This window comes from Aquarana catesbeiana, linkage group LG01 (assembly GCF_042186555.1).
Source record: "Aquarana catesbeiana isolate 2022-GZ linkage group LG01, ASM4218655v1, whole genome shotgun sequence".
NCBI lineage: Eukaryota > Metazoa > Chordata > Amphibia > Anura > Ranidae > Aquarana > Aquarana catesbeiana.
This window is the reverse complement of record NC_133324.1, coordinates 654637218-655213933: the sequence shown is the minus strand read 5'-3', so window position 1 is coordinate 655213933 and position 576716 is coordinate 654637218. Positions and strand designations below refer to the sequence as shown.

At 41.8% G+C, this 576716-nt stretch overlaps 1 protein-coding gene and 1 pseudogene across 2 annotated transcripts; both read left to right on the top strand.

The window, feature by feature from the left end:
• The first annotated feature begins 145194 nt into the window (after window positions 1–145194).
• On the top strand, window positions 145195–519439 carry PPP3CA (protein phosphatase 3 catalytic subunit alpha). Of its 2 annotated transcripts, XM_073601573.1 has the most exons (14): window positions 145195–145854; window positions 346603–346803; window positions 393067–393191; window positions 407538–407649; window positions 410944–411089; window positions 426733–426872; window positions 453377–453454; window positions 455527–455621; window positions 470112–470237; window positions 472065–472136; window positions 493767–493851; window positions 501219–501316; window positions 514294–514323; window positions 517560–519439. In XM_073601573.1, the coding sequence occupies exons 1-14, from the start codon at window positions 145797–145799 to the stop codon at window positions 517754–517756; spliced, it is 1563 nt and encodes a 520-aa protein (XP_073457674.1). In that variant the 5' UTR covers window positions 145195–145796; the 3' UTR covers window positions 517757–519439. The 2 variants fall into 2 exon arrangements, with proteins under 2 accessions (XP_073457674.1, XP_073457682.1); XM_073601581.1 differs by lacking the exon at window positions 514294–514323 and having other exon boundaries at window positions 145196–145854.
• Window positions 519440–568175: 48736 nt separating this feature from the next.
• On the top strand, window positions 568176–568291 carry LOC141125134 (5S ribosomal RNA; annotated as a pseudogene).
• Window positions 568292–576716: the final 8425 nt, after the last annotated feature.

The following is a 576716-nucleotide window of genomic DNA, read 5'->3' as shown; positions in this document are numbered from 1 at the left end:
AATTGAGGATTTTGGACATTTTTCTGGGTTAAAAATTAATTGGGAAAAGTCAGCATTATTGCCTATAGACCCGCTGACGGAGCCCCTCCCACACCATATTCCCCAAATTAAAGTAGTGAGTCAGTTGAAATATCTGGGGATTAATATTTCAAGGGATCCGGAGCAATATATTACAGAAAACCTAGTTCCACTCATGAAAAAACTTAAACAGAAATGTCGGGTGTGGGGACGGTTTCCTCTTTCGGTCGCAGGGCGCTGTAACCTGATAAAAATGGTTTGGATGCCGCAGATCCTATATATCCTACACAACTCACCAGTCTGGATTCCCAAACACTGGTTTAATAAAATGGATAGCATTTTTAGAGAGTTGATTTGGAAGGGTGGGGTAGCAAGGATTGGCCTGCAGGTGCTTCGGCGACCGGGTGAGAAGGGTGGGTTGGGAGTGCCGGACTCGGGGTGCTACTTCCTGGCGTCTCAAATCCAGCATGTAGGAGGGAGTAATAGGCCGGGAATTGGGTAGCAGGGAATAATGTATTACTAAATGACACCAATCATGATACCATAGTAGAAGCACTGGAGGCGGACTCCTTTGTCACTAGATGTCCCACCACTCGGATGATGGTTAAGAGCTGGGTTAAGGTTAAAAAAATAATGGGGTATGTAGACTTTTCGGAGTTCTCCCCAATATGGGAAAATAATAAGTTCAATGAACTTAAAACAATGGGGAAGATCGAGGAGTGGGACCGCCAGGGCATCCATTGTTTGCCGCAGCTATATAAGGCAGGGAGATTGAAAACATTCCAGGAGCTAGTGAATGAACATGCGATCCCCAACCGATCATTCTATAGCTATCTGCAAATAAGGCATGCCCTAGACGCACAATTTAATGGAAAGGAGCCAATATGGAGCGATATGGCCTCTCTGAGACAACTGGTTGACGCAGAATCTATGAAAGGTTTAATTTCTGATATATATAGTAATCTGAGAGTACTAGTCCAGGGGGACAGGGGGGAAGACAAAAATATGATAAAATGGGAGGAGGTTGGGCGATTGTCAGATAGTCAATGGGAGTGTGTTTTGTCTTCTGGACCCAGGGTCTCCCTCTCTCCATCGCAGGCAGTCTCTCATCTATATCTGATATTTAGGGTGTATTTAACACCATTAAAACTGTTTAGGATCGGTAAAAAGTTGGATGCGAGGTGCCAAAGGTGTGGAGGAGAGAGAGGAGATCTGCTGCATATGTTTTGGCATTGTCCCAAGTTCTATAGATATTGGAAAGGCATAGTGGATAAAATAAACACCATATTTGAGACGTTGCTGGGCATGGGTGTTAAGACCTGTCTATTGGGCTTGATGGAGGAACAACAGATCACAAGGGACACACAGACCACAATAGTTAGGTGCCTGTTTCAAGGGGAAAAGATCATAGCTAAGAACTGGCAGAGAAAAGAACCCCCGACGATCGAAGACTGGGTGAAGGAAGTAAAGGAGGAAATCAGTAGAGAGAAGTATATATATAAGAAAAGGAGTAATTATAAAAAATTTGAAAAAATATGGAAGTTATGGATGATGTGGGAGGAGCATAGTATGAATGATGGATGGGGTGAATGTGATATGGGAGGGCTGGGGGGAAGGGAGCTGGGGGGGGCTAATGGTAGGGGGAAAGGGAAAAAAGGGAAAAATTAGAAAATTTAGAAACATCCCTCTGTTGAAGGAGTGTGAACTATTTGTGTCTTTTTTCTCTTTACCCTGCTGTGGATTATTGTAAAAATTAGGTATATACAAGGACTGCATAGATGTTGGTTATGTCAGTCCTTGTTTGTTTGTGTGTTTTTTAATGTAAATTTTTTTCAATAAAAAGGATTTAAAGCAAAAAAAAAAAAATGTCTGATCCCTAACTGACCTGCCTGCCCGATGTCATTCTAGTTCACCCTCCCCCCCTCAATCCTAGTTTAAATACTCCTCCAGCCTTCCCATAAACCTCACCCCCAGCACAGCAGACCCCCTTCCATTCAAGTGCAAACCGTCTTTAGTATATAGGTTGCACCCCAATGAAAAGTCAGCCCAGTGCTCTAGAAACCCAAATCCCTCCTCCCTACACCAGGTCTTTAGCCATGCATTCAGCTCTCTAATCACCCCCTGCCTTTCCTGTGTTGCGCACGGCACAGGTAATATTTCAGAGAATATCATGTATGTGTGGAATATCAGTCACCAGAAAATCTGAGTTCTGTATGACATTGTATAATTATACTCGTTAATTAATAAAGTCAAATTATTTACTTATTAATTTTGTTGGGAGATATTTATAATTTTGTAAGAAAACCCCATAAATTAACAAACTCAGGAAAGGATTGTGGTATGCATTAATATTCCGAACTACGTTCACAAAATTACCGTAAGGTTGGAGGCACTGAGAAACAAAACACTGAGATCTTAATTAAGATTCCATACCACACTCACAACAGGAATGACCCAGAAAGCCCGGGTTTTGACACTTGTGCCAGGTTTCTGTCCTCCTGAAACCCGTCACAGCAGCATACTTCTAGTCCATTGGGAATATAAAACTCGTCTAACAAAACCCATTGATATGGACCCCTATATTGTTCCAAGACTTGTGTTGACCAGATTGGAGTACACTCCTAGGCAAGGAAGACCACGGCTAACAGTCTCTGGAGTCCGAGGGATGCACAGTAGGTACCATAGGGCCCTATGTGGCTGTTCTGTTACAAATTGGGCTATACACAGTATGTGAAAGCCAGCCTGAAGCCTTCAGTGGGTATATTTTGAAAGAGCACTCCTGTGTTACAACTACCTAGTATCAATTAAAACAGGCTCCAAGATCACAAGACTTTTTACATAAATAAGGGAATGAGGTGCCCACTATAGCTATGCCTGAATGAAGTACTGGACTAATAAGAAGGTAGAGTATGTTTCTTCTATGCATTTAAAAGTTTATTTTCATTGTTAGAATGTGACTTGTACTTCCTGTAGTCAACTGAGATGGGAGTCAAGATTAAGTAGAAAGCTAAGTTATATTGTCCTTCAGTGAAATTTCTGGGCAGGAATTCAACCATATGTTACAGAATAATGACCACCACACTAATAATGTTGCATTAAATAATTCAAATTATATAAACCACTTCCTTTTTTTCAAACAAATGTTTCTGTGGTATACAATTTAGATATGCTACCTCTAATTAAAACCAAGGTAAACAGCTAAATACACAGTGACAATAAACATGTGGTTCCTGTCCTATCTGCCAAAGGATTTGTATTTTTTCCATCCAGCCCTGTGATTTACACTGTCCTACTACATAGCATAGACATTCTAGTGGCCTGACTGTCTTTACTATAGTTAATGTGGGTGTAAAGGTAAAACTTTTCTGGTTTTGGATACAGTAGGAAAGGGTTATACCCTCTCAAGTTTTTCCTGTGGTCCCTTTGGGGAGATTCACCCCTTATTTGTTCTGAAAAGCATTGTCACTTAAACAGAAAGTGGAAATCCTAAACTGAGTAAGGGCACTCTTTTGATGTTCCAGTGACAACTGTCTAATATAGGAACTCCCCTTTCCTTCTACATGCTGTTGTATCAGGACCATCGTACACAACAGATAACCAATCATAGTACCGGGCCAACCCCAGGACCATGTGATCACTGTGACAAATCACAGCAATCATATGACAGTTGCACACAATGAATAGATTTCATTCATGCCCATTTAGTGTGTACTATTGTGATGACCTATGTGATTGGTCACAGTGATCACATAGTACAGACATCTCAAATCACAGATCTGTACCATGTGATAGATGTGGCCAATCACATCTTTTGCAGTAGTACACACTGAATGAATGGATGCCACTCATAGATTGTTCTCTTATAACAGTGATAACCACTGTCATAAGCAATCATAGTGTACCTAAAAAAAAATCCTGATCACCTCCCCAGAGCAGTACAGTGTCACTATGGTAACACTGTACTGCTCAGGTCACAAGTATGTAATAGACATGTGCATTTGTTTTCATCCGAATGCATTTTCGTCCAAATTTCAGGTATTTTCGTTATCGTTTTGACAAACAATAACGAAAGTGCAGAATCCGAAAAACGAAAGATCCGACATAAACAAATGCTTTATTTTCATTTTCGTTGCTACAACAGTTCGATATAGATAGGAGATTCGACACGATGATGACAATAACAATCTGTGTCGAATGTGCCTAACCTTAACTCTATTAGTCCAAGATTATTCTACATAGAGAGAAAAGATTCGACATAGAGAGAAAAGATTCGACGTAGGGGAGAAAAGATAAATAAAAATAATGATGATGATGAATGTTATTGGCTGATTGTAACCAAAGAGGAGGAGCAGTAAAATAGCTATAACTAAGTACACATGTACTTTGGCTTATGGTGTCTGTTGAAAGATCTAAGAAGATTCGACAGCGCAGGTAAACTATACAGCGTCGTACAGTTTAGCTGCTCCGTCAAATCTTCTTTGAACATTCAACAGACACCATAAGCCTTCAATGACAGATTCGACCTTAATTTGGATTTTCGGACGAATGCAATTTTTAACGAAAAACGAAATAAATAAAAACGAATTTTGGGAGTAACTAAATAAATTTATTTTTCGGACGAAAGCGAAATTCCGAAACGAAATATTTCAGTGTGCACATGTCTAGTATGTAACAAATATATATACACAATAAATCACAAATAAATGATAAAAGTTTCATTTGGGTACACTGTTGCAGGACAAGTTATTGTCATTCAAAGTATGACAGCGCTGAAATTTGAAAATTGGCCTGGGCAGGAAGGGGGTAAAAGTGTTTGGTATTAAAGTGGTTATGAAAAGGAAAAACTCTGCAAGTAAGCAGTTAATGCATTTGATTTTTCTGTGCCTTTACCTGAAATGTATTTGGTGACAGGGGTCTGTTTAAGCAAATATGCTTTCTGAACAGCCTTATATCGTTATATAAGGCTAATATAAATGAGACTGATAGATCTGTATTTATTTGGTCTTCCTTAGGCCCAATGTTATTGTTTGATTCTGCCTATTTTTTGGTTAAGTCCCTGGCATTAGAGGAAGATTGAGGCCTTGACAAAATAGGGGGTTGAGCAATTACATCGCAGATGAGGTTCAGTATTAAGAAATGTAAAGTTATGCACTTAGAAGCCAAAAATACACATGCAAAATATTCATTGGGAGGGGCTTCTCTGGGAGAGTCAGCGATGGAAAAGGATCTAGGGGTGCTTGTAGATCACAGACTTAGTAATAATAGCATGCAATGCCAATATGCAGCCAACAGAGCAAGCAAAATAATCTCATGCATTAAAAAGGGTATACCTTGAAAAGCTAAATCAATAATTCTACCCTTTTACAAAACACTGGTTTGTCCTTATTTTGAATATACAGCTCCGTTTTGGTAACCAGTCTTCAGGAAAGACATTGTTGTGTAAGACACAGTTCAGCAAAGGGCCACAAATAAATAACAGAAATAGAGCGTGTCAGCTAAGAAGCATGTCAGCTATGAGCATCATTTATGTAGATTACATGTTATTCACTCTGGAGAAGAGGTGCTTATGAGGGGATATGATTACAATATTCAAATATATCAAAGGTAATTTCAGTAACAATAATAAACCGTTTACTCTAAGGTCCTGAAGAGGACAAGTGGCCATGATTGGAGGTTAGAATAAAAGAGGCTTTATCTTAGATTGCAGAAAAGGGTTCTTTTCTGTTCGAGTGATAAAAAAAATCTGGAATTCCCTCCCCCATAAAGTGGTGGTAGCTGAGTGTTGGCCACTTCCAAAAACTTTTAGATGTCTTTTTCAGGAAGAAGAATATACAAGGCTATTCGAATTGTTAAAAGAATGAAAATGACATACACATAGGCTGAACTGGATATACCTGTGTGTTTTTTTAAACCTATGTATGTAAGTATGTAACTATAACCCTATAATACTGGGTTATACATTTTTATGTCCCCCCTGGCCAATCACTAGGAGGTTTAATGCCTGGCAACTGGAAAAGGGTATAATTGTTTGGGTGTGACCTTGGGAAGGTCTCTTCCCTCTGGGCTCCTGTTGGGGGGAGTGTGTGCATGTCTGTTCTTCCTGCTGCCTAGGTAAGATACAAGGCCGAAGTCTGGGACCTAAGCTCATAGTGCCCTGCTGGATGCAATCTTCCCAGAGAGCTATGCCAGGGTGGGGGTGGGTTACTACTACCAATCTACTCCTATTTTGTTTTGTACAACATCTGGAGTCTGCTGTGACTTCAGGGGTGTCCTGTGCCCTGGCCTTTTCTCCATCAAAGTTGCTAAATAAATTCTCTCCAAGCAAAAAATCAATACTGTTAAAGTCAATCAATTGGTCACCATTGGTAGGGTGCTAAGGGCTTTGTTGCAGCTATGGAACTCCATCCCCAGAAAGGCTGGGGGGACCAAACAAACTTAGTGGCTCCCTTAAGGTTGAATGCTGCAATTAGTGTTGCACTGATTCAATTAGCCCCCTCCAGTGCTGGGGTGTTAACACACCATGGACATGATGCTTTGCTTTTGTGCCTGCACCAAAAATGATTGCTTTTTTCTTGTTGTGTTTGGTGGGCGGTACTGCCAAAAAACATGTCCCATTCACACTAATGGGGACGAGCTGCAATCACCCTACAAAACGGGGTTGCTGCGCATTTCTGCAGCATTTCCAGGGTTAAAACAGGCAGTGAGGAGGCATCATATTGCCTCCTCACCACCTGTCAAAGGTCTCTGAAAAGTGATTCAAATACAGGTTGCCTTTCGGAGAAATGGTAGTTTCAATGCAAGGGACTATTCATACCAGATGCAGGGACCTGTGTTCATCTGTGTCGCCTCAAAACAATGCACATGAATGCATGAAATGCAAATTAAAGAAAAGAATTAGAAAATAAATAGCTTTTAGTTATTTGACCCTTCAAGGGAAAAATACCCTGTCGCTTGCAACGTGCATGAAAACATATGGTAAATGCACATCAATGCACATGTGTTTTTAAAACTTTATAGTGAGTTTATATGTGTAGTAAGGTGTGAACAGGCCCTTAACACTTTTACTGCCACCAACATATGTCACACATTGGCAACAGAGGGGGAAGGGGGGGGCTTTACATACACTCACGACTGTTACAGGCTGTACATTTCACAAACCATCTGTTGGCTTTCTGATTGAAGTAATTTGGTGGTTGCACAGTCATCAGATCGCTTCCATGGACCCCTGACCCCTGGAATATGCACACAACATTTATGCAAAAAGCACAAAAATGTCTTCTCTAGCAGCAAAAGGATTAATGATATATTTGACAAGCCAACAATTGCCAATACAGTCAGCCTTTACTTCTTTGGGTTATGTTGTGTGTTAGAATGCATTGTGCTGAGGCAGCTCTTACATGATAAAAATCATATCTGACCCTTTTTTTGTAATGTATTGTAGAACACTAGAACTTGTTGCTATTTGTTGTTGCTTACTACAGCAAAGATGCATTGCCTAAGTACGTTGGGGTGACATTAAAAATGAAAGGGACACCAATGCAGTAATATGTTAAGTGTGTAACATTGTGTTGCGGTATCATATTTGTTACGAGGATGCAGAAGTGTAAGTGGACTATTTGAGCCATGTTTTCAATGATACTATTGCATCAAAGGGTATATGTTTAGTTCAAATGACTGCGGAAGTCAGTTTTTTTCTTTGAAGGTCTTTTCAAGCAACACATCAGAAACTTGGCTTCAGAATCAATCGATACCTTAGTTGAAAGGCAAAAACTAATTTTGTACATAGTGACCTTTATTACTGATGTTACTGCATATGCAGCTGGCTATAGGGCTTAATCGGTGAAGCAGTGGAGAATACAAGGTCCATCTGCAAAGTGTAATCTTCCCAATCTTCAATGTACTACAGTCAGTTCTGTGAAAGATAAATCGGGATTGGTTGCTATAGGTATTTGCACATTACTCATTGTGTTACTGAACAAACCAATAAATGTATTTAGGTGCATAATATACTGTAGGTTTAGAATCTTCTGTTTTTATGAACCAAATAAAAAGGAAATGTAGGATTTAGGGGTGCAATAATACTATCATGGTGTTCCTAACATGAGGCATTTTTAGATTTTGAAAGTAAAAAAAAAGCTGCTAGCAGGTGTAAAGTATAGGCATCTAGAAGTACCTTTACAAACCTGCAGTAGTATTTTTTGCTCTAGGCAATGTCCTAATGTCCTAATGCCTGGCCATTATTAGTGAGAAAAGCTCTGGCATATAGTGATGGGGCTTGCCTGCCCCTTCCTCCTCACATCCATTGTAATGACCCATATTATTGATGGGCTAATAGGAATGTTGAGGGGCAGCAGGGCCACTGGCATGGTCTTCTCCTATAGTGTACGTATCCCAGTTGTAGGCAATGAGGCAGAGCCTGCTTTCAGCTTAGTGCTACATTTCCCCAGCACTGATTGGCTTTCCGTTCCTGTGGTACCTATTTTAACCACTTGCCGACCTCCGTACGCCGATATAAGAACGGCAGAATGGCAGAGGCAGGCAAAAGGGCGTACCCGTACGTCTCTATGAAATTGCCGCCTAGAGGGCGCGCACACTTGTTGTTCATCGGCGGCCCGCGATTGCAGCGAGGAGAGGCAGAATGGGAAGATGTAAACAAGGCATTTCCCTGTTCTGCCTAACAACATGACAGGGAGCTACTGCTCCCTGTCATTGGGAGCATTTATTATAACAAAAAGTAAAAAATATTGTTCTTTTTCAAAATTGTCGTTTTTTTTTTTTTTTGGTTTATAGCGCAAAAAATAAAAACCACAGAGGTGATCAAATACCACCAAAAGAAAGCTCTATTTGTGGGGAAAAAAGGACATTAATTTTGTTTGGGTACAACGTCGCACAACCGCGCAATTGTCAGCTAAAGTGACTCAGTGCCGAGTCTCTGGTCAGGAAGAGGGTAAATCCTTCCGGGGCTGAAGTGGTTAAAGATCATCGCACATTGCTCAGTGCTTGCAATATTGTTCCTAGCCTATTTAAGTGCACTCCTGAATGATCTGACTTTGTACTTACCTTGGCTATGTTTACTGGAATGGGTATGCAAATCAAGTCCTTGGGGCATCCAAGTACCCGTAGGTGCACTGGCCTTAAGGAAAATGTGTCTGCTAGAGGTGAAGTACATAATCACTTTATACTTGGATCAGGCTGAATACATACACAGCCCTACATACCCACAGCTTCATGGCCACCTGCTTACTCTACGAGCCCATAACGAGCTTAAAACCTCTCTATTGCGGGCCCATGTACAATGTCATTTCTGAGAATATGAAAATAAACTTGTAAAAAAACATGAAAAACATTTTTTTTTTTTTAATACAGAATTTAATACCCACATAATATTTTTAAACACCCACTAATAAACAGATCTAGACATTTAGAACACCAGAGATAATGCTGCCATTATACTACACATTATTGGTATTCCCACATACATAATATATTTAAGAATGATTTTATGAAATCATTCTAGTTAAACACTAAGGCTGGGTTCACACTGGTGCGACACGACAGCCGTCCTACTTTGGATCCGACTTTGCCCTGCGACATGAAGCCGGCATGTGTCCGACTTTCAATGAACGGGGATCCGACTTGGATCCCCGCCAATGCCGGCACTGTGTTTGGTATGAATCTTTAGGGGGGAACTCCGCGCCAAATTTTAAATAAAAAACCGGCATGGGTTCCCCCTCCAGAGGCATACCAGGCCCTTGGGTCTGGTATGGACCTTGAGGGGAACCCCCTACGCCGAAAAAAACGGCGTGGGGGGTCGCCCCCAATCCATACCAGACCCTTATCCGAGCACGCAGCCCGGCCGGACAGGAATGGGGGTGGGGACGAGCGAGCGCCCCCCCCCCCCTCCTGAGCCGTACCAGGCCGCATGCCCTCAACATGGGGGGTGGTGCCTTGGGGGAGGGGGGCGCGCTGCGGCCCCCCCACCCCAAAGCACCTTGTCCCCATGTCGATGAGGACAAGGGCCTCTTCCCGACAACCCTGGCCGTTGGTTGTCGGGGTCTGCGGGCGGGGGGCTTATCGGAATCCGGGAGCCCCCTTTAATAAGGGAGCCCCCAGATCCCGGCCCCCCACCCTATGTGAATGAGTATGGGGTACAGCGTACCCCTACCCATTCACCTAGGAAAAAAGTGTCAATTTAAAAAAAAACACTACACAGATTTTTAAAGCATTTTATTAGACAGCTCCGGGGGTCTTCTTCCGACTTCGGGGGTCTCTCCGGTTCTTCTCCACGCTCTCCGGATCTTCTGCCGGGCTCCTCCGCTCTCTTCTGCTCTTTTGCCGCTCTTTTGCTAAAGCGGAGGAGCCCGGTCTTCAATCTTCTGCCTTCTGCCTTCTTCTCCTGATGTTGACACGACGCTCTCTGGGGCTAGAATGCTCTCTGTGCGCTCTGCTCTGACTTATATAGGCGGTGACCCCGCCCCCTTATGCCGTCACAGTCCCTGGGCATGCTGGGACTGTGACGTTTTAGGGGGCGTGGTCATCACCCGATGACCACGCCCCCTAAAACGTCACAGTCCCAGCATGCCCAGGGACTGTGACGGCATAAGGGGGCGGGGTCACCGCCTATATAAGTCAGAGCAGAGCGCACAGAGAGCATTCTAGCCCCAGAGAGCATCGTGTCAACATCAGGAGAAGAGGGCAGAAGGCAGAAGATTGAAGACCGGGCTCCTCCGCTTTAGCAAAAGAGCGGCAAAAGAGCAGAAGAGAGCGGAGGAGCCCGGCAGAAGATCCGGAGAGCGTGGAGAAGAACCGGAGAGACCCCCGAAGTCGGAAGAAGACCCCCGGAGCTGTCTAATAAAATGCTTTAAAAATCTGTGTAGTGTTTTTTTTTTAAATTGACACTTTTTTCCTAGGTGAATGGGTAGGGGTACGCTGTACCCCATACTCATTCACATAGGGTGGGGGGCCGGGATCTGGGGGCTCCCTTATTAAAGGGGGCTCCCGGATTCCGATAAGCCCCCCGCCCGCAGACCCCGACAACCAACGGCCAGGGTTGTCGGGAAGAGGCCCTTGTCCTCATCAACATGGGGACAAGGTGCTTTGGGGTGGGGGGCCGCAGCGCGCCCCCTCCCCCAAAGCACCAACCCCCCATGTTGAGGGCATGCGGCCTGGTACGGCTCAGGAGGGGGGGGGCGCTCGCTCGTCCCCACCCCCATTCCTGTCCGGCCGGGCTGCGTGCTCGGATAAGGGTCTGGTATGGATTGGGGGGGACCCCCACGCCGTTTTTATCGGCGTAGGGGGTTCCCCTCAAGGTCCATACCAGACCCAAGGGCCTGGTATGCTCTTGGAGGGGGAACCCATGCCGGTTTTTTATTTAAAATTTGGCGCGGAGTTCCCCCTCAAGAACATCTGAGCACAAGTCGCGTGCCAAAGTCGGATCATGCAAGACGGCAATCCGACTTTGATCCGACTTCAATGATAGTCAATAGACTGAAGTAGGATCAAAGTCGGACCAAAGTAGTACAGGGAGCATTTCTAAAGTCGGAACGACTTGTGTCGGACCAGTTAGGACGGCTCCCATAGGGAAACATTAAATTTCACACGTCATGCGACATGAGCTCCCAATGTCGGAGCGTTTGTCGGACCAGTGTGAACCCAGCCTAAACAAGGGGCATAGTTAAGGTTTTACTATTTAGGTTGTCAATTTCTTCACTAACGTAAAATAGTTTCCTTTTTATTTACTAACCTAATATTCTTTGACATTTAGCAGAAAGAATATTTTTATTTTTTGTTTAAATTTTTTTGTATTAATGTAAAATAGTTTTTAATTGGATGAGTAAACTATAGTTTTAACAGAAAACTGTGTGTATGGTTTACAATGCGTAAAAACATTTGTGTGACAAATCTTTATGTAAAGGTACACAAACTTTTCTCCTCACAGTACATTTTTTAATTAATACAAAACAAAGCAAAAACGTTTAACTTAAGGCATACTTCTAACTTGAGTTGGGCAGACAGTTTGAACTGAGCAAAAGTTTGGCCCGAACATGGTCTGTTCGTCCGTTCGGCGAACACCTGGATTTGCGTTGCACTAGGCATTCTAAACCTTGATTGGGCAAAGCTTTGCCCAATCAGGGTTTATCACCAGGTTCTCAGGATGACGGACCCCGTGTTTCACCGTTTGTTGACTTTGCTGACCCCCTATATCAGCAGGCAGGATACTTGCATGAGGCAAGCCATCACTCCGGAGCAGAGGTTAGTCGCTACCCTGCGGTATTTGGCGACAGGGAGAAACCTGTAGGACTTGAAGTTCTCGACAGGCATCTCCCCCCAGGCTCTGGGTTTCATCATCCCAGAGACCCGTTCTGCCATCATCCAGGTCCTGCAGAAGGAGTATATGAAGGTAAGATTTTTATCCTTTAATATTCATTGTATTTAATGTGTGATAATATATTGTATTTCTTTCCTCATTCCCTAATTACCATGATTGGAATATGCTGTGAATGTCCCCTTTGTCCTCATGCATGCTGGATTTTTATGTAATTAATTTTTTAGGGCCTTCATACAGATTGTCCTTCAATAACCTCCCCAGCATGGTCTCTCATGGCATTATATTCACCTCATGTAGTCACTTAACAATGTATTTTATCAGCTCCATAGTAGTGCTTTACCCCAAACACCCCCTGAAATGTTTCAAAATGTTATTTTACCTTTAAATTCTGGCAGAGTGGCAGAGGCTTATTTTTTGTGGTGTCCCCAAATCATTTTTAGTAACCCTCCCTCCCCCCAACTGCTAAGTCAGCTGATCCCAATTCTCTATCCTCAATCATCTATCTGCTGACTTTGCCAAACCCATACACACTATACCCATCTCTTTTGTGCTCTGATTTATGGATGAATTCCCCAAAGCATGTAGTGCAAGGGCCTGCCTGAATACTTTCAAATGGTACTGTTAAAAGTTTTTGTATTCTATTATTATCTTGACAGGTAATAGCAGAATGTCCAAATGTCCTCAAATGTGTACAGTGTGTATCTTTGTATTCGGACACTTCTTACCTGTCCAGTGGGCTGCCAAAAGTGTAACTAAGGAGGGGCTGTTCCAAGTAATACCCTGTATTTAGGCATTCATCTCTCAATGAAGTGAAGAGGGTTACCTGTCCAAGATTTCCACACACCCCATAATGTTAGAAATGGCCCATGAGAGGGGGGGGGGAATATGATAGGTGTACCTTATACTTTGGCGTTGTTAAATTCCCCTTACTAAATGATATCTGGAGGTTGGCCAAGAATGTTTGTGTCTAATCTGCTTGCCATGTTTATGTGCCAAAATAGTAATTTTTTTTTTCCTCTACAGTTTCCTTCCACGCCACAGGAATGGCAGACTGTGTCCTCCCACTTTCCCCAGCGGTGGGACTTTCCTAACTGCGGAGGGGCAATTGATGGGAAACACGTCCACATCGTCCCTCCACCCAACTCGGGATCGTACTATTTCAACTATAAGGGGTTCAATAGTATAGTGATGTTGGCGGTGGTGTCGGCTAATTACGACTTCTTGTATGTGGACGTGGGGAAGAATGGCCGGATGTCCGATGGTGGAGTCATTGCCCAGACGGAGTTCTACAGGCGTCTCCAGAATGGCAGCTTGGACTTGCCAGCTCCAGAGGACAATGTGGAAGGACTCCCATTTGTGTTCGTTGCTGATGAAGCGTTTGCGCTGGGGGACCATCTTATGCGGCCATTCCCTATGAGGACCCTCACCCCGGAACAGAGGGTTTTTAATTACCGGCTGGCCAGAGCCCGAAGAGTGGTGGAGAACACATTTGGAATCCTGGCCAGCCGGTTCCGCCTATTTCTGACACCTATCCATATGGCGGAGTATAAACTTAATCATATCATCATGGCGTGCTGTATTCTCCATAACTTTTTAAGGAAACATTCGGCCAACTATGCTGGCTCTGTTGGGCCTGAGGCCGGAGTGATACCTGAAACAACACTGACGGCGCTTGAAAGCGGACGTCCTGGCTTGCCCTCCCTGAGTGCCCGTGATGTCCGGTTACGATACCTGGAGTTCTTTGCGGGTAGGGGGGCCATCAATATGCCAGCAAATATGTGAAGCCTTTTTATAATAAAAAAGCAAACAAAAGAAAATCTTTGTGGACATTTACTGCTTGTGTTTGTTTTAGCTGACCCTGACAGAAATGTGGGGAGTCCTGAAAATGGCGTGATTGTGTAACCTTATACAAAGCACTGTTGGGTGTTATTGACTAAATGCAAAGACACTTTTCACTACAAGTGCACTTGCAACTGCACTGAAACTGCACTTGTAGTGCCAAGAGGATTTGCCCTTAGGAAATAACCCCCATTTTCTCTGAAAACAGCAATGACATCACCCCAAAAGTGTTGGAGCGTTGAGACAATAATCCACACATTCTTGATTAACAAACTTTTTTATACCTGCACAATCACATGTGCATTTACCAAAGGTTTTTCAAACAAACCAACATGTTTGGTGTATAACAATTTTTGGGGTAGCATTATCAAAAATAGAAATGTCCATTTAACCGCTAGCCTACTGCCCACCGTCATATGACGGCCGGACGGTAAGCCTATTGTTCTGAGTGGACGTCATATGACGTCCGCCATTTAAACAGGGCATGCGCGCGATCGTGAGCGCGCAGCCCTGTACTGTCGGTGGCGGCGTGTCACCGAGACACCACTCGTCACCGACAGGGGTGAACAGCCACTGCGCATGGCTGTTTACCACGTGATCGGCCGTGATGAAGTCATGGCCGATCACTAATGGTACATCCCGCATTGCACGGCGCATGCGCGCGATCGTGAGCGCGCTGCGCGTGCACGTCGGTGGCAGCGTGTTCCCCGGGAACACTGCTTGTCACCGACGATAGTTTACAGCCATTGGCCAGTACTGTGTACCATGTGATCGGCTGTGATCCATTCACAGCCGATCACTAAGTGTAAACAAAGACCTGTCACTAGCTGTTACTAGCCCTTCTCTCCTCACACACCGTTTCCAGTGTGAGGAGAGAAGAGCCAGGAGCAGTGAGTTACAGATCTTTGTATTTGTAGTGTCTGCACCAACACCACTTCTGTCCCATCGCCCCCCCAATTGTCATCTGTCCCCCAACAGTCACCCCATAAAAAGTGCACCTGTCACATAGAGACTGCCATTAGTGACCATCAGCGGTGCCCTGTCACCCACCAGTGACCGTGCCCTGTCACCCGTCACCCATCAGTGACCTGCCCTGTCACCCGTCACCCATCAGTGACCTGCCCTGTCACCCGTCACCCATCAGTGACCTTCCCTGTCACCCGTCACCCACCAGTGACCGTGCCCTGTCACCCGTCACCCACCAGTGACCATCAGCGGTGCACCCGTCACCCATCAGTGACGTCGCCTGTCAACAATCTGTGACTATCACCTGTCACCGTCCGTGGCCTGTCACCCATCAGTGACCGTGCCCTCTCACCCGTCACCCATCAGTGACTGTACCCTGTCACCCATCAGTGACCATCAGCGGTGCACCTGTCACCCATCAGTGACCGTCGCCTGTCAACTATCTGTGACCATCGCCCATCACACCATCACCTCTCAGTGAACGTCACCTGCCACCCATCGCACAGCCCATCAGTGACCGTCACCTGCCACCCATCTGTCACCTGTCGCACAGCTACCCGCCACACAGCCATGTCCAAAAGAGGATATACAAGTGAGGAGGCGTTCCAGATCCTCTCTATGACTGATGAGAGCACCGGGGAGCTCTCATCAGAGTCACATTCTGATTCCGAAACAAGTTCGGCATTTGAGCCGATCGAGAGTAGCAATGGTTCGGATGAAGAATGGGTCCCTGCTAAAAGGGCACGACACTCTGGAACCCAGGAAGCCGCCAGCAACCGGGATTATATTCCCAGTACCAGCTCTGCCGCCAGAAATAGGCCCCAGGAAGAAAGGCCCAGTACCAGTGCTGCCGCCAGCAATAGGCCCCAGGAACAAAGGCCCAGTACCAGTGCTGCCACCAGAGATGGGCCCCGCGCACAAATGCCCAGTACCAGTGCTGCCACCAGAGATAGGCCCCTCGCACAAATGCCCAGTACCAGTGCTGCCACATCACACCTGAGTTCCAGCACAGGAAATTCAACTCCCCCAACTACTGGAGTGTCACGTCCCCCAAGAGCCAGGGCCGCTACCTATATGCCAGATGGTCTTGCCAACCCAACATGGCTGCCTTCCAACTCGGGATCACCAAATATTCCCCCTTTCACAGCACAGCCAGGCGTGCAGGCCAACACCCAAAATTTTACAGAGATCAATTTTTTTCACCTGTTTTTGCCCGACACTTTGCTGCAGTTCATTGTGGACCAGACAAATTTGTATGCCCAGCAGTATATTGCCAGCAACCCCCAATCATCTAATGCCCGTCCGTTTGAGTGGAGAGATTTGAATATGGAGGAGTTCAAATTGTTTTTGGGCCTCACCCTAAATATGGGGCTTACAAAAAAAAATGAAGGACATACCTATTGGTCCACCCACCCCATCCACCATATGCCCATGTATTCTGCCGCTATGTCCAGGTCCCGATATGAGATGATTATGAGATTCTTTCATTTTAACGACAACACCCAGTGCCCTCCCCGCAATCATCCAAATTCCGATAAGCTGTACAAGATTCGCCCACTAATAAATTCATTTTCCCAACGATTTGCAGAACTTTATGTCCCCGAGAAGAATATATGTGTGGATGAGTCCCTGGTACCATTTTCAGGCCGGCTAGGAATAAAACAGTATATTCCTACCAAAAAAGCCAAATATGGAGTCAAATTTTACAAGCTGTGTGAGAGAGCCACGGGATATCTATATGCATTCCGCATATATGAGGGAAGAGATTCCCAGCTCCAGCCCCCTGAGTGCCCGGCCTACATGGGCACAACTGGAAAAATTGTATGGGACCTGGCTTACCCACTTCTAAAAAAAGGCTATCATATATACCTGGACAACTTTTATACCAGCCTGCCCCTTTTCAGACACCTTTATATTGAAAAAACCCTGGCCTGCGGAACTTCAAGAAAAAATAGGAAGGGCTTCCCACAATCCATTGTGAACAAAAGGCTGAAAAAGGGGGAAAGAGCAACACTGAGATGTAATGAAGTGCTGGCCTTGAGGTGGAAGGATAACAGGAACGTGCACATGATGTCCACCATTCATGATGACACTGCAGTTGTAGTTCAGCGAAGACGAGGTCCCATTGAAAAACCGACATGTGTCCAAGACTATAATCTCTACATGGGGGGGTGGATTTCAATGACCAAATGATTCAGCCCTATTTGTCAATAAGGAGGTCCCGATTCTGGTATAAGAAGGTAGCAATATATCTAATCCATTTGGCCATTTACAATTCCTACATAATCTACACAAAATCCACAGAAAGCCCCGCCTCCTTCCTAAAATTCATAGAAGAAGTAGTCACGTCCCTCATCTATCCACAAAGACCCCTCCCAGAATTAACTCGTTCTGATGCTGTTAGCCGACTTCATGAACGCCACTTCCTGTACAACATTCCACCATCGGAAGCAGGCCGAAGACGGCAAAAAAAATGTCGTGTGTGCAGCAGAAGAGGTTTTCGAAAAGATACAAGCTACCATTGTCCCCAGTGTCCCTCCCAACCTGGCCTTTGCATTGGTGAATGCTTCGAACTGTATCATACATCCCCAAGTTATTAGCCCATATTTTCCCCATTTTCGCTGATCATTTTCCATGCTTCCCCAAAATAACCATGCCACTGCCTTCAATGTGAACTGACCCTGGCCTGCTTTTTGACTATGCCTCTGCCTACCGTTTGGACTGCTTCCACATGAACTGACCCTGGCCTGTTTTGACTATGCCTCTGCCCACCGTTTGGACTGCTTGCTCGTGAACTGACCCTGGCCTGTTTTGTGACTACTCTTCTGCCTACCGCTTGGACTGCTTGCACGTTAACTGACCCTGGCTTGTTTTATGGACTATGCTTTTGCCTACCACTTGGACTGATCTGTTGCCCTGCTACTATAGTACACAGGGGTCTCACATATGTGAGGGGCTCCAGAAAAGTTTTTCCGGATGGAGATAACAATTTTTTTTGTTTTCTCCCGGTTTTGTAATTTCCGGATTAGGGTCTGGAGTCCGGAGGCTTCATAGAGATTTGGGTGGGTCGAAGCCTCTACCCCTGTGCCCCTGTGCACAGGTCTTACCCGATTGCGGCCCTCAGCCTTCTGCTGACTTACTGCCATCATGCCTTTGCCTGCCGCATGAACGGACCACACATCTGCCTGCTACCTGGACTATGCAAATAATTTGCTGTAGCAAGAGGCAGTATGTTTATGAAGGGCTGGAGAGCGGTACAATAATGTGTGTCTGCAGGTAACAGTGTACCAGGACCAATATTATGGCTGTGCTGGCTGTCTCTGCCTGGACAATTCCTATGGACTGTGCTGTGCCGACTATAGACAATATTCCTGCCTGCTGCCTGGATAGTTATTGCTGTCGCTAAGCACATCCCTGACTGCTGCCTGGACCAGTGCTCTCTTCTGTGGACACTACTAAAAGCACAGGTAATACTTTTTTTTTAATCCTTTCCGCAATAGAATTTATTTTGGATTGTAATTCTTGGTATGTACATGCTATGTGTTAGAAATATGAAGGGCCTTCAAAAATGATAGGTTGCCAGGAAATTATCTATGTAATGTATGCTCCTAGAACGCCTGATGGTGCTACTTGGATGTTGGGCCACTGTATGTGGCCAAGCTGTGTAAGTATCACACATGTGGTATCCCCATACTCAGGGGGAGTAGCAGAATGTATTTTGGGGTGTCATTTTTGCTATGTGTTGGAAATATCTTATAAAATGGACAACTTTGTGTAAAAAAAATGCGTTTTTATTTTTTTTCCACATTTTCCAAAAACTTCTGGAAAAAAAATAACCGTTCAAAAGACTCATTATGCCTCATAGATTATACGTTGGGGTGTTTGCTTTCCAAAATGGGGTCATTTTGTTGGCAATTCCTTTGTCCTGGTGCTCCAGGGCCTTCAAAAGTGTAATAGGTGGTTGAGAAATGAGATGTGCAATTTATGCTCGTAGATCGCCTGATGGTGCTACTTCAATGTTGGGCCTTTGTATGTGGCCAGGCTGTGTAAAAGTCCCACACATGTGGTATCGCCATACTCAGGAGGAGTAGCAGAATGTATTTTGGGGTGTCATTTTTGCTATGTATTTGCTATGTGTTGGAAATATCTTATAAATGGACAACTTTGTGTAAAAAAAAATGCGTTTTCATTTTTTTTCCACATTTTCCAAAAACATCTGGTAAAAAAATAACCGTTCAAAAGACTCATTATGCCTCATAGATTATACATTGGGGTGTTTGCTTTCCAAAATGGGGTCATTTTGTGGGCAATTCCTTTGTCCTGGTGCTCCAGGGCCTTCAAAATTGTAATAGGTGGTTGAGAAATGAGATGTGCAATTTATGCTCGTAGATCGCCTGATGGTGCTACTTCAATGTTGGGCCTTTGTATGTGGCCAGGCTGTGTAAAAGTCCCGCACATGTGGTATCGCCATACTCAGGAGGAGTAGCAGAATGTATTTTGGGGTGTCATTTTTGCTATGTATTTGCTATGTGTTGGAAATATCTTATAAATGGACAACTTTGTGTAAAAAAAATGCGTTTTCATTTTTTTTCCACATTTTCCAAAAACATCTGGTAAAAAAATAACCATTCAAAAGACTCATTATGCCTCATAGATTATACATTGGGGTGTTTGCTTTCCAAAATTGGGTCATTTTGTGGGCAATTCCTTTGTCCTGGTGCTCCAGGGCCTTCAAAAGTGTAATAGGTGGTTGAGAAATGAGATTTGCAATTTATGCTCGTAGATCGCCTGATGGTGCGACTTCAATGTTGGGCCTTTGTATGTGGCCAGGCTGTGTAAAAGTCCCACACATGTGGTATCGTCATACTCAGGAGGAGTAGCAGAATGTATTTTGGGGTGTCATTTTTGCTATGTATTTGCTATGTGTTGGAAATATCTTATAAATGGACAACTTTGTGTAAAAAAAATGCGTTTTCATTTTTTTTCCACATTTTCCAAAAACATCTGGTAAAAAAATAACCGTTCAAAAGACTCATTATGGCTCATAGATTATACATTGGGGTGTTTGCTTTCCAAAATGGGGTCATTTTGTGGGCAATTCCTTTGTCCTGGTGCCCCAGGGCCTTCAAAAGTGTAATAGGTGGTTGAGAAATGAGATGTGCAATTTATGCTCGTTGATCGCCTGATGGTGCGACTTCAATGTTGGGCCTTTGTATGTGGCCAGGCTGTGTAAAAGTCCCACACATGTGGTATCGCCATACTCAGGAAGAGTAGCAGAATGTATTTTGGGGTGTCATTTTTGCTATGTATTTGCTATGTGTTGGAAATATCTTATAAATGGACAACTTTGTGTAAAAAAAAATGCGTTTTCATTTTTTTTCCACATTTTCCAAAAACATCTGGTAAAAAAATAACCGTTCAAAAGACTCATTATGCCTCATAGATTATACATTGGGGTGTTTGCTTTCCAAAATGGGGTCATTTTGTGGGCAATTCCTTTGTCCTGGTGCTCCAGGGCCTTCAAAAGTGTAATAGGTGGTTGAGAAATGAGATGTGCAATTTATGCTCGTAGATCGCCTGATGGTGCTACTTCAATGTTGGGCCTTTGTATGTGGCCAGGCTGTGTAAAAGTCCCACACATGTGGTATCGCCATACTCAGGAGGAGTAGCAGAATGTATTTTGGGGTGTAATTTGTTGTATGCATATGCTCTGTGAGAGAAATAACCAGTTAATATGAAAATTTTGAAAAAAAAAAAAAAAAAAAATCTTCCTTTTGCAAAGAATTGTGGGAAAAAATTACACCTTAAAAAAAACTCACCATGCTACTTACTTAATACCTTGGAATGTCTACTTTCTAAAAAGGGGTCATTTGGGGGGTATTTGTACTTTTCTGACTTGTTAGTACCTCAAGAAATGAGATTCACCTGATGTACTGAAGGCCTGATCAGATGTTTTCAATTTTCAGTGATTGGCACCATAGTTTGTAGACTCTATAACTTTCACAAAGACCAAATAATATACACTAATTTGGGTTATTTTTACCAAAGATATATAGCAGTATAAATTGTGGCCAAAATTTATGAAGAAAAATTACTAATTTGCTAAATTTTATGACAAAAACAAAGAAAAAGGCAATTTTTCACAAAATTTACGGTCTTTTTTTATTTATAGCACAAAAAATAAAAAACCCATTAGTGATTAAATACCACCAAAAGAAAGCTCTATTTGTGTGAAAAAAGGACACAAATTTCATTTGGGTACAGTGTTGCATGACTGAGTAATAGTCATTCAAAGTGTGAGAGCACCAAAAGCTGAAAATTGGTCTGGGCAGGAAGGGGGTTTAAGTGCCCTGTATTGAGGTGGTTAAGATAAAACAGGCCTGTGTAAAACCAACAAGAAAGACACAGATCTTGAACTTACAAAGATCACATTTGCTAGAATTTGAAGGCAACATCAGACATGAGTATTTATGAACTGTGTTTGATATTGCGTTCAGATGGGGTGAAGTCACCCCAGGAAAAGCCAAATTTGGAACATGCACACCAATTTACGAATGTCAACATGTGCAACCTGCCATCACGGGGGATCACGGGACGTGTTTGGGATGAGAAACCCCTTCCTCACCGCTACTTTATTATTGAGGAAGGCGTTGCACCCCCAAAACGCATCCATTGCTCTCCCGTGATGGCAGATAGCACGTGTTGACACACTGTGTGCATCCTCCAAATTTTGGCTTTGTGAAAAATCTCAAATACATTTTGCACATTGTAGCACACCAAAAAACAAAGGGTTTTGGAGGGGCTTTAAACTCGCCCCAAAACATCAATGATGTTTTTTTGTTTATGATTAACATCATTGATGTTTTTCTTGAGGTTTTCCAATTGTAAATTACACCCCATGATCTCCCCGATCAGGATCTGGGTACCTTCGGATGTGAAAGAATCTGGATCCACAACATCACGATCACCTAAAAAGAGAGGAACCCCCAAAAAAATTAGGTCTCAAAAATATGCCGCCATCCATCTCTTACCTGAGCCTGTGGTTGCAGACACTCACCTGTTGTGGTGACTAGTTCCACCACGTCTTCTTCCTCCTGCTCAGCTTGTGTTGGGGGGATTTCCCCTTCTTCCAGAGGGAGGTGGGCTCTGGTCTCCTCGGATGAGGGGTGTCCTCCGAGTCTTTTCTCCCCTATGTAAAAAAAAAAAAGGTATACTTAGCACACAGATATTTGATGGCAGAACTAGAAATAGTAAACATTGCTTGGAAGTGGGGTACAATTGGCAATTTTAGCAGAGTTCCAAAATGTAGCATTTTCAGTGTCCTTTGTCAAGCTTCAATACTTTACCTGTTTGGTACAAGCTTCACAGATGTAGCCCCCCCCCTATAGTATACACTGGACCACCTGTGTGGCCCCTAATAAAAATGGTGTTCTTGTGTCCCACACTAGTGCTCCAGAGTCCAGATGTGAAAACAGCTGCTGAGTGTCCTCTCCTTACACAGAATCTAGTTTGCATTTCATTCTAGTAACAAAGCCATCTACACAACCAAATTAGTTTCATACAAGTAGGCCCTAAAAAATGTGGCCAAATGCATACGGCCTAAACAATGGTATTTTATAGTCCGAAAGAAAAATGTCTGATACGAATGAATAATGTGCCCATGAACATGAAAGTTGCCATTTTAAACTGTACAACAGTTTCTAAAAGCACATGGAGCAGCACGAACGTAATAAACATCAAAAGAATAGGAACACAGCACAACTACTTACTTTTTTGCAGCACTCTCCGGATCTTTCTGTACTGCTCATGTTCTCTGAACTTGAGGTCCGACCACCGCTTCCTGAGCTGATCTTTCGATTGTCGTTCACCGAATTTCCGGTGCAGACTCTTGACTACTTTCGCCATGATCTTGGCCTTTCTGACATTGGGGTTGGGGTAAGGTCCATACTTTCCATCATAGTCGGCCCTCTTCAGGATGTCCACCATCTCCAACATCTCCCCAAAGGACATATTTGCGGCCTTAAATCTCCTTCTGGATTGGGATGTTTCAGGATCTGGGCTTTCCTCCTCCTCCTCGTTGCTACAATTATCACGATTCTGCTGTGTATCCACCATGTGCTCTTCCCCCACTGCGCAGAACGAAAAGGGGAGGGGAATAGACTAGAAAGAACTGCAGGGGCGGGCGGAGTTACACACATGCGCAGTGTGTATAAAGCGTAACACGCGTGCGTCTTACGTACGATTTGTGAGCGGAGGAAGGAGCATCGGAGGCGCCGATCGTGATAACGAAGGTAAGATCTAAACTTGCGCCTATACTGCTTCGAAATGGAAGCCTATATTTTAACAAGATTAGGGGAGTTTGGCCTGACCTTAGGGTTTGTCTTGTGTTGTGTCTTGCAGAGAAAATGGATGGGTTCAACGACCACAATTTCCTCCCCCTGTTCATAGACAAGTACAGGGAGCTGCCCTGTCTGTGGCAAGTGAGACATCCTCATTACAATAATAAACAAGAGGCAGACAGCGCTGGAGAAACTGCTGGAGTTGGTGAAGCCGGTGGTCCCCACAGCAACCATCCCTTATTTAAAAACCAAAATTGGTGGCCTGAGGAGCACTTATCTTAGGGAGCGCAAGAAGGTCACGGATTCCCAGAGATCAGGAGCTGCAGCAGATGACGTTTATGTCCCCAGGCTGTGGTACTATGAGAGACTGCGATTTCTGTCAGACCACACTGAAGTCAGGGAATCCCTCTCTACTCTTCCTTCCACTCTTCCTTCCACCCCAGCTGAGGCTTCCGATGTCCAACCTGGGCCTTCCAGCCAGGAAGAAGTGGAGGAGCCCAGCTGGAGTCAGGTATAGCATTCTTCTACAGATTTCTGGTCAATAAATAAATGATGTCTACTATAGATGTTATTATTGATCACTAATTGGTGATTGAAAAAAGTGTTTTACATATTAATAGACAGTAGTGGGCACCCAAAATTGGTAAAGAAACAAAAATGCTGGGCTCAGAATGCTAGTCTGTTATATTTGTTAACATTCAATTTGCAGTCAAAAGGTGAAAATTGTGTGTGATTGATGAATAAAAAACTAAAACTATGTCCCTTTTTCATACACAGGAAGACCTCAGCCAGGAGGAGGTTGTGGAATGTGGCAGTCAGGAGGAGGCGGGGATTAGTGGCAGCCAGGAGGAGGCGGGGCTAAGTGTCAGCCAAGAGAAGCCTGGGACCAGTCGCAGCCTGACCGAATCGCAGATTCCTCCCCTCCGCCTTCCATATAATAAAAGAGCGAGGAAGACGACTCCCATGCAGGATTCTGCGCTCAGGCTCATTCAGGAGGCTTCTGTGTCCCTCCGAGCCTTCCCCACTCCTGAAGAGGCCTTTGCCTGCATGGCTGCCACCAAACTGCAGGGCATGCAGAAGGGTCAACGCAAACTATGTGAGGACCTGCTTTATAAAGTCCTAAGTAAGGGGATGAGTGGGGAACTAACACCCAAGACCGACCTGATTGAGTTGGACCATCCTCCTCCTCCAGCTGCCACAACTCCACCACCACAGCCACAGCGTGGAAGGAAGCGTGGAAGGAAGACCAGAGAGTAATGACCTGGGTTCAGTCTGGTCTGACAAAAGCTGCAGTCTCTCGTATGACCACAGCCTGGGGACATAGATGTCATCTGCTGCTTTCCGGATCTCTGGGACTTCTGGACCAGACTGCACTCCCTTAGATAAGGACTCCTCAGGCCACCAATTTTGCTTTAAAATAATTGATGTCTGCCCTGGGGGTCCAAGGCTTCGCCAATTTCTGCAGTTTCTCCAGCGTTGCCTCCCTCTTTGTTTAGTTGTGAGCCCTTAATAAAAAATTTTTTAGGGAAATTATACTCTTCTGTGTGTTTTAATCAAAAAAGGACAGTTTGTTGGTGACGATTCAGGTACATTTCTAACATAAAATGTGAAATTAACAAGAGACAACAACACCAAACAATCTCCTACAGATTAAATAGAACGACATATCAATGGTGTTGTGGTAACTTGACACAAAAAACACACACACAAACATTTTCGGGAGTACAAATAAAAATCCAATAAAAAAAAAAAAACACCCTTCAAAAAAATACAAACACAAAAAAAAAAATCTACATTAAAGACAAAAAAAAAAAAAATACACCAAAATAATGTTGTCAGATGTGAGAAATCAAAATATATTGAGGGAATCCCGATAAATAGTAACGAAATAAGTTTGTGAGAAGTGTGTGTGAATATGAGCAGCAAAACTACTTCATTCTTGTCACATTATAAAGAAGAAGAGGGTGCGCTGTATTAAACCATTTTTAACATTGCAGCGTGCCGAAAGTGCTGTATCCATTGCAAACGCTAAGTTTACCAGACCGAGCTGTTCCGTGTCGGAATTTCTTCTGAGCATGCGTGGCACTTTGTGCGTCGGAACAGGCCACACACGGTCAGAATTGACGCGATCGGATTTTGTTGTCAGAAAATTTTATCTCCTGCTCTCCAACTTTGTGTGTCGGAAAATCTGATGGAAAATGTCTGATGGAGCCCACACACGGTCGGAATTTCCAACAACATGCTCCGATCGGACATTTTCCATCGGAAAATCTGACCGTGTGTACGGGGCATTACAATAGAAAAACATTGGAAAATAGAGAGATTTCAAGATCTCAAAGTATATAATACCAGACATTTGCTTGGGTTTCAACCAGTTTGAAATGAACCATTTTTTGTACTGCTTGGATGTAAAGTTGTTTGAGGTTGGTGGGGTTGGGGTAGGGGTGGGGATTTGTGAGTCATGTTTAGAGTGGAAAAGGGCTAAAATGGGAGACATTCTCTTATTGTGTCCTGTAAGATGCATCATGAACTCAAATGTCTGTTGCTAGAAAGAGGCTTCACAGGTGCAAGACCATAATAGTTGATCAAGGTTGCTTGAGTGTGTGCATTTTGTTATGTAGTTTCCCCAGGAAGGCTCCTAGGATAGATTTAAAAAGCCTAGTAAGCCCTGAATATATTTTAAACTGTATTTCCCAGTATACCTCACTTGTAATAGTTTTGTCCATCCATAATAGGTGGTAGGTGGCGAAAACATTGTCCAATTGGTCATGAAAGTGTTGTTGTTGTCTTTTGTTATGTAAGGTGTTTTTAATAAATGGGTACAACAATGATATGGATAATAAGTCTGGGGTGAGGAAAGTAAACTGTGAAGCTTAAGGTGTTCATAGTAGAACACTGTATATGGTTGGCATAAAGAGCATATTTAACACTAAGGAGCAACACTTGGTTTTTGGAGTCAAAGATGCCCTGTAGATGTTAAAGGCTTCAAGATTTCCAAAAAGATATGCTTTCTGTTCTCATGGCCAGGCACAGTCAAGGGTGGATTAGAGTGCAAAAGAGGAGAAATCGGCCCTGGAATTTGTAAAAGTTTATGGTTTATTGGTATTTTCAAGCTATGGGTATATCACTGATTAGGATGTACAGGCAGTCCCCGGGTTACAAACACAATAGGGACTGTAAGTTTGTTCTCAAGTGGAATTTGTGTGTAAGTTGGAAAAGTGCATTTTTAAGTGCAACTTTAGCCTGTGCAGGGATGTGGGATGTTCCAGGCACTTCTGGGCATGCAGTACATGTAGTACTGCAGTGTGGGATGTGTCCAGTGCTGCAAGATAGCTGCTCAGAGGTATCCAGGACCAGCACGGAGTACAAACAGCCAGCATTGAGGTCCATTTGTAAGTAGGAGTCGTTCGTAACTTGGGTGTTCGTAACTCGGGGACTGCCTGTACTGGTCTAGGTGAAAAGGTAGAGAGGTTAGCTGTAAATACAGGATCCCCTTTAGCAATCATGGTAGAAGCATTCAAGTTTCAGGTAGTTTCCTCTTTTACAATTAGCAGAAAGGTTGGGAATTATGTGGTACTGTTATATTTTAATAGCTGTTTTTATTTCAGTTTTGCTATTATATTTAAGAAAATATGATATGACATACATATTTGTCTTACACTTTTCAAAAAGATATGGTTTGGCGCATCTTTAATTAATTCCCAAGGGTGTCATTTGCATTTTATTTGTGCTTGTTGAAAATAGAAAATTTGTCTCACCCATCTAAAGTGAAATGGCTGTTTAGTATTGTATACACTATATACAGGATTGAGAACACCATTTGCATGTATTTAAGTGATTTATGCAGATTTTCCTTTTCACTTTGACATACTGAACTGGAAACAAGAAAGAGAAAATTCATCCATCATTTTCTATATAGCAGTGTTTGCTAAGGCAGATCTTCAGAGACTTTTGAAAATCAGATGTGTGGTTGCCCATGAAAATACCAAATCAACACAATAGGCTAATACACACACAACAGTGCCTTTGCCATGCTGACACCAGCCTGTATGCACGCTAATGCTAGATCAATATTTTGAAAAATAGGGGGCCTCTAGTCCAAAAAAGTGCTGAGAGAACATGAGCTCTGTTAAACTACCGTCAAATATATGGACAGAGGCCAGCATCAAAATCTACAAACAGTGTGGCACCAACATTCCTTTAGAAATAGAGAGAAGATTTTTTGGAGATATGGGACTTTATGGGTGCATTACAATGCAAAAACTACTCAAGAATGTATGTAAAAATATATACAAAATTTATTATAAAATGAATGTCATAAAACCGATGCATACAATACAGTCATAGCCATAGGTGTGCGCAAACATCCTATTATTGACAATGATTTACTGTAATCGCATTTGTGTTTTCATCACGTTCATGTTTTCTACATGTGTCAGGGATCTGTCAGCACCAGACGGGGACATTTGCATGCGCCTATGCGCCGGCGCACCCCTGTTCACACAGTGCAGCAATCTTCAGCTGTTACTGTGCATCAGCGCGGCGCTCGGGCGCGCGTGGGTGCGCGGCGCGTGTGCGTTCGCGTTAGCGCCATTTTGGCGCCAAGGAGCGCATAAGAATCCTCCTGTTGCAGGGGTGCGCTGCTGTTTCGTCTCAGCTCTGTGATATCTGTTAACCTGCACCTGATTGATCGTCTACCTTGTTGACCCGGCTTGTCTGACCATCCATCCTTCTCCAAACCTGACCCGGCCTGCCTGAGCAGCGGTTTATCGGGTTTGCAAACTTTTATAGGAAGTTCATCAAGGGATTCTCGACCATAATTGCACCCATCACGCAGTTAACTAAACAGAATGCCCGTTTTTCCTGGAATCAATCAGCCCAGGATGCTTTTGAGAATCTCAAGAGACTGTTTACCTCGGATCCAATCCTCAGCCATCCTGAACCGTCATTGCCATTTATTTTGGAAGTTGACGCTTCTGAAACAGCGGTGGGTGCAATACTCTCACAACGTAAAGGCAGCAAAAATCTAATGCATCTTGTGGGGTTTTTCTCCCGTAAGCTCTCTCCTGCAAGGGAAGAACTACGATGTTGCTGATCGGGAGCTTCTCGCTATCAAGGCTGCTCTGGAGGAGTGGAGGTACCTGTTGGAGGGGGCTATGCATCCAGTATTAATATACACTGACCACAAGAACCTAGAATACTTAAGATCTGCTAAACGATTAAAGCCTCGGCAAGCCCGCTGGGCTCTGTTTTTCTCACGTTTTTGTTTTCATATAACTTACCAGCCAGGCTCAAAGAATATCAAAGTTGCATGAGTATGCATGACAACCCGAAGGACTTATCTATTCCTGACACCATCTTGCCCGCAAACAATTTCCTACTCCTGCAAACAGATCTACTCTCCCAGATTAAGGAAGCATCCTCTGAGTCATCCAGGCCTACAGGGACTACTCTGATGATCAGAGATGGATTGTTCTGGAAAGGGAGCCAAATTTTTGTTCAAGGAGGTTCGGGTCAAGGTCTTGACGCTTCTTCATGATCACCCACTGGCAGGTCACTTTGGGGTCCGCAAGAACCTGGAACTTGTGCAACGCACGTTCTGGTGGCCCAATTTGAAAGACTTTTGTGAAAAATATGTCAGTTCCTGCCCTATCTGTACCCAGAACAAGACGTCTAGAAATCGAGCTTGGGGTTTGTTAAAACCTTTGCCTGTACCTGATAGACCCTGGAAAATGATTTCCATGGATTTTATTGTAGAGCTTCCATGTTCTGAAGGGTGTTCAGCCATCTTTGTGGTGGTGGACCGTTTAACCAAGATGGCCCATTTTCTCCCTTTAAGGGGAACTCCATCTGCCATCGAAACTGCCCGCATATTTATCAAGGAAATCATCAGACTACATGGAGTCCCTGCAAACATAGTTTCTGATAGAGGGGTACAATTCACCTCACATTTTTGGAGAGCCCTGTGTGAGATCCTAAAAATTGAGCTGGCCTTGTCCTCGGCCTATCATCCTCAAACTAATGGGCAGACAGAAAGGACCAATCAGACCCTTGAACAATACATCAGATGCTTTACCTCCTTCACACAGGATGATTGGGTGTCCCTGCTGCCCTTAGCAGAATTCGCATACAACAATGCCAAACATTCAGCTACCAGTCAATCCCCTTTTTTCGCCAATTATGGCTTTCATCTAACCTTTCTACCCCATTTCCTACCAGAATCTTCAGTTCCGGCAGTACAGAATACAGTGGAATTCCTCAGTCATAACAACCAGATGTTGCAGGAGGCAGTGTCCAAGGCCCAGGCAGACAGCAAGAGAGTCTTCGATCGAAGAAGAAGAGTGGAGTTGAAGTTACAGCTTGGTGATCAGGTATGGCTTTCTACCAGTAATATCAAGTTAGCATGTCCGTCTAAGAAGTTGGCACCTAGATTTATGGGACCTTTCCCGGTTAAGAGGAGAATTAATGAAGTATCTTATGAACTGACCTTGCCTGATTCTCTCAAGATTCACCCGGTATTTCATGTATCTCTGCTTAAACCTGCTATACCTGACCCCTTTCCTGATAGAGGAACTAGACCTCCTGAACCTATAATAGGAGATGGAAGTGAGGAATTTGAGGTCAAGGCTATTCTTGACTGTAGAAGAAGACAAGGACAAAACCAATTTCTGATTAAATGGAAAGGTTATGGGCCAGAGAGTAACTCATGGGAACCAGATAGCAATGTCCACGCCAGGCGATTAGTTTGCGCTTTTTTCTCTACCCACCCTGAGAAAAGAAGGCGTGTGGGCATCCGGAGGCTGCCCTTTGGAGGGGGGCAATGTCTGGGATCTGTCAGCACCAGACTGGGACATTTGCATGTGCCTATGCGCCGGCAGGCCCCTGTTCACACAGTGCAGCAATCTTCAGCTGTTACTGTGCATCAGCGCAGCGCTCGGGCACGAGTGGGTGCACGGCGCGCGCACGCGCGTTCGCGCTGTTTTGGCGCCAAGGAGCGCATAAGAATTCTCCTGTTGCAGGGGTGTGCTGCTGTTTCATCTCAGCTCTGTGATATCTGTTAACCTGCACCTGATTGATCGTCTACCTTGTTGACCCGGCTTGTCTGGCCATCCATCCTTCTCCAAACCCGACCCGGCCTGCCTGACCCTGCTGCTGCTTCTACCAATACCATTGCTGACCTCTGCCTGCCTACCGACTCTGCTTCTGCCTGCCGTTATTACCTGTCTTGTTTACCTGCTGATCTGGACTGTCTGACCTTGCTTGTGCCTGCCGTTTGCTTCTGTGCTGTTGCACCTTCAGCTCCAGCTCCAGTGATCTCTGCATCTTCAGTGCTGCAGCCTGCTACTCTCTGCTACCACCTTACCTGCAGTCCAGCCATCCCTGGAGGGATCTCCACTCTGCTCCAGCATCAGAGACTTCTACTTCAACAGGCACTCCTACCCCACTGTGCTCACGAGACCACTGTCCCCACTCCTGTGGCTCCTGAACCAGCGTTGTATGAGAGGTCTTCTCCTACAAGTCAGGCTCTACTACCAGGCACCTAACAACATTTTTCGCCTTATGGCTTCCTCAGGAAAGAACGTGAAGATTAATTTATTAAATATAGAAACCTATAATCCATCAACTTTAAATGTGCACAAGAAAACAAGAAACAAAGAATTAGTACACAAAGAATAAACAAGTCATGTATTTTTTATACACATATGGCTGCAGTTGTACACATGGCAAGTAACCCTGAATAAAAGTTATGTTCCTACCTCATTGACTAAGTATGGGAACCTGGATGAAGTTTAAAATGTGAATAGGGAGTGGGATCCCGTAATGCAGTGCATCCGCACAGCCAAAAACCGCCCAGAAGTTGCCGGGTCTCCCGTAGGGAGGGGTGTAACGCGTTATAATCAAGAGCAGTTACGAAGATTACCTGCCAATATAAACATACGATAGTCACATCAAATTGGACTGGGTAAGGGTGAAAAATGAGAATTCATAGCAGATTTATAAATACAAACTCAACTCACTCAAACCCAACTTCTCATCAGGAGTGGTATAAACTGGGAGCCTTGGTTGCTGACAAATGACACCAAATGCCTAGTGGTTTAGATGACCATTACATAAATCTATAGATACATAAAAGTATAAAGAGGGACCCTTGTGATACAGCGTTCATTGTGGAATAAATCCTATTAAGGTGCTTAATTTAAATCTCAAATGAACTTGCCTCAATTTTGAGTCAATGAAGCCCACCAATGGGTCAATTTAAGGACCCACTTGGCAGTATCCATTTTGCTGGGATCTCTGGGAGCCTTATGCTGATTTTGACAGGATAACAGGTATTTTTTGGCCTGGATAAGTGTTTGAGGAGATCATTTTACTTGACACAGCAAGTAATAGTTGTGCAATACCCTCACCTTGTTTATCTTTAATAGGCGTAGACATCGGTTGCGGTGAGGGGCATTTCTTTTGTCTCTCTTGCTTTGCCGGTTGGAATGTAGATTGACCCATTGGTGGGCTTCATTGACTCAAAATTGAGGCAAGTTTATTTGAGATTTAAATTAAGCTCCTTAATAGGATTTATTGCACTATGAATGCCGTATGACAAGGGTCGCTCTTTATATTTTTATGTATCCATAGATTTATGTAATGGTCATCTAAACCACTAGGCATTTGGTGTCATTTGTCAGCAACCAAGGCTCACAGTTTATACCACTCTTGATGAGAAGTTGGGTTTGAGTGAGTTGAGTTTGTATTTATAAGTCTGCTATGAATTCTCATTTTTCACCTTTACCCGTTCCAATTTAATATGACTATTGTATGTTTATATTGGCAGGTAATCTTCGTAACTGCTCTCGATTATAACGTGTTACACCCCTCCCTACAGGGGACCCGGCAACTTCTGGGCGGTTTTTGGCTGTGCGGATGCACTGCATTACGGGATCCCACTCCCTATTCACATTTTAAACTTCATCCAGGTTCCCATACTTAGTCAATGAGGTAGGAACATAACTTTTATTCAGTGTTACTCGCCATGTGTACAACTGCAGCCATATGTGTATAAAAAAATACACGACTTGTTTATTCTTTGTGTACTAATTCTTTGTTTCTTGTTTTCTTGTGCACATTTAAAGTTGATTGATTAAAGGGTTCCATATCTAATAAATTAATCTTGACGTTCTTTCTTGAGGAAGCCATACGCCGAAACATGTAGAAAACATGAACGTGATGAAAACATAAATGCGTACAGTAAATCATTGTCAATAATAGGATGTTTGCGCACACCTATGGCCATGACTTTATTGTATGCATCGGTTTTATGACATTGTTCATTTTATAGAAAATTTTGTATATATTTTTACATACATTCTTGAGTAATTTAATGCATTGTAATGCACCCATAAAGTCCCATATCTCCAAAAAAATCTTCTCTCTATTTCTAAAGGGATGTTGGTGCCATACTGTTTGTAGATTTTGATGCTGGCCTCTGTTCATATATTTGACCATTTTTAACCACTTGCCGCCCGCCATATAGCAATTCCGATCTAGGTAAAGAGCCTCTGACAGAGACTCTTTACCACGTGATCAGCCGTGTCTAATCACGGCTGATCATGATGTAAACAAGAAGAGCCGTCGATCGGCTTTTCCTCATTCACGTCTGACAGATGTGAGTAGAGGAGAGCCAATCGGCTGCTTTCATGACAGGGGGGACTGTGCTGATTGTTTATCAGTGCAGCCCCCCTCAGATGCCCACCGAGGACCACCAGGATGCCTCCAGGACCACCAGGGATGGCCACCACACTGGACCACCAGGTATGCCACCCTAGACCACCAGGGAAATGCCAATCAAGGCCCAGGCAGCTACCGATCAGTGCCCAGGCAGATGGCAATCAGTGCCATTGAAAAATGCCTGCCAGTGCCAGTGATGCTATCAGTGAAATCCAGTGCCAGTCATCAGTGCCCATCAATGCCCATCAGTGCCGCTTTTCAGTGCCCATCAGTGCTGCCTATCAGTGCCCATCAGTTCCGTCTACCAGTGCCACCCATAAGTACCCATCAGTGCAGCCTTTCAGTGCCCATCAGTGTCGCCTATCAGTGCCTATCAGTGCCGCCTATCAGTGCCCATCGTCAGTGCCCATCAGTGCCATCTCATTTGTGCCACTTCATCGCTGCCGCCTTATCAATGCCCCTCAGTGCAGCTTATCAGTGCCCATCAAGGAGAAAACTTTTTTTTTCAAAATTTTCGGTCTTTTTTTATTCGTTTAGCAAGAAATAAAAATCGCAGAGGTGATAAAATACCACCAAAAGAAAGCTCTATTTGTGGCAACAAAATGATAAAAATTTAGTTTGGGTACAGTGTAGCATGACCACACAATTGTCATTTAAAAAGTGACAGCACTGAAAGCTGAAAACTGGCCTGGGCAGGAAAGTGCAAAAGTGCCCTGTAATGAAGTGGTTAAACAGGGTGGATAACACATCCAAGACACACCCCATTATGGTCAGACACCAGCGTTAATTATTTACATTTTTTGTTACAATAATTGTATAAATTTAAATGAAATCGTTTCTTACTAATATAAATTGATTAAAAGTATATTTTCTTTTTTTTTTCGCTACACAGTAGTTTCTTCACGGTAGCAGCTTGGACTGGTTTCCAATATCCATATCTTCAGTGGTCTATTCCCAACTTTCCATCTTTGGGAAACATCTTTGGTGAGCGGCCGGGGACATGACGGACTATTGTGGGCAGGCATGGGAGGGTTTGGGTTGGAGGTCAAACAGGTACGCTCCAAGGACGATATAACAGAGGCAGATGTAGACAGTTATTTCCTTGGACTTCAGAGACTGGTGGAGAAAAAAACCCGTCTCTTTTGGCACATGGAATTCTTTGGTAAATATGCAGAAAATCAAGTTGTACCTTGGGGCTTGTGTATTCAGATATTCCCCAATATCAAGAGGGTAGAACCGAATGTAAAAAAAGCTTGGGAATCTAATTTACAACTATGTTCTCTCAAAATGATGCAGATTCTCTGCGATCGATATGACTCTAAAATGGCAGGAAGACCATGGTAACATGGTCTCTTATACAGGCTTCCTAGACAAAGATAAAGAAATTGAAAGAACATCTTACTAAATATGCCACTAACCTCATTAAAACAAAAAAGAATAAATTTACTAGGGATAAAAAAGCTTATGATTATGAACAAGCATACAAGTGGACACAGCAAGGGACACATACTCGGCATAGGGGCCACTATAATCAGGGTCCCCAAGAGACCAATTTTGAATTAATTGAATCAGATACCTCATCATTATGCTCAGCGTCATATGTTTCAATAGGTATACGTTTTGATGGCATGCGTAATGCATCAAAGAAAAGGTAGAATGTGAAACCGGGTCACATGGGCAGGCTAAAATAGCGCATGCCTCTAATAAAGATAAAAGATCACGTTCCTAACGTTCACAGAATTGAACTACACCAAATACACCAATATCAGGTACTGTATTAAATTACTCACTAATGTCACTCGCCTCACCCACAGCCGTCATTAATTCAGTATCACTACCTGCGGGACCATTGTCTCATCAGACGATTGAACAACGCACACAAACACAAGGTCCCCCTGTTGACATATGCACAGCACCTATCTTTAACTCTGGTACTATCACTGACCCTAAGAGGGTACCATTATCTGCACCCACACCCATGCGCACACCGAGTCACCCCCCCAAAAGTAGTTTGTCCTGATTCCACACAGGTTGAGAATCGGGAAACTTATGATATCATTAATCTGTCCTCCTATCCTTTATCAGAGGATGAGTCCAGGGTATTGCAACTTGGCCTCACCTTCTGTCCGGTTGAGGAGGCAGATAATAGGATGTTTGGCAACACCTATGGCTATGACTGTTTTGTATGCATCGGTTTTATAACATTGTTCATTTTATAATAAATTTTGTGTATATTTTTTACATACATTCTTGAGTAAACTTTGCGTTGTAATGCACCCATAAAGTCCCATATCTCCAAAAAATCTTCTCTCTGTTAAACTACCAGTGCCTCAGAAATAAATAATAGGTATCTTTCTCTAGGAAAACCAATAAATGCATCCATTGGACCCCTTGTCTATTTACCACATCTCTTTAAGCGACTCTTTTGCCTCCTAAAATAAAAAAAAGGTTCCCATAAACGACTATGCACAGTATATTTACCTTTTCTCACACATGTGCCTCAGATCTTCCCTTTCCACAAGAGCTATGCAATACAAAGAATATTAAGCATACAACATACTGACAGGTGTGTTGAATATCTTGTTCCTTTCTGAAACCGTGCACTGTTGTTCTATTCATTGGTCCATACATCACTGTATTACAAAAACAATATAGTCCAATCATGCTCCTCTTTTTCCCACTCTGTTAACAAAAGTTTTGGAGTTTTTCAATGTATTATCCCAAAATAGTAACAACACTATCTCTGTGTATAAAGTATTTAATAACTTGCCAGCAGGCTCATTTACCAGTCAATGTTCACCTAGCATATTATTAATGTCCCCTTTGTCACAACTGCCACAGTAGTGATGTAGGGGGCAGTAGATTGAACAACAACACGCAGAAGGGCAATTAGCTTTCAGCAAGTGTTACAGATGCAGAATATTCTTTGGACATCATAGCTCTTCAAGTGAGTAAAGATCCAAGACATGGGCAACAGGACAGGGAAGTGTTTGTAGTCTTCTTTTGTGAGGACCTTTTTTTTTTTTTTTCTAGAAGGTCACGGGGTTGCTTTACATTAAATGGTATTCTCTGTTTTCTATATCCATAGGCTAGTACTGACCTATAGCAATTATGGTAGTTTCCCAGTCAGAGTCCATACACTCTAACTGGTTAATGTTTTCATAAATTTTTAATAAAACAATGTGGTAACAATATAACTAAGCCATTGAAAGCTTTCCTGGGGGGAGAATTTCTCATTATTTTAAATAGTATTGTCAAAAAATGTACCGTATTTATTCTGTTTTTTTTCTCTTTTACATTTTTTATATTTAAATTAAAAATTAAAGGGTTCAATGGACAACAGCATAGTAGTATGTTGGTTCAGTGGTGAATTAATTGTACATTGGGCCCCAGGGTGCCTTCAAATCATGCTCCCCTTAGCCTTAAATCTAGATTGGAAAGACGCACAAATCAAACAGGATCACAGCAACCCAGCTGTTTAACACAAACAATGTTAAATTGGTGGGAGAGTGTGTCATCATGCTCCTCTCCTTCAGAGAACAGCCAGTCATAGGTAGTTAAAAGTAGTACATTCATCAGTAAATAAATCAGAGTTAGTTTACTAAAGGAGAATGTTCACTTACCCCAGTAAAGCTGGATAAGCTCTAATCGTCCAGTTACGTTGAAGTGAAATTCCTATATTTTTCCCTGCATGTAAAATAGGCAAATTAACATGAACACAGGCTAATTGGGCTAAGAAACCTTCTACTATTTCAGTTAATCTACCCCATAGTGTTAAATGCAATAAGATGGTCAGTAACTGTACTAAACACCAAATTCGGTCACAAAATAAACAATGTGTTTAGATGCCCTACAATTTGTTAGACTAGTTTGACTAAAATGTCTGTTTTATGATGCTGCATTTCCTGCATCATTACAGTAAATAGAGAAGAAAAAAATGTGTGCCTTGGATTAAACATTATACAAACTTTTGGAGAAATATTATTTTAGACTATTATGCCGCGTACACCCGGTCAGATTTTCCGACAACAAATGTTCAATGGGAGCTTGTTGTCGGAAATTCCGACCGCGTGTAGGCTTCATCGGACATTTTCCGTCGGAATTTCCGACAAACAAAATTTGAATTCTGGATCTCTAATTTTCCGACAACAAAATCCGTTGTCGGAAATTCCGATCGTGTGTACACAATTCCGACACATAAAATTCCATGCATGCTCGGAATCAAGCAGAAGAGCCGCATTGGCTATTGAACTTCAATTTTCTCGGCTCGTCGTACGTCACCGCGTTCTTGACGTTTGGAATTTCCGACAAGATTTGTGTGACCATGTGTATGCAAGTTTGAGCCAACATCCGTCGGAAAAAAAACATGGATTTTGTTGTCGGAATGTGCGATCGTGTGTACGCGGCATTATTATGCTGAAACATTATCATGACATAAGGTTTGTGGCTCAGTTCCTACAAAGGGGTTCCTCCATAGGACATTAATTCTATATAATTTTGACAATCTTTTGGAACATTTCAAACATTTATAACCCATTTATACATCTGTATTTATAAAGTATGTACAGTATTAGAAGGACGTGTTTTTACTCTAAATATCCGTGGCGTGTTTGTTAGTAAATTTTCTTACAAAATTAACTGGAGAGGAAATGTGGCTCCAAGATTACCTATGATGAGAGTAAGTCCCTTTAGGCTTTTGTCTATGCAATGAACATTATGAAAAGAGGAGGATTTAATGGCTTCTCCATTCTCCTGGATGAAAAAAGTGTTCCTGAATGCTTTCGACAGGAGAATGACCAATGTATTTTTTGGAACTCAAGAGAGCCTGTTACATCTATATCACTGGTATTTTGTTTGGGTAGGAAAGGCCCTGGCAAATCCCACTTCCAGTTTGTAATCTTACTAAAAATGAATCTACAGTTCATTCTTAAATCAGCCTGAAAGTAAAGTAATATGGTGGCAGTTCATTATACCTATCTTTTGTTCTGCCTCAGAGTTTCAATTCTCATTTCCTTTAGTTGAAAAAATGTCAGTCATTATTGCATTGTGGGGTTTATCTATAAAAGAAATTGAATAAAGGTTCTTTTATTCCCTCAGTTCCTTCTGTCCACTATATCCTGTTCAGGACTGTTCAAACTTACCATAATTAAAAGGCACCAATATTTTACCTAGAGTAGAGGAAAATAGAGACTGGATTACTTTAAATCTGGCTTCCCCCTACCCCTTTTAGGAAAGTTTTTTTCCCCAAAAAAGTTGGACTAAAAAAAACACTAGCACGGTGGAGGGAACGTTTTTGGCAGTCCTCCAATACTATGGTTATTACTATATGTTATAGTTGTAGTGACTGTAGAGAAGTTAGCCTAAGCTTGTGATGGAAGCTCTGACTATTGCATGCTAGCTCTCTGACAATAAATCTAAAACCTTTATGAGTCATTGACTTAATGACTTCACAAGAGCCTAATCACGTGGTTTTTTTGGCATAATTGAGTTCCTTTAAGTGTCAGGTGCCTTCTTTAACCACTTGCTGATGACGCTACAGCCGAAAGATGGCTACATCGCGCTTGTCCAGTTCTAGGAGAGCGTCTATTGACGTATTCCCAGAACCCCGATTGGGGATTGATCAGGGCTCTTTAGATCACCCCAGACAGCTCCAACTCTCTTCCCCACCTTCCTTCTAGAAGCCTTTAGAAGCAGAAGGGAGGTAACCAAAAGATGAAACTAGCTGTGAGTCACCAGCCTACTCTAAGCCACTCCCAGCCCACAGATCAAAACAAACAGGCCTAGCTTCTAGCTAGACCTGCTTAAATTTACCTTCACTACAGAAACATCCCTCTAGCACCTACATTAGGTAGAGGGTGCTACAAATGTAACAGTTGACTGCTGGATGCCTGTGTATTAATATGATTGTCCATGTATTTTCAGGATTGCCATTTTTTTGCCCACATATTGTCAAGTCATCACTGTTTGAAGAACCATGTTATTATAATTTAGTACATTGTGAACTTGTCACTATCAAAGCACGCTGCTATCATCCCCATGTTTCGCCTTGGCGCACTACTTATGCTAGTACTAAACTCTTGAATATTTAAATTTAACAGGCTATTAACATCTTCATGTTTAACCATTCTATGGAGTGTATTTATTTAAAAATGCCCATAGCTTTTAATCCATCGGAACTGTAAATTTCCTGTGTGTGAATGGGGCAAAATCAATTGTTCTCAAACTAAATTCTCTGCATTTGAATGTGTAAATGTAGAAACACCACATTATGGCCACTAGATGGTGCTGAGTAGTATACTTATTTCCTATGATAGTCTTTTTTTGTGATGGCCATCTACTGGCCATAATTCAATATTTTTCTGCATTTACACATTTGAATTAAAGAGACTATAGCCAGAAAACATTTGATTTTGACCCACAGAATTGTACACAGAATGAATTTACATACGGTTCCGATGGACAAATAGCTATGCAAATTTTTCATAAATGCACCCCTAAGTGTTCTGCTATTGAATCCCTTAATTGCTTTTTTAAGTATGTTCTTTCGAATCCAATGTTTTGCCCAGTACAGTCTGCGTGCTTCAATTAAACTCTTGATTTTTTTTCTAAAATGATTTAAACATTTGAATGTATAAAATGTTTACTGTTTTTTTCTGCTCATTATTATTAATTCATTTCATTATTATTAGTGAACATATAGGAGTGTGGGAGGAAGGGGAGCACGGGTTTAAAAAAAAATTATCTGACCCAGGTGTCAAATCAACATATGCCAATGCTAACCAGTAAAATGTAAGAGAAGTTAGAAAGAAACATAAGTTGAATATATAGGGCAAATACAGCTGTGAATATACTTCAGAATCACAAATGCAATCACTGGACCGAAAAAAAAATGAACTGCTGAGAAAAACAGCTCAGTGACATCATAGGAAGAGGCTAAATCAATCCCAGCACAGCAAGTTAAAGTCTTAAACTTTTATGGTGGCCATGGTTGGTGAGGACTAATTAAATATTTATTATTTTGTTGGCAACAAACAACATGAAACTAGGTTAATTTTTTTTATTGAGAACTACAGGCAAATTAATTCTCTTTGCAGTATAAAAACGGTAAGGGAAATCTTCATAAAGAAAATACGAAGACTTCTTTTGCTGATACAGTGGCCTCAGCTAGAGCAATAGCTAGAGCTATTTAGATCAGGAGTTCTAAATTCACTATAACCTGCATACTTGTTTTTGAGTCAGTAACCCAAGAACAGAGAACTGAAGCCAGAAAAGGCAAGGACATTTTCATTTTTAGAGAATCGCCCCCTGAATCTCTTAGGGTTCCTTTTATTATATGCAGGAAATAAACCTAAACGTCTGCAAATTTTAACCTACAATTACTATTTATTTTCTTAACCAAATTGAATTAATAAAACATACAATATGGCATGCTTAGAAGATTGGCAGAATATTTCCAGAGCACTCCAGGATCCCTAGAACCAAACATGCTCTAATAAGTTACTAAATTCAAAGTACCGTCTTAACGTTCAGTAGGTGGGATAAGGTGGGCCAGAGTGTACCTATGCTAGCTCTTTTTACTATTTCTGTATTAGGGTTCTTCAGGGTTTTGAAATCCTGAAGCACTTTTGAAGTAAAACACAGTTGCCTGCAAGTATTTAAAGGTGGTCCACACTTTTATTTTTCGCTCATTCCACTTTTTTCATTTACCTTTAACCACCTCAATACTGGACACTTTAAAGTGGTTGTAAACCTTCCTTTTTAAAAAAAAAAAAAAATAACAAACATGCCTATACTTACCTGCTCTGTGCAATGGCTTTGCACAGAGCAGACCCAATCTTCTTTTTCTGGGGTCCCCCACAAGCGCTCCAGGCCCCTCCTCTTTATTGGGTGCCCCCAGGGAAAGCTGCTTTCCCTGGGGGCACCCATGTGGGTTCACTCCCGAGCCCTGCTGCTGTTTTTATTGACACAGACAGCGGGACTCACCCCCACTTTTGTGTCACAGGATTTTATTGACAGCAGCGGGAGCCAATGGCTGCGCTTGTGCATATTACTGGATCGGATCAGGTTCAGGTAAGAGAAAGAAGGGGTCTGGGGGGGAGCTGCAGCACAGAAGGTTTTTCACCTTAATACATAGAATGCATTAAGGTGAAAAACCTTAAAGTGATTGTAAAGTCTCGTTTTAAAAAATGGAGGCGTTGCCTGGAGAGCAATGGAGTAGGTCGCAGGTTGTGTGAGCTCCACTGCCCAATACTCCTGCTCAACCATCCTGCTTGCATCCTGCTCATCTGCTACCATCCGCTACACCTGGGGATCTATCCTGCTTTCCCTGCTGCCTCTGGAGCCTGTCAGCTCGTTAGAACGCCGCCCGAGACCGCTACGGTGAAGCCGTCCGGATCAACACTAGCCCTAGGAAAGGCCGCGGCTTCGGCCTAATCTCCGAAGCGGCGGCCATCTTGCTCCACCCGCCGCCCAGGCAAGCTTTTCGGGCCTCCCGGACTACACAGAGCTTGATCCTCTTCTGGAATCACCTCCGGACTACCTGAGGCCTCTATTGTTGTGCATCCGCACCCTGTATTTCCCTACAGACAGGCTGCGGCGCCGGCCTACCTCCCGGAACGGCAGCCATCTTGCTCCACCCGGCGGCGGCCCTGGTGAGTTCTCCTAGCCTTCCTCACTGTTTTGCAATCCACCCCCTCCTGGAGGGGCCTCCGGGCTGCCTGCAATTTCTGCCAAGTCACATCCACAGCCTACACACACTTTAAGAGTGGAACGCGGCGGGGGAGTGTCCAGGATGGCGAACTGAGCAGACATCTCTGAGTGAGCTCCTCCGGCATCCGAGGCTTTCCTCCCTCCTCCTGGCAGCCAGAGTACACCCACAGAGGCAGTGGACATCTCCATGAGACAATACTCATCCCAGGCATCGAGAGGACAGGGTAAGAAGTATACTTCCCCCCCGTGCCAGAGGAATCAGTCCCGGTCTGCAAGGACCACGTGGGGCCTGGAAGGCGCCCATCCACGACCATGGCGTCCCAGGCGGAGAGCCAGGAGAAGCCCTTGCCGCCTGTAACTAGTCTTGCAGAGGTCCTGGCTGCCATCACAAACTGTCATGCCTCTGTTACCTCCCTAACCACTAAAGTAGATGCTGTGCAGCTTGATGTGGGGTTAATCAGGCAGGACATGGACAAAATGCGCTCCAGAATAAAAACAGCAGAACAGCGCATAAGTCATGTGGAAGACACAGTGGAGGGCCATACCACTGACCTGTGAATGCTGCACACCAAAATTAGAGCCCTTGAATACAAAGCAGAAAATGCCGAAAATCGCAATTGGAGAAACAACCTCCGCATTGTCGGCATGGCGGAGGGTCTAAAGGGTTCACACCTGACTGAATTTGCGGAAAATCTACTTAAAACCCTGCTACCTCTGGCACAATTTTCACCTTTCTATGCAGTGGAACGTGCGCACTGCATCCCACCTAAACCGGGCCCACCGGGATCCCCACCGTGCACTTTTATACTCAAATTCCTGAACTTCAGGGATAGGGATGAGGTACTCCGTGCAGCCAGAGTGCAGGGGAAACTGACATACCAAAACACCAAACTCTTGATTTTTCCAGACTACTCAGTGGAAACGCAAAAAATGAGGTGCTCTTTTGACCAGGTAAAAGCTGCTTTGCGAGTAAAGGGCATCAAGTATAGTATCCTGTTCCCGGCAAGACTGCAGGTTCAAGATGGCGAAACCTCGAGATTTTTTACTTCTCCCAGGGATGCATCCACCTGCCTAGAGTCCCTCCCCCCGCACCGCTAATGGCTGCTGGTCTCCCCACACTTAGCAACCTCTTACCCCAGTATTGCAGCCCCCCTCTCCTGTTCATAACTACCTGGCGGGAGGACCCCAGGCGGATATCTAGGGGAGATCATCCTCCATGTGTGAGGTTGACTTCTACTTCTGTTGCACCTGTTGTGCCTGACCTGCTTGTTTGCAACGTTTGAAGAAAGTGCCCCTGGATAGACCAGGTGAACTTGTGTCGCTAGGCACACTCAGGTTTCTGTTCACCATTACGTACTCCAGATTTTATGGCTCATGCCGAAATTATATTTCCTGCTGCAGGGTTTGCCTTATATGTTGTTGTTGTTTTGTTTTTTTTTGCCTGCACAGAGTCTCATTCCTCCTGCTGCAAAGTGCCCAAACTGGAAAGACTTCCTTTACACTAGGGATGAGCTCCGGCGTGTTCGCATGGCGCACGTGCCGAGCCCGCCAGGAAGTCGGCAAGGGGCAGCGCTAATCACAAGCAGTGAGACATTTCCCGATGTGCGGCTGCAGAGATCGGGAAATGTCTCCCTGCCTGTGATTAGCGCTGCGCCGTGCCGACTTCCTGGCGGGCTCGGCACGTGCGCCATGCGAACACGCCGGAGCTCATCCTTACTTTACACTAACTTCTGACTCACTAGCGGACTCTAGTGTCGAGTAAAGGGTACTGCAGCCTGCATTCCTGTGCAGTACAGCTGCAGAAGGTTTACTCCCTAATCTTGATCTACAGGGTCGGTATTCAGGGGGTGGGGGGGGGTTTTGCTCTGTGGATTTACTCTTTTGCTGTATCCCCCCCCTGTTCATGTTCATATGCAGAAAGGGTATATGTTCTAATAATTCTTGTATGTTTGTCGGAAGCGGATGAGACATAACATTTTTATTGATATTCCCCTACAATGGAGGTAGAGCCTCCCCCGATCTGCCAAGATGTCATTTCCTGATGCAGAGTTTGCCTTATCTGTTGTTTCTTCGCTTGCACAGAGTCTCACTCCTCCTGCTTAACAGGGGTAGCCCTGTACTCCTGTGCAGACTGTGAAATATAGATGCAGCAGGTTTATTTCTTGGCCCTGACCTAAAGGACTGATATTCAGGGGGATGGGATTGTTTTTCTCCTGGGGTCTACTCATATGCTATTCCCCCCCCTGCTCATGTTTTGTTTTTATGTTTTTATGCGTTTTGTTATCTCTTGGTGCGCATTTGACAGGTGGAGATGAAACCTAATATTTGTGTTGATCCTCTCATGCACTGGCGGTGGAGGCTCTCCCGATCTGCAGGGTCGCTCCCCCCTCAGTGTATATATACGCCCACTGGTACACGCCCCCTAGCATTGGGTGTATAATGTTTGGGGTTCTAAGCATTCCTAGGTTGGGGATTGGGATGCGGGGAGGGGGAGGGTTAGGGAAAGGGCTGGGAATGTTAAAGGTGTTTTTTTGTCACCTCAGGTGTTTTGTGATGTCTGAACTTAAGGTAATTTGGTACAGTGTCATATGTGCTACAGTGTTTCTCATGCATGGTGCCAGGAAGCTGCCCCGCGAGCCTTCTAACCCTACACTGATTTCTCCCATATACCTCAAATGGCTCCAATTACAGTAATTTCTTGGAATGTTAGGGGTCTAAACTCAGCGGTCAAGCGATCCCTGGTGTTCCGTTTTCTGCAGAAACATAATCCTGACATTTGCATTCTACCAGAGACCCACCTTCAGGGCCATAAGACAATCTCATTGAAAAGATCATGGGTGGGGTTAAACTATCACACCACTTATTCTACATATGCTCATGAGGTCAGCATCCTGGTCCGGAATACTCTAGCCTTTAAACCCATTGCTATGAAGACTGATAAGGAGGGCAGGTATGTCATAGTACATGCAAACATTTATGATAGAGATATTGTACTGGTTGGATTGTATCTTCCCCCACCGGCATCGGTCCAAATCCTGTCCCTGTACGCGGACGACGCATTACTATACCTTAACGACTCGGGCCCCTCGCTCTTAGCTGCCCTACGTATTTTTGACACGTTTGGAGGGTACTCGGGTATAAGGATTAGCTGGGCCAAGTCAAAACTTTTCCCCCTAGATGAGGGAGCTGTCCGTGGGGCAGCCTCCACTCCTCTCCGCTGGGTTGAGGAATTTCGTTATTTGGGGGTCCAGGTGACGAAACATCACTCAGACTTCTTGGGGAAAAATCTGATGCCTGTCCTGTCGACCCTTAGATCCAAGTGTTCAACATGGTCAAATTTGCCACTAAATTTGATAGGCCACATTAACCTACTAAAAATGATCATATTATCCAAATTTAATTATTTATTCAGAAACTGCCCGATATGGATCCCAGTCTGCTTCTTCAAAGAGATAAACAAATGCATAGGTTCCTTTATATGGAATGGGGCGATACCGCGGTTGGCCAGATCCACGCTCTGGCTACCTGCCCACCTGGAGGGTTGGCCCTACCCAATTTTCAAGTTTATTACTGGGCGGCGGTGCTAGTGACAGTCCAGCGGTGGTACCAAGGGGATAGATCCAATGTGGCGGTATGCCTGGAGGCGAACTGCTTGGGCTCCCTCGCTGGGCTCCGCAGCTTTCCATACAGGGGTCCCCGGGCATATGAGACGACACCGGGACCAACCAGGGTGACGTGGCGGGTGTGGACCACTGCCCGGCGGTGCTTTTTGCGGCCGGATCAGTGGTCTCCGGCACAGCCTTTGTGGGGCAATCCCACCCTATCACAACTTCGTTCCATTCCGGATCCACAGTTGTGGGCCAGGTTTGGCATCACGACACTGGACCACATCATGCCCCAGGGTACCCTACTGAAGTTTGTGGATCTGAAGGCTAAATATAATTTACCAATCTGGATGGCATTCAGATACCTACAGCTTAAACATTCCACTAGAGCCCAATTCCCCGGCTGATCACACTCAAAGCTGATCCTATAGAGGAACTATTGGCTCCAGGAGATCTAACCATGCCTCTTTCTACTCTGTATAGTGCGTTATTGGGCAATGAGTTCCCCAAAATAGAACATTTGTGGGAAACATGGCACAGTGACATACCCTCACTAGATAGGGAGGAATGGGAGGACTGTCTGGAGTATGGCCCCAAATTAGTCATCTCCTCTAGAGATAAGCTAATACAGGTAAAATTTTTGCATAGGATATATTATACACCCCAAAGACTTCACAGGATGTACCCAGACAAAGACCCCAAGTGTCCCAGATGTAAAGCACATATAGGAACCTTCTTCCACATGTTCTGGGACTGTCCTGTCATTTCCACTTACTGGACGAAGGTCTTTAGGGAAGTTAACTCCAGACTGCAACTGGCACTCCCAATATCACCTGAGTTGGCATTACTGGGAGTTCACGATGACGAGCAAAGACCACACCATTTAAAACTACTAATTGCATACCCATTCTTTTATGCCAAAAAAGAAATCCTCCTCAAAGGGATCCTATCAGACCCCCCCTCCATCTCCTCCTGGAAGGCACTGATCAAAGCTGCACTACCCATGTATAGGATTACATATTTGAACAGAGGCTGTAAGTGGAAATATGAAAATGTTTGGGCCCCATGGACCTCTGACTAGCGTACTGGTGAGGATCTCATATCCTAAGATAGGTAACTGTAAAATACAATCCTACGCGGATTGTATTAACCTAGTCCACATGCTACCCTGTATGCGAGCTTTTGCTGCATGTTGTACTTGTTCACTATATTTTCTGGACCTGTATGTGCACAAATGTATTCCATGTGATGATATGTACTGTACCTATGGATATGCTTTTTTATTCAACCTATATGACAACAATAAAACACCTTTGTTTGTTAAAAAAAATAAATAAATAAATACAAAAAAATAACAACACTTACCTGCTATGTGCAGTGGTTTTGCACAGAACAGCGCTGATCCTCCTCTTCTCTGGTCCTTCTTCACTGCTCCTGGTCCCTCCCTATTATTGAGTGCCCCCACAGCAAGCAGCTTGCTATGGGGGCTCCCGAGCCGAGCTGCAGCTCCCTGTCTCCATTCAGACACAGAGCTGCCGTTTGGACCTGCCCCCTCTTTCCTCTGATTGCCTACTGACTTTAATTGACAGCCACGGGAGCCAATGGCGCCGCTGTTATGTCTCAGCCAATCAGGAGGGAGAGTCAGGGACAGCCGAGGGACTCATGGACATCGCTGAATAGAGATGGGGCTCAGGCAAGTATTAGGGGGTGCAGGGGGGCTGCTGCACACAGAAGGATTTTTATCTGAATGCATAGAATGCATTCAGATAAAAAAACCTTCTAACTTTACAACTCCTTTATGGCTTTACAACCACGTTAACCCCCTACCTGCCAAGGCCAATTTTCAGATTTCAGCACTGTCACAATTTGGATGACAATTACTCAACACTATACCCATATGAAATTTGTATCATTTTTTTTTTTTTTTAGCCTGGTAGTGCTTTCTTTTGATGTATTTAATCACCACTGGGTATTTTTGTTTTTTGCTAAATAAATGAAAAAATATCAAACATTTTGAGATAAAACAAATATAAAATGTTACAAATAAATAATCTTGCTTCATAAATTTAGGCTAAAATGTAGTCTGCTACATTTCCTTGGCAAAAATAACCCAAATCAGTGTATATTATTTAGTCTGTAGGAAAGTTATAGAGTCTACAAACTATGGTATATATATATTTGAAAATTGATCACTCCTGATGTACTGATGGCCTAATTCAGTTCTTGAGGCCACAAAATGCCAGGACAGTACAAATACCCTCCAAATGACCTCTTTTTGGAAATTAGACAGTCCAAGGCATTTAGTAAGAGGCATGGTGACTTTTTTTAATGTAATTTTTTTTGTCACTATTTTTGGGAAAATTAACAAATTGAATAATATTTGTTTTTTTTTTAATTGTCGCCAGAGCAGTACAGCGTCACTATATGACTGGTGTGGCAGTGATCAGGGACACACTGCTTACGGTATATTTTTTAAAAAAATCATTTTTTTCAATTTTTTTTTTCCTTTTTTACATTTTTTTACATTTTTGTTCTTTTTTTGAGATTCTTTTTTTACATACTGTGACCAGAGCACTACAGGGTTATCCAGGTAATAATGGATCTATGATCTGGCTGCTGCCTTACCTCAGCTCTCCTACCAATAGGTAGAATGTGATATAAAAATAACATGTAAAAAAGGGTGTAAGTTGTGCTGCCAATTTTCAGTGCTGTGTGCAAACTGAAATGTGTCCTTCCTCTTAATAAATCAATGAGTGTGCTTTGTAAAAAGTGTATCTCCCAACAGGGAAGAAAATGTGTGCCAACCTTATTGTAATGTACTCTCAAAAGTGAAAATCATCCAAAGGTGTAAAGAGATAAATTCCCCTCAGGGAACAATATTAAAGTGCTATAGTGCAATAATACTTAAATATGTGCATACCAAAGGGTAAAAAATATAACCATCCAACAAATATGTAAATAACAAATAATCAATATAAATAACATATGCATAAATATGTTTAAAATTAAAACTTCCTAAGTCCATATAAAGTGACTGGTGCTTTAATGTTAGTGCATGGTATAACTGGTAGGTAAACAGGTGAGGTCACTCGTGCTCCCCCTTCCAAAATCGCACATTCACCAGATGGCTGAAACCCTACAGGGGCTAGAGGGCACCATTATTAGACATTCCAGGTCCCTTGTAGGGATGAAAACCCCCCGGTTCGGTTCACACCAGAACATGCGAACAGGCAAAAAGTTTGTGCGAACATGCGAACACCGTTAAAGTCTATGGGACACAAACGTGAAAAATCTAAAGTGTTAATTTTAATGGCTTATATGCAAGTTATTGCCATAAAAAGTGTATGGGGACCTGGGTACTGCCCCAGGGGACATGTATTAATGCAAAAAAAAGTTTTTAAAACTGACAGGAGCATTGATTTTAATAATGCTTAAAGTGAAGCAATAAAAATGAAATATTCCTTTAAATATCATGCCGAGGGGTGGGGGGGTCCCCTTAGTCTGCCTGTAAAGTGGCGCATCTTTCTGGTGTGTTTTACTGTGCCGCAGCAAAATTACATTTATAAAGGAAAAAATTTCATTCAAAATTGCTTGCGGCTGTAATGTATTGCCGGATTCCGGCAATATAGATAAAAATCGATGAAAAAATTGGTGTGGGTTCCCCCCCAGTCCATACCAGGCCCTTCGGGCCCATCATCAAGATTCAGGAGGAATAGGATAGGCAGCATAGGCAGTCTTCAAGGGATCCCGGATCCATAGCAAATTAAATCAGTTACATCAGCATCAGGGGCTTAATAGCTGCTGATCCAGGACTGATTCATTTTTATAAATGTGAGCCTCTCAACGAAGTCTGTGGACAGGTGCACTCTTTGATCTGTTACAAACCCTCCAGCAACACCGAATGTGCATTCAGAAAGCATGCTGGATGCAGGACAGGCCAGTAGCTCTAAGTTCCAAGTCTGCTCTTGCCCCTAGATATTCCTGCGCCATATAATGCAGACGCTGGTGATGGTTGCTTGAACTTATCAGACCCTGGATGCAGGACAGGCCAGTAGCTCGATTGCATATTGAGCAAGTTCTAGTCAGTGGTCCATCCTCAAGACCCAGTAACCCAGTGGATGCTCTGTTGGAAAAGTCTCTAAGTCTGCTCTTGCCCCTAGATATTCCTGCACCATATAATGCAGACGTTGGCGATGGTTGCTTGAACCTATCAGACCTTGGCGCTGAGGACTGAAAATTAGTTTAAAGGCATCGGTCAGCCGGCCACCTTCTCCACCGCTTTTCCTCTGACCGGACGAACCTTCAGAAACACGTTGTCCAGCACCAGGAAATGGTAACCTCTCAGGGTCTGGAAAGGCGTTACACAAACCTTTCTTCAAGGCTTCCTGAAGATGTTTCATCCTCTGCTCCCTCTGCGAAGGCAGGATGAGTTCTGCAACTTTACCCTTGTAATGTGGATCAAGAAGGGTTTCCAGCCCGTAATGATCCCTCTCCTTGATACCACAAATCCTAGGGTCCTTTCGCAGGCTTTGCAGAATCAGGGAGGCCATGCAGTGTAAGTTTGCAGAGGCATTCAATTCTGAGTCCTCTGGGTCACTAAGGATAAGTTATCCGTAACTACCTTCTCCCAGCCACGTACAACTCCTTGGGTTTCTGGGGACTGAAAACCATTCTTTGAAGATTACTGCGTGTTATCCTCTACATCCATGCTGACACAATCCTTTTCCTCTTCTTCCTGTGTGTTTGGTGGCCCAGCAGGAATGCTATCTGCATAAAGGGGGCCTTGAGAGGTAAGGAAGTCCTCCTCTTCCTCCCGCTGTTCTGCCTCAAGTGCCCTGTCCATGATTCCATTAAGCGTGTGCTCCAGCAGGAAGACTAGAGGTACAGTGTCACTGATGCATGCATTGTCGCTGCTCACCATCCTTGTGGCCTCCTCAAATGGTGACAGGACAGTGCATGCATCCTTGATCAGTAGCCACTGGTGTGGCGAAAAGAAGCCAAGCTCCCCTGACCCTGTCCTGGTGCCATACTCACACAGGTACTTATTGATGGCCCTTTGATGTGTGTGCAGCCGCTGCAGCATTGCCAATGTTGAGTTCCACCTGGTGGGAATATCACAAATGAGGCAGATGGTCTGCAGGTTAAATTCCCTTTGAATGTCAGCCAGCCAAGCACTGCCATTGTATGACTGCCGGAAATGACCACAGACTTTTCTGGCCTGCCTCAGGAGATCTTGTAAGCCTGGGTATCCAGGCTTACAAGGCATGGAATATGGATCAAGTGTCCCTGTCAGAGGGCAGAGAGAAGGTTGGTGCCATTGTCGCATACAATCATTCCTGGCTCAAGCTGCTCTGGCGTCAACCACCTTTGAGCCTGCCCCTGCAGAGCTGGCAGAATGTCTGCCCCAGTGAGGCAGACCAACTGAAGCACCGCATGGCATCTTTTAGCCTGACTGCTTGTGTAGCTCCTTGAGCGCTTACAGAGCACTGCTGGTTCAGAGGACGATTCTGCAGAAGAGGCCATAGAGGAAGAATAAGAGGAGGGAGGGGAGCATACAGATGTGGCAGAATCACCACCAGCTTTTTGGAGGCATCGTGGAGGAACAAGCTCCAACAATGAACCCTGTCCCGCATCCTTCCCAGCTGCCAGCAGAGTTACCCAGTGCGCCGTGAAGAAAAGGTAATGTCCCTGCCCATGCCTGCTGGACCATGAGTCAGCGGTAATATGAACCTTACTGCTGAGCGCCCTGTCCAACGAGGCCAAAACATTGCCTTTCCACATGAATGTAGAGAGCTAGAATGGCCTTAGGTGAAAAAAATGTAGTTTTAGAACCTGCCACTGTGGTACAGCACATACCACAAATTCACGAAAGGGGCAGAGTCTACCAGCTGAAAAGGCAGCAGTTGCAGTGCTAGCAATTTGGCCAAGCTAGCATTTAGATGCTGAGCATGTGGATGGCTGGGACAGAGGTTTTTTTTTACGATTCAGCAATTGGGGTAGCGAAATTTGTCAGCTGAAATCAACTAGTGGTGTACTGCTAGCAGATTGACTTCAAGTACTTGTGGCACCTATTGCTATACCTTCATTCCTCTCAGTGCAGGTTTTTGAGAGGACTGAAGGTATAGTAGGGTTGGAGATCCTAGATGAAGAGCGAGAGAAGTCCACCTTTTTCTATGATGTGGATCTTTCAGGTGCTGTTGCCCTGTTGCCAATGGACTGCATGGCAGGTCATCATATGTCTTGTCAAGCACGTGGTGCCCAAGTGGCTGCTGTTCTGGCCATGCTTGATCTGCTTCAGACATAGATTGCAAAAAGCAATGGTGCGATCTACTGCACAAGTGTCGAAAAAAGCTCACAGCAAGGAACTTTTGCAAGTCAGCGGGGAGTCGGCAGCGCCCTGCACCTGCGGAGCTCTGTGGTGTGATGCAATAGGGTGGCTGCCTAAGGGAGGACATCCTTCCTCGTTTGAGTTGTGCCTCCTCCTCACTTTCCTCCTATCTTCTTTCAGGCACCCAAGTACAGTCAGTTACCTCATCATCCCCTCCCTCCTCATCACTGGCGCAAACTTGGCAGTATGCTGCAGCTGGGGGAACATGACTGCCAGTTTCTTGTCCTTCTTTGGCACCCCCTCTCTCTAGGCTCATATTACTCCCTTCCTCAACCTAGTTACCAACATCGGAGCCTTCAAATTGCGGCACATCCTCCAGCAGCATGTAACTGACACTATGGTCGAATAATTCTGGTGACTTCAACGTGCATGATGGTGGGGCTACGGAAGGAGTAACTCTGGATAAGGAGTTGGTGGGATAGGAGCCTCTGGCTCTAATCACGTGCTTCAAAAAAAAACAGTCCCCCATTGGAATACATGCATCCAGCGCCTATATGTAGATTAGGGGCCGGACGCATGGATAGGGGGGTTCAGATGCCACAGATGGTACCACCTACTTAAAGCTTGCATTGTATTGCATTGCATTGCACATCAGTTTGTTTGATTTCATATTATTAACTCTTCAAATGCATGCAATGGTATGTAAGTCTTCATAAATATTATGGTGTGGAATTCCAAAAATCACACACTAGTTAACGTGCAGGGTGTTAGTTTACATTTTTTTTTATTCACTTGTGCACTGGAAAAATCAACACAGCTACCTTAGGTGGATGGTAGGTTAGCTGGGATTTGAACTCATAACCTGAGTGCTTTGTAAACATCAGTGCAAACCACTAATCCATTGTGCTAAGTACACTGAGACCTGCATAATAGTGTAGTATGGTTAAAGAATGAACATAACTAATTACTGGTTTATAGTCTCATAAAAAACTAAATTAACATGAAAAACAAACATATAACAGATATGTAACTGTAAATCTTCAATACATGTAACTTTACAGAATAGCAGACATTACTCAGTAATACTCATTCATAAGTGCATTCATTAGCAAAAGAAGAAAACAAACTAGGAATACTAATTGGAATATACATAAATAGATGCACATGAGTTAGAGCACATCTCACATAAAAATATTTTATTCACATTTATGTGATCATGGTTGCAAATTCACGGATATGCTGGTTTGACATTTACAAAGGCATGTTCGCTGGAATTAGCACGCTTTTTCATTCGCATGTTCACCTAGTTGAAGTCTTAATTGACTTAATTGGGCGTCATTAAATGCAGAGCTTCCATTACTTCCCGCTTTTCTTAGTAAATCAACCCCATAGAGTAACATGTTCAAATATAGGCAATCTGGAAACTTGGCATTTTAGCAATACTTTACAACAGAATCATCATAGGGACTAGAGCAAGAATACCATCAAAAGTCATAATTTAAGAAGCCTACTTGAAGCACATTCAGTTACAAACTATACACACGGTTTTATATATACTTCTCCTTGGTAATGGACATTGTTGACACCCACCCTCAATAAATGTTATCAAATATCTTTAGGCAGCCTCTAGATGAATATGCAATTTTATAAAAAGGCAGGGCCTTGTTTATAAGATCTACCTAGAATCGGTTAGTGGAGGTTTCTACCTCTTTCCATTTTAAAGACAAAGACTTATTTAACCACTTCAATACAGGGCATTTCTACACACACAGATCCACGTTCCTGCTCTGTGACGAGCAATCGCGGGTGCCTGGCAGACATCGTGGCCGCTGGGCACGCGCAGCGGCATGCGCGCACCCCCTATACCGCCGGGAAGCCGAGGACGTCATATGACGCCGCCCAGGATGGGAGATCCCACCTGCGGATGTCATATGACTATACGTGGGTAATGAAGTGATTAACATAATAAAAAATGGAGTAATGCCTTGTGTAAATCATGCAGCTCCTCTTTAGAGAAATCTCCTAAAAAACAATGTACAGGGTGCAGATATTTGGAAGATTTAGCTTCTCCTCAATAAACTGAGTAATATCAGACCAAAACTGTCTTACTCGTGGACAATTCCAAACCATATGGAATAAATCCCCAGAGTCATAATGACACCATGGAAACGCAGAAGTCACTATTCCCATTCTATATAATATACTGAGGGTATGTGTGGTTAACTTAATATACAGTACTTTATAGCATGACAGATATGGGAGAACCAAAACAGTGTCAGCTGGGATCAATTCCCTACTCTAGGAGAGGCACAGTTAAAATTTCATGTGTCTTCACTGACCCCAATAACACGAAAAAACATAACGAGGGGGAATTCAAAAAGGGTGTCATAGATGCCTTTTAGAATTCCATCAGCCACAGCACCAAAATTGTCAGTGCTTGTGGCTGACTCATGCCTGTCACAGTCAGGTGCATGAATTTGGTGTCAGGCACTAAGGTCAGAGTGTGAATACTGCACATTCCCCCCCCGCCCCCCCCCCCGGCTACTGCGCCCATCACACAGACAGGCACATGGACGAGGAGTTTTGTAAAAGGGGTGAGTCAAGCCTGATAGAAGCTAAGAGACTAGTCCCAATCTGCTGCTGATTTACGGCACACAGCAGTTAAAGAGGACCTGATGGGGAACTAGTCTCTCAGTGATGGGTACTGCTATATTTGGGTAATAACATCACCACCATCTTGGGCTCTATTGTTTACCTTTAGGTTTCAGCCAAGGAATATCCCAACTCACAGCTCAGTGAGGCCAAGGACAGAGCCCTGTGTGGGAAGCTGTCACATAAATGACAGCTTCCTAGCTCTAGGGGTGCTGAAATTAATCGCTGCATTGATGCATCACGATTCGGGTGTCCCCGATGCGGCATCGATGCATGCGACCCGAAAAATCGATTTCTTGCCCCGCCCCCTCCCGGGAGAGCGCTCCATGCGTAAAGCTGTTACTAGTATGTGTATATTCCGCTCATGTGACTCCCGGCCTCGCCTCCCTCCTCTCACATCTCTCCTGATGTCAGCCCCGCCCACTGACTGGAGCTATCAGGTCAGAAGAGAGGAGGGCGGGGCTGACATCAGGAGAGACATGAGAGGAGGGAGGCGCGGCCGGGAGTCACATGAGCGGAATATACACACACTAGTAACAGCTTTACACACGGAGCGTTCTCCCGGGAGAATTCCCTGTTGACCAAGTCAGGAGAGACATGAGACGTGAAACCACTGGTGGCTGGAATGGAGATCGGGGGAGATGGTGAGCAGGCAGATCATCCTTCTCATTACAGGCTGCCACCAGCACCGGCAGAGCAGCATGTAAGTACAGGGGGGGCGCTGTGACACAAGTCCATATCATAGAATTGTCTTCTATGTGCCTTCATCATACCACAACTCTGCATTATTGTCCGCAGTCTTTGACCATCTCCTGTGTCATGTCCGCAGTCTTTGAACATCTCCTGTGCCATGTCCGCAGTCTTTGACCATCTCCTGTGCCATGTCCGCAGTCTTTGACCATCTTCTGTGCCATGTCCTCAGTCTTTGACCATCTCCTGTGCCATGTCCACAGTCTTTGACCATCTCCTGTGCCATGTCTGCAGTCTTTGACCATCTCCTGTGCCATGTCCAAAGTCTTTGACCATCTCCTGTGCCATGTCCGCAGTCTCTGACCATCTCCTGTGCCATGTCCGCAGTCTCTGACCATCTCCTGTGCCATGTCCGCAGTCTCTGACCATCTCCTGTGCCATGTCCGCAGTCTCTGACCATCTCCTGTGCCATGTCCGCAGTCTCTGACCATCTCCTGTAGCATGTTTGCAGTCTCTGACCATCTCCTGTAGCATGTTCGCAGTCTCTGACCATCTCCTGTAGCATGTTCGCAGTCTCTGACCATCTCCTGTAGCATGTCCGCAGTCTCTGACCATCTCCTGTAGCATGTCCGCAGTCTCTGACCATCTCCTGTAGCATGTCCGCAGTCTCTGACCATCTCCTGTAGCATTTATGCAGTCTCTGATCATCTCCTGTAGCATGTACGCAGTCTCTGATCATCTCCTGTAGCATGTCCGCAGTCTCTGATCATCTCCTGTAGCATGTCCGCAGTCTCTGATCAGCTCCTGTAGCATGTCAGCAGTCTCTGATCATCTCCTGTAGCATGTCCGCAGGCTCTGACCATCTCCTGTAGCATTTATGCAGTCTCTGATCATCTCCTGTAGCATGTACGCAGTCTCTGATCATCTCCTGTAGCATGTCCGCAGTCTCTGATCATCTCCTGTAGCATGTCCGCAGTCTCTGATCAACTCCTGTAGCATGTCAGCAGTCTCTGATCATCTCCTGTAGCATGTCCGCAGGCTCTGACCATCTCCTGTAGCATGTCCGCAGTCTCTGATCGTCTCCTGTAGTATGTCTGCAGTCTCTGACCATCTCCTTTAGTATTTTGGAAGAGAGCCTGGAGCTCCTCTGCTGTCTCTTTTTTTCTTAAAAACAGATAAAATAAAAAAAATGGAGTTCTCCTGACTACCTGAATTTTTTTTGATGAAAACCATGAGCACTTGCGGACTTGCGCTGTAATCATGATGCATCGTGATGCATCGCGGAATCTAATCGAATCGTTGACTTAATAATCGTAATCGGATCGAATCATGAGGCCAGTGAAGATGCGCACCCCTACCTAGCACCAATTTGTCCCACTCTGAGAAGTGCCATACCTCGGTGCTCTCTTTGAATGACAATTGCACGGTCATGCAACACTGTACCCATATGAAATTTTATAATTTTCTCACACAAATAGAGCTTTCTTTCAGGGGTATTTATTAAGCACAGTTTTTTTTTATTCTTTGCAAACCAAACAAAAAAAGACAAATAAAATTGAAAACACGTTATTCTTTGTTTCTGTTATAGCATTTGCAACTAAATAATCATTCTTCATAAATTTAGGTCAAAAGTATACTGCTACATTTCTTTGGTGAAAATAACCCAAATCAGTATATATTATTTAGTCTGTTGAAACATTTTCAAGTCTACAAACTATGGTATATACATATACAGTATCTCACAAAAGTGAGTACACCCTTCACATTTTTGTCAATATTTTATTATATCTTTTCATGTGACAACACTGAAGAAATTACACTTTGCTACAATGTAAAGTAGTGAGTGTACAGCTTGTATAACAGTGTAAATTTTCTGTCTCTTCAAAATAACTCAACACAGCCATTAATGTCTAAACCGCTGGCAACAGTGAAAATATCCAAATTAGGCCCAATTAGTCATTTTCCCTCCCCGGTGTCATGTGACTCGTTACTGCTACAAGGTTTCAGGAGTGAATAGGGAGCAGGTGTTACATTTGGTGTTATTGCACTCACTCTCTCATATTGGTCACTGGAAGTTCAACATGACACCTCATAGCAACAAACTCGCTGAGGATCTGAAAAAAAGAAATGTTGCTCTACATAAAGATGGCCTAGGCTATAAGAAGAATCCCAAGACCCTGAAACTGAGCTGCAGCATGGTGGCCAAGATCATACAGCAGTTTAACAGGACATGTTCCACTCGGAACAGTCCTTGCCATGGTCGACCATAGATGTTGAGTGCACATGCTCAGCGTCATATCCAGTGGTTGTCTTTGGGAAATCGATGTATGAGTGCTGCCAGCATTGCTGCAGAGGTTGAAGGGGTGGGGAGGTCAGCCTGTCAGTGCTCAGACCATACACTGCACACTGCATCAAATTAGTCTGCATGGCTGTCATTCCAGAGGGAAGCCTCTTCTAAAGATGATGCACAAGAAAGCCTGCAAACTGTTTGCTGAAGACAAGCAGACTAAGGACATGGATTACTGGAACCATGTCCTGTGGTCTGATGACACCAAGATAAACTTATTTGGTTCAGATGGTGTTAAGCATGTGTGGCAGCAGCCAGGTGAGGAGTACAAAGACAAGTGTGTCTTGCCTACAGTCAAGCATGGTGGTGAGAGTGTCATGATCTGGGGCTGCATGAATGCTGCCAGCACTGGGGAGCTACAGTTCATTGAGGAAACAATGAATGCCAACATGTACTGTGACATACTGAAGCAGAGCATGATCCCCTCCTTTCAGAACCTGGGCCGCAGGGCAGTATTCCAACATGATAACGACCCCAAACACACCTCCAAGATGACCACTGCCTTGCTAAAGAAGCTGAGGGTAAAGGTGATGGACTAGCCGAGCATGTTTCCAGACCCAAACCCTATTAAGCATCTGTGGGGCATCCACAAACGGAAGGTGGAGGAGCGCATGGTCTCTAACATCCACCAGCTCTGGGATGTCTTCATGGAGGAGTGGAAGAGGACTCCAGTGGCAACCTGTCAAGCTCTGGTGAACTCCATGTCCAAGAGGGTTAAGGCAGTGCTGGAAAATAATGGTGGCCACACAAAATATTGACACTTTGGGCCCAATTTGGACATTTTCTTTCAGGGGTGTACTCACTTTTGTTGCCAGCGGTTTAGACATTAATGGCTGTGTGTTGTGTTATTTTGAGGGGTCAGCAAATTTACACTGTTATACAAGCTATACACTCACTAATTTACATTGTAGCAAAGTGACATTTCTTCAGTGTTATCACATGAAAAGACATAATAAAATATTTACAAAATTGTAAGGGGTGTACTCACTTTTCTGAGATACTGTATATCTGAAAATCGATCAATCCTGATGTAGTGACAGCCTATCTAATTTCTTGAGGCACGAAAATACCAGGACAGTACAAATATCCCCCAAATGACCCCATTTTGGAAAGTAGGCAGTCCAAAGTGTTTGGTGAGTTTTTTGAAGTTGTCATTTTTTGTCAGTACCGTCATCATATAGCTGGTGTGGTGGTGATCAGGGACACTGACTGGTGACAGTATGTCAAAAAAATAAATGAATAAATACATTTAAAAAAAAATTCAATTTTATAAATATTTTATTACATTTTTTTCTTTTTTTTTTAACATTTTTTTTTTTTACATACAGTGACCAGAGCAATACAATGTAACCATAGTAACACTGTACTACTCTGGGGAGGATATACAAGGAAAGGTGCAAAGAACTAGAATAATGATTATCCCAGTGTGATAGACCATAAATTAATTACTTTAAAGTGGTTGTAAACCCTTACAACACACTTTTTGCTACAGGTAAGCCTATAATAAGGCTTACCTGTAGCTACCCTGGATATCTCCTAAACATGAACGGTTTAGGAGATATCCCCTATATTTGCATGTGCCAGCGTCATCGGCACATACGCACTGAAGCAAACTGTAGCAAAGGCACATGTGTGCCGTTGCTTCAGTGAGTGTGCCATTAACGGCTGCTCCCGCGCGCATGCGCGGGAGTGACATTATCGTGGCTCCAGCCATACACAGCACGGGAGCCCAGGATACCCGGAAGTAACTCCGGGAGCGATGTCGGCCACAGGGGCTTCGATTGCAGGTATGTAATTCATAATGAACTAGTATGCTATGTATACTAGCTCATTATGCCTTTGTCTTGCAGGTTTTTTTCTTGTCCTAGGGTTTACAACCACTTTAAAAGCATAGTAATTTGTGTTAACATGAGTTAAAAGTGTAAAGAGTCCATGATCTTTGGCAGTATTGAAAAGTTCAAGGACTGTATAAGGTGACAATGGGGGTCCCACACTCAGGGCTGCCATCAGGGGGGAACAGACACTGAGAAAACACAAGGAGAGAGGCACCTCTGGGTGCAGATAAATGACAGGTTTAATGACACTTAGTACAGGCAACTCACATTTGTGAAGTCAAAAATAGGCATGAACAGGTCCCAGCATGGGGGTGATCTGGTGTCATCAGTGCATCGATCCGATTCTCGAGTAGAGGGCGCGTTGCTTGGTAACACCATTGACAGTAACAAGCTGGCCAGGGTGGAGAACACTCAAAACGAGGCTTGGAGTGCAGATGGTTAGCAGACAAGGAGGAATGACGTCACTGGAAAGCGAAGCGTTTCTTTAGCGTGCGTGCTGCGGATGACACAGCAGCCGCACTCCTTTTTCAAGCTAGTGTAAAGGACTAAAGAGCTGCAATATAAAGTGTACACGGGGGGAGTGGCTAGCATAATGAATTCACAGTGATTGGCAGCACACCAGGCAATGGCTCAATGGCCGGATCAACACCATGTAGTGACAAATAGTACCAGGCAGGGGGCAAAGGATTACATGACATTTGTTAAATAACACTTTTAACCACTTTGCGCCTGCGCTATAGACAAAAGATGTCTACAGCGCGGCGCTGAATTGCCGGGAGGGCATACATGGACGTTCACCTGTTTACGTCCTCCCTGTGCGGCGCCGCGGGCGTGCATTGGAGGAAATCTGTGTTGCCCGTGTCCCTTGGATACAGCCAATCACGGATCGAGCTAAATGGCAATCACAGGGGCCATTTAGCACTCGATTGGAGTATCCAATGAGAGATGATCTCATATGTAAACATTTGAGATCATCCCTCATTGCCGGCTCTCCCTCCTCACACAGAGACCGCGTGTGAGGAGGGAGAGCTTCCGTGCTGCAGCGTAAGTGAAAAAATCATAAATTACAGTGCCACACTAACACAACACAGTGCCCACAGTTCCTATCAGTGCCATCTGTTCCCAGTGCCACCTGTCCCCAGTGCCATCTGTCCCCAGTGCCACCTGTCAGTGCCATCTGTCCCCAGTGCCATCTATCAGTGCCAACTGTCCCCAGTGCCACCTGTCTCCAGTGCCACCTGTCCCCAGTGCCACCTGTCAGTGTCATGTGCCAACTGTTATCAGTGTCACGTGTCATCAGTGCCATGTATCAGTGCCTTCTGTCATAAGTGCCACATCAGTGTCACGTATTAGTGCCATCTGTCATCAGTGCCACTTATTAGTGCCATCTGTCATCAGTGCCATGTATTAGTGCCATCTGTCATGAGTGCCACATCAGTGTCACGTGTCATCAGTGCCACGTATTAGTGCCATCTGTCATCAGTGCCACATCAGTGTCACGTGCCATCAGTGCCATGTATCAGTGCCATCAGTCATCAGTGCCACATCAGTGTCACGTGTCATTGTCCTGGTGCTCCAGGGCCTTCAAAAGTGTAATAGGTAGTCGACAAGTTAGATGTGTAATTTATGCTCCTAGATCACCTGATGGCGCTCCCTGCATGTTGGGCCTCTCTATGTGGCCAGGCTGTGAAAAAGTCCCACACATGTGGTATCATAATACACAGGAGGAGTATCAGAATGTATTTTGGGGCGTCATTTATGGTATACATATGCCATGTGAGAGAAATAACCAATATTACAATTTTATGGGGAAAAAAAATTTTCATTTTGCAAAGAATTGTGGGAAAAAACGACAACATCAAAAACCTCACCATGCATCTTACTAAATACCTTGGAATGTCTACTTTCAAAAAAGGGGTCATTTGGGGGGTATTTTTACTTTCCTGGCTTGTTAGGGTCGAAAGAAATTAGATAGGCCACCAGTACATCAGGTGTGATCAATTTTTTATGATTTTCACCACAGCTTGTAGACTCTCTAACTTTCACAAAGACCAAATAATATCCACTAATTTGGGTTATTCTTACCAGAGATATGTAGCAGTATAAATTGTGGCCAAAATGTATGAAGAAAAATTAATAATTTGCAAAATTTTATCACAGAAACAAAGAAAAATGTGTTTTTTTTTTCAAAATTTTTGGTCTTTTTTCATTTATAGCGCAAAAAATAAAAAACCCAGAGGTGATCAAATACCACCAAAAGAAAGCTCTATTAGTATGAAAAAAGGACAAAAAATTAATTCTGGTAAAGTGTTGCATGACTGAGTAATTGTCATTCAAAGTGTGAGAGCACCGAAAGCTGAAAATTGGTCTGGGCGGGGGGGGGGGGGGTTTAAGTGCCCAGTAGGCAAGTGGTTGAAAAGAAATATGTTAAAAAGCAAATTTAAAAAAAGCACTGATGTAAATTTACAAACACACAATATGCAATGAGCAGCAGCAATTATGATCATATAAACATAGACAGATAACGGACAAAAATTGATAAATCAATAGTACAAACATGACTGTAAACATAATGCACAGAGGCAACAATTAGTTAGAGAATCAAGAAAAATGTATATATAATAAAATACAGTAATAGTACCGATTAGTATCAAGAATTATGAACTAAACTAATCCCAAGAAGTAATAAATTAAAATAAGTGTATGGATTATTGGGAGGTTAGAGATTTTTAAAGATTTTTAAAAATGGAAGGAGTTTTTCCATGGTTATGGGGAAAAAAAAGGGGGGGGGGGTAAAGGAAGGGCAGGGGAGGGGGGAGAGGGGAGGTTGCTTTAGCTAATTCTTCATACTCAAAAGCAATAATTGAGGTAGATGACTAATGAAATAATTATAAATTCATTCATTTGTATAGCAAAGACATGTATGGAATTCATACAAACATATATAAATGTATGTATATATACACGTACACATGTATGTGGTGGGGGGAGGGGGGAGAGGGAGAGGCTTTTTATTATTAAGGGACGTGAAAGGGATTGACGAGAATTAAGAAGGCTAGTGAAAAATATCAATATATATGGAAAAGAAGTCTAAAATTACAGATCTTCTAAAAAATCAATCATCATATTGTCACCACACTATCATACAAAAAAGATTATATAAAAGAAGGGTGTAGTGCTTAATGAGAACTATATGATAGTCCAACATGAACATTCAGTGTGTTGAATGGTTTATACATCAACTTCATTCTTAAAATCCATAATAACAATAGTACATCTTGCAAAATCCACTTGTAAGGACACCACCACCAACACCCGAACACACTGCCTCTTACCCTTAGGTAGATTAAACAAGCCTAGGTATTTTCCAATAACAGCTCCTCAGCAGCATGGGAGACAGAAAACTGCAGCTCCTCCAGATAGATAATAGCAAGCCTAGATGTCTCTCAATGTCAGCTCCACAACCACATGGAAATGAGTAAAACAGCTCCTCCGCCACATGTAGTACCAAATAGAGTGCAGACATCCTAATCATCTTTTTAATGTAAAGCTTAAAAATCGTTGCACTCACATTTCAATAGTTGATAACAGGCATAAGACAGAAATGACCGGCGTTTCCAACCAACAAAATGGCCGCTGCATCTCAGTACACAAGTCGTGTCACACATTACCGGCTCTTCCCTACACGTTTCGTCATCACTGACGTTGTGAGGGGCATGGCCAAACGTGTGCTGTGCTCGATATGTATATGGGACAGCTTGCCAATGTGCAGGTTAGTCTCTGCATCCCAATAAAGGAAACAGGAAGTTCCTATGCACTCCAAAGAGGTGTTTATCCAGACTGATCCAATGGAGGAAACAAGATGGGATATATGTGTTCCGAATAACGGCAACACATTAAAATAACACATAAAGAAAGAAATAACCGTCTTGATCCGAGACCACACAAATTAGATTAAAACCCAACTTAGTATTAATCAAGGCTCAGACAGTATAAATCTAACATGTTTACAGCAACCGCATTAGGAAACAGCGCCATCTTGTGGTTAACAGTAGGGTTGTCCCAATACCACTTTTTTAAGACCGAGTACAAGTACCGATACTTTTTTTCAAGTACTCACAGATACCGATTACCGATACTTTTTTTTTAATGTCACGTGACAGTGTTTTTGTTTTGTTTTTTTTTACAATTTTTTTACAATTTTGTTTTTGTTTTTTTACAATGCTTTCTTTGTTTTCTTTTTTTTAGGGAGGGAGGGGGTGGATGGTGTCTGTGTGATTTTTATTTAAATTTGTATTATTTTTTACAATCATTTTTTTTATTCTTTATTGCAATACTTTTTTTTTTTAATCAGCCCTGTTGGGGGGCTTTGTAAGATATCAGGGGTCTTAATAGACCCCTGAAATCTCCCCCTTGAGACAGAGAAAGAGACCGAGGATAGTGATTCCCCAGTGTTTCAGTTACGTGAATGGACAGAGTCAGTGATCAATGACTCTGTTCATACAGAAAAGGAAGGAGGATGACATGGAGAGGGACAGCAGAACTGAGGGGGACACGGAGGAAAACTGGAGTGGGACAGCAGCACAACAGAGGGGGACAGCAGCACAACGGCAGGGGACATGGAGGAAGAAAGGAGGAGGACAGCACAATGGAGGGGGACAGCAGCAGAACGGCGGGGGACATGGAGGAAGAAAGGAGGGGGGCAGCAGAACAGAAGAGGCATGGAGGGGGCATGAAGGGGGACACGGAGGAAGAAAGGAGTGGGACAGCAGAATGGAGGGGGACTGGAGGAGGATGCGGGGACAGTCAGCGGTGATCGTGTGTGGGAGAGTTACAAGCACCGATCACCGCTGTATAAATTTCACTAAAGCAACTGAAAGCGGGGGGGGGGCTTGTAACTCCCCCACTCACCGATCACCACTGACTGTCCAGGTATTGGGTGAAGCACCGGGAGCATTTGCCCGAATTATACATATTAATTAATTTTAAAACGGCAGAACATTATTATAAAAACAGGGAAGAACACTCAAAATCCTAAACCTATAATCTAAAGAAGACAGACCTAAGGTACAAAAAGCCTCACCCCCTAAATCAGCTATTATTGATGAAGGAATTAACATCCCATTCAATATTCGTTCCATAAGGAGTATAGCATTTAACCTGATATATCCATTTGGTCTCTAAGCGTGATATTTCTCTAATCGTATTACTACTTCTCCAATTGTTATTAAATTTGTCAATCCCAAGTAGGGATGGGCCGAACGGACCCCAGTTCAGTTCAGACCAGAACGTCCGAACACCGCGAACGTTCAGACCCGAATAACAAACCCCATTAAAGTCAATGGGACCCGAATGTCAAATATCCAAAGTGCCCATTTTGAAGGCTTAAATGCAAATAATTAGGAATACAATGGTTATAGGGGTCCGGGTCCTGCCCTGGGGGACATAGATCAATTAAAAAAAAGTTTGTAAAAAATGTCATTTTTAAATGAGCAGTGATTTTTTTTATTTTTAAAGTGAAAGCCTAAAGATGAAACATTCCTTCCAATATAGTGCCAGGGGGGTCCCCTTAGTCTAACTGTAAAGTGGCAGATCTGTACCATGTCTAAAATCTGCTGCAGCAATAATTGAATTTATAAAGCCAAAAAAATGACATTTTTCCTGCAAGCTGCCTTTATTTTGCTCAGCAACAGCTGGGGAGCCAGTGTGTATGATGAGGCCACAATGTAGTGCATTGGGAACAAGATTAGAGTTTTTTGGATACATTCTGGTGTCACTTTGACTTTGGATAGAAGTAACGGGGGTGCTAAAATTGGTCTTTGGGTGTCGGTGGTGCCTTCCCACGGTAACACTATAGAGGTACTCTTGATGAAAGCAAGAATTTGCCTTGCTGTAAAAAATTGCAATGATATGCACCTGTCAGACAGGTGCTGATAAATTGGTCTTTGGGTGTCGGTGGTGCCTTCCCACCGTAACCCTATAGAGGTACTCTTGATTTAAGCAAGAATTTGCCTTGCTGTAAAAAATTGCAATTATATGCACCTGTCAGACAGGTGCAGAAAAATTGGTCTTTGGCTGTTGGTGGTGTCTTCCCACCTTAATTCTATAGAGGTACTCTTGATGAAAACAAGAATTTGCCTTGCTGTAAAAAATTGCAATGATATGCACCTGTCGGACAGGTGCAGAAAAATTGGTCTTTGGATGTTAATTGTGCCCATGAAACCTATACCAAAAACATTCTTCCAGATGAAATGATTGAACACTCTCAAAGCTAGGCAGCCTCAAAGTCCTGCAGGGATTCCACATCCCAAAAAGACTTAATCAGTGACATCGGCATCAGGGGCTTCATAGCTGGTAATCCAGGACTGATTCATTTTTATAAAAGTCAAACGGTCCACAGAGTCTGTGGGCAGACGCGTTCTATGATCAGTAACAAAACCTCCTGCAGCACTGAATGCCCATTCTGAAAGCACACTGGATGCAGGGCAGCCCAACAACTCAATAGCATACTGGGCAAGTTCTGGCCAGTGGTTTATTCTCATGACCCAGTAAGCCAGTGGATCGTCAGCTGGAAAGCTCTCCTTCTCTGTTTTGGCCCCGAGGTAATCATCCACCATGTGATGCAGACGCTGCCGATGGGATGTGGAAGCTGACAGCCCTGGGTGGCGAAGACTAAAAAAATTTCGAAATGCCTCACTTAGGCAGATGCCTTCTCCAATGCTCCTTTCTTAACCAATGGAAGACTCAAAACGACGTTTTCCACCACACTGTAACCTACTAGAGTCAGGAAAAACGTTCAATAAAATCTTCTTTAATGTGACCTCAAGAGATTTTATCCTCTGCACTCTCTGTGGGAACGGGATGAGTTCAGAGATCTTCCCCTTATAACGGTGGTCAAGGAGGGTTGCCAACCAGTAATCATCCTTCTCCTTTATGCCACGTATTCTTGGGTCCTTTCACAGGCTTTGAAGCATGAGGTTGCCCATGCGCCTCAAATTTGCAGAGGCTTGAGAAGCAGACTCCTCAGGGTCACTCAGGATGACAGCATCTGGAACTTCCTCCTCCCAGCCATGTACTACTCCCAAGGGTCCTGGGGTTGGAAAGCCATCTCTTACATATTGACGCATGTCTTCCTCTTCTTCAAAGCCTATGAAAGTGCCAGAATCCTCCTCCTCATCCTCCTCCCCTCTCTCCTCCTGTGTGTTCTATGACATAGGAATGATGGTGTCTGCATAAAGTGGGCCTTGAGAGGAAAGGAAGTCCTGCTGCTCTGCCTCCAGTGCTCTGTCCCTGATGCCACGCAGAGTCTGCTCCAGCAGGAACGCAACAGGGATTGTGTCACTAATGCATGCACTGTCACTGCTCACCATCCTTGTGGCCTCCTCAAATGGTGACAATACAGTGCATGCATCCCTAATGATCAGCCATTGGCGTGGGGAAAAAAAGCTGAGGCAGCCTGAGCCTGACGTCGTGCCGTACTGACACAAGTACTCGTTGACGGCCCTCTGCTGCATGTATAGCCGCTGCAGCATTCCCAAAGCTGAGTTCCACCTGGTGGGCATGTCACAAATCAGGCGGTTTACGGGCTGGTGTAATTCCCGCTGAATTTCAGCCAACTGAGCACTGGCTGTCTATGACCACTTGAAATGGCTACAGACTCTTCTGGCCTGCTTTAGTACATCTTGCAACCCTGGATACATACTTAGGAAACTCTGCACCACCAAATTGAGGACATGTGCCAGGCATGGCACATGTGTCAACTTTCCCTGTCTAAGGGCGGACAGGAGGTTTGAGCCATTATCAGACACCACCATTCCTGGCTCCAGCTGGCGTGGTGTGAACCACCTCTGGGCCTGCCCTTGCAGAGCTGCAAGAATCTCTGCTCCGGTGTGGTTCCTGTCCCCTCAACACACCACCAGCTGAAGCACTGCATGGCACCTTTTAGCCTGACTCTGGGAAAAGCCCTTTGAACACTTAGGGGGTACCTGATGTTCGTATGACAATTCTGCAGAGGAGGGCTCACAGGTCTGGCATCATCACCACCAGCTGTATGGAGATGTGGGGGCACAACAAGCTGCAGCACTAAGCCCTGTCCTGCATCCTTTCGAGTTGCTAGTAGCATTACCCAGCGTGCTGTGAATGAAATATATCATCCTTGCCCATGCTTGCTGGACCACGTGTCAGCAGAAAGGTGGATTTTACGGCTGACTGCCTTGCCCAACGATGCCAGAACATTCCCTTCCACGTGATGGTAGAGAGATGGAACAGCCTTACGTGAAAAGTAGTATCGACTGGGAACCTGCCATTGTGGTTCAGCACATTGTGCGAATTCACGGAAGGGGGCAGAATCCACCAGGCTGAAAGGCAGAAGTTGGAGAGCCAACAGCTTTGACAAGCTTGCATTCAGGGGCTGGTCATGTGGGTGGCAGGGACTGTATTTTTTTTTCTGCTGCAGAAGATGGGGCAGAGAAATTTGCTGGCTACAGTCTACAGCTGGTGGTGTGCTGCTGGTAGATGAGCTGCTAGGACCTTGGACACCCTGTGCTATACCATCATCTCAGTCAGTGGAGGCTGCTGAAAGGTAATGACTCGGTACCGCAGGGGCAGACTGAAGTGGGTAAGGAGGAGGAGGAGGGACAGATTTGTGCCCCTTTTGTGTGGCTTTTAGGTGCTCTTGCCAACAGGCTGAGTGTATGGACGTTAAATGCCTTGTTATGCATGTGGTACCCAAATGGTTGGTGTTTTTGCCACGTTTGATGTGTCTGTGACACAGTTTGCAGATAGCAACAGTGCGATCTGCTGCAGATGTGCTGAAAAAGGCCCAGACAGCTGAGCTGTGGGGAGTGGGCCGGAAGATAACAGCTGCAGAATGTGATGGAATAGGGTGGCTGCTCTCTACTCTTTCTTGATGCCGACCTCCTTGGGGTTGTGCCGCCTCACCTTCAGCTTCCTCCTCTGCTCTATCTGGCACCCAAGTTGCATCAGTGACCTCATCATCATCATTATCATCATCATCTCCATCTCCTCCATCTTCATCATTACCACTGGAGACAATTTGGCAATACGCTGCGGCTTGGGGAACATGAATGCCAATTTGTCTACTAGTGTTCCTCCTTCTCTCTAGGCTCATGTTCCTGTCATCCTCAACCTCAGAACCAGCATCTGAATCAAGTAATGGCTGGGCATCATCAAGAAGCAAGTGGCTGATGCTGTGGTCAAATAACTCCTGACTCCTCAATGGCTGATGTTAGGGCTATGGCAGGAATAGATGTGGACAAGGAGGCAGGTTTATCCACTCTGGCAACTGCAGAGGACTGCACACTTGTCTCTGCTTGTGTGACAGAGGATGAGGAAGGTTTAGTAAGCCGGTCCACCACCTCCTCTGCATGCTGTGGCTGGATAGCACACAAACTCACTAAACAGAGGAAATGATGCCCTGCCTGAGGACTGACCACCACGTCCACCTTTGCCTGTGGACACATTTGTTGCTGGCCCCCTTACAGTGCCAAGGGAACTTCTGCCTCTCCTTGTTGTTCTCCCACACATTATTGGAAGGGAGGGGGGCGGTGCTTATAAGCAAATGTAAAGGAGAAGTTGAAATCTGTACGTAGATGCACTTTAATCAATGTAAAGAGGTGTTTGGTGCCCTTTAATTTGAGTACTAACACTACACAGACATACACCATGGATACAATATAATATACTGCAATATAACGCGCCAAACGTACAGTGATGCACAGAACTATATGGCGTTAAACTGGCAGTAACGCACACAGAAGTAAATGGCGTTAAACTGGCAGTAACGCACAAAACTATATGGCGTTAAAATTGTAGTAACGCACACAGAACTATATGGCGTTAAACTGGCAGTAACGCACGCAAAACTCTATGGCGTTAAACTGGCAGTAACGCACGCAAAACTATATGGCGTTAAACTGGCAGTAACGCACGCAAAACTATATGGCGTTAAAGTGGCAGTAACACACGCAATACGATATGGCGTTAAACTGGCAGTAACGCACGCAAAACTATATGGCGTTAAACTGGCAGTAACGCAGAAAACTATATGGCGTTAAACTGGCAGTAACGCACGCAAAACTATATGGCGTTAAACTGGCAGTAATGCACGCAAAACTATATGGCGTTAAACTGGCAGTAACGCACGCAAAACGATATGGCGTTAAACTGGCAGTAAAGCATGGAAAAACGATATGGCATTAAACTGGCAGTAACGTACGCAAAACTATATGGCGTTAAACAGGCAGTAACGCACGCAAAACTATATGTCGTTAAACAGGCAGTAACGCATGCAATACGATATGGCGTTAAACTGGCAGTAATGCACGCAAAACTATATGGTGTTAAACTGGCAGTAACACAAGCAAAACCATATGGCATTAAACTGGCAGTAACGCACGCAAAACTATATGGCGTTAAACTGGCAGTAACGCATGCAAAACTATATGGCGTTTAACTGGCAGTAACGCATGCAATACAATATGGCGTTAAACTGGCAGTAACGCACGCAAACCTATATGGCGTTAAACTGGAGGTAATGCACAAAACTATATGGCGTTAAACTTGTAGTAATGCACACAGAATTATAGGGCATTAAACTGGCAGTAATGCACGCAAAACGATATGGCGTTAAACTGGCAGTAACACACACAAAACGATATGGCGTTAAACTTGCAGTAACACACAAAAAACTATATGGCATTAAACTGGCAGTAACGCACGCAATACAATATGGTGTTAAACTGACAGTAACGCATGCAAAACTATATGGCATTAAACTGGCAGTAACGCAATCAAATAGACCGTCACTACACTGAAGCTATCTGAACTGTCCCTACTCTAGCTATATACTAATGTCAAGATTACTGACACGGTCTCACTACACTACACTGAAACTATCTGAGCTGTCCCTATTCTAGCTGCACACTATGAAAAGCTGAATGATGGTCCTTCTCACTACACTCACACTATCCCTAGACTGACACTAAACTAATATTCTCCACTGACAATTGAAGCAAAATAGCACAGTATAACACACTAACTAATAGCACTGAACAGAGCCCTGTTCTATCTCTCTCCACACCAAAATCACACTGAAAATGGGTGCCATTGAAAGAATACTTTTATACTGTGGGGTGGGAATGAGTCATGATTGGATAAAGTCATGATGACAGTGTCCAATCATGACTCTGACAGTGCTCTGTGCCCTGATTGGCTGAAGCTTTCACTGCTTCAGCCAATCACAGCTTGCATTGCACTGTTCAATGCCTTGTGGTCGGTTCAGGGGGAGGCGAACAAACGGTCGAACGACCCGTTTGGCTGTTAAACGAACATCCGAACAACGAAAGTTTGGCCCGAACTTATGTTCAGGCTGAACTGTTAGCCCATCATTAATCCCAAGGAACACAGTACCTCCGGGGTCCCGATTATGACATAAATCATAATGCCTGGACAGACTGTGCGTCGGAAATCCTTTCTTTATATTGGCCACATGCTCGCTCAGCCTTACATGACGCATGCGAATAGTATGGCCAATATATTAAAATAGCAAAAAACTAGTGCGCAAAACCCCACTCTCAAAGGACCATGAGCGATAGTACCAGATAGAACAGCTGCCAACATAAAAAGTGTCCTCACACACCCTGATAAATAGGTAATATAGGTAAAAAGAGTATGTGGCGCTAATATATCTAAATGTACCACTCAAAATTGTGAAAAGGACCTCTCAAATTAACATGAATCTGAATCCTGAGGTTCACAGTGCACGCAATGCCTAAGATTAGTGTAACAACCAATAAGCACCTACAGATAGTTACCATAGACCAGTGTACATATTATTTCGATGTGAACACTACACTTCAATATTGACTACTACCTTCTCCTGTTTAAAAACAGCCAAACTATATTAAAGTGCTAAGTGCTGGTTACTATTCCTAGTGAGAATATATAAATAAATCAAACAGTGTGCATAATGTTCCTAAAACCACACCATGTAAAAATATAACCAAAATATTGAAAAAGGTATTGATGGTGAATAAAAATATTTCTCAAAATATATAAATAAATCATACAATGTGCATTGATATTTCTAAAATCCACAACGTGCAAAAATATAACCAAAAAATGAAATAAATATTACTGGTGAATAAATGGAATACAGTTCCTCACAATCTAAGCATAAAAACTGCAATGCAATGCTTGATTAAAGGATGCGACTCTGCACTCCATATCTATGCATCAGTGATCAAGTGCAAAACAAAGTGACAATTGTGCAAAAATCATGCATATATAAATACGACTCCAATAATGACCCCAAAATGAACACCCCCCCACCTAAAAAATGCAAAAACTGTGACAAATATAGTGATTGAGTCCAATTAAATATTGCTCCATGCAATGTGACTCTTAATGTCCATAAAAGTCAATAATAACGTGCCAGAAAAGGTGACTTAGTGCTGTAATCTTTCACTTCAAAACTGGTGCAGCACACAGGTGTTTCCCCCAGCCTCTCACCTCAAATGGCGGCCCCCAATGGGCCAAGTCAAGCAGATGGTTAATGCTTCTATGCAGAGGATGAAGGTCCAGAGACTGTCCCCCTCCTCCGGAGGGTGTGCGTGGGTCAGGCTTTCTATAGTAATCACCACCGCTCACACAAACCCCAGAATGACAATAAGGAAGAAGAAGATGCTCCCATAGTGTAGTAATTCAATTAAAGTTTAATGTAACATATGTAGCGACTTACATTTAAAAACGAAAATAGCAGCAGGAACAGTAAGGCTTCCGGGTTCGGACGTCCCCGGGAAGCGTTGGCACCTGGCTCCTCCTACCTGACGCGTTGTGTCACACCACGTGACTTTATCAAATGGCCAATATATTGAAGCCCACATGGACATCAAATGACATATACAACATTATTTGATGTGTATGTGATAAAAGGCTTAATAGGGAACTGCTCGCTAATAGAACAGGACTCAAAGGTTTCGGTCCTCCTACTTTTGTTAGAATTTATTTTACATATAGGGCACTTCTTACATGGGAAAAAAACTCCCATATTCTGAAAGAAAGAAAGTTTTTTAGGTGGTTCAATGACATTTGGAGCTATTTGTAACCGAAGTGGAGGAACACCTCTAAAGGTCACTTGCGGCTGTTCCGGCAAGTGAGGTCCTAGCACCCTGTCATTACGAAGTAACACCCAATGTTTTTTTATAATTTGCTTCACTGAATAATGTTGATTGGAGTAGCTGATTAAGAAGAAAAACCTGAAGGAGTCATCACCTCAACAAAGCAGCATGGTGGCAGCTGTTGGTATTAATAAATGCATTACGATCGGTTTCTTTAAAAAAAGTGGAAGCAATAATATTACCATCCACAATTTTAATATTCAAGTCCAAAAAATTAATTTCAGACTTAATGACCTCATGTTTCAAAATAATGCCTCTAACATTACAATTAAGTTCAGACATATAGGAATCAAGCGATTCCAAATAGCCCTCCCATAGGAGGAGGATGTTGTTTGGGTCTGGGTCTCTAATAGACGATATCCTCCTCCCATTTGGCCATAAACAGATTAGCCATGGATGGAGCGAATTTAGCCCCCATTGCCACTCCTCTGTTTTGTAAATAGTAGGTCCCTTCAAACCAAAAATAATTATGGCCCATTGCGAAGTCCAAGAGTTTCAACAAGAATTGTCTCTGAGACCTCCTAAGTTCACCTGAACGTAAATAGTAATCTACTGCTTCGCGGCCATGTTGATGTGAGATGATGGTATAAAGAGACAATATGTTAGCAGTGGCCAGTATATAATTCTCTTTCCATTGTATCAATTTTAAGGCAATTATTACTTGGGTGGAATCTCTCAAATAAGATGGAGTTTGGGCAACCAATGGCTGTAAAAAGTGATCTATATATCTGCCGACCCTCGAGGTGATGGAATCAATGCCACTAACAATTGGCCTACCGGGAGGGTGGAGAGGGTACAAAATAGATGTTGGGGGAGTGCAACACAGCGCATGTATGAGATACAGGCAATGTGTGCATGGTCTGCACCACATCTAATTATGGATCCTGGTAGTCAAGTCCAATGTTCATACATATCTGTTGCAAGTGGGTCAGGGACACTAAACTAAATCAGAGGAGGGGACTAAACATGGAGCGTAACCATACTTACAAATGATGCCCTCCACCCCCAAAGGAAGACCAACCTAAAAAGTATGGATATAAAATGTTATTATGTATATGACATGATAGGTGTATGTAAAAAATAAAATATGTCTATATCATATGTAAAGAATAAAGTAATGTTATAAAATAGTGGCTATCTCAATCACTTCATTGATACCTCCTGGTGAGAGAACATCTACATTGTATATCCAGTAAGTCTCTCTAGCGCACAGTTTTTTTAATCTTTCGGCTGCAGAGAGGGATCTGGAGATCTATTCAATGACCCAAACTTTCAATCCAATGGTAGATTTGTGGTAAACCTCTGCGAAGTGCCGTGGGACACTGTGTGGGTCCTCACTGCCCTCAATGAACCGTCTATGCTCGCCGAACCTCTGCCTTAAGGCTCGGATTAGTCGGCCTACACAGATCAGGCCAGAAAGGCAGGTGAGGCCATAAACAACATAATCAGATGAACATTTGTAGAAGTCTCTGAGTGGGTAGGTTTTTCCCTTAGTACTAAAAGATTTTTGTCCGTGCTGCACAAATTTACATGTTTTGCATAATGCTTTACGGCACTGGTACATACCCACCAATGGTATCAGTATAGGCACAGATGGTGGAGCTATGGTGGACTTGAATATACTTGGAGCAATTTTTCTTTTTCAAATTTGGAGCCCTACGGTATGTAACCCTAGAGTGAGCGTGAAGAATGGTTTTCAGGTGTGGGTCTTGTTGTAGGATGTCCCAATGGTCCCAATGGTTTGACAATATGTTTTACATCTTTTTGTGTTGTGAGTGAAATGTGTTTACGAATCTAGTGGAAGAATCCTTCAAGGGTTGACTAGTTTTGGGCGGTTTTCCATGGAGGTAGAATTCATATACTTGTTCAACCAGGCTCTCAGGATACTGAGCAACGTGCCCTCTCCTTGCAGGATCAGATCAACGCACTGATGACACCAGATCATCCCTATGCTGGGACCCAATTTTTGACTTCACAAATTTGAGTTGCCTGTACTAAGTGTCAGTAAACCTGTCATATATCTGCACCTAGAGCTGCCTCTCTCCTTGTGTTTACTCTGGGGAGGAGATCAGGATTATTTTTTATTTTTTTACACACTGTGGTTGCTTATAACTGTGAATTTAAGGGCTAGTTTACACTTACTTCGGCTCAACACACATTAACGGCTAGTTTACACTTGCTTCAAAACAAGGCTTTGGACAGGCTTGTAAGCTGTAAGCTAACCATTTTATTTAGTCACAGGGGCTTTGACTGGCGTTCCGAGAGCTTTAACAAAGCGTGTCCAAAGCCATGTTTTGACGCAAGTGTAAACTAGGCCTTATAAGCAAACTATTTTTTTCTGCCTGAAAACTACTCGTTCAGTGTTTACTACTGTGATTAGCTGTGATTGGCCACAGTTACTCATTTGGTACAGATTGGCTGTGATTGACCCTGTCTGTACCATGTGATGATTGTGACCAATCACAAAGCTCATCACAAAAGTACACAATGAAAAGCATGAATCAAAGCCTTTCATTGTGTACAACTGTCATGTAACTTGCTGTGATTGGCCACAGCGGGCACATGGTACTAGCAGTGGGGCGGTACAGTGGTCTGTCATCAGCCATGTCTGGTGGACATGGCGGGTGACAGATTGCTACGGAGCATGGCCCATGGGGAGTGTGCGAGACGTGATGCTGGGAGGATGTCATATAACATCCTCCCAGAACAACCATGTTCTCACCCGGCCGTCATTTTACTATAGGCAGGAAGGTGTTAAGAATCAGTCACTGAAATGCCACGTACACACAATCGGACATTCCGACAACAAAATCCTGAATTTATTTCTGACGGATGTTGGCTCAAACTTGTCTTGCATACACACGGTCACACAAATGTTAAATGAAATTCCAAACATCAAGAACGGTGATGTACAACACGTACAACGAGCCAAGAAAAATGAAGTTCAATAGCCAGTGCGGCTCTTCTGCTTGATTCCGAGCAAGCGTGGAAGGCCCCTAGACGATGTAACCTATTACGAAATGCGTAGGACGGAGCGACGCTCTGACGTCACCTCGTGTTGCCACTGTCGTTTCCAGAAGGACGGGTTGGTCTGTGTGCTACCGGCCGGCGCACCAGACACCAAGGCGTTTTTTTCTGCTTGCTTGTGTAAGTGCAATACTGTTTTTATACTCAATAAACTTGAAGGTTTTACACTATGGAGCACTTTTTATCGTTCCATTCAATATACATCCATTCATGAGTTTGGAATGAAATGAGGAGTGTTGAAATGTTATAAGGGCCCTTGGGCGGTTCTGGAGATCCTTTATCACCCCAATACACCAAGGACAGTTGGTGCACCTGACACGCTCTGGAGGGCTTATTATATACAGGCTTCCCTTGATCCTCTCTAACAGGGGATCACGGGCTTCCGGTAAGCAGTAACCCCTTATATTTTGGTGGTGGATTTCCGCACAAGTCCTTCATTCAACTGCGAAGAATATACTTTTTATGGATGGACACTAACCATTGTTTTACTTCACGGGTGTTATCACTGTGTGGGCCTTTGGACATCATTTCATCTGGCCCATTCACTTTGCTATATATGGACATTTTCTATATCTTTATTACACTAATTGTTCAGGTGCAAATGCCTGCCTGAATTAGCCTTTAGTTCTAATGGGAACTACTATCAGAAAAGTGTTGCTGAGTCTGTCAGGGAGAGAGATGCTACAACAAGAAGATCTTCAAAGGCAGACCTGCTGATTACTGGCATAGAGCAATGGATGTGTTTCTCGACCAGGTGGCCTAATGTGTGATATCACATGCCCAAGTGCAAGAGACACATGGTGCAATGTCTATAGGATCTGCATTGATCATCAGAAGTGATGAGAGAAATTGAGAGCTTTTTAACTTTGCTGAAATTTGGTAGTATAGATTTTCTTGTCATAGTACCTCTCTGTTAAGTAAGGCATGAAAGCCTAGTCCTAAATTTAAAATGAAACTCCTCCAACTATAGCCATACATACAACTAAATGTTTACCGATAAGAATGAAGGCTAATCACAAATGAAAAATATGTACCAGAAAAGTAATAAGCATTTTTAAGATTAAAGCTAAACTGCAAGCAAAAAGCTAAATGCACAGATGAACTACATTTACTGTATGTGAGAGGATTTGTATTTCTTTCCATTCATTCCTGAGATTAACATAGCCTTGCCATATAGCATAGATAGCCTGGACACCTAACCTTTCTCTACTGTGACCTACAAACTAGGTATTGTCCCTTGCCCAGCCTGTGACTGTGTTCATGAAGGAGCAGACATTTCAGCTCCCCTGTCACTCTGTTCTCTCCTTTTATGGACATGTTCCTTTATGCTACTTGTCTCCATCCCATTCTGATCTCTACTGTACAAGGAGTTACAAGAAGCTAATATCAAATCAGATTCAGGTACTTACACTAGTTACATTTAAAATCACTGAAAATACATGCAAAAATGGACCCTACCCCCATCTTCTGCCTGGGGCGAGATTCAGGTAAATAGGGCCAGAAGCATACTTCTACTATCAACTTCATTTTAGGGCTGAATGTGGGAATACAGAGAGCATCTCAGCACCTGGCACCATGCTACCACTCTGTAAGGTGCCCAGCAGGTCCCAGCAAACCCATCCCAGGATGAAGAGGGCCATGCAAAAAAGAGCCCTTGGGCCATATGTTGAGCACAAGGGATGTGTTTTCTATTACTATAACAATACAAAAAAACTGCGTTTGGAAAATAATAAATCAAGTGATAAATAATTTGATGAGAAGCAGTGGCTCTGCTGCAAGATATTTTCGCAGACCAGAACTAATAAATCAAAAGAAGAGCCACGGTATAAACTGTGATGATCAAAGATACATGAATTAAAACATCATAATAAGTAAATTGTAATATGGAGTTGCAATAGTGATATGAATGCCATGTGTACAATTGTGTAACACCCGTGTGTAACAAAAGCCAAGTACAAATACACAAAGCTAGTATGGTGATAAAAAGTTCATAAAAATCTAAGGCAATCCTCTACGTGTTCATATGGAAATAGTAAACATCCAATTACCAGGAAGATCTCCAGATCGTGACACCACCACCTTAGTAAAGATGTGGGCTAACCAAATTTATTGGACCCTCTAATTAAAGAGAGGTCAAATAAGCATGTGGCCAAACACCCTGGCCAGAGTATTCACAAGATTCTCCCTCAAGATCCACTTAGAGATAAGGATATGAACTGTGTGTCTATAAAACCTGCTTGGTCCTTCCCACATACTCGTGCTTCCCACAGCTTGCCCTGTGCCTATGGGGAGGAAGAGGGACAGGAAAGGACCCGACTTAGTACAACTACTTTCCAATGCTCTGTTGTGTAGATGCCAAGCAAAGAAAGAAAGCTAGAAAGCCAATGTGTTTTCTATTACATACAATAACGCTCTTCATACTGAGTTGTATGTTATATACTCCACTCTGTACGTTGTGCTATATATTTAATAACGCACACAGGTCCCTTATGCACACTGCAGCCATCTTTACTGGTTCCTGAAGATAACATTTACAGAGATAGCTCAACCAATCAAAGGGTCTGAGGAGTGTGCTGAAGGTGTGTTAAAATGTTATATTATAGTGTAGAGGACACAAACAATTATTCCAACTATATTTATATTTCTACATGACAGTGTTTCACATTCCAACAACCAACATATTACTGAACAGAATCAAATTATGATTTGATGGAAAACAATTATGATATGAATCTTATAAACTGTATAGTTCTGTCCCTATCTTGGAGCCTTGAGCATACACAGGGGTTGGACTTTTGGTTTCCATAAGGTCAATACAATGAATGTTATGCTCAGATGCTATTTATTATGCACTAGAAGCTGTAATCCCCTTTTGGTCAAGTCTAAGAGGTGGTCAAGTTCCTGTTCCCGTGGAACGCACGCTTACAGCGGCGGATGTGGAAGTAGCGCTGTTATGCACATTTGATATCCTGTCTCCACAGTACTTCACCATAGTTGTTTTCTTTATTTTTTTGGGTGATTATGAAATCCTGCACCTTGAAGCACTTATCCCATTGACTATGATCCAGAATCATCTCCTTTGCCTTCATTGAATCACAGCATATCAGGTGACTGATTGTTATCTGTTAGGCTGAAGGATTGATATTATCACTGACCAGTGGGACTGTTTTTGTCAATTTACACATGTGTTTTTTTTATTTTTATTTATTTATTTTTTTGCATTATTTTTATGTTACTTATATATGTCTAGCACTTATATAATAGGTATTACCTATCTATGATCATAGTGTCATTTGATCACAATTGCACATTGTTTGTTTCACTTATTTATATCAACTCCGGTAGTATTGGTCACATTGCCAGCGCTGTATTTTTTTGTTTTATATATTAAGTATCAGTACTTTTTTGCAGCAGCGGCAACACATATACATTTTTTCACTTTAGGATAGTCGCTAGTGCTGCATATATTGTTCACTGAGGAAAAAATGTGTTTTGTTTTTTTTTTTAATTTGGGATATTTATTATAGCAAAAAGTAAAAGATATTGGGGGTTATTTACTAAAGGCAACTCCACTTTGCACTTCGCTGTAGATCTGAGGGGAAGATCTGAAATGAGGGGAAGCACTGCTGATTTTATCATCCAATCATGTGCAAGCTAAAATGCTGTTTTTTATTTTCCTTGCATGTCCCCCTCAGATCTACAGCGACTGCACTTCCAAGTGTACTTGTAGTGCAAAGTGGATTTGCCTTTAGTAAATCAACCTCATTGTGTTTTTTTCAAAATTGTGGCTCTTCTTTTGTTTATAGCGCAAAAAAAAAATAAAAAAATGCAGAGGTGATCAAATACCACAAAAAGAAAGCTCTATTTGTGGGAAAAAAGGACGTAAATTTTGTTTGGGTACAGTGTCGCATGACCGCACAATTGTCAGTTAAAGCAGCGCAGTGCCATATCGCAAAAAATGGCCTGGTCATTGAGCAGCCAGATCTCCCGGGGCAGAAGTGGTTAATACCCCACTGAGGATTTAGTCATTTGATGTATTGTGCACTACAAACAGGCTTGTTTGTTTTTGAGGGTACTGGTAGAGTACATTGATTTTAATTATTACACTTTGGCCAAAGTTATTTTAACAGTGAGCTTCCGTTATGTTATAAGAATAAATATGATTTTGTGGAATTAACATGTGTATAGTGGTATTGTCAGCTGGCAGGCATTATTTAATATTAACATAATTCATTTCTATATTATGCAATTGAAGCTAGAGTCTTGGATGCAAGCCAGGTTTTTAATTAAATTTTTTTCAGAATTTGTTATACCAACAACTTTTTTTTTTTTTTTGACAGTAAAATGTGAACTTAGCTTTTAAAGACTAATTCCACCTTTGCCTATGAACCTGCAAAGCATTCCAAAAAACAATCAGTGGATCGCAAGTGCAGGTGTCCTGGCTCCTTCAGACTGGATGCACTCCCTTCAACTGCCCTTTAGTTTCAGGGCTGGAGGAAGTCTCAATGGACTACAAGAGAGATGACATTACTGCACCATCGGTGGAACATGGGAATTTTAGATCCTTTATTTACATACTCCTGTGAATGAATGATGTACCTATGTGGGTGGAGAAATGCACAGCTGCACCAAATTTAACCACTTGAGCTCCGAAAGGTTTTGCCCCCTTCATGAGCAGGCCATTTTTTTTTACTATTCATCACTGTGCTACTTTACCTGATAATTGCGCGGTCATGCAACACTGTACAAGAGACGTGGATCAGATCATGTATGATTAATTTATATTTATTGCCAGAAATGTCTCATATTAGCAGGAATTTGTGTGCTACAGATTGCCATGCACCATAACCTCAAGACTGATGTGACTTCCAATATAGGACTTTTTTCTTTCAGGACTTTTGTCCTTTTCAAGGACTTGTGAGGTGCTCATGTGTATTTTTCGATTTAACTCCTTCTGTGGGAAGGGTCCATATGTACTTTGTAATTTCTTTTGGGAGGTGGTGCAGAGATTTGTGGGCTCTCTTATTCCCAAGTGATATTCTAGAATCTGCAATTTCTACTTCATATCCCTTTGGTGGGCATGTTGAAAAGGTGCCTTATGTGGTGGAGGCTTAGATATACCTCCTGCCTAGATAACTCCCTAAGTGGCCAGCAAGGGAGAGGGCAACATGCTTGCATGTGCCCACCGGTTGTGGCATTATCCCATACATACTCAGAGTGGCCAGCTGTGTTTGGGAGTTTCAGGGTGGGGTTTGTTTGCTGGCATTTCCCCCCACCACCACCACCAAGCAGGCATGCTCCTTGGCACATGCCTGGTGGCACATCCAACCACGATGGGCACCTACAGCATTTTTTCAGCAGCAGGCATACGGGGAGAGTTGGTCTGTGGAGGCTTTAAGCATACAGGAAACAGTGACCGGCATTATTAGATGCTGGTCTCTTGCCTAGAAAGGAGATTCAATTCCGTTCCTCCCAAGAAGCTAATATGATTCTCTGTATATCTGTGTGTTGGTTTTTATATGCATGTCAGTCGGAGTGTCATATGAGTAATCCATACAAGGTCCAATAAGTGTTCTATTATAATTTTTGCTTTTCAGAACTGGATGCTTAGTAGGCCTCGGTCTACTGAAGGACTTTCCCTTTGTATAGTGGTATGTTCCTAATTTTGGATTATATGAAATTAGACATGGTCTCTTATATGTGGATTCTTAGTGGACCCTAAATATGTATTCTTTATGGTTATAGATGTAACATAGTGGGATGAGCCAGCCATTTGGGCTGAACTCCTTGATGCCTGTCCCAAATATCGGGATCTGCCTTCACCAGATGGCTTTCCCCCTTACCTCTGGGCCTCTCACCACACAGGGCCAACTCCCTTTTTGGTTATGTATTGTATTATTCAAATGCTTTGTGAGTACTATATAATTTGGGTCTTTGTTTTAAGTTGGGTGTATTGGCCTTATATGTTATAATTTGTGCACGTTTTGTTATCACCCCCTCTCCAGAGAAGCTCCCTAAGAAACACATTGGGACTCTTGCCTTGTACTCACCTCATCAATGGATATTCACAATTATCAGCAATTATACTGTTTACATATGTTTGATTATGATATGATGATATAGTGTTTATTCTTGTATCATACGAGAGGTTGAGTGGTGTGAGTTATTTCATATGAAGTGCTCTAATTGTGTTTTAATCATGTACAATAAAATACATTGTTTTTATTGATGATTTTTTTTTTTGGAGGAAGTGTCTGCACTAGGGATGAGCCGAACACCCCCCCCCCCCGTTCAGTTCGCAGCAGAACATGCGAACAGGCCAAAAATTTGTGTGAACACGCAAACACAGTTAAAAACCAAAACACGTGCACGTGAAAAATCAAAAGTGCTCATTTTAAAGGCTTATATGCAAGGTATTGCCATAAAAAGTGTTTGGGGACCTGGGTTCTGCCCCAAGGGACATGTATCAATGCAAAAAAAGTTTTAAAAACAGACTTTTTTTGGGAGCAGGGATTTAAATAATGCTTAAAGTGAAACAATAAAAATGAAATATTCCTAGTCTCTTTAGTCTGCCTGTAAAATATCACATCTTTCCCATGTTTATAACGGTACCTCAGAAAAATGGCATTTCTAATGGAAAAAATGTAATTTAAAACTGCTCACGGCTGTAATGTATTGTCAGATCCCGGCAATATAGATAAAAATCATTGAATACAATGTTGTGGGTTCCCCCCCAGTCCATACCAGGCCCGCACCAAAATGTAAAAAAAAATGGCGTGGGGGTCCCACAGGCACTATATACTCTGAACAGCAGTATATATACACTATACGGCCTGCCCTATATACTCTGCAGAAAAATTGGGCCTTAGGTGTTGGTGGTGCCAGAACACTGTAACCCCTCACAGTTACTCTTGTTTGGCGCAGGAATGGGCCCTGCTGTGAAATATTATATCAAAAATGGTAATTACATGGCCCTGTTTAACAGAGGCAGAAAAATTGGGCCTTTGGTTTTGGTGGCGCCAGAACACTAACCATTCACAGTTACTCTTGTTGGGCACAGGAATGGGCCCTGCTGTTAAATATTATATCAAAAATTGTAATTACATGGCCCTGTTAAACAGGGGCAGAAAAATTGGGCCTTTGGTTTTGGTGGCACCAGAACACTGTAAACCCTATGTCACGTTTCCACGTACCTTATAGATGAGCCCCGTATTGCAGGGGAAAGCCTCCCTTACGCATCTGACAAGTAGACAGTAAATTAAAGTACATGTTTGGACGCTATCTACGTCGTTCCATGGTGTGCTGGCAAATATCTTCATTGTGACTTGAACCAGTATCCAGCTGGTTGTTGCTGCAGCACCCATATTCCTGAGCTCATCCAGGAATGTGTGCGATGGGAATATGAAGTATGACGAGTAGACAGGGGACCTGAGAGTACAGAATGGTATGAGTAATGTAGAAAAAATGATCCGCACTTCTGTTGTTGCTCTTAAAATTTCTTAGTTTTATTGAATAGCTACAGTGAACAAACGCAGATTAAGTCAGTTGATGTGTTTTAGCCTATAAGGCCTTAGTCATAACCATATTACAGACATAAAACTTTGAAATAAATAGTAGCTCTGAAGATCACAGGCTCCACCCATTGATTGTCTTAATTGACCGCAGGCAATTATCCAAAAAAGAGAATCAGCTGCAATACATATAGGGTGATCCATGTGTATGCCGGAGTTGGTTTCTTATTGGAGCGTTTGGGAGAATGGGTGGACCGGCACCTATAGCCTTTAGTACACAGATTACCTGGCTACATTAGGGGTTAAACCTGAGGTGGGATCTGGACTTGCACTTACATTAAGAATGCCTCTCCCCAGAGCCTCCTCTCTCTCTCTTCCATTCTCTCTTCTGGGTTTTTTTTTTTCACATACCTGGATTATTAATTTGTATTTTATTTTTTATTTAATGTTTTTTGAATTTTATGGTGTGTTTCTTTATGCATATGTCTATACGTGTATAAATGTATGCACGTGTGTACATGCGTGTGTGTACATACATGTGCATATTGTCACTACAAGGTGTGTGAAAATTAGTGGCATACACCCTATATGTATTGCAGCTGATTCTCTTTTTTGGATAATTGCCTGCGGTCAATTAAGACAATCGATGGGTGGAGCCTGTGATCTTTAGAGCTACTATTTATTTCAAAGTTTTATGTCTGTAATGTGGTTATGACTAAGGTCTTATAGGCTGAAATGTGTCAACTGACTTAATCTGCGTTTGTTCACTGTGGCTATTCAATAAAATGAAGAAATTTTAAGAGCAACAACTGGAGTGTGGATCATTTTTTCTACATTACTTTACTCAGCCAGCAACTGTGGATCGAGCACCTGGGAGATCTGCTATCTATGTGGTGTATGGGTAGTAGCACTGACTTTTCTGCTTATAGAATGGTATGAGTGCTTGGCAGGTGGATAGTCAGGAGAGTTGCTCCGGAGTTCCTGAGACTGGTGGGATGAGATATCTGCACAGCGAGCAGTAGAGAAGCTGGGTCAGCACAGCAGCAGTAGAGGAGCTGGGTCAGCACAGTAACAGTACACAGCGGATCAGTCCTGAGAGATTTTGAGCACAGATAGGCATAGGCACAAACAGGTTAGAGAAACTGGACAGGTGCAGCGGCAGAGGCAGGTCGGGTACAGGTTTGGTTGGCAACAGGCAGACAGCGAGGTAATAAGAGGAGCAGGCAGGATCAAAGTCAGGGGCAAGCCGGGGTCGTGTACGGGCAGCAGGCAGGGGTAGTCAAGGGCAAGCCGGATCAGAACACAGGAACAGGATCTCAAAGCAAGTTACAGGTAGCAGGGGTCACAAGAAGCTGCAGATCAGACAGCACTGACTCTGTTTACAAGCCCAGTTTAAATAGGAGATCTGGCGCCAAGATGCGTACACGCGCATCAGTGCTCGCAGACGTGCACCAGCATCAAGATTCCTACTGTAAGGCATTTCCTGACATTGCCCCCCCCCCCCCCCCCCCCGGATGCCCAACTGGGCCAGTTTTACAGCATGAGTTCTTTTAAAACGCCTGCATTAGTCTTCTAGCATGGATATTATTTTCAGGCTCCCATGAATTATCTTCTGGTCCGTAACCTTTCCACTTAATTAAATATTGAATTTGATTGTACCTCTTTCTGCAGTCCAGGATTGCTTCAACCTCAAATTCTACTTCTCCGTTGATTATTATGGGTTTAGGTGGACCAGTGCTGCGTTCTGGAAAAAGATCAGGGACAACAGGTTTAAGCAAGGTGACATGAAAAACAGGGTGGATTTTGAATGAATCTGGTAACTCCAACTCGTAGGCTACATAATTCATTTTCCTTTTTACGTGGAAAGGTCCCACAAATCTTGGACCCAACTTCTTTAAAGGGCATGCCAGCTTAAAATTTGCCGTGGATAGCCACAATTGGTTGCCTGGTTCAAAGATTAGTTCTCCTCATTTCCTTTTATCAAAAATCCTTTTGTTATACTCCTGCGTCTTGGCCATGGTTTCCAGCAGTAATTTGTTGTTGTCAGTGAAAAAATTAATTGTTTCAGAGACTGCTGGAACTGAGCACTCTGGAATGTTGCCTGGTAGGAACGATGGGTGGAAGCCGTAGTTGGCAAAGAAGGGGGTCTGTTTAGTAGCAGAATGAGAGGAGTTATTATAAGAAAACTAGGCCAAGAGGAGCAAAGAGATCCAGTCATCCTGGGAAAAGGATGAAAAGCAGCCCAGGTATTGTTCAAGAGTCTGGTTGGTTCTCTCTGTCTGCCCGTTTGTCTGTAGATGGTATGCCAAAGAGAAGGACAGCTCAATTTCCAGGGATCCACACAAAGCTTTCCAGAACCTGGAGGTGAACTGCACCCCACAATCAGATACAATATTGGCTGGGACTCCATGAAGCCTAATGACTTCTTTAATGAAGATTTGTGCTGTTTCTGTAGCTGAAGTTGTCCCCTTCATTGGTAAAAAATGGGCCATCTTTGAAAATCTATCTACCACCACAAAGATGGTAGTAAAGCCTTCTGCCAGAGGGAGCTCCACAATAAAATCCATCAATATCATTTTCCATGGCCTTTCTGGGGCAGGCAATGGTTTCAGCAGACTCCAGGCTTTGACCTTGCTATTTTTGTTTCGGATGCAGATGGTGCAAGCCTCCACATATTTTTTACAGTCACCTACCAACTGGGCCCACCAAAACGTACGCTGCACCAGTTCGGTGGATTTCAAAGTGCCAAAGTGTCCAGCCAACTTGTGATCATTGCAGAGTTCCAATACTGCGACCCTTATGTGCCTAGGTACAAAAATGGTATCTTCATGCCATAACAGGTCGTCTTTCACCTGAAGATTGGTGTCAGAAGGAAAAACAGTTTCAGAGGAGGCTTGTTTTTTCCAGGACAGTAAATCTTCCTGTAGTAGAATAAAGTTACCTGAGGGCAGGATGATGTCAGGAGATGTGATTTCTCTAGAGTCATTGAACATACGGCATAAAGCGTCGGGTTTGGTGTTCTTTGACCTAGGTCTATAGGTTACGTGAAATGAAAATCTTGAAAAAAATAATGCCCACCTGGCCTGGCGTGGTTTCAATCTCTTTGCTGTCCTCAGGTACTCCAAATTCTTGTGATCTGTGTAGACCAAGATTGTATGTGCCGTTCCTTCTAACAAGTACCGCCATTCTTCTAGTGCCGCTTTGATGGCCAAGAGCTCCTGATCTCCCACATCGTAGTTCCTCTCAGCAGCTGACAATTTGCGGGAGAAGAAGCAACTGGGTATAGGAGAGCTTTGAACCCTTGTCGTTGTGACAGCACTGCTCCAACTGCTATCTTGGATGCATCAACCTCAAGGACAAACGGCAGGTCCGGGTCAGGATGCTTCAGGATAGATGCAGATGTAAACAGCTTTTTCAAGGTTTCAAAGGCTGACTGTGCTCCAGAGGACCAGTGGAACCGTATGCCTTGCCTAGTCAATTCGGTGATGGGGCAATGATGGCAGAAAACCCCCTAATGAACTTCCTGTAAAAGTTGTCAAATCCAATGAAATGCTGGATACCTTTCTTATCCGTGGATACTGGCCAATCCAAGATGGTGGTAACTTTTTGTGGATCCATTTTAATGCCTTCAACTGAGATGATTAAGCCAAGAAATTGGATACTCTGTAGCTCAAATTCACACTTTTCCTGCTTGGTGTAGAGGCCATGCTGCCGGAGCCGGGTTAACACACACTTGACATGCCTGTGGTGATCACCCAAAGAGGAAGAAAAGATTAGGATATCATCCAAGTATACTATGATAAATAGGTCTAGGTTATCCCAGAAGATGTCGTTAACAAAATGTTGGAAGGTAGCTGGGAAATTACAAAGACCAAAGGGCATGACCAGGTATTCAAAATGCCTAAACCGGGTGCGATATGCTGTCTTCCACTCATCCCCTTCTCTTATGCGAAGTTATAGGCACCCCGGAGATCCAGCTTGGTGAAGATAATCGCAGCTCCTAGCCTCTTTGAAATAATTTGGGTACCAGAGGCAGCGGGAAGCGTTTTTTCATAGTAATTTTGTTCAACTCCCGATAGTCTACACAGGGGCGTAATGTATGGTCTTTTTTTTCGATAAAGAAAATACCTGCCCCTCCCAGAGAGGTGGGTGGGTGAATAAATCCCTTCTTCAAATTATTGTCTATATATTCCCTCAGTGTGCCCAGTTCTAGCTCAAAGGAAAGATCCTTCCGAACGGGACTTCGGCTCCTGGCAGGAGTTCAATCGGGCAGTCATAGGACCTGTGGGGAGGAAAAGTCTCTGCCCCCTTCTTACTGAACACATCTATGAAATCGTGATACGCCACTGGGACTACTTGGCGCATTTCAGTATTAGAATCCAGACAGAGAAGGGGCGAAGGGTCGCCTGAGACCTTTTGTAGGCAATGTTGCTGACAATAGGTAGAAGGCAATGTGATTTCTCCAGTGACCCAGTTGATGTGAGGGTTGTGGGCCTGTAGCCATGGATGATTAGAAACAGAGGTGATGAAATTGCATCCAGGTGAAGTACCGTTTGATGGTGGTTGGAGATGATGGCCGGCAGAGGGACGGTTTCCTGTATAACTGGGCCAGATTTAATGGTGGTCCCATCAGCCAGATGTACAGATAGTACAAAGCAGATAAAGGCTCGGGAGTCAATAATGGCGGACACGCTGATGTTCCTTCCTGGAAGCTGTAAGAGCATGGGGAGAGTAAGATGAGAAGGTTGGCTAGACAAGGCAGAAGTAAGAGAGGATGAAACTGATAGGCACTTACTGTACATAACTTTGCTGGGCAAGATCTCACGTAATGTCCGGGTTCTCCACAATACATGCACAGATTGAGCTGTCGGCGGCATTGGCGTTTTTCGGCAGTGAGAGACGGGCGAAGAATGCCCAGCTGCATGGGCTCAGACGTGTCAGAAACAGGAATGGCCAGAGTTGGAGGAGCCTGACTGGAAAGACTGGGTACTTTAGGTAACATCCAGGTTGGACAATATTTTCTGGAACATCTCTCAGATCGACAGTCTCTCAAGCGTCGACTGATTTGTATAGAGAGATTGATAAGAGCGTCCACAGTCCGGGGTACTCCTATCCGTGCGAGCTCATCCTTTAGGAGATCTGGTATTCCCATGCGAAATTGGTAGCAGAGGGCAGCGTCATTTCAATTTGTGTCAGAACTCTCAACGCCTGAATTTGGCTACATAATCTTCAGCCGCTCGGCAGCCTTGCTATAGAGAATGTAGTGCTGTTTCAGCGATAGAAGGTAATTGAGGGTCCTCGTACAACTGTGACATGACGTCAAAAGGAGGTGGTCAGGTTTGTGAATGACTCAGCTTTTTGTTCCAGGAGACAGTGTGCCCAGGCTTGGGGCTCACCCTGAAGCAGTGAAATTACAAACCCCACCTTGGTTACTTCCAGGGAGAAGGTATGGGGCTGTAAGGCAAAGAAAAGTTTGCAAGCGTTGCGGAACGCTCTGTACCTGCTGCGTTCTCCAGTGAATCTGTCGGGCGTAGGTACCCTTGGTTCCGGTGGGAGCATGACCACGGCAGGTGAAGAAGATGTACTGGCAGCAGTTGCCCCTTGTCAGAAACCATGAAATCAGGCCGAGACAGAAGTACAGTTATATCACACTTGTTTAATAATAAAAGTAAAAAGAACAAACATAGTCAAAACATAGCCAAAGTTCAGTAACCGGAACTGATAGTCAGCCAAGCCAGAAGTCAGGGATCAATGTAGTGGAACAGCAAGCAGGATCTGGAGTCAGAAGGGATGTCAGCAAAGCAAGTCTTGAATAGGATCGCAGGAGTTTCTGTGATGTTGACCAAGGCGAAGGCAGAAATCCTATGGACTGGATAGCTTAAGTAGGCAGGACCGACAAGCAAGATATCATCAACAGCTGAGTAACTGTGGAGAGATAGGATCTGGCAATTAGCTGACAGCTGAGCGGCCAGCTCAGAGTAGGAAGGGCTGAGCCCAGCCCTGACAGTGCCCCCTCCTCAACAACCCCTCCCCCTCGGAGGATCACTAGGCTTGAGGGGAAAACGTCTATGGAAATCACGGAGGAGGACAGGGGCATGTACGTCTGAGGATGAGACCCAAGAACGTTCCTTTGGGACCGTACCCTTTCCAATGCACCAGGTACTGTATGCGCCCACGGAACCCACAGGAGTCAACAATGGACTGTACTTCATACTCCTCATGGTTCTCAACCTGTACAGGGTAGGGACCTGGCACCAAGGTGGTAAAGCGGTTGCAGGCCAAAGGTTTTAATAAGGAGACATGAAATACATTTGAAATTTGCATATTAAAAGGAAGGTCTAATGCGTAAGCCACATGGTTAATCCTGCAAAGAATAAGCAAAGGCCCAATAAACCGAGGTGGGAACTTCAGTGAGGGAACACAAAGTCGCAGGTTGCGAGATGACAGCCAGACCCTGTCCCCAACCTGGTAGGAAGGCGCAGGAAGGCGTCTGTGGTCAGCATGGAGTCTGTACCACGGAGATGCTCCTCTAATGCAGAAATACTCTGCGGAACAAACGAGTCAGGCAACATGGAAGGTTGGAAACCATAATTTGTCATAAACGGGGACAATCGGGAAGCAGAATTCAAGGCACTGTTGTGAGCAAACCCTGCCCACGGTAATAGGTCTGACCAGTTGTTATGATGGTCAGAAATATAGCAACGTAGGAATTGCTCCAAGGACTGATTGTCTCATTCTACATCCCCATTAGACTGCGGGTGATACGCAGAGGAGAAAGCAAGCTGAATTCCCAACTGTGCACAAAAGGCTCACCAGAACCAGGACACAAACTGACTACCCTTGTCCGAGACAATCACCTTGGGTAGCCCATGTAAGCGAAAGATCTCCCGAGCAAAAATGGAAGCCAGTTCCTTAGAAGTGGGCAATTTCTTAAGTGAAATACAACGACACATCTTTGAGAACCAGTCAACCACCATAAGGATAACTGTGTTGCCCTGGGAGTTGGGTAACTCCACAATGAAATCCATAGACAGGTGGGTCCAGGGCCTCTCTCCATTGGGTATGGGTTGTAAGAGGCCCACTAGAAGGTGTCGTGGAGTCTTACTCTGAGCAGGTAGCTACGAAGGCAGTTACATCAGCACGTAGACTAGGCCACCAGAATTGTTGGGAAATAGCCCAAAAGAGTTGATTCTTCCCAGGGTGGCCAGCAGCTTTGGGAGACTGGTCAGTCTGGAGCACGGCAGTACGGAGACTCTCTGGGACAAAGCAGCTGTCACAAAGTTTCTCAGGAGGAGCATGGACCTGAGCAGCAAGAATTTTATAACCCAAAGGAGAAGTGAGACTGGTATGAACCGTAGCCATAATACGATCAGGGAGAATCACAGGAACCAGAACCAACTCCAACGTGGAAGTGGAGGAAAATTGTTGTGACAAGGCGTCAGCCCTTACATTCTTAGTACCGGGTAAGAATGAGACAATGTAATTGAAACTTGACAAGAAAAGAGCCCATCTCACCCTTCTGGGAGCGAGGCGTTTAGCCTCAGACAAGAATGTGAGATTCTTATGGTCAGTAAGATTGAGAACCGGCACAGTGGTACCTTCGAGGAGATGTCTCCATTCTTTCAGGGCTAAAATCATCGCAAGCAGCTCTCTGTCGCCAATCTTGTAATTGCACTCTGCAGGTGACAATTTTTTGGAAAAGTAGCCACAAGGATGCATAGCGCTCTCAGAAGTAGGACGTTGAGACAGAAGGGCGCCAACACCAGTCTCAGAAGCATCAACCTCAAGGATAAAAGGTAACGTAGGATCAGGATGTGCCAACACAGGAGCAGAAACAAAGGCAGCCTTGAGACTCTCAAAGGCCTTAATAGACTCCGGAGACCAACTCTGTGGGTTACTGTCCTTTCTGGTCATATCAGTCAAGGGCTTGACCAGAGACGAGAAGTTACGAATAAACTTCCGATAATAGTTGGCAAAGCCCAGGAAATGCTGCAGAGGATGTAAACCCATGGGTCGGGGCTACTGTAGAACTGCCAAAAGTTTCTCTGGGTCCATTGAAAAACCAGCAGTGGAATTTAACCTCGCACTTCTCCAGTTTACAATAGAGATTGTTCTCTCTTAGTTTCTGAAGCACACGACAGACATCTGTGTGGTGGCTCTCCAGGGACTTGGAAAATATGAGGATATCATCGAGATAAACCACCACACATAACTGCAACAAATCTCGGAGGACATTGTTAATAAGTTCCTGGAAAACTGCCGGGGTGTTACAAAGGCCAAAATGCATTACGAGGTACTCATAATGGCCTGTTCTGTTATTAAACGAGATTGTATGCCCCTCTCAAATCAAGCTTTGTGAAAACCGTTGCTCCCTTGAGGCGGTCAAATAACCCCATAATCAATGGAATCGGATAGGCATACTTAATTATGAAATGGTTGAGACTCCTATAATCAATACAAGGGTCTCAGTTCATCACTCATCTTCTTCACAAAGAAGAAACCAGCACCAGCAGGAGAAGAGGATTTGCGGATGAAACCTCGAGAAAGTGCGTCTGCAACATACTCCTCCATGGCCTTATCCTCCAAGACCGACAAAGGGTAAACCCAGCCACGAGGGGTATGGCACCAGGTTGAAGGTCAATTGCGCAAACATTTGGCCGGTGTGGAGGAAAACTACCACCTTGACCTTTGTCAATGATGTTGTAATATGTTGGCCAATTCATGTATAATATTGTATTGGAGTATGGGTTGAGCAGAAATTGTCCAAGCCAACTCAATTTTAATATAACAGCTGAAGACCCTTTGATGTGTTAGTCTCATGCAAGTCTACCTAGGGGTGTGAGGTATGGGCTGTTAACCTAATTGAACATTTCAAAGGGTACATTGTTTAAAGGACCATAGAAGAAATATTTATTGATGGTAATTAGACTTGAGGGGGTAACAATGGGATCAAGGAGTGTTTTGGGTTGGCCTAGCGGAGGCTCCCTCCTGTGGGGCTAATTTATCAGGGGGGCTTGTTGATATGCAGGAATGTAGGTATTCCAAGGGCTCAAAAGGGTGTTCAGGTGGTATCTGTTAATCTAATTACACATATCTAAAGGGGACTTGTTGATGTTGATATGCGGGAGTGCAAATTGGGGTGGTTCACGGCTGTTCACGGCTGGGGGTTGTTGTCTGTTTGAAAGACTAAAGCTAATCAAAGTCCTAAATTGAAACGGCCAATCAAATTGCTCAGCCATTCAATATTTAGTGAATATAACACGGCATTCAGTCTATAGTTGAGGAGAGGTTTGTCTGTGTATGCACACAGACCTATGAACATGCGGTTCTGAATTATATCTACTCTGTCGGATTCTTCTGTCATCTGTGGACTTTGGACTTTGTTCTGTGTCGGAAGTCAATAAAGTGCATCTCTCTGGAAGAATTGGGTTGCTGCGGAAGAGTACTTACATCATCATTATAATAATACCTAAATATTAATTATCATACCCACTCTACATCATATCACCCAGTATATATTAATATACCCGATCACTACATTGGTGCCGTGACCCGTTCTTTGAACTTATACTCGATCACTACATTGGTGCCGTTCAAGCGTCCAGAAGAGCATTTTCGGACTTAGTAACAGAAGTCGGTGGTGACAACAATCCTGTGAGGTGGACAGAAGTCTGATGAAGAACCAAGAGCAGTGCTGTGACTCTAATGTCTGATTGTGACATAAGAGAGTCTGATCTACAAATTTAAACAAGTTGGGAACCCCAGAATTATTCTCTGGAGACTGGAAACAACAACAAAAAAAGGACTGTGTCGTGTACCAGAAGACCTGAACTGGAAGATGAAGAGTAACTAATGCAGTGAGTAAAATATTTCCTTTTTTTTTTAACTATCAGTAATATAGTCAAAATGCTTACGCAGTGTGAAGCTAGTGTCAGTTCTGATAAAGTTAACAGATGGGTATTAAAATGTATTAAGCGCCATGGTGGTCCTTATGAAATTCCAGAAAAATGTAAGCAGACGTGGACTATGATGAAGGAATTTTTAGAGAAAAATGTTTTTGATAGCAAAATTTCAGAAAGTAAAAGAAAAGGTTGTATTATACAGGGCTTGTTATCTTGCTGTTTAACAATGGAAAGTTCTTTAAAAGGTAAGGTTGAGGAAATTACCCAGTTACAGAAGGCAGTTGATAATAGCAACAATGTTTGTGAGAGGTTACAAAACCAATCAGACACTGAGACAGTAAATTTAAAATTGCATGCGGTTACCATTGGAGAAGTTTTGCTTGAGAAATCTAAACGTTTTGATGAATTATCAGAGGAAAATGAGAGATTAAAATTAAGAATTATGGAATTAGAGAAGAGATCTCAGGAATGCAGCTATGCATCAAATCTTGGATTCAGCAATCTGCAGCAAACAGAACCTCATATTAAATCTGATAATTCATTACCAGCTGCCCCCACTGTGACTACCATAGTTTATAACAATAATAATAATACAGGTGAAGTTCAGCTCGTAATGAAGCCTTTGAAACCAAAATTATTAGACGCAATTCTTAAAGAAATAGGAATGGTTCCATACCATGATTTAAACAGATTTTTAAAATGGTTTTGTGACGTGCAGAATGTCAGAGATATGTACAATCTCAACCCATCTGACTTAGAAAGAGTTTTGCAACATTCTTTAGGAAGTGGTCTTTGGATGAGAATTAAACAGATCTGTATTCAGCCTCTGAGGACAAGGGACATATTACTGGAATTATTATGTGTTTTGTATGGTGTACGTTCTGATGTTACCATTCATGGGAGGATCCAACAGATGCAAAATGAATCTCCATATGAATTGTCACACAGGATAGCAACTATTATGGAATTATTGGTCGGTAATAATCTTGCATTTGAGCGTGGTGGCTTGATACATATGAGTATGTTTCTAGATGCGTTGCATGAATATATCAAACAAAATATTTTATTAGTTACCCCAAATCCTCATGATTTAAAAGACATATTGTTGAGAGCAGACCATTTATGGAGAAAGTCAAATGAGCAGGCTGTCCAAATTGATTGATTTAGCCACATTGTTTAGGACAAATACTGAGCATAAAGATCAGAAGATAACATCCTATGATAACACCCAGAGAGGAGACACCAGGTCAAACATAGGTGATATTAATATGAAAAACAGAGCTGCCCAAAATAATAATAAGAAAAGGTCCAAGACTTGGATATCGTTTTCTCAGTTAAAACAGAAATATGACCACCTGAAGATGGAGTATGACAAGATGAGAGGGGAACGTGATAAATTATTACAGCAGTTGAAGGGGGTACAGGGTGTCATAAATGGCAGAAGATGTACATTCTCCAGATCTGTTTTTGAATGCAGATGACACTTCTCTAGCAGTGGGGGTGAATTAGCTTCAAACTGTAAACGTGTAAATAATGCTTTGTTTTAACTTCAAACAACGTTTAAGGACCTTGCTAATTAGTTTTGTTGGAGAGTTTTGTCTTTCAGGGACGTCTGAAGATGCTTGCATGTGAATAGCAGAAGCACAGTCTGAAATTGCTGGCTAGTGGGGGAGAATTATGGGAGAAATGCTGAATAGACAATATATCACTATACATGGAATTATAAAGTATTCATGGACTCTCTCGAAATTCATCAAGCAATGGACCTTTTTTTCTTTTTTCTTCAACGCCCTAATTTTTAATTTTTCTCCCTTTTCCTGATATATTTTGCTTTTCATTTTTTTATTTTCTTTATGTTTTATTTCTTGAACTTTATCTTAAAACCAAAGAGAAGCATTTTAACCTAAAATAATTTTCATAACATCTGTACATATTACATAATGCGTATTGATCAATATATTTGACATCTAAGGTGAGATGCTGCACAATGGCTTGGCATAGCATAAATTATAGTATGTTGGGTGGTTTTCCTAAATTTATAAGAGGGGTGAGTGAAATTCATCACTCTAGTCATGATTTGAAACTTTGTTGATTCAGTTGTTTATAATATGCTAAAGGCTATGACATATATGGATGAAAAAGACCTTTCTACCTTTCATGGTGAAGATACTGGCAAGAATTTCCACTGCCGCTTTGTCTGGATAGAAGATCTGATCAACACTGATGACTCTATCTGAACCATCGTGTGGGGATATATGTATATGTTGGTATACCATTCAAGTGTAATTGTGGACTGAATGATCCAAGTAACTGCTTTATTGAAGGCAATGAAGGGTCGGCCTACAGCAAATTACAAAAGCAAATTGTGACTGGCAATCAACAAAGATGGACTCATGAATGTCAAATGCAAGGACATAATTTACAGCACAGTTTTTACTGCCATTTCCAAACCTTTTCTACCATGAAAGTGAGTGCTGGTACATTGATAGTTCTTACTATAAAGTTGAAAGTAGAGTGTTTGCGTAAAAGCATCTTTAAAAATGGAAAGCTTGAGCCTGGAGATGAAAAAAATCCTGGACTTATGTGGATTGGAGTTCCCAGAGCATACCAAGTTTACTTTCAGTGAGATGGTGAGAGATGTGATGAAGTCAGACCGAAGAATGGACTGTGACATCAGCTCGTCTTTGCGCAATATTCAAGATCTTGATGTGATATAATAAGGCCTAACAGCTATATGGGCCACTGACGTTTACCAAATCCTTTTCTAGTCATGGTCTAAAAGTTATATTATCTAATAACTGTTTCATGGGGATATTTTAGAGGCTGGCGAAGAGAGATGTAACCAGTTTCAACTTCATATTTTATATGAGCCATTGTAAAGCATCCAGTACCTTAAATCGTAATGATATTTTTTGTTGTTTGATTTATGGGTCAGTTCTAGTAGTTAGAACCGACCCAAGTGGGGGTATATGTTGTAATATGTTGGCCAATTTATGTATAATATTGTATTGGAGTATGGGTTGAGCAGAAATTGTCCAAGCCAACTCAATTTTAATATAACAGCTGAAGACCCTTTGATGTGTAAGTCTCATGCAAGTCTACCTAGGGGTGTGAGGTATGGGCTGTTAACCTAATTGAACATTTCAAAGGGTACATTGTTTAAAGGACCATAGAAGAAATATTTATTGATGGTAATTAGACTTGAGGGGGTAACAATGGGATCAAGGAGTGTTTTGGGTTGGCCTAGCGGAGGCTCCCTCCTGTGGGGCTAATTTATCAGGGGGGCTTGTTGATATGCAGGAATGTAGGTATTCCAAGGGCTCAAAAGGGTGTTCAGGTGGTATCTGTTAATCTAATTACACATATCTAAAGGGGACTTGTTGATGTTGATATGCAGGAGTGCAAATTGGGGTGGTTCACAGCTGTTCACGGCTGGGGGTTGTTGTCTGTTTGAAAGACTAAAGCTAATCAAAGTCCTAAATTGAAACGGCCAATCAAATTGCTCAGCCATTCAATATTTAGTGAATATAACACGGCATTCAGTCTATAGTTGAGGAGAGGTTTGTCTGTGTATGCACACAGACCTATGAACATGGGGTTCTGAATTATATCTACTCTGTCGGATTCTTCTGTCATCTGTGGACTTTGGACTTTGTTCTGTGTCGGAAGTCAATAAAGTGCATCTCTCTGGAAGAATTGGGTTGCTGCGGAAGAGTACTTACATCATCATTATAATAATACCTAAATATTAATTATCATACCCACTCTACATCATATCCACCCAATACATATACTGCTCTTGGTTCTTCATCAGACTTCTGTCCACCTAACAGGATTGTTGTCACCACCGACTTCTGTTACTAAGTCCGAAAATGCTCTTCTCACTACAAATGACATCGTTAAAATCGCGGTACTCCCTCGGCAGGGAGGAGAGTGAAGAGGTGCACAGGACCTTGGCTACCTTCTGGAAGCATGTCTCACTGCATTGTGGTGACCAGGAGAGAACCTCAGCACGGAGCCAATCAAAAGAGGGGTTGTGCATCTGTAACCAAGGATAACCAATAACCAGCGGAAACCTAGGTGAGGAAATAACTTGGAATTGGATTATCTCATGGTGAAGAGCCCCTATGGCCTTGGACAACGGAACCGTCTCATGAGTCACATGGGCAGGATATAGAGGTCTCCCATCAAGAGCCTCAATGGCAAGTGGAGTGTCACGCAGCTGCAGCGGAATCAAGTGCTAGATACAAAGGCAGCATCAATGAACAGGCCTGCACCCCCAGAGTCAAATAGAGCCTATAACTCGACAGACGACTCAGCCCAAGAAAGTGAGACCGAAACCAGGGGCTTATCCTTCTGGATAACTGGGGATGAAACGACGCCACCTAAAGTCTGTCCGTGACAGGACCTCAACATTCGGGCGTTCCCTGGACAGGTAGGACAAGACTTCAAAAAGTGACCTGCCTGGCCACAATAAAAGCACAATCTCTCCCTTCTCCTAAAGGTTCTCTCATCCGCAGAGAGACGCATGAAACCCAAGCGCATGGGTTCACCATCACTGACTGACTCGGTACCAGGAGGCATGGGAGATGAGGGAGGCACGGGTGGGACTGCAAAGCTCAGAGACAAACGTACAGGAGGCTTCTGCAAGCGCTCCTTAAAAGAGAGTCTTTCTCTGAGTCTGGAGTCAATGAGGATGGCAAATGTGATCAACTTCTCCAGCTCAGTGGGTATATCTCGGGCTGCTATTTCACCCTTAATGGTATCCGAGAGACCATGAGAAAAAGCAACCACAAGGGCCTCATTGTTCTATGCAACCTCTGCTGCCAGAGTACAGAATTCAATGGCGTAGTCGGCAACAGTTCTCTTACTCTGTTCAATGGACATGAGGCACTTGGCAGCAGAAGCCGGGCGTGCAGGAACGTCAAATACCCTTTCAAACGAAGTCACAAACTCAGGGTAGCTCAAGACAACAGGTTTTTGTGTCTCCCAAAGAGGGTTTGCCCAGGCCAAGGCTCTCCCAGAAAGCAAATATATCACGAAACCTACTTTGCTTCTGTCTGTGGGAAACGCCGGGGCACCATCTCAAAGTATATCTCAACCTGGTTGAGAAACCCTCTACATTGGACTGGATCACCCCCAAATCGCTGGGGAAGTGGAGCGGAACCAGACATACCTCTTATAGAGGTAATACTCGAGGCGAGTGCCTCCACAGAGACTGGAGCAGCAGCAGGGTCAGCCTGCAACATAGGTTGTAATGGGGCGGCCACAGTGGGAGATTCCAGGTGAGCCGAGTGACTCACCAGAGTTTGTAACGCATGGCAGTTCATCCAATCTGGAAAAAATATTACCAACAAGTGGACTGACTGCATCTTCTGAATTCATGGCCTTTGCCTACTGTCAGAAACCATGAAATCAGGCCGAGACAGAAGTACACTTAAATCACACTTGTTTAATAATAAAAGTAAAAAGAACAAATGTAGTCAAAACATAGCCAAAGTTTAGTAACCGAAATGGATAGTCAGCCAAGCCAGAAGTCAGGGATCAATGTAGTGGAACACCAAGCAGGATCTGGAGCCAGAAAGGATGTCAGCAAAGCAAGTCTTGAACAGGATCGCAGGAGATTTCTGTGATATTGACCAAGACGAAGGCAAAGATCCTCTGGACGATGACCTGACTATTAAAATGCATGACATGTTTACAAAATCACTGCAGGACAAAGACCTCCCACCATCCATGTCCCAGGCCATCATAGTTGTAATACCCAAACCTGGGAAGGACCCACAGTTGTGCTCTTCCTACCGGCCCATCTCCCTGCTCAACTCTGATGCCAAAGTACTCACCAAAATTCTTGCCAGGCGTCTAAATGAAATTATACTTACCCTGATCCATGAAGATCAATCGGGATTCATGCCTGGCAAGGGAACAGATATCAACCTGCGAAGGCTTTATGCAGTCCTGGCCTCTGGAGATGAGGGAGGGGCTGAGGAAATGGTGGCCTCTCTGGACGCGGAGAAGGCCTTTGATTCAGTAGAGTGGGGCTATCTCTGGGAGGTCCTCAACAAATTCGGATTTGGGCCATCCTTCATCTCCTGGGTCAGGTTGATATATAGGGCGCCGAGGGCCAGGGTGCGTACCGGAACAGTCTTGTCCTCGCCCTTTGCTTTGGGCAGGGGAACGCGACAGGGGTGCCCCCTGTCCCCGGGACTTTTTGCTCTAGCAATTGAACCTATGGCGGCACTTCTGCGGGCATCAACACAAACTAAAGGGATTGATAGAGGATCACTGCAAGAAAAGGTGTCCCTGTACGCAGACGACACCCTACTGTATCTGAAGGATGATGGGTGCTCGCTACGGTCGGCTCTGTCAATTATAGACAGCTTTGGGCGTTTCTCAGGAATCAGAGTAAACTGGGGGAAGTCAGTGATATTTCCCCTACATTCTGGGACAGGGGGCCAGCAGATGGATGGACAGCTGCGGAGGGTTTCTCAGTTTCGATACCTGGGAGTTGAGATACATCGGGACTTAAGGCAGTTTATCCCTCTGAATCTCAACCCGGTGGTTCAGCAGATATCCCAGAGCTGTGCCAGATGGAGGTCACTCCCCCTGACACTGGTCGGAAGAGTTAACTTAATTAAAATGTCAATTCTTCCTAAGTTCACGTACCTTTTCCGCCAAGCCCCTGTACCAATACCACATAGCTTTTTTAAGAGGTTGGATAGCATTGTGATATCCTTTGTCTGGAATGGGAGAGCTCCCAGGGTGGCCAAAGTAAAGCTGCAGATGCCCACGTCGCTTGGCGGCCTGGCACTGCCGTCCCTGTTGAAATATTACTGGGCGGCGGTCCTGGTGACGGTCAAGTGGTGGCTGTCGGAGGAGCCAGCTAACCCTGCCTCTTCATTGGAGGCGGCGTTGCTGGGTTCATATGCGGAGCTTAGAAACCTGATTCATAGGGGCCCTAGATCTAACTCTCGGGTCACCCTTCCTATGATTGCGACCCTGAAGAAATGGGACTCAGTGGCCAGACAGGTGGGTGGTTCTGGGAGGTGGTCAGGGGCAGCTGATTGCATTTTATGCACTAAAACACGACCGTGATATCCTGAACCATATGTTTTTCAGGTACATCCAATTAAGACATGCCTTTAGATCCCAATTCCCCTCCTCGATCTCACTCGAGATGTCGCCGGTGGAGAAAATGCTTAGATCCCCTGATCAAACTAAAACGATGTCTACCTTATACAGTCTGTTTATTACGTTGGATACCTCTGGTGTCTCCCGGCTCTTTGCTTTATGGCAGAGGGATATCCCGGAGCTAACAGATGATGATTGGGAGGAGGGTGTCCAACAGTATCTGCCCCTTGTGATCTCGGCCAGAGACAGATATATTCAGCTGAAGTTCCTCCACCGAGCATATTATTCCCCGGTTCGCCTGGCAAGAATTTACTCTGACCGCACGGCTACATGTCCCAGATGTAACTATCATGAAGCCGACTTCTTTCATATAACCTGGTCTTGCCCTGCAGTGACGGAATTCTGGAAAGAAATCCTAGCTGAAATCAATAACATTGGGAAATTATCAGTCTCGTACAGCCCGATTCCTCTTCTTCTGGGCATAAGTGACTTCCTTGACTTAACATGGGGTAAAAAGCTGTTCCTCTTCTACACCACGTTTTATGCTAGGAAGGCTATTTTGCTGAAGTGGAACCAAAACTCACCACCTACTAAACAGCTATGGCAATCACTGATAAACACAGCACTCCCACTCTACAAACTGACGTATATGGGCAGAAACTGTGCAAAAAAGTTTGGGAAAATATGGTCGGAATGGGTAAAAGCAAAACACCTTACTATTCCATAGTTGTAATCTAAATGTTACTTAGGGGTAGGATTGCTCCGCCATTTTGCCCCCCCCCCCCTCCTTAGGGCAATATGTACTGCATGTGCGGATATATGAAGCAATTCTTGATATTTGTTTATTGGATGGTATAAACTGGCAATGTAATGTTTTATTTTATTTTGTCTAAAATCTTTAATAAACTTTATGTTAAAAAAAAAAAAAAAAAAAAAAAAAAAAAGATCCTCTGGACTGGACAGCTTAAGTAGGTAGGACTGACGAGCAGGATATCATCAACTGCTGAGTAACTGTGGAGAGATATGAGCTGGCAAATAGCTGACAGCTGACCGGCCAGCTCAGAGAAGGAAGGGCTAAGCCCAGCCCTGACACCCCTTGAGGATTAGCAGGGGTTGACAGGGCTTGGACCCGTCCTTCAAGCTGGGTGTAACCTTCTTGTGGACTTTTGACAGCTTGTGTTAGACCTGCCAGGTGTCGACAGAGTTCTTGCATAGGGGAGGTTCCTTGCTTGGGCTCAGACATGGCTGTCTGATACTGTCATGTTTCTACATACCTTATAGATGAGCCCGGTAATGCAGAGGAAAGCTTCCCTTACGTATCAGATTCACCGGCTCCTGATAGAGTAGACAGGGGACCTGAGAGTACAGAATGGTATGAGTGCCTTGCAGGTAAATAGTCAGGAGAGTTGCTCCAGAGTTCCTGATGCTGGTGGGATGAGATGTCGGCACAGCGAGCAGTAGAGGAGCTGGGTCAGCACAGCAGCAGAGGAGTTGGGTCAGCACAGCAGCAGAGGAGCTGGGTCAGCACAGCAGCAGTAGAGGAGCTTGGTTAGCACAGCAGCAGTAGGGGAGCTGGGTCAGCACAGCAGCAGTAGAGGAGCTGGGACAGCACAGCAGCAGTAGAGGAGCTGGGTCAGCACAGCAGCAGTACACAGCGGGTCAGTCCTGATAGATTTGGAGTACAGATAAGCACAGTATGATTACTTATGGATGTAGAATCCATATACCGCGGGCTGTACTCAGTACCGTATATGAATATAAATTAATTGAACAAACAAATTACTATAAACCAGCTGGGCACTAAATTGTGGTCTAAAGAAAATAAAAATAAAAATAAAATAAAATTGCCATATGTGTAAAAAATAGATAAATACAACTCTTTGGGACTAAATAGTCTATATGTGTTAAACCAGTGACCATAAGTGCCATATATGTTCACAGTTATGTGCCTACATATGAAAAAGTGGTGAATAAATTAGTGAATTATTTTATAGAAAAGATTAACCCCAAAGTTCAAAAGTTTTGAGAGTGTAACGCCCCCTGGGGGACCAGTGCCACTTAAATAAACCAAATATATAGATGTTAGGTGTCAATATCAGAACAAATATGTGACTCCCAAAGATATTATTAGTGTCTTGACCTCTGTGCTCATAAATAGTGAATCACAGTGAAGTATAAATACCAAAAAATCTGACTTAGATTGTCCAGCCGTGTATATGCATAAGCAAATATAGATAAGGCTTTAAAACATGTTATTAAAAAACAAAAAGTCTCTATGGTCAAACTAAATGAGGAGCAAAGTTCGATAAATATGCAGATCTGGGGTAACAGGAACAGTAAGCAGTGACTTCTGGGCTCCTCCACTTCTTCCCACCATAAATCTGTTTTATTCTCCGTTATAATAAAAGAAAGAAACAGGGGGCTTCCGTCATGAAGTATGTCCAGTTTATTAAAATACGCAAGTGTAACAAATCATAGATACAATACAGGCACAGCTAAAGACAAGGATGGGACTGGAAACTAGCTCCGAGCATGCGTCCCACCTTGTGTTCCAGCCTGCGTTTCCGAGTATGACGTGTGAGCGTGACTCCGCCTTACGCGTTTTGTCATAGGACGTTCTCAAAGACTGTGTCGACGCTTCACGCTTCACGCATAGTTATAGTACTGCGGTCCCCACAACTCATTCCACATTGCTAGAATATTGCGGTAATGATGTAAGGACACCTGAGAATAGTTAATAAATATTTTAAGGCATCCCTTAGTTGCACACATCTCAGTCCGTACCCATACTGTTATATGGACTTATAATTATACATATATGTTATTAGAAGTGGATTAAGTATTAGTTCAAAAAAAAATTTTAAGTCGGGTTCTATTACATATGTGGGTAAGAAGAAATCTCTTACACACATTTTTAAAAAATACGATTTTTCTAAAAAATTAAAAAAAAAAAAATGTTTTAATATTTGTTCCTCTTTTTCTTGGTTTTTGTAATACTGTAATTAAAATTATTTTTATTTCTATTTTTTATTATTTATTATTTTTTATGCGTATTTTATTTTTTCTTATTTTTTCTTTTTTCTTATCAATATTTTTATTATTGGACATCTTTTATTTAAACTTACGAACCACAATTGCAGGCAATAGTTTTTAACAGAACAATTAAAGGTCTTTTTTGTTTTATTAGATAAAATAAAATATACTTGTTCTGGGTATACCAAATGCAATACTAAACAATAAGTAAGGAGATTAAATACAATGGATAACACAGCGCAATAGGGTTATAAAAAGATCACCATAAAGGATGTATGCTAATTATTGTTAAACCTCATACTGTTTTGTTAATGGATAGTTCAGCGGTTCTATCACTCCCACCCCCTGAGCGACATTACCATAATGAGGGGAGGGCATGTGGAGACCGCAGTACTATAACTATGTGTGAAGCGTCGAAACCGTCTTTGAGAACGTCCTATGACGAAACGCATAAGGCGGAGTCACACTCACACGTCATACCCGGAAACGCAGGCTGGAACGCAAGGTGGGACGCACGCTCGGAGCTAGTTTCCAGTCCCATCCTTGTCTTTAGCTGTGCCTGTATTGGATCTATGATTTGTTACACTTGCGTATTTTAATAAACTGGACATACTTCACGACGGAAGCCCCCTGTTTCTTTCTTTTATTGTAACGGAGAATAAAACAGATTTATGGTGGGAAGAAGTGGAGGAGCCCAGTCTTGGAACGCATGGTCCAAATTCTAAATCATTGGAGGGATCCTAAAGAGCAGAGGAACGGAAGCAGCACCTGGCCGGATTAACTACCCCAAGTCACCCACTCTGTCGCTCGGTACCCCTGTGGGGGTGATTGTTTCTGGTGAGTGGGGAAATACGGGGGGGCGAGCACCTCAAGTCACCACCTGATATGAGCACAGAAGTCACTGCTTACTGTTCCTGTTACCCCAGATCTGCATATTTATCGAACTTTGCTCCTCATTTAGTTTGACCATAGAGACTTTTTGTTTTTTAATAACATGTTTTAAAGCCTTATCTATATTTGCTTATGCATATACACGGCTGGACAATCTAAGTCTGATTTTTTGGTATTTGTACTTCACTGTGATTCACTATTTATGAGCACAGAGGTCAAGACACTAATAATATCTTTGGGAGTCACATATTTGTTCTGATATTGACACCTAACATCTATATATTTGGTTTATTTAAGTGGCACTGGTCCCCCAGGGGGCGTTACACTGTCTCAAACTTTTGAACTTTGGGGTTAATCTTTTCTATAAAATAATTCACTAATTTATTCACCACTTTTTCATATGTAGGCACATAACTGTGAACATATATGGCACTTATGGTCACTGGTTTAACACATATAGACTATTTAGTCCCAAAGAGTTGTATTTATCTATTTTTTACACATATGGCAATTTTATTTTATTTTTATTTTTATTTTCTTTAGACCACAATTTAGTGCCCAGCTGGTTTATAGTAATTTGTTTGTTCAATTAATTTATATTCATATACGGTACTGAGTACAGCCCGCGGTATATGGATTCTACATCCATAAGTAATCATAGTATGTGAAATAGGGCAGCGCCAATTTTTTCCAAATTTTTTATTATATTTATCAATTAGCCCCTTCGGGGAACTAATTAGGGAAAGGCAGCAGCTCTTTTTACTGTCCTAAGCGCGGATTCTTTAACTCATACAGATAGGCACAGGCACATACAGGTTAGAGAAACTGGGCAGGTGCAGCGGCACAGGCAGGTCGGGTACAAGCTTGGTTGGCAACAGGCGGACAGCGAGGTAATAAGAGGAGCAGGCAGGATCAAAGTCAGGGACAAGCTGGGGTCGTGTACAGGCAGTAGGCAGGGATAGTCAAGGGCAAGCCGGATCAGAACACAGGAACAGGATCTCAAAGCAGGTTACAGGTAGCAGGAGTCACAGGAAGCTGCAGATCAGACAGCACTGACTGTTTACAAACCCAGTTTAAATAGGAGATCTGGCGCCAAGACCCGCGCGTGCGCATGCGCTCCGGTGCTTGCAGATGTGCACCAGCAGCAAGATTCCTTCTGTAAGGCATTTCCTGACACCCTAACAGTCACTCTTGTTGGGCGCAGGAACAGGACCTGCTGTTAAATATCATATCAAAAATTGTAATTACATGGCTTTGTTAAACAGGGGCAGAAAAATTGGGCCTTGGGTGGTGGTGCCACAACACTGTAAGCCCTCACATATACTCTTGTTGGACGCAGGAAAAGCCCCTGCTGTGAAATATTATAACAAAAATTGTAATTACATGCCCCTATTAAACGGGCAGAAAAATTGGGCCTTGGGTGGTGGTGCCCTAAACCAAAAATATTCTTGTAAGCTAGCGTCATCAAGATTGAGGAGGAATAGGATAGTCAGCATAGGCAGTCTTCAAGGGATCACAGATCTGTAGCAAATTCAATCAGTTACATCAGCATCAGGTGCTTGATAGCTGCTGATCCAAGACTGATTCATTTTCATGAATGTGAGCCTATCAACGGAGTCTGTGGACAGGCGCACTCTTTGATCCGTTACAAACCCTCCAGCAGCACACTGGATGCAGGACAGGCCAGTGGTCCATCCTCAAGACCCACTAACTTAGTGGATGCTCTGTTGGAAAGGTCTCCAAGTCTGCTCTTGCCCCTAGATATTCCTGCACCATGTAATGCAGACGCTGGTGATGGTTGCTTGAACTGATTAGACCTTGGCACTGAGGACTGAAAAATTGTTTAACCACTTGCCGATGGCCTAACGCAGATATACTGCGGCAGAATGGCACGGGCAGGCAAAATCACGTACCTGGTACGTGATTGCCTTACTGTGGGCGGGGGGTCCGATCGGACCCCCCCGATGCCCGAGGTGGTCGGCTTTGATCTGGGAGCGATGAGAGGCGAGGGGGAGACCATCCGTTCGCGATCGCTCCCAGCCAATGAGATCATTCCCCTGCCTCTGTATAGTACACAGAGGCAGAGGAAATGATGTCATCTCTCCTCGGCTCGGCAGTTTCCGTTCCAGCGCCGAGGAGAGAAGACATCTGAGTGAGTTGCACAACACAACACACACAGTAGAACATTCCAGGCACACTTTACACCCCCCTTTACCCCCCGATCACCCCTCCCCCCTGTCACACTGACACCAAGCAGTTTTTTTTTTTTCTGATTACTGCATGGTGTCAGTTTGTGACAGTTAGTGTGGTAGGGCAGTAAGTGTTAGCCCCCTTTAGGTCTAGGGTACCTCCCTAACCCCCCCTAATAAAGATTTAACCCCTTGATCACCCCCCGTCACCAGTGTCGCTAAGCGATCATTTTTCTGATCGCTGTATTAGTGTCGCTGGTGACGCTAGTTAGGGAGGTAAATATTTACGTTCGCCGTCAGCATTTTATAGCGACAGGGACCCCCATATACTACCTAATAAATGTTTTAACCCCTTCATTGCCCCCTAGTTAACCCTTTCACCACTGATCACCGTACGGGTGACGCTGGTTTGTTCGTTTATTTTTTATAGTGTCAGGGCACCCGCCGTTTATTACCGAATAAAGGTTTAGCCCCCTGATTGCCCGGCGGTGATATGCGTCGCCCCAGGCAGCGTCAGATTAGCGCCAGTACCGCTAACACCCACGCACGCAGCATACGCCTCCCTTAGTGGTATAGTATCTGAACGGATCAATATCTGATCCGATCAGATCTATACTAGCGTCCCCAGCAGTTTAGGGTTCCCAAAAACGCAGTGTTAGCAGGATCAGCCCAGATACCTGCTAGCACCTGCGTTTTGCCCCTCCGCCCGGCCCAGCCCACCCAGGAGCAGTATCGATCGATCACTGTCACTTACAAAACACTAAACGCATAACTGCAGCGTTCGCAGAGTCATGCCTGATCCCTGCGATCGTTAACAGTTTTTTTGGTAGCGTTTTGGTGAACTGGCAAGCGCCAGCGGCCTAGTACACCCCGGTCGTAGTCAAACCAGCACTGCAGTAACACTTGGTGACGTGGCGAGTCACATAAGTGCAGTTCAAGCTGGTGAGGTGGCAAGCATAAGTAGTGTCCCGCTGCCACCAAGAAGAAGACAAACAGGCCCGTCGTGCCCATAGTGCCCTTCCTGCTGCATTCGCCAATCCTAATTGGGAACCCACCACCTCTGCAGCTCCCGTACTTCCCCCATTCACATCCCCAACCAAATGCAGTCGGCTGCATGAGAGGCATTTTCTTTATGTCCTCCCAAGAACCCCTACCCAACGAACCCCCCAAAAAAGATGTCGTGTCTGCAGCAAGCGCGGATATAGGTGTGACACCCGCTATTATTGTCCTTCCTGTCCTGACAATCCTGGTCTTTGCATTGGTGAATGTTTTGAACGCTACCATACACTAGTTGAGTATTAGCGTAGCGTACAGCATTGCACAGACTAGGCACACTTTCACAGGGTCTCCCAAGATGCCATCGCATTTTGAGAGACCCGAATCTGGAACCGGTTACAGTTATAAAAGTTACAGTTACAAAAAAAAGTGTAAAAAAACAAACAAAAAGAAAACAAAAAAATATAAAATAAAAAAAATAGTTGTCGTTTCATTGTTCTCTCTCTCTATTCTCTCTCTATTGTTCTGCTCTTTTTTACTGTATTCTATTCTGCAATGTTTTATTGTTATTATGTTTTATCATGTTTGCTTTTCAGTTATGCAATTTTTTATACTTTACCGTTTACTGTGCCTTATTGTTAACCATTTTTTTGTCTTCAGGTACGCCATTCACGACTTTGAGTGGTTATACCAGAATGATGCCTGCAGGTTTAGGTATCATCTTGGTATCATTCTTTTCAGCCAGCGGTCGGCTTTCATGTAAAAGCAATCCTAGCGGCTAATTAGCCTCTAGACTGCTTTTACAAGCAGTGGGAGGGAATGCCCCCCCCCACCGTCTTCCGTGTTTTTCTATGGCTCTCCTGTCTCAACAGGGAACCTGAGAATGCAGCCGGTGATTCAGCCAGCTGACCATAGAGCTGATCAGAGACCAGAGTGGCTCCAAACATCTCTATGGTCTAAAAAAACGGAAGCTACGAGCATTTCATGACTTAGATTTCGCCGGATGTAAACAGCGCCATTGGGAAATTGGGGAAGCATTTTATCACACCGATCTTGGTGTGGTCAGATGCTTTGATGGCAGAGGAGAGATCTAGGTTCTAATAGACCCCATTTTTTTCAAAAAAAGAGTACCTGTCACTACCTATTGCTATCATAGGGGATATTTACATTCCCTGAGATAACAATAAAAATGATTTAAAAAAAAATGAAAGGAACAGTTTAAAAATAAGATAAAAAAGCAACAAAATAATAAATAAAAAAAAAAAGCACCCCTGTCCCTCCCTGCTCTCATGCTAAGGCGAACGCAAGCGTCGGTCTGGCGTCAAATGTAAACAGCAATTGCACCATGCATGTGAGGTATTACCGCGAAGGTCAGATCGAGGGCAGTAATTTTAGCAGTAGACCTCCTCTGTAAATCTAAAGTGGTAACCTGTAAAGGCTTTTAAAGGCTTTTAAAATGTATTTATTTTGCTGCCACTACACATTTGTACGCAATTTTAAAGCATGTCATGTTTGGTATCCATGTACTCGGCCTAAGATCATCTTTTTTATTTCATCAAACATTTGGGCAATATAGTGTGTTTTAGTGCATTAAAATTTTAAAAAGTGTGTTTTTTTCCCCAAAAAATGCGTTTGAAAAATCGCTGCGCAAATACTGTGTGAAAAAAAAATGAAACACCCACCATTTTAATCTGTAGGGCCTTTGCTTTAAAAAAATATATAATGTTTGGGGGTTCAAAGTAATTTTCTTGCAAAAAAAAATAATTTTTCATGTAAACAAAAAGTGTCAGAAAGCGCTTTGTCTTCAAGTGGTTAGGAGAGTGGGTGGTATGTGACATAAGCTTCTAAATGTTGTGCATAAAATGCCAGGACAGTTCAAACCCCCCCCAAATGACCCCATTTTGGAAAGTAGACACCCCAAGCTATTTGCTGAGAGGCATGTCGAGTCCATGGAATATTTTATATTGTGACACAAGTTGCGGGAATGAGACAAATTTTTTTTTTTTTTTGCACAAAGTTGTCACTAAATGATATATTGCTCAAACATACCATGGGAATATGTGAAATTACACCCCAAAATACATTCTGTTGCTTCTCCTGAGTATGGGGATACCACATGTGTGAGAGTTTTTGGGAGCCTAGCCTCGTACGGGACCCCGAAAACCAAGCACCGCCTTCCAGCTTTCTAAAGGCATAAATTTTTATTTCACTCTTCACTGCCTATCACAGTTTCGGAGGCCATGGAATGCCCAGGTGGCACAAAACCCCCCCAAATGACCCCATTTTGGAAAGTAGACACCCCAAGCTATTTGCTGAGAGGTATAGTGAGTATTTTGCAGACCTCACTTTTTGTCACAAAGTTTTAAAAATTGAAAAAAGAAAAAAAAAATTTTTCTTGTCTTTCTTCATTTTCAAAAACAAATGAGAGCTGCAAAATACTCACCATGCCTCTCAGCAAATAGCTTGGGGTGTCTACTTTCCAAAATGGGGTCATTTGGGGGGGGGGGTTGTGCCACCTGGGCATTCCATGACCTCCGAAACTGTGATAGGCAGTGAAGAGTGAAATCAAAAATTTACACCCTTAGAAATCCTGAAGGCGGTGATTGGTTTTCGGGGCCCCGTACGCGGCTAGGCTCCTAAAAAGTCCCACACATGTGGTATCCCCATACTTAGGAGAAGCAGCTAAATGTATTTTGGGGTGCGATTCCACATATGCCCATGGCCTGTGTGAGCAATATATCATTTAGTGACAACTTTGTGCAAAAAAAAAAAAATTGTCACTTTCCCGCAAATTGTGTCAAAATATAAAATATTCCATGGACTCAACATGCCTCAAAGCAAATAGCTTGGGGTGTCTACTTTCCAAAATGGGGTCATTTGGGGGGGGGTTTATGCCATCTGGGCATTTTATAGCCTTCAAAACTGTGATAGGTAGTGAGGAGTAAAATCAAAAATTTACGGCCTTAGAAATCCTGAAGGCAGTGATTGGTTTTCGGGGCCCTGTACGCGGCTAGGCTCCCAAAAAGTCCCACACATGTGGTATCCCCGTACTCAGGAGAAGCAGCTGAATATATTTTGGGGTGCAATTCCACATATGCCCATGGCCTGTGTGAGCAATATATCATTTAGTGACAACTTTTTGTAATTTTTTTTTTTGTCATTATTCAATCACTTGGGACAAAAAAATTAATATTCAATGGGCTCAACATGCCTCTCAGCAATTTCCTTGGGGTGTCTACTTTCCAAAATGGGGTCATTTGTGGGGGTTTGTACTGCCCTGCCATTTTAGCACCTCAAGAAATGACATAGGCAGTCATAAATTAAAGGCTGTGTAAATTCCAGAAAATGTACCCTAGTTTGTAGGCGCTATAACTTTTGCGCAAACCAATAAATATACACTTATTGACATTTTTTTTACCAAAGACATGTGGCCGAATACATGTTGGCCTAAATGTATGATTAAATTGAGTTTATTGGACTTTTTTTATAACAAAAAGTAGAAAATATCATTTTTTTTCAAAATTTTCGGTCTTCTTCCGTTTATAGTGCAAAAAATAAAAACAGCAGAGGTGATCAAATACCATCAAAAGAAAGCTCTATTTGTGGGAAGAAAAGGAAGCAAATTTCGTTTGGGTACAGCATTGCATGACCGCGCAATTAGCAGTTAAAGCGATGCAGTGCCAAATTGTAAAAAGTGCTCTGGTCAGGAAGGGGGTAAATCCTTCCGGGGCTGAAGTGGTTAAAGGCATCAGTCACCTTCTCCACCGCTTTTCCTCTGACTGAACGAAGCCTCAGCAACACATTGTCCAGCACCAGGAAATGGTAACCTCTCAGGGTCTGGAAATGCGTTACACAAACCTTTCTTCAAGCCTCCTGAAGATGTTTCATCCTCTGCTCCCTCTTGGAAGGCAGGTTGAGTTCTGCAACTTTACCCTTGTAACGTGGATCAAGAAGGGTTGCCAGCCAGTAATGATCCCTCTTCTTGATACCACGAATCCTAGGGTCCTTTCGCAGGGTTTGCAGAATCAGGGAGGCCATGCAGCATAATTTTGCAGAGGCATTTCATTCTGAGTCCTCTGGGTCACTAAGGATCACATTATCCATAACTACCTCCTCCCAGCCACGTACAACCCCTTGGGTTTCTGAGGACTGAAAACCATCCCTTGAAGACTGCTGCTGAGTGTTATCCTCTACATCCATGCTGACACAATCCTCCTCCTCTTCTTCCTGTGTGTTTGGCGGGCCCGCAGGAATGCTATCTGGATAAAGGGGGCCTTGAGAGGAAAGGAAGTCCTTCCTCCCGCTTTTCTGCCTCAAGTGCCCTGTCCATGATTCCACGAAGCGTGTGCTCCAGCCGGAAGACTAGAGGGACAGTGCCACTGATACATGCATTGTCGCTGCTCACCATCCTTGTGGCCTCCCCAAATGGTGACAGGACAGTGCATGCATCTTTGATCAGTAGCCACTGGTGTGGCGAAAAGAAGCCAAGCTCCCCTGACCCTCTTCTGGTGCCATACTCACACAGGTACTCATTGATGGCCCTTTGCTGTGTGTGCAGCCACTACAGCATTGCCAACATTGAGTTCCACCTGGTGGGCATGCCAAAAATGAGGCGGTTGGTGGGCAGGTTGCATTCCCTATGAATGTCAGCCAGCGGAGCACTGGCATTGTATGACCGGCGGAAATTACCACAGACTTTTCTAGCCTGCCTCAGGAGATCTTGTAAGACTGGGTACCTGGTCAAGAACTGCTGCCCCACCAAATTCAGGACGTGTGGCAAACATGGAACATGGGTCAAGTGTCCCTGTCGGAGGGCGGAGAGAAGGTTGGTGCTATTGTCTCATACAACCATTCCTGGCTGAAGCTGGCATGGCGTCAACCACCTCTGAGCCTGCCCCTGCAGAGCTGACAGAATCTCTGCCCCAGTGTGGCTCCTGTCCCCTAGGCAGACCAATTGAAGCACCGCATAGCATCTTTTAGTCTGACTGCTTGTGTAACCCTTTGAACGCTTACGGAGCACTGCTGGTTCAGAGGACAATTCTGCAGAAAAGGCCATAGAGGAAGAAGAAGAGGAGGGGGTGGAGGAGAGAGCTGTGGAAGAATCACCACTAGCATTTTGAAGGTGTGGTGGCAGATCAAGCTCCAACAACACTGAACCCTGTCCTGCATCCTTCCCAGCTGCCAGAGTTACCCAGTGTGCCATGAAGGAAAGGTAACGTCCCTACACATGCCTGCTGGACCATGAGTCAGTGGTAATATGAACCTTACTGATGACCGCCCTGACCAACGAGGCCAAAACATTGCCTTCCACATGCCGGTAGAGAGCCAGAATGGACTTCCGTGAAAAGAAATGACGTTTTGGAACCTGCCACTGTGGTACAGCACATTCCACAAATTTACGAAAGGAGGCAAAGTCTACCAGCTGAAAAGGCAGCAGTTGCAGTGCTAGCAATTTGGCCAAGCTAGCATTTAGACGCTGAGCATGTGGATGGCTGGGACCAAATTTATTTTTACGGTTCAGTAACTGGGGTAGGGAAATTTGCCTGCTAAACTCAATTAGTGGTGTACAGCTAGCAGATTGGCTGCAAGTACTTGGGACACTTATTGCTATACCTTCATTCCTCTCAGTGCAGGTTTTTGAGAGGACTAGAGGTATAGTAGGGTTGGAGATTCCAGATGAGGGGCAAGGAGAAGTCTGCCTTTTTCTATGATGTGGGTCTTTCAAGTGCTGTTGCCAACGGACTGCATGGCAAGTTGTCATATGTCTGGTCAAGCATGTGGTGCCTAAGCAGTTGCTGTTCTGGCCACGCTTGATCCACTTCAGACGTAGGTTGCAAACAGCAACAGTGCGATCTGCTGCACACTTGTTGAAAAAGGCCCACGCCAAGGAACTTAAATATCAGCGGGAAGTCAGCTGCGCCCTGCACCTGCGGAGCTCTGCGATGTGATGTAAAAGGGTGTTTGCACTTAAGCTTCCCCCTAGAGGACATCCTGCCTCCTCCTCCTCCTCACTTTCCTCCTGTCTTCTCTCAGGCACCCAAGTACAGTCAGCGACCTCATCATCCCCTCCCTCCTTGTTACTGGAACAAACTTGGCAGTATGGACAGCTGGGGGAACGTGACTGGCAATATATATATATATATATATATATATATATATATATATATATTTTTTTTTTTTTTTTAATACACTGCCTGAAATGTATTAGAAACAGTACACCACCGGATACACTGTAGATATAGGCTACACTGGATGCAGAGTATATATATATATATATATATATATATATATATATATATATATATATATACTAGAATATATATATATATGTACAGTGGGGCAAAAAAAGTATTTAGTCAGCCACCAATTATGCAAGTTCTCCCACTTAAAAAGATGAGAGAGGCCTGTAATTGTCATCATAGGTATACCTCAACTATGAGAGACAAAATGTGGAAACAAATCCAGACAATCACATTGTCTGATTTTTGAAAGAATTTATTTGAAAATTATGGTGGAAATAAGTATTTGGTCAATATCAAAAGTTCATCTCAATACTTTGTTATATATCCTTTGTTGGCAATGACAGAGGTCAAATGTTTTCTGTAAGTCTTCACAAGGTTGTCACACACTGTTGCTGGTATGTTAGCCCATTCCTCCATGCAGATCTCCTCTAGAACAGTGATGTTTTGGGGCTGTCGCTGGGCAACACAGACTTTCAACTCCCTCCAAAGGTTTTCTATGGGGTTGAGATCTGGAGACTGGCTAGGCCACTTCAGGACCTTGAAATGCTTCTTAAAAAGCCACTCCTTCGTTGCCCCGGCGGTGTGTTTGTAGGTGACTCATAGCTCATGAAGCTATGAGTAAGCACTCATCGTGAGTGTGAAACGCGTCAGTGTTTTCGTACGCTTCTGCTGTAGTGTTTTGTGTTTCTTTATGATTTAGCTTTTTAAATAAAGCATTCATCATTACACCGGTGTGCGGCTTCCAGCTTTCCTCGATTTTCCTGCTTCATCTTGCATCAGCCAGCACCTGGGACTCTTCCCCTTTGAAGGATAAAACTACACTGGCTTTCATCTCCACTGGTCTGTGCCTACCTGAGCGGTGGGACCCCTTTCTGCTTGGTTTGCATTTCTGGACTATTGCAGATTCAGTCTTCCCAGGCTGGTGCAGGTCTACAATTTTGTTTCTGGTGTCCTTCGACAGCTCTTTGGTCTTCACCATAGTGGAGTTTGGAGTGTGAATGTTTGAGGTTGTGGACAGGTGTCTTTTATACTGATAACAAGTTCAAACAGGTGCCATAAATACAGGTAATGAGTGGAGGACAGAGGAGCCTCTTAAAGAAGAAGATACAGGTCTGTGAGAGCCAGAAATCTTGCTTGTTTGTAGGTGACCAAATACTTATTTTCCACCATAATTTGCAAATAAATTCTTTCAAAAATCAGACAATGTGATTGTCTGGATTTGTTTCCACATTTTGTCTCTCATAGTTGAGGTATACCTATGATGACAATTACAGGCCTCTCTCATCTTTTTAAGTGGGAGAACTTGCATAATTGGTGGCTGACTAAATACTTTTTTGCCCCACTGTACATACACATATATACATACATATTAATACACCGCTTGAAGTGTATTAGAAACAGTGGGCTATACTGGATGCAAAGTATATACTGTATATATATATATATACACTAGACTATATATATATATATATATATATATATATATATATATATATATATATATATATATTACACTGCCTGCACTGAATGAATATAGAGTAAACACTGAATATAAAGTCTATGCTAAATGCAGAGTATATATATATATATCTATATCTAGATATATATCTATATATCTAGATATAGATATATATAGATATAGATATATATATATCAAATACACTGCCACTAACTGAATAACCTGCCTGTTTAAGCTAACTCAAGCTCTCTCTGTCAACACTACACACAGCTGCTATGTAAGCAGTATTATATAGTGTGTGGGGCAAAGTCCCCCTGTGCCAAGATTGGCCAAAGGCACCCTGCCTTTGGCCAATTATGGTTCTCTCAGCAGAGGGCGCTGTGATTGGCCAAAGCATGCAGGTCAGGTGCATGCTTTGGCCAATCATCATACACCAATGCACTGCGATCTCGCAGTGCTTTATGGGGCGTTCTGCAGCGCTCGAATTTCCCACGAACGCCCCATATGTTAGGTTTATTTTTAGAACAAACGAACACCCTAATTTACGTTCGACTCGAACCACTGGCTCATCCCTAGTCTGCACCTTTTTATAATCCCATAATTTGACCTACATTTGTTAGTAGAATTGTAGGATGTTTATGTTCAAAATGTAATATTTTAAAAATATTGTATTTTGATAGTTTTTCTTTAAAAAAAATGTTATACGTAATCACTTGTTTCTAGCTTTTCCTTTTTTAAAGCCAAAATGCTTGACATCATATAATATTGAAGAGTGATTTCAATTCAATCAAGGAGTAGAGCTTGTTCTGTTTGCAAGATTTCTTGTACAGTTCATCAAAAAGTTGTAGTTTAAATTTAAAACGTATCTCATTTAACTTAACAGGTACAGATTAGAGCTTAATCATTGTGCCAAGTGCCTTAGACTTTGGCAATGTATACTCATCCAAGTGGCATCATATCCACTTGTAGGTGGGCAGTCGAGGGGCCTAAGATATATAGTAGTTTGTTTATTTTATTGCTTATTTTAGTAGATACGTACATATTGCAGAGAGTTTTACTTTAGCTTGTGTTGGCATTATTCATACTAATTTTACTTTGGCAAGTGCAAAAATAAGAACGGCCAAGTAATTGCTATGGAAAGATGCACTGCCAATATTAGCCATTAGGCAGCAGCAATACGTGCTGCAAGAAGACAGGGTAACACCAACATCCTATGTACAGGAAATTGACCATTTGAATCCCAGCATGTTTAACCTATATAAAACCCCTTGAGTTCTAGTGCTTTTTTCAGCTTTTGAACATGTAATAGATTGTTTTACAATTTCTGCTTTGTTATGCAGTCAACTTAGCTATTTTTTAGGGACAGCTAATACTTTCTTTAGATACCTTACTTTAGAAGTTAAACTTTATTTATTTAATTTTATTTTTTTAGAAATAAGAGAAAAAAATGGTGAACATTATATATATATAAAAAAACAGCTTTCTATTGATTTTGGCCACATAAAAATGTAAAATACAAGTCACAGAAAAACATTTTTTAATTTGTATTGAATGAAACAATACCAAATCAACCATTTTTTCCCTAAGTTATGTGGAAAATATATGGAGTTTAAGCAAGTACAGTATATACTGTACATAGATAATGATAAAAAATATGCTATACTGTACTACTACTAGTCCTAAACATGAGAATACCACATAAGTATGTTTTAATCACTTACTGAAAATATGGCAGGACCCAAAATTAAGGGAGTGCATTTTGGCTGTCCTGTCAGTTTTCTGGAACGATACTGCATTTATAGGGGCTCAGAAGTGACAGGACCCCAGAAACAACCCCTAAATTACTATTTAAAAATGTACACCCCTCAGGGTTTTTAGCAAGAGATACAATGTGGATTTTAAACCCCAATTTTTCAGAATGCACTTGGCGGCAAAACTAGAAAAAAATGTAAATACAAATTTTTAAATATAAACATACTTTTTTGACCTGTTTTGCAAACATAGAGATGGCAAGTAAAATCTATACACAGCTATGTGTTCAGCTACCTCTTACTTGTACAATACAAGTATGCCCCAGTAACTTGGTGGGAACATTGCAGGACCGTGAAACAAGGGAGTATATTCTGACTGTCAATGACTGCAACTGCTACATTTACAATGTCTCACAAGTGTCAGGACCCCAGAAACTACTGCAAAATGGCTCCATTAAGAAAGATAAACCCATCAAGGTTTTTGGTAAGAGGCGTAACATGGACTTTAAGCCCATATTTTTCAGAATGCGCTTTACAGTAAAATTAGGGGAAAAGTTTAAAAACTAAATTTTCAGCAAAAACGAAAACTCAGTGATGGGTTTCACAAACGCAGAGATGACAGGGTAAAAATTGCACCCAACTATATTTTCAGCTACCCCTCCCTGGCACAAGTATACCTCATAGGTTTGACATTTGGTGGGAACATGACAGGGCCCAGAAACAAGGGAGTGCATTCTTATTGTCAAAGGCAGAAAACTGCCAGGTCAGTTTATGGCACTGTACTGTATTTACAATGGCTCAGAAGTTGTAGGACCCCAAAAACTACCCCAAAATGACTATTATGCCGCGTACACACGGTCGGACTTTTCAGCTACAAAAGTCCGACAGCCTGTCCGACATACTTCCGGCGTACCTTCGGCGGACTTGCGGCAGACTTTCTAACGAACGGACTTGCCTACACACGACCACACAAAAGTACGACAGCCTAGTACGCGGTGACGTACACCAAGTCCGACGAGACTATAAAACGGAAGTTCAATAGCCCGTACGACACCCTTTGGGCTCCTTCTGCTAATCTCGTGTTTATCTCGTGTTAGTAGAAGTTTGGTGAGAGACGATTCGCGCTTGTGAGACTCGTATTTTTCAGTTCGTTTTAACTGTTGTTCAGTCTGTGCTTGTGAGGTTTGTATCTGCTTTTCAGTGCGTTTGGTCAGTTGGCATTGAGAAATCTTTGTTTTATTGTCTGCTCGTTCCTGATTTTCAGGTCGTTCTTCACAGGCCTTGCTGTTCTTCAGTGCGTTCTGTTAAGTGCGTTCTGACCAGCCGACCGTTTTGAAGTCATGTTACCTGTACGTACTCGTCGTCGAGCTCGTGCATTGTATGTGCTTGGTGCTGTAGTTTATTCTTCAGACCAAGACCAGTCCATGAACAGGGCGAGGAGGAGTTCATGGACCAAGAATTGGTTGCTCCAGCGTGACCAGTTCTGTCACATGCCATTGCTCCGTGAGATCCGTGAGAATAATCCTGAGGATTTCAGGAACTTTCTCCGGATGACGGACCCCGTTTTTGACCGTTTGTTGGCTTTGCTGACCCCCTATATCAGCAGGCAGGATACCTGCATGAGGCAAGCCATCACTCCGGAGCAGAGGCTAGTTGCCACATTGCGGTACTTGGCGACAGGGAGAAGCCTGCAGGACCTCAAGTTCTCGACAGGCATCTCCCCCCAGGCTCTGGGGATCATTATCCCAGAGACCTGTTCTGCCATCATCCAGGTCCTGCAGAAGGACTATATTAAGGTAAGATATTTTTCTTTTATTAGCATCACATGTTCTTTTATGTAATCTTTGATAATGTAATGTATTTCTTGCTTCAAACACTACTTACCATCATTGCAATATAGTGTGAATGTCCCCTTTTTATCCTCACACATGCTGGATTTTTTTCCTGTTATTTTTTGTCATGCATGTATATTTTCCTTCAATAACCTCCCCAGCATGCAATGATGGGAACATATCCACCTAGTCTACTCATTTTGAATGTATTTTGTTTGAGTGTATTTAGTGTGCTTATAATTAGCAATTAGCTAGATTTACCAACCCCCCCCCCCCAAACTCACTCCAAATAGTGTGCTGATAATTAGTAATTAGTTTGATTTCCCAACCCCCCAACCCCCACCCTCGTAAAAATTTGCTTGAATGTTCTGTGGTGTTGATTTTTCTAAAGCAAATATATGTTGCACTTTGCAAAATGCATGTGCACTCTACAAGTGCATTTGTTCCAGTGCTTTAGTAAATGAGCAGAAGCTCTGCTGATTTCCATCATCAAATCATATGCAAGCCACAAAGTGTTTTCATTAATTGCCCTTGCATGTGATTGTGTACTCCTTGCAACATGAATGCCTTTTTACCTTACCTCATTTACTGTAAGCTGGTTAGCAACTGCACCTGCAGAGTGCGACAACTGCAGTCTTGTAGCCTTTTTAGCCCCTAAATTCCTGCGTGTCCTAAAAGTAATCTTTTTTAGGGATTTCACAACCCCCTAAAATGTAATCAATGTTCCATCAGAGGGGGTGAGCAATCTGATAAGTGTGCCTTTCCATATTAGTTATTCCAGAAGAATTAAATTATTTAATGTTATACTGATGCTGGGGAATAATGTTTTTAATTGTATAATTTTCTTGCAATGTTAGCTTCAAAATTAATGATTTTGGTTTTCTTGTTTGATTCCCCAGTTTCCTTCAACGCCACAGGAATGGCAGACTGTGGCATCCCATTTTGCCAGCCGTTGGGACTTTCCCAATTGTGGAGGGGCTATAGATGGGAAACATGTCCACATCGTGCCACCACCCCATTCGGGGTCATACTATTTTAATTATAAGGGGTTCCACAGTATTGTTTTAATGGCGGTGGTGTCGGCACACTATGAATTTTTATATGTGGACGTGGGGAAGAATGGCCGGATGTCGGATGGAGGAGTATTTGCCCAGACGGAGTTCTGCCAGCGTCTCCAGAGTGGTGGCCTGGGATTGCCACCTGATGCGGATAACGTGGAAGGACTCCCCTTTGTCTTCATTGCCGATGAAGCCTTCGCTCTCAGCAAGCACCTCATGAGGCCATTCCCCCAAAGAACCCTCACCCCGGAGAGGAGGGTTTTTAATTTCCGGCTGGCCAGAGCTAGAAGAGTGGTTGAGAATGCGTTTGGAATTCTGGCCAGCCGGTTCCGCCTGTTTCAAACATCCATTAATTTGGCGGAATACAAACTTAATTTTATCATTTTATCGTGCTGCATTCTGCACAACTTTTTACACAAACATTCTGTAAATTATATAGGAACAGTTGGGCCTGAGGCCGGACTTGTAGATGACAACCTTACGGGCCTGGATACTGTCCGTACTGGCTTGGCCCCCCAAAGTGCCCGTCAAGTTAGACAGCAATATGTTAATTATTTTATGGGTAGGGGGGCCATTGCAATGGGCCAGGATATTTAATTTTTTAAAATAAAAAAAATATTGATGAAATCTGGAATTATATTTATTGCTTGCCTTTCTTTTGGGCTTTCTCCTAGGTTATGGTCGAGCAGTTGTAGTGCCAACTATATTTTCCTTTTAAATGTCTAAATAAGCTCCATTGCCACTGTAAACAACTTTTTTACAATTATAACCAAACTGATACTGAGCATTGAAATAACAAACCACACATTTATTTAATTCCTATAAGGAGATGTTTTTATTAATCGTTGTTATGCATTCAGTTATGCATTTAGTAGAAAATGTTCATAGACAAAAATATAATGATATCTTAATATTAGCAAAAATATTATTATATTTAAATATTTCTACATAATCCACAAAAAATTTTTTTTGCCTTTTTGATTTTCGCAAACAGGCTTTTTTTTATTTTTTTATTTTTTTTGGTTTTTTGGAAAATCAAGTTTTTTAATTTTTTTATTTTTTTTTTGAAAATCAATATTTTTTTTTTGTTTTTTTTAAAATCAAGTTTTATCTTTTTTTTGTTTTTTTTTAAATCAAGTTTTATTTTTTTTTTGTTTTTTTTTAAATCAAGTTTTTTTTTTTTTTTTTTTTTTTTTAAATCAAGTTTTATCTTTTTTTTGGTTTTTTTAAAATCAAGTTTTATTTATTTTTTGTTTTTTTTTAAATCAAGTTTTATCTTTTTTTTGTTTTTTTTAAAATCAAGTTTTTTTTTTTTTTTTTTTTTTTAAAATCAAGTTTTATCTTTTTTTTGTTTTTTTTTAAATCAAGTTTTATTTATTTTTTGTTTTTTTTAAAATCAAGTTTTATCTTTTTTTTGTTTTTTTTAAAATCAAGTTTTTTTTTTTTTTTTTTTTTTTTTTTTTTAAATCAAGTTTTATCTTTTTTTTGGTTTTTTTAAAATCAAGTTTTATTTTTTTGTGGATTTTGTATGTATTTTCTAGAAACAGCCCTCCTTTTTTAAATTATGTTAAACAGACATATATGTTCAGCCAAAAAAAAAAAGAGAAGGCCCAGAATGGGGTCAGCAAAACAGGAAATGAAGGACATGATCGATGTTTTGGGCTTTCAAAAAGGGCATTTAGATTCTACCCAAAACATCAATCATGTCCTTCATTTCCTGCTGCATACGATCCAGCCGATTACGCATTTCATCGATCTCCCTGTTCCAGGCCATTATTTGACCAATTAGCCGTTGGGCACTGTCTGAGGTGAAATAGTCACTTCTTGTACCTAAAGTGGAATGAAACCAAAAAATGTGTTTAGAAATATGCACACATACATAGTTTACCTTACCATAATAAAGCTGTTGTCTCAGACACTGACCTGGTGGGGTGCCCATGTAGCATAATTCCTCCACATCCTCGGGGGTGGCACTGTTGCTTGAATCAAGCACAACCAGATCCCCTAAAATAGAGTAGAAAAATTACATTAAAGAAAAGACAGCCATGCATAGATTACCGTAAGCTGGTGTGTCAGACACTCACCTGGTGGGGTGCCCATGTCGCCCACCTCTCCTTCCTCCACATCCTCAGTGGGACTTGGGCTGATTTCCCAATCATGTTGTTTGGCTTGGGGTGGACTGTCTTCTTGTTGGCTGAGTGATTTTTCCCCTATGTGAAACAAAAAATTAGTAATCTACTTAGCACACAGATATTTTAGTACATAGTAATTTTCAAACATTTGGAGTGAAGTGGTTTGTGTAGAGTTCCTATTTTACCTCAATATTAAAAATTATAAAGACATATCGGATAGATAGATATCTAGATATCAATATCTCGAAATATAGTTAATAATCTTTTGATCTCTCTCTCTCTCTCTCTCTCTCTATATCTGGAACAAAATCTAAATATATAACTAAATGTAAAAAAAAAAAAAAAGATAACTTAAAATATTACAAAAGAATGTTTTACATTTCTATATCTATCTATCTACCTATCTCTATCTCTCTCTCTCTCTCTCTCTCTCTCTATATATATATATATATATATATATATATATATATATATATATATATATAGATAGATATAGATATATCTATCTATCTATCTATCTATCTATCTATCTATCTATCTATCTATATATATATATATATATATATATATATATATATATATCTCTAGATAGATAGATAGATAGATATATCGATTATATATATATATATATATATATATATATATACACACACACATATATATAGATAGATATATCTATAGATATGTAACGAGGTTTATTAAAAGATCGTTTGAAACGATGAGCAAAAAAATCGTATAGGAAGGAAAAGCACATGGAGCAGTATACAAGGTAATAAACACAAGAGAAAAACACGACAAGTACTTACTTTTTTTCAGCACTTTAAGGATCCGTCTGTATTGATCCGGCTCCCTGAGCTTGAGGTCAGACCATCTTTTGCGAAGTTGATCCTTGGAGCGCTGGACCCCAAAAGAAGCCTGCAAAGTGTCCACCACCTTCGCCATTATTTTGGCCTTGCGCAAATTTGGCCGTGCGTACGGCCCATACTTCCCATCATAGTCCTTTTTTTGAAGAATGGCCACCATCTCCACCATCTCTTCAAAACTCATATTAGAGGCCTTAAATCTAGGCCTCACAGATCTGGTTGACGTTCCAGCCTCCGGGCTTTTTTCGCTACCTGAGGTAGATAACATGTCAGGTGTCTCCGCCATTATTTACCCCACTACGCGCCGTAACTAAAAATGGGCGGAGAACATGAGTTAAAATCGAACGTCAGGGGCGGGCGACGCAGGCGGAGTTTCACACATGCGTAGTGTATAAAGAGGGGCCTTGCGCACGTGTCGTACGTACGTTCTGTGCGTCGAATTAGGGGGCGGAGAACATGAGTTAATTTTGAACGTCAGGGGCGGGCGACGCAGGCGGAGTTTCACACATGCGTAGTGTATAAAGAGGGCCCTTGCGCACGTGTCGTACGTACGTTCTGTGCATCGAATTAGGGGGCGGAGAACATGAGTTAATTTTGAACGTCAGGGGCGGGCGACGCAGGCGGAGTTTCACACATGCGTAGTGTATAAAGAGGGCCCTTGCGCACGTGTCGTACGTACGTTCTGTGCGTAGGTGATAGTGGACCAGGACGTTACAAAACGAAGGTAATTTTAAATAATTTTTTTTGGTTTTAGGTCATGACTTTGTAGCAAGCGGCCTATATGGCTTGATAGATTGATGAGGCCTACATAGGGAGAAGATGATGAGGGGTTAGCAGAAACCTAATAATAAGTGTTTTTTGTCTTGTGACTTTATCTTTTCCAGATATAATGAATCCCCTATTTAAGGATCCAGAGTTCCTTACAGCTTTCATAGCTAAATATCGAGAGATGAGGAATTTGTGGGAGGTGAAACACCCTCAGTATTATGCAAAGCATGTGAGGAAGTCAACGCTGGAGAGACTTCTGTCCTTTGTCCAGGCGACCATCCCGGAAGCAACAATGGAGACATTGCTCAAGAAAATTGGGGTCTTGAGGAATATGTATAAGAGGGAGCATAAGAAGATCCAGGAATCAATGAGATCAGGAGCATCAGCAGATGATGTTTATGTACCCAGGCTGTGGTACTACAATCAACTCCGTTTTCTTGATGACCAGAATGAAGCTAGGGCATCACTTTCAACCCTTCCCTCCACCCTTCCCTCCACCCCAGCAGAGGCTGATGAGGAGCAAGCTGGGTCTTCCATCCTGGATGAACCGGATATGATCATCTGGAGTCAGGTAAATTATATTAACAAATATTTACTGTACTAATATTAATGATGTTAACTGGATGTTATAATTGTCTAAAATAATTTTGGCCTCAAAATTGTGTATACATATCAATTGACAGGAGTGGCTAAATATGTTTGGCACCTGCTATAAAAAATTAGGGTGTCTGATTAGACTCTTTTATTAAAGAGATGTATTCACATTGAATTTGCTAGTCATGAGAAGCAAATTGTGTGTCATTGATGAACCCCAAATAAATAAATAAAACTATGTCCTTTTTTTATACACAGGATGAGTCCATCCAGGAGGAATGTGTGGAAAGTGGCAGGCAGGAGGAGACCGGGCCCATGGACAACCTGGAGGAGGGCGGATTCTCCATCATCCTGGAGGAGGCTGGGCCCAGTGTCAGGCAGGAGGTGGCTGGTCCCAGTAAGGTGGCTGGTCCCAGTGAGGTGGCTGGGCCAAGTGAGGTGGCTGGGCCAAGTGAGGTGGCTGGGCCCAGTAGGAGCATGACCCAATCACAAGTGCTTCCCCTCCACCTTCCCAAAAAAAGGGCCAGGAAGGGGACGGTCACACAGGAGGCATCCCTGCGCCTCATGCAAGAGGCCCCCCATTTTTTGAAGAGCCCCCCCGAAGCGGAAGAGTCCTATGGCTGCTACTTAGCCAGCAGGCTTCTTCAAATGGATTGGGAGCAGCGCCTCATTTGTGAGCGACTATTTGGGGAAACAATCCAGAAGGGGCTGCAGGGCACGCTAACACGAAACACCCAACTACATGAGGCAGCCCCCCCTCCTCCTCCTCCTCCTCCTCCTCCTGCCACAACTGAAATACCAGAGCCACAGCCTCCAAAGAAGGCTACAGGGAAGGCTGCAGGGAAGGCTGCAGGGCAGCGTGGAGGAAAGGCTGCAGGGAAGAGAAGAAAGTGATGACTTGGGTTCAGTCTGGTCTGACAGAAGACGCAGGCTGTTGTAGTACCACAGTCTGGGGACATCTATATCATCTGCTGGTGCTGTTGATCTCTGGGATTCTTGGACCAGATTGTGCTCCCTCTTATATGGACTCCTCAAGATCCCCATTTTCTTGTACACATACTTTTTCCAGCGTTGACTTCCTCTTTATTTTATTTAGACCATAAATAAATGGATATTTTTTGAGTTTAGGTTTTTTATTTTAAATCATAGATTTTAGACACAATGTTTTAAATTAACAAGGGACAACAATCTCATTGATTTTGCAAAAACACAACAAAAATAGATTAAAATAATGTTCATAATGTTCGAGTGGTAAGTATTTAAAAAAAAAAAGATACATAACCAAAAACGGTTCTTTGGGTTAACTTTATATAAAAAAAATAACAAATCACTATAAAAACAAAAATTATAAAGGGTTCTTTGTGGTAACTTTACAAACATTAAAAAAAATTTTAAAAATATATATAAAAATGGGTTCCCTGTGGTAACTTTACAAAAAAATGTAGAGATAAACAGAAAAAAAGTTCCACAACAATCATAAAATAAATATCTGGATAAAAATTACAAGAAAAGATGACTCCACCAAAAAAAAAAAAGTTTAAAAAGAATTATTAGTATGGAAACATTGTTTTGAAAAAGCATACCATGTCATTCATGAGATCAAAGAGAAAAAGAATCCAGAAATCTGTTTGGGAGAACTCTGTTTGAATATGAACAGCAAAACATCTTCGTTCTTTATAGCATTCGTAAAGAAGACATTAAATGTGCTGCATTCAACGATCACAGATTTTGCAGCGTGAGGAATGTGCTACCTACAATACGAACACTAGTTTTACTAGACCGAGTGCTTCCGTTTAGTTTTTGCTTATGAGCATGCGTCGTTTTTTTGTCCGTCGGACTAGCATACAGACGAGCGGACTTCGGGGTCCGTCGTAGTTACGACGTAAAGATTTGATGCATGTTTCAAATCTAAAGTCCGTCGGATTTGAGGCTAAAAAAGTCAGTTGAAAGTCCGGAGAAGCCCACACACGATCGGATTACCAGCCAGTTTTAGTCCGTCAGCGTCCGTTGGACTTTTGTAGACGAAAAGTCCGACCGTGTGTACGCGGCATTAGGAAAAGTAAACCCATCAAGGTTTTTGCCAAGAGGTGTAACATGAACTATAAGCCCCATTTTTTTTAAATGCACTTGGCAGCACAATTAGGGAAAAATAAAAATACAACATTTTTAGTATAAATTCAGTGATGGGTTTCTAAAACAAAAAAATAACATAACAGAAAATGTCAGACCTCTCCCATGCACAAGAATACCCAAGTATATCTTATTCACTTTGAAAGAACATGGCAGGGCCTAGAAACAAGGGAGTGCATTCTGGCTGCCAATGGCTAAAAACTACCATCTCAGTTTTTTGGTACTGTACCATATTTACAATGGCTCACAAGTTGCAGGACCCCAGAAACTACCCAAAAATGACTCTAATTAGCAAAGCAGACCCCCTCAAGGTTTTTGGCAAGGGGGTATAATGTGGACTTTAAACCCCAATTTGTTTGCAAACATGATATTTCTTAGTTGCTTGGTGGGAACATGGCAGGGCCAATAAGCAAGGAAGTATATTCTGGCTGTCAATGGCTGAAAACTGCAATGTGAATTTTTTTTTGGCCTATTTTTTCAGAAATGGCAGTACCCCAAAAACAATTGCAAAATTACTCCATTTAGAAAAACATACCTCCTCCCCCAAGGCTTTGGCTAGATGTAAAATTTGTCAGTAAGACAGTGGAACGAGAGTATATACATTCTGTGAAATAGTTTAGGGGAAAATTTTCATTTTTTAAAACACTAGGGGCAAAACATTAAAAAAAAGGTTAAACAGGTCAAGAGGTATTGTACTCCTCAAACTATTTATTCACGCAAAGACCATGATTAGCAGGCCACTTCTGGCAATCGTACCATAATTTCTTTTGCCCTTTTTTGAACAAACGCAACATTTCTTTTGGGGTCTTTGAATTGTATGTATGGGATAAGAGATGGAAAGAGCCAATCTCTTGCTGCAAACAGCTCATTGATTGTGATTTGGGCACTCTGTTCAAACCAGAGATGTTTCAATAATGTTTTACCCCCTTCATGACCAGAGAATTTTTTTGCTATTCAGCACTGCTCTACTTTAAAGGGGAAGTAAACTCTGATGGGTTTTACTTCCTTTTTTGTTCCCTGCAAAGTAAAAGCATATTGTGCTAGTATGCATCGCAAACTAGCACATTATTTGACACTTACCTGCAAACGAAGCCCGCATTGCCCCTGCTGCATCCATCTTAGTCCGTCTTCCTTCGGGGGCCGCAGACTCTGGCTCTGTGACTGGCCGTGATGTCACGTTCACTCGCTAGTGAAGAAACGGCACAGAAGACCGTTTCTTCACAGCGCATTGCGCCAATGACATCATCGGCGCAGTACAAAGTTAATGTCTCCTAAACAGTGCATGTTTAGGAGATATTTACTGTACCTATAGTTAAGCCTTATTATAGGCTTACCTATAGGTACAACTTGAAAATGGAGGTTTACAACCTCTTTACCTGGCAGTTGCTCAGTCATGCAACACAGTACGCAAATTAAATATTTAGCATTTTTTCCAGACAAACAGAGTTTTCTTTTGGTGGTATTTGGTCATCACTGGGTTTTTTGTTTTTTTTGTGATATAAAAAATGACCAAGAATTTGGGAAAAAATATTTTGTACTTTCTGTTATAAATCATATCCAATAAAATCAAATTTCTTCATAAATGTATTCTGCTACATACAGGTATCTTTGGTAAAAAAAATCCCAATAAATGCATATTACTTGATTTGCTTTAAAGTTATAGCATTTACAAACTATGATATATATATACTGGAATTTATGCAGCTTTTACTTTCTGACTGCCACACATTTCTTGAGGTGCTAAAATTCCAGGGCAGTACAAACACCCCCAAATGACCCCTTTTTGAAAAGTAGACTCCCCAAGCTATTTTTGCTGAGAGGCATGTTGTGGCTTTTTAATGACACCAGATGCCTTGCCAATTGGACTTTTGTGTCTAAACTGAAAAGGGTACAGGAAGAGAAGAACCAGCCAGATTCTGTGTCTATGTTTACAAACAAGACACAGGATCGTTCTGTGATTGGTTACAGCCGATCAGCAAGTCTCAGCCGAAAATCATTGGCTGGAACCTCCTGACAAACTTGTGCGACAGTGTGGGTCAGCAATGGTTTTGCACAGAGCAACAATCCTCTTCTGCTGGGGCACTCGTGCGTGCTCGCTCCTGAGCCAGCGCTGTGTGTGCGTAAGACACACAGAACACAGCTCAGCTTCACCCCCTCCTTAATTGGGTCCTGCTGCTGTGTCTGAGCCATTGAAGAGAGAGCCTCCGTTCTCATGCACATCACTGGGGGAGCTGCTTGCAGAAGGTTTTTTTTTTTACCTTGAAGTGGTTGTAAAGGCAGAAGTTTTTTTATCTTAATGCATTCTATGCAGCTTGCTGTGGGGGCACCCCAGGTGGGGCCAGGAGCTCCAAAGAGGAGAAGAGGAGGAGAAGAGGAGGATCTGGGCTGCTCTGTGCAAAACCACTGCACAGAGCAGGTAAGTATAACATGTTTGTTATTTTTACAAAAAAAAGACTTTAGTATCACTTTAATACAGGGAATGCATTAGGGTAAAAAACCTTCTACCTTTAGAAGGTTAAGGCCCATTTCACATTAGAAAAACGGACAGGCAGACCGTTCGGACAGTCCATTCTCTTCTATGGAGCAGCAGATGTAAACAGACTTGTGCCCATTAACATCCCCTACCCCAATCCAATCTGATCTGGCAAAAGCAAATGGAAGGAAGGAGAGAAGGAAATGCTAAGTGATAGATACTGTAGGTGGGAAGTACAGAATGATGGAATGAGCATGGGATGAGTCCAGCAATTGGTGATGGCAGTCAGGTATCAATATGACTTCCCCATTCTCTCTACACAGATTGGGGTCGTAAGAACTGATTATCGCCACATACAGTTGTGCTCATAAGTTTACATACCCTGGCAGAATTTATGATTTCTTGGCCATTTTTCAGAGAATATGAATTATAACACAAAAACTTTTCTTTTACTCATGGTTAGTGTTTGGCTGAAGCCATTTATTATCAGTCAACTGTGCTTACTATTTTTAAATCATAATGGCAACAGAAACTACCAAAATGACCCTGATCAAAAGTTTACATACCCCAGTTCTTAATACCGTGTATTGCCCCCTTTAACATCAATAACAGCTTGAAGTCTTATGTGGTATTTCTGGATGAGGCTCTTTATCTTCTCAGATGGTAAAGCTGCCCATTCCTCTTGGCAAAAAGCCTCCAGTTCCTGTAAATTCTTGGGTTGTCTTACATGAACTGCACATTTGAGATCTCCTCAGAGTGGCTCAATTATATTGAGGTCAGGAGACTGAGATGGCCACTCAAGAACCTTCACGTTATTCTGCTGTAGCCAGTGACAGGTCAACTTGGCCTTGTGTTTTTGATCATTGTCATGTTGGAATGTCCGAGTACGTCCCATGCGCAGCTTCCTGGCTGATGAATGCAAATGTTCCTCCAGTATTTTTTGATAACATACTGCATTCATCTTGCCAACAATTTTTGACCAAATTTCCTGTGCCTTTGTAGCTCACACATCCCCAAAACATCAGCGATCCACCTCCGTACCTTTCATCATAGGCCTTGTTGACTCCTCCAAATGTAGCGTTTTTGGTTGTGGCCAAAAAGCTAAATTTTGGTCTCATCACTCCAAATGACTTTGTATCAGAAAGTTTGAGGCTTGTCACTGTGCTGTTTGGCATATTGTAAGTGGGATACTTTGTGGCATTTGCGTAGTAATGGCTTTCTTCTGGCGACTCGACCATGCAGCCCAGATGCAAGGATCTATCAGGAGTCCAGAAACTCATTGACCTTTTATACACACATACTAATTACAAGCAAACAGATCACAGGTGAGGATGGTTACCTTTAATAGCCATTCAAACCCCTTTGTGTCAACTTGTGTGCATGTTATCAGGCCAAAATCACCAGGGTATGTAAACTTTTGATCAGGGTCATTTGGGTAGTTTCTGTTGCCATTATGATTTAAAAAGATTAAACACAGTTGATTGGTAATACATGGCTTCAGCCAAACACTAACCACTAACCATGGGTGAAAGAAAAGTTTTTGTGTTATCATTTATATTCTGAAAAATGGGCAAGAAATCATAAATTCTGCCAGGGTATGTAAACTTATGAGCGCAACTGTATACAAAATGTTGTCAAAAGTATTGTGACACCTGCCTTTACACGCACACTTAACTTTAATGGCACCCCAGTCTAATGTCCCGTACACACGGTCGGACTTTGTTCGGACATTCCGACAACAAAATCCTAGGATTTTTTCCGACAGATGTTGGCTCAAACTTGTCTTCCATACACACGGTCACACAAAGTTGTCGGAAAATCCGATCATTCTGAACGCGGTGACGTAAAACACGTACGTCGGGACTATAAACGGGGCAGTGGCCAATAGCTTTCATCTCTTTATTTATTCTGAGCATGCGTGGCACTTTGTCCGTCGGATTTGTGTACACACGATCGGAATTTCCGACAACGGATTTTGTTGTCGGAAAATTTTATCTCCTGCTCTCCAACTTTGTGTGTCGGAAAATCCGATGGAAAATGTCAGATGGAGCCCACACACGGTCGGAATTTCCTATAACACGCTCCAATCGGACATTTTCCATCGGAAAATCCGACCGTGTGTACGGGGCATTAGTCTGTAGGGTTTAATATTGAGTTGGCCCACCCTTTTCAGCTACAGTATAAAGCCTCGTACACACGACTGGATTGTTGGCCAACAAAACCGTGGACTTTTGTCCAAAGGGCGTTGGCCCAAACTTGTCTTGCATACAAACGGCACACAATTGTTGGCCAACAATCACGAACGTAGTGACCCACTACATGGTTTTTCAGCTCTTTAGCGCCATCCTTTGGGCTCCTTCTGCTAATTTCATGTTAGTAGAAGTTTGGTGAGTGTTGATTCGCGCTTTTCATTTTGCGCTTATCATTTCGTGCTTTTCAGTTCGTTTCTAAATGCCCGTTTGTCAACCAGCCATGTTGCGGAGTTGGAGGAGATAATGTGTTATTTATTATTGGCCTTGGAGTTATTGCTTTGACATTATTTTTTTGGTTGAATAATAATGATTTGATTTGGTATATTTTCTATATTTTTGGATGCATAGAATGCACTTTTTCTATTGGCAGATAGCATGTCTAATTTTATTTGTTTTCTTTTTTTATTGCACAATAAAAAAAAATTTGGAGAATAATACTTGGCTATGTGTTTTACTTAACATGACAGTTTGGGAGTAGGCAGTTATATTTGAAAAAATACAATGTAAAATTAACAAGGGACACCAACATAGTTGTATCTTTGTTCTTAAAAACTACAGGATAATGGTGTTGTGGTAACTTGCCCCAAAAATATATATATATTATTCTTGATATCACTAGAAAATAAAGCCTTTGAAAATTTGTTTGCAATAACTCCATCAGTATCACCAGCAAAGCAGCTTCATTATTATACCATTGAATAAGAAGAGAATGTGTGCTGCATTTCGAGATTTCATAATTTGCCACGTCACAAATGTTAATTCTGTGCAAAACAAACTCCACAGTGGAGGTATGACATGTTGTTTTTTTTTTTTTTTTTTTTTTTAAATAATCAAAGCTTTACAATCACTTTAAACAAAAATGTAGAACCCTCTACCATAGGTAGGTGCTAGCATAGGATTTTTGCTAGGGAAACTGTCAGCACAGGTAAATTTAGGCAGGCCTATGCTGCAAGCTAGGCCTGTTTGTTTTCATCTGGGGGCAAAGAGTGTAGCAGTGGGTGTGACCACCTGTACTTCAGTTCTGAGGTGCCTCCCCTGCTTCCAGTGAGAATGTTCTGGAAGAGGGGCAGGGCCTGGAACTGGAGTGGCAGGCAGCTCATGTGAGAAGCCCTGACCAATCCCCAACTGGTATTGGCAGGGGGTAGGCCTCCCATCTGGGGGGGGGTGTGCGCCGATCGTGGGAGGAGGCCCGGGAGAGCTGTGAGGGAACTTCGCCTTTACACGGTCATTGGTGAAGTCTTCATCATTACATGGTTATTAATGAGGAATTCCTGGAGCAGAGGGGAAGGAGAAGCTGTCGGTACTTACGGTCCAGTTAAGTTCTTCACCATGGACGCGGGGCAGAGAAAGGTCGATGTGTGTACCACAGTGGAGGGCTGGATGTGGAGACATGCCAGAAAGTCTGTGCCAGGAAGTCTGTGAGGGAACTTCACCTTTACACGGTCATTGATGAAGTCCTCATCATTACACAGTCATTGATGAGGAGTCCTGAATCTTAGGAGAGACCGTGGGGAATAGTGTCAAATCAATGTGGCCCGAGGGCACAGGATTTGCAAGCTGGGCTAGCTGGGAACAGTAGTCCACCATTCAGCACATGCTATTAAACTTCTAGGCTTCCGGGGAGTAGCACTGCAGACCTCTGGCCTAGTAGCAGCAACTAAACAGAGTCAGCATTAGAAACTATTCAGAGTAGGATCTTTTGCATATAGAAGATGTGACAAGAAAGTAATGTGCTACAGGATAAGTTTGTGCAGGAGGGAAGGATTCTTGGGAGCTTCACCCTTACACGGTCATGGATGAGGAGTTCCTGGGAGCAATAGTCTGCAGGAGTTACGCAGAGAAGGAGCAATAATCTGGATGGTGATGCAGGGAAAAGACTGTAGATGTTATACATGCGCATCATTTCTTCAGGCTCAAATGAAGTTTATAATCTATAAATATGAGGGCAAAGTAAATTTGATCTATGGGCATCCCATATATCCCTTTCCCCAACCAAGGCAAATGAAGATGGCGGAGGGCAGTCGGAGGATGCCCGCTATGCAGTGGTCGCCTGAAACGCAGGATCGGGTGCTGGTTGACACCGGCATCCGGTTGGAGCTCTGTGGAGGACTTGCCTTGGGGGTGATCGGAGGAGTGGAGCGGGTGTATGCTATGCCCCCGGTGCCATATACCGACAATCGGGGTCAACGCCTAGGCCTGGTGTGGCCAGTGGAGAACCATTAACCTGTTTAGGGCCTGTGCAATGGGAATCAAGATATTACTATATCCACCTGCTCACAGGACTGTGCATATCGCAACCACAGGAAGCTCGCAGGGCCCAGGATCACCTGCCAGTGATGGAGGAGAGCTGCCATCAGGTATGTCTACCTCAGAGGTCTGGGAAATATTGGGAGAAAAGACTGCTGCGGAGACCCGTGGCCTGGCCAGGGGCCCGGAGGTTGCAGGAGTCAGTGTGCGGCCTCCGGTTGATATCCCTGAAGAGCCGGCTTCAAGTAAGATCCTTGCTGTGCCCATCCGGAAGGAGCCCATGCTGTGGGAGGAGGGAGATCCCTCAGGTGAACTGGATAAGGTAAGCGAGGGCTGGGTCACAGACTGGGCCATAGACCGGGCGGCACAGTGGTGTAGTGGATAGCACTTTTGCCTAGCAGTAAGAAGGGTCACTGGTTCGAATCTCAACCACGACACTACCTGCCTGGAGTTTGCATGTTCTCCCTGTGCCTGCGTGGGTTTCCTCCCACACTCCAAAGACATGCTGGTAGGTTAATTGGATCCTGTCTAAATTGTCCCTAGTATGTATGAATGTGAGTTAGGGACCTTAGATTGAGGGTAGAGATAGCTCCTTGAGGGTAGGGACTGATGTGAATGTACAATGTATATCTAAAGCGCTGCGTAAATTGACAGCGCTATATAAGTACCTGAAATAAATAAATAAATAAATAAAATAGATTGGGGTTCTCCCAGAGTGCTGGAATGGTTTGGGTCAGTGGAGAGACTATTTTCTTGGTCTTCCCCAGAAGAGGACTCCAGTGAGGAGGAGTGGGAGACAGAAGATTCCCCATCTGAAATAATGGAGGAACCACAAGCCCCAGCATGGACCCCAGTACAAACCAGCAGACTTTTTGCAAATCAGCCCACCACTACCCAGATCGGGGCACCCACATACAGGCAGTGGGTCATCAAGGCCCCAGATGCCTGCATCCTGCCTGGAAAAGAAAACCTAAAGAGTTGCCTCGGCTCTCCCGTTTCCAGCGGGAGATACAACAAAGGGTTGCCTTGGAGTTGGGCTTCAAAGACAAAATTATGCAGAGGACAGTGATTGCCTTCCACCCAGGGTGCCTGATGGAAAACATCATGGACACTAGGGTGTACTGTCCCTGCCAAACCTTTTTTGCTGCCTAACCTTCAGGAGGGACCCCTCCACCCAGGAGCAATCAGAAGGTTTTATTGCCCATCGGCATGTATGTTTTGACTGTATCCACCAGGAGGTCCCCTTAGATCCCTCCTGAGGGAGCGACAGAGAAACAGGGAAAAACATGCCACCCCTTGTACAGTTATGAAGAATGTGTTTCTTTTGTCACCATGTGGAGGATTATAACCCCCTCTGTCTGGTGAAGTGATGATGTGAAGTTAGTTTGTATAGATAGGTTGTGTGTTGTTTATGTCTTCTTTTAGGAATGCCAGGGATGTGACGGCTGTCCATTTCTACCGTGGGAACAGATGAAGACCTGTGATAGGCAGAGTATTATTTCTCAGGGAGCAATGCTCTGGCTTCACTTGTATGTGCCTAGTTACAGGGACCTGTAGTTAGGATGTCTATGCCCAAGTTGTACAGTGTGAATATGTGAACAGATTGTACATATTATATTTTTGTACTTAATTTATTTGTGCATAGCCCCGTCCAAGTTTTCACCCTTTCCCCATCCAACCAATTAATATGGGATGCCTTTACTCCTGGGCCCAGGAGGCACTTCTGTAATTTTTTTTTTTTCCACAGCTGGGGACAGCTGTGATTTTGGTGGGGGTGAATGTAGGTGCTAGCATAAGATTTTTGCTAGGGAAACTGTCAGCACAGGTAAATTTAGGCAGGCCTATGCTGCAAGCTAGGCCTGTTTGTTTTGATCTGGGGGCAGGGAGTGGTTAGTGTAGCAGTGGGTGTTGTGACGAACGCAGGTGTCAGATCCCTGCCCTTCTCGCTAACTTGCAACGAAGGACCGGCCAACCTCACACCACGCTGTCACTTACGTAACAATGCCACTCTCAACTGCGCCCAGCACAAAGATTTTCCAGCTTGCGGGACCACAATCTAGGTGCGAGCAGCCTGAGAGTGATTGTCACTGGGCTAATTACACAATTAACCCTTTAACTGCCACCACCCACGTTTAAAAGACCGAGCCGGGGGAGACTCGTAATTTTAGCAATACCAATTATAATTTTAGAATAAGCGTCTGCCACACACACTGCCACCACAGACAGGTCTGCTCAGAGTCTTACTCTACAACAGTAGCACCCTTCAAGAGACAGGTTCGTTTATAGCTTGCATTAAGCGCTTTAGAGACAAGGTTAACACTTTTCAACATAAGGGTTTAATATGAAAAGGTCAAAGTTGATGCAAATAAAACATTTACAGAAAAAAGATGTTTCAAAAAGATAAAGACAATATACAGCCACAAAGCAATAAGGTAGAATTGGGAAGAAAGAATACTTGCAATTAATGTCCGAGGGTTGATCAGAGTTCGATCGATGAGCTAGATAATCGGTTCTCGACTTGGCAGATGTTTCTTCTTGGATGGTAAAAGGAGAACTGCCCATTGTCTTGGCATCTCCTCTTTTCTGTCAAATCAAAGGGGGTGTTGACAGCGACCAATCGTCTGGTCATCTTGTTTAGGGGTTGGTTGCTGGGAGGTGTCTACACTCATGACCACGTCCCAGGTAGATTTTGTGATACATATTCATATATCTGCATCTATAGTGTTTACAGACTGCAAATACCCATATTATTATTCAGCGTGAGATTTCCTTCAAAACAAATCTAAACATGCTATGTCTATAATGTTTAGTCTGCTTAGGAGGAATAAGTGGTACCAGTGGTTTCCCATATGACCTGACATAGGGGTGTCTGGACTTGAAACGTTACAAATTATCTGAGGAAACTAAATATGTCCATATTATGGCTGTGCTATTACTAAGTCAGAAGTTATGAAACATGCTGAAATTTCATACTTATTCCACTGAGGTGTATTCAGACATTTTGCAACCGGGGCCTGTTGGGTCTCTGAATGGAGAGGGTGACAGTTTTACGACAGGCCTGAACATTCTGCCCTTTCAACAAGCTGTTTTTTACTGACCTAGCCCGGTTCTGTTTTCTCTGTTGAGATAACCTTTTCTGTTGAACTTAAAAAGCTTTGAATTCCTAAGACAAGGGAGGAGGGAGGAGGGAGTTCAGATTTCTCTGTAATGTTACATGGTTAGCCAACTGTCATGGCTACTTCCAAACAACATGGCAGCTAGCTACAGCTTTTCATGTTCAGTACGTGATATCGTTACAGGTGTGACCACCTGTACTTCAGTTCTGAGGCGCCTCCCCTGCTTCCAGTGAGAATGTTATGGAAGAGGGGCAGGGCCTGGAACTGGAGTGGCAGGCAGCTCATGTGAGGAGCCCTGACCAATCCCCAACTGGTATTGGCAGGGGGCAGGCCTCCCATATAAGCTGAGGTGACAGGCCACTGGGAGGAGTTGTCGCCCGGGAGAAGTGAAGAATGGAGTACTAGACAGCAGCAGGAGGGTACCCCCACATCTGGGGGCAGTGCTCAGATCGCAGGAGGAGGCCCGGGAGAGCTGTGAGGGAACCTCGCCTTTACACGGTCATTGGTGAAGGCTTCATCATTACACGGTCATTAATGAGGAATTCCTGGAGCAGAGGGGAAGGAGAAGCTGTTGGAACGTACAGTCCGGTTAAGTTCTTCACCATGGACTCGGGGCAGAGAAAGGTCGGTGAGTGTACCACAGTGGAGGGCTGGATGTGGAGACATGCCAGGAAGTCTGTGAGGGAACTTCACCTTTACACGGTCATTGGTGAAGTCCTCATCATTACACAGTCATTGATGAGGAGTCCTGGATCAGAGGAGAAACTGTGCGGAATAGTATCAAATCAATGTGGCACAGGATTTGCAAGCTGGGCTAGCTGGGAACAGTAGTCCACCGTTCAGTACATGCTATTAAACTACTAGGCCTCCGGAGAGAGGTATTACAGACCTCTGGCCTAGTAGCAGCAACTAAATAGAGTCAGCATTAGAGACTATTCAGAGTGGGATCTTATGCATATAGAAGATGTGACAAGAAAGTAGGGCTGAAACAACTAATCGATTAATCGACAACTAATCGATTATGAAATGAATCGACTACTATTTTCATCATCGATTAATCGGCCAGTAACATAATGGGGTTAAAAAAAACTAAAACAAGCCCTTTATAGTACAAAAATAGCAAATAATCGCTACTGTAGATGTTACTTTCACAGTTCTACAGTAAAAAAAAAAAAAACAGTTAGACTTACCGGTAACGGTATTTCCAGGAACCTTCCAGGACAGCTACTTGAGAGATGATTGGCTCCGCCCTCTACAGGAAACACAAATCAGATACAATTTAAAAGGCCCCTCCCTTTCCTCTGACCCTCAGTTGTTTAGAAGATCAAGTAACCTCCACCAAAGGTGCACTCGGCAGAGGAAAATAAAAGAAACCATAAAACACACCACCACCAGGTAAACATGGTCGACCAGTGAAAAAATAGAATAGGGTGGGAATATAGACGCTGTCCTGGAAATACCGGTACCGGTAAGTCTAACGGGGGTTTCCCCCTCCTCACCTTCCAGGACAGCTACTTGAGAGGATAAGCAAGATTTTATACCTTAGGGAGGGACGACAGCTTGAAGCACTTTCCTACCAAAGGAAAGGTCCTGGCTGGAAAGCATCTGAACTCTATAATGCTTGACAAATGCATGAGAGGAGGACCAGACGGCAGCTTTAGAGATTTCTTCCCATGAAGCCCCCGCTCTTTCTGCCAATGACGTGGCCATGGATCTCGTTGAATGGGCCCTAATTCTAGAAGGAGGGGTGCGACCTGACGCTTTATATACCTCACAGATAGCTCCCCTAATCCACCTAGCAATCAAACTTTTAGATGCTTTGGACCCTTTCTTGGGGCCACTGAAAAAAAACAACAGTTGGGAGGAACTCCTAAACCCAGTGGTCTTTTCTAGATAAAGCAAAAGACACCTCTTTACGTCTAAAAGACCAAACCTTTCCTCTTCCGCATTTTTGGGAGACGTGCAGAAACTAGGAAGGACTATCTCCTGGGACCTATGAAAGTTGGAAGAAACTTTGGGTAAATAGAAAGGATCAGGTCTAATCACTACCCTGTCCTCAAGAATCCTCAGGAAGGGGTCTTTACAGGAAAGAGACTCTAGATCAGAAATCCTTCACCCTGACATAATAGCCAAAAGGAAGGACAACTTCAAAGAAATAATTTTCATGGAAGCCTCATGCAAAGGCTCGAAAGGAGCCCTTGTTAGTGCATTTAATACTAACGGCAGATCCCAGGGAGGAGCATGTTTGATGACCCTGGGAGTATGTCTACATCTGGCTAAAAGGAACCTCCTGACTAAGGGATCTTCCGCTAGTCTTCTCTCTGTAAATAAAGATAGGGCAGCAATCTGAACCCTAAGGGTGCTGACAGAGAGCCCTTTTTCCACTCCCCCCTGCAAAAAATCCAATATACAGGGAGTGGAAAAAGAATCTAAACCAGTTTTCCTTTGCCAGGAAATAAAAGTTTTCCAAACTTTCCCATAGATTCTTCTTGTGACCAACTTACGGCTGTCCAGGATAGTTGAAATAACCCTCTCTGGACACCCCTTTAACTGTAGGATGCGCCGCTCAGCCTCCAGGCCGTCAAATGGAAGGTCTGAGGGTTTGGATGTAACATCGGTCCCTGATAAAGCAGATCCTTCCGAACTGGTAGGGGCCAGGGAGGATACACAGATAGGGCCTTCAGAGAGGAGAACCAACTCCTCCTGGGCCACCAGGGGGCAATCAGAACAACTTCTGCCCTGTCCTGAATAATTTTCCGAACCACTAGGGGCAAGAGGGGAAAAGGAGGGAAGGCATAGGCCAGAGTGAAGTCCCGCGGGAAGGACAGAGCATCCGTCCCCAAGGACTGTGTTTCTCTCTCCAGAGAGAAGAAAGCCGGCAGTTTCTTGTTGAGACTGGAGGCAAAAAGATCCACTGTGGGGAGACCCCATCTTAGCACCACCTCCTGGAACGTGCCTTGATGTAGTTCCCAACCGGTGGAACTGATGCTCACCCTGCTCAAGTAATCCGCCAGCACATTTTCTGACCCCTTGATGTGGACTGCCCTTACTGAAGTGACATAGATCTCCGCCCAGGACAGAATCTGCTGTGTTAAAGACAGAAGCGATTCTGAGCGAGTGCCCCCTTGCTTGTTCAGGTAGGCCACTGTTGTGGCATTGTCTGAAAATATCAATAGGTCTTTTGAATAGACCCTCTTGTCATGGTTATGCAATAGAGTTTCTCTGTCAGCTTACCTGTCTCCATGTGTTCATCTCTAAAGACCAGCTGCCTCTCACCTGACTGGTTTTATAACCTCTCCTCTAAGCATGGCCCCACCCCAGGCCCTATCAGGGAACCCTATATTAACCTGTGCACTGCAAGCCAGCAGTGCTGATCAACCATTGTGTGTTAGCTTTCGTGTGTACTTGCTGTGTTTCCTACGTCTGATTCCAGTTACCGACTTTGGCATGTTCTTAACTATTCCTGTCTGCTCGTGACCCTGACATTTGGCGTGTCCCCGACCATCCCTGTTTGCCTGTGACCCTGAACCTTGGCGTGAACTCTGTTGTCCTTGTCTGCTTGTGGCCCCGACCTTGGCTTGTCCCTTACTTTCCTTGTTGTTCCAGCCTGCTGCCTCCTTCCTCTTCTCCTGTAGTCTACCATGAGCATGAGCTGTGAGACCCTAGGGGCCACGACCTGGAGCCAGACTGCAGCGCAGTCCATCCTTACCACTAAAGGCTCTGGTGAACACCTGCTGGCTCTTAGACTCCGCGCCCTGGGGAATCTATGCTTTAGCTCCCAGTGGGATCTGTGTTAGGGATCCAGTAGACCTGCTTCCTGAACCTCCCAGGGTTCAATCCGCAGCAGTCAGTCCTAGGGTCCACTACCTAGCATTGCACTTTTGACTCCTACAGAGTGCATCTGTCACCTAGCCTCAAGGTGACCTGACACCTCTCTTCCAGAGATATAAGTGCTTTCCTCACAGCCAGTTCTCTGAAATTTGAGGAGAGACCTGCTTCCTCTGGCAACCAGGCTCCCTGTGCTTGCCAGTCCTGTGAGTGAGCACCCCAACCCCACAGACTGGCATCTGTGGTGATTTTGACCGGAGAATGTTGTGTCCAATCCTTCCCTCTCTGCAGATGTTCTCGCTGCTCCCACCAGGCGAGATCAAGAAAATTCCCTTCTGGCAATTTTACCAGCTGATACAGAGAATCCTTCCTGCAATCCCAATGGAGTAAAAGAAAAGCCTGAAGGGGTCTGAAGTGCAATTGGGCCCAAGGCACCCCTGGAATGGCCGCAGTCATCAGACCCAGCAACTGCATGATCCGCCGAAGGGAGCAGCTTGAAGGCCTGCACAGAGAGAAGAATTTTCAAAATCTTCGCTTCGGGAAGAAAAATTTTTTAAGGCAACAGAGTCTATTAGATAACCCAGGAAAAGTATGCTCTGTGAGGGTACCAGGCAAGATTTTTGCTGGTTGACCTTCCGCCCTAATTTTTGAAAAGTCCGCAAAACCAACTGTAGGTCTTGAACAAGAGACTCCTTGTCTCGAGCAAAGATCAAAAAATTGTCTAGATATGGGGCGATCGATACACTTTGAATCCAAAAAAAGGCCATGACTTCGGCCATGATTTTTGTAAAAATCCTCGGTGCTGCCGAGAGACCAAAAGGAAGGGCATTGAACTGCCAGTGAGATGGCTCATTTCCCATGAGAACTGCAAACCTGAGGAACCTTCGGTGGCTCTGTCAGATTGGTACATAAAGATAAGCATCCTGAAGGTCCAGGGTCACCATGAAGACCTCTGGCAACAACAGATTCCTTACCGAATAAATGTTCTCCATTCGAAAACGTCTGTAAACTATGTATTTGTTCAGGACGCTTAAATTTATCACCATACGAAAGCCGACGGAAGCTTTCTTGACCAGAAATACATGAGAATAAAATCCCCGGAACTTCTGAATTTCTGGGACAGGAGAAATAACTCCCTCTGTTTCCCACACAGAAATAAAATTTAACATGGCTTGCCGTTTCTCCTGGTCTCTCGGAAGGTGGGTAAGAAAAAACTTCTGGGGAGGAAGATTTTTGAATTCCAGCCTGTAACCCTTTTCCAAAGTTTGAAGGATAAAGGAATTGGTGGAAATTTCTGCCCATTCCTTGACAAAATGGCACAATCTTCCCCCTACCCCAAACCTGGCGTCACTGGGTATTTTTGGAAGAGGCTGAAGGAGCAAAGGGAGTCCCCCCTTTCTGCTTGTCTTAAAGGACCATTTCTTTTTAGTCTGTTGCCTTGGTTTTAAAATTAGCCTTGTTTGGGAACCCACGAAAGGGCTTCTTATTCTGGGGCTTATTACTTTGGGAAAAGGGGAATCGATTACTTTTCTCAGAGGAACGAGCTAAGATCTCTTCTAAGGCAGAACCGAACAAAAGTTTGCCTTCGAATGGAATGCCACAGAGCTTGTTCTTGGAAGTAAGGTCACCTTCCCAAGATTTATGCCAGATAGCTCGCCTAGCTGAATTAATGAGAGCAGAAGCTCTGGCTGCGGATTTCACTGAGAGGTGATAAGGGCGCTCTGGTGGAGGTGGGTAGCTGGTCAGAGGGATGATAGTGATGAGATGGCACTTCTGGCAGCACTTTGGTTAGAGGAGAAGCAACTCTGAAGATATAAAAAAGGAGAAGCAACTCTGAAGATATAAAAAAATATAAAAAAAATGAAGATATAAAAAAGGCGCCTTTCTTTTCCTTTTTTGCAGATTTCACTGAATCTGCTGCTGCATCAGCTAAGAAGGCGATTGACTTGGCAATGAGTGGGAGGGATTCCATAATCTCTTCTTTGGGGGTGTCAGATGCAAGAAGATCATCCAGACGCTGAACCCATACGTCTAAATTTCTAGCCACACAGGTGGATGCTACTGCCGGGCCTAAGGAAAAAGCTGAAGCATCCCAGGCCTTATGTAGCAATGAGTCAGCCTTTCTATCCATTTGATCTTTAAGGACTCCAGAATCTTCAAAAGAAAGATCTGATCTTTTGGACACCTGCAAAATAGGGGCATCTAATCTAGGACACTTAAAGACAACCTCCTCAAATTCAGACTGAAAAGGAAATCTTCTTTTGTGTCCCCTGGATTGGAACCTTTTTTCAGGTTCTTTCCATTCAGACAGAATCATGTCCCTAAGAGACTGGTGTACCGGAAAAGTTTTTGATTTCCGTCCCTGTAGGCCCCTATACATTTTATCCTGTACAGATTGGGTTAGTTGTGGCATCTCAATTTGCTCTGAGGTATATATAGCTTTTAGTAGTTCATCAATATCCTCGACTGAAAAAAGATACTTAGATGAGCTACCTGCATCCTCCTCTGATACAGACTTTTCATCAGATGAAGAAACTGGATTCTCACCTTCTTCCGGATCAGAGGTATCACGTGAACTAATAGTCTCAGATACTAACAAGGGAAGGGACCTGGCAGAGTTAGAAGGGTCTTGGGCTATGGGTCTCGCTGAGGAAGAGCCTAGACTAGTAACCCTGTCATTAACTGACCAAAAGGAGTCCACTACCTCCTTCATAGAAGTCATTAACTCCTTAAAAGAGGAAGACTGAACTAGCTCTGGGTTGAATACAATCCTCACAAAATAGCTTTTTATAACTATCAGAAAGCCTAGCCCTACAGTTCCCACATTTCTTCTTCACCGGTTTGGCCTAGAAAAAAGCAGAAACAAGGACCATACATAAAAAGGTATACAAAAAGTCCCTTGTTGTAGACTATCCACAGACAAGGGCTTACCTTGGGGGTAGTATGTCAATATGAGCGGGTGCTCCATTCTCAGACCTACCCTCAAGCTCCATGAAGCAAGAGGAGAATGGCCGTAGAGAAGACTGCTGCTGTACTGAAAAACTGCACTTAGAATGGTGTTTTTAGCACACTATACCCCTGCAGCATGTCCTCAGTGTCTCCACGCCATGCTCCTTTAAAAACTCGGCATCCGGAAGTGTGTCATGTGACTTCCGGTGCCATCTTGCCACGTGACCAGAAGTCCTCCTGACGCCATCTTGGTACACCGAAATGAAGCATTTAGGAGGACACAGTTCCACACAGCAGCGCTGGGGAAAAAAGGAAGGGAGTTGCCACCATTCACATAGGCAAGTAACCCTTAGAAACAGGGAACCCTTCTGGTACAGACTATCATCTAGGACTTGGCCACTAGTCCTGGATGAAACCAGAGAAGGGGGGTCCACCAACCACAGTTACCAGACCTTAAGAAAACAAAAAACGTGTCGGTGCTCCTGGAGGGTCTGGAAACACAAAACAACTGAGGGTCAGAGGAAAGGGAGGGGCCTTTTAAATTGTATCTGATTTGTGTTTCCTGTAGAGGGCGGAGCCAATCATCTCTCTAGTAGCTGTCCTGGAAGGTGAGGGGGGAAAATGAACCCCTTACAGTAGTGATTATCTGCTTTTTTGCACTATAAAGGGCTAATTTTAGTTTTTTTTAACCCCATTATGTTACTAAACGTCTTAGACCTGGTTCACATCTATGTGTTTTTTGGTGCTTATTTGCAGAAACACACTACAGTTCATTTACATGGTTTCCTATGGGACACGTTCACATCTATGCTTTTTTCAGCCACTGCGTATTTGGAAAGCGTCAGGGACTTTTTTTTAAACGCAAAAACTGTGCTTTTTTGGTTTAATATACTTCAATGGAGAAGCTGCAGAAAAGCATTTAATGCGTTTTTGCAGCAATTTGTGTTTTTTAAACTGCCCAACAACAAATTGGCCAAAAAAAAAAAGCAAAAACGCAAATCGCTGCAAAATCACGTGCGCAAACTGCCTAGGTGTGTGCCGAGCCTTATTCTGGCCACACGGATCAATTTTCAGACGAGAATATTCAGACGAAAAATCTTTGTATATTCGCTGAATGAAAGAATGTTGTTTGAAATGTTCACTTGTTTTTAACATTCTGTTTTTAAAATGTAATTTCTGAATGAAAACCACCTACTGTCTGAAAATTCCTTTGACCAAGAAGTTTTCTATTTCCAAATTTTCCCATCACTTTACATATTAACTAAATTATACGCCACACTTTTTTTTTTTAAGGTTATTAACCCAAACAATAATCGTCCAACTAATCGATTATGAAAATAATCGTTGGTTGCAGCCCTACAAGAAAGTCATGTGTTACAAGATAAATTTGTGCAGGAGGCGAGGATTCTTGGGAGCGTCACCCTTACACGGTCATGGGAGAAGGCCTCATCTTTACACGGTCATGGATGAGGAGGTCCTGGGAGCAATAGTCTGCAGGAGTTACGCTGAGGAGGAGCAATAATCTGCATGGTGATGCAGGGAAGAGACTGTAGATGTTATACATGCGCATCATTTCTTCAGGCTCAAATGAAGTTTATAATATGAGGGCAAAGTACATTTGATCTATGGGCATCCCATATACCCCTTTCCCCAACCAAGTTGTATCCCCCAATAAACAAAACAAATGACTGTTCATTGTCTCTGAGGTGATATATGGAGGGCTGGCAGCGGAGTGATTTGGTGGATGTTAGTAACTAGTGGCAACACACCGCTACAGAAGCAAAGATGGCAGCTTGAAGAAAAAGCGTCAACCCTATGCACTGCACACACACACACACACAGATTATTATGTATGAAGTGATGTTTAGACCCGGATGAGAGAAGGAAATGCTGAGTGATAGGTGAGTAGAAGGTAGAGAATGATGGTTCTAGTGCTCCCCTATGTCATGAGTCCAGTGATTGGTGATGGCGGTGAGGTACTCCAGTGAGAGGGAACCCCCGTGTACAGAGGACTCGGCTTGTCCCATTGTATTCATAAAGAGCGAACAGCCGCAGTCACTATTCTCCACACTCGTTCTAGTCAGCCTCCTATGTATAATAACCTGACAGGAAGTCAGCGGGGCCGCGCACAGTGCGGAAAACCAATAAGGAGCGGCCCGCGGGCGTCCAATCCGGAGCTCTGACACGACCTCCAATCTAGGAGGGCTTTACATAGCCGAGCATCCCCTGCCTTGCTGCTGCATAGGAATCATTAGCGGGGCTTCTCCCTGCCAAGCCGTGCTCAGCACTGTGCTTTCCTCCGCCCACTCCACCTCCACTTCCTCGTCTGCAGCCAAAGTGACAGCGCACAGAGCCATAGTAACACCAGTCAGCTTTAGGGAAGGGAAATACCTGAAAGGGTTCCTTCCCCCCCTGATTGATGGGCCTCCCGGGCCAATAGGAGGAGGCGCGCAGGGAGCAAGGGGCGGGAGCAGAGTTGTAACCCAAGCTGGGCTGAGGATAGGTTGAGATCTGATGGTGTAGAGTGCTAGTGCCTTTGCATGTATGTGTATGTGTGTGTGTGAGAGAGAGGGAGAGGGAGAGTGCGGGCTGTGCACAGGCAGTCAGGGAATACAGTGTAGCAGTGTCTCTGTCTGGAGATAGGCTGTTGCATTTCAGTGCTAACTGCAGCAATCTGTGTCTATTTTTTATTATTTTTGGGGGGGAGGGTTGTTGATCTACATGAGACTTCTCTTCATGCTGGTGAATCATATCTGAAGAGGGACAAATACGGCACAAGTTCACCTCCGAACCGGGATTTAAAGACATTCACCGTGTGACAGCCTGCAGTGCACACTCCATCTGGACATGTCTGAGCACAGGGCGATGGACCCCAAAATGTCAACGTTAGACAGGGCGGTGAAAGGTAAGACAGCTGGGGGCGATCGGATCGCCGGGATGGTGACTGGAAGGGGGTGTTACATTGCAGTATATTGAGGGGGGTCTTACACGGTATTTACTTCCTTCTTATGTCATGGTATTATTGGTGCTGAGCCATCTGCTCTGATAAACGGATCCAGTATTGGGGTGCTGAACCCTCTGCTCTGATGATGGGATCCAGTATTGGGGTGCTGAGACCTCTGCTCTTATAAACGGATCCAGTATTGGGGTGCTGAACCCTCTGCTCTGATGATGGGATCTAGTATTGGGGTGCTGAGACCTCTGCTCTTATAAACTGATCCAGTATTGGGGTGCTGAACCCTCTGCTCTGATGATGGGATCTATTATTGGGGCGCTGAACCCTCTGTGTGGATGATGGGATCCAGTATTTGGCGCTGAACCCTCTGCTCTGATGATGGTAACTACTATTGGGGTGCTGAGCCCCTTTCTTTGATCATATGATAGGACCCAGTATTGGGGTGCTCAGCCCTCTTCTCTGATTATAGGACCCAGTTGTGCTGAGCCCCCTTCCCTGATCTGATGGATTGTTCTGTTTGGTGAAGGCACTGCAGTGACTCTTCTTTCCCAGAATTGGGGGCTGTCTGCTACTGGAATCAATTTATTGGGTGGGGTGGTATTAGGTTGTCAGGGGAGGTTCTTACGTGTTCATTCCCTAAACCCACAACATTGAAAACAAGCTACCGTTCTGCCTTAACACCCCCCCCTCCCCTTTCTACCACATTTCACACACCCCCCCCCCCCCTGAGGTAGACAGGTACAGCATTACAATTACAGTGCTACAGGAGTGACAGCCCACGTCTGCATGGGGCTGGTAGCTTTCCCACGTCTGCATGGGGCTGGTAGCTTTCCCACGTCTGCATGGGGCTGGTAGCTTTCCCACGTCTGCATGGGGCTGGTAGCTTTCCCACGTCTGCATGGGGCTGGTAGGGTTCCCACGTCTGCATGGGGCTGGTAGGGTTCCCACGTCTGCATGGGGCTGGTAGGGTTCCCACGTCTGCATGATAGGATCCAGTATTGGCCTTTTTTTTTTTTATGATCTCTCCAAGGATGGCAATGGCACATTTTTGCCCGGCCTGCCAATACGTTTCCCTTTGCCACAATCCTTTGACATTCCAGCGCTCACACTGCGATGTGATGTCATTCTATTCTTTCTGACCCAATGGTCAGTGTCTTGTCAGTGGAAGTCTCCGTATATTTCAGTGCGGAGGTGCTCTGTTCCATACAATGGCTAATCATGTGTGATGAATTCTTAGTTATTACAGTGTGGGAAGGAATGTTGTACCAAGGGATTGAAGGATGCCCTCGAGGAAGCTGTATTACTCGGAAAAACCCTGCAGTCAATATGTCCTCAAATTGGTGTCTCCTCTGGAGACTAGATTTAGTGATACATAGTGTGAATACCTAACACTTTCTGTTAAGTTTTCTGCTTAACCCCATGATGGTCAGAAGAGGCCTCTATCGTAGCATTATTTCCAGATAGATGTCTCATATTCTCCTTTTCTAATGCAGTTATGGATGTAGCTGTATTTATATGTATACATTCATGCTTCTATCTGGATTAAGTAAGAGTGATGTAGAATGATTCAGCCCATGGTGAATTCCTGAGTCTAGTACAAGGAGAGCTGCAAGTAGGAGCAGTGCCACATTCCACAATGGTTTGAAGTTAACCCTTATTTCAGGTGGAGGCATCACTTTTCATAATGGGTGCTCATTGCCGAGAAAAACATTGCAGAAGCCAGTCAAAATTCCTTTTATAAAACTTGTTTTAATGAAGTGTCAGGTTTTTATGTATTGTACATGTACAGTATCTAGGACAGCTTTTCTCAACCTTTTTAACACAGGGGAACCCTTGAAATAACATTATGGTCTTAGGGAACCCCTGATATTATTTACTATATCTACAACTTTCTGGGCATTAGTGCAACGGTCACTTGGAATATTGGCCTTCACACGGTCAGTGGGGAAAAATGCTGTTCACACTGGTTGTCAGTGGGGAAAAATGCTGTTCACACTGGCGGTTAGTGGGGGAAAAATGCTCTTCACACTGGCGGTCAGTGGAGGAAAAATGCTCTTCACACTGGCGGTCAGTGGGGGAAAAATGCTCTTCACACTGGCGGTCAGTGGGGGAAAAATGCTCTTCACACTGGCGGTCAGTGGGGGAAAAATGCTCTTCACACTGGCGGTCAGCGGGAGAAAAATGCTCTTCACACTGGCGGTCAGTGGGGGAAAAATGCTCTTCACACTGGCGGTCAGTGGGGGAAAAATGCTCTTCACACTGGCGGTCAGTGGGGGAAAAATGCTCTTCACACTGGCGGTCAGTGGGGGAAAAATGCTCTTCACACTGGCGGGCAGTGGGGGAAAAATGCTCTTCACACTGGCGGGCAGTGGGAAGAATGCCCCCTGGCACTGGCGGGCAGTGGGAAGAATGCCCCCTGGCACTGGCGGGCAGTGGGAAGAATGCCCCCTGGCACTGGCGGGCAGTGGGAAGAATGCCCCCTGGCACTGGCGGGCAGTGGGAAGAATGCCTCTCGCTATGGCAGGCAGGATGCCCCTTGCACTGGCGGGCAGAGGGCAGGATGCCCCTTGCACTGGCGGGCAGGGGGCAGCATGCCCCTCGCACTGGTGGGGAAGAATGCCCCCCCCCCCCTCCCTTTTATAGATGGCTAAAAAGAACATTGGAATCAGTGCTAGATTATGTGAGCGGCAGCAATTGCTCATCGCCCAAGGATTCCCCTAAAAACCTCTTGAGGAATTGTGGTTGAGGAAGGCTGATTTAAGGTCATAGGCTTTCTATATGCTGTGCTTGTCCTACTGCATTTCCCATTTACTGACTGCAGAATGCAAAATGATCTGCTGAATTGTCAGCAATTACACCTTGCTGTGTTCACATGGGAATTGTTGTGTTTTCAGAAGCACAGGTTTATTAGGACCATGGATCATGGTTACAAATTACACTTGGACAGGATGGACAACTCTCCTCCATTATAGAACACAACATGTTTACAGGGATGACTGTAACACTCATACTACAGCAGCAGGACAAGAGGGATTTCCTTCTTCGTCTCGTGAATCATATAATAAGATTAATGCATACAGTCTTCATAGAAGAGGAAAACCCCATGCATATTTAATTAATGCAATGGTGCAAATTGAGGTAAACCAAAGCAACCGATAAGATTGACCTTTTTTTTTTTGTGGGCTTTTTGTTTGTTGTGGGCAGCAAAACAAAAAACAAAAACATGGTTGACTAATGTGTGAAACCACCAATATTTAGATATGATACAATGTATGTATTTCTATGCAGTAAAGTGATAAAATAAATTAGCCCTAACATAACTACATTTCTAGAGTAAGATGAATCTTCACAAAAACGAAGTTATCTAGTAGCCAACAGCTGTTCTGTGTATGTTCCTAATATGTGTGAGCTGCTAGTAGGCCATGCTTTCCCAACTGTGGAAATAGCGATCATACAGATAAAAAAACAAAAACATTGCCAGTCACTATAGTTTGCTCCTCCTATGATCATACGGATAGGGAAAACATTGCCAGTCACTATAGTTTACTCCTCTATGATCCTACGGATAGGGAAAACATTGCCAGTCACTATAGTTTACTCCTCTATGATCCTACGGATAGGGAAAACATTGCCAGTCACTATAGTTTACTCCTCTATGATCATACGGATAGGGAAAACATTACCAGTCACTATAGTTTACTCCTCTATGATCCTACGGATAGGGAAAACATTGCCAGTCACTATAGTTTACTCCTCTATGATCCTACGGATAGGGAAAACATTGCCAGTCACTATAGTTTACTCCTCCTATGATCCTACGGATAGGGAAAACATTGCCAGTCACTATAGTTTACTCCTCTATGATCCTACGGATAGGGAAAATATTGCCAGTCACTATAGTTTACTCCTCTATGATCATACGGATAGGGAAAATATTACCAGTCACTATAGTTTACTCCTCTATGATCATACGGATAGGGAAAATATTGCCAGTCACTATAGTTTACTCCTCTATGATCCCACAGATAGGGAAAACATTGCCAGTCACTATAGTTTACTCCTCCTATGATCATACGGATAGGGAAAATATTACCAGTCACTATAGTTTACTCCTCTATGATCCCACAGATAGGGAAAACATTGCCAGTCACTATAGCAAATGTCCAGTGTGTATGGGGCTAGTTACCAGTGAATTGATGTTCTGGGATCACTATATGCATCTACAGGCTAGGGATTCCCATCTCCACTTATTAGAAGGTCTCTGCAGTCTGCGGATATGCCTAGTCATTCAGGAATGAGTCAAACCATTCATGTTCCTGCTCCACCTCTTTTGCAGTGTAAAGGAAGCCTTGCATGCACAGTGTTGTCATTCTCAGAAAGGGCTGCAGGGACTTCAAGCCTATATTTTGACCTGGCTACAAGGGATAGTGAAGCATTTATTTCAAAGGAGAAGTAAAGTGAACCTGTCAGGATAGAAGTATGACAGTTGCCATTCCTGGCTTGTTCTGACTTGAATGATCTTGGACTTATCCTCACCCTTCCTTTATGGCTGGATGAGTCACATACAAGTATGTGTATATTCGGTGTCAGAACACCTAATGTGCATAGGCTTGGCCCATCTCAAAGACTGCCTAGCTGCCATATTTCTGTCCTGACAGGTTACATAGAAAGAGACCCTGTCACCAACATCTGCTGGTAGAAGCTCAGAAAGACAAATGTTTACTTGCAGTGCTTTACCGTCAGTTATACAAATCATTTTTTTTTTTAATTGACTCGCAATATACCTCTGAATTTTCTAGCACATTCAACTATTTTAGAAGAGTCGCTGTCCTAGCATAGCCCATCTCTCTCTGTACATCATAGCCTTCTCCTCTTCTGGGAGTGTCTAATTACTTTGTGCTGGCCCAGCTCCTCTGCCCCTCCATTTACCACATAGTTTTTAAAAGGTTATGTAAATGGGGGAGGAGTGAAAAGAAAAACTATAAAGGGTCACTTGAGTCACGGCTCTGAGTTTGCAGGGGCTACTGACATTGTATGTAAGATGGTGCTACCCAGCTGCGGTTTCAAGGCTTTTGCAGGTTTACATAATGAAGGTTTTATATGTAAATATCATGCATAAGATCTATGAAATACTCATATAATATTTTATAGCAAGTCTGTTGCCAAATTAAATAGTCTGGTGATAGGGTTCCTAACTTTGTTTCCTAGGGCATTTTTCTTGACCGACATATTAAAATCTGCATTATTTGCTAGAAAATTTCTTAAAACCCATGTTTTTTTCTGAAAGCTGAAGCCCTGCAGAATAAAATGGTGACAGCTTCAATTTTTTTATGTTGCACAATATTTGCCCAGCTGTTTATGGAATATATATTTTCAGGAAAAAATACACTAAAATACAGTTTATTGCTCAAACACAGTATTGTACCCATTTTTTGATTAAATATTAAGATCTGTCTCATAAATAGATACCAGACATGTTAAGCCTATAAATTGCTTGTAACCACGACATGACTAAAATCTACTGTACCCAAAATTGTCCATAGGTGATGCTTTAAAAGCCTTTAGTTTATGGCTAATGGTCACCCTAAAATTTATTTATTTTATTTATTTCAGGTACTTATATAGTGGCATCAATTTACACAGCGCTTTACATATACATTGTACATTCACATCGGTCCCTACCCTCAAGGAGCTTACAATCTAAGGGTCCCTAACTCGCATTCATACATACTAGGGACAATTTAGACAGGAACCAGCCAACTAATCTACCAGCATGTCTTTGGAGTGTGGGAAGAAATGGTAGTACCCGGAGGAAACCCACATAGACACAGGGAGAACATGCAAACTCCAGGCAGGTAACGTCGTGGTTGGGATTCGAACCAGCGACCCTTCTTACTCTCACTCCGAAGTTTGCAGCGATACCTAACGTGTTGTGCAATCACTGTTCGCATGGGGCAGCTGGATTGTTTTTTTTATTTGTTGTTGTTGTTATTATTATTATCATTTATTATACAGAATTTATAAAGCACCAACAGTTTGCTCAGCGCTTTCCAACATGAGGGCAGACTACAGTTACAATACAATTCAATACAGGAGGGATCAGAGGGCCCTGCTCATTAGAGCTTACAATCTAGAAGGGAGGGTCAGGTGGAACAAAAGGTAATAACTGTGAGGGATGATCAGATGGAGAAAATGAAAATACAGTTGTTGGGTGTGTGTAGGATAGGCTTCTCTGAAGAAAGAGGTGATGTGTGTCACACTGACATCGTGCTTCTTCAAAACCTTCAAAAGGTTTTGATGAAGCACAATGTCGGTGTGAAACGCGTCACCTCTTATCTTGTCTGTGTCCTGGTGGCAGTCTTTACATGTTTAATAAACCTGTTGGATCGGCGAAGGTGTGCGACCAATTTCTCCTTGTTTTGATCTCATGCTCACGGTTGCAAGTCGGGGCAAGCACCCAGTCCCTCCAGCCTGTGGAGCCTCATACTCACCTGCAGCAGTGGTCCGCCTTTTGTTTCCAGGTGGTTAAAGTAAACTGAATGGACATCTAAAGCTGACCACAGATGGTTTTTCTTTTTTTTTTTTTTTTTTTTTTCTTTCCAACAGATTCCCCCATCCACCCAAGCAAGGTGAATGGAACAATTCCCAATGACCCCAGATTGACTTATCTGACCAGGGTTTCTCTGAGACCTGAAAATTTATAAGAGGGGTTCTGGGTAAAAAGGGTGAAAGAAGCTGCATTCAGGTAAGAGCTGTCATGTTAGGAGAGGAAGTATGGTACTGGCAGGATCACCAGATGAAAATAAAGGAAAAAAGCCTGAAAAAAATCCAATGCAGCCACCACATCTACATCTAGAGACTGGTAAGCTGCAGTATATTCAATTTTTTATTTTTACATTTAGATACACTGTCAGTGCAGAGAGCGCTGATGATGTAAAAGGTGCTGTAACCCAAAGCAACTAGTCAAATGCCAACTTTCTTAAATTTTAGAACTTTAGAATGCAGACAGCTGTTTGGCTATTGGTTTCTGCACTTTGCTGATTGCACTTGTCAAACAAGCCTGACAGCATAGTAGATACAGCAGTCTGGGAGCCATTAATCAGGATGCTATAGATCTATGGGGATGTATTTCTTCCTGGTCTATGACCGGGATCCGTTTACTACAACTGGTATAGTATGCAAGTATCAGACAATGATTACATAAAACACTTTGCTGCTGACAAATTTGAAGGGAAGATGCCATCTTCGTATGTAAGGATGTAAATGGTGTTTGTGTAAACGCTGTCATGTTTATTTATCGACATTATAAGATTGATGTTTTGACGAAAACCTAGCCAGCTATAAATCTATTCTAGTGACTTCCCATTCCTAGCCGGAATGTCTTTTTACTTTTTTAGCTTATGTAGTGTATAGTGTGTTTTTTAGTCTTGTTTATATGCAGTAATTATAACTTCCGACTAACACTTACGTATTTGTTAAAAGAAAAGATGTGTACTGGGTCTGAGAGCCAGCGAGTGAGATGACACTAACAGACCAAACCTGTTTTGATTTTTATCAAAATCTGAATTTATTTTGAATTTACATTACCAGCATATGGGGGTCTTGGGTGGATGTGGTCCGAGAACTTCTCTTGCCTTTGAGCTCCAGTTCATCCAGAGTGTGGATTTAAGGCCTTCTGTTAAATTAACTGAGTCAGGTGGAAGATGACCAGCCAAACAGTGTCTACAACATATAAGATACGGTGACTGTTTGACTGCATGACTGTATTCAGGCAGATATCAACTTAGGGTAATACATGCTATAGAAAAGAGGTCTGCAAACTTTCTTTCAGATTTTAGGGGGGCTGCACTATGGCCAGCAGGAGTGGGAATAAACCATGCCGCATTTGGTATTATTGGAAGAAATGGTGCCCCATTGTCAGTTGGCAGAATAGTGTCTTTTATCCATGGGAGGATTAGTGCCCCAAGGGCCAAATAATGGCAAGCAAAGGGCCACAGTTTGCAGGTGCTTGTGCAAAGACCTGATCTTCCATCATATACGTGGTCCTCGAATGCCATTGCTGCTGGAATACAGTAGCCAGCAGTGGAAAATTCTAGTTGTTTGGATTGGGGAATCAGTTGGTTTCTCTCTTGTTTAGCCAGCATATGGCGGCCTTTAGAGTCCAATGGCAAGGACTTCAGGGGGTCCTATTGACTTGCCTAGATGTTGGAAGATTCCCAAAGCCTGATACTTGGGAAAACAAAGGTTGCTACATTGAAACCCATAAGTGCACAAAATGTGACTTTTTGCTCTTAGTACAAGGATATTAGGTATGTTATATATTATCACCCTTTCCCCCAAACTAACATGTTTTTGGTGGTAGGTGTTGTTGAACCCCCTACATATTTTGGAAGGAACTGTCCCTCCACTATATAGTTGGTCAAGTGCTGTGGGTACCTAAATACAATAGCCAGCAGTAGAGATTCCTAACAACATGAATGAGGAAATCAATTGATTTTCTTTTGTTCAGCCTGGGTATAGGGCCTTTAGAGTCCAATGACTTAAGCCTCGTACACACGATCAGATTTTCGGGAGGGGATTGTGTGATGACAGACTTTTGGCCTAAAATCCGACCGTTAGTAAGCTCCATCAGACAATTGTTGTTCAACTTTCCGCCAACAAATGTTGAATAGCAGGCTAGTAAATTTTCGGCGGACAAATGTATGTTGTCAGATTTTCCTATCGTCTGTACACAGTCCGTCACACAAAAGTTGAAAGTACAAACGCATGCTCAGAATCAATGCTCACCAAACACCATATGAGCAAAAGGTGCCCAAAGGGTGGCGCTCAAGAGCTGAAATTCCTCGTAGTACTATACTACGTTCATGTTTGTTGGCCGACAATTGTGTACCATTTGTATGCAAGACAAGTTCCTGGCACACACCCTTTGGACAAAAGTCTGACGCTTTGTTGGCCAACAATCTGATTGTGTGTACCAGGCTTTAGACTTCAGGGGGTTTTACTGGCCTAGGTGATCGAAGATTCGCAAAGCCACTTTTCCCACTTTGGAAAACAAAAGAAGCTTCAATGGAGCCAAGAAGTGCACAAAATATTACTTTTTTTTTTTTCTATTTGAACATGGATAAAAGGTATGTGATATAATGCCACCCTCTCCATCAAACTAACAAATGCTTTTTATTGGTAATTGTTAATAAACACCTACTCACCCCTTTTTTAATTAGAACCTGTATGGCGCATCACCAATGAATATCAATTTGGGAGGTCAAATATGGGTGGTATTGTATTGCAAAGACCTCGACTAAAAATGAATCAAAATTAACACTGAATCAAAATTAACACTGTAGTGCATGTTCAAACCTTAATGCCATAATTATTAATAACATGCTTTTAGATTTTTACTCCAGGAGTATAAAATGAGTTTGGCAATTCTAGAGAAATGTGTGTGAAAAAGTGTTACTAAACCCAGTAATATGAAAATAGTTCATCTGCCTCCCCCCAGTGCCCAGAGTTTATGAATCTTTTTACTGACTTTTATACTGCCACTATATACCTTTTTTGGCTGATCTGTATACCACGGCCACATGATAAACTGCAGGGTTTGCCCGCGTGCTGAGTGTTCAGGTAGGAGGAGATTTCCACTACAGTCTGTGTCCTCCTGCTGTTATGGGAGGTGGATCATCCATCAGTTAAGATGTGACATCCCACCCGCTGTGTTAGGGACCGGGCTCTCATTTAGGATCTGTATACACACTCAAATGTGTGATGGCAATATCATGTGACCTGGCTAGCTCTGATCAACAAGGAAATGTTCTCTCCAGCAATAGAGACCCAACTGAGCATGTGCAGCAGTACTACCCTCACTGTGTCTTATCTGGCTTTGCCAAGAGAGACCCTGCAGGCGGGGGAGGATCTGTCCATACAGGATTTACACAATGCAGAGGGTTAATCTCTTAAATTCCACAGTGAGTATAACAAGCATGCCTTTCTGCACATACAGACAGATTTCACTGTTGTGGGTTTAGTAACACTTTAAATAATGCATTACAATTTAACTAAACCCATTCAATTGTAGTTGACTAAAATGGCATTTTGATCAAAAGACCATGACTAAAACTAAATGGAAACTTATCACTGCTTGTGAGCCACTTCTCTTCCCCGTCATGATGTGGAATTTAGATATTGATGTAAGATAACTGGATCAGCTAGAAATGGTTACCGCTGTAGATCGTAAGATCTGTGTTTGATTTGGCGGCCTGCTTTCAGATTGAATTGGCCTAATAGATTTGTGGTTTTAAGATGAGGTACAATCGTTTTCCAAAACGCAGAAATCTCTCCATGGGTACACTATGCTGTTTTTTCACTTTATGTAATGTAGTCTTTACAATTACTGGTAACCTGCTTGACACATGAGAAAACGGATACTGGTGAGGGCAAGACTACCACTCTGGCAATCATAAAAACAATTTTTGAAAGTACTGACGTGTGAGTTTGTATGCTCAGCCTCTGTCAGCCCAGGATCTTTGTACCATTGCAGATTTGATACATTCTGAATTCAGCTTCTTTAACCACTGTTGTCAGTGGTGCTAACATGTAAACATAATTTTGTCTTTGAGAGATCTGTATGCTTTATATGCCAGGGTTATTTCTTTCATCCAGTCCAGCACTGTTGCTGATGTCCATATGTGAACCCTAAATTGAAATACCAGTTCAACTTGGATAAAGACTGATGAGATTGGAAATCCTTCTCTGAGTAATTTGTTTTCTTTATTCGGCTAGTACTGGACCATTTTACTAGATGATTGTTCTAAGATAATCTTTAGTGTGAGTAAAGAGTGGCATAACTACAGATCATGGGGCCCCATAGCAAAATTTTGGATAGGATTTCCTGGTGACTTCCCTACTGTAATTGACCTTAAGGACCCATTCATACCATATGCGTTGGACTGAACTGCAAAGATTACATATTCCTTTTTAGTTTGTCGGCAGCAGAGTGTAACATGCATGCAATTATTGTCTGATACTTGCCTACTATACTAATTGTAGTAAATTTTATCATAGTCATAGACAAGAAAAAAATACATCAGCATGGATCTAGAGCAGAGGTCCAAACTTTCTAAACAAAGGGCCAGTTTACTGTCCTTTTAGAGTTTAACGGGGCTGGACCATGGCCAGTGGGAGTAAAAACATTACACAGCACTCTTGTGGTTCGGAGGAGGAGGAATAGTGCCCCATTGTTGGTGTCAGTGGGAGGAATAGTGCCCCAGCAATGGTTTTGGAGGTACAATTTATGCTCCATGATTGGTGTCAGTGGGAGGAATAATATCCCATTGTTGGTGTCCAGAAGGAGGAATAGTGCCTTGTATTTGTGGAAGGAATAGTGTCCCAAGGGTTAGACAGAAGGCAAGCAAAAGGCTGCATCTGACCCTCGGGCCGCAGTTTGGAGACCACTAATCTAGAGCAGTGTTTCTCAACTCCAGTCCTCAAGGCGCCCCAACAGGTCATGTTTTCAGGATTTCCCCCAGGTAAAACAGCTGTGGTAATTACTAAGGCAGTGAAACCGATCAAAGCACCTGTGCAAAATAATGGAGAGCCTAAAAACATCACCTGTTGGGGCGCCTTGAGGACTGGAGTTGAGAAACACTGGTCTGGAGCATACTGATTAAGGGTCCTTTCACACGGGACAGATCCATGATGATCCGCCCTGTGAACATCCGCTCTGCTCAGCAGGGATCGCTCCTTGGATCCCCCGCTGAGCAGGCAGATGACAGGTCTGTCTCTGCACACTGTGCAGCGATGGACCTGTCAGAGCGCCGCTCTCTCCTGTGGGGGATTGGATGACGATAGACCGCAGAGTCCGTCGTCACCCGATCCGATCCGAAATTGGATGGAAAAGTAGGTTTTTCCTCCGTTACACTTTTTCGGATCGGAGCAGGTCGGATGTCAGCGGACATGTCACCACTGACATCCGATGCTCCATAGAGGTCTATGGAGGGTCTGTTCAGGTCCGCCTAAAAAACTGACAGGCGGACCTGAATGGATCGTTCATGTGAAAGAGGCCTAACGTCTACCAGACTTCTGTATCTACTATGCTCTCAGACTTTGACACGTAGAATCAGCAAAGCGCTGAAACCAATAGCCAGCATTCTAAAGCTCTAAATTGAAGAAAGTTGGCATTTGACTAGTTGTTTTGGGTTATAGCACCTTTTCACATCATCAGCACTCTCTGCACTGATTTATTTAAAGTGTATTTCATCCCAAAAAACTAAAATTGAATGTACTGCAGTTTACCAGCCTCCACGTGTAGATGTAGTGGCTGCATTACATTTTTTTTTTTTTTTTTTCTTTTATTTTCACCTGGTGATCCTGCCAGTAATGTACTTGACATCTCTTACCCAAATTCAGCCTTTCTTAACCCTTTTGGACAGTTTGGATCTCTATGGGGTAGGGCAAAAATAGCAAAAAATAATAAACAATAACATAATCGATATTTCATGAATTGGCTACCTTGCTTCTGGTGTTTTTTGCGTTATAGTCTATAATGTGTTAGTTAGTAGCTAGGATTCTTTTGATCAAGATACAATGTACCAAATATGTTGTATAGTTTTCCACGGAAGCTAGTAACAAAGAACATGATACACGTAAGTGGGTGTTTGGTGAAAGAAAAATGTTTCTACAGTCAATGGCCATCTATCATTTCATGTCTGAAGGCATGTTAAATATCATACATTCTACATCCTAGATTAACAGTGTATTCAACATTCTTCTTCTTTCTTTTTCCTTTTTTTTTTTTTTTTTTTTCTAAAACACTCAAAAGTAATTTATTATAGCAGTGGTTGAGTAAAATACATGGAGCTGCACATTTGATGAGTCAGATCTAGTCAATCATCAAGTGAATGTTGGTTTACCAGGCAGGGAAACACATCTATGACACATTATGATACAAATCCTGCAAGCTAACGTGTAATAATTGTTGAACAATGTTTTATTTGATGCATCTCATCAAACAAAAACCCAATTTTAAGTATGTTATAAGGCAGTTCTTGCTACAATATTTCACTTGCCTTCTAGTCTATATTAGTTGCTACCCTACCTATGGATATAGCTTATATTAGTATAAGCCCAACCAAAGATAAAGCATATATTAGTATCTGCCCAACCTATGGATAATGCATATATTAGTATCTGCCCAACAAAAGATAAAGCATATATTAGTATCTGCCCAACCTATAGATAATGCATATATTAGTATCTGCCCAACCTATGGATAATGCATATATTAGTATCTGCCCAACCTATGAATAATGCATATATTAGTATAAGCCCAACCAAAGATAAAGCATATATTAGTATCTGCCCAACCTATGGATAATGCATATATTAGTATCTGCCCAACCTATGGATAATGCATATATTAGTATCTGCCCAACCTATGGATAATGCATATATTAGTATCTGCCCAACCTATGGATAAAGCATATATTAGTATCTGCCCAACCTATGGATAATGCATGTATTAGTATCTGCCCAACCTATGGATAATGCATATATTAGTATCTGCCCAACCTAAGATAAAGCATATATTAGTATCTGCCCAACCTATGAATAATGCATATATTAGTATCTGCCCAACCTAAGATAAAGCATATATTAGTATCTGCCCAACCTATGGATAATGCATATATTCGCATCTGCCCAACCTATGGATAATGCATATATTAGTATCTGCCCAACCTATGGATAATGCATATATTAGTATAAGCCCAACCTATGGATAATGCATATATTAGTATCTGCCCAACAAAAGATAAAGCATATATTAGTATCTGCCCAACCTATGGATAATGCATATATTAGTATCTGCCCAACCTATGGATAATGCATATATTAGTATCTGCCCAACCTATGGATAATGCATATATTAGTATCTGCCCAGCCTATGAATAATGCATATATTAGTATCTGCCCAACATAAGATAAAGCATATATTAGTATCTGCCCAACCTATGGATAATGCATATATTAGTATCTGCCCAACCTATGAATAATGCATATATATTAGTATCTGCCCAACCTATGAATAATGCATATATTCGTATCTGCCCAACCAAAGATAAAGCATATGTTCGTATCTGCCCAACCTATGGATAATGCATATATTAGTATCTGCCCAACCAAAGATAAAGCATATATTAGTATCTGCCCAACCTATGGATAATGCATATATTCGTATCTGCTCAACCTATGGTTATAGCATGTGTATCTGACCAACCTATGGATATAGCATATATTAGTATCTGACCAACCTATGGATATAGCATATATTAGTATCTACCAACCTAATTTTTCTGATGTTGATTTGCCTTGTAGATTGTGTATGTGCTTATAGCCTCAAATACATGAAGGATGGCCAGAATTTTCAAGGTTTGTGTTTTAGTTTGAGAATGAGATTAACTGGCACCTTCCCTTACATCACAGTGCACTCCCCTTGCCTTGTGTTGCTGCTGAAGCCAATTAGAGCCTCCGACTCTAATCATGTGCTTTGGGGGGAAAAAAAACAAAAAATTGGAATCCATGCACCCGGGCCCCTGCCCCATGCATCTGGTGCGATTAGGGGGACCGCGCCCCTGCGCCATGTATGGATGGGCCACCACTGTTCAAAACTATACGCTGTATGCATCTAAGCACAGTGTTTAGTCGCCTATATAAATGAGCCCTATTTCTGTTGCAATGATCAGAGGCTGTACAGATTAAACTGTATATATTTAGGATAAAAAACTATTTTTTTTTTTTCATTTACATACTGAACTAGTGCAGCGTCTTTTAATTGCTTCCTGATTCTAGTCCTGGCTAATGCCGTGTCCTTGAATCTTAAGCTCTTAGAATTCTGTTGGTCCTGAAATGTAATGAGATGGATTGCTTTATATTGCAGAAGTTCTCATAAGCTTCTTCTGTTATGAGCAGTTCTGGGTAGTACAATGCATACCGACTCCCTTTGGGACTAGAGCTCTGTAATAATGGTTTACAGCTCATCAGTTACAAGGCAGATGCTCCAGGCTATTTATCATTGTGCCTTAGAGAGGTCAACAAAAGTTGTTTTGAACGTATTCTGTGTTTTTATTGATTTAGATGGGTGCCAGCTACTGAAGGTGTGACCAACAGGCTTTGCCTTTCTTTTTGTGCGATCACATTGTCCTATTGTTTCAACATCTGGAACCGCCGTATTAACTAAAAGTTTCCGTTTTTTGAGCTGTCCATGGTGTTATTGTAGCCCTTAGATTCTTAGATGAACTTGCTACATCTTTCCAAGATAGGACATCTACCTGAAAGAGCCCCAGTGGCAAAGCAAAATTCCCGGTCTCTCTGCTAAATACATTCCACGCTGGAAATCATGCAGTACATTGTGAGCCTGTGCAGAGAAGAGAGCTGGGAAAAATGCCTTACCACCATTCTTTTCTGGTCACGACAACCAAATGATGAATCGCATTCACTCTGCTCAGTTTTAATAATGGGGCCCACAGCTGAGAAGTTAAAAGATGATCGCAGTTTGAATTATAGGGGATTTGAGTTTGCGATTATAACGGTGCCCAAGTACATTTAGAGATACAATTTTATTTAAAAAAAAATACAAATTTTATTACATGGATAATATGACAAAACAATCATGGGTGCATAAAAAAAAAAAATAAAATAAAAAAAAGAGACAGAGTAAATGTATAAATCATTAATACTGGCCAAAGTATCCATATGCATGCGGTGGTTACTGGTGCATAGCAGATCTTCTTTTTTTATTTATTTATTTTTTTATGCACCCATGATTGTTTTGTCATATTATCCATGTAATACAATTTGCATTTTTTAAGTAAAATTGTATCTCTAAATGTACTTGGGCACCGTTAATCCCAAACTCAAATCCCCTTATATCTATTCTACCAATACCCATCACATTTCGCTACCCACTGGAGTGCGCATGCGTGACGATGCTATATGTGTTCCAACACTTTTATGACAAAACAGCATGTGGCTCCACCCCTAAGTCCAGGTTCAAGCCCCACCATCCAAGTGGACATAGAGTCAGAATATAATTATGCTGAGCGAAGCCGGTATATCTGACGGTTTTAGTGTGCTGTTTTGTCGTAAAAGTGTTGGAACGCATATGGTGGTGTCGCACATGCGCACTCCAGCGGGTAGCAAAATGTGATGGGTCGCCGCCATGTGTGACGCTACACCGGATCTCTTGAGGTTGCTTCCTTTTGTGTGAAATCCCTGGTGTTCCTGCTAGTTCCCTTGCTTTCTTATTAAAAACTGACCTCACTAAGCATGAGAACACACTGTGTTCAGTTCTCCAGCTATGCTCGGTGTATTCTCCAATGATCAGTCTTGTCCTGAAACGCCCCCACTGCACAGCCATTCATTGGCAAGCTCAGTGTGCTGCTGCTTCTCCTCTTCTCCTCAGCTCTTATGCAGCTGAGAACAGAGGGAATGCAATCACTTATTTTTAAAAAAAAAAGGTATTTAATAATGTATTTTTATATCTATATAAGAAATGTGTTGCCTTTTCATTTCTATTCTAAAATGAATGGGTTGTTTTACAAAGTGATCGTTTACAATCACTTTAAGTGATTTGGTAACTGGTCGGGGGTCACAATGAAATGAAATGGTTCAGAATGTCAATTTTTTTTAATTTAAAATTTTGAATAGCATAATGCGCATTTTCCTCCTGCAGCCACTGAATGCCAGCAGGAGGGAGGGGAGGAGAAGAATTCAGCTTTCAGCGGTTGCAGGAGGAAAATGGAGAAGATCGGTTCCATGCTGCTCCTTCTGTCCAAGTGTAAAATGGAATGTGACAGGGAGGCCTCAACTACGGGGTTTTACCATACCCCAAACTGCAAACAGAAATGAGCCTTTACTGTCCTGAGCCCCTATAAGGCTACTGTCACACTGATGCAGTGCGGTTTACCTGCACCGCAGATGCATTGCAGTGCATCTGCAGCTTTCCTGCAAGTTAGCTGTACTTTTGCCATAGACTTCTATTGTTTCTTGCGGGTGTGGTGCACTTTCTCAATGCACACTAAACCTGCAGGATATGATCGAAGTGCGCTCCTTGGTTGGAGGTCGAGGGCCACATCCGAGGGCTCCAAGGGCCACAACTTGAGCTCCGCTGCCCTATGTGGGATACTTCCCTCCAGTAAGAGCATGGTTTTCACCTATTCATAGTCTTTGTTAATGAGTGGGGCTCATTTACAGGCATTTTTTGGGAGCCTGCTAGTCAACATCCGAAAAATTGGTTCTCGCTGTGTTTTTGGTCATGCCGGAGTACCGGGTTTAAATCAGCCTGGGTTCACACTAGATGTGGTGCGAATTCACAGCAAATTCGCTGCGGATTCCACACCACATCAAAATCGCCAACCTGTTCATGCGAACCGATTGCAGAGTGCATGTTAAGTTAACGACACTAGTTTAGAAAACGCAGTGCGATTTGCAGAATTGGATCGCATGGTTGTGCACACCTATGCAATCCGATTCTGGTGCGGGCAAAAAAGAGTTCTGCAGGAGTTTGCGAATGCGGTGTGATTTTGAGCCATATATATCCATGGTTTAAATCGCACCCCAGAGACAACGCATGTAATTCACACCGGAATGTGCTGCGATTCCTGTTCGAATTACATGCGGTGTCCCACATCGCATCAGTGTGAACCCAGGCTTAATGCTGTATTACATGCTGTTGAGATTCATTTTCTGTATTCTGCAAAAACCTGGTTGATCCTGCTGCTCTCCATCTTCACCTTCTGTTCATGTCCCCAATTCAGCTAGGGATTTTGCAACTGTGGTGGCAACTCTGCACATGCTCAGTTTTCAGTGAGTTTCTATGCTGAGCATTTTCTCGCTATCACATATGAGCAACCCATGAGACTATAGAGTCACACATGTGGGTGTATACACAGTGGTAAATGACAGACCACTCCCTCCCTCCCTCCATGTCCTTTAACCAGCTAAACACAACTGGGGCGGGATATTACATGTAGATTAATGGAGGCTTCACCTCCCTCTTATTCTAAGACACAGGCTGGAGGGATGTGACACCTGTGGCTGGCAGAAATCTGCCCTCACCACTTAAAAAAGAATAAAGATTTGATTTCAGGCTTCTATTTGTATGACAATTTAAACAGTTTATTGATATTATTATATATAATATTTATTTTTACTCTGTATTCCAAAAGCAGTTTTTTTTTTTATTTTGAACATGTGACTAGCAGCAGAGGACTAGAAGCTCCTTCTGCTTATGTTTCCATGCAGACAGGCTGGCAAAGATCTGGGTCATGTGACCTCTGTATATAGATTAGGAAAAAAGGTACTTTTTTTAGATTGTTTGGTTTTTTTTTTTTTTTGTTTTTTTTTTTTTGTTTTTTTTTATTGATTAGTGCCATTATCCACAGAAATAGAAGGAAGGATGTAAATGAAACAGTGTGTGTTTAGTATCACTTTAAGCCTGTCAGAGTAAATTTCCCTTTTGCCCCGTTGGCACCACCTGTGGTATTTGTAAAATCAGAGACATCTGGTGAAAGTTTGAGGTCCGAACATTCACTGTATCCAATCAGACGTCACTGTTTGTGTATTCAGGCAGGGGAGGAGAGATTCCTCCATCCATGCTGTTTAGTCTGGATGGAGGAATATATTGGGGAAATAGGAGTGTATGGCTAGACATATTAAAATAGCGCCAACAATCAATTGCAGCCAGATTCATACCACCATAAATTCACACTGATGTTCTATGCATTTGCCTCTGCAGTGGCACTTCTCAACAATGGAGAAATAGACGAGATGTAAAGGTGTTTTTTTTTTTTCCCCCAAACATACTTTAGGTGGACTGGACTGAAATCGGTGATGTCGGCAGAGAGCGGACTTCAGCCTGCTGTCTGCTGAAAATGGGTCCCAGGATTGCAAAACGAGCTACACTCCTGTGATCCAGAGGAGAAGTACAGCCAAACAAGCTCAGGCTGGACTTCTCCTTTTAACTGGTTGAAAAGATCCATAATTTTTGTTGGATTCCCAAAGTACTGCTGCTGATAACATGCAGTTGTTTACCACTACTGTGAAAGGGTGCCTTTAAGACAGCTGTTATAAGTCTCAGTTGTATTCTATAGTAGTCTGACTGGTACTTTCCCAGGAGAGGTTCCCATGTCCCAGCTCCTGTCAAAAAAGATCATTCAAAGTTTTTCATATAGATCTATGATCAAAACTGATATTTTTGGCACTTACACAATAATTCCGTTGTCCATTGTGTAATTTTAGCTTAAGGGAACATATATGTTCTAGCACTTGCCATGTAGAGTCTCCTACTTTCTTATATAATGCCATTAATCCATGAAAGAAAAGCATTCTCACACTCTAAGTGGTGCCCATGGCTTTGGCAGAAGAGTATTTATGGAGAGCATGCATCGTTCAGTGACACTGCAAATGCTACAGGGTCAATGGGCTCCAGCCAGTTTGACTCCACTATTTTTTCTTTTTCTTGTGACTGATTAGCACCATCACTTTTTTTTTTTTTTTTTCTTGGCAGTGTCTATAGTTATATAGATATACTTTTTTCTTTGAATAGTTTTAGGCCAATAAGCATGTAGTGGTATTTCCTTAAATTGGAGCTCCAGTCTCCACAACATTTTTTTTTTTTTTTTTTTTAAAGCACCACCATGATTGTTACTACTTGTATTGCAATACAGTATTTGGTTATGGTTGTAACTGTATTCATACCAGTTATTGTTACATGTGTAATCAATCACACAATCTCATCAGCAGGCAGGGGCCTTGGGGGATGTGGACATCTAAAGCCTGCTCCTGTTTACTTCCGGGATTCGGTGCAGCTGGCTACCCAGCATGCACCTCCCGATCTTGCACCTGCACTGTAATGACGCTGAATGAGACAGTTTGTTGATTGCAGGTTGCCATAGCAATGGCGGTAGCAGCGGAAGTTCCCACCCCATGGCAACCTTTCAATAAGAAGACAACTCGGAAGTCAGGTGTGAGCTATCAGTATTAGGAGATTCCCTTGGACTCCTGGGATAGATGACGCCGATGTCCAAGGGAATCGCCTTATGACATCGTCTAGGCGGCCAGAATGGAAGTGCCGCATACACAGATAAAACTAAGGTATTCAGACATTACAAAAAAAAAAGATTATCCATTTAGCAATGCACTGTGGGTGGGCATGTGGATGAAAGCAACTTTTAAAAATGGGTGGCACTGCGCTTTAATAAGGTTTCCTTCTCTCCCCTGGTGAGAGCTACAATCTTCCTTTTTCAGTTTGGAAGTGCCAGTGAATTCTATGTTGATCAGATGCGATCCGAAAAAAGCAGGGTGGATTTGATTTAAATCAGGTCTATTTCTAAATCACAATTTTTAAAGAGCAACTTTCATCTCTGTCTCACGGCGGCTCCTCCTCTGACCCACTGTGGACTTAACCGCTTCCCGACCGGCTCCTGTAGATATAAGTCGGCAGAATGGCACAGCTGCGCAAAGTAACGTACCCGTGCATTACTTTGATTTTGCCACCGTGTGCGCGCGCCTGCCATGATCTCTGTGAGTCGGGTCGCAGGTCCTGCGGACACGATCGCCGCGGGGAAACCTGCGATCGCCTCACGGAGAGGACAAACGGGGAGATGCCGTTGTAAACAGCATCTCCCCGTTCTGCCTAGTGACAGTGTCACTGTTCTCTGCTCCCTGTCATGGGGAGCAGAGATCAATGACGTGTCCCGCACAGCCCCTCCCCGCCCCCTAGTGGTTAACCCCTTCACTGCCAGTGTCATTTACACAGGAATCCGTGCATTTTTATAGCACTGATTGCTGTATAAATGACAATGGTCCCAAAAATGTGTCAAAAATGTCCGATGTGTCCGCCATATGTCGCAGTCCCGATAAAAATCGCTAATCGCCGCCATTACTAGTAAAAAAAAAATTATTAATAAAAATGCCATAAATCTATCCCCTATTTTGTAAAAGCTATAACTTCTGCGCAAACCAATCAATAAATGCTTATTGCGATTTTTTTTTTTTTTTTTACCAAAAATATGTAGAAGAATACATATCGGCCTAAACTGAGGAAAAAAAAATGTTTTTTTTTTTTTTTTATATTTTTTTGGGATATTTATTAGAGCAAAAAAGTAAATAATGTGTTTTTTTTCAAAATTGTCGCTCTTATTTTGTTTATACCGCAAAAATAAAAATCGCAGAGGTAATCAAATGCCACCAAAAGAAAGCTCTATTTGTGGGGAAAAAAGGACGTCCATTTTGTTTCGGAGCCACGTTGCACGACCGCGCAATTGTCAGTTAACGTGACGCAGTGCCGAATCGCAAAAAGTGCTCTGGTCAGGAAGGGGGTAAATCCCTTTCCGGGGCTGAAGTGGTTAATGGGATGGCTGGTGAGGTGGCAGTGACACAAGGTGAGGGAACCGGCGGTAGCAGCAGGTGAGTGGATGCCCGCTAACAGGCGCTGCCATGATGGATCTGATATGACAGGTGCTCTAAGGACTTATTCTTGCTGGTAGTTAGAATATTTGCAAACAAAATAAAGGTTTCCTATTTAGAATAATAAGCTGTCAGGTTAGTAAATATTCCCAAACTGGGTCTCTTTTACGGCCTTCCTCTATTTTGCTCTTCAAGGGAGGAAGAACAGGAGGCAGGACAGGAAGCGGTAAAAAGGAGAATTAGCAGCCGAAGAAGGGGTTAAAAGCACCCGTGTTACTGCGCTTCCGAAGCTTTTCAGGCACTTTGGAAGCGCTGGCTATTCATCTCAATGGGCAGGGCGTTTTGGGAGTGTTGTACACAGCGCTCCCAAACCACCCCAAAGATGCTGCTTGCAGGACTTTTCCTAACGTCCCGCAAGCGCACCGCTCCAGTTTTAAAAGTCACACTGAAATGAATGAGAGGCGGTTTTCGGGCACTTTACAGGCGCTATTTCTAGCGTTAGAACGCCTGAAAACCGCTTCAATGTGAAAGGGGTCTAAATGCCGAATAGGCCTAAGTAGTAACTTCTACAAGTATATAATCCACGGTCATTGCAGATAGCAGCATGTGCTGTGATAAACAGATCATACCTGTATGGTGAGGACTTTGTCTGTGTATTTTGTAGGCGAGGTGCATAGTCGAAGGGACAATTCACTCTTCTCTGTTTTCCTGCAGTAACATACATGAATTGTACTACATGAAAATACATTTCAGGTAGAAATCTCATTCTTATGCACCCTGTTCAGATCGACTGCAGTTTATTATGTTTGCAGAAGGAATATATATGAAACAATTCACACCTACACAAGTGCATTGCCACACTTGCTGCAAAGAGTGCTTATATGTGTTGATGGCCATTAAAGTGTAAGTAAGCCCTGATAATGAACTTCCCTTTTTTGCTATGTTTTTGGTCTTTTTATTATACCATTTGAAAGCATTTAGTTATATGTGTTTGATAAGTGCAAAAACAAAAATTCAGAGCTGTCCTGTGTCCTCTGCACGCTTTCCCAAACAGCTCTCCTAGGTCTGATCTTGGACTAAAGAATGGGAGTGTTTGGGTAGTTTAGCAAAAGACAACTGGGAGGGCTGATGTCAGGCCATAAGGCCTGATTCACACCTATGCATTTTTAGTGCTTTTTGCATATTGCAGATTTGCACTACTGTCCATTTAACATGGTTTCCTATGGAACACGTTCTGTAGTGCAAATCTGCAAATTACACAAAAAATGCTTAGGTGTGAATCGGCCTAAAGGAGCTTAGAAGTTGAGTGTATTCTGGCAGGTTAACAGGTATTTCTCTGTACCTGCATGGTGTTTAAAGGGATAAAACATGGGAAAGGTGCATACGTTGCTTGTAATATTGCGTTTTGTTTTTTTTTCTGACATACACTTTACGGTACATATAAATGTGATCCTCTTTTAATGTGCAATTCAACCACTGGCACAAACGTCACCCATACACACAATCTGTAATCTGCAATGGAAACCAATTGATTCTGTCATTCATGCCATTGGCTGCAAGACATTTCCTGCCAACCATACGTAATGACACAGTGCTGCTGGATGTGAAGTTTATGTCCTAATATATGTAGAAATGATTTGAATCAAATGCATATTTATTATTCTGACATTTGGCCTTACATTTGTGTTTCTTCATACAGAGAGACTTGTTTCTAAATGTCTGCAAAAGAAACACCATCTACCTATAACTCTCAGTTTAGGTTTTTCCTATGGATTGAATTGGGGGGAAAAAATGATTTGGTTTGTCGTTCCTTCTAATAATACCGCATCCACCATCTGCCTGGAGTTTGCATGTTCTCCCTGTGCCTGTGTGGGTTTCCTCCAGGTACTCCTGTTTCCTCCCACACTCCAAAGACATACTGGTAGGTTAATCAGATCCTGTCTACAAATTGGCCCTAGTATATGTATGTGTTTGTTAGTGCGTCGGGACCCTGCAGGATAAAGGACCACGCTATATCAAGATGCAACTCGACTCAACTCATGCACAGATATTCTTGCACTTATGACTGAAAGTTTACTAAACCTCTCTGCCAACTATATCACTTAGATATACAGTTGCAAGGCAGCTCTACTGCGCTGGATCATGTACTTAGTACATGATCCAGCACTTCCAGGTTAGGGGCGTGACAACAGCACTCTGCTCCCGCTGTGATTTATTCACAGCAGGAACCTATCAGCAGGTACCCCGAACGCCATGTCCATCGGCACCCACCGATCCTTCGGTACACAGGCAGAACGGCAGTCAGCCTATGTAAACAAGGCAGATTGCCATTCTGTCAGTAGAGACGGCATTGATCCTATGTTCCTGCAAAATGGGGACATGGATCACTTCTTTCCGCTAGTAAAAGCACCCCCACAGTTTGGTAAAATACAGGTCTAGGTACACTTTTAACCCTTTGATCGCCCCTGATGTTAACTCCTTCCCAGCCAGTGTCATTAGAACATTGACAGTGCATATTTTTAGCACTGATCACTGTATTAGTGTCACTGGTCCCAAAAAGTTGCAAAAGTGTCAGTGTCCTGACTGTCTGCCGCAATGTTACAGTTCTGCTATAAGTCGCTGATCGCCGCCATTACTAAAATTTTCCATTGGTTCTAGACTGTACAATTTTTGCGCAAACCAATCAATATGCGCTTATTGTGTTTTTTTTTTTGTTTTTTTTTTTTCTGGATGTGTTCTATAGCAGAAAGTTAAAAAAAAAGTTTGTTTCAAAATTGTTCAAAAACTCAAAACAGTCTTTTTTTTTTCTTTACAGTGCATCATAAAAACTGCATAGGTGATCAAATACCACCAAAAAGTTATATTTGTTGGAAAAAAAAAAAGAACATACATTTTATTTGGGTACAGTGTCGCACAACCGCGCATTAAAGTAACGCAGTGCCATATCGCAAAAAATAGCATGTTCATGAAGGGGGGGGGGGGGGATGTTAAATCTTCTGGAGGACAATCAAGTGGTTAATCTTTAAAAAAAAAAAAGTGCCATGGGTTGCAGGAAAGGAAAACCACTTGATGCCCCCATCAACACAGTCAGTCAGGTTTCACCGCCATCAGAATACAGTGATCACTGCTGGCTATAGCTGGTGATTGCACAAGAAGAACCTGCCAGGCTGGTTGTACTGAAGTCCATGGATAAACCAACTTCAGTACAACCAGCCTGCCCATAACAGGATTCGGTGAATTTTGACCAGTCTATGCCTTACGCTCTGATAAATGCAGTTTATCCATTACCCTTGGTTCACACTATTGACCGCATGTGAATTGTACAGAAACCACACTGCACTCCTGTGCACTTTTAAGTGCAGTGTGATTTGAGCCCATTCATTTTGAATGGGCTTAAATCGCACCAAAGATATGCATGCACCTTTTTTTTGGAGCTGCACGGCAGCTGGACTGCATGGTTGTTTTGTACCATGTGATAGCACTGCATTTTGGGTGTTTAACCACTTCCCGCCCGGCCTATAGCGGATTGACGTCTGGGAAGTGGTTCCGTTATCCTGACTGGGCATCAGCCGTGTCCAATCACGGCTGATCACGATGTCAATAGGAAGAGCCGTTGATCGGCTTTTCCTCACTCGCGTCTGACAGACGCGAGTAGAGGAGAGCCGATTGGTGGCTCTCCTGACAGGGGGGGTCTGCGCTGATTGTTTATCAGCGCAGCCCCCCTCAGATGACCACACTGGACCACCAAGGATTGCCACTAGGACCACCAGGGAAGGGGCAACATGTGGATGGCCAAGGTATGTACCCCATGGCCATCCACATGTGCCCAGTCAGCGCCCACAAATGGGCACTGATTGGCAACATAATATTGCCTAGATGCCCTACAATGCCAACCTTAAGAGCATCAGTGCCACCAATCAGTGTCATCGGTGCCACCTGTCAGTGCCCGTCTGTGCCACCCCTAACTACCCATCAATGCCGCCTATGAGTGCCCATCAGTGCCGCATACCAGTGCCACCTATCAGTGCCCGTCAGTGCCACCTCATTGGGCCACCTCATCGGTGCCCATCAGTGCCACCGTATCAGTGCCCGTCAGTGCAGCCATAGTGCCCATCATTGAAGAAGAAAACGTACTTATTTACAAAAATTTTTTACAGAAACAAAGAAAAACTTGTTTTTTTTTTTCAAAATTTTCGGTCTTTTTTTATTTGTTGCGCAAAAAATAAAAACCACAGAGGTGATCAAATACCACCAAAAGAAAGCTCTATTTGTGGGAACAAAATGATAAAAAAATTGTTTGGGTACAGTGTAGCACGACCGCGCAGTTGTCCTTCAAATTGTGACAGCGCTGAAAGCTGAAGATTGGCCTGGGCGGGAAGGTGTCTAAGTGCCTGGTATTGAAGTGGTTAACTTTGTATTGACACCACTAGCCAATCACAAGGGCAGTGCAGTTGGAGTGCTGTGTGGGGATAAAGTGAACTGAACGGTTTTCTGCACGATATTGGTGTGAACCTTGGGTTTTTTCTGCCCCCTGCCCACCCACCTGAACTGTCATAATATAGCTGGTCATGGCTGTACTGCGGCTGCAGCATTTTTAACTTGGGGCGCAGAGTTGTGCACCATTTGTCAAACTCGCCCATTTAGTTCATCTGCGCTGCACTACAAGCACCTGCAATGCACACAATTGCAGTGTGGTAGTGCAGGTTTAATCAGGCGATGAGCAGGTGATATAACAACTCTTCACTGCCTGTCAAATGTCGATCTGAACATGGATCAGCCTTCAGAGGGCACCACTAATGTAAAAAGCTCCTGCCGGTAAAGGAGTTCCAGTCCTAAGCTGGCCTTACACCTGCTAAACTTTGATATCTAAGAGTTAAAGGAGACCGTTTGATGTTGGTTTTGACCAGAGGAAGCCCAAAGATGTTGAAGGACAAGGGTGGAACATTTTTGTTCAATCACATTGGAACAAACAAATTTCTAATCATTGAATTTGCTCCCAGCTGAGAAATGAGTATTATGGAAATGCACTTTTCAAAGTTAATCTGGAGGTAGACCATTCGTTTTGAAAAAATCATTGACTTGGTATTCAAACGAAAAGTTGTTCTAGTCAAGTCCATGAAGGCACCATCAAATGGTTGGACAAGAGATTTTTTACACTTTCTCTTCCTAACAAAACTCTACAGGTATTAAGCCAGCACTAGGATGACAACTCTTACTTACAAAGCCATCCACAACTCTGCCCCCAGGTACATCACTGACCTAGTCTCAATGTACCAACCTAATCGTTCTCTTCATTCTTCTCAAGACCTCCTGTTCTCTAGCTCCCACATCACCTAATCCCATGCTCGCCTCCAGGACTTTTCCAGAGCCTCTCTAATCCTATGGAACTCCTTACCCCAATTTGTCCGATTATCTCCTACTCTATTCGCTTTTAGACAATCTCTGAAAACCCTTGTCTTCAGAGAAGCCTACCCTACCCACACCTAACAACTGTATTTTCATTTTCTCCATCAGCTCACCCCTCACAGCTATTGCCTTTTGTTCCAATTGGTCCTCCCTTCTAGATTGTAAGCTGTAACAAGCAGGGCCCTCTGATTTCTCCCATGTTAAATTGAATTTAATTGTATTGTAACTGTACTGTCTGCCTCCATGTTGTAAAGCGTTACGCAAACTGTTGATGCTATATAAATCCTGAATAATAATAATAATAACTCTGCAGAGCCTATAGCCACGTTGTCGTCTCAGAATGTGCACAATGTTGCCTGGTATGTGTAAAACCAGCCTATTGAACAGCTTCCATGATTTACCCACCAGCATGACAAGTGCGCTCATAGTTGTGTGCCTGTTAGGATTTAATTATCCTCTGACATCATGGGTGCCCAACCTGTGGCTCTCCAACTGTTGCAGAACTCTAACTCCCATCATGCCTTTACCTTTGGGAGTCATGTCTGTAACTGTCAGCAGCTTGCAATGCTTCATGGGACTTTTAGTTTCACAAAAGCTGTAGGGCCACAGGTTGAGCACCCAGGTTTTAGATCCTCAGAATGGAGTGTGCATACCCCATCAATTAATATATAATTGCTAGCAATTTTGATTCCTAGTGGGATTCATCTTCTAAATTTATTTGACTATCTTTATAATTATTTACCCAGCACTGTTCTTCTTTTTGTATATGTGCAGAGCTGTAGAACATCTTAAAAAATATATAAAAAAAATAGTATGCCTATAAAGGGCATTGCGTAACCTACATTTCTGAAGTTGTATGAAGTGTTTATGAGACAAGAGATAAGATAGGAAAGATCAAAGTGAACTCGTTGATTAATGTTGTGAAAGTGGTGTGTAGGGTTTTGGTGAAAAACTTGTCAGGCACTGATCACAATTCTACAAAGAGTTTTTTTTCTTTTTTTTTTCTGAATTCTGCATATTCATGCGTTTCCTTGTCTTCGCAGTCAGGAAGGCATTTCTGAATATGCCAGGGCTTGTTCAGCGCTTGCTTCTGGATTAACCACAATTAAAGAGACACGGTCATGGCTTTCTTTACATTTATTACTTAGTCATCGTATGACAGTAAAGCTAAATATGTTTAATGTGCCTACATTTTATTATTTTCTATATTCTTGAGGAAGCCTTGTTGGTCCTTATATAGGTCTTACAATTTCCTCTATTAAGGTGTCACTTTTTGGCATAGCCAATAAAATCTATTTGTACAGGGAGAAGAGGCTCATTGAAGGGACACAAATACAATATCCTTATTCTTCTAAAATAATCAATACACATCCACTACCTAATGGCCCTGTAGTCTATTTTTCAGGAAGTCGTTACTGCGCTTTTTCTGCCTTTTTTGTAACATTCTCTATAAGCTCGCAAGCCTCGCCTTTCCCCCTCTATTTGTTTGGAACGAGCAGTACATGTTAGTTGTCATGTGCACTGCTTTATGCAAGCTAGCCAGTGATCCTAACACCTACTCGCATCCTTTAGGCCTCGTTTACATGGGACGTATGATTCCATACCCACGTTTACCTGCATGGGGATGCAGAGGTGTTAAGTGTCAACTGAGACACAGTGGCTGCAACTCCCAATGTGACATCCAAGTGGGGTAGGCCACCTTCACTGTGCTCCAGTGTGCCCAAAACTCAGAGAGAAAATGGCAATTAGAGCTGTTTGGGCTGGCCTTCTGCTTTCTATGGCTCTCTTTTGACCTGTGAGGCTGCCCAGCATATTCAGCAGGAAGCCATGAATAGAAGGAAATGGTTGTCAGAAATATTACCTAGAAGTTGTGGTAGCTGTTTGCACCCGGTGCAATGAACATCCTCAGATGATGTAAGCAGGCATCTGAAGGTGCTTGCTGCAAGGATCAGGGTCCTCTTTAGGAGAACCCTTTAATTTGAGGACTACGTTAACTGCTAGCCTTGCGCTCTTTGTAACAAATGAAGGGCACTTACAAAAAGTTACGCTTGCAAAAAGAACTGCTGATCTGAGTGGGGATTGCTTTTTAGAGACATTTAGCAAGTGGTGTAGAGGTAATATGTCGTCTCCTCGCCACCTGTTTTCATCCTCTAAATGCTGCCCTACCGCACTGCAACCACATGCATTGCACACAGTCGTGGGACAGTTGTAGCACGGCCACATTCACTTAAATAGGTTGTGTTTGGCAGCCTGTAATGCTTGCCGAAAACGACAGGGGGGGTATACTGTATCTCCCACCATGAAGCAAAGCCACAGCATATGTACATCCCTGACCACTGCTCTTGCTGCTTAAAGAGGAGCTCCAGTCTCCCAAAAAAATAAAATTAAAAGTTAGCCACAAATACTGTAGCTGCTGACTTTTTTTAATATAAGGACACTTGCCTTTCCAGGGATCCTGCGATGTTGGCACCCAAACTGATTCTTCAATTGGCTTTGGGTACAGGCGTCGGCATTGTAAGTAAGGGAAACAGGCAGTAAAGCCTTCCGGCAGTTTCCTACTGCACATGTGCGAGTCGTCCTGTGCTTTGTGAATAGTCCCAAACAAGGGGAGCTTTCCCTTTTGGGTGGAGCTCTGCTTTAAGGTGAAGCAGCTGAGGGGTGTTAAAAACGCAGGTCAGCCATGCAGTTCTTACTGCCCTCCAATGGCAAGTGTAAGCGAACCCCAACATAGTCAGATCTCTAAGGGTCCTTTCACATGGGCATTCAGTTCAATCACTTTTATTTTTGTAAAAGAAAGAATTAAAAACGGATAGGGATGTCAATTTTTACATACGTTTTCGTGTCCGCTGACATCGGTCACTTTTTAAAAAAAATGTTTTTTTGTAAAAAACAGAAGCCCATGTTTTTGGTTGAAAAACGGATGTCAGCGGATCAAATGTAAGTGGATGTAATCCGCTAAAATCCGCTTTTTGTCCGTTCTGTCTTTTAAACTGAATATAATTAGGGTTTTACTTAAGTCTCAAAAAACTGAACTTAACGGAGGCGGATGTCAGTGGATGATCATCCGCTAACGTCCGCTAGCCCATAGACATACATGTATGTCCGTTTTTCTTCCTACAACGGATGGAGGAAAAACGGACATACGGAACGCCCGTGTGACAGGACCCTAGGGCTTGGTTCTTACTAGTGTTATTTCAGGGGTGACTTGAGTTGTTACAGAATCCCATGACAGGGGAAATTGCACTGTTTTTTTCAGTGGTGTCCATTCACATCAATGCACCTCAGCACAGAGCGATATTGGAAAAGATTCCTGTACTACTTTGGTGCAATTCCAGTGTGATATTGGCCCCATAGAATATACAAACCTTTTTAAAGTTTCATTTAAGTTGGATCCAACTAGCACTACATAATCACACTGAAAGGCAAATTAAAATAGTATCACAGCAGTGTAAACCTAGACCAGTGTTTCTCAACTCCAGTCCTCAAGGCGCCCCAACAGGTCATGTTTTCAGGCTTACCATTATTTTTCACAGGTAATTTGATCAGTTTCACTGCCTTAGTAATTACCACAGCTGTTTCATCTGAGGGAAATCCTGAAAACATGACCTGTTGGGGCGCCTTGAGGGCTGGAGCTGAGAAACACTGACCTAGACCAAAGGTGGCCATAGCTAGTGTAGATTTATTCAGACCCCATACATACTATTAGATTTTTGTCATCAGATTTACCAAAACCATGTAGTAAAAGGACCTGCCTGATTGCATACAAATTGAAACTCCAAAGGTTTGACCTCATATTATATGGTTTTGGTAAATCTGAAGACAAAAATCTGCTGAAAATCTAATGGTCTGTATAGGGTCTAAGTTGAAGTGTAAACTGTGTTTAATTGTTATGTAGTCATGTCAGTGATTGACTTTTAAAAATACTTAAAAAAAGCTGAAGTCATTTAGTCATCATGGTTCTACTTTAGGTGACTGGCTCATGACGGTGTTGCTCTTGCCGGTAGTTTATGTCAGATCCACAGACTTGTAGGCAACACCTGTGTAAACACATGTCCACACACAGCCTAATGCGCTGCTTATTGCTGCTTGAAGGCTCTGTCTGTTGGAACTTCTTGCTATGCCGGGTGGATCCTCTGGCTTGTATGTGTGTTATTTAGGAGGAGGGAGGGTAAGGAACAGTGCTACTTGTCCTAAAGTATTAAGAAAGCTGGTGTCAAAGAAAAATGTTAAAGAGGTATTTTAGAACTCAAGTAACTGGAGTTTAGAGAAATTGTGCTTCAAGTGGGGTTAAAGCAGATGGAAGGGTGTCCTAGGGTTGCCACCTCATCCCTTTAAACCCGAGCACATATGAATTACACAGGTTCTTAGGATAATTTAATTCAGATAAGGCACCAAGTGTGAATAATTACCATCTTAATCGCCCACATGTAATCATTATGTGTTCGGTTTTAAAGGGATGAGGTGGCAACTCTAGGGTGTCCCTAGAAGCCTCCTGGTTCGAGGATCAAAGCAGAATTGACCATTCTCATGAAGAGTAGATTCCAAAATCCGTGTGTAGGAGATTAGTGTGCGCTTTGTCAAAGGTAAAGTAAAGTACATTTTCAATATACAAATATTTTAGTTTTTCTAGCCATTTAACTAAAAGTTATTTATGATGCAAATTGTATCATTCTTTACTTGCTTTTTTTATTTTGTGATTGTATTAAATAGAATGAGCAGGTTTAGAAATAACTGATTTCCTTGTTTAAAGAAGAACTGCAGTCTGCTCACATAATTTGTAATAAAAACATATTTGCCATTCTGAAGCTTCCCTCCAACCACTTTGCATATTATTTTATATATACTGTGATTCTGTACTTGACAAATATGCTGCAGAAATCTCCCTCCACTGAGTCTGGCTGCAACCATTTTAACTGTTGGCAGCTGAAGGTGCTGCCTGTTCACTTCCTGGATTTACACAGAGGCACACCTGCAACACTCATTGGCCCTCTTATGACTCATCCCCCTCCCTTCCTGGCAAACTCTCAACAGAGTGAGTGAGAGAGCTGTGCATGATGTCATAAATCTAGACTTTACCAGACAAACAGGAAGTGGGTTGTATAAGGTATTTACTGGCAGAAAAAAAACATTTTTACTATCCAAAGTTAAAACAACAAGGGCTGAAGATTTAATAGATGGAAAGATGAAAAAATGACTGAAGTTCCACTTAAAGGAGACTGTCATTTTAAATTCCAACTCTGGGAATTAAAAAAAAAAATAAAAATACTCTTGCAGCGGGGTACCCCTATATTGCAAGGGTTAAATGCTTGTTAACTATAGGAATGAAGAATAAGTAGTACCTTACTCCTTTCTCCAGCAGGCTCTTTCCATCTGTGTGAGCAGTCCACCAAAGCCTCTTCTACAAAGTCCTCCAGGCTGCCATTTCATGACAACATCAGCAAATACAATGCTGGGCTGATAGCCCTGCATTGTACATGAGGTCAGCAAGGGACTACCCACAACTTAGAGTGGGGGAGAGTGCTGGAGTGAGGCGTAAAGTAAATAATTCACCTTCTTCTTCATCATATTAAAGCGCCCACCACTTCAACTTTTTGTAATGTGTTTTTGATGTTTCTGTAATGCTTTGGTGATGCTTTTTTGAAGCTTGGCAAATGCCCTGTGTGTGCTGATTTTCTATTTGTTTTAAAGGGGTCTAGTAGAATCCCAGCTCAGTAGTACCCCCACTCAGCAGATCCGCAGCTCATTGGTACCTATGTTCAGCAGATCCCCCAGCTCATTGGGGATCTGCTGAACATAGGCACCAATGAGCTGGGGATCTGCTGAACATAGGCACCAATGAGCTGGGGATCTGCTGAACATAGGCACCAATGAGCTGGGGATCTGCTGAACATAGGCACCAATGAGCTGGGGATCTGCTGAACATAGGTACCAATGAGCTGGGGATCTGCTGAACATAGGTACCAATGAGCTGGGGATCTGCTGAACATAGGTACCAATGAGCTGGGGATCTGCTGAACATAGGTACCAATGAGCTGGGGATCTGCTGAACATAGGTACCAATGAGCTGGGGATAGTAGTGGGGGTACTACTGAGCTGGGATTCTACTGGGCCCCAGCTCATTAATACCCTCATTTTGCAAATCCCCTGCTCAGTAGTAGCCCCCAGCTCTTCTGATGTCCCACTCAGTAGTAGCCCCTAGCTCTGTAGTCCCCACTTACCTCCTGCTATATTTCTCCCATACTGCTCACCACATGTGACATCTAGTTTCTCCTGCTCCAGTCCCCCCAGCTCTGCTGATCATCTGGATGGAAGTCCTCACTCTCTCTGTTGCCCGCTCACCTTCTGCTCACCTTCTGCTATTGCGTTCCCATGTTGCACACCACATGTGCTGTCTAGTAGTTGCTCTGCACCAGTCTTTCCAGTTCGCTTGTTGGTTTCCTAGTGCATCCTGGAATATCTCATAACTGCAATACCTCAAAAACAAAGCTAAACTAAAGCTGAATAAGAGCCCCTCAAAGGCTTTAGGTGCTGTAAGCAAGCATGGTCATAGACTTCTATAGAGGCTTTGGAGAAAAACTGTGTCCAATGCCACATTTTGAAGCAAGTGTAAACGATCTCTTAGGACTAATAAGCATGTAACTCCTAGATTGTAAGCTCTAAAGAGCAGGGCCCTCTGATTTCCCCCCTGTATTGAATTCTATTGTAAGTGTATTGTCTGCCCTAATGTTGTAAAGCGCTGCGTAAACTGTCGGCGCTATATAAATCCTGTATAATAATAATGTAACCTCTGCTGTGTGTGTGTGTGTGTGTGTGTGTGTGTGTGTGTGTGTGTTTTGGGCGGTGTACTGTAAGGGTAGTTTCTTTGTAATTCCCAGGGTTGGGTTTTAAAATGACAGAGCTTCATTAAAGATTGGAAGCAGAGTTAAGCCCCATACACACTATCAGATTTTCTGCTGATTTTTGTCTTCACATTTACCAAAACCACGTAGTGCAAGGGCCTGCCTGATTACATACAAATTGAAACTCCAAAGGTTTGACCTCATATTATATGGTTTTGGTAAATCTGAAGGAAAAAACCAGCAGAAAATCTGATAGTGTGTATGGGGCTTAACTGCTAAATCTGTTTGCTCATAGTAGTGGTCTGCTCACTCCAGTGGATAATCTACCAATTGCTATATTTAAAAGTATGTAAGCTATTTAGCCTTACACCTATGTTGGATTCACATATTTGCTGTTTTTTTTTTTTTTTTTTTTTTACTCTGAATGGTCTGTCAATGCACCTCCACTTTTTTTTTTTTTTTTTTTTCTCTCCATCACTCTATAATATATGTGTGTTCTGGTGCACCAAAACATTAGTCTGTTGGGGTGCTGCACCAAAAGTGGTGCCTTACCATGTGCAACAGTACCATGGGGTAAAACCTACACATTACTGCAACTCAAACCTACCCTTCAAGAATACCGGCTACCTGGATATTGGGGTTTATCAAGCAAAGGAAAGCAAAGACCAGATACTTTATTCAATTCAAATGTGAACCGTTTTATTTCCAGCGATATTTTGCAGATGCCTCTGCTCTATGCCACTTTGCTCTGTGCCACTTTGATCATTTCATTAGATTGTTTGTTTGTTTTGTGAGCGAGGATGCCAGCTTCCTGTAATACCCAGTCTCTTAAGCCACAAGCCACAAAGTATTTTTTTTTTTTTCTTTTAACATAAAAAAAAAAAAAAATGGTATAGCAAATCATCCTTCTATAATTGCATGGAGGCTTCATTTACATGGGCGAAAACAAAAAGAAAACACATTTCCAAAGTTTTGTTATTTACGGATCTGAATAAATCTGCATTGTTTTCAATGGTGACGTGCGCACAGGTGGGTAAACATGTACTCAGATCTGTAACACAGAATCCAAAAATCTGCATCTGAGGACATATGTATACAGATATGCCAGGTGTAGGTATTGGAAAACAAAAACAGGATAATTGTACGCAAGTATTTACTGACGATTATCCAGGAACTTTTGTGCTAGAAAAAAAGCATGCGTAATAAGGTCAGTAAAATTTTTATGCCCATGCCTTATAGTACTACTCTGAGCAATAATGGCAATGGATTTACAGTATAAGCATGTATGTAGAAGCTAAACTCCAGACAACAGCTAAATACATAGACAAAATAAACACACAGGAGCTATTTTACTTGCCAAAGAATTTGTATTCCTGTCTATCCAGTCCTAAGATTTTCTGAGCTCTGCCAGACAACACAGCCAAGTTGGCGATTTCGCTTTTCTTTACTGCAGTGAAAATAATGCCTGATCACTCTATTGCCACTAGTTAGTGATTGGACAGTGAAGGAGCAGCAGCAGACAGAAGAGATCATCCCTCTGCTCACCCTGCCCTCTCTTCCTTTTTTAGTATATTTGCATACAGCACATCTGATTCTTTACTCCAGTGCTACCCCCCTCTCTTCTCAAAATGTAAGTGCTTTTGTAGGTGAAATTATAGGAACTTGTTAAATTTAAAAATACATTCAGTTATTAATGAATGCACAACTGTATTTTTATTTTACTCTTTTCTTGACCTCTCTAATGTAGAGTTCAGCTTTAAATGTTACCTACCTTAAGAATGTGTTGTCCTATATTATCATCATTTATTTGGGAATACTGTTATGTGTGGTAAATGATGCCTTACAGCATTGGTCTCCAAACTGTGGCCCGGGGGCCAGATGTGGCCCTTTTCTTGTTTTTTATCTGGCCCTTGGGGCACTATACCACTAACTGACACTAATGACCAGGTACCAATCTGACCCCATTAATGGGGCACTATTGCTCCCATTAAAACCAATGATGGGGCATTTTCTACTCTCACTGGCCACAGTCTGGCCCCACCTAAAGCCTAAATGACATTAACCAGCCCCTTGCTTAGAAAGTTTAGAGACCCCTGCCTTAAAGCATACTTTATACACCTTTTAAGACAAGTGTCATGTCTTCTGTACACAGGTGGCTGTTTACAGCTGAGAGAAGTATAGCAAATTGTAAGGGCTCCTTCACACGGATGTGTCCATGTACGATCCCCGCTGAGCAGGTAGATGACAGGTCTGTCTCTGCACACTGTGCAGCGACGGACCTGTCAGAGTGCCGCCCTCCCCTGTGGGGGATCGGATGATGACGGACCGTAGAGTCCGTCGTCACCCGATCCGATCACGGATGGAAAAGTAGGTTTTTCCTCCGTTACACTTTTTCGGAGCGAGTCGGATGTCAGCGGACATGTCACCGCTGACATCCGACGCTCCATAGAGATCTATGGAGGGTCCGTTCAGGTCCGCCTAAAAAACTGACAGGCGGACCTGAACAGATCGTCCGTGTGAAAGAGGCCTAACTCCTTTTTTATTATCTTTATCGCTTTCTCCCAGTTGTGCTTCTGCATCGTCACCTTGTCACACGGGCTTCTGTTTGTGGCCATTTCCGCACACGTTACACAAGCATGGTGAACTGTTGTCACCTTCAGGAAACCACCCTGAGGAATGCATGCTGTCATCACTGACAAGAAGTGACTGCAAAGAAGCCGCAGGAGATCAGCAGTACTAAAGTGCAAAAAAAATATTAAAAAATTGTGAAAACACCTATTTTGTTTTAAAAAATGGCATTTGTTTGATACTTCTTGCTTTCGCATACTAAGTTGCATTTAGTTACGTTCACATTTACTTTAAAGTTATAATTTCCATATAGAGTGTTTCATACGGTCACTATCCTTTACCGGCAGAATACAATGATGGATCGACTTCAGTACAAGCAGCCTGCCCATAGACGGATCAAAGTTTGGCTGGTTCCTGCTAAACCGTCTGATTCCGATTTATCTATGGCCAGCTTTACAGCCTCATGTTCTCTGTGTTAAAGGGATGTGATGCGCCCATTTAAAAAACAATGGTTCCCCACAGCAGAGGGGATGACCCCCCCCCATGACACACACAGCACTGATTGTATGTTCTCGCTCATTAAATGGGGTTTATCTCTCTCTCTCACTGCTGTTGGAATCAAAAGGAAGCAACAAAAGGACAGTTGGTAGCTTTATTCTGTGGGATTACTTGACAAGACATCAGCACTGTGTTGGAAAATATTACTCCCTATTATGCTTACCTGGTTTTAAATATCATTTGTTCCGAGATTCTGCTAAAACTTTTAACATATTTATTTTTGGCTGTTATTAGAGCTTCTGCTCTAAGCAGTTTATGAAAAGGTTGTAATTAACGAGTGTTTATTTTTGGTGCTTCCCATTGAGTGATCTATTTGGAACCTGTGCTGCAGACTGAAATGTTGATGATGTTGGGATTAATGTGAGAAGCCTGTACTTGCGGGTTCATGCTCACAATACTCTGCGTTCAGATTTGTAATTTATCCTATGGGCCCATGAGCACTGGTTCTTATTGGCTAACCTGTAACCAAGCAGCCAGGGGGCAGAAGCCACCTGCATCCTAGCAACCAAGGACTCTGGGCACCAGGAGCCACCTGCATCCTTGCAACAAAGGACTCTGGGCATCAGGAGCCACCTGCATCCTAGCAACCAAGGACTCTGGGCATCGGGAGCCAGCTGCATGCTGGCAACCAAGGACTCTGGGCATCGGGAGCCAGCTGCGTGCTGGCAACCAAGGACTCTGGGCATCGGGAGCCAGCTGCGTCCTGGCAACCAAGGACTCTGGGCATTGGGAGCCAGCTGCGTCCTGGCAACCAAGGACTCTGGGCATCGGGAGCCAGCTGCGTCCTGGCAACCAAGGACTCTGGGCATCGGGAGCCAGCTGCGTCCTGGCAACCAAGGACTCTGGGCATCGGGAGCCACCTGCGTCCTGGCAACTGAGGATGCAAGGCGGCTGGGGCCACAATAGATTGTACATTATTTTTGATATGAAGCAGCCGACGCAGCTAGTAGATACGTTTGTGCTGTACGCATGTAAATGTTAGCTCAAACTTTACATGTGAGCAGACAAGATTTTACGTGTGATTTTAAAGTAAAACCCTCACCTTGCAAAACAATCCATTCAGTTTAAAATAGAAAAGAAAGGCAAAACCTTTTGTGTGTAGCTATAAAAGCCTTTTATAGATGCCTTTTTTTTTTTTTAAGTGATAACATAACCTCTGTTCTCAGCTGCATACGGGGCTTAGAGAGCTGAGAGAAGAGAAACAGCAGCACACTCATCTTCCCAGTGATTAGCTGTGTAGGGGAGCTTGTCACCACAAGTCTCACCCATTGTAGGACAGGCAGCACAGCCACACTGGAATCCTGCCACAAAGGTCCTTGCGCAGGAACTTCCTGTAATAGGGTGACGACACTCCGTTCCTGCATTACACTGCAAGTTGTGTACAAATGCAGATTGCATATGTTATCACCATCTACAAACATGCCCTGAAAAACAACTTGCATGTATCTAGACAGGAAGTTACTTTAAAAATATAAAAATGATAGAAAAAAAGGTGAAAACCAGTATTTTATCTTTACAAACATCAGTTGTTTCATACACCGTGCTTTAGCACAGTAAATGTCATTCCGTTGTGTAGGCTTTGCATTCCATGTTCACCTTAGGCCCAACATTTTGTTTAGAAGCCTTGATTAAGCAGAGCAAATGGGACCAGCGACACAGAAAACATTATTATGCTGTGGCTGTTAAAGAAGACCTAATGTCTCATTCGGACGAACAAATGAGGGCAGATAGGCTTCTGCGCACAGATGTGGCTGAACGTTCTCTGTAGATTCAGCAGCACTCTGTGCTATGGCTGTATATAAAGTGGATGATTAGTTGCTGCAGGTTTGCATGTGGGAAAAATGCCATTCCTGGACGCAAAAAATAGGCTGCGTGTAAGCAGTCAGGTGGGCATTGCAAACAGTGATGACACCACTTAATATTTTTAAAAGTAAAAGAGGGCAACCTAAAACTAGTACGATTTTTTAACATGGTTTATGATAAACTATCACACCACTATCTGGTTTGATGTTGTAGTCATTTTCAATGAATTCTCAAGGTGATCACCAGATATTTTGGTTCCAATTTTGTTCTTCGTGTGCTTGGTCACAAAGATAGGCGCTGCCGAAAACAAATGACAAGAATAATGGCCGGTACACACGATCCGGAAATCGGACCACAGATCATCCAACTTTTTCCGCTTAATATTCGCAAGTAGAGATTGAATAGGTTACTAAAGTCAGGAAAATTCTCATACGACCGAAAAAAAAAAATTGGAAGTGATGGCATGTGTCGTATTGTATTTTCGGACGACAACTGTACTGTCTAAACGAAAATCGTACGATCTGGTATCGTACGAGGAAAATTTTTCTTGCTTGTCCAATCGAATAATATTGGATGAATTGACGTGATCGGCTTTTGAAAGCTCTGTACTAACGTTCTTATTATCGTACAATTGCGTCGAAAGCGGTATTTTTCGTCCCATTTTCGGATCGTGTGTACGGGCCATTGGGCGTGATTGTGAAGCGAGGGATATTTTTCTTTGGGACGATAAAACTTCTAAAAGTCCAATAAAGAGATGCTGTCAATTCCCCCCCCCCCCCCCCATTCGCATGCGTTTTGATAAAGCTTCCTGTACATGGGATGTTGTTACAACCTCTCCTGAACAATTTAACTTGACAGAAAGTAACCCACGTTTAAAACATCAATTTTTCCGCATTTACATTGCCGCGTTTGCGTTGTAGAAGTGTTTCTGAAAAAAAAAAAAAAAGAAAATTTTTTTTTTTTTTTTTAAATGGCCAAAAACGAAAAACTCCTACCGTGTTTGGTGTCGGAAACTTCGGCATCTGAACTCATTTTTTTTTGCCTTAAAAAAAAAAAAAAAAAAAAAAAAAAAAAAAAAAAAGCCTATAAACAACTGCCTAAAAACGACAGTAAACGAACCAGTGTACATGTACACATAAGATAACAACATTGGATGAGTTCAGGGCAGTTGAAAAAAGTGTCCAACTGCCTCTGAACCGTTTAGCAGCAGCAGTGTACATGGGGCCTTAGTGTAATCGCATTTTTACAAACAATTCCCCAAAAAAGAAAATCAAAATTAAGTAAGTTTACAATTTTGTGGACCGCAGGATTGACACCCCTAGGCTAAACAAAAAACAAAATCTATGTGTATGGTCTCCTTTTTAGAACCTGCAATATACCAGAAAGCTTTACCAGAAATTGCACAGCTCCTGCTTACATGATTTATTTCAGACATCAGCCTATGTATTCCATTTCATCCCCAGACCAGTGATGCAACTTGTTTACTTTTGCTAATGAACATTATTTAGAGGAAGAAGAATAATTGGTATGTGACGTATGGTCAGAAAATTAATGTAACAAATTGGCCAATAATTATAGTAGACGGCATGATTGAAGGAAATTAAATTAAAGGAATTCCTTGGGGACCCCCTGGTCACCAGAACTAGTGTCCCCTTTTCCGGGGACAACCCAAAATTTGTGAATTTCTTTTACTTTCACTTTTTAACGTTAACGGTGAGAGGTAACTTGCAATAGAGTGAACATTAACTGAAACTGTTTTTAAATGGTCTGTAAACATTTATTATGTCTGTTGAAGGACATGAAGTGTTACGTACATTTTTGGTGTGTGCGTTGCTTATGCCACAGGGTGTTTAAGGACATCAAGTGAACAGATGCTCATAATATTTTGTTCTGTATTAAAGAAAAGTCAACTTGTTAAAAGAAAATGTGCAGCCTTTCTCGTCCTCCTACCCCAGAGGAACCCATAAAATTATTTTCAGGTTTCTGGGAACCCCTGATAAAACCAGTCCATTGGGCATCAGTGGGAAAAATGCACCTTTTACACTGGTGGCTAGTCAGACAAATGCCACTATTATAGCTAAAAAAAGATCATTGGTATCATGTAGCTGTCTCCAACAAGTGGTGTTGGCCCCAGAACTATGCATGCACCATCAAATGGGAGGTCATTTGGTCACAGCTCAAGAACCCCTTAGGCCCCATTCACATCTGAGCGTAGCGGTTTCAGGCAGAAAGTCGCGCAATTTTACCACGATTTTGTACAGGTCCAAAGGTCACCAATATAAAAAGCAGAAAAACATCCAAATCTGCCTAAAAAAAAAAAAGTTCCACAACTTGTTTGAGCTTCAGACATTTTTGGGGCTTCTGGCTTCAGGCGTTTTAGAGTGGAGATGTGAACCATCTTCATAGAGAATAATTGATTTTTTTCCCCTCCAGCATTTTGTAGCTTCAGGCTTCAAGCTACAAAACGCTCAGGTGTGAATTGGGCCTAACTCTGGAGGAACCATTGCATTCCACAGAACTAAAATTGAAAATTGTTGGCTTAGTGCAAGAGTGGGTGAAAAAACTAAATCTAAGCAATCAACTCCTATTACCTACTTCCTTGGCACTAGGAAAGCAGATGAGCTGTTATTGCCATCTTTTTGGGTAATTGTAAAAAGTTTTTTATTATGTTGTGGGATTAAAGGAAGGCTTTAATCTGATGTTACGTTGAAAAAACTGTGTTAATGATGATTTTTAGAAGATCAGGTTTCCACTCGTGAAATATGATCTAGTGATCAATGATATTCACTGTTAGGCCTCATGCACACTGGACGTTTTTACAGCAGCTGTTTTTGGCTTCAGACATTTCTTTCTATAGTCAATAAACTCTCCAGCATGTTATCCTATGTGTCCATGCACTGTTATCAACTGTTTTTGACTGTAAAAACACAAAAAACTAGTGGGTTCTGAGAGGCATTTTTCAGCTGTAAAAACGCTCTAACGTTATTGACCCATCGAGGGGAAAAAAAAAAATACTATTGCAAAAACATTGAAAAACTCACTGCAAAGCTACTGGCGTTTTTATAACATTATTATAACGTCCAGTGTGCATGAGACCTTTAGGCTCTGTTTCCACTACTGCGAGTTGTTGTGCGACTTGACGCATGACAAGTCAAAACCCATGTATTTCAATGGCCCCCGTTCTAATTGGTGCGGCTCAAGTCGCAGCGACTCCAAAAAAGGTTCTTGCACTACTTTGTTCCTACTTTGGTGCGACTTGTTCTCATATGGCTTTCATCAGTCGCATGACATCGCAACACAAGTCGCATAGCAAAGTCTCAGTGTAAATTGCGCGACTTTGGGGATGCAATAGTGGAAACATAGCCTTTCTCATGATACATACAGGCAGTACAGGTATATCAGTCAGTGTAGCCTGTATGACTTCACTTTTATATGAATTACATCAGCATTACAAAACATGTGATATAGAGAACAATGCCTTTCTTGTTGCTTTTGCAGACAAAAGCTGGCTATAGATATTAGAGAACAGTCAGATGTGCATGCACAATATGATTATTTCTCTTTTTTTTTTTTTTTTTTTTTAATGTTCAGTTTCACCCCTAAACAGTAATGCTCCGGCGAGGGTCGGTGGGGTGGTCATTGCCAAGGAAAACACTGTGCAACGTTTTCTAACCTATCCGAATGCTTTATTCCTCGGAAATGGCATCAAGTTATAAAGTATTTTACATAAAATCCAAAAGATGGGTTATAACTTTTTTTTTTTTTTTTTACTGTGTCCCACTGGGGAGATTTACCTTCACTTACTTTCCCATAGCCAAAACAGGAAGTTTCTTTTTTCTTTTAGTTTCTTCTTTCTCTTTTTCTCTTTTTGTTTTTCGTTTTTCTTTTTTTTTCTGTTTTCTTTTTTCTTTTTTTCTTTCTTTTTTTCTTTCTTTTTTTCTTTTTCTTCCTTTTTTTTTTTTTCTTTTTTCTTCCCCTAACTTGTTTTTTTTTCACCATTTTCCTTTACATCCTGTCTTATAGCCAAACAGGGAGCAAGAGGGAATCCCTTCAAATTAAAGTAATTCCTTGGGAACCCCCTGGTCACCAAAACTAGTGTCCCCGTTTCCGGGGACAACCCAAAATTTTTTAATTTCTTTTACTTTCACTTTCAATGTTAATGGTAACTAGGACAAATAGAGAGGATGAATCTCCCTAATGGGGACACAGACAGCAATACAAACTCACAGGTGTTCTAATCACTCTCCACACTCCATCCAAATTTAAAATGCTACATACATCTTTTGCCTTTATAGGATAACATAATGTAACATTCTTGCTTATGTCATAAGTAAAAAACAAAACAAAATCTGGGTCACACCAGATGCATCCAGTGTGATTTTAATCTGCATTGAAAAATGCATGCACAGTGATTTCCATGGAGTCCAGTGGCCCTAGTTTGCACCAGTGCAGTGCATTCCAATGCAGTCAACAACAGTAGAACATGTTGCGTTGTTTTTTTTTTTCCTGTATGGAACGCATCTGGAATGAGTCCTGAATTGAGAAGGGAAAAACACATTGAAAACACATAAAAAATGCACCAGAACGGATCAAAAACGCCATCCAGAATGCAGAAATTGTGATTATGAACTGGTCCTAATTCCTATTTATGGCTGTTTTATAAAACATCACATGACCTTTATTTTAATACTATCCATGGATATTGGGGGCGGAGACTCTCTGGCGGAGGTGTGCCTACAGCACAGCGGGTCTCTGCACAGGAACCGCTGTCGCTCATTGGGGGAAAGGGCAAGCCTATACACTTGTCAGGCTGTGACACACTTTGGCATGGCACCTCGCTGTTTACTTTTCCAGCTAAACTGCACGTCTGTCAACACTACCAATAGGTCTGAGCCCATGATTAGTGTTGACAGAAGGCATATGGAAGCTGTTGCAGAAGGAAGAAGACTGGCATGGTCACAAAGTATTCCCTGATATTTTAAAAGCAAAAAATAAAAATAGGGCACAGTAAGGGTAATTGCCAAGCTTTACACCAAGTAAACTCATTTTAAATGTGTTTTTTCACTGTCAAAGTGAAGCAGATGAAAATCCGATCTGCTCTGCCAGACAAAGCTGGTTGTTGTTTGAGCTCTGTAAATCTCAGATCTCGAAAGACAGAAATACAATCCCATAGAGGGAAAAAAACTTCTCCTATATATGTATGTCAGCTGTGCGTTTAGCTGTTTGCCTGGAGTTAGGCTTTGAAGAAGAATTCGCCCAGGCGATCGGAGCAGAAGTGGGAGCGGGTACCTGTCAAAATCAGTTACCCGCTTCCCAAAAAAAAAGTACCAAAAGTTGAAGAGGAGGGGAGAGGAAAAGGAACAGCTGAACTTCCCCTTTTGGGTGAAGTTTCTCTTCAAATCTTCTACATCTAAAGCTCAAGTCACACTGCCGCGACTTGTGTTCTAAGTTGCATGACAAGTCGTACCCCATTACCAGCAATGGAACCGTTCTAATTGGTGCGACTCAAACAGGGTTCCTGCGCTACTTTGGAGTGACTTCATCACGACTTGCATTGACTTCTGTTTAATGAAGTCGCAAGAAAGCCGCAATGAAGTCAAGCAGGATGTTGGCTGTCAAAGTTGCATGTTTTTGAAGCTATATAGATGTGAACCAGCACTAAAGGTTGCCATAGATGGATCGAAATTCATCCGGTTCAGCAGGGACCAGATGAATTTTGATCCATATGTGACCACTGCTCTGACAGATGAAAGCTGCTTCTTGATCAGCGGCTGCAGCACTGATCTGTGTATTCTGACAGCTGGGGAGTCTACCCATTGTCAGAATACAACAGCACGGGGGGGGGGGGGGGGGGATTCCTCCATCTACCTTGAATGGGGGAATTGGTTCAGTTTTTTATTTATTTTTTTTCAGCCCCAGGGGCGGCCTGTCCATCAATGGGCATCGCCACCTCCCCTATCCATGCATCCGGCCCCTTTCAAGACATCCGCGCATGAATTCCAACAGGGAGGGGCTGTTTTCTTGAAGCACTGATTACAGTAGAGCCAGAGGTTCTAATAGGCTTCAATAAATATAGGGTGGGCTCAGGTCGCAGAGAGTGCGCTCTCAGCCCACCCAGGTCTGTTACAACAGCGAATGAACAAATATTTTTGACACCGGTCACCCGACTGGTCACCCGATTGGCTGAAAGGAGCTGGAACCCGCCATGGAGGAGAGGTCTCGGAGCCGAGCCAATGCATCACGCTGCCTGCCACCATGGGGTAGGTGCCGGATCGACTGGCAAACAGCGGGGGGTGGGGGGGGTTTGTTTGCCGCCCCTGCCCCCCCCCCCCCCCCCCCCCCCACCAAAAAAAAAAAAAACACCAGCTGCCACTGTTCAGCTCACTGGCCAGCTTAACACTACCTTCTCCCCAGATTGACAATCTTGCTGTCCAAAGGAGTCTCTGTTGCTCCTCTATCCAGAGTGAAGGCATCCACTGTGTGTTACTGGCTGGATTACCAGGTGAAATAAAGGACTAAAAAAAGCAAACAAATGCAGCTGGCACATTTAAAGCGGAACTATACCCTCCTATCCTTTACAGCCAAGGAAGCTGCTATCTTAGCCTATAGCTATCAAAGAACTGCACATGCAATCAGTTATGACACCAGCCATTTGATGACTTGACAGTTTGAGAGCACAGGCAACTATGACGCTATGTACACGGAAGCCTCGGCTCTCCCGGGTCTCTCCCTCCTCTTTGGCTAAGACAGCAGCGGGAGCCAGTAATCACAGCCAGTGAGCCAACGAGGAGCGAATGGGGGCACTAAAAAGAAATCCGCTACGCAGCTACCTTGCGACATAAAAAATTGCAAAACCCGCAATTTTATTCTCTAGGGCCTCTGCTTTTAAAAAAAAAAAAAATATTTGGCTAGCCTCCAAATTGTCCCCCAAACCACGCTCATACGTGCTCTGGAAAATCTAAGTGCAAGACGGGACCACAAGTTTTAACCTCCACGAATAATGCAATCTTTTCAGGCTTTCTACACTAAAGTATACAAAGCGGAGGATAAGGTTGACCTTTCTAGTATAAACTCGTTCCTAGAAAATCTTCCTATTCTGACCATAGGGAAAGACCACAAAGATCCGATGGAAGCCCCTATTGCAACTGAGGAGGTGCTTGACGTTATCAAAAACCTGAAGAGGGGATCAACGACATGCCTGGAGGGCTTCTCCGTCCCTTATTACAAAAAATTTTGCAGATACCCTGGCCCCATTTCTAACCAAGGGTGATCCATTGGACAATTAGCTTAACTCTGCGTTTATCCCTAAACCTGATAAAGACACGGAGCTGGTAGGTAACTATAGACCCATTTCGTTGATTAATAACGATCTAAAGATCCTGACCAAAATCCTAGCATGCTGCATTGGCTCCTTTTTTATTAGTCGCTACATACATACTGTAAGGACCAGGTAGGATTTATCCCTGGGAGACAGAGCCGAGACCAGGTGAGAAGAGCAACTGACTTAATATCAATTCTACAGTCGCCTGCTCCTCTTACTTGACCTGCAGAAGGCCTTTAACTCGGTCTCTTGACCTTATCTGTTTGTAGTGTTGCATCGCTGGGGATTTGGTAAGAACTTCATGGGGCTCTTGGAGGCCCTTTGCCCAAGCCCAAAATTCAGGGTCAGACTACAAGGCTACTACTCTGGTCCCATCAAGATCAACAGAGGCACTCACCAAGGCTGCCCCCTTTCATCCTTGATATTTGCGATAGCGATCGAAACATTGGCGATAGCCATCCGAGCACATCCAGATATCGGGTGTTCACTGCGGTCAAACAGTACATAAATGTGCACTATTCGTGGACGACCTTCTACTCTTTATCACGTCCCCAATAACGTCAATCCCCAACGCAAACCCCTACACACCTTTGCGGATGTATCGGGCCTACTCGTCAACCTCTCGAAGTCCCAAGCGTTGAATGTCTCCCTCCAACCCTCGGTCGTGGCACAGTTAAAACACTCCTTTAGGTTTGAATGAAGTGACTCATTTATTTGTTATCTAAGGATAAACCTTTCTCCAAGATTGAATGCCTATACCAGGCCAACTACCTGCCCATGTACTGCAAACTGGAGCCATACCTCCGGTCCTGGGTGCAGTACAAGTTATCCTTGGTGGTTAGAACTAACTCAGTCAAGGTGACTTTGCTCCCCAGATAGCTATACCTTTTTTGATCTATCCAAATTCCGATCAGAAGAGATCATATCAAATTGTTTCAGGGGAAAATAACCAAATTCGTTTGGGGTAAGACTGGTTATAAATTCTCCCAACGCATACTCTCCAGCCCCAAATCCCAGGGAGGAATGGGTCTCTTAAACCTCGTTTGGTATTACCAAGCTGCTAAACTGGCTCAACTTTCCTTAATCTATTCTAGACTAGAGAAACCAGACTGGACTCTCATAGAGAGACAGGCAGTGCCGACATACACTCTTGACTTCCCTCTCTGGTGCCCCCCTAAAAATTGGACCTCCTGTTATGTCCCCTACCTTGTCCCACTCAATATCCCTATGGGACACTATGAGAAATCTGCCTTCCTTGGTCTCAGAAATTCATCCTTTGGCTCACAGCTTTCTTAACCCACAATTCAGCCCAGGCATGGACATTTAAAGCCTTTCAATGGTGGCTCGATACGGGAATGTACCATATTGGACATTACTTATCCTGCACAGGCCCAGTCTCCTTTCAGCATTGCAAGAACAAATTGGATCTTCTGGATTCTGAAAAATTCAGATGTCACCAAATTTTCCATTTTTTTTTTTTTTTTTATCCTCACTTTGGAAAAATGAACTTAACCCCCCAAACTTTACGGATTACGAGCGTTGGTGTAGCCAGGGGACAGGGCAAAGAGGTGGCATATCTCTTATCTACTCGCCACTTGCTAGGCACACCACTAAGTTCCCATACATGGAAACATGGGAAAAAGATTTACAAGTTGGGATCTAGATGCAGGGCATAAATCCTTCAAAGGTATAGTTATTACCACACAGATAGAAGCTAATGTAAAGGTTATCGCCAGGTGGTACCTGGTCCTTACCAGGTTAGCTGCCATCTTCCCTTCCTCCTCACCCTTATGCTTTAGGGACTGTCACATGATGGGCACGATGGCTCACGTATGGTGGGAATGCCCGAAAATCAGGGGCTACTGGAATAAATTGTTCAACATCATTCGCAAAGTAACTGGTTTATCGATCCCACAAACTAATACTTTTTATCCTACTGGGAGCAAAGATCAATATAGCTAAAGCTTGGAAGTAACCTAGGGTCTCCATTGTCCAAACCAAAAGAAAGATATCTTGGATAATGACCCAAGAAAAAAAATAGTCAACTCCTATCCTTGAAACAACTAAACAATTTGAAAAGACATGGGAACCGTGGGCCCAATATGTAGGGATTTCCCTAATTCCCGGATCCAACTCTTTGTAAGCTGGAGGGGATGTCCTGGACTCTGTCATCCGCACATCTAATCTGTCTTCTTTTTTTTTTTTCTTTTTTGCCTCCCTTTTTCTCTCTCTCCCTTTCTCTGGTTCTTTCCTACTCACAATACTACCGTACAGTACTGACGTTATTTTGATAGTGAGGAGCCTTCATCACTCAGACTCCTCCCAGTTTCCACCAAACTCGAGCAGTTCTAAGCTTGAGGTCATGACCAGGGTCTGAGTGCCAGGAGGGTCCCCAGACGACAGATGTATGTTAATCCTTTTGTATTAGGTGGATGGACTCACCGGTCATTCCCGGACACAGTGTGCTCCCAATGGGGGTGTCGGGGGGAGGCGGCACCACTGCTAAGTCAGAACTCCTGGGGTTGGGAAAGGCTCCCCCTCGTTATGCATAGGCCAACTAATAATATATATCTATATGATTGTTTGTTTATCTCTGTTGCTCCTGACAAGACTTTGTTCAGTATATGTTTTTCTATGTATTCCTTGTCTTTTGTAAAACTAATAAACGTTTTGAAATAGAAGAAAAAAAAATCGAATGTTTGGGGGTTCTAACTAATTTTCTAGCAAAAAAATACATATTTTTATATGTAAACAAAAAGTGCCAGAAAAAGGCCTGGAGGGCAAGTGGTTTAGAATTGGTTACATTTTTGCTTTTAATACCGCTTTAAGGAGTCGGGTAATCCTATTTCTTGTACTTGCTCTTCTCCTGCAGCGCTGTAGAGATTGAACAGTACATGGTATTTTTGATGATTACACCACGTTACCATTTAAGTGATCTGGAAATCCAATAGGAAAGAGAAGCCTAATGAAGAGAGCCTATATTCTAAGCACAGGCCCATAATATTGTGTGATCTGATACTGGCAGAGACGCATTTGGCAGTGGTATTGCATTGCTTTTTTTGTAGAACAGCCTGTTGTAGCTATCCATATGTGATGACAATGTATTTTCTCATTTAGTTCAGTGTCTAGTAACATGTATTGAAATTGAAGCCAGTAAATTCTTGCTGAGCTACCTTACTAGAAGTTATATTAAGGTTTGATAACTTTGCATATAAGGAATTAGAAGTTGTTCTTGTTTACCATCGTCACGGTTCTACATGCTTCGCTGATGCAAAATAAGAAAGCTATTTTAGGTTGTAGGTTCTGGAAAGTACACAAATCAGTCCAAATATTATTTCTACAAACACCGGAAGAGCTTTTTATCAGACTCAAGGTAATTGACTAATAGAGGTAAAGAGGAATACCTGCAGCTTTGTGAGAAAAAATGACCTCTGTTTACTGCCATTATCTATGATCCCATCATGTGCTTTCATTTAGCTGGCACAAAAACGCTATTATGAGCGATTTTCACCTGGCTGTTTACTGTCTTCTTCTTTTTTTTTTTTTTTTTTTTTTTTTTTTAGCTTATAGTTTGTATGGAGCCCATTAGATCAGCATTGTAATAACAATACAAACAATAGTTATATTTGACAATCCAATATAAGCTTGCTTGAAAAATCTCCTTTCATGTTGTGAGTTCTGCTTGTTTGCTGGTTATCTCTTTCCACAACTTCCTGGATTCTCGGCATGCTTTGCAGCTTTTCCTCTTGCTGTTTAAATTCAATGTCTAAGAACTACATGTCCCATGGTACCTTGCTACTTACAAGCAGGGATTTCTGAACTGACCTCATCCTCCTGAGGCTACTCCTCTCAGCCCCTCTGTAGTTCAACAGGCAGGCTCTAAGGCTGCATTCACACCTGAGTATAGCGTCTTTGAACACTTTTCCGGCATTTTTTTCACGCAATTTTGGGACGTTTTTGGGCTTTGGCATTTTTTTTATTAGCCAATAGAGAAAACTATTCTCTTTTGCATCATTTATTGCTAGGCATTTCAGCTTTTTTAACTTTTTCATTAGCTTTTATGCTATTATTATTATTATTATTATTATTATTATTATTCATTTATTATTATTATTATTATTATTATTATTTTATTATTATTTTTATTCATTCTATTATAATGTTTTTTTCGTTAGGTAAGGGGTTCGAGTTCAGTTTAGGTTAGGGTTAGGATTAGGAGTTGGGGGTTAGGGTTATTTAATATTTCATTTTTTTTTTTCTCCTTTATTATTATACGAATAATTATAAATTAATAAATGTAAAATAAATACACAAATAAAAAATAGAGCTTTCTTTTGGTGGTATTTGATCGCATCTGCTGTTTTTATTTTTTGCACTATAAACAAAAAAAGAGCAACAATTTTGAAAAAAAAAACATTTTTTACTTTCTGCTATAATAAGTATCCAAAAAAAAAAACCACATTTCTTCATCAGTTTAGGCTGATATATATTCTAGTACATTTTTTTTGATTAAAAAAATCGCAATGAGCGTATATTGATTGGTTTGCGCAAAAGTTATAGCATCTGCAAAATAGGGGATAGATTTATGGCATTTTTAGTAATGGCGGCGATCTGCGTGTGTTTTTTTTTTTTTTTTTCCGGGACAGCGACATTGCGGCGGACAGATCAGACACTTTGACACCGAGCTAAAAATGTAAATGTGTAAATGTCATTGGCAGGGAAGGGGTAACGCTAGGGGGAGATCAAGGGGTTAAATGTGTCCTAGGGAGTGTTTCTAACTGGGGGGGGTGGGACTGCCTGGAGGAGGAAACCGATCGTTGTTCCTAATCAGTAGGAACAACAGATCTGTCTCCTCTCTCCTGACAGAACAGAGATCTATCTGTTCACATTGACCTCTCCCTTCTGTCTCTCTCTCTGGAGTGATCGCGGGTGACCGGCTGACATCACGGCCACCGGGCTCGTGCAACAACTCCTACGTCACGTGGTAGATGCGAGCGCCCCCTTTACCCCTTAAAGCACCTGCCGTACAGCTACGGCGATTTGTGCAGAGGAGCCAACCTGCCGCTGTATTATGATGGCGGCTGGTCGGCAAGTAGTTAATGTTCAGCTGGCATTCCATATAAGGGTGATTGTGGATGCATACTTTTGTGTATATACCACTGGTATCCCAAATAATTTTATTATAGTTTAATCAAGTTTCTTTCCATTAATGCCACCAAACTGAGTTTCAATCATTTTGGTGGCATTAACACATATATAAATATAAATACCATATCTGATATAGTATATCCTTAACAATGCATAAAATGATTGAAAGTCATCTCAGCACTTCATCCTGTAAGGGCCGACTGGCTGCTGGGGGATAAGCCATAGCTTTGTTCCGATGTATTGAAATCCAGACAAATCGTTACAGCACACTTCTATTCTTTATTCAGTACACATATAATACTAAGTAACAGCAACAGTTTCAAGCATACCATGCCCTTTGTCAAGCTTGACAAAGAGCAAGGTATGCTTGAAACTGTTACTACTTTGTATCCTATGTTCACTGAATAAAGAATAGAAGTGTGCTACATCTATCTGTCATGGCATCTATTTATGAATAACATTGCATTCATAAGGCTACTTGCACACTAGCCTACCCTGACCGCAGCCAAAGGAAAACGCAAAACGCGTCAAAAACACAAACCGCGTTTTTACCACTATTTTGCCGCAATTTTTTTTTTTTTTAACAAGAATGAAAACACATTCAGTCTTTCTTTCTTACTTTGCTTTTGTTTTTGTGTTGCCCTGTAGCACTAATAAGAATGTGTTTTCCTTGTTCTTCTTAGTTTTAGACTAATAAGCTTCGAGTAATGTCCTTTTTGGCTCTGATAATTACTGCATTAGGGCATTTGTACTTTTTATACTCCTATATTTTCATAGCTATTAACACATTTTAAGGATTCTTTATGTATATTCTTTATGGTCTAGTTTTTAGCCCTGAGGGGAGTGCCGAGCCCCGAAAACGCATTGGCTATTTCAAAAAAAAAATCTTTTAAAAGTCTGTACAAGTTGATGTGGCACTCCCATCTTTTTAAAGCGTCAACAACTATCTGTCATGACATCTATATATAAGATTACTTTCATAAGGCTACATGTACACTAGGCTACACTGACTGTAGCCACGGGAAAATGGAAAACGTGGCACAAACACAAACCGCGTTTTTACAAGGATTTTGCTGCAATTTGCTTTTTCCTGTGGCCAGTGGTCAAAACGTTCCTATTCTGAACGCGATTGTTCTGTGTTCAGGAAAGGGAGGTGTAACCTCACCTAAATGTTTTTTATGCCAAGCTCCAAAACTCAAGTTTAGGAGCTGCTAGTGTACATGAAGCCTAAGAATGTTTTTATATATTTTAGAGGTATTATGTGGGCCCCATTTTGTACTCTTTTAACATTGATGAATCGATAATACCTCCTTTTTTTTAATTTTATTTTATTTATTGTGTAAGGGAGCACTCGTTACTTATCAAGGTGTTTAAAAGTGAACCTGTGCCTAAACTATCACACATGCTGTGAGCAAGCAGTAGGGCCTCATGTACACTGCTGCTGATAAACGGACGTTTAGAGGCAGTTGGGCGTTTTTTTTTTCAGCTGCCCCCTGAACTCTCCTCTGTTATATTATCAGTACTTGTACAATGAGTAGTTTATAGTCGTTTAGTGGCTTTTTTTTTTTTTTTTTTTAAAGCAAAAAAAAAATGCGTTCAGGGCGGAAGTTTATTGGCATTTGAAATGCCAAATGCTTGTAACAGCTTGCAAATGCTTCTAAACGCCATAACTCACATTTAGCCGCATTTCGCTTTTATAGGCGTTTTTAATGGATATACATTTCTGACCATTTACAAGGCAAAAAACGATTCTAAACGCGAATGCAGCTTAACACGACATGTAAACGCGGCAAAATGGTCGTTTTAACCGTTGGTTACTAGCCGTCAAGTTCCATCGTTTAGGAAAGGTTTTAAAATGTCCCGTGTACATGAAGCCTAAAAGCACTGTAAACAAGCATACTCATTCACCTCTGTAGCTATAGACATTGCAGAGAAATGCATCTTTAAATTACACAGAGGAAGCACTGAAATCTTAGCTCTTGCCCTATTACCTTTTATTGCACTAGATTCTTGGCAGCCTGCTAGCCTTCTAATTTAAGTCCTAGTCATTGGGGAGGGGAGGCGGTAAAACCACATGGCTGAGCCAGGATGTTAAACCAAATGCATAGCTTATAAATCTCTTTCACATGAATGAATAATAATAAATCTGTGTGACAAAAAAATTATCTGAATATCTTATATCGCCTTTTAAAATGGCTTTGTCCTTATGTAAACTTTCATCTGTGTCTTTCCCCACATTTGAACACCTTTCCTACAAAAATAGCTCAAGGGAACAAAAAGAACCTCATTGCGCAACGTATAAGCTTACCGGATCAACTTATTAAAACAACAGGTTAAAATCGTACTCACAAAATGATTGCACTATATCCAGTGCATGTAGAAACAATTGATTCTTTAAAGGAATCGTAAAGGCAGAAGGCTATGTCTCTTAATGCATTAAAGTGGTTGTAAACCCACAAAAAAAACTTGCAAGACGAAGACATAATTAGCTAGTATGCATAGCATACTAGCTCATTATGAAATACTCACCTTAGATTACCCTTGATGAAGTCACATGAGCAGTGACGTAACGTGTGGGGAGGAGCCGGGTGAACGTCACTTCCGGTCGTGGCCGAGACTGGAAGTTCCTGACACATGAGAAAACTGACAATTGTGATTTCATATGTGAGTTGCTACGTTTTTAATTATCTGCATTGGAATACTGCACATGGGGACTTATTTTTTATTACATGTGAGCCTTGTTGGAGAAAAGTGGAGGAGATAGTTATGTTTTAGTAGAAATTCCTGCCTGGTATCTGGGAATACCGCTGTCCTATCTAGCAGAGGATCACATGGTTACACAGCTTACTGCTGTGAATGCATATGAGAGAGTCATCATTAATGTGACTAGACCTGTAGGTCTTCCTTTGAGGTGAGAGGCTGGGGCACACTGTACACACAGATGGTGAAAGCACTATTTAGAAATTGGATATATTGGTTTGCATTGTGATCGGTGACACTGTGTATGAACTATTCCTGTGCACTGAAGATTTACTGACTGCACCAAACACTTTATGGACTTTTTGTCACGTTATTGCACTTTACGTATATTGTATTTATTTATGAATTGATTATTATTGCATTATTATATTTGATTATATATCATTACTTCGCACTGTGAATGCTTACACTTATTTATGAATAATTTCTGGATTGAAGATCATTTGCACTTAGCACTTTATTATTTTTGCCATTGATGAATTATTTATTTGGTTATCATTTTATTTGAAGATTTATATATCATTAGTACTTTGATCACTGAGAAAGCGCCACATTTATTTATTTTTATTTCCTACTGTGTGGGTACATATTCAGTGTTGGCAGCTACTCACTATTGATAGTTATTGGTTTGCGCATTAGTATATTTTTATTATCGTCTTAGATCAAAGCCCCCCGCAGCGGTCCCGACACTACTCTGCCCGGCAATATGTCTCCCGGAGTTATTTCCGGGTATCGTGGGCTCCGGCGCTATTATTGGCCGAGGCAGCAATGACATCACTCCTGCGCATGTGCGCAGGAGAATGCCAGTAACGGCACATCAGCTGAAGCAACGGCACGAACGTATACTCTGGTATAGTATGAGCCATGATGTTACTGCCCTCCAACTGCTCTCCATTATGCTGCAAAGGCAACAAAGGGGCAAAATAAATGCGCCGCGGCCACAATGCTTTGCATTGCAGCACGGCAAACTTGATCTCCGCTGTCTTGTTCAGCAGGCTGGTACCACCCATCGAACGTGACCCATTCAACTAAATGGGGATTCCCTGCAACACATTTGGTTGCAGAGTGCTAATGTGGGTTTCAGGGGTTAGAGCAGCTGGTGGAGAGGCCATACAAGGCCTCCTCACCAAATGCTCTCTGGAAAGTGATGCGAACATGGATTGCTCTTCAGAGAGCAGTGCTAGTGTAAACTAGGTCTTGAAAAGGCAGGATAACATAGCCAAGATGCCACACACTTCTGTTTGAAAAAGTGCTGGAGCTTGGAGGCCGTCGGCAGCATACGTATCTACATTGTACATTGTATTCAGTGTGGTCCATGCCTGCTCAACCATCAAAATCTGCAAACCAGTCTAAGTACCAGTTTTCCTGCCAAAAATAAAGTGTTGGAAGGTCTATCCCTGTATTATGCTCCTCAGAATGGATAAAAGCAGAGGTATCATTATCAGTTATTTTAGAAAGCCCTGTGACCTCACCCTGGGCGGCCTTTCATTTTCACACTTTTATATTCTTGGGAAGTGGAAGAATGCTTGTGATTTTATTGATGTTCTATTTACTGTTTTATATATGGCGTTCCTAAAGGCTTTAAAAAAAATGGGCTTGTCAATGAGCGCGGATTAGCTGTAAAGCTAAGTCTTCTAGGTGTTTGCATTTAATGGGCAATAGCTCGTGACAACACCCACAGACCTCCCTGGCATAAACCACAAATCAACGGCTTTCTTTTCCCCCGAGCCAATAATAGAAACACTCAGCTTGTAATCACATTTTGGGAAAAAAATTTTTTCTTTTTCTTTCTTTCTTTAAGCTGCTACCTTTTATTATGTCATTTGGCACGATTCTGCAGCAGTCATTGTGATGCGGTGTGTCTTTTGTCTTCTCAAATTAACAAAATCAGATTGAACAGACAAAACTGACTACAGATTAAAGCTAATGTTCTTTTTCATTTCATTTTTTTTGTCCGTCTTCCTTTTTTTTTTTTTTTTTTTTTTTTTTTATGCCTCCCTGTTCCGTGTGGATATTGAACACTTGCAATGGGGGGTAGGGGGTCATGTAAAACAATGCAAGATGGTAATAAGCAGCAGCTCACACAGTAATCTTGGTAATTGTAATGTTCCCTGCTAATGCTGTGTACAGGCTGCTTGGAACATAAGAAAGCTGTAATTGTAAGATTACATAGCTGGAGATAAATCGTACCTAATGAAGGATCGGGGCAAGATGGGAGGGTTTACACACAGCTTCAGATGTCTACATCAGCACACGGGGGGTTGTCTTCCTTTTTTAATTAGCACCGAAATGTCAAAAGGAAGTTTGATCTGTTCTTACTGCTTCCGTGCGCGGCACGTTTTTAATAAGGGTTATTTTTTGTAATTAATTGGTCTAGCCTAAGTCCTTAAAAAATTGTTACAGCAGAGGGTCAGATATATGCAGTTTTGTAATAGTAAATGCTTCCATTTTCTTTTTTTTTTCCCCTTCGTAATAGATTGTCTTTGTTCGGTTTTATCCCTGTGTCCATGGAAACCGCAGCATTTCAGAAAACGAAGAGAATTCCCTCAACCTTTCACCTGCCTACATACACAGAACTGTAGAAAGCGCAAGAATGTAGGCAAATAGATTTTAAGGTTTAGTCTATTGTGCTTGTTTTTTAATAAGTGCAAGTACGGTTCAGGTGTTAGAGAATATCCAATACCGAAATTAATTTAGTAACAGATCTGACACAATCCTACAGGTGTTTTTTTTTTTTTTTTTTTTTTTTTTTTTTTTTTTACGTCAGTTTGTATGCAGTCCCCAACCAGTTGCTCAGAAACCCCATGGTCTTCAGCTAGCTGTTCCAGAAGTCAAAGAGAAAATGGCCAATAGAGGAATTAATTTGACGCAGTGTGCAATTTTCCCATATCAGTTTGCATCCAGTCCCTAACCAGTTGCTTAGAAACCACATGTGGCCTTTAGTTGGCTTAAGTTTCTTGCAGCAGCTTTTCGAAAGATGCTGAATGTCTGTCCAAATTAGTACATATGGATATAGCATTCCATCTATGTGCCAGAGGTGTGTTTGCGGTAAGCACAGCCCCTTATGTAAACCATCATCTACACGGGGTGCAGCAAACAGCTGTACCTCTACTTCCTGCATCAGGACAACAAGGTATCAGCTACCTATCAAGGTTACACCAGGCACACGTATGATTATAAATAGAGTGATTTCTTTAAGATAAATGTAATAAAACTACATAAACCAGTGGCGGCTGGTGGCAATCCCCCCCCCCCCGTCAGGTTGGGTTGGTCGATGCACGTACCCCATCCATGACGGGCAATCATGGGTGGCTTCTCCGGCTCTCCTCCGCGGGCATCACCCTATTTCATAGCAGGCATCACAAGCAGCTTCTCCTTCCCCTGCTCGGCGGCTTCCGTCTACTCCTCTCTCCTCGGCAGCCAATCAGAACGCTTCTCCTTTCGGGCAATCGGAAACGGGTCTTAGACCCACGCTTCCTGATTGGCGGAGAGGCGATTCAGTGTGAGAATAGGGAATATTCATTCCCTATTCTCACACATCTGGGTGGGCTCCGAGCGCATTCTCAGCGCCCCAAGCCCCCCCTATTTTGAAGCCTATTATAGCCTCTGGCTCTAATCAGTGCTTCAAAAAAACACCCATCCCGCATTGGAATTCATCCGCCCGGCATCCTGAAAAGGGCCGGCGCATGGATGGGGGGTGGCTGTGATGGATAGGAGAGGCAGCGCCCGTGCGCCCTTAATGGATGGGCCGCCCCTGATATAAACACATCCACTATACCAAAACCAGTGAATCTAATGAGTGACAGTGCTAAGCGCTACCTAAGACAAGACAACCAAATAACTATGTACATGCAGGAGGATATGGCTGAGAAGCGTAGTCAATATCAGAGCCAGGGTAATACATTGAAGATCAGGCAGAAAAAGCAGGGAGCAAGCTAGGACATGGAAATTGTACATGGGAGCAGGAACAGGCAGGCGGTTGAGGGATCAGGAACGGTAGAAGGATACACAGATCAGAGGCACTTGGGCAAAACAATAAGGCAAAATGGAGTAACAGCGGAGGGACTAAATATGCTCCCAGCAGTCAGCGTCAGGCGATAACTAATTGCTAGGAACTGCTGGCTGCTGAGACACCCACTGGGGTATACATCCTATAGGTCTGGGAGCCACAGTGCCACCAGCAGGTGAACCCATTCCTGACACTGCCCTACTTCCCCACAGAATGGATGGATGACCATTAAAAAATGACCTGACATGGTCTGCTCTTAATACTTTCAGAAAGTGTGTTTCCTAGAATTCTTCATTGGGGAAGATTATACTGTCCAGCTTATTAAAAGATGCAAACGTTTCCGTTTTCGGTAGATGCTTTGTACAAACAGCTCAGTACACATGTGAAATGCATATATGTGAACTTGTGTTACTTACCAAAGGGTTTGTAATTCTGTTTAGCTAGTCTTATGATTAATACAGCTCCTCCACAATGCACAACCAAGGTCACTCTATGATGTGTTGGCCAGGCTTTACAGAGTCCTGTGCCATCTGCCTGCTCAATGGGCAGTAAATCAACAGCATGATAATGCAGGTTTATGTTCATTGTGGAGGTTATAGATAGATGTGATACAGCAAATTGAAGGAGGAAGCAGAGATGTCACCTATTTGGCTATGCATTTTGGCAGGGAGAGCAGATAAAATAAGTTTATATTCTAGCTGTGTACCTAGCTGTCTTCCTAGAGGTTTTTTACTTTAAATTACCTATTTCTAAAGGACTTTGGAAATGAGATACAGTAAAACCTTGGATTGCAAGCATAATTCGTTCCAGAAACATCCTTGTAATCCAAAGGTTTGTATATCAAAGTGAATTTCCCCATAAGAAATAATGGAAACTCAGATGATTCGTTCCACAACCATTTATTCAAAGGCCCTTCAGTTTATAGTCCATATAAAAAGATTATAGCAATGTGACCAGGTTGTGTAACCATAAAATTGTCCATCCGAAAATGGAAGCCTCCACAAGGGGATTATAAGCAAAATTCATCAGGTGCTACAGGGTATAAGAGAGGCGCCTCTAAGTGTAGCAATATGGTTACATTTAATGAAGGTACAACATTTAGCAACTCACATGGTTGATGGTTAAAAAAGGCACATCTAAATATGCAGCATCCGGGGTAAAGCTGTCCACAGAGAACGTCCTCCGCACCGCCGGCTCTCACTGCTGTCAGTCTGTAATCGTGACCGGAAAGACTACCCTGCAGTAGAGCAATCTGAAAGCGAGGCTTGAAGCGCTTGTGGAGCGCAGAGTGGAAGGGATGACATCGATGAGGAGGATGGTTTATGTGGACAGCTTTACCCCAGATGCTGCATACTTAGATGTGCCTCTCTTAATCCTCAACCATGTGAGTTGCTAAATGTTGTACCTTCATTAAATGTAACCATGTCGCTACAGTTAGAGGCGCCTTCTCTTTTATACTCAGTTTTGACATGACTCTACTTGTATATCAAGTCAAAATTTTATTTAAAAATTTTGCTTGTCTTGCAAAACTCTCTCAAACCAATTCAGGCCCCTTTCACACTGTCGAACCGTTCAGGTCTGCCTGTCAGTTTTGACGGCAGACCTGAACGGGCGCTCCATGTTAGCCTATGGAGCGACGGATGTCAGCGGAGACATGTCTGCTGACATCCGACCCGATCCGATCTGCTAAAAGCAGACGGATGGCCCTACGCTCAGATCCGTCGCTATCAGATCGGGTGAGATCTGATGAAAACGGACATGCTGTCCGTTTTGGTCCGATCTCTCCATAGGCAGCAGCGGTGCTCGACAAGCCCCTCCCCACTCAGTGAGCAGAGAGGGACCTGTCATCCGCAGACTCAGCGGAGATCAACGGAGAGATCTCCCGCTGAGCCAGCGGAATCCGCCTTGTGTGAAAGGGGCCTTACTCTCAAACCAAGGTTTTACTGTATCGGTAAATTCCTGCTCTGCACATTTTCTGCATCAGCTACTAGGGGATACTTACCTTCTTTGTTGGGTTTTTTATGTATTTAGTAATGGGGAATTCAACTGGATGAGTGGGAATACTGTGGGCAGAAACAGACAAAATACATAATGTGGATTACAGGAACTATGGCCAAGAGATCTTGCTCATGGAGGATCCAAGGCTTATATGAAGCCAGCAGCCTGCCATAATCCACCACCCTTGCTTAGACTGACACTACATCTCTTTAACACAGACAAATGTTCTCTTATACAACTTGTAAAATGTACCAGTAGAGGTGTATTTCCTCCTTAATTTACAATATACAAGATCAGTGTTTATGAATGTGTTGATGAACTGCATAAATAGTTATTGACGTGTCCTTAGATATTGATGAGGTCATGGTAATCTTCGAGCAGAATTCCATTACCATTTCAATAGTAAATCTATAGTGAGTGATGGAATGGGTGAAATAAACCAAATGTTAATAATTAACTTTCTTTGCACAGATGCAAATTAGAGATATCATTTTAAATGAATTGCTCTAAATTAACAGTGTTTTATTACAGCAATGCATATTGAAGTTCCCAAGTATTTCTAGAAGTTTTTTTGTGGAACTGGGTAGTCATATGCCATGGTTAATGTTGTTAGGGAAGAGCAAAGTGCATGAAGGGTAGGGCAAGGATGTGCGTTATTAAAATAGAGTTGAACTGTGAAAACTGCCTAAGAAAGGCAGGCAGAGGGCAAAGACTAGTCACCAGTATTTCCTTTAGGCTGCCAGCCGCTGGTCTTTACCCATTATGGACTTACCATTTCTAGTCAAATTTAAAGTCTCCTGAGCATAGGTAGCAGCACCAGATCACACATTGCAGATTTAGGTCTCTAGGCACAAGTGTTTTCAGGAGGGATGCCAGACTTAAAGTAAGTATTTCAGTGCACTGAACAATTCTAGATGCCCCCTATAACCTAAAAGGTTTTCACTTTTTGATCAGGTTCACTTAGTAAGGGAGGGTCATAACTCCTGTCAGTTTACCATCGTTGTCCTATTGGAGAGATTTGCTTTCACTTCCTGTCCCATAGCAAAAAAAACAGGAAGTGAAAGGAAATCCCTCCAAAGTGATGGAATCCCTGGTTGTCCCCTGGGTCACCAGGACTAGTGTCCCCATTGGAAGATTTCCCCTCTATTACTGGGGGCAATCCACATTTAGAAATGTTATTTTACTTTCATGTTTGATGATGACCATAGATATGACAAATAGGATCTTCCTAATGAGGGGACAGGCAGAAATTAACACCCGACAGATGTTCTAATCCCTCTCCAATCTGTCCAAAAAAAGAAGTTATGATTTAACCACTTGCCGCCCGCCCAGCGTTGATTGACGATGGCAGAATGGCACTCCTGCGCAAAGTGCCGTAGCTGTATGGCGGGTGCTTTAAGAAATATAGGGGGCGCGTGCCTGCCGTATGACGTAGGAGCCAATACCCGCAATTGCTCCTGAGAAGGACAGAACGGAGATCTGTCTGTGTAAACAGACAGATCTCCGTTCTGTCAGGGGTGAGGAGACTGATCTGTTGTTCCTACTGCTTAGGAACAACGATTGGTCTCCTCCCCCAGGCAGTCCCAGCCCTCCACAGTTAGAAACACTCCCTAGGACACACATTTAACCCCTTTGATCGCCCCCTAGTGTTAACTAGGGATCAAGCGATTATCGGTGCGGCCGATATTCACTTTTTTTAGAAGTATCGGTCAAAAAACTGACCGATATTGCTTCAAGGGGTTTTACCGAGGTGATACTTGCAGCTGCATGCATCACCCTGGTATCGTTCTTTAGAGCGGACGGTCGCTTTATTGTTATAACAACCGATGCGGCTCAGCAGCTGCTTGGCTGGTATTACAAGCAGCGAGAGGGGACACCCCCCTCCCGCCGCCTTCCATCGCTCGCCCGGGCTCTCCCGTCCCACCGAGAGGCCCTAGCAACCAGCCGGCACGTCCACCGGCTGGCCAAAGACCCGAACAAAGCCGATGCTTTGCTCGGGTCTCGGATTTAGTATTCCGGAAGCGATGTCATGACATCACTTCTGGGAATATTAGTATTTTAAAGGCGCCAGTTAAAAAAGAAAAAAGTATTAAATGCCGATCTTGATGTTTTGAATACTTTGAAGTGCAGTGGAGAGGTTTGGGGTCTTATAGACCCTCGATCTGTCCATAACCACTTGCCGATCAGCTGCCATCATTATGCTGCAGCAGGTCGGCACGATCCCACGAACCGTTGTAGCTATACGTCGGTCCCTTTTAAGCGGGATAGCAGGGCTGCACTGCGGGGGTGCTGATGCTCGTGGGCATGAGAGGCAGAACAGGGACGTGTGTGTAATTGCACACATCCCAGTTCTGTGAGGATAGAGAGAGATCATGAGTTCCTTCGAGCTGGGAACCACGATCTCTCATCTCCTATAGTCAGTCCCATCCCCCACAGTAAGAACACACACATAGGGAACACAGTTAATACCTTGATCGCCCCCTAGTGTTAACTTTTCTCTGCCAGTGACATTTATACAGTAATCGGTGCATTTTTATAGCACTGATCACTGTATAATTGTCAATCGACTCAAAAATTTGTCAAAAGTATCCGATGTGTCCGCCATAATGTCGCACTCTCAATAAAAATCACAGATCTCTGCCATTATTAGTAAAAAAAAAACGATAACAATAAAAATGCCATAAATCTATCCCCTATTTTGTAGACGCTATAACTTTTGCGTTTACCAATCAATATACGCTTATTGTGATTTTTATTATCAAAAATATGTAAAAGAATACATATCGGCCTAAGCTGAGGAAATTTTTTTTTTTTTTTTAATTGGGGCTATTTATTACAGCAAAAAGTACAAAATGTGTTTTGTTTTTTTTTTTCAAAATTGTCGCTCTTTTTTTTGTTTATAGTGCAAAAAGTAATAACCGTAGAGATGATCAAATACCACCAAAAGAAAGCTCTATTTGTGGGAAAAAAAGGACTTCAATTTTGTTTGGGTGCAGCGTCGCACGACCGCGCAATTGTCAGTTAAAGCGACGCAGTGCTGCATAGCAAAAAATGGCCTGGTCATTGAGCAGCCAATTCTTAAAAAATGACAGTGTAAAATTTTTTTCTTTTAAATGTACAAAATATCTGCAAGAAATATCGGCAGGAGAGGTAGCCAAAATATCGCAAGTAACTCCATGACTAGAGCGTTGGGTGCCTATGCAACGCTAATCTGCCCATGTGCACCCAGCGCATGTGTTTATGTAAATAACGTGATTCCGCAGGTAGAGCACTGAATGAGCATGTGCTCCATCTGCTGAATTGTAGCATTTACACGTAGACGATACTATGTCAACATGTAAACAATATGATTCCCCAGCTAGAGCACTGTTACACATGTGTGGGATGGGGGTACATGCACATCCAGCACTCCTGGAATATATGACATTCATATCTAGGGTATTGTCAGGCGGCTACGTCTTTCTTGCCTAGGCAAGAAATAGGAAAATGAGAAGAAAAAAACATAAAAAAAGGCACTTACAAATTAAAATAAAAATAAAAAAACGATTTAATTGAAAACATTAATATTATCTCAAGTTGTAAAAAAGAATAAATGTCCTCTTTAAGCAGTCATAAAATAATCTGACAAATGATCTACCAAAAAACAAAATAATTGAGTACAGTAGACTGACCCTAACTTTTTTTTTTTTTTTTGTACCGCACATTTGTCACAATATCTGTAGCACAATTTATTCTGTAATGAGTTGACAGCTGTCGCTCAAATTCAAGTTGCAGCCCAGTCCAGGTTATGTGTATGTGGAAATTTGAACACTATAGGCTGATTAATTAAAACAGACAAGAGGGGCATAATAATAAGAACATAAACATAAAAAGGAATAAAAGCGGAGTTGTTGGCCATAGCAACTCAAAAGAAATCTTGTTTGAATTTGAAATGAAAGGTGAAACCTGATTAGTTTGTTATTGGCAACTACTTGGCTTTCATCCTATTTTCTTTTATCCGCTTTTCATGAAACGGCCCCTCTGATGTTAATTTATGAATTATAGAGCAAAGGAAAAATAAAGCTGTTGCCATGGCAGCTAGTCGGTTTTTCATTTCTTCATTTAGCGCTGTGAGAATGGAACCCAGAATCTCATTTGCTGCTGTGGGGGGACACCTCCCACCTGTCTTTGCTCGTTTCCATAATGAATGACTCTGAAGCTACTTTGTGGTTAGGTTCCCCACAAGGGAGTGGAAGTGGGAACCCCCTCCAATGTGACCTTCAGTGAATGTAGCACAATATCTTGCTTAGGGTTGCATTCACAGGAGGCAATTAGGGGCATACAGCCATGTACAGTGGATCTCTGTGCCCTGGGATCACAGATACAAACAGTAGCGGCCAGGAAGTCTGTACAAAGCAATGACAGGCTGACCGGAGCCGTGGCTGTCAGCGTGTATCCATCCATCTCATAGTTACCTGTGGTTAGGGACATATGATCGGCCCTGGGCGCAATCTGCCATCATCCACGGCCAGTCATCTGTGCCTAACAGCATGTACCCGTTGGATGTGGCTCCGGTCAGCCAGTCATTGCCTTGTACAGGTGTCTCCCCATAGCTGTTTTCATACACTGCAGGAATCTAATGTATGCTTCTAATTGCCCGTGTGAATGTAACCTTAAGGATATCTAAACAATGGTAGCAACATTCGTTTTCCTTCTTAGGTTAACATTTTCAGCAAGCTAAAGAGGAGCTCTAGGCTCCCCCCCCCAAAAATTACAAATCCTGTAGCTGCTGACTTTTATTATAAGGACACTTACCTGTCCAGGGATCCAGTGAAGTCCACCCGAACCGATCCTTTAACCGGCTTTGGGTGCAGGTTCCGGCATCCCAAGTAAGGGAAAGAGGGATTGAAGCCATGTGGCTTAGCAATCGGTTTCTTACTGTGCATGCGCAAGCTGCGCTGCACCTCGTGAATGGTCCTGTAGTCCTCTGGGACATTTGATGTCTTCCAGAAGACTGTGCCCCCAGGAGGAAGGTGAACTTCTGGCTCAGATTGCCGCAGCAATCCCCCTCTTCTCAGGTCCCCTGACGATGCCCCCCCCCCCCCCCCCCACTCTGAGTGCCTTTTTATGAGCCTTTCTGAGACCTGCTCCCTCGTCACTGGCTCTGATTGATCGTAGCCAGAGCCAATGACCCTTGCTGCTGTATCTGAGCCAATGAGAAGTGAGAGCGTCTCGGATATTGTGCATATGGTTAGATCGAGATCGGGTTCGGGTATGTATTTAGGGGGGCTGACGGGGAAGGTGTGTGGTTTTTTTGTTTTTTTTTTGTTTTTTTTGTTTTTTTTTTTGTGTTTTTTTTTTTTTACCTTACTGTATAGAATGCAGTAAGGCAGAAAACCTTCTGTCATTAAAACCACTTTCAAAATCTAGTCGGTCACTTCTAGAGTTGGGGGACTGACTGCTTCCTTCAGAGCCTCATCACTTGGTGTTTTGCTTCTCGCCCCTTTTAGTATGCAGGAAAATAGTGGTACCCTGATGTCCATTGAGCACTCTTGGCTGTGTCCTTTTAGCCCTTCCAGAAATCTGGACCTGACAGTTATGAAGTAAATGTAGATGTTAAAAAGGGACTTCTACCTATTGTTTCTAATAGCAAAGCTGTTTAGATCCTTCACCTGTTGCCGAACACAAAACACATGTGAGGGTGGGTTAGAGTTGCCACCTCATCCCTTTAAACCTGAACACTTTTGAATTACACGGGTCCTGAGGCTAATTAAATGCAGATAAGGCACCAAGTGAGTTTAATTATCACCTTAATCAGCCACAGAACCTGTGTAATTTGTATGTGTTCAGGTTTAAAGGGATGAGGTGGCAACCATAGGGTGGGCCGTAAAGCTCACACTGTGCACATATGTGTCCATGACGGTTGAGCTTTCTATGCTGAGATCAAGCTCACTGTGCACTCCCAGTACACTGATCAAGCTGGCACAGACGGCTCCCGGCTCTGGTTATGATTGGGAGCCTGCAGGATGGACAGCTGATCAGTGTTGTCATAATTACGCCCCGTGGCTTTAAAGACCCATTTAAAAGGCCGCAGGGACAGTTAGATCTCTATCTTCTACATGGGTTATCTCTTAAAAACACAACTAGGATAAGTTTTCGCTTTTCCCCCTTGCTAAGTAGGAATGGCCCCATACCTTTCCTGTACTATCGGATGTTTACACACGTTGTGCCAAATCCCCATGCTGAAAGTGTTGTCCTTTTTCTGAAATTCCTTTGGTCTTATATTGGCATCTTGGATGCAAATGCTGCTGAGATGCATTGTTTAATGATCAGAATATACTGTATTCATTTCACATTGAATGGCACCGTTGTTTATTTTAGGAAGGCCATTTCCCATTAAGTGTTTTTTTTTTCGTCTAATGGCTGAATGTTTGTTTCTTAAAATTAGGTTAAGAGTGAGAATGCTGCAGGCATGGGAGTTCCACTGACAGGAAGTGCATTGTGAGAGATGTTTTAGTCTCAGAAGTACAGCAACATAAATAATGCAGACAGGCAAGATCAAGAGTGCTCGGTAATAATGCCGAGATAAATGGTGCACACCACAATTCAAACTACCATCCCTCCCCCCCAACGTCTCCTTCTTCATTGACCTCCATAATAATGAGTCAGGGGAATCTGCTTTACCTATCTGAATGTATTTTCACATAGAATCTGTGTGTTATGCGATTTTATTTTTAAAATGCCTCGGCAGCCAGTAATTTGCTCTACAGGTCATGGGTAAATGGGAAACAATAAAAGCTGAACTCTAGGCCAGCAGCTAAAGAAATGCAATACATATACAGGAATTGTTTACCGGATTTGTTATTCTGTCAGCCAGTTTCAGGCACCCCCTATAATGAAGCACAGCCAGATCCTATCTGTCCATTGCAGCAACAGAGCGTGGACAAGAACACACTCCTAGGCTTTTTAAAATAGCCAATGAAACCGCACTTGAATGAGAACATATTCTCACATACACCCACTGGCCGCTTTATTAGGTACACCTTGCTAGTACCGGGTTGGCCCCCCTTTTGCCTTCAGAACTGCCTTCTCTCTTCATGGTATAGATTTGACAAGGTGTTGGAAACATAAGATTTTGGTCCATATTGACATGATAGTATCACGCAGTTGCTGCAGATTTGTTGGCTGCACATCCATGATGTGACTCTCCTGTTCTACCACATCCCAAAGGTGCTTGATTGGATTTAGATCTGGTGACTGTGGGGCCATTACAGAGAACTCATTGTCATGTTCTAGAAACCAGTGGTAGATGATTGGAGCTTTGTGACATGGTGTGTTATCCTGCTGGAAGTAGCCATCAGAAGATAGGTACTTTGGAGTCATAAAGGGATGGACATGGTCAGCAACCATACGTGGCATTTAAATGATGCTCAATCGGTACTAAGGGGCCCAAAGTGTGTCAAGTAAATCCATTACACCACCCCCAGCCTGAACCGTTGATGGCAGGAGAGATCTGTGCTTTCATGTTGTTTATGCCAAATTCTGACCCTACCGTCTGAATACCGCAGGTGAAATTGAGGATCTTCAGACCATTTTTCCATTCTTCTATTGTCCAATTTTGGAAAGCCTGTGCGAATTGTAGCCTCAGTTTCCTGTTCTTAGCTGACAGGAGTGGCACTCGTTGTGGTCTTCTGCTCCAAGGTTCGGTGTGTTGTGCGTTCAGAGATGGTCCTCTGTATACCTTGGTTGTAACGAGTGGTTATTGGTGTTACTGTTGCCTTTCTATCATCTTGAACCATTCTTCCCATTCTCCTCTGACATCAACAAGGCATTTTTGTCCACACAACTGCCACTCACTGGATATTTTCTCTGACCATTTTTGCAGACCATTCTCTGTAAACCCTAGAGATGGTTGTGCATGAAAATCCCAGTAGATCAACAGTTTTTGAAATACTCAGTCTCAGACCAGCTTGTTTGGCTGTACTTCTCCTATGGATCACAGGAGTGCAGATCGTCTGGATGCCTGAATGCATTGAGTTGCGACCATGTGATTGGCTGATTAGCAATTTGTGTTACCAAGCAATTGAACAGGTGTACCTAATAATACAGTGGCCGGTGAGCATATATCTAATATTGTCAGCTGATGAAAATACATTTTGGAATAATATGTAAAGATAAAGTCATGATTTGGTTTTCTGTTGGTGTGATGTGATCTCTCTGCCCGCACAGTAAATACGATGAGAAGGGTAATGTGTAGCCAGTTGGGTTTATTTTTGGTATATGCAGATATGGTTTATAATAGTGACTGGCATCAGTGATACACACAAAGGGTAATGTGAGCTTCAAGGAAACACCGGTGTCACTATTCAAGTCATGTTTTCTCAGTGTCCCCTACTAGCTTACAATATGTGTCCAGCTGCTCATGTACTCTTCAAATGGCAGTCTTGTAAATATCAAATAAAAAAAACACACACGGGACAATAGGCAGTATTTAACAAGAGCATTGTCCTTTAGAGCATTGGAACCCGCCTGTTGGTGAATGGAGTGCAATGGTGGCTGGTTAACCTCTGCTTACCTGCAGGACACACAGGTACTGAATGAGGACGTGTACCCTGAATGCTAATACAAGCATTTAACTGAGGGGGGTGTGTGTGGGGTGCAGGTAAGTGGACTGCACCTTCAATTTAGAATGGACACATTGAAGCTGCTTTCCTCATTCATTTGCATCCCTTTTGACTAGGGTTGTCCCGATACCGAGCATTTGTGCAAGTACTCCCGATACTGAATCCGATACCTGGGAATGAGGCGGCATTGCTCGCAACTGGAAGTCAGCGGGCAGAGAGGGTGGAGCGGAGAGCGGGTCCTCAACAGGCTGGAGATAGTGGAACTAGGTAAGCTGGCTCGGGCGGGAGCGCAGCCGCATGTTCCATCAGAATCGGTGACCGGAGCTGTCGCATTCGGTAACGGAAGTGGCATTCCGTGTCTCCGTCAGAGGTTGAACATCCTGACTCCCATCTTGGTACACCCTGCACTCAGCTGCAGTAAGCAGCAGCGGACATCTTGTTACACCCAGCCCGAACTATATGGGCTGGGTGTAACGAGATATCCGCTGCTGCTTACTGCGGTCGAGTGCAGGGTGTACCAAGATGGGCGTCGCAGCATATACTATATGATAAATGACATGAAGGATTTTGCAATACTATATGCCATATAGCACTGCAAAATCCTTCCTTTCCTCTCATCATTCATGTCATTTATTATGCCAGGCCAGTCACCTATCCGTGCTCATCAGTACTATATATTAGTGCCCATCAGTGCCACCTAATTTTATCAGTGCCAGAAGATATCATTCGTCTGTATTGTGCTTTGAAAACTGTCACGTGACATTAAAAAAAAAGTATCGGTAATCGGTGAGTACCTGGAAAAAAGTATTGGTACTTGTACTCTGTCTTAAAAAAGTGGTATTGGGACAACCCTACTTTTGACACATTGGGGGAGATTTACTAAAACTGGAGTACATAGAATCTGGTCCAGCTGTGCATAGTAACCAATCAGCTTCTAGGTTTTATTGTCAAAGCTTAACCCCTTCCCGTCACCACCTCCTGGCCCTTTAAGCACTTCTAGATACCAGGAGGCGGAGGCAAGCGTTCAGGTCATGTGACCGCTGTGATTGGCTGGCACAGTAGTCACATGATCAAAAAGCTAATGATCACAAGTATACGTAAGGAGCTTTCTGGTCCACAACGGTGACTGTTGGGAGTGTGCAGGGCGCGCGCGCTCAGCACAGTTTTGTGTTTACATAGGGCTGCGCATATGCGGCCTCTCTGCATTAAAGCCCACCCGCCGATATGCGTGTGGCCAGTGGGAAGAAGTTGATTGGTTACTATGCACAGCTGCACCAGATTCTGGGTGCACCCGTTTTAGTAAATCTTCTCTTTGTCAGAGACCTCAATCCTATTCAGTTCAAGACAACTGAAGGGGCTAATCACAAACAAAAGATTTCCCAGCACACTTACCAGCCAGCCTGCAAAACAACCAAATTGGCCCTCACAGTTTAGGGTAAAAACAGGGGGTTTTGTTTGCACATATTTGCCAATATATGCATAAGTCACAGTGCCCAGGCCAAGGACCTCTTTATATACTGCAATCCTAACTCTAAATTTCCAGAGCCTTCATAGTAGGAGCACATATAAGAATGGATAGATTAAGGGCAGGTATTCCTGGAGGAAACAAAGGCCAGTTATAGGTTAAGGTGGTTGCCACTTTTCTGTACAGTTAAAGGGACAGGACAAGCCAGGTAAGCAGTGATCACATGAATTACTCATCACTGTCGTCCTGGATTCACTGGGCAGGCACAGGCTGGGGTGGCCAGGTTGAACATTTAAAATGCATTGGAGAAAAGTTAGGTCACGCACTTGACTTTGCTGTCTGCCAAGGCTGTGGATATCTCAGGTCTGACAGGACAGATCTTTTGCAGGTCAAGCTGGCCATAGATGGATTAAAATTTGGCCGGTTCAGCAGGGACCGGATGAATTTTGATCTATCTTTTGCTGTTCTCGTTCAAGAGGAGGCTAACTAATGATCTACTCCTCTTATACGGGACTGCTGGTATAGTTTCATTCCAACCAGCTGCAGGGCTGATCAGTATATTCTGACAGCAGAGGAGTCCCCGCTGTCAGAATCCATTAGAGCAGTGGTCTCCAAACTATGACCCTCCAGTTGCTCAGGAACTGCAATTGCCATTATGCCTAGTCATTTCTGTGAATGTCAGAGTTTTACAATGCCTCATGGGATGTGTAGTCTTGCAACAGCTGGAGGGCCGTAGTTTGGAGATCCCTGCTTTAGAGCAATATTTCTCAACTCTAGTCCTCAAGTACACCCCCAATAGGTCATGTTTTCAGGATTTCCCTTGGATGAAACAGCTGTGGTAATTACTAAGGCAGTGAAACTGATCAAATCACCTGTGCAAAATAATGGAAAGCCTAAAAACTTGACCTGTTGGGGGGACTAGAGTTGAGAAACATTGCATTAGAAGAGCAGTTAGGATTCCTTCATCCACCTCACCTCAAAATCATTTTCTTTCTAATCGGCCTTCTAGCTGATCCATCTAATGCCAGGTTTAAAGCGGTTATACACCCAAAACAAAAGTTGTAATACAGCTCACCAATCATGTGGTGGCCGCATTAGATTTCGTTTTTTTTTTTTTGTCTTTTTTATCCCTCTTTTCACCTGGTTAACTGGCCAGTAACACACCTCCTGTATTATAGTGCCCCTACTCTGGATGAGGGTGCACAGGGGGCACAGCAGACAGCAGCATTGTCAGTCGGAAGGGGGGCGGGGTGTTTTAAACATATTAGCAAATTTAGAACCACTAATTGAAGCCAAACTCCAGGTCACACCCCTGCCAGTGTTAAGTGGTTTGTCTTATCCATGTAAACTGATCCATTCTGCTGGAGAGTTTGTGCTGTGAAAAACATTAGACTTTCTGGCTGCATTACTAGATAAAAATAGATGAAAGAAAGCCTAAAAAAAGGAAATGAATGCAGCCATCACATCTATGAATTGGTAAGCTTTTGGGTTTGCTTTTTTTTTTTTTTTTTTTTTTAATGTTTGCTTTTGGGTTTAATACCGCTTTAATAGTTCCCATACAGTTGTGCTTTTAGCTGTTTGTTTGGAGTTCAGATTGAACCTGACCGAGCACAACAATGAGGAATTATTAGATTACAAACAGACATTTCATGCCTGGCTATAGATGGAGAATAGTGGAAAGTTGATCACTGCAGGTAAGGTAACCTGGTCAGAATTCGCACAATATTCTAGTTACTTGACCCAGTGTACTGAAACTGGGGGGGATGGTTCATTATTGGGGTCATTTTTATATCTCATACTTTTATGTTGTACGGCTGCAGTTTTTTTCAGAAATGCATTACCTCTGGATCCACCAAGACTATGTCAAATGAGCACGTGGGTGGATAGTGTTTTCCAATGTGCGCCAGGCATAGCCTTCTCCTGTGTTATCCAGGGGGGTAGGCTGTATTAGGAGATGGGATTTTCCCTATTCCTGTAACAGGGATCATGTAATGCACACTAATATTTGTGGCTAACCAGTAGGGCTGCACGATTCTGGGAAAAATGAGAATCACGATTCTTTTGCTTAGAATACAGATCACGATTCTTTAAAATGGTTACATTTAAAAGAGAAAAATCAGCTGTAGACTGTGCATGCGCAATCAACACGCCGCTCGCTCTCGATGCCGGGGCTGGTTATTCATTTAATACAGCAAGGGGCGGATGCTTTTCTCAAAGGGGCGGATCTATAGTTACCCATACATCCGCCCCTTTGAGAAAAGCATCCGCCCCTTGCTGTCTTTATAACCATATATACATCTGCCCCTTTGAGAAAAGTATCCGCCCCTTGCTGTATTAAATAACCAGCAAACCTGCACTATTGAATTATGTCAGAGTGTGTGTTCCATCTACTGCCAGTCATTTCTATCAAAGAAAGCAATCGGTGAAACTTAAAGCCGTATTAGACCAAACTTTAATACATTGAAGCTAATTATTAGATGTGGTAGGTGATTGTTACATATGAAGGACACTTCGTTCTGTTTAAAAACAGCAAACTTACTGGCTAGATCACCAGTTGAAAATTTAAATTAAGAAAGTCTAAGAAATAATAGCTGCATTCGTTTTCTATCTAAGAATTGGTAAGCTGCAATATAATGTTTGATTTTGAGTGTAATAGTGCTTTAATTGCAAGGTCTGCAGCGGTTGTTCTATCACTACCTAGTAGAGCTACTTTTTTAATTAATTAAAGTGTATTTTTCCCAAAAAAATTGTGTTTGAAAGACCGCTGAGCAAATACAGTGTGGCATAAAAGATTGCAATGACCACCATTTTTTTTCTCTAGGGTTTCTGCTAAAAAAAAAAATATATAATGTTTGGGGGTTTTAAATAATTTTCTAGCAGAAAATACTGATTTTAACTTGTAAGCAGCAAGTGTCAGAAAAAGGTTTAGTCTTTAAGTGGTTAAACTGACCTCATTTAGACCCCTTTCACACTCAGCCGCAGTAGCAGTAAAGCGCTGCTAGTTTCAGCTGCACTTTAGCAGCGCTGTTTGGCCGCTAGCGTGGCACTTTTAATACCCGCTAGCGGCCGAATAAAGGGTTAAAAGTGCCCGTGTTGTGGCACTGCCGAAGCGCTTTGCAGTGCTGCCCATTCATTTCAAAGGGCAGGGCGTTTTGGGAGAGGTGTATACACCGCTCTCAAACCGCTCCAAAGATGGTGCTTGCAGGACATTTTCTAACGCCCTGCAAGCGCACCGCCCCAGTGAGAAAGCACTCGGGCTTTGACACTGGGGAGCATTGGGAGGTGTTTTTCAAGCACTTTTACAGGTGCTTTTTTTAGCGCTAAAACGCCTTCAGTGTGAAAGGGGTCTTACAGACTGAAGTACATTCCTTTGATCTAAGAGAACTAAATGATACAATGTTTCTCTTTATCTCCGCCTAAGCGATGTTGTGATAAACTTGGCAGGCTACCTGTTTTTTTGTTTTGTTTTTTGACAGCTGTAAGCAGAGAATGGCTGGCTCTGCACTGAATTGAGAAAATGCTGTTTTAAGATCGTGAGGGGAGTCGAATCGCGATCTCTCGTTTTTTTTTTTGTTTTTTTTTTAAACTATTAATCGTGCAGCTCTATTACCCAGTGAGATGCAGACCTGGGACTAGCATACTGTACCTTCTTCGGGTATATAAAAAAAGTGCGCAAAATGCATGTAAAACATATATACAGGTTCTCCTATTTAAGATTTTGGGACCAAAAATGCCTGTATACGCTAAAAACAAAAGCTAATGAACAGCTATTAGCGACGTTACTGATGTGTTTATCGTGACAGGAGTTCTCCTTTAAATACCGATCTGGTTGCCACTGACTACAAATATACTCATGTTTCTTTTCTCTGATCTTATAAATGATCTTTAGGGGATTCCTGAGTGCTAGAGTCAGGAGGCTTTTATCTAACCACGGCTATATTGTTCCTCTTTGAAATACTTGAGAGAAATTGCACTTAATGTGAAGAATCCTTATATCACAGGTGGGAGAAATGTTCTTCTTTTCAGGTGTCTTTGGTATTTTTGTCTAGTGTAGATGGCTCCCGTGGCTAGAATGGGTGGTGATTATCCCTGCAGATAAATGGCAGGTTATCACAGGAAAGACAGACCTTCTAAATGACACAGGTGTGATCTCTGCTTACTGCGTGCAAAGTGCCTTCCGAGATGTGTGACAAATTGCACACTGATTAAATCACTTGATTTGCATAATAGAAGATTACATATTTGGCCAAAACATTGCTCTGACAGGTAGCAGGAGAAGAGGAACACTTCATTAGTGTAACCAAGAATACATGCTTTTTGGAACACAAACACCATGATGTACACTTGGGGATCTGTGCATAAAAAAATGTTGTGTGGATGTCATTAGCATTCACATAGTCATTACAAATGTTGGCTGTATTGTTTGTAATATGATTATCTCCTATGCTCCTCGGCTCCATCAGGTGACCATAATGCGTTTTTTACAGGTATTTTCATTGATGTATTTTAGGAGAATAGCCACTAGCTGATGATCATTGGAGAAAATAATATTACAAACAATATGGTTAACATTCCTGGTGCCCGTGTGAATGCTCAAGACATCTGCACAGCAAATGTTTTATACATAGACCTCCTAGGGGCCGTAGGGCTGTGCCCAGGCTGTGGAAATACCCACAGTAAATAAGATTTAACGCAGGCCCATACTGAGATCTCTGTAGTTAGTCACTGCGGGCTCATTCAACATAAGGTTAACGTCTTTGTGTTTTAAAGTGTTATTAAACCCAGGACCCTGCGTTTACTATATCTGGTCTCCCACAAAACATGGAAATGCAATTATTTTAGTAACTATAAACCACTAAATACCTTTTCGCTTCAGCAGTATGTGGCAGTCTTATGACTTCTATACGTGTCCAGCCGAGCACCTATTAAAACTTTTAGGAGGTATTTTCATTCAGCTCTGAATGTCCTATGAGACTGTATGACCCCTGACTCTCTGTCTGGACAGTGCTGATTGCCCCTGTGCTGATCACATGCACCCTTCCAAAAAAAAAACTTTCGCTAGCAATACACACCAAACTGAGCATGTGCAGAGTGCCCCCAAGGCTCTGTTCTATCAGCATATGGATTGGGAACAGTAAAAAAAGAAAAGGGGGGGTATAACAAGCATGCTTTACTGCATATACATACTGATTTTACTGTTGTAGGTTTAGTAACAATTTAACACATGCATTGTAAAACAAAACAACGTGTGTCATAAAAAGCAATGTTATTTGTTTAGGCTGTCCTGAACATTGCTTTGGTTTACTTCCAGTTTCTTAGGACTACATATCCCATGGTACCTTGTACCTGCTAGCAGGAATTCCTGTTCTGACTCCGCCTCCTGAAACTCCTCCTCCTCAGCACCTCTGTAGTTCAGAAGGCAGGCTCTGTGAAATGTGTGACACAGCAGTGCCTACTCAAAGGGCACAGTGAATACATGTCACAGAATTCAAGAAAGTAAGTCATCTTCACAAACTTCAAGATCATTCAGATTAATAGGAGTAGGCAATGTGGAAATGAATGTACAGTTTTACATTTTGACCATAGCTTTATTAATATTTAAGTATACCTTAAGGGATTATTGCAGTTTTACAGGTGATCTTTTTAATTCTTTTTATTCAATAAACAGCCTTAATTATGTTTTGTACTACTGAGTACCCATTTGCTTGTTTTTTGTATAGGTGAAGCTTTTTGGAAGAGTGCACCATGGGCATGGTATTCCACTTCCACACTTTGAGTGTAGGGAGCTCATAAGGAAGTGTCTCCAAGGTAGTACAAGTCCATTGGGAACAGAGGCAGATACTTATGTACAGCCCTGCTTGTAGCAGGTTACAGGGCTGTGGTGTAGTGGTCCAAGACTGACACACAGAAGTGGGTATAGGACAGTGATGGCAAACCAGTGTAGTTGAGTCTGCAGTGTAGTTGAGTATCATGGGAAATGTAGTTCCAAAACATCTGGGGTGCCAAGGTTTGCCATCACTGGTATAGGATGTTGTGATCGCCAGCCACAGGAGGTTCAGAGTTCACCTATAGCTGTAGTGGATATACAGGTGTTGGAAAGGCATTTTCCAAAGTATTCCAAGCAAGTGAGATCTCACCTTTGTCTCAGTGTGTGATCGATAGGTCATTCATCTAAATACTTTAGCAGTGAATATGTACTTAGATTAAAGAGATGGAATAGTAACATAGTAAATACGCAAATTGAAGATTTTGAAGAGCTTTTAAAAAGAATTGTGGGTACAAAGTTAAAGCCCTATTCCCGGAGCAACTAAAAAATTATCCCTTGCAATGGGGCTGTGGGCTTGGGTCTAGGGCAGGAGGGTGTCAAAACATTTTTCATAGAGGGCCAGATTTAATGAAGTGAACATGCGTGAGGGCCGACCATTTTGCCTGACATTCTTTGAACCATTAAAATTAAATGCAAATTAACTAATACACTACCCAACAAGAATTCTCTTGTCTTTGTGGCTGTGTGGGGTGAAGAGTCTAAGGATGAGCTCAGATGTGTTGTTCGGATATACAGTCATTTTATTGGTAATTTTCCTCTGACTGGATTTCTTATTTTAATTAGTAATCTTTTCTAAAATACAGAGTCTTTGCTACATATCTGGTGATTTTCTTTTATATTAGGAGTTGGAACACGGAAACATTTTTTAGTGGTATTGATAAGTATACGTGTTTACAGTTTACAGTTTTGTTCAACTATTTCAGTTGGGTATAATTTTATCATTTGCTGTATTTCAATTCATCTTGGTTCTTGTCCAACAATTCCAGAATAGGTGTCTAAAGAGAGAGGTGCTGCAATGGGTTGTGGGAGGCGCTAGATCTCAAAAGATAGAGCAAAGTTGAGGGTGTACTGGTGTTTGGGGGCTTGTGATCAAGAGACAGCAAAGATGAGGGTATACTGAGGTTTGGGGGTAGAACTCAAAAGACAGAGTAAAGTTGAGGGTGTACTGGGGTTTTGGGGCACTCCAGTTTATTTTGAGCCAAAGGTACTTCTAGGCCAAGGCTCAACCCTTTTACAGATTCCAGTGGATTGCCCAACATGTGCCCATACCCTCCAGACCAGCCTTTTTCAGCCTTTTTAACATGGAGCAACCCTTAAAGTAACTGTCCAGGTTCTAGGAACCCCTGATAATTTTGTATCTACAGCTCCTTGTACATTTAATGTGATGATCACTGGGAAGAATGCTGCTTGTATTTTTGTCCTTAGGGAAGAATCCAACCGTTACAGATAGCTAAATGGCCATTGGTGTCATTGGTTGCTCATTTTAGAGGCAGACATTACTTATTGCTCAAAGAGCCCCTAGAAATCTTTTCTGGAACCCTTGTTGTAAAAGACTGCTCTAGACTGTCCAAATCATCTTCTTCATCATTAGTCCTATTAGGTACCAGTATCAATTCAAAAGATGTCAGTAGCTCAGTTTTACTTTACATATGGGTACCTAGGAAGAAAAACTGAAAGGTAATCCTAAAGATTCAATCATATTTTTATATAAAGCATAAACTTTTTATAAATTAGAAGCTTGGAAATACTCATGCTAGCTACAGATTCATGAGATTTTTGCTGTTGCTTTTGTGCAGTTAAAACATGAATTTGATATACGGGCACTAACAATCATCCAATACATGGAATCCATTTCCACTTACTATGTACAGTCTGGAGGAAAGAAGGAAAAGGGGAGACATGACTTGAAACCTTTAAATACCTCAAGGGGGTGAATAAGGTTCAGGAGGGCAGTTTTTTTTCAATATAAAAGCCAAAATCAAGAACACAGGGACATGACCTCAAACTAACTGGAGGAAGTTTCAAAACTAATCTTAGCAAGTATTATTTTATTTTGCTGAAAGGGTAGTTGAAGATTGGAATAAACTTCCAGCAGAGGTAGTGAGACAGTCAACTGTAAATGGCTTCAAACATGCTTGGGACAAATATAGATCTATACTCAGACGAAAAAAATACAAAACATGTAAAAAAAAAAAAAAAAAAAAAATGGCCAGGCTCGATGGACCACTCGGTCTTTTTTTTTTCTGCCGTCACTCTTCTATGTTTAGTATGGGTCTCCCCCATGTAAGAACCTAGTTAGATGTATAATATTAATAATAATGCTGTTATTATTATTATCAGTTAGCATTATTATCATCAAAGCATAAACTTGAGGTACAGTTACTAATAATGATATCATCTGATACAGCCAGGGGTCTCCAAACTGTGGGCCAAATCCAGCCAGCTGCAAGATTTTATCTTTTAGGTGCAATAATTCACAGAATCCCGTGTTCTTTTTTTATATTTTTTTATTATTCAGAGATCCAGTACCGTCCCTCAACACATGGTTTCATACTCCCAAGGAGTGTGGGTCTCCCCCATGTAAAAACCTAATTAGATTTATAATTATTATATTAATAATGCTATTATTCTTATTAGTTGCCATTATTATTATTTAGTATTACTATTATTCTCACCAAAGCGTAAAATTGAGGTACAGTTACTAATATCATCTGATACAGCCAGGGGTCTCCAAACTGTGGGCCAAATCCAGCCAGCTGCAAGATTTTATCTTCAGGTTCAATAATTCACAGAATCCTTTGTTCATTTTTATTTTTTTATTATTCAGAGATCCAGTCCTGTCCCTCAACAATTGGTTTCATGCGTCCAAGAAGTGTGTGTCTCCCCCATGTAAGAACCTAATTAGATTTTTAATAATACAGTTATTATTATTATTATTATTCTCGTCAAAGCGTAAACTTGAGTTACAGTTACTAATAATGATATCATCTGATACAGCCAGGGGTCTCCAAACTGTGGGCTGAATCCAGCCAGCTGCAAGATTTTATCTTAAGGTTCAATAATTCAGAATCCTGTGTTCATTTTTTTATTATTTTTTTTTATTATTATTATTATTCAGAAATCCAGTCCCATCCCTCAACTATTGGTTTCATACTTCAAAGGAATGTGGGTCTCCCCCATGTAATAACTTAGCTAGATTTATTATAATAATAACAATGCTATTATTATTATTATTATTATTATTATTATTATTACTCAAAGCTCCAGTTACATATAATGCTATCATCACTTGGTTTCTATACTCCCAAAGAGTGATCTTTTCCAGGTAAGAACTTACAGTATTTTAGATTATTATTATGATTGTTATGATTTGCGTATGACACTAGCTGTTACAGAAAATCATTAGGTTCCCTTTTAAGCTCTGTTACGCCTAAAATGGTTAAATAAGTAGAAGAGAAAATCGTATGCAAACACACAATCTACATGAGAAGAAATCTATGTAGTAGTTCTACAGTATTTTAATTATTTGCTCTTATTCGGTTTGGTTTTAAAGTTTCGGAGAGCCCCCGCAATCCAGTGTATATGATTAAAGCGTTGCGGGTGACATTGCAGGTACCCTAGTAAAATCTTTAGACAATCTCCCATGTCTTGTAGTAATCAGCAGCTAAACTGCTTTCCTGGAAGGTTGCCTAGCAACATTTCATAGAACAGGGCAAAAACAATGGCAAATGAGGAATATGTTGGCTTTTGGAATATTAATGGTATGGTGTTGGAAGCTGCAAATCAGTCACACTTCAGTAGTAAAGTAGAATCATTACCATTTAGATGAGGCAGAGGAATGTGATGAGATGCTTCTGCCACTGCCTCTTGAATGTGTTGGATAAATATTGGATATTCTCTGAAGGTATTTAACCAGAAATGTTTTGATTTAATAAATATCCAAAACATACAAGCAGTATTTAATTTTTGAATAACGTGAAATCTAAATGACTTGGCTTGAAAACACGTGTTTTTACCTTCCACCCATTCACAAAAAAAAAAAAATGAAATCCAAGTAACTGTAAATCCTAGAGCTGCACAATTCTGGCTAAAATGAGAATCGCAATTTTTTTTGCTTAGAAGACAGATCACGATTCTCTCACGATTCTCGTGGCGTAACATCATCTTTCACATTAAAACAAAAAAAAAATTGGGCTAACTTTACTGTTTCTTTTTTTGTTTTTGTTTTTTTTTTTTTTTTTTTATTCATTGAAGTGTATTTTTTCCCAAACAATTGCATTTGAAAGACCGCTGGGCAAATACAGTGTGACATAAAATATTGCAGCAATTGACATTTTATTCCCTAGGGTCTCTGCTAAAATATATATAATGTTTGGGGGTTCTAAGTAATTTTCTAGCAAAAAATATTGATTTTAACGTAAGAAATAAGTGTCAGAAAAAGATTTAGACTTTAAGTCATTAAACTTCCTGCATTTACACTTTATTTAAAAACTTGGCAGACTGCCTGGATTTTTTTTTTTCACACAGAAGTTTTATCCCTTTGATCTAAGAAGGAAGAGTTGGTTACAATGTTTCATGAAAAACTTGGCAGAATGCCCAGATGTTTTCTTTTGACAGCTGAGTAAACAGATAAGTCTCTCCACTTGTTATATGAAAGAATCAACTCTGCAATAGAGATCGTCAGGGGGGTTGAATCGAGATCACAATTTTTCAATGATTAATTGTGCAGCTTTAGTAAATCCATCAATATTTTTTTTTTTTAGCTTGGCAGAAAAAAATTTAAACGTTTTCCAGTAAACTATTTGTTAAAATTCTTACCCCACCACCTGCTTCCTCCTGCTCTCTGTGCTGCTTCCCCGAACTTCCGGTCTTCACAGGAAAGGGCTGAGTGGACAGTGCAGTCTTGAGCCAGTCTGTTAGCTTGAAGAAGGAAGGGGAAAGGAGCCATCCCAGGCTATTGAGCTATGTGTTTCTATTGATGCACACAGTGTATGAATGTATGACACAGCTCTAGATCCTACATGCAAAGGTGGCTCCCTAGGATGCTGCAACAGAAAGGAGCCACCCTGATCAGGAAACCTGGGGCAGTGGTCATGGCACCATCTTAAATTGGAACATACAGTAGGCAATGATTAAAAGATAAAGAAGCATACTCAGAAAAGGGAATTTATTCAGCTGATAAAAAGTGCTTTAAAAAAAAAAAAACAGAGTTTAATATCACTTTAACCACTTCAATACAGGACACTTATACACCTTCCTGCCCAGATCAATTTTCAGCTTTCAGCGCTCTCATATTTTGAATGACAATTGCGCGGTCATGCGTCTGGCTCTCCTCTACTCACATCTGTCAGCTCGAGTAGAGGAATTTCTGTTTACACTGTGATCAGCTGTGATTGGACACAGCTAATCGCGTGGTAAAGAGTCTCCTCATCTCTTTAAACCTGAACACCTATGAATTACACAGGTTCTGAGGCTAATTGAATGCAGATAAGGCACTGAGTAAGTTTAATTACCACCATAATCAGCCACAGAACCTGTGTAATTAATACATGTTACGGTTTAAAGGGATGAGGTGGCAACCTTATCTACAACCAGCCTGTCGCATAAATGCCGCTTGATCAGCACTGCCAGCTATAGCCTGTGACTCTTATCAGTGTATTGTGATGGCAAGGAAATCTCCCCACCATCACAATACAATAGCTCAGAGGGAGTCATTTCTCCATCCACCTTGAATGTGTGGATGGGGGACCTGGGCCCGTTTTTTTTCGCTGGTTGAAGGGAAAAAAACCTGATTCAAAAACCTGCAACTTCCGGTGCGACTTGGAAGACATCTGTGTGGCTTCATACACAGATGCCTATGCAAATCGAACCCGAAATCGGCAAAAGTAGTGCAGGAACTACTTTTTCAAAGCAATGCGGCACCAGAAAGTTGGCATTGCACCGATTTGAACACTGCCATTGCCGACAATAGTGTGCGAATTGTCACGTGACTTGACTTGTGTGGTGTGAACAGCGGCTTAGTCTTAGTACAGATTAGGCCTCATGCACACTGGACATCCTCCTGGCAGCAAAGTTCTGGAAAAAAAAATGCCAGACACTTGTAAAAGTGTAACGTATTTACCCATGTCAAGCAGTTGAGTGTTAATTTCTTTGACCAGAATAAATAATTTATTTTGGCCATTGAAATGAATTAACACTGAAGCGCCAAACACACCTAGCGTTAACAAGCGTTTTAGATGCATTTATCCGGATGTAAACGGCAGAATTTTCAAAAATGAAGTGCGCTCTAACACACTGATTTTGGTATGATCAAATACTTCTAGGTGCTTAGACCCCAGATCTGCCTAAAGAGTACCTGTCGCATACCTATTGCTGGCACAAAGGGATGTTTACATTCCTTGTGACTGCAAAAAAAAGTGACCAAAAAAAAAAAAAGAAAAAATTAAAGCGACAATGTAAAAATAAAATATTTAAAACTTTTTTTCAAGTGCCCCTATTCCCATGTGCAAATGGCAATTGTTCCACACATGTGAGGTATCGCCACAAACGTCAGATCATGGCCAGTAATTCTAGCACTAGACCTCTAAAGTAATAACCTGTAAAGGCTTTTAAAGCGCTACCTATGGATAGTAAAATTGACTTCATTTGTGGCCATTGCATGGGCGTGATTTTAAAGCGTGACATGTTTGGTATCCATTTACTTGGCGGAACATCATCTTTTATATTTTACCAAGAAGTTGGGTTATGTATTGTGAATGATTAAACAAAAAATAGTGTGCTATAAATTAATTTCTATATATCTGCACAAACTCCAAAATAAGCAGTGAAAAATAAGTGATAAATGAAATTGCTAGGTGATGGAGACAAATAATGTTAAAACAGCAATAAGCACATAAGAAAAAAACAGTCAATAAAAGCTCTTATTCAATCACCAGTGATAAGGCATAGTAGAGTCACCTACACCATAATGGGTATAGCCAGGATCAATATAGGTCTCAAAATGTACCATATATGTAGAACACCAAGCCAGTTGCTGGGTGTAGTAGAATCACTATCAGCGGGCTACACAGCCTGGATCACACACTGCTGCCGACTCCCGCTCCACCACTTAAATCCTCTGATTATGGTGTTTCATTCATAAAAATCTGAAAAATTCATCATTGCGCAATGATCAGCATAGAGCACATCCACAGCATGAAAAGCACAGGTGGATCCACTCACATGTACTACTATTAACAGCGCTATGGAACAGTCAGATCGATTATCTCTCCTCCTACCACATCCCCTGTGCTTCGTACAGGCACATCAGATGTCGTCACTGGCTCCTCCCAACGCGTTGCGTCACATGTCACGTGACTTTATCAAGGGTTATGTATTGTGGTTTTTTGCTGCGCTGTGTGAAATAAAAATTGCAAAAACCCACCAATTTATTCTCTAGGGCCTCTGTTTTAAAAAAAAAAATAATAATGATTGGGGGGTTCTAAGAAATTTTCTACCAAAAAAATACTGATTACATGTAAACAAAAATTACCAGAAAAGACCTGGGGGTCAAGTGGTTAAAGATAGATGGACTCCAGTCAGTATGAACAACTGGGACTTTGGGAATGAGCATGGCATGCTTGTTAAGCATCTCTGTACTTCTGGCTGGTTTCCTCACTCGTCATGCACACTGCCGTAAAGAAAAATTGGCTGCCAGCAAGACCCTATGTAATAAGTGGTCCATACTGCAGCACAGCTCATATAGTTGTATGCACAATTATGTCCATATGAGTTGAGATGCGTATGTAAAGCTATTCTGTGCTTACACATTGTTGATGGTTACATCTCCCCTGAATGACTCAATCACTAGACAGCGGGGGTTTCACAGAAGCAGAATGACCTAGGCCTTCAGTCATTCCAAATACCTGCCTAGGTCATTCTGTGCCTGTGTGAATGACTCGTTCATGGGGAGATGTAAACATTAACATGTGTAGACAGCAGAGGAAGCACGGGCATAGAATGACCTCAGCATTCCGTTATTCAAACTGGCTGAATGCAAGGTCATGATGCTCTCCTGCTGCCTACACATTGTTAAACCACTTGAAGATCGCAATACACACACACACATTTTATATAATATATATATATATATATATATATATATATATATATATATATATATATATATATATATATATATATATATATATATATATATATATATATTATAAATACACACATTGCGGTTTATCTGGGCTATGGCTACAGCTGTCAGCCATAACCCTGTTTTTTTTTTTTTTCCCTCTCAGCCGGTGATTCTGTTTCTGCTAAAAGAGATCAGAGTGATCGATTAGCCACTGGATCGCTTTTAGAAGTAGCGAGAGGAGCTGTGTCCCTCCCACCTCTCGCCCGTGTTTCTCAGGCTCACCCATCTCACCAGGAAGCCTGGGATCTGATGCAGCAGCTCATGCCGATGGCCATAGAGGTGAAGCGAGACCAGATAGTCTCTGATCACCTTTATGATCTAGTAGGCTGGAAGCGACGTTACTTCTGGCTTAGGGCAGATGTAAACACTGCAATTTTTTTTTTATGGGGGGGGGGGGCATCAGATCAATGTGTGGGTTGTGTTTTTTTTTTTTTTTTTCTTTTTGATCGGATGCCTTCAAGGGTACAGGAGAGATCTGCGATCTTATAGACCCCAGATGTCTCCATAAAAACGACCTGTCATACTTTATTGTTATCACAAGATATGTTTGCATTTCTTATGATGGCAATAAAAGTGATAATCTTTATTTTTAATTTTTTTTAAGTGCCACCTGCTCGTGCACAGAGGCGAATGCATACATTGGTCGCACATGCATATGCAAATGGTGTTCGTACCACACGTGTGGTATCGCCGTGAACATTATAGCGAGAGCAATGGTTCTGTGCCTAGACCTCCTATGTAACTCTAAACTGTTAACCTGTCAAAGTTTTTAAAGCGTGGCCTATGGAAATTTTTACGTGTTTTGTTGTGTTTTGTCACCATTGAACTAACGTGCAATTTTAAAGCGTGACATGTTAGGTATCTACTTACTTGGTGTAACATCATCTTTTATATTTTACCATAAAAAAGGGATATCTATTGTGTTTTTTGGCATTAAAATTAATGAAAGTGTATTTTTTCCCAAAAAATTGCATTTAAAAAACTGCTGCGCAAATACCGTATGACATACAAAAATTGCAACGAGCGCCATTTTATTCTCTAGGGCCTCTGCTAAAAAAAAAAAATAAAAGTATAACAATCTAGCAAAAAAATAGATTTTTACTTGTGTAAAAAAAAAAAAAAAGTGTCAGAATAAGGCCTAGTCCTAAAGTGTTTAATGTTTATCATCTTTCCCTGACCCTAAACACATTAGGCTGCATTAAAAAACAGTTACTGATTTACTGATTTCCTGAAGGGCATTAGACTGAAATGCCAAATGCATTATGAAGCCCCCTATATACAGTGTCTTGAAAAAGTATTCATACTCCTTGAAATGTTCCACATTTTGTCATGTTACAACTAAAAACTTATTATATTGGGATTTTATGTGATAGGCCAAAACAAAGTGGCACATAATTGTGATGTGAAAGGAAAATGATAAATAGTTTTTCAAATTTTTTTACAAATAAATATCCGAAAAGCATGGCGTGCATTTGTATTCAGCCCCACTGAGTCCATACTTTTGTAGAACCACCTTTTGCTGCAATTACATTTTTCAAGGCATTGTAGCTGACATATATCATTTCTTAGCTCCATTGTAACCCATTATAGTTACAGCGCCCCCCTCAGGTCAGTTTCTGAAGCTGCATCCCAGCTGTGTATGCACTATTGCAAATGATGTGCTTGACTGAAATAAAGCAACCTAAGAAACTGCATGGTGCCCCTTGTATTTTATTCCTGAGTATGACTACTTGTTTTTCAAGTTTGTCAAGTGATTGTCAACACTTTCTTTGCACTAGTACTTCTCATCTTCGTATGGCATTGTTTGAAAGTTGCAAGAGGGCGTTGTGGTGGAAGATGATCTACTTGTGACTTTGACACCTGTTCTCAGTCAGCCAGGGAAAAGGGCACTGCTCGCTCTTCAGGCTGCCTCGGCCTATCCTGCTATCCACAAGGAGTCTGGTTTCCCTTCTATTAAAAGTTATGCATGCATATGAGTTTACAAGCTGAATATATTCATGTTTCTCCAATTCGACTGACTTTCTGCTTTTGCAGAAGCCAGATGTGGCATACACACTGCACAAATTGTCCTATTAAAATGCATAGCCCAAAAATTGCCTATTTCTGGAACAAAATTTATCTACACTGCTATCCCAGTGAGTTAATTTCTAATGTTAGTCCATCACTTAGATCAGGGGTGTCCTAACTTTTTCCATGGAGTATGTGTTCGTCCGAGCACTAATACACTGCCCAAAAAGAATTCTCTTGCCTTTGTGGTTGTGTGTGATGAAGAGATGTGCTTGGGTGTGTTATTTGGATTTATATATATATTTGCGTATTTGCCTACCAGAATGTAAATATAGCTGTGCTGAGAGTGCACGCCCTGCGCGCTCCTGGCAGTTATCGGTGGCTAATGGAAAGCTCCTGATCGCTACTTGAAATCAGAGCTTTGAGATCATGTGACCACTGTGACAGCAAATCACGGTGGTCACATGATCATAAACTCCTGGCATCTGAAACCCCTTAAAGGGCCAGGAGGCGCTGGCGCCACAGTGTTAAAAATATTTTTGCTATATATATTAACATTAGTTCTTCAGTATGCTGGATGTTTTCTGGCTGACTGGACTGTGTATGGTCATGGACCACACATTGGGGTTGATTTACTAAAGGCAAAAAGACTGTCACTTTGCAAAGTGCAGTTGCTCCAGAGCTTAGTAAATGAGGGAAGCTCTGCTGACTTCCATCATTCAATCATGTGCAAGAAAAAATGCTTTTTTTTAGATTTTCCATGCATCTGATTTGGTATACCTTGCAAAGTAAAGCTTTACCTAATTTACTACGTTCTGGAGTAAGGCCTCATGCACACGAGACGCTATTAAACTCGCGTTCAGAGGCAGTTGGACACTTTTTTCAACTGCCCCTGAACCCATTTAGTGTTATCCTATGTGTCCATGTCCACAGTCTTGTTTTTTGGCGTTTTTAGGCAGTTGTGTTTAACCTCGTTTTTCCAGAAGCAAAAAAATGGGTTCAGACGCAAAAGTTTTCCACGTTTCAGGCGTCAAACGCGGCTAAACGCCGGTACTGCGTTTAGCCGCGTTTGCTTTTATAAGTGTTTTTAAAGGAACATTTTACAACCCGAATTTGGGGTCCTATATCTCGGGGCCACTTGGTGCTAGGAACCCCAATTTGGTGTGCAAACACAGTGGAGCTAGCTCTAGAATATATCCAAATTTGGGGTTTCTAGCACTAAGTGTCCCCGAGATACTGGGCCCCAAAATCTAGTCACAAAATGTCATTCTCTGCTGCAGAAAAGTGCTTGACATTTTGCGACCTGACTTTGGGGCCCCGTATCTCGGGGCCACTTGGTGCTAGGAACCCCAAATTTGGATATGTTGTAGTGCTAGTTCCACTGTGTTAGCACACCACATTTGGGGTTCCTAGCACCAGGTGGCCCCGAGATACGGGGCCCCAAATTTGGGTCACAAAATTTCATTCTCTGCTCATGCAAACATGGCAAAACTAGCGTTTCTAAACGCCGGTTTCAGCTTTTAAAAACATGTGTTCAGCAGAGTTTGCACCAGCGTCTCGTGTGCATGAGGCCTAACTGCACTTTGCAAAGTGCACAGCCGATTTGCCTTTAGTAAATCGACCCCATTGTGTCCATCATTTGTAGAAATGCAATCCTCTTATAAGTTACTTTACACATTTCACAACATTCTTAGACTGGTAAAGGACCAGTAAAACAAGAACATGTAGTAGAGGTGATCCTAAAAGAGAGGTGTTGTCTTGATGCCAAAGGTTATGTCCCTACAGGCTTTTAAATCACGTTTCCAGTGGGGATGGTTGACTCTGTTGCTTTGTCTGTAAGGATACACAAAAAGAAAAACCTGAGTGATCCTATTGAGTTGAGTCCATTTGCATTAACTCCGGCCCCATTTTTTTCTTTCTTTGTTATAGATAGGAAGATTTCAAATTCCTTTCAGGTGACTCTATTTGGAAGATTTTCTCCTACTTCCTGTCCCTGTGATTCCTGGGTGCAGTTCCCACCAAGACGAGAATAAAAGCATTGTCAGAAGCCTTCACTCTTCCATACCCTACTAAAAATGGGGTTTGTCTGTGCCCCATTCAGAGAGATTTTCCATCACCTCAAGTCCTGAGGGAAATAAACTTCTGTAGGGATGCATTACTCACAGGGTTGGTTTAAAAGGCAAATAGCCTGTGCACTTATGCAAGTTCAGTTGCTCCAGAGCTTAGTAAATGAGGGAGAGCCCTGCTCACTTCCATCATCCAATCATGCCATTGGCTGAGAGAGCTGATTGGGAGGTGGTCGGCTGGTAGCCTGGTACACACTAACAGTGTGGGACCAGCTGACGTGCCCGTGGGCCGAATGTTGGTCAGTTTCTATTTAACCGGATGGTATCTCATGACATTCAGCCCGTATGTACGAGGCATTAAAAACCATGTCATGAGAAATAGATTACAGGTGTATAGTGGAGTATAGTGGAAGTGTATGAATTATTTTTGGTGAATAAGGATATCGCTCAGGCCCCTTGCATAGAGGGCTGTCTAGGAGTAATGTGTCCCTTCTAGGGTTTTCATGCGCCCAGGAGGGTTTGGTGCAGCATGCAGCCCCAATGCAGGCAGCCTGCCAAAGTGTACGCCAGGCTTCCACTGGACAGGGCTGAACAATGTACCAAGTGGTACCCCCATGCTCTGTGCATTCCAGAGGGCCGCACTGCTCCTAGAAAGTCCCATTTCCAAGGAGCCTAGTGTCACTTTAAGATTCTCCTGGTTTGTCAATGATAGTCAGTACATGTGAGCTCCGTTGTAGGAAGCCATTAATAGGTCTTGCTATATGTATCACAGGGACATACAATAGTCATGGACAGGTGTACAGCATCCATGTTTAATAAATGGTACAATTTACAAGATCCATGTAGCAAATGACCTTATTTGTTCCTTGCTACAAACTTCTTGATCAGTTTCATGTCCAACTTGCAATTCTTGTTTATTCTGTAGTATGATAGAGAAATTGCCATGGTAGCTTTTATATGGCACATTGTAAGTTTTGTGGTGCCATATTAAAATGTACGAGTTGGTAGCCATGGAGCTTATTAATGTTTACTATATACCGATAAAGCATGTGGCATCACAGTGATACCTCAGTGTTGTGATGTTTTGTATCTTAATGGTATTTCAATTCCCTCAGCGATCTCCAGGGTGAGTTCACTTGTTCTTATGGGAATTCATAGTTTACTGGAACATTCAATAACACTTTGTTGTTCTGCATTTTTCTTGAGTATGTGTCTTCAACCATTCTGAGGACTTAAACTGCACCTGTGCTAAAATGAGCGTACAGTTTCTTGGTCAAAAGTCAACTGCAGGCATTCAAAGGTGGCTACACATAGAGCATTTTCAATCAAAAGTCTATTTTAGAATGTTCGTACCATTTTTTTTTAATGGTTAGTGGGATCATATTGACATTCATTTTTTGATCGTAGTGACAAGAAAATCCGAAGGAGCAGGATGAAACACTTTTTCTTGAACTACATTCGAACTGTGAATGTGATTTTCATTCGGGAAAAATTGTGATGAAACCTGTTTCATACACCTGGGGTTCCATTCAAATAGTTTTGGACAAAATTGTAAGGGCTTTCAAGTGAAATTATTTGACTCCATGGCAAGAAAGAATGTTCTGAGCAATTTTTTCGAATTTCTGTATGAATGTTCAAACCAAAATGTAATCATCTTTGGCCCGCTGTAGCAATTCTCTAGTGTTTAGGCTGTCGTACAAGCTGGAACAATCTATTGTTCCAATACTTAATGCACTAAAAGGAGAAAAAAGTAACCTGCTATGAAAAGTCAAATGGAGGCACTGTATATACACTTATATCTCAAGTTTGTTCAGAAAGTCCAACAATTCAGGGCAAATACTGACTTGCTCCTGGAAATCTGTACTTGATATTTGAGAGCATACCTTGCATTAATGTTGTAGATCGGGGGTCTCCAAACTTTCTAAACAAAGTTTAGACTTTAGGAGGGTCGGACTGTGGATAGTGGGAGTAGATGATGCATCAGGCTTGGTGGTCAGTGGGTGTGAAAAAAAAAAGTACATAGCACCCCTGTAGCTAGGTTGGTATTAGTAGGAGGAATTGTTGGTGTCAGCGGGAGGAATAGTGCCCCATCTTTGGTATCCGAGGATGAATTCTCCATCATTGGTGTCAGTGGGAAGAAAAATACCTCGTTGTTGAAATCAGAGGGAAGAAGAGTGTCCCAAGGGGCGGATAAATTTAAGTAAAGGGCCACATCTGGCCCACGGGCAGTAGTTTTCATCCCACTGGTGTAGTCCACAATGTCTGCTTCCTAGAAGTCTGTATTTGAATGATGGTGAATGACATCAGGTTTTGGTCCTCACAGATCATTCTAGGGGGTTTTCTAATGCATGTGCAAGCACTTCTGATTGGTAGCTGTTAATGAAAATTTACTGTTTCCTATTTTTATTTTTTTTAAATATGGTATGTGCAATATTCGAGTGGGTCTATATTCAAATGTTAACAAAAAATCAATGTTATCGATCTTACTGTATGAAGAGGTTGAAATATTTTCTTTCCTGAAGAAAATGCTGCTCCAAGATCCTTTTTTTTTACTGCTGGCTATATATGTGAAGACTTAGGACCTTTGTCAAGTGGTGTCTGTTGAAGGAGAGGATCAGTGGTCTGTTTCTGACTCTCCCCTTCCACAGAGATTCAGTGACTAAGTTTGTAGGCCTTCAGACATGTGGCCACCACAGCCTTGGAAACCAGAGTTATTGCTCTTTATGTACTATCCCCCCCCCAAATATAAAAATTAATGCAAGTACTAACTGTAGTTTTGTGAAAATTTGAAGAGAGGCCTGTGGATTTTACAACCCCTGGCAAAAATGATGAAATCACCAGTCCCTGAGGATGTTCCTTCAGTTGTTTATTGTTGTAGAAAAAAAGCAGATCACAGACATGGCCAAAAACTAAAGGCGTTTCAAATGGCAACTTTCTGGCTTTAAGAAACACTAAAAGAAATCAAGAAAAATAATTGTGGTGGCCAGTAACAGTTAGATTTATAGAACAAGCACAGGGAATAAATTATAGAATCACTCAACTCTTGAGGAAAAAATTATGGAATCGTGAAAAACAAACAAACAAAATAACACTCCAACACATCACTAGTACTTTGTTGCGCCACCTCTGGCTTTTATAACTGCTTCCAGTCTCTGAGTCATTGACTTAATGAGTGATCTTCATCAATCTGGCTCCAGCCTTCTTTGATTGCTGTTGCCAAATCATCTTTGCAGGTTGGAGCCTTGTCATGGACCATATTCTTTAACTTCCACCACAGATTTTCAATTGGATTGAGATCCGGACTGTTCGCAGGCCATGACATTGACCTTATGTGTCTTTCTTCAAGGAATTTTTTCACAGTTTTTGCTCTATGGCAAGATGCATTATCATCTTGATAAATGTATTTCATCATCCCCAAACATCCTTTCAATAGATGGGATAAGAAAAGTGTCCAAAATTTCAATGTAAACCTGTGCATTTATTGAAGATTTATTGACAGACATCTCCCCAGTACCTTTTACCTGACATGCAGCCCCATATCATAACTGACTGTGGAAATTTGCATGTTTTCTTCAGACAGTCGTCTGCATAAATCTCATTGGAACGGCACCAAACAAAAGTTCCAGCATCATCACCTTGCCCAATGCAGATACGAGATTCATCACTGAATATGACTTTCATCCAATCATCCACAGTCCATGATTGCCTTTCCTTAGCCCATTGTAACCTTGTTTTTTTTGTATTTAGGTGTTAGAGATGGCTTTCTTTTAGCTTTTCTGTATGTAAATCCCATTTCCTTTAGGCGGTTTCTTACAGTTCGGTCACAGATGTTGACTTCAGTTTCCTCCCATTTGTTCCCCATTTGTTTTGTTGTACAATTTCTGTTTTCAAGACATATTGCTTTAAGTTTTCTGTCTTGACGCTTTGATGTCTTCCTTGGTCTACCAGTATGCTTGCCTTTAACCACCTTCCCATGTTGTTTGTATTTGGTCCATGTTTTAGACACAGCCGACTGTGAACAACCAACATCTTGTGCAACATCTTGTGTGATGATTTACCCTCTTTACCTACATACTAACAAGCAGATTTAATCTGATGCAGGTGTTCGTGTTTGTAATGAAAATTTACAGAGTGATTCCATAATTTTTTCCTCAGAATTGAGTGATTCCATAATTTATTCCCTCTGCTTGTTCTATAAATCTAACTGTTACTGGCCACCACAATTATTTTTCTTGATTTCTTTTAGTGTTTCTTAAAGCCAGAAAGTTGCCATTTGAAATGCCTTTAGTTTTCGGCCATGTCTGTGATCTGCTTTTTTCTACAACAATAAACAACTGAAGGAACATCCTCAGGGACTGGTGATTCCATCATTTTTGCCAGGGGTTGTAGTATCTTAAGAAACCAGCAGTACTTTGGCTTCCACCCAGAATTTTTCCTGCTTGCAGGAGGTTTCCTTCCAAAATTGAGTTGGTGTAAGTACACCCTAACCATGAACGTCTGATTTTGCTCTCCTTTGGTCTGAAAAGTATACTATTGAATGTGTTTTTGTTATATCTGTTCTAAAAATGCAAAAACTACCTATTGAATTTGTAAGCTGATAACTTCGTATGTTTTCTGCTTCTGCATGTGGAAGGGGAGTAAATAATGAAGTAAAGGGAAGTCTGTGTCCTTTGTAACATCTCCGAACTTCAAGTAGAACATACCTGCTCCAAAATTACCTCCCCTGTTCCTTGCTACCACATTTAAAAAAAAAAAAAGGCATGCGCAGAAACAAATGTTCTGCCGATCTCTTTTCAAGCATTTGAAAGCTGGCAGAAAACGGTAGTGTATCTGTGCGCATACACAGTGGATTTCCACACACAAATGCCGCCAGCTTCTGATGGATGGGTACTGTAGTGCCCATCAGCATTTGTGTGCATGAGCAGACATCTCTCGCGCATGTGCAAGTGTGCCACAAACTTGTGGCTTATTAACACTGCCTCCGTGGATAGCTGCAACGTTGTAATCCCATGAGACAGCAGGGCCTGGCCTGGGCCAGAATCCATGAAATGAAAGAAAAGAGGAAAACAAAAAAGTACAATAAACATTTTTAGCATTTGCGTGGGGTGGGTTTGGCAAAGTAGGATGTTGTCTAGGTGAGTTTAGTTGCACTTTAGGTAGGGCTGGAATTCAGAGCCACTAATACGCTGTGTTGTCATGTCAAAGAGGTAGGTAGGAGCACATTATATTTCTAGAACATCTACAGTTATTTTGTGTACTTGCAGCATGTTTAAATGGCTAAACCCTGTGGGAATGTGCATGTAATGCATTGAAGTATTTATTTTGCCTTGACATATGCTTTAATGATTTTTAGTGATATAAATAGAACAAGGACTAATGATTGTGTGTGATTGCTTTTAGGTCGGAATCGACCAGTGTATGGAAGCAGATGGTACAAGAACTGATTAGGATTTTGCAATTCCCCTAGGGGAGATTTTGCAAAGACAATAGTTAATTCACATTCATGTATTTGCTACCCACTGACTTTTCATAGCGAAAACAAATACACCAGTCCTAAAGTCTGTAAATAAACCTTTATACCGGTATGGACGTTCATTAACCAGAAAAACTGTTTTCACAGAAGGTTCTCAATTTAAGACAAAAGAGTATTGGTCTTCATAAAGACACGTTCACCACTGAAGTCCTGTGTTTGTTTTTTTGTTCATAATCACTAAAGCTGAATTCTAGGGATTCAGCTACTTTGTAAAAAGTTCAGGCAAAATGTGAGTTAAGTCCAGCGAGGAGCACACCACCTTCTGGACTAATCTCTATTATTTATTATTTACATCTGACAGGTTTATGGTGCTTCCGAGAGACACTCAGGGCTCAGAGAGTGGAGAAGCACACACATCAGCTCTGCCTGACCCTCTCTTCGGCTGACCATTCATAGAAGCCTTTAATTGAGGAGGGGAGGACATCAACTCTGCTGCTGAACGAGCTGAAACCAGAAGATCCAGTGGCAAAGCGCCTGGATCTATAGCAATCGCTGTCTTCCAGGAGCTCCATAAACCTGTCAGATGTAAATAATAGAGAAGTCCAGGAGGTGGCATGCACCTCAATGGACATAATTCATAGTATGCCTGTGCTTTTTTACAAAGTAGCTGAATTCCTGGAGTTCAGCTTTAACTATATTTGACTTATGGCTAATATAAATACTGTATTGCCCTGTACAGACGGTTGGACTTTGTTCTGACATTCCGACAACAAAATCCTAGGATTTTTTCCGGCGGATGTTGGCTCAAACTTGTCTTGCATACGCACAGTCACACAAAATTGTCGGAAAATCCGATCGTTCTAAATGCGGTGACGTAAAACACATACGTCGGGACTATAAACTGGGCAGTAGCCAATAGCTTTCATCTCTTTATTTATTCTGAGCATGCGTGGCACTTTGTGTGTCGGATTTGTGTACACACGATCGGAATTTCCGACAACGGATTTTGTTGTCGGAAAATTTTATATCCTGCTCTCAAACTTTGTGTGTCGGAAAATCCGATGGAAAATGTGTGATGGAGCCTACACACGGTCAGAATTTCCGACAACAAGGTCCTATCACACATTTTCCATCGGAAAATCCGACCGTGTGTACGGGGCATACTTGACATTGTGCAATGCTGTAATCCCCACATGTTCTAGTAAATTGTTGGTAGAACAACCAGTGTGATGATGCTTGCCTATAGGCTCTAGTACTGTCCGGCTGGATATGTAATATACAGTGGGGACGGAAAGTGTTCAGACCCTCTTAAACTTTCCCTCTTTGTTATATTGCAGCCATTTGCTAAAATTATTCAAGTTCATTTTTTTTCTCATTAATGTACACACAGCACCCAATATTGACAGAAAAACACAGAATTGTTGATATTTTTGCAGGTTTATTAAAAAAGAAAAACTGAAATATCTCATGATCCTAAGTATTCAGACCCTTTGCTCAGTATTTAGTAGAAGCACCCTTTTGATCTAATACAGCCATGAGTCTTTTTGGGAAAGATGCAACAAGTTTTTCACACCTGGATTTGGGGATCCCCTGCCATTCCTCCTTGCAGATCCTCTCCAGTTTTGTCAGGTTGGATGGTAAATGGTAAACGTTGGTGGACAGCCATTTTTAGGTCTCTCCAGAGATACTCAATTGGGTTTAAGTCAGGGCTCTGGCTGGCCCATTCAAGAACAGTCACTGAGTTGTTGTGAAGCTTCTCCTTCATTTTTTTAGCTGTGTGCTTATGGTCATTGTCTTGTTGGAAGGTAAACCTTCGGCCCAGTCTGAGGTCCTGAGCACTCTGGAGAAGGTTTTCGTCCAGGATATCCCTGTACTTGGCCGCATTCATCTTTCCCTCGATTGCAACCAGTTGTCCTGTCCCTGCAGCTGAAAAACACCCCCACAGCATGATGCTGCCACCACCATGCTTGATTGTTGGGACTGTATTGGACAGGTGATGAGCAGTGCCTGGTTTTCTCCACACATACCGCTTAGAATTAAGGCCAAAAAGTTCTATCTTGGGCTCATCAGACCAGAGAATCTTATTTCTCACCATCTTGGAGTCCTTCAGGTGTTTTTTTAGCAAACTCCATGCGGGCTTTCATGTGTCTTGCACTGAGGAGAGGCTTCCGTCGGGCCACTCTGCCATAAAGGCCCAACTGGTGGAGGGCTGCAGTGATGGTTGACTTTCTACAACTTTCTCCCAACTGCATCTCTGGAGCTCAGCCATAGCGATCTTTGGGTTCTTCTTTACCTCTCTCGCCAAGGCTCTTCTCCTCCGATAGCTCAGTTTGGCCGGACGGACAGCTCTAGGAAGGGTAATGGTCGTCCCAAACGTCTTCCATTTAAGGATTATGGAGGCCACTGTGCTCTTAGGAACCTTAAGTGGAGCAGAATTTTTTTTGTAACCTTGGCCAGATCTGTGCCTTGTCACAATTATGTCTCTGAGCTCTTCAGGCAGTTCCTTTGACCTCATGATTCTCATTTTCTCTGACATGCACTGTGAGCTGTAAGGTCTTATATAGGCAGGTGTGTGGCTTTCCTAATCGAGTCCAATCAGTATAATCAAACACAGCTGGACTCAAATGAAGGTGTAGAACCATCTCAAGGATGATCAGAAGAATGGACAGCACCTGAGTTAAATATATGCGTGTCACAGCAAAGGGTCTGAATACTTGGGACCATGTGATATTTCAGTTTTTCTTTTTTAATAAATCTGCAAAAATGTCAACAATTCTGTGTTTTTCTGTCAATATGGGGTACTGTGTGTACATTAATGAGGGGAAAAAAAAATGAACTTAAATGATTTTAGCAAATGGCTGCAATATAACAAAGAGTGAAAAATTTAAGGGGGTCTGAATACTTTCCGTCCCCACTGTATGTATTTTGTGGGGATTTACTCCAGTGTGGCCTTTTATGAACTTCAGTCCAGCCAGTGAAGTACATTGCAGGGCCTATTTGTCCACGTTTTATGCAAAAGTAAAGTTCAAAAACACACAAAAGGGGTTTTCAATATCACAATTTAAAACCAGAAAGTTTTTAGCCACCTGGCTATCCAGACCCCTGAGCCTCAGCACAGGCCCACCATGTTATCTCATTCAGCCTTGTGACAAGCAAACTGCCCAACTTGGTCTGCTTCTGCCTAATTGCTAACACCTCTCTAAAGCCTCGTACACATGATCAGATTTTCGGACGACCATTCATCCGTTTTTTGTTGCATGCTAGTCTCATGTTGAAAGAGAAGAGGTGGTTACTCACAATACGAAAATTCTCGTACGACAGAATACAACTTCAGAAGTGACGTAATGTGTCGAATAGTTTTGTATGCATTCTTTTGTTTTTGAGCATGCGTAGTCTTGTTCTTACAGGGTTTTTTTTTTGTACAAAAACCATACTGATTAAACAAAAATTGGACGTTTGAGTTCACGTACGACAAGAATTTTATAGTCTGCAGATCCAGTTTTTTATCTGACGAAAAACCGGAATCGGCTGTTGAAAGCACCATACTAACGGTCCGAAAATCGGCAGATCGTTCGTCGGACAAAATTTAACTTCCGATTTTCGGATCGTGTGTACGGCCTTAAGTCTATGGCCTGGTCAGATCTCTTCTCCTTAAGGTTCAAGTAGACCCTTTCCTAGTGCCAAACCCATTTTCTCCACTCAAAACAAACATCCCAGAGCCCCTCACTCTGCAAAAGGGAGAACCCTGGGTGACCAATAAAAATATACTGTATATACGGTGTGTGTGTGCGTGTATCTGTGTATGTATGTATATGTGTGTGTATGTATGTGTATATGTATGTATGTATATATATATATATATATATATATATATATATATATATATATATATATATATATATATATATATATATATATATATATATATATATTAGACAGTATCTCACAAAAGTGAGTACACCCCTCACATTTTTGTAAGTATGTTATCTTTGTTATCTATGACAACACTGAAGAAACTACACTGTAAAGTAGTGAGTGTGCAGCTTGTATAACAGTGTAAATTTGCTGTCCCCTGAAAATAACTCAACACACATCCATTAATCTTTAAACTGCTGGCAACAAAAGTGAGTACACCCCCTAAGTGAAAATGTCCAAATTGGGCCCAAAGTGTCAATATTTTGTGTGGCCACCATTTTTTTCCCAGCATTGCCTTAACCCTCTTGGGCATGGAGTTCACCAGAGCTTCACAGGTTGCCACTGGAGTCCTCTTCTACTCCTCCATGATGACATCACGGAGCTGGTGGATGTTAGAGACCTTGCGCTCCTCCACCTTCCATTTGAGGATGCCCTACAGATGCTTAATAGAGTTTGGAGACATGCTTGGCCAGTCCATCACCTTTACCCTCAGCTTCTTTAGCAAGGCAGTGGTCATCTTGGATGTGTGTTTGGGGTCATTATCATGTTGGAATACTGCCCTGTGGCCCAGTCTCCAAACGGAGGGGATCATACTCTGCTTCAGTATGTCACATTAAACTATGACAAAAAAACTGAAAGCTGATTGGTTTCTATGCAGTGCTGCACCAGATTTTGCACTCTCTAGTTTTAGTAAATCAACCCCAATGTTTCCAGTTCCTGTTTGAATATATGTACTATGTTACCAGAAGTGTTTCTTGCCTGGTGAAGGACTAGCTAGAAAATGTTGCTCTTTGAGAAACACTTTATATTGGCATTGCTACAAGGACAGTGTTTCAATAAATATTATGAGTGCTGTAACCTTTTGATCTATTTCTATAAAGGACGGACTGTTTGGATCAGCCCTGTTGCAATAGCACTCAGTTCTGTGCTTCAAAGTGCTGCTTGCCCATTACTTGGATTGTATATACTGTATATATGCACCTAAACAAGCAAACAGGGTTCCGTCCTCAATAGAGGAACTAGCCAGGGGGTGGATAATTGAAGATCCATTAAACCTATTTGTGCTATATTCTTAATACAGGTATAAGTGACATAGCTTCAACTAGAACTTGTGTGTCTGTATGTGTGAGTACAATATATTTCTATAGAAAATTATTAATAAACACATAAATAATAATTTCTATAAAATGCAGTTCTGATAAACGGGCCCTGATTCCTTTGATGCAGAACGGAGGTAAAAGAAGCCTTTCTTTAAGGTCAAACCTGGATCACAAAGGGCCCAGTAGCTGTTGCTATGCCATTACATCACAATGCAGCTATGTGTATGAACAGTAGATATATATGAAATACATTCCAGTTTTGTTTCTGATGCAGGATGCTGTATTTGCACATAAGCTTGCAGCGTGTTTTTTTTTTTTTTTTCACATGAAAGCAGACTTACATAATCCAATGTGGTAACCCTTCTCTAAGGTCAGTACAGACATAACTTGTAACTGCATGTTTTCTGTAGCTCTGTAGAAGGCTTGGGGTTCAGATGGATTTCAGCAGTTTATCATGTTGTAACACTAGCAGCATGAGCTGTGTAATCTGCAAGGGACAGTTCCTTTTTACTTATAACACTTCCTCTTTTTTTTTTTTTTTTTATCATGGGCTTCTCGGACTTGTTGTCCTAATGTCAGCTATAATGTCCGCGTTCATAAATGCAATGTAGCTGGTTTTGCCATTTTTTTGTTTTTGTTTTAAGTGCTAATGCGTATTTAAATGAATATCTGAATTTTCTATTCATTTTTGTAGCTCCACCATCTGACAGCAATCCCCCCCCCCCCTTTCTAAAATAAAATACAGTACTGATCAAATACCAAAGGAAAGCTCTATTTGTGGGAAAAAGTGATATACATTTTATTTGGGTACAGTGTCGCATGACTGCGAAATTGTCAGTTAAAGTAACTCAGTGCCGTATCGCAAAAATGGCCTGGTCAGGAAGGGGGGTAAACCTTCTGGAGGTCAAGTGGTTTAAATGGGGTATACAGTTGTGCTCATAAGTTTACATACCCTGGCAGAATTTAGGATTTCTTGGTCATTTTTCTGAGAATATGAATAACAACACAAAAAGTTTTCTTTCACTCATGGTTAGTGTTTGGCTGAGGCCATTTATTATCGATCAACTGTGTTTACTCTTTTTAATTTATAAAGACAACAGAAACTACCCAAATGACCCTGATCAAAAGTTAACATACCCTGGCAATTTTGGCCTGATAACATGCACACAACTTGACCCAAAGGGGTTTGAATGGCTATTAAAAGTAACCATCCTCACCTGTGATCTGGTTGCTTGTAATTAGTGTGTATAAAAGGTCAATGAGTTTCTGGACTCCTGACAGACCCTTGCATCTTTCATCCAGTGCTGCACTGACGCTTCTGGATTCTGAGTCATGGGGAAAAGCAAAAAAATTTTCAAAGGATCTGTGGGAAAAGGTAGTTGAACTGTATAAAACAGGAAAGGGATATAAAAAGATATCCAAGGTATTTAGAATGTCAATCAGCAGTGTTCAAACTATAATCAAGAAGTGGAAAATGAGGGGTTCTGTTGAAACCAAACCACGGTAAGGTAGACAAACCAAAATTTCAGCCACAACTGCCAGGAAAATTGTTCGGGATGCAAAGAAAAAACCACAAATGACTTCAGGTGAAATACAGGACTCTTTGAAAACATGTGGTGTGGCTGTTTCAAGATGCACAATAAGGAGGCACTTGAAGAAAGATGGGTTGCATGGTCGAGTTGCCAGAAGAAAGCCATTACTACGCAAATGTCACAAAGTATTCTGCTTACGATACGCCAAACAGCACAGAGGCAAACCTTCTGGCACAAAGTCATTTGGAGTGATAGGACCAAAATTAAGCTTTTTGGCCACAAATATAAAAATTACATTTGGAGAGAGTCAACAAGGCCTATGATGAAAGGTACACCATTCCTACTGTGAAACACAGAGGTGGATCGCTGATGTTTTGGGGATGTGTGAGCTACAAAGGCACAGGAAATTTGGTCAAAATTGATGGAAAGATGAATGCAGTATGTTATCAAATAATACTGGAGGAACATTTGCATTTATCAGCCAGGAAGCTGCGCGTGGGACGTACTTGGACATTCCAACATGACAATGATCCAAAACACAAGGCCAAGTCAACCAGTCATTGGCTACAGCAGAATAACGTGAAGGTTCTGGAGTGACCATCTCAGTCTCCTGACCTCAATATCATTGAGCCACTCTGGGGAGATTTTAAATGTGCAGTTTATGCAAGACAGCCCGAGAATTTCTAGGAACTGGAGGCTTTTTGCCAAGAGGAATGGCCAGCTTTACCATCTGAGAAGATTAAAGAGCCTCATCTACAAATACCACAAAAGACTTCAAGCTGTCATTGATGTTAAAGGGGGCATTACACGGTATGTAAACTTTTGGGGGTATGTAAACTTTTGATCAGGGTCATTTGGGTAGTTTCTGTTGTTATGATTTTAAAGAGAGTGAACACAGTTGATTGATAATAAATGGCGTCAGCCAAACACTAACCATAAGTGAAAGAAAAGTTTTTTTGTGTTTATCATTCATATTCTCAGAAAAATGGCCAAGTAATCATAAATTCTGCCAGGGTATGTAAACTTATGAGCACAACTGTATACCCCATTTAAACCACTTGACCTCCAGAAGGTTTACCCCCCTTCCTGACCAGGCCATTTTTGCGATAGGGCACTGAGTTACTTTAACTGACAATTTCGCAGTCATGCGACACTGTACCCAAATAAAATGTATATCACTTTTTTCCCACAAATAGAGCTTTCCTTTGGTATTTGATCAGTACTGTATTTTATTTTTTGCACTATAAACAAAAAAAGACCAACAATTTTTGAAAAAAATATATTTTCTACTTTCTGTTGTAAAAACATAGCCATTAAAAACATTTAAAACCTCAAATTTCTTAATATATTTAGGCCAATATGTATTCTGATACATATTTTTTGGTCAACAAAATCCCAATAAGCGTATACTGATTGGTTTACGTGAACGTTATAGCATCTACAAAATATGGTATATATTTGTGGAATTTTTATTTTTTATACTGGCAGTAGTGATCAGCCACTTATAGCGTGACTGTGATATTGTGGTGGACAATTGGATACTAAGTTGACACTTTGCAGGGCTCAGCTACACTAATACAGTGATAAGTGTTAAAAATATGCACTGTCACTGTACTAATGACCCTGGCTTTGGTAGGGGTTAAACATCTAGGGTGATCAAAGGGTTAACTTTGTGCCTAGCCAGTGTTTTTGTATACACATTGTGGCACTTTTTCTAGGGGAAGAGGGATTCTAGTCCCTGCTTTGCAGTAACACAGAATCTATCCCCCCCCCCCTCAATCAGAACGGTGATCTGCCTTGTTTCCATAAACAATTTCCAGTTCTGTGTTTACCAATGATCGGTGGGTGCTGGGGGACATTGAGTGCCTGGCACCCACAGATCAGCTTCTGCTGTGAAGAATTACAGCAGAAGCGCCCCGCCGCCGGTACGCACATGCCTCCTGCCGGCGGAACTGCAGGGTCTTGTATATATTTGATCCTGAGCAATTTTACTGCTATAGGGCGGTCAGCAAGTGCTTAATAAAACCAGGCCCTTAATATAACAACAGCCTAGGCTGCATTGAGCTCCCCATAGTTCTTATATACGTTCTGTTTTCCAAAGTTTCTGGATGGATCCAGTGGCAGGAACTGCTCTGTGTTCTCAGGGCATGACAACCCCCTCTATGTTCTTCATGGTGTAATTCAACTTGAAGGGTGCCTTCATATACCATATTTTTCACCAATAAATGTATATTAAATTTGCAAAGAAAAATCATAGTACAGAGAATCAGATTCATATATGAACAAAGTACATTTAAAAGAAGAAAACCGTTTCACTTATAGTAGAGCCACCTAGGGCTCATAATTAACAATAGTTGGATATAAAAGAAGAAAAAAAAAAAAAAAAAAACTAAAAAAAAAAAGAACAAGGAATCAATTAGCATCATCCCGTGGTTATATATCAATCTACTTCAGGAATAAGACCAACCTATCCAAGACTTCCACACCTGCTCAAATTTGTGGCGTGAGCCAGCTCTAATATCAAGAGATTTTTCATATTCATGAGGAAGCTTAACCATGGTAATGAGTTCTGAAGTATTGAGTGCTTGGTGTTTCCTCCAAACTGTAGTAATGTTACGTAGATTTGGTCACTAGGAACACATATTGTGTGATATATTTCCGAGGAAAACACTCAGTCCCCAGATTTAGCATCACCAGTGCCGGATCTGGTGCAATCAATATTCCGGTAATATCAGAGTTTCATTGAAAGGTTTTTTGCCAAAAGCTAGCCAGATTTTTGCAAGACCAACAAATGTTAAATAATACCTACTTGTCCACATCCCCTCCAACAAAGAGAGGAGTTGGCAGAAGAGAGTTTTGTGAGTCTATGTGGGGGTAAATGCTAATGGTTTATGATCTTTTGGGCTAATTCCCAATGATTTACACAGTGGGTGACACTATTAGAATAACTGAGTGCCTGTGACCACTGGGAGTCAGAGAAGGTCCAAAGGAGGTCCACCTCCCAATGGTGCATAGGTGGAGTTTAATGGAAAATTCCTTTATGTTGGTCCTTCAGTATACCACATTGTATTAAAACTAACACTTCTGCAGATGCTATATGCAGGCCTGCTTTAAGACTATGATATGGGATAGGATTTAATCTGGTTCATGATCCAGATATTTATGTCGTTTTTATATTATGTTGGTATTAGATTAACTAGGTGTAATGATTTTTGGGTAATGTTGGAGAAAGTGGTGTAATTTGCATGTTGGTAGTTTGATTTTATTATTATTATATATTTTTTTTAATCAGTGTTATTTATTCTATGTAGTATTTTAAATAAATAGAATGGTATGGTTCATTACAGCCTATTTCAACAGGGGTGCCGCCTGAGGCTGCCAGGGGTGCCGTGGCATCCTGGTAAAGAGAGGCTGTCACATGAGAGATGTGTTTACAGTCTGAACAAGCCATAAAAATATCAGTTCTGATAGTACAGAAATGGGGGGTTAGGATTAAAAGTAATGTGCATACACAATGATTTGATTGTAGCCGTATTAGTGCAATTGTGGCAGAGAAAATTGAGTACTGTCTGTGATACTTCTTTTTATTTGCACTAACATACTTTATTTGTGATACTTTATTTATTTGTTTATTTATTTACATTTGTGATACTTTATTTATTTGCACTAACATACAATTTTTTAGGACAAGCTTTCGGGGTATGTCCCCTTCTTCAAGGTCCAAGAGTACTGCTTGGACCTTGAAGAAGGGGACATACCCTGAAAGCTTGTCCTAAAAAATTGTATGTTAGTGCAAATAAATAAAGTATCACAAACAGTATACTCAATTTTCTCTGTGCATACACACAAATGAATGTTAACACACACACACAATGTTGTGTTGCTGAATGAAGAGCAATGAGTTCTGTAGACATGGGGTGTCCTCTGAATGTTACCATCTTACATATTTTTAATAAACTAGGCGAGGTGTGTACGTGTAAGTAATAATATATTTTTTAATTATTTTCTTTAACTTGTAGTAATCTCTTCCTGCTCAGTATTATTGCAGTCTGATGTCAGCAGTTTTAAAGTGCTAAAACACTATTAATTCTTTACCCCAATTTACAAAGGCAGGGCACTTATTGAAGAAAATGTTTTAACTGTGTTGAAATAATTGATTTCCTTTTAATATCTGCTTACAATACAGGGTGTTTTCTCTTTGTTTTGCCTTGAATGTGATTTATAGCCTTTTTGTCATGGAAATGAAATGGTCATTTTATGCGGGGTGTTGTGTGCTTTGTAGCATTAAACCAAGGAAGAGTGTGGTCTTCATAACCCCTGTAATAAAACACACAGCCTTCACCCAGCACAAGCTGTCAGTTTCATTTAAATCTTCCCAGCCTACTTTATTTTAATGTATTTGTGTAATTAAGGCTTGTTGTCACAATTAAAGTTTTGTGTTATCCATTGACACACATATATTGAATGCAGTCTAGCAGGCACATTATAGGGTATTCCCAAAGTATTTTTAATGAGAAAGTCTGCATACATTCTGTGATATGTCCATGTTTTGATGCAATCACCTGGTAAGTAGGTCTTTGAATTGCTGTATGAGATGATCTTATCACAAAAACTGAAATATCTTATTTATTGCAGGTATTTGTATAGCACCAACAATTTATGCAGTGCTTTACATATTGTACATCCACATCAGTCCCTGCCCTCCAAGGAGCTTACAATCTAAGGTCCCTGTCTCACTTGCATGCGTACACCTACTAAGCCAACTTACACAGATTCCCTTAAGCTACCAGCATGTCTGTAGCTTGAGAGAAAATCAGAGTACCTGGAGGAAAGGCACGCAAGAACAGGTAGAACATGCAAACTCCATGCAGATGGTGTCCTGACTGGGATTAGAAATGGAAGCCCTAGTGCTGCAAGGCAGAAGTAAGAACAGCGATTCTGAGATCAACTGGTAGAATGTCTTTACTTGAGCTGCAAGTCTGTCTCTGATTTGTCACAGATATGCCATGAAATTCGAGGGGTACAAGCCTGGAGACATACAGTACCTCTTAGAACTGATGCTGGAACTGACCCTGAAACAATGGAGCATTTATCTCAATCGCCCATTTCTTCAGACCATTATGTTATTTCTTTGGCCTTTAAGAGGAAGTAAAGTCCCCCTTTTTTTTTTTTTCTGACCTGCAAAAGTAAAGGCATAATGTGCTAGTATGCATCGCATACTAGCACACTTTGTTAAACATACCTGCAAACAAAGCCTTCGTCGTCCCCACTGGAGGCTGCATCTATCTTCTCCTGTATTCCTTCTGGGTCCGCGGACTCTGGCTATGTGACTGGCCGGAGTCGTGTGACGTCACTTCCGTGCATGCACGCGGGAGCCGCCGGTCTAGGGAAAGGGTTCTGAAGAAACGGCATGGGTGGCCATTCCTTCAAATCGCATGCGCCGATGACGTAATTGGCTGCATATACAGGAAATATCTCCTGAACGGCGCATGTTCAGGAGATATTTACAGTACCTATAGGTAAACCTTATTATAGGCTTGCCTATAGGTACAATTTATGCATGAGACTTTACTTCCTCTTTAAAGCAGAGTTCCAGTAATTTTTGTGTTTAGCAGCTACAAAAAGTGTAAAATACACACTTACCTGTCCCAGGAGCCATCGATGTGGCTGCCCGAAACCTCAATTCTCTCCCTCTCCTCTCGCCGGCACCGGCTTGAAACTGTGGGCACCTGGCTGTGACCGATTGAGGCTTCACAGCTGGGTGCGCACTACGCATGTGCTAGTCGCGCTGCACCTCTCAGATGGTCAGGCAATCTTCTGGGACCTGTGGCGTGTCACAGAAGATTGCAGGGAGGGCAAGGGAAAGGAGAACTTCTGCTCGGTTCCCCTAGGCCAGTGATGGCGAACCTTGGCACCCCAGATGTTTTAGAACTACATTTCCCATGATGCTCATGCACTCTGCAAGGTAGTTGAGCATCATAGGAAATGTAGTTCCAAAACATCTGGGGTGCCAAGGTTCGCCATCACTGCTGCCCTAGGCGGTTTCGAGGGGAAGTGGGAGCAGGTACCTGTCAAAACTAAGTAGCCCCCCCCCAAAAAAAATCCCATGCCATATGTGGCATAGGAAAGGGAGGGGTGCTTAAAGTTGAACGTCCCCTTTTGGGTGGAGCTCTGCTTTAAAGCTTAATTCCAATTTTTACTTTTTTTTTCATTAAAACATGTAGCCTAGCTGTTGTGAAAACAAAACAAATCAACTCTGGCTGCAGAGTATTCTCCTCCTCTTCAGTGCTGACCCTCAAAGCAAAGAGCTCCATGGTCCAATTTTAGTCCTCTTCTGGGTTGAATTACAGGTGTGTTGAGGTGGTGGTGCTGGAATTGGGTTTTAAGTTGGCTACATACATTGCACTCAAGCCTTGTTTGATTAACCAAAAAGCTTGTAGTGCAAGGGCATTCTGACCTGATATAAATTAAGTTGATTGTTTAGATAGAAAACACACACACACAAACACACACAAACACACACAGTAGGGTAAAACTAAAAAAGGTTGTTCAGATATACTTATGACCAGCTTTTGGGACTGATCATCTAAAGCAGGGGTCTCCAAGCTTTCTAAACAAAGAGCCAGTTGATTGTCCTTCAGACTTTAGAGGGGCTGCACTATGACCAGCAGGAGTGGAAATTTTCTTGGCAGTGGGAGAAAACATCACCACATTTTGTTTCGGGTGGAGAATAGTGCCCCACCATTGGAATCATTGGGAGAAATTGTGCCCCATTGTTGGTGTCATTGGGAGAAAAGGTGCCCCATTGTTGGTGTCAGTTGGCAGAATATTGTCTCATATCAGTGGGAGGAATAGTGTCCCAAGGGCCGGATAAAGGCAAGCAAAGTGCCACTGATCTAGAGCAGCTTTTGTCAATCTTCTTAGCCTAGGAACCCATGAAATAATTTTTAGGTCTCAATGAACCCATGCTAAAATCAGTTTGTTGGGTGGGTGGGGGGGCAGTGGTTAGAATGTCTCACTTGTAGTAATGGTTACAATCGCACCCTTACAAACAATGACAATTGATCTAGATCATTGGTGTTATGTCACTGGCTGTCATGATTGACAGCCAGTGACATGACCTTGGACACAGATGGGAGGTTAAACGGCTTCAGCTCAAGGAACCCCTAGCAACTTCTAGAGGAACCCTAGGGTACCATGGAACCCTGTTTGAGAAGGATTGACTGATCTAGATTGCTTAATTTGCTGTAAGCATGTATGGTGAGATCAGTTTATTTTATTTTTTTTATAACTTTTAGTACAGCTTGTTTTTATTGTATTGTAGATATTTATGTAGATGTAGAGGATCATAAAAAGCTGGCAAGTTGTCATTTTTGGCAATAGACCATATGCCTATTTCTGAGCTGTTGATGGCACCTGCGCATACATGGAAAACCTTTCTTAGAAAAATATCTTCGGCCACAACTCAAATCTCATCTGATGAAACATCACACAGAGATAATGATTTTCCAAAAAGTGTCTGTAGGTGAAATCTGTGTGCAAAGCATGGAAATGTGTAACCATGGTAACGGAGGATTTGCAGCATTTAATCATTGTATTTCAATACCAAGGTTTTTAAAAGATCAAGGCTTCAACACATAAGTAACAGATCTCCAATTAAGCCTTAAGTTTAAATCTGGTACATCAGGATGACAAGTGAAATGTTCCCATATATGTGCAAAATGGATCTTTACTGCAGTATATACATTTTAAATTTAATGGCGAGTCCTGACATTTTTGTTGTAGTATAAGTTAAAACACAGCTGCAGGCAAATTTTAAAAGCTAGCTTTTGATCAACTATTATGGTTTCTTTAAAATAGCATATGGCTGTCAAAAGTACTCAAAGCTCTCCTGATATCCGTGTTTATCAATACTGTGTATAGCTGGGCTCAGACGAGATGCTGTTAAAGCGGAGTTCCACCCTAAAGTGGAACTTCCGCTCATTGGATTCCCCCCCCCTCCGGTGTCACAATTGGCACCTTTCAGGGGGGAGGGGGGGTGCAGATACCTCTATAATACAGGTATCTGCACCCACTTCCGGGTATAGCTAGCCGCAGACTCCCCGCCCCCCCCCCCCCGTTGTGTTGTGGGAAATACACAGTTCCCACAACACAACGGGGACCAGTGTAGACGCGCAGCGCGACTCGCGCATGCGCAATAGGGAACCGGGCAGTGAAGCCGCAACGCTTCACTTCCCGATTTCCCTCAGTGAGAATGGCGGCGGCAGCACCCGAGGATCGAGGGACGGTTCGGAATCGGGTGCCGACATCTCTGGACCCCAGGACAGGTGAGTGTCCTTATTTTAAAAGTCAGCAGCTGCAGTATTTGCAGCTGCTGACATCTAAAAAAAAATTTTTTAGCGAAACTCCGCTTTAAATGCATGTTCAGAGGCAGTTGGACACTTTTTTTCAACTGCCCCGAACCCATTCAATGTTATCCTATGTGTCCATGTACACAGTCTCGTTTTTTGGCGTTTGTAGGCATTTGCGTTTAACCTCGTTTTTCCAGGAGCAAAAAAATGGGTTCAGAAGCAAAAGTTTGCCAAACGCGGCTAAACGCTGGTACCGCGTTTAGCCGTGTTTGCGTTTTTTAAGTGTTTTTAAAGGAATATTTTACGACCCGAATTTGGGGCCCCATATCTCTGTGCCACTTGGTGCTAGGAACCCCAAATTTGGTGTGCTAACACAGTTGGACTGACACTATAACATATGCAAATTTGGATTCCTAGCACTAAGTGGCCTTGAGATATGGGGCCCCAAAGTCGGGTCACAAAATGTCATTCTCTGCTGCAGAAAAGTGCTTGACATTTTGCGACCCGAATTTGGGGCTCTATATCTCGGGGCCACTTAGTGCTAGGAACCCCAAATTTGGTATGTTAACACAGTTGAACACTATAACATATCCAAATTGGGGGTTCCTAGCACTAAGTGGCCCCGAGATATGGGGCCTCAGTCAGGTCGGAAAATGACATTCTCTACTGCAGAAGTGTTTGACATTTTGCAACCTGACTTTGGGGCCCCGTATCTCGGGGCCACTTGGTGCTAGGAGCACCAAATTTGAATATGTTGTAGTGTTAACATACCAATTTTGGGGTTCCTAGCACTAAGTGGCCCCGAGATATAGAGCCCTAAATTCGGGTCACAAAATGTCAAGCACTTTTCCGCAGACGCTTCTAGACGCAAACGCGGTAAAACGCGGCATGCAAACACGGCAAAATGGGCGTTTCTAAACGCCGGTTTCAGCTTTTAAAAAACATGTGTTCAGCAGAGTTTGCACCGGCGTCTCGTGTGCATGAGGCCTAACACTCTGAGCCTGTTAGGCTGTACTGCATTTGCTGACAGGGAACATTCTGACTAGAGAGAATTGAAGTTAAAAAGCACCTCTGCTTTACTCTGTTATGGGTTACTGTACTTATGCACATAGTCATTGGGGGCAATTCAATAAGACATTTGCAACACATTTCTGGTAGTGTAGATGTAATGAGAAGCCTTGTGGAAAATTCATGAAACCCGTGCAACATTTTCATTGTTATTACTTACACATGCAATAAATTCATGGAGTTTTTATTTGTGATACTTTTGTCTATTGCTTTTGTTGAAACACACAAAAAAATATGCCATGTTAGTGTAGCACCCTCTACCAATAGGTAGGTGCTAGTAATAGGGTTTTTACTAGGAACTGTCAGCACAGGCAAATTTAGGCAGGCCTATGCTGCCAGCTAGGCCTGTCTGTTTTGATCTGGGGGCTGGGAGTGGTCAGAGTAGCAGTGGGTGTGATCACCTGTACTCTAATTCTGAGGCGCCTCCCCTGCTTCCAGGGAGAATATTCTGGAAGAGGGGCAGGGCCTGAGACTGGAGTGGAAATTTAGCTCATGTGGGAGCCCTGACCAATCCCTAACTGGTATTGGCAGGGGGCAGGCCTCCTATATAAGCTGAGGTAACATGCCACTGGGGGGAGATGTCAGCTGAGTGAAGTGGAGGGTGAAATACTAGGCAGCAGAAGGAGGGCACCCCCATCTGGGCGGGGGGGGGCGGGGGGTGCACCGATTGCAGGAGGAGGCCCAGGGAGAGCTGTGAAGGAACTTCGCCTTTACACGGTCATTGGCAATGTCTTTATCATCACACGGTCATTGATAAAGGACTCCTGGAGCGGAGGGGCAGGTGAAGCTGTAGGAACGTATGGTCCGGGCAAGTTCCCCATCAAGGATTCAGGGCAGTGAAAGGTCTGTGAGTGTACCACAGTGGAGGGCTGGATGTGCCAGGAAGTCTTTGAGGGAACTTTGCTTCTACACGGTCATTAGAAAAGTCTTCATCATTTACACGGTGAATGATGAGGAGTCCTGGATCAGAGGAGAGACTGTGGGGGTCTGTGTCAAATCAATGTGGCCTGAGGGCACAGGATTTGCAAGCTGGGCTGGCTGGGAACAGTAGTCCACCATCCAAGAAAATGCTTTTAAACTACTAGGCCTCCAGGGAGAGGTGCTGCAGGCCTCAGGCCTAGTAGCAGCACGCAACCAGAGCCAGCTTTAAGGACTCATTCAGAGTGGGTCCTTCTTGCTCATAGAAGAAGATATGAAATTACTTTACTTCAGGATTTATACGTTTGTGCAGGAGGAGAAGTTGTTCTGGGACCATCACTTTTACACGACCAAGAGTCATTTCCTCATCCTTTACACGGTAATGGATGGGGAATTCTTGGAAGGAATAGTCTGCAGGAGTTTAAGCAGAGGAGTAGCAACAGTCTGCATGGAGATGCAGGAGGAGAATCATAACAGTCATACATACACATCATCTCTTCTGGCTCCAACTATGTACTAGAGAATGTAATCTTTAAAATATGATGGCAATAATTGATCCTATGGGCATCCCATATACCCTTTTCCCCAGCCAAGTTGTACCCCCCCCAATAAAACAACAAAAACAAAACCAGCAAAAGACTGTTCATTGTCTCTGTAAGTGATGTATGAAGTCTGGCAGCGGGGTGAATTGGTGGATTGTCTGTTACTAGTGGCAACTACACCACTACATTAGTAATGAGGAAAGTGGAGGTCACTCCTAAAGAACGTACAAAAAAAAATGCAAAAAAAAGCCCTTAAAATCACATATACATTTCACTCAGGTGTAAATGGGGGGCTTATCGACGTGTGCATGAATTTGTCGCACTACCGTGAGACAGAGTTCTAATGAGTAGCTACGACACGCTTTATGAATCTCACATATTGTGTCTCATTAAATATGTAGGTGCTGCAGTTGTGGCAGGTTGACAGCCAGTTGCTCTTCAGGGTAAACCTTGTAACAGCAGCAGTTAGTGATATTATCATGCAATGCATCATAACTGGAACGTTGGGTAAGTTGTATATAAACCTATAGAGACATTATTTTCTGGTATATTTGTAGTATGCTTTAGTTATGAGGTGCTAGTGACAGCACTGAGCCTTGATTCTATTTATTTATTACAGGTACTTGTATAATGCAGTCAATTTATGCAGAGCTTTCTACATATTTATTTTGTATTTACATCAGTCCCTGCCCTTAGGGATCTTACAATCTAAGGTCCCTAACTCACATTCATACATACATATACTAGGGCCAATTTAGACAGGAGCCAAATAACCTACCAGCATGTCTTTGGAGTGTGGGAGGAAACCGGAGTACCCGGAGGAAACCCACACAGGCACAGAGAGAACATGCAAACTCCAGGCAGGTAGTTGCATGAAAATTTGGTGTTTAAATGAAAATGTAATGTACTGGACTTGGTTCAGGTATAAGAATTTGTAAAAATGAAATGCTTTAGGGGCCTTAGCAATGCTACAATAGTTTACAGTGTGCAATAATAATTTTTCAGGATGTGATGGATCCCATTGTGAAAGGCTTCTGTGGCGTGGGTCTTGCAACCAAACTGGTGACACCAACCTGCTATAGGTCTTTTGTAACACTGTATACCCGCAGTTTTCGTGTAGGTTACCCACGCTTTGGACTTTCAATAAATCGGGTGGGGGTGCCCAAGCTATGGAAGTCTATGGCACAGCACAGGTAACCTACATGAAAAATGGCGGTATACTGTACTGCACCTGGACTGCGGGGAAACTGTGCAAAAAAGGGACTAAGGCAAAGTATTTGGGATCATCACTTGAACCGTTGATGTTAGGGAGGTTTGTATGGCCACTTGGTATTGTGGGCCTGGTACCCATGCATGCGCCCAGTTTGATGCAGCTGCAGGAGTCTACCCTCTGACCACCCTGTACATATTGAGGAGGATTGGGACATCCTCTTTAAAGTGTTTAGTATGCATCGCATAGTAGCACATAATGTGAAACTTACCTTAGAACGAAGCCCTTCAGCGATGCGCTGTCACTGCAGAAGGCATTCCTGTCTTCACCTAGTCTTCCTTCCGGGTTTGCGGACTCCTGCTATGTGAGTAACCGGAGCCACGATGACGTCACTCCCGCTCGTGACTCGCCGTTTACGGCATAGGACTCTGAAGGAACGGCTTGGGTGGCCGTTTCTTCAGAGCGCATGCGCCTGTGATGCCACCGGCTACATCTACAGTAAATATCTTCTAAACAGTGTACGTTTTAGGAGGTGTTTACAGTACCTATAGGTAAGCCTATATTAAGGCTTACCTATAAGTCCAAATTGTGCATTGGACTTTACTCCCACTTTAAAGGCTTAGACCCCTTTCACACTGTGCTACCACCGACGTCTGCGGTAAAGTGGCGCTATTTTTAGCGGCACTATTCCGCTGCTAGTGGGGAGGTTTTAACCCCCCGCTAGCAGCCGAAAATGGGTTAAATCCACCCGCAAAACACCGCCGGCACAGCGTTTTGCCAGTGGTATCGCAGCGCTGCCCCATTGATTTCAATGGGGAGCAGCGGTGGAGGAGCGATGAGTTCACCGCTCCAAAGAAGCTGCTGGCGCACCGCTCCAGTGTGAAAGCCCTCGGATGGGAGCAGCTGTTTTAGGGCGGTTTGCAGGCGCTTTTTTTAACACTATAGTGCCTGCAAAACGCTCCAGTGTGAAAGGGGTCTTAGCCTTGCTGATCCATTGCTGTAGCAGATGACATTACCCACACCTGCAGGAACAAATCTTAAGGGGGGGACTTGCCGGTCTCCAAAGTCTTTCATATGACTTCAGAATGGCGTAGCGTGTGCTGCACTAATAGGTACAAGTAACTGAAATGTATTTTTTCTCATCAGGTTTGTAGCGTGATTTGCTGTCAGCAGCCTCTGTTCTGTTTTTCAGGTTTCTGTAATGGTATATTACTTCCATAAATAGTGGCATTAGTAAATCTTTACATACATATTTAATGATTTCATTCCATGTTTTCCACAACAAACCTCACTAATTTACTTGTTTTAGGGGTCCCATCTAGCTGGAAGCTTCTTTTACCAGCCCTCCTCCCCTCCTCCCCCATGTTTTGGTCTATATGAATTCTTGCTGCATTATACACTTCTGGAAGGATGAATGTAAACCAAGCTTGTCTAACTTGTATAACTAGATTAGAGCTAAACATGAATTTAAACCATTTGGCCTGTGAACTGAACAAATTTTGTTCCTGCTTACTTAAAACCTTTCTAGTTGCTATCAGTAGTGTGTTAAGCCCCATTTCAAACCCAGGTAAGTAAGCTTTTGAAGTCGATTGAAAAATCCTTTTAGCTGAACTTTGGCCAAATAACAAAATACACGACTGAATACATAATACACATATGTGAGTTCTTTTACCAGAGGAGGAATGTCCATTTCTGTCATTTTGGTGACTTTACTATTTTCTGCTGCTGAAGTTGGGCAATACAGCTTAGTCAGCAAACTATCCCATGTTTTAAAGTAGAACAACTAAAAAAAAGAATAATTGCCATGTGCTTGGATACACCTTTTTTTGCTATATAACCTTTTGGATAGTTGCTTGGGGTGCTAAAAAAATCTTTCTTTTTTTTTTTCTTTGTTACTATGTTTTTATTGAAAGAAAGAAATGGCATTGTAATGAGAATGACAACACTAATGACATTACTATAGCCATATATATATGGTGACTTTAATCATACTCTCCGGCCATACAGAGTCTAATACAATCAAAAACAGGGTTAATTTGGTTTAAATCAAGTTGATTTAAATCACTAGTAAAAAGGCTTGGTTTAAATCAACTCAATTTAAATCATAATTTTTAAAGAGCAACTGTCATCTCTGTCCTGCAGCGGCTCCTCCTCTGACCCGCTGTTGACTCACAGACAGTCCAATTCACTTTAATGCGGCAGTGACCCAACAAGGTGAGGGATGTGGCGGCATCAGGTGAGTGGATGCCCGCTAACAGGCGCTGCCATGATGGATCTGAAATGACAGGCGCTCTTTAAATGTAAGGACTTATTCTTGCTGGCAGTTAGAATCTTTAATATTTGCAAACATAATGAAGGTTTCCGATTTAGAATAATAAGCTGTCAGGTTAGTAAAACAGCAATATCAGAACCAATTCAATCATACAGTTTGTAGTGTACATACGGTAGATTTGCGAAACAACAATGGAATATTCCTGAACTTTGTTTAATTTCATGGTTACTGTGAAATTGTGTGAATGCATCAATGCAGTGCATGTTATCTCAGCTTGCAGAGCTTGGATTCATTGAATAAGTTTACAAAAAATGTAATTATTACAGAATATACAGCCTCATGCTACATAACTAAGCTCAATTTCATGCTGAATAAACTAAATTATGAATGTATCCTAAACAGAAAACTTATGTTTTTTTTATTAAAATTTTATTAAAATGTAATGAAAATCTAAAAAATCTGATTTTTAATCATTTGATTTTTATCCACCCTGATCACAATGTATAGTAAAAATGCACAATCAATGACAACTTTTTCAGAGACAAAACTAAGTCAGGATAAATCAAAAGATAGAAAAGGGAAAAAAGAGGAAGAGAGAGGAAACAAAGAAAAAAAAAGGAAGAAATAAGCTACAGCAGAATAGCATCCAGCAGAGGGGACCGCTATATAAGTCTGCCATCAAAAAAAAAAATTCAGTGATTATCTAACCATGGTGGCTTGACCAAATATGGCTAGCTTAAGTAAGTGGGAGGCGGTGACTAGATAACTCATATAGGATATGAATAAGGGAGATTCAAGAAACTCCACCCAAGTGATCCACATTTCCCTAAACTTGGATTTGCTTTTGCTTGCTGTAGAAATTGGCTCCTCCATCCACATAGTGTGCTTCATCTCGGTTACCCACTCCTGTAGAGTTGGCAATATGTGAGATTTCCAATGTCTTGGAATGAATGCCCTGCCTGCCATCAGCAGGAAGCTGAATAATCTCTTTTTTTAATGGATTTAAATGATTCAGGGATCATAGAGAGAAGTGCTATCTCTGGGGTCTCTGGCCATGTTTTGCCTGTGACCAAATGACGAAGTTTATATATAGCCAACCAGTATGGTGATCTCACCAGACAGGAACACCATAGGTGTAAGGGTTGCTTAAAATCTTAGTTGTGCTGCACCGCATACACTGTGGGCTTTAAAGTGGTTGTACAGGCTGAATGTTTTTTACCTTCATGCATTCTATGCATGAAGGTAAATAACCTGTGTGCTGCTCCCCCCACAGCATCCCTAATACCTGACCTCCCTCTCGATCCAGCGATATGCATTAGAGCCTCGGTTGTCCCGGGACTCCCTCTCTTCATTGGCTGAGCCTTTGGCTCCCACTGCTGTCAATCACAGCCAGTGAGCCAATGAGGAGAGAGTGGGGGGGCGAGCTACGGATCTATGTGTATTATGGACGCATAGAGCAGGACTTGGGATGGAGCATGCACCAGTGCCCCTATAGCAAGCAACTTGCTATTGGGGGCACTTGTCAAGGAAGAGGAGCCAGGGACTCGAGAAGAAGAGGATTGAGGCTGCTCTGTGCAAAACCACTGCACAGAGCAGGTAAGTATAACATGTTTGTTACTTTTATTTTTTAAACAGCCAAACCTTTTAAATTTTTCCTGCTTAGCTGCTATGAATTTCATTGCTCCTATACTGATGATAGGGTGTCACTTTTGCTCTTCAACCCCTCTATTCAGAAAACATATTGTATTTTTTAAAGACTGAGCAACCCCCCCAATATCATTATTGTAGGAATGATGGAACTCACGGCAGCGGAGCTAGAGGATCAAAGCCAACAGTGGTATACAACTAAGATTTTTAGCGACCCTCCGGACACAGTATACCAAGAATTAAAGGTATCTAAACTAGACTCAGGGGAAAAATATGTTATGGTCTATAGTTAGGAAAGCAATTTAACTGTATTGGTGCTGCTTAAACTTTCATCTTGGAAACCGTATGTACTAAAATGGTGGCATTTGGAAAATGCAGTGGAACCTTTGGGTTATATTTATAAATGTTTTCACACAAGAGTCATGCAACTTTTAACCAGGATTCACACATTTTTTCCAAACTGGTTTCAACTCGAAAAGTGTGTGATTTCTAGATGAAAGATGTGAAAATCTACAGTAAAAATGATTTCTAACCCTAAAACAGCTTGCTTTTGTGAATCCGTGAGCCCAATCTCCTCACTCAGCATGTACAGACCACAGCGGAATATGTGAAAGTGGCAATTAAAGAGTGACCTTGATTAACCTTATGTGAATACCCCAAGAATTGGCTACTTACTGCTTCTTCTTGCGTCCACCGAGCATCAGATGGTAAACCTCTCACCCCTCTTGTGGAGCTGGCGTGAATTCTGTTGTGCTTTGCCAGCTCCCATTTTTGCTTTCAAAATATTGCAAGCTTCAGTAATTGCAAAATGTCTGCCATTGTCCCCTCAGAGTGTCACAGTTGTTAACGTTTAGGCTTTAACCAGAGATTATGTTGATTCGGATTTAGATTTATGTGACATAATTCTCAATAATAATATAATTAGAACGAATGTGAGGGAATGTGCTATAGACCTACAGCTCTTCATTTTGGTGCACGTCCCAGCACTTTCCATCAATTAGCGGTGACAATAACATGTATTGCTTTATCCTAGTACATCAGTGAAATAGGCTTACTATGACAGATGGTTTTCCTCATTTAGGATTTTTTTATGCAGGTGGGATTTAACTGTCCATCTGGCATTTCATCCAATCATTTCCTACAGCTTGTGGGCAGGCATGGGTGCCTTGTAATTTCCTTCATTACCTTATGTGCCACACAGGTAGACAAGACCTTTTTTTTTTTAACTATTAAATGCTCTAAATGTTTAGCGAGTGTGATTATTTTATCATTTATCAACAAATTCAATCCAGTATTGGTGGAAGTATTGGATGATATGTTGATTTTAATATCTATATATCATAGTTATTATAGTGCATAGAAAAACAAATTTGTTCGTTCTGAAACCTTTTTCTATAGTCATCCATCCATCCAGGTCTTCATTCTTTATTTTGTTGCAAAATTATTTTGAAAAATACTTTTTCTCATACAGATTTCTTTTAAAGTGTATGTACTGTATATCCTTTATTATACTTTTTTTTTTTGTCTGTGTTCTGTTGGCAAAAAAAAAGAGGAGTTCCCATTGGAAGTTATCCCCTGAACCATTTTTTCCTGTAAGAATTGTTACATTTTGGATGTCCCATAATGTTCTTTCCTAGTGATAGTGGTCACCAGGGCTAATGCAGAGGGTGGACAAAGACCATAATAACAAACATGATTGGGTTTCTTATCCTTTCCTATTCCGTCCTAAACAAAAAATACATTTTTTTTATTGCAGTCCCAAGTTTGGCAAGCAGCAAACAAACCCTTAACTGTTGTGAAGGAAAAAAGGGGCTTGAGAATGTTTGTTTTCCTGGTGGTTCTTTCCTCTTGTCTCCTCCTCACCCTTCCAACTAAACATACTGTTAGGTGTGTTGATTCAACATGTTTGAGACAGGCAGCTAGTAGATATGTCTCTGGGTGTTAAAGTCTTGCCTGCTCATCTGAAAACTTATCTATGATCACCCTTAGGTTCCTTTCCCAAGGGAATTCCGATCAGGTCCACCTGTCAATTTTTCAGGCGGACCTGATCGGAAAGTCCATGGAGCCCTATGGACAGGCAGATGTAAATGGACTTGTCCATTTACACCCACCTACCTCCGGGCTCATCCACGTTCAAAAATAAACTGAAAGGGACTGTCCTTTTTTGTGTTTTTGCAGACCGGATTGGAGGTAGTCTGAAGTTAACGGACAGAGTCCATTTATACCTCGCCATCCATAGAGCTGACAGGGTAGGTGTCCACTGGACAGAAACCGAATGGGCACAGATGCGACAACTGTCCCATTCAACTTTGATCAGCATGGAATCTGCTCACAGGTCCCCTGCTTATTGGTGCAGACTTTGCTCTGTGTGAAAGAAGCCTTAAGCTGATATCAGACAGGAAATTCCGTCACTAGCAAAAAATCCCCAGTAGCAGAATCACTAAAGCTGGGTATACACTAGTAGAATTTCAAATTAAAATTCATATGAAAAATATTTGAATGTTGTTCAAAGTATTTAGTTTGCTTTTCAAGTTTTAAGTGGCTACACACCAAAGACATGCTGGTAGGTAAATTGGCTCCTGTCTAAATTGGCCATAGTATGTGTTTATGTGAATGTGACTTAGAAACCTTAGACTGTGAGAAAGGAGACACAAGCGCCTACTAAGTGTAGTAAGTAGAGTAATCTTAATGGAAAGTAAGCTGGCGATGCGTTTGCGGAGCAGGCCAGAAGGAGTGCATGCTCTGCAAATGCATCGCCAGCTACATCCTACGTCACGTCTGGTTGTGATGTCACGTTCGCTGGATTGTGCATTCCACGGACAAGGAAGCACCATGAGCCTCCGGCACCCATGAGAGCAGTGAACCTATCCCCTCCATTCTACACAGACTCAGACCGACATCCTGCGGACTAGGCTCCTTCTACTGCGCTATATGCCTGATTTTATGCTTCCTTTTGTGAATAATATTTTTTACTTTCCATTAAAATGACTCTAATTGCTAGACTTAGTAGGCACTTGTGTCTTCTTTCTCCCATTTTATACAGAGTTGCTTCTTGCCTCTAGATTGAACTGCCACAAAAGTGAGCCACATCACATACAAACTTGTTTAATGGTCTTTCCCTATTTTATGGACATACTGCCTATTGTGAACATCTACCCCATTTTTACACCCTATTCCTAGCGCCAATATTTTGCTTGTATCAGGGACCTTAGAATGTAAGCATCTTGAGGGCAGGGACTCATGTGGATGTATAATATATATGTAAATTGATGTTCCTATATAAGTACCTGTAGTTAATAATTAATTAAATATGAATTAATTGTTACTGGCACTCCAAACATGGCTAGGAAACGTGTTTTGTCCTACAACAAAAGCGCAAAGCTCACCACCCCAAAGGCGCGGGAGCATCTTTGGTGCGCTTGTTGCATGTAGAGCATCTCATTCAAGTGAATGGGCTGCCCTACTCTATTGCACGAAAAACATGCCTAGGCCCCATTCACACCTAAGAGGCTTCTTATCTGTCTGTCTCTATGAAATCACTCCCTCTCTAAATGAGACAGCAACATATCGCTGTAAAGGGATGGTGAACCCGCGCAGTGGACATAAAGACTTAATTGGTAAAGTTTGGAACTGCTGCCTCCCAACAGGCAGTCACCCTAAAATGGGGACAGCTGAGATATATTAGAAATGATAGAAGGGTTTGGCGCTGTTCCTATTTAGTTTCCTACCTCCATATAGGTTACTAGATTAAAATAAATTCTTAGGTGCACCGTGCATATATCAAATATTAAATACAATTTAACAATATGAATTCCCAAGTATACCGTGCATGTGTCAATTAAATATTCTGTTGCAATATTGTGCAATCATAGGTGATACATAGACATAACTTAAATGCTTACATATGTAATATTGCTAGGGAGGGAAGAAAGGGGGGGGGGGAAGGAGGAAAGGGGGGGGGGAAAGGGAGAAGGGAGTGAGATAGGGAGGTGGGGAGGGGTGTAGGAAATCTGTTCCTAAGGAAAATTACAATAACAAGATAAAGTGCAAATGTGCTGGTGCAATCCAAAAGGCAACAGTGACAAGATAAAAGTGCAAACGTGCTTCAAAATTCTTTAGTAAGTCTCTTGTGTCATATTCTTGTGCTGTGGTGATAATCCTTCACTTATAATATCTCTTTGCTCTGAAAGTGCAGCCACTCACCAGATCACTTCACCCCTGCGGGGGTAGTAGGCAGTTACAGTTTTATCGCCACTGTACAGCGATCGCTGGCGGGCTCAGGATCGTGGTATATCATATATAAAAAGAGAGGGAGTGCCCATAGCGTAAAATTGCTTTAAAAAAGTTTTATTACACAAAATGAAAGGGTACTCACACTTTTGCAGTAAAAATCAAGCGAAATGGTAAAAACATCAAAACCGTCATTAATATCCTTCAGCGCTGGTACAGGAGGTGATGTTTGGGAAGCACAGATTAGGCCACGCCCTACGCGTTTCGTCGTTAGGACGTCTACGGGAGCGTAGACGTCCTAACGACGAAACGCGTAGGGCGTGGCCTAATCTGTGCTTCCCAAACATCACCTCCTGTACCAGCGCTGAAGGATATTAATGACGGTTTTGATGTTTTTACCATTTCGCTTGATTTTTACTGCAAAAGTGTGAGTACCCTTTCATTTTGTGTAATAAAACTTTTTTAAAGCAATTTTACGCTATGGGCACTCCCTCTCTTTTTATATATGATATACCACGATCCTGAGCCCGCCAGCGATCGCTGTACAGTGGCGATAAAACTGTAACTGCCTACTACCCCCGCAGGGGTGAAGTGATCTGGTGAGTGGCTGCACTTTCAGAGCAAAGAGATATTATAAGTGAAGGATTATCACCACAGCACAAGAATATGACACAAGAGACTTACTAAAGAATTTTGAAGCACGTTTGCACTTTTATCTTGTCACTGTTGCCTTTTGGATTGCACCAGCACATTTGCACTTTATCTTGTTATTGTAATTTTCCTTAGGAACAGATTTCCTACACCCCTCCCCACCTCCCTATCTCACTCCCTTCTCCCTTTCCCCCCCCCTTTCCTCCTTCCCCCCCCCCCTTTCTTCCCTCCCTAGCAATATTACATATGTAAGCATTTAAGTTATGTCTATGTATCACCTATGATTGCACAATATTGCAACAGAATATTTAATTGACACATGCACGGTATACTTGGGAATTCATATTGTTAAATTGTATTTAATATTTGATATATGCACGGTGCACCTAAGAATTTATTTTAATCTAGTAACCTATATGGAGGTAGGAAACTAAATAGGAACAGCGCCAAACCCTTCTATCATTTCTAACATATCGCTGTAGTTTATACCTATTGATTCACCAGCATTCAGGACCGCATTGGAACAACATCGCTGCCTCAGGTAATAAGTTCCCAACTCCCTGGGAACAGATAGGCAGCCTCTTTAGTGGTAATGCCTCAGGGAATTTGTCCCTGGCATAATTATTTGTCTGACATTGGCTTTTAAAGTTGTTTGTTTTTTTTTTCCCCATTATACTGTGCGTTGTGGTACAGTGGCAAAAATGATGCATGTAAATTTTATTTTCATGCATTTGGTGCGCTGGCAGCCCATTCAAAATGATCAGGCTGCCTTATGCTTGTGTAAACCCAATCACAACATCCCCTATAATTTTTAACAGGTTAATGTAATTTTCAGACTCCTTTTACGTTTGAAATCAGATGATCCTATCATGATGGTCCTGGTTCACTTGTTATAGGGTGACAATGTTGTGTCCCCTTCTCCCAATGGCTCTCCTACATTGTCCTGCTTTTGGCAGAGACGATAAGTAACTGTGCTAATGCTCTTTGTTCAGGCAGCTGCTGACATCATCAGTAAAACCCCACCCTGAGCACTGACACACGGCTGCCATGGGAGGACATGCAGGTAGAGAATAAGTGGCTGAAAGAGGCTGAAGATCAACACTAATGCCCTGTACACATGATCCGATTTGCCAACAACAAAATCCACACAAATGTTGTCGGAAATTCCGAACGTCAAGAACGCAGTCACTTACAACACGTACGACGAGCCGAGAAAAATGAAGTTCAGTAGCCAATGCGGCTCTTCTGCTGAATTTTGTGTGTCGGATTTTTGTACATACGATTGGAATTTCCGACGACAGATTTTGTTGTCGGAAAATTTGAGATCCAGATCTCAAATTTTGTTTGTTGGAAATTCCGACGGAAAATGTCCGATGGAGCCTACACGCGGTCGGAATTTCTGACAACAAGCTCCTATCGAACATTTCCCGTTGGAAAATCCAACCGTGTGTACGCGGCATTAGATGCAAAACAGGGGAATAAGAGAAACACAATTGTTTTATGATACACAGTGCTTTATCAAACTAAAGGTAGCCATACATGCATGGAAAGTTGGTCGGTTCAGCAGAGACCGGCCGAATTTTGACCCTTGTTCGGGCAGGCTGGTTGTACAGAAGTTGATTGACTTTTATACAGCCAGCCTGCCTGGCTGTAGCCTACAGCAATGAACAGGGAATTTTTGAAAGAATTCCCCCATCCACATCGAGTCCGATCATTTTCTTTATTCACCCCACTGGTTGAATGAAAGGAAAAAATTAATAAAAATGTTGACCTGCGTAATGCCATCCAGTTATGGTTTACACCTACTTTATTGCGGCATGCCTTGATGCATAAAAATTTGTTTTTTTATTCATTACAAGGACATACAAGAGTGATGGAGTCCTTAAAAGAGTTGTAAAGGCAGAAGGTTTTCTATGCCTTAAGATAAAAAGCCTTCTGTGTGCAGCAGCCTCCCTAATAGTTACCTGAGGTCCCTCTCTGTCCAGCGATGTCAACGAGTGTCTCAGCCGTCCGAGATTCTCCCTTCTGATTGGCTGAGAACCAGCAGTGGCGCCAATGGCTGCCGCTGCTGTCAATCAAAGTCAGCTAGCCAATCGGGAGAGAGAGGGGGCAGGCCGGGTCGAGGCTCCATGTCTGAATAGACACAGGGGGCTGTGACTCAGCTCAGGTGCCCCCATAGCACAGGAGGGAGGGGCCAGGAGCACAGAAGAGGGACCCCGGCAGAAGAGCATCGGGGCTGCTCTGTGCAAATCTAATGCAACAGAGCAGGTAAGTATAACATGTTTGTTATTTTTATAGGAATATAATTTAAGGACTTTAAAGTGATTTGTAAACCTTCAAATCATTTAAAAATAAAAATAACAAACATGTCTATACTTACCTGCTCTGTGCAATGGTTTTGCACAGGGCAACCATGATCTTTCTCTTCTGGGGTCCCCCGTCTGCGTTCCTGGCTCCTCCTCTTCATGGGGTACCCCCACGGAAAGCCGTATTCCATGGGGGTACCCATGCACGCTCGCTCCCAATTCCCACTGCTGCGTCCATTGACACAGACAGTGGGACTCGGCCCTGCCCCCCCGCTGCCATGTCACAGCTTTTGAGTGACCGCAGTGGGAGCTTAATGGATCCTGCTGCTATTAATCTGTGCAATAAGCAGAGAGACGGCTGCTGGAGCTGCTGGGTTTGTGTACATCAATCATGCTCAGGTAAGAAAAAGGGGGGGAGAGCTGCAGCACAGAAGGTTTTTCATCTTAATGCATAGAATGCATTAAGGTGAAAAAACCTTAAGGCTTTACAACCACTTTAAACTGACCATAGACACTGTGTGTGTGAATTTCAGCCAGTTCCTGATCAATCAACTGAAATTCAATCATTGAATGACCCTGTTTTCACCCTTCCACCCAACATCCATCTATTGAAAAATCGAAGGAGCGTAAAATTAGTGGAAAATGGTGAAGTCAGCTGTTGAAATATAACAGTCGCAGAGGGAGATTTGGCCTTCAACAACAAAAACTCATATGTGTATGACCAGCTTTAAGCTGGTCATACAATATACAATTTTCCTTATTCCATTTCCTTTAGGTTTACCTTCAACTATGTAGTGTAAGGGCCTGCTTGATTGCATACAAATTTAAAGTGTTTGGGTTTGACTGCATATTATATGGTTTTGATAAATTCGAAGGAAAATTGTATAATATATGGCCAGCCTTAAACCCTAGACATACGAGCCGAATGCTGGCCATCACCGGTTCAATAAAAACCGACCAACATTCGGTCCATGTGTAAGGCACTTGGTCCGCCTTGGCCGACTTTGGTCGGATGAGCATGCTGTAGAATCAGCAGCCGACCAGCTCCCGGTCAGCAGAGAGAGCTGATTGGAGTGTTCTGGCAAAGGGGGCGGGCAGCGTCCCTCTGTTAGAACACAACAGCTCAGCGAGGGACATCGCTGTACTAACATCTGATCGTTAGTAGATCGGCTCCGTCCAGAGCGGACAGTATTTTTTTCTTGCAATGGAAAAAAACAAATGTTGTGTACCAGGCTTTGGTTGGTGGGGAAAAAGTCATGCCTCCTAGGGCAACTTAAGTTTCAGAGTCAGCCAGAGGGTCAGGGAAAGATCTGGGTTGGGGGGTTCACCAAAAACCTCATGATGAGAGCTACCGGAGGTGAGCCCTTGGTACCATGAACCATTGTACTGTTATTTTAGAGAAGGAAATGTTGGATTTGCAAATTGGAATAGGGCTGATTTGGCCACTGGCCAATAGAGGTATGTCTTTTCCTATGCTAGTCATGTATTAGAGTACCACTAGGGAAATATACTAGTTGTGTTTGTTATCGTCACAGCAAAGTAATAGTAATTTTACTTAATTCAAATTTATTTTTTACTTTTTTTTTCTCGACACAAAAGTTAATTTCTGTTTTAATAGCATTTACAGGATATTAATGACCACGAAGCCTACAGTGAATTGTTTTTAAGTACTTGTGTCAAGATATACATTACGCCACATGAATTATGTCATTATTCCTGTTCTGGAAGCTTGATATTTTAAGGAACAAATAGAGCTTTAATATGGGATTACTAGAACTGTTATCAGCACTAGCTTTTGAAAGGTTCTTGTATTAATAATCCTGATGGCTTTTTAACTTTCTTTTTCATATAATTAAGCTTTCTCTGAAAGTGCACCCATTATTCGCAACAATCTCGCATTACTCATTCTGTCAGTTTGCCTGTTCCTTTGTGCTGTCCGGTAGCAGGAGATGCCTTCATCCTATCTGACAAAGTCATAACATTTCAAAATCTGCTAATCGCGATCACTGAGGTAGTTCATGGTTACTGCTTGTGGCATAAATAAAATGCTTGTGTGATCATGTGTGGAGTTTTATCATTTCTACATAGCCCTATGCTGTGCCTATCAACCCGGCTTAGAAAGTTCCACCAAATAATGCTTGTAAAATAGAAATGAATAAATTGGTAAAGCGGAAATAAACTCTCAAATCAACATTTACTATTTTTAATCTTTTTGCTGCTAGCATTAGTAAATGAATAGGAAGGTATATTATGTTTACTTGTTTTAAGTTTTTTTTTTTTTTTTTCTACACTTCTTAGGGGAGGAAAAACTTTCTTGGCTAAGCACATCTTTCTGCATGCCTGAGCTAAGAGCAAATGGATTCCAACAAGTAAATGTTACACGATTCATCTACCCTTACTCAAGATGGCTGTGGCTAGAAATGCTAGGGGAGCGTTTTTCAAAGTGATTTCTCAAAAAAATAAAGCATGGGGACATAGAGGGATAGGTGACTCCTTTGAGTATTAAAAATGAATTAAAGTGGTGTTCCTGCCGAAATTATACTTTTTAAATAACAATACCCCTATAATACACAAGCTTAATGTATTCTAGTAAAATTAGTCTGTAAACTAAGGTCTGTTTTGTTAGTTTATAGCAGTAGTTTGTTATTTTATAAACTTACAGCAGGTCGTGGCCATCTTAAGTGTGGGCATCTGAAGCCAGACTGTATTTCTTCCTGGATCTCATTCTTGCAGATCTTGCACATGCTCAGTGCAGCGCAAGCAGGGTAATAGGTTTAAGGTCAGGTTTCTATAGCAACGGCAGTGTCAGAGGAAGTTGCCGCCCCTTCCCAGAAGGCATTGCAAACAGGAAATGATGCCATGGACCACGGCCAGGGAGGAGTAAGTGAAAAATGAATACAGCAGATATACAGTAGGTGCTGAGAAAAAAAAGAAAAAAATATCCAATTTGTTTACAGTGCACAGTTTAGTGAGGGATGCTGAAGAGTTGTAAAAGTGGGTGGAACTCCACTTTAAATAGCATTTTCAGTTTGTGGTACTCAGATACAGGTATATTTTACTTTAAAGCGACTCTGCTGTATAAGGTTACCCAACCCCTCACCTGTCAAAGAGCAGTCACATTGAGGAAGAACTCCAGACAAAACATTTTTACATTTGCATAGTTGGAAAGGATTTGAACCTCTATTTGCTACCTTTGTCTCATTTGGGGAGATTTGCCCTTACTTTCTATGTGTTTGAATAAAGTGCCAAAAGGGGTTTATAAATATAAAAAGAAGGAAGGAAGTTAGGGTGTGTGTGTGTGTGTGTGTGTGTGTGTGTGTGTGTGTGTGTACCTGTGTCCTAACAGTTGTATATTGTGAAAATTGAGTTGAGGCTACAATGGACTTATATGGTACCATACAGACGCTTGGGATACACAAAATAGATAGAAAATTTTTATTTAATTTACAACAACATTTTAAAAACAAATGTTCACTCAGTCCACATAGTAAGGGGGGATTTTCCTAATTCTGATGCAACAATAAAAATCTAAAAACAGAAATAATTAAAAAAAAAAAAAACATAGAAAATATGGGGGCATGAACTCAAAAAGTGAAGATTTTCCATGTTATAGGGAACATTAAAAAATCAATTATAAATACTGTATTGGCGTATAACACTGACTTTTTCACCATAAAAATCAGGTGCAAATAGCGTGTGCGTGTTCTATGCCAATACTTCAATTTTAGCTGCCTCGGAGGGGAAAGGGAGGGGGGCGGGACGAACGCAGTCAGATTACATACAGTGAGAATCTCCTGTTTACTTGGCGGCCTCTGTAATAGGAAGTCCCGTCTCCTGGGCCGCCATTGGACTGCTGTCCTGTCTATCCTAGGAGATTCTCACTGTATGTAATCTGTCGGCGCTTGTTCCGCCCCCCTCCCTGTCCCCTCTGGGCTGCAGATGCGCATCGATCAGGCTGCACTGATAGCAATGGTGAGGCTGCTGCATTGATGGCAATGGTGAAGCTGCATTGATGTGGACTGATGAGGCTGCATTGATGGCACTTGTGAGGCTGCAGATGGGCATTGATCAGGCTGCATTGATGGCAGCGGTGAGGCTGCAGATGGGGACTGACTCTTATTTTGCTCCAAAGTTCCCTATTTAAAATTTTGTTTCTTTCCTGAAACTTCCCTCTTAAAATGAATGTGCGTGTTATACGCCTGTGCGTATTATACGCCAATAAATACGGTAATATCAAATGTACCTTTGAAAAAATAGCAGTGCACTTCTAGGTACATGAGTGTGCCTAGACACTCCTGTGTCTAATGCCTCGTACACACGTTCCGAATATCGTACAACCGATCGTACGACCGTTCTCGCTTAAATAGTCGCAAGTAGAAATTGAATAGCCAATAAAGTCACGAAGATTCTCGTACGACAGACAAAAAAATTGTAAGTGTTGTCATGTGTTGTAATGTATTTGTACTGTATTTTCGGACGACAACTATACTGACTATACGAAAATTGTACGATCTGGAATCGTACGAGGAAAATTTTCGTGTATGTCCGATCAATTTAATTTCGGATGAACGGTCATGATCGGCTGTCGAAAGTAGTGTACACACAATCCGAATATCGTACGATCCTTCCTCGGACGACCGTTTTCATATACATACCGTTACGATATTTGGATCGTGTGTACGGGCAGCCTTTTTCAACCTTTTCAACACAGAGGAACCTTTGAAATGTCTTTCAGGTCTCAGGGAACCCCTGTCACAAATGACTAGAGCTACAACTCATGATACATTAGAGTGAAGGTCAGTGGGAGCAATGCTCCTTATACTTGTGGTCATTTAGAAGAATTACCGTACTCCCCTTACAGTTAGCTAAAAAGATCAGTGGTGTCAGTAGGAACTTATCTGAGAGGCAGAAATTGCTCATTGCTCAAGGAACCCCTGGCAACCTCTGTAGGAACCCTAGCTGAGAAACCCTGGTTTAGATCCTCAAATCTGAATATATGCAACGTGAGGTTGCTAGTCTCGGGAGATTTGGAGTGATATATGGTGGCATTGGTACTGCGGTGATTATTGTTCTTATATGGAGGCTCTGACTTGAAGTAAAGCCCTACCTTTACCAAGATGACCACCTTCACACAGACATGATGCCTATCAAGGCTTGGTAATTTAGTAATGAAAAAGGATCAGCTGCAGAGAGACCACAGGCAATGTTGGCTACTGATTTTTTTGTCTTCTGTGACTTTGAATACAGTCACTTATGACTAACCACAGTAAAAATTCAACAGTTTTTCCCAAAATTAAGACCACTGGGATATGTTTACTTTTTACACAAGCTTATATCAGCTAAGCTTTTTTAGGCTGCCCATGCAATGCCCACTTTGTACCACTAGTTCATCTAGCATAACGCTACATAGACCTTTCATCATGCTGGAAAATAATAGTGAATGATTAGTACATTTTTATAGGATTATCTTGCAATCTATTCATTTTGTATTTGTACTTGTTAAAATAAGCTTTTCCATTTGCCTCTTTTTTTTTATTTTTTTATTAAAAGGAGGGGGAAATTTTACAGTGGCCAGCAACACCTGTCCTTTTAGAACAGTGGAGGTCAACTTTTTAGATGTAGGGACTTCAAGTGCAGCCTCTGACATCCCCAAAGGGTCGCACATAATATTCAGTTTAGATCATGAAAGAAAGGGTCATTAGAGACTGCAGACATGCCACAGGTATAGTTGGAGATTGCAAACATACTCATATGGGCTGGGGTCATGTTACATGAGAATGTTGGCGATCAATGCCATTCCAGCTGTTTTACACATGGGTGCACTCCATATTTTTTTTTCTCCCTAAAGCCCCTTTAAAAATGTATGTTGCTGCATTTAATATGTCCCGAGGCAAGATCAGTTATAAATAATTATGAATAAACATAAAATGAACAAAAAAAGAAAGACTATGTGAAAGAAAAAAAAAGTGGTTTACTAGCATAAATCAGTCATCAGTCTTAATAATATTTTTCCTTTTGGAGGCATAGGTCCTGGTTCTGTCAGTGTGTGTGCTCTGGTGGGGCACATTAGTTCTTGCACTACTGGGTACTGCAGTACCACATGGTAGTACTTTTAATAACTATAGAGTGCTACAGAGCACACTCTATGATCTGCTCATCTGCCCGAAACCCAGTACAAAACAAAATTAAGTGGTAATAGGTTTTCCCTAAATCAAGTGGCACATAATCACAGTTCAGGTATACTACTTACTGTTGAAGGTCACATGCTGATGAGGTCTGAGTATTCAGAGAAAATGCCAACTGTTAGGGCCTAAGGGATGTATGCTGGGCACCAGAGATCTAAGGTCAATATACCGAAATTCGAAACAATAGTTGATTGCTGGTGGTAAAATGAAAATGTGCTTATGTTGACAGTCAGACTATGTTCATTGCCTCTCACAGCTTCCACGATGAGTAAACGCGTGCCGTATTGGTAGTATATTTACAGTATACCACCAATGTATAGCAATGAACCAGCTTGGATCTTAATAATTTGGTATACTTTATGTGAGTTCTTTATGTGAAAACCTTGGTGTTGGTTGGGTAAAAAGGCATGTTGTACCTACAGTACATGTTTTGGATTAATTTTTAAAGCGTTACTAGTTTGATTGATTTTTTTCTAAAGACTCAATTTGCTGTGGTATTCCAGCACAAATATGTCCCCATTGTATGAAGGTGCTGAAATCCCTTGCATTGTAAAACATCTGTTTCATGCAACCCCTAGACACCTTGCTGACATGTAAATAGTGATAGTGTCCTCCCAGACAAATGATTTCTAATAAGACTCATGGGAAAAGTCGTCATGTCATACTGATTGCTGTTCCCGTGTTTCTGAATTTTCCCTCTGTAACAAGCTGAATACACAGGTGAGATGACTGTAGAGCTTCATGCAAGAAGAGGTCACTGTCTCTAGTGAGATCACCTTTACTCCCCTTCCTGTAATGATTGGCCACATATTTACATGCTGTTTCATAGAGAATAGTAGCTGACAAAGTACAGGCTTTCGTGGAACTCTAGGGTTCCTCCAGAGCTTGCTACGGTTCCTTGAGCATTGACCAATTTCTGAGACTGAAGGTTAATTTAAGGGTTCCGCCATGTTAAAAAGGTTGAGAGAGGCTCATCTAGTTCATGGTATGTTTTAAAGCATGGTAGAACATGCTATAACTACATTAAACTTGTTTAACTGTAGGTCAAGGCTAGTTTCAGGTTGAGAGTATGGAAAAGGCGCTACACTCACTTTTAACACCCCAGAATGTTCTGCAAATCTAGCAACATGAGTGAACTCTGTATTAAAGTAGGGCTATAGAGAAAGGTAGGGTTTAACCCCTGTCAGTTAACTTTTTTTGCTATCCTTATCCCATTGGGAGATTTCCCTTTATGTCCTGTCCCATAGTCAGAACGGGAAATGAGAGGAAATCTCTACAAATTTAGGGTAGTGTCCTCTTTGGAGGATTTCCCCTCTATTACTTTTCTGGGGACAACCCAAAATTTTGGATTTTCCTTTAGTTTCACTTTTAATAATAGTAAACAGAACAAATCGAGAGAGTGAATCTCCCTAATGGGGCCACAGATGGCAAAACAAAGATGTCAGATGTTATAATCCATCTCCTCTCTATCCAAAAGTAAAAATAAAATTGCCTTTAGTTACACTTTAACCCTTTCACTGACAGCAACGTTAAACTTACGGTGGAACGGAACTGCTTCCAGCTGGCCAGTTCAGTAAGTTTTACAGAATTTCTTTTACAAACTCTGAAAACGAAAAATTATACCCTTCAGATTTTTAGAGTAAGCTGCTTATTTACAGTTTTGTGTACCTTCGATAAATATTTGTTATTGATTAACTTAGTACAATTTGTATCTTTTTTTCCACAACCTTGCATTCCACAGCCCGTCCAGTCCAGCACCTATCTGAGACTGAAGAGTATGGTTATGCTAGGGTCTTGGACACTCTAGCACCTCATAAGTATTTTATAATTTGTTTCTTGCATTTTAGAGTGGATGGTAGTACTATGTGTCAACTTTAGAATGGTGCGTCTTTGTGGCTCTGATAGTGTACGCTTCATTTTTTTTTCTCCCATTCCCTGAAGAACCTCATATTTGTAGGGGAGCTGGTCTGACAGAAGTTTATGTGAAATGAACAGGAGTCCCGTCTTAATCGGAAAGCCTATCATTTGTCAATTTAACAAAAAAAAAAAAATTTTGATCAACATTTGCGGGACCTAAACAATTAGTCGCACCTTCTTTTTATTCTACTAGTCCTATGCTTTCAGAAACTGTATGGTTTGGAGGGTCTTTTACAAACTCTGAAAGTTAGAAGTGAAAAAAAAAATGCAAAAATGGTCTGGCCACCTGACTTTAAACGTGGAGGGCAGAGCCGGGCAGCGAAAGGGTTAAATGTTGTTTTTTTATAAATTAAGGATTTTATAAAAATAATAAAAAGATATACATCATTTTAGAAAAATTAATTTTAAACTTTGATCCCAAATCCAATCTTGCTTCTTTTTATTAAGACATGAACTGCTAATGTAATAAAAATCTATTTGGTGACAGCTTCTCTGTGACAAGCATTCTGTTGGAAATTGCTTGGTTTACGCAGTTTGACCTATTTCATAATGCACAATGTTTAAATTATGTAAGAATGTTCTTTCATTGTCGTTGAGACTACATGACTGCATGTAAGTGAAAGATAATGGAAGAAATTGGAAGCAAGGAAAGCCAAGAAAGATTATGTGCATAAAAAGGTCAGAATGGCTGAGTTGATTATTGGGATGGACTCACAGTGCTGCTGTATTGTATTCAACATTATCAAATAGTGTAAACAAGATTTACATCCTTATGGTGGCTATTAACAAACGTGCCCCCCCCCCCCCCCCCATTTGTTAAATCGCAAAACAGGCTCATCAAGTTTTCACGTTTTACTGTGCCAAAGATATTTATCCAAATCAGAATATATAGTAATTGATGATTTTGGATGATTTATATGACAGGGAAATGAACAGTGAATAAAAGGATAGATTGTAAATATGAGGGGACTAGAACATTGTGAATGTGCCAACAAAAGTGTGTTTGTATTTATAATAGATGTATACAAAGAAGAGGGAAGATTTCAATTAACCTGATTTTCTAAAGGAGTAGAGCATGTTCACTTTTAGGCTTGGTTCACTAGCTGCGGTCACGGCTCACTGCCGGTGTCTGGTGCATCCCTGTTCACCGTTTTCAGGTGTGAATCGGGTCCAAATTTTTGGCTGAGTTCGGACCTGAAATGAACCAGAAAAAGCACAGGACCCTTCTGCGATTATTTCGGACCCCGGCCGCCTCTGAACTGTGGGAACCGGCTCCATTGAGAGTCGGTCACACTCTCCTGTCATGCAAATTGGATGTGGAGAAATCTGCATCCAATTTGCATCAGTGTGAACCCGGCCTTAAAGTGCATTTTCACTTCTCTTCGTTAACCATCTGAAAAAAGAAAAAAAATGGAAAATTCACATTGCAAAAAAGCACAATCCTGTGCAAGTAAAATAAAAATTAAAAAAGCAAAGTGAAAACTTGCTTTGCAAAAATTAAATTTTATTTTGAAACTAACAGTATAATAATAATAAGTATAATCAACCCAATTGTATTAGGGTGTGTTGTCAGATGTTCATATGTCGGGACCACTGAGGCAGGTTTGTGGATTGAGGAGATGCAGGTGGTCATTGGTGTGGTTCAGGTTTGTGGGTGCTCTTTTTAGTCTGGGGGTGATAGGTGCTTGGGGGGAGTAGGATGTATGAGCTCAGGTTAATAGGCTTGTAGGTAATAAAGAGGGAAGAGATGTTGGGAAGGACATTGGAGAAAATCCACGGTTGGTCATTAGCCCAGAAGGAGAAGTCATGTGTGCTCGTTGGCTTGTGGAGGGTTTAATTTTATTAATTTTAAGTTTAACATATTTAAGCTGATGCTATTTATCTGTTGTTGTTTATGATACAAAATATATATTTTTCAATAATAAAGATGTAATATAGGATATATCCATTATTATAGTATTTTATAAATCAATGTAGGTTTTCGGTTGTGTATCATGTCTATTGAATTCTGTAACAGGAATGTTGCAGCAAAATAGTAAAGGAAACATGCATATCTCCCAACTTTCTGATATGGTAAAGAGGGGCATCTTAGAATGTATGTAGGTGAAGGGCACATCCCAGCAGGGTGGATTTGATTTAAATCAAGTCGACATAAATCACGTTTTAAATCACTGGTAAAAAGGCTTGATTTAAATCATAATTTTTAAAGAGTGACTGTTATCTCTGTCCTGCAGTGGCTCCTCCTCTGACCCGCTGTTGACTCACCGATGGTTCTATTCACTTTAATGGGACAGCTGGTGATGGGGCAGTGACCCAACAAGGTGAGGGATGTGGCGGCAGCAGGTGAGTGGATGCCTGTTAACAGGCGCTGCCATGATGGATCTGAAATGACAGGTGCTCTTTAAATGTAAGGACTTATTCTTGCTGGTAGTTAGAATCTTTAATTATGCAAACAAAATGAAGGTTTCCTATTTAGAATAATAAACTGTCAGGTTAGTAAAACAGCAATATCAGAACCAATTCAATCATACAGTTTGTTGTGTACATAGATATGCAAAACCATGGGATCAAGGAATATTCCTGAACTTTGTTTTATCTCATGGTTACTGTGAAATTGTGTGAATGCATCAATACAGTGCATGTTATCTCAGCTTGCAGAGCTTGGATTCATTGGATGAGTTTAAACTAAATGAATGTATCTTAAATAGAAAACTATATTTTAGATAGATTTTTACTCAAAGCATTTTATTAAAATGTTGATAAAAATTAAAAAAAAATCATTGATTTTTAACCACCCTGCATCCCAGTTATGTACCAAGTTAAATAGACCATGAAGAAATAACACACAAAAAATGATTTGTTAAATGCACAAGTGGTCATTTGTGAACAAGTTCAATAACTTTAGTGGTTAGGTGCATGGTGTACTGAAGTAGAACACCTCTAATAATAGTACATTTCGTTATATAGGTCTATACATCAACCCAAAAAGAGGGACAAATGAGGAGTAAAGAAAGGACATATGGGTTGTGTTCCAAAAGAGGAACAGTCCCTCCAAATCAGGGGCAATTGGCAACTGTGCAAACATGATACCATGAGCCTGGAGCCCCAACTGCTGGCTGGAAATGTAAACACACAATATTGATCTACTAAAAGTTGAGCTGTGTACTGGTGAGATGGACCCCTTATGTACCAGGTTATAGATCTACACTAGCCATCAGAGGGCACACTTTAAAAGTTCAAACTTTTTGATTGGAACTACACCAGTTGCAAAGGCACAAAATATCCTTTGCACAAAAATGTTTCTTTATTAACTGCAGGCTGACGAATAATCACAGCATACTGTACACTAGCCATGTCTGTTATGGATAATGTAGTAATATTTATGACACCCTCAGTTTGGTTATTAGTATTGTGATCTAGTGCAGTGTTTGTCAACTTTTTTTTCAGTCAAGGCTTCCCTTTTGCACAATTTTGCACAACCTTCAACCCCAATCAAACATGCAAAAAAACTGAGCTTAAAGTTTTGCACAGTGCAGCAGCATCCACACACGTAGTACGCCCAACATCAGAAGTGGTTTATTCTTATAACGCAAATACACCTTTGCACACCGGCACTGAATACAAATCCAGCGTTTTCTCTTCTCTCCCAGTTTCTTCCTCTAACTCAGCTAACGTGACCTCAGTGCAAACAGAGAGGGGCAAATATGAATGTTGGGCAGGTGGCAGAAGTCCTCCTAATCAACCGATGATATCATCGGCTGTTAGGATGTGGACAGCTGGTGCAGGCGGTGCTCATGGTTTTAATGGTGCACAATAAAAATATATGGCTTTGTGTAACAAGAAGGCAGGCTTCACCAACCGGCTTGTTGATCATTTGTGGGCAATTTGGTGCATTTTTCAGGCATTTTACCAAGGCACCCTTGAAAAACCCAGAAGGCACTCCAAGGTGTCCTTAGATGTGGCTGCATTTGTTTTGTTTTTTTTTTTTTTTTTTCCTTATTTCCACATGTTTTACATGAGTGATCCTGCCAGTAAGAGTTCATGCACATCAGTATTGTGCTATGAGCCCATGCTGATATGGTGACAAACCCACGTGTCCATTATAGGCTGGGCTCAAAGGAAGTGGGTTGAATGACCCCATCCATTGATCGGCAGAAAGATGTGGGAGTGGTGAAAGAAGAGGGGTTTTGCAATTAAAGTTGCATTTCTTATTTTATTGGCTGGACAACATTTTTTAAAAGGCAAGTTCTACTTCTTGTGGCCTTGTGACCATACTTTTTTTTTCAACTAATCCTTATCGTATAGTAATGTGTCCACAGTCAGTCTTAATTATTTTTGACAGTTTACATCAATAGCTTTGCTTTAGACATCTGCATTTGAGAGATTTACCAGCCATCCTTTTACCTCTTGACTAGAGACCATTTCTGTGGGCGACCATCAATGAACAGAAAGAGGATGCTGGCCAGAAAATCTTTTAAACTATAGGTCATTGATTCTCTATTTTTTGAGGGGTCCACTAAGGGTGACCAAAAGGGAATGCTACTAACCCACTAGCCAATTAGTCACTGTACAGGTCATCCACTGATTGCTAGCCAATCGGCCTCAATTTTTAGAAAATTACATATGCTCTGCCTCACACAGAACTATAGCTTCTTATCCCAATTTCAAGCTAAAGAACTAGAATTGAATGAGTTGACCTCAGCAGAATGAGATTAATCCAAGTCATTCTGTAGAAATAAAGCGCCTTCATTATCATGGCTATAGCACATACTCCATTTGTTTTTCAACAGCCTAAATGTATTCCCAATATTTCACAGATTATCTTCAAGATTCCCAGTTCTATATGAAATTGATTCTTCTATTATATTTTAGTTGAATTAGTTCATTTAAGCAAAAAATAAAAAAATGAAAGTCTTTAAATAAAAATCAATTTGTCGAACATGGCAATACTGTGGAAATGTAAATGAAAGTTTAATCTAAAGCATTTTTTTTCTGCTATCCTGTCTGTGTAAAAGGATGGATAATAAAACCAGGTGATAGCTTGACATTAAATGTGGATAAAAAAAGATAGTGGAGAAAATGTACTGCAAATTGAAAATGGGAACCTTTTACAAAGCTCTCTGTATATAAATGAAGGAGCTTATACTTCCATTCTAAACAGAAATTGCACTAAGCTCATTATATTCCTATTTTAAATTCTATTCTAGCTGAAATTTTATTACGCCATGTGTAAGGGTAAACCTCTTTCCCTTTGGGGGAAAAAAGTAAGAGGAATATTTTTCTGTAATGTGATATGGTGTGGAGATATGCATTAAATGACACTTCATTTAAAGGGTAGCTGTGGTTTTTTTTAACAGGGTTACAATATCTGCAGTTTCAGATAGCAGGCATCTCCCAGTACCTGAACATTTTAATCCATGTTGTAGAGTTTCTCTATAGCCTTAAATCTCTGGGCACTGCATAATAAAGATTGTGGTATGACTACTTTATATACCCATTCCCTATTGCCATTGTCTATAACCCACTGTTATCCATTAGACGTGATAGGTGGCACCAGTGGCCAATAGGAATGCAAAGGCACTGGGAGGGGAGTGCGTGAAATGGTAATTTGATCATGTTTCAAGGCTTCGGGAGTACTTTAAGTAGCAGAATATTTTTGCTGACACCTGGAAGTGGTGACTATCCAGGTCACCAGATTTTATGTAGAAGGCCATGCTGTCCTAATAATGCAAATTGCCAGGCTGTATGTGACTTCAATATTGAGACATTCACCTGACACAAGTGTGTTAGACCCAGGCAAGTCAAGTTAGATTGAAGTCAGAACTGCGTAATTGCGTATGTTGTACAGTAAAGAGATAATGCAATTAAAGTTGCATTTTTTATTGGCTGGACAATAAACATTTCTTACAAGGAAAGTTCTACTTGGTGATGAAGATTTTTTTTTTTTTTTTTTTTTTTTTTTTTAAGGAAGTGTTTGGGAGTTCTGCTCCTTGTGTGCTTTAAAATAAATACTATTATATATACACACTTACCAAAAGTTTCAGGACACCTGCTTTTACACACACATGAACTTTAATGGCATCCCAGTCTTAGTCCGTAGGGTTTAATATTGCGTTGGCCCACGCTTTGCAGCTATAACAGCTTCAACTCTTCTGGGAAGGCTGTCCACAAGGTTTAGGAGTGTGTCTATGGGAATGTTTGACCATTCTTCCAGAAGCGCATTTGTGAGGTCAGGCACTGATGTTGGATTAGGACTGGCTCGCAGTTTCGTCTCTGCTCTAATTCATCCTAAAGGAGTTCTGTTGGGTTGAGGTCAGGACTCTGTACAGGCCAGTCAAGTTCCTCCACCCCAAACTTACTCATCCATGGCTTTATGGACCTTGCTTTGTGCACTGGTGCACAGTCATGTTGGAAAAGGAAGGGACCATCCCCAAACTGTTCCCACAAAGTTGGGAGCATTAAATTGTCCAAAATGTCTTGGTATGCTGATGCCTTAGCAGTTCCCTTCACTGGAACGAAGAGGCCAAGCCCAGTCCCTGAAAAACAACCCCACATGATCCCCCCTCCACCAAATGATTTGGACCAGTGCACAAAGCAAGGTCCATAAAGACATGGATGAGCGAGTTTGGGGTGGAGGAATTTGACTGGCCTGCACTTCAACCTGATGGAACACCTTAGGGATGAAATAGATTGGAGACTGCGAGCCAGGCCTTCTCGTCCAACTTGACCTCACAAATGCACTTCCTGAAGAATGGTCAAACATTCCCATAGACACACTCCTAAACCTTGTGGACAACCTTCCCAGAAGAGTTGAAGCTGTTTTAGCTGCAATTGGTGGGCCAACTAAATATGGAACCCTATAGACTGGGATGCCATTAAAGTTCATGAGCTTGTAAAGTGTGTGTGTATGTATGTATGTGTATATATAATATGTATATATATAAGGACTAAAGCAAATACTAAGACAAGTGATATTAGACCAGACTTTTTCAACCGTATTGTTTGAAAGGAACCCTTTACATTTTCAGATCTAAAGAAACCCCTGCAAATGCATTGACAGGCCGCAATACATTTGTATTGTCAAGTTGTGATTATAACAAAATAACAAGAAATGTGGCTTACCTAGAGTATATAACACTAGGGCTGCAACTAACGATTATTTTCATAATCGATTATTGTTTCGATTAATCAGTTAATAACCTTAAAAAAAAGTGTGGTGTATAATTTAGTTAATATGTAAAGTTTTAAAAAAAGGCAATTTATTCTTAAATATCTCTATGGAGTGGTAAATATAAATGACCAATTATATGGTTAGAGAACAAAATCTCTAATCCACTCTGAGAATAACAGACAGAAGAGATATACTGTATATACTATTAGAGGATATATGCTGTATATACTATTAAAGGGTGAATCTGGTAAATCTCATCAGACTTAGAGATCAAATTTTTTGATTTAAAAAAAAAAAAAAAAGTCTTCCTTCAAAAAAAAATGTAATTTTAAGAACGTCCGTTCGATTTTCTAATGGGGTCAAATCGACGTTCATTTTCAACCATAGCGACGGGAAAATTTGGAAATAAAAAACTTCTTGGTGAAAGGAATTTTCAGACAGTGTATGTGGTTTTTGTTCAGAAATTACATTCATTTTAAAAACAGAATTTTAAAAACTGAAAATTGAAAAGTGAGAAGTGAAAATTTTAAAACATTCTTTCATTCAGCGAATGTACAAAGATTTTTTATCTGATTATTCTTACCTGAAATTTGATCGGTGTGGCCAGCATAAGGCTGGGTACACACCTATGCAGTTTGCTTTTGATCTGTTTCTGCAGTGCTTTTTGCTGTGCGTTTTGATTTTTGTGCACATGATTTTGCTGCGATTTGCGTTTTTGCATTTTTTTTGGCCAATTTAAATATTACATGCTTTTCTGCAGCTTCTCCATTGAAGTATATTGAACCAAAAAAGCACCGTTTTGAGTTTTGAAAAAAAAAAAAAAAGAAAAAGTCCCTGACCCCTTCCAAATACGCAGCAGCTGAAAAAAAGCATAGATGTGAACGTGTCCCATAGGAAACATGTAAATGAACTGTAGAGCGTTTCTGCAAAAAGCACCAAAAAAACACATAGATGTGAACCAGGTCTAAGATGTTTAGTAACATAATAGGGTTAAAAAAACTAAAACTAGCCCTTCATAGTACAAAAAAAGCAGATAATCACTACTGAAATGCCCCGTACATACGATCGGAAATGTCGCCAGCAAAACTCCGATGAGAGCTTTCAGTCGGAAATTGCGACCGTGTGTATGCTCCATCAGACTTCCCGCCAGCAAAAGATTGAGAGCAGGTTCTCTATTTTTCGGTCGGAAAAAGTTCCTATCCGAAAACGTGTTCATCTGTATGCAATTCTGACGCGCAAAAAAACACGCATGCTCGGAAACTATCCGACGCATGCTCGGAAGCATTAAACTTCATTTTCTTGGCTTGTCAGTGTTGTACGTCACCACGTTCTTGACAGTCGAAAGTTCAGAGAACTTTTGTGTGACCGTGTGTATGCAAGCCAAGCTTGAGCGGAATTCCATCGGAAAAACCATCCAAGATTTTTCGGACGGAAATTCCGCTCGTGTGTACGGGGCATAAGGGGTTAATTTTTTTACTGTAGAACTGTGAAAGTAATATTTACAGTAGTGATTATTTGCTCTTTTTGTACTATAAAGGGCTCATTTTAGTTTTTTTTTTACCCCATTATGTTACTGGCCGATTAATCGATTATGAAAATAGTAATCGATTAATTTCATAATCGATTAGTTGTCGATTAATCGATTAATTGTTTCAGCCCTATATAACACCCAAATTGATATTTTTTTGGGCCCCCTTTCATTGGTGGTCAGTGGGAGGAAGGATACTTACCAATATTGGTGGTCTTTTGGAGAAATACCACTCTTAAAGAGGAAGTAAACCTTGATGGGTTTTACTTCCTCTTTTTTTCCCTGCAAAGTAAAAGCATAATGGGCTAGTATGCATTATGTTGCACTTACCTGCAAAGGAAGCCAGCGATGTCACCATTGTGTGGAAGCGTCCATCTTCACCCCTCTTCCTTCTGGCGCCACGGACTCCGGCTCTCTGACTGGCCCCGAGTCGCGTGACATCACTACCGCGCATGCGCGAGGGAGCCAACGGTCATGGCACAGGCCCTATAGAAACAGTACGTTTCTTTAGTGTGCATGCGCCGATGACATCGGCGCAAGCGTATATGGTAAATATCTCCTAATTTCCAGTACCTACAGTTAAGCCTTAATATAGGCTTACCTGTAGGTAAAGGTGGTTGTACAGGGTTTACAACCACTTTAAGCCTCATACACACACAATGAGAATATCAGACGAATGATCGTCCATTTTTTTTTTTTTGCTAGTCTCATATCAAAAATTAAGAGGTTCCTTTACTTATGAAAATTCTCGTACAACAGAATACAACTTCAGAAGTGTTGTTTTGTATTGTGTTTTCAGATGAAAACTGTACTGATTAACAAAAATCGTACAATCTGATATCGTGAGAAAAATTGCGTTTGTCCCTTCAGATAGTTTCGGATGAAATGTCCTGATAGGCTCTCAAAAGCTGTGCATTAACGATCAGATTATCGTAGATCGCTTCCAAAGTGGAATTTTTCATCCAGTTTTCTGATCATGTGTACAAGGCTTTAGAGACAGCTGAAAGATAATTTGTTTCAGTTGTTGCATTATGTGAAGGAAAAGATGAGGATCTCCACTGGTTCTACACATTAATGTTGCCCTGAACCAGTGATGGCGAACCTTGGCACCCCAGATGTTTTGGAACTACATTTCCCATGATGCTCATGCACTCTGCAGGGTAGTTGAGCATCATTTGAAATGTAGGTCCAAAACATCTGGGGTGTCAAGGTTCGCCATCACTGCACCTGAACTATACAGGCACCATCGGGGAGGAAATCGATCCACTATATATTGCTCCTAGCAATCTCTGGAGGAACACTAGGGTTCTACAGAACCTGGCTGAGAAAGGCTCTACTTGACGTTAGCGTTGCGCTGATGTTCTGTTGGTATTTTCAGTTGTATTGCTGATTTCAGATGTAAATTTAGCTACAGTAACTTTGACTACTCAAACTCAGTTTTGCCGACAAACTTACCGTACCTGTTTAGGATGACATCTGGGTATAATGCTTCTGATTAACCTGTAGAAGCTAAAAGGCTATTGCTCTCCCACCACACTTTCTAGAAACCTACCAACAGTTGAGCAGCTGTACGTTTGGCTCCTTTTCTTGTATTCACCTTAGACCCCCTTTATTCTGTCAAAGCAGCCCTGCATACATTGATAAAAAAAGCAGATAGAATGGAGTTAAAATAATAGCTGTAGAAGTAGGACAATACTTCTGCTTCATTAGGCGTAGATTTTGCATTTACATAAGTATACTCATTCAGAATTGTTTTTCCTGCCATTACTGTTGCAGCATGTTATGCTTTTATTCCAAACTACAGAATACAGTGATCTCAGCTGTCACTTTTTCCTCATTAATATTGGCTGAATTTCATCTGTCATACTCCTGTCAAAGCTGGATTTTGTGCTTGATTTATTTATGTGTTTTTGACAGTAAACGAAGAAAAAAGGTGATGCTGATGAGCCATCTGATAAATCCAGCAGTATAACATTTGCAGCTGTGCAGAGACCTGACTTAAAAATAGTCATTTACTGACCGCTTGTGATTAAAGCTGCTTTTGTAGGCCCATGATGAGCACTTTCTGGTATCCTTTTTTTTTTTTTTTTCTTCTAATTTCGGCTTAATGATTTTTTTTCAAAGGCATTGTACAAATCATATGGAGTATGCCTTTTCTTCCCTAGTAGCGTCAAACCACTAAACACTGAACAGCTTCTTTTTCTTCCTGCTGACTGAAGCTGTTCAACTAAAGAGTGAGATCACTTTAGTGTTTCGACTCTACGCTTTGAATCTTCTGCTGGCTCTGTCTGTAAAACGATATGTAAAAATCTCAAGGGCTTTTCTGCTGTCGTGAACACACCATAGTTTCATCATCAGGTTTATGATGCTAAAAAAAACAGTTCTTGGCATGTCCTGCTAAGTGCAAAATGGAAAGAACAAAGTTTGACAGCTTTCAGTGGCTTATAGTCCCCAAAATGTTCAGTCTATGAACTATAGTTCACCTTTTTAAAGGTATACACCATAGATATGCAATTAGTGGACCTCCAGCTGTTGCAGAACTACAAGTCCCATGAGGCATAGCAAGACTCTGACCGCCACAAGCATGATACCCAGAGGAATGATGGGACTTGTAGTTTTGCAACAGTTGGAGGTCCGCTAATTGCATATCCCTGGTATATACCATTCTCGGGCACAAGGGGCTTTTTCATATAGGGGAGGGAAGAAACCCATTCCAGTAAATATTTTTGCGCTCTGTGTACAGTTGGGGAGATTTCTCCACTTCCTGTCCTGGAGAGAGACAAAGTGATGGAAATTCCCCCCTTGAAAAATTGCCCTTGAAACAGGTGTGCCCATTGAAAGATTTCCTCCTTCTTTTGTCTTAAAATTTTGGATTTCCTATCACATTGTGTCGTAGGGACAAAGGTTGTTTCACCCTATTTGTCCTGGTAACCAAACAGGGACACTGACAGGGCCAGAAATGTGACAAGGGTAATAATTCTTACCTACTCAACCTAAGAAATTTTTTTTGGCTATGCATTATTTATTGGATGTCAACTCCATAACTATTATATTATAAACACTGGGAATCTAAAGTCAGCTGATTTCTCTATTGTTGGTGACTTCTAGTATCCATTTGCCATTATTTATGTATTATTTATATAACATACACTGGCCAATTTTCAAATATGTTTAAAGAATAGGAGAGGGAGAAGCATCATATGGAGCCATTAGTAGTGGTTGTGTGCTAACAAGGAACATACTGAGGGCAAAGTGAATCCCAAAATCTTTAGTGTGGATGTTTTTTTGTTTGGTGAATGTTTTTTGTTTTTCATGCTTTAGGCTACAGTCACACGAATGGCTAAAGGAGGCTGAAACGCATCATTTAGATCAGTGGTTCTCAACCTTCCTAGTGCCGTGACCCCTTGATAAAATTTCCCAAGTTGTGGGGACCCCTAACAGTAAAATTATTTTTGCTGGTCGCGTTTGCTGGCACAGGTGGCGGCGTTTGCTGGCACAGTGGCAACAATTGATGGGCACAGTGGCTGCACAGTGGGACGTTTGCTGGCACAGTGGCTGCGTTTGGCACAGTGGTAACAATTAAAGGGCACAGTGGCTGCGTTTGATGGCACAGGTGGCAACGTTTGCTGGCACCATGGCGACAATTTATGGGCACAGTGGCTGCGTTTGGCACAGTGGCAACAATTAAAGGGGTCAGTGGCTGCATTTGATGGCACAGTAGCTGCGTTTGCTGGCACAGTGGCAACGTTTGCTGGCACAGTGGCAACGTTTGCTGGCACAGTGGCGACAATTGATGGGCACAGTGGCTGCCCTTGGCACAGTGGCAACAATTAAAGGGCACAGTGGCGGCATTTGCTGGCACAGTGGCGACAATTGTTGGGCACAGTGGCTGTGTTTGATGGCACAGTGGCGACAATTGATGGGCACAGTGGCGACGTTTGCTGGCACAGTGGCGACAATTAATGGGCACAGTGGCTGCGTTTGGCACAGTGGCAACAATTAAAGGGCACAGTTCCTGCGTTTGATGGCACAGTGGAAGCGTTTGCTGGCACAGTGGCGACAATTGATGGGCACAGTGGCTGCATTTGATGGCACAGTGGCGGCATTTGCTGGCACAGTGGCGACAATTGATGGGCACAATGGCTGCATTTGATGGCACAGTGGCGGCGTTTGCTGGCACAGTGGCGACAATTGATGGGCACAGTGGCTGCATTTGATGGCACAGTTGCAGCGTTTTAATGGGGGTTTTTTTCTGATTGTTTCAGTTTGTTTGCGCCCCCACCACTGATTTATATATAAACGTTGCGGTTGATTCCTCAAAAGTGGTTATTCCGTGCCAGTGCTAGATACACAAAGTGTATAGCTTCCAAACATGTATCTAGCACTGGCACGGAATAACTACTTTTGAGGAACCAACTGGGACGTATATATATATATATATATATATACTACGTATATATATAAGAACACCTGTGACTTCTGGTAAGTCAGACACACAGGAAAAGCTGACAAGACAACATTTTTTTTATTATGGAGATATATATATATATATATATATATATATATATATATATATATATATGTGTTCTTCTTCTTCAGCAAGTTTCGTTGCCTCCCTCTTGGTACACTCGTCCGCAGCAAGCGGATTTCGGTGGGTGTACAAAGATGTCCGCTTGCCGACTTCTAAGTCTAAGCCTTACTGCGGACGAGAGTACCAAGATGGCGGCGACGGAACGTCACTTCCGTGTAGTCCCTCCTCTCCAGGAAGTGACATCTCGCTGGCCGAGACGGACGGACTCAGGCAGTAACTTCGGGTCTGTCTCGGCCAGCATTCGCGACCCCCTGGAGAATGGGCAATCGACCCCCCAGGGGGTCGCGACCCCCAGGTTGAGAACCGCTGATTTAGATACAGCCACATTCTGTGCTATGGCCACATGCAAGCTGGATGAATAGCTGAGTCCAGTTTATATATGGCCAGAAACGCTGTCCCTGAACACAAACTGTCTACATCCATTTTGTCCAAGTTCTTGGCTGGACATGGATTACAGTGGCCTTCAGCTATGCTCTGGTGTGCGAGATCTAGAGGTCCTTCTACCAAGAAGATTCTTGTGAAGGCATCACACGGCTGTGCAGAGCAAATGTTACTACAGTAAATGTTGGGGGTATCAGTTGAGTGTGTCTGAAGCAGCATAAATCTTGAATACAACCCTAGTAGACCCCTGCAAATACCTACAGTCATAAACCATGGCAATGAGAAAAGTGTTTACAATTGCTGGAGGACATGGAGTTACTTTTTAATACAGTACAGTATTAAGATCAATTTACTAATCTTGCTTTGGAAATTACACCAAAGTTAGCCTAAAACTCCCAAAATTCCTCTACCCATTGCTGATAACTTAGTGTTTACATACATGGGAGTCTGACACATGTGCTTTTTATTGTGGGATTCGGAACTTTTTAAGATGGTGGCACATCCCGAATATTAAACTGTTTGAAAAGCAACTGCAAATGATCATACAGTCAGCAATTTTCAGGATACTGTTATGTTGTGTTTTGTAATTCTATTGCTTGCTAATATATTTGGTATTTTGACAGGACTCCTTATGCATTTTTCTACAAATAATGATGGTGCATGGATTATATTTTAATCTTGTTGCTAATGCATTAATGTCGTGCTGAGCCATCTGGTGGCTGTATAAATAAGGGTTGCGTTTTCTTGCCTCCTGCGGGGGGAACACTTATCAAATAGTTAATGTCCATTGCTTCATTTTGTACAGTTTTGAAGAGCACCCTAGAAAAAAAAAGACCTGAGTTGTAGAAGAGAGAAGTATTTTTTTTGTCTGTTTAGAAGCCTAAACAGTTTTTAACTTTGTTTTGCATGATGCTCTAGGCTATATGTATAAAGGGGCTCACATAATCTCTGGTAATCGCATTCACCAAGCAATCTCAGAAAATCACATTGGTTCAAAGGAGAAGTGTATTCCCAGGATGATGTCCTTCTATTAAAATAACTAAATAATAAATAACTTTCCAGTCTCAGAGAACCCATGCTAATAATTACTATAAATACAGTTTATGGCACATTAGCATGATGGTCCATGGGAGGAATGCTGCTTAGATTTGTGGTCAATGGAAAGAATGCTCTTTAGATTTGTGGTCATTGGGAAGAATGCTCCTTAGATTTAGGGTAATTTGGAAGAATCTCCCATTACAGTTAAAAAGAAAAGAAAATGTTGTGTGTACATATCTGAAGGGCAGGATTTGCTCATTGCTCAAGGAACCCCTAAGAACTTCTGGAGGAAGCCTTGGGTTCCATGGAACCCCAGTTGAGAGAGGCTGCTATATCTTTATCGATAAGTGAGCTTTTCTTCAGCAGGTCTTTTGATTCAGGTAGCCCTACCATAGTTGAGCTTCTGTTCTGTTCAGCAGATCTTGTGAGATCTTGTGGGACTACATTTGAAATATCGCTAACTCACCCCTTCTCTAGCCCTCCTAAGCAAAATTGCTGTAAAACACTGCTTACTTACCTATATAGGATTACTAACGCCTTCTCCAATGTGTAACAGTATGCATGATCAAATTCTCGTTGGCTCCAGCTGCACCATTGCACTTAGGCCCCACTGATCTGAATGTGGCCATATATCGAGACTGCAGATCTCTGGTGTATGTCTTCATTCCTGTTTAAAGGAACCCTGTAGAGAAAGGGCTGCAAACAAGTAAAAATTGCAGGGCCCTAGACGTGCCTTTAGATTTCTGGAGAAGCCTATAGTTCTACCACTATGCACAAATTCTAGTCCTCTCTGATTGGATAAGAATTGACTCCTCCTGGCAGTGTCTATGGTTGCCTGCACAGTTCTGCCTCATGCACATACCTATTGGCCGGTGAGTACTTGGTAGATAGGGTTTACGCTTATTTGGTGTATAGACTTATCTACCGTCCACAGTATTTTACAAAACTTTTAAAGCTGTAAGCAAGGTTGTTGTTAGGCCTCTTTCACTAGGACAGTGAATTGCATTTTCAGAAGTGGTGGATGGGCAGGCTGTAGGTGTTCAGGAGGCAATACATCCACCTCCTGAATGTCTTATTTTTTTGGGGAGTTTTCTTTCGATTCCAAGGGAAAACTTAAATCTAAATACCTAGCCACAACCCTGTGCCAAGCATGTGAAGCGCAGTTGTTGCACATTCCTGTTAACTTCAATGTCAAGTTCAGGCAATTAGGACCGCTTGCCAAACTTAACATGCCAAGTGAAAATGGCTGCACTGCAAAATGATGCATTGTGGGCACAGTAATGTGAACAGACGCGGGCAGCTGCCGTGTCACGTTGTAGTAGAGCTACACGATTCTGGCCAAAATAAGAATAACGATTTTTTTGCTTAGAATAAAAAGATCACCATTCTCTCACGATTCTCGCGACGTAAAATCTTTCACATTATAAAAAAAAAAAATGGGCTAACTTTACTGGTTATATTTTTTTTTAATTCATTAAAGTAATTTTTTCCAAAAAAATTGCATTTGAAAGACCGCTGTGCAAATACAGTGTGACATAAAATATTGCAACAACCACCATTTTATTCTCTAGGGTGTCTACTAAAAAAATATATATGTTTGGGGGTTCTAAGTAATTTTCTTGCAAAAAAAATTATTTTAACTTAAAACCAACAAATGTCAGAAAAAGGTTTAGTGTTTAAGTGGTTACACTTTTTTCACTTGCACAGGATTCTATTCCATTGACAAACTGTTACAATATTTATACTTAAGTTCAACTGATAAAGAATGTTTTGTTTCTTGGCAGACTGCCCGATTTTTCTCTTCCTTTCTTTTGAAGGCTGTGGCTTCAGAAGAGCAGAGAGAATTCTTTGCATAGAAAGAATTGTGAAACACTTTAGTCAAGATCGCAATAACGATTCTTGACGATTAATCACGATAACGATTCTTTACGATTAATTGTGCAGCTCTACATTGTAGGTGGGTAGTTGGAAAAGGAAGATTGGGGGGGGGGGTAAAAGCACATATCAAGTGCATATTTTTTACCACTCACTGCTTGCCTGTGTAAACTTGGCCTTACTGTTTTGTAGAAAGAGAAACAATAAGTTTGCTATTTTGTCTGAGAACCTTAACCTTCATATTTGCACACAAATATAAAACCCAGTGATAAAGTACGAGAAGGTATTTAGGTTTTGTATGCAGTTTTGCTGTGTCAGTAGCTACATGTTTTTATTTGAGATGATTATCTTTCCAGAAACATATTGTACATCACTTTTTTTTAATCCACATAGGTTTAGTAACACATTGATCTTCATCTCAACCCTGACATGATAGCGCTGTTGAATGCTTCTGGTTACAAATGAATCTTTGTGTCTGCTTGTTTGGATAGTCTCCAGCTATGAATCTGACCTTACATTGACCCGACAGCTTCTCATTTTCGTCACTGATGGTTTTTGATTATCTCTGTGTGCAAATAATCGCCTATAGATAATTGATGATGTAGGCGGTAGGATATTGGCTGTGTTTTCAATTGGAAACCATTTGTAAAAACTAGCAATTTTGTGCCCCTCCATGTATAGGGCAATGCAGGATTTAATGTGAGCTGTTTGGAGAGGTGGGTCTAAAACATGGTGTTGCATAAAACAACAAACATTATAGTAGGATATAATATAAGTGGGGTGGGGGGAAGGCAACTGGTATACATTGTGACAAGACAATGAGTAATGAACCTGTAGCAGGGAAAATGGGTAAGAATAATGGAAGTGTCGATGGTTGGCTGATTCCAAAGAGATGACAGAAAAGAATGGAACTGAGACAAAATTATAATAAGGAACCAAGCATTGAAGAAAAGTTGATTGGCAAGCTAGAGAAATTTGGGAGAACCCTACTATACTGTAAGTTTGTATATTTAGAGTAGGCCTTTGAGCAGACTGAAAGCTACTTTGAACAAATTTAACAGTGAAAGTCGATGGACAAAGTTGGGATAGGCTGCTTTTCCCTCATTACCATATAATGCAGAACCCAAGCCTTGAGATGTTTCAAGTGTTTTCTAAGGTTAAAATGAAAAAACATGGTAATAGTTTAAATGGAATTTCTCATGTCTCTAGTGTTTTTCTGGCTGCCGATGCTTTAATATACCTGGTGGATCCTGCCTGTGCTTCTCCTCCTACAAGTAAACTGACCACGGTAGCATGGCAGCCGATCCATGCTACCGTGGTCAGTTTACATCTTGTGTCATCTGGGGAAAGATACAGATGCACTGTGCTAGTTCGTACAAAGCGCCACCCATCCCTGCTCTCGAATGGGGAAAAGGGGGATTCAATTGTGTTCCATTGGCAAGTAAACGCAGAAGCTCGGCGGCATCATCATTTCCAGCTCTGATGTAAATGCACTTTTAGTGAAGATGCCTCCCGGCAGGTCCGTGCATCGCTCTGCATCTGAGAGCGGTCATGTGACCTGCAGTTCAGAAGCAAGATAAAGTGAAAAGGCAAGTTTACTAAACAAAAACAATCAATCACTACCTATTTAAGCTTGTTTTTGTTTGTTGACAGACAGTTTTGTTAATAGGAATGATTACAACCACTTTAAGCCTTTGTTAGGACAGATAGTGTTACGTCTAGTTTACAGTTGATAATGGAATCAGCCAGCACAGTATTTACAGGATTAATTATGGTAAACATTAAAGGGGTTGAAAAGCTTTGTTTTTTTTTTTTTGTTTTTTTGTTTTGTTATAAAAATAACTAACATGCCAATAGCATGTCCAATAAGGAGAGAGACGGCAGCTAGAGTCTCTGGGCTCATGCACATCGCTGGATCGCTGCATTAAACTGAAAAACCTTGAGGCTTTACAACCACTTTAGCTCCCTAGCCCTCCTTTAACATTACATGAAAAACTTTGTAAGTAAAAATGTAAGCAGCAATTTTTTAAATATGTTTAAGCTATGTGTGAGTGGGAACAAGTGACAAATATAAAGTTGGTGTTATCCCAATTTGGCTGCAAAGGTGGCACTGGAAATGCACTTTAACCCCCCCCCCCACCACCACCACCACCAAAAAAAGAAAACCTCAAGGTACAATACTGCTTTAATGTGAACAACATTTAAACCTCTAACAGCAATAGCATAACAAAAAGAGATAAAAATAGTGGCACTAGATTCAGTAATACAGTGAAAGTATATATTGATCAAACGTGCATCAAACTATTTTAAGACACCCTGTGGCAAGTGAGAAAAATAATGAAAAACACATTTAACTAAGAAAAAAGTCCATGAATAATTTCTTCAAATAGTGAAGCTTTATAAAGTCTCTTCTCAATTCTTCCACCACACCAGTATGTGACATGATTCCCTTTCCCTTCAGATAACACACTCTCACCAGCTTCCAATGCCTTACACTTTTGTGTTTGGCTAAAGCGCTTTTAACCACATATAAAGGGGTTAAGTGAAATTTCAGATTCCAGCCGTGAACATCAATCAGGATCTCTCCACATGTAAATAATAAAGTGCTCCAGATAGTGTAATAACGTAAAACCAGTTTAATTAAAACACTCCAAAAAATCTTCAATCATTAAACTCACATGAAATAAATTCTTTAAATGCATATAGTGAAATCACAGCAGCTCTTCAAACAACTTATAACAGCGATGTGTGGTGGTCACGGCGGACCCGAGGTGTGCAGACAAAAGACTCACTCTCACCCGCCCCTCAGGCTCGATTCAGATCTCCACTTCCTCGTTCAGTGTGCAATTTCAGATGTTACACGTGATTGCTGTACAGCCACGCCCCGACATGTTTTGTCATACCGACTTAATCATGGGAATACTGCTTTAATGCCTATGTTTATATTATCATACGTATTATTGTACCATTTCACTGCACTGTAAAAGAAAACTTTCTAAAGCCTGGTACACACTAACAGGTTTTTTTTTCGCAGGTAAAAAAAACTAGCAACTCCGGTTGGAGCCTCTTTTCTAACCATGCAAAGTTAGTTCAGCAACCTCCCTGGCTGAGCTGTTGTGTTCTGACAGGGGGAGTCAGTCAGCTTCTGGTTTTCCAGCATGCATGTCTGGCAAAAGAGAGGTGAACAGACCGACATACACACGGGCTGAATGTTGGCCAGTTTTTTTTTTATAACTGGCCATTGTCTCCCAACGTTGTCTCGGCCCGTGTGAACGGGGCTTTAGGGTTTATGAAGGTGTTTCAGCTCAGGGAATTGTGATACTTCCTGGTGGCTTTGTATACATTCATCAACTGTGGAATTGCTCACACTAAACTGTTAATGTTGGAAGTTTTGGTAGCATTTTAGAAATGTGCTACAGCTTAGAAGAAGAATCCCTAGTGGATGTGGATGAGGAGTAGATGGTACAGTTATGGAAGCTGAGCTTAATCCCGTTTCCAAAATATTCTTATGTGTGGAATTGTGGTGTCCTAATGATTCATATCCTCAGTTTTACAGTCCATTTAGTTTTTATTATGCATTATTTCATTTGTGAGTGAATGATGATCTGTAAAGTACAATAGGTTCATCAAATATGCTTATGAGAACCTAATAAAAAGGCAGCTCTGCCAGCAATTTCTTCATCCAATTCTGTGGTTCCAACCTGAGTTCTAATTCACCAAGGCATTGGTAATAAATACTGCCTTTTCATTCCTCCTATTTTTCTATGTTTTATAATGAGAAAAACAAAGCATCATAGTGTTCGGAAGCCAAGTTACCTTAAAAGGTATAAGATATGGTATCCCAGAAATAGAAGGCTGGAAAAATATGTTGATCCACACTGATAGCAGTCTTTGTGGGATTCAAAGCTGGGTTGGTGCTTCATGAAGGGATAGCCCTATTTTGCTAGCTGCTTTTCTCTAGATGCTGCAGTGTTTACTGCATGGGTGCTCAACCTGTGGCCCTTCTGCTGTTGCAGATCAACAAGTCCTATCATGCATCTGCCCTTGGAAGTCATGCTTGTAACTATCAGCAGCGTGCAATGCCTCATGGGACTTGTAGTTCTGCAACTACTGGAGGGCCACAGGTTGAGCACCCATAGTTTACTGCAACGTCTACATCAGGTCATGTGACTGGGCCCTTCTTCCGTTTTTCTTTGGAGCAAGAGCTTATGGAAAAAATAAATAAAATAAGCCACTACAAATACTGTAGCTGCTGACTTTTAATATAAGGACACTTACCTGTCCAGGAAGCCCGCAATGTCGGCACCTGATGCCAATCTTCGGATCGACTCCCGGGTGCTTCCGCCGCCATTCCTGGTAAGGGAACTAGGCAGTGAACACTTTCAGCTTCACTCCTAGTTCCTTACTGCACATGTGCGAGACGCGCTGCGTGTTCCAATTGCTCCCTGCTGTCTTCTGGGACCTGTGTGTCTCCCAGAAGGCAGCAAGGGGGGGGGGGGTCGGGTTGGATTTGCCAGACATTGTGCAGATCGCCACCAGCGATTTCCCCAGGAGTGGGGGCAAACACCTGGATTTGACAGGTATCTGCTCCCCCCTAAAAGGTGCCAAATGTGACACCAGAGGGGGGGAGGAATTCGAACAGTGGAAGTTCCATTTCTGGGTGGAACTGCACTTTAAATTATGGATGATAGCCAGTAAGCTAGGTATGCTTTTTATCCCAATGATAAAGATAAATAACTACTCCTGGGAGGACATTTCTAATAAAATAATTCACCCGAAGGGGTGTTTAACAGGAAATCACCTCCCACTATGGGACCTGGCACTGAAAGTGTTTTGACAGCTTTTACCTCGTGCACAGTAGCTTCCTCATGCCGTATTAATCCTGCTTAGATATGTGTACAGAGGTCTTTTGTGATGTATCCGATCAGTGATAGGTGTACAGCTGAGTAGAGAGCTGGAGCCTTTATGTCAGCCCTGAAAACAGAGAATCTTATATAACATTGCTTTTAAGGTTCATTGGCTGCTGTGAGTTTTCTTTGTTCTGCTCTTATGCCAGTTTTAGTCATTGCTTCAAACCATAACCAGCACAGAATAACAAAACCCTCTCCCTCACTAAACCCATTAATAATTCAGGTGTATTTATTTGTACTGTGAACATGTTCTTTTTGTCCTTTTAGAATGAGGATCTGAATCACCTGAGGCAGTCACAATGTATACCTTATATACACTAATATGCCAGGAGACGTTGATAATTGGTATGGGGGACCTTAACATGAAAAGCACGAGACCCAAAACTAAAGCTTAAAGAGGAGCTCCAGGTATTGTGAAAAAGTTTCTGTAGCTACTGACTTTTAAAACGTACACTTAGCAGTCCAGGGATCTGTTGTTATCCATCATGGGTCTTCAGGTCCCCGCCACCACCATCTTGCTTGTGCAAAGCCGGCTGCAAATTCTGCCGCTTCAGACTGTTCCCTAATGCGAATGTGCAAGTTGTTCATTGTGCTTTCTGAAAGGACCCTCGGCCTCCTGGGACATGTGATGTGATGTGTTCCAGGAGGTTGCAGGCCTGGACCGAGGAAGAGGGGGTCCAAACATCCGCTCTGCTCCCCTAGGCAAGCCAAGCAGAAAAGGGAGCGTGTACCTGTCATAAATAGGTACCTGTTCCCAGAAAAAAAAAAAAGACACCATCTGAAAGTGGTGGTGGTGAAGTGGGAAACGTTTGTCTGGTGCTTTCATTGTATGTGTGTGGATTCTAAACTCTGGGTCCTTTCCGTTTTGAGGGGAGTCCCCAATTTATGGAGTGCTGCTGAACTGGAGACCAACTGGAGACCGTGTGTCCAGTGACTATTTAAGTGACCCCTAGAAAATCTGAATCCAGCAGCCCATTTTTTCTTGTGTTTAAGTGAATGTAGTGACATAGTTCAGCTGGCAATAGTATGCTTTAACTCACCTTAAGTCAGTCATAGATGTTTTAAATCTCAGCCGGTTTGGCAGGAACCAGCCGATATATGAACCATGTGGGCAGGATGAATGTACCCAAGTTTATGGATCAATCAACTTTGGTACAACCAGCCTGCCGGATTTTACATGTGATTATTTTAGTGGTTGTTATAGTCGCTAGCAATGATCACTGTGCTATCCCCGCAGGGCTGGCCTTTCACCCCCAACCCCCCCCCCCCCCCCCACCGGGAGAGCACAATGGCTTAGCGGGAGGGATTCCCCTGTCAACACTCACTACGTTGATAGGGAATCAAGCTAATTTCTTTCCTGCAGCCAATTGTTGCAGGAAAGAAATTTGCTCCGTATATGGCTGGCCTTATAGTAGCTTGTTGAAGGATTATGTATTGTATGTATATGGGTGTCAAGGAGGAGTAAAAATTCTTCATCATCCACTGATCCACAAAGCCGTGAGATGCATCATCTTAATGTTCTCTGTTACGAAAATGCAATAGTGAAAAAAAAAGAAAGAAATGTATTCTGATTGCCAGTCCAATCGCCAACATGTAGCGACTCCAATGTTGTAGCCCCCAATAGGGCTCACCCAGCCCACTGGAACTGATTATCAAAAGGGTTAGGAAGCCGCACTCCAGCAGTCAGCTCAGTCACCATATGTGGAGGACCATTTTTAACTTGTCTCCTCCCAAGCCATGACTCCTAAAGGAGGGGCTTGTTTGCAGTGACATCATCCTGCACAATGGCTTTCTCGCTTGCAACCTGTTATATGTGGCTGATCCTTAGTGTTGGGGCAGACCCCTCTGAATGTAACTGCATTTTGTTTTGCATGCTTTTGTAAAAGGTTTTACATGATGGAGCAGTTTTTTGATTATGGTCTCTATAGATGAGCTTTAAAGAGGCAGTTGAGAGAAAAAATTAACCCCATGGTGGCTGGAAGAAATATATTGTATAAGATTTTGATGAAACTGGACACTTTAACATATGCCCTTTATTGAATTTGGTGGGAATAATAGTTCAAAGAAGTGTGGTCATCGCTGTGGGTAGCCTTTGGGCAGCTCTTCTAGGAGCAGAAGCGACTCTAGCATGAAAGAAAAAGGAGCAGAGAAGGCGCATCTAAGTGTAGAAAGTCAGCAATGTTTATTGGGTAACACCGTTAAAAACACTTACAGGACATAAGCATAAGGTAGGCTCATCATCAATATGTTCTCTAATAGGCTCTGTCACTGTGTTTCTGTCTCCCTGTACCCGGTACCTGTGCTGTCCAGCAGCTCAAGGGTGGGTAGGTTAACCAGGAGAGATGGCCCCCGCTCTTCCGGAACCATGGTGGAACACATGCGCTGGAAGTGACATCATGAAATTGGCAGTAACACGTTTTGGAGCATGCACACTAAGCTCCTTCAAAACCCAGGGTTTTAAAGAAGGAGCTTGGTGCACATGTTCCAAAACACGTCCGTCAATCAAATACAACTAGTAATTGACTAATAATTGTGCACACTGTGCATTGACCAAGCTGTCATAGACCGCTCTCAGCCTCTCCATGATCAGAAGCCATCAGTATGGGCTCCTCATCATGTGACCACTGACAGCCAGTCACATGGGCTCCTTATGAGCGGGCCATTTTTTGTGATACAGCACTGCGTTACTTTAGCTGACAATCGTGCAGTCGTGCGACGTTGTACCCAAGCAAAATTGATGTCCTTTTTCCCACAAAGTGCTTTCTTTTGGTGGTATTTGATCACCTCTGCTTTTGCGCTATAAACAAAAAAAGAACAACATTTTTTACTTTATGCTATAAAACAAATCCAATAAAAATATGTAAAAAATCAAATGTCTTAATCAATTTAGGCCAATTTGTATTCTGCTACAAATTTTTGGTAAAAAAAATCCCAATTAGCATATATTGATTGGTTTGCTCAAAAGTTATCACGTCTACAAACTATGGGATAGATTTAGGGACTTTTAAAAAATTTTTTTTTTTACTAGTAATGGTGGCGATCAGCGATTTTTTTTTTTTTTTTTTTTAGGGGATTTCGGCAGACAAATTGGACACTGACACATTTGAGGACCAGTGACACCAATACAGTGATCAGTGCTAAAAAAAAAAAAATGCACTGGCAGGGAAGGGGTTAACATCAGGGGCAATCAAAGGGTTAAATGTGTTCCCAATGGTTGCCCGCTAACTGTGTGGAGGATGCTGACACTAGACGAAGAGAGAGATGGGGGTTCCTGATTAGTAGGAATCACAGATCTCCTTCTTCCTCTGTGACAGAACGACGGTCTTCTTTGTCGCAGCTGCCAGACCCGCTGATTGGCTCCTGCTGTGGGTCACCGGCAGCGTGCGGCAGAAACCAGGAAGCGCGGACAACGTACAGGTACATTGTTTCTCGCAGCCGGGCCTCTCTGCCGCAGTATATGTGCGGTGGGAGGTCTGAAAGAGATGCAAGGGCTGGGCAAACATGTGTTAAACCCTTTGGGTTATGAGTAAGCACTGACGCCAGTGCGAAACGTCAGCTCGTTTTTGTCTGCTGTGATTTTTTTGAATTTTGATGTGTATTCTTCAATAAACAAGGCTTTTCTTTGAGTGCGGCTGTCCAGAATCCATTCATGTCTATTGTGTTAAACCCTTTGTTAGAGCTAGACAAATCTAGCATACAACTGATGACGAGATCTGCCAAGACAGTACAGGCAGGGTTAATTAAGGTAAACGTAATGCCACAGTATTTTCTTAACATATAAAAGGGAAAACAAAGTAAAATTAGTTGAGTTATGCTATGAGAAATTTTTTTTTTTTTTTCAAATAACTTTTTATTATAATATTGTGCGGTACAGAGGTACAGAACATAATAGAGGTAATAGGCGACATGTGTCTGTCGTACAATAAAAGAAGGAGAAACAAAGAGTACAAATATACTAGGCTCTCTCTCTCCTCCCTCCTTTCCTTTAGCTCCTATTTTATTTTCATCTTGTAGTTTGCTTTTATCTAAGCAAGAAACTGAAACATTCATAGTAGAGTAGAAGGATAGTGAAAGAGGGGGGAAAAGAAGAAAATGAAAGGAGAAGGGAAGAGGGGTGATTGTATGATTTCGTTTACTTGTTTATGGTGGGTCCTCTCGAAGATGCCACAGCTCCCATACTTTATTATGTACCTCCAACCTGTCCTGTATCCGGGCTGTCATCTTCTCCATCAACTCCACATCTTTGATTCTAGTGTATAAGGCTTCAAGTGTGGGGGGGAGGGTTTTTTTCCAGTGTAGAGCAATAAGACAACGTGCTGCCGTGAGGATGTGTCGTATGAGTTTTTTTTGAACCTTGGAGATCTTTAATTGTGAGATTCCTAACAGGAAGAATTTGGGGGTCATAGGGATCTGTGTTTCCAATAAGCGAACCAGAAGTTGTCGAACCTTATCCCAAAATGGAGTTATCAGTGGGCAGTCCCAATATATGTGGAGGAGGGTCCCTCTGTCTTTTTGACATCGCCAGCAGCGATCTGAACTAGACGGGTATATGGCATGAAGGGTATCCGGAGTCATGTACCAGTAGAGGAGAATTTTATAGGTATTTTCTTTGTATAGAGTGCAGAGGGAACTTTTTGCTGCCTGTGTCCATACCACCTGCCATTGCTCCATGGGAAGTTCCTCACCGAGAGCTTTTTCCCATTTAATCATATAGTTATGTTTACCTTTGATTTCTAATGGATAAGCATTTAATATTTTGTAGATATCAGAGATTAACCCTTTCTGGGCCGTGCCCGCCAGGATTAGAGTTTCAAAGGGTGATGGGGGGGAGAACTGTAGGTCAGGCGCTATGGACATGGCATAGTGGCGTATTTGCATGTAACTGTAGAACGCTTGTCGCGGTAGGTCAAACTTAGTCTGTAGGTCAGGGTAGGATAGTAATTTGCGGGATCTGGAATCTACCAGGGCTCCGTAGTGGAAGAGATTTCGTGATGTCCACGGGTATGACATCTGGTGGGTGAGGCTGTCTGGAATTTTGGGGTTACAAACGAACGATGTTAGGACTGATTTTTCTGAGGCCAATGTGTGTGAGCGGGATAGTTTGTACCATAAGCGTCGGAGTTGAGTCATAGGTCCCAATAGTCTCTCGGGGGGCACTTCTGCCCTCGCACTCCATAGCAAGCTGTTAGGGTGGGTTGGGGCTAGCCATATTTTTTCTATCTCTGTCCATCTGTTATAAGATCTTTGCGTGAACCATGATGCTATCGCTCGAAGTTGGGCTGCTTGATAATATTTGGTAAGATTGGGAAAGGCAAGACCACCGTCTGAGCGTGCTGCCATCATAACTGATTTAGGGATTCTGTGTCTCTTATAATTCCAGGTGAATTTAAGGAGATCAGATTGGAGTTTATTCAAGTGCTTGGGGGGGATAGGAATTGGTAATGTTTGGAAGAGGTACAATAATTTCGGGAGGATCGTCATCTTAATAGATGCAATCCGGCCTAACAGGGAGATATGGTGTTTTTTCCAGTTAGTGAGCAGGATTCTGATGGAGCGGAAAAGGGGGGGGGAAGTTCTCCTGATATAGGGTGTTAAACTTTGGGGTGATATGTACTCCTAAATATTTCAAGGAGGTATCTTTCCAGTGATAGCTAAAATTGGTTTTTAAGTGTGCTGTTTCTTCGTCCGACATATTGATTGGGAGGGCTTCTGACTTAGAAATGTTAATTTTATAGCCTGAGAGGGCTCCATAACGACTAAGTTCTGCATGTAGGTTTGGGAGAGAAATTCTGGGTTGGGTCAAAGTGAGGATCACGTCGTCAGCGAACAGCGAGATCTTGTACTCCCGACCCCTGACTGAGATTCCCCGTATATTTTGGTTGCCTCTAATGGAAGCCGCCAGTGGTTCGACGCATAGTGCGAATAGTAATGGTGATAGTGGGCATCCCTGTCGAGTGCCGTTGGTTATCGGGAAGATAGTTGAGATGGCAAAGGGTGTCCTGACCTGAGCAGAGGGCTTGAAATATAGGTGTTGTATGGCTCTCATAAAGGGTCCTTGGAACCCCACATGTTGTAGTGTTGCAAATAAGAAAGGCCACCCAAGGCGGTCAAAGGCCTTTTCGGCATCTAAACTAAGCAGCAAGGATTCTGATTTCTCTATATTTGCCACGTCTATCAGATCAATCACCTTTCTGGTGTTATCTCCTGCTTGTCTAAGGGGGACAAAGCCCACTTGATCCTTATGGATAAGGGATGGGAGGATCATGTTCAAGCGGATTGATAACAGCTTTGTGAAGATTTTTAGGTCCGAATTCAGTAAGGCGATGGGTCTGTAGTTGGCGCATAGGGTGGGATCCTTATCTGGTTTAGGGATCACAGTGATAAATGATCGCTGCATATCAGGGGGGATGGGAGAGTCTCGATAGAAGGCGTTAAAAAGTTTGCACATATGGGGTAGTAGGATAGGGAGAAAGGCCTTATAGTATTCATAAGGCAGTCCATCCGGACCTGGGGCTTTGTGTGACGGGAGGGTTTTAATGGTTTGTTCTATTTCTTCTTCGGTAATCGGCATGTTTAAAGTTGCTAGATCCGATGCTTGTATTTGTGGGACTCCACTCTGTGCTAGGTACTGCTGCATATGTTGGTGTAGATCAGGAAGTAGGGGTTTACTAGGTATGTGAGGATTATTGTAGAGTTCCTGATAGTAATCTGCAAAAGTATTGACAATGTCTTTGGGGTGGGACATCAAAGAGCCTTGTTTATTTTTAATCTGGTGTGGCGTGTTCATGTGCGCATTATCTCGTAATTTTCTCGCTAGTAGGGAATGAGCTTTGTTGCCCTTGTCGTAGTACTGTTGTCTAAGCCTAATGATAGCCTTTTCCACTATGAGAAATTTTAATGCATATAATGTATGCATTATCGTAATTGGACTGCAAAACTGGTAATACACTTTTAAGTCGGTCGTTTTCTGCCTACAACTGAACTTTTTTTTTTTTACTTAGTTTATGTGCACCTTTATGTAATTAGAGGGAATAGTGGTAAGGATGTGCAATTGATGAAAAGTAATAATGGTGAATGTTAACTGGAAGGTAACGGAGCTTTATATTCACTGGAGATTGGTATAGATAGATGTCTGGCTATTGTCAGCTGCTGAGAAAAGATCTTGTGTTCCAAAGTGATAACGTGTTCTATTTAAAAAAAAAAACAAAAAAAAAAACAACCTAAAGACCAAAACAAAATGAGAAATATATTTTAGTCATAGGTGTGAACACGTAGACTTTTAATTTGTCACGCATTTTTTCTCCTTATATAACAAAAGGCTGGCATGTTTTCACTTTGTAAACATTGTCACATGTTTTGTGTTCCTAGTGTTTTTTTTCTACCAAGTCTGTGAATCACCTTACTAATCAGTTACATCATGGCTTTAAAAAGAATCTCATGAGTATTTCAACTTTGGTAATATGACTTCTACGTACAAAATACCACATTCTTTTTCAACGTTATTGTACGTGTAGTAAATTTTGCTGATCCATGAAATAAACCCTTTGTCAGCCTAAAGCATAAAAAAAAAAAAAAAAAAAAAAAAATGAAAACATTGTGTGGTATTGAGAATAAAAAAAAATAAATAAACGTTTCTAGACTTCAGGATACATTTGTAATAAAGCAATGTTTAAAATCCTACATTAGCCATGTTCTCATTTCCAAACTGTTTATTGTACAAAACTACATTAAAACACCAAGCTAGAACTCCTTCCAAGGAGTTACAAACACCTGGCTTGCATACGGCTCATACTTACAAACGGAAGGAGACAACAGGAAGTGAGAGGAAATCTACCCCTAGGAAGGGAAATTCTCTCCTGTAAGAGTTAATATGGGAAAAAGATGTCTTCACTGAAGCTTTATCACCGATCCTTGTTTCCACAACAACCCAACATTTTCTAAATCCAATTGTCGCAGGGACAGAAAGTGAGGTGAAATCTTCTTAACAGGGACACAGACCGCAAAACAAACTTTAGCAGGGTGTTAACCCTTCTCTATGGCATCCAAAAAACATTATTTTTTTTGGCTGGAGTTGCACTTAAAAAAATGTACCTGTTCCAACTTGCATACAAATTCAACTTAAGAACAAACCTACAGAACCTTGTTTGTAACCTGGGGACTGCCTGTACTGTTAACAAAAGTACTTTCAATCCAAACTCCCCAGATGATGAAGTAACTGTCCTGCTCCAGAGGGGGACACAAAAGTGCTTACAACATATATGAAGAGAGCCAGTACAGTCAGAAACATGCATGTATCATAAGGCTGTAAAAAGAAAAAAAAAAAAAAGCACTCTATAGTGCTCAGAGAACATATTTTCCAAGAATAGCCTTTCTCAACATTTTCTTAAGGTGGAGGAAACCTTCAGATAACTTTTTGGAATAAATAAAAAAGTGATTTCGCGCAGAACACTAAAAGCAGTACCACTTACCAATAATGACATGTGCAAAACATAGACTAAGTCACTAATATGGAATTCTTCATGAGGGTTCCAAATGATCCCAAAGGAATAATAAAAATAAAGATCAAAATAAAAGCAGTGACTGAAATCAAGAATGGTGATGAGAACGATGATAACATGTGAAATAAACATAAATATGCAAATAGCACCAACAAAAGTTCATTAAAAAAGAGTGGGGTGAATCAATTATGCATCAGTGAGTCCGCGCCACTGGTGGATGTTGTTCATGAATATTCTTAAATGACTGAAGTGGATGATGTGGGCAGACGTAGATGGTCTTTGTGTAGAAATGTGCTCACAATGCCCTTACCTCAAAGGACTTCGATAAAGGCCTTAATAGTAGAAAATGCTGGATGACTGTAGTAGATGCTGCTGGATGGCGGTGGATAACATCAGGTGGATGGATGTCCGTTGTGGAGCCGCATCAGGCTTGCATCAGGATCCGAATGGCCATATCAAATAGAGAAAAGGGAAAGAGAGGGGCCTCCGATAGTGTAGTATAAAATTCCAGTTTATTAAAATAAAAGGCACTGTACAGAAACTTGCATGGAATGTAACACAGTGCAAGACGGAGTACCGCCGTCACCTAGTATGAGACTTCTGGTCCGCGATAAAAACAACCAAGGGTAATGACTACCGGATGCGTCGGCTAGCAAAAATCCTACACGTTACGTCACGTGACCTCTTGACTTCCTCATGACCTCATGACTTCCTCTTTGTAGCCATAATTAAATTTTTTTCACTTTTTAGTAGCGCAGAGGTCCTTACACTTCTTTTTTTTTTTTTTTTTTTTTTTTACTTTTTGGAAGTTGAGGAACCCTTGCCAATAATTACTATTTCTACAACTCGTCGTACATTAGTTTGATGGTCACTAGGAAGAATGCTTCCATTTGTGCTTATTGGGAACATTTCCTCCTTACAGATAGCTAAAAAGACCATTGTTGTTAATGGTTAACTGTTTGAGAGGCAGAAATTGCTCAGGGAACCCCTTGCGGCATATGGCGGGTGGCAAAAATCGCTATCCTACTGGTTTAGCAGGCCACTTCCGACTTAGTAAGAGATCAATCCGTAGGTCCTGTTATGTCCCCTCCTATGGGGGAAACCCTTGTTCCCATGCTGCAAAATACTAGGAATAACTGTCTATCTTCTTTCTTCTGTAAATGCCACTACTTATTTTTTGGGAACCATCTGTGTTTTGTTGTAGTCAACAGTGGTATTAACATAGCATTGGAAATTATGAGAAGTGCTCGTTTTGTGCTATGGTAGTTATGTAGGGTTAAAGTTTTTAGTTTTGGTGTTTGGCTCTAGATCAGTGGTCTCCAAACTACGGCCCGAGGGCCAGATGCGGCCCTTTGCTTGCTTTTTTTCTGGCACTTGGTGCACTGTTCTTCCCTCTGATAGAAGACCCTATTCTGAAATCCCAATCTTAATATTATAATGTACAGGAAAGCTATACTTGGGTACTGCATCCTGCACACCGATAATGGAGAAGCACTAGGACATCACGACAATGATAAACCAGGTGGTATCTTGTCATGATTATCCAGGAAGCTAAAGCTGTTAGTGGAATTATCAGGTAAGTCTTGCTTATTTGGATGAGAAGAACAATAAAGGAAAGGTATACTTGGGTACAGCATCCTGCACACCGATAAAGGAGAAGCACTAGGACATCATGCCAATGATAAACCAGGTGGTATCTTGTCATGATTATCCAGGAAGCTAAAGCTGCTAGCGGAATTATCATGTAAGCCTTGCTTATTTGGATGAGAAGAACAATAAAGGCCAGCCATAGAAAATGTAATAAAAGTATGCAGAGATCTCAAATGCCTGATGTTCATTTGGGTTTACAGTTTAATTCTGCAATTCCCTATTTTTTATTCGCATTCTAAACAAATATGATCACCTATGGTGAAGAAACAAACTTTGAAGAGAAATATACTATCATCATTATTTTGTTTGTAATGGCATTAGTAATTTCTTTATTTTATTTGAAATATTTCTAAATGTTGAAGAAGCCTGATATGAAAATGAATGGATATTAGGAGTACCTCTCAGGTCTGTTTATTCTAACTCTAGCTTTGTAACCAAGCTTGATATTGTAATTGTGCCAACGTGATTGTGTGCTGCCATTCCCAGGTGGCACTTGCTGATACCCACACTGATAACAATCACAGCATGAATTACTAGTATTAGTCTTTTCCTCGCTGTATGACATTGACATTGAGAAGTAGACTTGAACAGACATGTTTAACAATGATGGCTGGTTAGACAAATCAGAAATGCCAGAGAACGTAAAATCACTCATTAAATACGGCCATCCGAAGTTCACGGAAAAGTACAGTTCTCTTTTTCTTTTTGCGTAACCATTTATTTATATGATGGATCTTTCCTCCTTTGTGGTAATCGGTGGAATAGGCTATGATCTCCATTTTGTAAACCTGAATGAAAACTCTAAACAACATTTCAGTGCACACTGATTTTAGAAATTCTCCCCTGTGTATTTGATAGCAGTGAAATGAATTGAATCTGGAACTTAGAGTTTTAAATTCCATACAATCTAGTTGTTTGATAGGCCTTATTCACAACATCAAGTTGCATTGATCGCACTCAGTGTATGCTCCTCCATGCCCTCTAATTAGCTTAACACAATGGGGTTTTTTTTTTTTTTTTTTTTTGAACATGTGACCAGCAGCAAAGGACTTGAAGCCACTCCTGCCTTTGTTTCCCTGCAGACAGGCTGGGAAAGAGTTGGGTCATGTGACATCTGTATATCGATTAGGAAAAAGGTACTTGGGTGTTTTTTTTGTTTTTTTTTAAATTATATAAAATTACAGTGCCATCATCCACCTGCAGAAAGAGAAAAGACAATGTAAATCAACCCCTTCCCACTGACCGTACACAAACAAGCAGCCTCAGCTTGAAGGGGCTGTACCGGGGTGATGCATGTAGCTGCATGCATCACCCTTGTACCGTATCACCACCAGGAGGCCCGAATGGCCCGGCTGGCTGGCTTTGTTCGGGTCTCGGATGTAGTAACCTGAAAGCGATGTTATGACATCACTTCCAGTCTACAAAAGACTTAAAGGTGCCAAATTTTAAACAAATATCAGTATTCAAAACAGTCAAACTGGGAGTTTTGAATACTTTTAAGTGCAAAGAGGGATTTGGGGTCTTGTAGACCCAGATCCCTCCATAAAGAGTACCTGTCACTGCCTATTACTGTTACAAAGAATGCTTAAATTCTGTCAGCAATAAAAGTGATCAGAATTTTTTTTTTTCAACGTACAGTGTAAAAAAAAATTATTATTTTTTTTAAATAAGGAAAAAGCGCCCCATCCCTCCGTGGTCATGTGCAGAAGCGAACGCATACGAAAGTAGCGAAAGCAAATGTAAACCGTGTTCAAACCACTCATGTGAGTTATTGCTGCAATAGTTAGAGTGAGAGCAAGAATTCTCTTCTCGTGCAAGACCTCCTCTGTAACTCTAAACTGGTAACCTGTGGAAATTTTTAAAGCGTCGCCTATGGAGAATTTTAAGTACCGTAATTTGTCACCATTCCACAAGTGTGCGCAATTTTAAAGCATGGCATGTTGGGTATCTATTTACTCAGCATAACATCATCTTTAACATTATTCAAAAAAAATGCGCTAACTTTACTGTTTAGTTTTTTTTATTTCATTAAAGTGTATTTTTTTCCCGAAAAATTGCGTTTAAAAGATTGCTGCGCAAATACTGTGTGACATAAAATATTGCAACAATTGCCATTTTATTTTCTAGGGTCTCTGCTAAAAAAATATATATATAATGTATGGGGGGGGTTCTAAGTAATTTTGAGTCACCCTGAAATACAGACCTTGGCACTTACCGTGATTGCTGTGTGCTTTTCTTCTTAGGCCTGTGGTTGCTGTGCAATCCATCTGTAAAAATGTTGCCTTCTCTTGTTCCTGTTCTTCGGTGGCTCCATTCCTTTGCAGGGTCTCATGGAACCACTTTGGCATGCATGCTCTCAGCTGGAATTACATCCATGTCACCCTACGCTGCATGCATACACTAGCAAAATTCTCTCTCAGTGTAGTCTGTATGGATTTTACTGCATCCATGTGCCATTTGTGGCCCCTAGAAATGAATTCCACTAAAACAAATAAATAATCCAATAAAATGCTCATGTGGTATAACGTATGCAAAGCAGACAGAGGTGTTTTTGTTTTTTTAATTACATGCCACACTATGCAATCAAAATGCATAGTGATCCAAAATAAAAAAAAAAGTGTAAAACATATAAAATGGGAATTAGGTCATATAGAGCATTCAAGCAACACTGCATTTTACTAATTCTTAAATATTATTTTATTAAAAATTTTTTGTAAAATCGGAAATTATGCCATATTATTTCTTGAAAACAAAACTCTGTGACCTCTTCCAACCACACCCTTTAAATGTGTGTATGAATCAGTGTTTTACCCATTGTTTTCACTGGTTGGAGTAGATGCTAAAAGCTGCTTCTATTTTTTAATTGTCCTGCAAATGCTGACAGAGGATTCCTTCGAACAACCCACAGCATGTGTGATGAATAATGGATGAATAGTAGCAGACTCATGCTGGTAGAACATGGAATTCAAGCAGCCATCACAACCCAGAGCATCTAAATCAGGAATGCGGCAGTGTTTTGCAATAAGACCTATACTAGTGAAAACACAATACACAAGCAGCTGCCTATTGTCTAATGCGCCATTGTCGCGTTCACACTTTCTGGGTATTAAATTCTTCCTTGGTTATAAAGCGGTGTAAAATGAAGTAATACATTCTATGGGCCCCTAGGTACTATAACGAAAACAATAAGTCAGGTTTTCATTGAAATGATTATTCTGGGCAGATCCAATTTAACACAAATTTGTATTAATTAAAACATCTTTATTTTTATTTTTTTAATACATAATACTAGTAAAGGTACCTGAGTCTTAATATCATTTTCCTGTAATTCTTTAGGCACCAACCCACTGGAAGAGGGTGGAACAGCACCCTGAACCAGTAAGGGCTGTTGTTATGCACAGTGCGGGGAAGATGGTGAGCAGAATGACCACATTAGCATGCTGTTGCTCTTTCATTGTCCACTGATTTGATGGGGCTCTTCCTGGATCAAACTGTAGTGGTTGCCAAAGGTCCAGGACCTGATTATGCTGTCTGACAGGGGTGCTTTGATCACAAGACCGGGTGAATATACATAAAATCCTTTGACAGGTAAATCGGTGGTCATACTGTATATGTATTTTAATGATGTATTAAGCTGTTTTCCTGGAGTGCAGCTTTGATGTGCTTTTAAAATTTGTCTTGAAGCCACATGTTAACTGTCCAGTATTAAAGGGTTTGTAACCCTACATTCTAATTTTCTGCTAACCCCCCTATTTTAAGCTGTCTTCCTGCACTGTGTAATTGTTTGTTAAAATCCAAGCCTCTAAATCCCTTTTTGTGAGGTATCTTCAGACCGTGACTTTGATCCAGGGCTACAGCAGGAGTAGCTGAGCTCTCCCTATGACCTCATCCGGGAGTCACGTGACTCTGAAGTCATGTGACTGCCGTGCTGGCCGCATGGCTCCTCCCGCTGTAGCCCTGGAACAGAGCGGCTGGGAGTCACGTGAATGGCTTGAAGATACCTCACAAAAAGGTATTTAGAGGCTTTGTTTCTAACAAACAAATACACCGTGCAGGATGGAAGCTTAAAATAGGGGCTGGTAGTGATTTTTAAAAAAATGTTTGTATAGCAGAGCTGCGGATGACAGAGGCACGTAAACTGACCACGGGGTCAGGGCTCAGTAGCCATGATAAACCGTGGTCAGTTTACAGAGGGGAGGGCAGAAATTGGCAGGATCAGCCAGGTTTTTTAGTTTCCAAAGGGGCAGATTAAACAGCACAAGCACTGTGCTGTTTAACCTGCTATAAGGGAACAAGATAGATGATAGAGATAGATTAGATATGTGTGTGTATATATATTTTATATATATATATATATATATATATATATATATATATATATATATATATATATATATATATATATATATATATACATTTTATATATATATATATATATATATATATATATATAAATTTTTTTTTTTTAGGGTTACAAACACTTTAAAGTCAATCCCTGTTCCAAGATGTCTGATGTTTTACCATTTTAAAACTATAACCCCACAACATAACGGTTGCTTTCACGTTCATCTAATACATTATAATTGTCTATGCATTTATTTCACCCAGAACTATTTGATAAATGCTTTTGCCACTTGAAGAGATAGATATGCCTCTGGATAGTAGCAGACGTTGTTTTAGTGGCTGTAGTTACTCCCTAATCCATCCTGTTACTATTTTTTTTTTTTTTTGGTGTGGTTAGCTGTAAATTGTGACCTGAGTAACTTTTCTGTTTAATATGCCATAAATGGAAACATTTTGTTCTGTGGCTTGGACAAAACAAGCTGGTACAAATGCGCCCACACATTCTTACTTATCACACCCTGTATCCTGCATCTCTGATTATAAACCACTTAGATGTAAATGTTGTTGTACGTTCTAAATGGCTGGTATTATAATCATTAGAGGAGTTTAAATCCCATTTGTAATCCAAAACTAAAAACACTTTAACAACAACTTTGGACATTGGGATACCAGGACAGTGCTATATCCATGGAGAGAGGCACACTTCTTACTCCTGTCCTACATAAGATATTTAGGGATACATTGCCATTCTTGATAAATTCAGCTAAGGGCTCATACACACGGATGTATTGGGACATATAACTTAAAACATGACCGCATTTCAGTGTTCGAAGCCACAGGTGTGGCATGCAGCCGCCTGTCCAAATGAATCATGAGCATGAATGTGAGTACAGATGTACTCCCCTGGATGCAGGCTGTCTGCGCCCAGGATGGAACATCCATACACATGTTTACCAAATCCAGTTGTGCCAGAAAAAAGTGCAAAAAGAAAAAAAAAAAAGATTGTAGAAAAATGAAAGCAACAGTTCACAAACAAAAATCAAATAAACAACGAAGGGCAAAAACAAATAAAAAGAACACTGACTATACTGAACTTTCCTGAAGACATACTTGTAAAAAAAGAAAAAAAAAGTGTGTAAAGTCAGGAATTTTACCGTGAAATCAATTTTGCTGAATGCACTCAGCTCATCCCCTATTTAGAGACAGACTTCAAAATAACCCTCTTCTTGTGTGAAATGGTTTGCATTCATGTTGAATTCCAGGATAAAACTATTTAATTTTAAAATTGCTCCCACACCCCCCTTCTAACGCCTATACTAACTACCCTATAGAAGAAAGATGCTTATACTTTCCTATTATCGGGGCAAGCTCCGGTCCAGTCAGATGATCTCCCCTGTGTCAGCCAGTGTTGGTGTGCTATCCAGAAATGCCCCCCCCGTTGAAAAATGCCTCCGATGGTTCTGCGCATATGCAGTAACAAACATCACTCCGGCTGATATCTTGATCAGCTGGTGTGACGTCAATACAGCGCATGCGCACATGGTCAGAGGCATTATGCGACTCTATGCAACCAGCGGAGGGAGAAAGTACTTGTCAGATTCAGCCTTGCTGTTGCGGGGTGGGTTTTGCGTGTATGGATTGCAGTGTTTTCTGTCTGTTGCACGGCGGGCTTTGGCTGTGTCTAACAGCGGGTTAAAACACACACAAAACCTGCCCTTCAAGACGCCCACAACCCGCCCCACAATAGCGAGACAGAATCTGACAATTACATTCTCCCCTGGTGCTCAGCAGATCGTCAAATACTGCCTACGATGATCTGCGCATGCGCCGTGTTGATGTCACTCCAGGTGATCAACATATCAGCTGGAGTGACGTTGGTTACTGCACATGCGCATACCCATCAGAGGCTTTTTTCAACGGGCAGCATTTCTCGATAGAACACCGGCTACAGGGGAGAGGAGAGAGCAATCTGACGATGGCTGGAATATCTAGCATACCTCCCAATATTTTGAGATAGGAATGAGGGACATCTATTAGTAAAAGTATGGCATAGGACACACCCCTGTCACACCCCCTTAAAGGAGAATTATACAAAAGAAAGATTAGTTAAACCCACTTTTTTTTTTTTTTTTTTTTACCACTATTATTCCTTTATACTGCCTTTTGAAATTTGTCATTGCAGAAGTTAAGAAATTGGATGAATGGTTTAGCACTGGGAAGCACTTTTTAAAAGATAAATAATACCTTTTATATACAACTATATCAGACCAAAATGAGGGACAAAGGGACTTTGCTCAAAAATCAGGAACAGTTGGGAGCTATGCCTGAGCAGCGCCATCACCTATAGGCCCATCCACTGTCAGCACTCCCCCCTCTCCCCTGAAGCCAATGCTAGCTGACACAGGGGAGCCAGATCAAGAGACCAGGCCAGAGCACCTTGAGAATAGGTAAGTATAGACAGTGAGGGAAATCATGAGGGAAAAAAGTATTTGATCCCCTGCTGATTTGCCCACTGACAAAAATGATCGGTCTATAATTTTAATGGTGGGTTTATTTTAACAGTGAGAGACAGAATAACAACAAAAATTTCCAGAAAAATGCATTTCATACAAGTTATAAATTGATTTCCACTTTTAATGAGTGAAATAAGTATTTGATCCCCTATCAGTCAGCAAGATTTCAGGTTGCCAGGTGTCTTCTATACAGGTAACAAGATGAGATTAGGAGCACTCTCTTAAAGGGAGTGCTCCTAATCTCAGCTTGTTACCTGTATAAAAGACACCTGTCCACAGAAGCAATCAATCAATCAGGTTCCAAACTCTTCATCATGGCCAAGACCAAAGAACTGTCCAAGGATGTCGGGGACAAGATTGTAGACCTACACAAGGCTGGAATTGGCGACAAGACCATCGCCAAGCAGCTTGGTGAGAGGGAGACAACAGTTGGCGTGATTATTCACAAATGGAAGAAACACAAAATAACTGTCAATCTCCCTTGGTCTGGGTCTCCATGCAGGATCTCACTGCGTGGCATTTCAATGAACATGAGAATGATGAGAAATCAGCCCAGAACTACACAGGAGAATCTTGTCAATGATCTCAAGGCAGCTGGGACCATAGTCGTTAAGAAAACAATTGGTGACACACTACACCGTGAAAGACTCAAATCCTGCAGTGCCCGCAAGGTCCCCCTGCTCAAGAAAGCACATGTACAGGCCTGTTTGAAGTTTGCTAATGTACATCTGAATGATTCAGAGGAGAACATGGTTAAATTGTTGTGGTCAGATGAGACCAAAATCAAGCTCTTTGTCATCAACTCAACTTGCCGTGTTTGGAGGAGGAATGCTGTCTATGATTCCAAGAATACCATCCCCTCTGTCAAACATGGAGGTGGAAACATGCTTTGGAGTGTTTTCTGCTAATGGGACAGGGCCACTTCACCCCGTATTAAAGGGACAATGGATGGGGCCATGTACCTTCAAATCTTGGGTGAGAGGCTCCTTCCCTTCCCTGGGTTGTGGATGGGTATTCCAGCATGAAAATGACCCAAAACACACGGCCAAGGCAACAAAGGAGTGGCTCAAGAAGTAGCACATTAAGGTCCTGGAGTGGCCTAACCAGTCTCCAGACCTTAATCCCAGAGAAAATATGTGGAGGGAGCTGAAGGTTTGAGTTGCCAAACGTCAGCCCCAAAACCCAAAAGACTTGGAGAGGATCTGCAAAGAGGAGTGGGACAAAATCCCTCCTGAGATGTGTGCAAACCTGGTGGCCAACTACAAGAAACCTCTGACCTCTGTGATTGCCAACAAGGGTTTTGCCACCAAGTCATGTTTTGCGAAGGGGTCAAATACTTATTTCACTCATTAAAATGCAAATCAATTTAACACTTTTTTGAAATGCATTTTTCTGGATTTTTTTGATGTTCTGTCTCTCACTGTTAAAATAAACCTACTACTACTATACTGATCATTTCTTTGTCAGCGGGCAAACGTACAAATTCAGCAAGGGATCAAATACTTTTTCCCCTCACTGTTGGGGTTAGAAGGGGGTGTGAGCAGTTTTAAAATGTGATCGTTTTATCCTGGAGTTCCACTTTTAATAACGTTTTCTAGCTTGTCATATGGAAAATACATTTTGCTTATTATAGCGATTTAAGGTTAATCTAATCAGATCTAAGATGTTCCCTTTCAATTTGACACTGGCCCTAAATTGCACTTTTCCCTCGTTCGCATAGGAGCTATTTGTCATGTGATTTGACTGGTCAAATCGCATGACAAGTCGCAGCCTATTGCTGGGAAGGGCACCGTTCCAATCGATGCGACTCTGACTTTGCAGCGCCGCACCGATGTGCAAAAGTAGTTCTTGCACTACTTTTGGCGACTTCGGGGGCGATTTGAATAGACAGCTGTGCATGACCCCGCACAGATGTCTTTTAAGTAGCACCTGAAATCACACTGACCCGATTCTTTGAAATTGTGCTACTTCAAGTGAAGTAGCACGATTTCAAAGTAGCATCAATGTGAATCTGGGATCCAAATTGCTTCTCTAAGGCCCCTTTCACACTGGGGCGGGAGGTGCATCGGCGGTAAAGCGCCGCGGCGGTATTCGGCCGCTAGCAGGGCGGTTTTATCCCCCGCTAGCGACCGAGAAAGGGTTAAAAACCACCGCAAAGCGCCTCTGCAGAGGCACTTTGCCGGCAGTTTAGCCGCGGTGCCCCATTGATTTCAATGAGCAGGAGCGGTTTAGGAGCTCCTTCACCACTCCAAAGATGCTGTTAGCAGTACTTTTTCAGCGTCCTGCTAGCACACCGTTCCAGTGTGAAAGCCTCGGGGGCACAGCAGCGGCTGTTTCAGGTCAGTTTGCAGGCGCTATTTTTAGCACATTAGTGCCTGCAAAACGACTCAGTGTGAAAGGGGTCTAATAGACTCAAAAGAGAAGTATGGGTTTAAGAAAAAAACAAAAACAAACATACATACTCGCCTATGTAGATGCAGCATCGATCTGATGTTTTGTCTGTCCCCTATCGGCTCTGAGACCAAGAACTGAGCGATCACATGACCACTGATCACACAGTTCTCACTGAGCAGAGAGCAGTAACTGTCAATCACCGGCTCTCTGCTCTGCCCCTACAGCGCTCACTAGAACGCCAGGCCGTAGAGGGGGCGGGAGCTGCTGGGCAGGCATCTCAGCAGATCCTGACATTATTGTTTGGATTCCTGCAGAGTCTGGGCCAGCTCTGTGATCATATGTGATTCGCCAGACAGATGGAAAATAGGACCACCATCTGTCTGGATTTTATCAGATCGGATAGTGGTGGATGTCAGGGGCCATGTCACCACTGACCTCCGCTGCGCCATAGGGATGAATAGAGGGTCTGATTCGGTCCGACTGAAAAACTGACAGGTGGACCTGATCGGACAGCCCATGTGAAAGGCCCTTAGAAATGCAGTGCAGCATTACAATCAAAAGCCATGACAGAAATCTATAATGTTTGTCAGATCTCTACTGTTATCATATACTTTGAAGGTTCTTGGCCAAGTTTTTTTTTTTTTCTTTGCTATCTGATGCAGCTGGTGGTGTTCCCATGAGAATGATTGCTGTTAAATCGACACTAAACATTATTCTTATTCTCCAAACCTGATCCATACACATCAACTACTTAATGGCCCTGTAATCTATTTGAATTTTTTTTTTCCTGTCTCTCTCCTCCAAACTTCTGTTTGTTTAAAACCAGCAGTGTGCTTTAGTTGTGATCATTTGCACCACTCTGTGCACGCTGCAAATGACATAGTCCATCTCAGGAGCAAGCAAGAGTTGGCTGCTACATTCCTATATACAGTGGGACCATGGAAAATGAACGGAGCCACTCTCTAACAGGAAGTCAGATCACAGCAGCCTAAAAAGAAAATTTGGAGGTGACTGAGAGCAATCGAAGGTGCTTTTTTAGTCTAGTGTCACTCCAAATAATCATAAACAAGGAGAGGCAGATGTAAGCACTGGAATGTGATATATATATATATATATACCGTATTTATCGGCGTATAACACGCACTTTTTTCCCCTTAAAATAAGGGGAAAATCGTGGGTGCGTGTTATACGCCGATCCCCGCTATTTTGTGATCTGTCGGAGCGATCGCCGCCGACATTCACATAGCTTGTATTTTTAAACATGGCGCCGCGGAGTTCGGAGGGACTCGGCGGCGCTCGTTCAGCTGAACGAGCGCCGCCAAGGACACAGTGACTGGGCGGAGCCGAGATACACATAGCCGAGGCTTCTCGGCTATTCTCGGCGCCGTTCACAGTCACGCCCAGCCCCGCCATTGGACCTGTGTTATGTCCATCATAGGGACTGGGCGTGACTGTGAACGGCGCCGAGAATAGCCGAGAAGCCTCGGCTATGTGTATCTCGGCTCCGCCCAGTCACTGTGTCCTCGGCGGCGCTCGTTCCGAACTCCGCGGCGCCATGTTTAAAAATACAAACTAAATGTTTGTATGTCGGCGGCGACAAGGCTGCACGGACCACTGGGGACAAGGCTGCACTGGGGACAAGGCTGCACTGGGGCAAAGCTGCACTGGGGACAAGGCTGCACTGGGGCAAAGCTGCACTGGGGACAAGGCTGCACTGGGGACAAGGCTGCACTGGGGACAAGGCTGCACTGGGGACAAGGCTGCACTGGGGCAAAGCTGCACTGGGGACAAGGCTGCACTGGGGCAAAGCTGCACTGGGGACAAGGCTGCACTGGGGCAAGGCTGCACTGGGGACAAGGCTGCACTGGGGCAAAGCTGCACTGGGGACAAGGCTGCAATGGGGCAAAGCTGCACTGGGGACAAGGCTGCAATGGGGCAAAGCTGCACTGGGGACAAGGCTGCACTGGGGACAAGGCTGCACTGGGGACAAGGCTGCACTGGGGACAAGGCTGCACTGGGGCAAAGCTGCACTGGGGACAAGGCTGCACTGACAAGGCTGCACTGGGGCAAAGCTGCACTGACAAGGCTGCACTGGACACTGGGGAAAGGCTGCAGATGAACACTGATGAGGCTGCATTGATGGGCATTTAAATGTAAGTTTTTTTTCCTTAAACTTCCCTCCTAAAAGTTTTTTTCCTTAAAATTCCCTCCTAAACTTGGGGTGCGTGTTATACGCCGATAAATACGGTATATATATATATATATATATATATATATATATATATATATATATATATATATATATATATATATATATATAGTCCCTGACAAAAGTCTTGTCGCTTCTCTATTTTGTAGAATCTCCTGCTATTAACCTGACTTTTAATTAATCAATTGGTGTTAGAAATAGCTCATATGAAAAGCTAAAGCCCTCTCAAATGATGTTTAATGCACTGAAATAAATTTGTTTCACTGAAAAAAGATTTATCATTTAATCAAGACAGACAGGTCAAATTTTGGCAAGACAAAAGTTTTGTCGCCTATACAGAAATTGAACAACTTTACTGAAAATCCAAAAATATGTCAGCAAATTAAGTAGTGGTGCTGTGAGATCCAAATTTAATATCTTGTATGACTTCCATGAGCTTGAAGGACAGCATCCATGCAGTTTGGCAAGGATTCATACAATTTATAGGAATAGCAAAGAAAACAGTCTTGCATGCCTCCCGGAGTTCATCAATATTCTTTGGTTTCGTCTTCCGTGCGTCATCTTTCATCCTACACCACATATGCTTAATGATGTTCATGTCTGGTGACTGGGCTGACCAATCCTGGAGCATCTTGATCTTCTTTGCCTTAAGGAACTTTGATGTGGAGATGGAAGTATGCGACGGTCCTCTCGAGCAGTTGTCTTGCGGGGTTGGCCTGACCTGGCCTTGTCCAAAACGTCTCCAGTCTCTTCAAATCTTTTTTTTATCCTCTGAACTTGATGCTGAGACACATTGAAGGTATCTGCCACATCAGCAGTGGATCTGGTCTTCAGCCTCTTAATAATCAACACTTTAGTCTCCGGGTGAATCTTAGGCATGTTTGCAGAGGTCTAGTTGCAGTTGAGAAGGTCTAGTGTACTGGTGTTCTTTTTATACACATCTGAGACCTAATTGATCCATTATTAGTCACAGGTGAAGCTCATATAACAAGGCGACAACACTTATGTCTTGGCAAAAATTGACTCAATGGACTTTACCAGGCAGTGAATATTAGAATACTTTTTATCAGTTTTGTTACTTGATTAGAAATACTTAGCGGCACTTCAGGTCAATTTGTACACAAGCGACAAGACTTTTGTCAGGGACTGTGTATGTATATGTATATATATATGTATATGTATATGTATATATATATATATATATATATATATATATATATATATATATATATATATATATATATATATATATATATATATATATATATATATAATATAATATAATATATATTAGAGGTCGACCGATATATCGGCCGGCCGATTTTTGGCTTTTTTTACTTAATCGGCATCGGCCGATTGTGCTGATAAAAAAAGCCGATTATAACTTCAGCAGGACTTGCAAATGACCTCTGTAATAGAAGTCAATGCAAGTTGTCTGAAGTTTTCTTCTCTCCTCCTCTGGGCAGCCTGCCAAGTCTGATAAGAAGATACATTGTATCTCTTCAGGTTCTTTTATCAATAGACTGAACTCTGTGTGTAGAAGTTCTCAGTTTAACCATTTAAAGACTAAATCTTTTCTGACACTTGCTTATAAGTAAAAATCCTGTATTTTCTGCTAGAAAATCACTTAGAACCCCCAAACATTATATATATATTTTTTAGCAGAGACCCTAGGGAATAAAATAGCGGTTGTTGCAATATTTTATGTCACACGGTATTTGCGCAGCGGTCTTTCAAACGCAATTTTTAAAAAAAAAATACATTAATGAAATAAAAAAAAAAAAAAAAATAAGCAGTAAAGTTAGCCCATTTTTTTTCGTCCAAAAGTTTTGATTACCTGTTTTTGTGTATTTAATATTTAAGATATAGTTATTTTTTTTTAAATCTAAATTATACATACAAGTGAACTGATTGGAGGTTTGTTTTGTTTAATAAATGTTTAAATGTAAAAAAAATTCTGTATCACTTATTACTTAAGACTGCTTCCACACTGGAGCGGGCAGGCGTTGACGGTAAAACGCTGTTAGTTTTAGCGGCGCGCTTATAACCCAGCTAGCGGCCGAGGAAGGGGTTAAATGCGCCCCTGAAGCGCTGCTGCCGAAACGCTTTGCAGGCGCTTCGACAGCGGTGCACATTCATTTCAATGGGCAGGAGTGGTGGAGCAGCGGTATACACCGCTCCAAAGATGCTGCAGGACTTTTTTTAACATCCTGCCAGCGCATCGCCTCAGTGTGAAAGCACTCGAGCTTTCACACGGAGACTGCAGGGGAGCCGTTTTACAGGCGCTATTTTTAGCCCAAAAGCGCCTGAAAAACGCCCCAGTGTGAAAGGGGTCTAACTCTTAGATTTTATGAAATGAACGAAAAAAAAAAAGAAAAGAAAAAAAAAAATCGGCCTAATATATCGGCCCAAAAAAATCGGCATCATATATCGGCCATCGGCCACCGCGATTTCTAAATATCGGCATCGGCCAGAGAAAAACCCATATCGGTTGACCTCTAATTAATATATAAATATATATATATATATACATATACACACAAACTTACCCCCGAAGGAGCTGCTGGTTATTATTTTGGGTCTTTGCCGTCAGTCACTTGGTTCTTTTTCCAATGCTTTTTTTTATTAAACAACTTAAGCAGTAGAGCAATGGAGGGTTCAAGGGGAAGCTCAGATACCTTATGCAGATCATTGAGGAACTTTTTAGATCCCGGAGACAAGTACTCCTCCTTCAGTCAACGGATCTTGCTCACCCGGATTAGCCTCTCTCACTGACCTAGCAGCTAGAATGATGCACGAACAAAAAGTCCCTGCCACAGACTTGATAAGAACAATAATGGTTGAACGATCCTCTGCTACAGGATTTAGTATTAGTTGAACGATGCAACACAATACCAATAATTCCTTTAAGCCATCTGGCAGTACTGTGAGGTAGGTTGGTTAACCACTTCAGCCCCGGAAGGATTTACCCCCTTCCTGACCAGAGCACTTTTTACAATTTGGCACTGCGTCGCTTTAACTGCTAATTGCGCGGTCATGCAATGGTGTACCCAAACGAAATTTGCGTCCTTTTCTTCCACAAATAGAGCTTTCTTTTGATGGTATTTGATCACCTCTGCCATTTTTATTTTTTGCGCTATAAACGGAAAAAGACCGAAAATTTTGAAAAAAAATGATATTTTCTACTTTTTGTTATAAAAAAAATCCAATAAACTCAATTTTAGTCATACATTTAGGCCAAAATGTATTCGGCCACATGTCTTTGGTAAAAAAAAAAGTCAATAAGCGTATATTTATTGGTTTGCGCAAAAGTTATAGCGCCTACAAACTAGGGTACATTTTCTGGAATTTACACAGCTTTTAGTTTATGACTGCCTATGTCATTTCTTGAGGTGCTAAAATGGCAGGGCAGTACAAAACCCCCCCAAATGACCCCATTTTGGAAAGTAGACACCCCAAGGAAATTGCTGAGAGGCATGTTGAACCCATTGAATATTTATTTTTTTTGTCCCAGGTGATTGAATAATGACAAAAAAAAAAAAAAAATTTACAAAAAGTTGTCACTAAATGATATATTGCTCACACAGGCCATGGGCATATGTGGAATTGCACCCCAAAATACATTCAGCTGCTTCTCCTGAGTACGGGGATACCACATGTGTGGGACTTTTTGGGAGCCTAGCCGCGTATGGGGCCCCGAAAACCAAGCACCGCCTTCAGGATTTCTAAGGGCATAGATTTTTGATTACACTCCTCACTACCTATCACAGTTTTGAAGGCCATAAAATGCCAAGATGGCACAAAACACCCCCAAATGACCCCATTTTGGAAAGTAGACACCCCAAGCTATTTGCTGAGAGGTATGTTGAGTCCATGGAATATTTTATTTTTTGACACAAGTTGTGGGAATGTGACAATTTTTTTTTTTTTTGCACAAAGTTGTCACTAAATGATATATTGCTCACACAGGCCATGGGCATATGTGGAATTGTACCCCAAAATACATTTAGCTGCTTCTCCTGAGTATGGGGATACCACATGTGTGGGACTTTTTGGGAGCCTAGCCGCGTACGGGGCCCCGAAAACCAATCACCGCCTTTAGGATTTCTAAGGGCATAAATTTTTCATTTCACTCCTCACTACCTATCAGAGTTTTGAAGGCCATAAAATGCCAAGATGGCACAAAAGCCCCCCAAATGACCCCATTTTGGAAAGTAGACACCCCAAGCTATTTGCTGAGAGGCATGTTGAGTCCATGGAATATTTTATTTTTTGACACAAGTTGCGGGAATGTGAGAATTTTTTTTTTTTTTTGCACAAAGTTGTCACTAAATGATATATTGCTCACACAGGCCATGGGCATATGTGGAATTGCACCCCAAAATACATTCTGCTGATTCTCCTGAGTACGGGGATACCACATGTGTGGGACTTTTTGGGAGCCTAGCTGCGTACGGGGCCCCGAAAACCCAGCACCGCCTTCAGGATTTCTAAGGGTGTAAAGTTGTAATTTCACTCCCCACTACCTATCACATTTTTGAAGGCCATAAAATGCCCAGATGGCACAAACCCCCCCCAATTGACCCCATTTTGGAAAGTAGACACCCCAAGCTATTTGCTGAGAGGCATGTTGAGTCCATGGAATATTTTATATTTTGACACAAGTTGCGGGAAAGTGACAATTTTTTTTTTTTTTAATTTTTTTTTGCACAGTTGTCACTAAATGATATATTGTTCAAACATGCCATGGGCATATGTGGAATTACACCCCAAAATATATTCTGCTGCTTCTCCTGAGTACGGGGATACCACATGTGTGGGACTTTTTGGGAGCCTAGCCGCGTACGGGGCCCCGAAAACCAAGCACCGCCTTCAGGATTTCTAAGGGCATACATTTTTGATTTTACTCCTCACTACCTATCACACTTTTGAAGGCCATAAAATGCCAAGATGGCACAAAACCCCCCCAAATGACCCCATTTTGGAAAGTAGACACCCCAAGCTATTTGCTGAGAGGCATGGTGAGTATTTTGCAGCTCTCATTTGTTTTTGAAAATGAAGAAAGGCAAGAAAAACGTATTTTTTTTTTTCTTTTTTCAATTTTCAAAACTTTGTGACAAAAAGTGAGGTCTGCAAAATACTCACTATACCTCTCAGCAAATAGCTTTGGGTGTCTGTTTTCCAAAATGGGGTCATTTGGGGGGGGGTTGTGCCATCTGGGCATTCCATGGCCTCCGAAACTGTGATAGGCAGTGAAGAGTGAAATCAAAAATTTACGCCCTTAGAAAGCCTGAAGGCGGGGCTTGGTTTTCGGGGTCCCGTACGTGGCTAGGCTCCCAAAAAGTCTCACACATGTGGTATCCCCGTACTCAGGAGAAGCAACAGAATGTATTTTGGGGTGCAATTTCACATATTCCCATGGCATGTTTGAGCAATATATCATTTAGTGACAACTTTGTGCAAAAAAAAAAAAAAAAAAAAAAAAACTTGTCTTTTTCCCGCAACTTGTGTCACAATATAAAATATTCAATGGACTCGACATGCCTCTCAGCAAATAGCTTGGGGTGTCTACTTTCCAAAATGGGGTCATTTGGGGGGGTTTTGAACTGTCCTGGCATTTTATGCACAACATTTAGAAGCTTATGTCACACATCGACCACTCTTCTAACCACTTGAAGACAAAGCCCTTTCTGACACTTATTGTTTACATGAAAAAATTATTTTTTTTTGCAAAAAAATTACTTTGAACCCTCAGACATTATATATTTTTTTAAAGCAAATGCCCTACAGATTAAAATGGTGGGTGTTTCATTTTTTTTTTTCACACAGTATTTGCGCAGCGATTTTTCAAACGCATTTTTTGGGGAAAAAACACACTTTTTTAAATTTTAATACACTAAAACACACTATTTTGTCAAAATGTTTGATGAAATAAAAAAGATGATCTTAGGCCGAGTACATGGATACCAAACATGACATGCTTTAAAATTGCGCACAAACGTGCAGTGGCGACAAACTAAATACATTTTTAAAAGCCCTTAAAAGCCTTTACAGGTTACCACTTTAGATTTACAGAGGAGGTCTACTGCTAAAATTACTGCCCTCGATCTGACCTTCGCGGTGATACCTCACATGCATGGTGCAATTGCTGTTTACATATGACGCCAGACCGACGCTTGCGTTCGCCTTTGTGCGAGAGCAGGGGGGGGGCAGGGGTGCTTTTTTTTTTTTTTTTTTTTTATTATTTTTTTTGCTTTTTTATCTTATTTTTAAACTGTTCCTTTCATTTTTATTTTTTTTTTATCATTTTTATTGTTATCTCAGGGAATGTAAATATCCCCCATGATAGCAATAGGTAGTGACAGGTACTCTTTTTAGAAAAAATTGGGGTCTATTAGACCCTAGATCTCTCCTCTGCCCTCAAAGCATCTGACCACACCAAGATCGGTGTCATAAAATGCTTTCCCAATTTCCCAATGGCGCTGTTTACATCCGGCGAAATCTAAGTCATGAAATGCTTGTAGCTTCCAGTTTCTTAGGCCATAGAGATGTTTGGAGCCATTCTGGTCTCTGATCAGCTCTATGGTCAGCTGGCTGAATCACCGGCTGCATTCTCAAGTTCCCTGTTGGGACAGGAGAGCCAGAGAAAAACATGGACGACGGTGTGGGGGGGGGGGCATTCCCTCCCACTGCTTGTAAAAGCAGTCTAGAGGCTAATTAGCCGCTAGGATTGCTTTTACAAGAAAGCCGACCACTGGCTGAAAAGAATGATACCAAGATGATACCTAAACCTGCAGGCATCATTCTGGTATAACCACTCAAAGTCCAGCAACATACCAGTACGTTGCTGGTCCTTGTTGGGCATACATTGTAAACTTTTTTTTCATGCAGCCTGTGGGCTGAACGAAAAAAAGATATTGATCGGTGGGTATGCCCACCATTAGAATACCTCCCTTCATCCACCCACTTCTAATGATGGGCATACATGCACCGTATATATATGCCGAAGCATGGGGGCATCCTCCCGCAAAAGGCAGGAGCAAATCGCTCCTCCACCCACTGCTGCCCCCACGCTTCGGCATATATGCTGAAGTATGTAACTGTGGTGGTGAAATCACCTCCGACAGCGCTGGAGTCGCGGCTTTATGTATCGTGGGAGCAAACGCTGTTGCTGTCAAGATAAATAAATCCGCTCTGCAGCTGAATGGCGTACCTGCTAAGCAAATGATGGTTAACAAAAAAACAAAGTAACATTACAGTATAACAGTAATACTTACCATACCTGCAAAGCAAAATACAAAAAAAACATAGTAAAAAATAAAACATTTAACGCAACCTGTGCCTACCTAAAAAATATATATGCCGAAGCATGGGGGCATCCTCCCGCAAAAGGCAGGAGCAAATCGCTCCTCCACCCACTGCTGCCCCCACGCTTCGGCATATATGCTGAAGTATGTAACTGTGGTGGTGAAATCACCTCCGACAGCGCTGGAGTCGCGGCTTTATGTATCGTGGGAGCAAACGCTGTTGCTGTCAAGATAAATAAATCCGCTCTGCAGCTGAATGGCGTACCTGAAAACACAAAGGTGGTTAACAATAAAAAAAAACAAAGTATAAAAAAATTGCATACCTATAAAGCAAACATGATAAAAACATAACAATAAAACATTGCAGTATAGAATGCAGAACAATAGAGAGAGAATAGAGAGAGAACAATAAAACAACAACTATTTTTGGTTTTTTTATTTTATATTTTTTTTGTGTTTTTTTCTTTTTTTTACTTTTTTTTGTTTTTTTTACACTTTTTTTTGTAACTTTAACTTTTTTAACTGGTACCAGGTTTGGGTCTCTCAAAATGCGACAGCATCTTGGGAGACCCTGTGGAAGTGTGCCTAGTCTGTGCAGTGCTGTACCCTACGCTAATACTCCACTAGTGTATGGTAGCGTTCAAAACATTCACCAATGCAAAGACCAGGATTGCCAGGACAGAGGGGACAACAATACCGGGTGTCACGCCTAAATCCGCGCTTGCTGCAGACACGACATCTTTTTTGGGGGGTTCGTTGGGTAGGGGTACTCGGGAGGGCATAAAGAAAATGCCTCTCATGCAGCCGGCTTACTGCATTTGGTTGGGGAAGGTGAGGTGGAGCACCGTCTGGATACAGAAGGGCTCTGACGATCTCTTCCTGGAATTTAAGGAAGGATCCAGTCCGTTCTGAAGCTCTGTATAGCACATAAGCATTCAGCAAAGCCAATTGAAATAAATAAACAGACACTTTTTTGTACCAGCGTCTGGCCTTACGGGCAATTAGGTACGGCGCCAACAACTGGTCGTTGAGGTCCACCCCTCCCATATTAAGGTTATATTCGTGGACACAGAGGGGTTTCTCCACAACACCAGTCGCCGTAGGAATTTGGACCATCGTGTCTGCATGAAGGGAGGTGAGAACGAAAACATTCTTCTTATGCCTCCACTTCATAGCGAGCAAATTATTATACTTCAAGCAGGCTCTCTCCCCCAGCCTAAGACGGGAATCTACAAGCCGCTGGGGAAAGCCCCGGCGATTAGGTCGCACGGTGCCACATGCTCCAATCTGATGATCAAAAAGGTGGCTAAAAAGTGGCACGCTCGTATAATAATTGTCCACGTACAAGTGGTACCCCTTTCCGAATAAGGGTGACACCAAGTCCCACACTATCTTGCCAGCGCTTCCTATGTAGTCAGGGCAGTTTGTCGGCTCTACGTGACTATCTTTTCCCTCGTAAACCATAAATCTACATGTATAGCCTGTGGCCCTGTCACAGAGCTTATACATCTTGACCCCGTATCTGGCACGCTTGCTGGGAAGGTACTGTTTGAATGACAAGCGGCCAGAAAATTTAACCAGGGACTCATCAACGCAGACAACTTGATGGGGGGTAAACAAGTCTGCAAAACGTTGGTTGAAGTGGTTTACGAGGGGCCGAATTTTGTAGAGCCGATCGTATTCAGGGTCTCCACGAGGACGACAGAGTTCATTGTCGTTGAAGTGCATGAACCGCAAAATCTGCTCGTATCGTGCCCTGGCCATGGAAGCAGAGAACAAGGGTGAATGGTAAATTGGGTCAGTGGACCAATATGACCGCAACTCACTCTTTTTATTCAACCCCATGAGGAGGGAAAGGCCCAGAAAGATCTTAAATTCGGAGACCGTAATTGGTCTCCAATCTCTGGCAAGGGTGGACTGGGGCATAGTGGCGATGTATTGACCAGCGTATAAATTGCTTTGGTCCACAATAGATCTATAGAGATCTTCGGTGAAAAACAGCGAATAAAAATCCAGTGGCGTAAAGTCAACTGTTTCCACCTGAATTCCGGGTTGGCCAGTGAAAGGGGGAAGTACGGGTGCTGCAGAAGTGGTGGGTACCCAATTCGGATTGGCCAATGCAGCAGGAAGGGCACTATGGGCACGACGGGCCTGTGTTCGTCTTCTTGGTGGCAGCGGGACACTACTAGTGCTTGCCACCTCGCCAGCTTGAACTGCACTTATGGGACTCGCCACGTCACCACGTGATACTGCAGTGCTGGATGTACGACCAGGGTGTACTAGGCCGCTGGTGCTTGCCAGTTCACCAGAAGGAGTAGCGGCGCTAGTACCTCTCTGCTCCATACGAGAGCCCTGCGGTTCTTGCACTTCAAAGACAGCATAAGTTCGGGGTCTGGTACGCCTGACCTTAGCAGGGACCACAACTCCGTCGTCAGAGCTATCTGTCATGGAGCCGCTGTCCTCTACAGGATCGTATTCTGAGCCTGAACTTGACAGATGAGTGACTTCCTCTTCACTATCTGTCATGCTCAGAATCCTGTAGGCCTCTTCACTAGTGTACCTTCGATTTGCCATTTTGGCCTCTAAATTTAGGGGTACACTAGTGAGACTCACAGGCAAAAAAGCTCCCGACTGTCAGCGACTGATTCAAAACGCTACCAAAAAACTGTTAGCGATCGCAGGGATCAGGCCTGACTCTGCGACCGCTGCAGTTATGTGTGCTTAGTGTTTTGTAAGTGTCAGTAATCGATCGATACTGCACTTGGGTGGGCTGGGCTGGGCTGGGCCGAGGAGCAAAACGCAGGTGCTAGCAGGTATCTGGGCTGATCCCGCTAACACTGCGTTTCAGGGAACCCTAAACTGCTGGGGAGTATAGATCTGATCGGATCAGATATCGATCCGTTCAGATACTATAGCACTAAGAGAGGTGTATGTTGCGTGCGTGGGTTTTAGCGGTACTGGCGCTAACCTGACGCTGCCTGGGGCGACGCAGACCTTATCTGATCCTAAAAACTTAACTTCTATCACCGCCGGGCAATTAGGGGGTTAAACCTTTATAAGGTAATAAACGGCGGGTGCCCTAAAACTATAATAAACTGTAATAAACTACAAAAAACAAACTATCTAACCAGCGTCACCCGTAACACTTATACGGTGATTGCTGGTGAAAGGGTTAACTAGGGGGCAATCAGGGGGTTAAAACCTTTAGCAGGTAGTATATGGGGGTCCCTGTCGCTATAAAACACTGACAGCGAACCTATATACTTACCTCCCTAAACTAGCGTCACCTGTGTCACTAATACAGCGATCAGAAAAACGATCGCTTAGCGACACTGGTGACGGGGGGTAATCAAGGGGTTAACTTTTATTAGGGGGGGTTAGGGGGTACCCTGGACCTAAGGGGGGGTACCCTAGACCTAAAGGGGGCTAACCTAACTGCCCTAACACTTATAACTGACAAACTGACACCAATGCAAAAAAAAAAAAAACACTGCTATTGGTGTCAGAGTGACAGGGGGTACAGGGGGGTGATCGGGGGGTGACAGGGGGGTGAAAAGTGTGCCTGCGTGTTCTACTGAGTGTGTGGTGTTGGTGCACTTACTTGGATGTCTTCTCTCCTCGGCGTCGGATCAAAAAGACCGGCTCCAGGAGAGATTACATCACTTCCTCTCCCTCTGTTTACATTACAGAGGGAGAGGAAGCATTTGATTCGTGGGAGCGATCGGGAGGGGGTGGCCATCAATGGATGGCCTCCCCCTGACCCCTAATCGCCCGCGAACAAGACCCGACCACTCAGGGCACCGGGGGGGGTCCGATCGGACCCCCCGCCCGCGGGAAGGCATCACGTATCAGGTACGTGATTTTGCCTGCCCGTGCCGACCTGCTCACGTATATATGCGTGAGGCGGTCGGCAAGTGGTTAAGATGCATCCTCCAATTGAGTCACCAGGCTCCTCTTGATATACCGGCCTTTAGCTCAGTCCTCTCCTAGATGAGTACTCCCCCGCATCTTTCAATTGCTCGGCTTCTTCCCGCTGGACAGACAGCACAGATTCACCTCTGAACCAGTAGGCCCCAGATAGCTTCTGGGCCTACTGGCAGTCACATAGCCTCGGGCCAGCAGGCAGGGCCCGAGACAGAAAAGGAGTTGTCACATACCTAGGGCCAGGAGGTGAGAGAGAGAAAAAAATGGCATCTGCCCCTTAAGTATCCTTTCCCAGAATGCACAGCAGTGAACCACTCCCACTGGGCTGTTTCTAGGGAAGGAGGACACTCAATACACCTTAGCCTGTTGCCCTTCCATCACTGGCCTGTGGTGACAACGACACCTACAGACGACAGTGTGGAACTACATGCAACACAGCCAATGCTAGACAGAGGCTAATTTAGCCGTAATATTCAATCTGAACTATATACAGAACAGATACCCACATACGAGCGTCTGGTCAACAGGAGCAGGGCGCTACACACACACATATATATATATTTTGTGTGTGTGTGTATATATATATATGTATGTATATATATATATATATATATATATATATATATATATATATATATATATATAATTTTTTTTTTTTTTTTTTGTCATACCAGATATGTGAAAAGTTAATGACGTTTTTCAAACTATTCATCCCATCAGTTATTTGAATCAATCTAATATACTTTAATAGTATTTTTGTTTATAAGGGTGTTATGCAGAAGTGAACTGCTGACCCCCGGTTCATCTCATTTTGTGAAGTTACACTATGAAGCAGCACTAAGGTCATCGGTTCAAATCCCAACCACAGCACTGAATGCCTGGAATTGGATGATCTCTTTGTCCTGCGTGGGTTTTCTTTCCACACTCCAAAGACATGCTGGTAGGTTAATTGGCTCCTGTCTAAATTGGCCATAGTATGTATGTAAGCTCCTTGAGGGCAAGGACTGTTGTGAATGTACAACATATATGTAAAGCGCTGTGTAAAATTGACAGCGCTCTATACGTTCCTGTAATAAGTTGTGTAGAAGGTCTATTCTTTAGATGCAGACATTCACATTTCCTAAGTTGTTAAGTAAACCTGTTCACTAATAGTTTCCATAAGTTTTTTTTGGAGGATCTGTTTGTTTAAGAAGGCAGGTATTTTAAGCAACATGCACTTTTAAAGCTCTTCCTTGGAAATTGACAAAAATAACACATTGGTTTTTAAATAAATAAAATCTCTGGGCGCGACTGCATACGTGTGTAGGAAGTCTTGAGCAGCAGGAAATCTGTAGTACAGGGTGCATTGAAAGCTTTGATAGCTGGATCTTTTTTTCCAGTAATAATTTTCCTCTTTTGCCGATACCTGCTTTATAGCACAAAGAAAACCGAAATATTGTTTTTCAGCATTTTAATCGACAGTTCAAACTGTACTCTATAATTCACAGGATTGTTGCCCACCAACTGAACTGAAGCGTACAGCATATACTTTTAGCTTTAGGTCCCATGCACACAAGCGCATCAGAGTAATGACTGTACGCATATATGGCGTTTTGCATTTGAGGAATCTGAATGCTATACACAGGTTTACACATGTACTTGTCTATACTTGCAGCCAGTTATGTCTTTGGGCACCTGTATGCTGAATTTTACTTTTTACACCCCACGCCCCCCCCCCCCCAGCACTCCTGTGTGCATCAAGCCTTTCCTGTAAAAGTTTCACTTTTTTTTTTTTGAAGCTCAGCAGTTTAGTAAAACACACTCACAAAACTTAACACCAGGTGCAAAAAAAGTTTAAAAAAGTACAATCCCTTCCAGGGCACAAGGCTCCTGGAAGGGATTGGGTTACTTTAAGGTCCCTTTCTTCGGGAGGACTGCTGACGCAAAGCCTACTGAAGTACTAGGTTGGAATCCCCCAAAGGGAGACCCAAAGAAAGGGAGAGAACCTGACCAAAAGGCCATGTAATCTCCCACCAAGATTTTCAGGGCAAGTCCGAGGACCTACACCCTACTAGTTGGGGTAAGTAAGTGCCAAAACTGTGTAGGTGCAACAAAAAAAAAAAAAACCCTAAAAGCAATAGACAGGAAAACATAGAAGGGAAAGGGGACTCTAGTGGGCTACAGTCCCCTGCTGTAATACATAGCCATTCCCCTGCCGTACTACATAGCCAGGAGGAGTTTTTCTATAACTATACAGGCAGATCATGGAAGGAGCTGGCAGGGTTCTGTACACATTGATTCTGGGTAAATTCTTGTTTTTTTATCAAAATAACAAACATGTTATACTTACCTGCCCTGTGCAGGGGTTTTGCACAGAGCAGCCTGGATCCTCCTCTTCTCTGGTCCCTGGCTGGATCTCCTGGCCCCTCCCTCCTGTTGAGTGCCCCCACAGCCAGCAGCTTGCTATGGGGGCACCTGAGCCGAGCTGCAGAACAGTGTATCCATTCAGACATGGACATGCTGTTTGGCCTTGCCCCTTCTCTCTCTTTGGCTGAGTTTGATTTACAGCAGCGGGAGCCAATGGCACCGCTGCTGTGTTTTAGCCAATCAGGAGAGTGAGTCCCAGACGGCTGACGCTCTTGTGGACATCGCTAAATTGAGACGGGCTCAGGCAAGTATTAGGGGGGCTACTGCACACAGAAGTCTTTTTATCTTTATGCATAGAATGCATTAAGATAAAAAAAAACCTTCTGACTTTACAATCCCTTTAAAGCTGGGGAGGAAAGAGCTATATGATGCTGGACATCTGACTTGCTACAAATTCTGATGCAAACTGTGAGGAGCTCACAGAATTACTAAATATTTCAAAGGGTGGAAGAGGATCATAGGGATGGTAAATATTAGCAGTGGAAGTGAACCTGTTTCTTTGTCACGAATGGGCAAAGTTACAAGTCCGCTTTGCGTCCTTTGAATTGAAGCCCATTTTCAGCTGTCATTGTGTAAACCGACCGGTGATTTACAATTGTTTGCGCTTCCTGTTCTACCAAGTTACATAAATAATATTTCTACCAGTGCATTTTCCGATTACTTTTTCTAGAACTGTTAGCTATCTAGCTTTGATGAGATGAATATCCTTGAAGAAAATGAGCCCGGAAACTGACAGTTCACTGAAGATGACGATATGGTGATAAGGGTTTCTTTTGGCAGGACAAATGAAACGGCTGAGTGTAACAGATATGGTGTGGCTAAACAGATCATGGCAAATTTAACCACTCAGCAAAATAAATCTGTTGTAAAGAGCAGTGGGGAATCGTAAATGGTTACCTCCTGGAGGACAGCAGATTAGTGAAATGACTAATTAAAGGTGACATGATCTTTGACAGTCCAATTAAAGCTAAGGTCACTGGTAAGCTCCGTTCTTATGTTGATATGACATCAACAAACACATCTCGATAAAGTGCGAGCAGGCATTTGAAGAGAGAATTAGAGGGATTAGCTGGGTGAACTAGGAGGTGATTTATCCTGGTCTTTCTGCAGGTTCCATTATCATTGATGCTTTATGTTCATGACGTGCTTCCTAATTGCGGGAAATACATCTCAAATTAGCTTCTCTAAAAGTTTCCCAAAGCTTTCAATAACTTTTCTGCATTTATTCAGCATGTAAATGTTTCAGAAAGGTGCCTCCGACACATTTTACTTCTTATGGCCCCATTTACACAGATTAGCTGCGTGCCCCTTTCAGGGCTGTCTTTCACTGGCATGGGGATGCACGGGTGCTGCTGCTTTTATAGGCCTCTTGCACACGGATGCCTAAAAAAAAGTTCTTTTTGTGAAAAAAAAAAAAAAAATGTATTGTGGAATAACAAGTACAAAGACTGCAGGGAAAGTAATGGGCCCAAAGGACCATTAACAAACAATACAATAAGAAAGGTAAACAAATTGCATAGAACAAAATAAAATCTTCCCATAAGAGATGGTCAGTACAGCCTCCCAGGAACCATGAGAATATGTGTAGCAGTGGGAGGCACGTGCAGATTAAATATAAGAGTGCCAGATATAAGTCACCAATTGAACATTTAAGGTCCCTAATGAAGAAAGAAAGGACAATAAAATAGAGAGAAAAATGGTGGGGGGGGGGCGGCTAAGGGGGTAGGGTCACGGAGTGAGTCAAGATCCCAATGCAGTAGGGGCCCAATGGATAAAAGTCAAATCTACAGTAAAGCAAGGGCGCAGGGCAAAACTTCGGGTGATTACTTGGTGAGACTTGCAATAGAGAGAGGCATCAGGGGGCTGTCAAACGTCAAGCTGTACAGGAGGGTTCAGGTGGCCAAAAGGATGCATGGTAGCAAACATAGGAAGTTAGGCACAGAGAGAGGAGAATAAGGCGGAGGAACAGGGATGGTGGGGAGGGTCGTGATGAAGGGGAGGGATGGAGATGACGCAGCTGTGGCTATTGTCTATTATTATTATACAGGATTTACAGTGCCTTGAAAAAGTAATCATACCCCTTGACATGTTCCACATTTTGTCATGTTACAAACAAAAACATAAATGTATTTTATTGGGATTTTATGTGATAAACACACAAAATGGCACACATTTTTTTTACAAATAAATATTTGAAATGCGTGGTGTGCATTTGTATTCCGCCCCCTTTACTCTGATACTCCTAACTAAAATCTAGTGGAACCAATTGCCTTTGGAAGTCACCTAATTAGTAAATAGAGTCCACCTGTGTGTAATTTAATCTCAGTATAAACACAGCTGTTCTGTGAAGCCCTCAGAGGTTTGTTAAAGAACCTTAGTGAACAATAAGCATCATGAAGGCCAAGGAACACACCAGACAGGTCAGGGATAAAGTTGTGGAGATGTTTAAAGCAGGGTTAGACTATAAAAAAATATCCCGCACTTTGAACATCTCACAGAGCACTGTTCAATCCATCATCTGAAAATGGAAAGAGTATGTCACAACTGAAAACCTTCCAAGACATGGCTGTCCACCTAAACTGACAGGCCGGGCAAGGAGAGCATTAATTAGAGAAGCAGCCAAGAGGCCCATGGTAAGTCTAGAGGAGCTGCAGAGATCCACAGCTCAGGTTGGAGAATCTGTCCACAGGACAACTATTAGTCGTGCACTCCACAAATCTGGCCTTTAAGGAAGAGTGGCAAAATGAAAGCCATTGTTGAAAGAAAGCCATAAGAAGTCCCGTTTGCAGTTTGCAAGAAGCCACGTTGAGGACACAGCAAACACGTGGAAGGAGGTGCTCTGGGCAGATGAGACCAAAATTGTACTTTTTGGCCTAAAAGCAAATATGTGGCGGAAAACTAACACTGCACATCACCTTGAACACACCATCCCCACTGTGAAACATGGTGGTAGCAGCATCATGTTGCAGGGATGCTTAAGCAGGGACAGGGAAGCTGGTCAGAGTTGATGGGAAGATGAATGGAGCCAAATACGGGGTCTAACAGAAAACCTGTTAGACCCCATATACACTATTAGTTTTTCTGCAGTTTTCAGATTGATCAAAACCATGTAGTGCAAGGGGACCTGCCTGATTGCAAGCAAATTGAAACTCTTAAGGTTTTACCTCAAATTCTATGGTTTTGGTAAATCTGAAGACAAAAATCTGCAGAAAATCAAATAGTGTGTATGGGATCTTAGAGTCTGCAAAAGACTTGAGACTAGGGTGGAGGTTCTCCATCCAGCGGGACAACGACCCTAAACATACAGCCAGAGCTACAATGGAATGGTTTAGATCAAAGCATTTTCATGTGTTAGAATGGCCCAAAGTTGAGACCTAAATCCAATTGAAAATCTGTGGCAAGACTTAAAAATTGTGGTTCAGACACTCTCCATCCAATCTGACAGAGCTTGAGCTATTTTGCAAAGAAGAATGGGCAAAAATGTCACTTTCTAGATGTACAAAGCTGGTAGAGACATCCCCAAAAAGACTTGCAGCTGTAATTGCAGTGAAAGGTGGTTCTACAAAGTATTGACTCAGGGGGGCTGAATACAAATGCACACCACACTTTTCACATATTTATTTGTAACAAACTTTGAAAACTATTTATCATTTTTCTTCCACTTCACAATTATGTGCCACTTTGTGTTGGTTTATCACATAAAATCCCAATAAAATACATTTATGCATTTGAATGTAACATAACAAAATGTGGAAACTTTCAGGGGGTATAGGGCTGCAACTAACGATTATTTTCATAATCGATTAGTTGGCCGATGATTGTTTCGATTAATCGATTAATCAGTTAATAACCTTAACAAAGAAGTGTGATGTATAATTTAGTTAATATGTAAAGTTTTAAAAAAAGGCAATTTATTCTTAAATATCTCTATGCAGTGCTAATTAAAAATAGCCAATTATATGGTTAGGGAGCAAAATATCTAATCCACTCTGAGAATGACACAAAAGAGATATACTGTATATACTATTAGAGGAGAGATAAGAACGTTCGTTCGATTTTCTAATCATTAGTGGGGTCAAATCGACGTTCATTTTCAACCACAGTAATGGGAAAATTTGGAAATAATAAAAAAACTTCTTGGTGAAAGGAATTATCAGACAGTGGATGTGGTTTTCGTTCAGAAATTACAATTATTTTAAAAACAGAATGTTAAAAACAAGTGAAAATTTCAAACATTATTTCATTCATCGAATGTACAAATATTTTTCGTCTGAATATTCTCATCTGAAAATTGTGCCCAGCATAAGGCTCGGTGCACACCTATGCAGTTTGCTTTTGATCTGTTTCTGCAGTGCTCTTTGCTGTGCGTTTTGGTTTTTGCGCACGTGATTTTCCTGCGATTTGTGTTTTTGCAATTTTTTTTTGCCAATTTGTTGGGCAGATTAAAAAACACAAATTGCTGCAAAAACGCATTACACGCTTTTCTGCAGCTTCTCCATTGAAGTATGTTGAACCAAAAAAGCACTGTTTTGCGTTAAAAAAAAAAAAGTCACTGACGCTTTCCAAATACGCAGCGGCTGAAAAAGCATAGATGTGAACGTGTCCCATAGAAAACCATGTAAATGAATAGTCCGTTTCTGCAAAAAGCACCAAAAAACACAAAAAGATGTGAACCAGGTCTAAGACGTTTAGTAACATAATGGGGTTTAAAAAAAATGAATATTATAGTACAAAAAAAGCAAAAAATCACTACTGTAAGGGGTTAATATTTTTTTACTGTAGAACTGTGAAAGAAATAGTTACAGTAGCGATTATTTGCCCTTTTTGTACTATAAAGGGCTCATTTTAGTTTTTTTTTTTTAACCACATTATGTTACTGGTCGATTAATCGATTATGAAAATAGTAATCGATTAATTTCATAATCGATTAGTTGTCGATTAATCGATTAGTTGTTTCAGCCCTAAGGGGGTATGAATACTTTTTTGAGGCACTGTATATACTGTAGCGCCAACAGTTTGCTCAGCACTTAACAAAATGAAGGCAGACAATACAGTTACATTACAATTTAGTACAAAAGGAATCAGAAGACCCTGCTATGGGTCTGAAGGGAGGGAGAGGGGGCACCATAGAGAGGGGCCACCCCGTTCCTAGGATTCTCCCTCCCTTCCCTTCCACATCAAAGGTGAAAAGGCTTGAGATGTTGGAGAGGAAATGGGTGGTCAAACTAAAGATTCCAAGATAAAAGCTTATTTAGGTAGCCTTACCTTATTGGGTATTATGGAAGGTCTCCCATCTGTTTGATATTCTGGAGAAGTTTGGAAATAGCTCAAACATGACCAGGTGTATGTGCAATTGGAAGGATTATCCTGCTATTAACTCCACATTTTTAGGCATTTTGGGCTTTTTTAATTTTTTTTTTTTTAACTGATCTAAATGTTTGTTTTTAACTGGCCTGTATACACAGACGCGTTAAAGAGGAAGTAAACCCTGGTGGATTTTTTATTTCCCTGCAAAGGTAAAGCATAATGGGCTACTATGCATCGCATTGTAAATCATTATGTGTCACTTACCTGACACTGAAGCCCGCAATGTCTCCATTGTCCCCACTAGCAGGGAGCGTCCATCTTCACCCCTCTTCCTTCCGGGGCCGCGAACTCCGGCTCTGTGACTGGCCGGAGTCGCGTGACGGGAGCCGCCAGTCACGGCATGACCCCCATTAGAAACAGCACAATGTGCCCTTTCTAAAGGGCACCATAGTAATCGGCGCTCTGCTTTTTGGTAAATATCTCCTAAACCGTGGAGGTTTAGGAGATATTTCAAGCACCTACAGGTAAGTCTTAATATAGGCTTACCTGTAGGTAAAAGTGGTTGTACGGGGTGTACAACCACTTTAACTTGCACTGTGTATAGATCAGTAAAAAAAAAATTATAAAAATCTGTGTTGCTGGTCAGAAATTTTACATGCATATATATAGGTGTGTACGTCACACTCCCTTAATTAAAAATAAAGTGGAAGAATTTTTACTCATGTGTATAAGCAAATGCATGCGAGTGCCCATCCTCGTGTATTGTTTTTGTCAGGAATGTCTGATATGCATACATCAGTACTGTGTGCAGGTACCCTTAGGGCTACTACAATGTAAAATGTCTTTTACCGCAGGGACACACAGGAAACATTGTTTCCTAGGTGTCCCATTTAAACTGCAATGCAGCATATGGCTGTGCTGCAGCGTGCTGCAATAAAATACAGACATGCTGCATTTTATTGCAGTGTACCATGTGGAATTGCATGGCAATGTACTGCCATGCAGCAGTACATTGCCATGCATGTACAGTACTGAAAAAACAAAAAAAAGGGAGCGTTGCAATGTGCTGAATCGCTCACCACTCTGCCCCCTACCACAGCCGGGAACGGTAAAGAGTAGTAAAGTGCTGCAACAGCTCTCTCTTCTAGTGTGAATTCAGCTTTACTGTCCAGCCAAAGGATGGGGGGTAACCTGTAATTTAAAAGTGAGGCTGCAGTACAGAAAAATCAGGTCCCCTCCCCTGCCGGGCAGGGCTGTGTGCTAGGGCTTTGTAAATCTCGGGATTGGATAAACAGAAATATAATTTCTTTGGAAGTTTAAACCATTCTCATATATGTATTTGATGTGTGTATTCAGCTGTTTTGGCTAGAGTTCATCTTTAAATCTAAATGTAGTAGTGTACTTGTGTCTCTAATGTGTCACACTATGTTTTTTTTTTTTTTTTCCCCCGAAGTATTTCATTAAGATTTTCACAAAGCGTGTAATGACATACAGAAATAAGGGGGGGGGGGGGGGACACAGGGATATTTGTCATACATTTTTTAATGTGAAAGGTAAACATGTGTAATATATCTGAAGACATATTTGTATGTAGCAAGGTCTTTTACTTCTTTTGGTCTAATGAGGACCTCCAAGGCCAAAGATAGCCGACATCCTTCAATATGTGGTGGGTGTGAGGCATAGTGTGTGCAGAGATGATGAAAGTAATTGGGCGTCAGACACCTCTTTGGATGTAAAAGAGGTTTTATTTCTTTGACCATCCTTTTTATATATTTTGGGGGGAAAAAGGGTTAGGTCCAGGACACCCTTAGATAGTTGCAAACTCAATTAGCAGACACCAAGACTTTAATAGGAGGACAGTCGTGCAGGGAAAGGCCCCAGCAAGAAGCCACATCTTCACTTGCAGGAATGCTGTCTCCTATGGTAACTGTCCTTTAACAGTTCCTGACTCAAACGTAACAGTTCTTTCAGCTCCACTACAACAGCTCCCTGTAGTTCAACACTGAGCTCCCGGTCTCAGTGACTATGAATTCCTTGAACTCCTCCAAGGTTTGTGGTGGTATCCCCTCAAGCGTCACCCCTGCTTCTCTGCTGGGTCCTTAGCTTGGCACTCCAGATACTTCTCAAGCTTCACCCCTGCTAACTGGCTCGGTCCCTGGCTTTACTCACAAGGCTGCTCTGCAAGCGTCTCCTCTGCTGGTTGGGTCCCTGACTTGATCACTGCCTGAAGTTTCCCGATTCTTCTCCTTGCCCTTTCAGTGAGAACATGGTTCTGGTACTTGCTTCAGTTATTCACTGTGGTCCCTGGTAAAGTCGATTAGCCCCTTCGTGGCGACAGCTTCCCTTCTGCCTCCAACCACTGACAGGTTTTCTGGCCGGCAGGACCTTCACTTCTGATTGGACTGCAAGCCGCATTCCCAACCTTGCACTGCTCTCTCACTTCTGGATAGGCCCTCACACAGCCTAGCAGCCAGATGCCTCTGGGATAGGCCCAATCTCCGGCCTAGCAGCCCAGGGCAGATGACAGACATCCACCAAGACGGCAGTCCGAACATAGATCATCTGACCTCACCTGCATATAGGCTCTCCCAACAAGCCAAGGGATTCAAGAAAATCCCTGCCCTTTGGCTGAGATACCCCATATACCCATTACCTGGGTTGCCATTCTAATATCTAGTACCACCAAGTACCCGGCCACCTAGTGGTAGAAGAGAAAAGTGCAACAAGGCCAAACTTTGATAGAGATCTATTGATTTCTCCCTATCGACCAAGATAACTACTACTAGCAAGTACATTTGTGAGGCGCTCTCTGACTAAACTCCAGGGTGCTACATGTATATTGATTATGAAAGAACAGGGAAGATCAGTATTAACACTCTAAAAATCTAGACATACAATGGAGAGTGTTGCTCCTCCTTCTCCCGACACCCCATACCGGATCAGACTGTGTCGGGGGGGGATCCACATTCCAATGTCGTTGCAAATTACCTAACAATAAACGGTTAGTATTGATTACACTTTCCACCACATTTCCCTCATTGTATCAGCAATGACAGGTTGGGCGTGTTGATACAGGTAATTTCATGTTGGGGATAGGCGATCTGATTTTGTAGAGATTTGAGGATTTGTGTTCAGTAGTCATTAGGGGTTGGGCTCACCATTCAGTCTTAGTAACAAGTGGAGTCCGCTTTTACTACAGGTGTGGGGTTTCCATATGGGTTCCTCTGAGGTTAATGTGATCTGCCAAATTCCACATGTGGTGACTTAAGTGTTGGTATTATTGGTTATTGGTAGTGTGGTTAAGTTGAGGGGAAGTTGCGGGCATACTTTAGCTTAGGTGTGCACATATGTCCGGGATGTGTAGTTAAGAGCTCTTACAGTATATAGTGTGGTAGATATCGCAAGGGGAAGTAGGGGAAGGGACAGGACGGGACAGGACAGATGGGAAACAAATAGAAACTGCGGGACAATGTGTATCAGAGCTGATTGGTTGTTAAAAGTGGGTATGGGAGGGCAAGTAAGGGGCAGAGGTTGTCCCACGCCTTCTCCTCCTATTTCAGTATATGGATTTGCAAATTTAGAGCATGTGTCTTTGATAATTGTCCGATGTTTTAAAATGTTGCCAGCAGGACCATGTAGATCTATACTTATCAGGGGTGTCTCTCGCTCTGTGGATAAGTTCTTCCATATCGGCAATTCTTTGTATACGGTTGAACCATTCTGCTATGGTTGGGGTGGTTCGGGGAGCGCCAGTGCGTCGGAACGCAGAGTTTGGCCGCATTGACTAGGTGCATGGCAAGTGAGCGAACGTACACCGATTTTGGAATGGTGGAGTGATTTAACAGATGTTGGGCCAGGGAGAAATCTAGTGGGAGGGTAGAGATCTGGCATGTGAGTCTATGGACCTCTTTCAAAAGGGTTGAAACAGGGGGCAATCCCACCATATATGGAGTAGTGAACCCAGCTCCTCCTTATAACGCCAACAGTGGGAGACCATATGGAGAAAATTTTGTAGCTGTTTTCCCTGGGTTAGAACATTTATTGAGCCTTTGTGGTTATATGTGTATATTTTTTCCCATTCCTCATCTGAGAGATTTATGGATAGATCTTGTTCCCATTTGCAATTTGCCAAATTTGGATTTGGGATCATGGTCAGCAAATAACATTGAATAAATGTCCAAGATCAGATGTCTTTGTGGTTCTGTTTTAAGACTAATGAATTCAAAGAGTGTGTGTTGCTGGTATCAAGCTGGAAGGGGTTGGGGTCTGCATAGAAAATGTTTGTTTTCTGATGTTGGGGAGGCCTTTGCCTCCTTTCAATTTTAGGGTGGTCAATGTGGAGTGACTTAGCCTAGGCCATGACTTTCCCCATAGGAATAGCGTACATTCTCTTTGGTAAGACGAGAAGATGGGACCTTTCGTGGTACCTTTATTGGTATAGTCTGTAGTATTTATAGGATCCTAGGAAGGATCTTCATTCTCACACTATGTTTTATATGTGAAAGAGTTACTGTAGTGCATTAGTGAGTTACTATCATGTTTACAAAAAAAAATAAAAATGTGATATAGCGGTCACCATTTACTTACCTGGCGATTAATTTGATTTAATATATGTAGGCTCTCTCCCTCTATATGGTTGTGAAACACTGCTTTCAGCAACAACCATGAACGATGGGTGGCTAAGTGGGTAGCACTCGGGGTGGATTTAAATCACAATTTAAATCATGATCTAAATCACTAGTAAAAAGGCTTGGTTTGAATCAAGTCTATTTAAAACATAATTTTTAAAAAGCAAGTGCCATCCCTGTCCCGCAGCAGCTCCTCCTCTGACCCGCTGTTGACTCACCGACAGTCCTATTCACTTTAATGGGATGGCTGGTGATGCGGCAGTGACACAACTAGGTGAGGGAGGTGGCGGCAGCAGGTGAGTGGCTGCCTGCTAACAGGCACCACCATGATGGATATGAAATGACAGGTGCTCTTTAAATGTAAGGACTTATTCTTGCTGGTAGTTAGAATCTTTAATATTTGCAAAAAAAAAAGAGATTTCCTATTTAAAACAATAAGCTGTCAGGTTAGTAAAACAGTGATATCAGAACCGATTCAATCATACAGTTTGTGGTGTACATAGATTTGCAAAACAATGGTATAAATGAATATTCCTGAAGGTTTATCTCATGGTTAATGTGAAATTGTATGGATACATCAATGCAGTGCATGTTATCTCAGCTTGCAGAGCTTGGATTCATTTAATGAGTTTACCAAAAATGTAAATATTGCAGAATATACAGCCTTATGCTACATAACTAAGCTCCATTTCATGCTGAATAAACTAAATTATTAATGTAGCTTAAATAGAAAACTATCTTTAGATAGATTTTTACTCGAAAAGCATTTTATTAAAATTGATACAAATTTAAAAAAAAAAAAAAAAAAAAAAAAACAGATTTAAATAAAAAAAATGATTTTTCTTTAAGAAAATCATTTATTTATATCCACCCTGGTGGCACTTCTGCCTAGCAGCACTAGGGTCGCCGGTTCAAATCCCAACCACTACCTGCCTGCCTGGAGTTTGCATGTTCTCCCTGTTCCTGTCTGGGTTTCCTCCGGATACTCCGGTTTCCTCCCACACTCCAAAGACATGCTGGTAGGTTAATTGGCTCCTGTCTAAATTGCCCCTAGTATATGTATGAATCTGAGTTTGGGACCTTAGATTGTAAGCTCCTTGAGGGCAGGGACTGATGTGAATATGCAATGTACAGTATACTGTATGTGAAGTGCTGCGTAAATTGATGACGCTATAGAAGTGCCTGTAATAAAAAAAAAAAAAACTGATGAGATTAAGTTACATGCAAGAAAAGTCATCTGGGGGTTATATTGTTGTAGTGAATATAAGCAGACTAACTTGCATGGAGAGAAAGAAACCAAAGCAATCTTGTTGTTCCCTTGCTTAGGGTATAGATCTCAGACGAAATACCCTAAGCTACTAACTGGTGATTATTTGAACATAAAATAGATCTCTACGTCCCCTAACCTTAACCCTAAAACTTAAAATAAACTCTTTAATTCATTAATGTAGCATAACCTTTAAACTAAGTCCTAACACTGAAGCTGGCCATACATACACATTCCTGCTGAAACAGTAGAAAGTCAAGCCATAGGTGGCCCTAATAACATCACCCAGCTTGACAAAATTGGATTTTAAAATCGGCAGAGCCCAGTGGAAGATTATGACCCAAACACAGACTGCATCCTATCAGATGCATTTAGGGCCAGTTCACGCCAGAACATGGTGTGGGAAACCTGCATTCCGTGCACTTTTCCCATAATGTGTTCAAAACGCAATGCAGTTGCGATCTACATCAGGTGTCAATGGTTACTTAATGACACCCTAAATGTAGGTCGCAAACGCAGTGCGTTTGCTTGCACTGGATCGCATGGTACAGTAGTACCATGGGATCTGGTTACTATGCATTTTTTAAAGTAGTACATTTACTATTTTTTTTTTTTTTTGCGGTCTGTCGAGATGTTAGCCCATTCAAATTAATGAGATAAAATCGTACTGCACCTGGATTTCATGTGAATCGCACAGTTCGTTCCTGTGCATTCATTGTGTGAACCGGCCCCTGCTGTTCAGGTATTCAGGAAGCCACAAACAGCAGTGGACATTCCGCCGTCCATGCTGTTAGCATGGATGGAGAAATCGATTGACTACTCAAGCGGGCTGAACAAGGGAGAAGAAGAAGAGTATGGCTAGCTTTCAATATGCCTTGTTTTGTATACTGGCCTTGTCCTGTGCCAGGGGCACCATGCTGTACCTTTACAGCTCTGTGCTGAAAGATACTGGCATTGAGTTGTAAACGCTGATAACTCCCGATCCTATTACAGGTGGTGTAGAGGGCCATGTACAGCTGGCACATTCGATGTCAAAAGAAGTGCTTTGATCAGAATAGTTGTTAATAATGGTGTACAGTGTGCTTTCATTGAACTGCAGCTTCTCAGCAGTTGCCAGGATCTACCAGTTTGAAAACCTGCTGATTTATACTTGTCACATAAGAACAAAGCCAAAGCTGATGAACTTCCTAGAAGTTTACAAGAAATATTTTAGGTGATCTGAGCTTTGAGCAACTCCCTGTTTGCACAGAACTCTGTTTATTCTATAAACCAAGAATGGGAGAAGCGTTCTAAGACAGAGTAAAGGTTGACTGAAGTATGAGCCTTGTTTAGATTGGGGAGTATTTGAATGGCATGAGCCTATATTTCTCTATTTATTAATGTCATTAATATTTGCCCTTTTTTTTTTTCTTTTTAGCTGTACCATTCCCACCAAATCATAGGCTTACAGCAAAAGAAATATTTGACAATGATGGCAAACCTCGGGTAGACATCTTAAAAGGCCACTTAATGAAAGAGGGAAGACTGGAAGAAAGCGTGGCTCTTCGAATAATAACAGAAGGAGCTTCAATTCTCCGCATGGAAAAAAACTTACTGGATATTGATGCTCCAGTAACAGGTGAGTGACCATTTTAAAGCACATTCTGAGGGCACAAAAGTGTTAAAAAGTATAATGCAAAAGTAAAGTTCAGTAAACATTTTGGCCATCAGTGTTTGCTCAGTGTATGGCCAACAACTGGCCATACACTGAGCAAATCTCAGCCAGACTAGACATTTGTGGCCATGAGAGGCCTGCCAAGCTTTAGAAATAAAACCAAAGGTGGAGGAGGACTGGATGCGGTATCACCATAAAATTCAATGCATGTTTTCTTTCATAAATGACAGAAGCCGCAAATAAAATAATGTATTCATAGGGAGAGATTTACTGAACCTGGAGCACTCAGAATCTGGTGCAGATGTGCGTGGTAACCAATCAGCTTCTAACATCAGCTTGTTCAATTAAGCTTTGGCAATAATACCTGTAAGCTGATTGGTTTCTCTGCAGAGTTGTGCCATATTTTGCACTCTCCAGCTTCGGTAAATAACCCAAAAGCTGCTCTCCTGTGCTCAGTATATGCAATCTTCGTCAGCGCCAATGGCCTTGCTGGCCTCAGGACAATTGGTATCCTTATGGACTACAAAACAACAACAAGAGAGGGTACACTAGCCTAGCGCATTACCAACATATATTTTATTTAAGAATAAGAACAAGTGTTATACTTACAAATGTGCGGCATGTATATGCATATCATAGCAAGTGAGAACAGTTGCCTTCAGGTCTGCTGTTTTCAGCTAATAGTGTGTGAAGACCAGGCAGTGTCCATAATGGCTGACATGTTTCAAGGGAGAACCCTCTTCATCAGAGCCAAAGTGGTGGACAATTTTGGCAAACCACCCTTTTGGCTCTGATGAAGAGGGTTCTCCCTTGAAATGCGTCAGCCATTACGAATGCTGCCTGGTCTTCCCACGCTGCTATTTGACTACAGCAGACTTGAAGGCGATTGTTCTCACTTGATATGATATGCATATACATGCCGCACGTTTGTTAGTATAAAACACTTGTTGTTTTTACTCTTAAGTAAAATTTATGCTGGTAATGCGCTAGGTCGGTGCGCCCTCTTTCAGTAAATAACCCCCATAGTGTAATTAATTGATTTTAAGATAAAGGAATCACATAAATTAAAGATATATGCACTCGCATGTAAAAGTGCCTGAGAGGCACCAACACAAACAGATCAGTCACGGGACAATGATAGTGCACCGCCGCTCGCATCCACAGAGCCAGCGTGCGTTCCACAGACCCAGATGTGACGTCAGAGACGGCCTGGAAGTGATGACAGCAATTCCTTCTCGATACATTTTCACAAACATGCGTCCTCAGGAAACATCTAGTGTTTACACTTAAAGGGGCAGCTTCACTTAGGCCTGATTCACACCTATGCAGGCTGTAGTTTGCATATTCCAGGTGCATTTTGGGTTTTTCAATACACACTTTTGATCCATTTAAGTCTTTGGAACCAAAAACCGGAAACAAATCCCTGGCCCTTTCCATAAAATGCACAGATGTGAACATGACCCATAGGAAACCATGTTAAATGGACTGTAATGTGTTTTTGCAAAACTGAAAACACACTAAAAAATGCATAGGTGTGATCCAGGCCTAAATTATAACACTTTTGGGTTGGTGACCGCTTATTACACATTGGATTATTATTTGGATTATTATTATTATTATTGGATGAATTGCATCCAATTAGATGAAAGCACTGTTTGGGTATTCTGACAGCTGGCAGTGCCAGGACAGCCACGGGGAGCTTTGTTCATCCAGCGTGGATGGAGGAATCTGTTAAAATTTCTCCATCCACCCAGAGATCTTTGGGTGTATGTCCTGCTTTTTCACTTTCATCCCTCTTGCTGGGAAGTGTTGCCCCTGCAAAGGGGGACAGCTAGTCTACAGTTTTCTTTTTAAGAAACAGCAGCTCATTGGATGAAATCAAATGACATTAAATGAGAGATACTGTTGGTACCATGATCTCAATAATCTAGCTGAGCCCTTTGCATTTTGACTTTATTTGTGACTTGGAGGATGTAATGTGAAATATACTTTGGATATAAGCGGTGAGCCTTTGTATATTATCACTTCAGTACTCGTGCCTCTACGAGTCATATTTATTCCAAACCAAGACACGTCCCACTTTTAGCAGATACAAAAAAAGTTGCAAAGGTATTTATATTTTTTAAATTGTTGAGCTGTGTAGACCTGACTATGCATTATTCAGAAAAAAGTTGGATGATCCTCTCATCCTTACATTCATATAATTATTTATTAATTAAGTATGATAGCATGCCATGAGATCCCTATTCATCTTTGCTTTTTAGATAGAATATATTTTTTAGTACTCCTGTTTTTTTCCACTGTACTAAGGGAACAGTGCATCTTTTTATGCATTTTTACCGTGTTCCAGTACAGTTCTGTGCAGGAAAAATGCAGCATGTTCTACCTTTTCAACCGCTACAAAAAACTGTAGCTGCTGGCTTTGTATAAACCGACATGTGCCAAGGAATCCAGTGCTGTGCTCACCCAAGCTGGTTTCTTCACCGATCTTCAGCCCCCAGCTCTGGCATCTTAACTGTGAGAAGCCAGCTGTGAGCCCTTGTGGCCTCACAGCACATGCATGAGCCGCACTGCGCTTTGTGAATGGTCCCACAACATTCTGGGACCTGTGAAGGCTTCGGGCCTCCTCACCATACCACCACAAAAAAAAATTGCCAAATATATCAGAGGAGGAGGAAGAGCCGAACTTTTGGGTGACGTTCCGCTTTAAAGAGTTGCTAAACCCAGGACCCTGCATTCACTATATCTGGTCTCCCACAATACACAGAACATGAAAATGCAATAGATTTAGTAAATCTAAACTGCTAAATACCTTTTCTCATCAGCAGTTTATAGCAGTCTTGTGACTCCTTGTCCTGCCAAGCACTAGATAAAGCTTGTAGGAGGAGTGTTTGTTCTCCTCTGACTGTCCTACAAGGCTGCATGATCCCTGACTTTCTGTCTGGACAGTGCTGATTGGCCCTGTGCTGATCACATGCACCCTCCCAAGAAAAATAAAAACAACTCTAGAAATATACACCAAACTGAGCATGTGCAGAGTGACTACAAAGGCTGTTTTATCAGGGGATGGATTAAGGACAGGAAAAGAAAGAAAGGATCAGAGAAGACACGGGCAAACTGCCTTTTTAAACAGTGCAGCGGATTAACCCCTTAGGTTCCACAGTTAGTATAACAAGCATGCTTTACTGCACATACAGACTGATTTTACTGTTGTGGGTTTAGTAACACTTTAAGCTGTCTAATATTTTGTAGTAAAAAAAAACAATTGGGTAGCTAGGACTTCCTCATATTGCTCATTACTTTATATCTTTTATAAATGGCAGCTTTATTTTTGAAGACTTTATCTCATGAATTACCACTGTTGGATATATAGGATGCATATGATACAGAAAGGTATGATACTAGCAGTGACACATAGAGCTGTTGCACCAACTTGAAAACGACCCAGTATAAATATGACACATCCAACATAAGTCCTTTATTTGAAGATGATTTGAGCTTTAATTTCTCCTTGGCTATCTTTGCTACATGCAGCTAACTGCCTGGGCCAATTTCATACATTACAGTCTTTGCACTAGATTTCCAGCCATGGATTCTAATCCTCCTCTAAAGCTTATTACAGAAGTAGATTGTTCTGTATTACCAGCTTCAAATATGTGTTCATTATGCTGACGACTATGCCGTATAGGCAAACCACTGAACAGGAAATGTGGCATGTAATCAATTTGGAGGATGTGCACAAAATCACGGAACGCCTGTAGTGACAAATCAAATAAATGTTGTCAATGTCTGTTTAATTGTCTATACAGTTTAATTTGCTATTTTTCATGCCCGACTACCTCTGCGCTATATATGAATATGTGTAGGAGAAAGAAAGTGCATTAGCTGTATAGTATACCTAGGCAAAGCATTTAGAGAAGTGTAATGAAAGAGAGAATGGCCTTATCGATTGTTATATGTACAGGATATCACAGAAAGCAGTGGTGCTTGATCATATTGCATTATTTACAGTGATCTGTGTATATCAGAGCGTAATACAAAAGCACCAGGGGGTTTTCAAGTCCCTGTTGTCGGGTCTCTAATAATGGCACACTTAGCTGAGGTTTTATGAGAGAAGTACACGTACAGTAGCAGAAGATTACCCTGAATGGTTGTAACAAAAGAGTCTAAATTGTGCTTCATATCTGTCCATGCACTCATGTGCTTCTAACATCATTTTAAATGGGATGTCTGCTACTAACCACACATATGAGTTTGTTAGCCGCGTACACATGACCGGTTTTGCCGTCGGAATAAACTCAGAAGGCTTCTCCGACGGAATTCCATTCAAGCGGTCTTGCCTACACACGGTCAAACCAAAGTCCGACCGTCCAGAACGCGGTGACGTACAACACGTACGACGGGACTAGAAAAAGGAAGTTCAAAAGCCGGTAGCCAATAGCTTCCATCTCATACTTCAGAGCATGCGTCGTTTTTGGTCCGTCGGAACAGCATACAGACCATCGGTTTTCCCGATAGGAATTGGTTCCGTCGGAAATATTTAGAACATGTTCCATTTCTAGGAACGTCAGAATTTTCTGAAAAAAAAAGTCAGATGAGGCATACACACGATCGGAATAGACGATGAAAAGCTTCCGTCAGGACTTTTTCTGTTGGACATTCCGCTCGTGTGTACACGGCTTAAGAGCAGCCTCTGTGGGTCACCATATTATTGTATTTATTGAATTACAATAAATATATATATATTTATTGTGAAGAAACCTGTGGCCAGAGTGTGAACATTAAAGAAATGTTATATTCTTAGCAAGTTTTCAAGCAGAACGATACCCATAACAACTTTGATAAAAAAAAATGTTCTTTAGCAAGGAACATACATTCCACATTAATAATTATGCTACTAAGTTAGTGTGTGCTGGAAATTGCCTCCAGCGTTGCTCCTGTTTCTTCTTGCTGGAGGCTGCCATTTAGCTGAATCCCCTGAGCAGCAGTAAATCTTTAGGCTGTTGGCAACATTTTTGGCAAAGTGCCGAAAAAGAGAGAGCAACTGATTATGTGCAGAGTAAGGTGAGGCGGCATATTACTGGATTTTAAACAGTACAGGTACTTTTATTTATTTTTATTTTATTTCTCCAAGCTTCTTTTATTTAAAAGTAAAAAGCATTTACAGAAAACTCGAGCAACAATTTTCTTTTACAGTGAGAGTAAGTAAAGCTCCAATATACCGTTACAGAGAATATTTGAACACTTTGACTTAAATTTTTGCGTGTAGGGGGGGTTCTAGACCTGCCCTGTGTATCCGAATATGTTACATTTCATCATCCAGTAGTATCTCAGGGCAGGTACTTTTTATTTTTTAATGATTTACATAGCTATACATAGCAAAAGGGACCAGCCTAAAGTGATCTAGCAAGACTTATACTTCACTAACCTCTAAAGTTGTAGGAACTGCAGACCCATTCATTCTCAACGTTTACAGCAGAAGCACTCAAGTTGTTTGTCATTTTTGCAGCAAATCAGCTCACCCCGTTCCCCACTACCAGTAGAAGCATTTCAGTCTTCTAATCTCGAATGTGAATACAGAGCAGTTGTTTGCTGTAATATGTAATTTAGGTGTATTTTAAGTAGAAATTTGGCCTCATATTCATACCAAACATTAATGGTGAAAGGTTACATAATACAGAAACCTTTGTTCTGAAGAAACTTTTCTTTGCTTTACGGTGACCTTTCTCAAACCTATTTCTAAAAGGGAAGGTCCACCTTCTCTATAACCACCTGAGCTATCTCAGTGTTGTTTAAATAAAACACCCCTTAACTCTGGGTGAGCCTTAGGAAGTATCTCAGTAAAAATAAAACTCCGTAGATGACGTGTTTAATTTGATTGCTCAGTTCAGGCTTTTTGGGAAAATGGTGCATCAATGATATTGCTTGCAGGGTTAACCCTTTCGCTGCCAGGTCCACGTGGCGTAAGGACCTTCAGCACTGCTGTCAGCTGGCCAGGTTCGTACAGACCTGCTTCTGCTGTAAGCTTATGGTCACTTCTGACCATGAACCCCCCCCCCCCATCCTTACCAAAGCTCCGGCACTTGTCCCCGTTGTGCTGCTAGCTGGCATTCCCTCCTCCCCCTTCTGTCGGCTGCAGCTGCTGCTTCTAGACACAAGCTGTCAGGGCTGAGAGCGGTGGGGGGAGGTGGGGAGTTGGTAAGTATGTGTTTACCACTCCCCCCTTTCTTTTTCTTGAGTGGGCACAGTGAGCAATCACTACCGATCGCTCCTGTGTCCATTCATTACTGGAACATAGTAAACAGTGTTTTTCTATGCTTCAGTTTTGTGCATGAATTGGAGTCTCTATAGAGACCCCTATTCATTCATGTATGATGCAGCTAAGGCTGCAGAGAAAGGGACTGTCTTCAGTCCCTTTCTCTGTCTCAAAAAACACGTAAGGGGTCTGCTTAGACCTCTGATATCTCACCAAAGCACCAAACCCTACCCCCCCACCCCACCCCCCCAAAAAAAAAATATAAAAAAATTGTAAACAAACAAAAAAAAAATAAATTGAAAAAAAAAACATAGTAAGGCCTTGTTCACACAGGGCATAGTACAGTTTACACCCCTGCAAGTCCGTGTTTACCTGTACAGGAACGCACAAGTGTTCCATGCATCCCTGTGCAGACCGTTCCATTGATGTAATTTGGGATGTAGGAACTACATAAACACAGCAGTTGCTCCCAATTTAACATCCATGTGGGTGCAGGTGCATGTTCCTGAGCTCACACTCTCTGAGATCAGGGTCCTGCCCCCACACTCACGCAGATGTCAGATGGGGAGCAACGGCCGTGCCCATGCAGTTGTTGCATCCTAATTGACATAAATAGGACTGCCTGTGCATCCCCATGCGGGTAAACATGGCCCTCCGTGGGTATACACTTTAGTGAAAGAGGCCTTAGTAGCAATTTAGCAGAAGTTATGTTGTGTGCACTAATAATGATTTTAGTGTATTTTCATTGAAAATCATTTGATAAACATTTGCGCAGCCGAAAAAATCAGTAGCGCTTTTTATTCCACAGGTCATGTGCTCTCAGAAAATGTATGGTTTGGGGGTCTTTTACAAATTCTGAAAGCGATAGGAAAAAATGGTGTTTTGCACACCTTCAGTTGTCACCATTTCACCAAAAAAGGCAATATCAAAACTTACAAATATTTGTTATTAACAGTTTTAATTTTTAACACTAGTAGGAATTTAGCAGGCGTTTTGTAAAATTTGCCATATATCCACTAATAATTTTAGTGTATTTTTAGCAAAAATATTGTTTTGATAAACATTTGCGCAAATATTACAGGGCCTTAAAAAAAAAAAAAAAAAAAAAAAAAAAAATTGGTATCCCCTTCTTTTTATTATACTAGTCCCATTCTTTCAGAAAATGTATGGTGTGGGGGGTCTTTCACAAACTCTGAAAGCTGTAAGGGAAAAATAAAGCAATGAAAAAATTGCCAAAATGGTTCGGCCACCTGAGTTTAAAAGTGGAGCGCAGGGCCTGGCAGTGAAAGGGTTAAATATGGCGGGGGGGTGTGTTAAGATTTAAGGTCACCTTTTGGAGTAAGGACTTATTCACATGTGAAATTGGTGGCTGGTAAAACCCCGCAGTTAAGCTGTGCTTTTATTACCCCCAACTGCTACCCCTTTTAGCTGCAGAGGCAGCGGCCAGGGGTGCACACATACCACTTGTGTGATGCTTTGCTTAGCAGCTGCAGCAAGAATTATACACCCTGTTAACTTTTTAAATGAGTAGGGGCCACTCTGCATACGGTTGTGGCATGCTAGTTCGGGGATCAAGGGGTTAAGCAGGGGTGAGGAGGCGGTAGAATACAGCCTGTCCAATGTTCTCCAAAGAGAGATCCATGCTTGGATCGCTCTTTGGAGAGCACCACACATGTGAAGAACCCTTTAGACTGTTACGTTTGCTGGAGGGAGGGATCAAATGTCAAAGGCTTGTTTTAGGAGATGATTAAGTGGAATAAGAAGGTAATTGTTAAGTTATTTTAGGAGAAGATGACACAATGCTTTCTTTGTCTGAGCTGACGATTACTCTCACTGACTGCTCTCTTGTACAAATCGCATTAGACGTTTGTGCTTGCACTCAGCTTTTTCTGCACTTTTACCCAAATTATACCAGTGACACTTTCTATGCAAAACAGGAACAGCTTGAGGCATGCTAGTAAGCATGTAGCCCCTTGCTGCTCCACCTGTAGCCCATGGTACTTACAGTGCATCTGGAAAGTATTCACACCGCTTCACTTTCTCCATATTTTGTTATGTTACAGCCTTATTTCAAAATGGATTAAACTCATTATTTTCCTCAAAATTCTACAAACAATACCCCATAACCACAATGTGAAGGAAGTTTGTTTAAAATCTTTGCACATTTTTTAAAAATAAAAAACGAGAAAAATCACATGCACATAAGTATCCCCAGCCTTTGCTCAATATTTTGTTGAAGCATCTTTGGCACCAATTACAGTCTCAAGTCTCTTTGAGTATGATGCTACAAGCTTGGCACACCTATTTTTAGGCAGCATTCTTCTTTGCAGGACCTCTCAAGCTCCATCGGGTTGGATGTGGAGCATCGGTGCACAGCCATTTTCAGATCTCACCAGAGATGTTGAATCGGGTTCAAGTTTGGGCTCTGGCTGGGCTACTCAAGGACATTCACAGAGTTGTCCCGTAGCCACTCCTTTGTTATCTTGGCTGTGTGCTTAGGGTCGTTGTCCTGTTGGAAGATGAACCTTCCCCACAGTCTGAGGTCCAGAGCGGTCTTCAGCAGATTTTCATCAAGGATGTCTCTGTACCATGCTACATTCATCATTCCCTCCATCCTGACTAGTCTCCCAGTGCTGCCACTGAGAAACATCCCCACAGCATGCTGCCACCATGCTTCCCTGTAAGGACGGCATTGCCCAGGTGACGAGCAGTGCCTGGTTCCCTCCAGACATGACGCTTGCCATTCAGGCCAAAGAGTTCTTAGTCAGGGAGGTTCTTGGTAACCTCCCTGACTAAGGCCCCCCCCCCCCCCCCCCCCCGATTGCTCATATTGGCCAGGTGGCCTGCTCTAGGAAGAGTTCTGATGGTTACAATTTTCTTTCATTTATAGAGGATGAAGGCCACTGTGCCCATTGGGACCTTGCTGCAGAAATTTTTCTGTACCCTTTCCGAGATCTGTGCCTTGATACGATCCTGTCTCAGAGGTCTACAGACAATTCCCTGGACTTCATGGCTTGGTTTGTGCTCTGACATGCACTGTTAACTGTGGGACCTTATATAGACAGGTGTATGCCTTTCCAAATCCTGTCCAATCAACTGAATTTACCACAGGTGGATGCCAATCAAGTTGTATAAAACATCTCAAGAATAATCAGTGTAAACCGGATGCACCTGAGCTCAATTTTGAGTGTCATGTCAAGGCTGTGAATACTTATGTACATATGATTTTTTTTATTTTTTTTTTTTTTTATTAATAAATGTACAAAGATTTCAAGCAAACTTCTTTCACGTTGTCATTATGGGGTATTAGAGTTTTGAGGAAAATAATGAATTTAATCCATTTTGGAATAAGGCTGTAACATAACAAAATGTGGAAAAAGTGAAGCACTGTGAATAATTTTCGGATGCACTGTATTGTGTAGCTGTCAATAACTAGCTCTGAACAGTACTCCTGATCCATGTGGGACTTGGCACTGCATAAAAGGAAGCTTTCCTTATATTTCCTGACAGGTTTATGTCCTGTGATCTGTGATATAGAAGGCTTAGGATTGTCTCTCCTTACTCTTTGCCTAGTCCCATGGTTATCAGGCTGTCAGAGTAAAAACTCTTTGTAGCACCATACCTGTACTACTGAAAACTGCTGTATAACAGCATAGTAGCAAGCAGACAAAGAGAAAATTGTCACTATATATCCTTCTACTGGGTAAATTTGGTTTGCTCTGCATTTCTGTTTATAATGGATCTTACTGTACGGAAGACCAAATCTGAGAACATTTATTTTAAAGGGGGCTGTGAAGGCAGTGGTCTGTGTAGTCTTGTATAGCATAATATTTCCCTTGTGGCATGCCTACTGTCTGACCGTCTTGTGTGACACATCTGTAATCTCTAACCATCTCCTTTAGTGTGCCTACTCTCTCTTGGACATGTCTGCAGTCTCTGGCAGCCACATGTGGCACATTTGTGGTCCCTGAATATTTGGCACGTCTGCTAAATATAGTGATCTTGTCTGTGGCACGCCTGTAGTCTCTGACCATCTCTTGCGGTATGCCTCAGTCTATGACCGATCTTCTTTGGCATGTCTGCAGTCTCTGACTGTCTCTTTGGACATGTCTCCATGTATGAACGTATCTTCTTTGGCATGCCTGCCGTCTCTGGCAGCCACCTGTGGCATGTTTATGGTCTCTGACTCTTTGGCATGGCTGATAAATATGGTCATCTTGTCTGTGGCATGTCTGCAGTCTCTGGCAGCCACCTGTGGCATGTTTATGGTCTCTGACTCTTTGGCATGGCTGATAAATATGGTCATCTTGTCTGTGGCATGTCTGCAGTCTCTGGCAGCCACCTGTGGCTTGAAGTTTCTAAGCATCTCCTGTGGTGTGTCTCCAGTCTCCGACTGTCTCTTGTGGTATGCCTCCGTCTGTGGCCATATCTTCTTTGGCATGTCTGCAGTCTCTGGCAGCCACCTGTGACATGTATTCTCTAAGCATCTCCTGTGGTGTGTCCCCAGTCTCCGACTGTCTCTTGTGGTATGCCTCCGTCTGTGGCCATATCTTCTTTGGCATGTCTGCAGTCTCTGGCAGCCACCTGTGACATGTAGTCTCTAAGCATCTCCTGTGGTGTGTCCCCAGTCTCCGACTGTCTCTTGTGGTATGCCTCCGTCTGTGGCCATATCTTCTTTGGCATGTCTGCAGTAGGACCGCCTTTTGCTGCGCATCTGCCGTCTTTAACCGACTCATGTGGCATGTCTGAAGTCTGAGAGTCATCTGCAGTAATACAGATGCTGAATATAATTTGCTGCCTCTTGTGCATAGGTGACTAAAAAAAAAAGTCACCTATTTTCAATTGGATCATGCCTGCACGCCTGACCATCCTATCATATCTATGGCAGACTTGAGACTACACAGGTGTGTAAATAGAAACTCGACCCTGTGCCAAACTTTCCGGTCAAGATTAGAGGTATAAACCGAGTGACAATGTCAGATCCAATACTGTGCGATATGAGATCAGACCAAAACTAAACATTAACTGAAATTCAAAAATGTTGTGATCCATGTTAAGTATGTTATAGACCATGTGGCAGAAAAGATTACTTATACGGTATATATTTTGGATGGCTCTAGACAGCCGTTAGAATCAAATTGTATTGCAGCCTGTTATCAGAAGTGGCTTAGAATTAGTTGTGGCTTTAACAAATTACATCAAATATAACACTCTTTTCCAAAATTTTTTTTTTTTAATGATGATTATTATTATTATTATTTAAGCATGCAAGATGGAAGACCATCTTTGCCTAGTGCTGTATTCGGTGCATAGTTTGGATCCATCACGTTGGGGGTAAACAAACAAAATAATGAGATGAGTTGTTTAGTTTGCTTGTTTCTTTCCTTTTCAGTACTTATATTGCCCACGGCTTTTAATACAGTTGCTCATCTGGTAAACAACAGTGGCACAGTCGCTTTTTTTAAGCGCCAACTTCATTATGCTACTGCAATTACTATTTTGTCAATTAACTTTTTAGGAAGAATAATACTGCTCTTTGTTATGAGTGTTTTAGCACAGCCATTCTGGGAATTATTCCACTCTTGTATACAGCGGGGAAATAAGTTCCTTCTGAAATCAAGGGGGCATTATGTTTTCAACATATTGGAGCCATTTTTATTAGGTGTACCTTCCATAGTCCAGTATTCTGCTTTTGCAGTTAATCTGACCTTTTCTCCTTTCACTCAACACTCACCCAGTGTGCTAAAAAAAAATAGTGGTACAGCAAGCACATATTAGGAATATGAAATGTTGGGTTTTCATACTCTTTAAAACAAACATCTCTTTATGTTAGAGTGCTTGGTTTGGGTACAGGTGCACTTTACGAAGCCTTACATGGAAGTAGGCCTTCTCTAACTGCTGGGTCGGATGCTAAGTCTTGGCGAGTTAATGCAATTTGCAGTGAAGTTGGATAGAGGAAGCATCACTGCCATAACACTAGTATATGACTTGGGGTAAAAGAATGGCAGTTTTTTTTTTTTTAGGTACTTTGATTTTGCTTTGTGACTCATGCCTTATTTGCAGTATATATGCCTCGTGAATAAGGACTTTGGGAATGGATGAACAGTCCATCAGATTTCTTAAAGCGATCCTGCCAGTCACCTTAAATGATCTCAGCAGCAATAATCTGCGATGGGATTGCTATTATACTCTCCTATCTGCTGTCTCCTACCTTCACTGTGTTCAAGAGTAGGCTCTTCAGTATTCAGCACTTCCATTAGTGTTGGATACATATGTACCCCCCTGCATACCATACCTCCATGCTCTGGCCCCTAAAGCCCCTGTACACACAGGCCGAATGTCGGGAGACATTGGCCGGTTCAAAAAAAGAACTGTCCGACATTCATCCTGTGTGTATGTCGGTTTGGCCGACTTCTGTCGGACGTGCATGCTGGAAAGCCAGCAGCCGACTGACTCCTGATCAGTGCTCTCAGCCAATGGCAGAGAGCTCTGATCGGAGTGTTCTGGTGGGGGCTGTCCCCCTGTCAGAACACAGCAGATCAGCCGGAGAAATTGCTGAACTAACCTTGCATGGTTAGTACAGTGGCTCTGACCGGAGCTGACAATTTTGATAGTGTATACCCGGCTTAACGTTCCTTATAGGCACAACAATGACCTTGATTGGACAATAGGACCGTGACACACAGTAGGAAGTGTGGAATACTGAAGAGTCTAAAGAAGGTAGCAGATCTTGAATGGAGTGAAAGTTGGTGGCATGAACCTCCAAAGAAAGGTGAGTAAAATGACTTTTACCTTTTTAGAGTGGTAAGGTGTCAGAACCTTTGCCAGGTATATTTGACCCTCTGTGTCTCAGCTGGTGTTCATTATTGTCAGGATTGAAAGTAAAAACTTTGAGGGGCAGGAGGCGGAGCTTAGCAGAGCAGACATGCATTGTTAGAGCTCCACACCGCTGAGGAGAGAAGAGAAGGACAAAGCGGAGCCTGCAGGCTCAAAAGGTATCCATTTGAACCTTTTTGCCCCAGGGAACAAACTGTGAAAGTTTGGGCAGGAAATATGGTACTGGGAGGAAACAAAAATCACCTCACAAAGAGCTCACAGGCACTCACTGCAGCTGAAGCAGCTCCAGTCACCTCACAATATACAGCACCAGGGCGCTCTCACAGACAGAAAATGTCACAGCAAGACTCTCCATTTGAGTCAGATACAGAACAAATCCTCTCACAAACTTCTCCACAAGACTCCTCAGCATCCCCAATAATATTATTACAATTTGAAAAGATGCTTCATAAGGCTTTAAAACAAACCTCAGACCAAATAACAAAAAGCCTAACCAAAGAAATAAGAGAGCTGGGAAACCGCACCGCAGCCTTAGAAATAAAAATGGATGAAATTGAAATTACAACCCAAGAAAATATAACAGAATTGGAACAATTAAAAAAAGAGAATTTAATACTTCAAACTAAGCTCGAAGATTACGAAAATAGAGCCAGACGTTCAAACCTGCGCATAAGGGGAATACCTGAAACTGTGACAGACCTGCAATCTACTATTACTGCTCTATTACAAGAACTAAAGCCAGATATCCCTATTGAACGTTTAGAACTGGACAGAGTACACAGAGCCCTCACAGCCAAAAAGAAAGATGGACCCCCACGTGATATAATCACAAAATTTCATTATTACAGAACGAAAGAACAAATACTAATTGCTGCAAGAGAAAAAAAGGAACTTAATTTTCAAGGACACAATTATCAAATTTTTGCTGACCTATCCCAACTTACTATTACTAAAAGACGATCCATGAAACCCCAACTAATGGAACTGCAACGCCACAACATTATGTATCAATAGGGCTTCCCCTTTTCAGTCAGATTTAACTACCAAGGTACAATTTACAGAAGCAGATCAGCAGATGAACTACAACAAACCCTTTTAAAATTAAATCTGACAGAACCCACAAACAGCAACACTCCCACACGCAGAAGAATGGCATCATCTTCACCTTCAGGCAGCACCCAGAAAATTTCAGAACAAAATGGGAAGCATCATTCTCACAAAAAAGGCCGTTATGCCACATCATCCATGGACCAAGAAGATTCAATGGACTGACATCCTAATTCCTGATATCTCTTCATTTATTATACTAAGAGATGGTTCTCTATAAAAAACCTATATTTATAACTGAATGTAACTGCATTCTGATAGTCACACACTGTGTGGGATCATGTTACATTCCAGTTATATTTCTTATTACTTCTGATTCATATAGCCTTAGAATATATAAGTGAAATAAGGAAATTCTTGTTCAGTTATATATTATCAGGTAATAACAATAGATTTATTACTTTTTAAGACAAATATGTTCAATAACCCAGAAGTAATGGAAGCTTTTTCTTTCTTTTCTTAAAACAAATATATTATTACCTAACTAGTTCCTAGAATTATGTTTTTGTTTATTCTAATCTGAAGCAATACAACCTCAATTTTATGAGTTAACATATCTAAACAGTTACATATGAATAAAATATGTAATTGTTTACTCTAAAAGGGTTAAAATCCCAAAATAATTCAAACTATCTTCATCAATACCAAAGTTATTAACAGTACCTTTCTAACTGAATTATTTAGCCTAGGGCAAGACTAACCATATACAACCACCCTGGAATAAATAATTTCAACAAAAACTATATTCTGCACTCCAATTAATGAAACATCATTTTGATGTCTTTTGACATAGCACTTCTCTCCTGTAAGCGGAAGATCCGTGTACCCCCATTAGCCCTCCTCATTCTCCCAACCATATTATGTGGGAGTGTGACGAAGGCACTTATTCCCCTGAGAGAGATATTTATTCTCTTTCACGGGTAAATTGTGATTACTTGCAAAAAATAATTTATACAATGTATCATCTAATCTCATATGTTTTTTGTTTACTCTTTACTCCAGAATTCACTGGTTTCTTTTCTATCTATTCATCTCTTCAGTCCACACAGGTTGATCTGCGCAGTCAGCTCTGCAGAACAAAAAGTAAGTCAAAACTATTTGATCTGTTGCCATGGCACCACTGAATATACTTTTCCTGAATGTTCAGGGAATAAATGTCCCTCAAAAAAGGACCAAAGCCTTCCGTACTTTCCATAACAAGAAGGCTCACATAGTATGCCTCCAAGAAACACACTTCACCAAAGATTCTACTCCAAAATATATTTCTCCTTTTTATCAACAAATTTACACGGCTTCTGCCTGTACCAAGCAAAGGGGAACTCTAATTGCATTTCACCGATCCACACCATTCACCTTATCATCAGAAATTAAAGACCCAGAAGGTAGATACCTGATACTCATGGGTTATATAATGGATACAGCAATCACGGTGATTTCCTACTACGCTCCTAACAAACAACCTACACCATTCCTCTCTCATATATTACAAGTGATTAATACACACAAAATAGGAACAGTGATAATGTGTGGGGATTCGAACCAGGTCCTCCTCCCATTTCTAGATAAATCACCTTTTACACCATCCAAAATAACCTCTAGATTACCTTTTTCTCAACTCCTTTCCAAATACAATCTGGTAGATTCGTGGAGAGAAAGTAACCCAATGAAAAAGAAATTCACTTATTTCTGGCACCCTCATCAAACCTTCACCAGAATAGATCATATTTTTCTAACAATAGGAATGATACCAGAAATTATTGCATCAGATATAATTCCGATTCCGTGGTCTGACCATAATGCAGTATACACTACTATAGCCTCAGCCATACCAAAAGCGCATGACCCAACGTGGTACTTACCGGACATAATGCTCAAACACCCACTACATCAGATGGCCATTGAACAAGCTTTAAAGGAATACATATCAATTAATAATACAACAGACATCTCCCCAATAACACTGTGGGAAGCTCATAAGCCTGTCTTGCGTGGTACAATACAAAGACAAATGGCACTATTTAAACGGGAACGCAAAAATCTAGCAAAAAAACTAGAACTCAATTTTAATGCAGCCTACATATCATTTCAAGATAATCCATCTCAGAGTACAAAATCTCATCTGGAAAAATCTAGATTGGAATACGATCTATTTCTCACTGAGTCAGTTGATAAATCCCTCAAACGCTCCAAACACAATTTCTACATGAATACAAACAAACCAGGTACATATTTGGCTCGGGCATTAAATTCAACTAACAAATCTTTCAAACCAATACGTTTGAAATTATCAAAAAATGTTTACACTTGTAATCCAGTTAAAATAGTCCATAAATTTCACTCACATCTCGCAACTTTATACAAGACAAACAATGAATTTAATCCTACAGAGGCTGAATCCTTCTTCTCAAAAATAACCTTACCTGAGTTATCTCAGAATCAAAAAAGCAGTTTGGATGAGCCTATAACTATAGATGAAGTTGCTAACGCCATAAAAGACCTAAAACTTAACAAAAGACCAGGCCCAGACGGCTACTCGGCTTTATACTATAAAACATTCTCAGAAATACTCTCTCCCATTCTCACTGAAACTTTTAACAAACTTCTAGATGGACATTCTTTTCGGCAAGAAACACTAATGGCAATTGTTTGTATGATCCCAAAACCCCTTTCTGATGATACTTCCTGTGTGAATTATCGGCCTATCTCTCTGTTAAACCTCGATATTAAGTTATTAGCAAAAATAATAGCAAAACGCCTCAATAGCATTATAGGAAAATTAATACATAGAGATCAAGTAGGCTTCATGCCAAATAGACAGGCAGGCGATAATATACGCAGGGCAGTGTTATTGGCACATATTGCTAAAAAACGGAAAATCCCTTTATGTTTTCTATCTCTCGATATTAAGAGGGCATTTGACACAGTATCCTGGCAATATATGCAATATTCATTACAAAAATGGGGTTTTGGACCCCACTTTTTAACATGGATCAAAGCATTATATAATAAACCCAAAGCCTATATAAAATATGCTGGATACAAATCTGAAGCCTTTAATATCGAAAGAGGTACCCGACAGGGTTGCCCATTATCTCCCTTATTATTTGCCCTTATACTCGAACCCATGGCCCAATACATCAGAACAAACCAAACTATAACTGGCATTGAAGTAGGAGGTATTACACACAAATTATGTATATTTGCAGACGATATATTACTTTTTCTATCATCACCACAGGTCTCTGGTCCTAACTTAATACCAGCTCTTGATGGATTTGCAGCCCTATCCGGCCTGATGATTAATCCTAAGAAATGCCTAGTGCTTAATATTTCACTCACAAACATGGAATTGATCCCGGCTAGGGCTGCACTCCCATTCACATGGGCAGAAAAATCAATCCCATATCTTGGAATTCATTTAACAGCATCTCATTCTGACTTATTCTCAACCAATTATCCTCCTGTATTAAGACAGATCACAAATCTAATAAAACAATGGTCGCAACTTCCTTTATCCTGGATAGGGAAGATTAATGCAATCAAAATGACTATTCTACCCAAATTGCTTTATCTATTCAGAGTCCTCCCTATTCCAATTCCTTCCTATTTTTTGAGAATAGTACAAAAAAGAGCAACTTCGTTTATATGGGGCTCTTCTAAACCACGTATACCTATACACACACTGCATCTTCCCAAAAATAAAGGAGGCCTAGGATACCCTAATTTTACTAACTACTACAGAGCAGCACATTTGGCCAGTCTGTCCAAATACCATGCAAAACAGGAAATCCCATTATGGGTATTTATAGAGGCTTCAGAAAATGACCCTCTATTAATATCAAATTTATTATGGCTTGATCCTAAAGACCGCTTTAAAATTCATAATCCCATAACTAAACACTTCTTATCTCTCTGGGATAAACTAAAAACCAAATATCAGTTACAATCTCCACACAATCCTCTCCTTTCTTTTATCAGAAATCCAGCCTTTTATCCGGCATGGATCTACCCAAATTCTTTTAAAGCTTGGACAATATCAGGCATTCAGACACTAAATGACTTCATAGCATCTAAATCATTCCTTTCATTCCCATCGCTTAGAGAAAAATATGATCTACCAAACTCTGAGATATTTAGATATCTCCAAATCAAAAATTTCTATACACCATTCCTAAAGGGGGATACACCATTATCCCAATTATCCATTTTTGAATCAATCTGTACAAAAGATCCATTTGCTAAAGGTACAATTTCATCACTTTATAATCAATTATATGGAGTAGCAAATCTTAATAGACCCTCTTACGTTCAGAGGTGGGAGGAGGACCTGGGATGAACTTTAGAAGAAACGGACTGGTCTAACATATGGCTCACATCTAAGTCATCTTCACCCAACATCTTAGCACTGGAGACAAATTATAAAGTCCTAACTCGCTGGTACCTTGTACCCGCTAGAGTGGCAAAATATTCACCTAATACCTCAGCTCTTTGTTTTCGAGGATGCCCAGAAATAGGCACATATTTACACATATGGTGGACGTGCCCAGTAATCCAAACCTTATGGAAGGAAGTCTTCGTGATTGCATCTAAAATATTTAAAAAAATAATACAACCAGATCCATATTTAACTTTACTTAATCTAAAACCGGAATGGTTAACACTCTCTCAATTCAAACTTATGATCCAACTAATAACGGCTGCAAAACAAACAGTGGCCAAGGCATGGAAATCTCCTACATTGGTACTAGCAGAAACAATTCACAGAATGAATAATACAATGTCCCATGCTAAGATGGTTGCCATCGATCAAAATCAAATTCCAAAATTTGAAAAACTTTGGCATCCTTGGATAAAACAACAGTTCCTGTCAAACTTCAATGACTCTGTCCTGTTGCCATGGTAACAGATTAAATGACTTACAGAGACACCCATTCTAAGGCTTCAAAGAGAACTAAAAAGAATAATAAACTGACGAGCGGGACAACCTCGTGGACCATACCTCTACCTTTCAACCCTTTTTCTTCTTTCTCTTTCCTTTTCTCCACCTTACGATTAAAGCTCATTATCAGAATTTATTTGACCTATATACACTCTACTTGTAAACAATATGTATAATAGGTATAAATCATTTAAATACCTACAAAAGTAACTAAGGAAATGATATATATCTTTAATTTAGGTTTACGTGAACCCAATGTTTAATATTTGAAATTTCATGATATTTACCTATATAAACCCTACTGTAAAACAATGAGCTTACTTTATAGATCCTTGTAAACTTACTTTATGTATCTTTATAACATTGTATACTCAATAAACTTCTTTTGACAAGGAAAGTAAAAACTTTTTGCTGTCACTAGAACAAGAATGGAGGGGAAAATGGAACACTTATTCTAGTAAATACTAAGAGGCGATTTACCTCACTTTGGGGAGATTTCTTCTTGAATGGGACATGGATGCAATAAAAAAAAAAAAACTCTACTAAAAGGGGTTTTAACCATTCCCTACTCTGTGCAAAAAGAAAAAAAAATTTTGGTTATGCATGCACTAGTTCATCAAAGTTTACAGCAATAAAAACACTTTAATTTTCACTTTTTCTTAGGATGGCCATACATTATACAATTTTGTTTTATACAATTTTCCTTCAGATTTACCAAAACCATATAATATGATTTTAAATCTAAACACTTTCAATTTGTATGTAATCAGGCAGGCCCTTGCACTACATAGTTGAAGTTAAATCTAAAGCAAATTGAATAATGTATGGCCAGCTTTAGTAGCTTGTCACCAGCTGGCAGAACTGAACTGAAGTAGCCCCCCTCAATCAGGTACCTATCCAAGATTTAGACTGTTCATTATGAACAGGCTAGGTCTTGTACTTCTAGTGCCTGGACGGCTTCTTATCCGAGTACCACAAATTGAGAGAGCTATTTAATTTGTTTTTGGTATTTAAAGCAAACTCGCCCATCCATCCATGTCTCAATTCTTTATTTTGTTGAGAAATCACTCAAACAGCCCCCTAGCATTGCTAGCCACAGCCATCTTGAGCAAGGGCAGATGATTCATGTAGCATTTACTTCCTGGAATCCATCTGTCCTTAGCTGAGAAAACCCCTCCTCCGGAGCGGAAAAAAAAATGCCCATAAAGACTCATAGGATGTATGACATTCATTTGCCTAAGCCAGAAACCAGGAAGTAACTAAAGAAATGTAAAAAAAAAAAATAAATTATAAAATATATAAATTATATATAACATACTTTCCTATCTATTTACAAATGCTATCAGCATAAAGATTAGTTAAAGTGTTACTAAACCCTGCATTTACTATATCTGATCTTTCACAGTGCACAGAACATGGAAATGCAATTTTTCTAGTAAATATAAACTGCTTAATACCTTTTCTCATCCACAGTATATAGCAATCTTGTGACTTCAGTCAGTGTCTAGTTAATGCTTGTAGGAGGAGTTTTCATTCTCTTCTGACTGTCCTATGAGGCTGCAGGACCCCTGACCCTCTGTCTGGACAGTGCTGATTGGTCCTGTGCCAATCACGTGCACCTTCCCAAGAAAAAAAAAAAAATAGCAATACACACCAAACTGAGCATGACTCCAAAGGCTCTGTTTTATCACGGGATGGATTGGGTATTGGTACAGTGGAAGAAGGGGAGGATCAGAGAAGACAGGATCAAACATCTTTTTTTACACAATGTGGAGGATTGACCCCTTAGGTTCCACAGTGAGTATAACAAGCATGCTTTACTGCATACAGTGGGGACGGAAAGTATTCAGACCCCCTTAAATTTTTCACTCTTTTTTATAATGCAGCCATTTGCTAAAATCATTTAAGTTCATTTTTTTCCTCATTAATGTACACACAGCACCCCATATTGACAGAAAAACAGAGTTGTTGACATTTTTGCAGATTTATTAAAGAAGAAAAACTGAAATATCACATGTTCCTAAGTATTCAGACCCTTTGCTCAGTGTTTAGTAGAAGCACCCTTTTGATCTAATACAGCCATAAGTCTTTTTGGGAAAGATGCAACAAGTTTTTCACACCTGGATTTGTGGATCCTCTGCCATTCCTCCTTGCAGATCCTCTCCAGTTCTGTCAGGTTGGATGATAAACGTTGGTGAACAGCCATTTTTAGGTCTCGCCAGAGATGCTCAATTGGGTTTAAGTCAGGGCTCTGGCTGGGCCATTCAAGAACAGTCACGGAGTTGTTGTGAAGCCATTCCTTCGTTATTTTAGCTGTGTGCTTAGGGTCATTGTCTTGTTGGAAGGTAAACCTTTGGCCCAGTCTTAGGTCCTGAGCACTCTGGAGAAGGTTATCGTCCAGGATATCCCTGTACTTGGCCGCATTATTCTTTCTCTCGATTGCAACCAGTCATCCTGTCCCTGCAGCTGAAAAACACCCTCACAGCATGATGCTGCCACCCCCATGCTTCACTGTTGGGACTGTATTGGACAGGTGATGAGCAGTGCCTGGTTTTCGCCACACATACCTCTAAGAATTAAGGCCAAAAAGTTCTATCAGACCAGAGAATCTTATTTCTCACCATCTTGGAGTCCTTCAGGTGTTTTTTTAGCAAACTCCATGCAGGCTTTCATGTGTCTTGCACTGAGGAGAGGCTTCCGTCCGGCCACTCTGCCATAAAGCCCTGACTAGTGGAGGGCTGCAGTGATGGTTGACTTTTTACAAATTTCTCCCATCTCCCGACTGCATCTCTGGAGCTCAGCCACAGTGATCTTTGGGTTCTTCTTTACCTCTCTCACCAAGGCTCTTCTCCCCCGATAGCTCAGTTTGGCCGGACGGCCAGCTCTAGGAAGGGTTCTGGTCGTCCCAAACGTCTTCCGTTTAAGGATTATGGAGGCCACTGTGCTCTTAGAAACCTTAAGTGCAGCAGAATTTATTTTTGTAACCTTGGCCAGATCTGTGCCTTGCCACAATTCTGTCTCTGAGTTCTTCAGGCAGTTCCTTTGACCTCATGATTCTCATTTGCTCTAACATGCACTGTGAGCTGTAAGGTCTTATATAGACAGGTGTGTGGCTTTCCTAATCAAGTCCAATCAATATAATCAAACAAAGCTGGACTCAAATGAAGGTGTAGAACCATTTCAAGGATGATCAGAAGAAATGGACAGTTAAATATATGAGTGTCACAGCAAAGGGTCTGAATACTTAGGACCATGTGATAGTTCAGTTTTTCTTTTTTAATAAATCTGCAAAAATGTCAACAATTCTGTGTGTTTCTGTCAATATGGGGTGCTGAGTGTACATTAATGAGGAAAAAAAATGAACTTAAATGATTTTAACAAATGGTTGTAATATAACAAAGAGTGAAAAATTTAAGGGGGTCTGAATAATTTCCGTCCCCACTGTATACAGACTGATTAAAGTTCTGCGTTAAAGGTGATGTAAACTAGCAGGAACTGAAGCATTCAAAGTAAACAAATGTCTTCATAAAACAGACAGTTTAAAGCTATTACATAGACCGATTAATGGAGGAGATCGGGCAGTTTTAGGTGTGGTCTACCAATTTTGAATGTTATTTATGGGAATAGAATGATGGTGAGGATAAACATGCAAACATTCCCTTACACTAATATATATATATATATATATATATATATATATATATATATATATATATATATATATATATATATATATATATATATATACACACATCTGCTAGCCATAGTACCTATACAATTCAGATATGTCTTACCATATGAATTGCACGTAAAAAAAAAATGGCTTCTAAGTGATAAGACTTGTAGTGAATTTATATAATACAACCGTTGGAGATAACTGAAAAGGGGCTAATGTATGAAACCTTTCTTTCTTCATTCTTGGTTGACCTTTGTGTGCTCTGCCAAACAGGTTAACTTTTCTATAAATATCTATGAATAAAATGGCATTTTAGGATTAGTGGATTTGGTACAGCCTTGTTTTGAGACATGCAGTGGAAGTGATGTAAAATCAGCATGGCTTATTCTGCTATGACAGTCTTGTCACAATGTAATGCAATCTAACTGGAGGATTTTCACATCTAGGCCAGCCCGCACTTTGTCTGAACTGTGTTTTATGTCCTCATTTGACTCTGAAATGCCTCCTCGGAAAATTCAACCATCCTTTCCCACTTAATGGGATGCAAAATAAGACGCGGCTTCCTGGAATAATGTATTTTTAACAAAGAGTAACCCAGGGACAAAGTTACAGGAGAAAACACATCAAATAAATTGATTTAGTCTTGTCTCCAAAATAGGTAGCGTAAATGGCATGCCTTTGTTAACAGCATGCTGTAGACATGACTCATTTAAATTATCTGTTAGGGATAGTCATCCGCTAATAACGATGTGTGTCAATATGGCAAGCCGTAAACAAATTTTTTGGCAAGATCTTTATGTTCTCTCCAGTCCAGTGCAAGTTACTTCCAGTCTTCTGATTGAAGTCACAATTTAAAAAAAAAAAATATGTATATATGTATATATGTGTATGTATATATATATATATATATATATATATATATATATATATATTTTTTTTTTTTTTTTTAAATCTGAATCCATTGTTTCCTAAGCTAATTTTGCTCCTGTGGGATCTGTTATTGGAAACTTTGAAGTGATAGCTTTTTCTGGTATGTTTGATTACGAATTGCAACCTGTATTGTCCTTAAAAATAAATCATTTTCATCTACATGCTGCCACTGCTGGTGGCACTTTGTTCTATTATATAGTCACTAACATTCAAAAACAAAAATTCCAAGTCTTCCTGGTTGTGCAATTAGAAAGTGGGAAGCTCCATCTAAGTGCAGCAGACCGACAATTTTTAGGAAGCTCATAAATTGGCAACTCACATGTTAAAAACAGCAACTTCCTTATCAAAAACGGTTAAATACCGGTGTCTTCTCTTTCCCAGTTCCCACTGTGTACCAGGCAGCCACCATTGTGCGTCTGTGGATACTGTAGAAGCCAAAGCCGACAAACCAAAGCCAAGAAGCCAAAGAGTAATGCAATCCAGCTTGGAGCGCTTCCCCGATGCAGGGGAGGAAGTGACGTCAATCCAGGGGCACCGAGCAGTGTATGAGGGTGGTTTTGCGTTATGGAACATGCGCAGACAAATCTGATCCACACTCATACACTGCTCTGTGCCCCGGAATTGACGTCACTTCCGCCCCTGCGCCGGCGGTCCACTCCAAGCTGGATTGCATTATTCTTCCGCTTCCTGGCTCCGGTTTGGCGGCTGTGGCTGCTAAAGTATCCACACGGAGCCACAACCGGCGGCTGCCTGGTACATAGTGGGAACCTGGGACCGGAGCGACAGCAGTTGCTGTTTTTAACATGTTAGTTGGTCTGCTGCACTAATATGGCGCTTCCCTCTTTCTGCTGGCATTCAGTTTCTAGAGTTCACTTCAAGCTCTTGGATAGCAGCCACAAGTTTGAAGCAGGCCCTAAAGCTGATTTCACACAGGTTTTCTCTCTAGTCTGCATCTGCCTGCACAGCAGGGGGCCCCTACACTAAGCAGGCAGATGACAGGTCTGTGTCTGCTCCACTATGCAGAGTGGACACAGACACAACCCCGCTGTTCTCTATGGGGCTGTCAGATTTGCATGGCAAGTCTCTAGCAAGAGCAAAGTTGCAGTGGTGAGTCTACAGCAAAAGCTCTGGAAGTCACAGTGACCCGACCCTGTCTTGGGATAACTATTGCACGGCATAACTGAACCAGAACTTGCAGCAGACTTGCAGAATGTTTGCAAAGAAAGTTGATCTGGAGTCATGCAATGTGAATGCAATTTTGCAACAAACCTGTGAAGCCTGGCAAGTCTAGCAATAGCTTAGCAAGTCATTTTTAAACGTGCAACGCAATTACTTGCTATCTAGGATAGATGCTCATTTTGCAGAGATGTGGACTAAACTTTAGACCGCTGCAGTGGATTTTGAAGGTACTACTATGCTAATATGCATAGGGAATAGAAAGATTAACTTGAAATGTAATAAAAGCATTATCACTTGCGTATTTCCAGTGGGTTCTGACTGTAGAAATTGGGTACATCTGGCAACTATGGCTTATACTGTACAGCATACTGTCTAAACAGTTGGGCATGTCATCTATACCCCGATGACTTGTATGAGAGTCATGCTGTTAGGATGCTTTAGCTTTCCTAAGGTAAGCTGAAAACTAGTGTCTCTACATTTGGAACAAGTGGAAAAACACATCACAACCTGAGGCCCAAATCTCACATCATCTTATAGAAAGAACTGCACTGCGCCCTAGCAATTCTCTTCTTATAACGCTTTATTATAACTTTTCTCAGCAGTTGTAAGTTACCTTGTGTTTCATGGTTTAGGATTACCAGGCTGATTTATTTAAAGTGTTTGTGAACTTTCACTGTTCTCTTGAATGCAAGTCAGAGGTGGATGGACAGGCACAGACAAAATGTTGGTTCAGACCCTAAAATACAGTGCAATTTGTTAGTAATTTTTTGTGCAATTACTGGTTACCCATTTTAAAGGAAAACGAATATTGTGTGTATTGTGGGGAGATTATACTCCATGTTGTGGGTCCTTTTTTTAATGAGTTGTGCCAGTCCAAACTGTATTTTAGGGCATGGTAGCCCACTTTTATTAAATAAACTGAAAAGTTAACATAGGCATCAGTTGCTCATGCAGGGGTTCTTCCTCATCAATATGAACAGTCAAATTACAATAGTCACCTGCCTCCCTTGTTGGCAAAATATTTGCTTTTCTTACCAGTCCCTCTGACTGGGTTGTCCATCTCTACTGGTTCACTTGGCTCTCTTAGCCTTAGTCTCAGCACACTGCTGCATGGCCCAGTCCTGGTCTCTGAATAGGGGTTCTCTTAATACCCCCAATAGGAGCCCACCTGACTTCTAGAATTCTGACTCCTGTCTTCTGGCTGGGGCTCCTCTGACCCTCTGGGCGAGACCTCCCGTCTCTTGACTCCTGGCTGGGGCTTCTCTCACCCCATAGGTGAGATCTTCTGTCTTTTGACTCCTGGCTGGGGCTCCTCTCACCCCCTAGGTGAGACCTTCTATCTCTTGACTCCTGGTTAGGGCTCCTCAAACTCCCTGGATGAGACCTTCTGTCTATTGACTCCTGGCTAGGGCTCCTCAAACTCCCTGGATGAGACCTTCTGTCTATTGACTCCTGGCTGGGGCTCCTCTCGCCCCATGGGTGAGATTTTCTGTCTCCAAAGTGGGGAGCACTGACCTATCCTCAGGTTTGAGTGTATTACAACCCTGCATACCTGTGTACACCTGGTAAAATTCAGACACAAGATTGAAGGTTCCTTTCCGAACAACAGAATCCAAAGAAAACCAAAAACAGCTTTTTCCACTCAGAAACGATGGTCTGGAACCTCACATTAACCCTTAATGTGAATTCTGTGTTATATTCTCCTCCATTTTTACAGTGACAGGGTCTCTCCCTCTGTCACAGTATGTTTATTTATACATAAAGGAGTGTTTGCGTGTGTGAAATTAGGATTTCTTGAGAAAACACAACAATAATTGTTCTTTTTAACACACATGGATTAAACCTTGGACAGAGCTATATGGGGATACAGCTGTATAAATCCATTTGTTAAGTACATTTTAGAGCAAATGAGGGGTACAATCATGTTTGTTTGCCAGGAGGTAAATAGAAACTCGAAAATTTGAAAAGGAACCAAGAGTGCCACCTGCTGTTCAGATATAAAAGCACAGATGTGTTTTTTAAGCATCGTTTCATACATTTCTAACTAAAATTATGAAACTTCTTACATTACAAAAAAAGGAAATGTACAACAAACTTTACATCACATATCGAAAAAAGTTCCTGTTAACTATAAAATTGTCATTTGGTGCCGGGTCACACTTCTGCGCTCTGCAAGATCGCATGTGATTCGCACCGCACTGCAAATCACATGCTATGTCTGTGCGATGCGATTTCAGCTATACAGATAGTATGGCTGATATCGCATTGCATTCAAACCAAACTCGCACAGGACCCTTTTTCTGGTCCACACCAGAATCGGAATATAGGTGTTCACACCCATGCGATCCTATTCATGTCCGAACCGTCAGTTCGCAGTGCAAGCTGAAATGGGGGTGTCATTAACATTGTATTGACGTTCCCGGCAGGGTTGCCAACCTTCCGCAGCATTTTTTTACTGACAAAACTTGGGAAACTGGCAGAGCACATTTTTTTACTGGCAACCTGAGAAATTACGGAACTCCTATTGAAAACTAACACAGTGAATATTTGAACAGTATAAACATGATATGGAAACACTGACCATACTTATAACAAAGTAATTTGCTTGATTTACACTTAAAAAGTCAACACAGCATGAAATTATCAGCCCCTGATATTTACTGGCAGTTGTAAAAAAATTGTTGATTTTTACAAACTGTCTGTAAATTTACTGGCGGTTGGCAACCCTGGTTCCCGGCAGTTCGCATATGGCAGTGTGAACTGTTGTGTGAGTCAGGTGCAATGCGGGAACCTGCAGTGGATCTGGTTGCTACCAGACACAACACTTGGCATATCACATCTTCTCCTTTTGCTACCTTATTCAAGGATTCCACTAAATCCTGCATTGAAATGAATGTTTTGCAGCTACATGCTGTTAGTCTCCCTCAAATCCCCAAGTGTCAGTTGTGTTGTCTGCAAAGCGGTTCAATGTGAGCTCAGATTGTGTATCTTTTAATTGGCCTGAAAAAGCTAACATTTACTTTGCAAAATGCTTTTTATGATGAGTCTGCAAGTATTACAGTGAACTTAGTCCATCACAGTTGTTCTCAAAGCGTTTTAAAATGTCATTATCGTCTCCTAACGATGATGGTATTCAGATGCAGAACCCTTTCCCATTAAAGAACAATATGCATTTTCCATTAGACACATTTATCTTCAGCACCTAATAAACATCTCTTCATGATCATTAGAAATTGTATTTTGTTTTGCCAGATCAGCACTAAATGTTCGATTTGTTGTAAATGGAACCACTTAGTTTGTATTGATAGTAAAACTGGACTGCAGCAGCATTAGGACACTGTATTGCGAACCAAGGATATCTGTGTGAGCTTCTCGGGCTGTATTGGAATTAAGTCCTGTGCCCAGCACTGAGAGTGCTGGCCGAGAAGAGAGCTCACCTATGCACCGGGCAATGGTAGAGAGTGATAGGTGTTCTGGGAGCTGCACATCAAGTCAAGACCTGCTGTATGAAAGTGAATGGCAGTCTCAGCCTGGACCCCTACCAGGCCATGCCCACAACATGTTTCACTCCGCCCACCAGAGCTTACTTATGGGGATGGAGGCCATCCCCATGAGTAAGCTCTAGTGGGCGGAGTGAAACATACATAGTGTTTTGAATTTTGGGCAAACGAAAGCCAGTGGAGGTAATTGGCAGAGAGGGGTGGCGGACATTGAGTGGCTACTTTATGAGAACATATTCCAAATCAAATACATTTTAGCCACTTAACCATAGGGGTTCAGGGGGCAGTAGATTTTTAAGTCTATAAAATACTGACACAATGTTAGTGTGTGTAATATTTTCTCAAAATGTCAAGGTTTTTCTAACACTTGTTCAAAGTGTTTGTAAAGGTTAAGCCTGGGTTCACACTATCTGCGGCTGCGGCTCGCAGCATGGGGTCTGGTGCGTCCCTGTTCCCCATTTCAGGGGCAAATCCGGTCTGAATGTTTGCCTGAATTCGGACCTGAAACGGAGCCAAAGACACACAGGACCCTTTTCCTGTGTGGACCACGGCCGCCCCAGAGCTGTGTGAACCAGCTTCATTGCGAGCCGGTCACACTCTCTCCTGTTATGCGAATTGGTTGCGGGGAAACCCTCATCCAATTGGCATAAGTGTGAACCCTAAAGGTTTTATATCTTCATGCATTTATTGCACAAAGGTAAAAAACCTGTGTGCAGCAGATCCCCCAGCCCCCTAATACTTACCTAAGCCCCATTATGATCCAGCAATGTGCACGATGCCTCGACTCTTCAGGTACTCTTCCTCCTTATTGGCTGAGAGAGCCATTGGCTCCCTCTGTTGTCAATCACAGCCAATGAGGAGAGAGGGGGGCAGGGCAAACTGCTGTTTTGCATGTGAATGGACAGGCAGAGCCGTGGCTCAGGAGCCCCCATTGCAATATGCTTGCATTTGGGACACTTGGCGTGGGGGACCCAAGAAGAGGAGGATCAGGGCTGCTCTGTGCAAAAGCCCTTCACAGAGCAGGTAATTATAACATGTTTGTTATTGGCTTCACCACTTGCCGACCGCCTAACTGGGAATATACGTCATGTTTTTAACGTTAAATACTGGGGTTATGGCTGCAGCTAGATGCCATAACTCCGGTATCGTTTTTTCCCCTTAGGGGGCCAGCTTTCTGATAAAAGTGATCCCAGTGGCGGATTCGACACGGGATCACTTTTAGAAGCAGTGGGACCAATTGCAACCCCCCTGCCGCTTACTGGTCATTTCCGGGCTTTCCGGAGCCGTCGTTAATGCCCAGAAACGATACGATACCTGGGCAGGAAGTTGAGTAAGGGCAAGATGGCCCCCACTCGGCTCTATGCCCTTGGAGGACCAGAGTAACCTCTGGCATCACTTCCAGTTCTCAGGCATGAACAAATGAAAATGTTTTTTTTTTTTTTTTTTTGTTTTTGTTTGTTTTTTTTTTTTTGGGGTTTTCTTTTGCTTTTACCGGTAAATGAAGATATGGGGTCCGCTCAATAAAGAGGATCTGCCATGCTTATTTCTATGACAGGGGATGTTTACATTCCTTGTAAGAAGAATAAATAATTCTCAAAACAACACGTCAGGTACCCTGTAAAACATTTTTTAAAGCGTTGTCTATGAAGATTTTTAAGTACTGTAGTTTGTGGCCAATCCATGAGCGTGTGCAAATTTAAAGCATGACATGTTAGATCTCTATTTACTCAGCGTAATATCATCTTTCACATTATACACAACAATTGGGGTAATTATTGTGTTTTTTTATATCCATTAAAGTGTATTTTTTTCCCAAAAGAATTGCGTTTGAAAGACCGCTGCACAAATAAAGTGTGACGTAAAATATTGCAATGATCGCCATTTTATTCTTTAGGGTCTCTGCTAAAAGAAAATCTATAATGTTTGGTGTTTTGGAGTAATTTTTGAGCAAAAAAAAATACTAATTTAACCTTTAAACTTGTCATCAAAAAGTTCCAGGAATGTCCTGGTCAGCAAGTGGTTAACACCACTTCAATAGACTGGCATATTGTACTTTATTGAAAATATAATATGTTTCTATTCTTAATGAGACTAACTATGTAGAAAAAATGCAGTCACTTTGTTAAAGATTGTCAGCTGCTGCAGTCAAAAAACAGATCCACCCAAGTATCAAGTAAGCCAAAGCAAGTAAGTAAGATAAACATATGCTCACCCAAAGATTAACGTGGAGTTCCACCCAAAAGTGGAACTGCCACATTAAGGCCTCCTCCCCGGCTCATGTTTGTGAAACTGAGCTTTTGGGTAGGAGGAGGGGAGCAGGTACCTGTCAAAATGGGGTACCTGCTCCCCCCTCCTACCCAAAAGCCTTAGGCGATTGGAAGAGGAAGTTCTCCTTTGCAAAGTCTTCTGGGACACATGACAGGTGCTAGAAGGCTTCGGGACCAGTCACAAAGTGCAGCGCCGCTCGTGCACGCGCAGTGGGCACCCGGCTGTGAAGCTGCAAGCTGTCGCAGCCAGGTGGCAGCTACACTTTTTGTAGCTGCTACACTTTTTGTAGCTGCTGACTTTTAATAAACAAAAATATGACTGAAATTCTGCTTTAACAATGTATCCAAAATTATTACCCATATTACATGTTTGATAAAAGCACTAGTTCACTTAATGCATAATTGTTTTATTAAACATAAGATTCCCACTGAGGATAGATTATGAATTTTATAGGCTAATACAACAAGAGCTTCTATTGGACAGGTAATGAAAACTGTGGGTAATCATTGCAGATGAATTGTTTACCATTATTTTTGTGGTGAGTGCAGGAGCCTTTTTCTTGTTTTGGTTTACTGGAATTCTAGAAAAGTACAATAAAGCGCCAGGTGGAAGGACTGTGGCCTGACGACCTCTGCAATCCTGGAAAGCAGATTACCTGTTTAAGTTCTATTTTCTCTGTTCGTATTGCTAGCTGACCTTGGACAACATTATCCAAAATGCGTCATTTAAATGCTGGTGATCAAGGAGCCATATCCTGCTGAACAAGAAAATGTTTTAAAAAACTGTAGAAATGCTTACAGGCAGTACTGCCTTTTAAAGGAGAAGTAGGGACAATTTGTTGTAAAGTCCGTGAATAGCATTACTGCCAACCCTCTGTTATAACAGGGTATAATACACAGTGTCAATGTTTTTTTCTTTTTTTTTTCTAATGATGCTCCTAAATATTTTAGAGCACCACTGTGGGGTCCCGCCGATCTCTCCTGATCTAAGGACTACAGCGGGAGGGGCTGAGATTCCCCTCTGACATCAGCCGGGAGGTCACGTGACCACTGTGCTGTCCGCTCAGCCCCTCCCACTGTAGTCCTTAGATCAGGGGAGGATAGTGGCAGGAGGTTAAGTGACCGCACAACGGCGCTCTGAAATAAGGTATTTAGCGGCATTTTTAAAACGCATTTACATTGTGTATTATACCTTGTTATAACAGAGGGGCTGGCAGTAATGCTATTCACTGGCTTTACTGTCACACGAAATAGTGGCGGGAGGGGCGGGTTTGGAGATCGCTCACACACTAGGAACTGACAGGCGGGGAGAGGTGTGCGAGAGGAGTGACTCTAACAGCAGGATAACCGAGGCATGTAAACTGACCATGGTATCGTGGATCAGGAGCAGGAACAGGCAGGATCAACCAGGTTTTGTACTGTAGAAAGGGACAAATTGGACAGCACAAGCACTATGCTGTATAACCTGCTTTAAAGGAATAGGATCTTTTTTATTTTTTATTTTTTTTAAGGGTTACAGCCTCTTTAATGTTGGGATCCACCCAGATGCCTGGACCAGCCGATGAGGGCCTGAGCCACATGTTCTCAACCCCTCCACAACCCAGCACTCCACAGTGAGCGCTGGAGGGGCAGAGCAGAGAGCCAGTGAATGACAGTCACCCTGTTCACTGAAGATCGAGCATCGAGCGATCAGCGGCCTCTGATTGCTCCATTCTTAGCCTTAGAGGCGGACAGATGCAGCATCTGACCACAAAGATGACTATAAATGTTTATTTAAATTCCTGAGCTCCTCTTTTAATAAACCTTGTGTTTATATTAGTAGGCCAACACAGTATGTGTTGAAACACACATACGTACCCTAGGCATATCTCTCGGTTTAAGAACTCCAGGTAGGTTTTTTATGTGCAAAAAAAAAAACACAGAATCCAGTAAAAATCCTTTACAAATCTACCATAAAAGCTTGCATCAACTTTGCTAGTATAGACATAATTAGAAGTTCCAGTCATGTCTCTACCATCTGTTGCTAAGTTGAGCCCAGGACTTTGTACATTGACAGGCTAGAGGCTCCTTCACATCAGGCACTGTAAAAATTGCCGGTATGAATATCTCCTAAGGCAGCTTCACAAACAAACATTACAAATCTAAAAAAAAAAAAAAAGAAAAGAAACAGGGAAGTGAGAGAGGAATGTTTCTCATTTTAATGTAGCAGGTGGTTTACAAAGCAGTAACAAAACATTTCAGAGGTGCCTTTCTCAGCAACGTCAGGAATGAGTACGTAAGGAGGATCTTCACTGCATCTGAGCACCACAAACCAAAAACCCTATTTAATTTGTTTTTTTAATATTCACTGCAATCTCCCTCATCCATTTATGTCTGTATGCTTTATTTTGTGGAGAAAATCATACCCCCCTAGCATTTTTGACCGTGGCCATCTTGAGTAAGGGCAAATGATTCTTGTTGCATTTACTTGCTAGAATACATCTGCCTTTAGCTCAAGCATGCATACAGGAGAGTGTGCTTAGCTGAGAAAACCCCCTCCTCTAGGGTTGCACCGATACTAGTATCAGTGCCGATACCGAGCACTTGCACGAGTACTTGTGCAAATGCTCCGATGTCTAATCCGATACCTGGGCAGTGAGGAGTGATCGGTGTGGCGGTGGGAGCCGTTATAAGCACCGATCTCCCTGTATAGATTTTAATAAAGCAGCTTACAGCCCCCCCCCTTCAGCTGCTTTATTGAAATCTATGCAGGGAGATCGGTGCTTGCAACTCCCCCCCCCCCCCCACTTCTGCACCGATCACCCCCTGACTGTCCCCTATAGCCTCCTCCCGTCCTCCTCCATGTTGCTCAGGTCCCCCTCTGTGCTCCTCCTCTGGTCCCCCTCTGTGTCCTCCTCCGTGCTACTCCCCCTTCTTGTCCTCTGTGCTGCTCCAGTTCCCCTCCGTGCTCCCCCCCCCCCGACCCCCTTGGTGTCCTCTTCCATGCTGCTCCGGTCCCCCTCTGTGTACACCCCCCCAGTCCCCCTCGTCCCAGATAATGTCAGGATGGAGAGCGGAGGAAGGAGCCGGTAAATCTGTCATTTACCAGCTCCTTCCTTTTCTGAATGGGCACTGACTCTGTCCATTCATAACTGTTACTGAGCATTGTAACCTGTGTTTCTTCTGCCTCAGTTTGTGATTGAACAGGAGCCTCTGTCTCCTGTTCATTCATCTTCAGTGCAGCTGAGGCTGCTGAGAAAGGGACTCTTGAATCTGTGTCCTCAGTCCCTTTTCCTGTCTCAAAGGGGAGGTGTCAGGGGTCAGTTTATCTCACCAACCCCCCCCCCCCCCCCAACAGGGTTGATAAAAAAAAAAGGAAAAAATTGTAATAAACATTTAAAAGTAAAATTGTAAAAATAATTAAACATAAAATAAAAAAAAACACTGACACTGCCCACACCCACAAAAAAAGAAAGCATAAAACTTCTGACACAGTCCACGCATCATCAGTGCTGGATATTGGTGCCATTGTCACATGACATTAAAAAAAAAAGTATCAGTAATCGGCGTGTACTTGAAAAAAAGTGTCGGTATTGTACTCGGTCTTAAAAAAGTGATATTGGTGCAACCCTACCTTCCTCCTCTCCTAAAGACTCCTGGAATGTATGACATCATTTGCCTAGGCCAGAAACCAGGAAGTAACTGAAGAAATGTAAAAAAAAAAGTTTAAAACAAGTAAATATGATATACCTTCCTATCTATTTACTAATTCTAGAAGCATGAGGATTAAAAATAATCAATATTGATTAGCAGAGTGAAGTTCCACTTTAACACTTAACCACTTCAGCCCCGGAGGATTTTACCCCCTTCCTGACCAGAGCACTTTTTGCGATTCTGCACTGCGTTGCTTTAACTGACAACTGGTCAGTCGTGCGACGTTGTACCCAAACAAAATTGACATCCTTTTTTTCCCACAAATAGAGCTTTCTTTTGGTGGCATTTGATTGCCTCTGCGTTTTTTTTTTTTTTTTTTTTTTGTTTTTTTTTTTGCGCTATAAACAAATAAAGAGTGATAATTTTAGCAAAAAGCACAATATTTTTTACTTTTTGCTATTATAAATATCCCCCAAAAATATATATAAAACATTTTTTTCCCTTAGTTTAGGCCGATATGTATTCTACATATTTGTGGTAAAAAAAAATCACAATAAGCGTATATTGATTAGTTTGCACAAAATTTATAGCGTCTACAAAATAGGGGATAGTTTTTTATGGCATTTTTATGTTTAATTTTTTTTTTTTATTCGTAATGGCGGTGATCTGCGATTTTTATTGGGACTGCGACATTATGGCGGACACGTCGAACATTTTCAACACTATTTTGGGACCATTGTCGTTTATACAGCGATTGATGCTATAAAAATGCATTGATTACTGTGTAAATGACACTGGCAGTGAAGGGGTTAACCACTAAGAGGCGATCAAGGGGTTAAGTGTGTCCTAGGGAGTGATTCTAACTGTTAGGGGGCTGGGCTACAACACACAGGACAGTGATCACTGCTCTCGATGACAGAGAGCTGTGATCACTGTCCTATCACTAGGCAGAATGGGGAAATGCTCTGTGTACAAAAGCATCTCCCCATTCCTCCTCTCTGTGACACGATCGCAGGCACCCGGCGGATATCGAGTCCGCGGGACCCACGGTCACGGAGTCCGTGGCGGGTGCGCGCCTGCGACAATGCTTCTCAAAGGGGATGTCCTTTTACGCCCTTTTGCCTACCAGCGCCATTCTGCTGACATACATCGGCGTGCACTGGTCGGCAAGTGGTTAAAGCACAACTACAGTTAGAGTTTAAATCAGCTAAATGTATTCAGAATTTTCCAGCTGGTTTTCTTTATGAAGCAGCCACAGCTTAATTAGAAAACCCTGTTCCCTGGCAGCATTCTGTAGAAAGAGGTCGACATGCCCTAGGCCTGGTGATATTTTTTTACCGTTTTCTGCCTATTCACAGTAGCTGTACTGCGGGTGGGCGGCAGCTCTAGGCCAGATGACATACCTGTATATTTCAGCCTTTCTTCTGGGTTCAGGGCGTGCACGCCCCCTTCCCAATCCATGTTGTAATTGGACACAGCACGAGTTTGGCTTATGATTTTGGCCTATGATTTTGGCTGAAGTTAACTGATTGGCTGTGGCCAATCACACAATTACAAAAACACAGAACTCTGTGTACAGGGAACAGCGGTTTGTCTGTAAACAGATGGATAGTATAGTAATAGCAGTACACATTGTTAGGCACGCAATTAACCCTTTGATTGCCCCTAAATGTTAACCCCTTCTCAGCCAGTGTCATTAGTACAATGACGGTGTACAATATTAGCACTGATCACTGTATTAGTGTTACTATTGATGTCAGTTAGTGTACCTCCCAGCCAGCATCAGCTAGTGCCAGATTGTCCCACTATAAGTCGCTGATCACCACCATTACCAGTATAGTGTCATAGCTGTGTAAATTCCATTATATACACCAAAGTTTGTAGACGCTATGACTTTTGCATAAACCTATTAATATACACTTATTGGGGGGGTTACCAAAGACATGTAGCAGAATACATTTTTGCCTAAATTTATGAAGAAATTCGATTTTTTTGATTGGATATGCTTTATAACAACAGAAAATAGAAACTTTTTTTTTTTTTTTTTCAAAATTTTCAGTCTTTTTTTTTTTTTTTTTTGTTTATCTCAAAAAATAAAAAAACCCAGTGGTAATCAAATACCACCAAAATAAATCTCTGTATGTGTAAAAAGTAGCGCAGTACTGAATAGCAAAAAATGCTCTGCTCATGAAGGGGGTAAAACCTTCCAGTGGTTAATAGGGTGCATGGGCTTTGTTGATTGCAGAGCTATAGGCCTGACTCAGCAGGGGGCATTTCAGACCTCTGCTGAGAGACCATTGTTTCCTCATAAGGGCTCATGCACCCTGCATCTCAAAATAGCTCAAAGAAGTGGCTCTTTCAGGCTTTTGAGCTCTTGTTTTTTTTTTTCTGCCTAAAAACTTCCCTCCATCTTGGCCAATGTGTCCATGCACACTATGGCCTTTTCAGGCATATGCTCTTACGGGCAAAAAAAATAAAAATAAACCCCTACCAAACTCACGTTTTTGAGAGGAGCGTTTGAGCAGAAAAGACACCTAAAGCCTCATACACACGATCGGATTTTCCGACAGGAAATGTGTGCTGACAGGCTGTTGGCGGAAAATCCGACCATGTGTATGCTCCATCCGTGGACAAATGTTGGATACAGTAGCAGGCTTTAAAATTTTCTGCGGACAAATGTGTTGTCGGATTTTCTGAGCGTGTGTAGAAAAGTCTGTCGGACAAAAGTCCAAAGCACAAACCGTATGCTTGGAAGCAAGGACCAGCCAAAAGCGGTCGGCCTTGTAAACTAGCGTTCGTAATGGAGAATTAACATTCATGATGTGGCAAATTAAATCTCGAAATACAGCGCACAATTCTCTTCTTCTTTATAATGGGATAATAATGAAGCTGCTTTGCTGGTGATACTGATGGAGTTATTGCAAACACATTTTCAAAGGCATTTTTTTTCTAGTGATATCAAGAATAACATTATTATGCTTTATTTTTTTATTTTTTTCTGGGCAAGTTACCACAACACCATTATCCCCTAGTTTATAAGATCAAAGATACAACTATGTTGGTGTCCCTTGTCAATTTTACATTTTATTTTTTTTAAAGTAACTGCCTACTCCCAAACTGTCATTTGAAGTAAAACACATAGCCAAGTATTATTCTACACAATGTTTTTATTGTGCATTAAAAAAAAAAGAAAAAGAAAATTAGACATGCTATCTGCCAATAGAACTTAAGCAAAAAGTGCATTCTATGCTTGCAAAAATATAGAAAATATACCAAATCAAATCATTATTCAACCAAAAAAATAATGTCAAAGCAATAACTCCAAGGCCAATAATAAATAACACGTTATCTCCTCCGATTCCGCAACATGTCTGGTTGACGAACGGCTGTGCAGAAACAAAATGAAAAGCACAAAATGAAAAGCGCGAATCAACACTCACCAAACTTCTGCTAACACGAAATTAGCAGGAGCCCAAAGGGTGGCGATAAAGAGCTGAAAAACCACATAATCTTGCATACATTCGTGATTGTTGGCCAACAATTGTGTGCCATGTGTATTCAAGACAAGTTTGGGCCAACGCCCTTCAGACAAAAGTCCACAGGTTTGTTGGCCAACAATCCGATCATGCTCACGAGCTAAATAAAGCTTGAAAGTGCACAAAAAAAAAAAAAAGTAAAAATTAGCTAAGCAAAGGGTTTGTGGAAAAAAAAAAAAAAACGCTTATGCTCAAAGAAGCTAAATAAAAACACGCAAAAGAGCAAAAAAAGCACAAGCTTTTTCAAGCTTTTAGGCAGAAAAAATAAAAAAAAGCTCAAAAGCCACGACCGTTATCGCCAGCATTCAGCTGTGCTTGTGTATTAAACATGAGATCACTAAGTTGAAAGCATGGTAAATGAACACATTTCTGCTGCTGTAGTTCCCTATTATTCCCTGTGGCCTTATAAAGGCTTTTAAATCACATAAGGTAGTTGATTGCGGTGCGCTTGGATTTTTGTCTACATGCACTAATTGTTTTCAGGAGTCACTTGGGGTAGCTGTTGTCAGAACACTGAAAGCTTCTTTCAGCTACCTTTCTTTGTTGGTGATCTCATCTGTTTAATGCAGCTGTGTGAGAAAATTGGTAAAAAAAAGTCATTCTTTTGCCATTGTTTTTTTGCATCATTTGTGTCATTTTTCTTTGCTTCATTACCTTGCAACTAATCTCATTCTTTATTTTTCTGTGTTTTTTTAATTTTTTTATTTTTTTTTATTTTTTTTTGTGATGGCATATGTAATAGCTTGATATCTACAGACACAGGTGCAAAATGTAAGCTGGGTACAGCAGGTTAAAGAATTCAGGATAGGCTTATCAGCAGGGCAGCACTAATGATAAGGACAGGTCTTGATCTAGACAAGTCCCCCCACACTGATATTGGCCTGGAAGTATGCATAGCCTGAAGACCGTTTCCTGATAGAAAATAGATATCCTTAAACGCAAAACTTCTTTTTCTTTAAAAGATGAAAGACCAAGCGCTACTCTTGCCATTATTTACTGTGCTTACAATTGATAAAATAAACCATTCATAAATACTATATAAAAGTGACTAGTGCTGAAAAATTGTGCTAATAATCAATCTTAATAATCAAACGTCCATTGTGTAAATTGAAGTGCTCATGCTGAAGCGTCTCTTAAAAGTGCAAATTTGCTCCCCGCCTGTACTCCCCACTCACCGACTCTTGGAGTCAAAAACAGTCCTCAGTTTAGCATCCTTATCTGGTGAATGGCATCTCATCTCTTTCTTCATCCAGTAATGCTGTTAAATATAGTTACAGTGTGTCATGTAAAATTCTAGAGATCTCCATATCGCAATAACATTTTAACTTTATTAAAATAGGTGTATAAAAGCAATTACACTCACATTTGCTGATTACAATACAGACATGTGACAAAGATCCACTCGCCACTTCGGCGTATGTTCCAAATACCGGAAGTACATCACTGTCAATCCCCACTTGGCGTGTTTTACCCCTACCACTGGGCGACCTCAGAAGCTGGGGCGGCCAGTGACAATGCTTCCTAAATACCTAATTCCCCTCCTACTTCTTTCTTTTATTCCTCCCACTACACTTTGTTGTATCACTTCCTCCTACAGAAATACCTCACTTCCTGTTCCTCGTCTCTTTTTTTTTTTTTTTTGGTCGCCATATTTGAAAACCAAATGTATTGTTCTGTATAGTGACGTCCATATTAGTACACCCAGTTACTGCTGGTATGGCGTAGGAATATCCCTAATCATTTCTACTTGGTACTGGTGCCACATTAGTGCACCTCAGATTATATTTTTATTAATTCCTATCCTAATACCCCCAAAATATAAATGCACCCTATTCTTCTCCTTTAGATTGGTGACCTAATTGGTGTAACCTGATTTACAAATTAATCCTAAATACTTGCAATGCACTCAAGGTGTATTATACACCATCTCCTACCTTTTTATGTAGCCTCTTTAAAACGGTATTATTCCCTTATAAACCCCATTAATAATTTCCTTTAACAGCATATACAAATTGACATCAATACATTTTTTTCATTACTCATTTCTGTAAAAAACATTATAAACTTATAAAATTACAATATTCTCAGTGTAACATTTATTATGCATAGTTATATAAATGCACAGTTGATAAATATATAAAATGTATTACATTTATTAAAAGTATATTAACCACTTCAATACAGGGCACTTATACACCTTCTTTCCCAGACCAATTTTCAGCTTTCAGCGCTGTCGCAGTTTGAATGACAATTGCGCGGTCATACAACACTGTACCCAAACTAAATTTTTATCATTTTGTTCCCACAAATAGAGCTTTCTTTTGGTGGTATTTGATCACCTCTGCGGTTTTTATTTTTTGCTAAACAAATAAAAAAAGACCAAAAATTTTGAAAAAAATAAAAGTTTTGCTTTTGTTTCTGTCAAAAAAATGTGTAAATAATTAAGTTATTTCTTTCACTGATGGGCACTGATAAAGGCGGCACTGACAGGCACTGATACGGCGACACCAATGAGGTGGCACTGACGATGGGCACTGGTAGGTGACACTGATGGGTGGCACTGATATGCAGCACTGCTGGGCACTGATAGGGTGGCACTGCTGGGCACTGATAGGGTGGCACTGATACATGGCACTGATATGAGGCACTGATAGGCATCCCTGGTGGCAGTGGTAGGCATTGGAGTGGGCACTGATTGGCAGCTGCCTGGGCACAGATTGGCAGCTGCCTGGGCACAGATTGGTATTTCCTTGGGGGTCTAGGGGGCATACCTTGTGGTCCAGTGTGGTGGCCATCCTGGTGGTCCTGGGCGGCTTCCCTGGTGGTCCTGGGCGGGATCCAAGAGGGGGGCTGTGCTGATAACCAATCAGCACAGACCCCCCCTGTCAGGAGAGCAGCCGATCGGCTCTCCTCTACTCGCGTCTGTCAGACGCGAGTGAGGAAAAGCCGATCACCGGCTCTTCCTATTTACATCGTGATCAGCCGTGATTGGACACGGCTGATCATGTGGTAAAGAGTCTCCGTCAGAGGCTCTTTACCTAGATCGGAGTTGCGAGTTGTCAGACTGACACACCGCAAACACAATCACCGCGATGCGCGCCCCCGGGGGTGCGCATCGGCTTAATATCCTGATCACGTCGTATGACGTCCGGTCAGTATATTGAAACCACTTTGCTGCCGTCATTTTGCTATATAAAAATCATTATGAAAAAAATTTGTTCTGAAACCGTTAACATCTAATTCTACATTGAATCCCTTGGGCACCAATTTTAATTTTGTTAAAACTTTTTCTTTAGTTTTGTTGTGGAGAGGGATTAGAACGCCTGTCAGTTTTTTTTTGTTTTGTTTTTTTTTTTTATTGCTGTCTGTGCCCCATTAGGGAGATTCACCCTCTCTATTTTTCCTGTTTACCATTATCATTAAAAGTGAAAGTTAATGAAAATCCCAAATTTTGTGTTGTCCCCAGAAAAGTAATAGAGAGAAAATTGTCAAATGGAGACACTAGTTCTGGTGACTTGGGGGTCCCCAAGGGATATTCCTAGTTTGCAGGGTTCTAATGGTGATGGAAAACATTGGGGATTTTTTTATTAAAAGTGCAAAAAACCTTTTCTGTTGTGTGGTCGTCATACAGTCTTTCCCCCCCTGCTTTAGGCTGGGTTCACACTATTGCGAATTGGATGCAGTTTCCCCGCATCTAATTTGCATGTCAGGAGATTGTGACTGGCTTTCTATGGAGCCGGTTCATGCATCTCTGGAGCAGCTCCGGTGCACATTGCACAGAAGTCCTGTGCGTCTTCTGGTCCGAATTCAGCTAAAGATACACTCTGAAATCAGACCTGAAACTTTGAACAAGGACGCACCTAACCCAAGCTGTGAGCAGCTCTATGCTACAGTGTGAACCCAGACATAAATTTTATTCTTTGGATTTAAACCAGCTGAATTTGTATATCTAGTGTTGGGCAAGGGTGTCTAAAGGCCCATACACACGATAGGACTTTGTACAAACATTCCCGTGGATTTTTGTACAAAGGTCGTCGGCCATAAACTAATTAAGCATACACACGGCAGGACTTTTTCAGCCAACTTTCACCAAATCATGTGGTTTTTCAGCTCTTTACTGCCACCCTTTGGTCAACTTCTGTATTGTTGTCTGATCTTTTGCATTGGTTCTGAGCATGCGTGTTTGTACTTTGGACTAAAGTCCTATGGACTTGTGTACACACGATAGGATTTTGCACCATAGGACTTTTGTTGCCGGAAAGTTTGTCTGTTCACACAGCCAACAAAAGTCCGATGAAAACCGAAAAAGTTTGTCCGATGGAGCGTACACACGGTAGGATGTTGCCTTGAAACAGCTAATTTGCATGTTTGTTGTCAAAAAGTCCGATCGTGTGTATGGGCCTTTACAGTATTTCCATCATTTATGGGCTGCACTTTACCAGAATATTTTCAATCAGGACAAGATACAACCCCAGTTCCAACAAATTGGGATATTGTGTAACATCTACATAAAAACAGAATGCAATGATTTACACATCTGTTTTATTCACAATAGAAAACATAGCAAATGTTTAAACTGAGAGAATACACAATTTTAACAAAAAATAAGGACATTTTGAAATTGATGGCAGCAACGCAACTCAAAAAAGTTGGAACAGAGCAACAAAAAGCTGGCAAAGTAAGTGTTACTAACAACGAAAAGCTGGAAGAACATTTTGCAAACTAATTAGGTTATTTGGCAACAAGTCAGTAACATGGTTGGGAGAGTGCAAAATCTGATGCAGCTGTGCATGGTAACCAAGCAAGCTTTGACAAAAAAAAAAATCTGAAAGCTGATTGGTTTCTATGCAGAGTTGCACCAGATTTTGTCAACCCCAGAGTATCTTAAAAGTACCCTGGAAGCAGCGGCACCTGGCTCCTCCCTCTCTGATGCGTTGCGTCACACCACACGTGACTTTATCAAAGGGATCTCGATTGGAAGTCGATTTTGGAAGCTGCCCCGGTGTGTACATCCCTGCCCACCTGTGGATTTAAGCTTGATTCGGCTCATTGGGGACCGCCACTACAGGTGAGAGGCTGGGGAAAATGGTCGCCGCACATATGTGATATTGTTCAGTTATTGTTTACATCACTGGTGGTTATGCTAGAAGTTCACAATTGATTGGACACGCAGTATATCATGTGACGTTCACACTGACTGTTCTTTGAGTCTTATTGTTTTATTGTGTGTACTTTGCGCATTGTTGGTATACACATTACTCTTGCCACATATTTTACTACACTTTATTATTAGGGTTATGTGAGAACCCTATTTTTATGTTGGCGGCTCCTTGTGTTTTATCTATCAGTGTGGTTTTTGCGCATTAGGTGTTTCTTATTCAAAAGAGGAGGGGATGCTACACCGCAGTAAACATGGCCCTGTCCCAAATTTTTTTTGAGCCATGTTGCTGCCACCAACCTTCAAAATGAACTTGTTTTTTTTCTTAAAATGGTACATTTTCTCAGTTTAAACATTTGATATGTTTTTTGTTTTCTATTGTGAATCAAATATGGGTTTGTGAGATGTGCAAATGATTGCATTCTGTTTTTATGTAGATTTTACACAGCATCCCAACTTTTTAAAAAAAAAAATTTATTTGGAATCGGGGTTGTACAAACATGTAAATAGAACACGCTTCCATTGGTAAGAAGCCAGCTATTGTGCCTAAAAAAAAAAAAAAAAAAGATGTCTGCCTCTAGATATTTATGCCTATCCTGTAGTTACCAGTGCAAGGAAACATTTCATGGCTTTAAAAAGAAAACACAAGCAACATCCCAGTTTCCCATGTCGTCTCCAGCTTTGGACAAAGTTCAGTTTTACTGTGTTACTCTCCTCCTGCATTTCCAGTAGCATCTGAAATCTTGCACAAGAGCTTCATCTGTCAATACAGAACATTGGCTTTACTGTATTTGGCTCATGCACCAAGCTAGAAACAGAATTTGCTGTTAATCTTCCAAGACCAGACCAAGGGTTTGCAAATGATTTCTAAGGCTGCTGGGACTGACATAAAAGAAATCTGGAAATCCCAGGACTAATTAAGGCGCCTCTGTGGGACTGAATTTGCTGGCTCAGCGGGGGATTACTCTGCTGATTCCCGCTGATCAGGCAGATGATAGGTCCGTCTCTGCTCACTATGCAGAGCAGAGACAGGGACAGTCCCACTCGCCTCTGTGGGAAAATTGGGTAAAAAGGATCGCCTGTCCAATCTGCCAGACAGATGGAAAATAGGACCACCATCCGTCTTAATTTTGTGGACAGGATTGGATTAGATAGCGGTGGAAATCAGCGGACATGTCACTGCTGATATTTGCAGCTCCATAGGGGAGAATTGAGGGTCCGATCAGTCCACCTGAAAAACAGACAGGTGAACCTGATTGGACAGCCCGTGTGAAAGGACCCAAAGATTAGATATTTTCTCTTACTTTTGCAATACAGTGTGCCCTGTGTTAGGCAGGCCATACATGGTTCAAATCCCAGTTGGTTCAGCAGGATGGACAGGCTGAATGTACCAAGTCTGTTGATCAATCAATCAGCTTGGGTACAACCAGCATGCTGGATTTTACCTGCGACTATCGCTAGCGGCTGCTATAGCGGCTAGCAATAATCACTGTCTTCTCCTGGCGGGGACGACTTCACCCCGCAGGGAGAACACAATGGTCTGGCAGGATTGATTCCCGCATCAACACGGTCTGTGTTGATGGAGGAATCGAGCAAATGTCTTTCTTGCAACCAATTTGCTCTGTGTATGGCCAGCCTTAAGTAGTTTCCTTTTATATAATTTTAGGGCTTAAGATATACCTCTAAGTGTCCTAATGTGCATGGACACATAGGATAATATTGAGTTACTTCTACAGGCAGAAACCCCTCCTCGCAAAACTCCTGCAGAAGCAGCTTTCTTTAAGCCCATTGTGCATGGACCCTTAAGCAATTTTTAAGAACCAGCAGCAGTTTTTTCTAAACATTTATATTTTTTAAGGCACCTAGACTTGAGGCTTTTCACAGTTGCATAGTGAAGAATAAACATCTGTAAGCAATTTTAAAAGTCAAGGTAGTCATGGCAATAAGAAGTGCAGCATCATTTGTTTTAACTACTTTGGGTGATAGATATCATGACTAAACAAGCATGCGTTAAAGCCTCTTTAAAATATAATTTATATCTTTAAATGTGGATTAAGATGCTTTTAGAGTTGATCAATGACAGAAGTGCTTTGTAATCCTGTTTTGTCATCCAATTCTTTAAATAAGCCTTTAAATATGAAAAGAACAGTAGGCCTGAGCATACATAGTTCCCCTGTGTCCCTCTTTCTCCAGGACAGTCCCACTTTTTTGCACAGCACAGTTGCTGTAGCAGGTGGTGTATAAAGTGCAACACCTTTATGTATGAATGTGGCCTTCTTTCTTAGGAAACCCTGACAGAATGTAATGACTAAAACTTTTACTGCCCCATTCTATGCCGGCATGCTGGGTCATTCGAAACTGGAAAAACTCTGACGCTTCCTCATTCTGCATTCCTACTGGCCCATACATGTTGTGGTTTGACTTGTTGGACAATAGGAATATACATGTAAGTTGGGAGGAGAAGCTCCGAGTTTTCTGGGAATTGGCCAAGCTATTCAGTGCACCCTGCTATTCAGCTGTTTCGGGACTTGGGGACTCTGTTTTTTCTTTTTCTTTCTTACAGTTTACAGTAGAGCTGCACAATTCTGGCTAAAATGAGAATTACAATTTTTTTGCTTAGAAGATAGATTACGATTCTCGTGGCGTAACATCTTTCGCATTAAAACAAAAAAATTGGGCTAACTTTACTGTTTCGTTTTTTTTTTTTTTTTTTTATTCATTGAAGTGTATTTTTTCCCAAAAAATTGTGTTTGAAAGACCGCTGGGCAATTACAGTTTGACATAAAATATTGCTGCAATTGAAATTTTATTCCCTAGGGTCTCTACTAAAATATATATAATGTTTGGGGGTTCCAAGTAATTTTCTAGCAAAAAATATTGATTTTAACTTAAGAAACATGTGTCAGAAAAAGATTTAGACCTTAAGTGGTTAAACTTCCTGCATTTACACATTGTTTAAAAACTTGGCAGACTGCCTGGATTTTTTTTTCACACAGAAGTTTATCCCTTTGATTGTAGGAAGAGTTAGTTACAATGTTTCATGTTAAAAACTTGGCAGACTGCCCAGATGTTTTCTTTTGACAGTGAGCAGATAAGTCTCTCCACTTGTTATATGAAAGAATCTGCAAACTCTGCAATAGAGATCGTCAGGGGGTTGAATCAAGTTTCTTGATTGTATTTAACACTAATCAATTATTCTTGTCTTGCAGTGTGTGGGGATATCCATGGCCAGTTTTTTGACTTGATGAAGTTATTTGAAGTGGGTGGATCACCTGCCAACACGCGTTACCTCTTCTTGGGAGACTACGTTGACAGAGGATACTTCAGCATTGAAGTAATTATAATTATAGTTTACAGAACTACATTTCCTCTCAGCGCTTTTATCTCATAGTGCATTACTATTTTTTTTGTTATTTTTCCTTTTTTTTCTAGTTTTTTAAATTTTGGAATGTGTAAGGCAGGGTAGTAAGATAAGTTTATTACGTGTTGATTACCTTAGGATAAACGCCCTATCCACAGTGATTAGCGGTATTTATGCAATATCAGTAGTGTATACTGCCACCAGTATAGATGAAAACCACAAAAATTGGCTAAAGGTGTAATACCCAGAAGTTTCCAGGCACAATACATTTGTATTAAATATACATTTTGGGTCTCCTTCTCACCTCCTTTAATATTGTAAATCCAATTAACAGTGTTTTACTGTTAAGAAAAAAAAAGGTGCGAGTCCACAGGAAATGTTCTGTAAAAAAATCTTCCGTGAAACACATTTTATAATGTGAACCTGTGGTCAGGCTAAGTATTCAAATATTCTTAGCAAACGGTAAATTAAAGTGGAAGGCAAGTTAAACCCTAACTAAGCTTAAATGTACCCCCCCATTCTAAACCTATTCTATCTACCCTGTAAAAGGAATGATGCCTATACTTACCTATTCTGAAGTCTAAAATGTAACCCCAATTAAAATCTTATTTCTCAATTATAAAATGCTAATAATTAGTAAACCCCATCCTGTAGGTAGCACTGGCTTTTACTAACAGACAGACTTAGGTTGCTGAATTATCCCGAATTCTACTTACAGGATGCTGCAACCACTCCCAGATAGGAACACTTACTTTTATAGGTAAGGCTTGGAGAGCCAGAACGTATTTGATGCACCCAAGTCGGAGAATCTAGATGTCCATATGAATCCCACTGCAAAAAAAAAAATCAGAGTCTAAGGCTTGATTCACAACTATGCGTTTTTAGTGCATTTTGCAGATTTGCACTACAGCCCATTTAAAAGAGAAGTATGGGTTTCCTTTTTTTTGCTTACATTTATTCTATGTGAGCTGCTGATATCTAAAAATATTTCAAGCCCGCTCAGAAGTGTCCCCATTCTGTTAAAATCAAGCTAAATACCTGTGGGAGGGTCTACAGACTTTCATACAGCATCATATCGACAATGGTCTGGCTCTGGAGTCTGGATCCACCCACTTTCCTGTCATTTTGCTTGATTGATGTCGGCTCTCTGCTCGTTGCCGAGACTTCACAGAGCGTAGCTGCTCCTCCCTCCCCCCTCCACTGTGATCAGTGACAGAGTGAAAATTTGTATGTACAATAAAGGAGACTCTGGGGACATAACGGGGGTCACTTTAGATGCGGGGGAGTCTCCTATGTACTGTACACAGGTATGTTCTCTACACATAGCACTGTGTACATTTCAGAGAACAGACACAGGTCACTATGCTCCTCACCATGTCTCCTCTTCTGATATAACAGTGTTGTGTGTAGAGAGATTACCTGTGTTCTTTTCTGTACATGAGAAGTTTTTATTGACTCTCCCCCCCATCGGCTGGTCGAGACGCTGACATGAACTTTGAATGAATAAGTGGTGGGGTGGAGGGAATTTGGAGGACAAAGGAAGGAACATCAAAGCCCAGGGTAGAGGTGTTGGAGTCTCACAGAGAAGAGCTTGCAGATAACAGCCAGAGAAAGGTGAGGACTTCACTGTTTTTATCACACTCTCTCTGCTTCTGGGTTTACGCTGGGGACATGCTGCCATGGAAACAGAGGCATGTGAAGAACGTGCTCGTTCTAGATAGCAGCTTGGGTGTGCAACTCTTCACCAAACACACCCACATGTCCTCCAGAGGGAGAGAGGGAAGGAGGGGCTGGATTGTGGGGCTTTATCCACCCCCTGGAAACTTTTGAACTGAGAGAAAACCTGATTCTGGACACTTCAAAAGACTATTCTGCAAAAACTAAAAGGCTGGGGAAAGAATGAAATGTAATACAGGTATGAGGGTAGCATGTACTACATGTACTACCTATTTCTGCATTCACATTCTTCTTCTTTAACATGGTTTCCTATGGAACACATTCTGTAGAGAAAATCTGCAAAATGCAAAAAGCGCTAAAAATGCTTAGGTGTGAATCAAGCCTTAGAGGGCTTAATTAAGTTCACCGGCTGTTGATCTGGTGTCAGCATCGCTTACGGCCTCAGACCTAAGTGCATACTCTGCTGCTGTGGCAATTGCCAGGCGCCTTTTGTGAACATGTCTTGACAGCTGGGTTGTGGATACACTTTTGTACCACCTGTATCGTGTATATGTATGGATTTATGCAGCCAGCATGTACCACTTTTTTGTATTGTCTTTTATCTTTGCAAACTTGCAGTGAATCTACTATATATAAGAACATAACTACCCAACCTTAAAATTATCCCTGAAGAAGGAAAATGTATACCAATGCAAAAATAATTTCCAAAACACGTCGGGTATATGTCTAAAAGCCTAGTTTGCAGACCTTAATTTGGTTTGACCAGTCCTTTTTCTCCACCAGCTTGGGTTATCATACAAAACTACTTTCTGTCTATGTTGATTCATTGATGCACTATTAAAATACATTTTAAAGCTAATTGTGTTTACAAGTGATATATATAAATTTTCTACTATTTGTACAATAATAAAGTTGGCACCTTTGTGCCTTCTTATCTATCATTGAACCTTTATACTTTATTTCTGCCACTAAAAGTCCAAGGGGGCGTCTCCCAATGCACCTTGCTGCATGCTCTCTCTATGATGCTATTTAGGATGTTGGCAGCATTAACACACCATTCAATAACCTAAAAAAATGTTTCTTAGAGGGCAAACAGCACTTTTTGACCTACCTGTAAAAAGGGGTCAGACATTTTTGGTGAGCTTACATTCACACTTTTAGGCACAAGGGGTGAAAAATAAAACTTTGATTTTGAAGAATCATGGTGTTGGGATTTTATCACAATGGACTTTTAATTAACTAATTTTATTCACATTGTTTCATATATATATTTTCACTTGCATATGATATATTTATTATTTATTAGTCAGCGCCTTTTATGACTTTTATTTATACCACAGGTGGTTCATTCCATTTAAAGGGGCAATTACTATACATTGTTTTTATAGTTGTTAATTGTTTAGAGGCGCCATACATTGGAAATATTTTGGTCTAATTTATAAAAAAAGGCCGCCTCATTGAATACAATGCTAAAAGAACACACTAATTTAGGACTATACCAGATGACTCCATCAGGCGTATGCAACAATTTCCTGTTCATTGCCTATGCTGACATTTGTTGTGGCTGATGGTAAACATCTTGATTTTACTAGATTTCCTGTTGTTGGTTTGCTATTATCTACAGTTCTCTGTGGTCCACAGACACAACTTTTGACCAAATTTTGACTTGCAATTTATTTATTTTTTGAGTAAGCCTCAGACCAGTATTTCTTTATCTGTTCTGGTCTACGATCGCAAAACCATGCTCTTTCTTCCCTTTCTTTTACATCTTTGCTACAACATCGATTGTTTAAACTGTTACTAAGCATATGCCTTGATACAGTTAAAGTAAGGCAATGTTAATGTAAAATAAAAAATAAAATAAAAGGTAGCAAGGCAAAAATATTTTTTTTATCATACATCATGGCACACAGAGCAGGCTATAAATCATGACTACCTGGGTTATGTGCCACCTATAGGTGAATGAACACTGGCAGACCAAGCAGACAGGATGTCCCCCCCCCCATTTAACTCTTGTACTCAGGCAGCTCTTCAGTCTTGAGGATGATGGTCACTGAAGTACAACTCTATGGTGTTACCAAATTCTCAAATGATTCCAACCGGGATCAGAATATTGGTTGGCCAGGTCCATTTATATAGCTAGACGCTAAGATAGATGGTACGATGGAGATGGAGATGGAAGTTCAGTGGAATTGCTTGCAATGTGGCTTTTTGGCCCTGGACCCGGTGGACACTGGAACTCTGTGCAGTTTTGAGCAAGGTGTTTTTGGTAGGGTGTAACAGGTCCAGGACAGTGGACACCGATAAAAGAGGGGTCTGAGTCCCTGAAGGTCCAAGAGGACATAGCCGCCATGATGGGTCCTTTACATTTTTGTGAGGATCCTTCAGTGAGAGATGGTTAGTGTCTGTGCGGGGGGCCACTTTGAGCTAAATTGGCTACGGCTTTCTTTGGTGTCTTTCCGCTTTTGGCCTCTAGGGGAAATGGCGAGGTGTTCCTCGTGCAATTACATCTATAGCAGGGCTCAAAATTTCAAGTCATGAGCCACTAGCCAGGCCTTAAAAGTTACTCGCCACCAATTAACCCACCCAACCTCTATCCTGTCCTGCCCCTAAGTCCACCCCTAAACACGCCTTCGTAAATTATCTCATGAAATTACACCATTAAATGTTTTATACAGAATTTAGTTCCAAAATTAAATATTAACAACTTCTTTAACAATATTAACATAAAACATATCAGTGCCCATCAGTGTAGTTCCATCAATGCCCATCAGTACAGTCCCATCAGTACAGCCTCATCAGTGCACATCAATGCAGCATACCAATGCTGCCTTATCTGTGCATCTTCATCAGTGCCCTTTAGTGCAGCTTATCAGTACCACCGCATCAGTGGCCATCAGTACAGCACATCAGTTCAGCTTAAGATGCCTCATCAGTACCCATTATTGCCGCCACATCAGTTGCCATCAGTGCAGCCTATTAGTGCTCATCAGTGCTGCATATCAGTGCAGCCTTATCAGTGCAACCCCATCTGTGCAGCTTATCAGTTATCAGTGGCTATCAGTGCAGCATATTGGTACCAATCAGTGCAGCCTTTCATTGCCCATCAGTGCAGCCTTTCATTGCCCATCAGTGCAGCCTTTCATTGCCCATCAGTGCAGCCTATCATTGCCCATCTGTACAGCCTATCATTGCCCATCTGTGCAGCCTATCATTGCCCATCTGTGCAGCCTATCATTGGCCATCTGTGCAGCCTATCATTGGCCATCTGTGCAGCCTATCATTGGCCATCTGTGCAGCCTACCATTGGCCATCTGTGCAGCCTACCATTGGCCATCTGTGCAGCCTACCATTGGCCATCTGTGCAGCCTACCATTGGCCATCTGTGCAGCCTACCATTGGCCATCTGTGCAGCCTACCATTGGCCATCTGTGCAGCCTACCATTGGCCATCTGTGCAGCCTACCATTGGCCATCTGTGCAGCCTACCATTGGCCATCTGTGCAGCCTACCATTGGCCATCTGTGCAGCCTACCATTGGCCATCTGTGCAGCCTACCATTGGCCATCTGTGCAGCCTACCATTGGCCATCTGTGCAGCCTACCATTGGCCATCATCATCAGCCTACCATTGGCCAGTCTCGCCTCCTAGACTGGCCACTCTAATGGACAGCACACTGGTCCAATGCCGGTCAAGGAGGCGGGACTTTGTTTGACAGTGCAGCTATTTATATACAAGATGTGACTCAGCAGGAGATTCCCGCTCTGCGTGATCCGGCTGCCAGATCCTTCTGACAGTTTCCTGGCTAATTGCTTCTGGCAGAAGCAGCGCAGCCTTTTTTACAGGACCTCAGAGCAGTCTGGGGGGCAGGGAGTCCCCTCTCCAGGCCGCTCTAATGGCTGCACTGCTTCTGCCAGAAGCGATCAGCCAGGAAACTGTCAGCCCAGTCTGCCCCTGCTTATTACTCGCCCTCTGCTAAATTCCACTTGCAAATGCAAGCAGGCGAGTGGAAATTTTAAGGGCTGTCTATAGAACTGTTTTGTTTTCTTTGATGTTGATAGAAGGAGAGAGCAAGATTGCTGGACTGCAGATGGCATCAGTTTATTTGATGGCTGTGCCCCTGGTCACTTTGCTCTTTATTTGTTTTCTTTTTAGACCATAATCGTAGAATTGCGGGTGCGCATGTGGGGCAGGCACACCTGCAAGTGGGTGTGTATGTGCACAGTGGCCAAAAGTTCTTAATGGGGGCGGGGCCGGGAGCCATCTTAGTTAAGTAAAGAAGCTGGTGTCTTTTTTTTTCCAGAGATTTTGGCAGTGGTGAAAGCTTAAGTCATTGGTACAGTGCACAGAGCAGGCTTTTCCATCTCTACCTATCTGACAAAAAGGGGCACGTGAGTACACCATGGGGGAAAAGGATGCTGGCAGCTGGGTGATCCCCCAAGGGTGCCTATTTACTGTTTGATCACGATCACGCTCTCTTATGCTGGGAAGGGAGCCTTGTGGCAAAGCTTGTGGTTTAGTCAGCATGCTTAGGAAGGATGTCTTCCAGAAAGCAGGGAGAGGGGTCCATAGCTGGGAAGGGCACAGGTGTGCTTATGTCCGGTCCGGAGGACTCTAGTCGTAGTCCCACTGTGTTTGCCACTCCAGCGGTGATAGGTGTGTCTGAGTTACTACATCTGTCTGGTATTGTGGTCACTGTGGGGGGAGTCATCCCCAGATTATGTCACTGAGGATGACCTGGCTGCAGCGTTGGCGGGCCTGGAAGGTAAAGTTGTTGATTGCTTCCATGGCACACTAAGGTGAACAGCGATAGGTCCCCTTCACCAGATGACCCTCTGGTGGTGCAGGAGTGCGGGGACACTAAGGAGGAGGTTAGTAGGTGTAGAACTTAAGGAAGGTCCAGCAGTGGAGTCTGCCTCTGAGGACTCTTAGCCAGAGAAGCTCCGGGACCATCTGTGTCTCAAGCTCAGAGGGTGTTTGTGCAATCTCTCTCTGAGGTGGTTCTCTCCAACTTTAGGTTACCTTTGTCTGAAACCTCAGCAGTTAAGTATTCTTCCCTGGGGTGACTGCATACACCTCAGAATTCACTGTGTGTTGTACCCTGAATGGGATAATCCAGACAGGGTGTTTGTGCCACCAAAAAGATTTTCTCTTCTTTATCCAGTTGAGAAGTCCTTAAAGAAGTGGAGTATTTGCCAAAGCCTGAAGGATTGCAAGTGTGTGGTGAGGAGGAGCCTGGCACATGTGGAGCCCAACACCATTGAGGGAGTAATGAAATAGGTTTGGGTCTTGTGCTTTGCGTTGGATGCCCTAAAAGACACTATCCAACAGATTTCTCGTTTGGCTCTGGTGTCTATTTCACAGGTTTTGTAGTTAAAGGAGATGTCCAGTCTGAGCTTTTTAGGCTGGGCTTCTCCTAAGCGTCACAGGAGTGCAATTAGTTTTGCACTCCTGCGACCTGTTTTCAGCGGAGTGCGGTCTGAAGTCCGCTCTCCACTGACGAGGCAGCGCGTCATCCCGACTTTCGAAGTCTGGATCCGCCAGCTGCCTTGACTGATGGCAGTCTCAGCGAACCGCTGAGACGCTCGCTCCCCTTCCCTCCACAGCTCATCACTCCAATGAGCTGGAGGATCACTCTGCTTGGGGAGGGAAGAGAACTGAGCCATCGGTGGTGTTCGATGGCTCGGTTCTCAGTGCAGAGACGCCAGGGGACAGCTGCAGCATCGATGCTGCATCCACCTAGATAAGTATGATTAGCAAATTTAAAAAAAAAACTTCTCTTTTAAAGAGCTGGTCTGCCGAGCTGCCCTGTAAAAAGTTGTTGATGGGGTTTTCCTTTCATGACAAATGCCTATTCAGTAAGGACTTGGATAAGTAATGTATATCCAAATGATCTCTGGCAGAAAGTGTTCCCTCTTGCCACTCAAGAAAAAGGGCAAATATTCAGCTTATAGAGCTTCTGCCTCTCCAGTTGCCAGTGCCTCTTTATCCAGGCAGTCTCTTCAGCGATCCCAATCGACCAGGTCCAAAGGAAAAGCACAGAATCGGGGACAGAGGAGGGTCTGGTCAGCCAAGTCAAGAAAACCAAAGTCCTCTTCATTATGAAGAGGCGCGCCCACTCATGCGAGTGGGGATGGGGCTGCTGGCTTTTTCGGGAGCTTGGCAAGGAGGGATTTCAGACAATTGGGTTCTTTCCGCTGTCTTTCATGGGTACAGGTTGGAGTTTCAGTAGGTTCCTTCTCCCTGGTATATGAGGTTGAATGTACCTGTAAAAAAGAGCTTCTTTTTTTCATGCACTTGGTCAATAGTTGGCACAAGGGTTAATCAAGTCGGTTCCAATAGCCAAAAGGTTCTTCAGCTTCTACTCCTATAGCTTCACGGTCCCAAAGCCGAATGGGAAAGTGAGACCAATTTTGGACCTGAAAAGTTTAAACAAATTTCCAAAGGTCTGGTCATTTCACATGGAGTCGTGCAGTCCATTGTGGCCTCACTCCAGCAGGGGGATTCTCTTGTATCGATAGACAGGGATGCGTATCTTCATGTGCCAATTTTTCCTGTGCATCAAAAATTCTTACATTTTGCACTGGAGGACCAGCACTTTCAGTTTGTGGCTCTGCCTTTTCAGCTGGCCACAGCTCCTTGGGTATTAACAAAAGTGTTCTCCACAGTTTTGAGCATGTTAAGGATTCAAGGAGTGTGCATCTTTGGGTATCATAGGGCCTGACGGTGGCTTCTTTGTCTCCCTCCCTTCATGTGCATTCTTTTGGGACATCCCAGATAGCCATGATTTATAGCCTACTTTGTGTCCCATGCAGTATGATGAAGAAAATTGGATTTTTGTACTTAGCTGTAAAATCTATTTCTTGAAGTACATACCAGGACACCGAGGTCCCTGCCCTCTTTTTTGGGGGGGTTCATTACTTGCTACAAATCCGAAGAGTTTCCTGAGTAGGAGGGGTTATATAGGGGAGGACTTTGTGTCTGCTTGGTCTGCCAGTGTCAGGTTACCTATAGGTGGCACATAACCCAGATTTCATAATCCAGTCATTATTTATAGCCTGCTCTGTGTCCCGTGATGTACTCCAAGAAATGGATTTTACAGGTAAGTAAAAAAATCCAATTATTTGTTATATCACCAGATTCCGAACATAAAGTCATTTTGAATAGTAAAACCTCATAGTAAAGGATAAAATGCAAATAGGGGAATTTTTCTTAAATACAACATAGTTTTATCTTACAAGCAGTGCCTACAAATACAGGTGATATACTTGAATAAAAACACATGGGAAATGTTCTTTTTCAATCATTTATTCAACAAAAATATCAACAGATGTAATGGTGTACTGAAGAAAAAAAAATTACACCCTAGGCTTCAGGAGCCGATATTGTTCCTTTTGCCAAAAATGACTTATTGTAGTGTTTTTGCATAACTGCCTACCAGTCTTTGACATTTTTAACCAAACATCCATGCAAAATTCATTCAGTGGCAAGATAATTATGGGTTTCTTTGCATGAACTGCCAATTTTTATATCCCTCCACAACATTTTAATTGGGTTTAAAACTGCTGCTTTGCCAGAACCCTCTCCATTTCTTTTTAGGCCATTCCAAGGTTGATTTGCTAGTCCTATTCAGATTATTATCATGTTTAAAGATTTGTGTCTGGTTTAACCTTAACTATGCAGACTACATAGTTGACTGTATGACAACAAGCTGTCCAGGCTCTAAAGCAGCAAAGCAACCCCAGACTAGAATGTTTCCATCACCATCCTTCTTCACCATTAAAGTAAGGTGGTTCTCCTGAAATGCTGTCTTCAGTTTACCCCAAACTGAGGTTTTAAGCCAGCCATAGTCAGAGGTTGTAGGACAGAAATTCGCTCAAATCCCCATCAACACAGTCAGTGTTGATGGGTGAATTCTTCCTGCTGAGCCATTGTGTTCTCCCAGCGGGTCGGGAGGGGTGAGCCATCTCTGCTGGGAGAACACAGTGATTGTTACGAAGGATAAGCTTAGGCGTGTTCGCAACCCGCAAGCGTAGAGCCCGCCAGGAAGTTGGCAATGCACAACGCTAATCACAGGCAGTAAGACATTTTTCGATCTCTGCAGCCGTGGATCAGGTAAATGTCTCACTGCCTGTGATTAGCGCTATGCAGTGCCGACTTCCTGGCGGGCTCTGCATGTGCTGGTTGTGAACACGCCTGAGCTCATCCTTAATTGTTACTAGCGGCTATAACAGCCGTTAGCAATAATTATATGTAAAATCGGACAGGCTGGTTCTACCTAAGCTTATCGATTGATCAACTTGGGTGCATTCAGCCTGCCCATACATGGTTTGATTCTTGGTCGGTCCCTGCTGAACCAGACAAAATTCGAACCATATGGCCAGCTTTAATCATTGGCAGCAGATCTGGAACATTCGGATTCTAATTTCAAGGATTTGAAGTTGTGGTAAATGTAGGGGTGCGCTTACTTTTTCCAAATCTGAATTTTCATTCTTTTACATTATGAGAATGAATACACCATTTAAACTTTATTTGTAATTTGTTCAAGTATATCAACTTAATCTGTAACTGGTTGAATGAAGATCTAATGTTTGCTTGTTTAAATATGTTGAAAAGTCAATATTTTCCATGGAGTACGCTTGCTTTTTCACATGGCTTTACAAACATTCAGAAGAATCAAAAAGCGATGAGCTGCTGATTCTCCTGATTCCTATCTAATCAGCATGAGTTTTCAGTCTACTTTGACTCCAAACCTGTTTGCAACACAGGAAAATGTGTGGTATATGTAGTCCATGAATATAGAAAATTAGAGGTTCTATTTTTTTTTAAAACCTCTGTTACATGGATTGCTGAAACTTTTAAAATAAAGGAATATCAAGTGGACAAAATCTGATATCATGCAGGTCATTGATTTTTGTTTGAATTTTTTTTTTGATGTTGCTGTAGAGTTTACCCTCTGTTATTGACAATAAATGGCTTAAAATTGCGTTCTTCGACATAGTTAACAAATGTGACATTAAAGCAGACCCAAATCCTGTTATACACCTAACTTCTTTTATTCAGACACCTCTTCCCCCTGTTCCAAGATTAGAAGAAAATCCGTGTGATACTGTTCATCAGCATCAGACGATTCTGGTTGCTGCCAACAAATAAGGCTGCCTTGGTTGTGTTGGGGTACAGACAGCCAGAGGATTTCTGGAGCTGTGAACCTGTATGTATTTCACAGCTTTTTGTTTCAGTTAAAGCGGAACTATACCCTACCTAGCCAAAGTGAAATTTAATAGCCATAAAAGTTGACACAGTATAAAAAAAAATTACTTACTAGTCCATGGAGTCCAGCATTGTCTTCCTTGCTTCTGATCCCATCTTGTAGCGAGATTTGACACATTCACATACATACCGTGGTTCTCTTCTAGGTCCTATAGATCCGACAGAGACCCACAGCGAGTCTGTGCAAGTGATGGCTTCCACAACACACAAGCAAAGACATGCAATTTGTCTGGCAGAGACCTGGCGTGTGTGCGCAGGTGCGAGATCTCATAAATTGCCTCCTGGGCTGTGTGACGTAGAAATCCCAGGAGGAGCAGGTGGCCTGATAGGAGGACATTTGTACATTATAATAGATGTTGGGGTAGTGTTCCAGTGTGGAGATTCTCTCACATTCATACCCAATCAGAGTGAGACCCAACCATCAGTAAAAGCTGCTGGGTCCTTTAGTGTATGGCTTTTTGTGATCATAGTGCCATAATCAACTTTGTGGTTCTACGTTTTTTTGTGCCCAAAGGCTGCAAAGGAAGCCAATGCTGGAAGAATGCAAAGCTGTGAAATATCTCAATATGTCTCATTTGTCAAAGAAAGCTGAATGAATTTATTTAGGTTAGTACGTTTAATTTTAGACAGGGGAGCAGTCCTCTTGTTAAGCTCATTATGTACTTAAAGTGGTTTTCAAGCCTCAAGGTTTTACCTTAATGCAATCTATGTACCTGGAGGAAACCCACACAGGCACAGGGTGAACATGCAAACTCCAGGCAGGTAACGTTGTGGTTGGGATTCGTACCAGCAACCCTTCTTACTGCTAGGCGAAAGTGCTATCCACTACACCACTGTGTCGCCCCATATATCCCTTACAGTCATTTACAGTACCCTGTTTTTAGTGTGTGTGTGTATATATACACTTATATACTGTGCGTGTTATATAGTATGTTGCAATAAACTTTTTTCTAACACTCATCTTTCACCATAACCATATATTTTATTTGGTCTGCTTCATTATCCCAAGGAAAACTGTCCCTACCATTTAAAAGACCATTTAGTTGTGTTTATCACATAGGCCAGTAGTTCCCAGCCCTCACTTGAACCACTTGCTACTTTTTAGTCCTGTTATAAGGCTCAGCTCACAGAGCCAACACAACAGGATAAGGATCTTTTTTCACAAAAGTGACAGTTACTTACATCCAGTGCAATGAGATTTGAAAGCTATTCACATGGCGGCAATTAACGTAATTATCCATGTACTAAAGCTTAATGAATTAGGCCTATGGTCACATGGTAAGAGAAGTTCTGAATGCCAGCTGTCAAAAGAAAATCTACACAAGGGAGCCGTGTTTGGTTTTTTTGGCAGGTTTGGAAAATATAACTTGGAAAGAATGTTATTAATGCAAAATTTGTGAACTCAAAACATACATAGTTCAGTGTTTTTTTTTTTTTTTTAAATAGTTATCTTATTAGGTAAGAATGGAGAAGTGAGACAGCTTCATAAAGTTATCTCTGGATATTACCATCATTTTTGGTTCTCCGTTTTTTGGTTTTACTAGGGTTGCATCGATATCAGTATCAGCCGATACGCGGAACCGATACCTTCTAGTTTGTTTTTTTCAGCTTACAGCGGGATTTCCCCGCTAACAGCTGAAATGTAAAGAAATGAACGTCGGTAATTATTGGTTGTTAAGGAGTGGGGGCGCTGTGTCCTTAACCGCTTGCTGACCGGCTCACGCCTATATACGTCGGCAGAATGGCACTCCTGCGCAAACTGACGTACCCATACGTCAGTCTTCAAAAGCAGGATAGCAGGCATGCGCCGCGGGAGTGTGCCTGCAGGTCCCACGGACTCGATGTCCACCGGTGGCCTGCAGTTGCAACGAGGAGAGGCAGAACTGGGAAGTGCCTATGTAAACAAGGAAATTCCCTGTTCTGCCTAGTGACATGACAGGGATCTACTGCTTCCTGTCATTGGGAGCAGTGATCTCTGTCATGTCAGTGGTAGCCCATCCCCCCTACAGTTAGAACACACTCAAGGAACACACACTCCTTGATTGCCCCCTAGTGTTTTACCCCTTCCCTGCCAGTGACATTTACACAGTAATCGGTGGCTATTTTTAGCTCTGATCGCTGTATGAATGTCAATGGTCCCAAAATAGTGTTAAAAGTGTCCGATCTGTCTGCCGCAATGCCGCAGACCCAATAAAAATTGCAGATCACCGCCATTACTAATTAAAATAAAATTAATAATAAAAATGCCATAAATCTATCCCCTATTTTGTAGATTTGTAGACACTCTAATTTTTGCGCAAACCAATCGATATACGCGTTTTGACATTTTTTTTTTCCAAAAAATGTTTGGAAGAATACATATCGGCCTTCATATATTTTTTTGGGATATTTATTATAGCAAAAAGTAAAAAAAATTGCATTTTTTTCAAAATTGTCTGTCTTTTTTTGTTTATCGCACAAAAATTTGATCAAATGCCACCAAAAGAAAGCTCTATTTGTGGAAAAAAAGGAAGTCAATTTTGTTTGAGTACAGCGTCGCACGACCGCGCAATTATCAGTTAAAGCGACGCAGTGCCGTATCGCAAAAAATGCTCTGGTCATTAAGGGGATTACCCTCCCTGCCTCCTCCTCCCCTCCCCCCAGCTGTCACCAGGCCTGGACTGGCTGGGGCCGCATGTCCTCTGCAGTGCTGGGTGTACCGACAGGCAGGGTCATATCTACCGAGGCAAACAAGGCATTTACCTTGTTGGGCGGTGCCGACCAGTTATGTTGCTACAGGAGGGCGAACTCAGCAGAGGGTGAATGGATGATAATGAAAGTGTTCAGCTGCCTATCGAGCACATTACAATCAATTTGCAGTGTGATAATGTGATTTATTGTTCAATGGAACAGGCTGGCAGCAGAACTGGAACACAGGAACTGACTGTGTGAATGGATCCCAGGACTAAAACCAAATCCCAAGAACAAAAATTAAAAAGTTGCATTTATGCCATTTTAGTTACATATTTGCTGGTTCCTTTTCAGTTCTGCTTTGCTTGGAAATCAGCTTTGCAGTTTAGATGTAACATCACAAAGGAATTCCCCATGGTTTCTGTCAAACATGGTTATGGGCTCCAAGTATAGATTTCACTTGCTAGTGAAATTTATATCGTAGTGCAACCAGACACAGTGGTGCACTTTCAATATTTGTATGGCCAGGCTGCAATCATCCCATCGCCATAAATGGCAGCAGTATTCTGTCCATATTTATATACCACTAGAACATTTCTACCTAAATTGCATATCTCCATTTTCCTGCTAAGTTCTGGGAAACAGAAGGGTTTACATTGTGACATGTCATGAGTTTACTGATGAAGTTGTATTTCTCTTTCAGTGTGTGCTGTACTTGTGGGCCTTGAAAATTCTATATCCCAAAACTCTGTTTTTACTCCGCGGGAATCATGAATGTAGACATCTAACAGAGTATTTTACCTTCAAACAAGAATGTAGGTATACCTTACTCTTTCATTTTAGGTGTTCGTGTTCTACAGAAAAAGGTTTCTAGTTTGAGACATGTCAGTGGGTCCCTGTAGGATAGAGGAACATCAGTTATTCCAGCTTCTAGCTACAGTATGTCTCTATTTTTGTATTTACAACACTGATTTCACCTTTAGGCTAAGAGGCAAATGTTGAGTAATAGTTTTATGATTCACTTCATTATTATGAAACCTATTTTGTGGAAGAGAATTATATCATGCCTCTCCAGGATAGCCTGTTACTCATCTGGATGTTATTGTGGTCATGGTCTATCTGTTGCCCTAAGGGAACCTATTATGTGTGTCTAGTCTTGTACATGGAAGTTAGGTTACAGCAAATTAGTGTTCTCTTACTTTTTAGAAACAAGTGAATCTAATAGAAAGTTAAAAGGCTAACCTTTAGAGCAAAAAGGAGCTAGAACCCATTTGGTGAGAATTCCTCTCCTGACCTATTGGCATCTGGTCAGAAAGCAGACCGAAATCTCTCTCGTGGGGACAGGAACAATAATAGAACTCACCTTTTTATTTGTAGAGTACAGAAGGCTTAACATCAGATGTTTCTATCCAATTTCTGTTTCCTTCCATAAAGGAAAATCTACAACCTTGACAGAGGCTTTAGCCCTCCTCCACTCCTTCCAAACAGAAAGAAAACTTTCCAAATGAAGTTCCTTTTCAAATATCACTGTGCAAAGTGTATTAATGCAGAGCATTCTGTATTTGATCCTTCTTGATATTGCCACAGTAAAACCAAAAAACAGGTTGCTATATGTTACTATAGGGAAAAAAAGGGGCTATTCCTGCGACAATAAATAGGACATATTGGGTACAATTTTTAGTAAATTTTATCAGTATCAAAAAATTTCAATTAAAAATTAAAACTGTGTATATCGAGGGTTCACTCTCTCCCGGTCGGGAAATACAGTATTTCCCAACTGGGGGAAAGTGAATCATGAATGTAGTGTCACCTGATACAGGGATCACTTTTTCTATGTGCACGGTCAGGCTAGAGTGACAACACATAATTGGTGAAATTATATATTTGGAATACCATCTTTGATTATAGGCTCTACCTCCTTTTCTGTTTTTCATATTGCTATACTGTATGTTACTGCACATTGTACGCAGTTGCATCTAAAATCCAAAATGTACCATTCATCTGTCCTGGCTGTTACTACAAGATAAGTATGGGTTCCTAAAAAAAAAAAAAAAAATGTATTCACATAGGTGGATGCAGCATCAGTCCCCTACTGCTTCTAAGACTGAGAACTGAGTGATCCACAACAAATGATCGTTCGGCTCTCAGTCTTCAGTAAGCAGAGATGGTCACCAGCTCTCGGCTCTGCAGCTCCAGTGCTCACTGGAGCGATGGGCTGTGCAGGGGGCGGGAGTGGCTGGCTCAGGCACTCCGCGGCTCGCTGAGCCAGCTGCCAGTCCAGGCATCTGGGTTGATCTGGACTCTAAAGTTGGGATCAATTCTGAGTCTGAACCGGCTGAGTGACGTCAGCCGACAGCGGGCTTTAGCCTGCTTTTGGCTGAAAATGGGTCACAGTAGTGCAGAACAAATCGCACTCCTGTGATCAATAGGGGATGTAGGGCCAAAAAAGCTTTGGCCCTACATCTCCTTTAAGATATTGGTATTCAGATTTAATTTCTGTTCCTTCTGCTTTTTGCTTCTCTACTGGGTTGATTAATTAATGTGTCTAACGTTATGGTGCCAGTGTAAACTGCACTTGAAATTCTTCATTTTTTGAAATGTACAACTCATTATAATGTTAAAGAGCAGCAAGCATATTTTCCTGTTTGATAGAGCGTTTTAATCATCTGCCAAAAGTAATGATATGCAGTAGCCCACAGTGGGCAATTAGAATCTAGCTTTCAGTAGTTGAAGACAGCAGTAGCTAATAAAGACTTGTTTTTTATATCTTGCTGTGGGCTACTTCACATTACTCTTGTTGTAGTATACATTTGACATAGTATGGTAGTATGGTACATAGTAAATTGACATAGTGAGGTTGATTTACTAAAACTGGAGAGTTCAGCTCTGCATAGAAACCAATCGGCTTCCAGGTTTTTTTTATGTCAAAGCTTGATTGAACAAGCTTAAGTTAGAAGCTGATTGGCTACCATGCACAGCTGCACCTGATTTTGCACTCTCCAGTTTTAGTAAATCAACCCCAGTATGTGTATGGTCAGTAAGGAAGCACAGCGAGCACAGGTAATGCAGTAACACATAACAGCCTTCATTCTTTATTTTTTTCACAGCGTTGCTAGAGGTTACTGTACAATCCGTGCTCTTGGCTCTTTGTAATGTTTTTCTGACTAAAGCCAAATCCTAGATACGTCTAACTTTAATATCTGTGTATATTGAAATATATATACTGTATGTACTGTATACACACACAAAATGTTTACAATATGTCTAATAAACCATTCTAATTCAGAAAAATGCATTGTACAATATGATTCTTTCATCTTAAGAAAGATAAAATATGGCACTGATTATATAATGTATATATGTATTTAAAACTGGGCTCATTGGTCATCATCACCCTAAATCACTCTTCATATTAAAGAAAGCCTGTACTGAGAAAAATAAGGGGATATCATTACTGATCTCCAGCTAAAAATACTAATCTGATTACAATGAATATGCAAGACCTTTGGGGACCTAGCGTTTTCAGGTGGTGGATAACAATGATAGCCTCCATACTTCATTACAGGATTCCTTTGAATTTCTACCATCTCGGCATACCAGCTGAAACCTGGATCACGTTGATAGAGGAAGTGGTTTCATTGCTTGTAAAATGACAGAGGAAGAGTGCTTATGGTGGCCACTGACACAATTCTTATTGCAGTGCTTTCTATCTGAAGCTGGCGGTATAAGAGCCATGTTACACTCGTGATTGTGCTGTTGGCAATCTTGTCAGCAGTAAAATCACCAAAGTGCATCTACCAATCTCTAAATGAGAGGAAGGATTTTTTGTGAATATAATGCTGCAGAACCTAGTGACAGAGCTAGTGGGAATGGCAACCTAAAATATTTACTGCTTAGGATTCCCAGTAAAAAATTACTTGAACGTTGGTTTATTTATTTATTTTGGCTGAGTGTTTGGAAGACTGCCATTGGTCATAAAAATGGTATGAATACCAGTGCCATTTCATGGCAATTTCACTAGAATAGAAAATGTAGTGTCGCTGACATAGATTTCCTGAAGTTTATTTTGTGAAATTTGAATGTGATTTTTTTTTTTCTGTCATTAAAAGGTAAAATAAAATATTCAGAAAGAATATATGATGCCTGCATGGATGCCTTTGACTGCCTTCCTTTGGCTGCTCTGATGAACCAACAGTTCCTCTGTGTACATGGTGGCTTATCTCCAGAAATCAACACTTTAGACGACATTAGAAAAGTAAGTGCTGATGAAACTAATCCACAGTATCAGAATACCTGTTCTATTGTTCTGTTTTATAGTGTGTGTGTGGGACAAGAGATGCTATGCCTTAAGGTATGGGTGAATGCATACTGCGAAAGTAAATATTACTCTACCTGCTGGCACAATTCATTGCAATGTGTTCTGCCACCTGCCTGAATGTGCTGAATGTATTCCTAATGCAAACTCTGCATGCTGGGAATGTAAAACACAGTCAGAAGGGTTATAGCAGGAGCTGCATATGTGTATATGCCCACTTATTTTGTCTAAAACAAGTTTTACTGTTGGCATACTGGGTTTTCACAATAGATTTTTTTTTTTTTTTGCCAACGAAACACGATTACCAACTGACTCCATTAACATGTAGAAGGGAACATTGTCAAAAACATTAAGGATTAGGAGAAACACAAAAAAATGAAAAGGTCAGGCTACCTAAAACTTTAATTTTTTTTTTTTTTAATTGATACTAGACTAAGGCTCCAGGCACACTGGCTTGAAAATTGCTGCTTCTAACGTTTTTTGTTTTGCCTTTAGAAGCAGCTCTATGTTATCCTATGCCAAGCACATTAGGACGATTACAGGCATTTTTTAAACTCAACGTTTAGAGGCAGGAAAAAAAAAATCCTTCTGGTTTGCATTTCCGATTGGAGCTTTCTGGCAAAAAAACCTCCCTGCAAAATTCTCCTAAACTATGTACAAAAAAAAACTCTATATGAGCGTTTTTTGTTTTTTTTCTCTGCCAAGGGAACTGGTGTTTTTTAAGCCCAGTGTGCATGGAGCCTTAAACCACCTTAGAAACTAAAAAGGGAGTTGGGACTTTAAATGAAGCAATTGGATAGTGGAGGTGTATATACAATATTGAGATTTATTAAATAACATTTAAAACACATAGTTTATCTTATATATGTATATATAAGATGGACTATGTGTTTTAAATGTTATTTAATAAATCTCGATATTGTATATATACCTCCACTATCCAATTGCTTCATTTAAAGTCCCAACTCCCTTTTTGGTTTCTATTCATTATCAGGATGGAGGCACCTTTGGGTGCTTCATTTAAAGTCCCAACTCCCCCTTCTATTTACTTAAACCACCTTATATCTCCTGAAGACTGTATTGACAGGCTCTGTGCTTGATTTTTCTGTGCTTGATTTTCTGGGTCTGCAACTTGCTGTGGCCATTTTCAAGAGTTCTGCTCTCCCTATTAATATTTGATATGGAGAATGCAACGAAATGAGCTGTAACACACAAACATTAATAGGAACGCCTTAAACCTCAGGTAAAATTTTATAGGAATTATGGCAGGAAGAGCTTGCTGCTGGAATGTCTGAGGCATATAAAAAGTAAGGGATTGTGTGAGCCAGTGTGGCTTCATATTTAATGGGATGACAGTACTTTTAGTACAAGGTATTCTTTACATGCTGACCCCCCCTCCTTTTTTTTCTAGAACTACCCTCTCTCAAATCTTATGCCTTCCTGTACTTTTTCCACTATGATCTTTACTATGGTTCACTAGGAGCAGCACAGCTGATGTCGCAGAAGTGGCCGGGCTCCTATTTTACCCATGTGGAAAAAAATCTCCATTTTATTTCCATAGAAAAAACATCACTTATGTGTCCCAAGTGTGTACAAACTCTTCATAGGAGTAGATGTAGATTGCTGAGCTGACAGTCTTATTAAAAAAACAAGGACAGGGACATATCCACATTACTTTTTTGGTATATGTATTTCTGACTTTTAAAAATATGCTACCACCCTCAGTCACCCTCCTGCAGGGTGCCACTAATGATAACCCTGACTGCTGTTCACAATCAGAGTTGCTATCTTCTTCAGAAGCCTCTCTAGCTCCCTCAGGTGCATCCTCCTCGCCATGCTGAACTGAACTCATTGGTAGATTGTCAGCCCTTTTAGAGGCATCAGACCACAGGGCCCACAAAAAAAGCTCTATCATCCTCTCCCCCAGAATCCATCTCTCATTTTTCTCTGCTTTCATTAGTGCTTTTGAGGAAGAGGAGGAGGATGGTAGCTCTCAAGCTAAAGGATAGGATTTATATTCTACAGTGCACAAAGGCCTTCCCTTAGAGCAGTCTGTATTGGTCATGAAAAAAGCCACCAGTCTAGGGTCACTGGACTTTCTTTGGTCTACCAAACCTTCCCTGTATGCCTGCTTTTACAGCTTGTGCTTTATGGTAACTGGCCTCACCTGGAAAGATTCCCTAATGTTTTGCTCAGCAATACCCTAGTGGGAGCAGTTCTTAAAGAAATTGTCAGTGAACTCGCCATTCCTGCCTTAACTAAACCTTAACAGTCTCTGTTATGAAAGTACCAGTCTTCATCACCCCTGTGGACAAATGTTTAGAAGACCTCCTTAAGGTCTTGTTCTCCCAGGTAGGTTTGGCTATGCAACACGCCCAACCTAAAACCATGTCGGTTTGTCAGGCCTAAGAACTTTGGTTGAAATAATGGCTAGGGATCCCAGATCTATTTTAATGGATCCATCTGTCCTCCATCATCTGGAGCCGATATATAGGCTTGCAATACTGCATATTGACTGATTAGTGTATACAATCTGCCAAATGGTCAGGATGAGCATTCAGTCTTTACATATGTGACAGATGCTTTGGCTCAAGTGTTGGTCTGCGAAACTTCCTTGCAAGAAGCACCTCAGAGGATGTCGTATAATAGGAAATACATCTTTGGTGACTCCTTAGACACTTACACCTTGGAAGTCAGATGGGAGAGGGGATGTACCCCTTTAGCCTAGAAAATAAAGGCCAAAACTTTTGCACGCAAGCCTGTGACCCTGATGACCAACAAGAGGTCTTTCAGTTCTCTCAGGCCTCATTGTCCAAGTCAGAAACTCAGTCCTGACATGACACCTGGAACTCTAAGCTCGCCAGGTTCAGGAACAAGCCATTCTCTTTGAGGGGACACCCCCACATGTTAAAGTATGGGAATTCCTGTCAACCATTTGAACCACCTGGTCCCAACACATTTCAGACACCCCGTCTCAAAGTTCTCAATCGGTTCTTTTGAGTGCAAAACTTCCGCATTGGAATGTTGTTGGGTCATTCATTGCTTTTCTTCCACTGGGAGAATAATCTGGCCTCTGTGTACATCAAGAATGTCTGCCTACACATTCTTGTTTTCTTACTGCATCAGCAGAACCTGAATTTTTGTGTGTGTGTTTGTTTTTGTTGCAGTTTGTTGTCCTTCCCTTTGACCTATTCATGGCACCTTGAGTATTCACCAAATGTTAGCATCAGTCCTAGATCTGCTTCGCTCTTTGGACATTCCCTTGCAGTTACCTGGACTGTCTCATACTGAAGGAACAATCAATCCCGACCCTTTCGGCCAATATCCAATGGACTTTGTTACCAGCTGAATCAGCAGAGATTATGTTGGATCATAAATCTACAGAAATCTGCACTGAAACCGAGTTATATATGGCTTAGTTCAGGGTCAATCTGGACAAGCTCTCTACTCTGTACCTATATGAGGACCCTTTAGTCCATAGGACTGGGGTTATTAGTGGCCTCCTTGAGTCAGCACTGTATGCCCATTTTCACTCCAAGCTGTTGCTACTGAACATTCTGGCAATATGGGGCAAAGAAAAGTCTTTGTATTGCCACTTGCACCAGACCAGCAAAACCAGGCTTGCCCTGGAATAATGGATCATCAGTCTGGCATTGAAATGGAGAGGTTGCTTTTTCCTGATAACCTGAAAGGTTCTGACGATGGATCTCAGGCTGGAGTGGAGTCCTGGACACTCTCAGTTCAGGGGATGTGTTCATTGGAGGCAGCTCAGCTTCTGATCAATCAATATATCTTCTCTGCTGGACTTCTTGACTGCAAGGTCACCCAACTAGGATTCAGCTGGTCAATGCCACGGCAGTGTCCCACATCAACAATTAGGGAGGCACAAAATGTTGAGCAGTTCGAAGAAAAGCACACCAGATTTTGATTTGAGCAGAACTTAACATGGTTGTAAAAGCTTTTTTTTTATTCTTACGTTAATGCATTCTCTGCATTAAGGCAAAAGACCTTTTGGGTGCAGATTCCCCTGACCTCCCTAAATACTTACCCAAGCCTGATTTTAATCCAGCGCTGTGCCCAGGAGTAGCAGCACTGCAATCTTTCTCCCTCCTCAATGGACTCAAAGCAGCGAAAGCCATTGGCTCCTGCTGCTGTCAATCAAATCCAGTGATGGGGGAGCAGGGATGAGATGCACTGTGTGTGTCAATAGGCACACACAGTGCAGCTCGGGATCAAGTCCACACAAGTACTTCCCCTAGCAAGCGGTTTGTTAGAGGAGCACTTGGAAGTCAAGAGTAGCCAGAAGTGCCGATTGGGGACCCCAGAGGAAGAGGATCCAAATTGTTTTGTGCAAAACTATTGCACCGAGCAGGTAAATATTATATGTTTATTTTTTTTTTAAAAAGATCCTTTCCAATCACTTTGATGTCCCAGCCATGACTGCTGAGCGCATTTAAGAATGTAAAACTGGGAGGTAGACTTTCTATGTCATCAATGTCTATATCCAAGAGAATAGTGTTTTCACCTAGAGGGACATGGGCCTCTGGTGTCCAGGTTCAACAACAAACTGAAAAGGTTTGTGGCCTGGACCTGGGGGGTTCCTCAAGCCCAAGCATTGGATTCTCAGTTCAACTGACCTATACCTTTCCCCTTCTGAAGCTTTTTCCTTGTCTGCTCTTCAAAATTGAGACAGATGGAATTCTGGTTATTCTCCTGGCATCAAACTGGGCCAGGAGGATGTGGTATCCAGATTTACTCCCGGAAGACTCTCCGCGGGCCCTTCTGTATCATCTAGATCTTCTGTTCGTGTTCCTGCTTCATAGTTGCTGGCTTTAACAACTAGGCTGTTGAAACCCAAGTACTGAGTGACAGGGGTCTATCTGATTCAGTCATCCCTGTGCTCTTGTAAGGTAGGAAGTCTACTATTACAACTGGAATGCCCATTTGGCATGGTTCCGACACTTCGGAATTCAAATCCAGATGATACAAATCATGTCCTCTAAACTAGTCTGGATCATCACTTAGCCTTGAGTACCATCAATGGTCAAATCTCGACCATAGATCCTTTTCCAAAGATTGCTTGCCTCCTTTGTGTGGGGTGTTGCTCACATTAACCCTCCTGTACGATCCCCAGGGACTCCGTAGGATCTCAACCTGGTTCTTTCGGCCCTTGAGAAATCCTTTTAACCCATCAGGAGTTTTCCCCAGGCTACCCTTACTCTCAAAGTTTTTCTACTCATTGCTATCACCTCAGCTAGGCAAGTCCCTGTTCAGGAATGAGGTTGTCTTTTATTTATTTATTTCAGGTACTTATATAGCGCTGTCAATTTTACGCAGCGCTTTACATAGACATTGCACATTCACATCAGTCCCTACCCTCAAGGAGCTTACAATCTAAGGTCCCTAACTCACATTCATACATACTAGGGACAATTTAGACAGGATCCAATTAACCTACCAGCATGTCTTTTGGCCTAAGGCCTCTTTTATCCTATAGTTGTTTTCTTCCACCTTATCCAAGACATTGTGCTGCTCTGTACCATTTAAGGAATTTTTTTTCTCTCCACTGCCTGGATGTGGTACGCGCTGGATCTGATGTGTCTAACTCTCAGCCTCCTTTAGACAATACGATGCACTCTTGTCATTCCTGAGGATTCTTGTACAGGACATCCTGCCTGCCATTCCTCAGTCTGCATGATAAGCTTTATTCCTTTCCTGTTAAGGCATACTATCTGAAAGATGGTAAAGGTCTTTAGGCAGCTTTCAAGTATCCCCAATCAGCTGCTAAACTGCAGAATAATGCCCCCTGGCAAATTTCAGTATGTGAATTCAAAAAGTCCAGAACTTAAATATATGCAGCTGTTTCTTCAATCAATCAACATGCATGTGAGCACGAGTGGAAAGTGTATTATAGTTTGGAAGATACTGCACTATAAGAATTTTTCTTTTTTGAGGGATACCCTGGAGAGATTGTGAAGAGGTTTAAGGACGACACAAGCAAGTTAGAGAAAAAAAAAAGCTTTATTAGACCTACTGATTGGTGTATGGGTCAGAAAATCTGGTAAGAATCTTTGAGATTGAACCTACTGGATATACATACCTGTTGATTGATGAAACAGCTGCGTATATTTAAGCGCTGGACTTTTTAAATTCACATACTATCTGAAAGGTCAGTTTTCATGGGCTTTTTGGCATCTGATTCCCTGATTTGCAAGGCTGCCGCCACACGTTTGATAAGTTTGTTGGTTTGCATTATTTTTGGAGATCCCAGTCATCGAAGACTAAGATCCTGTGCCCTGTAATGTAAAAGTAAGAAAATAGGATTATTCACATACCTGTGAAATCATTTTTTAGCATTTATTACACAACATAGGTTTGTTTTTATGATTCACTCATTATTGTTTTCTGCTGTCCTTACAGCTTTGTTTGCCAGTGTCAAGTCATGTTAAGGTAGCTGTATAACCAATAACCCCGTGTGCTGTAATTTACTCAAATTAAAGGATTTTACAGGTAAGTCAAAAATACCTATTATCCTAATCATACAGTGCAGCACACAGAGTATTCATACTTCATGGGTTTTAGGCGTGTACCTTCAGGTGATTGGACTCTTGCAATGCTTTCAAGGACACGCCCCCGGGTGCCTCCCCTATGACCCTACTCAACTCTGTGAGTCCTCAGGTTTGTGCTAGTGTCTGAAGGTGATGGAACTTTTTCTCCTTCATGTGAGAAAATCACCCTTAGCTTAACTAGTTTATTATTTTTCTTTAATATTTTATCATCCAATTTTTCTATCAAGCCCTCACTGTGTTCTAATGGCAGCATAGAAGCAGTGTATTAGAAATGGGGCAACCTTAATAAAACCTTGTGAGCCATACCCAGGCCACATACTGTGGGATGGCATCTAGTGTTTCTTTGGGCACTGGATCCTGCATGGGCACTCACCTTGGCACTTGGTGCAATGTGTAGAGTAAGCCACAGGGTGCTTTACACGCCCAGGGCCATGATCCATCACTTTAGAACCCATTCCTTGAATACCCTTTTGGGGGTATGCCCACCATAATGGGTGAAGTCTGGACTTTATTTACAGTACAGCATTGTGGACTGGTAAGGCAGGATCATCTTATATCTCTGATTGCTACTGGAAAAGTGTGGCTATATTTGGACTATATCCACTTTACATTGTAAACGTTTTAAACTTGGCATTAAAATTCAACCACAGAGCGCAGTCTCTGGTGGACGACCAGGTATTACATCACTCGCTGATCGCACACTTTACCACCTAGAGCTTTACCGCCTTACTTAGGTGCTTCCTCCCACCTTTTTGCCATGATTATTCTTTATAGGTTGGTCTACACCTGGGTTACCGCATACTTCTTATGGACAAAGTTACACTATACTCTGCACCCTATTCCTTGAGTACCCCAAAGGGGAACAACCTTAGCTGGAGTTTTGGTGGAGACCAGGTGAAAGTAAGTCATTGCATAATCACATGTAAACATTCACTCTGTTGAAGGCCCGCACAACACACAACCTCAGTGATGATGTGGATCTTGCACCAGAGCAGGAACTGACTCTGACACCATTCTCAGCACCTGATTCTAGCTCTGTACAACAAGTGGCCTATTGGCTAAACAGGTGTACAACAAGTGGCCTATTGGCTAAAGCAGAATTCTCTGCAACTATGTCACATTTCCTTTGACAGATTACAGCCTTAATACAGTCATTCAGGGCCCATTTCTCAACCTGAGCTGGATCCTGATATGCTGGTCCTAGAGGATGCAGACACAGAAGGAAATGAAGAGCGTATTGAAGCAGTATTGAGGGAAGCTTCAGAAGATTTTTCTTCCCCAGACTGTCACTATATTGAAGAGGGAGCTTCATACAACATGCTTGCTAACTTTAAAAAGCTCATTGTTTCTGTCTGCAGTAGCCTTGGCATTATGTGGAAAAAGAATTAGCAAAGAAGTGTAGTTGATGCCTGTAGTTGATCCTGCCTTCTTTGTCCTAAACAAACATCTCACTGCTCCTTTTGAAGATGTTCTTTCTTTCAAAGATTCTGCAAATAGAAAATGCAAAAAACGCTCCTGAAGGCCTTGGTGATAGTAATGATTAAGCACATTTCTGTTGTGTGAAACGCGTCTACTTTGAACACCGCTGGTGTCCTCTGGTGTCATTTTGAATATTTTCATATTCCAATAAACTTTACTTAGAGCCCACCTGAGGTGCAGCCATTTCTTATTTTGACAATTTACCACGGAGGCGAGCCGGGGCTAGCACTCAGGTGTGTGTGTTCCAGTGGGCCTACCAGTTACACCCGGAGCGGTGAGTTCTTTTCATTTGGACTCCCCATCAGTATCTTGGAGCTCAGAGCAGTCAGGTTGGCCTTGCAACACTAGACCCCCCTTTTGAACGGACACCCTATCAGGGTACAGTCAGACAGTGCCATAGAGGTGGCCTACTTCAACCATAAAGGGGATATTAGGAGTTTGGCTGCTTTGAAGTAAGCAGACCAGACGATCTATTGGGCAATCATCGTCTGCATCAAAGAGAATGGGCCCTTCATCCAGATGTCTTCAATCTGATGTGCCAAAAATGGGAGATTCTGGATGTGTACATACTAGCCCCTAGATTCAAAAACAAGTTACCAGAACCAGGGTTCCTCTAGCTTCAGATGCCTTGATAATCCACTGGTCTCAGTTCAGGCTAATTTACTCCTTCCCTCTAATGTGAATCCTATGATGTCCTAAACAAGAGAAGAAAACTATGATTCTAAATGCACAAACTTGGCCCAGAAGAATCTGGTACACAGACACACTAATACTTCTCACAAACAACCCCTGGCCTCTTTCCAACAGGCCAGATCTTTAATCTCAAGGCCCTCTATCCCATCTTGCTTCTCAGTCTCTTGATTTAACAGCATTCCTGTTCAAAACACAAATATTAAGGGATTGGGGGCTTTTGGAGTGTGTGATTCCTATCTTGCTAAAAGCAAGAAATGACTCTTCATTGGAAGGTATATTATCACACCTGGTAATATTTTTTTAGCTGATGGGAAAACAGGCAATTCCAGCAGCGGGCTGCAGCACTGGGAACATGTTACATGTTCCACCCTAAATTCGGATGCAACATGTTGCTGGTGGTCTCGGCATTCCACTTCAGTGAGGACATTGTCCTAACAATCCTTATACCCTGCTCATAAACATCCAAAGAAAATCTCTCTACATTGTCTGGACAATGTAGAGAGAGCCATTAGAGTACACCTCGAGGATACTACCCCAATCAGACAGATGGATTCCCAGTTTGTCCTGTTCTTGGTCCCTGCAAGGGACACCCTGCCTTAAAGTCCTACATTGTACATTGGATATGAAATCTGATTGCAAGAGCTTACATTTTCAATGATAAATCTCCTCCTGTGCTTTTACAAGCCCATTCTATGAGATTAGTGGGAGTTTCCTGGGCATTTCAGCCCCAAGCCTCTGTAGCCCAGTTGTGGTCTTCTGTTCATACCTTTTTAAAGTTTATCCAGGTTGACATCCTATCTTCTGCTTATCCTGCAAAGTAAAGACCATTGCTAGAAGAAAGTGAGGATCTGTTCCAGGCATCAAGCTTGGTGTGTTCTTGACCAGTCTCTGCTTCTGCCATGTAGGTTGAAAACCTGGTTTTGCTGTTAGACAAGATTTATTACAAGATTGGTTGCAAAAAACTACAAACTCTTTGGCAGATGTTTTAAAACAGATTCAGCTTTAAATTGAACCTCTTGCTTCTACAATTTCTAGACAAATTTGAGACTGTATACTGTATAGCAATAAATTATCTTGAAACTAGTGGCGTGCCTCCCATCATTCATCATGTAAAGTACCAGAGGCAAATTGTACCAGTGGTTCTGTTTAAGAACCGGTTGCTTCTTTGGCATCAATCATAACAGATTATTAATGGTAGTGATGTTCAGATCCAGTCTCTGAAAGGTTGTACACAGCTGATCTACTACCCAGACAGTTTATCTTATCCTGAGATACAAAGGTCCGCGATTGTTGTTTTTTTTCCCGTTGGGAAGCTCACCTTAATCAAATGTAAATTAATGCACCCCCACATTGTTTATTTATTCTTACTCTGGGATTTCATGCTTAATTGCATATTTACTTGGAGTCATTAACTTTTTTATGGAATGTGCAGTTGGTAATAAGACTGTCCCTGGCAATTGTGAATGCAATCTGCATATTTATCAACACACATTATTTCATTCCAGAGTGTTTCAGTTACAAAACCATGAATAATTTAGGAGCCTAAAATAAGTTTAGAAATCCAGCTTAGTATTGCATATTTTATGATCTGTATTTGAAGCTGAATCTACGAATGCATCTTTTTAATGAAAGTTTTCTTCTTCTTAATTGAATGTCAGAGAGATGAAATATCACTTCATTCCTTTCAAATATTATTAAGCCCTAGGTTAAAATTTCACTGTTTCATTGCTAAATTATTTATATTTTGTTCTGCTTCCTGGCTGGCTTAAAGATTTTGATAAGTGTATAAATCAAGGTGACTTGCCAACTGCACCCTTATTGTAGATTTCCTGTGGCTTCCAAGTTTCTATGTGTTTTAAAATCAATACTTCGTACAAAAAAGAATCATTAGTTGGCTATAAACAATGTTTACCAGAACCACTAAGAATCTGTGTTGAGGAGCTGCAGCCAATTGTCGATAGGTAGAGGTGGGCTTTCAAGTACATTCAGCTTGCATTTTAAGATCAATTTTAGAAGCTTCTGAGATCATTGCCAGTTCATTCAGTGGTACAGTTGACCCATCTTTTTACCTGTCTTCCATTGTCTTGCGTAGGGAGGCAAGCAGTTCTGGTCCTTAACGAAAGCTGTTTTCACAGGTCCTAAGTTTGGTGGTTGTCAGCATTTGTTCTTATTTTCTTTTTTATTATGAACAGTCATTTTTTTCAAGTCGGGTATGTGTTATTATTTTGCTTTCTGCTGTGAGGCAACAGGGGAGCTTTAAGCTTTTTTTTCATGCACTCCAGTTTGCTTCTTAGATAAAACAAGGCTCTATATGCCTGATACATTATTGGATGGCTCAATGCAAAATTCAATCAGATGAACGGAGCCTAAAAGAAAACAGCTCTTCTGTGTTGTCTTTTCAGTTATCCCATAATGGTATTTAATTATTAAATGTATCTGGATTTCCAGTTCTCAGTGGTTTTCAATGTATGTCAACAAAATAAAACTAAAAAAAAAAACCTAATGCAAAGCTGGGACTGATCATGTAACTAGTGTAACCATAGTAGTAAAAGTAGAAAATCCTGCCTAATACCTACTCTAAAGGATGCCTTACAGGAATCTTTTACTGAGGAAGAAAAGGGGCTGCTATTGCCGCCTTCTTGTCCAGTGGTTTAACTGCTTGGGTCACTATCCCTGAGAATGTATCAGACAGATTAGGGGTTCTCACTTTCCTGATCCTTGTGCTTGTTCCTAATCGTTGTCTCATAAAGTACTAAATCCATAGAGAGCCAGGCAGTTATCATTTTTAGAAGTACAGTAGATCATCTATGGCAGCCCCCATGGTTCTTGAAGTGCAGGTTTCCTTTAAAATGGTAAGACTACAGCACTGAAACAAGTAACAATCCGCAATGTGTGCTGTATATTTGAAGCAGGTGGTTTTGCTTTACTTGAATGCAAAGAAATATTGTTAATCCACCTGCATTTATATGTATTAAATGAGAACTGTAAAGGTTTTTAAATCCTAGTTAAACATAACATTTCATTAAAAAACTGGGTAGCTTGGCATTGCCAATGTCTCTTCCTGAAAAGCTAATTGCCTGGCTGCCGTATTGATTCTTTTGCTTAAGGCCTCATGCACACTGGATGTTTTGTAAACTCTCCTAGAAGCCTTCCTCCTGGCAGCAGCATTTTGGCAAAAAGAAACGCCTGACGCTTGTAAAAGTGTGTAACGCATTTATCCGAGTCAAGCATTTGAGCTTTAACTCATTTCATTGGCCAGAATGAATAATGTATTCTGGTAAATATAAAAGGGTACCAAACCAACCCAAAAAGCAGAAACCAATAACCAGAAAAAAGTGACCAGGCCGCTGCCCCTTTTGAATGCAAAATTACACTAGATAATATGTGAATAATAAAAGTAGGTGCAAGTCTTAGAATCCAAAAAAAACACGAAATCTACAAACAATTCATATACAAATCGTATACAAATTTATAACATATGTGATAAAAAAAAAGTCCAAACGTGTAGTGATTTATTGCCAAACACTGTGCTTTCAAAAGTGCTAAAGTGCCAGGATCTTCCTTACAGTGGGGCAAAAAAGTATTTAGTCAGCCAACAATTGTGCAAGTTCTCCCACTTAAAAAGATGAGAGAGGCCTGCAATTGTCATCATAGGTATACCTCAACTAATGGGAGACAAAATGTGGAAACAAATCCAGACAATCACATTGTCTGATTTTTGAAAGAATTTATTTGCAAATTATGGTGGAAAATAAGTATTTGCTCAATATCAAAAGTTCATCTCAAAACTTTGTTATATATCCTTTGTTGGCAATGACAGAGGTCAAACGTTTTCTGTAAGTCTTCACAAGGTTGTCACACACTGTTGCTGATATGTTGGCCCATTCCTCCATGCAGATCTCCTCTAGAGCAGTGATGTTTTGGGGCTGTCGCTGGGCAACACGGACTTTCAACTCCCTCCAAAGGTTTTCTATGGGGTTGAGATCTGGAGACTGGCTAGGCCACTCCGGGACCTTGAAATGCTTCTTACAAAGCCACTCCTTCCTTGCCCGGGCGGTGTGTTTGGGGTCATTGTATGCTGAAACACCCAGCCACGTTTCATCTTCAATGCCCTTGCTGATGGGAGGAGGTTTGCACTCAAAATCTCACGATACATGGCCCCATTCATTCTTTCATGTACACTGATCAGTCGTCCTTTTCTCTTTGCAGAGAAACAGCCCCAAAGCATGATGTTGCCACCGCCATGCTTCACAGTAGGCATGGTGTTCTTTGGTTGCAACTCGGCATTCTCTCTCCTCCAAAAATGACGAGTTGTGTTTCTACCAAACAGTTCTACTTTGGTTTCATCTGACCATATGACATTCTCCCAATCCTCTTCTGGATCATCCAAATGCTCTCTAGCAAATCTGACGGCCCTGGACATGTACTGGCTTAAGCAGGGGGACACGTCTGGCACTGCAGGATCTGAGTCCCTGGCGGCGTAGTGTGTTACTGATGGTAACATTTGTTACATTGTTCCCAGCTCTCTGCAGGTCATTCACTAGGTCCCTCTGTGTGGTTCTGGGATTTCTGCTCACCGTTCTTGTGATCATTTTGATCCCACGGGGTGAGATCTTGCGTGCAGCCCCAGATCGAGGGAGATTATCAGTGGTCTTGTATGTCTTCCATTTTCTAATTATTGTTCCCACAGTTGATTTCTTCACACCAAGCTGCTTGCCTATTGCAGATTCAGTCTTCCCAGCCTGGTGCAGGTCTACAATTTTGTTTCTGGTGTCCTTCGACAGCTCTTTGGTCTTCACCATAGTGGAGTTTGGAGTGTGACTGTTTGAGGTTGTGGACAGGTGTCTTTTATACTGATAACAAGTTCAAACAGGTGCCATTAATACAGGTAATGAGTGGAGGACAGAGGAGCCCCTTAAAGAAGAAGATACAGGTCTGTGAGAGCCAGAAATCTTGCTTGTTTGTAGATGACCAAATACTTATTTTCCACCATAATTTGCAAATAAATTCTTTCAAAAATCAGACAATGTGATTGTCTGGATTTGTTTCCACATTTTGTCTCTCATAGTTGAGGTATACCTATGATGACAATTACAGGCCTCTCTCATCTTTTTAAGTGGGAGAACTTGCACAATTGGTGGCTGACTAAATACTTTTTTGCCCCACTGTATATGTGCTCCACCACGTGCATATACACTCCACACTCACCAGAACTCTGCGGCCAACATAGTGACAGTTAGGCGATACATGAATCAAATGCAAATCAAGAGGGGATTATGAGCAGGATCTTCTCTTATGATCCCCCTAAACGTTCTCATTCCCAGGATAAAACGATCCAAAAAAATAGTAGGAGGGGTATATAGTGTAGTATATTTTATTTGGCATAAAAAGACAAATAAAAACTATGTACACTCACATGAGAGTATTGATGTATGGGCTCCAACACACTCACAGCTAGACTAGCTGAAGGGAGCAGTCCCACACTGCCCAAGTTTTGAGCTGCCAAAGCCACTTCTGGGCTTGTTCCTGACGTCATTCTGGGTCTGTGGAACGCACGTCGTCTCTGAGATAGCGAGTGGTGGTGCGGGACTGCTCTCTTCAGCCAGTCTAGTTTTGTGTGTTGGTGCCCATACATCAATACTCTCATGTGAGTGCATATGGTTTTATTAGTTTTTTTTATGCTAAATAAAATATAATACACTATATACACCTCCTGCGTTTTTTTTTTGATCATTTTATCCTGGGGGAACATTTAGGAGTATCATAGAAAGAGATCCCTCTCATAATCCCCCCTTTATTTGATATTAGTATTGCCTGATGGTCACTCTGCTAGCTGCGGGGACCGGGCATCCGAGGAGCAGCGGCGAGGACCGGCATCCGAGGAGCAGCGGCTGGGACCGGGCATCCGAGGAGCAGTGGCAGGGACCGGGCATCCATGCATCAGCTCGCTCTTCTCCTCCTCGCTTCTGCCACCTCCTCCCCTCCTACTAGCCATCCAATAGGAGCGCCTGTCCTTTCAGCCAATCGGGTGATGGGTATCAGACCCTCTAACCAATTGCCCGGGAGGAGGATCCAGTGTTGCAACACACCTGGGTGAGATCAGAGCTCACTCTCTGCGACCCGATCCCACTCTATTTTGAAGCCTATTAGAGCCTCTGGCTCTAATCGGGTGCTTCAAAAAAACCCTGGCTGCCCTAATTCATGTGACCGGTAACCTGAAAGGGGCCGGATGCATGAATAGGTGGTGGCCGCGGCGGCAATTGATAGATTCATGCATAATATGAATCTATCCATTACATATAGGGGGGTGGCAAGGAGAGAGGGGGTGGTGCCCGGGCACCCCTAATGGAAGGGCCTCCCCTGATAAAATCCTTACCTGTGTTAAACATATTCCTGTGCCTCTCTTGAGAAACTCCACTTATGGATTGCAAATGTGCTTTCACTTTTAAAAGCAGACTTGCTAGTTATATCATTGCCCCTGGCTTACTTGTGTGTCTGATTATCCTGACTTTATTGTTTTTACTACAGGTAAGGGGATTGTCTTTTTTTTTTTTTTTTATATGGACAGTAGAAATATCATATTGTGTCTGCCTACTAAAAAATCTGATTGGAAAAGACCTGGTCTGTGAGACATCAGATTTTAACCTTTTAATCAAAGGAAGAGCATTCCAATCATGGTTATTGCTGTTATTAAAAGAAAAAAAAATACTAGGTGCATTAAGTGGTCATTTCTTTCTATACTATTCCCTATCTGTAGGACATATATGCATGCGTTATATTTCATTCTATTTGTTCTAGTTAAATTCTGAAAACTAATTGCTGTGTTCTTTCACTTTTCTCAGTTAGATCGCTTTAAAGAACCCCCTGCATATGGACCCATGTGTGATATTTTGTGGTCAGATCCTCTGGAAGACTTTGGAAATGAGAAAAGCCAAGAACATTTCACTCACAACACAGTTAGAGGGTGCTCATATTTTTACAGGTACATAACTTGGCTTCAGATTGCTGCACCATTTTGTAACCTATATCTATAAAATATACATAAAAATCTGCCAAAATAAAAATGTCTGGTTTGGAGTGGCATTAAAGACACTGCCACACTTGATTTTACTTGTGGCAGAAACAATCTCCAAATGGTCCCTTAAAGTGATACTAAATGCACACTGTTTAATTTATATTGTCCCTTCTATTTCTCTATATGGATGATGGCACTGTTATTTTTTTTAATTAAAAAAGAATCAAAGTACCTTTTTTTCTAATTGATATACAGATGTCACATGACCCAGATCTTTCCAGCCTGTCTGCAGGGAAACATAAGCAGGAGGAGCTTCTAGTCCTCCCCTGCTGGTCACATGTTTAATAAAAAAAAAACCTTTAGAATACAGAGTAAAAATACATATTTAATATCAATAAACTGTTTTAAATGGTCATATAAATATACAATATATTTGAAATTAAATCTTTATTATTTTTTGGCAAAAAACATGGTGTGAGCGGATTTCTATCAGTCACAGGCTGTGTCACGCCCCTCTAGCCTGTGTCTTAGAATAAGAGGGAGGTGAAGCCTCCATCAATATTCATGTAATATCCCACCCCCATTGTGTATAGTTGGTTAGTGGTCAGGAGGAAGAAGGAATATGCTGTCATTTACAACTGTGTATACACCCACATGTTTGACTCTATAGTCACATGGGCTGCTCAGATGTGATAGGGAGGAAATGCTTATCATAGAAACTCACTGAAAACTGAGCACGTGCAGAGCTGCCAACACTGCCCTGCAAAATCCTTAGCTGAATTGGGGACTTGACAGAAGGGGGAGATGGCGAACCAGGATTAACCAGGTTTTTTTGCAGAATACAGAAAATGAATCTCATAGTGCCTGAGTGAGTATGAACTGCATGTAATACAGCATTTATTGTTAGTTTTTTAAGATGTGGGTTTAGTGACACTTTAAAGTATTTGTCATGTTCCCAGTTGGGGAAAAAGACCTGGTAACAGAGACTGTAGGATACTCATTTTTCTGTATTAGCCAGAGTTGCTGTCAGTTTGCTGGCTGCAGGTGTTGCGCGTACTCATCTTCCATATTTTTCTTTCTTATAGCTTTTGAGATTGTGCCAAACATGTATAGTGTAGTTCTTGTACACACCAAACATTTCAGCTGCTAACTTCTAAAATGCCCCTGGAGCTATCCAAATGCACAGGATATCTATGACCCATAATGTTACTTTTTGCACAAGAGGTAAAAGCTTTTTAGAGATAAATTAGGAAGTAGGATCTTCTGATAAAACTAAAAATGTAATGCTCATGTCACAACACCAGGTGGTCCTCTTGGAAATAATAAATGCATATGTAAGGAAGAGCAAAAATGTAATACATTGCAGCTTGCTAGTCCTTTGATGCAGTGGCTGCATTCCTTTTCTTTTTTTTAGCCTTTTTTGTGCTTTATTTTCACATAATAATCCTGCCAATAACATACTTCCTGTCCAATGAGTGACATCGCTCACTAATTGTACTGTATCTGTGCAGGGACCAGCTTTTGTAACCCTATGACATGAAGTGTGTTGGAATTACAGATCATCTCCTTAACATTGGGGGAGGTGTTCAGTAATTCACATACACAACTTATGCAGATCTGATAACAATGTTTTATATTGCAGTGCAGCATTGTCTGCTTACTGCAGGAAGTTAAAGTCTAACTCCACATTTGATATCCCTTTAAATAGTTCGGTTGGGCCATGTTGGCCCAAACAAATAATTTACTCTAACAGGTGCATTTCGGCATGCTGTATTTAACTGTATGTAGCCTCAGCAACAGACAGTATACAGAGCTGTGTTCCAGTTGTAGTAATAGGATGAGAACTTCCATTCCCTCATCGGGAACAAATCGAGTCGGGCTGAGCACTGCTCAGCCATTCACAGGAAGCTTTGTATTCTCTGATAAATACAAAGCTCCTTGTGATTGGCTGAGGCGGGTGGGTGATGTCACAATTTCCACTCAACCACCAATCAGAGGAGCTGTATTCATTCATCCAGCTCTTATTTTGTTTTGGGAGGGGAACGGGAAGTCCCTCTAGCTGAGGCTACATACAGTTAGGCAGGCCATACACAGTGCAAATTTCTTTCCTGCTACCACAGGTTGCAGGAAAGGAATTCACACGATTCCCCCATCCAACACAGTGCTAACAGGGGAATCGCTCCTGCTGAGCCATTGTCTACTCCCAGTGGAGGCGGGCAGGGTAAGCTGTCCCTGCCAGGAGAAGGCAGGGATTATCGCTAGCCGCTATAGCAGTTGCTTGCAATAACCACAAGCAAATCCGTAATGCTGGTTGTACCCAAGTTGATCGAATTATCAACTTGGTACATTCAGCCTGCCCATTATCAGTTTGAATCCCAGCCGGTTCAGCAGGAACTGCTTTACTGGCTGAGATTTAAACCGTGTATGGTCAGTGTTCTATCAGATTATCTAACCCGTCAGATAATGTAATGGAAGTGACGTTCCAGCAGCTGCAGATTAGCGAACCCATCAGATAATGTAACGGAAGTGACGTCCTGTCAGTTGCGCATGCATTCCACCGCTACCAGGTTTGCTAATTGAACAGAATGCCTGCAGTCAGAAGAAGGCAGTGGACATCTTACAACACCCAGCTACATCTTTCACAGTAAATTTAGCAATAAAGTAGGGCTGGGGAAAAAATCGATTTAAATCTTGAATTGAGTTGAGAGGTCAAATCGATTCAAAATTTCAGCAAATCGATTTTTTTTAGGGTTTTTTTTTTTCACCGCATCGGTCCTGAGGAGCTGCGGGCAGGAGTTTTTAGGTGAGGCCGCGGCTTCGACCTAGTCCGCGAGGCCGGACACCGCGGACTAGGCTGAAGCCGTGGCCTCGCCTAAAACCACCTCCTGCAGCTCTCCAGGACTGGCGCTGACACCGCGCCGGTCCTGAGGAACTGCGGGCAGGAGTTTTTAGGCGAGGCCACGGCCTCGGCCTAAGTCCGCGAGGCTGGACGTGGCGGACTAGGTCGAAGCCACGGCCTCGCCTAAAAACTCCTGCCTGCAGCTCCTCAGAACCGGCGCGGTGTCCAAAAAACAAAAACAAAACCTTGATTCAAATCGTGAATCGAGTTTTTTTTTTTTTTTTAAATCGCAGATTTTTTTTTTTTTTTTTGAGAAAATCTCCCAGCCCTACAATAAAGTGAGCATATATAAATAGAGTATATTGACATCTGTGATGCTATTTGCTTGTTTAATTTTGAAAGCATAAAGGTTTAGTGCTGAGCAGTGCAGGGAGTACCAACATGGCCTCCGCCACCTTCCTACTGCTGGTGTCCAGCTTCTTTCAAAATGTAACATCAAAACAGCATCACAGATGCCAAAACACTATATTTATTTATATACGCTCACTTTATTGCTAAAAGGGTGTGGTAAGATGTCCGCTCCGCCTTCTTCTGACTCCAGGTGTTCTGTCGGATTAGCAAACCTGGTAGCGGTGGCGCGCATGCTCAGCTGACGGAACGTCACTTCCGTTACTTAATCTGATGGGTTCGCTATTCTGACACCGGCGTTAGCACAGCATGCCCCGTAAGCGCACCTGTTGTGCAGTCAATATTTTGTTTAGGCCAGCTTGGCCCAAAACAAACTAATGGGATATTGAACATAGTTAGGTTTTAAAGGCCCACAGGGATATATTTGGTTTGCATGTCTTCAATGTATATATCTAAAAATGTTATTGCTATATTTAACCCACCAAAAGGAAGCAAATTGGAGACGTTTGTTTAAAGGGTGTGTACTTAATTGCAATTTTGTACAGTTTCAGCAAAGTCTCAATCTATCTATCTCAAGATATGTATTTACAAATAAAAAATACTTCTTACATGAGCTTCTTCAGTCCTAAAACACTGTTTTTTCCTGTACTGTCAACCAAGTCCCAATAAACAACAAAAGTGCAATAGACAGCCAGCAAACGTATTGTAAGCTGTCACTAACTGTGCCTTACCTGTGATCCTCTGACAATCTATTGTTTGTCTATTATTTTGTTTGGATACACAGCACACCTTTGTGTACACAGTGACAACCCTATTTTCCATCTGTCCTTCTCTCCTTTCTTGGATGCAAATGTCTGTTTTAGCCATGTCCTCCCATCTATTTCTTCTGTTATCTATGCCTGCTTGTGCCTTTTAGGTGTTCGGAGATTGTTGGAAGGTATAGACAGAATGTGAAGCACCAGTAGTACACACCTTTGATTTCAAATATTGACATAGAGGGCTGTCATAGCAGTGAACAATAACCACTTATTAGAGCCCTGTACCTTGTCTTAAATGTGGTTATAAACTAAGCAGAAAATTGATCTGTGAGACAAGTTCCTGTGCTGTACTTTTCTCCAATTCAGTATTATTACAGCCAATAAACCATGGTAACTGCTTTAATCATTTATCTATCTTTGGTGGTTTCAGGGCATTTTGTCACTGGAACAGACTGTTTCGTTATACAGATTGTAAGAAGACAGATATGTCTTACAATGTCACATTTACAGAACTTTCAGTACATAAGAACATCAGTTTAATTTTATTTTAAGAGCAATTAAAACTCAGGCCTACATTTAATTTCAAATAACTTATACTGTTAACAATGGGCTAAAGAGGAGCATTTATAATGGATCTGCACGTGCGCTTCTTTGTACTTTTTCTGTATATTTGTGCTGGTCACAGCTCTATGAACTGCTCATGCGTTGATTAGATAGTCAAAAAAAAAAGTACTCAAGATTTGAGCTGAGCTTCAGTCAGATATAAAATACAATTAAATTCAGATAAATTATTAAACCTTTGAAGTTTGAAATGTATTTTTAAATTTAAAGCATACTTGACATGGTATCAGTCTCATGCAGACCCTGTAAATCAGAGCCCAGACTGGGAAAGGGAGGGGAAGCACAAGAAGACAGACAGTTGTGTTACAGTGCTTTTTTTTCCTCACAAGGAACAGGCTAATAGGAGGAGAGAGCGGAGTGACCAAGAGAAAAGCTCTTTAGTCTGCTGCATGCCGTTTTATTGTTTAGACTGGATAGGGACAAGACCTGTAAATGTTACTTGACGTCCAGCTACCTGGAGGCTCCCTACATGTAGTTTGTTGGGTTTTTTTTTAGTTGCTTTTGCTCTAGATGTCTTCAGGCTGAGATCATTTCATCAATCTGCTGCAGGCTGGCGGAAGAATTCCCTCTGCTCTAGTTTTTAGACCGTAACATTGTAATTTTGTAGCTAGTCACAATTTTAGAGGCTGCAGAAGGAGCTGATCTATATCAGGCATCAGGATGTACATGAAGATATATATCAGTCTAGGAAGTAGATGCCGACCTTTAATGATGCCTGAACAAAGATGACTTTGTCCTTCTGTAGAGAATAGGTAGGTAAATGCCTGTAAGGACCAGTTCACACTAGAATGTCGGTGTGGGGAAGGCGTGTTTACTGTGCTTAAACACACTGCCCTTGTGATCTGCTTTGGGTGCAAATGTATTGTCAATGGCACTCCAAATGCACTGTGTTTGTGGACACAAATCACATGATACCACAGTACCATGCAATTTGGTGTGGCACATTTTTAAAAGTAGTGTGCGGCCCTAGGTGTTATACTTGCACATTAATTAGCATTCATTAACTTAACATAAAGAAAATACATGTGATCTAGGTAACATACACTATATTACCAAAAGTATTAGAATGCCTGCCTTTACACACACATGAACTTTAATGGCATCCTAGTCTCAGTCCGTAGGGTTCAATATTGAGTTGGCCCACCCTTTTACAGCTAAAACAGCTTCAACTCTTCTGAGAAGGCTGTCTACGAGATTTAAGAGCGTGTCTATGGGAATGTTTGACCATTCTTCCAGAAGAGCATTAGTTAGGTCAGGCACTCATGTTGCATAGGAAGGTCTGGCTCGCAGTCTCCACTCGAATTCATCCCATAGGTGTTCTATCGCGTTGCGGTCAGGACTCCACCCCATGTCTTTATGGACCTTGCCTTGCTTTCTTTTTATGTTGCTGTTATATGTTCCATTTGGATGTTCTAAGTTGCACTGAGTAAATACAGCTGGATATAACAAAAACTGTGTTGTTCTTTCATTTCAGGCTGCAAAGCCACAAAATGTGATTATTGTAAAGAGGTAATTCTTTTCTATACCCACGGTATACAGTATATAGATAATTTATTATGTTGCCTAAGGCTGGCCATTGACGTAGCGAATATCTTTTCTGCAACTACAGGTTGCTCAATTCCCCTCAAACACAGAAAGTGTTGACAGGGGAGTCCCTCCCGTGGAGCCATTGTGTTCTCCCCAGGGTGGGGGGTGCTAGCTATAATCGCATATAATATCTGGCTGGCTGGTTGTAGGTGACTACATGTCCACATATCACACAACTTCTTTTTTTTTTTTTTTAACTGTAACAATTCACACAAATACAAAATACCCCACGCATAAAAATATTTTATTTAACAAATACCAAATCTAACTTTATTTTATGGAAATGTTTATTTCCTGTCTAAATATGGACCTGGGTCCAAACCTGTAAAAAAAAAAAAAAAAAAGTCTGATAACGTGTATATTAATCAGTAGAAATAATGCAGAAGTCCACGGTAAGAGCAAATACAGTATTCGTGTAACACCTACTTTTGAGACAGTGGCTTTGCCTTGTAACGTGTAAAACATTCTAAGGGTCTCGCTGCTTTCCAACGTAGTCTGCTCAGTCGCTTCTATGCACCCAAGCTTACTACCTAAATATAGTTGTCAGGGTTGGAGTAATTTTTTTTTCCCAGAATAAATGTTTTGGTTAGTCTGTTATGTGATTTCAGTATAGATATTATTTAAATGTCAAAATTGGAGTATATTTTCCTAGTGTTGAAACCAAGGAAACTGCAAGTGAAGACAGTCACAGGTAGCAAAATAAAGATGATGATACCCAGCCAAAACTGAGTTGATAGTTGGCATATCAATGAAAGAACCCACTGAAAAAAAGGACATCAAGTAGACAAAGATAAGAGAAAGTGTAAAATCATGTTTTCAAGCTGGTAATGAAAGGCTCTCACCAAGTTTTAAAATCTAGGAGGTCTTTGTCATCACAAGAGCCCTTGATGGTGGGGAATGGGTTTGATAGTAAGTGACAACTACTTGGGACTGGCCTGCTGGTGACAGCTGACAAACAAGGAAATCCGTAGACTTTATAGCACAGGTGTGAATAGGAGGAATGGGTTAATAACAAATGAGAGTGGTCAAAAACACAGTGGGTAAAAAAGTAGGCTAAACACGAGCTAAAACAGAAGGCAGAAGTCAGATGTGCAAAGATAATCAAAATGAAGGCAAGGTTATCCAAGGCAAAGGGCTGGGATTGCCAACTTAAGGCAGACTACAGTGTCTGACAGTGTTCCAATGCTAGGCTAATGGGAAGACACACTTAAATATCCACAGGCAGGGTATAAACAACACAGAAGTGTAAGCAGACGGAAAGGAGCAGGGGGTTGCAAGGCACAGCCTGAGGAACAGAAGAGAGCAGATAGAAGGAAGCCAGGGAGAAAGTGCACAGAAAGGACAGCACAGCAAGTGGGGTGAACACACGGGCAGAAGATGCAGGATCAGATCCTAAAAATCCTTACACTTATACCTTGTTGTTTTCAAAAATTATAATAGGATCTCTCTTTGAAATATTCTCAACTTTATGAGATGAGTGCATAAAAATGCAGATAAATAAAAAAAAAAAAAAAAAAAAAGACAAGCCCTATTAAATCTGATTGTGCTAAGATACAAATCATTTTCATACACTGGACACATTTTAGCCTTCTCTCAATGTGTCTTCTATTGCTGAGCCCAAAAAGGTTCCCATGGACGCTCAAAGAATTTCTATTTCTAACACATTGCTACACAAAAGCTCTGTCCTTTTTTTTACTAAGCTTTTATATGAAGAGCCTATATGTAGTATAGGATTTCTGGCTGCACTACTTTTTTTTTTTTTTTTTTGCTTTACTCAGTATTACCGATTGGCACCCCATTAGCTTCTAGTCAAACATATGGATTGCCTGATTTACAGGCGTTAAGCGTGCTCAGTGCTAGATATAGTTGACAAAACCGTGGCTGGATAGGTCACTGCTCTTGTGTAGAACAGGATATGTGCGCGCAGAGGAGCAGCTGTTATCTTTATCTTTCTGTCAGTATTTCTCTGCAGCTCAAGAGACACTTCAGGGTTAGATACTAAGCATATTCTATTTTTAAAAATCAGCCAGTAAAATTGACCTGTTTTATTAAATTTACTTTCTTCATATCGATATTTCATGATTTTTCTTCCAGTATGGTAACTGTCACCAGCAAGGCATAGCTGTTCCTCAAGCCTAAGGGGTTTTTTATTGGCATGCAGAAAACATCTCTGTTGGGGTCTAAAGAGTAGACCAGCCTATGTACACGGTTCCTTGTGTGACATGCCTGTGTTTCACACACTGATGCTTCACATTTAGGAGATCCCTGCTTACAACTAATTGATGTAAGGAAAGTGAAACAAACTGCTATTCTCTTGCACCTAAATCTCTTCTCAGATCACTCTCTCACCTACATAGAGGTAGGAGGTGGGACGTAAGAGATGGAGGGGGGTCCACAGCACTGCTACTGATTCAACCTTAGTGCCATGGCTGGTCCATAGTAGAGGGAGAGACCGCTATATGCATTTTACTGAATGCTCTTTACAGCCACTGCTTATATAGCAGATCCCATTGAAGTGTGTGGGTTTAAACCTGTAAACTCTGGCCATTTTTAGGGCTAATAGGCAAGCAAATATCAAAACAGTATGGGAAGCTGGGCATTGCCATAATTTACAAGTACCATTGCCAAAAAAACATGGGCAACATGGAATGAACACACATCCTTTAAATGAGATGCCTTAAATCTGTATGCTGTTACAAAACAGTACAATATTCACAGACAGCCTCACCAACCGCATACTCTGGCAGTGGCTACGTTGCCGTGTTTCTTTTATAATTAGCTTAACTTACATTTAACAGCAGTTCCCCAATCTAATTCATTTCACTTTTTTTTTTAAAAAGCCTCTTTTTTTTTGGTAATATGTTTTTCTTTCAAGTAGTAAAAGGGCTCCATTCCCTTGAAAATAGCTAGCGGTTTGCTGAGGCTGTCCCTGTTTTCACTGGTGCAAAACTGTTCTGTATCTGGACAATTTCTATGAAAATCCCATTAAGAAGTAGGAGACCACAGATGATACAGCGTTGTAAAAAAAAGCAGCAGGACAGTTTTAATGAGGGAAATCTGCCAAAATTGAAAGATATGAGGCATAGGCAAGTTTTTCTTTTTTTTTTTTTCACAGATGATAAATCGGTTTAAAATTGGCCAGCGGCAGGACAGTTTTATTGCGCAAGGGTAGGCTGAAATGTACTGGAAACACAGGGCCCAGGCAGATAATTTCTTACAAGAATTCAGATGCTTTAGATGATAAAGCAGTGTAAATTTTGCTCAGCAGCAGGACAGTTTTAAAATGCAAGACAGGGCTGAAATGTGCAAGAAACAAAGGGCACAGGCAGGTGTTTCCCTACAAAATTATTGGAAAGCAGATGATCAAGCAGTGTAAAATTGACCTGCAGCAGCATAATTTTTGGTTAGTAATTAGGCTGAAATATACGAGAGATAAAGGGCACAAACATGGCTTTTCCTACAAGGAGACTAGACAGAAGATGATAAAGCAGTGTAAAATATTGGATTCTGTGTCCAGGTCCACTCAATAATTTGCTATCTCCCTGGTGCCAGGGTTTGGCACGTGGTGGACTGAGTAGACAAATTACTGGGAGGGGCTGGGCATTACCCAGCTGTCTTGGTTCGTGTTTGGACTACTGACAGAATACATGGAAAATGGAGGATCCTTAAAGTGGATGTAAACCCGATTCATGAAATTTGACCTTTGCACATATATCTGTAGTGTTTACTTATCTCTCTCCAAAGCCCTGAGTCCCGTGTCTTTCTGCTGTTTCGTTCCTCTCTTATCAGCATGATAACTTCTGACAAGTTCTCTAAGACGGGAGATAAAACCAGCCTGAAATTTATGTTGGGTGGGTGCTATAACTAGATTAGCAGAGAGCTTGTCTTGTCACAGCACAGCTCTGGAAGTATCTTCGTTCTTCTGCGTTCTTCTTCTTTGTGGAATGGGTGAATATAAAGAATATTGAAAGCCGAAGACAGCAGATATACATGTAAAACTTATGTAGGGAGATTTGTTTAATCTGTGTATCATCTGAGGCTGTTCACTTCACTGGCTATAGGAGAGCTTTTACAGTTCGGTCAATATATATTTGGACACAGCCACCAGAATACAATTAAAACCAAACAATCCAAATGAATTTGAAGTTCAGACTTTCAGCTTTAATTCAAGGGGTTGCACATAAATATCAAGTACAAATTTAGGAACTACAACCATTTGTACACACAGCCCCCCCCCCCCCCCCCCCTCAAATGTAATTGGACAAATGAATATAATCATAAATAAAATGTTCATTTTTATTTTTTTGTTGAGAATCCTTTACTGCTAATAACTGCCTGAAGTCTGAAACCCATTGACATTACCAAAGACTGGGTTTCCTCATTTCTGATGCTTTGCAAGGCTCTAACTGCTGCTGTCTTCAGTTATTCTTTGTGGGTCTTTCTGCCTTTAGTTTTGCCTTCAGCAAGTGAAATGCATGCTCAATTGGGTTGAGATCAGGTGATTGTCTCAGCCATTGCAGAATATTCCACTTCTTTTCCTTCAAAAGCTTTTGCAGTGTGTTTTGGATCATTGTCCATCTGTACTGTGAAGCGCCATCCCATCAACTTTTCTGAAATTGTCTGGGCTGACAGTATATCTCTAAACAATGCAGAATTCATCCAGCTACTTCTGTCACATCATCAATAAACACCAATGACCCAGTGCCACTGAAAGCCATGCATGCCCATGCCATCACGCTGCATCCACCATGTTTTACAGATGACTTTGTGTGCTTTGGATCATGAGCTGTTCCAAGCCTTCGCCACACACTTCTTCCCATCATTCTGGTACAGATTAATCTTAGTTTCATCCATCTAAAGAATGCTTTTCCAGAACTGGTCTGGCTTTTTTAGATTTTTTTTGGCAAAGTTTTCTTCAGGCGATTCTTCAGGCTTATATATGGCTTGCACCTTGTGGAGAACCCTCTATTTGCTCTTGTGAAGTCTTCTCTTGATTGTAGACTTTGACAATGATACACCCACCTCCTAGAGAGAGTGTCTTTCACTTGTCTAGATGTTGTGAATGGGTCTTTCTTTACCATAGAGAGGATCCTGTGATCATCCACCACTGTTGTCTTCCGTGGACATTCAGGCCTTTTTATGTTTCTGAGCTCATCAGTGCGTTCTTCTTTCCTCAGAATGTACTAAACTGTTGATTTGGCCACACCTAATGTTGCTGCTATCTCTGAGGGATTTGTTTAGTTTTTGAAGCCTTTCAGTGGCCTGTTTTACTTGCATGGACAGCTCCTTTAGATGCATGATGTAGGTTCAAAGCAATAGATTCTAAAAGCAATACAACACTTAGAATTAACCCCAGACCTTTTACCTGCTTAATTTATGAAGAAATATTGGAGTAGCCCACACCTGGCCATGAAACAGCTTTTGATTCGATTATCCAATTACTTTTGGTCCTTTGAAAAAAAGGAGGTCTTGCTATTCTTAATTCTTAATGACTCTGTAATTCCTAAACCCTTCCTCTGATTTGGATTTACATGCCCTCATATTAAACCTGAGAGTGTGCACTTTCAGCCCATATCTATTATATAACTATAGCCTGAATATGTTTTGGTAAATACCTGAAAAAAAACTAAAATTGTGCCTGTGTCCAAATGTATATGGATCTAACTGTACATCTATTTTAAAGCGGAGTTGCACACAAAAATGGAACTTCCACTTTTTGGAACCCTCCCCCCCTCCGTTGTCACATCTGGCACCTCTCGGGGGGAGGGGGGAACAGATACCTGTCTAATACAGGTATCTTACTCCCACTTCCAGGCATAGATACCCGCACCACTCACGGGTATCTACACACCCCCCCCCCCCCCGCTGCCTTTTGGGAAACACACGGGTCCCAGGAGACAGCAGGGACTAGTGGGAACGCGCAGGGCGAGTCGCGCATGCTCAGTAGGGAACCAGCAAGTGAAGCCGCAAGACTTCACTCACTGATTCCCTTACCGAAGATGCCAGCGGCAGCACCCGAGAGCCGAGGGACAGATCGGCTTCGGGTGCCGACATTGCGGGCGCCCTGGACAGGTAAGTGTCCATATTTTAAAAGTCAGCAGTTGCAGTATTTGTAGCTGCTGACTTAAAAAAAATAAAAAAAAGAACTAGGCTGCAAGTTGAAGGGAGGAGCCTCCAAGGTTATATTCCCAGGAATTTTCTATGTGCCATGCGCAACACAGAAAGGACAGTGGTTGCTTAGAGAACCAAACACATAGCTAAAAACCTGGTTTAAAAGGGAAGGTTGTGGGTTTTTAGAGCACTTTTCATTGGGGTACAACTTATGAGGTTTATGTAAAGGTTGGAAAATGATTTGTAAGATGATTTAAACTAGGATTAAGGGGGAAGGAAAGTTAGAATATATAATAGGTGAAGAGAAGTCAGATGTAAAATTAGGGTGGAATGGAGATAGGGCTATAGCAGATGATGAGTTTCCAATATTACAAACAAACATTGGCTTTTACAGTTCTGTTGTACCACAAAAAAGATATGGTTAACACATGGACAAGTTCAAAATGCGACAATGGATTCCAGTGCTTGTTCGCAATACCAGAAGTCTGCCAAGCAAAATTTGAGAGTTGGAAGCTTTGGTGCATGAAGAGCACTGGAATTTAGTTGGTATTGCTGAATCTTAGCTGTATTCTTCATATGATTGGCCTGTTAATATTCCTGGCTATGCTCTCTTTTGGAGAGACAGGATAGAACAAAGAGATGGAGGTGTCTGTCTCTACGTAAAATGTAAGTGTGATAGAGGACCTTGTTGATGGAGTGTGTGATGGGACTGAGGCATTATGAGTGATTATGCATATGGGATGTGCATTGTGCAAAGTTATTTATTGGAGTGTGTTACAGGCCCCCTTGAGGAGACTCAGTTCCTTACACAGATAGAAATGTCTGCAAGGGCTAGGACAATGGTAAAAATTTGAGATTTTAACTACCCTGAAATTGACTGGTGTAAAGGCACTGCTGGAACTTTGAAAGGGTGGAAATTTAAAAACGTATTTGTGGTAGAGTTTATAGAAGCCGCAACTAGACAAGATGCTTTGTTGGAGCTCATAATCTCAAAGCATGCAGAGCTTATTAAAAATGTTTATACAAAAGAACATCTGGTTAGCAGTGACCATAACTCGATTTAATTAAAATTGTAAATAAGCACACACTGAAAAATTAAACACACTCAATTTTTAGAGACCAACTTGTAACTTTTTATCTTCTCGCACACTCGTGTGTTAAAACTCCAATAAAAATTGTGTGAAAGAAAATGGTGAAGCTCATGTCCATAATGGGGGGATAGTATTGCCACAACCTCAAATGAACCACAATGGCTCAAAACTGATATGGTCCAGAAACAGACAAAATAAAGGTGAACAAAACAGCGGAACCAGATGGCTTATACCCATGTGTCCTCAAAGAGCTAATGACTTACGGGCAGATCTGAATGCGCTGTTTTATTGGGCGACATGGTGCAAAATGAAGCTAAATGTTGCCAAACGTAAAGTTATGCATTTGGGAGCTAAAACAGGAATGTATCATACATCCTACGAGTTGTACAACTGGGGGTGTTCTGGTAGATCATAGACTTAAGGTGGAAGTCTAGAATTAGGAATCAAATCTTAAACCAGCACCTACCCCTATTCTAAGGCCTATATTAACTAGCCTGTAGGGGAAAGATGTGCATATTTACCTATTCCAAGGTCAGGTCTTGTGATCACGTACCAGCGCTGGGTTCAGGGGAAAGGAGGGACAGCCGACAATAAAAACCCCATAGTAAGCCTATGGGTGACATCATTGCCCAGGCAATGCAGTCGTTGTCGCTGCTCTTTCCTCACTCCTGAAGTTGTTGCTGGGAGCCGGTTACGTGACCAGACCTTCCATCTTTCCTCTACAGGCTAGTTAGTATAGGACTTCGCCTGGACTTTCACTTTAATAACAGCATGCAATGCTAAGCTGCTGTTTCTAAAGCTAACAAAATACTTTCATGAACTAGAAGAGGTATGGACTCCAGAGACAGAGATATATTTATGCCCCTGTACAAAGTAACACTCCACCTGGAATGTGCAGATCAGTTTTGGGCACCAGTTCACAAAATGGATATTGGGGAACTGGAGATGGTGCAGAGAAGGGCAAATTGTTAATGGCTCCCGTAAGAACAGTGGCGGGGCAAGGTCATTAAGTGCCCAGGGCGAAGAGGGCAAACTGCGCAACGCCCCAACCCCCCCGGGTGTAAAGAAAGTGTCAGTGAGAATCAACTGTTTCCTGTGTATGCTGCTTTTTACTGCAGATCGATTTGTTCTTTTTCCTGAAAAAAAAAGAAAAAATGATCATTCCCTCTGTAAAGAGCCATGTATTGAGTATCAGCACAGGGCTCAGGGCAACATTTCACTTACCACTGTCACCTGCTGCCAGATGCCACATGTCATTCGCCATCGTCACCTGCTGCCAGATGCCATGTGTCACTTGCCACCATCACCTGCTGCCAGATGCCACTTGCCACTGTCACCTGATGCCACATGTCATTTGCCATCATCACCTGCTGCCAGATGCCACATGTCATTTGCCACCGTCACCTGCTGCCATATAGATCTCTGTATATGGAGGTTTTTAATTTATTTGTTCTATTTTTCTATTGGTTAAACTAGATGAACGTGTGTCTTTTTTGGCCTTCACTTTTTTAAAAAATTGTCCAGGGGCATAACACTTTTAATAAAAAAGATCAGGCAGAAATGTACTAGAATATACTGTAGGAAATCCATATTGTTGACTACGCCATGTGTTCACTGCGCATTAGTGCATTAATTCCTTTTGCTGAGCCTGTACTCATGGTTGTCCACAGACATCTTTGGAATGGAGAGTTCTGGAATGGGGCTGAAGATTTAATACTGCTGTGGGGGTGGGTGGGGGTGGGGGGTGGGGTTCTTTTAGTAATGCAAAAGGCTGCAATCAGCTTAAAGTGGAACTTCACTCTCTCAAGCAACATTGACTATTTTTAACCCTTATGCATTAATCTTAGCATTGGTAAATGGATAGGAAAGTATATCTTATTTGCTTGTTTTAAACTTTTTTTTTTTTTTTTTTTTTTACATTTCTTTAGTTACTACCTGGTTTCCAGGCCTAGGCAAATAATGTAATACATCCCAGGAGTCTCGGGAGGGGAGAAGGGGGTTTCTCAGCTAAGCACACCCTTTCCTGCTTGCATGCCTGAGCTAAGGCCAGGTGGATTCCAATAAGTAAATGCTGCATGAATCCTCTTCCTAGCCATGGCCAGAAATGCTAGGGGGGTGTTTTTCAAAGTGATTTCTCAAAAAAAAAAAATAAAGCATGAAGACATGGATGGCTTGGGGAGTTTGGTTTGAATGTTAAAAATGGATGAAATATCATTTTTGGTTTGTGGTGCTCAGATGAAGTATAGTTCCACTTTAATAACTGTGGTCACCTGCATAAAGCAGCTTTCACCATATATGCTTTACTATAAATGCCTAAACAACTTAACCATAACTTAAATGCCAGTGGATAATTCATTTTCACATAAATTATAATGAGGTCAGTGCTTTATCTGACTGTACTGATATGTATTTTCTTTAACTTTTTAAACCGTTTCTTTTGATCAGAGAATATACACTGTTGCCTTTCCCTTTGTTCCTGGCACTTATGAAAGAAGATGTCTCTCCTAATTTGCTTGTTTGCTTTGAAGAAAACACTTTTCTTCTCTCAGGGTTTAACCTGATTTGCAAAGTTTTCAGAGCTGAGTCACTTAATAAATGTATTTTCTTTTCGGGTGCAGAAACGGGCCACCCAGCAACCAGACAAGGAAAACTGGGTTAGCTGGTCACGGGAAGATCACAAGCAATAGACTAGTGCTTGATGAATGCATGAGATGGTTTCCTTTCTTTTTTTTTTTTTTTTTTTTTTTAATTGTGAATTTCTTGATAATTTCTAGATAACCTTTTAGGCAGTAAAAAAAAAAAAAGTCTACTTTAGAGATGCATTTTATGCATGCGTACTGGTTTCCTAAACCCTTCGTACCCCTATCTTGGCACCAAGCTCTATCCATAGGTCTTCCTCTGTTAATGCTGCAAAATGTAGTAAAAGCCAAACATCTGTGAATGCACCTAAACTCCGATTAGGCATTCTACATCCAGGGCCGATCACTCGCATTTGATCGCTGCATGAGCAATTACAAGCAAGAGGCTGCGAAACTCGGCAGCCTCCCATTGCTTTTAGTGGGGCTGCCCCCTGCAGCTAATGGGGGTTCCTGCATCTAATCAGAGCGTGGGTCCATTTGCTGGTGTGAATGCACCCTTAATTTCAATGTCTCCTCAGTTAAGCCCCTGTTCACACCATAGCAACTTGTCATGCGATTTGACCTTGTCTGCAATGGCACTGTTCAAATCGGTGCAAAGCCAACTTTGCGGTGCCACATCAATTTGAAAAAGTAGATCTTGTACTACGTTTGGTGATTTCAGGTGCGACTTGGATAGACGTCTCTGCATGAAGCCACACAGATGCCTTCCAATTCGCACCTGAAGTCGCATTGACATGGCTTTGAAATTGCCTAATTTCAGGTGAAGTTGCACGATTTCAAAGCCGCATTCAGTGTGAACGAGGGCTTAAACCTGATTACATAGCTGAGGTTTGTAGTTCTTTAAAATAAAGGCAGAATTTGAAGTTTGTATATGTGTTGTGTAATTGGGCGCAGTAGCACTAACAATTATGTAATCGTATAAAATATTCTGATGGTTATTATTATTGCTACTACAATACTACAGTTTTTATTATTTTTTACTGGCTAATAGACCATCTTTTTCAGCTGTTTATGACAAGAGTCCTCAGGTCCCAAACAGTCTTATTTCTACTTTAAATTTACTTTCCTTTTACAGAGAACATCAATTTGTCCATATCAGAAGGAGGCATATGTGTTGGTGCTGCTAGTCGCTTCAAGCTCATTTTGAGTTTCTACTATCAATCTTTAATGTTGGATTCACACCTGCATGGAGATAATGCACAAATTGCATTGTTGTCCCACAACTGACCTGCATTTTAGTGCACCACAATGTACATGTGAACCATCTATGGTTTGTAGCGCACCTGTTTCTTGCATTGTCAGCCCATTCAAAATGAATGGGCTTTCTGACCTTAACTATGTTCATGTACAACATAACGCATGTTTACATGTGAGCGGTAGTGCACCACAGCCACGTGAATCCAGTCTTCTTGTAATTGGGTAAATATTCACATTTAATACTGAGAACGCATGCTTAGATTAGGTCTCAGATGTCATCTACGAGAACATAAAAATGTACCAACAGCTGTTGTAGTGTGAGGGTCTACCTAATTCATTCTAATTCTGATGGATTATCAAAGTGGACCTTCCATACCAGCTTCTCCCCACCTAAAGAAATAAGCTGCAAACAATTTTTTTTTACAATAAAGATTTCATTAAAAATAACACGAAAAAAACAACCCGCCTCGGCCCCAGTTTCCAGACGGTGTGGATGTTGTCACCACTACTCACTGTTTCAACCTAGCCACCTGAAATCCTGCAAGAATTGATTCCTGCAAAGGGCTGGGACACATTCTTTTCAGTCCCCAGCTATTCCAGGAGTCAGCGGTAAGGCATGACAAAGTCAACCGTGCCTTCCACCTGGGACCAAGATGAGTATTTTTACTTTTAATGCTTTTGTTACTGGTAAATGTTTGGATGGCATGGGGCTGCCAGGGAAATTGACCTTTTCAATTTGGAAGGGCTGCTTTATACTAGGCCTTCTGACTGCATAGTTAGTACTTTTTTTGTTGGTTTGTCAGAAATAAAGATTTATGCTTAACCCTGTAAAGCAGCTTTATCAATAATCTGTACTGCCTCGTATGGGGAAACCATCTTTCATCAGGCTTACCTCGGATGTAAAGCATGTTTTTTGGTTCTGAAGATAACATATGCATGTCTTGTAAAAGGCTGTAGCAGCCTAGCCTGTAATTTATACACGCTTAGTGGAAAACATGTTAGGTAATACTGCCCTCTAGCTAAAAAATGGAACTTTGTGAATTTAACATCAGTATTGCACAAAGTTGTAACTTCAGAAAAAAACACATTTTTTTTTGAAGGTGGCTTTTTTTAGTATTGTATATTTGTAGGTCATAATTGTTAAAGTTAAAAAAAAATTACTGAGAGTTCAACAATTTCCATTTTCAGTGTTACATTCTATATGCTTCAATTGGGAAAGGATTGTTCCATTTTCTACAGTAAAAATGGTTCAGTATTTAATAACATAACATTTTCAGAATGATGAGCGTTATCCAAGCTTTGTTGGTGTTATTATTGTTTGCTTATATATATGCTGCGGTTGCTATCAGCCAGGAAATTTTGACCTGGCTAGTAATTAAAACCTTCCTTTCTTCTAGACCAGCCTTTCTCATCCTTTTCAACACAGAACAACGCTTGAAATAACTTCCAGTTTCAGGGAACCCTGCTAAAAATGTACTATATCTACAACTCATGATACATTAGTGTGATGATCAGTGGAAAGAATGTTCCTTACACTGATCATTGGGAAGGATCACCCCCTTGCAGATAGCTAAAAAGAACAATATTGTCGGTGGGAACTTATCTGAGAGGCAGAAATCGCTCAAGGAACCCCTAGCATCCTCTCGAGGAACCCTAGGGTTCCATACAAGTCTGGTTGAGAAACTCTGGTCTAGACCAATTGAATAGGGGTGGCTATTGTAATGGTGCCAATCCTGATTTGTAGACCCCACTGAAATGTTAAGTAGTAGTTTTATACATTTATGGTCCTAGGGCGACAATGCTGCTCCTCCATAAATGTATGCCATCCATCTCAGTTTCATGGGGTTTGTCCCCAGGAAAATGAGCATCCCTGGTAACGTACCTGGGAACCAGACAATGTAGAGTAAACTTTGCAGTGCACAGACTCCAAACCTAACAGTAGTGTGTGAGTGTCAGTGCAAACCAGCAGTGGTGGAGCCACGTGCACATGCACAGTTGCCAGACTAACGTGCAGTGCAGCTATTGACGTGGCATGTGTGCACTACATGATTAATTCTACGCTGCCAGGTTCCTAGGAGAAAACATCAGGTCTACCAGCAGTTGTCTTTCTGCTTGACCGGGAAGGAGGACGTGGTGGACTTTCAATAGGAGGAAACCAGGCACAACCAGTGAGCCGACACCAAGCCAAGGGACGAGGTCTTGCATATTTTAAATATACTGTAGCTGTACCTATTTACTTGCAGCATGTTCATTATTTGTTCCTAACCTGACCAATGCATTTATCCTGACTTATCCTACTCCCTCTGCATTATTTACTCATTGTGATGTGTTAGTGTGGGGATCAAAGGGTTAAAGCAGGCAGTGAGGAGGTGATGCAACACCTTCTAACCACCTGTCAAATGCTCACAAAAGAGCAATCTGAACACAGATCACTTTTTAGAGACCATATCTAGTGGGAACAAGCTCCTACTTCTGAACTTCTGAATTGACTCCAGCCTCCTCTGCCTTACTTACTCCTGATTGATCTCTGCACTCTTCGTTGCTTACTCCTGACCCCTGCACTCTCTAGGTTACTTACTCCTCACCCCTGCTTTCTCCGCAATACTTACTCCTGACCCTTCGCTCTCTACGTTACATACTCCTCACCACTGCTTTTTCTGCGATACTTACTCCTGACCCCTTCAGTCTCTCGGTTACTTACTCCTCACTTCTGCTTTCTCTGCAATACTTACTCTTGATACCTACTCTCTTGGTGTTACTTACTCCTGAACCCTACTGTCTCTGTTACTTACTCCTAAACCAAGGCAGCATAGGCTCAGGTTATATTCACCAATATTCAACTCCTCCCACTATCAACATAAATTGGCCACACTCATAATTTGCCACAGCTTGCTACCTTCTTCCTCTGCTCGTGGTGCCCAAGGCATTTGGTCTGTAAAAGTCTGTGACAAATTATTTCAGGGCATGTTACAAATGGGGGCATGATTTTATGGGTGTGGCTGCAAATAGGCAGATGATTTTGCAGGTGTGGGTTAAAAGTGGACATTGTCATCCTATGACAGAAAATATGCAACTAGCAGGATCACCAGGTAAAAAAATGAGGGTAAGCAATATTAGGTTTTTGTTCTTAGGTTTAGATATGCTATAAAAGAAAAAAAAGAAAGAACCAGCCTCCCAGTCATGAGTGAGGAAATAATCACCTGTTCTATTCACATCTAGGGAGGCAATTATTCTAATGACTTTTTCCCAAATAAATAAAATTGCAGTGTGGTTTAAGGAGATCAGTTTGTCTACCAAGCAATTAAAAATCTGTTGTTTGTAAGGTTACATAAGTATTAGTTTGACTGTTTTCTAGATAATAATCTGCTAGAGCCAATAAAAACGGCATGTGAGTTCAGTTCTGTGCTATCCAAGTCACCTGCTGTTCTAACACTACATGATAAGAATTTAACGAACTTGGCAGTGATGAAGTAAAAAGGTCCATTGTAAACAGTTATGTTTAAAATTCTATTTGAATTTGCATTGAAAGCTTTAATACATGTCTTTATGTGAAAGCTTTTATATATTCCTCTGTAAGCTCTCTGCCAACACTTTGATCTGCTTATTATACAAGAGATTTCAACTTGAACGGAATGAAGTTTAAAGAACTGTACTAAGCACAGTATTATCTAAACTAGATACTTAGCAAGATCAAATTCAATTGATAAAAAAACTCTACAAATGCCCTCTAGCAAAACTTGAAAATTAAACCTTGAGATGCACACAGGTAGACATAGCCTACCATGCTCAGGGCATCAGCCTGTCATTCAAGCATTGCTGCGTTACACTAGTCTACCTTACTCCCTGGAAATTCCTGCTATAGATGCAGGAGAGAAATTCCCAAGCACAACCTCAACAGACTCAAGTTGGCTCCCACCAATGAAATTATAACCTGCTTTGAAAGTCTTAGATGTAATTATGGTAAAAAAGGAAAACTCTGGCTAATGCTTTACACAGTGCATTAATAAAGTAATCAGACCCTCTTCACTTTTCTATTTTGTTATGTTGCAGTTGTGCACTACAGTTTTCTTTTTTTTTTTTCTCATTAATCTTCACTCAGCAATGTCTGAAATTAAGAAGAAAAAACTGAAATCTCGCATTGGCATAAGTATTCAGACCCTTTGCAACAACACTTGAAATTTAGCTCAGGTGCCTCTTATTTCTCTTGATCATTGCTGAGATGTTTCTACACCTTGATTGGAGTCCACCTGTGGTAAATGTAATTGATTGGACATGATCTGGAAAGGCACACGTCTCTCTATAAAAGGCCTTGCAGCTGACAATGCATACTGTATCAGATCAAAAGCCATGAGGTCAAATGAACTGCCTGCAGAGCTCAGAGACAGGATTATTGCAAGGCACAAATGTGGGGAAGGCTACAAAAAAAAATCTGCTGCACTGAAAGTTCCCAAGAGCACAGTGGCCTCCATAGTATATTTGTCACAACCAGGTCTCTTCCAAGAGCTGGTCGCCGGGCCAAACTGAGCAAATGGGAAGAAGAGACTTGGTAAGAAAGATGGCCAAGAATCCGATGGTCATTCTAGTGCCAGAGATCCTGTGTGGAGATGGGACAATGTTCCAGAAGGACAACCATCACTATAGCCCTTCCACCAACCTGGGCTTTATGGCAGGGTGGCTAGACGGAAGCCACTCCTCAGTGCAAAACACATGAAGACCCGCTGGGAGTTTGCAAAAGCTTATTGCCCTTGAGGATAATTTGTATTGCGAATATCTATAGGAGGGGGTTTCCATCATCCCTGCTAAGTTAAATTTTTTTATGTTTTATTTTCAGTTTGATGTGTACTATGTGTTTAGTCACAAAGCACAGAGACTTGTATTGTGGAAATATTCAAGTTTATTGAGAATACCATACATTAGAGCAGGCATGTCCAAAGTCCGGTCTGCGATCTGGTTTCAAATGGCCCACCTGGTAATTTGGACATGTATATCTTTTGTGGCCCACAATGAATCCCTGAGTGCCGGGGGCCACATAAGATATAAATGCTGGCTGCCTTGGAGGGGGACAGGGTGGGGGCGGGACGAGTGCCGTACACACAGGAGAATTTCCCGTTTACACGGCAGCCTCTGTAATACTAAGTCCCGTCTCCTGCGCTGCCATTGGACGACTGTTCTGTCCATCATAGGAGGCAGACTTTATATTAAAGAGGCCGCCGAGAAAAAATATTCTCCTGTATGTAATCTATTGGCGCTCATCCCACCCCCCTCCCTGTCCCCTCCAAGGCTGCAGATGGGCATCAATAGGGCTGCACCGATGGCAATGGTGAGTCTGCCTTCATGGCAATGGGGGGTGCTGCATTCATGGCAATGGGGGGGGGGGTGCTGCATTCATGACAATGGGGGGTGCTGCATTCATGACAATGGGGGGTGCTGCATTCATGACAATGGGGGGTGCTGCATTCATGGCAATGGGGGGTGCTGCATTCATGGCAATGGGGGGTGCTGCATTCATGGCAATGGGGGGTGCTGCATTTATGGCAATGGGGGGTGCTGCATTTATGGCAATGGGGGTGCTGCAGTCATGGTAATGGTGGTGCTGCGTTCATGGCAATGGGAGTGCTGCATTCATGATACTTGTGAGGCACTTGTGAGGCTGCAGATGGGCACAACCCTTTGCTTCAGTTCTTTTTATTTTTTTTTATTTAAGTTTTTTTCCTGAAACGTCCCTCTTAAAGTGAAGGTGCGTGTTATATGCCAATAAATACGGTATATCCAAATAACACAACTGAGCTCATCTCTTCACCACACACAGCCAGGAAAGAATGTCAGGAAAAATGGTCGGCCCTCACGCATGTTCACTTCATCAAATCTGGCCCTCTTTGAAAAAAGTTTGGAAACCCTGGTATTTAGAGGGTTCCACCTTTTTTGTTAAGTTATTGATTAGTAAAGTAGAGCTGCACTTTTTTTTTTTGGTTTGGGAGCACATACCAGTGCTTAGCATCAAGCAGTAGTTCATTGTAAATAGTAGTGTGGTGAGTACCTATTATACTTTAGTCCTAAAAAAACAAATAAGTCTTCTTGAACCTGGAAAGATTCACTATGGCACAAGCTGTTCCCTAATACCTCCCTGTGGTTACAGCTTGAAATAATGAAAGGGTGCTAGGTTAAAGATTGCAAGTAAGTGACTCATTGATAACAAAGTAGGTAAATGGTTAATTTGATGTAATTATTCATATTAACAGAAAAAAATTATATTCTGCGTAGTAATTACACCAAAGTTATTTTATATCGTTTTATTCATACTCTCTCATGTTGGGGAAAAAAATACCAAGTTAATGTATTTTAGGAAATTCCCACTATAACATGAAGTTTTTTGGACAATGAGGTCAATTCAAGTACAATAAAATAGTTGCCCACTTGTTCGTGGTCCCATGAAATAGTTTTTTTTCTACACTTTTCCTAGAAATTATTAATTTCTAATTTTGTATTGAGTGGAGAAGAGGAAGAATCTCTTTGCAGGTTTTTTGCTATGCCTACATTTACAAGATACACTCTCGCTTGTCCTGGTAAATATTTTGCCAGGAAAAAACTGATGTCTAAAATTTTAGAATAGTCACAGGACCAATAATATAGCTCCAAATAGGAGGAAAAAAAGTGTGTGTGTGTAGGGGGGGGGGGGGGGGGGATTGCGGTGTCAGTGAAATCAATCAATTAAAGTGCAACATATCCGTCAGTATGAAAAGTGAAAAACAATGTGCCATCCAAATCCTGGTTTCACAAACCGTGGAGAGGAGGCACGCAAGTATTGGGCTTACCAGACTTTTAACCTCTCAAATAGAGGCAGCCAGCACCTGTATACAGGGCTTTTTTTTCAGGGGGAACTTGGTGGAACTCAGTTCCACCACCTCTAGCTCAGACCCTTTAGCGCCTGCTTACCACAATCACTTGTAAACACAGAAGTCTGGTTTCTGGGTTTACAAGTGACAACTCTGCACTCTGTGTGTAAGCCCCATTAACTCTGAACTCTGTATGCAATGCAATCCTGATATTTAATGCCCCTTTATGACCCTTCTACTGTTTCTGAAATATGACCATACCCACTATTTGATGTGAATTGGAGGGTGTGTGTGGGGGGGAGGGGTTTTGGGGGGTCGTGGTTGAGTTCCAGCACCTATTGTTTGAGAAAAAAAGCCCTGCCTGTATATATATCATAATCCCTGGGGTGGATCGATCTCTTTGTGACTAATATACAATACAGCCTGATCCACAGCATTGCCAACACAGCAGACAATTTCAAAGGTGGGTCAGCACAATATGTAGTGACTAAGTCCATTGGAACCAGTGGGTGGTTATGAACTAGAATAACCAAATACTGCAACGGGAGCAAATGATAAATGGATTGGAGAACTGTGGTAGTGAGATATAATAAAATGTATTAGTTGTCCAGAGCCCTTTGAGAGGAAGAATAGGATCTCCTCTCCTTCTGTTGACGCTGCCATTGTTACCATTTTTGCCATTATTAGTACAATTGGGAAACCAGAAGTAGTAGCTGCAAGGGGCCAGTCTGTCATAGTATCATAGTAATTTGAGGTAGCACAAACATACATTGAAAGTTTGGGAGGTCTCCAAGGGCGTGGGGAAAAAAAAGTTGTTTTACCCATCATGGTGAATTGGCTGAAAAGGGAACCCTCATCTGTATTTGATGTCTTTAACTTGAAGAACTTGTGTGAGGGATTTAGGAGAATGTCTAATGGTCAGGATTTTGTGAGACAAGGAGGAGCATGACTGGAGTTTCATAAAAGAGGATGGTATCTTAGGTGCTAGCTGCACACATGATTTCTTCTTTGACCCTGTAATAGTGAATTCTGAAAATAACGTCTCTGACAAATGCAGGATATAGGTTCATGGGGCCAAGGGCTCTGTGCATACAATCAATTTCAATGTGTGAATCTTTGGGCTTCAGGAGAAGATGATGAAATATGACTTTAATAGCAGGGCTATGTATTTGGTTTCAGAAGATTCTGGAACACCCCGAATTGTAAAATTGTTGCAACAATTTCTATTTTGACATCATCCTGTTGATACATTATTTGTTGTGTGAGAACACTGTGGTTGTTTAGGGCCTCATGTGATTTCAGAGTTCTGGCAAGACTATCAGCTGTTTGTTCAATATCTTCCATTCTCATGCCCAAATTCTGCTTCACTTAATTAATCTCTTGCCTGTATGTGTTTTCTATGCACCTTACATACTATTCAAAGCCCATCTTGGTAGGTAATGCTTTTATATGTGTCACCAAGTCCCATCCATCTCTTGAGTTTGTGAATAGCTTCTTGGGCGAGTGGAGAGTCTGGCTGATCTCATGGACCCTTGGAGCTCACCTCTGTATCTGCATTGTTCTCTGTAGGGGGAGTAGAAGAAGCTGGCATCTTAGGAGGCTGATTGTTTTTAGTAGCAGTGGAGGAGTGGGTGGATAAATCTTTTATATCTCATGGTGGTGTCTATCCCCCATCACAATGCTTCTCTTCTCTCAGTTGCTGCTTGCTCATTGTGCAGATTGAGCGTGTCTGGTCAGGCTGGGACCTTCTAGAGCAGGGGTGTCAAACTGACGGCCCTCCAGCTGTTGCGGAACTACAAGTCCCATCATGCCTTTGCCTGTGGGAATCATGCTTGTAACTGTCAGCCTTTGCAATGCCTCATGGGACTTGTAGTTTTCTGCAACAGCTGGAGGGCCGCCAGTTTGACACCTGTGTTCTAGAGAGACCAAAGGGACCAGGAGCTGCTACACAAGTCTAACTTCTCAATGCACCAAGCCACACCCCCAGACCCAAGGCTTTTAAATGGGAGTTACTGAGTCTGCACCAGTGAATGTTTGTGAAAATCACATTCTCTTCTTAAGAAGTAGAACCTTGTCTGTGGAAATGTTATAGTCAGTGTGCATGATCAGGTGGACTGATGTGGGGGAAAAAATGTTTGAAACTTCAAAAAAATTTCTTGAATTGGATTAGTTATTCATAGGGATGGTGATGATACTGCAAGTGATAAACCAGCATATAATGTATTTAGCAAAATTCACTTTCTTGGTTCAAATTAAATCACTTACAGTAAATGTTGGATTGATTTCACATTTTTCTAAATAACAAAAACTGCTGATGTTAATTAAGATGGCATTTAGAAAAATTAGAATGCGCCATCCTAATAACTCTGTTTGTTTTCTTTTAAAAGCTATCCAGCTGTCTGTGAATTCCTTCAGCACAATAACTTGTTATCTATACTTCGAGCTCATGAAGCCCAAGATGCTGGGTAAGATTTTTTTTTCTTCTAGAAACTTGCCACCATGTTTGGCTATAGCTTGTTTCTTTTACCTTCTGCCTCTGATCAGTAATAGACTAAGGGGTTGATTTACTAAAGGCAAATCCACTTTGCACTACAAGTGCACTTGGAAGTGCAGTCGCTTTAGATCTGAGGGGAAGATCTGAAATGAGGGGAAGCTCTGCTGATTGTATCATCCAATCGCGTACAAGCAAAAATGATGTTTATTTTCCTTGCAAGTTCCCCTCAGATCAAAGTGTATTTGCCTTTAGTAAATAAACCCCCCGGACTACTAAATTTCTTCTCCATATTGTCTACTGACTAGGCTATAGAATCACAAAAGGAAGAAAACTACACTTCATGCAATCAACCCAGCTCTAAATATCTAGAGCTGACGGTAAACCCATTAACTGAATTCTAATATAGACTCTTACACGTGCCAAAATGAAGATACACAACCCAAAAAATAATTAGTGTGCGATTTGCTAAACAACTTAATGTGATCTGACCTGAAGCAATAGAAGACCTAGAACACTGAGCAGACATAGTGATATTAGCCGAACCTTTAACGCAAGAAGGATATTATCAGGATAAAAAAATTGAATAATAAAAATAACAAATTGGGTAATAAAAGTGCTCTCAAAGCATAATGAAATATACAGTAGGTGCTGTCAAATCATAGTTAAATATAATCTGTAGTGGCACTAGAGTTAAATTCTGATGCTAAAGGCAGTCCATTGCAGCTAGGAGACCAGCGCAGAGGAGCGAATAGCGTAGTATGTAAAAGCAAGCATAATTTTATTAAAAAATATCCTTGGTTTGACATACCTTTATCAGCCAACCAGAGGTCGATGAAAGGAAAAACTTTGCAGAATTGTGTCCCTGCATGACACTAGCTACCACTGTTATGTCACTCCTGTGGGCGGGAGTTCCTTCATTTTTACAGTGGCTCCTTCTGCCATCATGGGTGCTCACCAATCCCCCTGGCCAGGGTTGAGCTTTACTAAGGACTTTAACTGCCTGCAGAACTGTTCTGCATTGTGCCCTCTTTCCAGCCCCTCTTGAGTGCTTTTTACCTTATCTTGTTTAATACAGTTATCCTTGCTTTGACATACTACACTATTGGCTCCTCTGCACGGGTCTCTTTTCCTTTTGTCTATAGAATAACAAAGGGCTATTTAGAAAATCAGTTAGGTGCTTTAGATAATTGTTTTTCACAAATGTCTAAATTTTTTTGGTAGCAGTACCAGTGGTACAGTAATTAGGTTTTGTGCATTGCTATTGGCCAGTACTGAGTTGGCAATAGAATGGTGGAGGAATGGGGTTCAGAGGCCTCTTTGGCATAATCAGAGACTCGTCATACAGTGAACTGGCTTCAAATAGACATGTAATTGAAGGTGTTGCAATGTGCTTCTACTTCCGCGGTTTTGTTACCACCAGGAAAGGTGCCCTTGTACTAGTCTCAGCTATTTATACTTTGGGTCCCTAAAGGATGGCAAGGAGGGAAGGAACTGTATTGTCTGACCATATAATGATTTTTACAGGTAGATTAATGTTTTTGGGTAAAATAAATGTATATTCAATTCACCTTTATCAAATTTCTGTGAAATTGATACCAATTCAGAACTTTCCAATAGACCGCTGCACATATATATGCTGACATGTAATCTGCTGAGAATAGAACTAAGAGATTGGCTAATGCTGCTCAGTCGCTGGCCAGTCAACAGCTGATTGCAAGGAGATGACCACGTTTTATTGACTTCAGAAGACATGCCAGGTCACCAGTCTGGTTGTATTCTCTGTTAGGTTTTTGTAAGGACTTGATGCATGAAAATACAAATTCTTTAGCGGGTAAAACAGCTCTCATATACATATTGCAATTGTGTTTTTTTTTTTCTTTTTTTTTTGTTTGCCTGGATTATAGCTTTAACATATAAATGAGTAAAATCTTTTTTTAAAGGTAGAATATTTCATATATTTTTTAGGAGAGAGTCTTCTCTAGAAGATTCCTTAGATGAAAATGTTAAAAATATAATAATTATATCTAGTTATCATTTTCACAGGTATCGTATGTATAGAAAAAGCCAAACAACAGGCTTCCCCTCCCTAATTACAATATTTTCAGCACCAAATTATCTAGATGTATACAATAATAAAGGTAAGACTTGCGTTTGTTTTTCTGGCTCCTAATCTTGGTATGTGCCAAGAAGCGCATGTGAAGATACCTGTTGATGGAACCCTTTTCTTTTATTGTGTGTTTTTTTGCAGTTTAGGTCAATGCGTTGTGTTATTGGGCATGTAATGTTGCAGTAAATCTTCTGCCATCATTAGGTCATTAATTGGAGACCCTGAAATGTGTATTTTATTTAAAGTGGTTGTAAAGGCAGAAGATTTTTTTTATCTTCGTGCATCAAGATAATAAGCCTTCTGTGTGCAGCAGCCCCCCAATACCTGAGCCCCATCTCTATCCAGCGATGTCCACGAGTGCCTTGGTCGTCTGGGACTCTCCCTCCTCATTGACTGAGGCACCGCAGCGACGCCATTTACTCCCACTGCTGTCAATCAAACTCAGCCAATCAGGAAAGAGAGGGAGCGGGGCTGGGTCACGGCCCCATGTCTGAATGGACACAGGGAGTTGCAGCTGGGCTTGGGTGCCCCCATAGCAAGCTGCTTGCTGTGGGAACACTCAACAGGAGGGAAGATGCCTTACAAAAGCCGTCAGCTTTACCTGTTAACTCCTAGCCAGGTATGAGTGTGTGGTTTCCATGCTCACAGATGTTCAATGCTCCAGATGCTCATTAAGTGCCAAGTGCAGGGAGACTGTAACATAGAAAGATCCTCCTCTTGTGTAGTAAATTTAGTTAAAAACTTACAGCTTCTTAAAAACACTGAGATGCACTGTTCAGTATATAGTTGTGCGGTAGTGACATCACCTCGGTGTGGCCAAATAAAACGGGTGGAGATTGGTACCTGGAAGACAACTGGCCGCAGATGACAGTGGCCGGCGGGGCACTCCAGCACACCGCAGTGTTGGAGTGAAGGTAAGTATAGTTCCACTTTAAGCATGCTATACAAGCCCAAATAAATGAGGATGGATGGCATCTAAGCCATTCTGCTATTTTTATCATATCCAGAGTACCAGGACGAACAAAAGGTTTATATCAAATTGTTGCTCTGCTATTTTCAAAGTACCTTGGGTAACTCCACTTTCATGGGGAAAAAAAATAGCATATAAAATTGCTTCACATGTCAGATTTTAATGGCTTGTTATTAAAATGTTCCTTTTCATTTTCAATACGTAATTTTCTGTAAAATGCAATGTGGCAACCTGGAGGCGTTCTGTATATAAATGGTGTACAGAACACCCCCCAGAAATATAATTTCCTGCTTGTATAATTGGCTTACTGATTTTCCCAGAATTGCACTAAAATACAAAGTCAGATTTTGGGCATCCCCTGCAACAAAAATGTCATTTTTGGTGAACTCCTGCCAAAGGGAAATCATATCTAAAGAGATGCAGACCCTGCCACCAAATTAGAACCCTGTAAGTGCAGCAACTGATTGATGATTATAAAGTCACCCCCATTCACATCCACCTTGCAAATGGACACAGGCAAACTATATTGATGCTATTTCTTCAGAACAACAAAAGGTAGGAATCTGCAATAAAGTTTGTTAAAATCCCTGTACATAGATCAGCCAGAGGGGAATGTTTATTTTCTAAACAAAAGTGGAGTTACTCTTTAAAGCTTATCCCTGTAGAGTTATGAATAAATAGGAGAAGAATGTGAAACCTACTGAGGGAGAGCTATGGAAAGGTATTTTGGACTCGGCTATACAAACCTCATTTTATATGACTATGTGATGGACTCAATCTTATATTGTATTGAGATCCCACTATACACCCTTAAAACTGTTTAATATGGGTAAGCTAGACCAGTGGTTCTCAACCTCAGTCCTCGAGTACCCCCAAAGGGCCATGTTTTACTTTGCACAGCTACTTTCAATCAGTATCATTGACATTGTATTGATAAGAGATATTTTATCTAAAGGAAGTTTCCAAAACATGGCCAGTTGGGGGGTACTTGAGGACTAAGTTTGAGAACCACTGAGCTAGACTACCATAGTATCTGGTGAATTTTAGTTCTTAATGTGGAATTCCAGTCAAATTCAAAGTAAGCCTAACCCTACCCCCACTCCTATTCTAAGACGATCCTAACTACCCTGTGAAAGAAAAAATGCTTATACTTCCCCATTCTGAAGTCACTCAAGTGTTGTCATGTGATCTCTCCAGCGATGGCGTCTGTGTAGAAGAGAAATCGCTGACAACAGCAGCACAATCTGGGCAAAGAGGTCACCCATAGGCTTACTATGGGGCATCCGTCGCCTGTCCCTTCTCTTCACTGAAGCCGGCACTGGGACCCAATCATGACTGGACCAGAGCAACTTCAGAATAGGTAAGTATATGGGGGTGGAAGTAGGTTTAGGCTTGGTTAGAATTTGGCTGGAATTACACTTTAATTGTGTACTAATTGATAATAAAATCACATTTATAGTTGAACTCCAGGTGCAAAAACTTTATACAAATACTTAATAGCCTTACGGGCTATAAATGCACTTTGTGTGCACCTAATGCCTTTGAAAACCCAGTTGCACTGACATCACCAAACTGTACATAGCCAGTGCAGAGAACAGGGCTGAGGGTGGGATAGAGCATGTCCTCCCACTACAGACTGCCTGCATAAAACTACAGGGGACAGATACAAGGCCAGTCACCCTGACCATTGGGAGAGTGCAGCAGGAATTGTCCTTTATTACAGGAACTTCTTGCACAGAGGCAAAGAGCAAAAGTTGTTCCATGGCAGATTACTGCAAGTCTGGAAGAAAAACACAATGGACAACAAGATTTAAATAAGAATACACATGCCTCTTGTATGTAGACAATATTAATTTAGTCTGAGATTCAACGTTACATATAATCTTAAATAGTACCATGTCTGTGTTTCCACAGAACTGCTTAGCTGCCCATTATTTATTTTATGGAAAGATTCAGTTAATTACAATTGAAGTGGATTTCTGACCTTTATTGTCAGCATACTGCATCTGCCTGAAAACTGTCCTAAGTAGTTTATTTCTTGACATTCATTAATGGGATTAACATAACCATTAGCGCAAGCATGTTTATTTAATTAAGAAATTGCTCAATTTAAATGAAAATAGTTCTTAAGCTGTAACATAAATTTATTTCACTTTTGGCACAGACCTGGCATTTTGACATTTGAAGAATTTTCCTTTTGCTATCCCCTTTTGTTCACATTTCTTTTAAACTCCTGCATTTCCAAGTTGACACAGCAAGGCAGTTAAACGGGAAGGGTTAGACAACATATAGAGTAATTTGTTTACATTTTGACATGATTTTGTTATTTTCTTTTGTGGTTCCATTATAAATTCTCATATTTGGAGCTTATCAACATCTATTAGTCTTTCGCAAGTGAAAAGTAGGGTTTTGCTTCTACCTGTGTTTGCAGTTCTGGGTCCTTCACAAAGGATGCAAAGACTTTCCCACTACACCTGCTGTTTCAACTCCTTTCTGAAACTCTTACAAGCTATTTGCTCCCCTCTCCCACACTTATCAACATTGGTTCCCATTTGGGGTGGATTTTGTACAAAAGTGGTACACTCCAGTGTGGATCTGGCAGTGCCCCACCTTAACAAAGCGACTACTACAGTGGTGGAGGATGCACCTGTAACAACCAGTAAGTTATTATAAGCACTCTCTAGAACTCTGTTCTCACCTGTGGGCCGTGTCTTCAACTCATGTTGGCCATGACTTTACTGTGCCAAATCATAGTTGAGTGTTTACAATCCCTTAAATATAATCCTACCACTGCTGTGGTTGATCCCTTGATTATGGAATGCATTGAACAAAAGGCTGTAGCTTTAAACATCAGTTGTTACAGTTCTTATTTCTGAGAAGGGCTCCTGTCAGTGCACATGCATAGGGCACTTTAACTAAAGTGCTGGACTGCGGAACCCTTATCCAAGAAGAATTTGATCCGCATGAAGTTTTAAGGGCTCTTGATACCATTTTAAAGGAGACTAGTGGAAGAAAGAGTACCCACTTCCTCAGCAGAGAAAACAGAAGGAACAGATTACAAAGCCTTCTCCCACTTTATCTGTCAAGAAACTTCTCCTTCGCTTCTGGGGTTCAGTTTCTACTGAATACTCAGACAAACCGTCCTCTGCACTTTCCAGAGTGGAGGTTGTTTGTTAACCTTTGTAGATACTTGAACAGCTTGCATCTCAGACACTTGGATAACTCCGACTCAAACCCAGGGCTATAAACTGGAGTTTTACTTCCTATTCTCCCTTGGACTCTCACCTCCAACCTTCCTGTGTCATCACACAGATTAGCAGATCTCCGTTAGGCTCTCTCTGGTCATCTGGATGAAGTTGTCATTACCCCAGTTCCTGTGACAGAATGGTTTCAAGGATTTTAATTAAACCTATTCACTGTCCCCAAACCCAAAGGTAGCATCCGCTCAACCTGGATCTCAAAGCTTCAAATGACTTCATGTGAGCTTGGAAACTCTGCATGGAATCCACTAGGCCTGTCATCACTCTCTTTTACCAGGGAGACTTTCTGGCTGTGGTTGCCAGGGATGCGTACTTACATTCCCCCTTTTTTCCAGCCTGTCAGTTTCCTTATATTTTTGTAGGGCCCCTACACTACTAGTTTATTGTCCTGCCCTTTGGCCTTATGTCTGCACTGTGTTCACCAAAGTGCTGGGCCCAGTATTAGTCCCACTGTGCTCTTGTATCATCCCTATGAATGGAATGAATGAGTGTTTTGGTCCTCATTGTAGCCTCCTTCAAAGCATTTCCGTTTGCTTATTTTCACTTTGTCATTCTGTCATCTGGGACAAGTTAAACAATTTCCTGGACAGACCAATTTCATGTGTCACTAAGGACCAGATAGTCTCCAGACTGGTGGCTCTGGAATCAAGGAAGTTCATCCTTCTCATCTTCTGGTAAATCTTCACAATGGATCTCAGCCTGTCTGGCTGGGAAGGAGTTCTATGCCCCCTGTTAAAATGCTAAACCACCAGGCATCCACCTCTACGCTTTTGTATATATGAGTTAGGTGGATACCTGGTGTTTTGCCTCCATTTATACAGGAGAAGGAGTCCTGCTTAATGAACCTAATAAACTTGGCATGACTTTATGTGCCTCAGAATTACCAAACCCTCGCTAATATGTACATCCTAAAGAGGAACTTCACTCCCCCCATACAGTTTTGTTTTTCTTTTCTTTACCTTATTACCATATCCACTGGGTTGTCCTAAAAAAAAATAGCTTGCATGCCCGCAAATCCAGCATTGCCATTCTTTGATCCTTTGATCAAAAGTGTCTGCTATTTGAGTGAATTTTGCAGTGATTTAGATTCAATAATGTGTTTTGACCTTATCCCTTGCACAGAGATTTCTCCAGATTCTCAGAATCTTTTTATGATATTATGTACTGTAGATGATATTTAAATAACTTTGCAATTTAACATTGAGGAACATAAGTCTGAAATTGTTCGACAATTTTTAGATGTAGCTTTTCACAAATTGGTGAATCTCTGCCCATTTTAGTTTGGAGACACTCTGACTCTCTAAGATTCTCTTTTGATGCCTAATCAGATTACTGACCTGTTGCCAATTAACCTAACAAGTTGCAAAATGCTCTTCCAGCTTTTTCTTGTTAATACCACTTTCAAGCATAAGAAAAGGCAGCGTTCCAGGTGGTGCGCATCCAATATTAGTATGCAATGGTGATATAAAAGTGACTGCTTCCTTTCTGGCATTATCAGGAGCTGACTGTCTCTTCCTGGTTCAGACAGCTGGCCCCCTGATGATGTGCCACCAGATCCACCCTCCTCTGGCCACTGTGTTGAATCTGATGTTTCCTGGGATATGTGATGTGTGTATCCCTTGAGGCTTCAGGAGCAGAGGAGACATTTTCTCTTAGGTGATATGTTAAGTGAGGTGAAGTATAACAAAAAAGCACAGCTTTTTAGATTGTGGAGGGTAGGGGGGGATTGCAGGGATGAAGTGTGTTTTGTATGAGTGAAAAGTATGCTTTAACTTTCACAAGGAGTGTTAGGCTTGAGCCTCCTGTATTCCTTTTTGAAAGTGCATTAGGTGGGGGATGGTGGGCTGTAGGTCCATTATCTTGACTAAGCTAGATTGGCATATTAGAGCACCCTGGCCAGAAAACTCCAGGGCTCCTGGTGTGCTTTGGTCTGCTGCTAAATCATATCATGTAAGTAGTTGACAATATTTATTGTCTTGACAGATTCACTTGAAAATCAAAGAGCTCAGGTACTGCAAGAGTTAGGCTTTTAAACAAATGCTAAGACTCTCTTCATAAACTAAAGGTTTATTTAACTGATTTAGGAAAATTCCCAATTTTGTCTGCATCAACACCTGCCTTTTAAATATTGCATTGAAATATAACCATATTCTGTCTAGGAAGTATTTCATTGTAATGTCTTGACTTATGTTAATGCAGTAAACAATAAATCAAGGATACTATCTGAAAAGGAGACCACAGTTAATAGGAGCTTGGAGATGTATTGAAGCCCATTTATATTTTCACACTATAATCAGGATCATCTGCTGCTTGTAGAGCCAAAGTAAATATGGCCAGTCATGGTTTTACATTTAAACTGTTGTCTTAACTGGTGAATCAAGCAAAATGTTGAGAAACTATGATTCAATACAATTGACTGTGGCAATTTTAAGTAAGGATTGTTCAGTATTTTCATTTTTCATCACACACTCTCAGCAAGCTGCGTCATCCCCCTTTTTGCACAGGTCTTGCTACAGAAGATGACCTGAAGCTCAATTGCACAACGTGTTGATAGCACAATGTTTTCTTTCTCGAACATCACGGGACACAGAGCCACAGTAATTACTGATGGGTTATATAGGTATCACTGGTGATTGGACACTGGCACACCCTATCAGGAAGTTCAACCCCCTATATAATCCCTCCCCCTTGCAGGGATACCTCAGTTTTTACGCCAGTGTCTTAGGTGATGGACGTGTAAAAATGTCCTGTGCTGAGCTCCAAAGGGAATATCCTAAGATCCTATACTGGGGCAAGCCAGGCGAACCGGATCCATTCAAAGTGTCTTTTCATGGCCGAATTGAATGGTACCCAGGCCTCGTGTCCGAAGAAACAAGGTTTTACCCGTAATGCTTCTCTTTTTAGAGAGCTGGACCCCGCAGATCAGAAAATGGCTTTAAACTTCCTAATTTCTGGCTGGGTGCTTTACGGTCCCAGAACTGTTGGATCCCCCTACTGATGGGGGCCCCAGTCCTTGACGTTTTTTTCAAACGGAGCCCACCTTGAGAGGTGAAGATTGGGTCTGTGTAAACAGCACCCTGCGGCTGGATAAGGTAAGAGGAAATTCCACAGAATTTTTGAGTTCTAGTGGCTTTTCTCCTTTAAGGTAAATGCATGCTATGCCTATTGTGACCACCGGGGGCTGCCAAGAGCACAAACCTGCACATGCTGACTCTGTCTCAGGTGTTGTAATCGCTGATTATGTCCCAGCGTCTCAAGCAGGCTGCAAACAGGTAAGGTGGAAGGGGGGATTTCTCATGTTTGAATGTTCCCCCCCAGGCTAGAGAGGGGCCACAGGGGTCTAGAAAGTGGTTATACCACCCGGGCTCTGCAGCCTAATGGCCACCATCTCTGAAGATAGCCATTCAGGCAGATCTTGTTACCAGCCTCCCTCCTGCACCCCCCCCCCATCCCCAGCCTTTCTCCAGAAGCATGACAGGAGAGTCGGCAGTGCGGGAAGCGCTCGTTTTTTTCAAAACTCGAGGGGGGGGCGGTAGAGGAGGGGGCGGGACGTCAGCACAGAGTGCTTAGACTCCCACTCAGGCCAGCTGCAGGCTATTAAAGGCACTCTGTACAGGTGCACTCAGCCTTCTGAGAGACACAGAGCTGACGGTCGCATGTAAGGTGGGACACAGGCATTCTCCTAGGCAGCATTTACTGAAGTAACACCAGACTGAGCATTGGGTAGCAAGGCTTTTAGCCAGACTACATCGCTCAGCGGGCAGTGTTCATTTGTATACCTCACACCTTGTTGCTTTGCACTATGGGTAGAAGAGGTTCAAGCACCCCAGGAACCAGAGACACTAGGGGATCTCGTTCAGGTTCTGAGGGCCCCCTGTCGGCAGCATCCTCCCCCCCTAAAGATGGGCCAGGGACGGCTAGCCGGGGAGAGCCATCGGGGTCAGGGGCTACACCTGCCTCTGGCACTTCAGCCCCTGTACATATTACACAAGAGGTTTTTTCCTCAACCATTAATGGTCTAGAGGAAAGATTAATGGCCGTGATTACGTCTTCACTCAGTGGAAGAAAACGCACTAGGCTTTCCTCTGTTCCCCAAGACCCTCAGACAGAGGAGCTCTGGGATAAAGGAGATGAATCCCTTTCAGAGGATCGGGATGGGACGGATGATTCCTCTTCGGGGGAATCAGGTGGAGAGGGACCCTCTGCGACTTCCCAAGAGGAGAAAGTCTTAGTGCAGATCCTCACTGGATTGGTCCGCTCCACATTTAAGTTGCCCATACCTGAAACTGCTAAGGAATCCTCTTCTGCTTTGGGGTCACTGAAACCTTTCCAAGCAGCACATGCTTTTCCTGTTCATACTTTACTTGAAAAGCTCATTTATTCTGAGTGGGATCACCCAGACAAACGTTTTTTTTTCCGCCGAGAAAGTTTTCAACACTTTATCCAATGGAAGAAAAGTTTATTAAAATGTGGGGAATACCGGCTATTGATGCCGCCATTTCCTCCGTAAATAATAGCCTGACTTGTCCTGTAGACAATGCTCAGATGCTCAGGGATCCTGTAGATAAGAGGATGGAATCCCTATTGAAGGATGTTTTCTCCTTAGCAGGATCAGTGGCCCAACCTGCAGTAGCAGCGATTGGAGTCTGTCAATACTTAAGAGACCATGTTAAGCAGGTCATCAAAGTATTACCTGAACAGCAGGCCCAGGGGTTGGCTAACCTTCCAGCGGCCTTATGCTTTGTGGTTGACGCCATTAGAGATTCTATCGTGCAAACCTCCCGTCTTTCACTGGGGTTGGCGCATATACGTAGAATCCTATGGTTGAAAAATTGGTCAGCCAAAGCACCATGTAAGAAGCTACTGGCTGGGTTTCCATTTCGTGGTACAAGGTTGTTTGGAGAGGACTTGGATAACTATATCAAGAGAATCTCTTGTGGGAAAAGCACTCTCTTACCCGTCAAGAAGAAGAGTAAGCGTCCCTCTTTCAAACGGACTCTTTCCCCAGCGCCGGGGGCTTCAGCCTCCAGGCAGTCTCGACGGCCGCCTCCATCGGGGTCCAGAGACAAGAGTCAACCCCAGGGACAAAAGAAGTCCTGGGGAAAGAAGCCTACTAGGCAAAACACTAAGACCTCTGCATGAGGGGGCGCCCCCGCTCACTCGAGTGGGGGGAAGACTGCGACAGTTCTCAGAGCTCCGGCAGGAGGACTTCCAGGACAGATGGGTAATCTCCACGGTAACCTTAGGGTACAAGCTGGAGTTTCAGGAATTCCCTTCTCCTCGGTTCCTCAGATCAAATGTTCCCAGAGACCCAGAGAAGAAGCAGTCGCTCCTTCTAGCGTTAGAGCGACTTTTGTCGCAGGAGGTCATTATGATAGTTCCCGCAAAGGACCAGGGATTGGGCTTCTATTCCAACCTTTTTACGGTCCAAAAGCCAAATGGGGATGTCAGGCCCATTCTGGACTTAAGGGATCTGAACCGATTCCTAAGGATTCAATCCTTCCGCATGGAATCAATTCGAACAGTAGTTCCCACCCTGCAGGGAGGAGAATTTCTGGCATCAATAGACATCAGAGATGCATATCTGCATGTGCCCATTTTTCCTGCTCATCAGAAGTTTCTGCGCTTCGAGGTAGGAGGGCGCCATTTCCAGTTTGTGGCTCTGCCTTTCGGGATAGCACTGCACCTCGAGTGTTCACAAAGATCTTGGCTCCTCCTTTGGCCAGATTAAGGGCTCAGGGTATAGCTGTCATAGCATACCTAGACGACCTGCTCTTGATAGACCGGTCGGTAGCCTCTTTGAAGGGAAACTTGAGGACCACGGTCAGGTATCTAGAACACCTGGGTTGGATCCTCAACTTAGAAAAGTCTTTCCTAAAACCAGTAAGAAGACTGGAGTATTTAGGTCTGATTATAGATACAAGCCAGGAGAAAATATTTCTACCCCAGGCAAAGATCACTGCTTTGAGAGAGCTGATTCTGACAGTAAGGACCAAGAAGGGTCCCTCAGTCCGCCTTTGTATGAGGCTACTAGGGAAGATGGTGTCTTCATTCGAAGCAGTTCCCTATGCTCAGTTTCACTCAAGAATGCTGCAACACATTATTCTGTCGACCTGGAACAAGAAGGTTCAGGCATTAGACTTTCCGATGCACCTGTCGCATGCGGTGCGTCAAAGCCTCAATTGGTGGCTCATACCCGAAAACCTGCAGAAGGGGAAATCCTTTCTACCGGTTACCTGGACGGTGGTAACAACTGATGCCAGTCTGTCAGGTTGGGGAGCAGTTCTGGAACAGGCTGCGGTCCAAGGGGTATGGTCCAAGACAGAGAGGACCTTACCCATCAACATTCTGGAAATCCGGGCGATTCATCTAGCTCTAAAAGCCTGGACTATCAGGCTACGGGGTTGTCCGGTCAGGATCCAGTCCGACAATGCCACAGCAGTGGCTTATGTCAATCATCAGGGAGGCACCCGGAGCCGAGCTGCTCAAAAAGAGGTGAACCAGATCTTAGTCTGGGCAGAGATGCATGTGCCATGCATATCGGCAGTTTTCATCCCGGGAATAGAGAATTGGCAGGCGGACTATCTAAGTCGCCAGCAGTTACTTCCAGGGGAATGGTCTCTGCATCCCGACGTCTTTTGGGCCATATGCCAAAGATGGGGGGTTCCAGATGTAGATCTCTTTGCATCCCGATTCAACAAAAAGATAGACAGATTTGTGGCAAAAGAGGACAAAAGATCCTCTTGCATGCGGGACGGATGCGTTGGTGATTCCGTGGCATCGGTTCTCACTGATTTACGCATTCCCGCCTATTCTGCTACTACCACGACTCCTTCGCAGGATCAGGCAGGAAAGGAAGTCGGTACTTCTGGTGGCCCCCGCTTGGCCCAGAAGGACTTGGTATGCAGAAATAGTAAGGATGACGGTGGGTTCCTCGTGGACCCTACCGGTACGCCCAGACCTGTTATCTCAAGGTCCAGTGTTCCATCCTGCCTTACAAATGCTAAATTTGACGGTTTGGCTATTGAGACCCACGTTCTGAAGAGTCGTGGGCTCTCAGGTCCTGTCATATCTACCTTGATTAATGCAAGGAAGCCAGCTTCCGGGATGATTTATCATAGAGTCTGGAAGGCTTATATAACCTGGTGTGAATCCAGAGGTTGGCATCCCAGGAAATATGTCATAGGTAGAATCCTTGATTTTCTACAGATGGGATTAGAGATGAAGCTGGCCTTGAGTACCATCAAGGGCCAGGTCTCTGCTTTATCAGTATTATTTCAGCGGCCACTTGCTTCGCATTCTTTGGTCCGAAACTTTATGCAGGGGGTGATGCGTCTTAATCCTCCGGTTAAAGCGCCCCTAAACCCCTGGGACTTGAATTTGGTCCTGGCTGTGTTACAGAAACAGCCTTTTGAACCAATAAGTCAGATTCCTTTGGTCTTGTTGACAAGGAAATTAATTTTTCTGGTGGCCATCTCTTCTGCTAGAAGAGTATCAGAAATAGCAGCTCTTTCCTGTAAGGAGCCTTATTTGATTATACACAAGGATAGAGTGGTACTACGCCCTCATCCTAGTTTTTTACCGAAGGTGGTTTCTGATTTTCATTTAAACTAAGACATTGTTCTACCTTCCTTTTTTCCAGATCCCTGTTCTCCGGAAGAGAGATCTCTACATTCGTTGGATGTAGTAAGAGCAGTTAAGGCCTATCTAGGGGCAACTACTCAGATCCGCAAGACGGATGTTTTGTTTGTGCTGCCAGAGGGTCCCAATAGAGGACAGGCAGCGTCAAAAGCTACCATTTCTAAATGGATTCGACAGTTGATCATTCAAGCTTACGGTTTGAAACAGAAGATTCCTCCGTTTCAGATCAGGGCACATTCCACAAGGGCTATTGGTGCTTCTTGGGCAGTGCATCACCGGGCCTCTATGGCTCAAATCTGCAAGGCCGCAACCTGGTCTTCAGTTCATACATTCACCAGATTCTATCAGGTGGATGTGAGAAGGCATGAGGATATCGCCTTTGGGCGTAGTGTGCTGCAGGCAGCGGTACAGGGTCCTCAGGTCTGATTGCACCCTACTTGGTCGTGGTCCCCCCCCCTCAGGTAGCATTGCTCTGGGACATCCCATCAGTAATTACTGTGGCTCTGTGTCCCTTGATGTTCAAGAAAGAAAATAGGATTTTTTAAAACAGCTTACCTGTAAAATCCTTTTCTTTCGAAGGACATCACGGGACACAGAGGTCCCGCCCCTCTTCTAATACACTATATTGCTTGGCTACAAAACTGAGGTATCCCTGCAAGGGGGAGGGATTATATAGGGGGTTGAACTTCCTGATAGGGTGTGCCAGTGTCCAATCACCAGTGATACCTATATAACCCATCAGTAATTACTGTGGCTCTGTGTCCCGTGATGTCCTTCGAAAGAAAAGGATTTTACAAGTAAGCTGTTTTAAAAAATCCTATTTTTACACATTGTCATTAATGTTCAGAGTTCTTGTTCAATACAAAAAATGTTGGAGGCTTACATTTTCATAAATACTATTTGTAGGGAATAATTAAAGGCTCATGCACCTCAAGTTATTAAAACATTATAGGTCAAATGGGACAGAATATATCAGCTTGCTAAGGTTAAACACATTTTACACCATTGCTGACATGGTGTGAATATTTATTTTCAGTCTTTTGTTTTAAGAATAGTTTGTTTCTTTTACTTTAAAGTATGTGTGTTTTTTGCACATAAATCCATCTTCTTGTACATGAGTCATCTATGAACTAACAAAGCCTCTGGAATAAAAAAAAATGTCCTCATACAATTGGCCTTGATTTTTAATCTATATCATAATCAGTTGATATCACAACAGCCATTTGAAATTTATAATTTCTTCTTAGCCAGAATCTTGCAGTTATTGCCATATAGAATCAGCAGTTGATCTGTGATTTAAATTTTTAGGTGATTGACTCTACAAGTTATTTTAGCATCCTTAAAGCGGAGAGCCGCCGAAAATTTTTTTTTTTAAAGTCAGCAGCTACAAATACTGCAGCTGCTGACTTTTAAAACATGGACACTTACCTGTCCAGGGCGCCCGCGATGTGGGCACCCGAGGCCGAAGCGTCTCTCCGTCCTCGGGTGCTGCCGCCTCCATCTTCGGTAAGGGAATCAGGAAGTGAAGCCGTGTGGCTTCACTTCCCGGTTCCCTACCAATACGGATGGTCCCTGCTGCCTCTGGGACCCGTGTGTTTCCCAGCAGGCAGCGGGGAGGGAGCAGGAAGTGGCGTAAATAACCGCAGATTCTGCGGCTATCTATGCCGGAAGTGGGTACAGATACCTGTAATATACAGGTATCTGTACCCCCCTCCCCCCTGAAAGGTGCCAACTGTGTCACCGGAGGGGGGGAGGAATCTGATGAGTGGAAGTTCCACTTTTGGGTGGAACTCCACTTTAAGGAAATGATGTATCTATATAAACACAAGATTTGCACATAAAAATAGACCATGCTTCTATATGAATGCTCTTCAGATATATTGTTGACATTTGAGTGGTTGTCATGGCTTTCTGTGGCTTTATATGTGGCTTTATATATATGGTTGTCATGGCTTTTCTGTGGCTTTATATATACACCTATCAGCCATAACATAATAACCACCTACCAAACCCGTTGAGGCATGGACTACACTAAACCTGTGAAGGTATGCTGTGGTACCTGATACCAAGTCATCAGTAGCAGATCCTTTAAGCCTTGTAAGTTGCAAGGTGGGGGCCTGCATGAATCAGACTTGTTTTTCCAGCACATCCCACAGATTCTTAATTAGATTGAGATCTGGAGAATTTTGGAGGCCAAACCAACCACCTCAAACTTGTTGTGTTCCTCATACCATTCCACTAGCCTTCATCTATCAACGTCAGAGACATGTTCAGTTGCTGCCAAATATATCCCACCCACTTTCAGATGCCATTGTAAGATAATCAATCTTCTTTACTTTACCTGTCAGTGGTCATAATGTTATGACTGATTGGTGTACACATACCAATTACTTTTAATATACACATTTTTGTTTTAAGGACTGTGTGGGTTTGGTGTGGGAGCTGTATGAAAAACTAAGATGTCTGTTTTATCATAAAGTTTTGTCTTAGATCATGGTTATTTTTATATGAGTAATCAACACTGTACAATGTTATAATATTAGGTAAATTAAATATAAAGGTAAATGAAGCATAAAGCCTTTGAGTTGTTTCCTACAAATATTTGTCCTGTATATCTAAATGATGTCTCTTTGTGTTCTTTGTATTTTAGCTGCAGTATTGAAGTATGAGAACAATGTCATGAACATAAGGCAGTTCAATTGTTCTCCTCACCCATACTGGCTTCCAAATTTCATGGACGTCTTTACCTGGTCCTTGCCTTTTGTTGGAGAGAAAGGTATGCAAAAAGTCCATTCCTTAATGTTCTCTTTCACAGCTAGACAATCAGTAAATTATGCTTAAATACATTTCAGCCTTTAAAACATGGCTGTAAGTAATAAAATGCTTTCAACGAGAGGACGAAATAAACTGTTTCTTGTATGGTTGAAATGTTGCTGCTTTGCCATGGCAAAGAATGATTTTGCCATTTATGCCTAACTAGCCAAAAAATTGGAGCAATTTTTTTTGCAAATATTTACCATTGTTTAACCCTATGCTGTGTACACACGAGCGAAATGTCCGACAGAAAAAGTCAGACCGGAGCTTTTCATCGTATATTCCGATCGTGTGTATGCCCCATCGGACTTTTTACGTCAAACATTCTGACGGGCCTAGAAAGAGAACATGTTTTAAGTTTTTCAGACGGAACCAATTCCTATCGGGAAAACCGATCGTCTGTATGCTGTTCCGACGTACCAAAAACGACGCATACTCTGAAGCAAGTACGAGACGGAAGCTATTGGCTACTGGCTATTGAACTTCCGTTTTCTAGGCCTGTTGTACGTTTTGTACGTTGCCACGTTCTGGACAGTCGGAATTTGGTGTGATCGTGTGTATGCTAGACAACTTGAGAGGAATTCCGTCGGAAAAACCTTCAGAGTTTATTCAGACGGGAAAACTGGTTGTGTGTACAGGGCATTAGTCTACCAAGGTACAATTATAGTTGGCAGAGAAAACAAAGAGTTAAAGCAAGCTCACAACTACTGGAGCCATGAGCTTGGGCTTTCAGATACAAGTGATCCAATTACTTTTATGGGCTCCGCAGGTGCCACCCATGAGGGTTTCTGGACTCTCCTGTTCCTTCGGAAAGCCCAAGACCTTGTGAAATAGCTCCTACATTTATAGTAGGTAGTGATTGGAGCAGCTGTCATTTCCCTGTGATAAAAAAGACCTGTCCTTGAGCTTGGTAGGCCCACTGGGATAGTAATAAAGTCCTTTTTTTTCATTTCAATATAAAATAAATAAAAATATAACAAATGTATTTAAGTCCGTGTCCCCCCCCCCCCCGTACTCTTCCCAATTCAAACTTACAGCATAGGACGAGCACATGTATGTAAACAAATTGTGCTACACTTGTAAGGTATCATTGCTACCGTTGGAGGGAAGGTAGCAAATCTAGGGCCATAATCCATAGCTAACTCAAAACTAATAACCTGTAAAGGCTTTCAAAACATATAGCCTCAAATTGTTCCTCTTATTAGGATTTTATGATGGAAACCAATCTATACAACCAATTGATTCATATAAAAGTATACATTTTATTCTTCATGATTAAAAAAGATCTCCATGAGGCTCAAACATTTCTTACAAACAATAATGAAAGTACAGCCTTAATACTCAATTGTTTGCTGGGTGGTGATACCCAATACCATATAAGACTGCATAATGCCTAATAGCTATTATTACCGTAAGTGTAGTTGAAAGTTTTAAAGTGCACCTGACAGTTTTGTATTGCTAAACTAGCTGTGAAAATCCTTTTCTTATTGGCCACCTACTATAAAGATAGGAACATGTGGATGGTCCAGACTTTTGACATTTCTGGGAAGTGTTGGAATTTGCATATTCAGAGTTTTGGGACACAGATGTTTGCTTGGCGATTAAATTATATTTTTGCAGCCAGTGCAGAACTGGGAGGTGTACTTTGAGATCTTTTTCTAGTTGGAAACATTTCTGTTCGAAGATTTAAATAAATAACAAAGCCTGAGGATAGTAAATGTAATAGTTTCATAGTAACAATGTATGTAGTAGTTGCATAGTAATATATGTGTATATATTTTCTTTACAGTGACAGAAATGCTGGTAAATGTTCTCAGCATCTGCTCCGATGATGAACTGGTATCAGATGAAGATACTGATGGTAAGAATATAAAGACTTTGGAAGCCTGTTTACGCTTTATAATATATTAATATTAGCTATTTGTAGTCCAATACAGCTTTTTATTCTCACTGGAATGCTTTGTGTGAGGAGTTCTTGTGGAAAATAAACCATACTTGCTTAATTCACTTGCAATGGTGTGATGCATGACTTTATGATGAATGCAGCTGAAGTATTGTCATTTAAGAGCTAGAATGTGATCATTTAGATGTCTTTAACACTTACAGATTTGCATTTTTGGTCAAACATAGTTAGGATCCTACTGATTAATGAGAATGAATATTTGCAACAAAATTTTACATTTATGAACAAACTATTTGTTTTACCTTGCCTATATCCCTACCAAAGTTACAGTACGTATCAGAAGCTACTTGCAATATAAATTTGCAGTTGGGACAAGTCAATGGTGATACCTATTCACTATGCATACTCTGCTAAGTGAAATACTGGTACCTGTGATAGTTTGTCTACAATCCAGGAAAGGGATTTGTGAAAAGAGTTAAATTTATCCTTAAAGGTTAAGTTCACCTTTTTATTAAAAATAATAAATGCATATATTTTTGGAGGTAAAATTATGTGCGTTTATTATTTTTAAAAGCAGGAGCCTGAAAAGTGTTTCACCCGTGATCAGCAGCATTTCGCAGGTGCAGTGTCAGGCTCCTGCACACACCGCCTTCAGCTCTGTTGCCCATACCTCCTGTATAAACTGTCTTTTTTAGAGCTGTAGACAGTGTGCATGAACTACAAGCATACTGATCAGCACATCAGCAGTTCATTCAAACTATAAGTCTGTCTGGAGCAGTGGAGGATGGTACTCGTAGTTTATTCTTTCACAGGAATCTGTGAATGACTCAGCTGTGTGGGCGGAGCTATACTGAAAAAGCATGTGCATGGAGTCGTATCCCTGTCCGCTGTCACAGAGAAAGGAGGAGGTGTAATTGAGTGGAGAGGGGGCAGGAATTAGAACATATTACATGTTTCACCCTAAATATCGGTGGAACATGTAGCATGTCCCAAAGGTGAACTTCGCCTTTTAACATATATGGGGGAATATATAGCCTAACCTAGATTGACCAGAAGAGGAAGCCCTGTAGGATTTATCTATACTTTTGTGTCATTTAATAGGAGGAATTTAGTGGAACAAATCATAATCTGATTATAATTGACTGCCTAGTGTAGAAATTACAATGCACCAAATAGATTCTATTTTACAGACGAGTGAAAAATATTAAAATGTTGCAGATTTGGTCCTAGCATTCATGTTCTACCCCTGCCTGCCTCTCTAGGTAAACATTTATACTGGCTGAAATCATACTTTTCTGTTCAACCCCCATTCTAAGGCTTTAAAAATAAAGGTTTTATGTTCCCTCACACTCACAATGTACAGGTGATACTCAAAAAATGTGAATATTGTGCAAAAGTTCATTTATTTCACTAATGCAACTTGGTGAAACTAATATATGAGATAGACTCATTACATGCAAAGAAAGATAGTTCAAGCCTTGATTTGTCATAATTGTGATGATTATGGCTTACGGCTCATGAAAACCCCAAATCCACAATCTCAGAAAATTAGAATATTGTGAAAAGGTGCAATATTCTAGGCTCAAAGTGTCCCACTCTAATCAGCTAATTAAGCCATAACACCTGCAAAGGGTTCCTGAGCCTTTAAATCAGTGGTTCTCAACTCCAGTCCTCAGGACCCACCAACAGGCCAGGTTTGCAAGATAGCTGAAATACATCACAGGTGATATCACTTGCTGCTCAGTGATTGCAGTATTCTAGTCTGCAACTCCCCAAGGTAATACTTAAAATCTGGCCTGTTGGTGGGTCCCGAGGACTGGAGTTGAGAACCACTGCTTTAAATGGTCTCTGTCTGGTTCAGTAGGAATCACAATCATGGGAAAGGACTGCTGACCTGACAGTTGTGCAGAAAACCATCATTGACACCCTCTATAAGGAAGGAAAGCCTCAAAAGCTAATTGCAAAAGAAGTTGGATGTTCCCAAAGTGCTGTATCAAAGCACATTAATAGAAAGTTATGTGGAAGGGAAAAGTGTGGAAGATAAAGGTGAACAAGCAGCAGGGATGACCGCAGCCTGGAGAGGATTGTGAGGACAGGGCCATTCGAAAGTGTTGGAGACCTTCATAAGAAGTGGACTGAGGCTGGAGTCAGTGCATCAAGAGCCACCACAGGCAGACGGATCCAGGACATGGGCTTCAAATGTCGTATTCCTCTTGTCAAGACACTCCAGAACAACAAACAACATAAGAAGCGTCTTACCTGGTCTAAAGAAAAACAGACCTGTTCTGTTGCTCAGAGGTCCAAAGTCCTCTTTTCTGATGAGAGCAAATTTTGCATCTCATTTGGAAACCAAGGACCCAGAGTATGGAGGAAGAATCGAGAGGCACACACTGCAAGATGCTTAAAGTCCAGTGTGAAGTTTCCACATTCTGTGTTGATTTGGGGAGTCATGTCATCTGATGGTGTTTGTCCACTGTGCTTCATTAAGTCCAGGGTCAATGCAGCTGTCTACCAGGAGATTTTGGAGTACTTCATGCTTCCTTCCGCAGACGAGATCTATGGGGATGCTGACTTCATTTTCCAGCAGGACTTGGCACTTGCCCACACTGCCAAAAGCACCAAAACCTGGTTCAATGACCGTGGGATTACTGTGCTTGATTGGCCAGCAAACTCGCCTGACCTGAACCCCATAGAGAATTTATGGGGAATTGCCAAGAGAAACATGAGACCGAACAATGCAGAAGAGCTGAAGGCCACTATTGAAGCATCATGGTCTTCCATAACACCTCAGCAGTGCCACAGGCTTATAGCTTCCATGCCACGCCGCATTGAGGCAATAATTGCTGCAAAAGGGGCCCAAACCAAGTACTGAGTACAGATGCAGGCTTATACTTTTCAGAGGTCCGATACTGTTCTCTGTACAATCCTTCTTTTATTGATTTCATGTAATATTCCAATTTTCTGAGATTGTGGATTTGGGGTTTTCATGAGCTGTAAGCCATAATCATCACAATTATGACAAATCACGGCTAGAACTATCTTGCTTTGCATGTAATGAGTCTATCTCATATATTAGTTTCACCTTTTAAGTTGCATTAGTGAAATAAATGAACTTTTGCACGATGTTCTAATTTTTTGAGTATCACCTGTATGATGGTACATCTATATGAGAAAATCAGGGATCGGAAAGATCTCTCAATGATAAAACTGTTATTTAAATGCATGCAGTAATGCTTTATATATTTTGACATGTATATAGTCTTTTTTTATGTTTAGTTCTAAAACAAAAAATAACATTTTACTTTATTTCAACCTAGTCTAATATAAAAGTTTCATATGGTTGCAGCCTTCATATGGTGCCCTATGCTGGTTTTGGGCCCTCTAAATGTTCTCATTTAATATACTGCTGCTGTACTATAAAATTGACTTCTGAATGAGCCATAAACCTGCCCTGTCTGATCACTTCCTAATGTTTAGCTTGCAACAGGTGCTAAAAGTCATGAACCCATAGTTTTGGAAGCTCACTGTGAGGGACTGTTAACACCATTTTTGCTGAGCTGTGCTGGCAGCCTTGCCCAATGCAGGCCTAATGCAGTCCCAATGCATAGACAAGGCAATTTGCCTTATGGACTGTGTATGAAATTTCAATAAAGTTGAAAAATAAATAAATAGTGCTATGTGTCATTTTACAATGCATCAGCACTGCTCCCTTCATAGCGCCACACCACCGGACGTGGTAAAACGCGGCCACTATCATGATTTAGCCCTAACAAATATTTAGTAAATAAAGATTTTACAGAGATCATTTAAAATAAAAAGTATAAAACATAAGTTTATAACCTTAATTAAAAACAAATCAATCAAAACCCAAATTATTTCCTTTTAAATTATCTTGTGGTTTTACTGTAGGTACATTGAAAAGTTGCAGCATTTGAAGAAAGATTGTGATAAAAACAATAAAAAAAATATGTAATTTATATTGCAAATTACAAGTTCTAGTGTATGCCCAGCCAAAAATGTTTTTCTACTGTTCAATAAAGTGGGTTTAGGTTTTACTGCTATGCAAGATTTTGTTAGGGATAATTCCACAACACAGACAGAAATAAAAATGTTTTTTTAATAGTAGGGTAAGGGGAGGCTAGAACTCTTGTCAGATTTTTATTTCTTTCTGTGTCCATGTTGAAGCTTTTCCCTCACTTCCTGTCTGGTAAAACTGCTGTTAGCGGGACAGGAAGTGAGAGTAAATCTCTCTTACAGAGCACCAGATAGCAGTAAAAAAACAGGAGTTTTAACCCCTCCTTCTATAGCCCAAAAGTAGAAGAAAAAGTTATTTTGCTTGAAATGCACTTTAAATACTAACTTCATGTACAAAGGAAAAAAAATACCCTTGCAGTCATCTTCACTCCTGCAGGCTCCACCCAGCAGTACAACCAGTCCCCTGCAGCCTTCTGTCTAAGCTGCTCTCGACTGTGGTCACATGCTTGCGCCCACCACATACAATACAGGGTTAATAGCCCTGCATGGTTTGTGATGATACCTAGGGACCGCTCACATACCAGAGCTTCGGGGAGAAGAGGAAAGCACCCGAGTCGGGTAATTTATGCAGTCTCTTCTTTTAAATAATTCAGCCTACCCTTTTACCCCCTAGTCTTAAATAACATTTAACCCCAGGAGCCCCAATGCATGTGTTTTTTGTTTTTTTTTTTGCCTGGAATTGGGCTTTAGTAAAAAAAAAATGATTTATATAAGCAACCCTATGGAAATAGAAATGCAGGTGATAGCTAGTTTAACCCTTAACGCAGGCGCCTCCCGCCCCTTTAGGGGTTTCTGATGCAGGGGGGCAGGGTTTATGATCTTGTGAAAGCTGTGATTGGCTATCACAGCGGTCACATGATCGGAAAGCTCCCGCTGGCAAATAGCGATCAAGAGCTTTCCATTAGGCACCGGTAACTGTGTTGGGAGCGCATGCTCTTAGCACAGGTTTGTTTACATTTTGGAATGCAAATATGTGGCCGCTCGGCGTCAAGGCACACCCACTGAGAGACCGCATTATTGCGTACTATCGGCGTGAAGAGGTTAATTGATATCTGGCCTTCTGTTATGTATCACTGTTTGCAAAGAAAAATTTCTCCTAAGTGTAATTTTATATCTATTTATACTGTACATCATGAGTGTTAGTGAATAACATTGTGGTCTCTGCCAGCCTTGTTACAGAAACATAGAAAATAGTCTGTGTTTTGTACATGCATAGAAAATATGTATATACAATTAAACAGTGGCTTTGTTTAATTCAGTAGCTATATAGAATGCTAATCTTGTACTTTCTATTAAAAAGTGGTGTTTGTTTTTTTTTGCCATTTATTGCTGTTTTATATAGCGTCATTTATTTGAGAAATCATACACATATGTACTCGATTATGGTAGTGGTGATGATAGGCTTTCATTCATGGTAATTACCTAACGACAGTAACTATTAGAAATCGTAATGCATTCATTGTTTTATTAGTATCTATACCAACTAATATAAAGGGAGTCGGTATTATAATGAAGTTCTACAACACAAAACAGTACATGGCATCCATGGGAAGATTCAGCCTAATGCTTGCTGCATGCGTATTAAAGTATTAAAGTTATTATCAGTTTCCAGTAATTAACACAGCTATTTTTGCATTTATTATTTCCATTTTTTGCTAAATTAATTGTTAAAACTGACATTGAGGCTGGGTTCACACTGCAGCACGCTCTGGCTCACAGCAGGAGTCCAGTGCGTCCCTATTCACCATTTCAGGTCCGATTTCAGCCCAAAATTTTTGGCTGAATTCGGACCTGAAACGGACAAAAAGACGCACAGGACTTCTGTGCAATTGGCTGCTGTGGAGATGTGTGAACAGGCTTCATAGAGAGCCAGTCACAATCTCCTGCTATGCGGATTGGATGCGGAAAAAACCCACATCCATTTCACAATAGTGTGAACCCAACCTCAGTATTTTTTATTTTTTGGTGTACAGCACCAAACATATTAGTTATGATTTAGAGTGTTGACTCCAGGTAAACTCCAGGTATCCTGCAAGTTGCTGCTTCATGTAAAAATCTTTCCCTCATGCCAACAGAGCAGCAGTCCAATTGTGTAAGAGAATTATGCCCATTTGTCCCTCACACTCAAAGTCGCTGCTGTTAACCCTCTGCAGCACAGCATCAGAAGATCACCACTCTAGAAAGTATCCGATGGCATAAAGCAAGGATTTTTGCATAAAGCAGCAATTCCCTCAAAAAGTTATAACTTCAGCTATAACGTTCCTCAAGTGCAATGCATAATGTAATATTTAGTTTTATTTTCTTAAAGCATTGTCTTCACGTTACTACTATGGAAAGGTTGCTTAGAGGGACAGCATTTTAAAAAATTGTATTCTTTCATTTTAGATATAAGGCACCTTGTAATTTGTGTTTACATCCTATGATCAGTTTTGACAAGCTCATAGGCTTTGATTAGAACAACATACATTGTCCTATGAATATTCCTATAGGTGCGGATGCTCGTGGTTTGCATAAGTCACCGTGGAAGCTTTAAAAAAGAAAAAAAGGGCCATCTGAATTGCAGTGTTACTGAACACAGGACATATTGACAGGTTTTCTTAGTTCTTCTGAAATATATCAACCATAGCCATACCCAAGAATATGCCTCTTACGGTCACTTTTTTTTTTATTTAAATTTTTTTCAAAAGGATTTTTAAAAATCTACTAAGAAAATTAAGAAGGCTTACCTAAAAAAAAAAAACAATTACTTTTTGTTTGCATTTAGAAAGACCCTCGTACTAACATTTTTTGCTCTAACATTTAGGATCTAAGGAAATTCCAGGTTTTCAAACACAAACACCATGGTACTCACTTTAGAGAGGGAACTGCAAAACGATCTCAAAATTATCTTTCAAACTTTATACTCTTTTATTGGGCAGATTTCTCCTGCTGGTATCTTGTGGTAACGATGAAGATATTTTGACATGTGCAAAAAGTTTTGTCAGCTGCGATTGGATAAATTGTTCAGCAGTTTTTACTTCCTTAGGGATGCTGCAAAGACTGATCATTTCTACAGGTTCTCAGCCTGTGCAGTGCACCTTAGTCTACACTAAAGACTTTACTTTTTCAGGATGTAGTGCTTTCTTCTGGTATTAAAACAGTATCTAAAGTATATGTTGAGCTGCTCTTTCATGTTTCCTATCTAGCCAGCAGACTACTGTGTATCCAGTTTTCCATCAAATAGCTTTTTAAATACAGGTGTGTATTTGGTAGACTGTTGGAATTATTCAATAAGGCAATCAAAGGCACTGATGTGCAAAGTGAAGTAAAACACGAGGCTATTTCAAAGGCTTGATCACTGAAAGAGGAAATATAATTGGTTTCTATTGGCTACTACAAATTGCACACTGCACCCGGAATATTTTTAAACGATCAGTCAACTCACAACTAAAATTGCAGTTTTTGGTAGATCCTGAATAATTGGGTCTCTTTAATATTGTTTTACCCTGTGGGAACTTTGTTAATGAGATCTCTGAGCTTTCGGGTCGGCACACTTGCCATGGCCATTGCAAGGGGTTACCACTTTTCTTTTTGGATTATATATTTATAACGTATCATGCAGAATACAACTGGAGAGGTTGAAAGACATGAAGATGGATAGGAGCACCCAAAAATTCCAAGTGGCAGGAAGACCTCAAAAAATCTAGGGTCTAATCAAGCCCACCAAGCTGAATGAAAAAAACTCTTTAATAAGCTTCATGTTATTTTATGTCTCTTTTTATGCTTCTTTTTGATTTTGTAAAGAATTTGCACTTAAACTATACTCCAGTTTTAAGTGAAAAACAAAAAAAAAAACGTAACCACTTCTCAATACAGGGCATTTTCATCCCCTTCCTGCCCAGGCCAATTTGCAGCTTTCAGAGCTGTAACTTTGTATGACAATTGCACGGTCATGCAACACTGTACCCAAATAAAATTTTTATCATTTTTCCCCACAGATAGAGCTTTCTTTTGGTGGTATTTGATCACCTCTGCGGTTTTTATTTTTTGCGCTATAAACAAAAAAAGAGTGACAAGTTTGAAAAAAAAAACACAATATTTTTTCGTTTTTGCTATAATAAATATCCCAATTTAATTTTAATAATAATTTTTTTCCTCAATTTAGGCCGATATGTATTCTTCTACATATTTTTGGTAAAAAAACGCAATAAGTGCATATTGATTGGTTTGCGCAAAGGTTATAGGGCCTACAAAATAGGGGATAGATTTATGGCATTTTTATTTATTTTTTTTTTACTAGTAATGGTGGCGATCTGCGATTTTTATCGTGACTGTGACAGTGCGGCGGACATATCGGACAATTTTGACATTATTTTGGGACCAGTGACATTTATACAGTGATCAGTGCTATAAATGTACACCGATTACTGTATAAATGTCACTGGCAGGGAATGAGTTAACACTAGGGGCAATCAAGGGGTTAAATGTGTTACCTAGGGAGGGATTCTAACTGTGAGGCGATGGGACTGACTCACTAACACCACAGGGAAGGGCACACCTACGTCATCAGTAGTTCCTGATGAACCTAGTCGTATCCCTAGTGTTGTATCCCCTGAAGACCAGAGGCAATCTGATCCGCTGCGCCTATCTGGTATTGTGCCTACAGTCAACGCTGCTGCTTCACCCTTTATCACTAAGGGTGAACTGTCCTCAGCCCTAGCCGGGTTAGAGCACAGGATTGCTGGCATGCTTGCCTTCATCCCGCAGGGTGGCAGGAAGTGTGACAGATCCCCCTCCCCGGAGTCTCCTCGTCTGGAGCAGGAATGGGTTGAGGATGGGGAAGAGCTTAAAGCTCAGGATTTGGTGGAGTGCCCGGCAGATGAATCTGCTTTCGAGCAATCTGGACAAGAAGATATTCACTCGATGTCTGCCTCTCAGTCTCACAGAGGTTTTTGATCCTGACTCTGACCGAAATGGTTCGTTCTGCCTTTAAGTTGCCTCTTGCAGAGGTGACTGAGCCCCCCGTTCCTCTTTGGGATCTCTGAGACTTTTCAGGTCGCACAGACTTTCCCACTACACCCCCTGTTGGAACAGGTGGTGTATGCTGATTGGGAACATCCTGACAGGACTTTTTTGCCTCCTAAAAGGTTTTCCCTTTTATATCCCATGGATGAAAAGTTCGTTAAAAAATGGAGCATGCCAGCCGTAGATGCAGCAGTCTCTTCCTTAAACAAGAACTTAACTTGTCCGGTAGATAACGCACTGGGCTTGAAAGACCCTGTTGACAAGAAATTTGTAATTATTATTAAAAGCTTCCTTTTCCTTGGCCAGTTCAGCTATTCAGCCCATCTGTTGCAGCAATTGGTATTTGCCAGTCCGTAAAGGACCAGGTCAAACGGCCTGATAGGCCTAACCAGGAGGCTGATCTGCCTGAAAGTAAGACAGATATTCCTCGAGTGCAGTGTTTTGCTGTTGATGCTTTAAAGGATTCAATACAGCAGGTTTCTCGTCTGGCTCCCTTGTCTGTATATATGCGCAGACTTTTATGGCTTAAGAACTGGTCAGCCGAGCTTCCTTGTAAAAAGTTATTGGCTGGTTTCCCGTTTCATGGGGAACGTTTATTCATTGATCACTTGGACAAATATATCCAAAAGATTTCCGGAGGGAAGAGTTCTCTACTTCCTGTGAAGAAAAGCACCAAACGTCCCTCGTTTAAAAACCCAGGGACTGCTTCCTCAAATGTCTCAGTGGCAGGGCTGTTCAGCCGCCAACAGGGCGCTAGGGCCAGGGGCAAGCTGCAAGGCCAGGGCCAGAAAAGGCCCTGCGTTCAAAATACTTCTAAAACCAGCACTCAGCCTCATCAGAAGTTCCTACATTTTGCAGTAGAGGAACGTTTGTGGCTCTGCACTTGGGCTTGCTACAGCTTCCCGGGTGTTCACAAAGGTCCTAGTACTAGTAATGGGTCGCTTAAGGGCCCAAGGGATCCTGGTGCTCTGGTATCTGGACGACCACCTGCTCAGAGATCAATCAGTACAGGCTCTAGAACAGAGCATAATATACACAGTGAGGTATTTGAAAATCTTAGGCTGGATCATAAATACCGAAGTCAGCCTTGAGACCAACTCAAAGTCTAAGATATTTAGGTCTGATTCTAAACACGATCCAAACAAGTGTATTCTTGCCACCCATAAGGATCTGTGCCCTGAAGGATCAGGTGAGTCAGATAAGGGGCACTAGACAACCCTCCATTCATCTCTCTATGAGTCTTCTAGGGCTCCTTCGAGGCGGTGCCCTATGCCCAGTTCCATTCCAGGCCTTTACAACAAGACATCTTGTTGGCTTGAAACAGAGGAAGAAAAGCCCTAGATTATCCAATCTGCTTATCTCCTCAGGCATGCCTTAACTGGTGGTTGCAGGATCAGAACCTGCGAAAGGGAAAATCCTTTCTCCTGGTCACTTGGAGAGTACAGATTCCAGTCTCACAGGCTGGGGATCAACCCTAGATGGGCTCACAGCTCAGGGGAAATGGTGAGGGACAGAGCAAACCTTGCCCATCAACATCCTAGAATTACGGGCAGTACGTCTGGACCTACGGTCCTGGACGGTGGAGCTTCAGGACTGCCCCATCAGGGTTCAGTTCAACATTGCCACGCCAGTGGCCTATATAAACCATCAAGGCAGTACCAGGAGTCGTTCAGCTTTGAAGGAGGCGAACTACATACTAGCCTGGGCAGAGGGACATGTGCCAATAATATTGAGTAGAGCACTGGAAGACAGATTACCTCAGCTGCCAGCACATCTGCCCGGGGGAATGGTCCCTACACCCAGAGGTGTTCCAGGAAATTTGCCAACGTTGGGGATGGCCAGAGGTCGACCTGCTGGCATCCAGGTTCAACAACAAGCTACAGCAGTTTGTGTCTCGAACAAGAGATCCTCTGGCAATTGGAACAGATGCTCAGTACTCCCTGATTTATGCTTTCCCTCTGATTCCTCTCCTTCCACATTTGTTGCGCAGGATTTGGAGAGCAGGGATTCCAGTCATTCTGCTAGCACCAGCCTGGCCCAGAAGGCCCTGGTACCCGGATATTGTGAGACTGACAATAGATGGGCCATGGACGCTTCCACGTCGCCCCGATCTACTGTCTCAAGGTCCTATATTCCACCCCAGTTTACATCATCTAAATTTGACTGAATGGCTATTGAAGCCAGGGTGTTAAAGGACCGTGGCGTCTCGGGACCAGTGGTGTCTCTTCTAGTGAATGCTAGAAAGGCTGTCACTAGGAAGATTTAGCATAAGGTCCGGAAGACTTGTATTGCTTGGTGTGAAGCCAGAAAATGGCATCCTCGGAAATATGTGATTAGGGGAATTCTCTTTTCTACAGTCAGCTTTGGGCATCAAATTGGCTTTGAGTACAATCAGAGGTCACGTTTCGGCCCTATCCGTATTCTTCCAACGTCCTTTAGCCTCCCATTCACTGATCCGAACCTTTATGCAAGGGGCAACTCTCTTGCTTTCCCCCAATTAGGTCACCTATGTGTCCTTGGGACCTGAACTTGGTGCTGTCTGTGTTACAGAAACAACCATTTGAACCTATTGAGGGAATTTCATTAGCTGTCACGCAAGCTAGCTTTCCTGATGGCTATCCCCTCGGCTAGAAGGGTGCCGGCCCTTTCATGCAGGGAACTGTACTTGATCCTTCACCACGACAGAGTCGTGTTACGACCTGTTCCATCCTTTTTGCCAAAAGTGGTGTCGGCCTTTCTTTTAAATCAGGACAATATTTTGCCTTCTTTTTTCTCTCAGCCTCGTTTGGCGACTGCATTCTTTGGACGTTGTCCGGGCAGTCAAGGTTTATTTGTCTAGATCTGTGGAGATCCGAGGATCAGACTTTTTTGGGGTTTTTTTTGTTTTTTTGTTTTGTTTTTGTTTTAGTTTTGTTTTACCAAAAGGACCCAAGAAGGGGCAGGCAGCTTCTTAAGCTTCCATTGCCAATTGGTCAATTGGTCATTCAGGCCTACGGCCTGTCGCATAAAGCTCCTCCCTTTAGCGCGAGAGCTCATTCTACCAAGGGTGTAGGAACCTTCTGGGCTTTTCGCCATCAGGTATCTCTGGCTCAGATTTGTAAGGTCGCTACCTGGTCTTCAGTGCATACGTTCACAAAATGTTATCAAGTGGATGTTCGAGCAGCCGAGGATTTGGCTTTTGGCCGCAGTGTACTGCGGGTTGCCATATGAGTTTCAATGGCTATTGTTTGGCAGGTTGTCTCCCTCCCCTCAAGGCTATTGCATTGGGACATCCCAGCAGGTAATAAATATTAGCCTGACTCTTTGTCCCATGATGTATGAAAATAAAATAGGATTTTTACGTCATACTTACCTGTAAAATCCTTTTCTTTGAGTACATCATGGGAGACACAGATCCCTCCCCTCTTTTTTGAGAATTCAGTGCTACAAAACTGAAGTGCTTCCTGTATGGGAGGGGTTATATAGGGCATCACTTCCTGTCTGAAGACATTTGGTCTACCAGTGTCCATTCACCACGTACACACGACCGGATTTTCCGGCAGAAAACGTCTGACGGAATCATTCCGTCAGACATTCCGATCGTGTGTGGGCTTCATTGGACCTTCTCTTTCGAAAATTCTGATGGACCTAGAAATAGAACATGTTTCAAATCTTTCCGACGGCCTCAACTCCTATAGAGAAAACCATTTGTCTGTATGCTAGTCCGACGGACCAAAAATGACGCAAGGGCAGCTATTGGCTACTGGCTATTGAACTTCCTTTTTCTAGTCCCGTCGTACGTCATCAGGTTCTAAACGATTGGATTGTGATCGTATGTAGGCAAGTCCATTTCAGCGGAACTCTGTCGGAACTCCGTCAGAAAGTCCATCAGAGTCTACTCTGACGGAAAGTCTGCTCGTGTGTTCGCGGCATTAGCCTGACTCTGTGTCCCATGATGTGCTCAAAAGCATTTTACAGGTAAGTATGATGTAAAAATACTATTTTTGAAGTGTTTTGCTGTCTGTGCCCCTGTTAAGAAGATTACATCTCCCTTTCTGTCCCTGTGACAATTGGATTTAGAAAATTTTGGGTTGTTGTGGACACAAGGATTGATGATAAAGCTTCAGTGGAGACATCTTTTTCCCATGGTAACTCTTACAGGAGTGAATTTCTATTCCTAGGGGTAGATTTGCTTTCACTTCCTGTTTCCCTCCATTTGTAAGTATGCGTTGTATGCAAGTCAGATGTTTTTAACTCGGGGACTGCCTGTAGTAATACACACATTTTTGCTGTGGGTCACTTAATGGCATGCATTTGATATGGAATGGCACTCATTGAGACTGAAGACACCTATTTATAGAGTGATATTTGCATGCTTTTCACTTGTTCAGAAGATCTACCCAATGAAAATTAAAACACTTTGCATCTCCTAACCCACCTACCTTTTGTGTGTTCTGTACTTTTTTTCTTTGTTTTCCTAATACTTTGTTTTATTTTACAGACACTTTTTAGTCTTTTTTTTTTTTTTTCTTTAGTAGATGTTTCACATTTTCAATTTTCTTTCTCATCCTTCCAATTTCATTTCTCATTCTGTGTGTTCCACTGGATTTTCATAAGAAGATCACCTTATTTATGCACAGAAAAAAGGTATTACATGGTTTGGATTTGCAGAGATAAAAACTGTGTGGATTTACGTTTCCAGCTGATGCTTTTCACTGTACCTAAAGCATGGAAGGAGGTGTTAAGTACTTTGAGCTGTGTAACTTTGTCTAACCCAGTGTAAAGCCTGATAGCACGGTGTTGTGTAGAAAACTACAAGCTAGTATACTTTTTACCTGTGTTAACTGTGTATGTCAGGACACAGTAGGCAATTTTTGCAAGGTCTTTCAGGTGAACCTGTGCCCAGTTCTTGCACAATAAAGTATTTGCACACTCTTAGCAAGCAGTAAAAACACATATACCCATTAATCTCAGTATCTTTTATCATTGTGGAGAAAATTATTTGAAAGTATCACAATGCAGGCATTTAAAACTTTTTTCTATGGAAGAAAAAACTTTTTTCTATAGCTAGCTGCTGCCATAACAACGATATCCCCGTTCAAAGTTTGGACATACATCGTCGTGCGGCGGTCGGTAAGTGGTTAAAAAGTCAACATTACATTTTATTTATCTTTATGAACTGCATTTCGTTGCAATGCGGTAACTCACTGAGGTAAATTAAATGTGTAGCGCATGCATGTCCTACTTTTTTTAGTGCAATGGTGTGGTCTGAACAATGTGGTCATAAGGCAAATTGTCCTTTCCATACATTGGGCATGACTGCCCAGCACAGACCAACACATCAGCACAGAAGGGAGGCGCTCCCCATGTGTCCCTTGTAAGCTCACGAGCAGCATTGCCATGTATGGCTTATTCTGTTCATTTAGTCATAAAAATCCTAATGAGTTTTGAAAAGAATCTTGTTATACATACTCCTGATATGAAGTCATCCTCTTACATTCGAAATTACACTTTAGATCCTTTCTTGACAGTATGCATATTTTGGCCATGGCTGAGAACTTCTCCCTAACCACCTCAAGCCACTGGCCTAAGCACATCGCTGTAGTTTTGTCATATACCTAGAACAGATCTGTGACCTAACATGCATGCATTGACAGCTGAAATCCTAGGTTGTTCTGTACATGTGCAGAATCTTTGACGAGACCCACTTCACAGGCTTGCTGGTAAAAATCTAATATGGTAGTCTTTATGCATCTGTTTTGTGGCCCATTCCAACCTATGTGAAAAAGCTTGCAAAATAAGTGTGCTGCCACAGAACGATCTAAACTTCCTTAAGCATGGATCCACTTTTACAGTAATGTGTAACTTTAAAGTATAGAGACTATTTATTCAACAAGTGGCCCTCTTACACATTGGGTTGATTAACTAGCATATTTACTTTAGAGCAGAGGCTATTCACTTGGCAAAGTAAATTTCACTTTGTACAGTGCATGATCGCTTTGCTTAGCAAATAATGCAAAGCTGTGTGGTTTATCGTTAATACCTGATCATGAGCAACAAACATTAAAAACAAAAACTGGATTTTTTTTTTAAACCCAATTGGATGATTGAAATTAGCATGGCTTCACCTTATTCACTAACAAAAGTAAGAAATTCCTTAGTAAACAGTATCTAGTATCAATTCCAATGCACAGCAGCACCACTTGCATGTTCAAAAATTTAGTTTCATTCCATGATTTTACTTTGGTTTCTGAGCTCAACATAATGGGAGGGAAGGTGATTTACTAAATCTACAACGACAGATGTTGGAGCAGCTGGGTGTACTAACCAATCAAATTCAATCTTCAGCTTCTTTAGGTTAAGCTTTGAAATTTAAAGATAGAAGCTGATTGGTTGTCATGCCCATCTGCTTCACATTCTGGTTGATCTAGTCCTAATAAATTCTTCTCATTATTTTTTAACCAGTGTCAGAACGCTCTAGAATCCAGGCAGTGCCTAGATTTGATCCAAGATTTTGATTTACCAGCTTGAAGTTCAAGAAAACGTAGAGGAAGGGGCTCAGTTGTTTTTCCTGTGCTGGCCTCACTTCATAGTCTACTGCAGTATAAAGCCCTAATTTTCTTTGTGGTAGTATACATTAGGCTCATCTCTGTTCAGGACGCTGCAACTGTTTCTGTTTATTATTTATATACAATATTACCAAGGCATTTTGACATTTACAAAATTTTGGTTATTTTAAGTAAGAAAAGATTACTTCAGTTGATCTTCTACTCATATACATTATATCATACAAGAAAACTGAACTGCACACCGTCGTAAGAATTCTTGTTTAAGCAAAACCTATTTCTTTTGAAGATACTATTTATTCTATTTTTTCAAAATTTATATCCTCTTTTAGACCATAACAAATTCAGGAATGTGAGGTTAGTATGTAGGGGTGTAGGTCATGTTGTTCAGTATGACTGGCAAAGGAAAGGTTGCAGAACTTTTTAACTACCAATGTTTGTAGCTTAAAGCGGAGTTCCAGGCTTTTTTTTTCTATTAAAAGTCAGCAGCTACAAAAAGTTTACCTGATGACTTTTATTAAACATACACCTGTTCCATGGTCCAGCGATGCGGCCGCACGGAGCCCCGTTCCTCTCCCTCTCCTCTCCTTGGCGCATCCATTGGAACTGTGGGCACCCAGCTGTGACAGCTTGCGGCATCACAGCCGAGCGCGCACTGCGCTCTCCCAGTGGACAGGCAATCTTCTGGGACCTGTCACGTGTCCCAGAAGATTGCCGAGAGGGAGGGACCGCCTAGGAGAGAGGAGGAGGAGTCTGGGCAGCCCATAGGTGGAAGGAGGAAGTGGGACAGGAAGTCCCTCTCTAAAGTAGTCACCCACTCCCCCCCCAAAATAATTACATGCCAAATGTGGCATGTAAGGGGGGAGGAGTGCTTAAAGCGGACGTTCCACTTTTGGGTGGAACTCCGCTTTAACAATGAATGCAGAGATAAAAACTTTTACATTGGCAGTCATCTTCCGACTGCCAATGTCTATACTTTCCCACAATAGGTTTGCTTACCACTTAAAGTGACTATGCCAAGAAAGAAGTATGGGGGCTGCCATTGCCAACTACTTTCTGAAAATTCTAGCTGCCTGGTTGTGTTGTACTTTAGGTCACTGACTAAAGATGGGTGTTTTAATTCCTTATATCTATACTTGTTCCAGTTGTCAGTTACTCACCCAGCATTCAAGTCAAAGGGTCCGCATGACAGCCAAGGAAATGGCATCTCAAAAGTAGAGTTCAGTAATGGCAGCCTCCATTATCCTCTCTTGACAGATTCCTTTTAGGGATAGATCTTCTGCTACTAACATAGCAGAAACCCTTTTCAAATTAGTGGGATCTTCACAATAAATGTTGCTGTGTTATTTTCACATTGCTTGAAATAGGTTTCACAACAAAATGTTAAAATAATTAAAAGAGTAAAAAAAACTATTGAAAAATAGTATCTATGTGAATTCTTGTGAAAGTCTGTAAGGTTTTAAATGCAGTTAAAGCAGAGTTCCACCCTAAGGCTGCATTCACACCTATGCATTTTTAGTGCTTTTTGAATTTGCAGATATGCACTGCAGTCCATTTAACATGGTTTCCTATGGAACACGTTCTGTAGTGCAAATCTGCAAAATGCAAAAAGCACTAAAAATGCATAGGTGTGAATCCAGCCTAAAGTGGAACTTCCGCTTATCTGATTCCCCAACCCCCCTCCCCCCCGTCCAGTGCCACATTTGACACCTTTCTGGGGGGAGGGGGTGCTGGTACCTGTCTTTTACAGGTACCCTGTCCACACTTCCGAGAGACGGGGCCGCGGCGAAGTATGTCAGCAGCTCAGCCCCCCTCCTGCCAGGTCAATGAGAGAACGCAGCACGCTTCACGCCTGCGCAGTAGGGACCCGGCTGCAAAGCCGAAAGGCTACACTGCCAGGTTCCCTTACCAGCAATAACAGTGGCAGCACCCGACCAGCCGATGTAAACATCGGCTACGGTGCCGACATCGCTGGACTCCAGGACAGGTAAGTGTCCTAATGTTAAAAGTCAGCAGCTACAGTATGTGTAGCTGCTGACTTTTAATTTTTAAAGGGGCGGGTGGAACTCCTCTTTAATTATACTCTCAGAGAGCTGCCTCCATCTTCATCCTCCTTTCATCAGTCCTCAGTGTTGCCATCAAGGAGAAAATGCCCACAATAGAGAAACACTTTAATTTAAAATTATAAATACTTATATAAAATACTCACAAAGTGACAAAACAGCATCTAAAATCGCAGGGAATTTGCAACTTTCCCTCTCACATTTGACAGTTCCACACAGTGGTAATAACTGCCAACAGGTGGATACAAATAGATCAAATAGAGTCCAACATTGGTATCTCCCACCCGCTCATTGATCTGGAAGTGCAGTGTTTCTCTTCATATCACTCTGCAGTGTTGGTGGATGACAAGCAAGCATGGTACGGACTTCTCCTAAGAAGGGAGAAGCCTACGCATACTTGCTTGTCACCCACCAATGAACTTCTAACATCAGCTTGTTCAGTTAAGCTTTGACAAGAAAACCTAGAAGCTGATTGGTTACTATGCACAGCTGCACCAGATTCTATGTACTCCAGTTTAATTCAATTAACTCAACCCTCCCCCCCCCCCCCATTTCACTAATTTTTGTGGTTTTCTTAATGGGTCCTATGTTCTTTGCACTTTTTGTGCTTCAACTTATTTTGAGATGGTGACACATTTTTAAAGCTGCATTTGATACACTTTTTCAACTAACAGCACAGTTTCTGATAGCATGCTAAAATGTATGGCATAATCCTTTCCTGTGGAGGAAAAAAGGTCAGCCTTGCAAATCCAACATGTGTGAATAGATCTTCCGATATCAAATGTATTGCCTGTCCATGTTGATTACAATGTACAGGTCTACAAATTAGACTAAATATTCAGTCATCAGAACTGTATACTTTTACACATCAAATTTGTGAAATCTTGCACATTATAAGTTAAAACGATTGAAAGACTAAAAACTTGGAAAAGCTTGACTAAATGCATTTTTTTTTTCTTAACTTGATTTACTCTCAGGAATGCCTAAAATTGTGAGCACAAACGTCTCTCCCACATAATAAATACATTATTATTGTTATACAGAACTTATATAGCCCCAACTGTTTACGCAGAGCTTTACAATATAAGGGCAGACAGTACAGTTACAATACAATTTAATACAGTAGGAATCAGAGGGCCCTGCTCATTGGAACATACAATCGAAGATATTATAATGATATGTTAATTGGTGCGGGTATTATATCAGAAACTAGTGTTCTTCATACAGTCAGACTCATGGGCTCCCTAGGGACATTGACCTAGCAACTGTTTCCCCATCTTAAAGTTATACAGATATGCTCAACCCGCACATCATTTAATGAGAGTGAATATTAGCTTTTATAACATGAAAGGCAATTAGAAGAATATTTGCAGATATGCATTTGGTACGAGGGGTCTAGGGACAAAATATATATATATATATATATATATATATATATATATATATATATATATATATATATATATATATATATATATATATATATATATATATATTTTTTTTTTTTTTTTTTTTTCAGTTTTTATACACAAGGCCCTTTTGAAGTGCAAGGCATGAATTCTATTTTTAAAAAAGTTTACATTTGGTTAGAACCATTTAACATCACTGATCTCCAACACACAAGTCTGAATTGGCTATCAAACGACCCTGAATTCATTCATGTCACTTGAATCAAATGCTGATTTTGTGACACTGCAGGAGATGCCTTTTATCTGATGTAGTGAGAGCACAAAAGGAAATCTCCCTATAACAATCATACAAGACAAGTGTGAGAACTGTTTTTTTCTTCCATTATTTACTTTACTGTTCTTAGAATACTGCATTTCCAAAAGACAGGCAGGTGTCTTGCACAATAGTACAATGTAAATTTATATGTTAATCATCGCTATACCTTAAAGGGTAAGTTCGCATTTTCATGAAAAATATATATCTCTGGACCCCACTGCCCATAGAGACTGTGATGCCCCATGCTGCCAGTGTATTCATCTGTACACTGTATATGGCAATACACAGCTCTGGAGTGAGTATCTATCATAATGCTCGCAATGAGCAGCGTTCATAGAACAACCAAAAAAATTTACATACCGTATATACTCGAGTATAAGTTGACCCGAATATAAGCCGAGGCACCTAATTTTACCACAAAAAACTGGGAAAACTTATTGACTCGAGTATAAGCCTAGGGTGTGAAATGCGCAGCTACTGTAAGTGGAAAAGAGGGTCAACAATGCCCATTTGCAGCCTCACTGTGCCCATTTGCATGCCTCACTGTGCCCATTTGCAGCCATAGGTCCCCCGAACTTCAAACTTGGTAGTTAAGGTTTCCTAGATGCCCCCTAGCTGCAGACAAAATTTGGGGTCTCTGGACCTAAAAGGTCCCGAAATGACATTGCTGCAGATGGACACAATTGACCAAATTTGGGGCCCCGTATTTTGGGGCCACTTAGTGCTAGGCACCCCAAATTTGGTGTGCAAACCCAGTGGAGCTAGCACCACAATATATCCAAAGCTGGGGTTCCTAGCACCAAGTGGCCGTGAGATACAGGGCCCCAAAAATCGGTTCAGAAAATGTCAAGCACTTTTCTGCAGCAGAGAATGACATTTTCCGAACCGACTTTGGGGCCCTGTATCTCGGGGCCACTTGGTGCTAGGAATTCCAAATTTGGTGCACAAACCCAGTGGAACATATCCAAAGCTGGGGGTTCCTAGCACCAATTGGCCCCGAGATACGGGGCCCCAAATTCGGTTTAGAAAATGTCAAGCACTTTTCTGCAGCAGAGAATGACATTTCCTGAACTAACTTTGGGGCCCCGTATCTCAGGGTCACTTGGTGCTGGGAACTCCAGCTTTGTGGTACTAGTTCCCCTGGGTTTGCACAGCAAATTTGGGGTTCCTAGCACCAAGGGGCGCCGAGATACGGGGCCCCAAAGTCGGTTCGGAAAATGAAACTTTTTGCTGCAGAAAAGTGCTTGACTCGAGTATAAGCCGAGGGGGGCACTTTCAGCACGAAAAAATGTGCTGAAAAACTTGGCTTATACTCGAGTATATACGGTAATAGTGCTGCATTATAAAACAAACATGCAGACCATGTAATCAGATTCTGTAAAAGCACAAGCTATACCAAAGATTTACCATGAGTGAGAAAATAGTCACATTGAGATCAAACAATTCATCTATTTGTTCAGGTTTCAGCTCACCGCATGCAAGTAAAATGTATACAAATGTTAGTAAAGTAACATATACTGTAACCTATTAAAAAGCAATAGTTAAAACCATTTCGGACAATAGCTGTAAATTAGTCTAGCAATCCAGAGAAAGGAATAGAGGGAATTTGTAGTATGTAGTGTTCATTTAATTTTCTCAATTTATTATTATTCATTATTATTATTTATTGAAGGGCTTGACATTTTGAATGGACTGTTTTTGGTAGTGTTGCATTATTCTTTAATATACAATGATATCCACATTCAAACAAAAGAGGGGGCATGGGGTTTTAAACAGGGACAGTGCTTAAAGATCTGGAAAAAAAACTTTCAAAACTGTTATTTTTTCCAATGCCCTTTAAAAAAAATGATTTTCAGACTGTGTGTAAAAAATAATGGTGTTGACATAATCTGTTATGAATGTGTAGCGAGCATTTGTATGTGTCAGTGATATCCACATTCATGTTGCTGAAAACCAAATGTAGAATCTATGTTCTAAAAATATAATTTACCCAATTTTTTTGTCAGCTTGTTCATTGGTCAGTATATAGTGACCAGCCATTATCATTTATATTCCATAATGTTGTTTAACCAAAATACGTGTAATGTATGTACATATATTCTTTTCTTTTGCACGTATGCATAGCTAAATTTGTTAATAAGATAATGCATGTAGTGTACATTCACATGTTCTTTGGTTTGTGAGATTGACGGTTGTTGTAATTGTGTTAATTACAGGAGCAACAGCTGCAGCTCGTAAGGAAGTAATCAGAAACAAGATCCGAGCTATTGGGAAAATGGCAAGAGTGTTCAGTGTACTGAGGTGGGAAATCTCTACTGTATCCTCTTTTTCATACTTGTCACTCTAAAAAAGATCAGAACTTTTTGTCCCTTTAGGTTTACAGCTGTGCAGACTTAGTTCCTAAAATATTAATGCTCTCATTCAATAATGCAGTGCAAAGTGAAAGAACAATAATATGGGGAGGAACCTTCCTTGCCACAAAAACAGGCTTTCCGCAGGATTTTGGCATTTGCATGTGGGAATTTGTGCACATTAGGCCAAAGGAGCATATGTGAATTCAGATAAGGATGTTGGACTAGAAGACAAGGCTTACAATCAACATTCCAGTTCATCCCAAAGTTGTTCATTATTGCTGAGTTTAGGGCTTTGTGCAGGCCACTCATATTCCTCTACACCACGCATGTGGAATAAAATCTTCATGGACTTGACTTTTGCCACAGTCGTGCTGAAACAGAAAAATTTTGCCACAAGGTTGGAAGTGCACAGTTGTCTACAATATATGTATAATGTAGCATTAACAGTACCTTTCATGGGAAGCACTCAAACTGATTATTTTGGTGGGATGTCCACATACTTTTGGACATATAGTGTATACGATCTGGGGAGTAAAAATTTGTGCCATATCATCAGCCTATTTAAAAATATCTTGTTGTTTACACTGAGGTTAAATTGACAACTAGACTAGGCTACTTGGCAAGTGAGGATGCATCTTTTACTGAGTGTTGCAAGCTCTGGGTCATTTTAATTTTAGTGGTCAAGTTTGCATTACGCTCACTGTATGTTTCAAGAAATGCTCTGTGGCACAGTTTTGTCATTCCGAATGCTAGGCTTAAACCTTCTAAATAAAATGCATCTAACTCGTACTCTTTAGTTGCTTACGTCCACACTGCAAATACTGTATATGTGACAAAATATGGCTTTAATGCCTCCAAAGATATGACTTCTTTGAAAATCATTCAGAATAAATGGGAAAGTTCGGGTTAATATAAGAGAGGTTTGCTACCCTTAGGGAAAGGAATGATCTTTTTATTCTGCATGCAATAGAGAGGAATGTCACCTGTGTTGGCAGTATTCATTATTCTTTGCCAATCATGAGAAAACTGACCGATCTGACCAGTTCAGGCAACAATCTCAAGACTGTAAGCAGGGGCTGATAACTGCTCTCAAGGGGAAAGTTGATAGGACAGGTTAGAAAACAGGTACTGAAGCTTCATTCTCTCTAATACAAGTTTTGCAATCGGCACCTCCCTTCCCCTCTCTTCTCCTACCCCTTCCCTCTCTGTAAAATAAATCTGATTGTGCATGAATTGTTGACTTCTGTCTTGTGCCTGTGGTCATCTGTGCAGTCTACATATTTGCACAGGAACAATGTTACTAACCTGCAACCAAGCAGACATCATAGCTACTGTATGTAAATAAAAACTTCATAGTCGGAAGAGGTTTAGCAATTCTTATGGGGAAGTGAATGCACGGCTTGGCCTGTTGGATGTGCTGGATACTTGCCAGCTCTGTGACATGAATGTAATTTTAAATTGCGGTCACTTATTCCTTGCCAAAATGTTCTCTTTAAGTTTATGAACAATATTTGAGAAAAATAATTCCTTTCCCTAGCATAAACAAAAGAGGCTGCATTAAAAAAAATCATTTTATACAAAATATATCATGATGAAATATATTTCCTAAATGTATTAGAAATAAACACTTTTCAAACTTGGTAGCACAGTACTCATACGAGCAATGTAAGAAGTGTCAATTGTGGTATAATTTTTCTGTTTACTATATCCATAACTACAATAGCTGTGAAGCTTAGTTCCATCTATACATATATGTGTTGTCTTTTTTTCTTTTTTTTTTTTTTTTTTTTTTACAAAGCCCTTCTGATTCTTTGAGCACAGTGTCTATCTTGTAAGCAATAACCTGTGCATTTTACTTTGAGGTCACGGGGAGATTATCTGTCACTCTCCTCTGAGCCTCTCTTGCTGTGCTTTCAAGTAATTATTTTAGGTCCTTGGTCTCGCTTGGCATTATGTTCCAATTTATTCTGGGAGCTGAGCCAAGAGCAGGCTTCCAATCATCACAGGTGTAAACATAGCTTTCAGCTGCTGCGTCTTCCATGCTGTGAATCTAGCCATACATATAAATACGTACAGCATTGCGTGGAAGTGCCACTCGTTAAAAAACAAAACAAAAAAAAAATGTTATTGTAATTAGTATTAAAGTGGTTGTAAACCCTTACAATCCACTTTTTACTACAGGTAAGCCTATAATAAAGGCTTACCTGTAGCTACCATGGATATCTCCTAAACCTGCATGATTTAGGAGATATCGACTGTATCAGCATGTGCCGACATCACGTGCCGTTGCTTCAGCTGACGTGCCGTTACTGGTGGCTCCGCATTCGCGGGAGTGATGATATCGCGGCTCCGGCCAATTACAGCGCCGGTGCACGCGATACCCTGAAATAACTCCAGGAGCGATGTCGCCGGCCGGAGCAGTGTTTGGGAGCTGCTGCGGGGATTTCCATCTAAGGTGAGTATTTCATAATGAGCTTGTATGCTATGCATACGAGTTCATTATGCCTTTGTCTTGCAGGGTTTTTTTTTGCGTTTACAACCACTCTAATAAAGCTTTGATTTAAGCCCATGTAAGTTCAAGGGTTCCACATGGATGAAATGTTTAATTAGTACTGTTTTCACTGGTTATAATCAGTTGTGGTCTGTTCTTGCTTGTAGAACACAGTGATCTCTTGGAGCCCAGGTTCACACTGAGCTGCGGGAATGAAGCCGTTTGAGCTCAGCTGAACTCGCACGATTTCACTCCCGCATGTCAGTCCCGATTTCGGCTGCAATTTTACAGACATCTGTGCGGGTTTCTGCATAGGTGTCAAAGGAAATCGCACCCCGAAATCGCAAAATGTAGTACAGAAACTCCTTTTTGAAATCGATGCGGCATCGCACCGATTAGGACGGTGCAATTGCCGCGGATTTGACATGCGTTTTGATGTGTCAAATCGCACTAATGTGAACCAGGGTGGAAGATCATTAAAAGGGGACTGTGAAAAAAAAGCTTGTCATTAAAAGTAAAAAGGTTTGCATAATGTTATCTTTTGTTATCAGTCACCATTTTTCTTTGGGTCAGTAAAAAATATCCAATCTATAAAAACGGCCATTTTACTACTTCAGTGCCTTTGCTGAATTTTATACATACTAGTAAATGTACGCTAGTTTTTTATTTTGTAACAGGAACAAGAAATAGCGGCGAGGCAGCAGATACCTTAACAATTACACAAATATAGTATGATCTAGTATACACAATGATCACCATTACAAGGGTAGGTGAAAAAAGGTGACAAAAAATTCTGAAGCAACTTGGGAGAACATCTCAAAAGCATCTTAAATTCGTCACTAATACAAGACAAATATAGTGGCCATTTTTAAATGGCAGAGGAAGCCGCAGGACCTATATTGTTTAATACTCTTGTGGACATTCAACGCCACACATGCTTCAAGATGTGTGATTGTTCACAAGAAAAAGAATTGATGTCACTTTATAATTTGGTACATTGGATGGGATTGGTTTGTGATGGCTAAAGAGGGGATAGGATTTTGGTGATGTCCAGTTCTTTGACATTGCCCTTTTCAGTTTGAGTGCCAAAAAGTGACGACAAGAGAAATGATATAATTCCATTATTAAATATTGTAAGGGACCAGGGAAACTTATTTGCTCTGGCTGTAAAACAGATATACTATAGAAGCAGTCCCCAACCTTTTTGGCTCCAGGAAAAGGCTGCGTAGAAGAAAATTATGCCAAGGCCCGGGGGGGGGGGGGTTGGCGATGCGGGTTTTCGGGGGCAGTTTGTTGGGGCAATGGCTGGTGTTGGTGCTTCAATCATCCTGACACCATATCAACCATTGTGCCGTGATGATTGAAGTGCATTATTTCTATTATTGCATTGTAACATAAAATGAAATAGTTCAACTCACCATAATGCAGAATCAGAGGGAGCCCTAAGCGTGTCACTTGCCATGTTGCCTGCCACCAGATGCAGCTTGTTACTTGCCGTGTTACCTGCCACCAGATCCGGATTGTCATTTTCCACGTCGCCTGCCACCAGATGTAGTTTGTCACGTCACCTGCCATAAGATGCAGCTTGTCACTTGCCACGTCACCTGCCACCAGATGCAAATTGTCACTTGCCACGTCGCCTGCCACCAGATGCAACATGTCACTTGCCACGTCACCTGCCACCAGATGTGGCTTGTCACTTGCCATGTCGCCTGCCACCAGATGCAGCTTGTTACTTGCCACGTCACCTACCACTAGATATGAATTGTCACATCGCCTGCCATCAAATGCGGATTGTCACTTGCCATATCACCTGCCACCAGATGCAGAACATGTGCATTGACTGGGTCCCAGAGGGAGGTTGGGCAGTGAGAGATGATGTAATCTCTCTGCTGCCCGCAGCTGCACAATGAGGAACAGCGGTGATGCAGAGTGGAACGGTGAGAGTTGGTTATCTCTCTGCTCTCTCGTCCGCCCGCCGGCTCTTTGGCTCTGTCATGCTGCACGCCCGCCGGCTTTCCGGCTCTGTCATCCTGCTCGCCCATCGGCTCTCCTGCTCTGTCATCCAGCTCGCTGCACTCAGTAGTGGGCCATGGCCCGGTGGTTGGGGACCCCTGTACTATAGTATATTGTAACCCCAGATTACGTACAATATCCACAAAACTGGTGGTACAGATGTCATACTTATTCAGTTAGACAACAGGGTTGATTTACTAAAGGATACTAGACTGTGCAGTAATTTTCCCCAGAGCTTGGTGAAAAAGTGGTGAAGCTGTGTAAAGAATACCCAAACAGGGGCAAGGTAAATTTTTAAAAAAGCACCATTTTTGCTTGCACATGACTGGATGATGATGATCGGCAAAGCTTCACCACATTCACTAAGCTTTGGAGAAAATGAGTACAAATACACTTTCAAAGTGCACAGTCTATTTGTCTAGTAAATCAACCCCAAAGTGCAGTAATTTATAACAGCTAGCCAGAATTCAGCTATTGTTGCCTTGACTTTCAGCGCTGTCGCATTTTGAATGAAAATTGCGCAATCATGCAACTCTGTACCCATGGGAAACTTTTAGCATTTTTTCACTACAAATAGAGCTTTCTTTTGGTGATATTTGATCACCACTGGGTTTTTTATTTGTTGCTAAGATGCTAAGATAAAAACATTTTTTTCTTTGTTAGAAAATTTAAATGTAAATAAGTACGATTTCTCATTCACTGACGGGTCACTGATGAGGCTGCACTTACGGGAACTGAAGAGGCTTCACTGACGGGCGCGGATGAGGTTGCACTGATGGGCACTGATGATGAGGCACTAATATGCATCACTGATAGGCGGCACTGATAGACGGCACTAATGGGTGGCACTGAGCAATGATGGGCACTGATAGATGGCAATGATAGACAGCACTGATGAGCAGGCACTGACAGGTATTACTGATGGACACTGATTGGCATTCCTAATTGGCACTGATTGGCATTCCCTAATTGGCACTGATAGGCATCCCTGATGGCCACGGGTTGCCATTTCTGATGGGCACAGAGTGGCATCCCTGGTGGGCATCCTTGATGGGTCTGCAATGATAATCGATGCGCTGATTATCAGCGCAGATCCCCCTGTCAGTTGAGCCTCTGGCTCACCTCTATCTTCGCCTTGTCAGCGCATATAGAGGAAACGCCGTTAAACAGCACTTCCTGGTTAAGACCATACTGTTGATCTATAATGGGGCTTATTTTTTGAGAATAAACAAGATGACTAGTCTGTCAATAATTGCATTGCAATTTAGTGATCTGTAGATTCTGTACAGTAGAACTTAGCCATGAGTTTAATGTATTTCAATACCTTTTCTGTCACAAATATCACCATGCAGGCAATATAATGTGGCATGGGTGGCAAAATAGAGAATGCTCTCCAACATTTTGGTCTTCAACCAAATAACAATTGTGAATATTTACATTATCCCCCTATCAAAAAGACACTTACAAAATTTAACAGTGGTTCGACTGTTGGCACTGGATGTGTTATTGAAGTTGACCATAGACTGGGCAGATGCCTCATAAAAAGCAGCAGGTAGCAGGACATCTGTTCATTTTCTTGCTCACTTCACCCTTATGCAATTGACATTTAAATGTTGGAAAATTCATGTGTGCAATAATGAGCTCTTCCAACTGTCTGAAGCACTGTGAGAAGGACCTGATGCTTAAACAATTTTTACAAGCAACACTTGAATCTTTGCATTGTTAAACTTAAGAATTTACCTTATCAAATGTAATTAATTTAGTCCTGGTGACGCATAATATTTGGTGTTCTTTTACCTGTGTCTACTATTGCCAATTTTCAGGTTGTCAGTGTTGCATTTGCCTATTCCATGACACACATAGCTTATGTTTCTTGGGGTATATATAGTGCCAAGACCAATAAGCATACACTCATCTAAACAGTGGTCATAAAAAATAAATTTTCTTTGGTTGATTTGGACAATATTTCTTATATTTATGGGCAGTGGCAGAGTATGCCACCCACAAAAATGCAATATAGTATGGTTGAATAATTTCATGCCTTTTGTTGAAATTTTTACCCATGATAGGTCAGCTTTTCTGGCCACACTTCCCTTGCTGCTGATTAGCAAAAAACTTCAATGCTTACATTATCTGAGTTTGTATGTTTATGTGATACGCCAGGAAAAAACTCTTCAGTTATTCAGATTGCATTTGCATTTCAAAGTGCCCTTTATACAGTTTGCAGAAAATCGTCCACTTTAACTGGCTTTCTAAATATAATTAGAGCTATATTTTGAAGCCACGTTGCAGTCACCACATCCTTCAATACAGGTTTTTTATACCGCTATCATGATGTTATTGTACAAGTTAACCCAGAATGTTCTGTTTAAAGCACTATGCTGCTTTCTTTGGACGGTGAGGTGCTATTGGGTATGGTCCACCAATTATGTGATTGCATTACATAACTGACCCCATGCCATACTATATATATATATATATATATATATATATATATATATATATATATATATATATATATAGTTACATATAACTTTTTTTTTTTTTTTACTTTTTGGTGTGGTATCAGAATAATTGCTTTGTTTTGGCTGTTATTTTCTGTTTTACTTTTGTTCCAACAAAGGTGATTTTATAGCCTGATTCACAGTAGATCTGTACATAATTCAATTATTGTCATGCATGGTGTTTATTGTATCTAATGGGCGTTTATCTAGGATAAGTTTCCCCACCAATCAATAAGCTGAGGCATAGTTTCTGATGTAAAATATCAATAATGAATCGTAAATTGTTTTTTTTTTTCAAAACAGAGAAGAGAGTGAAAGTGTGTTGACTTTGAAAGGTCTCACGCCTACTGGGATGCTGCCGAGTGGAGTTCTTTCTGGAGGAAAACCATCTCTCCAGAGCGGTAAGAGTTTTAATTTGCATTCTAGAAAAAATGCATATTTTTCTATTTACAGTTCTAGAATACTCTCAGAATTTTACTGGGTAGCGTACATATGTCATGACAGTTAAATAAAAAGGAAAATAAAAAGTTTGGTGAAATCTTTACTAGAGGCATGATATCTATCTATATAAGTATATGACGATTGCAGTACAGAGATAATGGTGTCAATATACCAATAGGCATGTCAGAAATATACAGGTGATCTTTTTTATATTCTTCTCTTTAACATATGACACTAAAATTATGTCTAAATCCATACACAGTTTAAATTTTAAGCGGTTGTAAACCCTTACATATACCCAGTGAAGTGACTAGCCCCAGGTGATACACAGAAATTAAACAAATCCTCCTACAAAGTTGTACCTGTTTATCTGCAATGTGTAGTATTCTCTTCTCTACACCCATTCAAAGTCCAGAATTAAAAAAGCTTGTCTGAGCTGTCAGAAAAAAAGGGACGGAGAGCTGAAGTTACACCCTGCAGAGCTCAGTAAGGAGAGCACTGAGAGCTGATTGAAGGGAAGGGACACATTCCCCTTCACACAGCACACAGGGACAGAGCTGAGGCTGTCAATCAGCTGGAAGTTCCTCTTGGAGGCAAGGAAAACTTGTCAGAAGTGATTCATGCAGATAGCAGAGGAATGAGTCAACAGACAGATATGACACTTAGTGCTCTTAATTGAGACAAGTACACCGTATAGAGGGATATGCTTTGTTCATATTTCATGTCTGAGGTTTACAACCATTTTAAAGCTTTGATAGAAACTTGGATTAGAAAAATGAAATCTGAAATCTAGAAATATTGGATTCACTGTTAATGGTTTGAAATCTACCAAGCTTATTATCTAGGTAAAGAGTGTTCAATATTTTTTGTAAAAAGACTAAGACTACATATGTGCCCTAGCTGTGAAACTTCAGGTTCATCCTTCAGGGCCCAGATGATGTAGCTACAAAAACAAAGCATTGAATGACTGGCAGCCTGCACCTGAGTCCTAGATCACCTGTGCAGCAATTTAAAATGTCTTGTTTATGTTATTATAAAACCAGTATTTCCTAAAGATAATTATAAATTACCATCATGTTTTCACTATGTCTAGGAGCTGCAAAATGTTCTGGGCATTCTTGGCTTTGGTTTTCTGCAATATTCAGTGAGCCCCTTCTGCTCCTTTCCAGGATTTTGACCCCCAGATCTTGTGGGGTTTAGTCCTGAGGCCCCCTGGCTTGGAAGCCCTGTCTTCCTCCCCCCTGGATTTGTAGTGAGGGGCCTGCAGTGCTTTGTGGTGCTCAGTATTGCAGCCTTTGGTGATCCCCGATTTGGTATGACATGACATCACTGTTGACGGCCTGGGGTTATGCACTTCTGATTGTGGCAAAGGCTTAACTGTACAGACAGCATAGAGGGGGAGATTGCTGCTAGCATCCACATCATGGCAAATTCAGAGGAAGGGATAGCAGCACTGACTGCTGCATTCAGGGTTTTAAATGAGTCCTACCTAGCACGATGTGTTTTTTTTGCCCTGGTCAGCAGTTTTTACACTATAGTAGTGGTTGGGGTGCAGCGTTGTTCTTTACACCTGGTCTTTCCAGGGAGATGAATGAATCCTGGGGGGTTTGCTGAGACAATTGCCTTCTCTCCTTTATTACAAAGGCTTATTTGTGTGACAGGCATGACTCTTCCTCTAAGCCACCATTTTCTGCCTAATCTTTAATCATTAGTTATATTGATTTCTTTGGTAATGGCTAATTCTAACAACATGGAAAGGTTCTATTTTAATGTAGCTGTACTGCTATGTTACAGGATCCCACAGTGGGGGCACCTTAGCAATGATGAGTCCAGTGAGGATTAAGCTGGACCCTTTGTTCTGCTGCTTTTTTCCTAATAGTAACCCTCTTGCCGTTGTTTCTTAGGAGCAATTAGATGGAGGAGGTGCAGGTGGATTACTTTGGGGGGAAAAGGAAGTTCTTAGTGGCAGGCAGTTAACCTATGGAGCGTTCTGGGTCCTATAAACATTTATAGATTAGATTTTTGCTATGGAGGGAGATCCTGTCACCCTAAATTTTTCTCAGCTCCGGCCTCCTCGGTTCGCTGGACAGTGTGCTCTCCTCTGTTTCCCTCCAGGTTAAGGGCAGGATGTTAAGTGATGTGCAAGAGCAGGGTGTGGTCCTTTCTCAAGATAGTAGATTGTTGGATGACTTTCCCTCTAAAGTCATAATGCCCAGGTTGAGGGAGAACCATTTTGACTCTGTTGATGCAGTGACTAACTTGCACATGGAAGAGCAGTCTGTAGTTTCTGCTAATACTGCTCCCTCTATAGAGCTCCCTAGGGGTCTTAGCACCGTTAGAGTTTTCTCATGCATGTGTTCCTTCTTTTTATTCTGGACAAACACTGATAGACATCCTATATACTGTTTACATCTTGTACACATTCTCAGTCCAATGCTCTCTGGTAAATCTTTAGTTATTATGTGTACTGTTTCCTCTTTTGATCTGGAGACTGGTTCTGCTATAACACTGCAATGATTAGGGTGAGGATTTGCCTGTGGACAGGTGTTTGGGATGCATAAAAAAACATTTTTTTTTCCAAGCCTACAGACTAAACTCATGGAACACATCCAGTCCTACTTCACATTCATCCTATCTCAGGGAACATTTTGAGTTAATGTGGATTCTCCTGTCTATTTTTCTGTATGAACCTCATGTTAGTAAATGCTTGGAGAACTCTTTGATGGAAGCGCTGAATTGCAGAGCAAGCATACAGTAAACATTTACTACGCAAGCCGTTCGAAGGGACAGTGCAACTTTAGAACTGATTCAGGCAACTTCATCCAGGTTGCCACTGGTAGTTAGTTTTTATCTCCCCCACCAGAACAAACCCAGGCCTCTATCAGGGAGTGCCCATCCCCAACAGAGGCTAAGAAGACATCCTTTCACTACTCCCAGCGTTCAGTCACTAAGGCTAGATCTTAACCCACAGGCTCTCTTCTTCAAGTTAAGATACCTTCTTGTTTTTCATATTGGGGGGGTGTCTGTCACTTTTTGTGGATGCTGCAGTAGGCAGCATCCAGTATACCTAGGTACGGGAGGAGGCTACAAATAGGGTTCTATTCTCCGCCCCCTCCCAGGATATTGTTTTCCCTTTTAACGCGGTCAATGTAAATTATTTGAAAGAAAGGCATTCTTATCCCAGTTCATGTGGCATAACAGTTTCAGGGTTTTCTTCCAAGGATTTTACAGCTCCAGAATTTAGAAAAAATGTAGCCTTTGACCACATCAGCATTAAATTGCCCAATCTCATCTGATCTGAGGCTATGCAGGGTCGGACTTGTTTGGTACCTGGATGGAGGATCATCTAACAATGCCAGATGCAGTTGACAAGCCTGTCCTGGATTTGAGGTCCTCTGTCTTTTGAGCCCAATATTTACACCAGATTGGTCTGGGCCTCTGCCCATCAGGGGGACTTCTTGGCCTCTGTAGACATCAAGGACACATACTTGCATGTCCATTTTTTTTCAGCACGTCGATCATTCCTTTATTTCGATGTGAGTCCACGGTATTTCCATTTGGTGTCCTACTATTTAGACTAAGCAAAAAATGTCACCAGCGCACCAAAGATCTCTAGAGTGGGTCCAAAGCTTTAATCTGCGATCACATGGATACAGTAGATGGCAACATTTCGGAGCCAGGCAGAACCCTTCATCAGGCAGGTGACGGCATCGTCACCTGCCTGATGAAGGGGTCCTGCATGGCTCCGAAATGTTGCCATCTACTGTATCCATGTAATCGCTGATTAAAGTTTTGGACCCACTCTAGAGATCTTTGGTGCGCTGGTGACAAATTTTGCTTAGTCTTGCTTAGAAAAATTTTTTGCTTTGACTTGACATGGTTCCAGCCATTGGTCGCTACAGCCCCACTTGGATGCATAGTCATTTTTACAGGAAGTGTGTGTTGGGATTGGTGTGCTGGCTATTTGGACTGTCATCAGCACCTTGTGTGTGCATCAGGTACTATTACCTGTGTTAGCCCTATTACACTCCCAGGCAATGCCCAATTTTAATAAATTTGGATGAACTCTCTACTCACAGACTGTGACTGTGACCTGATCTGCACTCAAGGTGTTTCTTTTGTAGGATATCAAAATAACCTCCAGCTGAGAGAACAGTTGGTGCAGACCAATGTCCACTGAACAGTGAAGACACTGCAGAACTGTGCATGGATACTAAATTTCCAAAATCAGTGCTGGATCCAATTCATCGCTTGGAGTACCTGGGTTTGATTCTGTACATAGTTCAAGCCAAAGTTTTTCTTCTGTAAGGGAAACTGCAAACTCTTTGTTCCCAGTCTTTGATTTATTTGTTCTTGCCCTCCTCCACTAGCAGGGTGTTCCCATCATGGGATGTCTGGCTGACTGCTTGCTGAGAGAACAATTAGCACAGGCTCTGCTGGCCAATGTCCACCAGACAATGCAGACTCTGCAGAACTTTGGATGGATCCTAAATGTCTGGATTGCTGAATCCAACTCCTCACTTGGAGTATCTTTTCTTTAGTATAGCTGCTCCATGTTCGGATTCTGTGGTCTGGGCCTCTTCCGACTGCTCGCTTTTTTATGTATGTCTGGGGGCTAATGGTTGCCTCCTTCTAGGCAGTCCATGTTTGCCCATTTCTGCTCTAGATCCCTTCAAATCAACATCCTATCAGGGAAAGGTCATCCATTCTTTGGATATCCGGAGATGCCTTCTCAGGGATAATCCACGACTGAGCAAACATGTTCTATAATTTTTGTCTACATTTTAAACATATCTCTTCATAATATATCAGTCACAGTGTTAGGCCTCATGTACACTGCTGCTAGTAAACGGACGTTTAGGAGCAGTTGGGCATTTTCTTCAACTGCTCCTGAACTCTCCTCTGTTATCTTATCAGTACATATACACAGGGTCATTTATAGTGGTTTCTAGGCAGTTGAGTTTAGAGGCTTTTTTGGAATGCAAAAAAATGTGTTCAGAAGCTGAGTTTAGAGGCATTTCAAGCGCCAAACGCTTCTAAACTTGGCTAAACACGGTAACTCGCATTTAGCCACGTTTAGTTTACAGGCGTTTTTCATTTTTGCCTATTATGAAAAAAAAAAAAAAATTTGTATTTTATTTTAAAATGCTTCAAATCTCAAACATGGCAAAACGCCGCTAAACGCGGCAAAACGGATGTTTTAAATGCAGGTTACTATCTGTCAAGTCATTCAGGAGAGGTTGTAAAAACGTCCCATGTACATGAAGCCTTAGAGAATGACATTTGTATTCCACCTTTGGGTGTATATAATGACCTTTGTACATTTTAGCACCTTCTCTTGCATTTCCTATAATTTAAAATAAGTTGGCAATCAAACAGAGATAATGAAAACCCACCATAAAAGCCACTGCAGGTGCACCGATCAAGCATCAATACAGATATCTAACCAATAAAATCCATAAGAGATGTGCTGGTACTAAACACCTTTTGGAAAAATATATATATATATATATATATATATTTTTTTTTTTTTTTTCTTAATCGAAGTTGCTTACATATTACAAAGAAATATCATCACATGCCGGCAGTGTAGCGTAGAGTTCTAGTTTAATATGAAAAGTAAAAAGTGATAATGCATTCACATTTAAAACCGCTTATCTGACTGTGGGAGCCTGGGCATTGTATCTCAACTTTGACACATTCATTTTACATTCCAATCTCTTTTAAGGCATTATAAGCCTTCCTACCTTCACCTTGTGGATTTTTCCTACATAAAGTGTGCAATGATCATATAATTTCATGGTTAAATTTGTTGCCCTGTATGCGCAGTCTATAGTAGAGTACATCTTCACATTCCTTTGTCAGAAGTTTGTGTTAAAAAATGAGGCTTGCAGCATGGCTCTGCAAACGTTAATGCATCACCTCTGTCTGTAGTGTGAGAATTGACATTTCCTCTGAAGAAACTGTATATCCTTTAATCCTTGGGTCTCTCAGTCTAGTGCTCTGCAGGTGAGAGCTAAATACTAATTTGATCTCAGTCACAAGCAAGCAAAGCAATTAATGGAGAGCTCACGATGCTGAACATTTGAACGTGTGCAATGCTTTTAAAGCTCCAAATGGTTGTTGTACACTACTTTGAATAAAGTCGTTTTTATTTTCTTTATACAAAAGTGCATGTAGGCTTCTAGTTTCTTACACTGTTTTACAGAGATGAGATTAAGGAAATTGAGGTGGTTTAACCTTCCAACACCTACTAAAAATGGAAATAACGGTTTTGGCCAGACTAACCCATCAGTGTAACTATGGAAAGGCTATGAACAATCACATATTTACATATTATTTCAATCAGTAATTCAGATTTAAAACATGCCCTACTGATCTTCATAGCTGCGTGCACTATAGAGTAAGTCATCCTCAATCACAGCAGAAGTTTTGAATGTAGACATATCAGTTGGAACTGAGCTCCCTGAGAAAAATACAACTTTGCGGGGATGATTGAGAGTTGCTCAACAGTGGCTGCAATTACAGAAGCCAGTGAAAGCTTATTTACTAGGCATTTACTGCTTGATAATAATATGCAAACAATTGAATTCTATAATGTGGCTACATGTTTATTTAACGTTCAAATGTGTTATATAGTTTCTACTAAATTATATCACTTAATCTGTTCTAGAAAAGAACTACGGTAATTTTAAAGCAGTATCCTGAACAATTTGTCTAAATTAAGTTGGCTGTAATGCTAAAATATGAAATACATACTTGTATTATAGTTTGTCATTTTGTCAGTATTTTTTTAATTATCATTCATATGAAAAATATAAGAAGTGAGCACAAAGGGTAATATTGTCAAAAAATAAGTTAAGCTGGCCATGCCCATAAAGATTGCCCCATTCAAGCTAAACCGCATGGTTGGATACATTTCCTGCTGCCAGCTATAATATTCTTAAAGTTAGCACCTGTGGTTGTAAGAATACCCAAACAGTGACCGCAGCTGAATTTTCAGTAATTGGGCAAAATTTGAGCAGTATATGGCCAGCTTTAGTAAGGGTCTGATTATGCACAATAACTTTAACTTACAATCTAGGTTTATAACATGCACATGCATTTCCATTTACTTTTATTTATATATATATATATATATATATATATATATATATATATATATATATATATATATATATATATATATTATAATAATAATTGGAAGGGATAGCTCTCCAAATAAGCAGAGACAGTGTTTTTTATTTGTATTGTTTAATTATTGCAATTGAGCACCAAATAAGACAAACCTATGTGTCATTCAGTCATCATGGAAAAATGCAGGTAACTGCTGTCACACACAGAAAACAGTTTTCTGGATTTCATGTTCTGATCAGAATGCAGTGTTACACTGCATTCCACAGCAGTGTGATATTATGCAACATAGCACACCCCACTGCTGTGCTGTGATCTGAGTGAAATTTCACTTTGTATACTTCATCTAAAGTTCTGAAAAAAAAAGGATCTGTGCAGTGCTAAAAAATGTGCATTACTCCACCCCCTGCCTCACATCTCTACACCCCAAAATGCTGTGCAGGCATCAGTGAATGGGTCCTTTCGTGAATAATTTTGGTTTAAACATATTAAAGTCATAGGATCTATTGTACAGTATGGATAGATTTTGGATTTAGAGACAGTCTGGTAATCTGTAGAGTTGTGCTTGTAATTTGGTATACTTTGGTTAAGAATGGGCATGCCTTTTTACAAGGCCCCTTACAAGTACAGTATATTTATTAGAGGCCATGTTTGTAATAATGGCTCTAAATTACTGAACATACAGTGCATCCGGAAAGTATTCACAGCGCTTCGCTTTTTCCACATTTTGTTATGTTACAGCCTTATTCCAAAATTGATTAAATTCATTATTTTCCTCAAAATTCTACAAACCATACCCCATAATGACAACGTGAGAGAAGTTTGTTTGAAATCTTTGCAAATTTATTAAAAATAAAAAAGGAAATAAATCACATGTATAAGTATTCACAGCCTTTGCCATGACACTCAAAATTGAGCTCAGGTGCATCCTGTTTCCACTGGTCATCCTTGAGATGTTTCTACAGCTTGATTGGAGTCCACCTGTGGTAAATTCAGTTGATTGGACATAATTTGGAAAGGCACACTCCTGTCTATTTAAGGTCCCACAATTAACAGTGCATGTCAGAGCACAAACCAAGCCATGAAGTCCAAGGAATTGTCTTTGTAGACCTCTGAAAAAGGATTGTATCAAGGCACAGATCTGGGGAAGGGTACAGAAAATGTTCTGCAGCATTGAAGGCCCCAATGAGCACAGTGGCCTCCATCATCCATAAATGGAAGCCGTTTGGAACCACCAGGACTCTTCCTAGAGTGCGCTGCCCAGCCAAACTGAGCAATCAAGGTAGAACGGCCTTAGGGAGGTGACCAAGAACCCAATGGTCACTCTGACAGAGCTCCAGTGTTTCTCTGTGGAGAGAGGAGAATCTTCCAGAAGAACAATCCTCTCTGCAGCACTCCACCAATCAGGCCGTATGGTAGAGTGGCCAGACCAAAGTCACTCTTCAGTAAAAGGCACCTGGAGTTTGCCAAAAGGCACCTGAAGGACTCTGAGACCATGAGAAACAAAATTCTCTGGTCTGATGAAACAAAGATTGAACTCCTTGGCCTGAATGGCAAGCGTCATGTCTGGAGGAAACCAGGCACCGCTCATCACCTGGCCAATCCCATCCCTACAGTGAAGCATGGTGGTAGCAGGGTCATGCTATGGGGATGTTTTTCAGTGGCAGGAACTGGGAAACTAGTCAGGATCGAGGGAAAGATGAATGCAGCAATGTACAGAAACATCCTAGGTGAAAACCTGCTCTAGAGTGCTCTGGACCTCAGACTGCTGGACAATGACCCTAAGCACACAGCCAAGATAACAAAGGTGTGGCTACGGGACAACTCTGTGCATGTCCTTGAGTGGCCCAACCACTCAAGGACATTCACAGCAACGGAGCGGAGCGACAAGCTGACATCACCTCGTGTTTACATCTCGTTTTCCGGAAGGACGGGTTTGTCTGTGCGCCAGCCGGAACATCAGACTTAAGGCTTATATTGACGCTAACATTGTAAGTGCAACACTTTGTATTTTAAAGTTTTAATAAATGTAAAAGATTTTACACTATTTTTGGAGCCTTTATCTTTTATGTACCACGTCCATCCATCCACCGGTCTGAGCCTATGAGAGGCGGCTTGAGGATAACTGAACGTGCTTACTGTGTGCTAAAACCGGGCTGTGTTTATACTACAAATGTTCTCCTTGATCCTCTGTAACGGGGGATCGTGGTAAGCTGGTAAGAAGTGATTTCTTCTATCTGGTGATAGATTCAGCACATAATTTGACAGCGTTTGGAGACGCCATCGCACATATTGATGGACTATATTATTATTTGAGCACTGGTGGACTTTTTCACCGATTTTGAATTTATGCACTTACTAACTACTGATTGCTTATAGGCTTAGCACGATTCTATTTTTCTTCTGATTTATGCCTACTGTGTTTATGTTATACAGGAGAATTGCAGCTTGCATCATGTTTTAGAATTTTGTGTGTTTTTCATCCTCTTAGCGCAGTTTCTTTACCCTTTTTCCCTTGAGTGGCCCAGCCAGAGCTCAAACTTGAACCTGATTAAACATCTCTAGAGAGATCAGTAAATGGCTGTGCACCAACGCTCCCAATCCACGCTGATGGAGGTTGAGAGGTCCTGCAAAGAAGAATGGGAGAAACTGCCCAAATATATGTGTGCCAAGCTTGTAGCATCATACTCAAAAAGACTCAAGGCTGTAATTGGTGCCAAAGGTGCTTCAACAAAGTATTGAGCAAAGGCTGTGAATTCCTTATGTACATGTGTTTTTTTAAATAATTTTTAATAAAATTGCAAAGATTGTAAACAAACTTCTTTCCCGTTGTCATTATGGGGAATTATTTGTACAATTTTGAGGAAAATAATGAATTTAATCAATTTTGGAATAAGGCTGTAATATAACAAAATATGGAAAAAGTGAAGCGCTGTGAATACTTTCTGGATGCACTTATATGTGTATATGTGTGTGAAAAAACTGATCTGTATTTTGTCCCTTCTATTTTTTCCACATTAGTGAGCAGGGAAGTAAGACGTGTGTGTATTATGGATGATATACTAACAATGACTACTAACAGTCAAATGATAGCCAGCAATTTGTTCTTCCATTCCTGTTTGGACATTACATGCTGTGTAATACAGTTACAGGGCTATTAGTCTTACCTCTCTTAATGGTGTAGTAACACTTGTGAGTAGATTGTTATTGAGTTTATTATTAGGTGTGGTTTTTGAACTGTTCGTGCTTACATTTTAGCCATGGCTTGTTATATTAAATTCGCAATCCACCTGTCCAAAGGTATATAAATTAATCACTAGAAGTACTCCTTTATCTAATGCTAGATACTTTATACTTTGGTATGTGATATGCTTATTACCATGTCCTAATTGTGCTTGAAATAGAGTCTTACATATTGTAATGAAAGGTTGGGTGTTACAAAGTCACCTGCCTAAATGTGTTTGATGAAGAACTATGTGTATTTTGTATATTGTTTTAAATTGAACATTGTATGATTCTGGTTCAGAAGTCCTAGCATCACTTGCTGCATGTTAAAAGTAATCTTGGTATTGCTAAGAATATAACCCTTATTAACCCCCTGTAGGAAGGCTACTATTCTGTTGGCTCAAGTCATGTCACTAATATCCCACTGCCATAGCTGCTGATTTATCCTACATGTCTGAATTTTCATGAAATTTTACTGGATGCCGAAAGAGAATATCAAAGTTATATTTCTCTATGCGGTCTGATGGTAGTCAATGTAGTAGTTCCATAATACTCCTATAACAGAAAATGCAAACAGTATTGTGGACCTGAAAGTAGTACTAAAAACTATGGAATATAGTCCAGCAAAACCTGCCAGGCTTTTATTGTTGCCAGTTTCTTCACACCATCATAGCATCTTAAACGTAAAGCTAGATTGTTTGTTGCCTTTCTAATCGTATTGATTTTTGGGCCTCAGTTTATATATTGACTATATAAACATGGTAAAGATCTAGTCCAGAATGCTATAAAAAGTGCAAGACTCCTGCCCGCAGCAGTATTTAATGCTTTTTTTTTTTGCTTTTTTTTCCTACTTATTGTTTCCAGATGTCTTTAAACTGGCCACATGATACATAGGGTCCTCTTACACTTTGGTTTTCTCCCAGCAGTCCTCAATGGTGCAGAGATCAGCACTGGTGTGATATCAGCTCAACTCTCTGCAGCAATACACTAAGTGCAAGGCTAAGTGGCGATAACCCTTTCAGGATGCCCTTCACTCACAGTATGCCCCAGACTTCTGGGTTGAGTGAGGCTGAGGACAGCTGGTGGCAGAGATGAGGTACATCCTGGGACAGCTAGAGATTAAAAGTGAGAATTGCAGCCAGAGTTGATTTTTTTTTTTTTTTTTGTTTTTAAACCTTCAGGAGAAAAATGTTTAGCTGAAAGTTGCACTTTAACAATGGAAACTATGTACAGGCCAATAAATTAAGGATGCTTGCAAGTAAATATTGCAATAAATTGCTGAAACCCTACAGTCACATTGGTAGACTCAACTTGCCATAACTTTAAAGTGAAATTGAAGTATTCCCAAACTCTTAACAAGTGATAAATTAACTTTAAAATAAGCTAAAATTGACCTCTGTAGCTACAGTCACTGTGGAGTAATTCATCTTCATAAAATTCACAGCACAAGCACTAAAGATGTTTTCTTTGCAGCTCTGTTCCCAGCAGCTTTTCATTCATTCTTGTAATCTTCAATTTAAATACAAAGTGCCCTAGGAGCTGGAGCAAGGTAAGCTGAACTGTTGAAAGCGTGATTTCAATGACTTTAGTGTTTCTGCTGTGAACTTTAAGAATAAGTTGCTCCACAGTGCCTGCAGCTACATAGAACAGCGAGGATTTGTTTAAAGCTAGTTTGCTGCTTGTTAAGAATATGTAGTGGTTCTAACAGCAGAAGGTTTTTTATATTAATGCATTATTTAAACCTTCTGTGTTCAACAGCCTCCCTAATACTTACCTGACCCCCATCTCTACAGCGATGTTGCACAAGAATTTCAGCTGTCCAGGACTCTTCATTGACTTCCACTGCTGTCAGTCAAAGTCAGTGTGCCAATGAGGAGAGAGAGGGGCTGACGCCGAGCCATGGCTCAGTTTCTGAATGGACACACAGAGCAGCGACTTGGCTCGGGAGCCCCCATAGCAAGCTGCTTGCTGCGGGGTCACTCAGCAGGAGGGAGGGGCCAGGAGTGCAGACGAGGGACCCAAGAAGGGGAGGATCTGGGCTAAACCACTGCACAAAGCAGGTAAGTATAACATGTTTGTTTCTTTTAACCAAAAAAAACAAACAACTTTAATATCACTTTAACTATCCATAGCCTGACAACAGGCTTACTTTAATTCTCAGCCTACCATGAGCTATTTTCTACTATTTAGCTTTGGCCATAATGCAGTCTTGAAAAGTAAAACTTTGTCTTTCTGAAACCGTTTATTGTAAACATACTTTTACATAATCTTGGGTTTGATGTTTGTAGTAAGAGAGTTCTTTATAGCTGCTGTCTTTAACAACCGCAAAGCTGTTTTCTTAATTGCAAATATCCTGTTTGTATACATCTAACTGTTTCTGGATGGAAAAATAATAAACAATAGCTAAGCTCAGCCTTTCTTCTGTCGAGCGTTTATGTTGTCTTTTGTGCAAACCAAATCCAGCACTTACTGTAACATTAGTTCACGTGCATCTTTTGCTGCTCACTGACTTATTCATAAGAGTTGAAATCCTCTGCTCATTTTTCTCATCCATTTTGCTACCCTTTCTTCTCTTTAGCTACTGTTGAGGCTATAGAGGCCGATGAAGGTAATTGGCAAGCCCCCTTTCTGTTGTCCTTGCAGCAGACAAGGGTCCTGCTGGGTGTATCTATTTTGCTGTAGCTTGTAAAAAGTGTGTGGGTGTTGGGCTAACGATTGTGGCTAAGTATTAACCAAATGTGCTTGCTTTAAAGGGGAATGTAGTACTACATCTGCTATCGGCATAGCAAATATTGCCTCTCTAACAAAATTTATATATATTTCATCAAGGTTATAACGCTAAAATACCAGTGACAGTCATGAGTCAATGTGTTTCTCTTCAAACTCATTTGTTTTAACTTTTCAACAGGCTTTTATAAAAAAATATATATATTTCTACGCATTACACAGCATACACCTAATTGCATTTCTTACTATCGAAATTATGCTTTTGCCCACAACGATCCTTACATGTATTTAAAAAGAAGGCAAAAGACGCAACACACAAGCACTTATCAGAGATGGTGTTGTATTTATTTAATCACGTAATCAAGGTGAAATTACTATACACAAGCTAAGTCAAAACACTTAAGGAGTTCATAGATATGTTTATTTCATTCGGAATATGAAAAAAAAGCATATGGGCACATTTTTTCCCCTGTTCTTAGCCACAAATGTTCCCCTTTAAAACAATATGTCAGTTGTATTTTATTCTTGAACTTTTGTCTCTTTTAACTCCAAATTGAATGCCGTGATTGGTTTTCTGTAGGAATAAGATCTTCAATATGGTCAAAAGAAAAATTTTGAGACCCATCAGCAAGAAAAAATACAACTGTTCTCTAAATAGCAGCACATTGGGCTGTTATTTATGTTGGAATTGTCTATTCCTATCAGCAAAATCTAATTTGCAGTGTGCATTGTTGTTGCCAGTTTGGCCGTTTTGTGTGATATCTGTGACTGTGTTGTGTGTAGTATAATATTGGTGTAAATTCCTAACACTTTCTGGGCCTCATTTACTAAACGGCAGTAAGTCATTTTTCTAAAGAGCAAAGTTTAGCTTTTGCCTGTTTTATTGTTACATCATTTATAGATATTATTCGAAGTTGCAGAAAATGTTACGCAACTTGAGCAAAGTAATGCCCATAAAGTTTCATAAGCAGCCGTTTATATTACATAAAGACCAATATGTTCTGCAATTTAAAAAAAAATGTTATTGTATATTGTTAAAATACATTATGTACAATTTTGAAGTTGTAAGTAAGTGGATTATAACAGATCATGATCATTACTGATTTTACATAGACACTCCCACATACTTAATTTTAAAAGAAAAATATACCACTTAGAATAAATTAAGTGGTAAGTGTAAGCTCTTTGCAACAGTTAAAAATAGCTGGAATCATTTTCATGATGTGCCTTTTAATGACTGTTATAGAAAATATATGTGTATACATACAGTAAATATAGTTTTACTTTATGAGAACATAAAAGTTTTTTATATTTACATTACAGCCGTGTAGTCAAGTGGTTCCCAAATATAACCAGTAAACTTAGCACAGCACTTTATCCGACAGTGAGGCCTTTTCACTCCCCCAAGGCTTATTGCTGTCTTTTCGAAATCCCTTGTGTGAGATTTTCAAATGTATGACCAACTTTTTTTAATTCAAATTTTCAATACCAGCAGAAAATGTGAATATAGTTGTCTGCAGCTTTTTATAGCGACTAAAATTACTACGTTGCTTCCATTTTTTATCTAATGTATCCTTTTAAATTTCAAATTTAAAAACCGAAAGCAAAATGTTGGTCGTCATTTTTTTTTATGATTTTTTTTTTTTTTTGTATTTGTTAAAATAAGAGGCACTTTAAGAAGCTTTGATATGGCCTTTGCTTTTCTTCCATCCTTTCCTTTTCATGCTTCCTAACCTAATCTAACTACTGTGTGCTTTCACAAATAATATGAGTTGTATAAAACAGTTGGGTCATTCGTTTACTTTTGTTTTATATTCAGCATAGGATAAATTGTCCACGGGAGTTCATCTCAAGTAGATAATGTATTTTATACCATAAAGCAAAAACTCCTTGGATAAGCATAGTTGCATGGAAGTCAGTGTATTTGAACACATCTGCACTAGAGTTTAGGGAAAATCAGAAGTTTAAATTCTATGTTTTTGAAATCAGAAACAATATATTATCATGCATTGATTGTCCTCAAAGACTGAAGAGGTCATTTTGCAAGTTATGTGATACCTTGTAGTAGCATTTTTCCATAGGTTAGTTTTATTATGAACCATTACGTAGCTAACGTAATTATAATAATGATAGTCTATGTGCTGAAAATTCTGTTTTGTATGCATAAATATGTGTTTTATGTGTTTTCAAAAGTCTTTTATGATACATAGTCAAGTTGAAAAATAAATCATGTCACCAAATATTGTGGTGGTACTATATTGACACACCCTGTGGCATCTAATGTTTAGGAAGCATTGTAAATAGTGCTTCGGTATTGATGCTTTGTGATTTTAACAGAATTTGCTGTTAAAGGATTATTTAGGATGATGAAGTTAAATACATTTTCTAAAATTTTCATGAAGTCAGTCTGTGGTCCATAGAAAGTAATATATTTTGCCCCCTTTTAGCTTTACTGCACTTTTTTCACACTTGGTAGATACTCCATGATTTGGATTTTTTTTTTTGTGATCTTTTCCAAGTGTTAAACAGTTTTTTGCAGACATAATATTGGTATGTCATTCGTTTCGAGTTTAAAATCATTCATATCAAATGGGAAATCTATCAACACATCAAAGATCAAATACCTACCCTCACAGTGGTATATTTAAAAAGAAAATTATTGTTATTCCATAGCCATGTATTCAGGGTTAGCATTGGAATTTATTTTTGTTTTAAAACCTAGACTTGTGTGTAAAACCTTAGATGGTGTGTACTCCACATCATTTCTGAGTAAAGCTTGTTATGAAGAAAATGTGTTTCAGCAGTATTTGTTAATTTTGTATGTACAGTTTTTAAAGTAACCAAAACTATTTTGTGATTTATTTTTTTTAAACAAAAATCAAGTTTTTTTTAAAACTGTGCAGAATATAAAAAAAAGAAAAACAAATGAGCTGAACTCAAATGGATAGCACTTTTTTTATTTTGTTTTAGTGGCATTATGTTTTTTTTTTTTTTGTTTGTTTTTTAATCCAGTGTTTTCCCACTTCATATCATGTGAATTATTATTTTTTTTTTAATTGTTTTTTTAAATTGTGTTAACAATATTTGTTTTTATACTTTTGACCTTTTTCTATGTAGCAATCAAAGGATTCTCGCCACAGCATAAGATTACTAGCTTTGAAGAGGCCAAGGGCTTGGACCGCATTAACGAAAGGATGCCACCTCGCCGAGATGCTCTTCCTTCAGATGCCAACCTTAACTCTATCAACAAGGCTATTTCTTCAGAGACCAATGGCACTGACAGCAATGGCAGCACCAGCAGCAATATTCAGTGACCACTTCCTGTTTATTAATATATTTTTTGTAGCTGCAAGGCATGACAGGATTGCTGCATATCAGCAACTGGGTGATCTTGATTTGGGTAAATGCTACTTACTCTGGGGTTGGTGATGAATGATTCAGTTTACAATGTCATCTAAAGAAATATAGTCTGATCTATTTTAGTGGGGGCCCTGGCCTCATCTGGATATGCCTATAAATGCTTGTAGAAAATATAAACAAAAATATTGCTGACCTATATAGAACATATTTTCCAATGACATTGGAACCTTTACATTACTGAAAGGCCTTCTTTTAGTTACTGAACATACAGTACATATTTGTCTAATTTCTTACTAACTATTGTATGTTTACATTTGCAGCTCTAAACTACAAATAGACATTAAACATTTTTAACATAATGTACAAACTAAAATAAGGACTATTTATTGATGATGTTTTGTTACTCTTGTCCAGATTGGCTCATTGTTTTCCCCACTGCTCCTCACTCTGTCAAAGCTGCTTGCAGTTGCATCTCTGTTTTAATGAATTGCAAGCCTCTCCAGGCAGAGTATCTGTAACCCAAACCACGAATCTGAAAAGTCTTAATGTCACTGGTGCTGGGACATGGACTTCAGTGCATTGCTTTAGCAAGGAAAAGGACAAAAGCAAAGAAAAAAAATTAAATGTAAGAATGTTGAAAAATTTGTTAAAGATGCCAAAAAAAGGAAAGTTTAATTTTGTACAGATTATACTTACCTCAGGTTACATTATTGTGCTTGAATGCCCTTCTTACTTATAGAACACATAGCTTAACTATTTGGCAGTGAATATCTTCTTTTTTTTTTTTTTTTTTTTTCTTTAATAAGCAAAACTGGAATAATGATAATCATTCTATTTTTTTGCTGGTCTATCTACGTTTTTTTGGTAAATAAAGTATTGGTTGTGGCTTGCTGAATTTTAATATTTATGAGTGGTGCATTTTTAAGTATAGTGAACAAGACACCATATTAAGTGCAGTGAAAAGCATCTATATTCTGTAAAAATCTGCCTATGCATGTTTTTTATGACAAAATTGGCTGTATAGGCCTGTATCAGACTGTAATGCGCTTAGTGGTTGGACTTATACTGGAAATGTATGTATAATGGCATACTTTATATTCTCTTAAAACGCTTAATGCCTTTGAAATTTTGTAATCAAAGAAAAAGCTTTGAAAAAATCTAAAGAAGAGAAAAGAATATTCTTAATGTTTTATAACATACGCTTGTCAGTGCACACATATATATGGTTAGCATGTTTAGCAAAACTTGTGAAATTTTAAATAAGTTTGTGGTTACATGTGAAACTTTAAGTGCATGATAACTGTTAGTGTCATAATAGTTTGGTCATTCTGTTATGTTACGTCATGTGCCACAAATGTGTAATTCTTTTCACTTTTTTTTTCCCTTTATAATATGAGTTACGGGTTATTATTGACTCCTTCTAACGACATCAAAAATACATTTAATTGAATCAAATTAAAGTCCATTGATATTTTCTAACAGTTGTTTTAAGTGCCCAAGTAATTCACTACAGCCTACAGCCTTGCCTTTGTAATTTGACTTCTGAAATGTTGGCAATCGAAGCATGCACGTGTAACAATGACAAAAAAAAGCATTTTATATTACTACTCAATAAAATGTGCATGAACTTAAGCATCCGCCTGCTTCCGGGTATTTTTCCTCACCATGCATCGCATTTAATTCAAGTAAATGTAAATATCATCAGTGAAAATTACAGGGGATTTCCAGGGAAAAGGAAAGCCCCATGTATGTGCCTGTGACCTGTGTGGTAACATAAACTGGTCACTACCCCTCTCTATTTACAGGAAGGTGTGGCTGCAACTGCAGAATTTATCTGCAGTGACATATTCTGGGAAAAAAATCATATCTCCACCATAATTATTTTTTGAGTATGCCAAATACTGTGGGGGGGTTTTAGTGGATAGCATTTTATTTTGAAAATCTTAGAGACCCCTGTCTGAGAGAGAATGTTTTTTTTTTTTTAGTAAAATCCTTTGTAAGTATAGCTAAAGCTAGGCTTTCTACCATTTTGAATAGAAAAAGATTAAAACTTGTCTCTGCTTTTGTCTGCTGAAAGAGAGAGGAAATATCCCCAAAGAGAGGGAAAACCATTCTAGACAGTTGCCATTGAAACAAATTACCTACATTGGAAAACTCTCTATGAGAGTGAATCTCCCCAGCGGGAGCACAATATAGGTGATAAAAATCTGGCAGGATTTCATACTCTCTCCAAGACTAACCTACATGTCTGTACTGTACAGCACACAAGCAAAGTATTCATTGACCCTGGGTTATAGGCTCATAACTTCCAGTGATCAAACAAGCTTTTAAGGATACACCCTCTGGTTACCTCCCTCATAACCTCACCCCAGTCCATGAGTCCTCAGTTTTCTGCAGAGGACCTAAAGTGATGGACCTCTTCTCCTTCACAGTGAAATCACTGTTCGCTTAACTAGTTTACTATATTTAATATTTTATCTTTAAATTCTGAAATCAACTCTTCACTGTTTTCTAATTCCACAAATAGTAGCAGTGCACCCATATCGGTGCAGCCTTGATAAAACCTTGGGAGCTGTACTCGGATCCCATGCCGCAAGGGTCCTGTAATGTTGCTTCCGGCACTGGATCATGCATGAGCGCTCACCCCGGCACTTAATGTAAGGCATGTAGTCAGCCACAGAGCACTCCAAACTGTGGTCCATCGCTATGGAATCCAGTCCCTGAAGACCCCTTCATGGGTGTGTCCAGCATGACAGGTAAATCCTAGACTTCATATACAGTCCAACATTGTGGACAGGTAAGACAGGGCCTCCCTGTATCTCTGACTATTAGACTGGACCTATATTTGAATTGCATTCACTTCAGTGTATATTTTTCAAATAAGATGCTAAAACTCAACCGTTTAAAGCTTAGTCTCAGGTGAATGACCATGTGTGAGATCACACCACAGGTCTCACATTTTACTGCCACTTCTGCCTAAAACCTTTTAAGGTACTCAGGTGCTTCCTCCAACCCTCTAACCACTGAGGATTCATTACAGGACAGTCTACTCCCGGGTTGCTTCATTTTCCTTTTGGACATGTTTACCCTATATTCCACATCCTACATCGTGAGTACCCCAACGTTAAATACCCTCACCCATAGCTATGGCGGAAGCCAGGCAAAAGAAAGTCTAAAATATGTCATGAGACAAATTTACAGAATGAAAATCTCCATTCATATGTGCAGAATCCAGTGGCTAAAAACCTGGATAGTTGAAGCCACGTGTAAAGGATGCCTCTCACTTATGTCTTTTCAAGAAAGACGGCTGTTTGGGGGGCAGTTGGCGAATTCATAAAGGATATCACAGGAGGAAAGATTTTACTTCCACAGGGGAAGATTCCACCCCCCCCCCCCTTCAGGAGCCTTTGCTTCTGCAAACCAGAGAGCACGTTCAACTTCCAAACCCAAGTTCAGCCCGTCCTTTCAGAGCAAAAGCCCAGCAAGTCTTCCCCAAAGCCCTCTTCCCAGTGAAGGGGTTCTCCTCATTGTGCTTGGCAGTGACAGTCAGTTACCGTTTGTTGAACTACCTTTTGACCTATCTTCTGCTCTGAAAGTTTTACAAAGGTCTTCGCACCTCAAGAAATAAGGTCAAGGAGACATCCCACAAACAGATTCTCCTTGAGTGTCTAGACCTCATGGTAGCCTTCTTTGCGTTTGTACCATTTACCCAGTTCCGTTCAAGACCTCACAAACAAAACATTTTGTCCTATTGGAACAAGCATACTTCTCTCGACCTGCCTAGGATCCTATCCAGCCAGGCATGAAATTCCCTAACTTGGTGCATCTCTAGCCCAGCCTTGACAATGAGGAAATCCTTTCCTCCCCATCACTGCAAAAGTGATAGCAACAGATGCCAGTCTTTCAGGCTGGGGGGTAGAGTTCCAGTCCCTGATGGTACAGGGAATATGGTCACCCATGGAAACTAAGCTCCCCATCAACATCTTGGAGTTCAGTGCAATAATGATGGTTCTGCAACACTGAAAACCCCTTCAAGGACACCCAATCAGGGTGCAGTCAGCTATTTCCGCTGCTGTGGCCTACAACAACCAGCAGGGGGGCAACAAGGGTCTTGCAGCCCTGAAGGAAGCAAGCCAGATCATCTCATAAACAGAAACTCGCTGTCTAGTGATCTCTTCTGTCTACATCCCAGGAGTAAACAACTGGAAAGCAGACTATCTCAGTTGCCAACACCAGAATCAGAGGGAATGAGCCCTTCACCCACACGTATTTAACCTGATATGTCAGAAATGGCGAACCCTAGATGTAATCAATCCTGACTTCCCGATTCAACTTAAAGCCCCATCTGCTCAACAAGATAGAGCAAGACAGTGTTTCCAATTGCACCAAACTGGGTCAAAAAGACCTTGTACACAGGCATACTCAGACTTCAAGGAGATGACCCCTGGCCTCTTTCCAACAGGCATCACCTACTTTCTTATTGCCCCTATTTCATCCTGCTTCTCTAGCCTCTGGCTTTAACAGCATGAATGTTGAAGCCCAGGTCTTAAGGGACAGAAGGATTGCTGAGTCTGTCATTCCTATTTTTTTAAAAGCAAGAAAATATATTTCCGGAAAGATCCAGCACCTACCTGGAAACCATTTTTTTGCCAAGTGTGAATACCTCCACCTCAATCCCAGAGGCTTTTCTATGCCTTGAATTCTGAACTTTCTACAATCAAGTCTTGATCAGAACTCAGTCTTAGGTAGTCTCAAAACACAGGTCTTGGCCTTGTCTATTCTATTTCAAAAGCCTTGTGCTTTTCTCTGATTTTTCAAAATCTTCATTCAAGTTATATATCATGTTAGGCTTAAATTACAGCATCTTGTGCCCATATGGGATCTCAGCTTGTCTCTCTGCCCCACAGAAACCATCCCTTGAATCCATCAAGGATATCCCCCTAGATGACTTCTCCTGTAAATGGCCTTTCTGGTATCCATCACATCTGCCAGACATTAGCAGCTCTCTTCTAGAAAGCCATTCCTAAGTTTGTCACATTGAAAAAGTAGTCTTCTGTCCAAGATCATCCTTTCTAAAGTGATATTAAGCTTCCACTTCAATAAAGACCTAGTCTTAAAGTGGACCTTCGCCTTAACTTTGAAGTTGCCCCCCCCCCCCCCCGCCTCCTCTTCCCTCCCCTCCCTCTCTTAGCAATTGACAGTATTGTTTTGGTTTTATTTTAATATGCTGTATTCATTTTACCTGCAAAGCAGCATTTCTACTCTTCTCGCCTAGGCGAGATTTTGTCTCCGCCTCTGGCGTGTTTGCAGATGTGCCACAGGGCTCAAGTTCCATAAGAGCCCTGCGGCACATCTGCACATGTTCTGGGATACCTGTTATCTTAGAATGCACAGTTTTTGCCACGCATGTGATGTGGAATTTCACACCACCCCAGTTTTAGGACCTATGTTGACAGGCTTTGGGCTTGTGTCGATGGGCAAATCGAGCTTGCTTTGCATTCCATTCCATTTGCATATGACTTTGATTAAGATGCTTCTTAGATCATTCAGGACTCATTGACAGGTGCATTTGACCCACAGTTAGCCCCTTCTCACCTGCAGTTGACCTCCATCTAAGCTGCTTTTGCAATTCAATAGACTTTCTTGGAAAGAGAAGTAGTTCTGACACAAGCAAATGCCCATTAACACAGGCCTTATACTCTCCTGTCCCCCATCCAAAGGCATCTCACTGACTAGATCGCACAACAGCTTATCAAAAGATTTCAACCGGGACTTGCACATACACTTATCACTCTCCACTCATTCCTATGAAGCTTAATTCGAGCTTAAGCTTGAAAGCTCTATTAGAATAAATAGTAATGCAGAGCTCATGCAGTGGCCCATCCAAGAACATTTTGACAAATGGCTGTTTGAGCAATTCATTAATATCTTGCTAAACCAGAGGCAACTGAGTGTAAGACTGGGAGGGGGTGCTGGGGCAGAGAGGTGGCTATGATAAAATTCACAAAGTTTTCTATTCGTAGTTGGTACACATCCTTTGAGTCTCTTGATGTACTAGAAGTGTTTTGGAAAAATAAATACATTTTAAAAAACTGCGTCATGATATTTTGTGTCTCTGTAGACATGCCAATGTTAGTATATGTTTTTACATGGACATTTTAACACCTTGACATTTTAAACCCTAGAAACCAGTAGAAAGTTTAACATCTGCTACAAGTGATTGCAATCCTATCACAAAACAATCCAGCAGTAAGTTGAGAAAGGTAAGTTTTGTACACTTGAGAAATATCTAAACGTTTCTCTGATTTCACATTGCTGTTAATATGTTACTGTATTTTAAGGTAAATTATAATATTTGAATTATAAATTACAGGATACAGTATTCATACACCATAGGTTCTAGGTTTGTACCTTTTGGTAATTGGACACTGGCAAGTTTTAAATGACACGACCTAACCCACTCTGTGAGTCCTCTTTTTGCTAGTGTCTGAAGGCGATGAACCTTTTCTCCTTCACTGAGAAATCCACGCTTAACTTGTGGTTCCAAAGCCTAAACATTTTTAACCTTAATGCAGAAGCCATCACTGGTCAATATCAGTCAGATCCTGTGATGAGGGGGTGGGGCAGAGCAACGCTGTCTGTATATGGACAGTTAGCACAGCTCAGGATCAAGCCTGCAGGTGTGCCATCATAGAAAGAGGCTTCCTATGGTGGCACATCGAGAAGAGGAGGAGCCAGGAGCACTGTTGGGGAACCCAAGAAGAGGAGGTTTGAGCCGCTCTTTGCAATTCCATTGCACAGAGCAGGTAAATATAACCTATTTTTTATTTATTTTTATTTGCGTTTGCAATCACTTTACTTTTTTTTCTTTATTATTTTATCATTCGAAGCTTCAATCAAGCTTCTCTCTCAATAAAACCTTAGTAGTTGTACCTGGACCCCTCCCTTGTGGTGATGACCTGCAATGTTGCTTCAGGCACTGGATTCTGCAGGGGCACTCATCTTGGCATTTGGTGCAATGCTTTGAGTTAGCTGCAAAATGCTATACGTGTCCAGGGCCGTTTCAAAAGGGTATAAAATAGAGCTCAACACTGCCACCTCACTGCTTTCTTTTTTTTTTTCTTTCAAATCAACCAAAAACTGCCCAAGGACAGTTAGATTTGCAGAATGCCCTGAACCACCTCTGTTTCCAGGGAGTTGTGCCAGTACCGCTATAAGACAGGTCCAAAGGATTTTCTTCAAACCTGTTCGCTGTACCAAAGCGGGGGGGGGTATTAATCCCATACTGGATGTAAAATCTGTAAACCAATTCCTTCATAATTAGTGCGGTTGTAAAAAAAAACACTAGTCCATCTAGTTCAACATGAAAAAAAATATTGAAACCCCCCCCCCCCCCCCCCATATACACAATCCTGTACCTACATTTGATCCAGGGGAAGGTATAAAGCATGAAAGAATTTGCTCCAGTGTGGGAAATAAAAATTCTTTCTGATCCCCTGGGAGGCAATAGGATATTCCCTGCATCAACTAGCCCTGGTTGTATTACCTCTAAAATGTAATATTGAGTTAGATTATGAGATTTTAGGAATGCATCCAGGCTTTATTCAAACAATCTACTGAGCTGGCCAGAACTAGCTGTTTAGAAAGTTTATTCCACATTTTCACAGCTTTTACTGTGACGAAAACTTTCTATATGTGGAGGTTAAATCTCTTTTCCTCCAGATGTAAAGCATGCCCCCTTGTCCTCTGTAATAACCTGAGAGTGAATAACTCTACACCAAGTTCACTATTTGGATCACTTATGTATTTATACATGTTGATCATTTCCACCCTCAATCTCCTCTTCTCAAGAAAGAATTTATTCAGTTTAGCTAATCTTTCTTCGTAGCTGAGCTCCTCCATGCCCCCTAACAGGTTGTTTTTCTCTGCAGTTTCTCCAGTTCTCTGATATCCTTTTTTGGGAACTGGTGCCCAAAACTGAACTGCATATTCCAGATGAGGTCATACTAATTGATTTGATTTGTACAGGGGCATGTGATGTCTCTCTCTCTCTCTCTCTCTGCAGTCTATAGCTCTTTTAACCACTTCAGCCCTGGACCATTTGGCTGGCAAAATGCCAGAGCACTTTTTGCGATTTGGCACTGCGTCGCTTTAACTGACAATTGCGCGGTCGTGCGACGTGGCTCCCAAACAAAATTGACATCCTTTTTTTCCCACAAGTAGAGTTTTCTTTTGGTGGTATTTGATCACCTTTGCGGTTTTGATTTGTTGCGCTATAAACAAAAAAATTGTGACAATTTTGAAAAAAATGCATTATTTTTACTTTTTGCTATAATAAACATCCCCAAAAAATATATAAAAATTGTTTTTTTTTTTCCTCAGTTTAGGCCAATATGTAGTCTTCTACATATTTTTGGTAAAAAAAATCGCAATAAGCGTTTGATTGGTTTGCACAAAAGTTATAGTGTCTACAAAATAGGGGATAGTTTTATGGGATTTTTTTTTTTTTCCAAGTCAATGTTTATTGTACATATAGGTTAAAATACACAATGAAGTACACAATAGTGGTACATAGTAAGAGTGCATTAGGTGAAGAACAGTGTTTAGGAACAGAATATTAGATACATTGACCTTATTTGTTCATTATATAGTATACATTAAAAGTGGAGTAAGGTAAAAGTCAACAAAAATCATAAGCTTAAAACATGTAGCAAAACTGAACGCGGGCGACTAGCCCAGCAAAAACTAAATAAAGGATACCTCGGAACGGATACCCCGTTAGAAATGTGTTTTGTCATTTCCGAGCTATGATGAGGTAGTCCCTTAAGCTGGTAAAGAGCGCAATTAATTAACGGTCAAATGGGGTTCAAATGTTAGTTTGTGAAATTGTCAGTGAGCAATATCCTACTTTCATGTGAAGTAACAGTTACTATCAGGATTGCGGTCACCGGACCACTAGCAATCCCTTGGGATGATTGATCCAGTAGGTTTAGAAAATAGTTAGGTTAAGGTATGAGATTGGTTGAATGGGGTTCCAATGTGAGCGAGGAGAGGATCGGGGATGGAAGGTGGTATGGCATTTTCCAGGAGCATATAGTAGGCCTATTAAATGTGTGTTAATAGTAAAGATGAAGGGGAGGGTGGGATGAGGGGGAAGTGGACTTTAAAGAAATAATCTGGACATTATCTCTCCTGGCTCTAACTGTGCCTAACGGGCCCTTGTGTGGTCCTAAGACATTAGACGGATGTATTCGTCTGTTGTTTGGAAATGTTTCCAGCAAGACCAGGTAGTTCGGAATTTTGTGGACGTGTCTTTGGATTGATGTATTAACTCCTCCATTTCAGCTACTTTAGCTATACGCTTGAACCAATCAGCAATGGATGGGGGTTTGGAGGATTTCCAGAGGGTAGGGATGCACATTTTTGCGGCATTTAATAGATGTAGCGTTAGGGAATGGTGATATTCTTTTTTGGGGATAGGGGAATGGTGTAAAAGCATTTGCGCAGGGGTAAGATTTATCTGGTATGTGGTTATTTTAATAATGCGTTGGACTTCTTTCCAGAAAGGCTGGATAAGTGGACATGACCACCAAATGTGGAGTAAAGAGCCATCTCCTTCAGAGCATCTCCAACAGTTGGGGGGAATGGTGGGGGAGATTTTATGTAGTCTGGAGGGAGTTTTATACCACCTAGAGAGGACTTTAAAACAGTTTTCTTGTACCGATACGTTTACTGAACCCTTATGAATGTAGGTGTAAATGTTTTCCCATTCTTCTTCTGATAGATCAATTGCAAGATCTCTCTCCCAATTGCGAGTTGCTATGTTGGATTTAGGGTTGCTATCAGAGAATAGGAGGGAGTAAATTACTGAGATCACATGTCTTTGAGGTTCGGTCTTGGTACACAGGATTTCAAATGACGTGAGTGATCTGGAAAAATCGGAGCGTTTCTAATTTGGAAATACATCCATTGCGGGAATGGTCTTCCAGATTTTTGAGTGGGTAAGTCGGAACAGAATAAGAAGGTGTGTCTAGAGAAAAAGTGTTCTGCACGAACCGTGACATGTGGCCAAAAATCTGCAAGGAACGAGTCCGAGAGGACCGCAGGGAAGTCGGGATTGTTTCGGATGGGCGTCAATGGTCCTTGCGTGGAGGAGATGTGTTGTTTTCGGCATGCCTTCTGAAAGGTTTGCAATGTGGTACCTATTAGGGGGTGTCGCTTGCAGACCTGAGGGGTGGAGCTTGAGGTAATCCAGGGTAGCAGTCTGATCGGAATTGAGGAGAATTCGTTTTCAATTTTAGTCCAGGCTTTCGTGTGAGTGTGGACATTCCAGTCGACTGTTCTCAATAGTTGGCAAGCTATGTGATATTTAGCTATGTCTGGGAGCCCAATACCACCTTTTAGTTTGGGTAGGGTTAATCTTTCGAAACTTAATCTGGGATGGCTTTTACCCCAGAGAAAGTCACTACAGGCTTTACGATAAGAGGCGAAAAATGATTGTGGAAGATGTATGGGGATCGTTTGCATCACATATAACAGTTTCGGGAGAATATTCATTTTTATTATGGATGCCCTACCAAACCACGAGAAGAGACCTGTCAACCAGGCCTTTAGGTCTTTGTGTATGCGCTGGAGGATTGGGAGATAGTTTTTGGAATATAGTTCGGACAACCGGGATGGAAGATTAATCCCTAAATAGGTAATTGCATCGCGATTCCATTTGAAGGGGAAATTAGATTGGCAAAGCGCAAGAGATTCTTTTTGTAAGGAAATATTTAAGGCTTCTGATTTTGCGAAGTTGATTTGTAGGTTTGATAAGGTATTAAATGTAGTAAAATCTTTAAGTAAGTTGGGTAGGGTAATGTGTGGTTCAGTGAAGAATAGGAGGATGTCGTCTGCAAAGGCAGCGAGTTTGTAGGTATTATTCGAAATGGTCACTCCTTTAATGTTTGGATTGGATCTAAGGTGTTGGAGTAGTGGTTCTAAAGTAAGGACAAATATTAAGGGTGAAAGCGGACATCCTTGGCGGGTCCCATTGGATATGGAGAAGGCATTCGACAGACAACCATTAACTCGTACCCTTGCGGTTGGGAAGGAGTAAAGGGCCATAATGAACTGTATCATGCGATTTCTCAGACCAATCATTTTTAGCACTTCGGACATGTAGTCCCATGCCACCCTGTCGAATGCCTTCTCCGTATCCAGGGAAAGGAAAAACCCTTGTTTTTGGAAGGAGGTCATCCATTTATGTATGTTAATGGCCTTGATTGTGTTGTCTCTTGCCTCACTTCCAGGTATAAATCCCACCTGATCTAAGGAGATGAGGTCAGGCAGTAAGGGCAGGAGACGATTGGCTAGAATCTTGGCAAATATTTTGAGATCAACATTCAGCAATGAGATTGGGCGGTAATTAGTCACTAGAGACGGGTCTTTATTTGGCTTAGGGATCACTGTGATGTGTGCTGTCTTATGGCATTTTTATTAATAATTTTTTTTTTTTACTAGTTATGGCGGCGCTCTGCGATTTTTATCGTGACTGCGACATTATGGCAGACACATCGGACAATTTTGACACATTTTTGGGACCATTGTCATTTTTACAGCGGTCGGTGCTATAAAATGACACTGATTACTGTAAAAATGACACTGGCAGTGAAGGGATTAACCACTAGCTGGCTAGGAAGGGGTTAAGTGTGTCCTAGGGAGTGATTCTAACTGTGGGGGGCGTGGCTATGAGTGACATGTCACTGATCACCGCTCCCGATCACAGGCGATTAATACAAGAAAGAATTTTGCTAAAAATGCAGCTTAGTATTGCATGCTTTTATTAAGTCTATGATATACCAGAACAACCCAAATCCTTCTCTGCAATTGTTTCGGCCAGCTGTTCTCCTCCTAAAATGTACGATGTATGCATGTTCTTAGCCCTCAAGTTTCTTGTAAAGAGCTTTTCCTCATACGAAATGTAACCCTTTCGCTGCCAGAGCCGTTTTAGCGTTTTTTTTTTTTACACACGTTTAAGAAAATCATTTTAGGTCTGAAGATTACACAAAACCCACAAATACAGTCAGGTCCATAAATATTGGGGCATCGACACAATTCTAATCTTTTTGGCTCTATACACCACCACAATGGATTTGAAATGAAACGAACAAGATGTGCTTTAACTGCAGACTTTCAGCTTTAACTTGAGGGTATTTACATCCAAATCAAGTGAACGGTGTAGGAATTACAATAGTTTGTATATGTGCCTCCCACTTTTTAAGGGACCAAAAGTAATGGGACAGATTAACAATCATCCATCAAACTTTCACTTTTTAATACTTGGTTGAAAATCCTTTGCAGTCAATTACAGCCTGAAGTCTGGAACGCATAGACATCACCAGGCACTGGGTTTCATCCCTGGTGATGCTCTGCCAGGCCTCTACTGCAACTGTCTTCAGTTCCTGCTTGTTCTTGTGGCATTTGCCCTTCAGTTTTGTCTTCAGCAAGTGAAATGCATGCTCAATCGGATTCAGGTCAGGTGATTGACTTGGCCATTGCATAACATTCCACTTCTTTCCCTTAAAAAACTCTTTGGTTGCTTTCGCAGTATGCTTCAGGTCATTGTCCATCTGCACTGTGAAGCACCGTCCAATGAGTTCTGAAGCATTTTGCTGAATATGAGCAGATAATATTGCCCGAAACACTTCAGAATTCATTCTGCTGCTTTTGTCAGCAGTCACATCATCAATAAATACAAGAGAACCAGTTCCATTGGCAGTCATACATGCCCACGCCATGACACTACCACCACCATGCTTCACTGATGAGGTGGTATGCTTTGGATCATGAGCAGTTCCTTTCCTTCTCCATACTCTTCTCTTCCCATCACTCTGGTACAAGTTGATCTTGGTCTCATCTGTCCCAGAACTGTGAAGATTTTTTTAGATGTTTGGCAAACTCTAATCTGGCCTTCCTGTTTTTGAGGCTCACCAATGGTTTACATGTTGTGGTGAACCCTCTGTATTCACTCTGGTGAAGTCTTCTCTTGATTGTTGACTTTGACACACATACACCTACCTCCTGGAGAGTGTTCTTGATATGGCCAACTGTTGTGAAGGGTGTTTTCTTCACCAGAGAAAGAATTCTTCGGTCATCCACCACAGTTGTTTTCCGTGGCCTTCCGGGTCTTTTGGTGTTGCTGAGCTCACCGGTGCGTTCTTTCTTTTTAAGGATGTTCCAAACAGTTGATTTGGCCACACCTAATGTTTTTGCTATCTCTTTGATGGGTTTGTTTTGTTTTTTCAGCCTAATAATGGCTTGCTTCACTGATAGTGACAGCTCTTTGGATCCCATATTGAGAGTTGACAGCAACAGATTCCAAATGCAAATAGCACACTTGAAATGAACTCTGGACCTTTTATCTGCTCCTTGTAAATGGAATAACGAGGGAATAACACACATCTGGCCATGGAACAGCTGAGCAGCCAATTGTCCCATTAATGTTGGTTCCTTAAAAAGTGGAAGGCACATATACAAACTGTTGTAATTCCTACACTGGTCACTTGATTTGGATGTAAATACCCTCAATTTAAAGCTGAAAGTCTGCAGTTAAAGTACATTTTGTTGGTTTCATTTCCCATTGTGGTGGTGTATAGAGCCAAAAAGATTAGAATTGTGTCGATGTCCCAATATTTATGGACTTGACTGTATTATATATTTTCTGAAAGCAGATACCCTAGAGAAAAAAATAGTGGTAGTTTCAATTTTGTATGTCACAGGATATTACCGCAAAGGTCTAGGAAACGCAAAATTTCAGTAAAAAACACACTAAAGTGAATTCTAGTGCAAACACACACAATAAATTACCCAGTTTTTTGGTAAAATATAAAAGACGAGGTTGCACCAAGTAAATAGATACCCAATATGCCAAACTTTAAATTTATGTGCGCCCGTGAAATTGCGACAAACTTCAGTACCCTATATTTTCTATAAACAACACTTTAAAGGCCCCCTATAGGTATCAGTTTAGTGTTATGGAGGAGGTCTCGTGTTAGAATTATTGCTCTCACTCCAGCGTACACTGCGACATGTAACATGTATCTCGCAATCGACATTTTCACATGTAGGTACCCCGACGCACGCGTTTACTTTCATGCGTGTGTATATGTGTGGGGGGGCTTCAACATTTTTTGGGGGGGGGGTTATGTGCTTGGATTTAATTTTTTTTTTTTTTATCACATAGGGGACAAACCGTCCCCTATGTGATGATTTTTAGGTGACAGGTTCTCTTTATTGAGATATGCAGGGTCTAAAAGACCCTGCATGTCTCCCCTATACGCCACTATATGTTTTGCAATGCAGATCCCATTGCAAAACATCCTTTCTTGACAAAGCGTGCTGGGGACACCAAGAGCTTGACCTGGAAGTAACATCAGAGACGCCGCTTTCGGGGTCACAAGAAGAAGGGGAGGAGAGCGGACATGTATTCACTCTTCTCCTCCTCTACCCATTGGCACCCGCCATGGAGATCCCAAGGCCCACCAATGGGCAAGCGGAAGTCCGGTAAGCAGGGCGGGGTGCTGCGGCGGGGGGGTGTGAGAGTGATCGGGCGGCAGCGGAGCCAACCGGATGCTCTCACCTGACAGGCAGGAGTCTGCCTGTCAGTTTCACACACAGTCCCGGTGGCTGCAGCCACTGGATTGTGTGTGATAGCCCCCACCGTCATACGGACCTGGCAGCGAAAGAGTTAATTGCAAGAGCGTTTCCGAGCATTTTGGTACCAAGCCACTGTAGCCCAGTTGTGTAATGCCTTCACCTGGTCTTTTGTGTTTACTTTTTCAGCGTTTTACCAGGTGGATGTCCAGTCTTCTGGTAATGCAGCTTTTGGCCCATCGCAGCTCTCTGACACTTGTTCTTGGGCCTGTTGGCACAGTTCTATCTGCCTCATTGTTGACCACCCTTCGTGTTTCTTGGTGTATGAAAACTCTGCCTGTGTCCTGTACAATTGGGACAAAATTTGTCTTTTATAACATGAAGTGCCTGAACAAGAACCTTCATGGAAGGGTCATCAGGGATTTTTTTTTTAAGCTACAGATTCAACCACTTCCCCAACCAAACACATTTATGTATACGTCCTTGGGAAGTGGGGATGATATCAGGATCATGGTTGCAGCTGCAGTCATGATCCTGATACTCTTTACTGCCGGCGATATTGTTTCTTGTAAAAGTGATCAGAGCAGCTGATCATAGCTGCCCAATCACTTTTACAAGTAGCAGAAGCCCCCCCCTCGTGCTGTGCATCATTGTTTCTGGGCTCTCCCATTCCACAGGGGGGCAGCCCAGGGCTACTATGGGCAGTTGTGCCCATAATTTTCGGTCTTTTTTTTTGTTTAGCAAAAATAAAAAACACAGTGATGATTAAAGACCACCAAAAAGAAAGCTCTATCTGTCTCAGAAAAATGATAAAAAATGTTGTTTGGGTAGTGTTACATGAATGCGCAATTGTCATTCAAAGTGTGACAGCACTGAAAGTTGAAAATTGGCCAGGAAGAAGGTGAAAGTGCCCAGTAGGCAAGTGTTTAAATATAAGGAGTACCCATGGCGCAGATGTTGCAGAAGATTGTGTTCATTTTCTTTTGTAGACTTTTTCCCATATTTTCACCTGGTGATCTGGCCAGTAAGTCTGCTGTTTTTCAAAAGAACAAGCTCTCTTCAAGATGATGCAAGGGATGAGACAAACCATTTACCCACCTGCAAGATTTATCACTTTACAGTGATCAGCTTTTATTTATTTATGTCAAAACTTTATCCCAAAAGAAGAAAAAAAGTTTTGCTTTAACTGCTTATTAAGTGTGAGCTGGAGTTTGGCTTCAGTTTTAGTGTACCTTAATCTGCTGGAACATCTAACACTCCCCTCCCCACAGATTAACAACGCTGCTGTCCAATGTGCCCCTGTGTTCCTTCATCCAGAGTGGGGGCACACTAATACAGGAGGTGTTACAGGCCAGATCCCCAGGTGAAGCCGAGGGGAAGAAGCCTAAAAAAAAAAAAAAAAAAAAAAATCAGTTGCCACATCTAAAGATTGGTAAAGCTGCAATATAATACATTTTTGGTTTTGAGTTGAATACCTCTTTAACTCCAAAGGCCTGGATGCCATCCCTTTTTTCTCTAAAATGTCCCTTAGTAAGCATGCATACCATTTTTCTTTTGGTAAAACAAACAATGTTTGGAACAGAGCCTGACTTGATCATCATATAAAACTACCTGACAATTGTGCAGTCGTGCAACACTGTACTCAAAGTTTCAATATTTTTTTTCCACACAAATTGAGCTTTCTTTTGATGGTATTTGATCACCTCTGGGTTTTTTGATTTTACAAAACTGACAATTTTGAAAAAAAAAATATATATATAAATATATAATCTACAGTGGGGACGGAAAGTATTCAGACCCCCTTAAATTTTTCACTCTTTGTTATATTGTAGCCATTTGCTAAAATCATTTAAGTTCATTTTTTTCCTCTTTAATGTGCACACAGCACCCCATATTGACAGAAAAACACAGAATTGTTGACATTTTTGCAAATTTATTAATAAAGAAAAACTGAAATATCACATGGTCCTAAGTAGTTAGACCCTTTGCTCAGTATTTAGTAGAAGCACCCTTTTGATCTAATACAGCCATGAGTCTTTTTGGGAAAGATGCAACAAGTTTTTCACACCTGGATTTGGGGATCCTCTGCCATTCCACCTTGCAGACCCTCTCCAGTTCTGTCAGGTTGGATGGTAAACGTTGGTGGACAGACATTTTTAGGTCTCTCCAAAGATGCTCAATTGGGTTTAAGTCAGGGCTCTGGCTGGGCCATTCAAGAACAGTCACGGAGTTGTTGTGAAGCCACCCCTTCGTTATTTTAGCTGTGTGCTTAGGGTCATTGTCTTGTTGGAAGGTAAACCTTCGGCCCAGTCTGAGGTCTTGAGCACTCTAGAGGAGGTTTTCATCCAGGATATCCCTGTTCTTGGCCGCATTCATCTTTCCCGCGATTGCAACCAGTCGTCCTGTCTCTGCAGCTTAAAAACACCCCCACAGTATGATGCTGCCACCACCATGCTTCACTGTTGGGACTGTATTGGACAGGTGATAAGCAGCGCCTGTTTTTTTCCACACATACCGCTTAGAATTAAGGCCAAAAAGTTCTATCTTGGTCTCATCAGACCAGAGAATCTTATTTCTTACCATCTTGGAGTCCTTCGGGTATTTTTTTTTAGCAAACTCCATGCGGGCTTTCATGTGTCTTGCACTGAGGAGAGGCTTCCGTCTGGCCACTCTGCCATAAAGCCCCGACTGGAGGAGGGCTGCAGTGATGGTTGACTTTTTACAACTTTCTTCCATCTCCCGACTGCATCTCTGAAGCTCAGCCACAGTGATCTTTGGGTTCTTCTTTACCTCTCTCACCAAGGCTCTTCTCCCCCGATAGCTCAGTTTGGCCGGACGGCCAGCTCTAAGAAGGGTTCTGGTCATCCCAAACGTCTTCCATTTAAGGATTGTGGAGGCCACTGTGCTCTTAGGAACCTTAAGTGCAGCAGAATTTTTTTGTAACCTTGGTCAGATCTGTGCCTTGCCACAATTCTGTCTCTGAGCTCTTCAGGCAGTTCCTTTAACCTCATGATTCTCATTTGCTCTGACATGCGCTGTGAGCTGTAAGGTTTTATATAGACAGATGTGTGGCTTTCCTAATCATTTCCAATCAGTATAATCAAACACAGCTGGACTCGAAGGTGTAGAACCATCTCAAGGATGATCAGAAGAAATGGACAGCACCTGAGTTAAATATATGAGTGTCACAGTAAAGGGTCTGAATACTTAGGACCATGTGATATTTCAGTTTTTCTTTTTTTTTAAAATCTGCAAAAATGTCAACAATTCTGTGTTTTTCTGTCAATATGGGGTGCTGTGTGTACATTAATGAGGGAAAAAATTAACTTAAATGATTTTACCAAATGGCTGCAATATAACAAAGAGTGAAAAATTTAAGGGGGTCTGAATACTTTCCGTCCCCACTGTGTATGTGTATGTGTATATATATATATATATATATATATATATATATATGTATGTGTGTGTGAGCGTGTGTGTGTGTGTATATATATATATATATATATATATATCTCATGATATCCAATGGTTGTCACTGCACACAAATCGGGATAAAGAATGGGCCCGGGTGTACAGCAAAGGCTGTAGTGCATATACCCCAAAAAATAAGAGAGCGGCACTCACAGGTCTTGGAAGGTGAATGTACGATGTCGGTTTAATTTGATGTTTCGACGAGGAAGACGAGCTTGTGCCTCTTAGAAACGTCAAACTAAACTGCCATCATGTGCTCACCTTTCAAGACTCGTGAGTGGCGCTCTCTTTATATATATATATATATATATATATATATATATATATATATATATATATATATATATATATATATATATATATATTAGGGTTGTCCCGATACCGATACTAGTATCGGTATCGATACCGAGCATTTGCCCAAGTACTTGTACTCGGGCAAATGCTCCCGATGCCTCCCCCGATACCTTGACTGTCAGCTGTGATCGGCGCGTGGGGGAGTTACAAGATTCTCCCCCAGCGGCTTTCACCAGCTTTAGTGACAGACAGCGGTGATCGCTCACAGCTGACTGTCACTGCATCCTCCTCCGTGCCCCCTCCTTTCCTCTGTCCCTCTCAGCTGTCCCCTCCGTTCTGCTCTTATCTGTCCTTATCTGTCCCTCTCCGCTGTCCCCTCGTTCTGCTCTTATCTGTCCCCTCCATTCTGCTCTTATCTGTCCCCTCCGTTCTCCCCTTCAGTTCCTCCGTCCTCCCCCTCCTTCCTTTGTGTATGGATAGAGTCAGCTGACTCTGTCCATTCACATAACTGAAACATTGTAATCTTCTGTGATTACGATGTGTCAGTTTATGAATGGAGAGAAGCTGCGGTCTTCTCTCCATTCATTGTCAGTGCAGCTGACGCTGCAGAGAAAGGGACTGGGGATTCTCTATCCTCTGTCTCTTTCTCTGTCTCAAGGGGGAGATATCAGAGGTCTGTTAAGACCCCTGATATCTCACCAAAGCCCCCCAAAAGGGCTGATTAAAAAAAAAAAAAAAAACAATAAAGAATAAAAGAAATATTATTGTAAAAAATAAAAATGGTAAAAAAAAAAAAAATAACACACACATACAACGTTCACCCCCTCCCCCCCCCCAAAAAAAAGCAAGCACTGTTAAAAAAAAAAAAAAAAAATGAAAAAAAAAACACTGTCACGTGACATTAAAAAAAAAGTATCGGTAATCGGTATCGGCGAGTACTTGAAAAAAAGTATCGGTACTTGTACTCGGTCCTAAAAAAGTGGTATCGGGACAACCCTAATATATATATATATATATATATATATATATATATATATATATATACACAGGGGGTCCCCGGGTTACAAACAAGTTAGGGACTGTAGATTTGTTCGTAAGTTGAATCTGTTTGTAAGTCGGAACTGGTACATTTTTTAAGTGTAGCTCCAGCCAAAAAAAATATTTTTAAGCTTTTTGGATAGCATAGGGCAGGGTTAACACCCCTGTAACATTTGTTTTGCTGTCTGTGCCCCTGTTCAGAAGATTTCACCTCACTTTCTGTCCCAATGACAATTGGATTTAGAAAATTTTGGGTTGTTGTGGAAACAAGCCTTGGTGATAAAGCATCAGTGGAGGTACCTTTTCCCCATAATAGCTCTTACAGGAGCGAATTTCCCTTCCTAGGGGTAGATTTCCTCTCACTTCCTGTTGTCTCCCTCCGTTTGTAAGTAGGAGTTGTTTGTAAGTCGGATGTTTGTAACTAGGGGACCCCCTGTATATGATACATATGTGTGTGTATATGTATTTTACTTTCAAAACATATCCCATAAGAAAATGTAAAAAATAAAATCCCTTGATAAATTTTGGTCAAAGTGTATTCTGCTACATGTCTTTGGTAAAAAAAAAAAAATCCCAATAAGTGTATATTGATTGTGTGAAAGTTATAGTGTCTACAAACTATGGGATATACTGACATTTTTTTAAAACATTTTTATACTAGTAATGGCAATCAACGATTTATAACAGGACTGCGATAGTGCAGCAGGCAATCTGACACTAACTGACACTTTGTGGGAATTAACTGCCACTGACATCACCAGAGCCATTATTACAGTGATTAGTGCCAATAATATGCACTGTCACTGTCCTAATGACATTGGGCATTGAGGGGTTACCACACAGGGCGATCAAGGGGTTAAATATGTGCTTAACAAGTGTTTGTGTACATGTACTGTGTGCTGCTTTTACTAGGTATCTAGTTGGTTTCATTCCCTCTTAGCAGAGATTCGTGATTCTGCGCAGAGTGCCCCAACCCCCCCACCCCCCACCCCAGTGAAGCTACATGGGTTGGTCGGCAAGTGGTTAAAGCTGGCAGGTATAAAAATTTTATTTTAATGCATTAATGTATTACGTTAACCACTTCAGCTTTTACAGCTTTATACCACCTATGGACCATAGCAATTTCTGTTATAGACCTGTCTATTCAGCTTAAACAATAATGCTTAGAAAATAGAATAAAAATCAGCAGGAAAATAGCAAGGGGGGAGGGGGAGAGAATGGATTATTTAGGAATGAGTAAGGTAAACTGAGTGTTTATAAGGGGGTAATGGGAACACATTTTTATACATTTTTTTTTTTACTTGACAGTAGTGATGAGCTAAATGTGCCAGGGTTTGGTTAGAGGCAGGTTTGGCTAAAATCACTAAAGTTCCAGTACCAAATCCAAACCCCATTGAAGTCAATAGGAGATGATTGTTAAAAGAAATGATAATGGACATTTTCTAGGTTAATAGGCAAGGGAATCACAAGCAAATGGTATGGAGGCTGGGAACTGCTCTGGGGACATGTGCCAAAGCAAACTTTTTTTTTTTTCAAAAAGTATAAAACTCTGAAGGATGCCCTGACCCTGCCCTAAAGTGGAGCACCCTATTACAGCAAAAAATAAAAAATGCCAAAAAAAGGACAGCTCCAAGCTGCTTTGATCTCTTTGTAAACAGAGCAGTCTAGGATTCCATTGATCTAGACCAGAGCCTTATCCTTGATGAGAGTTTGGTATAGAGGTAAATGGGATACCCTCACGCAAACAATGGTGTCTCCCTCCCCCCATTCATACCAGGACCTTCTAGGTCTGGTGTTGATTCTTAAAGGAGACCCATTGCAAAAAAAAACACTCTATACCAGACACTTAGTTCCTTTCCATAACTGCCCAGTAGTCTGGATGAAAGGCAGAAAATGTGATATGCCCTGCACCAAAAACAGGAAATGGGTGTGTGCTGAGCCTCAATTCCATTTTTCCTGTCCCATAAGGAATCTGTAAAAGTGCACAGAGTGAGTCCTTGCCATCCTTTCTCTTAGACACAGACACATTGAGAAAGTCCAAGGAGTTGGGCTGTAGAGAATTTTAAAAAAAGCTATCAAATTCAACACCTGATCCTCTCCAAACCCTGAAAAAGTCAATGTATCAGAGCCAGGTGGTGCCACTACATAAATGAACCAAATACATGTTTTTTTTTCTAACATGCCTACACATACAGTATATTGGCAAATGCTGGGGGCATGAAGTTACCAATGAACCTGCTTAAAAAAAAATCTTCACAACTTAACCTATTTTCAGGCACTATCGATGGAGTTTTGCCCATAAAATGCTTAACTGCTTCTAAACCACACAAATTGGGACTATTTGTGCATGGCAACCTGATGTCCACACTAGCCATAGCATAGTCTGGGGATAATTCTAGCTTGTGCAGCTAAGCCAGCAAATGATTGGTATCACACAAGTATGATGGAAGGGCCGTCACAGGAGAATGAAGATGATAATTCAAATACTTGACCAAGGGCTGGGTGATGCCACAGATAACCTCTGCCAAGGAGGATCATTTTAGGATTCGTATATTTAACCCTGAAGAAATTGCAGACATTTTGTTTTCTGATCACCCCTACTCTGCCTTTGAAAGTGTTACAATGAAAGATTTACTGCAACAATATAAAAGATTAAGAAAGCATCATATTGCTTGGAGCTTCACAGCTGCACTCTATCGGAATAATACAGAGTCAAGAAAATATACATAGAGAGTTTAGAATCCAACTAAGTATAGGCAGATAGACATTCATTTTGTGATAGGTAGATCAAGGTCACGAATCAGAATTTGCATACGTTCATGCTGCTGGTCATAGAGGAGATGAAAACACAACTCAAGTTAACCTTTAAATTACAGCCCTGGAACTCACAGTCCCAGAAAAATCAAATGAACGGTTTTGATTTTCGAATGGAGATTTTACATGTTTGCTTGGTGGAATTATTTTGCTGATATATTTATTAATAAAAGTACTAAACTATGATTCTTCTATTTGGCTCTGGTCTGTGAGGTTTTTTTTTATTCAGCCACAATACTTATGGTTCCCACTGTGGTGAAGCATGGTATAGTCCAATGTTTCTCAACTCCAGTCCTCAAGTATCCCCAACAGGTCATGTTTTCAGGTTTTCCCTCAGATGAAACGGCTGTGGTAATTATTAAGGCAGTGAAACTGATCAAATCACCTATGCAAAATAATGGCAAGCCTGAAAACATGACCTGTTGGGGTTACTTGAGGACTAGAGTTGAGAAACGTTGGTATAGCTGTCTGCTGTTATAGAAACCAGAGCTGCTGTTAAAGGGGAATCCATTCATGCTAAATTGCAGAATGCTTATGCTGCCTTAGTTTTGTGCCACTATTCCCTCTGGTCATGGTGACATTGGTGGTATGGTGATACAGTTGGCAGCTTTGTCACCCATGGGAAGAGATCTGGATGAATTGACACATACACTGCCTTGAAAAAGTATTCATACCCCTTGAAATTTTCCACATTTTGTCATGTTACAACCAAAAATGTAAATGTATTTTATTAGGATTTTATGTGACAGACCAACACAAAGTGGCACATAATTGTGAAGTGGAAGGATAATGATAAACGGTTTTCCACATTTTTTACAAATATGTGAAAATGTGGTGTGCATTTGTATTCAGGCCCCCTGAGTCAATACTTTGAAGAACCACCTTTTGCTAAAATTACTGCTGCAATTCTATTTGGGGATGTCTCTACCAGCTTTGTGCATCTAGAAAGTGACATTTTTGCCTATACTTCTTTGCAAAATAGCTCAAGCTCTGTCAGATTGGATTGAGAATGTCTGTGAACAGCAATTTTCAAGTCTTGCCACAGATTCTCAATTGGATTTAGGTCTGGACTTTGACTGGGTCATTCTAACACATGAATATGCTTTGATCTAAACCATTCCATTGTAGCTCTGGCTGTATGTTTAGGGTCGTTGCCCTGCTGGAAGGTGAACCTCCGCCCCAGTCTCAAGTCTTTTGCACACTCTAACAGGTTTTCTTCTAAGATTGCCCTGTATTTGGCTCCATCCATCTTCCCATCAACTCTGACCAGCTTCCCTGTCCCTGCTGAAGAAAAGCATCCCCACAACATGATGCTGCCACCACCATATTTTTTTTTATGGTGGGGATGGTGTGTTCAAAGTGATGTGGTGTTAGTTTTCCGCCACACAAAGTGTTTTGCTTTTAGGCCAAAAAGTAAAATTTTGGTCTCATCTGACCAGAGCACCTTCTTCCACATGTTTGCTGTGTCCCCCACATGGCTTCTCGCAAACTGCAAATGGGACTTCTTATAGTTTTCTTTCAAAAATGGCTTTCTTCTTGCCACTCTTCCATAAAGGCCAGATTTGTGGAGTGCATGACTAATAGTTGTCCTGTGGACAGATTCTCCCACCTGAGCTGTGGATTCCTGCAGCTCCTCTAGAGTTACTATGTTCCTCTTGGCTGCTTCTCTGATTAATGCTCTTCTTGCCTGGCCTGTCAGTTTAGATGGACGGCCATGTCTTGGTAGGCATGCAGTTGTGTCCTACTCTTTCCATTTTCGGATGATGGATTGAACAGTGCTCCATGAAATGTTCAAAGCTTAGGATATTTTTTTTTATACCCTAACTCTGCTTTCAACTTCTCCACAATTTTATCCCTGACCTGTCTGGTGTGTTCCTTGGCCTTTATGATGCTGTTTTGTTCACGAAGGTTCTCTAACAAACCTCTGAGGGCTTCATAGAACAGCTGTATTTATACTGAGATTAAATTACACATAGGTGGACTCTATTTACTAATTAGGTGACCTCTGAAGGCAATTGATTTCACTAGATTTTAGTTAGGGTTATCAGAGTAAAGGGGGCTGAATGCATGCCACACTTTTCACATATTTATTTGTAAAAATTTGTGAAAAACATTTATAGTTTTCCTTCCACTTCACAATTATGTGCCACTTTGTGTTGGTCTATCACATAAAATCCCAATAAAATAAATTGATGTTTTTGGTTGTAACATGACAAAATGTGGAAAATGTCAAGGGATATGAATACTTTTTGAAGGCATTGTGTGTGTGTGTGTGTGTGTGTGTGTGAATGTAAATATATATATTGGTGGTACATTTTTGATTTATATGGATGAATAAATGCATATATTTATGAACTATAACAAAAAACAATATTTATTGTTTTTTCAATTTCACATAATGTTTGAATAATTGATGGTACTATTTTATTCATTTGCAGAAATTGCACATTTGTTAATGGATTGGTAAAAAAAAATGTGATTTTTTTAATAGATTTATTACCGTATAGTTCACTTTATTTTTTGGCGCTGCATTATATATAGATCCACAAAGAGGGACAACCTGAGTTCTGCCAAGAAATCAATGAAAGCCAGATGAATGCATCAGTTAACACAAGTCTAGCCACACACTTACAATGGGGGAACTGAAACATTTCTCCCATTCATCACCTTCACATCTTTCAACTGAATGTGAAACTTTTTGAATTTAAAGGTAAATTGAAACTTAAGCACATTTATTATCCCCTTCCCACCAACTGTACGCATATATCCGACCTCACCGAGGTGGGTCTTTTTCTGTGGGGCTGCATATATGCATATCTCTTTGTGCTGGGTATTCGCCACACAGCATGCTCCCAGCACAGAGACCGGGCTCTCACACTAACGATCTGGACCCGGGACTCCTGGTTCTGGGTCACCTGATCGCTATGATGGTCTCTGATTGGCGATCACCATGATCAGTCACTGTGAGCCTGCCTCTTGGTTTACTTCCTCTTCTGAATGAAGAGAATGCATTGTATCTTTCTCTTCTTGCAGTATAGGAAGATATAAGTAAACAAAAGTGTGTAAAAAAAAAAAAAAAATACTAATAAAGAATAAAAAATAACTAGATTAAGGTTTGCCAGGGTTAGTGTTAGGGTCAAGGTAAGGGTCAAACATCAAGTTCGGGGTCAAAAAGCATGGTCAGCATATTTTTTTTTTTTTTTAACCACTTCAGCCCCAGGCCATTTGGCTGGCAAAAGACCAGAGCACTTTTTGTGATTCGGCACTGCATCGCTTTAACTGACAATTGGGTGGTCATGCGACGTGGTTCCCAAACATAATTGACGTCCTTTTTTCCCCACAAATAGAATTTAGAATAAAATTAAAAATTAGAATTTTATTTTTTGCGTGATAAACAAAAAAATAGCGTCAATTTTGAAAAAAACGCATTATTTTTTACTTTTTGCTATAATAAATATCCCCCCCAAAAAATATATAAAAAAATTTTTTTCCTCAGTTTAGGCCAATACGTATTCTTCTACATATTTTTGGTAAAAAAAATCGCAATGAAAGTGTTTGATTGGTTTGCGCAAAAAATTATAGTGTCTACAAAATAGGGGATAGTTTTATGGCATTTGTATTAATATTTTTTTTTTTACTAGTAATGGCGGCGATCAGCGATTTTTATCGTGACTGTGACATGGCAGACAGATCGGACACTTTTTGGCTCTATTTTGGGACCATTGACATTTATACAGCGATCAGTGCGATTAAAAATGCATTGATTACTGTGTAAATGTGACTGGCAGTGAAGGGGTTAACTAGGGGGCGCTGTAGGGGTTAAGTGTGTCCTAGGAAGTGATTCTAACTGGGGGGGGCTGGGCTATCTGTGACAAGACACTGATCACCGCTCCCTATTACAGTGAGCTGTGATCAGTGTCCTGTCACTAGGCAGAACGGGGAAATGCTCGTGCATTTCCCCCGTTCTTCCTCTCCGTGAGACGATCGCAGGTATCCCCGCGGACATTGAGTCCGTGGGACCCGCGATCACACTCACGGAGCTCAGGGCAGGCGCGCGCTGCTTCTTAAAGGGCAACGTATAGCTACGTTAATATGCCTGTACGTGCCCTTCTGCCGACGTATATTGGCGTGAGCCGGTCGGCAAGCAGTTAACCACTTCCTGCCCGCCATATAACAGAATAACTTGCGCAAAGTTGTTAAGTTATCCTGACTGGACATCATTTAACGTCCAGCAGGATAATCTGCGATCGCAGCACTTCCACCCTGTGTACAGGCAGTGGTAGCTGCAGCTGAAGCAGTTAAGGCCTCAGCATCTATAGTGCTATATCACCCGCTGACACTTAAAGTACCACATGCAGTATCTGTTATCCTTTTACAACAAAAGATATCACATTTGAGCCCAGCATGACACCTTTCCTGTATGACAATACTTTTGACAAAACCTCACTTAACAATACAGAGATGTACTACATTAAACCCATCCACACGAATACCACTTCCTACTGATGGTCATAAACATGACTGTACTGCTGCCATTGCTGAAAAGGTACTGCCACGTAATGATTGGAAAGATCTACCGTTATCAAACCCTGACATGACACTTTTTGTTGATGGCTCCAGTAAGAAAAATCCAGATGGCACAAATGCAACTGGATATGCAGTAGTGACACAGGTTGAAATTTTGGAAGCTAGGCCATTATCAAAACATTATTCAGCACAAGTAGCAGAACTTGTAGCACTGACAAGAGCATGCATACTATCAAAAGGAAAATTCGTAACCAGTCAATATGCATTTCAACAGTACATGTTTTTGCACAACAATGGAAAAACAAGGGGATGGTCACCTCCAGTGGTAAACCAATTTCACACACGGACTTCATTCTAGAACTCCTAGATGCAATACAGTTACCAAAAAGAGCTTGCAATCTGCAAATGTCAAGCACACACAAAATATACAGACCCCGTCTCAAAGGGAGATAAAAGGGCAGATGAAGCGGCCAAAATAGCGGCACAAGAAACACATCAAATAATGACAGAACAGGAAATCCATAGAGATAGATCATACAGTCCTTACTGTTATGCAGCGTAATGCACTTCCTGGGGAGAAACAATATTGGAAAACAAAAGGTTGCACAATAATAGATAACATCTACATGCCACCTGATTGAAAAACGGTATTGCCAAAATCCCTATTTAGGTATGCAGCAGTATTGACACATGGAGTAACTCACGTGTCAAACAGGGGGATGACTGAGATGTTGAATAAAGTATGTACAGCCTATGGCTTCACTAACTACTAAAAAAAACCTTTTTGCTCTCAATGCATTATATGTGCAAGATACAGTGCTCAGGGAGGCATAAGCCCACGGAAAGGGAAGTTCCCCACACAGCAATATCCATTCCAACACATTTGCATGGATTTTATTGAATTAGACAAATGTGAAAGGAAGAAATATTGTTTGGTAATCATAGATGCCCTGACCAAATGGGTGGAGATGTTCCCAACAGGAAGTGCAGATGCACAGATAGTGATAATGGACCCCATTTTGTAAATAAAACTATACAACATTTGACAGACGTGATGGGAATTCAAGTTAAATACCATTGTGCCTATCATCCCCAATCAGCTGGGTTGGTGGAAAGACATAATTGCATTCTAAAAAGCAAACTGAGGAAAGCTATGGAAGAAACAGGTAAAAATTGGATGCACTGCCTACTAGTAGCTGTGACGAGTATGCATATCACACCCACAAAAGAAATTCATTTGAAATATCATTTGAAATGATACATGGAAGGCCGTATAAGATACCCTTACAACCAAATGAAACACCTACTGAGGAGTCTGAGCACACACTAGCAGAATACATGTCTAGGCTGTTAAGACAAAGACGTACTAATAATTTTTGTTCTGTCCTAGAAGGTCCAATTCAAGAAGATGAAAAGGTACATGTGGGAGATTGGGTCTTAACAAAAAGTAATAAGAAAAAGCAGTGGCACTCCCCAAGGTGCGATGGTCCTTTTAAAGTCCTCCTAACTACCCCTACTGCGATAAGGATTGCAGAGAGGTCTACCTGGATTCACCAGTCCCATTGCAAAAGTGTTTTACAGGCAGAATAGGGCCAGTTGGCTGCAAGAAGTTCAGAAATCTGGCTACAAAGGGAGGTCTCACACAAGGTGGGACTTGTCTCAAACCAGTGAAGTCTCCCTCCCCTTCCAACTCCCCTACCCTATCCACTGGAACTCTGTAGCTGGTTAGGATAAAAGGGACAGTAATTATCCTTGGGTTACTGGTGACTCTAGGAGAGGCATACATAAGAGGGGGTATACGTTATGGAAGAGCAGAGGAACCTTTGGATTGGGAAAGAACAGGAACAGAATTGAATCTAACCTTTATAGTGGGAATAACTAGCACTATACTGGTAGACTTCTGTCAGATTGCAGATTGTGGGGATACAACTGGGGCTAGAGGACTTCTATGGGCAGATAAATACATTTGCTGGCTCTGGAATAGGGCAGGATGTCAAGCATGGGATCAAGCCCTGTAGACCACAGCGCATCATGATTGGGGGTATAATCTACCAGGGCCTAAAAAGAGTGGAATAAAGGAAAGACTCATAATTACAAAAGCGAACTCCCCCTGCAGAACTGTAACCAATTATTGATAACATTAAAGGACCCGAGTAAGGAAGATCAGCGGTTGTACTCTATGGGAGCATGGGTGTCAGGAACTGACCCCTCAGGCAAATTTTTCTCTCGAGGTATTACCACCTAATAAAACCAGACAACAGGGAAGGTAGACACAGAAGGGAAAGAAGAAGGCCATACTAAAATAGAAGTTCTGAGTAAAACTATAAAATTTACTAACCTAACAGTAGAAGATGCCATAGCTTTGGAGACAGGTTACCAAGAAAAAAAATGAGTGCTTAGAATGGTTGAGTTACACGGTTAAACTCTTAAAAAAAAAAAAAAAAAAAGAAAACTGTTTAGTTTGTGCCAGATCCAGACCACATATAGCAATGGTCCCTTTTCCTCTAGATCACAATACAGATCCAGAAGGTTTAAAATGTATGTTGCGGTTGTATAATAAGAGCTATAAACCTCAAACAAATTCTACCTGTCACACGTTGAGTTTGATGTTTCCCCCAGTACAGAGACCTCAGATACCTCCGGTGGTTACTGCTTATCCTGGCAACTTTGCTTGTTTTGCACTCCCAGGGAACCGTAGTGGGGTTGATCTTGGGTCACTACCCGATGACTACTATGCGGAGAGGATTAACACAGGCAATGGTGACTGGGTTGAACATGACATTCAGAGGGCTGATGTGTGGGGATAAGAAACTGCGAGCTAGGATACTGGCCAATGCCCAAGGGAATTGTACTATGGTCCAGCTGGCTATGCCCCTGAGGATCCTTTTAGAACACCCGTGGACTAGAGTCACCAACGGTATCGGAGGGACACCTCTCCCATGGGGTCATTTGACTCTCGGATTTACATAAATGAGCGCAGGGTGCCGGATGAGTTTAAGGCCAGCAATCAGGTGACAGCTGGGTTTCAGTCTCTTCTCTGGTGGGTGACTATAAATAAAAAGGTTGACTGAATTAACTATATACACTATAACCAACAACGATTTGTAAACTATACTAGGGACGCTATGAAGGGCATAGCAGAACAGACAGCCCCCACATCTCTAATAGCATGGCAGAACCGAATGGCCTTAAATATGGTCCTAGTTGAAAGAGGAGGGGTATGCAAAATGTTTGGTAGCATGTGTTGCACTTTTATCCCTAACAATACAGCTCCTGGAGGGATCGTGACCAGAGCCCTGGAAGGACTGACTGCTCTATCGAATGAATTAGCGGAAAACTCAGGTATTAATGATCCATTCACAAAATGGCTTGACCCTCCTTTTCTGGGGTCCCACGCTGGCATTCCTGGCTCCTCCTCTTTGGTGAGTGCCCACCAAAGAAAGCCACTTTCGTTACTCGTGCGGGCTTGCACCCGAGCCACGCGGTTTGTTTCTGTAAGCACAGACAGTGTGGCTTGCCCCCCCCCCACTAACTTGTTGCAGAATTTGATTAAAAGCATTGGGAGCCATTTGGTTCCTGCTGCTATCAATCTGTCCAATGAGAGAGAGAGTCGAGAGAGCTCTTGCTCTTATGCACAGCGATTGATCAAGAATGAGCTCAGGTAAGTATAAGAGGGGACTGGGGGAAGGTCCTCTGAAACTGACGTTTTTTTACCTTTATGCATAGATTCGTTAAGGTAAAAAACCTTAAAGGGTAAGTTCACCTTTGTACACTTTTTTTTTCTAAATTCCAGCTCCCCTATGCACCAATATAGCATTCATGTACTTTTTTTGCAAAAATATCAAAGCTTTCCATTAAATCTACAGACACTTACTTTTCTTGTCCTAATCCATGTTTCCGGACATTTCCATTTGTAATGTCTTTCTTCCTGATCAGACTTTAGGTCATGAAAGAGTTGACCAGCTGAGCTCATTAGCACGCACCCTGCATCATTCACCCACCCATTCCCAGGTGCACGTTTTTTTAAATCAAATGCTGTCAATCAGTGATCACCCTTCTCACTAATTACACAATATACAAGCAGATTGTATAGCGTATGGCCGTGTTTATACACCTAAAATTACTAGTTGTGCTTGCAGTGCCATTAATTGTTAATGGCACACCAAACACAGAAGAAAACCAGAAGAAAATGTGAAGAAACCAGGGGCAAATGCTGCAAAACGCACAGTAAAAAAACACAGAACTCACAAAACTCCAAAATGTCCCATTACCCACATATAGTGCAGCCAATTTAAATCAACAGGCTGCCATATGCGTGTCACAAGAAAAACCAGACACAAAATGTGCGCTCCCACTATGCTAGATGTGAATGGGGCCTGAAACTGAAATTGGTGCGTTAACAAAAGAACAATGAGGCTCCATTCACATCTGTGCATTTCCTTGCATTTCAGAAATGTGCTGCACCAAAAATCGCAGTAGATTTTGTTGGTAGAAGATCTTCTGTTAAATTTGATGCATTTGTAAACTTTGTGAATTCTCTACATCCTAATATAGAATATTTCTTTTTTTCTGTCCTTTCTAACAGCTCAGTGGACTTTCTCGATGTGTCTATTTTTATTGGCGGGGATGGTAAGGTTTCTACAAACCTTAAGAGATAGGAATACAATCCTTCACTTCTCCAGTGCACACACTAAACACTTATAGTAGAACCTCAGGAGTGCACATCTCCCAATTCATTTGTATCCTTGGAACTGTTCAAGCCAGTGAAAGGGGGTGCACTAGTTGCATTGGTGAGGGAGAAATATTTAGAGAGAGTTATTCCCACATATTTTGGGCATGAACTTGTGAAAACCCCTTTGATAACCCTAATCTAGACAAGGACCACGTTAGAAGTGTCCCATTTGTCCAAACTTTTTTTTTTTTTTTTAAGAAAAGTCATCAGGTACAGGCATATCCAGGTGCCCCTGGACAACGTAACCTATTATGAAACCACGTAGGGCGGAGCGACGCGCTGACGTCACCTCGCCTTGTGATTGATCGTTCCAGCAGGACGGGTTGGTCTGTGTGCTACCGGCCGGCGCACCAGACTTAAAGGCTCGTCTTTCTGCTTCTCATGTGAGTGCATTATATTTTTTTACTATTTAATAAACCAGAAGATTTTACACTATGGAGCATTCATTTCTTTTCCCTGCTATGTGTATTCAACCATGATCCCCAAATGGAATGAGGAGAGTTTTGAATGTTAGGAGCCTCGTTGGGGTACTTTGGAAATCGCGGCATCATTCCCACTCTACTGAGAACAGCTGATCCACTTGATGTGTCCTGCAAGGCTTTTCTATACGCAGGCTCCCCGTGATCCTAGGTAGTGGGGGGATCGTGGGCTTTTGGTAAGCAGTAACCCCTTACTTACCGGTGGTGGATTTCCTCACGAGTTTTTTCTACTATTTGAAAAGCGGTACCATGTATGGATGGACTTTTTAATCACAGGTGTTATTGGCGGTTAGGCTCATTTGGACACTTATTGTGGTTTATCTATATTTTTGTTTTTCGACACTGTCACAAGATTATTGTTTTTGACATTCCCACACACTGAGGTGGGGTTGTCTAACATTGATTGTCTATATCCTGTATTTATTTTGTTTATATTCTTAGTATTTTATATACCAGATGTATGACCATTCATTCATTCATTCAATTGGTATATGAGAACACATTTATTTCACTTCTATGTTTAGCGCGATTCTAGGTGTTCTAATCTTATATTTTGATGGGAGATGGAGATTTGTGTCTTGAGGTTAGGAAGTCCCCTTACATACTTACAAGCATGGCAAAAACTTGCAGGATCTCCTCATTTGAAAAGACCCTGAGAGAAATGCTGTAAAACATGGTTTAACATTTATTTCAGACCAGAAGGGATGCCACAGATGTTGCGATTGTAATGTCTGTGGTGCCCAGGTTTGGGTTTTATTTTTTACCACCCACATTTGGGACACATATTGTATTTGCAACACAAAGTTTTGTATCTATGTAGCGGTACCCCCGTAGGGGCTGCTGATTGACTCTAAACCCCACTGGCTACCCCGACTCTGCAGGTCCTCTCTCACCTCTGACACCTCAGGTTCCATTTTCTGGAAAGCTTGTAATGTTATCAATGAGTGCCACACACACAATATTACTGAACACAAGATTACAGTGATGATCCACTATACAGTATATTTACCATAACCTTGGAACCCGTCACTTCACCAGCTGTAGTAATAGATGGCGTCTCACACAAGTTGTCAATTAACTACTTAAGAAATTTACTAAGAAGATGCTTGGCACAATAAACAGTGTGGTAACTCAGATATAAAGAATGACAATAGAAAACAGTCAATGTGTACATGAAACAATAATTTAATGATTATCATGGAAGGTATATGCAGACAGGTGCGCAGTGCCAAATGCTCAGTATCATAACACACTTATATTAAGCACCTTCCCACTACAGCCTTGTAACGACACCCCGAGTATGAATGGGGTTAAAGTCGTTTAGGACATTCCATACTCAAAAACAAAGGCAGCTACCGAACACTTCAATCAGCCGAACAAGGAACCCATACAAATAATCCACCCCAAAAACGAGACAAGATGCTCTGTCTTCAGGGCCAAGCAGGAATCAACTAATTTATTATAACACATGGTCACAACAGATAAAATAACTCAGAGACTCTTCCCCCCCCCACCCTTGGAAAAGAGGGCGGGTTAAACTGTCCAATGACAATGGACACACAGGTCAGGTGTGTTTAACTTCTCATCAGTACACAGTGTTAGCAGGGAGAGCTGTTGGAAGAATCCCCCCTCCCTCCAATGCAATACACATCCTGTGATCCAAGGCAGACAAACACAAACCCTCCAATGCAATACACATCCTGTGATCCAAGGCAGACAAACATAATAGAACATTGGTTTGCAGGAGGCTGGCATTCAGTCCCCTCCAAAAGCCTCTTTTCCGGCTAGGTCTGTCACAAGCCTCAATACACACCACAGACCCAAATACATTACATTCACATAAACAGGATAGTGCAATTTAATATTGAATCCTATACTCTAGGGCTCCCCCTAGGGTGCAACTTAATGTCCATAAAGTATAGCGACACCCTGATGTTTTGTTGAGAGTGACAAGAGTTCTTTATCTTCATGTATTCTTCAGCTACATGAAGACTTCTTATTATGTGGGTATCGAATAACCCACATAATAAGAAGTTACATGGACTCGAGTAGCAGAATCAAACAATGCATGTAATATGCATATTAAGGTTGTTAATCAAACATGGACACTGAAAGGGTTTGATTATACTGGACAGAGAAAGTTCTGCAGCAATAATCAATAGTACAAACCATAGACTTGAGTCAAGGTAAATGCTAAGGAAAATATTAGGGCATTAATACCAAATATAAAAATCCATGGCCATATGGATAAGCTTGGTAAAGCAGGCACTGTAGTAATTCGGTGGCATATAGGGACACATGCTGTATGAAACTAACAAGGGTAAGAAGTTGAAAATATCTGAGTGGTGTCATACAAACTAGTGCTGACAATCAGGTGGATGTTGTCTTATAAGCCCAAAGTCTTTTTAATGCTCAGAAGGATGCTATAAATAATAATGTATTTTGCATTGATTTTTGATTGTGTGTGTCGGAAGTTTGTTCGTAATTAAACGCCACAGCATATGGCAGTGGATAAAGATGAAGCACCGTCAAAATTAAAGTTGAAGGAACCACGAAAAGTGGGGGACCAAGTGCATCCGGACTCCGAATTAGGGGGCCAAGACATTGGAAAAAGGGAGGCAAAAACAACCAGTTGAAATTACTGTTCCCTGCCACCTGAGGAGAAGCCCTCAAGAAATGGCTTAAACCAAATGGTTTCGTTTAAACCCGGAGGTTGGGTGGCCTTTAAATTGTATATCCAACGGGATTCTATTTATAGCAGTGTCTTGTTCCAGTCGCCCCCCCTGGAGTCCGGGTGCACACGGTCCAAAATAAGGAATTTTATCTTAGGAAATTTGCCGTTGTGCACTATTGTAGTGTGTCTCCCGAGTGGGAGATCGGGGTCACAGGTTTTTATACCCAGTATGTGTATGTATGCTCTCTTCCAGAACTCTGTTTTTGTTTTTCCGATGTAAAAACATGTACATTCGCATAGAAGCATGTAAATTACTCCATGGGTTTTACAGTTAGCGAAGTGTTTGGGATAAAAAGTTTGACCATTCAGAAGGGTCAGGTTTTTGTCCGTGAGCATAAATTGGCAATAGTTGCAAGCCCCACATCTAAAGGTTCCCTTATATCTACAGTGGGATTTACCTGCTTCCCCCTTAAATTCACTAGCGGTGATTCTGTCTCTCAGAGATGTAGTACGTCTAAAGGTAAAGAGAGGTTTGGAGGGAACAAAGGGACCCAGAGCTGGATCAAATTGTAGCATATGCCAGTATCTTTATACAATCTTCCTGACTTGTCTATGTTGGTTGTTATATCTTGTAATGATTCTAATGGCGTTAGTATCATCTTTACTTGTTTTTTTGCCTTTCTTGGAGTGGAGTAGCTCATTTCTGGATTGCATAAGAGCTTTCTTAAAAGATCGTTTTAAGTGAGGCCTGGGAGTAGCCCCGTAGTAGTAGTCTATCCCGTAGGTTATTAGCCTCAATTCTAAAGGTGTCGTCATTGGAGCAATTGCGTCTCACCCTAAGGTACTGGCTATACGGGATCGAATTAAGAATTAAGGGGTTTGGGGTGGAAGCTAGTAGCGTGCAAAATTGCGTTGCTCGCTGTAGGTTTTCTGTACAATCTTCTCATCACGGCTCGTCCCTCTCCTCTGTAAACCTCCACATCCAAAAATGTCACGCAGTGCTTGTCGAATGACATCGTAAAGTTGAGGTTGAAATCATTACGGTTCATCCTCAAGAGGCATTGTTGGAGTAGATCCACTGAACTATCCCAAATAATAGAGGTCATCGATGTACCGGTACCACCCAAGAATGTGGTCCGTATACAACGAAAGAGTCTCGTCACCCAGAAACATGGCCTCCCACTCCCCCAGGTACAGGTTGGCATACGATGGGGCACAACACATCCCCATCGCAACCCCCTGCACCTGGAGGTAGTGGGAGTCTTTGACGGTAACGACATTATGACTAAGGATGAATTCTAGCAATGAGGTCATAAACTCTCCATATATAGTGTCCACATTCTTGGCTGCACGAAGAGTGTGTTTGATAGCTGCTACACCTTTCTCATGGGGAATAGAACTGTAAAGAGATTCAACAACACATAAGTTCCAGCAGGCTGTACTGAGTCTTTAGCTGTCTCCTTGACTACATTCCGAGCACTCAAGTCAATTGAAAGGTCTTTGGTTGCAGTTTTAGGAACTTGCATTGACTCCTCAAGTTCAGGAGCTGGCAATTCCTCACTGGAGAAATCCATCAGATCTTCAGTCTTTTTCTCAGGAACAACTGCTACAGCTTTGGTCCCTTCCACAGCCTTCCTTGGTAACATTTCTTGAAACTCTGACCCAAGGGACCGACGGACCATCTTTTGCGCCTCCACCGGCTGTGACAGTACAACATTGCCGATATCCTTTGATCTTTGAGGCTCCACTCTGACGGGTGCTTCTGGCTGTGGTGGCAAAGCTCTAAGAGTTTCCATCTCTCGGATTCTTTCCCTTATTCTTTTCAAAGGACTGGCTATTGACCCTTCTTCCTCAGACCAAAACCAGGTAGGCACTGACACCATATCATCATTATCCACCTCTCTTCTTGTCTGTGAGGATGAAGGTACCGGACTAGTAACTTGAGAATACACATACTCCTCCCCGAACTCATCACCTTCTTCATCCGCCTCCTTTTCCCTTGACAAAGGCACTAGATTAAGGGTTTGAGAATACCCATAATCTTCTCCAAACTCGTCGTCTTCTGGATCCATCACTTCAGCTTCAGTTGGTATTTCCTTCTGTGAGCGTGTACGAGGTGGCTTTTGAGGAAGTAATTGAGGTGCTTGAGGTACCCTCACTGCATCCGACAGAGGTGGCAAGTGATTCTGGTGCCACATTTTTCTTGGTCCCGTCAAACCCTCAGATCTAATCTGATACACCGGTAAACCAGGAATTTGTTTACACACAATATAAGGCTGTGGCCTCCACCGATCTGGCAGTTTGTGCTTTCCAGGCACACCCAAGTTCCTCGGTAACACCCGATCACCTGGTTGTAAATCCTGAATTTTTACTCTTGCGTCAAAGTTTCTCTTATTTTGGGACTCCCTGGTAGCAGCATGTTCCACTGCTTTCTCATAGGCCTGTCGCAGATTCTTTCGCAGTATGAAATAAGCAGAACCACCTCAGTGGAACTACAAGTCTCACCAGCAAACAGTGTATTTTATTGGTCTGGGCCACTGTCAGCTCACCACAACGGGCCCAAATGCTGTAGAATTCCTTCCTGACTCCTTTCCTTGTGATCTCCATCTGATCCAAAGCCGACACCGTCACACCGCACCGCTCCTTCAGATGGCTGATGGCTGGAACACAGGAAACTTCCAGCAATCTTGGTTCCTCAGGTCCGTCCAAATGCTGGTCCAGCTGGCTGTGCTCAGGAACTCCTCAGAGGCCAATCGATTCAGCTCCGCGCTTGCAGGCCACAGTCTGCCGGTCACACACAGACCTCACTGCAGGCAGGTGTTGAATGGCGTCCCAAGAGACTGAAAAAATGCCCGCTCTGTCCCTTTTATTCCTGCTCCCAGCATGCAGTGCAGTAACTTTTGCCTTGTGGGTTTGAGGCTTGGCATTGTGGGTTTAGTAGTCCCCAGACTGAATTAATCACAAGTCACTTCCTCATTAAACTACATCTCCCACAATGCTTTGTGACATGGCTTTACAGAAACCAAACAAAAGTCTTAAACATTGCATAGAATAGAAAGGACACCAGAGGGAGACAAACTCACTTGTAACCACTACAACTGTAATGCTTATTTTAACAATGCATGGCTACATCTATTTACTCAAATTTCCCTTTGGAGAAACCGCAGTGGGCTACACGCCCTATGAACTTCAGTAAAAAAATTGGGCCATGTGTAGAGTGCACCCCATATCAAATGGTTACAAATATTGACATGTATTTTTACATTCAAATAACATAGTTGTTATTAGTGGTTCTGTCTCTAAAAAATAATTTATTCTCGTAACCCAAAAACTGATATGTTAACTGGCTTTACAAAATTGAGCAGAGAGCTTGCCAATACTGTATGTGTGTGTGTGTGCTTGTTAGGAACGTTAGACTGTAAACTCTTCTGAAACAAGAACTGTTCGTGCGTGGTTCAGTGTGCTTTGTAGAGTGCTTTGTAATGTGGCAGTGCTGCATAAAAAGACAGGAAATATGGGAAAATGACTCAAGGCAGTAATAAACCCAAAACCAAAAATGTATTTTATTGCATCTTACCAATCTTTAGATGTGGTGGCTGTAGCACACCACCTGTATTACTGAGACACAACTGTGGAGGAATGAGCACAGCAGCATTGTCAGTCGGGGGGAGGGAGGTAGTGTATTGTAATGTATTAGCAGATGCACTAACAAATTAAAGCCAAACTCCAGCTAACGCGTTATAATCAGTTACAGCAAACCGTTTTTTTCTTTTTGGGATAAAGATGTTGCGTGAATAAAAGAGAGCTGATCGTTTTATACACCCCTAAGAGTGTTAAATGGTATGTCTCATCCGTGTAAACTGATACATTCTGCTAGAGAGCTTAAGCTTGTGAAAAACAACATACTTACTGGCCAGATCACCAGATGAAAATAGAAGAAAGAAAGCCTAAAAAAAAGACACTAATGGAGCCATCACATCTAAGAATTGGTAAGCTGCAATATAATAAATCTTCTCTTTTGGTTTTAATACTGCTTTGATGGTATTATTAGAATGTACCATCTCTCCATTAATCAATGCAAACAGGCACTTCTCTGTTGGCCACTAAGGTGCCTACAATGGACAGTGGAGGATGAGGGATGGGAGTTGAACAACAACTCTGACTTTAGGTAAAAAAAGTTGGAACCCGCTTGCTGATTGCAGCTTGGTTTGGGGATCAAGTGCCACACTAATAGATATATTTTCCTACAATGGAATATGCATGGAAGCATTTTCATCTTAGATATTTGTATACCATAGTATTTTTTATGATAGATTTTTTTTTAAATTAACCACTTCCCACCCAGCCACTACTCATAAACAGCCGGGTAGTCCTTTCCTCGTTCTGAGTAGATATTCAGGAACGTTACTCAGAATGAGTGCTCGCAGCGCAGCCACATCCTGTGATCATTCCAGCTGAGCAGAGATCAGGATATGGGCGCTGTGATTGGCCCTCCCGATCACCTGACGGCTGTGTCCAATCACAGCCTTCACAATGTAAACAGAGACGCGGGGGGGGGGGAGAGGGGAATCTGCAGATCTGTGACAGATCTCTGTGTGAGAATGATTTTACACAGAGAGCTGTTACAGATCACCCCACAAAGTACACCAAGCACCACTGATATACCCCTGTCCCTATACACATTTCAGTGTCCCAATAAAAAATCTGTCTGTCCCCATCACTGCCAACACCAAATAAACACTGATTTGGGTTATTTTTTTTACCAAAGAAATGTAGCAGCATCATTTTTGGTCAAAATTTATCAAGAGAAATTACTTATTTGCAAAATTTTATAACAGAAACTAAGAAAAATGCATTTTTTTGGAAAATTTTCGGTCTTTTTTTGTTTGTAGCATAAAAAATAAAAACCCCAGCGGTGATTAAATACCACCAAAAAAAAAGCTCTATTTGTGTGAAAAAAATGATAAAAATTTTATTTGGGTACAGTGTTACATGACCACAGAATTCATTCAAAGTGTGACAGCGCTGAAAGCTGAAAATTGGTCTGGGAAGGAAGGGGGTGAAAGTGCCCAGTATTGAAGTGGTTAAACTTTATTATGTCCTCAGGCCACCTTATTAATGTAATTGTCCTTTGTTGGACTCTTTCTAGATCTAGGACATCCTTTCTGTTTATTGGTGACCAAAGCTTAACTACATCCTCACCTAAGCTGCAGTTTTTAAAACCAGTTTAGCAGATTTTGGTGTTTGGGCATTTATTTAATTGGCCACAATATTAATTTATTCTAGCTTTTGAAATGAATGTGCACTGAAGTGCTAAATGCACCTATTATTTAGATGCGTTTGGCACTGTCAAGCATTTTTTTGTCAAGACTCTGTTGCTCCTGGAGGCATTGGCAGTGTTTTTTTTTCTTGCCTCTAAACTCTCCTTGCCACAAAACACTACTAAAAGCCAATGTGTGCATGGAGACATAGGCTAATATGCAGGGAAGTTTAGAGGCAGTAGAAAAAAAATGCCAGACGCCCCTTAGGGGTATCTGTGAAAACATCCAGTGTGCATAAGGCCTAAATGTACAAAAGTATTCTGCTTGCTTTGCTAGCAGTGCCCTGACATTGCTTGCTGGCATCGTGGTTTTGGATCCCCTTGGACTACAAATCATTTTGCATTACTGGTTCTCCTATTGAGTATGTAGCCTGATATTTTTTAGCACCCAAAAGCATTACTTTGCATTTTTCAGTACTGGACCTCATTTGGCAGGTCTCAGCCCACCCCCCTATAACTGACCAAACACTGACCCAAACAAAATCCTGGGGCATACCATTTGCAACTTCAGAACCCTCAGAGGCTGAATCATTAACCACTACCCTCTGAAGCCAGCCCTCAATCCACGTACTTACCATTTCTTTAATTGTACATCACGGGACTCAGAGATATAGTAATTACTATGTGGGTTATAGTCCACCTTCAGGTGCTGAACACTGGCACACCCTAAACAGGAAGTTGCCTCCCTATATAACCCCTCCCATACCGGGAGCATCTCAGTTTTTTCGCCAGTGTCTAAGGTGTTGGTCACGAGTAAAGATGTGCTGTGCTCCACTGGAGCAATCCTTGTTGGGGCTAGCTATGCAGCCAGATCCATTCAAAGTGTCTTTTAGGCCAAATTGAATGGTGCCCAGGCCTCGTATCCGAAGAAACTCTTCTCTTTTTAGAGAGCTGGACCCCGGGATCCAGTCCTTTTGGTATTAAGGCCATAAAGTTTTACTGGCAGGGGCGTGGCCAGGCAGCGCATGTAGCAGGACACACTTCTCCTCAGCTCCGCCGAAAATCCTGGTAATCATCCTCCAGATCACTCATCCAACCCGCTGATACCTCCGATCGGAACCGCACGCTATCCGGGCCACAGCAGACCTAACCACCCGACCGATCTGCAGCAGAAAAACATGCCAAAATGGGACAAGAATGGTGGCGGCCTGCCTGCAGTACAGGCCCAAGATGGCGCTTTGCCACAGCGATCTCAAAAGGAAAAATATAAGGAAGCAGCCCAGAAACTCCTGTTTGGTAATAAGTCATCAAAAGAAATACCATCACCCACATCTGACCTCAGTGAGGAAGAAGCAAACCAGTTGGAGATGGATAATACTATGCCGCTGGAGGATGGCGCTGGATCCCCATCTGACTGGGCCACAGTGAGTACAGTTTCACATCCCTATCAAGGCACTCAGACACCAAATATCCCCCTGGATGGCCCTGAACCCACTCTCAGAGATATCCTCTCTGCAGTGACTATATGCAACAGATCCATCTCAACCCTGACTGATGAAGTGAAAGGTGTTAAAGCTGAAATATCCTATGTGAGACAGGACATGCAAAAGCTGAGAGAGCGTACAGCTGCAGTGGAGAGTAGAGTCAGTGTTATTGAAGATGACTTAGTGCCCATGCAGAGAGATTTAAAGTATAACTGCCATCTTGCTGATCAGCATGCTGCGCGTTTAGATGATTTGGAAAATCGCATGCGCCGCAACAATGTCCGCGCCTTAGGATTCCCAGAAAGGATAGAGGGTAAAGACCCTGTCGCTTTTATCGAACAATGGCTCCTCACTACATTTGGAAAAGAAGCATTCTCTCCGCTATTTGCGGTGGAGAGAGCGCATAGAGTGCCATCTCGTCCACTACCCCCTGGCAATCACCCGCGTGCTTTTCTGTTTAAGCTTTTAAACTACAAGGACAGAGATGTCATTCTTGCTAAAGCCAGAACCATGGGCAGTAGGTTATCCATTGAAAACTCCAAAATCTCCCTGTTTCCGGACTTTTCAGCTGAACTCCAGAAGCAGCGAGCAAAGTTTATGGATGTCAAAAGAAGATTAAGGGATCTCAACTTGCCATATGCGATGCTATATCCTGCCCGCCTTAGGGTAGTCGCTCTTGGAGAAACCCGCTTCTTTGAACGCCCGGACATGGCGGCCCAATGGTTGGATCGTGAGGATAGGGCCCTTAAAGCTGCTAGACCGCAAAGAGATGTCCCTGCTTAAGAGATAAGTACTGGATATGCAATGACCTGGCAAGACCAGGTCTATTTTTGTTGGGATAAATCCCTGGGCCATGAAGAGGCTTTAAGATTTAAAATAATTGTTGTCTATGGAGGACAGTTTTTACTCTCACATCCGATGTTCAGGCGGCCGAGGAGAACTGTTTGTTTGTATCACCCTCCTCCCCACAGGATTTTCTTTTCCCCCTTTTTTTTTCTATTTTTTATCCTTTTGATCCCTTTTCTGTCCGCGTTTTTGCCTGCAAATAATGAAGCAATACATGCCTACCGTAGCTGTGAAACCCCTATGGAAACTAGCCTACTGGTTGTCTAGGAGTTTTCAAGGCTTTTACCCCCCCCACACCTGTTGTGTGGGAAAAGTTAACGCTGCAGCCAAGTGGCTGTGTAAACTGTTGACCTTTAGATTCTTGCCATGCAGAGTAACATGCATTAACCCAATAATTTACTGTCTTCTGTACCTATGTACTAACCTAATAATGTATTTCTCCCTGCCTTGCAACATGATTCCATGTCTACAAATGCCTACATGTTCTCTGGAAGGAGAAAACAAACATAATTTGGAGAAAAGGGGCCTATCCCCCCTTCCAGATGGCATGTCACGGTATGACCCGAGAGTCTTGTCGAGAATTATGCCGGCCTGGTCAATGATCCTGAAACAAAATGGGGATGACTAAATTGTCCATTGTGACTTGGAATGTCAGAGGACTGGGAAATCCAGTTAAAAGGGGGGCGGTCCTTAGACATCTCAAGTCGCTGAATGCGGGGGTGGTCTGTCTACAGGAGACCCATTTCTCTGCAGACCCTCCTCCAAGCCTCTGTCCACGACTGTATACTAACCAGTTTCATGCAACCCACTCCACTTACTCAAGGGGAGCAAGTATACTGTTCAGAAAAGATGTTCAGTTCAACTGCATTAGAAAACGCATTGACCCGGCTGGCAGATATGTCTTTCTTTTATGCTCAATTACAGGCCTCAAATGTATCCTTGCTAGTATCTATATACCCCCACCGTATAACTCAGAGGTTATCCAACACCTAACAGGTTTTATGGCCCAATACCCAGAAGTACCCTTACTGGCAATGGGGGACTACAATAATCTCTTAAATCCTCTCAAAGATAAATTTCCTGTACCTACTGCTGGCACGTCTCAGATGAAAAGTGGTACCCCCTTTGCCAGATTACTAGAAGAAACAGGGCTGATAGATGTCTGGAGATCCAAACACCCAAATGAAAAAAAATACTCCTGCCACTCAGCTTCACATGACGGGTTATCCAGAATAGATTTGGGCCTTGGGAATGACAAGATGCTACATTTAATAGTGGAATCTGACTATGCAGACAGGCACATATCTGATCACTCGGCACTTTGTGTAACCATTTCATTACCAAGTAGGTACAAACGGCCAATGTGGAAACTTAATCCCTTCTGGCTTTCGTTGTTTGCCGAGCCAGATCCTATAGCCAGAGCACTCACACTGTTTCTGAGAGATAATATTGGCACGGCTGGGCTGGGGCTGGTTTGGGATACAGCGAAAGCCTTTTTGAGAGGACAACTTATCAAAACAATATCACAGATTAAAACTGACACCAAGGCTTGGGAACTATTGATAAGAAATAAAGTCACCGAGACTGAAAACGATTATATTAACAATCCCACAGGAGACAACAAGAGGGCATGGTTGAGTGCACAGACAATGTCTGGACAACTGGCGTTGCAGCTGGCGGAGAACAAACGTTTTTTTCTCCAACAGTCACATTTTGAGGAGGGGGAGACGACTGGTCATATGCTTGCAGTACTGGCGCGGTCTCAACAGTCGACCTCTCTCATCTCCGCCATATGCGACGCACAGGGTGCTCTGAAATGCTCTACTCCTGATATCCTGAAGGTCTTTGGTGACTTCTATGCTGATCTCTATACGTCTAAAGTTACGCCCACTGATAGTGCAATAACACGCTTCTTAGATAGTTGTGAACTCCCCAGTCTCTCACTAGAGGATAGGGTCATGCTCAATGCCCCTTTAACTGCAGAAGAACTGGATATTGCCCTATCTCAAACTAAAAACAATAAAGCACCAGGTATAGATGGCCTCCCTGCAGAGATATACAAACGCTATGCAGACCCCATGCTCCCCACACTGCTGAAAGTATACAATGAGGCATTTAAGGAGGGTTCATTGCCAAGCTCAATGAATGAGGCAATCATTATTGTTATATTAAAACCGGGTAAAGATGTGAATTCCCCAGGATCTTATAGACCCATCTCACTACTCACATCTGATATCAAGTTGCTGGCCCGGATGTTAGCAAACAGATTGGCCAAGGTAATTCATAAAATAGTGCATAGAGACCAATCCGGGTTTATCCCCACGAGATCCACGGCCCAAAATATAAGAAGACTATTCCTGAACTTACAGCTCCCAGTGGACAACACAGGCAATAGAGCAATTTTTTCGCTGGACGCAGCTAAGGCTTTCGACAGTGTCGAGTGGCCTTATCTGTGGAAAACATTACAAAATATGGGATTGGGAGATACCTTTATTCGATGGATACAGCTTTTGTATGCTGCGCCCACGGCCAGAATACGGATTAATGGGGAACTTTCAGAACCCTTTCCTTTGTTTAGAGGCACCAGACAGGGGTGCCCACTGTCGCCCCTGCTGTTTGCCTTGGCCCTGGAACCTCTGGGAGCAAAAATCAGAAGAGACTCTAGAATAGCGGGATTCCAAAGAGGTATGAACAAAGATGTAGTGTCCATGTACGCAGATGATACCCTGCTCTACCTAGGTGACACAAAAGACTCATTAGAAACGGTTATGTCCCTCATCAAGGACTTCGGGGAGCTATCGGGCTTCTCCATTAACTGGGACAAGTCAGTGCTGATGCCGCTTGACCCCCTGAACACTCCATTACCACTAGGTGCAGAGATGATACAACAAGTAGGCTCATTCCGCTACCTAGGGATCCAGGTAACCCCTAACCCAGCCACTTATGTTGAACAGAACCTAACACCCTTATTAACCAAATTCCGCGAAAAAAGCAGGGCCTGGTGTAGACTGCCCCTGTCTGTTGTTGGTAGAATTAACCTTATTAAAATGGTCTGGGCACCACAACTGCTTTATATTTTTAACAATTCCCCAGTTTGGATACCAAAAAAATGGTTCGATAGATTAGAGACCCAATTCAGAGAGCTCATATGGAGAAAAAAAATAGCGAGGATAAAATTATCAACGTTACAATACGGCAAAGAGGAGGGAGGACTTGCAGTCCCCCATCCTAGGATGTATTATCTCGCCTCCCAACTACAACAACTAGGAGGATGGGGCCTGTTGGACCCGAAAGACCCGATCCGTAAACTTGTAATGCTGGAAGACAATAATTATTCAGCACTGACAACTTTGGAGGCGGGATTCTTACACTTAGACCCGGAAGCTCCTACAGTTAAATTACTAAACTCACTTTGGGCCTATGTCAAAAAACTATTGGGCATCACGGGCTTTCTGTCCAGCACGCCTCTCTGGCGAAATAGACAACTAAAAGAAATACAAAAACTAAAAGACTTCAAGGGCTGGGAGGATGCAGGCATCAAATATATCTCACAGTTATACCAGGGCAATACTCTCAAATCATTCCAACAGATCCACACAGAGTTTGGAATCCCACATAATAATTTTTATAAATACCTCCAATTGCGTCATGCCTTACAAACCCAGAATAGAAATGCTAGAATCCAACCGACAGAACATCCGATTATACAAGATGTATTTATGGATGAAGTTAAAAAGGGCATGATATCTAGATGTTATAATACACTTATAGCACGAATACAAGACCCCTCTAGACTACCAGCCAGACAGCAGTGGGAGGAAGATATAGGAGCAATAGATGGAGACACCTGGGAGATATGCCTTATGAATGCCCCCTTGGTGTCACTTTCTGCATCACAGAAACTTTCACATCTTTACATTCTACATAGGGCGTACAGAACCCCTCTTCAACTCTATAAGTGGGGAATTAGAGACTCACCCCTGTGCCCAAAATGTGAACGGGATCATGGAAATCTACTCCACATGATCTGGAAATGCCCCAAGCTATTCAGATATTGGAAGGAAGTGCTAGACACGATTTCAGAAGTATATATGGTACCTCTTGAGAGAACTCCGGTGGTTTGTGTACTGGGGGGAATAGATGAAGAATTTGCACCTCCACCTACACGTATAGCGCTTCTTCGCTTACTATACATAGCAAAGAAATTAATTGCCCAGTGGTGGATTACCCCGCGAGTTCCCACCAGGGGGCAATGGATAGACAGCGTGAATAGGATCCTAATAAGAGAAAAAATAACCTACCAACGTAGAAAGGCTCCACAAAAATTCCTCTCCATATGGCAGGCGTGGTTAGACGTCCCTGGTTTGGCCCCGCATCAACTAGTTAGGGATAGGTTACTCTTGGGTTGATGTAGACTTGACTACTGTATAGTAACTATGCGCATGCAAGGAAACGTAAAAATTATAAAATAAAAAAAAAAAAAAAAAAAGACAGCCCCTGGGGAATATGAAACAATATGTATGATGAGGTACTGCATGGCAAGGCTTTACTCTGTTTTGTTTCTATCCCTTTTTTTTTTCTGTTTTTCCCTTCTATTATATTCCCTTACTTTAAAAATGAATATAATGTTGTACTAAACATAACGAATCAAGTTAAGGTTGTCGGAATTATAATACAGTAAGAGTTGATTCTGATATTGTTGCTGAATGAACAACAGGTTCACTATTTTTATACTCTAATATGATTGGAAATCATTAGAGCGTTCAGCATATAAGGGTACTATTATTATAGCTGATATTTGCTTAAATCTGTACCTTGTATGGAGTCATACTCCCTGCAAAATATACTATATGTTAGACCTAGTATAATTAAAAGACATGGGTAAGACAGGTGATGCTCCTGGTAACATATCATTGGAACAGTCTACAATAATCTAAGGTAGTTGATAACTGCTCCTGTGACATGCTTTATGAGAATCCCGAAATTTGTACATGTTATATACGAGTATCTGTATGCTACCTGTATTTGTTTCTTTATGCAAAATAAAAACCTTTCTGACTAAAAAAAAAAAAAGTTTTACTGGCGGGGTGCTATTACAGGTCCAGGATTGTGCGTTCCCTGAGGGTCCCCGGTTCCTGAAGGTTTGTTAACGGAACCCACCGTGAAGGGTGAAGATTGGGCGGGAAAGGTAAGTGGAGTTTTCTAAGAAATGTTTAAATTTTCTTATGAAATGTCTCCTTTAAAGTAAATGTTGTCATGCCTAAGTGTCACCACTGGGGGCTGTATGGAGCACGTACCTTCTCATGCTTTACTCAGAGATCACGCTGTGTCACAGAAGCAGCAGACTTTTTTCCTCCGGCTAGCAGGCAGACCTCCGGTAAGAGGGTTTTGCTTCCTTCAGACACCCCCACCTGGGCTGAACTCTTCCTCTCTTCATGAGACCGAGTATAAGGAAGAACTGAAAATGATCGGCAATGCTGTTTTCTTTCACCGCCCCTACGCGGCTTCCAGGTCTCCTCCACGCCATCTCTCCCTTACTCACAAGCCGATCTCGTCGGATCGGAAGCCCATGCTTGTACAGGAAAACTCTTTTTTTTAAAAGAGAAAGGTGGGGGCGCAATGCGAGTTGAGGGCGGGGCTTAGCGTGGCGTTGGTGTCCTCCAACGCGGGAGTGTGTTTTTAAAAAAAAAACTCCATTTGTGCCAGCTGCAAAATTGTCAGAGAGACATAAGAGGAGCATTAAAGAGGTTTTGGTGACACAGGCATTTCCTATCTGACACATTTACTATTTGCATCAGGCTGAGCATTAATAGCAGCGGCAGTGGCTGGACTATTGCTCAAGCAGTGGATGCGATTTCTTCTGGTGGTACCTCTGCTTTGTGCGTCGGGCTAAGGTCAGAAGGGGGGGGTTTAAACACCCCCAAAAGAGAGCTAAAAGGGTCTCCCTCAAGCTCTCGAAAGCCTACTCATTTCTACAAATGGCATCCTCCCCTGAGAGTGGGTGGCTGGTCAGAGTGAGCATCGGGGCCATGAAATATTTGCAACTGTTTTCAACACTGCAGTCCCTGTTTATTTTACTAAAAAGATCTTTTTTCCTCAGCCATGATAGGTTTTTAAAGAAAACAAAAAAAATGAAAATAAAGCTACTTTAATCGCATCCCAGTATGGGTCAAAATGCGACAGGTTTTCTTCCATTGCCCAGGACCCTCAAACTGAGGAAATAGGGGTGGGAGAAGATGAATTCCCTCAGGGGACCGTGGTGAGGCTGATGACTCCTCTTCTGAGGTGTCAAATGTGGGAGAATCGGCTGTTTCAATCTTAAGAGTAATGGTGCAATTTCTTGTTGAATGGTCCGCTCCAGATTTATGTACCCTTAACTGAGTGTTTGGGTTCGCTAAAGCTTCCTCAAGCTGTGCATGCCTTTCCTGTCCATTCATTGCTGGAAAAGCTTTTTTGTATCTGAGAGGATCACCCAGATAAGCATTATTTTCCCTCCTAAAAAGTTTTCACACTTTATCCTATGGTGGAAGAAATTCACTAAGTGGGGTATACCAGCAATTAATGCTGTTATATCCTCTGTGAATAAGAGTTTGACTTGCCTGGCAGACAATGCTCAAATACTTAGGGATCCAATGGATAAAAAATTGGAATTCCTATTAAAAAAAAAAACACTTTTTTCTCTGGCAGATTGAGTGTCTCAGCCTGCGCTGACAGTAATTGCTTAATCGTTGAGAGACCAGTTTAAACAGGTGTTCAAGGTTATCCTGCTCAGCAGGCCCAGGATCTGGCAGCTTTATTTTTGCAATAGTTGCTATGAGAGATTCTATGCTTCAGGCCTTGCGCCCTTCTCTAAGCACCATGCAGAAGCTCCTGGCTAGTCTTCCTTTTGCGGTTAAACAGCTATTTGTGTATGTTTTGGATAATACATCCAAAGAAATACTAGTGGAAAAAGTACCCCTTTTGCCATTTAAGAAAAGGAGTAAATGTATTTTCGTTTTTAAAGCTCCTTCTTCTGTGCCAGGGGCATCAGCCTCCAGGCAGTCATGATGGCTTCCGCCGTCAGGTTTAAAAGGTAATCCTCAGGGTTAACCCCAGGGACAAAAGAGGTCTTGGGGGAAGAAACCTATAAGATACTGAAGCCTCCTTATGAGGAGGCATCCCCGCTCGCTCAATAGAGGGAATTCTTCTGCAGTTCTCACGGATCTGGCAGAAAGAGTGTCAAGAGGAATGGCGGACTTCCTCAATAGCTCCAAGGTACAAACTGGAGTTCCAAGAGTTCCCGTCTCCTCGTTTTCTCAGATCAAACGTTCCCAAGGATCCAGAGAAAAATAAGTCTTTCTCTCAAGCATTGGACCATCTTTTGGCAAAAAGTGACCATGGTGGCCCCCATGTAAGAGCAGAGGTTGGGGTTTGGTTAAATCCAAATGGACATTCTGGATCTCAAAAAATCTAAATTTAATTTCTGAATATAACCACTCTTTTTTCGCATGGAGTCAATCCAATCAGTTATCTCCATCCTACAAGGAGGAGAACTTCTGGCGTCAATCGACGTCAAAGATGCATACCTCCATATGCCTATTTCCTCGCTCACTAGTAATATCTACTTTTCAAGGTGGAAAATCTTCATTTTCAGTGTGTAGCTCTGCTTCCTGGTCTAGCTACTGCACCTTGAGTGTTTACAAAAGGTTCTGGCCCCTCTTCTAGCCAGATTAAGGAACCAAGGTATAACGTTTATGGTTTACCTGGATGATCTGTTCTTGATAGTCCAGTCGGTAGCCCGCTTAGACCAAAGTATGGTTACCACATTCAACTACCTGGAATATCTAGGTCAGTTTCTCAGCCTAGGAGAAATCTTCTTTAAAACCATGAAAAGGGCTAAGATATTTGGGTCTGATCATAGGTACACCCAGAAAAGGGTATTCTTGCCCCAGGCAAAGATCAGCGCTATAAAGGAACTGATTTAGGTGGTCAAAGCAAGGTGAATTCTTCTATTCAACTTTGCATGAGGTTGTTGGGAAAGATGGTGGCTTCATTCAAGGCCGTTACTGCAAAACATTATCCTATCGGCTTGGAACAAAGGGTTCAAGCTCTAGATTCCCAATGTGTCTGACTCCAAAGCCTACGGCCACATCACCCTGAAAGCGCCCGATCTCATCTGATCTTGGAGGCTAAGCAGAGTCGGGCCTGGATAGCACCCGGATTGACCACCTGGAATTACCAGGTACTGTAGGCTGGGTACGACGGAGCCTCAGTTTATGGTTAATATCCAAAAATCTGCAAAGGGGAAAATCGTTCCTTCAGTTACCACGGAAGTGGCCCAGATCAGAAATGACCTAGCCCATTATCATTCTAGAAATTCAGGCAGAGCACTTGGTTCTGAGGGCCTGAACGTTCAGTTTATGGTATTATACTGCCAGGATTCAATCTGACTATGCCAGCAATGACCTATATTAATCACCAAGGGGGGCACAAGAAGTTGTGCGGCCCAGAGAAAGGTGAATCTTATCCTATCTTGGGCAGAAAACAAAGTACTTTGCCTATCGGCGGTCGTCATTCTAGGAATAGAAAATTGACAGGCGGACTACTAGAGTCGCCAGCAGTTGTTCCCAGGAAAATGGTTCCTTCACCCCGATATCTTCCTGTCAATATGTCAAAGATGGGGGATCCCAGACATAGATCTGTTTACGTCCAGGTTCAACAAAGAAATCAACAACTTTGTGTCAAAAACAAAGGATCCGCTAGCATGCGGAACAGATGCCTTGCTATTCCCGTGGAATCGGTTCTCACTGATTTATGCATTCCCTCCTATTCTGCCTGCGTCCACGACTTCTTTGCAGCATCAAGCAGGAAGGGAAATCTGTGATTCTTGTGGCCTCCAGCAGGAAATCTTGGTATTCAGGGATCGTAAAGATGACAGTAGGGGACCCATGGACCCTACCTCCATGGCCATACCTTTTTTCGCAAGGTCCGGTATTCCATCCTACTTTACAAATGCTAAATTTAACGGTTTGGCTATTGAGACCCACGCTCTGAAAAAACGTGGACTGTCAGGTTTAGTGGTTTCTATCTTGGTTAATGTAAGGGAGCAGGCCTCCATAATTATATATTATGGAATCTGGGAAGCATATGTCCCCTGGTGTGAAACCAGGGGTTGCACCCCAGGAAATAGGTCAAAGGTAGAATCCTTGACTTTCTGCAGGTGGGGTGAGAAATAAAGCTGGCCTTGAGTGCTTCCTAAGGACAGGACTCGGACTTATCAGTGTTAGTTCAACGACCACTTGCTTCGATTTCTTTGGTTCGTAACTTTATTCTGGGGGTAACACGGCTTAATCCCCGGTTAGGTCACCCCTGAACCCTTGGGACTTGAATTTAGTTTGGCGGCATTACAAAACAGCCTTTTTTGGACCGATACAACATATTCCCTTGGTTCTTTTTTGACAAAGAAACTATTTTTTCTGGTAACCATATCTGCTGCAAGAAGGGTATCAGAATTGGCTGCTTTTTCTTGTAAAGAGCCATATTATTATTGTTCACAAGGATAAGGTAGTATGGCGTCCTCATCCTAACTTTTTGCCAAAAGTAGTATCAGGTTTTTATCTAAACCAGGATATTGTTCTATCTTCATTTTTTCCAGAACCCTATTCTATGGAAGAAAAATCACTACATTCTCTTGATGTGGTGAGAGCAGTCTACTTAAAGACGACTGCTCAGATTCAGAAAACAAATGTTTTGTTCGTATTGCCTAAAGGTCCTAAAAGAGGACAGGCAGCATGGAAATCTACTATTCTAAATGGATTCGACAAGTAATCTTTCTAACCTATGGTTTAAAGAGGTAGTTTCTACCCTCTCAAATCAAAACGCACTCCATTTACCAGATTATATCAGGTGGATGTAAAAAGACATGAGGATGTCGCCTTTGGGTGCAGTGTACTGCTAGCAGCAGTATAAGTCCTCTGATCTCATGGTGCCCTACTTTTGTTGTGTCTCCCTCCCCTCAGTTCACATTGCTCTGGGACATCCCACATAGTAATTACTATGGCTCTGTGTCCCGTGATGTACGATTTAAAGAAAATAGGATTTTTATAACAGCTTACCTGTAAAATCCTTTTCTTTTGAAGTACATCACGGACACAGAAGTCCCGCCCCTCTTTCTAGTATACACGTGTATTTCTTTGCTACAAAACTGAGATGCTACCGGTATGGGGAGGGGTTATATAGAGAGGCAACTTCCTGTTTAGGGTGTGCCAGTGTCCAGCACCTGAAGGTGGACTATAACCCACATAGTAATTACTATGGCTCTGTGTCCCGTGATGTGCTTCAAAAGAAAAGGATTTTACAGGTAAGCTGTTATAAAAATCCTATTTTCCTCCACCCCAATAGACTTTAGTTTGTAAATTAAGTGTTTGTGGGGTACAGTGTCAAATATTTTGTAAAATCTAGATTAACTGCCCTTCCTTTATCTAAACTACTGCTCACTTCCTTGTAGATTAACAGGTTGATCTGACAAGTGCGGTTTTTCATAAATGTTCATTATTATTTATAAAACCATTTTCCATAACAAATTCTTCATTTCCTAAAACTCCTTGCAAACATAGAATGTAAGGCTGACTGGTCTGTATTTCCCTCACATATATCTAGACCTTTTTATGAACATTGGAACCACATTGCCCTGTATGACAACAATTCTAAGCAACATTCAATCAAGCAGGGTAAATCCAAGAAGGGTTGAATGTTGCTTGATCGAATGTTCAGCAATGTCATATGGGGCACTTATAGATATAAGATTGTTGTCTTATTGCTAAAACATTGCTTTGTGTCTTGGTTTTCATGTGGTTAAGTTTGGTACTATACGATCCAACATGTTGTTTAATCACTCTTTGAAAAATAGGTTATGCAGCTTCTCACAGTTGATAACCAGCTGTATATCACAGAAATCATGTGCTATGCCAAGGTATGGTCCTGGGGCAATAATTATTGAATATTATGTAACTTAATTCCTATAGCACTGCTTGCAACCCTTTATGGCACTTATGTGTTGACAAGTTACTGCACTGTGTTCACTTGGCTCATAATGAGGATCAGAGCCCTTTACACTGTACATTGTGTCACTTTGTATAGAATGGGTCCCAGAAAGAAAAGGCAGTAAGTGGACATTTCCCCAATAAGTACACTAACCAAAAAATAAATACATTTTGGTTGCATGAGTAGTATTTTTTTTTTCTTGTGCACCGTTTACATAGAAAATTAGTTATAATCTGCTGTGCTCTATCACCAAGGCTATCAAAAAGAAATTTTTTGCTGTAAAAAGAAATATGCTAGAGAATTGTTCTTTTCAAAACAGTGTGGTATTTTGTGGATTTGCGTAAACACTTCAAGCATTCCATCTTTTGTTCCTACTATTTTGGTAGCCTAGGTCACTGAATCTCTAATTTACACACTAAAGTTCCAATGAAAAGAAATTGAAAATCTAAAGAAATGTTTACAAATTCTTTTGCTGCAATTGTACCCTTGTAGTTTTTAAAAGCTTGTACAATATATTCTAAAACTCAGGATGTTGTTTACTGCGACCATTATTTTTCAAATCTTATTCAGTCACTTTTTTTATTCTCTAAACGTAAGCCTGTCACAAACCTTGAAAATTTAAACTGAGCATATGAGGAAAAAATGGATAACCAGAGGTTAGTTTCAGTGAAAGCTGTCGATCCAAAAAAAACATCAGCTATAGGCAGGTGTTCTTTTAAAATGCAGACTTTTACAGGAAAACTGAGCTTTATCCTACCCCTCCTGCTCTTAAGTCCTCCTAGTGGTCATTGAGATTGCCTGTAGGTAGGATTTGTGGAAGGGATGGAGGACCATGCTTAATTTTAGCAAGTAGAGATTTGCATACAAGTTCAGCTGCCTTTATCTCTGGATCTACTGATCCTTTCAACATTGTTGTACCGAAAATAACCTGTGCTTGTCCTCTGTAAACAAATTATGTGTAAAATATAAAGTTATTCCTGACACAATGATAAGAGTTCTATCAAAAATGTATTATATTATTCAAAAGACGATAAATGCATATACAGTAGATCATCTACATACACAAGAGATATATTTACCTCAAATATGCCAAACTTTGCTATATGAGTATATATGCACAATTAGCGATTGAAAGTGGAATTTTCACGTAACTAAAAAGAAAATATTGCAAAGTAAATCATTTTTTATGTACATTTAAAGTGGTGCTAAACTCTAAAAGGCAGAGTTTTTATGACAAAACAAAATCCTATCAGACTCTTCTGTCATAAATGCTTCCCCTATCTGTCAACTGTAATGTACACATCTCAGCATGCATTTATGGCACCACCCTGTGCCATGATGATGTGACTCTCATGCACAGGAGTGATGTCATCGCGGCCTGGCCAATAAGACAGCCGAAGAGAGCGAATTCAGAAGGAAGGCCGAGCGAAGATGGAAGCGCCTAAAACTAGTTGAAGCGGTGAGAGCTCAGTGCTGGAGGCACTGATAATGTCATAATGTATACGCACCATACATCATCATAATGTGCTAATGTATGGTGTGCATACTAGCTCATTATGGAATAAACCACCTCGGGGCCTGTTTAATTAAAAAAAAGGGGAATTATATATATATATATATATATATATATATATATATATATATATATATATATATATATATATATATATATATATATATATTTTTTTTTTCTGTAGATTATATAGATATTTTAGGTACCTTTCGGGTTGTTCGCTGCCCCTCCTTCCCTAAACTTCCCCGTCCTACACGGGGGTTGTCAGATGTGATCCCTCGCAAGACACACTTGGCCCACCGCCCGCTCTCCTGGGAGCTGCTCTGACACGGGGGAGACAGGGGAGCTAAAGAGAAACTGCACCACCTAAAAATATAACAACTCACAATACTTAAACTGCACGCGGAAACGTCATAATTTCTATAATAGGTAACTATATGATTTAGACAACTCTAATATGATGATGCATGTACATAAGTCTGGTACTGTTGGTTTTGATGCTATGTCTGACACATGTTGACCTTTTTCATAGGGGGCAACTATCCTCTGAAGAGGACCCGGGAAGGGTTGAAACGCGTCAGGATTATCGTATACAACTTCTGTTGCCCCACACACATGTATGGTATCACAGGCAATATCTGTTGTTACTGCTTTTAAGAATTTACTCTTAAGATAACCTTGGTCGCCATTTAATGCATTGTGCCTGGTTTAATTGTATGCTTTGTCTATTGTAATGGTATGCCATACTCAGATCATGTCATGACTCGATTAGTCAGTACCTATCTTTAGTGATTTTTATATTATGCTACTTATATACTTTTTGTATTAATAAAACTGAATTTTTTCAACCATCAACATTGCATTTTTCTGGCTGCTTTAAAGCCCCGTTAGGGGGTTCTCGTACAGTTTTTAAGACAAGGCAGGTTTTTTCATTTAATCAAAATTACAGTATATTATTTCAGTGACAATCATAATAAAAAATGTACAATGTCTGGACAATATGTCAGCAGATTAGTCAGGACACAATGTAAGATGGAGAGGCAAGGCAAGTTTTTATGCTGAAATAAAATTTAGGGGGGGTTATTTTAGAGACAAAATCCACAAAAAATGTATGCAGCTTACTATATGCAAGGAACTCTTGTAATGTAAGAGGGTGAGGCAAGGAAGATTTTATATGTGAGAGACAATAGCTACAAAAATGTACACAGTGCAGGAGCACTAAAATAGGTAGCAAGCTTATGAATGCAAAGCAGGACTATCCCTGTAGCAAGCATTTAAAATGTGGCATCAGTGCTAGGCCAGGAAAGGTGGCAGTAGATGGTAATGGTGGCAGGTACCAATGTTTCAGGGGAGCTGGATGATACCAATTTATTGTGACTCACCATTCTGGTTGTGTCTTCAAAAGGTGCCAAGATGCAGCACTCTCCCTGAATGGGAAAAGCATGCCTTAGTTCACCGTGACCACGAACGGGCATAGTTTTGCCTTAGTACTAAAAGAGTACTTCTGTGCTAATAGTGAATTAAACAGTGCCCCAAAAATGTGCTTTACCTACTTAACGACCGCACCATAGCCAAATGACGGCTACAGCGCGGCTCGATAACTCTGGGAGGGCGTACATTGACGTCCTCCCAGAATCGCGCTCCCGCGTGCCCCTGGGAATATCCATGATGGCCGGGTCCGCTGACAGCGGCCGTTTACCACGTGATCACTCAGTCAAGTGATGGAGAGATCACTTGTAAACAAACCGGCGTAATGTTCGGTTCCGGGAGAGATCAGATGCTGCTGCAGCGCTGTGGGCTGGATGTGTAGTGCCCACAGTGCTGATTTGTGCCCACTCCAGCCATCCATGCTCAGCCAGCCATCCATCCATCTATGCTCAGCCAGCCATCCATACTCAAGCAAACTAGCGCTCGGAGTTACCAATGCAATATAACACAAACAGTCAATACATGACTATATAAAAATAGCTGTATGAAAATAGGTAATTAAAACGATCATAGCTGGAGTATAGGGAAAGTCCATAAATTATGTGAATGTCCAATGGATGAAAATAATTAATTAAATTTAGCTGGTGGGAAGGATGAATCACAACGATTGGCAATAGCAAGCAGCTAAGGGCAGCTCTTCCCAGGAGTGAAGCCGGCTCAGAGTCATCAAAGGAAAACAAAAGAAAGAGGAGCGCCTTTTAAGGAAAGTGCTTTATTCCATAAAATAAAATAAACAGTAGCCACTTACATGTTAGTAAAAGATGAAGCTCTGCACAAGTAGATAAAAGCAATTGGTGTAGCTATAGGCTGTGGCAGCAGCCCCAAGATTGTGTCTGATCCATATTGCAGTAACGGCGGGAGACCGTGGTGAATGCAAGTAGATAAAAGCAATTGGTGTAGCTATAGGCCATGGCAGCGACCCCAAGAGTGTGCCTGATCCATACTGCAGTAACGGCGGGAGACCGAGGTGAATACAGCCGATCCTAGCAAAGGAAGGTGACAAGAGACTAGTAGGGCCTGTGTGTAACGTCAGCTGGGGAGAAAAACACAACGCGTTTCAGAGTGTGCGCGAAGTCCGTGAGGCGCATGCGCACTCCTTTGTCAGGTGTAACCATGCGCACGCTCTGAAATGCGTTGTGTTTTTCTCCCCAGCTGATGTTATACGCAGGCCCTACTAGTCTCTTGTCACCTTCCTCTGTATGTGGCCACGCTGTGTAAAAGTCTCATACATGTGGTATCGCCGTACTCAGAAGGAGTAATAGAATGTGTTTTGGGGTGTAATTTGTACTATGCATATACTGTGTGTGAGAAATAACCTGCTAATATAACAATTTTGTGAAAAAAAATCTTGATTTTGCAAAGAATTGTGGGAAAAAATTACAACTTCAAAAAACTCACCATGCCTCTTACTAAATACCTTGGAATGTCTACTTTCCAAAAAGGAGACATTTGGGGGTATTTGTATTTTCCTGGCTTGTTAGGGTCTCAAGAAATGAGATGGCTGTCAGAACATCAGGTGTGATCAATTTTCAGATATTGGCACCATAGCTTGTGGACTCTCTAACTTTCACAAAGACCAAATAATATACACCGATTTGGGTTATTTTTACCAAAGATATGTAAATGCATTTTTACCAAAGATATGAAAAATGCATTTTTTTACAGACTTTTCTGTCTTTTTTCTTTTATAGCGCAAAAAATAAAAAACCCAGAGGTGATTAAATACCACCAAAAAAAAGCTCTATTTGTGTGAAAAAAAGGACAAACATTTCATATAGGTACAGTGTTGCATGACTGAGTAATTGTCATTCAAAATGTAATTGGTCTGGTTAGAAAAGGGATTTTAGTGCCCAGTAGTCAAGTGGTTAATATTCCAGCTGCCACCTCAACGTGCACCCCTTTTAATACTTTTGGTATCATGTACAAAAAAAAGTGGTGCTATATCAAACCTATAATACATTTAAAAACCCATATACAATGTTAATAATATTTGTGCTCATGACACACACAAAGGTCTATAAATTAGTGTTGTCCGTGATCAAGTGTCCTTTGGGTTCCTCTTTATTTCACTCCTCCTTCACATGACACTATACCTGTGCCACACCAATGTCATAACACCACAGGTGACTCTTGTGTAAAAGTGGTCACTCACCAGAGTGACTGTGACCTCTTATAGCAAATAAGCAGGTCAAAGTGCACTTTTTTAAGAAGAAAAATACCTCTCCTCCTTGGCCTCCACTATCCAGGATACCCAGGATAAAATTCTCTTCTCTCTCTCTCTCATTGGCACTAAAAAGCCAGCAAAAAATGGGAAAGCATAATTGTGCAATGTTTATTATAGTAAAAATCACATGTACATAAACAAGGTAAGCCACTCACATTGAAAGCTTCTGGAAGACATCAAAACGCATAGAGTAGGGATTTCCGGCTCAGCATATCTGGTGAAATCATATCTGGTCATTGTAACACATGCTGGCTCCAGGAGATAGTGGAGTGACGGCGTTCTTGTTTTACTTAAGTGGCTGGTTATATTTTTGTGCCAATCTAGGCCCCTTTTTATGATCATTTGCCTTAAACCAATACCAAACCTGAACCTCATACCTACTTTGAATTTTGCAAAAAATCATTCCTTGTG

Excerpts from the sequence above, each read along its gene's own strand:
- PPP3CA (XM_073601573.1), top strand. The coding sequence starts at position 145,797 with ATGTCTGAGCACAGGGCGATGGACCCCAAAATGTCAACGTTAGACAGG. Across the intron at positions 411,090-426,732 it reads CTTTAGACGACATTAGAAAA|TTAGATCGCTTTAAAGAACC; the intron begins GTAAGTGCTGAT and ends CACTTTTCTCAG. Across the intron at positions 514,324-517,559 it reads GGCTATAGAGGCCGATGAAG|CAATCAAAGGATTCTCGCCA; the intron begins GTAATTGGCAAG and ends TTTTCTATGTAG.